General features: G+C 36.4%; 2 protein-coding genes, 2 long non-coding RNA genes and 1 pseudogene across 10 annotated transcripts; 3 read left to right on the plus strand and 2 right to left on the minus strand.

Annotated features, from left to right (window-relative positions):
* Positions 1-337: 337 nt before the first annotated feature.
* HDAC2 (histone deacetylase 2) lies at positions 338-34823 on the minus strand. Its single transcript, XM_019742905.2, has 14 exons — positions 34523-34823; positions 26332-26444; positions 25142-25259; positions 23416-23490; positions 22868-23006; positions 13031-13172; positions 9472-9564; positions 9283-9391; positions 6271-6411; positions 5912-6020; positions 5109-5239; positions 3840-3992; positions 1341-1398; positions 338-730 (listed from the first exon to the last, which is right to left on the minus strand). The coding sequence occupies exons 1-14, from the start codon at positions 34572-34574 to the stop codon at positions 700-702; spliced, it is 1464 nt and encodes a 487-aa protein (XP_019598464.1). The 5' UTR covers positions 34575-34823; the 3' UTR covers positions 338-699.
* Positions 34824-102194: 67371 nt separating this feature from the next.
* Positions 102195-350309, minus strand: HS3ST5 (heparan sulfate-glucosamine 3-sulfotransferase 5). Of its 7 annotated transcripts, XM_019742909.2 has the most exons (6): positions 349451-350308; positions 348492-348635; positions 249951-250142; positions 197284-197394; positions 107615-107753; positions 102195-104095 (listed from the first exon to the last, which is right to left on the minus strand). In XM_019742909.2, exons 5-6 carry the CDS (start codon positions 107719-107721, stop codon positions 103165-103167), a joined length of 1038 nt encoding a protein of 345 aa, XP_019598468.1. In that variant the 5' UTR covers positions 107722-107753; positions 197284-197394; positions 249951-250142; positions 348492-348635; positions 349451-350308; the 3' UTR covers positions 102195-103164. The 7 variants fall into 7 exon arrangements, with proteins under 7 accessions (XP_019598468.1, XP_074189561.1, XP_019598467.1 ...); XM_074333460.1 differs by lacking the exon at positions 348492-348635 and having other exon boundaries at positions 197288-197394; positions 349451-350309; XM_019742908.2 differs by lacking the exon at positions 348492-348635.
* On the plus strand, positions 349525-479566 carry LOC141571698 (uncharacterized). The gene is made up of 4 exons (XR_012496719.1): positions 349525-349648; positions 388952-389078; positions 469964-470029; positions 479531-479566. It is a non-coding gene; the product is annotated as an uncharacterized LOC141571698 (long non-coding RNA).
* On the plus strand, positions 417182-418565 carry LOC109453286 (heterogeneous nuclear ribonucleoprotein K; annotated as a pseudogene).
* An 8280-nt stretch (positions 479567-487846) lies between the features above and the next one.
* LOC141571893 (uncharacterized) lies at positions 487847-559486 on the plus strand. The gene is made up of 3 exons (XR_012496947.1): positions 487847-488066; positions 504780-504931; positions 559386-559486. It is a non-coding gene; the product is annotated as an uncharacterized LOC141571893 (long non-coding RNA).
* Positions 559487-576716: the final 17230 nt, after the last annotated feature.

Consider the following 576716-nt stretch of genomic DNA (forward strand, 5'->3'; position numbering starts at 1 on the left):
GGATTTCTTACTTCAATTCAGAATTACCATTTCCAATTTTGAAAAATCTTTAGTTCAGCTCAAAGGTAATTCCTATATCTCAATTGCATAGCTTGTGCTATTAATTTCAGAGATAAAATGATTATACTGAGATGTCAATCTTCACCTATATTGACTGGCTAACCTGAAGACAAGATGGTAGAACTATTGCATTAAAAAATAATTACTGTAAATTAATGTCTTTGAAGAGGTAATCACAGTATATATTCACCTCTTGAGTATTCTAATTCTACAGAAATGGTCATGTCATTAGTCTCTGAAAAAAGATTTCATGTTATAAGAAACAGACAAAAGACAATCCAAGTATAATTTTTTAATAAAGATAATTACAAAAGATGGAAAAATCAGCTCAGAAAGGCCAATTACTTCTTTAATAGATCAGTTTTTTGACATAATAACTCACATCAATTTTAAATACTATCACATAAAGCATGGTGAAAAAGAAATTTTGCTTCATAATTAGAAAACTCACAATAAAATTTGCCAAGAAAAACAAAAACAAAAACAAGCCATTTTGAAAATAAATACAGTCCATGCCAAAGTAGTATAAAATGAAACCAGTCTTCAAAAAGAAAACATTTTCTTCCAAGTATTTTTTCCTTTTTTTTTTTTTTTTTTCATTTTCTGAAATTGGTGAGACTTTCAAACTCAAATTCAAATTCAAGGGTTGCTGAGCTGTTCTGATTTGGCTCTGTGAAAAGCAACACGAAGTATTAAAAATCTCAGTTTAAATGCACTGACCTGTCGATCAAGTCCTATAGGCTCATGCCAAGAAACCTGTGAACTGGTAACACCTTGAGTGTTTCTGGAGTACTGACTGCCTTATCTTTTTGAAGTTATCCTATAAAGGCTTGCACAAAACTATTATGCTAGTCCAGTGTTTAAATTTACCCATCTGACAACAGTAAAAAATCATATACAGAAATGAGAGCAACATGAAAGATCATAAGTGCCTATATAAAAATAGCAAAAAAGGTCTCAGATAAATTATGTAAAAGAACAGATTGATTTATATTTAGTTATAATACTGATTAACACTAGTCTTTGTGATTTTTTTAAGGCAAGTTACATAGATGACAGATAAATAGCCAAAAATAGATGACATATAAACTGATGCTTAAGATAGCATATGTTGTCTTATGCACCAAAACTGACTAAAATCCACAGCATCTCATACGACTTACTGATGTTCTCAGGTTCAGTCTAATACTTCTCAAAAGAATACATACACCACCCCCGACAAAGTAAATGTGTTTATTTTTATCATATATAAAAATTACTAGATGAGGAATATAATTTACCCTTTGGTATCTGTTTTTTCACCACTATTATCCTTGGATTTGTCTTCTTCCTTCACATCTAGTAACAAAAATTAGAAGAGATTACAATCTATGTATCTTGAAATATAAAAAGAAATATATTTTATTTTTAAAATATACCTTACTTAAAATGTAAAAAAGCTGTCATATGTAACTTACTATTTGTGAATTCAATAACAATAAGCTTTACGTGCTATGCTAAATGAGAGGTTCACAATGTCAATGTTAACAAGTCTTTGTCTTTTCGGAAGTTTTGCTTCTGTGGGATCAGCGTATTACAGCTGGAGTATGTACTGTGAAGAAGTTAAGCCTACAGACACGAGCATAGCACTGGGAGATCAGGAAAGGCTACCATGAAGAAGTGACAGTTGAATGCTGTCTTGAAGAATGAATAGTTTTTGGGTAGAAAAGGGTAGACAGAGGAAAACTTAAAAGGGCTTTGAGGCAAGAAGGAATTAGCAGGCTGGCAGGAAGAACTGAAAGACCAATGTGACGAGTATTGTGAGAAGAGGGGAGAATGAGATTAAGCCCAGAGACACAGCAGAGGATAAATCCTATCATTTATACCATTAATTTTTAACCCTTGTTATAAATACTGACACTTTAATATTTTAATAAAACTTAATGAAATAGGACTAACACTATAAACTTAATATTGCTAAAACAAATTAGCCTAAATGCACTGAATATTTTACATAAGCAAATGAATCAAAGCTGTGAGGTAATGATCTAATAATAAAGATATAATGAATTATAAATATATAAATGTTAAGCATTCCTCATAGATATTTCAGGGAATGGGTCTGAACTATAATACAAACATGAGGCAATATGAACATTAAGACATTTGTTTCGACTTCTGGCTTAATTTTGGATATGTAAACTTAAAGTATCAAAACAGGATTGAGGAAAGGAAGAAAAAAACTGGTCCTAACTTTAGGTTTTAAACTATAGATTTAAAAAACAGTTTTCTATGGTTAATATTTTTCATCTGTAGGCTGAGGTATTTTAACAATTGCAAGGCCCCATAAGAATCTATTACCAAATAAAAAAGTTTTTTAAACATATCAATTAATATCAGCAATACAAGTACTGAGGAACTAAAAACTGAGATTAATTCACCACCAGGATCTTAAGCCAGATCAAAAGGTACTCTAATTTTCAGCTAAAATAGCAATGAGTTCATACCCACTTTCCCATTTGAAAGGAAAAGCAAAGAAAAGATACTAGATTTTAAAAGAAGACATACTACTGAAAGAAGAAAAAATACTAGAAAAACCCTACAGCTAAAGCCTAAGTTCTCCTTACCTCAATCATAGATGGCATTTCTGGATGTCAATCAGTACACAAAAGCAGAATGAAGCCATCATTGTAATACATTGAGAAGTTAAAATTATAAAATGGTAGAGAAAAGTAGACTATAGAGTGAATCCACATGTAAAAGAACAGAACTAGATGTACCAAGATATGTTATGAATTCCTAACTCCAGTAAAAAAGAAAAAAGAACCCAAGAGCCAGCTTACTCGTATAACTTCAACATAATAGACAGATAAAAGAAAAGGATACTGGACCAGTATCTCTGAATTGGTTTTTCACATGCTACAGGGTCAAAATTAACAGACCAACTAAATTCATGCTCATCATGATTACTTGCAAATGGTTATCAGGTATCCATCAGGAAATGCACCAAGTGCCAAGAAAACAGATATTTAAGATACTGCATTCCCTGGCCATGAGCAGCTCAATCGAGCAGGGAGATACGTAAAATCCTATACAGAGGAGCTATATTATCATGTGTTAAATAAAATGACTGAGGTATGTGTAAGTGCTCTGGGAACTCAGATAAGAGATAAGATTCTCGTAGCCAATTCAAGGTCCTATAAAGTATCTGTTTTCTCAATAGGTAAGCTGACATAGCATTTTTTAAGTTAAGACATCAGAAATATTATCTCCTCCCCAAGCCAGCTCCCAAATCACTTCCTATATTTCCTCAGTTTTTATGTTTTCTTCAAACAATTTCTGAAGAAAGTCTATTCTCTGAGCTTTTTCAAAATAGTTAAATGGGTCTAAGGACAATCTACCTCTTCTTTTGTGTTTTATTCCCAGGAAATAAACTTTAGGGAATTAAAAATTATGTTAAATTTTAGCTCTGCTCAGACTATAAATGGATCTATAATCACTTTGTCTTCTCTTACCTAATCTATATCATAGTGCAATATTGACTATGTTAAACCCCTATCAATCAAGAGAAGGCAATAAGTTTCCTATATTATAAAAGCAAATGTGACTAACAACATTTAGAGCTCTAAATAAAGGACAGTTAAAAGCTAAGCACCATTTACATAATAAGTCACCTACCTAGTACACCCACCCCTCCAATACCTGTGTTAACTGATGCCAAGATCTCATAAAAACAGCAGTGCAGTTCACTTTTAAAAACTTACAATTTTAAAACCATTTACCCAAAAAATAAATCTCACCTGCTTTTTTGTCCTCTGTTTCCTTTTTGTCTTCCTCAATTCTAGCTTTCTTTGCTTTCTTATGATCAGCCACATTTCTACGACCTCCTTCTCCTTCATCCTCTGAATCTGAGAATTCTTCATCACAAGCTATCCGTTTGTCTGATGCTCGAACTAATACATAATGAAAGTTTTGACAAAAGTAGCCATAAGTTTTATAACTGTTACAGTGCACTCTTGTACAAATGAACTAACCAGCCACTACATTTAAAAGTGTAGGATAATAGAAACTTAATAATTTTAAGATTAGAACTGAATGCATGGTTTGCTAAATACTGATAATTTAGCTTTGATCTAGGAAAAACTAAAAACAACAACAACAACAACAAAAAACGGGGTAGGCCCGGTGGCTCAGGCGGTTGGAGCTCCGTGCTCCTAACTCCGAAGGCTGCCGGTTCGATTCCCACATGGGCCAGTGGGCTCTCAACCACAAGGTTGCCAGTTCAACTCCTCAAGTCCCGCAAGGGATGGTGGGTGGCGCCCCCTGCAACTAGCAACGGCAACGGCAACTGGACTTGGAGCTGAGCTGCGCCCTCTACAACTAAGACTGAAAGGACAACAACTTGACTTGGAAAAAAAAGTCCTGGAAGTACACACTGTTCCCCAATAAAGTCCTGTTAAAAACAAAACAAAACAAAAAAAACCAGGAAAAACATCTGGGGATCTCATAAAAAATAACTTTGGAGGGAAAAAAATTGTATTTTTTTTTAATAGGAGGTGGGGATGATATCTTTATCTAAAAAGTAACCTTCTGCTTCAGAGCTCAGAGGGGAAGTAGAAGTAGACAAAATTAAAAATACCATCAATACCAATCTGTCAGAAATGTCTTTACCATTATAGCATACCATTATGCTACAAATCTAGCAAGCATAGTATGTGGAATGAGAAGCTGTAGAATCAAACAGAAGGTGATTCACGTTATTCAACTCACTCTACTTTAAATAGGTGTGTTATTTTTCCAATGTATTCCCAAATATACATAAATGGCTAATTTGTGGAAACTTATCACATATGTAGTCATAGAAACTGAAATCGCTGACATTCAAACTGGGCTTTGAGACATAAGAATGTTAAATCTATGTGAGAGTAAAAATGGAAAAAAAGAGACAAAAGAAATAGTGTGCTCATGAAACATGACACATAGTGAAGCTCTTGGACAACTAAAACCTTCAGTTTGTAGTGTTATTTTAACAAACCAGAAACAGCATACGCATTTTGGCATTATCTTACTAGAAATTCTCTTGTCTGGATCTTCTCCATCTTCATCTCCACTGTCTTCATGAACAGCATCTTCTGGAATAGCTTGCATTTGGACGCCAGGTGCATGAGGTAACATGCGTAAATTTTCAAATAAACGCTGTCTAACAGAATTACATGTGCAAAGTTATTAGACAAAATGCATTTTCTTTCAAGTTCCTTTTAAATGTTAATAGGAAACATTAAGGAAAAAATTTCATCTAGCTTAACCTATGAATTAAAGTAATACATCTATTGAGCACTGATTATTTATTAACCCATTTAATCCTCAACATTTACAGTGTAGGTGCCATTTAATCCGCCATATTTCATTGATAAGGAAATATAAGCACAAATATAAAAGGCAAATTAACTTGCCAAACATCACAGAGCTAGTATGTGGTAGAGAGAGGACACAAACTCAGGCTTGTATACTATAAGGTTTCCCTAAAACTTCATTGTTAGAGACAAAGCTTTATGAAACGTTTCAATGAAAATACATTTCACTTTCACGTAAAGCAAGAAAGTATAAAATTTATAGTGTCCCTTACAATTTAAAGGCTGATTTTAACTGATAGAAAAAAAATGAGTATTTTTGAGCTATGAAGCTCATATATTTTCCATTATCTTCAAAAATTAAAGAAATCAATAATCTTAAGGATTAAAATGCTTTTGAAAAAGACAAAGAAAATGTATTCTGCATAAAGCTAAAATGACCTACTGCACTTGGCCTTCTAAAGGTTCCTAAAGCTGCATCAAGACGAAATGTTGATCAAATCAATTCAATGATGTCTTACTTTATCTTTTCCATATATTCTGGAGTATTCTGATTTGTCATGTTTGAAGGACTAATATGCAGTTTGAAGTCTGGTCCAAAATATTCAAAGTAATCATTATATGGCAATTCTATTAAAAACAATGAAAGAAAGTTACATATCAAAAGCTCAGTTTTCACACATATCCATACACAAAAATCCAGATTCAAGTTGAAAAATATTTCCAAAGAAAATGTTTAAAAGTGAATGCAAAGTGAATTCACTCATTAATTGACTGCCCTCCTATTTACACGGTTTTGGAAACTACTCTTATCATCCACCTGTCCATTTCTATATATTGACAGTTCATCCAATAAAGATACCACAATAAGAACACTTACCATTCGGAATTTCACAATCAAGGGCAACTGCAGTCTCATATGTCCAACATCGAGCAACATTACGGATTGTGTATCCACCTCCTCCAAGCATTAGTAATGGTAAATTGAAAGTTTTTACAACTTCTACACATTTAGCATGACCTGAGACAAAGAAAAGTTGGGTAATAACAAATCTGCATTGTAACAGTTTGAAAAATGTGTCTTAAAAAGACAAACACAAACAAAATTTTACTCAACCAAAATGGCTTTTCTGAATATTTTAAAAACAAATATGTAAAAATTTCCAGAAATTTCTAGTCTAAAGCTTTTTATCAAACACCTTTCACAGAATGATATACAAAACACAGTAAAACATAACTGGTTATTTTAGAAAGTGTTCCCTGATAGTCAAACATACAACTGTTATTAAGATTAAAATATGAACATGACGTATTTTTATTATCATAGGCTCATGTTATGTGATGTGAAGATGTTATGTTCATTTGAAGTTACTTGGGGGGAAGTAACAATGTAATATTATGCACAAATTAAATTGATCTTTTTGTTACTGCTTTTCCCTATAGACATGAACAGAAAAATTATGGAAGGCTATACAACACAGTTTAACTAGAGGTTATCTTTAGGTAGTGGTATTATGGATAATTTTCTGACATTATAAAATTAATATCTTACTACTAAGAACTTCAATAAATTTCTGTGTGTAGAAATCTGAATATAAAGTAAACCTAATATAAAAAGAAAACATTGCTTTTGGATAAATGTCATAGTTCAATAACCAATTACAAGTTACCAGTAATTTTTTAGAATACTATCTTTCAGTCAATCTAAAGTCAATCTTTAAAGAAAGAAAAAAAAAATCTTTCAATTATAGAAGAAATCCATGCTTGTTGGAAGAGTATTTGGAAAAATCAAAAAAGTGCAAAGAAAAAAACTACCAAAAACTCTACCCAAAGTCAGTTTTTCAAATATCCATTCCCTTCCAATTCCTGAGTTAATTTTTAAAAGTTTAATGATCTGTTTTCTTCATGTAACTGTACATTATAAGCATTTTCATTAAGTATTTTTCAAGTTGCATTATATAATTCACATCCCAATTTTTATTACTGCTACTAGAAATATATGGCTTTCTTACAATAGATAAAAACTGGGTATTTTAAAAGACAAAACAAAAAGTTAATTTATAGACTTCCAAGTAAAGCTAGCTGGCTAAAAAAGGAAATTTACCTTTCCTGTACCTCAAAACCCGATAAAAATGACTATAAAGGAATTTTTAAAAAGGCTAAGCTATAAAAATGAAGACTGAGACAGAACACAACAGTAACAATATAAATGAAGGCAGGAAGGAAATGAACAAGAGGTAACTGACTTTAGTAGACCCAAGAAATCTGAATTAGAACATGGTAATGAAGACAGCTTACAATCAAGCTTAAGATTTGGAATTATAAATATCCTGTTTTGCTTACACAACTAAATTTCTGTCATTTAAAACGTAATGTAGATTTATTATTTTAAGAGTAAAATGCTGCAGTTTATGATTATGAAAGTTATTGCTTTTAAGTGTGAAAGTATTGAACTTTCAAAAATCAAGACAGGAAAACAGAGTTATTACATATCTTAAAAGTAATTAGGTAGATCATTTCTGGAAAACATCCATTTTGAGGCAACAGATGGTTATCAACACATGTGAAGTTCAACAATATAAAACTGCTTGCTATTTGGCCATTGTTAAACTACCAAGAAAAGCAGTAATTAATTTCATAGAAGCAAGTATAACATTAAATAAAATAATGTTTAAAATCTGAATTTAGTTATTTAATTCCATTTAGGCCAACAGTCCTTCTGGAAAAAGTACTATTTGAGAATTCTTCACATCTATGAAAGAATTCAAAGCAGAACATTAACTTGTTACTTAAAAATTCACAAGGAAAACAATTCCAAAATTATGTACAATACCCATGATAAATCACTACTGATCCACACATAATAAAATTTCAGATTTATTAAATAAAATTTCAGATTTATTCTTATCCCCTAGAAGTTCATTCCATAATGGTGGAAATTTTACTTTGGTCTGGACTTTTATCATATGTGATTTCAACACTTGATCAAATTTAAGTATTCAGTACAGCATTCCTCATCTCCCACACACCTTTTCTCAGGAAGCTACTTGAAATAGCAATAAGGGAAGCCAATACAACAAAGCAGCAAAGAAGAGTTCTACCGTATTTCCCCCCAAATAAGACCCATATGGTAAAGTAAGACCAGGTCTTATATTATTTTTTGCTCCAAAAGATGTATTAAAGATAATGGTCAGCCTAGGTCTTATTTTCGGGGAAACACAGTACTTTCTACCAGGTCTATAGAGGATATGCATCCAAACAGGACCAGGTGAGAAGGCTGTTCTTCAAGGAGGTAAAACTGACAGACTACCTGATACACCTGAACATATGAAGCTACAGACACTAGCTGTTTAATGATACATAGAGAGAAAACAAAGTAAATGAAAAAAAATCACACAGGAAGAAAAAGTTATGTAATAAAGAAAAATTGGATAAACTAAAACGCACTTTAATGTTGATGATGCTGTAAACAATGAATACCACAACCAAAATTCTGACATAAATACCAGATTTAAATTGTAAAAATGGAGATATTAGAAGGGTGTGTGTGCATGTATTGGGGACAAAGTGGTGAAGGAGAGCTCTCCTTCATAATGGGAAGTGAATATACAATATGCTAAAATGAAAAATTAAAAGTAACAAAGTTTGTACGCTATTTGGAGAAAGATAAACAGACCAAAAGAATCAACCAAAAATGCTGTAAATAGCTGCCCTGGTTGGGACCCCAACAAACCTTAAAAAACTATTCATGTATGAATGTATTCATAAACGTGACAAAATAAAGAAGACCTAAACAAGACCTTACTGAAACAAGATTAACTATAGTTAAAAAAATCAATTCCAAATACATACATACTGTTCTGGGAATATCACCCTTTAAATAATTTCTTACCTTTGACCGTCAGATTGAAGCAACCAAGTCTATCACCAGATAGTGAGTCTGCACCACACTGTAACACGACAGCACTAGGCTGATACATCTCCATCACTTTTGAGATAATCTACATATAAGATAACAAATGTTATTATCTCTAAAAAAACATTTTAGCATTAATTCAACTTTCAAAATAGTAATACTTACAGGCTTAAATATCTGCCCATATGACTCATCATCGATACCATCTCTCATTGGAAAATTGACAGCATAGTATTTGCCTTTTCCGGCACCAATATCCTAAAATACAGTTTAAAAGATCTCAGAATATTTCGTAATAGTTTGCTATATTAAAATATTTTTGAAAGATTGAAAAATTAGGTAACAAGAACTAATTCTGAATTCATCATGTAGGTTGAGAAAGGAAAACTACAAAGTGCATATTTTAATATTTATGGATTGCTTATAAAGCTGAAAAGAACCAATTCCAATTAATCTGTAACGATTATTTTGGGGAATTTAACGCAAAGTTAAAGGCAACATGAAATTACATATTACATTAACCGAATAAGTTCATAAACAGAATATATAAGACAACTTTATGTGTAAAACTGTGGAAAACATATACTCTGAGCCAAAGAACCCTGCAGAATAATTGTCTCTGTAATGCAGAAGAAACCTTGTGGCTCACAATCTGGCATGAGTTTACTTATGATGAAAGAAAAGCCTAGACTTTCTTGAAGTTTTAATAGCTTCAGACTAAACCACTAAAGTCTGTTCTTTAATTAGGCTTGAGATAAATTTCGTTTCTACTTGTTAAGTTAAGTACCACTCTAGGCATTTAATACCTCCCAAAAGAAGCACAGAAGCTGAGGGCTGGGTTCCAGCTACACACACACCCTCTTAAAATATATATACATGTATTACATGTACTTATTTTTATGTTATGCATCTGTGCTCCCATGTATCTCTGTGTGCATATACGGATATACATACTTATATGTATATATTCCTAGGAGAGATAGGAGAACACTGCTACAAAACAGTGCTTTAACTACAATACCAAAGGATTGGGCATGACTGATTCTTGTGTGTTTTAAATTATGTCTCAATAAATATGAATCTTTAGGATTATTAACATTTATACAAGTTCTTCCCTTGTCTCTCACGGAATGATGTTAGCAGGAATCCATTTCTAAAAAAAAAAAATAAAACTTATATTTCAACATTTAGAGTTATGATGACTCAATTTTCAATGAAGAAAAAGCAAGTGGAATTACAAACCCCCCATAATTTTTCTTGAAGATATCTAAATTTTTATATATAACTAAATACAAACCATACAAACGTGGATAAGCTAACATATTGTAAATCCTTAGACTCCTGCACTAAAAACACAGTAGGAATGTAGGAATACACACTGCCACGAAGAACACTACATTCTTAAGTTGGTCACACTTACCACTCTAGGTTGGCAACTCAGAGCTGCTGCCCTTATTAGACCAAGCTTTATCTCTTTAATTTCTTACTTCTTAACTGCTACTTGTAACACTTTGTTTTTTTCCTTCCATCTAGACTATGATCTAATAAATGCAAGCAAGATTTTAACAGTGGTCTAACCTCAGAATAGCCTTTTCTGATTTAGAATGAATTGTCAGGTAGAAAAGGGAATGATTAAAATAACATCCAAAGATACACACGAGATTCACAACTAAAATCCAAATACAACTACACATAAAATGTAATGATTGATTTTAGTTTCCTTACAAAATTTTGAAGACACCTATATAATATCTACAAGAAAAATATTAGGATGACATTTCATACACTGAGTATTTTTAAAATCTTAGTGAGGAAGAGACATTGAAAGTCTTTCTCAAATCTTTTTAAAACAAGCATTCTCCAATATTTTCCAAAAACTTCTAACAACCATAAGAATACTGTCAGAAATTTAACAGAGACCGCCATTTACCATTTCTGAGCTTAAGTAGGATTATATGACAAAGGCATTATCCTTCCTTCAGCTTACAGCTGGGAAGGCTTTTCCTTAATTTCTAGTGGGGTGACTGTAGACAAATAAATTCTACTGGTTTGGAGCAGTGGTTCTCAAACTTTAGTGCGCAGAATAATCCAGTTTCTGGCCCTGAGAATACGTACTTCTAACAAGTTCCAGCTGATGCTGATTTTGTTAGTTTAGGGATCATACTGGTTTTTAAGATAAGACCAAATGGGAAACGGCATCGAAGGAGCTAACCAACAAGGAACTGAAAATATAAATTTGCAATTTTAAAAGCCACATAATTTAAACCGAAATAAATTAAACTGACAGCTGTCATGCCAGGTGTCATGTGAGGTCTCTAGTCCCACTCCCCGCATAAGAATGCCCCCTCCCCGCATAGGAGCACCCCGCATATGGTGAGGCCAGAAAGGAACACCCACGGAGCCATAGATAAGGGAGTCATACCGCTATATTCTCGCTGGTGGCTGGGTTGGAGACACAGGAAACAGGATCCACTCGATCTGCAACCTGCCGTCTGCTTCTCTGCCAACCAACCCCACTTGCTAGCTGCAATCCCCATGCTAACTGCAATCCGCGCTTGCTAGCTCAGCCACCATCTTCTTGCTAGCCCCCCATTTTCTGCTAGGGGAGCCACGGCAGTTATATTAGTGGCCAATGGCTCATTGGTTACAGCTGACGGCCAACTAGCCACAGCTGATGGCCATCCAATCACAGGTTATGGCCATTTACTACCCAAGTGAGCACCTTTCCACGTGAGGGCGAGAGCCTGGAAACTGCACTCCTGGCTCTGTCCCCACAACAGCCTACCCACTTATAAATAAAAATAAAGGTTTCACCATCACAACTATTACTGAAAAAACATCATCTTGTAGTCAATTAAAGAAATGTCACACATTTGAAAAATAAGGCCACTCTAAAACTTTTGGTTGCTAAATAAACTATATGATGTATTACAGATTTGTAAAATAACCTTAACAATGTATTTTAGAACTAACACGGAAGGCCATGGTAAGAGAAATCTCCTATATAATCCAGGCTGAATTAAAAACAGCTGTTTACATTTCTGAATAAACTTCAACATGCATGTGGTTTGGTTAAAACAAAACAAAACAAAACAAAAAAACACAACCCTCTAGTGAAGCAAAAAATACTTCAAGAAGTTTGGAGAAACAGAATTTGACCAGTGGTTTTTACATTCACAAATACGAAAGCACCAAATGAAAGAAGAAAACAAATAAATGAGCTTCATGTAATAGGCAGGATAAGCTATGGTATTCTTTCTCTTCCCCAAGAGTCTCTAATACAAATTTCAGAAGCCCAAGAAAAAGAGATTAAAATTGTACCTATTAAATCAAGACCAATCATAAAAGGGTAGTTCAAGAACCTGAAAAAGACTTAGTCAATTATGTTATTCCACCAATCTTTCTAATCAATAACAATGTGTGTTACTGTCAAGTAGGTTTTGAAGATTCAAACATCAAGGAAACTGCTCCATGCTTTGTGGATGTTCAAAAATATTTACTCAACCAAAGAAAATAGCTGAGCAAAGAAAGTCCTGTAAGTACTCATTAAATTTTTGCTTATAGTCAGTAAAAGTGAATTCCAGCAGATGTTATAGCATATAAAATGACTCAAGTCTACATATAAGCTTCAAATTAATGATTCAGGAAAAAACATTAGTTCAGGTACAGGATTACTAGCCTCCTCGGTTAATCTCATATTTATTCGGACAAAATTCAGTCTTACCCTCAAGTCTCCTGTTCCAGGGAAGTATTCCCCATATTTATGGAATGATACAGTCATTACACGATCTGTGGTATAAAAAGCTTCTTCAACACCATCGCCATGATGGATATCAATATCAATATATAAGACTCTCTGATGATACCTGAAAAGAAAGCCGTAAATTAGGGCTTTAAAGGTTTTAAAATGGGAAGACCCACCATGGAATGAGAAAACCTATTTTTGAGCGCTTTCCTTCCAGAATGCTTAATCCCCTTTCTTATTTTATTCCCAACCTAAGAGACCATTCAACCATCTGAAGTTACAGTTTGAAACTTGGACCATTTTTAAAAATAAAATCGTATCTGTTTACTGAGTTACATTTTTTTCTCATGCTAAAGAACGTTCTCAGCAACTGGCAATATAACAATAAAAAACATCCCCTAACATGGAATACAAATGATGTACTAAGTAAAAGAAGTTCAAATCACTTATTAAAGACTATGGTGGACTACAAAATAATTTCATCCTGTTTCATATAGGCCAAAATAGATATTTATATTAGCTGCAAGCTCAAATAATTAGTTATGTCAAGAGTTATGTCATTAAAAACACTGCCTCTCAACAACAGATCAGAAGTGACTTTACAAAATATTTAAGATGTAAAAGATTAAATGTCCTGAAAGGGACAACCACCAAGCACTTTTTGCAAACACAGCTGTTGGTTAAAGCCCTTGAGAATAGAAAAGTTCTGCGATGGGAATCAGCTGTAGAACAGATAATGGTTATAAAAAATTAGGCAAATTTTGGAATCTTATTCATCTTTGTTAGCAGATGACTTGTTTCTAACATGTACTTCATTACTCTATGTAAGGACCTTTTTTCAGGTCCTGGGCACAGAGCAATGGACACAGCATAACTACAAGGTCCCTACTCTCATGGTACTTACAATCTAGGAGGTGAAGAAGACAAACAAGTAAACAGAAAACAAGGCAGTAAAACAGACTAAGATAGTGACAAATGGGATGGGGAAAGAAGACATTACTTTAGCTTTAGTGATTAGAAAAAAACCTCTATTGAGGAAACAATACTGGAGCCAAGATCCAATGATGAGAAGTCCACCGTGTGAAGGTCTCAGGGTAGAGCCTTCTTGGCAGAGGGCATGACAAGTGCAAAAAACAACAAAGAAGAAACAATCTCAGCACGTTCATATTATTAATAGTTAAAAAAAAAAAAAAAGTCCTCATTAGTACTCAGCATAGATGATACCAAAGAATTCTGCATCAGGTATAATAGCATTATGACTGTGTGTAACAATTTTCATATTGCATTGTGTGTATATGTATATGTGAAAGTACCATAAATGATGTCATGGGTTTCTTTAAAATATTTCAGCAAAGGAAAGAGAATTAAAAAAAGGATGAATCATGCAAATGTATAAAAATTCTTGAATTTGGAAGATGGGTAAATGGGAGGTTATGAACTACTCTCCAGTTTTTATTAAGTTTGAATGTTGTTGTTTTTTTGGTACAATTATATACCTCACAAAGTGATCTCCCCACTAAGTCTATTATCCATCAGATACTGTACAATTACAATATTACTGACTATATTCCCTACGCTGTACTTTAACATCCCTGATTTTTTTAGTTGACATTCAATATTATATTAGTTTCAGGTGTACAGCATAGTGGTTATACGTTTATACAATCTATGACGTGATTCCCCCCAATAAGTCTACTACCTACCTGACACTATGGTTTTTATAATATTAATGACTATATTCCCCATACTGTACTTTACACATCGCTGTGACTATTTCGTAACTACCAATTTGTACTTGTTAATCCCTTCACCTTTTGCATCCAGTCCAACACCCCTCCCATTTGGTAAACATCAGTTTGTTCTCTGTATCTATGAGTCTGTGTCTGTTTTGTTTGTTCATTTATATTTTTTTTTTACATTCCACATACAAGTGAGATTATATGGTACTTATCTTTCTCAGACTGACTTATTTCTTAATAAGGTCTATCCATGTTGTCGTAAATGGTTAAGATTTCACTTTTTATGGCAGAGTAATATTCCATTGTATATATGTACCACCTTTTCTTATCCAATCGACTATTGATGGGCACCTCAGCTGGATCCCTATCTTGACTATTGTAAATAGCACTGCAGTGAATCTAGGGGTGCGTGTACCTTTTCAAATTAGCGTTTTGGATTTCTTCGGATAAATACCCTGAAATAGAATTGCTGGATCATAAGGTGTTTCTATTTTTAATTTTTTGAGGCCCATTCAAACTGTTTTCCAGTAGAGGCTGCATCAATTTGCAATCCCACCAACAGTGCACGAGGGTTTCCTTTTCTTCACATCCTTGCCAACACTTGTTTTTCGATTGATGATAGCCATTCTGACAGGTGTCAGGTGATATGTCATAGTGGTTTTAATTTGCATTTCTCTGATGATTAGTGATATTGAGCATCTTTTCATATGTCTATTGGCTATTTGTATGTCCTCGTTGGAGAAACGTCTATTCAGGTCCTTTGCCCATTTTCAAACCACTGTTTGCTGTTTTGGAGTTGAGTTGTATGAGTTTTTAAAATAAAATCTGGATACCGTTGTTTCCCTGAAAATGAGACCTAGCCGGACCGCCAGCTCTTAATGCGTCTTTTGGAGCAAAAATTAATATAAGACATGGTATTATATTATATTATACCTGGTTTTATATTGATTTTTGCTCCAAAAGATGCATTAGAGCTGATGGTCTGGCTAAGTCTTATTTTCGGGGCAACATGGTATTAAGCCATCAGATGTATCACTGGAGAGTATCTTCTCCCATTCAGTAGGATGTCTTTTCGATTTGTTTCCTTTGCTGTGCAAAATCTTTTTAGTTCAATGTAGTCCCATTTGTTTCTTTTTCTTTTGCTTCCCTTGTCTGAGGAGATATGCCAGAAAAAAATATTACCAAGAGTAATGTTGGAGAGTTTACTGCCTGTTTTCTTCTAGGAGTTTTATGGTTTTTAGTCTTACACTTAAGTCTTAAATCCATTTTGAGTTTATTCTTGTATATGGAATAAAAAGATGCAGTTTTCCCAGCATCATTTATTGAACACTCTCTTTACCCCATTTATATTTTTGCTTCCTTTGTCATAGATTAAATGACAATATAGGCATGGGTTTATTTCTGAGCTCTTTATTATGGATTTCTGTTTCACTGATCCATTTGTTGTTTTTGCCAATATCATGCTGTTTTGATTACTATGGACTTGTAGTATAGTTTTGTATCAGGCAGCCTTTTATCTCCAACTTTTTTCTCTTCTCAAGATTGCCATGGTCATTCAGGATCTTTTATGGCTCCATGTAACTTTTAGGATTATTTGTTCTAGTTCTGTGAAGAATGGCATTGATATTCTGATAAGGATTGCACTGACTCTATAGACCGCTTTGGGTAGTATGGACATTTTACTCTATTAATTCTTCCTATCCATAAGCATAGTATATGCTTCCATTTATTTGTATCTTCTTCAATTTCTCATTAATGTCTTAATGATTTTCAGAGTACAGGTCTTTTACTTTTTGGTTAAATTTATTCCTAGGTATTGTTTTTTTAAAGCAATCATAAATGAGATTGTTTTAATATCTCTTTCTGATAGTTCATTATTAGTGTATGAAAATGCAACCAATTTCTAAAGTGTCCTGCTACTTTACTAAATTCACTCATCAGTTCTGTTTTTTGGTGGTATACTTGGCGTTCTCTCTATATAGTATCATGTCATCTGCAAAGAATGAGTTTTACTTCTTCCTTTCCAATTTGGATGCCTTCTGTTTTTTTTTTTTTTTGGTCTGATTTCAGTATTAATGTTGAATAAAAGTGGTGCAAGTCGACATCCTTGATATTAAGAAGAATGCTTTTAGCTCTTCACCATTGAGTATGATGTTAGCTGTGGGTTTATCATATATGGCCTTTATTATGTTGAGATATGTTCCCTCTATTCCCATTTTGCTGTTTTTATCATAAATGGATACAGGATTTTGTTCAAATGCTTTTTCTCCACCTGATATATCTTTCATTTTGTTTGTGGTGTATCACATTAAATTGATTTTGATATTGAACCAACTTTGCATCCCAGAAATAATTCCTACTTTATCATGGTGTGCGATCTTTTTGATGTCTTGCTGAATTCAGTTTGCTAATATTTTGTCGAGGATTTCTGTATGTATGTTCATCAAGGATATATCGACCTACAATGTTCTTTTTTGTAATGTCTGTTTAGTTTTGGACTCAGGGTAATGATGGCCTCATAAAATGAGCTTGTGAACCTTTCAGCCCTGCTGAATTTTTTGGACTAGTTTGAGAATAGGTGTTAACTGTTCTTTGAATGTCTGGAAAAATTCACCTGTGAATCCATCTGGTCCAGGACTTTATTTGTTGGAAGTTTGTTGATTACCGATTTGATTTCATTACGTAGTAGTAATCGGTCAGTTTAGGTTTTGTTTCTTCTTGATTCAGCCTTGAAAGATTGTGTACTTCTAGGAATTTATCCATTTCCAGATAGTCCAATTTTGTTAGTGTAATTGCTCATATTTTCTTAAAATTTTTGTATTTCTGTGATGTCCGTGGTACCTCTTTTTTATTTTATTTGGGTCCTCTTTTTTCTTGATGAGTTTTCAATTTTATCTTTTCAGAGAACCAGTTTTGGTTTCATCGATTTTTTTTGTCTTTTTTTAATTCTCTATTTTGTTTATTTCCACTCTAATCTTTATTATTTCCTTCCTTCTACTCACTTTGGGCTTTGTTAGCTGTTCTTTTTGTAGTTCAAGTGTAAGGTTAAATTGTTGGAGATTTTTTCTCATTTCTTGAAGTAGCGTAGGCTTGTATTGCTATGACTTTCTCTCTTAGGACTACTTTCACTGTGTCCATAGATTTTTGGGTTGTTGTGTTTTCATTTTCATTTTGTCTCAAGTTATCTTGATTTCTTCCTTGACCTGTTAATCCATCCATTGTTTAGTAGCATGTTATTTAGCCTCCATGTGTTTGTGTGGTTTTTAGATTATTTGTAATTGACTTCTACTTTCATACCATTATGGTCAGAGAGGACTCTTGGTATGATGTCAATTTTGAATTTATTGCGACTTGTTTTGTGGCCTTAATATGTGATCCATCTTGGAAAATGTTTCATGTGCACTTGAAAAGAATGTGTATTATGCTTCTTTGGTGTGGAATGTTCAAAAATACCAATTAAATACAACTGGTCTAGCGTATCATTTAAAGATGCTATTTCCATGTTGATTTTCTATCTGGAAGATCCATTGGTGCAATGGAGTGTTAAAATCCCCTACTATGATTGTATTATTGTTGATCTCTTTATGTTGGTCAATATTTGCTTTATATATTTAGGTGCTCCTATGTTGGGTGCATACTGTGTTTCCCTGAAAATAAGACCTAGCCAATCAGCTCTAGAGTCTTTTGGAGCAAAAATTAATTTAAGACTGGGTCTTTTATTATAATAAAACAGGGTGTTATGTTAATTTTGTTCCAAAAGACACATTAGAGCTGAATGTTGGCTATATCTTATTTTCGGGGAAACATGGTAGATGTTTACTAGGTTATTTCCTCTTGTTGGACTGATTCCTTTATTACATAATGTCCTTGTCTGTTATTATAGCCTGCATTTTAAAGTCTATTTTGTCTACTATAAGTATTGCTACCCTAGCTTTTTTTGTTTCCATTTGCATGAAATATCGTTTTCCATTCCTATACTTTCAATCTGTGTCTTTTGATCTGACATGGGTCACTTGTAGACAGCACATGATGTGTCCTGCATTCAGCTACCCTATCTTTTGATTGGAGCATTTAATCCATTCACATTTAAAGAGGTTATTGATAGGTACATAGTTACTGCCATAATTACTACTCATTTTTGTCTGTACCACATCCCCCCCTTAAACAAGTCCCTTTAATGTTTCTTGTAATACTGGCTTGATGATACTGAATGGTTATAGCCACTTTTTTTTTTTTTTTAAATCTGGGAAGCTCTTTATCTCTCCTTCCATTTTAAATGATAGCCTTGCTGGGTAGTCTTGGTTGTAGGTCCTTGCTTTTCATCACTTTGAATATTTCATGCCACTTCCTTCTGTCCTGCAGTTTCTGTTGAGAAATCAGCTGATAATCGTATAGGAGCTCCCTTGTAAGTAACTAGTTATCTTTCTCTTGCTGTGTTTAGGATTCTGTTTTAACCTTTGCCATTGTACTTAGATGTCTTGGTGTGGGCCTCTTTGGGTTCATCTTGTTTGGGACCCTCTGCACTTCCTGGGCTTGTATGTCTATTACTTTTGCCAGGTTAGGGAAGTTTTCAGTCATTATTTCTTCAAATAAGTTCTCAATTTCTTGTTCCCTCTCTTGTCCTTCTGGTACTCCTATAATGCAAATGGTGTTATGCTTGATGTTGTTCCCGAGGTCCCTTAAACTATGTTTTTTTAAAATTCTTTTTTTCTTTTTGCTATTATGATTGGGTGTTTTCTGCTACCTTGGCTTCTAAATCGCTGATTCGATCCTATGCTTCACCTAATCTGTTGTGGATTCCATCTAATGTATTATTCATTTAACTTATTTTAGTCTTTATTTCTGACTGGTTCTTTTTTAAGGTTTCGATGTCTTTTATACTTACTATTTCTTTGTTGAACTTTTCACTAAGTTCCTTAAGCATTCTTATAACCAGGTTATTTTTTGTCATATTTTATTGGGCAATATTGGGGAGCAGTGTGATTTTTCTAGGATCCATCAGCTCCAAGTCAAGTCATTATTTTTAATCTAGTTGTGGAGGGCGATGCTCACTGGCCCATGTGGGACTTGAACTGGCAACCTTGGTGTTATGAACACTGTGTTCTAACCAACTGAGCCAACTGGCCTCCCCATAACCAGTGTTTTGAAGTCTGTCTATGGTAGGTTGGTTGCCTCAATTTCATTTAGGTCTTTCTCTGTAGTTTTCTCATGTTCTTTTATTTGGGACATGTTTTTTTCCAAATTTTGGCTGCCACTCTGTGTTCATTTCTATGTATTGGGTAGATCGTCTATATCTCTCACTCTTTGCCAGGTGGCATTATGTGGTAGGTGTCCTGTGTGGTTCAGTAGTGCAGTCTCCCTGATCACCTGTGCGTGTTCCAGGAAGTGTCCCTCATGTGTGTTTTGTGTCCTCTCCTGTTAGTTCAGCCTTAATTGTTTTTGGCATGTCCGTGGGAGGGACTGACTCGCAGGCTGACTGGCTGCAAGAACTGGCTATGCCCACAGTGTATGTGCTGCTGTGGCGTCTGACCCCTCAGAGAAGGGATTCACCCCAGCGGCACTTTTGCCTCGTGAGACCAGCCTTTGGGTGTGCTGCTTGTGAGGCTAATTGAGTGGTGCTCTGTTTTGGTCTGAAGTCTGCTTCTGGGTGTGTTGTTTCTGGTGCCTCTTGGGAGGGCTCCTGTGCAGGCCAAGTTAAGCCATTGTCTATGATCAGCCCAGGGCTACCTGGTAGGAGTTACAAAGCTATACATTGTTGGATGCTGTCAGTGCTGGTTCTGGAGGCATATGGGGATACCCTCACTGTGATCCAAGGCAATTTGCCATCAGTATTGGGCCCAGGGTCCCCCCTAGACCTGTTATCACCTGCCAGCCCCCCATAAAGCTCAGCCGCTGAAATAGTCTCCTCAAGTGTGCTGGGCTGGGCTGGCTGTCCTGATGCTGACAGTGCCCCTGGTGATGCCGCCAGAGTTGGATAGGATAGGATCTCTGGGAGTCATTGGGCTGGGGTGGGTAGTGTCCACAAACTTAATGCAAATTCAGCTGCTCCAGTGCCAAGCCTACGGCCACTATGCAAAATGTCCAGACAACACTGTGACCAACTGCTGCTCACCTTGGCCCATGGAGCCCGGAGAGGCACCCAAGAAAGGCTGCAGCGTGAACTGGGGCTGCCCACCTGTCACCAAAAGTTTTCCAGGTGGCAGCCTGGGCAGATATGGGGAATTTGCAGCTACCAGGAGGTCAGCACCACTGCATTCCTGCAGTTGCTAAGGAGAATTGAGATTCATACCTTTCAATCCTCCTTTAGGCCCAATGTAGATAGAAAAAAATATACTTACAAGCTCTGCGAAATCTCCTATGAGCTTAAAAACATAGTACGTTTCTATATATTAATAACTAAAGATACCATATTGAAAATTGTTCCTTTAAAACATCTCTAGTAAATCTTCAATATTATAAAATAGGGCTTGACAATCTATGCTCCATAGACCCAAATGGTCAATGGCCTCATTTTGTACAACCTTTAAGAATAGTTTTTACATTTTCAAATGACTGAAAAAAATCAAAACAAGATTATTTCATGATACATAACATTGAAATGAAATTAAAATGTGAATGTCCATAAAGTGTTACTGAAATATAGTCATGCTCATTTGTTTATGGTTTCCTTTGGGCTTCAACTACAAATGCAGAGGTGAGTTGCTGAGATTGAAAGAGTACATGTGGCACTCATCAATTCACTGTTCCTTGGAACACTACAAATCGCAGTAACCGTTATAACTCAAATGCATTTTAAGAATCACATGTATCACAAACCACGTCTTATTACCAGTGCATACCCATGTCAAAACAAGAAGAAAAGGAAAATAATCTTCAAATGTCACCCTTTAAAAATTTTAAAGCACAGTGAAGTGAGGATTGTTACTGAATTAGATAGCAGAGCACTGTGTTTATTTTACAAGGATACCATGACTGTTAAAAGAATATAAACTGACATTGCCAGACTAAGCATTCATAAGAATATTCTTAATTCACAGGAAAGCAACCTATATCCAGAAACCTTAGGATATAAAAAACAAAATGTCTCATCATAGCAGAATTTCTTCATAATAATAAAGCTGTGAGCAAGAAGTTTCTGAGTGGCTCATAAGCTGTTTAACAGTCAATTAAATCATGTTTAATTGTACCAATTGAACAAATGTGTACAGAAAAATTAAACTTGCTTAAGACTAGCATGTGGGCAAGAACTGTTGCTTAGAGATGAAGACACAGCAACTAACATCAATAGCAAATTAAAAACAAGACAAAGGATTTTAAGTGGTTTTTCTTGGCTCTTGATTAGTCAACGAACACAGGACAGTTATTTATTTGAGTCAATACCAGATTTTAAGTGACTGAAAAACCAGTCTAAAAATAGTATTCATGGAATAACTGCAGGTAAGAACATTGAAAAGGGGAGAAAGCACTAATTCAGAACAATCAAGTGGAATCTGCTAAGACCTGCTAGTTTGATGACGGCTAAAAAAAGATCTAACTTTGTAACTCTCCAAATTCACAAGTATTGTGAACTCTACAGACAGCTCTCTCAAGCTGCAGTCAAGGATAACTTTTAACTCTTTTAGCAACTTAAGAGATAATAATATCCATTTTTAGAGAATAGATAGCCTTATTTTACGTGGAAGCTGGGCAGCGGCCTACATTTAATTAAATAGGTAACCAAGTTTCCTTTAACCCAAGTTTCCAGTATTTGCTTTCAAAAGTTAAAATTTACAAAATGTTATTAGAACATTAACTTCCAGGCTCATGTCATTTTTCATTAGTCGAAACTGTAACTCAAATCTAAATTGCAAAACTATTACTACTATTTTTAAAAAGGCATTTAAATGCATTTCTCATTCTTAACAATCCAAAGGTTAGGCCAATTTCCTGTTGTCTCCACAATGGTTTGTAATGAAAGATTCACCATTAACTATTTTCAACGTACTGTTAACTTGATGTTTTTTAAAAAAGACACAGGTTTTATTGTTTTAATTAAAAAAATTTTTCATAGAAAAAATATCAATACAAGTTAACTTACTTTAGTAATTCAAGGATGGCAAGCACAATATCATTAACATAACAGAATCCTGATGCTTCTGATTTCTTAGCATGATGTAATCCTCCAGCCCAATTAACAGCCATATCAGTTTGTTGTCGGTTTAACTTCACAGCTCCAGCTAAGAAACAGGATGGGATAGACTTTAAAAATGTTTAAAATTAAAAAGTTAGTGTAACTAGACAAAAAGCCTTTTAGGAAAAAGTATGCCATAAAAGACAAGGATCATTTTCTAGGACTCTAACAGCAGTTTCTCTTTAAATATTTTTTCTATAGCTGTGATCTGATTAAATGAGAGTACGGTTGTTAGAAGAGAGGGAGGAAAAAGAAAGTGAAAACACAATGGAAGAAGAAACTAAAAGTCATAAATGTTGGCGTCAAAGACAATTGTACTCTACTATAAACATACTAACTACTATTTATTATCAAAATCCACCAGCATTAACATTTTTGCTTTAAAGGAATAACCTCTAAAAGGCCCATACCAAGTTTAAATCAACTTTTAAGTCTGATTGAATCAGGACACTTACCAACTGAGCCACCAGTTGAGAGCTGACAAAACTCAAAGAGTCCATCAAACACTGGACAATCTTCTCCAACATTAACTATGAAAGATGAATTTCATTAATTTCAACATATTCTGTGAATTAATAACAGCTTTTTCTTACAAAAAACACTTCCTATGATAACTTTTTGTTTGGTATAACCATAAAACATACAAATCATAGAAGTAATCTAAAGTTTACAATTTAAAAATATGATTTATCATTTTATCCAGGGTAATTAAAGAATGTGAAACACCACCACCAAATCTTACCAGGATTACTTGTGCACTATCTCTGCTCTATTAATAAGAAATCAATAACTATAAAAATAAAGAATATTTACCTTTATTACATTAAAACATGGACTTAAATTTCTAGGCATTTCTCAAATATATGACAATAAATTAATCAAGATTTTAAAAAAGTATAAATAAGTTAATTTGCTTTATGACTTACTTTTTAAAAAACGCCTTAAGTACACAGAACATCCATAACCTTGAAATGTATTTTAGTGAGTACTAAAAAGATACAGTAGCTGGTTGCCTATGCCCATGGTTAACCTTGATCTTGAAACACAGTAAGAATTAACTAGATTCATGACAGCCATATAGAAGGGGTACTTAAGGTACAAGGAAACAAAACATAGATACATGACACATCGCAACATATCTAGTTCCTTAGTACTGAGAGAATGAAAGGGACTTAGATGTATACACGTAACTCATTCTTAGTGTCTCCCCACCCCCAAAATTATAACCTGTTCAATAAGGGTCATTATTTTATAATAGCTTCATACACCCTTAATTTATTAGTACTACAATGAATAAGTTTTAGTTTCTCAGATATGTTCATAATCTTATAGAACTAAGTATTATGTAAATTTTAAATCAATCTTTTAATTAATTTGCCCTAGATCTACCCATGACTCCTTAATCTAAGCCTGACTTGAATGTCCATTAAAAACAGATTTTATTATAGCATTTTATTGAATAGAATGAAATAACATATGGTAGCAATGTATATGGAATTCTATGAATATGAAACTTCTAGCAACTACACTTAATTTAGTATTATTGAAACTGTTCTTTTTTAAAAAATCACCACTGAAGTTCATCAATAAAAACACTGATGAGAATGAAATTCAATATCAAACTTTAAAAGACAGTTCCAATTATTTTAGGATGATATTGTCTATTCCACCTTCAAGCGAACTAATTTGTAATAAGATAAGGGAGAACATTATGTAGAAAAAAATGAAAAGCTTCATTAATATTACAATAAAGGGAAGCAGCAGAGTACATGTATTACAGTCCAGATTAACTAAAGCATACAAATAGCGGACAAGGGGTATATACACCAGGCCAAAGACAATTAACGTATAATCATTTTTTTTTAAAGCCGGGGAGTGAGGTCTCCCTACTAATATCCATCATTCCAAAGTTAACTTGGGATCAAAATAAAGAACAGGGGAACATCCAAACAGCTCGTTGGCAGTTTGGCAGACCAAGCCTTCAGTAGGTTGTTTTTTGAAAGTATTATAGCTGTATTTGTACATTGTCTTTTCAAGTCAATAAATAATTAAAACTATTTTATTTTAGATCAGAAAAAATACCTAGATTTGGATAACTCTAATTATAAGCTTCCAAAAATACTTATTTATACTTATCAATACTAATTATACACATAATATACATTTAACATAGAAACGTACATCTCTGCATCTGCTTACTATACTCAGACATGTTATCTGGTCTTATTGAACGTAAAAATTTGATGTACTCATCACTGTGGTATTTTGTCATTTCTTCAGCAGTGGCTTTATGGGGCCTCTGTGAAGAAAAATAAATGTCAGAATTGTGGAATTACAACTGGTTATATCAGAGTTATCAAACACAAAGTAAACAATTTCCCCTAAGAGTCCTCTCAAAAGAAGTAGGTCTTCCAGAACAAGAAACAAAAATTACAACACTAATCCAAATGTATACGTGTGTTTTAGTAAATAATCGTCAATTCCAAAGCTAATTTATACTCTTTAAAAAGCATTAGACAAGTCTAACACCAAATATGAATTAATCACTCCTTTTATTTTTGTGGAAATACAAATCAAATACATGTTCATAAACTTGACTTTCTCTTTTTCTATCATAAACCTGCTCTATATTCACTGATTTCAATGACATCCCAGAATGAGACTCATTCTCCATTTTAAGTCTTTGTTCATAGTCTCTTTTCCTTTGCCTATCCTAATCATCCTTGTTTGAAGAGCTCCATTTCGTTTGACACTTCTTCCAAAAGGTTTTCTGCTTAAAAATCCTATCCAACTCCGCCTCTTCTCTAAATGTCTGTATCTAAAGAAAATCACTTACATATATACCCCAAGACCGTTAACTGCTTCAAGTCTCTCTTTTCTCTCCAAATAGGTAAGAATTGTTGTGTCTTGTATCTGTTTATATGTACTCCCATCTTAATCTACAAAAGCATTTAAGGCAGTTGTATCTTTCATTGTTTTGTATTGTTTGCCCACCAACACAGTGTTCCATATGCCTATAAATATTTGTAGGATTAACTTTCGTAATAGTCCCAAATCAACTCTTTGTAAGCATAGACACATCAATAATTATTGTAACAAAAATATTTAGTATGCTAAATAGAGTTGTTCTCTAGAAATACGAAAACCTGGAGTAGGGTAAACTTTAAAAGAGTTGAAAGAAGAGAGAAAAAAGAGGCTACAGCTCCCACACTTTGGTTTCTTTGCAGAAAACAAAAACAGTAGTTTGTTTTCTTCCAGATATTTTCATCTGCTAAATGCCCTCCACCAAGGGGAATAATAAATCAAGTTTCAAAGTAGTACTTAAAAAAAAAAAAAAAGTGTGCTGAGTATTTACCAAAAGGTATACTCACGTATATTTCCATTTTTCTATATAAGCCATAATTTAGCAGCAAGTTATGGGTCATGCGGATTCTATGAGGTTTCATGGGATGGCCCTGTCCATAATAATAATTTCCAATGTCACCTAAAATAGAAAAGATACAAACTGAACAATACAGACAATACAGAGAATCTGCATGAACTATCTAAATTTATGAATGTTCACCATTAAGGGATTTACAATCTAAATATGATTTATTTAAAATCTTAAATGACTAGATTTTGCTACTTTCAAACTATTAGAAAACCAAGACACATTTATACACACTTTTACATGCTGATGACGCCATTAATACATTATGTTTATTTATTAAGGCAAGAAAGTTTTTTGATTTACAGCTTACCAAAATTTCTTATTTAGGATCAGCCCAAATGAAACACTTTACTCACTCACAAACATAGTTTTTGTTCCTTAAAATGATACCTGCTTTTAGCATTTGTTGGCTAATTCAGATGCTTAAAATAAATTCTCTGAGTTTCACTTGTATGATTTTTAAATTTTACAGCAAATATTGCTTCTTGGACGATTCACTGGCATCCCAGAAATCCTTTATAGTTGGTATTATGGGGGTTAAAACTTTCTATGTCCATATGACTCTATAAGGGAAATTTTGGTAACTGAAATTTGGACCCTAAATAGGTTTTGCTCTGATGACATAGTCATGACATTTTTTGAGGAAGTAAGGATATTTTGTCTCATTCTTCACCACTGAAATTGTAAATCCTAACTTAGCTTTTCATAACATCTTCTACCCCAATGTCTTAAAACTTATGCATAAGATCTTAAGATTAACACCAAAATCACATATTTTCATCTACAAATTTCAATAGAATCAGTATTTTCAGGTAAAGCGCCAATGTTTCTGTAATAAAATGTTAAGGAAGTCTCTTAAATACATCTATTTTTATAATGTGACAGGCACTTTTTACAATAGCTTTTATTAAATTAGAAATTACTTTTATTACTAGCTAATTCTAACTTTAATTAAGCAATTCCAAAATTTTGTTAGGACAGCCAACCTGATTTTAATGGCTTGAAGTCATTCATTTCAACATGGGTTTATGTAATAAAAGTTAGGAATAAAAAATGCCATGTTACTCACCTTCAGGGTCAAAACATTTTTCAAAATTCTGCATAAATACTACCTTTTTTGTTTAGTGTAAACTGAGAACTCAAAAACTTGTTTTTCTTTTCCATGTATTTTATAATAGTATGTTCACCTGTTCCTAATACTGTTTCTAATAATATAACTACTTGATCTTGTTGGTATCACACCTCTAATGTACTTAACCCCTCCTTTTCAACACAAGCTCTCTGAAACAATTAATATATAAAGTCATTAAGGAAAGCCACCTTTCTTAAGGCAGGTGCTAACAATTGCAAAACTAAGAAAATATAGACATATAGCAAAGCAGAGCTATGGGGATATGTGACATTCCTCTTCATTTATCACAATTCAGAGGCTATATAAATGCAGGAAACAAACTACTTTCCAAGGAAGGATCTGCTATAAAGCTCTGCCCTACATGGTGGCAGTACATACAGTTCCTTGAAAGCAGCCTGGTCTCAATGAATTTTTAGATATGGAAAGCTTCCCCATTAGAGTTACAAAGCAACATTACCCAGTTCCCACTCCATTTCCAAGTTAATGTAAGGAAGGTATTTCTAAGTTATTATTACTACCAAAGGTAAATAAAGAAACTCTACTTTTCACATAACTTCCATCTGCCTCTCCAAGAATTACCAAGACGAAATGTCTGGGCAGCATTCTATTATCAAACCTTACTGTTTCTCCAGCAAAGATGTGTGAATGTTCACAATAAATGGAATAAAGATCATGAATATTAATTCAGGTTAAGTTTTTGATTCCAAATGAGTTACAATTTTTTTTTTTTCCTCAATTTTCAGATCATTTTGGATTTCAGGAGTGTGAATGTACCTTTACCTCTAAAGATAAGCTGACTAAAACACGGTTAGGGAAAAAATAAAGAAAGCTATTGTATTATTTTTGTCTTCCACAGACTAGTCCACTAGCAGCAGCTTTAACAAACTGGCCACTCTTCTCCTTGAAACACTGAGTTTTGACTTCCACAGTGCCACTTTCCTGAATTCTACTCCTACCCATAGTCACTCCGATAACCTTTCAACATCAGGATTTCTCAAGTTCATTCATTCATTTAACAAATCAAGAGCCTACCATGGGCCAGGCACTGTTCTGGGCACTTCAGTAAGTCAGAACAGTACTGACCTAAATGCTCTTCTCTCAGGAATGAGTCACTTAGTGCTCAATCCAGAAAACTTCATTGTGCACCATCCTTCATTGTGCACCACCATTACCCAGTTTCCAGTCCATTTCCAATCCACCAAGTTTCATTGGTTTTACTTCCAAAACCTCCATTAAATGTGTCCATGTCTATCACCCGCAACCATTACATTTTATGTGGACAACGTGCATTTAATTCTTGCTCTCAGTCTTACATTCTATCACTCTACCATCCTTTCTCCACTTGCAAGAGTTCTACGTAAAATCCTTCAATGGCTTTCCGAATCTCTTCCCAGTCTTGTGTAGTCTGGCCCTTTACTACCTAGTCCGGCACCCCACCCCACCCCAGTTCCCCCCTGTCCTCCTCTTGGCTTCCTTTGGTTAAGTACACCAGGTTCTTTCTAACTACCTGGCCGTTGTGGTCTGCAACATCTCATATAGGAAAACTTTTATGGTTGGCTCATTCTCTTCCTTCAGGCCTTACCTTGTCTGATTACCTAACAAAGGTATCCTCTCTTACTATTTAATATAGTTTTTTATTTCCTTCTTAAGACTAAAATAATCTTTTATCTACCTGACACATAATAGAGACATTAAACCTATTTGATATTTCTGAACCCAAAACTGGCATAATGAAAAAGTTTAAGCCGACTGCTATTGAAATATAGAGGTATAAGACTTTTTAACCAGTACAAACACATCATTATATTTCAACTTTTATATCTGGCCTCATCCATGTTTCAGTATTATTATAATTGCTACCTCCTCCCATTTCCAACTGCTGCCTTTAAGGATCTGTCATTAAGAGCATTTAAAGTTTTTGTTAAGGGAAAGAAGTAATTACTATAAATACTTTTTTTGGTAGCAGTGAAAAATAGATCCCACTCTTATGTCACCAGGGAGGGGGTAGGGGGCATCTTTAGGTATCAGGTGTTGACCTCTCCTTGGATATTAAAACTAGTCAATGTGGAAAAGCATACGGGGTGGACTAAGGAAAGCACAGGGATATCAATCTATTTTCATTGTAAAATAGACAAAATGTCTATAATCCTACCTGTCTGTAATTCAGTGATTGTAAGAATTAGAAAGAATGTTAAATGAAAATGCTCTCTCTATAAAGATATAAGGTATTAATCATTTATTCATCAATAATTCAAAAACCTTTTAACCTTTTAAAATTTAGATGGTGGAGGTACAGACATAAGCAAAACAAACTATCTGACCTCATGAAGCTTATAGTCTAGTGGGAAGAAACACAAAAGTTAGGTGGTACAAGTGATAGGGAGAAAAGCAGTAATGGGGATTAAGGTAATAGTGGAAAAGCCTCTCTGATAAGATGAAATTTGAAGGAAGTGAGAGGTAAAGAATACCTGGGGGAAGAGGACCCACATATTTAAAGAATTTGTTTTTTAATTGGGGAATATTGGGGAACAGTGTGTTTCTCCAGGGCCCATCAGCTCCAAGTCATTGTCCTTCAATCTAGTCATGGAGGGCGCAGCTCAGCTCCAAGTCCAGTCGCTGTTTTCAATCTTAGTTGCAGGGGGCGCAGCCCACCATCCCATGCAGGAATTGAACTGGCAACCTTGTTACGAGCTGGCGCTATCACCAACTCAAGTCCTATTTTAAGAGTTATGTTCTATGTTTAAATAATTATGTATAATTAAGACCATTGGTATTTATGAACTGCTGCTGTAATTCATTCAGTACTCTAATTTGCCCCCCCAAAAATGATTACCTATTTAATGGATAATATTTATACTACTGTTTCCCTGAAAATAAGACCTCGCCGGATGGACAATCAGCTCTAATGAGTCTTTTGGAGCAAAAATTAATATAAGACCTGGTATTATATTATATTACAGACCCAGTCTTATAGTAAAATAAGACTGGGTCTTATATTAATTTTTGCTCCAAGACGAATTAGACCTGATTGTCCGGCTAAGTCTTATTTTTGGCCAAACACGGTACAGCTAAGAACCCAAACAGTTGTATTAAAGGGTATCTAGCAAAAGAAACTGGCACCAATAATGAAAAGTCTAAGAAATAAATGTCTAAGAAAATTTGTCACTAGTTGACTGCCAAGTAGAATTCTTATAATCTGCCAGAGAAAACTAGGAATATACTGGAAGGTATGAACTTTTATATTCTGTCTCTGTATACTGTTGAGTGCTTTTCTCTGAACCACTTGTCTCCAAGCACCCTATCAGAGGAATAAAAAATTTAGCAGAGAGCAATATGTATATAATTATATAAATTATGTATACAGTTGGCCCTTGAATAATGTAGAGGTTAGGGACACCCACCCCTGTGCAACTGAAAATCCACATATAACTTAACTATATAGTTCTCCCTCAGTATCTGCAGGCTATTGGTTCCAAGACATTCTCCCCCTACCCCACTTCCCGCAGATACAACCTCCAGGTGCTCAAGTTCCTTATATAAAATGGCATAGAACAATACATACAGTGTAGGTCCTTCGCATCTGTAATTGGTTGAGTCCACAGATGCGAAACCGAAGATATGGAGTGTTGACTATATATTTATTGAAAAAAAAATCTGTGTATAAGTTGATCTATGTATTTCAAACCCACGTTGTTCAATGGTCAACTGTAAACACAGCCCTATTATATTGAATACAGGCACTATATGTAATTGGCTTCAAGTTCAAGTCAAAACAAAGAATAGTTATCATTTCTAGATAAAGAATTAAAGACATGAGAATTGTAATCATGGCCAAACATAGCCTGGTTTGCTAATTACATTTAAGCACAGAAATCATATCATTTTAAAGCCAGAAGGGATCTCAGTGACTAACTAGCTACATCATCTTACAGATTAATAATGTTGCAATATATACAACAAGATGACCAAGTTCTGGAAGTATGTTTTTGGAAACTTGGGAGGCATGAATCAATAGCTATAGTAAGAGAAATAAGAACTTCTCTTACTTTTCAAAGGTTTAAGGATACCTCATTCATCAATGCCTGGAGGTTCACTTGGAACTAGCATTCTAGTGATCTAAAGGGTGCAATACTGAAGACTGTCAAGTGTACAGAAAAAAACCATGTGTCTTTAGACGTCACTTTCACTTGAGATACATTTTCTATGTGTCAACTAAAGTGTACCTAATGCTCCTTCCATTAAGCCTAAAGGTAGTATTCCTATGATTATAGAATTTACTACTCCACTCCTTTTTATTTTTCTTCCTTCTATTTCCTTTACCAACAAATTGAAACTAGTTAATTTAGGCTAGCAAACTATTTGGGCCCTATTACTACTGACACTATGCACTCCCAACCTAATTCATGTTATATACCTTCGAGTCACAGAATTCTCTGATGCAGAAGCTGCTTTACTTGCATCCTCTTTTTTCACAATTAAAAAAAGAAAGATACCACTACTGCTACCTTTATACATAAGTTGACAAAATAGTTGTTTTGGTAATAAAAATGTAAACTTTCGGAATTAAATGTGCAGAGCTTAGCATACTATCACATACTAATTAGCATGATACCTATTCAATTTAATAATCTCTGCAAAATATTTTACTAGTCCTCCCAACAACCCAGATATTCCAAATATAAGCAACTACAAGTTCCATTCTACAAGACTAAAGACAGTAAACCTAATCATAAATTTGCAAACATTCAGTTATACACCTGTTGTTGGCCATCAGGTAAAGCAGTTGAATGGTCTACAATAAAGTATTAAGTCACAATCACCAGGCTTGAATTATTTCCACTCTACCTATCAATCCTGCATCCTGCCCTTGGGACCAGTGCTTGCTCCCATTCCCTCAACAAAGGCTCATCATAAATGTGTCCAGAAACCAGCAGCTGTACACTTAACTGCTACTTAAGTGTACCTCCTGGTTCTATAGTTCAAGTTTGGTGACAAGAAGTTACAAACAGCTTACTTCATCAGAGCCTATCACAGTCAACAGCAACTAACAGCTTCAGGAAGAGTCTTAGCACTACCCCAACCTTTTTATAACTTTCTCCTTTACCCCAAGTTCCAACAAGAACCAATCTTTAAATCTTTGAAACAAGTTTTAAAAATTAACTTACACACCTGGTTATTTACTTTCCAATTTGATCAAGGAATTCAAAGGCCAGTGTTTTACCAGTGACCCAAAATATGCATGAAGTATTAAAGAACGAACTATGAGAAACTTTAATAGTTAATGTTAAAATGTAATCCCATTTTCCACTCCTCCAAGATGGCGTAATTTCAAACCAATCTGTATTACACATAACTAGGGTCCTCTCAAAAAATATTTTTAAAACATGGCCATTACTATTTTGTACTAGCTTCCAAAAAATCAGATAATTTGGATTTCTTCTGTTAAGATTTCACATTTTTCCATAAGTGACACAGGTGGTTATTTTATTAAAAAAACAGGCATTAAAAGATTCATCCTTGCTAACTGAACTGATACAGTATGGCCCTTTTTAAATTAAAGTCAAATTTATTCTGACTTAGTCCTCTAAGGTCTTTCCACCTCTCTAAGATGTTGTGATTTATAATACACCTAATGTAGGAAACAGCTTCCAAAGTTTGTATTGCTTCAGACAAATTAGACAGGACTTTCAGGTCGTTAAGCCTAGCTTTGTTAAATTTTAGAATTCCTTCTCTGGAGAGTAACCTACGAAGAACTATTTTACCATGTTAATGTCTTTTTGAAATCTGTAAAACAGGTGACTACTCGATTTAGTCTCATTTAGGCTGGCTCAGGAAACAGGATTCAGAGATTTAATGTTACTGTTCCAACTCCAAATTAGAAACACCCCTAAAATTAAAATGACTTTTATTACTTACTATATGTACCGTGAGCTCAAGCTTACCTGATTATTTAGTACTTCTGCACTATTCAAAGTTTTCCTACACCAGGACTGCCACCACCCAGAAACAGTTTTCACAAGCAAGATGCCAATGCTCTCCTAAACCTCCAAACCAGGGTGGTATTTCCTGATCGAACAAAGAGTAACAAAGAAGTGGGTGGTAACCACCTCTCAGAGGCAAGCCAAGACCCATCGAGTCTGATCAACAAAACAAGCAGAAACAGCTCCACCTTTCCCTACCAACGTCATATTTCCCGCGTAGACTGCCTCAAACTCGAAAACCCTAATTTTTATTGAGGAAGTGAAGCCTTTTCATTTGAATGCTGAGAAAGTGGCGCTCAAAGAACCCGGCGAACAAAGGAGAGGGATGGAGCCCATGCAAAACACCAGTGGGTGTCCTCAGCCGGACGTGGGCCACCACCCTCAGTAACTACTTTGCAGCACTGACCCGGGTCGAGGGGTCCGGGGTGACGCTGGAGGCGGAGAAAGCACAAGGCACTAGGACTAGCAGACTCGGGGGGGTTGCGGGAGGTAGAAACCAGCGCCGATGGGGAGGGGGGGAAGCACAGGGGACTGAAGAGGCGGAGCTCTCGCGGCCGCCGGGCTTTGTGTGGATCCTGGGCCGGGGTAGATATTTCGACCTGGGGGGAGGGGTCGGGTGCAGGAGGCCGAAGCAGGGCACCCCCTAATGTCCTCTCCCAAGAGTGGCGGGAGTGAGAGACGCCAGGGAGGGCGGTCCCCTTCGCTATCACCGTGAAGCCGGGGTAGGCCGACGCAGAGGCGGCGGACTGCACCGCTGAAGAGGGCAGCAGGGGGTAAAAGTGGGGCGTCCACCTGGCTACCGCCGCGGAGTCCCCGGGGGCCGCTAGCGGCGGAGAGGCTCCCACTAACAGCGTCGGGTCGGCAACGGGTTAAGATGCGGCAAAACATCGGTCCCTCCTCCTTCCCACCCCTCAGCACTGGCGCCCACTCGCGACGGCGGCCTGAGAGCCCGGCGTGGCTCCAGGCCTGGCGCCCCAGCCCTGCCCGCCCACCCTCCCGCCGGCCCGGCCTCTCACCATCGTAGTAGTAGCAGACTTTCTTCTTGCCGCCTCCCTGACTGTACGCCATGGGCTCCCCGGCCACCGCCGCCTCCGGGCTCCGGCTCCTCCTGCTGCTGCCGCCGCGACTCGGCGGGGAGAAAAAAAGGACTGGGGCGAAGGTGGGGGCTGGCAGTCCCGCGGGGAAGGGCAGGCCGGAGGGAGGAGACAAGGGGGCGCCACGAGGGCTCGGTACCGCCCGGCCGAAGGGCCGAGAGCGCGGAGCAGGGGGTGGCAGCGGCGCCAACTCGCGACACTGGGGAGGGGGAGGGGTAAGTCAAACCACCTCCGGACGCCGAGGGGAGGTGGGACGTGTCCACTGTGTCCTCCGCGGCGGGGAGGAAGGGGCAAAGCTAGGGAAAGAACGCTCTTCAGTCTTTGGATAAAAGTCCTTCTGTTGGTGAGCAACTTTCAGAGGGTGGGGGAAAATATGGTCGTAAAGTGAGAAACAAGGGAAGGGGTTCGCTCAAGTAGATAAAAGGAACTTGGAGTGGGTGAACGCTCCCTCCTTCACATCGTCGCACAGTGGTTGCGCCTATCCTGAGCCTGCGCAGTCGGCGCCTCCCCAACCGAAGCCTTGGCCGCCCAGACCCCTTTCGAGTTGTCTCTTGCCGCTCCCATCCTCCACTGTCGCGAAGCTCCCGCCCTTACCGACCACGTGCCGCAAGCCGGGCGGGGAGAGACCACTTTGGTACCCTTCCGGAACCCACGACCCTGCCGGTCTGTCCCCCGCGGCCCTTCTGTACTGGGTCGCCTCGGTTTTCTCTTTGTTCATTTATTATTATTATTTTTTGTACCAATAATTGCACTGAGGTTCTGACCTGTTAAGGAAACCTACGTATCACAGACTTCCAGGAGTATAGTGTACTTCCTGGGTTTGAATGAGCATTTATGGAACTCGCTTATGTGTTAGGCTCGGGTCTAACCATTGCATTTATTATGTATTTAATTGATTCCTATTTATAATAGCGAACCTGTTAAGTCATTTGAGACTTCCAACAACGCAGAGACATGTTTCTATTCCTTCTTTATACATACGGATTGAGGAATTTGGTAGTCTCAGCTGTTGATGATCTGGGGTTTGAATTCAGTTTTTCTCCCAAATCCACACACTTTAGCTACCCCACTATAGTGCTGCTGGCTGGGCACTGGAAGTCTGAGGCAGAAAGCTAAGAGTAAAGATCGGAAGTTATGAATATCTGTGTCCCTGTGTCCAACATGTCAACATTTATCAAGCAGCTACTCTAAGCCAACCACCTTGCAGATGAGGAGTGGGGGTCTGACAGTCTGCCATGTAAGCACTCTTATCCCAACTATATCATTCACAATTTTCTCCAAATGTACACGCTCTCCAACACCCTCATTAAAAGAAAAAGGCCTTATTGAAATGGGAACCATTTGGAGCCACCACCCAGGGTACCCCTTTATTTTACTATTTGACTTCAAAATCCCCAACGTGGTCACACTTAAAACAGCAGTTTTCCTGGACCTCACCCTGAAGAAATTTAGGAAACGTAAATCTACTGCAATCCTCCTCCCCTCCCCGCAATTCTGTATTTTTAAACAGCACATCGCAGGTAACTGATGTAGTTGGTACAGGAAGCACAGTGTGTGAAACATTGGCTTAGAGGTAGTAGAGTTAATTACATGGTATTGACTTTTAAAGTTTTGCTATTGTATCAAGTCCAAAATCAGCTTGGTAGAGTCTAAGAATAGAATAAGTTAATTTAGTAGAAACTAATGTTCTTCTCAGAGCCAACATAGTGAAGTCTGAAATGAGACTTGACTCAAGAAACTTCCCTGACTTTACTCCTTCCCTCAAGTCTGTTTTCTGTGCCCCTAACATTGTAGTTGTGACTTGTACCCCTCTACCTCAACATTTACCATGTTATCGTTGCCCAAGACTTCTTTTAATGTTCTCATTAGACTAGAGTTTCAGGAGAGGAGGGAAGATGTCTGTCTTGCACATAATTTTATCTCTAGTGTCTATGACTGGGGGCAAGTTACTTAAACTTTTTTTTCTGAATTGCCTTACTTGTAAAATAGGGCAGTATTACTTGGAGAATGATTTCTTTTATACATATTGAATAGTTTAAATAAGAAAATAAATATGGAATAGTTTTAAGAAATAAAGAACTATGAAAATGAGATTATTATGGTTAATAATAATGGTAATAATAATTATTGTTTGCATCCACAGCACCTAACCTTTTACTTGTGAGAAGAACCTGGACATATATTTTGATTGGTTGAGGAACTTACTATATTGTTTATTATTCAATAATTTTAAATCAAAAGATGCATTTTACCATTGGAAGCTGGCATTGGAGGAGTTTAATCCAGTGATAAGAGCAGGCCACAAGCATTATGTCCCTAAACATGTATAATGACCTTTAGGTCATCAAAAGTAGAATCAGTTATTGAACCTATTGAAACCTATCGACAAGCTCCGAACTTCATTTACCATTTTCAAACTCATCTCTCTTAAACATTTTTACCATTAGAAAAAAAGGGAGTTTTAGACAAAATACAGAAGAAAACAAGGTGATAACGTGGTTCAGTCATAAAATGCATAATTGAGGATTGTCTTTATTCTTAAACTATTTTTCTTTAGTTCTTGCTCTGTCTATATGAACTTATTTTCCCAACCTTGAAGATCTTTAGTTTTTTGAGGTTATTCAGTGAAATGATCCGTTAAACATAAATGGATTATTTAGAAATAGGACTATAGTCATGCACCACTTAGCAATGGGGATATGGTCTGAGAAATGAGCCATTAGGCAATTCCGTGGTGTGGGAACATCCCAGCGTACACTTACACAAATCTTGATGGTATGGCCTACCACACACCTAGGCTCTATGGTATAGCCTATTGCTCCTAGGATACAAGCCTGTACAGCATGTTATTGTATAAAACGACAGGAGATTAAATCAAGCACAAGAGAAATGATGCAATCAAGAGACGCGGTAAACATGAGCTGTATGACAGCTGCTGCCAGCATAACTTGGCATATTGTTTTATAGCAAATTTTTTATTAAGTAGAAAGTACACTCTAAAATAATGATTAAAAGTACACAAGTAAACACAAAAACAAATAACAGTCATTTCTCATCATTAACAAGTATTAGGGCCGAGGTAATTGTATGTGCTATACTTTCATGTGGCTGGCAATGCGGTAGGTTTGTTTACAGCAGCATCACTACAAACACATGAGTAATGCATTGCACTACAACATCACTAGGCAATAGGAATTTCTCTGCTCCATTATAATCTTGTGGGACTACGATCATATGTGGTCCTTCGTTGACCAAAACATTGTTATGGGGTGCATGACTGTATTTAGAAACGGATTGTCTCAGCTTACGCTAAAAATTAAACCCTGCCATCAACTGCAGCAGATAGTTCAATTTTTAGTTGCTATAAAGGAGTTACAAGCTTCTTTCTACTCTAAAGAAATTTAGATTTCTTGGTGTTAAATTCTATTTAGCAATTCCACAAGGCAATACATAATGTAGAGAAGTGTAGTAACTAACAGTACAGTGTTGTCACAAACTACAACAGCCTTGAGCTGAATTCTGATCTCAGAAGAATTGTGCCTATTTTTGCGCAGTATTTATTACAAGCTGCAACTCCTAAATCTGGATAGTAGCACCAAACAATGAAGATTCTAGTGCTATTTTAACTGCATTTGTGTAATAAAAATCACCCATTTTCATTAAAAAATATCTTTGAATCACAGCTCATCTACTAAATTACTCATTTACATTGAACTTTTCAAGTTGCCCCGGTTAGCTTGTTAATGGATAAATGCTTTGCCCATGACCCTTGTAGTATTACTTTGATTCAATCCATCTACGTGTACCCATTTTTTAGTAAAATTCTATATGCACACTGTGTCTGGGAAAGCTTACTTGGTAGTGTTTCCTAATCATCCTATATATGTATCTTAATACTTCTTCTTTCCTATCTCAATTTTTAAAGTTTCCTTGGAATCTAATAATCACACCTCTCCACTAAGCACCAGAACTGTGCAAATGGAGGTGGGGTATGTTGTAACCATCAACAGAAAAGCCAAATAACAGGAATGGTGGAACAGGAGGATAGGGACCAGGTTCCTTGAAGACCTCCTTTATATCTGTACCAAACCTGACTGCCCACCTCTGGACTTCTGGTTTTATTCAGGAAACAAACAAACAAACCAAAACAGACAGTACATTTGGTTAAACCACTGCAGTCAGGATTTTGTTATATGCAGCTGAAGACAATCCTAACTTCTGTAAGATCTGAATTAGAAGTTAGTGGCTTCTGATAATGTTTACTAAGAGACTACAGGTTTCTGTTGGGACACAACTCTCCATGGGTTTCAGAATTTCTTGAGAGCAGAAGTACTGAATGCCTTTTGTTCCAAACAATCTCATCAAAGATGTTTGTATAGTGAACAGCTTTGGAAGATAGAGAAAATGACTCCCTGTGAAACAAAGGGCAGGCATGCTTGCTACCCATTATAAAAGATTCAGGTTCCCTAAATTCAGGTTTCCTCTCCTGTTAGACAATCCGTTGCAAGTATGGATTTCATCTGACCCTCTTCCTCTTAGCCTGTGGAATTGGGACTCAAGGCAGCAGCACAAAATATAATATTGATACTCTGGTCACTGCTATTGCCATGAGTGATAAATTATCCTTTGTCTTTAACACAGGAGTCTTGTGCCTTATGCTAGCAACTATGAAACTGTGGCTGGCTAGCTTGTTAGCTTGCACATAGGGTAAAATCTCAGCCCCTTCATATTTCTTGACAGTTTTTGTTCATGAGACTAGGATGTTGAGAGGGACTTAGCTTTCTGAAAAGGTAAGGATGAGGGCCTATCAACCAACTTACTGAATTTGAGGCAAGTTAATGAAAATTCGTAGCAAGCATATTGACCAGATTGTATGGTTAACTGGAAATTAAGTGACCCTCCACTTTATTAACTGTTAATGAGGAGGAATTTGTGAGGGATTTGCAGGCTAAATACCATGAAATAGGTTTATAGGCAGACACCTGAACAGTGTACTGGTTGTAACTTTCCTGCAAGTGAGGAGACTTCTTCACCATGTTGGAGACACTGCTAACCTGCGTACTCAGACTTAGGTTTGTCCCATTAGGAAGCCCCAACAATTTTAATCAACATTTTCTACGGAAACTGTTCACTCCCAGGACTGTACTTATTGTGTGGAAGCCAGGCATTAATTTCTCCACTTCACAGTAACTTGCACACTTAATAATAAGAGACTTTCGAGTGTTTAAGGAACAACCGATAGATCACAAAGGCTTCAGATGACTGTGGTGATCTCTCTGAAATGGGGTCACCTTTAGTTACTTGGAGGAACACCCCAGAGGGATAAGTAACTCTTATGTGCACTCTGAAAAAGTGGTGAGAAATTTGTCCCTTAGTTTAGGTAAAGTGATCAGTGACACCACCTGAACTTTTGCAGGCAGTCAGGTCCACCTCTGCTTACCGGCCAGAGTTGTTATAGATGAAAGAATTGCCCTAGATGGCAGGTTCTGAACCATCCTTAATACATCCAGCTGTACCTGGATTAATGCCTCAGATCAAGTAGAAAGGTCAAATCAAAGCCTTAAGGAGAAAGCCAGGGCTTTCTAAGGTAGACCCTGATGGATGACGAGATTTCAGGAACCTGGGGGGCATGATTAAAGTCAATACTTCACATTGACTTCATCCTGCTACTTGGCTATTGTTGACAGTGCCTTAATTAAATGCCGCATGAGACAAATTGAATGAAGCTCTGCTAGTCACATTAATCAGAGTGGTCAATGGAGTCATATATCCACATGAAAATTTGAGTTTTGCAAAGAACGTGTGGAATGGATTGTTCAAAGAGGCAGGTCTGTCATTTCCCGGAGTGTCCCAGTGCATTCCTGCTGAGTATGCCAGATTTCTATGTCTCCTGAGACTAGGCAGTTTCTGTAGATAGTCACATAGACAACTAAGTAGGTCAGGGTGACCATATTATGACTGTCATGTAACTGCCTGCTATCAAGGTAAAGGACATTGGCTTGTTAACTGCTTGCTCAAGAAGCCTGGACCCTTGGTCCTGAGTTTCTCTTTTGCAATGCAACCCACTCTGTGTGCAGCTGTCATCTGGGTCCATTACATATTCCCCATAGGACTTGGGAGCAAGTGGAACTGACACAGATACGTTGATGTTCATGCCTCTCGCTGTGCTATGAGCAATAAACTAGTCTGTCTCTGACCTAGGAGTCTCCCGACTTCAGCTAGAGTCCATGAAACTGCAGCAAGTCAACTTAATAGCTTGAAAAAAGGGATAAAATCTGAAATGCTTCACAGTTCATGATAATACAATGCCAAAGCTTTGTCAGCAATGAGAAAATTTTCCTTATACTGGGAATGTACAGACATTTTATTTCCAACTTAGGGTAAATCTTAGATTCCTCTTCCTGATCATAAGGAAAAATACAAAAATTCCTGGGAAACTGTCCATTAGCTTTGGATAGATTTAGTTGAAAAACTCCATCAGATGAGTAATTAGTAGAGAAAAATTGATACACTCTTATCCCATTTGTGTTAATACAAAAAAAGCTGTGGTGTTAATCAAAAATATCTGAATAGAATCAGAAATTATTGAAGATTCAATAGCTTTTTCACATGAATATGGACAGGGAATGCTGATAATCCAGAACATGTTTTTCAGGAGCAGGGGAGGTTAGATTTTGCTAACTGACATTTTCTTCACCTTCTCTTTCTCTTTTCTAACTGGCCTTGTTTTCTTTTTTCCAGTTTTATTGAGATATAGTTGACATATGATCTTTTTTCCTTTTCATCCAAGTTTTCCATTGTGCCCCAAGAGATTACCACACCTTCCTTAATATAACAATAACCTCTACCTGAGTGTGCACAATAATAGAAACTGTTCTTTGGTGCTCCTCACTTTTTCTACAGTAAAATTTTCACATTTTCTAAAGCATTAAACTTTTCACTGTAAACTCCGGTCTTAGTTATGCTAATAACCTTCTTTCTTCACAGGATGTTCAGTTGATGGCCTACCATCATAATTTTACCACCTTGCTTTGCAGGAATAGTTTGTATTAGTTTTATATTCTATCTGTTGACATAATACATTTTTATATTTGTTGGTATATTAATATGTTAGAAAACATCTCTCAGGCAAAACTTTAAACGCAGATGTTGAGGCTTTTTTTTTTTTTTCTTATTAGTTGCTTTATAGTTTGTTGTTTTTGGATTTCATTTGTGATGATAGGTTAATTAGCCAAACACATTTTCATTTCTTCTTAATCTTAAACAACCAGTATTTATATGAGGTTGAAGTAAAGAGTTTGCTTTAAAATAAGACAAATAATACCCAAGTTCATACAACATTTTCCTACCCCCCTCTTTCCTAACTCCCCATATTTATGTTTCCCCACCCTCTAAGCAATTTATATCTTAGCATCTATTTTTTCTTATACTTATTCATATTTATCTCCCTTTATTAAACTGTAAGATCCTTGAAGGCATGTGTATTAGTTTATTAGGGGAGCCATAACAAAATACCATAGATTGGGTGGCTTAAACAATAGAAATGTATTTTCTTACAATTCTGGAGTCAAGAAGTCCAAGGTCAAAGCACTGTCAGGCTTTGTTCTGAGCCTCTCTTCTTGACTTGCAGATGTGCTCCTTGCTGTGTCTTCACATGGTCATCCTTTCATGTTGTCTGTGTTCTAATCTCCTCTAAGAAGAATACCAGTCATATTGGATTAAATTAAAACAAACCCATTTTAATGTAATCACCTCTTTCAAGGCTCTATCTCCAAATAAAGTCACATTCAGAGGTTCTGGGGGTGAGACCCTCAATTATATGAGTTTTGGGGGACATAATTCAGCGCTTAATGGGAGGGAAACTTTTATCTATCTTCGGATTTGGGATGGCTGATGTTAATGTACACAAGTCACTATGTTCTAAAATTAATGCAGGGTCTTTAACATGTCAAAATAGCCCCAACTATGCTATAACTACTTTATAAAATATACAATAACTTTTCTTGAAACTTCCAACATTGGTCAGGGTTCTTAGTTGCTAATTCTGGTTACCATAAGTGTAAATGGAATGTATGAGTATTAGAAGGGTATAGGTAGTTGACAAAAAATGATGGGACAGCCAGAGGAACAGGTTTGGAAAATTGAAAGGAATCAACCAATTTAAGACAGACAAACAGAGTAAATATCTTCATGTGAGGGGACTGATTACAGCGTTGCTTCCTCAATGGGCACTGGAAACTACTATTGCTAGCACCACCATCCCTAGCTCCAGACCCTGGAGTCAGTTACATACAACTGCCACACACCATCTCCATACACTGTTCCTCGCTTCTCTGTATATTCACTTCAGAATAAAAGTAATGGGCAGGAGCATCCAATAAACAGTTTTTAGGTCAGATGTATCAGCTGTCAGGAATCAATGGGAGAAAGTGCCAGGCCTTTTTGGTGGGAGATGGGAGTTTGACGCCCATCAAAATGCACCAATGACACTGCCCCAAAATGAGAGGGTCAAAGTGCTAGTCAGCCAAAAAAAATGTCCACCTCAGATATATATACATAAAAAAAAGAAAAAAAAGAAAAAGAACTTTGATAGTTTTCTCTATCTTATTATACTGAAAGGCTCATCTTTCTTTTCATAAAATAACTACTGTTTAATAGACATCAGATCCAATTTACGTCATTGTGATGCTTAATTTTATGTCAACTTGGCTAGGTTACAAGATGCCCAGATATTTGGTTAAACATTACTCTGGATATTACTGTGAGGTTGTTTCTAGATGGAATTAACATTTGAATCAGTAATTGAGTAAAGCAGCTTGCTTTTCATAATTTGGGTGAGCCTCATCTAATCACTTGAAGGCCTGAATAGACCAAAAGACTGACTTCCTCCTAACCTAGACGATTTTCTGCCAACAGATGGCCTTCAGACTTTAACTGCAATATTGACTCTTCTTGGGTATCCAGCCTTATGGCCTTGGAACTTGAAGTACAGCATCCGTAATTCCCCGAATCTCCAGCCTAATGACCCACTCTGCAGATTTTCAATGTGTCAATTTTTATAACCACAGGAGTGAAGTCCTTAAAAGAAATCTCTTTCCATAAATACACACACATCCTATTCATTTTGTTTCTCTGGAATACCTTGATTAATTCAATAATACTAATAAGATGAATGCTATGTCACTAAAGAATAAGTTGTGAGCTGCATCACTTAAATCTGGTGCACTGCTTCTCTCTTATATTAAAGCTTTCTTTAAGCTATTAGGATACCATAGAAACTAAGGAAGAAAATTGCTGAATAGATAATTTAATTTATATATTTTGCTTAGTTTTCTTTTATACTGTATTTCCAAGTAGTTTTAAAGTATTTACAACAGGCAATAAAGATTTTTGCTGCTCCAAAGGGACATTTTTTCAGTATCTTTATAATAAAGATTTACCAAAATTTAGCTTAGCTCATTTTATTCTATCAAACAAAACTTTTCCGTTAAACTATTTCCTGTATTACTCACTGGTTTCCATTGCATTACTTGCATACACTCATTGACTAGATAGAGTTGAAGCAGGATTAATTATTCACCTTTTATTTCTTAATTTAATTATTATTCTACTAAAATTTTAGAATAATAAGAAACAACTAAAATTGTAGATTCTCGAAAAGTTAATTTGTATATTGAACTTTGGTATATTAAAATTATATTTTAAATCATTTAGAAAACAACCTGGTTGAAATTTTCTGATTATAAAAGTGCTTGCTCTAAGTAGTTAGTTGGTGCCTAGTGAAATTCTGATGGATTTTTCTTTCTTCTCTTCCCTCTTCCCTTTCCTGTCCTACTTCTTTCGGAACTATCTATACTTTCAAGAATACTTTGCTAAAACATAGATATAATCCTAGAATGGTTTCTATAATGTGCATTTTTGTGGATTTTATGAATTTTGATCCCTAAAAATTTGGAATGCATTCTACTGGGAAAAAAAAATGTTGAGCCCTATATGTAATTAAAGTATTCTATTTTTCAAATCAAAGAATGCTAAGTGACAACTTTGTAATTGCCTGAGTCATGTTTATAGTTGAAGTGTTAGACACGAGAACTGTGCTATTGATAATAATGGTAGCATAAAGGCATGGATGTACAGAGATCCTCCTTTGGCAGCCCAATCACTTCGCTCTCATACTGTTCAGGTGTTCTCACGCTTCAGTGTACATTAAACTCCCCTGGAGAACTTACTGAAAATGCCAGTTCTTTGGCACACCTCCTAAATTTCTGAATCAGAAAGTCTGGAATGAGACCCAGGAATCTGCATTTTAACAAACTCCTCAGAAGCGATTAACATAGGTGATTCAAGACTCTCAAAATCGAAAACATTGCAATTGGGATCCAAACATTTTCCTGCAGGTCAATGCAGCCCACTGAGGTTTTTTGGCTAGAGTTTTCTTAATTGACTGAATTATTTAGTCCAAGTTAACTAGGGGAGCTACTGGGGCCTGACACCAGCCTGCTGCCACCATTGTGAAACTGAATGCCTTCATTCTAGTTTGGAATGCATTAGTACTTGCAACTAAAGTTGAATGCATCAACCTTTGAATTATATAGAATTTTAGTTTTGTTTTATATATAGCTGGGTAGGAAAATAAGAAAATATAAACAAGTCAAAATTTTAAAAACCATCTGTCATCTATCCTTTTCCAGCCTGAAATAACCCTTGGTAACATTTTGTTACATATACTTCCATATATATATATATATATATATATATATATATATATATATATATATATATATATACATATATGAATAACAAGTAAGAAAATACATTATAAAAGAAAAATAGGACTTACTGTGTATATATTGTTTTAAATTCGCCTTTCCCATCCCAATAATAAATTTCTACATAAATAAATGCAAAAACATTTCATGATAAAATAAGACTTGTTTAACTAAACATCTATTAGATTTTAAAAAATCTTTGGCTCTTATAAAATGGTGTTTTTTTTTAATCTTTATGCATTTGTCCAATATTTATCTTAAATAGCTTTTGAGATATTGTTATCTATGTTTAGGTCCATTAGAATTATGTTATAAAACTATGTCTTTATGAGCACAGGGGAAAATTGTAGTTATAGTTTGTGTCTGTCTACCAGCTTTTTCCTTTTTTCTTTTGGTTCTTTAGGTAAACTGTGCCCCATAACATCCTACTCTGTCCACGCTGGGCCATGATTCTGGAAATGTTGTAAATTACATGGCCTTCTTCCTCCCCTCCCAGGCATGCGCTTGTGATCCAAAAGGGACTAGAGTATCCCCTCAGATATTGCTGATAGAGCACGTTGAGAGACTTATTTTATCTGCTCTTGGCTATCTTCCCTGGCCTTAAGAAGAAGGCTGTTTGTACAAAGAACAACTAAAAGAAATACAGAGGGAAGTAAAAAAATGACAGCTGACAGGAAGGTATATAGGAAGGAAGGAAGGAAGGAAGAACTACCCCTGGACTCCTGAGTTATATGAACCAATAAATTACAATTTTTTGATTAAATTAGTTGATTTGGATCTCTGTCACTTATAACCAAAACAGCTTTGATAATACAGGAAGCATTATAAAAAATAAAATTTATAAAAATTACCAGTCTTATCATTATTTTAATAGCTATATACACATTTATTTTCTGCCATGTGGTCTGCTATTTTAAAAACATAGAATTTCTGCTTTGAAGTTTGCATGATTTATTACTAACCTCTACCTACCAAAACATCTAACTTTGCAGGAATAGTGTACTTTAACGAAACACGTTTTTTTCAGAGACTGAAAATTGGATTAGAAAACTAAAAAGTATGTATGTTTTCACATTTCAAAATGTTATTCTATAATATTCTTTTAAATGTTTTCCATGGTGCAATGAAAATATGGTTTCAATTATAAAAATTCAGTTTACTCATAGCTTTTCAAAATCACATGCAAAAAGACTATTTCGTAACTTTGGTTTGAAATGTTCTTTTACCATTTGTGAGAACTTATCCAGTTGTATTTTCGTCATCTTTTCTTAGCACTTGCATATTTTTGACACAATTGTTGTACAGAAGCATATAAAGTTAAGAAAATACTATGATTGGCATCACCTCATAAACTTAGGATACACATACTTTTATAGCTCTATTTTTCCACTTTCGATTTTGAAGACTCATATGCCATACTTAACAGGAAGCATAATGTCTCCTCCTTAACATCTTTCCTCAAAAATTATCCAAGAACTGGGAGATGACTGACTTCAAAGCTTAATCCTGGCAAATAGAGGTGGCATTGAAGTCTGCAATAGCTCTTTATTGCCACAAGGTGTCACAGAAGGAAGAGCTTGCGCAGACTGACAACCATCTGTTAAATGGCAATTCTTGCTGGTCCAAAAGCCTGTCCAGAATCCATGATATCCCTCTTTAGTTAGTTCTCATTCCCTGAGGATCACCTACTTTGTCCCAAAGTACAACCAGTCTATGAATGTTGCTGAATTCAGAGAAGCTTCTAGGAGCAAGTATTGCTTGTGCCGAAACCAGCCCTATCCCATGAACACTTAGGTCCTTCTTTTAGGGAGTTGAAGAGAGCTTTTTATTGTGATATGATTTCAAACTTTCAGAATAATTGCAAGGATAATATGAGAAACTTCTGTTTATGGTTGTCTCAGATTTGGCAATTATTCACACCACACTTTTTTTTCTGAACCATTTAAAAGTACACTGAAAACATTTCAGTGTGTATTTCCTAAGAACTAAGGCATTCTTTACATAATCAGAGTAGAATTATGAAAATTAGGAGATATGATATTTATAAATAAAATTGTCTACTCCAGGATCAATAATAAAATTTCTACAACTCTTCCAATAATGTTTTTATAACTATTCACACCCCACCACCATTTTAAAAGCCAATCCAGAATCATGTATATCATTTGAGCTGTGATGTCTGTTTAGTCTCCTTTAATCTGGAGTTCTTTAACCTTTTTTATCTTTCTTGATCTTGCCATTTTTGAAGAGTACAGGACAACTGTTTTATAGAATGTCATTCTCTTTGTGTTTGTCTGATGTGTCTCATTATTAGATTGCCTTTTTTTTTTTTTTTTTGTAGAAATACCACTGAAGTGATGTTGTATCTTTTTTAGTGTAACATAAGGAGACACATGATATCTATTTTCCCCATTACTGGTCATGTTAACTGGTTTGTTAACTTGGTTATGGTGGTGTCCACCAGCTTTTTCCACTACACAGTTTTTATTTTTTCCTTTGTAAATAGTGAGGCATTTGTGAGGAGATACTTTGAGAACCTCCATGTGATTGCTTAGTGTTTCTCACAGTATGGGGTCTAAGTTCTAAGAATGAACATACCAAGAGAACAAAGTCAAAGAACATGGCATTTTTATGATTTTGTCGCAGAAGTCACATAACTTCTAAAACACTTTCTTGCTTGAAGTAATCACATAGGTGCACCCCAATTCAAGGACAGGGGACACAGAGCTCACTCTTCAATGGGTGAAATGTTTAAGATAAACATTAAGGATTGACACTGTTGGCTGCCGTTTTTGAAAGATGCTGTTGTCCACACTGGGCAACACCATGCCAACTGAATCATAGCCCTTTACTCCCAGCAGTATCACCCCTCCCACTGTGTATCCAGTCTAATTGTAGGCCTCTGTGAACCCTCTTATGATTAGTGTTCCCAGAGGAGTCCTGGTCTTAACCTCCGTTGGATTTGTGGGGGACCAGTCATTTTGTGTGACTATTGTTGTCATCCAGCACAGCCATCCAGATGAGAGGTGGCATATTCCTTTGATCCATTGTCATGCGGGGTGGCCTGCAGGGTCTCTGGTCCTGCTCCCCACATAACAATGCAGGCTATGGCTAGGCCAAAAAGGAACACCCACGGAGCCATAGGTAGGGGAGTCATACCACTATATTCTCTCTAGTGGCTGGGTGAGACACATGCAGTAGTAGCCACACGATCCTCAGTCTGTCATTCACTTCTCTGCCTGCCAACCAACCAATCAACGCAGCCCAGCAGTTACATCAGTAGGGAATCGGCCAACTGATTATAGCTGACGGGCAACCAATCACAGTTGATGGTCATTCACTACCCCCGTCAGCACCTCCCAACACGAAGCCGAGAGCCTGGAAACTGCTCTCTGGGACTCTGTCCCCACAGCCACATTGGCAAAGAACACGGGTAAAATAAGACCCCCATCTTGCCCTCAACCTCAGAGCCACTTACAAGCAGCAGCAGATTTATAACTTCCTTGCTCTTTAGTTCCCTTTGGGTGCCACTTATATACTCTTATCGTAAGATGTGTACATTTCTAATAACAATTGACTTCTTCCACCACTCTACGCCAATGCCATCTAAATTCCATACTATAAGATTCCTGGGGCAGTGGTGACTTTTGGAGTCAGACTCCAGTCTCAATGTTCTACTCCTTGAATTAGCTGAGGCATTTTTATATTTCCTACTTGTAAGGAGTATTTATCAGCTATGGAATGAGGGATTGCAGAAGATAGTAATCTGCCTCAACATATTGATCTAATATGAGTTAGCCAAAAAAAAAAAAAATCTTAGAGTATATTACATGTATATTACAAATAGGCAAAAGTTCTAAACAAACAGTTCACCAAAGAAAATATGTCAATTAAGCACATAAAAAGACGCTCAACCTCATCAGTCATTAGGGAAATGCACATTAAAACCACAGTGAGATACCACAACACATGTATTAGAGAGGCTAAAATGAAAAAGACTGACCCTGCCAAGTGTTGGCAAAGATGTGGGGCAATTGGAACTCTCAAACACCACTGGTGGGAATGTAAAATGGTACAAACACCTTGGAAAACAATTTGGCAGGTTCTTAAAAAGTTAAACATGTATCTATCATATGATACAGCCATTCCACACCTAAATATGTATCCAAGAGAAGTGAAGGAATATGTTTACACAAAGATGTGTACATGGGTGTTTATAGAGGCTTAATTTATAATAGCCAATAATGTGAAACAACTCAAATATCCATTAACAAGTAAAGCAGAGAAATACATTGTAGTGTATCTATGCAATGGAATACCATTCAGCACAAAAAATTAATGAACTAATTCTATATGAAGCCATGTGAATTAATCTCAAAATAATTATGCTGAGTGAAAGAAACCAGACAAAAATAAATACATATTGTATAATTCCATTTATATAAAAATTCTAGAAAATGAAAACTGATCTATAGTGACAGAAAGCAGATTCATGGTCGCCTGGAAATGGGAGAGACAGTGGGGAGGGGCAGAGGAGAAAGAAGGATTACAAAGGGACAAGAGGAAACATTTGTAAGTGTTGAATACGTTCATACTTAATTGTGAAAATCATTTCACAGGGATGTAAATAGGTCAAAACCCATTAAACTATATACTTTAAACACATGCAATTTTTTTGTATATTAATTATATTTCAATTAAACAGAAAATAAAGAGTACTATGTACTCTAATGTATATATCCATTACACATGCTTGTAATGTGAATTTGTTTCAGTTCACAGGCTGGGGGACAAAAATGATGTCATATTTCTTTCTAAGGAACTCCCACTTCCTCTATCTTTTGATCTCCCTGGGATACCCATTGTGATAAATTTAAGAATACTAAGCATCCTTTGTCTAAAAGGGCCATAGCTACTGTTATGAGGAAGTTTAATGGTCCACCGAACAGCCTCTTTGCTACTGTCTTTGTTCCCACCAATGGGTTCTCAAGGTACCAGGTAAGGAGAGGCTCTGGAATCAGCCACATCCTGTGCCCAGAACGAAACTTCTTCTCCCAGTTCACTCCCAAGAATGCACACAGTCTATTTCCTTTAACTCTACACAGATGATTTGCTAATATACATAACCAAGGACACAATGGACTAGAAAAGCATTGCTGGTAATTGATTCTTCAATATTAAATAACCCCATAAGAGGGCCACCACCTAAATGTCCTTCTACAGAAAAAAATTTTTCTTTTCTTTCTTTTTTCTTTCTCTCTTGTTCTCCCTTCCTTCCTTCCTTTCTTTTTTTTGGGGGTGGTGGGGTGAAGGGTCTGACTAACTCTACACTCAATCAATGTTTATTGTTCTCGGATCCTTAAAATCCTAGTCTGTAGCATCTGTCATAGATTTTGGGTGACTTCAAACGAATCTCTGAGGACAATAGATGGTTACTTACTTTTGTATAAATAATCCCATTAAGTTTTCCAAAATGAAGGTCATCAAACCCAAATGTAATGGTGTCTTCACCTCTAGGTACCGAAACTGTCATTAACTGTGCAAAAGGCCATTCCCTTGCTGAAAAATAAATCGTTTAACATGTTTTATTCAAAGAAGCTTCATACGCTCCAGGGACAGGAACTTAGAACTGGCCTTGGGGTTGGTGGAGAATTGGGCTCTCTGTATCCTTAGAAGATGGGAACTTAAAGGTCCTCACGAAGAGTGCCATCTCAGTCCTCCTCCCTCAGGAGAAGTCGCTCCCTGGATGCTAACTAACTCCAAAGAGCGGGATCAGGAGTGGAACAGAACCTAATTAATGGGTGAGGGGAATCCAGTGGTCAGCCGTTAAAGCTCTTTAGTGCCTTAATGTTTCTAATATTAAAAACAAAAGCAAGCAAACAAAGGCAGGAGGGAGGGATTTTGTAAGAATGAACTAGCAGGTCCAGTGAGCCCTGCTCTCACCTGGGTGGGCTGTTTCCGGATGAATTCAGGTGGCTGAGAGGAGGGAAGGAGTTTCTCCTAAGTGATTGCAGGGCTGGAGATGTGAGTTCGCTACCATTTGGCACCCAAAGTTGCCTAAAAATGTAGGGACAACATGAGCCCTGCTTCAAAACTGCTTTATGACTGTTCCAACCACTCTTTAGGGCTCTGTATAAAGTGATTCCACCCCTTTCTTCTGGCACTTACTCATCTGCAGAGACATGCTCAGGAGCTGGGCCCATCGCCCATCCTCTGTCTCTCATGGGGTGTTTTGGAATGGTGGTGATCAAGGGGATCCCCAGGCGTTTCAGAGTGTTCACTCCTTGAATGCATCTTCTATTTCTGCCAATACATTTGGAAGATAATTCCAAACAGCAGCCTGAAGAAGAGTTGGATTAACAATGAGCAGCTTATAAAGATGTTTCCGTGTTCCTGCCCTAGCCCTTTCCTATCTGTAGCAGCTATGTATTTTTGACAACTTCGAGATGGTCACATCATCAGAGGAAGCATGCCTGGTCATGGACTGGCCATCTAACGGGCATGGAGGCTCATATGTACACACAGATACTGAGTTCTGTGAACTTAAATCATTTTGCAGCAGATATGGAATTACCATGACAGAGTTGCCCATAAGCTACCAAAGAGGCAACTTCACAGAGGGGTGGCACTGTGGCTTCCAGTAGTTTATACTCTAAAATTATCCAGACCTATGGAAGTGCACTTAATTCACCAAACAGCCAAAAAAAAAAAAAAAAAAAAAAAAGTCTAAATGAGGTACAGATGGAACATTCTCTACTGTGTTTCCTCCAAAATAAGACTTAACTAGAAAATAAGCTCTAGCATGATTTTTCAGGATGACATGCCCAACATAAGCCCTAATGTATCCTTTGGAGCAAAAATTAATATAAGATCCAGTCTTATTTTTGGGGAAACATGGTAGTAGCAGCAAACTTTGCCATGGAAGTGTTAATGAGAAGAATCTGAAACTCCAAATGTAAACACTTCTGATTATTGTGTTCTGTGACCCATAACACTGATTACTCCATTTGTGTGTAATACTTTGCATTTCATAGTACAATATTATTCTATGAATTATAGTGTTGAAAAATCTACAAAATAGAACAAGCCACCAAATCAGTATACTTTGGGCTTAATGTAATTGAAATCGTAACTCAAAAATGGCTTAAACAATAAAAACATTTGTTATCCCCCCCAACGGAGAATCTAGATAGAATAGGATTGGTGAGTTGATTCAGCAGTTTAGCCATCTTGTCAGAGACCAGGATTTTTAGATCACTGTCTCTGCCATCCACAGAATCAGCCCCATCCTAAGGCTGGCATCAACTTGGGCTGTGGGCTTTCTTTTTTCTCATCTAGTAGGCTAGAGGAAGATATAAGGGGATATAAGTCATTTTTGTCAGTCGCCTCGGCCAGTCTGATCACAGGCCTACCCTGAACTGGTAACTACAGCCATGGGACAGAGTCCAGAGTTTTTTACCTCATGGTGAGAATGGGTCAAGTGCAGAGAGGTTGACCCCTTCAGGCCTTTTGTTCCTGTCCAGAAGCTGCTATCACATGTGGTCAATCATCTCCATCTAGAGTGACTTGTTCCCTTTACCTCACTGTACCGTACAAGTACTATCATTTTCCATATTTGTCACATTATGAAAAAGGTGAAAAAAATCTGATGAATTTGTCTATTTCCATATTATGTACAATATACCTATATGTGTATAGCTCTCATATACTTCTGTAATTTTAATGTCTTTAAGAGAGTAGATATTTTATTTATTAAGAGTAGTTAATACTTAGAAGCACCCATTCAATAATTATATTAACTTATTTACTCTTCACAATAGGCCCATGAGGAGGTACCATTTTACACCCATTTTACAGATGAGAAAATTGAGAAGTAGAGAGGTGAAGTAATTTGTGCAATAAAACACAGCTAGTAAGCACTGGAGTTCATGACTGAACCCAGATAATTTAGCTTCTGAATCTTTCCTCTTATAGTTTGATTTGGGATGCTCTGGTAGAGATAGTGGTCTAATCCAGTGGGTATTAAACTTTTGTCTACAACCCACAGTAAAAAAATAAAATTTTTATTATGACCCAAATGCACACACACTGAAAAACAATACTTATACTTACTAGGACGGCTAGCACTCTGCTGTTTCTGTTCCACTCCATTTTATGCCATTCTATGTTCTTCTATTCTTGAAAAATCTAGGTATGACTCTCCCAATAATGGGTCATGATCCATGGTTTTAAAAACCCTGGTAATATAATGAGATTGATTATAGTGTTGACTTTAGAAGCTCAGTAACCATTTCTGAGCCAGAATTCTGGTACTAAAGGGGTAACTGTAATTTCGACGCAAATTAATCCTAAGGTTCTAAGAAAACCTTGAGTGGTTTTGAGTTGTGAGTGAGAGGCTGGAGATGAAGATCTGGGATTCAGCAGCAAATTGTTGAAAACCAATCAAAGTCATGAGGATATCACTGGGGAGGAATATGCAAAGTGAGGCAAGAAGAGGCCCGGAATAGAACTTCAAGGAGGACCTATATTTATAAGAGGAGGCAAAGAAGTGCCTGCAGGAACAGCTGGAGAAAACAGGAGGCCTCAAAAGAGTGTGTGGTCCTAAAGGAGTCGAGGAAGTCAAGAGGGATTGGAGAGATTGGTGGTGGTGAAGGTGGCAAAGCCGTCATGTATCAAAAGCGTGGAAAATTGTCCATTGGATCTGTAGTTACGATTCAACAGCTTGTGGGAACTGCCAGGCATCTTCTTACCTAGGTTTTCTATTTGAGTTTCCAATGCCTGCTGTTTTAAACTACATACCTGGCTGGCAGCCTTGAATATTTTACTGCTCTGTTTCTCCACTAGGCAGCTTCTGCCTAGAATCCAGCCTAGACTCAGACACATGCCACCAAGCCCTTCCTGTGATGGAAATAAATACACATTTGGTGTCACTATGCACCAGGTGTATATTCACCCCTTGAGGTAATCTCACAACAATCCTGCAAAGAGCAGGAATATCTTCCCTCATTTTATCGATAAGAAAATCGAGTCTTAGAGAAGCAATGTCACTTGTGCCAAGTTGCACAGTTGGTGAATAGTAGAGCCAGGACAAAAACCCAGGTCTGTCTGGCTCCAAAACCATTACTTATGTTACGTTACTTGGCAGCTTCCTGAGTCCCAAAGGTCCTTCCTGCCTTTAAGTACCACTCTGAGGTGGTCAAGCCTAGAGATCATCTCCCAAACTCCATAGGCTCCTGGCTAGGTTTTTGTCCATCTCTTAACAGGCCCTTGAACTTCGAGTGGTTAGATAAGTGACGCCAGCTATTACAGCTTTCTGGAATGACCTTGCTGCCATCTCTCTCCCACTAGATCAATCCAGTGTTAATACTGTCTTCCTGATACTAAGTTTCCTGCTTTGTTCCTCTGCTCACTGCCATTAGGCTTCTTCCTCTACTTCCTTACCAAGCTGTCAATGAGGTCCCAACATGCTCTGGGATAAATCCTCAAGGATTATGACATTAAGGGTCTAAATTGAAAACAGAACTCAATGTTAGATGAAAGTGTGAAGTAGCTACCAGAGAAGTGAACGCCATTATACACTGCATTAATAAAATATTATGCCTGGTGAAGATTTTGGAGTACTGCAGATATGAGGTGTTCATAAATAATTCTCAAACAATGCAGGCTACATGATCAAGGTGTTACAAAGTAAAATGGGAGGAGAAAGTGGAGAGAGACTGCTTACTCCAAAAAGATGGGAGGAGATGATCTTTGAAATGGGCTTTGAAATGTTGGTAGAATTTTGATAGGTGGAGATGGAAGTCAGACATTCCAGATTGAGTTCATAGTAGGGACAAAGAAATAGCAGAGGAAAAACACATGTCATATGTGGGAAACAGAAAATGGGCCGCATGGGAAAATGTAGAGGGAATCAAGGCTTTATAGAAAATTGAGGTCAGATCATTACAGACTTTGAATACCACTATTGTTTACTAGGTAGGCAATTAATAAACTGGCATTTTTACTTATCAATCAGTCTTTTGTGAATTTGGAAGTTTGAAGTCAAGAGGGGTTGGAGAGTTTGATGGTGGATCCTCAGAGCCTGATTACGTCTGGATGAGCTGTGAGGAGTAAGCTTTCCATTTGTGAGGCTGAGTGTGGGGACAGAGCCAGGAGTGCAGTTTCCAGGCTCTCGCCCTCACGTGGAAAGGTGCTCACTCAGGTAATAAATGGCCATCAACTGTGATTGGATGGCCATCAGCTGTAACCAGTGAGCCATTGGCCAGTAATATAACTGCTATGGCTACGCTAGCAGAACATGGGGGCTAGCAAGAAGACGGTGGCTGAGCGAGCAGGAGTGGATTGCAGTTAGCACAGCAGAGTGTGGTGTAGTGGGATTGTGGATTCTGTGGCTTCTGCCTCCTGTGTCTCCAACCCTGCCGCCAGTGAGACTATATGGTGATATGACCTCCCTACTTATGGCTCTGTGGGTGTTCCTTTTTGGCCTCACCATATCCTGTGTTCTTATGTGGGGAGCAGGACTGGAGACCCCACCTGCCGCCCTGCATGACACTGAGTATCAGATCCAGGATTTGTGGTGACCTCAGGGGATGTGCTGTTAGCCTGCCTTGGGTGTCCTGCTACCAGGGTCAGCTGTGAGTCTAACAGACTGCGCATGTGACAAGCAAGGCAACCACCTCCTCAGACACCTAGTGGTTGGCTCTGCTCAAGGAGTTCTTTCCCCAAGCCCTTCATAATATTTAGGACTTTTTTTAGTGCAGGTAACAGGAGTTTATACAAAAGAGGAATTTATTAAAAGAATTCAGGAGTGTGTCACAGAACTGAAGGGCCAGATGCAGTCCTGTTTTAGGAATAAATTGGAATCCGAGGCTGGAATGGGAGCCAGGATTTTGGCTTTCTCTCATCTCATTGTTTTTTTCAAGTCTGCAGACTGGCAACTTCTCTCATCCCCATGGAGAAAACATGGCCACCAATAGCTCCTGAAGCCACCTGGAGAGAGATTGATTCTCAGTCATTTGCCTGTCTTCTGGGAAAGGACTCTGACTGGCTAATTTTGGTAGAGTGTTCACCCCGGGGTTAACCAACCATGGCCAGTGAGAAGGAAAAATTGTGTAAACCTGGCTGTGCAGAGCCACCTGAGTAAGCTTGTGGAGGGGAGAAAGCTGAGGCCTGTGAAGACAACCCAAGAGCTGTCTGTTATGTCCATTCAGAGCTGTTCTGTCCAATGTGGTGGACATTGGCCACAGGTGGTTGTTTCATTGTAAATATAAATTTCTCAGAATTAAATAAAACAAAAAATTCAGATCTCTAGTCACATTAACCTCATTTCAAGTGTTCAATGGCCACACATGACTAGTGGCTACTGTAGTGGGCAACGGACATATAGAACATTCCCATCATTGCAGACATTTCTATGGCCAGCTCTTGTCCAGAGTTTAGACATTTCTGGTTCTACCAGCAAAATCCTTGAACATTCCTGTTACTGTAAACAGCAAATTTCTATGGGACTGAACAACTCAAATGTAGTTGATGCTCTCCTCTAATAACCTGGAAAGAATTTCTTTGGGGACCCCAGAACTAGCTCTCGATTACATTTATTTGAATACCCAGCAAAGCCTCCTAAGCCTCATCATGCCTGAATCTCAATCTGCCTTACCCTAAAACTGTAATGATAATTAATTTAATCATGCATCTCATCTTTGTTATGCTAAGTCACCAGGAAAATACCATTCCTTTAACTGGAAGTTAACAGTCTTGTCCAGTTCCCATAATATTCTCTGATTCTTCTGGAGCTGGTTTCCTTCTCAGTTCTATCTATTTTGCTGTCTCAAACCTTAGTGTGATAAAGATAGCCAATAGCTCCCCAACATTCAGTCCCCCTTTCAGAGGGTAGAGATGTCACTGGGAGTAGGGGTTGACAGAGCCACAAGATGGAAGGAACTTGGATTTGAGAAAAGTTGCAGTCAATGAAGAATATCTTCAATGGACTGTTAACCTAAATGTCAGAAAACTAGCTACTGATGTTTTGGGGTTTATTTGTTATAGCATTTGCTAGCATTTACCCTAACTGATACCTAATTAACTTCCTTAATCCTCAACCTTCTTTTCTTAAATTCCAGCTTTTACTACACCCTCAAAGGTCCTATTCTCTTGCAAAGAAACTTCTCAGCCTCTGGAGAAACTACTCATTCTCCACCAGTCCAGAGACCGTGAGGCTGAGAGCAGGTATTGTCATTTTCTAAACTCCTCATTGCATCTTTCAGACCACTTCACCTTTGATATTAGTGCAATCCAACTTTTCCTAGTCAGTCAGTGCTCAGCACACATAGGGGTTGGCACTGACTTTGTTATGCAGCCTGCCTGTGCTCAAGGAGAGAATTTAAGGATGCAAGTGAGGACCAGGACTCGGTCAGTGTCCATGACAACCGTAAGAAATGGATGAAGTTGTGTGCACATGAAGTTCTCTAATTACCAAGAGGAAAAACATGAATTCCGTCCCAGTCTGACCTCTCTTATTAGTCTCAGTACTTTCCTTGCCACCACCAATTGCCTCAGCTATCCCATTGCCATGGAGAGTGTGGCAGCCAAGAGAGATGCAGCATAAGACATCAGGGTTGAAAAGCCCACCCCAGAATGACCAACAACCCAATGAGATCCGTGGCAGAATTTCTAATGGTTTTATATATATATATATGCAATTCATATATATATGAATTTCTAATGGTTATCTATCTATCTATCTATCTATCTATCTATCTATCTATCTATCTATGCAAGGTATAATGTGCAGTTTGCTTAAACCTGTAAACTATAATTTACTGATGATTCACTTTAGAGCTCTGAAAAAAATACTTTTGTGTTTGTATTCCTGAAAACAGCCCGAAAATTCAATAGTCTTGCATATCTCCAGTATTACCCTGTAATTGGTGATTTAAGGTCAGCACATTTTTGCAGGCTGTCTAAAAAGAGCTTATTTTTCCATAAAGCTGTCTAAGTTTCTTTGCCACTTATTAGATTTATAGCTGATTCTTTCAAAGCTGTCTTTCACCTTGACCCTCAGACAATAGCAGAATATGAATTTTTTGGAAGGCGATAACACTGTCTTTCTTGAACAAAGTCTATGTCTCCTACCAAGAACAACTCTAAGAAACGTTGCCCATCTAAAGTAACTTCCCTACCGACCCTTTCTTCTTTCTTTCTTTTGATTTGTTTCTCTAGGTTTACTGCACTTGCCTCTAGCAGTTATTGAATCCTATGCCACTCAAATCCTCCATCTGATCGCAAACATGTGATGAGAAGATGGGGTTCTTGTGCTGTGGTGAAACTCATCTTCAGGCCGATACTCTGGGGCCTACGATGAAGCAATGGATAGGACAGACACCAGTAAAGAACCGCCAGGGTGCAGCATTCCTGAGGGGCAGAAACGGTGTGGGAAATGACAGTATATACAGCTGGCCCTTTGGAGAACAATTATTCCTTTAAGGTCCTGTACAGAAATTTCCAACAAGCAGGCTCAGCTTAGGTTAGGCTCAGTTATAGCTAAGATGCTTTTATTTCAGAATAACTGAGAGAAGCAGAAATTGGGCATCTCGCTTCTCGTGGGTTTTATTTTTAAAGAATGAAACAATAACAAATATAAGCAACTGCTGTAACAGCAGAGAATATGTTTCTAAAATGTAAATCATATTTAGAATACCCCCAATCAGGACACATTGTGGTGACAAGAGGTTAGAATATCAGAAAATGGAAATAATTAAGTTTAATGGATAAGCAAGATTTTTAAAAGGATGAAAAGCAAGCCAAACCCCTAAGTAGAAATATGGAGTCCTATCACTTGCATAATTGTCATAATTTTTGTGTTTTATAGTCATAGATGCTGCACCCCAGCCAGCGATTTTTGAAGTGAGATTCCTGGCACAGCTGCATCAATCACCCCTACTGACAATTTAAAATAAAGATTCCTAGGCCCCAAGACTCTGGAGAGGGGACTGGGGATCTGAAATTTTAAGCAGTTGACCTGATTCTTCTGCTCACGAAAGCCTGACAATCTCTGTTCTCTGTTCTTTCAGTAAAGGCAATGATAGTTTTAAGAGCACTGCCTCACATTTCCCCACTGGAGGGACTCTTCTCATTTCTCCCAGCCGAGGTCACTCTCAGCCTGTTACTTCTAACTGCTGGCTTCCCTCCTGCTGTCAGCAGCTCTGGCTCTGCTCACTCCAGTTACACCAGGGAGAGTAGCTGTGGGCTCCTGTGGGCTCCATCTCCCCTCCCTTCAGGTCCAGGGTTTGGTCTTGCATTTGCATTTTATAAGCACACCCTCTTTTTATGACGGGGGCAGCTTTTTAAAGTCTCACCATAAACAAAACAAAAACCACCACCAGGAAACTATACCAAAGCAGGTTTTAATCAGCCTTTTGAGCCACTGATTCAGACAACAAAAAGGAGGTCAGTGGCAGTTGGGTCCTGTGCCAGTGGGGCTTTCTTGTCCTTTCATGCTTAAAGAGAAATACCATTGGGCTAAGATGCCAATTTTACTTTTTTTTTTTTAAATTTAAAAAATGAGAGCTATATCTTATTAACCAAATTAAGCTAATTTTGATTTTGGACTTATATTTTTGTAGCATTTACAGAAATTTATTAAGAGCTTGTTATTCAATCTATTGATTATCATACTGAATGAAATTACTTTGTAATAAATTTACAACCAAGAGGCCTAATTTGATTTCAGCTCCAAAAAATAATTAAGGGCACTTGGATTTTGGATCTCCACTCATATTTCATGTGGTTTACTAAAAATAGACCACAATCTAGGAGTTAAGATTCCTGGACCGGTTTCCAATTACTACCCACCTCTTGATATTTATGGAACTAGTCATTGCCCAAATATTTCAGTGCTACTTTACCAGGCTTTAGAAGAAAAAAGAAAATGACAATAGAATCTCATCCCCTTGCTGGGGAGGAAAATTTTTACTTTTACCCTCCCAGGACCTTGGGCCGGTTTAATAATTAAGTGGACTTAAGACAGATTAACAGGAAAAAAACAAACTTAATTTCATATGTATAGGAGCCCCATAAAAATATGAGATCCAAAGGCAGTTAGACCACAGGCTTACAAGCCATTTGAGCAAAGGAATGGGATAGGGGCCTGGAGCCTCAAAGGGGAGGAAGATAATTCACAGGAACATGAGGAGAGCAAATATTTGGTAATCAGATATTTGCCCTGCCATGTAGGTAAGTCTTTCAGGTAAAAAAAGGTATCTCTCATAATAGCTCTCTTTCTGAGTCAGGCCCCTTATCTACATTCTTTTAGGCAGTTAAGGGAGAGGTAACAGTTTTTTTTTTTTTCTGAGTCTGCTGGGTCTTGGGTCTTGATTGCCTTCAGCTCAAAATGATCCACCTGCCAAAGAGGGACATTTTGGGGTGGACATATTCTGTTCCCCTTTATCCTCCAGAGAATGAACAAGGAAATGAGAGAGGGAAGAAAGAAAACGGAAATGTAGAATTGGGGAAAATGTAATGAAATCCCAAATGTGAATCAGAATAGAATTTGGCAAGAGGGGAAAAGGTATTAGAGAGGTCAAGGGCAGCAGGCCCTCAGCCCTCCGTATCCACAGGTTCTGCACTCGCAGATTCAACCAACTGTAAATCGAAAATGTTCGGAAAAAATGTTACGTTGTTGCTGACATGTACTTTGCAGTTAGGCCTATGATGGTTGCATCTGTCCTGAACCGTGTACAGACTTTTTCTTGTCCTTATTCCCTAAACAGTACAGTATAACAACTATTTACATCACATTTACATTGTATTAGGTATGATTAATAATCTAGAGATGATTTAAAGTATATGGGAGGATGTGTGCAGTTTATATGGAAATACTACACCATTTTATATAAGGGACTTGAGCATCCTCAGATTTTGGTATCCAAGAGGTCCTGGAACCAATCCCCCGTGGATACAGAGTGAGGACTCGACAGCACTAGACAACACAGATGTTGAATAGCATGCAACCTTTTAAGAAATAAATGTTTGAAGTTGGTTTTGATAGTGGACAAAACAAGAATATTGACATTGCAAAAAGGGAGATGCCAAGACTATGAATAAATTTTAATGAAAATAGAAATGGATTACCTTTTATTATCAAATCAGAGGCTACAAAACTACAGGAAACAGATCTTTCACTGAAAGAATATTCTTTAAGCCTCTTTCAAAGATAACATACACATACTTTATTCTACATTAAATTTTTCATACACAGAAGTAACTTAGAATGAAATGCTTTTTTATACTCACAATCTGACACCCTTAGAAATCTGAATCTAATGCCAACTTAGAGCAAAAAGCAAAATTGGAAAATTATAGTATAGTACTATAAAAAAAGACCATGAGGGAAGAAGACCAAGTAGAGTCCACAGAAGGACAGAGAAACTTCTGCTGTGCTATGTCAACAACAGTTTAATCCATAGTCTATGTTCATCACCATCTGTAAGTGGAAGTAGCAGCCTCCTTGAGTTGGTAGAAATTCTTTTCACTGGAAGCAGCTTTCCTCTTCTTCTTCTTCTTCTTCTTCTTCTTCTTCTTCCTCCTCCTCCTCCTCCTCCTCCTCTTCTCGCTCTCCTTCTCCCTCTCCTTTCTCCCCTGCCCCTTCTCTTTCTTCTAGCAGTTTCATCTCTTTTCCTTCCTTTACTGAGAATTATTTTTCATTGCATTCCAAAAACAAAAGACCCTCGGTGATAATCAGTGAAGATCCTAACATGGTGGCAGACAGGCTTTTTCAGACCTTGCAGTTCCATTTCCCATTAGCCACAAGGTTCAAACAAAACACTCGACACCACAGGGGTGCAGGGTGGGGTAGGGTGGGACGGACGTTGTGGGCATTTCTCTCTTTTCCCTTGTGTTTCATTGCTTGTTGCCTATCACTCACATAATATGAGCATCTCTGGATCAAGACACCACCATTCAGTCTTCCTGCCACAAGGAAAAATATTGGGTTTTGAGGTGAGATCCCCAATTTATGTCACTGTACACCCATCTACCATTATCTGTTTTGTTGCCTTAGGGGGAAAGCAGTGTTTGCTGTTGAGGAGGTGGCTATTGCAACCATTTGAATGTAAAGTTGGGCCATTAGGAATTCATCCATTTGTCAAGCCCATGGAAGAAAGAAATATGAATGGCGGTAGCAGTTTTGGTGAAATATGCCTTAGAACAGATGTTTGAATTGCCAAATCTTCTTGGTGGTGTAACATAGACCAGGAAAATGTTGGTTACCAAGTGAGCATTGGGCTTGTCCTTGCAGCCTTTTCCATTGTGACTTATTGCAGTGGTTGGAACAGCATGGGTTTTATTTTTTTAATGGGAATTAGCAATTTGTAGAATTTCTCCAGAATCAAGTGCTTTTATAAAAGCTCAGCTACAAAGGGAAATTTCCACTGTGAGCTTGTTTTGTTTCGTAAGACAGGACAGCAGCATCAATTTATTATTTCACTCTCTTTTAGGGGTGCTCCCTTTTTAGAGATTCATTTTTAGGTATCACACTTTCTCTCCCTCTTTTCTCAAGTGTGAGGGAAACTTTGCAATATGTTCCTGTGAGACTTCTCAAAAGTGATAAATGAGATTTTCAATCTTCTCATTCAAACAGTAACTGCTTGAAAAGCCAAGAAGTGGAGTGAGGGGGTGGAGTTGAAGGTGACAGATGATGGAAGATAAGGAGAAATGAATTTGGAAAGGGAGGGAAGAGCAAACCCGAGGAAGAGTTGTAAAAACTAGGAAAGCAATTCTAAATTAAATTTAGAAATGGCAGAATGACAAGGTGAAGCTTTCTACAGGGAGAAAGTTGCTAGGCTGCCATACTTGAGACAGCCTGGATTTGGTGAAAAGTAAGAATTGTAAAAAAGCAAGAGAAGGGTGATTATTCCCTAAGAGGCAGAACTGGATAAGAGTATCTGCAGAGGCAAGCCCGGGGCAGCATCTCTGGAAACATTTACTCAATTCTGGGTTGACAGGAAATCAAAACAGCTTGTTTGTTTATAGAGAATTGATTGCACATCAAATAAGTGAGTAATACCTGAAGTCATGGAGAACTGACCACAGGACCTTTCCATGAATCTCAGACTCCCTCACTGTTGCCTCACTTTTAGCTCCGTGGCTGTGTTACTATCTCCTTCTCTGTTGGCTCCTGAAATTTGCTGAGAAAAAAATGACCCAAGTGATTCTCCCCTTCAAGTCTCACTGCCTCATGATGTATCTTCCTCCTCACTTTAACCTAGGTGATGGCCAAGTTAAAGGAAAGCAATTGGAAATCTCCATTGGTACCTGATGGAGAACACTGGTGTCCAGATCCACCGGCTTTCTGTGGCATCTCTCCCTTTGTCACTAGCAGGAAACTGTTGACACACCTGCTTCCCCACTGGCTCTGTTGTCCTCTGGAAAGTCTGATTGCCTTTGAAATCTTACTGTGCTCAAAGCAAGAGTTAGACAAGCCTCACTGCCTCACCTAGTCTACGGTTTCTAGTGTGAACCAAATGAAATCATGCAAACAGAGGTGCTTTGTATAGCAATACAAACATAATCCATACATAGGTATGATTATAGTATTATCCTTAAAAATCTCACTCCATGGCTTCTTTTCTTGATTTCTCTCTCTCTCCCACCCCCCTTCATTTCTTTTTTTCTCTTGTATATATAACTGCATGATCACGAGTGCATCTAGATAAGCGTATTTGCAAAGTTTCTGATACCTTATTTTTAAAAAGTTTGTTCTATACCACCTATGTAAAATTTTTATAGTGTTCAGGTTTCAATTAGTACCATTGTACATTTGCAAACAATGGCTAACTCTCCAATATAAACAAAAGTTAAGAACAATGCATATTGAACAGGACAGGAACCGGAGAAAGTGCTTTTATAATGAGCACCGTTTTTTCATCAGCCTCAGCATTCTCAGAACAAATTGAATTCAGTAATCCCCATAAGGCCTAAAGAAGAACAACCCTATTTTTTTTTTTTTTTTAAGACAAAGACGAGTGCAGTGTCAGGGTTGTACAAGAATATTATTGCGATTTCTTTTATTATCATATATAGTACCTTTCCATTGAAAAGCCAAAGGTATTTTACAAAATCTGACAGTGATTCTCATAATATCCCTCTGGGCTGAGTGGGCTTCATTACAAATAATAAATAATAACTGCCCTTTATTTTGAAATGTCTCCTACAGAATTTATTAACAACGGAGTGGATAGTCATGATTCATAGATTCTAAAGGGAATTTATTTCATGGGGTTTAGAGAAGATGGTATATTCCTATGGATCACTATCTATTGGAGTTGTGTTGACTCCAGAAGCTAGTTGCATCAGAACAACTCCAGTGCACTTGAAAAGTATCTCCAATAATTATTAACAGGTACTTTTAAATTGAAAGAAGTATAGACTATGATTACATTACATGAAGTAAATATGAAATGATTGTCCAATTTACTGACTCACTGAAGATATGCAAACCAGACAGCATAGCTACCTACGGGCATGTCTTTTGACTGAGTTCTCCTGATTTAGTTTTTTTACTAGATATGCCAATCACACTTCTTGGCTAAGACACTCTGAGGGAAGTGCCCTATTGAAAAAAGAGCTCTGGGCAGCCATATTTGGTACCGTGTGTTGCTACTTCTCTTGAACATAATTGGTTAGACTAGAATGGGCACCTATCCCAAAGGCAGTCAATGTCTGGGCTAGTTGGTGACCTGGGCATGAAAAGATCATCTGAATTAATAAAATGGTCTCTCTTGGGCTTTTCAAGTGAGATGTTTCAAGGGGGATTGGTATCCACGGGGATTGATTCCAGGACCTCTCTTAGATACCAAAATCTGAGGATGCTCAAGTCCCTTATATCAAATGGTGTAGTATTTCCATATAAACTGCACACATCCTCCCATATACTTTAAATCATCTCTAGATTATTAATCATACCTAATACAATGTAAATGTGATGTAAATAGTTGTTATATTGTACTGTTTAGGGAATAAGGACAAGAAAAAGTCTGTACATGGTTCAGATTGGGGTCCTGTGGTCAGTTAGGAGTTAGCAAAGAGAAGATGAAGTGAAAGGGAGTGAGATAGAGATGGACGTGAGTGAGGAAAACTACACATGAGCTATAGTTATGAGTGAGCAGACACTTCAAGATGGAGAAAAATTATAGATGAGAGGATGAAGAAGCCAATTCATAGGAAGAGAAAAAAGAGAAAGCAGATGGAGTGAGCTGGTGCCTGGTAGACTGTGGACCACTGCAGCAAAGATGTACCCTTGCTGAGAATTCCAGAGAAATCTCAAATTAAGATGTGCCCTTCAGTTTATTCTTCCTGAGTCTTGAGGTTTGACCCTACTCTGGCTCCTCTTTCTGTATATCTGTCACATTCCTTTTCCTTTATCCCATTTGTATGTTCCTGATACCTACACTTGCTTGAGTTATTTTGGGTCTTTGTTCCTGAAAACAAAAAAGTTCCTTTGGATAGTGGCTCTCCAATCTGGCATGGAGATGTATTTGTTGCGGAGTGTCCACTTTACCAGTATATGAATGCAAACCATAGTCATTCACTTAAAAAAAAAAAAAAAAAGAAAAAAATTTCTTCCCAGGATATTTTCCAACAATCTTTGAGATCAATGTCCGCTCTGTAAATGATTCTTAAGCAAGCTAATTGCACCTTTTAGCTGCCAAGCTGGATTAGGTGCTAGCCTAATAGAAAGTCATGAGGATGGGAGTGTTTATGCAACCTCAGTGCATTCTCTTTCTAGCCAATTGTTTTTGTCCTATCCAATTACAATAGCATCAGAACATGTACTCAAAACACCTAACAATTAATGCTATGATTTATTCTTCTCCCCAAACACCACTTCTAGAACTAGCTATTTCCTTTGGTCATCTAATATTCAAGAGCCATGCAACTATCTCTCATTATCATTCTCTGGCTTTGATTAATGCTAAGTAGAGTTGTCGCTGTTAAAGAATAAAACTAGAAGGATTCATATTAAAATGTTCTCCATTTTCATTAATGTTTACTGTCTTTGGTAATTATTTATGAAACAATTAAATCTCATACTATTAGCAGGTGGTAATTGCAGGGTATAAAATGCAAATGTCTATGATATCAAATAAGTCCATTTTGCTAATAGAATTTAATTTAAATTCTCAATATTGATTGGTCCTTTTCCCATAGGCAAAAAAAGTTAACAGGATTCCCTATTACATCCCACTTAGATTACTTAATGCATTTATTCAAGGAATCCTGGTGGTGTCATGAGTTAATGATATGGAAAGATAGTGAGTTTTGAGCATATGGTCAGTGTGAAAGATAACTGCCCAGGCACAGAATAGACTAAGATTGAATGGTTTAATGTTTGTGAATACTAGTTACTTCTTGTCTCTGTAGAGAGGATAGTACTCCTGAGTCATGAATAACTGAAATCCTTCACGTTTCCTTGAGGAAGAGAATGGATTGAGCAGCAATGATTTCTCATGTTTTTCTACTCTAATGATCCTTTAAAAATGAAAGACTCCTTGTTTTAAAAGTCTATCTTTCAAATATATTTATGTAGTTATTAATTTATTGAAAATTCTTACTAATTCAGTATGTTTAACAGGAGTTTAATATAAGCTCCTGACTAGCATGAGAGAACAATCCTTATTATACTGACCTTATAGAATTTAATCAGTTTCAAAAAAAAACTTAACATTTTAGCTAATTTGTGCAAACTTTTCTCCTAGGGTTGTTGAGATATTGAAAATAGTGTAGAAATTCCATAAATATAATTTGATATTTCTAGGGAACACGAGGATGGGAACAACTGTGTCACCAACTCTATGGTCTTTCAGATGTTCCAGTTTAATTTTGATATCAAATACTCATTTCTACTGGCAGCTCTGATTTGGACTTTAATAATATGGTTTGTATATCTGTAACCGACAGATCTTACTGACCTTCTTCCTCGATAAGAGAAGCTTGATTTGGTCAGTTCTTCCTTAGGAGGCATCTGTTTTAGGGGAGGCTGACTCCTCATCAACCCCAAGGAAGAGCTGAAATTGGTTTAGGCCTTTTCCATCTTTACCTTTGATTGATTTGGTATGTATGCTACATAGTTCTATCAATCTGAAATGAGGGGAAGTCTGATATTTTAAACAAATCATGGTAAGTATATGACAAAAGTCTAACCTATGAGAAGCCTAACGGGGAAGCTTCATGGAATGCTTTCTTCATTCTTGAAAAATGGAAGCAAGCAAAGATTTGTCCCTTTCCCTTTGTCTTGTGTGTAGAGGTGCTGTGTAGTAATGTGATACCTGGAGCTGCCGCAGTCATTTTGTGACCATGGGGGAACTGCTGACACATTGACAACTGGCAAGCTAGAAAGATGGAAACAATCTTGGCCCTAATGATTTGTTAAGCAACTTTACTATTTCTGGAACTTCTTTACCTCTGGATTTCTTTTTATGTGATGTGGCTTAAGTCACTTTTAACTACATTTTTAAAGATATTCCTGTCCTTGAAGCTGAAATTAATCCAACTGACCTATCATATTAGTATTTATAATTTTAAAAATATTAACAATAAACAAATGTACTCATGGACTCTCAGATTTGGGAGGATCTTTAAAACTCATCTAGTCTAACCCTCCCATTATATTATGTAAATTAAAAATTTGATGGACAACCTATGATTACTATTAGAAGAGGTTGTGACAGTAAGCTTGCACTGACACCCTGAAGTTGTCACAATGACCTAAGAGATGACATATTATCCACAAGAGGAGACCTGTTATAAACTGAATGGTGTCTCCACCCCCACCCCCACCCACAATTCATATGTTGAAGTCCTAACCCCAAATGTGACTATATGTGGAGACAGAGACTTTAAAGTGGTAATTAAAGTAAAAGAAGGTCATAAGGATGAGGTCTTAATTCAATCTGATTGATGTCATTATTGTGTTTCCCCAAAAATAAGGCCTACCCCAAAAATAAGCCCCAGTTAAGATCGTCAGCCAGACGGACGCATTTAGTACTTTATGACGATGTTCCAGAAGAAGATGCAATGACTGTATTTGAATAAATGTAGATTGTTGTACATGAAAAAATAAAACATCCCCTGAAAATACACCCTAATGCGTCTTTTGGAGCAAAAATTAATATAAGATCCGGTCTTATTTTTGAGGAAACACGTATAAGAAGAGGAGACACCAGGGATGAACTCACAGAGGAAAAACCATGTGAGGACACAGCACGAAGGTGACCATCTACAAACTAAGGAGAAACCAAACCTGCTCACACCTTGATCTGGGACTTCTAGCCTCCAGAACTGTGAGAAAACAAATTTCAGTTGTTTAGGCCACTCAGTCTGTGGACTATTGTTATGACAGCCCTAAAACTTAATATAAAATCCAAACAAAGTTGCTTTAAAATATAAACAAATTTATCATCTCACATAACATTGAGAGTTCTAGAGTTCGGACATTTCCAAGGTTGATTAATTAATAGCTCAATAATACTATGAACAAAGACTCAGGCTCTCCATTTTCCTGTTCTGCTATGCTCAGCATACTGACTTTTTTTAAAAAAAAACCCTAATATTTCCCCATTTTTACTTGTACTTATGTGTGTGTGTGTTTGTATATACTTAGTTCTATACAATTTTATTACATGCGTAGGTTCATGCATTTACCACCACAGTGAAGCTAGATGAACCACTAACCAGTTCTTCATTTCTAAGCTTTGTCTTCAAAAATCTTATATCAATGAAGTCATACAGTATGCAACCTTCTGGCTTTTAAAAAATAGCATAATTCTTTGGAGATTCATTGAGATTGTGCATATCGATAATTCATCGCTTTTTATTGCTAAATAGTATTTCATGGCATGGATGTACCAGAGTTTGTCCTACCATTCATCCACTGAAAGACATCTGGGTTGTTTCCAGTTTTTAGTTATTACTCATCAAGCTGTTATGAACATTCATGTATAGGTTTTCATATAGTTTAACTTATATGTGAACTAATTTTCATTTCTCTGGGATAAATAACCAAGAATGCAAGTTGGGTCATATGGTAATTATATGTTTAGTTTTTATAACAAACTGCCAAACTGTTTTCCAGGGTGGCTGTGCTGTTTTACATGCCCACTGGCAATGTGTGAGGCATTCAGTTTTTCCAAATCCTTGCCAGCTTTTGATGTTGTCACTTTTTTATTTTGGTCATTCTTTATTTTATTTTTTCCTGTTTCACAACTCGACTTGGTTTTTTATATGATAAATCTTCATTTCCGTTTTTAACTATCTGTACCATATCTTTAAGAAAATGACAAAGGAGAGTATATGCAAATTGGACCTAAAAGTATAAAAACTATTCTGTATTCATCTTGTGTATAAAACTAGCCTGCAAAACGTGAATAAGATAAACATGAAACATGGAGGGTAATTGATAGCGATAAATATGAAATTTCATAAAGTTCAGTGATTTATGCTCAGTGGGAATGCCTTTTGTTTTAGAATGGGTAGCTCCTGAAGTTTTGATTTCCGTTTATTAGTGATGTTGAAAATCTTTTCAGGTACTTGTTGACCATCTGTATGTCTTCTTTGAAAAACGGTCTATTCAGATCCTCTGCCCATTTACTTAAATCAAATTTGTTTTTTTTTTCTTTTTGCTATTGAGTTGTGAGTTCTTTATGTATTTTGGATATTAATTTCTGATCAGATATATGATTTGCAAATGTTTTCTCCCATTCATTACATGTCTTTTCATTTTGTTGATGGTTTTCTTTGCTGTGCAGAAGCTCTTTATTTTGCTTTAGTCTCACTTGTTAATTTTTACTTTTGTTGCCTATGCTTTTGGTGTCAAATCCAAAAAGTCATCACCAAGATCCATGTCAAGGAGCTTACTGCCTATATTTTCTTCCAGCAATTTTATGGTTTCAGATCTTATATTCAAGTCTTTAATCCATTTTGAGTTAATTTTTGTGTATAGTGTAAGAGAGTGGTCCAGTTTTATTCTTTTGCATGTGGCTGTCCAGTTTTCCCAACAGCATTTATTGAGGAGGCTGTCCTTTGCCCACGGTATATTCTTGGTTTCTTCATCATGAATTAAGTGACCATATAGGCATGGGTTTGCTTCTGGGCTTTTTATTCTATTCCATTTATCTATGTGTTTGTTTTCATGCCAATACCACACTATTTTGATCACTATAACTTTGTATTATAATTTGAAATCTGTACGCCTCCAGATGTGTGCTAAACCTGAAGCTTGCTTTAGGCTGAATCTCCAGGACAAGTAAATAGGCCTCTTTGACAGAAAGACTGGGGGAGTGTCTCATTTAGTTGTCTGTGCCCTGGAGGTGGTAGCTTGCCAAGAACTATCTGTCTGATAGTTACAGTCCCATAGGGCCCAGGAGCAAAAACCCTTTGGCCACCAGAGACAGGCAATCAACAAGTGTCCCCTGGGCAGCAGCCATCAAGACCTGTGCACCAGGAGTGTGTAAAAGCTCCTTCAGGGAGATACTAGCACTCTGGCGTGGGGAGGAGGCAGCACGTGTGAGGATAGCATCCCCACAAGGATAGCTCCAGAATGAGGAAAGCGGAAAGTGAGGATAACACCTGAGCTCTCAGGGCTTTTGAAGGGGTTGTCAGCCCCCAGATGTGTTCAATCAGATAATCAGAAACCTTCCTCTTAGGCTGCAGCCCTGATGAGAAGCTGATACGTAGGCTTCATTCTGAGAAAAACTGAGCTCTGGGGTCAGTTGCTGCTAGCTGTGCTCTGGAGGTATTGGTCATTTAAGGACTCTTTCTTTGCTGCTTACAGTCCTGTGGGATCCACAAGAGAAAGCCCCAGTGGCCACCAGACCCAGGCTATGGAGAGGTGTCGCTGGTTGCAGCAGCAAAAACCTGAGCAGCTGACATGCTTCAAAGCTCCCATGCAGGAGACACTGGTATTCTGGAGTGTGGCAGAAACACTAGACTTAAAAGAAATAAAATAAAAAGATGGCATTCCCCAGAAAGAGCAAGGTGCAGAGAGAGCATGAAGATGGCGCCTGCTAAACTCCACTCCAGAGAGCATCCAGCAGGCCCCAAATGTGTGTCACATCAGATGCCTGCCCCTCAGGACCCTCTGCGGAGCAGCAGACCAGCTGGGCCCTGGCTGGGTAAGTCCTTGCGTGTGCCGGTGCTCAAGTCACTCCAGCACGTGGCTCTTGCTGTTGTTTTTCAAAGTTAGATGTTTTGGTGGCTTGTCCCTCAGATGCAGGTCTTAAAAGTTGGGGTTGCCTGACGTGGGTTTCAAATCCTTCGGCCCTTAAGGAGCAGCTGGGTGTTTGAGTTTCCTCCAGATTGTGGGCTGCACTGGGGTTGGGGTTTGTGTTGAGATTGTGTTACAGCCTCTCCACCTGTTTCCATGTGGACCTTCTCTCCTTCACTCAATATGAAGAAGTATGTGTGTCACCAGCTGATTTTTAGGTTTTCTTTCGGAGGAAGGTATTCCATGTGTACCTATAGATTTGTTGTGTAGATTTGTTGTGTCGATTTGTTGTGTAGATTTGGTGTGAGACGGTGAGCTCAGGATCCTCTTGTGTCACCGTCTTGAACTGGGACCCTCCTCAGCATACTGTATCTGAACACCTAGGCTTTTTCCACATGGATGCAAGAGACCTGTATCAACTACAAGCATTACTTCTGCACACAGCTGTATAAGAAGCACAACAGCATGCTTCTGTCCTCATGTAAATGTATATAAGAGTGAAAAAACTTCTCCAGAGACTCCCCCACTAGTCCTCTTCTCATGTCTTATTAGTCAATATTGAGTCAGATGCTTTTGTTTAAGTAATCTCTTTAAGAAGAATGGGATTACTGCAATTGGTTTAGATCAATTGTGATTCACTCTCTGGAACTGGTATGCTGGCCCAGATTCCTCTGAAGCAGGTAGCTCCCTGGTACCTGTTAGAAGAACTATCGGAGAGGGATATAATAACTGTGGGCTACAGAGAGAGAGGATGAGTCTTGGAGAGGCAACAAGAGTCTCTTGTGTGTTTATTCCATTTCCTGCTTTGACCCAATTTACTAGCCATGTCTTCTGATCTGTAAAATTGGCAGGGCAAGGAAGACAGGATTGCAAGCACCATCCCTTAAGACTCTCCAGCTTTCTTTGACCTTATTCCACGCTTATTAAGCAGTTCTCTCCTGATTAATTAGGCTCCCTAACTACCTTGATATCTAGTAGAAAGTGTCCTGGGTAGCCAACTGACATAATTAGTACATTAGAGAGGTGTATCACATGTTATAAATTAATAACTTCATGTTCTGACCTCACACAGCAGTCCCATGTGTATAATTAGAGTAAATAATTTGTTCATCATTCATTCAGCACTTTCTTTGTGCTGGACTCTATCATACGTACTAGACATTCAAAAGTGAATAGGATGTGATTCCTGATCCAAGGGCTTCTCTCTCCATTAGGAACTCACCATCCCAAAGGTAGCTATTATAGCAACCATTCAGGGAGAAGGTGTCAGGCACTGGGTTAAATGTTTTCCATGTTTCACAATTTCACTCCCTGCTACCTTTCTGACCTCATTTCCTAGAATTCTTTCCCTTACTCACTCTGCTCCAGCCATACTGGTCCATGAACCCTCGAGGCAAGACTTTTGGGAACAATTCCTAACCAGGAATAACTTTTCCCCAGCTATCCTCGTGGCTAATTCTCTCATCTCCTTCAAGAATTGGCTCAAATACTATATTCACAAAGACGTTTTCCCTAATCATTCATTTTTTTTAATCGAGCTGTTTGCACTGAATAAAGTTTCCCTCTTCACTGCACCCTGAATTGGGGACTCCTGTTGGCATTGAATTGGCACCAGCAACCACTACTTGATGCTCTCATATTAAATATTTGCACAAGTGTGTCAGGGGAATGAATAAAAATGTTCACAGTACTATTGCTCATAACAGCAAAAAATTGGAAACAAATTGGCCAGTAGAATAGTAAATTTGTGGCATATTCACACAAGGCAACTCTATAAAGCAATGAATATGAATGCATGAGTCATAAACTTCTTAAGTGAAAAAAATCACAATGATTGATATTTTTATAAAGCTCAAAACCAAGTAAAACTGAATAATAATGTTGTTGGGGACACACATGGGAAGGGGTTAAAAGTACAAATTAATAAACAGGGAATAATAAATTGGGAATACAATTGGCAAGTGGATAAAATGGGGAAGAAAAAGATAGATGCAAAAATATTGGTCATGTTCTAATTTTGTCAACCAATGATCATTGGCGCCAATTCAACACCAACAGGAATCCCCAATTTGGGGTGCGGTGAAGAAGGAAACTTTATTCAGTACAAACCACTCAATTGTGAAACAGCACGGCTGTGGGAATAGCATGGCGTGAACAGCATAGTTGTGAGGTGGTCCTGGGGTGAGGGCCCCTTCTGGCTAGACAGCTCTGCTCTGCTCCACTTTCTCTGCTCCACTCTGCCCTGCTTCACCTGCTCTGCTGCACTTTGGTCCAATGAGATGTCTTCTGTGTTTTGTCTTCAGTGTTTCAGCTCCAGCCAGGGAAATGCAATCTTTAGTCTTTGGTGGAAAGGGAAAGTGCACTCCCCCAATCATTCTTTTTAAACTTTCAACCTCCCTACACTTTCTATCCTCTCTTTCTGCCTTATATTTTTTGTTTCCATATCGTGTGTTATCACATAAGATACTACATGTATATCTCATATATTACTTTTATTTATTGCCAGTCTTTTCCTACCAGAATATAAGCTTCTTGGGGGCAGGGATTTTTGTCAGTAGTTCTAATCTGTACAATAGTACCTAGCATGTAGTATGATCTCAATGATAAACATATGTATCAAATGAATGAATGATCTCCTTTAAGTAAAACTGTTACTTATAAAAGTTTTCTTGATTATAAAGCTAACGAATGGTAGAACCAGGTTTTAAACTAAGTTTTTCCAATGATAAGAAAAACCAAAACCCTAAATTCTCCGTATTCTATGAGTTTCTAGATCTGCAAAGGCAAGTACCAGACCTGTGGTAACCCTTGGAGACCTTATCTCCATGGAGACCTCATAGAGGTAGAAACTGCACCAGTGATTTGAAGAGGGAAAATTTAATCTGAAGAATTGTTAACTTGCAAAAGGTAGTTAACAACTAAAAGGAATGAAAAAGGACTCCAAGAGGTAAAGAATTCGTAACTACAGAAAGTAGCAGCCATCCCTAGGCTGAGAAAAAGTGAACAATGAAGGAACTTAGAAACTTAGAGGCAGCTCCTCCCTCACCCCCAGGCTGAGGTTCAGAACCTTTGATGAGAGGATCTGTGTGACCCACCAGTACAGGAGAACCTTGCTGGAGGGTATAGGTGGAGGCTGACAACTATTCTGGCCTTGCAGTCTCTCTCTTGCCTTCTATTGGCAAAAGCTTTATATGATCCAGCCAGCAAAGGAGATGTTTACAGGGTCCTGCTATAGTATCACAAAGCCAGGCAAAGAAGGGTGTGTTTTGACATTTGAGGCAGTCAATCCATATCTAGGCCACCAAGTTAAGAACCCCCTGTGAGGCCTTCTGTAGGCAGGTAACAGTGTTTGCTGCCGGCACGTCTGCCCCTGCTGTCTCTCATCTCCACAGCATGGAGAGTTCACTGTCTTGTAATCTGCCTTAGATATTCTTGTGTTTTCTTTCCACATATGATTTGAGATCAGTTTCTCTAGTCTTGCAAGCCTGCTCAGGACTTTCATATAACCAGATGCAAGCAATATTTTGGTTAATTTGGCCTACCTCTGACTTTTTCAAAATTAATGGCTTCCTGGTATTATCATATATTGGACGAAAGGGTCATAGACTACTATCTCTGCTGCTCATGCACACTGTACCTTCAGTTTGATTTTCTAGGCCCTGGAATTCATGGTCGGTCTCATTACATCCATGCATCTGCTGTTGGGAAATAGAGACTCCTTACCTTTGGGCATTGATACGCAGGGATTTGTGCTGCCCTCCTGAATAAGGTTAGGAAAAGCACCCGAAACTCCTCTCATGGTTATTTTAATAAATATCAATTTATTAAAGTTCCTTTTGCCCCATGTCCCCAGGTCTTTTGCCTGAAAATATAGCAGCCACGCTTCTCCAATGTCTGTGGTTTCATCTTGCTAAGGGAAAGGACTCAGGATATCATTTTGATTTCTGCTCCTTTTAAGGCAGGCCATTTATAGTTTTGCTGCATGGGCATAATTGTAACCTTTCCGAAAGCAGCAGGGCTTGTTTCAGGGGAGAGGTGAAGTACATTAAAGACAATAGCCTCTCATAGTTTGAACTGAACTATAGTTTGGGTCAGACAGTTTTCTAATTGGTTTGGATTTTCAGTCCATTAAAGGAAAGCTCTGATTACATTTTACAGCAGGTCACTAGGCAAAAAATCTGCTTTATCTGCACGACTCTGGTTCCATTTCATTTGACTATGTCATTGGAAGTCACTGTGTGCCAGGGAGCAGGAACATCTCACCGAATGCCCCACTCTCCAACCGCCTCAGAGCACTTTCTACACCGCAGAGCCCTGAGGGAGGACACTCAGGTGCACTGGCTGATGTTCACGTATCCATTTCATTACGTCTAACATCAGCCTTGCATCTTCCAAACAACAGGGTGGTCTCTGCATTAAGAAAGCAGCGGTTCCAGACCCCAGGTCCCAATATGGTCTGAATCTCCCAGAAATCCCTGGCCCACGCAGGGAAGCCCTGATCTTTCAACTTTCCTAGCTGGCTGAGGAATAAGAAGGGCAATCACAGTCTAGGAACATGGCAGCGCCCATTAGAAGAAAAGCATGCTTGCTTGTGTCTGTGATCTGTTGTATGATAGAGTCTTATTATGAGCAAAACCTGTGAGGCAGGGGAGAGAAGTAACTAGGATTTTTAAAGCTATGTACCTCTGAGCCTGGGGTTTTAGGATGGTGCTCTGAAATGTTTACTGTGTGCCTCAGGATCATTAGAAATAATTATGGTAAAAAATCACTTCCAGCCTTGGAAAGACGTCATCCACTGGTAAAGCAAACTTTCTTTGCCTTTATTCCTGTGTGGAAGGAATTTACCTAATAAAAGATGAGTCTAAGAAGGCCTATGGTTTTAAGATGCCAATCTTTCAGTGTTTTAAATTTCCAAGCGCAAGTACTAATAGCTTCCTGGTCAGATTAAAAGAGTCTCAATGCTTTGTGGGCCAAAAAATGTGTAAATGGCATGGCTCTCCTGGACTAAAACTTAAGTTCTTTACTAAACTCCGATCTTCTTGAGGGTGGGAACTATTTATGTTGGCAATCCCTAATGCGTGCACAGTACTGACCTATAGTCAGTAACCAGTGAGTGACTTGAGCAAAAAGAAAGAGAGGAAGGAAGAAAGAAAAGGAAAGGAAGGAAGTGAAGGAAGGGAAAAGAAGCGAAAGCGGCCTTCTATCAGCTACAGACAGTGAATAGAATAGAAAGGAAATACTTCAAGCAGGAGTGAGAGTGATCCTTTAAATACTGGAGCCAGTTTTCTCTTTCTTCCACCATAGGTTCCTTTCTTATTTGGGGTTTTTTTCTGGTCCTCCAACACATTTTAGGGGCTCCCAACTGCCTTTCATAGCTTCATAGAATAACTTTTTACTGTAATAAATGGGGTAACCTGGGTACCAAGAAGTCTGGACTGGGTTGTCCTTTCCTGACTGTGTGACCTGAGGGAAAGGCAGGCGACTATTTGTGGTTTAATCTCTCAGAGAATTATCCTCTTGAGGCACATGAGAGCTGGATAAATATTTATAAAGAAATTAAAGCTTTTTAGATTAAAGAAAAAGCCAAGTAAGGGCAAAGTCTTATTAGAGACGATACACTTGATGCGCATTATTGAGAACAAGGTCTTTTACGGGCAAAGCAGATGATTTTTGTCCTAATAACATTTTCATGATGTTAATTTAAAACACATTCCTAAAGCCTCAATTAAAAAAATGAATGCATTTCTTTGACTTTTATGTTTTAAAAGAAACCTAATTTTAAGACTATAACTGATTAATTACACTGCCCTTTTTCGCAGACCTGCTAATAAAATACTGTGCACTTTTTTCCACACTTACAGAAATAATTATAGTACTTGATTTTAGAATAATTTTTCCTAGACCGTCTTTCAAAAGCAGATGATATTTTTAGTGTAACCATAAGTATACAACATTAATTAGTATTTCCTCTTAGGAGTCACACTTCTTTGGGTGGCTTCAGAAAGTAGTAAATTACTCATTTTTTTAGATGCTGACTAAATGATATGGGGTTACTCTTGTGGATTGAAATGAAAACTGTGTGCCTTCCATATTCTAAATGTCTGCACCTTTTCCACACCCACTGTTTTTCTGAGATTCCTCTTAGTAAAGGGCATTGCCAACCTCTCAGAGCCCACAGGGAAATCTGGAAGACACCAGGAACTCTTGTTCCCTTTTATGCATCCCACAGTCTCATTGGTCCTGTAGTTCTTTCTTCTTGTCATCTCTTCTCTCCGTTTCCTTCTCTCATTCCCAATACTACTGATGGAGTTCAAACTCTTATCAGCCTTTGCTTGGATGGGTGAGATTATTTTGTGGCATACCCCCATCAGGAAACTGATGAGTTCAAACTCTCCCACATATTATTTTTTATAGTTGATGAAATTAAATCCTTGCACTATTTGTCTAATATTTTATACAAGTATACATTTTTGATGAGATACAGTGGAACAAAACCATGATTTTTAAAAGTTGTGTTTATTAACAGCAAAAAAGCATTTCCCCCCCACAAATTACAGAAACTAGTCAATGTACTTGGTAATACTTTATGATTAAACATCTTGCTTTCAAAAATTATTGTCAGTAAAGTGTTCATTGAACAATAATATACCTGGAGAAAAGAGGACAGATCTTAAATGTCTAGTTTGAATTTTCACCAAGTGAACATAGAAGTATAACTGTGTAATTTAAAATAGGGTCAGGAAATAGGCCATTGCCAGTACCCCAGACCCCCCCACCTTGTGCCCTCTCCTTGTTATCACACCCCGCCCCCGACTGCCAAGGTTAACTATTAGCCTGACCTTGGACAGATGAGTTTTACCACTTTTGAAATTTATATAAATGCAGTCAGAGAGCATATCCTCCTTGTGTCAGACCTCTTTTGCTCGACGTGACGTTTTGAGATGTTATTCATATGGTCACGGTATATTTTTTTCATTCTCATTGCTTAAACGCCTTATTAGTTTTTATGACTTTACACGAACAATAGTTAACATCTCAAAGCACAACATATGTTTTGAGTAAAGCTTTTCTTTATTAATATAAAGCAATATTTCAAGTAAAGTTATGGATAATTCAGACTGTTGACCAGCTTCTCTTCAGATCTATGTAGGTATTGCTTTTAGGTTACAATGCGTTTCAGAAAGAGTTTGGGCTAGGAGAAGAAGGTTAAGTTCTGGCATTTCCTTGCATTTGAATTATTCATAATCTAACATCTCTTTGCAGGACTTTTCTAAAAGTTGGGTTTATTTTGTGAGGGCTAGTTTAATTTAAATTAAATAATATAAGTCATAAATCCACTAAACTGGGCACATGTTAGCTGAAATATGAAGTCTAAAGTACTAAAGATGAGGGGTGCCCTGCCAACTCTTCCACATTGTAGAACTCTCTCGATTCTTCCATCAGGAAGAGGCATGTGGCCCTCTGATACATGGACAAAGTGAAGTTCTCTGTATTAATCCATGTATTAAATGCTACTAAGCCATATTTTTTTAGGTGACGGTATAGTAAACGCATATCAACAGAAGTTCTGATATTTCCTTCCCATGCCGTAATGGATCCGCTTGCACGCCTCCTATGGTACATTCTTCCCACTTTGGAAACCAATAATGAAATGGGTATGGCAGTGTCCTTCCAATTCTTTGCTAGCCTCTTATTCCACTGGAATCCACCCTCCAAATAGCTGTGAGGGTCATATTTTTAGACTGCATATCTAATTTTGGTATTTCAGTGCTTGAAAGTTTTCACCTTACCTCCTCCATTAGCTCTACCTATGGCCTCCAGCTTACCCAGCCAAACTCTTCATTCCTGCCCTTCACACTGGTGTCCATCCTTGCCAACACTGCCCTGGCTGTCCTCTAGTCAAGCGAAACTTCTTGTTGTCTTAACATAAGCTATGCTGCTACAGGCCCCCTTACTTGTGCTTATTTGGCTTCCTTGCCTGGAAGGCACTCTGGCAACTTGATTGCAGGACAAATACTTTTTCATCTTTGCAACTTATCTTAAGAATAATTTTTTTTCATGGAGCTTTTCCTTTCAGCACTGGGCCCTTTTATATAACAGGACCCTGCCCCTTAACTTCTGCCCCAATTTCTGGTTCCAATCACCTTCTCAAATGGCACACTGTTATCAGACTGTGATGACTTTCAAATGACCAAATTCATCAGATTTATATAAAAAAATATTACTGGTTCTCAACCTTTAGGAAGGCTGTTAAAAACACAGAGAGTTGGGCCTTACTCTTACTTTGGAGTTTGTAATTCAGTCTTGTGTACTATACAAAACACATATTCGAGAAACTTCTGCCAAGACTCTCTTAGTCTAATGTTGGCAGTAGTGGAGCAAGCAACCTGGTTGAGGTGTGTATAGAGAGGTGTTATGCAAAGATTATGTGCTACATTTGAAAGACTGTGCTAAATAAGTTTCCTCAACAGCAGCACTGTTGATGTTTGGGGGGCTATCCTCTGTCCTGTGCATTGTAGGGTGCTAAGCAGCATCCCTGACCTCTACCCACTAGATGCAAGTAGCAATACCACTCCCCTCCCCTCTACTTCCTTCCCCCTAACCCTACTCTGGGATATAACAACCAAAGATATTTTCATACTTTGCCAAATGTCTTATCGGCGCAAAAATCACTCCCAGTTGAAAAATACTGTGCTAGATTCATCACTTTTAACTGTGTGACATTGAAAATCGAATCAGGAAATCTCTGTATTTTGGTATTATTAATGTTATCTGTCACCTGAGCATAATCCATCTTGAGGGATTGTTGTATGGATTAAATAAACTGATGTGTATGAAAGTCCTACCTGGTTTGGGCTCACCTTAAAACTCAATAATCTCCTACCTTGCAAACTTTGGAAGATTATATTGCTTCGTTTGCTTTTTCCTCCCATTCATTGACTCTATTTCTTCCAGTCTGCTAATCCTCATGTTCTCCAAAGCTTGTTTTTAACAATCCCAGTGTTCACGAGGTCTGAGAATTAAGTTCATCAACTTGTTGCAACGATGTTGCTAAACTTTTTTGATATCAGAGGGATTATTCATTGTGAATTTGTACCAACTGGACAAACAGTTAACTAGGTTTACTATTTGGAAGTGCTGGAAAGGCTGCGTGAAAAAGTTAGATTCCCTGAACTTTTCACCAACAATTCATGGCTCTTGCACCACAACAATGCACCAGCTCACACGGCACTGTCTGTGAGGGAGTTTTTAGCCAGTAAACAAATAAGTGTATTGGAACACCCTTTCTACTCACCTGATCTGGCCCCCAATGACTTCTTTCTTTCCCCAAAGATAAAGGAAATATTGAAAGGAAGGCATTTTGATGACATTCAGGACATCAAGTGTAATACGATGGCAGCTCTGATGGCCATTCCAGAAAAAGAGTTCCACAATTGCTTTGAAGGGTGGACTAGGCACTGACATCGGTGCATAGCTTTCCAAGGGGAATACTTTGAAGGTGACTGTAGTGATATTCAGCAATGAGATATATAGCACTTAGTCTAGGATGAGTTTGCGAACTTAATTGTCTGACCTCATATACTTCGAAGTTTCTAAGAGACTAGGTCGTCAATGTTCTCACCACAAGAAGAAATGATAATTATGTGGTATAATAGAAGTGTTAGCTTAACACTATGGTGGTAATCATATATGTAATCATATAAATATATCAAATCAACATATTATCCACATAAAACTTATAGAATGTTATATGTCAATTATATCTCAATTAGAAAAAAATTATGTAGGCCAAATAAAATCTGCTATGAGCCAGACTGGGCCCTTGAGCCACTAGCGTATGAATTTAGTTTGATTGGATTGGATTATTGAAATAATCTTCTTACTGATTTTTTCCACCTTCATTTTTCAACCCATCTTATTCACAGATATCCCCTCAAACTTTCTAAATCATCAGGCCATTTATCTACAGAATAAAGTATAAATTGCTAAACCTGACATTTAAGTAATGACATCATTTTGCTCTTAATTACTTTTCCAACTTTATTTCCCAGTATGTTTGCTACAGAAATCTGCACTGTATTCAAAATACACAGGCCAGGTGAATTCTAACATCTAGATTTTCACGGACACATTTTCCTTACCCTGGAGGCCCGTATCCCTCTTCTTCATTTATCTGATTCTTTCAGTCCTTTCAAACTCTGTATCTACATTCTCTGTGAATTCTTTCTTCGCCTTTCCAGACCACTGTTACATTTTTTCTGTGATATTTGTTGTGTTTAGAATTGGTCCATCGTTTATGCCACTTTGTTTTTTAATACGTGCTCTTCTGCATGTTGGTTTTGTCTACTCAATAAGTATTGTGATGGTGAAAAATCTAGAGTAGTATATATGCTGCTTCAAAGTCTAGGAAATAAAATAGGTAACATGCTCATCAAAGAACCGACTTCCTTAAGCTGTAACTTGTGCCCTTGAATAATATGGCAACAAAACGGAGAGTCCATAGGTAAAAATGGTCATTAATGCATCTGTCACCTGGGAGCATTCCTATGATCAATGAAACTTCCCACCAAATTGGCCAGATGTTCTGTTCACAGTCAAATGTATATTTTTAGAGTTAAAGTCTGTGACAAGAAATAAAGGACATATAAAAAAAGGAAAGAAATACAGGACATTTATTTTTTGCTCAGAAGCTGCCAGATGTGTTCTTTTGTCTGCTTGCACTTTCTCCAGGAGGTGTTACAGAGGAGATATAGCCCTGACTTACCAAGTTTTGTATTGGATTGAATTTTCATTCCTCAATCATTGTTCTTAATATCAAATTGTCTATCATACTGGAACATGTTTTTAGGCAAGTTGCAATCTATTATTTATCTTTAATAAAAACTGCTCCTCAGCACATAACAGTTTCACATAGCAGGTACTGCCAATCCAAGCCATCTAAGAATCTAAGGTTACAGAATCTTTCTATCTTTCCTCTGGGTGTTAACACTGAGTGCTGGGAGTGTCATTACCAGTATTTCCCCGACTCTGCCCTTTACACCTTTTACTCTGAGTGTGAAATGCTCTCATAGTCTTTGTGGCAGCCTAATTATGATGTTAGATTTTCTTTTTTCCCCTCCTCAGCTCTTATATCTTCAAATGACATCTCTTATTACCTCTGTTAGTAAGAGAGGCCATATTTTCCTGCAACACGGCTAGTTCCTCTAATGAAGAGAAGCTTTGTCCATTAGTAGTCCCAATTGGTTTCTAAAAATAAAGCCTAGTACATTCTTTAGGATAGAAGTTAAGTACAATTTTCTGAATCTAGAGCACCCTGGGCCTTTATAACTGTCACCTAAGCTCAATTCCTCAAGAATTTCTTCTGAGTGCTTGACTTATGTGACTCCAATTAAATCACCTTGGTGTTTAAATGTTGTGCTAAGAATTTGGCCAATCAGGGTTTTTAAAAATAAGTTAACACTAATTTTGACGATGTGATCCGTAAATGTGGATGCTGCAGTCTTGTTCATTCTCTTGTTTTATGAGCAAATGAGCCTTGCGAGGGACACAAAGACAGTTTCCACTGCTTGCTGCAGCTGATGTACTTCTGATCCTCCAAAGAGCAGTTTGAAATAAAATCAGGCAGAGCACAGCAGAGTACACAGCTAGCTTGTTTATTTCTTTCATTTTGAGTCAAACATTTTTATTTTCTTTTTCTTTCTCATCTTTAGCCTAATGGTCCATCTCCAAACTGGAGTTAAGTAGCCTGTGATGTGTTTACTGTCATCATCCTCCCATCTGCTCTTTGTCTGCTTTGGGCCAGTTTTCCAAAATAATTCGGCTTTGTCAGTTTCCACCTCATTTAAACACATTTAGAAAGCTGTGAATTACTATCCTGAAAAGTCTTGCTAACTTACAAATTTACCTGCCATTTAAAAATCCTTCTTTTTCCTCATTTTAACTTTTATAACTTTTTCTTCTCCAAGGATCTTTGAAGTTATTAAAAATAACTCTGTAAAGTGTGACTCTTTGCTTTTCTTATACCTATGTGCCTTATCTTTGGTCTTGTATGTTATTAAAAGAAAAATCATTTCATTTCTTGTTTCTTCCCTAAGCTATGAGGATTCCCAGTGTTATCTTAATTAGTTAGCTTAAAGTGGGAATTTTTTTGTAGTATTCTATTTTTCATAGCATATGAAAACAAAGTAAAAAATCAAATATGAGTTTGAGGTAGCAAATATCCTGATTAATAGATGCAGCTTGTCAATTCTTTTTTACCAAAGTGGATGCAATTTTTAGGCGTATGAGCATTTTTCATGCCAAGTATGTATGAGGTATGGGTCCAAGAACAGAGTGCATTTCTGATGAAAATAATAAGATTTGCAGAAGCTGTAGAATACATGAATTTCACAAAAAAGGCATTGAGGATAACTATGTACTCAGAGCTGTGCTAGACATTGTGGAGGCATGATTTATACAAAGTTAGCCTTCCAGTTGGAGGAACCAGACTTTTGATATGGATGTTTAAATGGCAATATAAAACAGTAAGTCAAGAGAAGTTATAGGGTACTGTTGGCAAGCGTGAAAGTCGTTGGGTGAGAATGGTCAGAGATGTCTGCATGGAAGAGTTAGCCCTAGAGCAGAGTTTTGTATGATGGGAGAACTCAAGTGGGCAAAGGGCAAGGAAGAGGATATCTTGGGTGGGAACAGAGGTGGGCGTGAATTTACAGTCAAGAAGCAGAAGATGTGGTAGGTTCTACTGAGTACTATTGTTGTCAGTTAGGTGTGAGATCTAATTTTTTAAAAGTATTTGGGCCCAGATCATGGAGGACTTTGACTGGAAGCCTAAGGAATTTGGAGTTTATTTTTTTAGAATAGAAAGCTACTGGATGAATTATTTCTTTGTACTTCAGTTTACTATAAAGTTAGGATGGTAATAGTCCCTTATTGCATAGGATTGTTGCGAGAAATACTTGAATTAATGCATATAGAGTCTTTAGAACAGTGCTTGTCACATAATAAGCACTCAATCAATGTTAGTGATTATTACTCTAAATTATTGTTAGTAGTATTATTATTACGGAGTAGGAAGGAGCATTATGAAGATGTTTAATGGTGACAATCCACTTAGCATTGTATAGGTAAAGTTCCATGGATGATCATTCCTTAACCTCATCTTTAAACTACTAAACATTTCTTTGTCAGCCTTTTTTAAGTAAACAAATATATTAAGAAAAATGGAAGATCTCCTTTCAAAATCCAGCATCAGTTCCCTTTGTCTTAGGTTATTCCCTGGTTCAGTACATCTTACACCCTTCCCAGTCATACCAAAGACACCAACATATTAGGTAGGTGCAAAAGTAATTGCAGTTTAAAAGGCTAATAATTGCAAACACTGCAATTACTTTTGCACCAACCTAATAGTATAGTTTGCCTGGCCACACTCAATTTATTTGAACCTTCAGTTCAACACTGAAAATAAAAGAGAGGCACACAATGTATGTTTAGTTACTCTTGTCCCAGTCTGTTTTGTTATTCTATTTTATAGCTTTTCCTCACTCCATCCCTCCAATATGGCCTCTATTTTAATGCCAAAAACCTTGTCTATAAAAGCATACCGTGAATGAGATGGGTACAGAGTAACAGTTCCCTGGCCCTTGCACAAATGTCCTTTCTGTCCCTTCAGTCACTCATTCCCTGGGCTCCTATGATGGGTTACACAAGATGCCAGCACCAGGCACATACCCACTTTCCTTTCTTTTCTTCCATCCACTCCCTTACTGAATGCCAGGAGGGAAATGAAGAGGAGGGAGGAAATTAAAGAATCAGAGAGAGAACATAAAAGGGTGTAAATGATGGCAGGGGACAGAAAAGCAGGAACAGTGAAGATAAGAGGAAACACATTCAATATCAGATCAGGCTTCTTGGCTGCACGCAGTTCTTTAGAGCTTGCTTCCTGTGTGGTCCCTGAAGCAAACATGAAGGGAAAAATACTGTCATAAATTGATGCTGTAATTAAAAGTCATATATTACTTTCTTTCCAAGACCTAAAATAACTCTACAGTAAAAGCAGATGAGAATAACTTAACCAACCAGTGACAGACAAAATGATTTTTCATGGAAGTGTCAGTATTTGAAATAAAGTTTAGTGTTGCTTAATATAGTCAACTCTGGTGTCTCCCTCCTGGTAAGATCGATCACTCAGGACTGTGAACAATTGCCTTTGATTCATTTAGGCAGATTATCTAGAGGTTTAAATATTCCCTTGTAAGTATCCACTCATTTTTTTTTTGAATTATGAAACATATTTATTCTGTAACCTGTTTCTTTAGGGATAATATATTTTTAATTTTTAAAAATAATTTTGTTCCTAGGAACTTCTATTGTAACTTTACAGTGATGTTGCTTATGAGAAAGAAAACACCATCATGTTATGTTGTAAGAAAAAAATAGTAACTCACAAAAATTTCAGCAACAAATCTAAAACATGTTAATTAGTTGAAAACAGTGGTTGAAATGTTATCGGATCTTCACCGTTAGGTTCATTGTGCAAAACATTGACTTGATTAAAAAGGAATTAGTTTTGTTGATTCGGAATTAATTTAGGGAGAGAAAGGAAAATAAGAAAAGAGTTTGAGGTGTTTTCCAGTGTTTCTGATGGATGACTTCCTACCAGGTAACCGGTTCTAGATCATTCTCCTCTAGAAAATTATGCAGGTCAAGTTCCGTCTAACGCTGGCATCTTACCCAGTTTAATGACACTTTCTGTAACTAAAATGACTCAGGGGCAATGACCTCAAAGAAACATTGGTGTTCACAAACTCACTGAATTCAGAGGATCTCAGTTTATATGGAACACAAACTATTCTTTTAAAGAATAAAATAGTTTAACATCAAATTTTTGCAATATGAGTACCAGTGTGGTATAATAAGAGTATAGGGATGGTGGAGGTCACACAACCATAGTTTAAATAACAGGCAAGTCATTTAACCTTTCTGAGACCCTTTTATACATAAGTAAAATAATAACTCTTTCAGAAGGTTACTGTGAGGATTAATGTCAACCTAAATTGACAATCAGATGGCCAACAGATATATGAAAAGATGCTCAACATCACTAATCATTAGAGAAATACAAAACAAAACAAAACAAAACAAAAAACCCACAATGAGATACCACCTCACTCCTGTCAGAATGGCTATTATCAATAAATCAACAATAAGTGTTGGTGAGGATATGGAGAAAAGGGAACCCTCATGCACTGTTCACCAACAGGATTGCAAATTTGTGCAGCCACTGTGGAAATCAGTATGGTGGTTCCTCAAAAAATAAAAAATAGAACTACCATATGATCCAGCAATTTCATTCCTGGGTATTTAACCAAAGAAATCCAAAACACTAATTTAAAAAAATACATGCACACCTATGTTTATTGCAATGCTGTTCACACTAGCCAAAACATGGAACCAAAATGCCCATCAATAGATGATTGAATAAAGAAATGATGGTACATTTACACAATGGAATATTACTATGCCATAAAGAAGAATGAAATTTTACCATTTGCAACAACACAGATGGAACTAGGGAATATTATGCTAAGTGAAATAAGTCAGACTGAGAAACGTAAATACTATATGATCTCAATTATATGTGGAGTCTAAAGAACAGAATAAATGAGCAAACAAAACAGAAATAGACTCAGAGATATAGAGAAAAAACTGATGGTTGCTAGATGGGAGGGGGCTGAGGATGAGGGAGAAGGTGAAGGGACTAGAAAGTACAAACTGGTAGTCACAAAATAGTCACAGTGATATGAAATCCAGTATGGGGAAAATAATCAATAATGTTGTAAAGATTATGTAGGGTGCCAGATGCGTACTGGACTTATCAGGGGGATCACTTCATAGCCTGACCATTCTGCTGGAGTAGAATAATATTGAATGTCAACTATAAATAAATATATATATATATGTATGTATATATATATATAGTCATGGGATGTAAAGTACAGCATAGGGTATAGAGTTAATGGTATAGTAACAGCTATGTACAATGTCAGAGGGGTAGTAGATTGGGGGGGTTATCACTTTATGAGGAGTATAAATGTCTAATTATTATGTAGTTTTGTATACCTGAAACTATGCAAAAAATAATTAAAAAAAATAAATTTACAGTCATGACACCTGGTAGGCAATAAGTAGTAATCTAGTAGTGTGTTACAGGTGGCACATATCAGTTCTCAAGAACTTACTGATAAATTATCAGAAATTTTGAGAGCCAGTTGTTAAACACAGACATTATTAAAAATTATATATATATATTTACAATTAAGTAATTTATATAAAAAACAATGTAACATTTACTCAAAACATCACTTTCTGATCATTTTATTACATTTTATTGTTATCTATGGTCTGGGGCTATTTGTATCTATTGTATTTGTAGGATGGAAATCCTACATAATGGTTTCCCCCTTCATATTCCCAACTCTGCACTCAGGGACCACATGGTAGTAACTTGAAACCCTGGTGAGAGTATTTGTACCACAGAGATTGGCAAATGCTCCAAATAAGGGCTTTTGTACTTCCCCTGCCCAAGAGACCTGGTTTTTAAACATTTACCGACAAACTACTGGTAACAAAAAACATTAGTTTTCTTCCCTTTAATGAATGTAAAGTTTCTGGCAGAGTGCATGACACACAGAAAGTGCTGGTGAAATTTAAAGTCCCCATTGCTCTTAACTAGGTTAATTAATTAGCCTCTTAGAAGTGGAAGGAGCCTTAAACATAATCTCATTTCATTCCCTTGGTAGACCAGAAAAGGGAAGTGCCTGCCTAAGGTCATTTGGCTAATTAGGGACAACCCCCAGATTCAAAGTCCCATGTCTGACCTTGATGATTTCTAAGGTCTCTCTCTTTCCTTTCTTTAAAGCCAGAGTAATTAACTCCACGTGGAGTCTCTGTAACTAATCAGGACACTGGACAGGAGAATTTAGGAGCTCTAGCTGGACATTTGGAGTTCAGCCTAAGTCCCATGTAGTCCTCACCCAGCTCTGCCCTAAGCTCCAAGTTTGGTAACTCACCTTCGGCCTAATTCTCAAGTTTCAGTCTCCTCCTAAGATGCCTGGCAGCTCTGCCAAGGGGATCTCCCTTGCTGTTGCTCCTGGGGTCCTGGTGTTGGGACCCTAAGCCTCTATAGTTAGGCCTTTGCCTTGTCCTTACCAGGCCAACCTTCTTCTGCAGGGACAGCAAACGTGCCTGGCTGGACCAGATCCTTGCTACCGGACACACCCAGCATGAGTGGGCCTCAGGATTTCCCTTGCACTTGGATTCACTGCTGCCAAAGCCTTATGCCACTCGAGCAGCCCGAGGGCATGCCAGGACCCGTGGTCATAATATTGCCACACTGAAGCTATTAGTGCCCACGTTTGGCCGGCTGGACTGGGTCTTCTCTTCCCGGCTGTCATGCAGTATCATGCGGGGTCTCTGGTCCCGCTCCCCACAGAAGAATGCAGGACATGGTGAGGCCAAAAAGGAACACCCACGGAGCCATAGATAGGGGAGTCACACCACTGTAGTCTCGCTGGCAGCTGGGTTGGAGACACAGGAAGCAGGAGCCACAATATCTGCAACCTGCCATCCACTTCTCTCTGCCAACAAACCTCACTTGCTAGCTGCAATCCGCCATACTAACTGCAATCCCCTCTTGCTAGCTCAGCCACTATCTTCTTGCTAGTCCCCATCTTCTGCTAGCGTAGCCACGGCAGTTATATTAGTGGCCAGTGACTCACTGGTTACAACTGACGGCCAACTAGCTACAGCTGATGGCCATGCAATCACAGTTGATGGCCTTTTACTACTTGAGTGAGCACCTTTCCACGTGAGGGCGAGAGCCTGGAAACTACACTCCTGGCTCTGTCCCCACACCGGCCCCTGTCCTTGCCAGCAAATCTGCCTCTGAGTCACACACCCTCTTAGTCTTCACTGTGGTTGGCTGAACCAGGAAAGTTCTTGTGACAAACTATGAAACAAGTAAAACTGTAAAAGGGAATGAGCTCTAACAGACATTAAAACATACTATAAACCCTCTATAACTAAAACCGTATGTTACTGGTTCCTTGGAGAAGCGTGTTGTTCCAGCATTGGGACAGGGAAAATACAAGATGAACCTGCAATAGCTTGTGATCTTATTTAATGGGGAAACACAAAAGTTTTATCCACTAAGATCAGGTACAGGGGCACGGCTACCAAGCCTTCAAAGACCACATGGTCCTCATGCTCTATAAATTATCCAGACACCAGAGCAGGTGTCAGCAAACCAAGGCCCACAGATCAAATCTGGCACACTGCCACCTGCTTTTATATGTGAAGATTAATTGGACAGTCACATGATTACACTCACTTGTTTCCTTATTGTTCTATGGCTGCTTTTGTGCAAAGTTGACTAGTTGCAATAGAGACCATATGGACCTCAAAGCCTAAAAAAATTTACTGTCATTTATCATCAACCCATTACAGAAAAAAGTGTGCTGATATCTGTTCTACAGCCCTGAAGAGGAAGGCAACTTCCTAACTCCATTTGTGAAACAAGTTTAGCACTGATATGTAAGCCAAATAAAAACAGAACTACAGACCCATATCATGCGTCAATACTGATAAATATAGCAAAGAAAATTTTTCCTTGAAATCTCATTCACACAGGAGCCGAAATTTAGTAATTTGGTTCAGTGCCACATATATCTATGTTGTCACTGGTGGTAGTGGTTTTGGTGTTTTGAGGTCACTGTGCTTAGGGTTGGCACACAAACACAAACAAATTATAATTGATGCCCTCAAAATGCTTCTTGTCCATGGAGGAAATAGACACTGAAAATATTTAACTCAAAAAGTGACCTTTATCAGGGTGTAAATGGAGGTTATAGAAGCAATGACCAGGCCAGGGGGTATAAGGAAGGCAGTTCCTTGAGGGTGGGCACATTGCATTGTGCATTGCCATGTTTGTTGTGCCCATGTTGAGCCTGACACCTGTGGAGCCTGACACATGAGCAGGGTCCTTGGATTGTGCACTGCTACATTCCTTGTGTTCACTGAGCCTGGACTTCAGTTCCCTCCGGGTGAGCACATTGTATTCTGCGTTGCCATGCTACTTGTGTCCAGCACTGAGCCTGGCATGCAGCTTCTGGTGGGCAGGCATCTAGCATCATGCACTGTCCAGTTCCTCATCCTCAGTACTCAGCCAGCTCCCAGCTCCTTGTGGGTAGGTCTCATGCACGGGTGTCCATTTGCCTAGCATGGAGTCTGGTGCACACCTCCTTGGGTTAGGTGTCGCATGTTGTGCACTGTTGCATTCTTTGTGCCCAGTAGCCAAGCCATGAGGTTAGGATAATCTCTTTCCTTGTACATTGTTTGTTGCGCCCACTGGTAGTCTGGCACACACCTCCTTGAGGGTAGGCATCTTTTATCACGCACTTTCATGTTCCTTGTGCCTAATACTAAGCCTGGCACATAGTAGTGACTACAGTGATTCTCAGTTGAGCCTTGAAGGGTCAGCAGAGGTTGCCCAGGTAAATGTAAGGTAATGGGATTCTGGGTAAAGGAAGTAGCCTGAAAAAGTCACAAATGTAAGTGTTGAGACATGTATTTACACCTTTTATTCTTATTTCCCATTTTTTCCTTCTGTTTTTTTGGCCATCCCTGGCAAATGGGTCATAGAGTTACATTTCTGGCAATCTGTCCAGACCGTTGCTTCCTGTTGGGGCCACATGTTTGGGGCCTCAGTTCCACTTACAGTAGAATGTGTACCCTGGTAATTTACAGTCAGATAAGTAAGGCTCAAGCAACTGTTTTAGAGATGTTTTGTTAGGCTCAAGCAGGAGTAGAATAAGCAACAAGTTACTTCAACTTACTTTCACATTTGCCCCCTATTTCACCTGGAGAGAGATTGTTGGTATTTCGTGGTTTTCCGATGAAAGATGTCACAGGTGAGAAAATTTTCAGCAACAATGAAAGTGTCAGAAGCTTTCAAAGTGGTGGGACATGTTTTGAAAGCTGAGTTAAACCCGCCTCTCTTTGGAATGCCCTTCACAGCCTTAGGTCTGGTCTTTTCAATTTGGCTTTTGAAGTTGTTCTCTTTCAAGCTTAATTCCTCTTGGAGTATGGCAACTTACTAGAGAAGCCAGGTTTTTCAAAAGGAATATTGAAAGCCGAGCATTCCCACGGGGATATGGATTAGTGTTCCTGAACTTTTTCTCCTGTTAGCCAGCACTTGTTCTGTTCCAAAGCGCCTTCTCGAAGCACAGACCTGTGGGTCCCATGCTATTGTTTCTCAACCGAATTGACAAGAACAAGCAAAGTGAATACGTTGAAGGGACACCCCTTCCATCCTGCTAATCCTGTCATGAATGAGGGTAGGTCCAGACGTCTGTTCCCTCTCAGAGGTCAAGGGGCCTACCACCATTTTATGAGGTTTTGGGTGTATTATAAAATGAGATGTGTGAACATGTGTGTATGTGTCAGAGCTTTTCAGGGACGGCAGTCTAATCTTATTGGGAGGTAGTGTCACCAGTCTAACTTTGACCTTTTTGTCAGTGTGAGGCTTGGAGCAAATGGCCCTCCTTGTGTACCCCCTACACTAAATATATGTGTCTAAAATCATCCATATTTGGTGGTCTCTGAACAGTATTATGCATCAGAAACTATTTTTAAACAAATAATAAACTTTAGCGCCTGCATGGATAGGGAAGGTGTATGACATAACACTTGCTCTAAAGTTGCTTACCATAGAGAAGAAATGTCAAACAAAGACACCATTTTCTTAATTATGCTGAGTTTACTAAGACAATAAAATCAACACCTGCAGTTTATTGTGGAGAATAGTGGCTCTCAACCTGGACTGCATATCTGTGATATGAGGGATCAGAACTGACATAAACATTTCTTTTGAGCCTCTGCCAGAATTACCTGTGAGATTCTGAAATAAGCAGCCCAGGGAGTAGATGTTAACCATATTATCCATCGTGCCCTGACAGATGTCACTCTATTGCCTTGGGTGGATTTTCAGGTCAGATTTTTCATCCATTCACAGCTGTTGCCTCTTCATTTGGTGAATTTTCCCAAATCATTCATGCATCAAAATACATTCCTAAAAGATTTTTTTGTGTCTATATGATGTAACCAATCAACTGAGATGTAATAACTAGACTCATAGAATGACAATTTCAATTTGCAGGTATTTCCACCATTAGAGACTAGAAATAAGTGGATCACCCATAGTCTGGTTATTTCATTTGTACATACAGAGCCTTAATCAAATAATAACTAGCTTTAATCATTCTTTAATACCAAATGATTTCCTAAATGTGTCAAAGCAAATAAAAATGGGTGTTTCTCTTATTCTAGGTCTGGGGAATTAATGTATATATATAGATCCTTGTTATTTTCCTCTGTCCTTGTGAACTTTGAATGGTCTGCTTCTCTTTGAGTCTAGCAGATCGTGTATGCAGTTTCTCAGGCTAAGATATATTAACATGCAAAAGAGATAGAAGGCAAGCATAATTGACAACAACAATGAGCTCTACCTCTATACCATCAGTGAACTTTAATATTGTAAAACCCTAAACAGTGATTTTCAGAACATGGTTTATACTATGATGAAAGTGGCAATTACTTTGTTTTGATCATTATTTTTGAAATTCACAATTTTAGTTAATGCTTAATTAAATGTAAAATTTAACAGAAAATTTAGGGATCCATGTTATTGAGGGGCCAGGACTCTTACATAAATAGAAGTTGACATCTACTGCCTCACTGTTATATATCATGAGGCATAAAGGAATGAAGTGATTTCAACTGTGACACTGAAATCTGGCATGAGAAGGTCTTTGTAGAGCAAAGTTTGAAGCTAGCCCTTGGTTCTCAGCATTTGTATCTTGCAATGCATTAAAAGTATAATGGGCATTTGGGAGCCCAGCAAAAGCCTGCACCACGTCCACTGCTGGAAGATGTGTCTGGCTGTTTCCTGAGTTGGCCACTAGAGGTCTATTTGCATAAAAGACCTTAGAATCTCCTCGTAGAGAACTCACTCCAAGGAAAGGAAGAAAAAGGTAGACAAGTTTAATCTAGCAGTAAAGACTTCATCATTATAATGAAAGAGTGATTTGTTCATTCAATCCACAAATGTTTATTGAACACCTATCATGAGATTCTGAGTTTACCATGGTGTCCAATACTCAGATTTGTCTTCTGTCTCAGCCTCGCCCTATGGAGAGGGTGGATTTTGAACATAGGAGTAGAAAGATCGGCTTTGTTGACATTTCCATAGGATGGTTTTGGTACTTTTTAGAAGGGAGTATATAACATAAGGAGAGAAGGGATACCCCTACTCATCCCCACAGCCCCGCCACACACCTATACATATATTATCATAGGTCTTTGAGAATGTGGAAGCTGTGGCAATGCCAGCTGGGGAAGCCACACTGCCCAGCAGAGTTGTCTGTGGTACTGAGAGAGCTACACCTGACAGGTGCTCCATGGTGCTGGCTGGCTGTGTGTCAGCAAAGCTAAGGGGACTCCTGGGACTGCATTGGGAGCATGTTACAGGGACTGGGACTCATGGGGGGCACGAGCCAGCCAAGGAATTAAAAAAGAATTAATTTCACCGAAATAATTTTTAAATTCTTTATCCAAATATTTCAAAGACAATTGTTTAAAGGAGAAATTGAAGTAACTTTTTTGAGAGTGATCACATAGTAACCAATAATTTGACCAATTTTAACAAACGCCATCCAAAATAAGGGTTTGTGTGGCTGAATTCAGCTGGGTTGTCTGTGGGGATAAACACAGATAATGTTCAGTAGTGTCTGCTCCCTTCGTAGTCTTTCCCATGAGGTGGCTGCTGGTGTAAAGCCAAGTGTCAGATAATTCTGACCCCTCACCTCAAACACCTTTTGTTTTACGTGATGCTTGGATCTTCCGTGTAGAGTTTCCAAGGACATTTCAGGATCCCAGAGAGAGTTATCAATTCCATGCTCTCAGAGTTTTAGGCGTGGGTTTGTCTACTTACTAATATCATGCTTCTTTTATGTTAGTGCCTCAAACACTATAGACACAGATAATTATGCCAAGTAAACACTTTGTTTTTAAATTTATGTTTACGTTTAATTGTGCTTTCAGAAACATACAATTAATTCCAGGGCGGAAGTCTTGTGGTGATGGTCAAGCTCCAAAGTAAGGTGGTCATCACATGGGGATGAGACACTGTTACAGAATTGCCGAGAATCACACACGCACACACATATCCATGTGCACATGAACACAATGGTGGCATGTTTAATACTTGCCATGTACGCACCTTCAGTATCCTGGAACTAGCAAGACATGTGTCTTTTTAACACCGAAACTTCTTATACTCTATGTAGTGACACTTCAATTATGCAAGTATGTTCTTTTATCAAAGCATTTGTTTCCAGATTGATTGATATGTTTTTGAAATATTAATTTATTGAGGCTTTCTTTTTTTAATATATATTCACTTTGATTGGACTGCAACACCTTTGGAATATAATTTTTAAAAGGCAGCTGTGCGAATTTGACAGGTAATCGCTAACAAAAGAATGGTTTTGATTAGTCCCATAATGAACATTTATCACTAGCTTCTTTCAGCAGGCTTACAAGTCCAAATATGTCCATATGGATTATATGTGCACTAAAGGTGTGTACATTTTCATTTTAATGCTAATTCATATTTTTATACAGATTCAATACACATTATTATTCGAGGTTGATTAAATACAGGAAGGTTGAAATGCAGCCAATAAAACAAGATTAGAAAGAGATTAGAAACAAATTTTAATTAGTAAATTGCCACCACGCATCCTTTTAGGAAGTAAACGGACATAAATAATAAATAGACATATTTAGAGACTTTGCTTGACAAGGGGCTGTGGGCTGGAATTCTGGAGGGCTATATTCTGGTCAGACCTCTAATTTTGTTTTTCCTGGTGACCTTTAGTAATTGTTTAATAGATCTTTCAGAAGCTATGGATATACTAAGTGATCAATAAATGCCTCTGAATTTCATTAATCCCGGGACAGAACTCATGTCTTTTTGTCCATAGGACAGTTTTCGAGGGCATTTGAAGGAGATCCTGGGACCAATCTGGGCTAAGACCAAGGCTCCTGGCTCCCATCTTTGGGGACTTCAGATTTTCTGGATCAAAGCTAGATTCTATAAACTTAGGAGAAGACCTGAAAAGTTTTCTCTTTTCAGAGTAAAAACCATAATGTTAAAGATATTAAAAAATGTCATGTCATCTGTAGCTCACCATAAATTTATTTGCAGTTTACCATTAAAACTGTTTTTTTGAGCTTCAGTGGAATTGTCCCAGAATATATGAGGCTTGCTCTGTGTCCTATCACCAGGCAGTTTTCTCCTTGAGGGTCACTCTGCCTGCATCCACCTTTGGGAACTTGTAGGGATGCGCCTTTCCTTTAGGACTCTGCTTGCTTTGTTTGGAAATTCCCTTTGTGATTCATAGCTGTTGTCCCACATCCTTTGATGATGAAGGAGCATAAGCTGATCACACACACAGCATTTTGTAAACACTCTCTTTCCCCTTATTTCTTATATTCATTTGCTATGGTTAATGTAACGAATTACTACACACTTAGTGGCTTAAGACATCACAAACTTATTAGCATCTCCCATTTCTGTAGGTTTAGAAATCCAACACAACTCTCACTGGGCTAAAATCAAGGTGTCGGCAGGACTGTGTTCTCTTCTGGAGACTCTAAGGGAAATCCACTTCCTGAAGTCTGCTGTTATTCCTTGCTTTATGGCCTCCCTCCCTCCATCTTCAAAGTCAACAATGCCACATCTCTGTGAAGGTCCCCGAAGTCTCAACACATTCTTCCATTACTAATATCCTTCTGGCTGTCCTCTTCTTCTTCCGTCTTCTACTTTAAAGACCCTTGTGGTTATATTGGGCCCATCCTGATAATCCAGGAAACTCTTCCCATCTCAAGGTCTCCACTTTCTTACATCTGCAAAGTCCATTTTGCTATGTGAGGTAACATATGCATAGGTTCCTGAGATTGGAATGCAAATATCTTTGAGGAGGACATTATTCTGCCAACCACCCTCTTACTGTCATTATGTTTCTTTAGGAATTGAGGAAAATAAAGTTGTTTAGTGAATTACTACTATAATTATAATTTTCACCATGATAGAATCAAGATTGAGAGGTGTGGCAGATTGTTTGAAAAATGGCCACAATGATTTCCTTGCCTGCATTCACTCTTATACAGTCCCCTCTCACATGCATCTTGGGCTTGGCCATTTGACATACTTTGATCAGTGAGAAAAGGCAAACATAATGCAAGCAGATGGTTGAAAAGTGCTTGCACACTGGTACTTGCCCTATCTTGCTACTCTTTACGCCCCTCTGACTACCACGTGAAGAAACCCAGGCAAGTCTACTAAGTGATGAGACAGACACTTGTGGCCCAGACACTGTTGTCACTCAGCCAACAACCAAAACATTGGCAAGTGGCACCAACCAAGTAGCAGCTCGAGCCACGCAACATTTCAGAGAGGCCACTTTATATCATCCAATCAACAGTTGATCCACCAGAAACCACAGGTGCATGAGGGAGGCCAGCAGAGTGGAGCCAAGCTGGGCCAGACCAGAAGAACTGCCCAGATGAGTAACAGAATCAGAGCTAAGTGAGATATTTATGAATGGTTGGTTGCACAGCAAAAGTTAATTAATTAGGGGTTAACAGTAAAAGGGAATTCAAAGCTGAGAATAAGGATGAATTGAAGGACAGTTCAGTGACAAAGAGATGGTGACAATATCTCCTATAAATAAAAACCAATTGACTTGTCCATTGAACCCAGAAAATGTAACTTATATTTCTTTTGTTTTCTATGAAATAAATATATTCCTTGGATGATCTTGAAAACACTATTATTACACCTTACTTGCAGGAGAATGTTGTGTTTAGTTTTCTTCTGATTCCCATGTCTCCCGATATAGTTTCAGGCCGGGTAGACCTATAGTGAGAAGCTTGGTGGGAGGAGGGCAATATGACTCTTCCATGGTCTGCATACACAGAGAGCTGGCTCTGAACAGACATCCTTGCCTCAGTCTTGGGGTATAAATGAGCCAGACATGAAGGATCCCATCAGCTGCAGCAGTGCTACTGGCCAGCAAGAGAAGAGTGAGAGAACCAAAGAGTAAAGAAAGGTGGGAAGGAAAACTAATTCTATGGGCACCAATTGTTTGAAAGAAAACTTTTTAGAATAACTTCCCTTCTCCATTCTTAAACCCTTAGTTTCTAAGGATCAGCTGGGTGCAGATCCAAGGAGGCAGGCCTGACCTAGGTACCCAGCAGGGGCCCCTCATCCTAGGTGATGGAGTGTGCCTGACAGGTAGGGCTTGTGGAAGGCCTGAGAAGCTCTGGCAGGGTTTCCATTCTTATCTTTCAAATTCTCTTGCATGTGATCTATGGTCCAGCTTTGCTGGACTTCCTAGTCTCTTTCACACCTCACGCTTTCAGTCTACTGTTTTCATCATTCTGCAGTATACTTTTCCTGCTTGTCTGCCTTATGAGATGCAATGATCTTCTTGTGCTTACTGTGTTTCCCTGAAAATAAGACCTAGCCAGACCATCATCTCTAATGCGTCTTTTGGAGCAAACATTAGTATTTTGGAGCAAACTATATTAACATTAGTATTAATATAAGACCCGGTCTTATATTAAAATAAGACTGGGTCTTAATATAATATAATATAATATAATATAATATAATATAATATAATATGTAATACTGGGTCTAATATAATATAATACCTAGTCTTATGTTAATTTTTGCTCCAAAAGGCGCATTAGAACTGATGGTCCAGCTAGGTCTTATTTTCAGGGAAACATGGTAGTTCAAGCATCATCTCATTGAAGTCCTCCTGACTCCTCCAGAGTGATTTTGTTGTTCCCTCCTCTGGCTTCTGAAGTTTGACTCACCCATTCATACTATTGATTCTGCTTGGTGTGGTGACACTGTCATCTGGTGTTGCTGGAAGATCTTGCCTTTAAAGAGTTTGCATTACATTTATTTTCAGGACCTAGTGTTACATGACCTGACATACAGCAATTACAGGTTATTTTATAGTCTATGTCCAAACCTTTAGGTGACTTTCAGTGTGGTCTTACCAAAGAAACAGAAGCTCTGGCAGGAAGTTTTGCAGTTGGCCTTAGAGATTCTTCTCTGGTGTCATTAAAGTAAAGGAAATGCAAAGCAGAATCGTGTGCATTTATAAATGTTGGAGGTGAGCCCGAGGTAGGGCATTGAAATGGTGTTATCAGCCTATTGGGAGTGATTCACCTTTTTGGTGAACTGTTTTTAAAGGAGGAGGATGTGTACTTTTAGAAACAATAAACCATTTTACCAACAGCTCCACAAGATCTGGAGACTGATATAGTTCACAAGATCAAAAGTGATAGAACTAGCCGAGTAAGGTAGCAAGCATGATGCCGCCCACTTAATATGACTGAAAGGGTATTGCTTTTCAACTGAGCTGCCTTTAAATAACAGACATTTGTTCTTGGAATGCCAATCGGGGCTTCCTATGGGAAATATATATTGCTATCAGTTAAATTCTGCTTTTTCAATTCCCCAATCCATTTCTAATCATTATCAAATGGCACTCTTATTCCTAAAAGGTACAATAAAATGTAATTGGAGAGAAATCTTTAAAAGTGTACAAGATCAAGAAATTGTTTTTGTGAGATATGTCGTAAGACACCATTTATTAGAACCTTACCAAATGGTCATATTTTGGCCTAAATTTTATCCTTACACTAGCTATAAAAGAAAGGTTTGCTATAAAAATTGATAAACAGATGCTAGGGCACCTCAGTAACCTACTTAAGAGGACAGAATGTTTTTGAAATACTTGAGTAACACCAATTTGGAAAAAAAAAAGCCAACTAAGAGGTTTCTTTTTAGTAAAACAGGTACAATTAGATATTTTTTCAATATACTGTGAGTATAGTTTGGCACTTTGTCTACTAGGGAATAATTGCAATGAATTTGCTTTAAAATATTCTGTATTTTTTACCTTGTTAGCCAGCTAAGATTTTGCTGTACTTAGTCATTTTTAGGGGGACTGTTTTCAGCAAAGTTTTCTTTTTTTTTGCTTAAACTGTAGACTATTTTCCTAGGTGGAAAATGGCTGCTGAGTATGCAGAAAGAGCACAAAAAACTTCAGCAGGAAGACACTACTTATGATTATTTCAAATTTTTTATCCCTGGAAAATTCTCAAATTAGACTTAGAAAGGCAATCCTATTTAGCCAACTGCTCATTGGACAAAGCAAAAGCTTATTGGCAGGAATGGACTGTGCTTATTTTTAGTGCCCTCCATCCCTTAGCAGCAACACACCTCCAGGTTCCCAGTAATGTTCCCCCCCAGGTCCCTGGGCTTATCTTCTAGCTGGGCCCTTGTACCAGGTGCAGCACCTCAAGCAGTGCTCTCAGGAGGCTCCATCAGCTTTAATGAAACTGGACTGGCAGTTAATAATGACTGCTCCTGCTGGTCCATCGGCACAAAAAGTACCAAATCTAAGATCAGATGTGATTATGAGGTGTTTACATGCCTTTGTTCCTTAGTCTCTCTCACTCTCTTGAGATTCTAATTCCTGTTTGTATAATTATAATTGGAATCCTCTGGCTTCTGAAATGATGTAGTTTCAGCTTTATGGTCTAGCAGAAACTTCACCATTGCTTAAACATTTTTTTCATTTTTGCAGCTAGAACAGTTTCACAAAGCCGTGTGGTGGCATCAAGCCTCCGGAAGGAATACAAAGTTTTCATGATGTAAAAGGAATCACTTATTAAAGAGAGCCCTAGTGGGGCTATTATAATGACCTGAAAAATTCCTTTAGAGGTCCATTGCCTGTTTGATGACAACAGGAAACATTTTTCTAAACAAGGAAGTTTCAAACCTCCAGTGGAAGTATGTTAAGTCATAGGATTTTTATTTCTCTCTACCTAGCTCAGTTAGCAGTAGCTGAGGTTGTTTTGTTGTTGTTGTTTTCTAGTGAAATGAAACCTGCCTCCAAAATCATCTTCCCAGGCCAGACTTCCTGCTTTAGTTCTCTGTGGGGAGGCTCCAAGGTTTCAAACAATTCTCAAACTTATTTAGGACGTGGAACACCTAGAAATCACAGCGCTTTTTTTCTGAATGATGAAGAAATACTGGCTTATTGAGCTAAAAAATACCAAATTATAAGAATCAACATAAGCCTAATAGAATCTTAGAATAAACTCTGATATACAGTTGGTAGCAATAGTAAAGTTTAAGAAAAACTGGAATGGAAGAGATTATCACTGAGACACTTCTATTCATTATTTTAATGAAATTAAAATTCCTCTGTGAGTCTAGAAAAAGATTGTTATTTTTCAATTTTACTGGTGGAATACCTACGCTGAGTTTCTGAAACATCAGTGTTCCAAAGGGGCATAATTTGACAGTTACTGGCATAAAACTTATTAGTCGTATAGTGCTATAGGAATAGTTATAATAAAACTAATGATAATATGTGATTACATCCTTGAATGTAATATTCAGCGAGTTTCCTCTGATGGTTAGTTGAGAGTTGAGGCACAGGGAAATCTGATGACAGATTCCTTATGTTTCATTTCATTCATGGCTTAAGGGAGAAGTGATTGACATTTAGACCTGAGACTCTCACTCCGGAGTCATTGCACAGTGAGCAAGAAGCTGGCCTGACAGCGTGTGCTTGCTCCATGCTGAGAGAACAGCATCACTGCTAATTGAAACAGCAGAGATGATTACCAAGCCTGTAGCTTGAGAAGCAATACACACCGACATTGGAGGGGAAAGGGCTTTTTACTTGTAAAAAAGTTCACCATGAAATCACTGGACAGGGTAAACAACTCCTGGAGAAAATCAACACTTATTATAATCAAAAGGGAATCCGTTGTAATTTGCTGATTTCGCTAGCCATGCTCAATGTGATACTGAACTAAAGTCTCTCAAACATCTTCCACTGGATAGGCAATCATGATTGGGAAAAATCCTATTTTTTTGTTTTTTTTTCCCCGATACCTCTTTCCGTGGTTTTCTGAATTATATTTAAGCATACTATAGTGTATCTGATGTTAGCAAGCACCCAATTTAGCATAAATGTCTCTGGATGGAAATATGAGCCATATGTTTATGTTAGTAATAACAACGCTATTCAATTTGATCATTTCTGAGCAGATTGATAATATTTTCATCTCAAAGATGGAGTTCTGAGAGTTTGCATTCAGTTTTGAAGCATCAGCAACTTTCAGTACAGAGGCCACACAAGTTTTCTAATCTTATTTTATTCAGTTTCTCTACTGGTCTGACTCTGATTAGAGGTTGAAATAAAATTGAGATTCTTCTATGCCTTGATTATATTAAAGTATTTCTTGTCTCTCTTCTGGCACAGCAGCAACTACAAGTAAATTAATTGTCATAGAGTTGTAGCAGAGCAGCGCTCGTGTTCTTTGAGGTGGCTATTATACTAGATTTCCAGATGGTTGAGTTTTATTTTTTTAATATACTCAGCCTCACTTCGTAAATACATTTTCACAAGGGTACAAAAATCCAATGGAGAAGTGCATGTTTCCAGGTGTGCTCATATGCACATAAACAACTTCAATTTTGGGATCCAGCAGGGGACACATAAAACAAAATAAGTAAAAAAAAAAAAAAAGTTGCACATAGAGTAATTTTAATCCATTCCATTTTTAAATACCACAATAAATTTAATTCTCACAATAAATTAAATAGCCATATTCAGTTTACAAAATAGAATTACTTAGTGTGAAACCAGTATTTACAATAATATACATATGTACATGACATTTCTCTTTGTTGACATAGAACATGGAAGTAAAAGGACGTGACTTTCCAATGTGTAATTGACATGCTACAAGTGACACCATGGTCTATACGAGAAAACAATAGTGCAAAATCACCACAGGAACTTTGGAACAATGTCAATTTTATGAGAGAAGACATTCTTTTAAATCATAAGAAAATAGTATTTTCTGTTTTCATGGCACCAATTCAGCATCTGAATTAAAGAGCCAGCTTTCCCCCAGAAAAGAATGCATAACTGAATCCTCTGCTTCCTGAAGGTTCAAAGCCATTGGTACATTTTCACACATTAATCTTTTGGCTTAAATCTATGAAAATGGCGGGTGACAAATTCTGACTCAAAGGAAGACTCTTTGAAAATAGCTGAAGTCACTTTCCCCTAATACCACCACCTCTTCTTTCAGTAAATAGCTTAAAAGATGCAACTATGCAGACAGCAAATTGTTTTTTGTAAATTTTCAGTAGAAAAGGAACTGATCTTATATTTGGTCACACACTGAGTATGTACAAGTATACATGGAAAAACGACTTGTATAGTTGTGTCTAGGAAAAGTGCATATTTTAATCTAGAGGAGACACTGTGTGTCTCCAGGCACAACACATAGTGTTGTGTGACATTATTTTAGGGCCAGTTCAATGTCCTCCCAGTGATCTGGTAAAATTTTTGATTAAAAGGGTGAAAGAATTTGCGCAATTTGGTAATGACAGAGGGGTCCACCTCTGGATGAATGCGCCCCTTGCTGCCAGCCAGGCACTTATTAAAGATAATGTTAAATCTCAAGCAGTAAAACCCTCTGGTAGCATTGAAATATAAATTGTATTGACTTATTCTTGGGGGAAGATTTAGGAACTTCTCTACGAGCTGAAGTTCTGGCAGAGGTTCCGTGATGAGGCGATCTCCATCGACAATGTGAAATTGCTCGATTGGAAAGTATTTCAACCATCTTTCCAGATGTTTGGTGTAGATGCTGGTCCTTACCGCTTTGTATTTTGTGTTCACTTCGCAGGTATTAGGGTCAATTGCCAGCTTCTCAAACTTGTAATAAGTTTTATTCTTCCTCTCCTTCCCCTCTAGCACCTGAGTATAATCAGAAATAGCTCTTGTGGTTGGTTCCCTGACAATGATCAACAACTTGATGGATGAGTTCATTTTGTAAATCCTTTCCGGAACCTCCTCTGTGATAAAATATGCTGGGCTCTTTTCAATTGTGATTTGCTGAGGGTAGGAAAAAGGCATCTTTTTCCGATACCACTCAATCCCCTTGGCATAATTCTCATCATTGTCAAAAAAGTGGATTTCTTGAGAGGCTTTGACCACTGCCGGATGGAGATTCAGCATCTCAAGCAGGGCCCTCGTACCTCCTTTCCTCACCCCAATGATAATGGCCTTGGGGAGCTGTTGGACCAGGTCATGAAGGCGAACCTGCTCCTTGGAAGCATTGCCCTTCCGGAACTCGTGCAGCAGGCCACGCTTAAACTGCAGGGCACGGAGAGGGAATTCAGCCTGCCCACGGGCTCCGAATCGGCCTTCAATGGGGCAAATGGGTTGTAGCCTGCAAGTAACAGAGAGACGCTTTAAGAAGTTCATTACAACTAACTTCTCATTTTTCCTGATTCTCTAGTCAGAGTAAGACTAAATGCATAAATAAAACCACTGTTTCTCAGCCTGATGCAATCCATAATGAACATATGTTTGAGAAATTTATTTTAAGCAACACTGTATTAAATGGAGCACATATAATTGATGGGATTTTTTTATTAGTGTTCCTTAAAATTTTTATTCACCAGGCACTTAATTGACTACGGCCTGTACTTATGTTCACAGTACAGGACAGACAAGTGACACCAGTCATACTAATAGCCTTTTAATAGCTCACCAGTTAATATCATTTAGAAAACATGAAACATGGAAGATTATAATCTTTAGCTGGGAGACTGAGGCCAGCCTTTTGGGTTTCGAATGGTATTATTTTTTTGCAGTTCAGCAGCACTCATATAATATGAAAGGAGGTCCCAGTCTCTGCCCTTGGGTATTTGCATCACCAACCTAAGAAATCCCAAAATTGGCACTTGCTAAGCTTTTCATTTTATGAGAATTTCTGCTGTTGGCCTTAGGGACAGCTAGATGAGTACTATATTTCTTCTGCCTCTCTTTTTCTTTCTATCTAAAGAGGTCGCGGTCATGTTTTTACTTGGCTGAATGTAGGAACAAACCCAATGCCATCAGCAAGTGCTGTATATCACCTGCCACACTTGGGACCAGAAATCAACAAGACCTTGACAGGGCCAGAAACCTCAGGTCCTCATTGCCAAGTCCGTTTAAATCAGGGACTCAAGCTCAAGAAACAAGGGACGCAATAGATGGAGCCAGAAAGGAGGATTTCCACTTCAATTTTGCCTGAAATAATGCGTTTCTCAGAGAGAAAGGTGTAGTGACAATCACAATGATATTCGCGTAGAGTGACTATTTAATTTCTCATGGCCAACATATATGGTTAATAAATTGAGTATACCTTTTGGGTGTAGTCTGGAATTGAACTCAAATTCATTATAATTTTTCTAAGTTTATCTGATAAGACATTTTAGCCATCTTGGTAAAGGGTGTGATATTAGTAAAATGGCTGTTAAACTAATTCCTTCCACTGAAGGTTCCAGTTATCCTAATAATTTGGAGTCTATGTCTCCCTTGCTATGGCAATGAGGCTCTCTCTTGCTTTTCCCAAGAGACTCTATTGTACCTTTCTTATCTTTTGTAATGTTTATAATTAAAGGGAGTAGAGAAAAACCTCAGGTCACGCCAATGCATTCTGCAGAACTGAGGAGAAAGGGCTTGGCCTGTGCTCTGTTTTAAACAGCTATCTATCCTAATGCTTAAGGAACAATATAAACATATTTTACTTTTTTGTGGGGCTTGTCTTTTATTATTCTAAAAACAATTCATGTTCATTGTAGAAAACATGAAAATATGGACTACTATAAAAAAAACAGGGTATACCACAGTTACTATTTTAGAGAAACATGAAATTTTTTTAAATAAATTTGTTAACAGGATTAATGCTAGAGCTGTAAATGGAAGATATAAAAGTAGCAACACATACATAGTCAAAGATGTTTTTAATTGTGACATTGATTGAGATATCATAAATTCATTGAGAGCTATCCTTGGGTTCTGTTTGAAAATTAAGTGCTAATTCCCTAAGCCTTCCATTGATTGTAATGGATGGACTGCTTTCCTATGCATGTACAATGATGTTAGAGTCAACCTTGAGAGAATTGAGAAAATAGTCCATCAACTCCTTTCCTGTAGGACTTGATTCTCTCGAGGAACCCTGGCTGAGAGAGGTGGCAACAGATTGTCTCTGCCATTTGGAGCTAGAAAGGAATTTCCCTACCTCTAGGAAGGGCCATTTTCCTTCTTTTCTTCCTTCCTCTTTCTACCTTCTACCTTAGGAGCTCATATCCTGCAAAACAATTGCTTTTGGGACTCCTTAACTCAAGATAGGAGAAAATATCATCTTACTCCCACTTCCTGAAGAGTAGATTCTGCGCATGGACCTCAGACCAAAACACATGGAGTTTTAGGATTGAAAAGGACAGTAGAAGTAACTGAGCTCAGCCTCCTACCCAGAGAGTGGGGTCTTCAGTTACTAAATAGGCCAAAGTAGGAATGTGTCAATTTCGACATAATCTGCTTAAACTCTCAACTGACATCTTTTGAGAAAGCCTACCAAACAATCCAATTCCTTCTAAAAGTTATGCCATTAGAGACGATAGATCAGGTTAAAAATGAAAAGAATCATCAACTAAATAACTAATGCATTAATGATTATTAGATCAATTACTCAATAAAAAGCAAATATAATAATTGGAAGCTAACTAAAGACATTGCGGAGAACTTGCTAGAAAAGTATTTTTTGTGGACACAGGACAATGATATCACCTCACGGCTTTTCACTAATCACTGAGCACTACTTTTTGGGAACAGCTTGAAGTCCTTGATAATCTCTGGATTATACCATTTCCCATTGTTAGCAACTAGTGAGTAGAAAGTTTACTCAGGAATTTTAAATTGAAAAACATCCAAAAGGGTTCACTTTATTTGTCAAAATTGACACTCGCTGAAGGAAAATAAAGACCACTGCTAAATTATTTGTTAAATATCCCAGGTGTAAGATCTATAGATTAGAAAAGGAAAACTGTAAGGAAGATATTTTCATTTTAAAGTGTGGTTTCATTTTCATGGAAGATTAAGAATTGAATGCCTGGAGAACATACTTTATAGTCTTTCCAGTGCAACAGTTAATGTTAAAAGGCAAACAAGGAAGCTTCATGTTTCAGAAATTCACTTCTCTATCTTTAATAATCATACCGGATGTGGGACAGCACAGAGGTATTCAATGTGAAGCCAGACGACATCGCTGGGACTTGTGCAGGTCTAGCACCTCTTTACTGTTTGCTTATTTAATAGAGCCAACCCCTAGCTTTGTAAATTTCCTCTCCATGGATTTTCTGTTGCTTTCTGGGCACTTACTCTGAATAGCAGCTTCCTGGTCTGGTACATTCAGATCCTGGAAACCAGAGCTAATTAGCATAGTTAAAGCTCCCCAAGCCTGCAGCCATCTTTCCAGGGCAGTGTATTCCAAACTTGAGCTCCTTTACAGGCTTGAACATAATTTTAACTTTCCTGGTAGCACATTAATTGTTCACTCATAAATTTCAAAATGAAGATACATAAATACATCATTGCTATTTTGCTAGAGGTCAACAACCAGATGCACACAGTGAGCTCTATAAAATGATATTTTTACTGTACACGGCTTTATCCCTTCTCTGAAAACAAGTGTCAATGCACACAGAATAAAAATGATCTTGACGACAACCTTGGTTTGAGCAACTTGGATCTCTTTCTTTTAAAGATTTAATAAATCAAAATCAATACTGCAGAAAAGCATGCTTCTTGGGAATTTTGAAGGAGGAAAACAAAGGGATAGACTTAAAATTATGTCCTAAGGCAGTATCAGTCAAGAGACACTTAAAGTCACATGGGCATAAATATGTATTTAATCACCTACCTATCCAAGCTCCCAACTCTGGCGACTAGATACAGGAGACTCCCAACAGCAAGGCTTCCCAGCACCAGGAGCTTCTGTCTCAGCCACGCCTGCTGTTTGAATAGCATGGCCCTCCATCAACCTTCAGGACTTCTGCAGCCTGAGAGATGGGGATAGAAAGGGACTCATCAGCAGTCGTCTCATATAGGCTCTGTTGATGGTCACAAAGCCAAGCAGGGGTGGGAATACAGGTGATTAAGTGATGCCACATGAAGAACAGCCATCGTACCCACCTTGACGATGGTAATGGTGTAACGGATATTTAGCAAAACTTACTTTCTTTTTCCTGGCCCATGTTATAAGATCAAATACTAAACCAGGGGGAAGATACTACTGTGTTTCCCTGAAAATAAGACCTAGCTGGACAATCAACTCTAATGCATCTTTTGGAGCAAAAATTAATATAAGACCCAGTATTATATTATATTATATTATATTATATTATATTATATTATATTGACCTGGTCTCATAGTAAAATACGACCCAGTCTTATATTATATAAGACCTGGTCTTATAGTAAAATGAGACCAGGTCTTATATTAATTTTTGCTCCAAAAGACACATTAGAGCTGATGGTCCAGCTAAGCCTTATTTTTGGGGAAACACGGTAACTACGTAGACAGAACCTGCTAGGCAATTGTCAAATGAAATTAAAATGCATACATTCTATAGGTATGGGTGTACATATATGTATATATCTATTGTTGTTAATTGCTCAAAAAATACTGATAAAATGAGCAACGTGAGGTTTATCAGCAGGGTAACTAGTAAACTGAAGGCTCTGCTCCAGAATAGCAGGATGGATGTAGAAATTAAAATCCCAGCTCAGTTGAGTTATCCTTTGGGGCACAATAATGACATAGTTTACTTACATGTTTCTGTTTTGTTTTGTTTTAGATGTGAATGGAGGAAGGGGGTAAGATCAAAAGCTATTTCTTTATTTACTGAGGTTATCAGTGGGTAATTACTAGGACCTCCTGTTTGAGGACAGTAACTCTAAGTCACCTGATGTTTCTCTTGAAATTCTCTGTCCATTTCTGAATTGGACCGACTGATTCTGAAAACATGCTCAGACTAGATGCACCTGCTATGTGACCCCTTCTGGCTCTCAATGAATTTAAACATATTTGGTGATATGGGTCTTGCTCTTACATCACGACAGAAGCTTACCTACAAACTTTGTATAATACTCATAACTGAAATAAGGCCAGCTGAGGAGTGTAAGTCTCTACTAGTGCTATTATTAAATTTTGGAGAAACATGCAAGCTTCCAATCCAGCCTTTCTTATTAAAAATAAATCCAAACCCTCTTTCAAGATAAGATAATTTGCTTCTTATTGAAACTCAAAATAGAAACCCGAGAAAAGGGACTACAGCAATGGGTAATAGTTAGAAATTGTTTTGCTGTAATTATGTCTCTATATTTGCTATGTAAAGATTTTCTCCATGCAAAAGGGATATACTAGGATTGACTGATCTATTCATTTTCCTCAAAAGATTACTGAGCATGAATAGCGTTTCTGGCTATTCTACTAGGTTTATCGGGGACTCCAAAAAAGATCCTGAAGGAGTTTTAGAATTTGTAAAACTAATGATGTGATTAGGGAATCGTGAAACATCCAAAGAATGCAACCTAATTTATGATAATGTGTGAATAAATGTTGGGGAAAGAAAATAAAGGAAATGGTCAGTGATGTGAGCTCCATAGGAGTTCCTTTTTTTTTGGGGGGGGGATGTAGTGCATGGTGCATGATTTAGTGAGGATGCTGTAGGGGAGTATCCCAAAGGAGAGAGATAACAGCAGCATTCATCCAACACACAGCCAACAAATATTTATATGCCTATGTACTTGATTCTGTACTGGGTACTGTGGGATAGCAGCCAGCATGGGAGTCTATAGTCTAGTGCAGAAAACACATTAAACCAGTAAACAGAATTCACACATACTTACAATCTGTAATAGCAATGCAAATTACAGGATGCAGTGAGAAAGAGTCACAGGAGGAACCTATTTCAGTCCTTCCTGAAGAAGTGACACTTGGGCTGACATCTGGAACATGAAGAGCAAAGTGGGCAGGCGTAGGGTAACGTGGGTTTCAGGTAGAGAAATCAGCGTTCGCAAAAGTACTGAGAAGGGAAAATGCTTGGCTACTTGGAGAAGTCAGGAGAGGCTGGAGTGGCAGGGCACAGGGATTGAGGGGGATAGAAAGAGCTAAGAGCAAAAGTAAAAAGGAGGTAGTAAGGATCTTTGCAGGGTCTGGGGGAGTGTGTAGTTGACTTGGTACGGCTTGTCTTGTGTGTAGGTGTAATGGGGAAGAAAAAGGGGAGAAAAATGAGGTGTATTGAAGCCTACTATGTGGCAAGGACATTGTCCAGGCGGTATTTCAGGAAATTCTCAGAAAAACCCTATGAAGCAGATATAGTTATCTATGAAGCTCAGATAATAATGTTCTCTACCTTGCCTGTGATCACACAACTGGCAGGTAATGTGACAAGCAAAGGCATGACTTACGTAGGGTGATTCAGGGCTTTGCTGGGAGTCACTTTCCTACCTCTAAGTTGATGTCCGAAGTCCTGAATGAGAGGCACATGCCTTTAGCACATGGCTCTCATCCCTGCTGAAACGCAAACACTGCAGCAAGATGCAGAACAGCGTGGCAGAAGGAAAAGTGGGCCGCAGTCCCCTAGTCAAATTCTCCACTTAGTAACTCTGTGATCTTGAGGTGGCCACTTAGATTCTCTGGGCCTTTTGTTCTCTACCTATAAAATGGGGGATAATCTCTGACCTCCCCATCCACAGGGCTGTAGTGAGAATGAACAAAGGTTTCTACAAGTGACATTACTATACAAAAGTTTATTAATAATGCAGACTAACATACGGGATGTGTCATTTGTAAGTGTGAATGAATTTAATGTACATTCATGAAGAGTATCAGAGAATGAAAGCTATCATGTGGTGGAAGAGGGTCAGCTGCAAATGGGAGAAGTGGGAAAAGTAAAGGTAAAATGTGCTTGCTCCACGGCCCTTCTGAGGGTCACCAGCCTCGTACAGAGGAGCAACATGGAGGGAGGCTGGGAAGTTACCTGGCCTCCTTGGCTATTCAAACGCAGCACCCACACTCTTCTGCTCAGAATTATACTACACAATGCTTGTCCACTTTCACCAGCTCATCAGTCCATCTGCCTTTAGCTACAGTTCACCCTGTAAGGTCTGGGCTGTGTCCCAGTTCCTGTGGAAGTCCCCTCCAGCTGATGCCTCAGTCCACTGTCATCTACCTCCACTGAATTCTTGTTCTTGCAGGCAGAACCAGACAGTCATTCCATTGTTCATAAGTGTTAGATTTGTGGTAGCTATTACCTTATTCTGTGTGTAAAACTACCCCTCCTAGCAATGGGCTAAACCTATGAATTGACTTAGAAGGACGAGAAAGCTAACTGAAAGGCAGTGAGCCCAGACTCTGTCTGCTTTGCTCTATAAGCTAGTGGTTCTCCATGGTGAGCTTGCCGAGCCTTTAGAAAACACACACCTGATACCAACCTCAGAAATTCCAATTCAATGGGTCTGTATTAATTGCATGTCTGTATTTTTACAGTGGAGTGAATGATACACAAAACTTAAAATAATTTTCTACTGTCTTTTTCTTTTTCAGTTACCACAGTCAGTACACTTGCTCCTTAATTTCTTCTTGCCTTGTCCTGTCAAGGCACTTAATGCCTCCCTTAATTCTTAACATTTGGTATGTCTCCCTGTTCATTTCCTATGGCCCATACAGTCTGATTAACTTTCCTAATACAAGTTACTTTGTCCCTCATCTGCTTTTGGTTGTTCACTGGATCAAGTCCAATCTCTTCCCCTTGAAGGCCCAGGCCCGTCCTTCTGAGATCACACTTTGAGTGGTTAGTTTCATTCCCTCTTATTACTCATGCACATCGGTGTCTGTACTATTCAGACTGGCCTCTTTACTGCTCTCCATACCCTTTCACTCTCATCTCTATGCTTTAGTCATCTCCCTCACTGGCCTTCAATCTTTCCTATGTCTCTTTCTTAGAGACTTCCACATCCTATTAATATCTTCCTGGGGAGGGTGATCCCGGTGGATGTGGAATTTTGGGGAAAAAACTCTGACCACTTCCCATTGGTGGGTAGTAAATGGCTGGGTACATTGTGAAGATACTTACAGGACCAAAGGGTAGTAGCTGGGCTTAGGGCTAACACTTGCATGTAGGGGGTGAGTGAAGCTATAAAGTGACCTCATGGCTGAACTCTGATCCAGGGTGGCAGGCAGGAAAAAGAAGGAGGAAAAAAAATCACTGAAGATGTGAAGGCTGCTAAGGAAGTAGTTCAAGATATAGGAGAATCTCACAACAAAGCTAGCAAGCCTTCTACTGCAAAGCACATGTCATCTGGTAAACCTTGTATTTATTAAACCTGACTGAATATGAGGTCACTATTTTTTCTACTTCCACTGAGGATCTTTCATTCTCAAAGGCTCCAATAGTCCACCTATAGACTCTCCCTTTAAGATAAGCCCAGTTATTATCATGGAGGTTTTGCTCTGTAGAATACACTGCTACTGCCAGTTTGGCCTCTTTATGTCTCAGATGCTTTAAATACACCCACGGGGCCTCTCTCTTTGGGAGGCCTCGTTTCTCCAGCCTTTTGTGTGCAGGACTGGCTTAACTCCTTACATTGCCTTCTCTACTTATGTCAGGCCCATTACACCCTCCAAAGCATCCTCATGTCCACTATGCCACTCAGGGCAACTACAATTTTTATATTAGATCTCAGCTAATATGACTGAGTTGTCCATGGTGAAGTACAAAGACTGGATTGGGAGTCAGAGACCCCGAGTCACGTTTTGGTTTAAATTTTGTAATTGAAATTTTCTGAATTTTGGTATTCTCATCTGTAAAACAAAGACAATGTCTATCTCACAGGGTTGTCATGATATAAGCCTTAAGTCAGACTCTGGGATAGAACTTTATGAACATTTGGGCACTTTTAAAAAATTAAGCAAAATTAATATTTTCAGGAGCCTGATAAATTTGTTCTTACAATTCATTTTCAAGAGAAAAACAATAAAATAATTGTAGTTTTCATTAATCGTATAATTGGATTATGAAAAATATAAGTCCATTTTCAATACAAATAACTTTTAATGGAAACTCCTGTTAAACATTAGAATGCCAGATGGCACAATTACCAAAAACAAAAACAAGAAGTTAACGCTTATCTTGCTAAGCTGCAATCCTTGGAATTTTTGAGAAATGAGGAAGACAAACCCAGTAGTTTCTAATGAGCTTCTCTAGGACACAGGAAATGAAATCTTATTCTGTTTTGTAATCAGTCTCAGATTACGTGCTAAGAGACAATATCTTAGCAGCTTCTGAATAAACCTTGCTCGGGAAAAACCAAAGATACTCAGTTAGTTAAATATTCAAGATACCTCTTTGGTTTTCTACAACATCGTGAAGTACTCTAGTGTCTACTAGGATGAAGTCTTAAAAACTGGTAATTGTTGCCTTCGGTCCAGGAATATAAGCTAAGGAGAAGCCACACCAACCAATCCTTGTGGACACCACTGTAAAACCAGGAGGGTTAACTCTTACACACGGGAAGGTTAACTACTCCTCTAACACCAAAGCGCCTTCCCTTTATCTCTACCAGCTTTAATGCATATCTTAATAATCTTTCTTTAGAGAAATCATACTGGTAATAGGCTATTTATATAAAGTGAAAGTTTTAAAAAAGTATATTATTTCTTTTTATTAAAAAAAAGGTTACAGACCTACAATGACATTTAAGCCCTCCTTCAGCTCCAGTTTTTAATCTCTAAGTAATTTTCATTTTGTGTTCCAAGAACAGCATAATTATAGTTTTTCCAGATTACTAAAGCTTTAATAGACATGGTAACTTAGCTGAACAAAGCAGAGTGTCTAAATAACAGAGTATGTTGCCAGAAGCGACAAATTGTAAAGACATCTGGCTGTTTCTCCAAAGCAGCACTAAGCAAAGAAGAAAATGATTCCCAAGCTGAAACAAGAAATAAGGGAATTCAAAAATAATAATAATAAAGACACATTCGAATGCCGCTCAAAGATTTGTCGACATGGTTACAGCAAGCCCCTGGTACCAGTAAAAACAATAATAGACACAATAGCGGCAAAGTTCATTAAAAATGACTGAACTTTTATAGCAGAATTATTGCAAGGAAATAATAACTGTCTTTTGAGTATTAGCTCATTTATCTGAGCAACCGCCTTATGAGGTGGACAGGAACTATGTTTATTGAGCACTAGGCTCTCTGTTACTTTCTTCCACATTTATTATCTCATGTAATACAACAGAACTGTGAAATATTATCCATTTTATTTTTTCTGATGGAAACAAGAGCCGAGAGATGAGCAGATTATTTACCCAAGGGCATGTTTTTGGGAAATGCAGAAGGATGATTTAAATTCAGAATTATCTGACCCCAAAGAACATGGCCCCTTGATTGCAATGCCACTCATAGAGCTTTGGATGCTCACCTGGGAGACTCTTAATAAATACTTGTTTATTGATTGATGAGAGCAGACAAAACCACTTAAGTCCAGCCAAATTACCTGCCATTGAACCTGGAAGTAGGGGATGGGGAGGTGAATAAAAGAGTAAAAGAGAAAAATTCTTTCCATGGAGGGGCAGGTAAAAGGGGCCATTTGGGTGGTTTGAACCTGATAAAAGGAAGGAAAAATATTAATTAGCAATGATAATAATAACAATAATAATAACAATAGTGAACAGTAATGTTTTTACAGAAAGATAATGTTTTTATAATTTAAAAAGTGGTTTTTCACAGTCATCAGGCCATTTATAATTAAAATCAGCCAGAAGGATAGGAACCCCACTTGTTCTCCTGATAATTCAAGAACTTTCTTTTTGATAGCTTTTATAGTAGGTGATCAAAGTAACACTGGTTTTGAATGTCACTTGGTTCAGATCTCCGTAAGATCTTGGTTAAATCCATCAATCACCTCTCATTATAACCCCCTCATACTCCAGCCCCCCCCCCCCACTATCTCCACGAATGGCTCTCCTTCTGCCCACTGCATCGCACAACCCAAAAACCTTGGAGTCCTTCATCCTCGGTTTTATTCCTTCCCTAGCATCTAATCAGCCAGTAAAATGCTATCTCCAAAATACTATTAGAATCCATCCACCTACTTGTCTGCACTGTCATTTGTGACTGCCTTGGTTCACGTCACACTTTCAGAATGTTATGGGCCCCTAACTGGTCTCCCTACTCTCAGTTTTGTCGCTGCCTCAATTTATTCTCTATGCTGATGCCAGAGTACTCTTTCCAAATGGAAATTTGATCATGTCGCCTTCAGGCTTAATATAGTTTAATGGGTCCCTATCATCATTCACATGTTTTTAAAAGACCTTTTACTCTTTTCCAAAGCAGCTTCACACAACCCCCAATGGCTAAATGCACAAATTTCAGCACACAAGACAACTTGTGGTTCTTTTGAATAGGCCACAGTCAGTTTTGCTTCAGGGCCAGAAGCATAACATTTCCATAGCCTGAAAAAAAATATCTCTGTGCCATTGATCAGGTCTGGGACACCAATAAAGGTATCCCAATAGGATACTAATAGCCTTTCCCATAGCGCTGCTATTAGGAGTAAATGAGCATATCAAGTAATTAGAACAGTGCTTGCCTCATAGTAATATTCAGTAAATGCTGGCCACGTCTAGTAATGCTTTCCTCTCCCCTCCTCCAGGCTTTGGTTTAATTCCTGTCTTTTAGATCTTAGGTTCCTTGGGAAAGTCTTTCTTAATCACTCAGGCTGGCTTACATGATCCTTCTATGTGTCACCACAGCGTGCTTGATTTAATTCTATTGAAACTGAACTGTAATTGCCTGTTTACTGTGTGTTCCTCTAACTAGAATGTTAAGTTCCATGAGATTAAGGACTGTGCCTGTTCATTGCTGTATCACTGACATTTAGGGTCACAGATGCTCAGGAAATAACTGCTGAATAATCAAAATAGTTGGATAGAATGAACTTTGACTATCCTAATAGCTATGGCATCTGGATACCACATCTCTTTAAGTAGGTAACAGTATCTTTGTATAGTACTTTGATTTATGGAGCACAATATAATTGACTTCATTTTTCCCACCTTTTTATTTTGAAAAATTTGAATACATAATAAGTAATGATCATAATAATAACAATAATGAAAAGTAATGTTTTTACAGAAAGATAATATATTTATAATTCACGCAGTATTTTTTAAACTAAGTTACCTGCTATTTGACCTTGGGTAAAGCATTTAAACTTCTTGCTCTTCTGTTTTTTCACCCAAGAAATACAGGGCTTTGAAATGGTTGAGTTCAGCAATCCCTCCTGGGTCTAACATTCTCTTATTCTAAGGGATTCCACCAGATTAGCACTAAATGAGTGTTCTTATATTGAGAGATTCATGTACAAGGAAGTAAAGGCAACTGCAGTGGGTGGGAAATTAGTGCCCGAGGTAACTCTCAACTTTTAATTTCTTATTATCCCCTAGTTTTAAACAGTCTTGACCTCTTTCAGGATGGTTGTATCACATTATACTCCCTATTACTGTGAAAAACAATCCTCTCATTCTAAGATAGGAAATTTCCTTGAAAAGATACCGACACTTAGGAAAGAGTCTACTGATTAGCTTTCAATGTGCCCTGCTGTCAGAGAACCCAGAGGAATCACATTTTGAAAAAATTAACCAAGGGCAGCTGAGGAAAATTATCATAAAGAATTCACTTTTCTTCTATTATAATGATCACATAAGAGAGCTGTAATGAGAAAGAAACAAATGAAGAGGGGCACGAGAACAAGGGCATGGAAAGCAGTGTTCTGCACATGTCAAGTCGAATGCGAAGATAGGGGTGTAGATTAAGAGGAAAATGGACACCATTTGTTAGTAGATTAAGCAGAAAATGTATCAGTCAGGGTGCTCATAATTGATCTATCAAATCGCTAAGGAAGCTATTTAGCTCTTTGTTTCTTCGGTTAACCATGAAGGGTCAATGTTGGAACTGAAAAGGAAAAAAAAGTTGATAAATTATACAAAACTACAGAGTTTATTACTGCTCTGTGCTTAGTGCTTCTCCTCCTGGGAATTACTGTAGGAGCAGCTCTGAGCACATTCCAAATTTTCAAATGGGTTCTCGGTTTCTTCCCTCCATTCAGCTTTTGATATCATGCATACATAATTTATCACAGCTACCATTATTGCCTTAGCTTGAGTAGTCCTCTGGCACTCTATATGCAGAAGGATACTCATTTTGCATTTGTAATGACCAAACTTAAAAAGAACCAGTTAATTCTGCTTCTGTTCAGGGGTCTCATTTAGTAGAATGATGTCTTAAGGAAAGAGATGGGAACTGAATTTTATTTTGACATGGAATCCCAATTACTCTTAATCTCAGCATCTCATTGGTACATGAAACTAATGTTTCTCCTAAAGTTTCTTTTTACTTCATTAAATAGATGTTGGGAGTTTAGTAAATTTGTCCTGCTGGTGAGTTTCAGAAGCAGAATCTTTCACACTCTAATCCTGTTTATATAGAAAAGTATAAGTTGGAGAGGTAATAATTATACAGGTAATTAAGTTAATATACACGGTCCAAACAGATCATTCCGGTAAATTAGGCTCATGCACTTAAAGAGGTCAAGTTAACTGGATAAGTTCTTCCCTCTGCCTTGTATAGTTGAAGTCAATTATATAGTAATATTAGTTCTACTTGTCACACCCAGTAATAGTTGAATATATTTATTTTCAAATCAAGTGTAGTAACTACCAAACAGAAAGTCAACTTTTTAGTCTTATTTCTTATCTCACAAATTTTGTTTTTGGTGAGGACCAAAGAAATGGTGTGTGTGTGTGTGTGTGTGTGTGTGTGTGTGTGTGTGTGAATGTCTCTTAATGCCATAAAGAGGCTAAAAGTACAATGATTTTTTTATCATTAATTTTCATTGGATTGTAGTTCTCATTGTCCTCTGTCTACAATGTCTTTTTCTTCCCTTTTAATCTCTGTAACACTAAGCTAATATATTTCTTTTATAATGACTGAAGATGATGTTAATTTTTACATTAGACATTTTAAGTGAAGAATTAAACCATTAGCAGATCGATTACACAAAAATGTGAATGTACCATGTTCAAATTACTAAGTTAGACTCAGAAAATTCAACATGTGTAATATAAAATTTAAACAAATATGTACAGGTACAACCTAAAAAACTTTAGAGCAAGTTTTCCTGTAATGCAGTTAATCATCATAAAAACACAATTTTCACAGTAGTACCATCTGTGTGGCACTTTACAGTTTTCAAAGCTCTAGTTTAAACACCATTTTACTTGATTTTTACAACAAAGATATGAAGGACACACTACCTGTTTTACTGTCCATTCAAGAGACGAGGAAGCCAACACTCTTTCCAAATGCCTAGATCCACCTAGCTAATGACCAGCAGAGTTTAAAATAGAATCTAGCTATATTGACCTTGGTGTTTGTGGGAAAATTCATCCTCTTTCTATGAAGATTTGGATTAATTTTAGTACAAGGACTGGATGTTAATTATCAGTGCAAAACTAATCCTTGCATGCTATAGGTTTTGAAAGACTGCTAAAGTAATTTTTGTTCATGTATAGGACTTAGAAAAAATGAAAGAGGTATAAAGTAATTTGGAATGAACAATTGTTAATATTATTTTTCTCTCTCTGTCTGGTTGGATCATCAGTTCTTCACAGAAAAATATCCTGGAAGGATGAGGAGGATTATAATAGATTCATCAAGGGTAGAAAAAGAAAATAAAATCCAGTGAATAATTCCTGAGAATAACAATCATTATGCTAATGATAAACTCAAAACATTAACTCTAATCACCTCCTCCCAACTAGCATGTATATATTTGGTCAGGATTTTCATTTTAGTCTGTTTTTCCAACCCCTCCTAAATTAGGCATTGGTTTGTTATTACTGTTTTACACAATCCTTATTTGTTTAGAACTATCCATATTTATCAATATTGCCACTCACTATTCCTTTTTTATTGGTATCAGCTTTGAGATATAATCACATAGCATAAAATTCTCCCATTTGAAAGTGTACGATTCAATGGATTTTAGTATGCTCAGAATTGTACAGTCATCACCACATATTTTAGAACATTTCATTACCCTCAAAAGAAACACTGTACTCATTAGCAGTCATCCCCATGTCCCCATCTCTCCCTCCCCAATCCTAGGCAGCCACTAATCTACTTTCTGTCTCATTATTCCTTCTTGCATCTCAGCTCTTCCATTTTCCTTTTGCCAGAAGTAGAATTTCCTCCCATTCAGCAAACAAAAGCTGTGACATTTCAAATCAAATGCAGAAGTATTTTCTTCAATTTCTTCTCCTTCCCAAAGGAAAAAAATAGGTAGTGCTTGCTTTCTTTCACCTATTTTCTCTTTTAGGGTGATCTAATTACTGAAGGATTTGTTAGTTAATAAGACTAGTAGTGAATTAAAAATTAGTTTAAAAGAATAGATTACTAAAATCTTTGCTTCTGAAAATTAATCTTATTTTTTAAAAATGCATTTTAATGCATTTAGTGTTCAGCGAAAGCCCTCTTAGGCCAGCAGTCACCTCTCAAACATAAAGAACACAGGAGCTGGCAAAGTAGAGTTAGCACCCAGGAGGCAAACAACTTCACCAGGGGAATGTGCCTGGATGTAATAAAGCCCTCATTTATTGAGTGGTGGTAAAGAACAATGAAGCTGGGCACCAGATAAGGGTAGTAAAGACAGATTTTATTCAATAATATTACTACTGCAGCAGGGGAAAAGACTTCAGTATGGACTGAGCTCAACTCTGATGTGGAGAGGTGACCGAGTATTTTAAAGAGAGAATGAGGGAGAAGGAAAGAGGAAGAAGGAACAAGTAAGACCTCTAGCAGTCAGGGAAGTGGAAAATTACAAAAACTGGGAAGGAGTTGGTCACTGTGATTAAGCCATCTGGTCTTTGTTAATTGCTCTTATCCGGAGGAAAAAACAAAAACAAATACGTCTTATATCTTCAGGACAGGAGGTAGCTTGCAAATTAGAGCAAGGCACTCAGCTCAATGAGGTCCTTACTCTCCCAGAGGGACTGGGACGCAAGAGAGGAACAGCTTCCTCCCTGGGGGTTCGTATTCCAGGTCCTTAAGGAGACAGTTCTGGGTGGTAGGAGATTTATATCTCAAAGGGGCAGTGAAACGGTTTGTAATTATAAGTTTTCTAAAGTAACTGCTTTAAGAGGGAGTTCATGGCACTATGTCAGGTTTTGGCTGATAAACAGTAAATTCCTTTGGCAGCATCGAGCCATCTCAGGCAGGCATTTTAAGGGGGGCTGGAGTCTTCCCAGGGACATGGTCTTAGGCTGCTAGAAGCCATGCTAGACTTTAAGTTCTAAGTTTGTGTAAAGAGCAACTTCCAGGAACTGATAGGAACCTATGGCCAGCAGCCAAAAAGAATGTGGGGACCTCATTCCTACCACCACAAGGTACTAAATTCTGTCAACCACAAGAATAAACTTGGAAGCCAGTTCTTCTCCGGAGTCTCCAGGTACAAGCTCAGACAAGCTGACAGCTTGATTTCAGCCTTGTGAGACTCTGCAGAGAATCCAGTTAAGCCTACCTGGACTTCTGACCTACAGAGCTGTGAGCTGATAAATGGGTGTCCTTTTTAAGTTGCTGTATTTGTCATCATTTGTTATGAAGCTGCAGTGATTTTTTTCCCCCTGAAGCTTTCTTCTCACAGAATACTGAGTGCCAAACAGCAAAAGCTCACCTTCAAGAAATACATTGTACCCCTAACAATGCTCAAACTTTGAACGGAGACGATAATGCAAGTGAATTTGCTATTGGCAAGAAAAGGTCAATTTAGTGAAATGTCGAATACTTTTCAGTGAAAAGGCCGATCGTTATACCTGACACTAAGGCAGTACTCTGAGTTAGCATGTGCAAGCTATTGTCTTCATATTACTCTCTCAGAAACCGACCCCTCTGTGTCTTTTCCTCAAGCCAGAGCCATGTACCCCAATGCTCACTTGTGGGCTCCAGAGAGGCTTCTCTTTCCGATGATGATCCAAGTCTCTGTGGCAAACTGGAACACTGTGCATTTAGCTAAGTATTGACCTTCCCCCACCACCAATCTCTCCTTAATTACCTTTCCAGCTTCATTTCTTGTGGTATGTCCACAGAGACCCTAAATTTGGCAAATATTCATTTCTAAAACATGCCAGATAATTTCCTAATTTCCCTCATGCTCTTCCTTCCTCTCATGAAGCCCTTTCTTCTCTTTCCACTTATAGGAATTGTACTTACCTTTGAATATTCAGTTCAGATGTCACTTCCCCCCAAAATCTTTCCTAGATTCTTCCAGGCAGAATTGTATATTCCCTCTTTAGTGTTTCCAGGACATTCAAGAATAGCTTGGCTTTCTGTTATGTAAGTGCCCACTTTCCCCACAAAATATAGTTACTGACATTAAGGACAACCATTTACACACACACGCACACACACACACACACACACTCTGCTTGCCCCAAAGCCTGGCACAGTTCATTAGTAGACGTTTGTGAAATTGCGGTTCCTATCTAGTGAGATAAGGAAGATAATCAGGTGAGGCAAAAAAATAATTCTTCTTTTCCTTTACGTATATTAGTTGGCATATTGCACATTGCTTTCTTCTTCAGTTGGATTGTGCAGACTTGATATTTCTCCCAAACTTCTGTAATATGGGAGTCGACCACCACAGTCCATCCCAATCACTTCAAACTTGGATTATTTCATCAGGACCATCTCCCTGTCCTATGTTCATACTATTCCCACAAGCTGATACAGCTTTACATAGCCCAACCTCTTTCAGCTGCCAAAAATTGCTTTTACTGAATCACTCTCTACCTCAAAACCCAGTAGTGTTTCTCCATAGCCTAGAGCTGCGCTGTCAGTATGGTAGTCTCTAGTCACTAGCCTTTAGCAGAAGTTCAGATGTGCTGAAGTGTTAAATATCCACAGATTTCAGACATAGTATGAAAAAGAATATAAAATATCTCATTAATAATGTTTCCTATTGATTATATGCTGAGATGATATTGTACCTATATACTGAGTAAAAGGAAATATATGACTAAAATTAATTTCACCTGTTTACCATTTTTAATGAGGACACTTAAGTCTTACAATTATGTATGTGGCTTGCATTATATGTACTCTGTGTGACAATGCTAGCCAAGGTAAAAGTCCCAGCACCTGGATTGGGCATTATGATTCACATTTGGCCTCAATCTCTCATGTCTCATGTCTCACACGTGAAATGTCCATCATGGACAGTATTTTTTCAGAAGCCCTATTCTTATTCTTTTCCTCTGCCCACACTACTTCTTGTATGACCTTCTCTCCTTCCATTTTGCTCATCAAAATTTTATCACTTTTCCCAGGCTCATGTTAGCTCCTCTAGCTATAATAAGTCTTCTCTGATTTCAGCAACTGAAAGGATTTTTTTTTTCTAAAGGAAAAATTCTGATATATAATTATTTGTGAACATAATTTGTCTCCTCTATTACATATAAGCACTTAGAGAATAGGGACAATTTAATATACCTACATATACATCCACATATAGCATAATGACTTCCCTCAGTGACTCTCAGTGTGATGCATAGATGAATTCTATTTAGGAAATCGGTTATATACATGTATATGTGTATATATGTATAGACATGTTTATGTATGTATATATACAGACTATAAATATGATTTCATAATTTAATCAGAGGGAAAGACCTGCAAGAAGATTCTCTGAATCTTTGGAGGAGAATAAAGAATGAAAATCTGCAGAGAGGAATAAAGACTCAGAACATTAGAACTGGAAGAGACTGAGAAGGCATCTTGTCCATTTTCCTGTCACGGATTGAGTTCCAGCTGGAGAGGTTGAGTGACCCTTGCTAGGTGTAAGCCATGTGGGAGATATACTGCTCTATCTCTTGTGCTCTGGGCAGGACCTGATGTTTCAGGGGTCAGAACACATTGGTCCCATGAGTGAATGAATGAATAAATGAACAATGCAAAGTAAGTACACCTAGTGAGCTGATACTAGACTACAGATCTGATTCATAGAGAAGTGAGATTTCACTCTACCACTTAGTGAGGGGAAGGAACATTGGGAAGCAATAGGGAACTATGTTTAAAACATTCTTGTTAGCCAACTGTGAAATTAGCCACTCAACAGTTTTTATGACAATGGCATCTAGGTATCTGTGGATTTGGAAGAGTACATTACACTTTTCCGTCCTGTTCAGATGACCTCTTCCAAGTTGCTTTTTGTCTGCGTAGAGAGTATATACTTTCAGTAATTTTCAAAATAGCAGTGATGAATTTTCACTGGTTTCCCCCATTTTTTCTTGTCCTCGTCCTTTTTGTTCATTTATTTGTTGCTTGATATTTTATAGAGCACTTCTCTCACATGTATTACATCATGAAATTCTCAAAGAAAATTTATTAGGTATTATTAGCACTCCCACTTTGAAATGCGGAACTCAGAGAACTTAAATGATCAAACATCACACAGCTAAGACATGTCAGAGCTGTGTGTCTTCTGTATGTCTTCTATATTATTTCCAAATATTATGATTGCTTCCGTTATTTCCCATTATTACTTGTGAATAAGAACACACATTCATTATAGCTGGGGCAAGAGGTATTATTCATGGCCATTAAACAGAGGGAAGCCATTGGTCAACTTCATGACCTTAGTCTTACCAGCTAACTTCTTATTCGGAATATTCTCTTCAAAACACAACTTTTGGGATTTAACATGTGTGGAAAGAAAATAACCTTTCTCGTAATATTTTTTTTTTTTTAATCCAGTATTACAACAATTAGAATGGTTGCTAAATTGGCTCCCCAAAATTTTATATTAAGGATGCTCTTGCTACATTTCTGAAACTGGCAATGATGAGGAGATAGTTATTGACAATATTGGGGAACCCAATGCAGGTAGAATTCTCTCTCTGCTAAAAATTAGGAGACTTGTGAAAACTTCATGATTTTGAAATGTGAGGCTTAGGCTTTAATGATTTTTCTCTTTTTAAAAAGAAGGTGAAAAGAATACAGGCTATGATTTTAAACAGAATAGATAAATAGGACAAAATTAATCAATACATCTTAGTTGAGGTTGTTTACACAAGAGAGCTATGCATCTTACACATTTTCCATCTGTGTAAGGCAATTTGCTTGTTATTTAGATGTGACTGACATAATTTGACAATCTGGTTTATTAGTATACTTTGTAACTAATTGTATGTAAAATGCCAACAATATTTCCCCATCTATATCTTAGCAAGGGATCTTATTCTGAAGTGATAAATGAATGTCCCAGAAGTTCTCTCCTTTCTTTCCTCTGTTCCTCCTTTTCTCCCCTCTTTTCTTCCTTTGTGCTCTTATCTTGAATTTACTAATGAAAACAGAACTTAGAACATCAAATATTATGGGAAAACTTGTTGATCATGCATATTACCATGGGTTTACTACGTTCTACTTTTTTAATTTTAGGAAGCTTAAGTAAATGTCTACTATCCTCTTATTTTGCAGCCCGGCTTCCCCCATCCCCTTACTTCTCTTCTGGGTATGATGGACTGATTAAACAAGTGCCAATAAAATATAATGAAAATATGTTCCAAAATATGAAGACTTGTATATATACACAGTGGAATACTATTCGGTGGTGAGAAAAGATGATATAGGAACATTTGTGACAACATGGATGGATCCTGAGAGTATAATGCTAAGTGAAATAAGTCAGACAGAAAAAGCAGGGAACCATATGATTTCACTGACATGTGGTATATAAACCAAAAACGACAAAAGAACAAGACAAACAAATGAGAAACAGAAACTCATAGACACAGACAATAGTTTAGTGGTTACCAGAGGGTAAGGGGGGTGGGGGTGGGAGATGAGGGTAAGGGGGATCGAATATATGGTGATGGAAGGAGAACTGACTCTGGGTGATGAACACACAATGGGATTTATAGATGATGTAATACGGAATTGTACACCTGAAATCTATGTAATTTCACTAACAATTGTCACCCCAATAAATTTTAAAAAAAATATGAAGACTTGTATCATGAAATCCTTAGTGTTAAAAATGAGTGTATCTTAATAGGAAGAACCTATTAAAAGAACAAGAAGTAAATGATAATGAAGTCGTTTTGCTAATTAACCTGGATGTGACTGACATTGCTGCAGCTGAAACTAGGCAATAAAGTTGGCCTTCTTAGCAGAGTTCTGTTGAATCATAATCTCCTATTTCCCCAGTGTCCACATGTCTAGCTATTTCAGGAATGTCTGTATCAAGCTTTTATTACAAATGCTAATATTGAGTTATTTAGGGGGGAAAAGTGACACATACTTTCCATGTGAGGACAAAAAGTATTACTTTCATTTCAGAGGGCCTAATTATGACACCACTTTCTATTTTAGTCCTTATCTATTTTCTAATTCTTCAGGGGCTGGGTAGTATTTAACAATGAAACAAGCAGTGCTCCAGTGTGTAATTAAGCTTTTCTTGTAGGATTAATAAGTCATGTCTCATTAGCCCTACTGAACTAGAGGTGTTAATCTTCACCTTGGCATTCTAATCTTGAAATAAGTTTGTGGAACAAGTATTGAAGTATGTTGAACAAACAGTTTGATTAAAGCTACCGAGTCTTAAGATGCCAGTCTCATCTTACTGATTCAAAAGCATTTCCATATATAAATGCTTAGATGTGTCTTTTCGAATGTACTAAGCAATGGTCTGGAATGACCATCGGAGGAAGCCATCATCTTGGCCTTCCCCAGCAAACAAAGTAGAAAAGGCCTTTGCATTTTTTCTGATTTACCTGTTTCTGTTTATGATGGATTTTGTTGTGTTTCCACACGGGAATAAGCAATGAGGGCAGAGCTCAGCAGTCCTAGAGAACGCTTGTTAGTTTTCTGGTAAAAATGTGTAATAGGTTATGCTATCACATTCGCTAGCAACATTCTCTGAGAAGAGTGAGCTCAGTTTCACAATGACATGGCAGATGTCAAAACAATTCACTTCCAAACTCTTATTCAGTTAAAATCATCCCAGACATTTTTCTGTTTTCCAAAATGACAATGATTTAATAGGGGGAAAAAAAAAAAAAAAGCTCAGTGAAGAAGAAATTAAAAGCCAAGGGTCATCTCTTTGGTCCTCAATCACACCTTTGTAAAACTGAGAGCTGGGCTAGGCAGTCTCTCAGGTCCTTCCATTTTTAAGATTCACAATGCCATTAGTTTAGTGGTATAATCTGTGCCTACCTCCAAAAAGCCAGGCTGTTATAGTTTGTTGTTCTACCCTCAGTGCATCACATAATGCGTGCTCAACAAGTACTAGTTCAATGAATGAATGAATGAAGTCGGGCCTTTTAATGCATTGTATTAACAAGTGCTGGCTGAGTCTCTATGATGAGCTCAGCAGTGGGACGCCTCTTCTCAAGGAGTTCATAATATCATTGGGGAAATTAGCTTAAATAACCTGACACTTTGCAAACCCCCAGAACACTGTGATTAGTGGTGCAATGTATGAGGCATACTCCACAGATCAGAAGAGCTTAGAGAAGGCCAGGCAGATCTCAAATACAATTTGGCAGACGGAAAAATGAAAATAACAATAAAGTGGTTAAAATCAATAAATATGTGTACACTTGCTAGATGTCAGGCACTTCATATTATATATATGTAATCATATTTAACCTTTATTACCACCATGAGATTGGTATGATTATCCACATTTTACACATAAGTGAACTTGGAGAAGTTCAACAACTAATCTAGAAGGTCACACGGCTAACAAATGGTAGGAGAGAAACTTGAACCCAGTGCTGACTGGCCTTAGAATCCATGATCCTCCACAAGCACCCAGTTACCTGGTGAAGGGAACCAAAATTTTGCCACCGCGAAGCTGCCTTTTTGGGATATTGATTTAATGTTGTTTATTAAGAAACAAGACTCAGAAAGAATCTTTGATCCTCCCCTTTCCCACCTAAGATATTCAGATGGAAAGGTCTACTCTAGGAAGGGAATCTTAGGATGTTGTCTTAGCCTAATTTGAATAGAATACAATAAATAGAGGGCTTCAGGCAGGGGCCTGTAAGCTAGATACCCCATGCATCCCATTGTTTATGAGGTGCCCAGCAAGAACTTGCCTGCTGTGTAGGTTCTCCTCTTCCTCAACTACCTGTAAATCGCCCATTCTCACTTTTGAAATCTAAGACCCAATTCCTCTCCTTTCCTTCTTGGTCCAAAATGTCATATGTACCCCATGTTGCATCACTGTCATTGGAATTTTCATGCTTATGTGAATTCCCCATGTATATATATTAAAAATTTGATTTTCTCCTGTTAATCTGTCTCTGTTAATTTATTAGCCCAGCTAGAAGAACTTAGAAGGTGGAAGGAAAAGTATTTTTTTTATTTTTTTTAAGCTTCCACAGTGGGTAGGAAGTACACTGGCTCATGGGTGAACCTGGGTCTCAGGTAGAATACTGGCTCGCTTATCAACCTGGTGAATATGCATTTACCTACCTCTTTGCTTGCCCATCCTGCTAGAGCCTGGGTAAATCCTCGTACGTAACTTCATGCCTCTTGCCCTCTGGGATTTTGTTTTCTTGGATGCTTTTTGTCTGCGCCTCTCTGCTTACGGTATTTTGACCCTTGATATTTATATTTGGCCAGGCTAACCAACCTGGGTTGACTCTGGGGATTTGTTTTGACTTCTAGGGTGTGATAACATCATTGCTCTTTTTGCCTGCTTTCTTCCAACCTTCTGGCTCTTCCGTGCCCCCTATCTTCTGAGTTCTGTTATGAGTACATCTTTTCTTTCTCCTTTCTAATATATACATCTGGCTTCCCCTCACTCTGTACCTGGGCTCCCCATCCTGCAGTGTCTGTCAGTGTGACTTAGGGCATGCATGATGACAGGGCATGGACAATCCAAGCAGAGGGTACAATATGAACATAGATAAGGAAACAGAAACAGGATTGCCTTGTGTAGGGGCCAGGAGGGGCTATGTGGAAGGGGAAAGATGATTTGTACTAAAGAATAGAAGTAAAATTGAACGGAAAGTATTTTAGACGATAGACCTTCTAAAAAGTCAGACATGGGTGTATATAGATGGTAGTGTAGGAAAAAGAGCAGCATCACAAATGAATGGAAAAAAAAAGTGCTTGTTAAAAGCAGTTTATATCGAAGAAAAATTCAATTCTGAACAGCACTGACAGAGAGGAGAAGAAATATTAGAGTAAGAGCATCAAGCAGAGGGCTGATGCTGATTTATCCGGACATGAAGCGGTAACAGCTTGCCTGAGGGACACAGGTGTATAAATGGAGAAAAGAGGGGTGAGAAGAGCAGGTATTTTGAAGAAAGTGCCATTATGACTTGGAAGAAGAGTAGATATAATATATCACATTTTTGGATTGCCTCTAGTTTTTAAAAAATCTTGGTTTCTTTGGGAGAGGTCAAGAAGAGGTGCCCAAGGAAAAACTTTAAAGTCATTTTCAATATTTCACTAAATATTCATGTCAAGTCAAACTTCATATGGATAGGTAAGCAACCAGCAACAATCCAATATTATTAGAATGTATTTTGGAATAAAGTATACTTGGATTTTTCTCTTTTATAGTTTCAAAACCATGACCTGAGATTTCTCAGAGGCATACGAGACTGTGAAGAACACATTTTTATAAAAAAAATGTACAATATAACCTTTCCTGAATGAATGTTGAAGATCAGAAAGAATGAAGCTATTTCTCCCCTGCCCCCTCTATGTAGTTATTTTCAGGACATATATTCTTATTCTAATAATCCTAAACTAGTGTAATGATGGTCACATTATAGTATAACAAACTTCCTTGATTTGACAGTTGGAAGTAAAGACACCCAGAAGTTTCCCATTTTAAAACTTTATAAAAAAAGGCTCATGTGATGGACAGTTAAGTGGCTCCCATGATGCCTGGCCCCTGATGTTCATTCCTTTGTAAAATGCCCTCCTCTTGAGTATGGGTGGAACCTATGACTTGCCTCTAGCCACTAGAATATGGCAAAGGGACATCACTCTTGCAATTTTGTTACATTATGTACACTTGGTCTTGCTAGCAAGCTTGCTCTAGAGTCTCCGTTGCTGGTTTTGAAGAAGGAATCTGCCATGAATCCTAAGCTGCAAATTGAATGCTGGTGACAACCACATGAACAAGGGAGCATGCCCTTCTTAGCTGAGTCCCCTGATGAGAAGCCAACTCTGGCTGAAACCTTGACTGTAATCTTGGGACACCCTCAGGCAGGGAACCCAACTAAGCCATGCCCAGGTTCCTGATTCAAAGGAATGATGAGATAATAAATGTGTGCTGTTTCAAGCTGTTAAATTTGTAGGAATTTGTTACATAGCCTAGAAATCGAATATAGTTCACTTTCACTCCTTACCTCTTCTTGGCTCTATACACCAGTGAGTAGTGTTTTCATCTTTCTATTCACCATGCTGGAGGCATAGAAGTCATTTTGGGCTTCTCCCCATCCCTTATGCCCAACGGCTAACTATTTTGCACAGTCCATGATCCTACCTCCTACCCAGTTCTTCTTTTTGATGTGAAATTCAGACAACACATCCCATATCTCTGTTCATGGCTCAAGGATATGAGAGGTTCACATGAGCTCAGTCTCAGAGAGAGTGAGGGAGGCAGTAGTGTTGCCAAGGGCAGGGGGTAAATAAGCAAAGACAGAACTAATGGAGTGCTGAGCTGAGGCAGGGAGGTGCCAGGGTCTTCGCTCCGACCCTAGTTAATTCCATGGTTGCCCCGGCGCCAGTGGCCCATAAATGACCTCACTTTACTGCAGAGGCACTTTAAAACTTGTCTACCACCTCTCTTCACTTCCGGCCTGGATCAAATATTCATTCTGACTTGGATCTTATTCCTCCTCAAATTTATCCTCTATCCTGTTCCCAGACTTATTTTCTAAAAGACAAATCTGACTATCTCACAACCTTTCCTAGTGTTCAGGATACATTCAAACCCCTAAGCATAGCCCCCAAAGCCTTCCATGGTGTGGCTGGTCTGGTACGTGTCTGGCTCCATCTCGAACTAAGTTTCCATGATACTGATTATAGTGTAGTTTCCAGGGAAAATTCATGCTATTTTCATCTTTATATTTCTGTCGAAGTTGTTTTCATTGTGATGAATGCTTTCCTCTGTCATTTCTTAGACTGACTTCACTCCACCTTTTAAGATTCCATGGAATTATTGTAACTCCCAAGAAGCCTTCACTCTCCTATTAAGGAGGATCATTCTAGGCCAGAACAGCAGCTTTGGGGGGGATCCTGTTGAAAAAGCATCAGAACTCCTGCAAATTGCTCACTTTAATCCAAGAGGCCATGACCCTTCAGCTCATCATCAAATCTTCACCATAACTAATAGTCATCTTAGTAAGTTTTAAACATGTTGTATGGCTGCCTCAATGATAACACAGTGTAGGTATCATTGTGTATATATTTTTCTTTGGCCAGATGAAAGTATAATAAAGATAGGCCTCTGTACCACAATAATATTGAAACTAACATGTTTTTGAGTAGATGTGGGTTTTTACAATTTAATAAGCAAATTTTTACTTCTCAGGAAAATGTTTTTCACAGTGAATCTCCAAATACTTTCTGAGATAACTGAGAAGGTAACAAGATAAGAAAAGATGAGAGAAAAAGAGATTTTAGCAATTGGGCATTTGAATTACTGGAGATGATAATTATTATGAGATTATATTTTCGATGTCAGAAACTTGCACAGCATATGTGGGACATGAGTGGAAACCCACTTGGGCTTAAACACTGGGAAAAAAAGTGAGCAAAATATGTTTAGGTACCCAAACTTGTCCAAGTAGTTATTTAAAAAAAAGAACTAACTTTATTCTTTAGTTTGGAAATTTATTAGGAATACAGGTGCCACTAGGGGGCTCCCTAATATTCTATTCTACGATTGTTGGGAGACTTGGCTGTTACAGGAGGGGAAACAGAATAATGAATAAAAATGCTCTGTAATTTAAAATATATTCTGGAGTAACATTACCAATTGCATATTTGTATAAAGGCTGAGAGAGGAACTTTATTATTTTAAGGTTTGCTAGAGTTAAAAATGTATTTATGTAAATAACTTAGCAATGCAGATATAAATATGCACCTGATGGAGAAAGGCATAATGTGTTTCATTGAACTCAATTTCTTTGGTGTAATAAAAGAAGAGAAAAAAACTTCATTTAATTTTCTGATTACTTTTCTTCCTGAGTAATATAAAGCAAAAATAATAAAATTTTACCACCTGAATTATTCTATCATATCAATAGATCATTATTTTTTGATATAAAACAAATATCTGTGGATGTGTATATATGTGATATTATATTGTTTAATTCTGTGCAACAGAATAAAATTTTTGAATTATAAATACTTATATGTTACTAGTTAAAGGAATCTATGAAAAGCTTGATCCTGTGTAGGTATATTTAAGAGGAAAGGTAACTTTTATTATTAGGATATATTTGATTTATTGTTCTAAGGCACATAAAATGAAAAACTAATTTTAGAACTTCCCTAATAATATTAAATTATACTTATGGTGAAAAGCATTATTACTAGGAAAGGAAATATTGGATATTTAGCATCTTTTTATACAGTATATTGATTCATGTTTGTTTCCACAGACTTTCAAATATGTTCAAATTATGAGTACAGCATTACATATTATTTGCTTCTATTCTTGACAAATGTTGTGACATGACTATCTGAAAATTCCACATAGAACTATATTTGGTGAGAAAGGGAAGGCAGTTTTCCCTAGCTTTTCTTCCTCATTCTTTTTCTTTTTAACTGAGTATATTATACATTCTCATTCTTTTTTCCCCCTAAAATATAGCATTGTTTTATTTTATTTATTTTTTATTATTATTAGTTTCAGGTGTACAAAACAATGTAATAGCTAGACATTTGTACCCCTCACAAAGTGATAAACCCCCTCCCCCAATCTACTACCCCATTGATATCGTATATACGGTATTTCCCCGAAAACAAGACCTAACTGGAAAATAAGCCCTAGCATGATTTTTTAGGATGCTCGTAATATAAAACAAGCCTCACCTTATTTCCCCAAAAATAAGACTGGGTCTTATATTAATTATTGCTCTAAAAGATGCATTAGGGCTTATTTTATATTATGAGCATCCTGAAAAATCATGCTAGGACTTGTTTTCCAGTTAGGTCTTATTTTCGGGGAAACATGGTAGCTATTGCAGTTTCACTGACTCTATTATGCTGTACTCCACATCGTGTGAACATGTAATTATTGTTGACATTCATTATTATTCAGCTTCAGCTTCAGGTGTGGGCTGCAGTGTTCAGGCACCTACACTATCCATGAAGTGGTCTCCCTAATAAGACAAGTGTCCATCAGATACCCTACAAAATCTTTGCAATATTATTGATTATATTCCCCAAACTGTCTTTTGTATCCCCATGGCAATCTTGTGGTTACCAATTGTGCTTTCTAATCCCCTCACTTTCTCCCTCATCCCCACCCCTTTCCCATCTAGCAACTCTCAGTTTTTTTTCTGTATCTCTGAGACTGTTTCTGATTCGTTTATTCATTTATTCTGTTCTTTAGATTCCACGTATAAGTGAGATCATATGGTATTTGTCTTTCTCCGTCTGACTTATTTCACTTAGCATAATATTCTCTAGGTCCATCCATATCGTTGCAAAGGGTAAGATTTCATTCTTCTTTATGGCCGAGTAATACTCCATTCTATAAATGTACCAGTTTCTTAATCCAGTTGTCTACCGATGGGCATTTTGCTTTTTTCCATATCTTTGCTATTGTGAATAATGCTGCAATAAACATAGGGGTGAATAAATTTTTCTGAATTAGTGCTTTGGATTTCTCTGGATAGATACCTAAGAGTGGAATTGCTGGGTCATAAGGTAGTTCTATTTCCAGTTTTTTGAGATACCTCCATACTGATTTCCATAGTGGCTGCGTCAATCTGCAATCCCACCAGGAGTGCACCAGGGATCCCTTTTCTCTGCATCCTTGCACTTGTTGTTTGTTGATTTATTGATGATAGCCATTCTGACCGGAGTGAGGTGGTATCTCATTGTGGTTTTTATTTGCATTTCTTCTCATTCTTTTCTGTTTCCCATCTCATAATTTAATTCCCCAGTACAATTTTAAACATAGATTTTTAATTAACTCTATCCTCAATGGACACACACACACACACACACACACACACACAAAGAGCAGTGACAAAATTTTGTGGGCTGGCAAATAATTCATTCCTATTTTTAGGTTTATATATGTGTAGCATTTTTTTTTTCTATTTCTTTTCTACAAACAAAAGACAGATGTGTGACTTGTGTACAGACATTTACAGACATTTATTTCTCTGCTGCTTTTTCTAGTACTTGAAAAAGCAAAGAGATTTTGAAAGGAAAGGATGGGAATTATTAACATGTTTACTAACTCAGACTTTTGCTAAGTAAGTAAAGAACATACTATAACATTCGAGGTAGTGTGACAAAACTATTATGATCTTTTGCTTAAACTAGAAGTTTTGGGCTGTAACAATTCTTTTACTAATTTTTTTTCCTTGAAACTTGAAACTTCAAAACCAACCAAACAAAAACCTTCAGCTTGGTAAATGAAGTCAAAATCAGGATATCAATTAGTTAAATGCACACCTTTAGACACTATATTTGAAAATACTGGGTGGCCACTAGCTCTGGAAATACTGGCAAACATATAATGAATACTTTATTGATATTATATTTCACATAGATGATAAATTCATATTACCTATGTTTCCAGTCTTTATGGCCACTCTCAAATAATTTTGTCTGTCTCAAGTGTGTGTGTGTGTATATAATTATGTGTATATATATATATATTTTTTAAAGTAAATAAATAAATAAATGTATATACACACATGTGTACATGTATATGTATGTATGTTTGCAAATTTTGTTTCTTTGAGCAGTTATGAAGTCATGCATTACTGATAGCATAATGAATTGCATAATGCATGGTCTCTGTTTTTACTAAGCTTACAATCCTGTTGGAGAGACTTAACAACATATATCCAAAGTTCAACAACAATACAACAACACAAGTTATTGCAGGAGGTAGCACAGTCAAGAGCGGGTCTAGAACCATCATAGGTGAAGGTCTCCGGATCTGCACTGTTTTCCCCGCTGCATGAAGGACTGTCCTCGTTGGCTCCTCCAGAAAACCGGAGGATCAGCCATCAGCCATCAGCCATCAGCCTCTGTGTGTTATCCAGCTACAGTTCTCGCACCTGCACCTACTTTACGAACTACAGATTCATTGTAACTGTTTTAAGATAGCAGCCCTAAGTGGAAAAGTTCTATTTACTTAGATCAGTTGTTACTTCATTTGTTACTAGCACAGTAATGAACTGTCTTCTGAAAGTTTTTGCTGCACATTCCTCAATTTTAATGCAGGACACGCAGTATAGAATTATCTCATCATAACGTTAAGTTGGTGCAAAAGTAATTGTGGTTTAAAAGGTTAAAAATTGCTAAAACCGCAATTACTTTTGCACCAACATAATCACTCCCATTTCCTTGAGGTCTGTTTCAGATCATTGTTTTTCCTTTAATCTCCAGGGCAAAGTATACAGATCATAAAATCTAGAATATCTCAAATGGCACTGAGTAATCAACAAAAGTTAATCAATTTACATTGTAGAGTTTTTATCATGTGTCTGCGCCTAAGGCGAATGAATTAAACTAAGTAGATTTAGCTTTCTAAATCTAAATCACAAACTATACCCTGGATAGTTTATGAAGGTCATGAATGACCCTTTCCCTTATCAGTTTATTAAGGTTTTCTCTAATCCCAATAGTTGATCCCAAATAATCCACATATATTGGCAGATGATGACCTCTCTCCTCTCTATATCATTTTTCATTCTAATTGCCCAGTATTAGAATCTATGCCTTTTCCCAGCTGAATCATGAAGTACAGCCTTACCTAGGCAGCTGAAACCCTCACAGATTTGACCCAAATCTGTATGATTATTATGACTCTTGGCCTTTTCTTATATTGTTCGTCAATATTTATAACTGTTTATGAATAACGCACAGCCCAGGAAATTATTCCTACGAGGCAAAATGTGGCTATGTTCCTACAGCCTGAAGAAAAAAGGCCCTAACCTCATGGTTCATATCCTAATATAGTTCACTTTCTATCCTATATTATGGCTCTCTTTGAACAGAATTTTCTAAAAAGAAACACATCCTTCTGAGATAATTTATTTTGGGACACGTGGAGTGAAAATTCCTAGCTCAAGCACGTGTATGTGTAATGAGCCATATACACACAGGCCAGTGGGTAAGTAGGTATGCATAGATCCACACCCTTTCTCACATACATGTCTTATTTAAACAAACTTTGTATTCTCTTTTTCATTTTATTCCTGGATATAGGAACCCTGGGCCATTTTCTCCAAGCAGACATTGCAGACGATGGACTAGCGTCTTACCATAGCTCAGTTAAAGATGAAAATTTGATATCTGGACATGTGTAGTCTTGTGGAAAGGAACGTTATTTCACTCATAGACAAGAGCAGTAGTATGGCGAGCAGTATTTCCCCAGAGAGGGTCTGATTTAAAAAAAAAAAATCAATATCAACTCTTGACACATTTTCATTTACATCAGCACATGGCTTTCAGTCAGGGCACAAATCAATAGGCAGCTTTTAACACTGCCCAACTATTTCTTCCTATTGGGCTTCAGGCAGGCCATTTGCCGTTAACGTACCATGTTTCTTGGGGAGGAAGTTGAACGTTTTTTTCCCTGTGACTGATCACAACAGCCTAAACTGTAGCATTAATCACATGACATATTCTTCATCACCACTTACAGCCAATTGACGTTTTACTTAGTGAAAGCGTCTGAAGGAGGCAACAGTTGTTCCAAGGGGGTCAAGAGTCAATGGGAAGAAGAAATATTTAGTTCTAAAACATATATAGTGTATGGCTTCTAAAGTTGACACTAGGCCAGACAGTCATTACAAATAGTTGCCTTATCACTTTGTAGGTAGGCTTTCACTGTGAAAATAGAGAATAAGATTTGTTTAAAATGAAAGTGCTAACTGAGTCATAGCATTTGGATTGCAAGCAATTAATCTGTGCCTTTCTATAAAGTAAACATCATATCCAGGGTCACCAGCAATTGGCAATGTGTTTTCTCTAAATTTTGAATGTGAATTTCTTTTTCTTTAAGCTAGCATGAAAATTCAGTTAAGTCTGATGCCATGTGAGACAGGTAACCTCCACAGTATTGGCAGTCTCAACTAAATGTAATATCTACTTCATTACTGCAGCTGCACAGATTTCTAAATAATGATATAATGCTTACATTATTCACAAGCCACAAAGTGGTTACTAAGCTGAATGAGCAGAGACTCACAAAGGTTTACAATATATTTACCTCGGGCACTTCTAAAGCACAAAAACATGAAAAGGTAACCTCCTATATTATATTGCGTTATATTTCTACTAACCCCAAATAACAATGATATCTTTTTAGAGTAGTGCTCCTGTGGGACACTAGTCTCCTCAGATACTCCCTAAAAAAGGACGATGAGGTGAAATCAGTTTGAGGAATGATGCATACTGAGTTCCCATCTTGCTGATTTACAGTGCCTATGGGTATATTAAAGGCTCCAAAAATATCTTCAGTGAGGAAGACTGTGTATTACGGCAGCATTTCCTCTGCTGCCTAACCACTCTGGTATATGTTATTGAACTCCTGGCTTAGAAATAGTTGTACATAGCCCATTCTACCCCAGAACTCCGGTATCCCCAGAATATAAGCTGGCTCTGGAACTTTGGCGTTTGGTGCTGAAATGAGAGCAGATCTATAGGTCTGGAGGGGCCTGCTGCTGTTTGTCTCCCCCACTCCCGAGCACAAGGACTGGTGTTCCAGATGTGTCAGACATGACTATGATGGGTCCCATAGGTCTTAGAGCCTAGGAAGAATCTTGCAGTGATGGAGGAGGGTGCAGACCCAGGTAACTTGAAAGGTAGAAATAACTTTGATGGGAGTAATCATACTCTAGCAATTAGGCACTGTGTTAGGCACCAACCCTCAAGGGTTTACATGGTATTTGTTTCTCCTTCCAGAATGCTCAGATTATTGGATTGAATGCTGTGCTGAAAAGTCACACAATATAACCTTATTTCAAACTCTGTCGTTAAAATTATGTCATAACGAGAACCTGTTGAGCTATAGAGAAGCTATGTAAGAAGTTGAAATCTGGCATCATAAACATGTGTCTCAGAAAAGCCTGCCCTTCTAAACTGCAGAATGTGCCAGTGTTTCCTTCCACTGGTGAACAGAAGTTGCTGGGCCAAGATAAGTTTTTAAGACCCCCAAAGAAAAAATTTTCTTGAAACTCCACACTTCCAGATGACTTTAGCTATTATAAGGGCATTTTAAAATAAAATTCCCATTCACCTTAACTTAAAAATCAATACTGCACTTTTTAGGAGAGTGATTATATCTAAAAAAAGATCAAATAACAATCGCCAAAACATTTGATGCCTTCCATTTCTGACTCTGTTCAGTCTCAACTTCTTGCCTGCATTTTAAGGCCTTGTTTAGCAATGTTTACTAAAGCATGATGCAGAGAACTTGAAAATTTTTAAAAGGTATGAATTTATTTTTATATGGCTTGCAATTATATAAGAAGCATACCAACCTCTGATATATGAATATTTCTTTTTAGGATGGGACTTCAGTAGGCACAAAAGAAAAAATGTGACTATATTTATGACCAAAACATTAAATAAACAATAGTATAGGTGGTAGAAGGATATGGGAAAGCTCAGGAACAGTGACTGCAAATGGCTCACGTTTGAGAACCACAGCTCCGCAGGACCTAGCTGATTTGGGAAAACAGCAATTCATTACTTGTTGATTGACTATATTCTTAATATCTTACATAGTTCTCTAATTTGCAAAGCATTTCTACATTTATATTCCTTTTGATATTTAAAACAATCTTGAGACTCAAAGAAGAGAAGCATTTTGACTTTCATTTTAAAAGTGTTCAAACCATAGAGATTTTTGTAAGTTATAAAAATCCTGTAACAAATGAGTGACAGAGGTTGGAATTGAGCTCAGTTCCTCTGACACTGAGTCTGTGTGGTGTGTTTGGTAAAAAAGTACTAACAGCTGGGGAACTATGTGCATTGAGATCTCCAAGCAGACACTCCTTGCCTTTCACCCCTGTTGACTAATTATAGGTTGAAGTTGCATCTCAAGAGATACAAATCCACACTCATCATCTCCGTTTCTGAGCATCAGTAAGTGTTCAAATCAGTGGGGCGTGGTACCTCCAGTCCAGGTCCCCCATAGCCACTTTACTCTGCATTTTCTCCACACTGGCCCAGTTTTGAGCTTTTGCAGGAGTGGTCTTGTTTTCCTAGATTCTCTTGGACCCTGAAGAATCCTTCGCGTAACCTCACCTCAACAGCCACTTGGACAGAGCTAATTTTATTCTTGCGCTTCATTTGATTTTGTTCAACTATCTGTTAGTCATGAAATATGCAGGCATTAGTCTTAAAAAGTTAATGTAGCTTCCCCAAAGGCCAACCTGACTTCTTTAACCTACCTTGGAAAGTTTTGAAAAACTAAGATGTGGGACCAAAAGTATTTAAAAAAAAATACTTTTGGACTAAGTTACCCAAAAATTAAGGGTCTGTCATAACATTCATTTTTGTGGCTTTGAATATCATCCTTCTCAATTCAGGCTTAATTAAAACTTCAGTGTTTACCACCTTTTATCCATTTACTTAAAAGTTTGACACTCATCTTGGCAATTCCTAAGAATACTTTCAAAGATCCACAGAAAAAGAAAAAAAAAAGTTTGCTCTAATGACCTGGTCATTTTTTTACAGCCTCCCAGTGAAGTGTGAACTACTCTCATAACTGTCAACAGTGACTACGTTATATTGAGGCAATTTTAAGGTCAACAGAATAATTGTGAATGAGAATTCTTCCTTAGTATGGGGAAAAATATATTAAGCAAAAGAAGGCAACAGCTCAACTGTCTATGGAGTTGAAAAAGCCACATGGGCCCTCAAAAGTCCTCTTAAATTCTAAGCCAAAGACGTTTTTGTAAAATTTTAGCAAATGCACATTTTGACTTTAGGTTACCTCATGGTAGAATGGTATTGTTTGGTATTGCAAAATACGACTTTTGGCCTTCTTGAGGAAAGAGTAATTAGTCCATTTGTTCTATTTTAGAAAAAGGGCAGTGTAATTTTGCTATTTTATCTGATCAAAGTTTGTATTTGTTGTATTTTTGCTATTGTGATATAATGTTGATTATATTTTGTATTTATATTCATTTGATCAGGGCATGTAACTGCGATACCATTTTTCCCCTGTGGAGAAACACTGTTGTCAGCTTAGAAATAATTTTCAAGAATTAAATTTGGTTGAAAGCACAGACTTCTTTTTCTTTCAGTCACTATTGTCACTATTTTCCATAGAATAAAGACTATAAATGTGCTGCAATAACTAGCTGATCAGGTTTTAAGTTCATAAACAGCTTGGGTAGTTTTCTGTCAACAAATGTTTTTCCATATAATATTGTACACATCTCCTTCCTTATTTGGAAACATCTCATGTTATACAATTAGAATATTTTGAGAAAATATTCTTGCTTTGTCTCATAAAGCTACCTTAGCGAAGATACGGATTCATGAAACAAGTTGCACGCATGTTATTTCACAAATGGACTTGACTCCTTATGGCATCAGCAAAATTTGCATTGATTAACCAGTAAGCTGTAATGTTGTTTTCGATCTGAACTTAACAAATCAATTTTACTTCACACTCGAAGCTTTTTTGACTTCAGGGTGTTTAGGGTAAGTAGATATTATATTGCCTGTGGGAAAACACTATGTTTACAATTAAGCTAAAGAAGTAATTTCATGAAAAGAAGAAAATAGGACAAAGTTTTCAGGATAATGGGATTCCTAGAAATGCAAGCACTGTCTTTACTTGAATGAAATAAATTACGTCATCATCCATCATAAGACTAATGTAAGAGTAGCCATCGCACTGTTAAAATAGACCTATCAAATGAAATGATGAAATACCATCATTTAGGAGAAGAATAACAAATTAAGAAATACTATTAAAAAAAGAACCCTGTATAGATTTGGCATTCCATAAAGTTTCCCTGAATTGAGTAAATGGAAAAGACTTACATAAAAGACACTCACCCTTCCCCACTCATAATATGTTCTACTTGTATTTTTGTATAAATAACAGTACAGTAAAAACTACACATCATGGTCATATAGCCATACTTTTAAAACATATATATAACTACCTCTTTTATACAGTACATAAAAATTATATCCTGATTTGTAGCAATTACAGGAAAAATGACTGCCCAGAAAAGGTGTCCAAATTGTATGGAAGAATATTTAGAATGGGACTGAAACTACTTTTGAAAAAATTCATTGCTATTTAGCATTGAAGCTTATATCTGAATGCAGTTGAAGATTATAGATGGATTCACTTGTGAATGGTAATTATGAAATGTCAAGTACAGTGTAAAAGTTGAAAATAAAAACAAGGTTCTGAGAAAGTATACAATCATCTATTCCTAGACAATAATTAATGAGGAAAAACTACTTGAATGTTATTCGGTTGGATAAAAGTTACCAAGAAAGATATAAATTCTATAAGGTTGTTATGTATTTTACCAAATCTTAGTTTCTGTTACTGGTGCTAAAATTAGAAGACCAGCAGATTGAGATGGTATATTAAAAATAATTCTATTAAACATATCTCAGAAATTGCAAAAAGAAAAAAAAGACGTGTTAGAAATAATATTGAGAAAAGAGGAAGCAAACATAGTTTACAATCTTCCCCAATGCCCACATTAATGAATAAAATTGGTAAGAAATTAAGAAGGAAACATCATATTTTTCTGGCTCTTTTTTTCTTCCCATGAGTTTTAATTTCTGCCTTTTTGAAAATAAAAATAGAAAAAAACATAAAAAATACATTAGACCAATTGGGATTTATTCCAAGAATGAAAGATTAGTTTACATTTGAAAATCAAATGATGTAACTCACTATAGTAAGAGATTATAAAAGAAAAACGTCATGATCACCTCAATAAACGCAATGAAAGAATCTGACAAAATCCAACATCCATTCCTGATGAAAACCTCAGCAAATGAGCAAATTAATGGAATTTTCTCAACCTGATAAAGTTCTTCTATAAAAAAACCTATAGCTAACATCATACTTAATGCTGAAAAATTTAATCCTTTTCCCTTAGAATCAAGAACAAGACAAGGATGGCTGTTCTCACCACTTCTATTTATCATTGTTTGGAAGTTCTAGCCATTCCAATAAGGCAAGAAAAAGAAAAAGCAATTTGAAAAGGTAGATGTAAAACTGTCTTTTTTTGCAGACAATGTGATTATCTATGGAGAAAGACTGATGGAATCTATTAAAAATGCTGCTAGAATAAATGAGTTTAGTTAGGTTGCAGAATACAAGTTCAATATATAAAAATCTATTGTATTTCTATGTACCATAATGATCAATATGAAATTCAATCCTATTAAAATAGTGTAAACATGCAATATTTAGGAAATACATTTGACAAAACATTGCAAAACTGTATACTAAAAATTACAAAATATTGTTGAGAGAAATGAAAGATGACCCAATAATAAATGGAGAGATATACTTTGTTTGTGGGTTGGAAAACTCCGTATACTCAAGCTGCCCATTCTGTTTAAATTGATTTGTAAATTCAACATAATCCTAATCAAAATCCAGTATACTTTTTATTTGTAGAAATTGCCAAGGGAATTCTAAATTTCATATGGAAATTTATAGGATCTACAATAACCAAAGCAAATTTGAACAATAAGAACAAAGTTAAAGGACTAATAAACCTGATTTCAAGTTAATTATAAAGCTATATTAATTAATATAGTGTGGCATTGGTATAAGGATGGGCAAACAGGTCAGTGGAACAGAAGAGAGTTCAGAAATAAATGAATGTATATATGGTCAACTGCTTTTTGACAAAGGTACAAAGGCAATTTAGTGAAGAAATGTTCATTTTTTCAATAAGTGGTATTGGAACAACTGACTGTATTTAAAAAAAGAACGTGGATCCATATCTTGCATCATATACAAATATTAACTTAAAATGGATCGTAGACCTAACATACAACCTAAAATTACAAAATATATAGAAGAAAATATAGGAGAAAATTTGTGGGCTCCATCTATATAAAACTGTAATCTATAGGGACAGAAATCAGATCAGTGTTTGCCTAGGGAAGTAGCAAAAAGGGATGGTCAGGAGGGTGTATGGATATATTAGAGGATAGATAGGTAGTTGGATGGATGGATAGATAGATAGATAGATAGATAGATAGATAGATAGATAGATAGATAGATAGATAGATAGATAGATAGCCTGGATCCAGTCAGGAGAGGGAAACAATATAGTAATTCAAACAGAGAAAGCTGAATATGCAGAATTATTAACTATACCAGGAGATTGGAATAGCCAGGGATTGGCTAGTAAGATGTAAAGAGAACTCTATAGGAATAGCAGATATAGGGAGCAGTTATCACTCTGAATGCTGAGCTAGAACATTGGAGAAAAAGCCCCACTGCCATCTCCCCTCCTTCTGAAGTTGAGAAACAGACGTTGTTGGAGAGGGCACAGTGCCCTTTGACTCTGGAGAACAGAATGTTGCTTTGGTGGAACGGTGGTACAGCGTGACTAAGATCCATCCTTCCTCACTCAGGTCTCAACCCAACCCTGGTTGGGTTGGATATCCCTGAACCCTCGCAGCTCCCCTCTTAGATTGCTGCTCACTCAAAGGTTTAGACAATACCCTGTGTTATAGCAGTGTTTGCTACCGTTGCACTTTTAGAAAGTACTGACTGCCCTTCCCTTCACCCCTAGTCTCCTGTATATTTAAGAGCAATTTTGGATTGATTTAATTTTATTCAGTGACTACTATATGCAGGTGTTGGGTTGGTTATTAAGGCTACAACAACGAACAATACAGACATAGTCTTTGCCCTCAGGGAACTTACATTTTAGTAGGAACTGTGGAAAGCATAAGCAAACATCTCTGTGAGCATGCCATGGCATTCCTCAAACCAGAATTATCGTAAGCTTCTCAAGGGCAAGGATTTGGAAATGGTGCACCATAGAGATGCCATTTACCTATGCACACATACACATAGAACTCTCACCCTTTTGGATGACCTTTTACAGATGAGTGCTTTTGGAGAGTTGGGTGGTTCTGCCCTTAGTCTACTTTAATCTGTAATTAAATTAATCTGTAAAGTAATTAAAATTGTTTATGAAATATGCAACTGTGGTCTACAGTTTATACATTGTTCTATTTCCCTGCCGCTGTCACCACTGCCATCACTAAATGAATCTCAAGCTGGTGGCTGGGTGGGCTGAGGTGGGCAGGCGAGTTGAGGATTGCATCAATTATTCATTAAATCAATAAATAAAACATGTTTTTGAGCATGGCTCTGTGCTCAGGACCAGACAGTTTCTATAAGGATGTGGTTTAATTTGTTCTTACAGATGTTAAATTGTTAAATGTTGGAAGTAATCAACAGAGACTATTTGACCTGAAAACAGTGGTATTAACCCCTGGCCAAAAGGAAGTCAGAGGTGAACAGTGTGTGGATCTCATGGCCAAAGAAGTACCTGTGGGAAAGCTGGGCTTCACAGGGTGTTTAGGAAATTAAAAAGGTGGAAGAAAGAAGGGAGGACAAATATGAGAGTATGAACAAAGGGCATGATGCGGGGTGAGGCATGTGAGGCTGTTATTAGAAATGTCATGGAAATTGCTAAAATCTCTTCTTCTTTCGTTCTTCCTCATCTTGTGACCTTCTCAGTTATCTCAGAAAGCATTTGGGGATTCACTGCGAAAAACGTTTTCCTGAGAAATAAACTTTCTATATTAAATTGTAAAAACGCACATCTACCCAAATAGATGTGAGTGTTAATATTCTTGGTGGTACAGAGGCCTATCTTTATTATACTTTCATCTGGCCAAAGAAAAACATATGCACAATGATACCTGCACTGGGTTATCATTGAGGCAGCCATACAACATGTTTAAAACTTACTAAGATGACTATTAGTTATGGTGAGGATTTGATGATGAGCTGAAGAGTGATGTCCCCTTCAGTGACATAAAAGTAAGCCATTTGCAGTAGTTCTCACGCTTTTTCAACAGGACTGTCCCAAATCCTCTGTCCTGGCCTAGAATACTCAATAGGGCAGTGAAGGCTCCCCGAGGGTTACATTACTTCCATGGAATCTTAAAGGATGAGGTGAATTTTTAAAAACTGGAACTTATATATTGCGTGTTCCATAATGTAGTGGTATCTACGGCATTTCTCCAAAAATAAGACTGGGCCTCATAGTAATTTTTGCTCCAAAAGATGCCTTAGGGCTTATGTTCAGGGGATGTCATCCTGAAAAACATGCTAGGGCTTATTTTCCGGTTAGGTCTTATTTTTGGGCAAACATGGTATTATTTTAGTAACATATTTAAAACATGTAGTGTACTAGTTTCCAACTACTTAAAACAACTGAACACTTGTTTCTAAATTTTCTTCAGAAGGCAGAAGGCAAATACGTATTTTCTAATATTTTTGGAATAATTACATCTAATTAATTCTTGACCTATGAATACATAATGTATCATTCCACTGATTTTCTAATTTTATTCAGTAGATTTGTATCCAACTCATGTTCATTCCCAAATTACTACAGAGGCTATACTGATTTGGCCTCTTGTTTTCAGTAAACTGTCATTTTTGTACTGCTTTGGGGAAAAAAGTACTGTATGTATGGACCTGGAAGAAAATAATGATATTTTAACAATGCGACATGGAAACTAGCACTTCTCAGACAATTCTGTACTGGTTTTGGTAGAGCAGAACTAATTCAATGCTTTCTGGGCATAGTATGCTAGAGAGAAATCTTTCAATGAGTACTGCAATGAGATGACCTATATTTGTATTGCAAAACAAAGCATGAAACAGATTTAAGTTCAAAATAGAAACACCCTAAGCAAATTAGATGCAAAATGTTCCTTAGGTGCCACAGAAGGCATCCCAAATAACCCTGCCACATTGTAGTGGAAACAGTTACACATCATTTTCTAAGCCATTTCCTAGTCCCTAACTAGAATGGTCATCCTCATCCTATAGAGCATCAGTCTTCTGCATGATCTTGTAGCCTCTGCTTCCCTGGGTGATAGAAATCTACCCAACTGAGGCTGGAGGAGGGGCTTCCTCCTGACAGGTCCAGGGGCCAGGGACAGAATGTGAAACTGGGTTTACTTTTCAAGATGGATAAACTGCACTTAATCTTTTAAAAAATAAGTACCCTGGGATCTTACTATCTCTTTGGGGTCGATACCAAGTGCCTGACTAATTTTAGAGGATAATGACTTTGTTGTTAGTTTCTTTGGGTACTTCAGTTTGAAAACTCAGAAACCTTGCCATTTCCAATAACTCGAAACCTCTGAAATCCCAGTTTTTAAATCTCCTGACTGTCAACTCTTTTTCCAGCTTACTGATCCTAGTCTTCTCACTCCAGAAATGTCCTGACCTTACTGAGAGTCATTACTCCTGGATATTACGAGTTTGTACTTTCTAAGCATCCTTCTCATACCCTCACTCTCTACTTACAGCTTGGATTCTATGGTTGGCTTTATAACCGCTTCTTGAAAAGACTCAAATTTCATACTCCCCTTTCTTCTCTTTATCATACTTCACCTGGCGAAACTCTGACCATGGTGTATGCTATGGACTAAATTGTGTCTCCTTCAAATTCATATGTCAAAGCCCTACTCCCAAATGTGAATCTATTTGGAGATAGGGCTTATAAGGAGGTAATTAAAGTTAAATGAGATCATAAGGGTTTGGCCTTGATCCCATAGAATTAATCCTTACAAGAAGAGTCACCAAAGAGCTGCCCCCCACCTCCCTCAGTCTGCCATGCGAGGACACAGGGAGAAGGCAGCCATCTGCATGCCAGGAAGAGAATTCTCATTAGAAATGGACTATGTTGGCACCCTGATCTCAGACTCCCAGCTTCCAGACTGTGAGAAAATAAATTTCTGTTGTTCAAACACCCAGTGTATATTGTGTTGTGGCAGCCAGAGCAGACAGATGCAGTGTTAGACTGAATAATGACTCCCCAGAGATGTCCACAACTTAATCCCCGAAAGTGTGAATATGTTGGGTTATATGGCAAAGGGGAATTAAAGTTGCAGATGCAATTAATGCTGCTAATTAGTGGACCTGGACATGGGGGATTATCCTGATTTCTCTGGGTGGGCCTGGGGTAATCACATGGGGGACAGAATGGAGAGAAGCAGAGGCCTGGCAGCATGAGAAGGACTTGGCCAGTGTTGTTGGCTTTGAAGATTGAAGGGAGTAATGAGCCAACAAATGAGTTCTAGAATCTAGAAAAGCCAAAGAAATGGATTCTTCCCTAGAGTATCCAGAAGGAATGCAGTCCTGCTGACATCTTGACTTTAGTCCACTGAGACCCGTTTTTGAATCCTGACCTCCTGCAATGTAACAAGATAACTTTGTGTTGTCTAAAGCCGCTAAGTTTGTGGTATGTTATAGCAGCAATAGCAAATTAATACTCATGGTTAAACCCAACTCTCTGCTTACTCTATGCCAGCACCCACAGAGCTGTTTATTAGAAAATGTACACAACCGTGCTAACTGGCCACATCTCAAATAGGATGACATATCAAAATTGACTTCTTGACATTTCAGGACAATCTTATCACAGTTTTCTATAAATTCACTTTCTCTCCAAGATGATTATTTCACAATTTTTCTTTCCTCATATCTCCAACGCTGTCTTTCCTCAATTTACTCTTAGCTTATTCTTGTCTCTTCATAGAAAAAAAATATTTGTAAATAGTTGGGAAATAACAGCATCTTCCCACTATTTCCCTAATCTGCTTCCATTGCTACACATGCATTGTTTTCCACATGTAGTGAACGAACTGTCCATGAGCTGATCAAAAGCTCATCTGTTCCACTGAGCCCTGAAAACCATCTCTCTTGAGTTCTCAGGGGCCTCCTTAATGGCAGTAACATTTACTCATTAGCTCAGGTAAAACATGTAGAAGTCTTAATTTCACTTTCCCCTTCACATGCCACATCCAAATGCACAAGTGATTTCTGGATGCTCTGAGTTTAACTGCTACAGCTTAGTCCAGTTCCCCTCCGTCTCTCACCTGGATGGATGAAATAACTTCCCTGTCTTCACTTTCTAGTACTCTATAGCCTTAGTGATTTTTTTAAAAGTGAAAATTAGATTTAACTATTTCCCCACTTATAATATTCAAAAGTCTCTCCACTGCAACCCATAAAAACTCCAGACTACCATGGGCTACAAAAATCCACATAATTGGACACCTGTCTACTTTTCCATCTCACCTTCTACAATTCTTCCCTTCATTTATTCCAGTCATGCTGACCTTTCTTCTTTGTTTTGTCCCTCAGATTAAACAAATGTTTTCCTACCTCAGGACCTTTGCATTTGCTGTTCCTTTTGCTTGGTATGATCTTTCTCCACGTAATTGGATGGCCTCCTTCTTCTCATCATTGACATCTCAGTTCAAATGTCCCCTCTTTTAAGAAGGCTTTATTGGCCCTATCCAAGCAAGCCTGATGTTATTCCATTATGTTACTCAAAAAAACTTTATTTATAGCTTATATCAGTATCCAAACATTCATTCATTCATTCATATATTCATTTCTTTATTCATTTATTGTCTCTGTGACCCCATCAGAATGCATGCGCATAGATTTTCAGGGAATTTTAAAGACCAACTCTTATGTACTAAAGTTTACTCCAGAGTTAAGTTGGTTGAAGCAAGATTTGGGCAAGTCATGTGATCATTTTCGTGTGATCATTTACTTGTGCTTAGAAGTAGTATGAAAATAGCATTCCTTTTAACTCCTGCCAGTTTTGGTCAAAGTTGACATTATTAGGTTGGGCAGCAACAGCTCCCATCTTTGTCTTGTTTCTACATTGATTCTGTGATAGGACTAATGACAGTAATAAGTGACTCAAATAAACAGGTTACACCTAACTGGAGCACTTCTATTTCACTTTTTGTTCTGCCATTACAGTGACAGATTCTGAGCTATCTCTGCATTTGTTGTTCTGTATTGTTTTGACTTCTTAGATTAGAATGGAATAATCTTCATGGTCAAAACAATGTATAGTTCTACAACACCAAGTATATAGTAGGTTCTCTATGAATAGTATGATTTTTTGATGGATTTTCAATGGAGCCAGGAATATTGCCTACTGGGGATTTCCTTTCCTCTCTGCCTAAAAAAAAAAAAAAAAAAATCCACATTCTACCTTATCCATCATGTTGTTATTTATAAGTATTAGCCATGAGCAGGGGAATAATCATTCCCATTTCTGATTTATAGAATAGAATGTAATTGAAGTTTCCTTGATGGTCATGGCATAACCTCTTCAGAGCTTTTCACCAAAGGCTTAGCTGTTGAAGATTAAATGGGACTCCATAGTAAAGTGGTCTCCCACAGCACAGGCTGCAAAACAGGAATGTCGTGAGGCTTTAATACAATATGTCATTTGGCATTATATAAAGTCACACAATTTCCCACTTAGAAAACTGTTCTTTTAAAATCTGATTACATGCAGGTAATACATCTATTTTGTTATACATGTATTTTTCTGTTTGGTACAATAGTTATGCTTTGAATTTTCTTTTTCTTGACTAAATTAATTATGGTATAATTTATAAATGAAGTGAAGTGATCAATGATACTAAGGAGATGACAAAAAAACTTTAAAGTAAAAGCTGAAGTCAAAACTACAATGGATAGTTATTATTTTTTTAAATTCTGTTGACCAGTTGTTTTGTTGTAATTTAGACTCAGCCACAGGAATATACACTCTTTTTGTGTTAAAAGGTTATGTGAAGGTAAAAATCATTCATTCATTCATTCATTCATTCATTCATTCATTCAGCAAATCATCTTTGTTACTGCCCTTGTAAGCTTTATAACTGCAAGAACTGTGTATTGTTTCTCCAGTTAGCCAGACTGCCTATCCCAAAGTCAAACACATAAATGCTATGTACGATGCAAAAATCTCACTAATTACCCATTGACAACAGCCTATAACATAATACATTTTAACTTTTATGCCTTCCCAAATATTTCCCTCTCACGTGAAAAATATATGAAAATAACACATGAATGTTAGAGTGGTTGAAGAATGTATTCCTATCCTTGAAGATTTATGTAAAATTCTGGTTTCCTAAGTAGACTGGAAAAGTCTCTTGTAGACAAATTCAGAATTAGGAATGATGGCATTTATTTGAAGATGGGGATGAAGTATGTAAAACAGAATAATAAGTATGTAAAACAGAAGCTGGCAGTCTTACTAGAAGCCCTCGGTTGAATCACACTATTTTCTTAAAAAGTTTAACAAAATCTCTATGAGCTGGGTCTTGTTCTGCTGTTAAGAAAAGAGTAATGTCATACATCTATCCCATCATTACAGTAATGATACAATACTAACCTCTTACAGAAGGAGAAAGTGAGGCATAGATACCAGGTTGAAATCCACTGGCTGTAAAACCCTATTACTTCCCTTATACCACAATCCCTCTACAAATGCAAAAAGCATAGTGTGACTAGCTATGATCTTTCCCCACATTATTTCTAAAGTTCAAAGAGATGCTAAATAAAATCAGAAGTTGAACTATTTGAAAAAAGTTTTTCTTTCCTTTTTATTTCCTGTTTGAAATTCTCTTTAGCATTGAAGCAAGCTTCTGTGATTGACGGTGGTAAATGATAGATAGGGTTCAATAGAGTTCTGTGGTGAAGGGTAAGTATTTTAGTGTGTCCGTGACCTGATCCAAAGGCTATTTCTAGCAGTTTGTCATTTAGTACAGAGAAGGTTAGTGAGGTCATGTTGATATACGATCTTTTATGCTCTGAATTTATCACTGCAGTTGAACTGGCCCTACAATTCTCATTAACAATGAGCAGTTATCTTTTGATACTAAAGAATGGAATAAAATGACTGCTTTGCTTTATTCTCCAAACTGCAATATAAAGTCAAAGCTTCAAGTTTAAAGTATTTAGGTAGAGGATTTTAGAGCATCTTGATTTTTACCCATAGAAGTAAAAACAGCTTTAGCATTCTCAGAAGAAAACCAAATAAGATCACGTAGATAGGATCGCCAGAAAGTATCTAAACCTTAACATTACCATGATAACTATGTAGTTCTAGTAGAGAAGGAGATTACCTTAAAAAATGTTCTGGCATTTTAACACACATTACAAAAGCAGTAGAATTCTCTAAAGACAGAAAAACGCCAAAGAAACAGGAAGACATTGTGAGATGCGAAAAAAACATGCCAGCCCAGGAATTAGGAAATCTGAGTTCTAGTTTCTGATTGGCCCAGGTATGAGCTAAATGCCATGCAGCAAAGACCACAACTACTTCTTACCTGGCCGTATCTTACTTGGATTTCACTAACAATCTCCTTGAATGTTTCTGAGCCAGCCAACAGATGTACCAAGTCCCCAAATTCCTCTGCCCCACAGAACGTTCTAATTTTTTCAGGTTCATCAGTGGCCCCAACAGCATTACAAATAAAGTTAAAATTTCTTAGCAGGCCATACCACATCTTTCAGGGTCTAACACTCCCTAGTCTATCTCCCTCCTCTTCCCACCACCTTCCCAATCCTCTTGCCATGCAGAAATATTTGAGCTTCTGCTCTAATAGTCAGAACTCCATTTCCCCAACTGACTCTTACTTCAAGTGATTAGTAGTGGCTTAATTCACCTTAATGGCTGCCTCTCCCAAGAAGTTTTCTTGACACCTTCTTCTGGGTTTGGTACCATACTTTGTTACATTATAGCACTTAGTGTATTATAATAACCAATTTATTCATCTGTTTCTTCCCTCCTTCTACCCCTTAAACTGGAACTTCTTGGCAAATGGTAGTAAATGAATGCATGATAAATAAAGTGAAAATCAACTCTCCTTTTTCCTGTTTTTTAAGAGGACAGGGATGGGGTCAAGTCATTGGCTACCACCACCACTAAGAAATCAAGCCGTCATTTATACTGGGAGTTAAAAATATCTTCCCCTCCCATTCTGGATGGAAAATAACTGATTATCTGAATTAATTTTCATTCAGTAGACTACTAACATTAATCTTAAAGGAAGTTAGTTCCTTTCACTTTTTAAGCAAAAGAATATTGAGTTGCTTTGAATGATAAGTTCCTTTCAGCTAGTTTCTTCAATTTTCCCCTTTCCTACCCAGCTTGGTTTTATCTCATTGTAGAGTTTATAGCTGGTATCATCTATTTCTGCCAGAAAACATAGAGGCAACCTGTAACAATGGAACAAAAGATTACTTTTCAGAATCAGGAAATCTGGGTATGAGTTTGTCATTTTTTTAGTGTGGAGACTTTGGGCAACGTGCTAAATCTTTTGAACCTGGGTCTCCTCTTCTGTGAATTAGGGTGATGCCCATTTTACATAGTTAGGCTAAGGATCAAATAAGATTACATGTGCTGTGAAAGCACTTTGCAACAGTTCAGTGTTTAACAAGCATGTCATTACTCCACCCCTAAACCCAGAGCATTAGTATTGTTTATAACCAGCTCTCCACTCTAACTTTTTCTAGAGCTACTATACAGGCAAAAAAGGACTAATTTGAATTTTATCTCCTCTGCCAAGATGTCAGGATAGAAACCAAAAACATGCTTAAAGAAAGGAGAAAGATCAGCTCACCAAGCAGCCCAGATATAATCCACAACATAGATAACTGACTCTGTCTAACTGGGAATTCAGGAATAGACACCTCTGGCTGTAGAACTACCCCTTGCCTTGGACATTTCTCTCTCTGGCCAGACGTGCACATCTAGGAGGGGCACTGTAGGCAGCAGTGGGAATTCAGAGCACATCAAATGTCTCCACAGTGTCTCATACTCTGAAAATGCTGTTGCAATCAATTCTATATATTGTGCTTCCCAAGGACTAGGGAAGTATGTTAATATTATCCTTGGACCAGAAAAGAAGACAGCTAGCACTAAAGTGATTTGCCTCAGGTCATAGAGGGAATTAATGATGGTATTAACATTCACAGGGCCTTCTCTCTGTGGCAAGGAGAACTCCTTTATTCCTTTAGCTGTGGGTTTTCTGTATTATGACCAGATTTACCTGGCTTCAAGGCAGGTAACCTTGAAGTATACTCTTAAGGGTCTTAGGGGGCAAGTATAAATTCTTGCTTGCTTAGCCATTGCTACTTGTCATAGGAGGTAGGCACATTTTTTAGTGGAAAAAATAATGTATAGAAAGAAGTTGATCTGTAGTTAGGCAGGAAATAAAAAAAAAGAAGAAATAGACGGGTACATTTGTGTTTGTCGTAACACGTTGCGTACGGCGGGGTTTAAATCCCTCATAAAAATCCGCTCAGAAAAAACGAAGATTCTCGTGATTGGTACGCAACATGTTAAGAGTTTGATGTTCTTTCTGGTAGACATCTTTCTGGTGATTCTCAAACAGTTGATTTTCTAAGAATTGGAGTTAACTGTATTAAAAATAATCTGTATATAATAAAGCAATTGCATGGGGTTATTCCTATTATTTACCATTATCTTGACTGCTGGTTCCCAGTTTTCTATTTGAGAGTATATGGCTAATAAATTAAATGAAGATGGAATTTTAAAATATGGAAATTAATATGAGCTCCCACAGGTGGGGCAGGGCTCATGGCCAGAACGAATTGGTAGAAAGGTATATGTCTCTGGCATTACTCTCTTTACCAGTTCTCTCTCTCTTTCTCTCTCTCTCTCTCTCTCTCTCTCTCTTTCTTTCTTTCTTTTATAAACAGGTGATAGGAGGGCACCACCTCATCCCCCTTTAAGACAGACATGGCATAGAACTTGCTCTGGCCATTAAAGTATGTGCAAAAGTGACACATGTCACTTCTAGGTGAGAGCTTTTAAGAACTAGTGTGAGATGTACCATAGGCCTTTTTCCTTCTGCCATAGTGTCTGCTATTTGACTATGTTCCAGATAGTGGTTGGTCTTTTCGCCTGGTGCTAAACTGAGACCAAATGGAACAGAGGCAGACCAACTCATGATGGATATGTAGTTTGAAAGAGAGAAAAGAATAAAACCACTTAGATTTGTGGGTTATTTGTAATCAAAGCATAATATATACTGTCCTAACTGATACAGTTCATTCAAAAGGAACAGACAGACTAAAAGAAATCAGAGATTAGAAAAGCATATGACAAGGTACACATTGAATGGATATCTATCTAGAAACCTAAAGGGGCAAGTAGAATGCAAAGTGTCTGAGGGAAGATAAATGGAGCCGTAGAAAAGTGACCTGATGTGGATGTATCAGCCTAAAGCTTTCCTAACACAGGTGGTAAGACCGGCATGGTGGTCAGACCACCATGTGGAGATGTTACCATTTGAGATATGTCAAAACTTTTGTTCTGATAAAATGGCAGAATCTGATAAATTCTTGACTTATCCACAAAAGAAAGTTATGTTTCAAAAGCAACATTTTGGTTTTCCAAAAGCTGGGGAGGTAGTGAGGGGAATTGCCAGCTGGAATTAAATTGGCTCAAAAAGGAAGAACTGCTTAATGTTAAGGAAATAATAGAAAACATGGAGAGTAAATAGCAAGAAAAATAGAGAACACTGGATATAAAAAATGTACTCCAGCTTTTAGAGAAGTGAATACAAAAAATTTAGAGAAAAGATATTTATGATACGAGAATGATAAAATTTAAAAGGAATTGGAAATCTGTCAAGATCTGTTATATCACATTATGATAAGGTGACAAATAATCCTGATTTGTCACCTTAGGGTTATAATCCTAATAACCCTCAGTCCTGGCAGGATACTATATTACTCCATTAATCTATTCAGCAAATGTTTATTGAGCAACTAGGAGTTAGGAATTGTGCTAAAATGTTGGGGGTCCAAACAGGATATAATTCCTGCCTCAAGGAACTTACAGCTAACTGAAACAAACAGATAATAAATAAACAATTCCCCAGCTAGCATTTATTAAATTCTTAGTATTTGCTACTGATTATGACAGGGCGTTTACATAATTTCCCCCCTAATTTTTATAAACCTGCTGTATAGGGATTTATTGTCCTTTTTAAAAACAGAAGACACTGAAGCTCAGTGAGATGAAGTAATTTTGCCCTACAGTCAGATAATAATGGGCTTAACTAGAAATTAAAATCAATTTTCTGTGATTTCAACACCTCTATTCTTTCAAATATACCTTGATGCCTCTCATATCTAACTTTAAGATTATGTAGTACTACTTTACATTTCTTAAATGTTAATTGTGTGTGTGTGTGTGTGTGTGTGTGTGTGTGTGTGTATGTGTATACACGCGCTTGCTTTATACAAGCACTGGATTTATTCCACAGGGGAAAAAAAACTTTTTTATATGATTACATTTTGCTCATTTGTTTTCAGTTTAACTGAAAGATGGTTTTAGAAACTCAGGGGACATTAATGATTTATAAGCCATACTTTGAGAACCTTTCGAGTAAATCACATGCAAAATACTAAGTTGTTTTTCAGCAGAGTTCAGAAATCGTATGTCATACTGTAAAAAGGATACTCAGATAAAATAAAATCTTCTCTAAAAAGGCAAGAAATGATCAAACTGGTTTCAGAACTATGTGGCTGAGGGTAGAAATTCTCTTCTCAAGAGCATTTAATTCGTTTTCTTTAGGACTTGAATTCTAAAAATTAAAAAGGGAAGTTTTACATATTTTTTTCAGAAGTCCCAGTAATGTACACCTATAATTGGAGGAAAACTTGGCATTGGAGACTGCACCTCACTATTTACTACAAGCCAAACAGCTAAATTGATTTTAGTGTTCTAGAAGAAAAATTGAACCTTTGGTGCTGAATTGCTTCCTTATGAGCGCTGAGCCAAATATTAATGTAGATTTGAAAGGAAACAAAAAGCGTTCAAACTCTAATGTGCCTGAGGCATATAAATCGGAATTCAGTCACATTAAATTAAGTTGGATTTCTTGAAGCAAAACTACTCTTATTATTTTGGCATTACCGCTCTGACCCACAGTTTATATACCACATAACAATGTTCTAAGTTCTTCAGCTACAACAGAAATGGAAACATCTATGCTGGAGGCTCTTGTGGTAACGCTCACTCCGGGGAACAGAGACGCACATCAGTATGACCACTTCTTAGAACTTGTAAAGACATGTGACATTCCACTCAGAGGCCTTTCTGTAACCTGGTGCATCAAAGGAAGATTTATTGCTTGTTAATTCTTTTAAACTTTTCTTGCTTTATTCTTATTTTAAAAGGAATACATGTTCATGATAGAAAAATTAAGAATTTCAGATAAGTAAAAAGATTTCTGTTGTCACCAACTATTTTGTTGTTATACCAGTATCCCTTAAAGATATTTACCATGATCTTTGGAAAGAAATGGAGTGTTTTTAAGAAGTTGTTTATTTATTTGTGCAGTTGTTTATTTTTAACAAACATTAAAAATAACATTTTGGGGGTGGGACTACAGTTATGGGTGATGACTAAGAAATTAGTGTTAGATTTTCATTCTGACAGCTTATCTTATTTCCTACCCACTGACAGTGTTGACCCAGTCCCAGCCTGAAGGCTGCACGCCAGGGCTTACTGCCTTCTCTGCCCTTGCTTCCCTTTTCAATGAGACTGGGGTTCTTCCCTGGCCCAGCCCAGATACCAACCTCTGTTCCTGGGGATGAGCCTGTTTTGGGTAGTGCTGAAGGGAAGATCAGCTGGGATCCTGTGCCACCTTGCTGAGCCAGCCTTGCTACTGATGGGTTTCCAGAATGTCTGACAAGCCCTTAGAGTGTAACTTTGACTGGCTGGAGCCCTCAGGAGTCACCTTCGCAGGACCCATGCCATCCTCGGAGACTGACCTTTCCATGTGCTTAAGCATTTCACACTTTCACATCAACATTTTTCTTTCACCCATCGTGCAATTTGGTGAACCCGTACTTATTGGAAGATTTTGTGGGCCTGGGGATATAGCTGAAAATAACACAATCTCCTCCCTTATGGTGTGGGTCTATTTGTCAGAAGTCCTGGGGAATTTTGAGGGCAGAGTGAGAAAGTGCGAGTGAGCAAGTATTGCATCTAGTTGGAAAATCTTCTCTGGAAGTCATTTTCAATAAGGTGGTAGATTATGTTTAGTTCGGAATGATTGTGGCATTAGGTAAATATTTCTGATGTCGTTAGCGTGTGCTTTATGTCCATGGCTTTCCCTTTTAAACTCATGACAATCCTTGTTAACATAAGCTTGGAAGAAAACAATTTACCTAGGATATTTAAGCTGCACTTATGTTAACATATGTTACAAATATATCACCATACATACAACCAAGTGGGCCTCCACCATCTATACATTCCCCACCTTTGGAAGAGTGTGTGTTGGACAGCAAAGTGTGGGACTCAGAAGCAAAGAGACAGAGATGACTCGTGGGTCATAATGTTATCATCATTTACACAAGATTATAACCTGTGATCCATTGTACTCCCATACATATCTGCTTTTAGAAATTGAGTCATTAAGCAGCTGAATACAACTTTTCCCCGTTTCAGTGTCAAGTGTATATTGTACAGCATTTATTTATTTATTTTTACACTGGCCAGAACTCACAATTGTAAATTGAAAGAGATCTTAGAAATGTTCTAGCCCAAGACTTTGATTGTAGAAATGATACAATTAAGCCAAAGTTAAATGGCTTGAGGTGCCTTCATTTCAGAATTTGTATATCCAAAAGTAATTAAGAATGTGAAGGGTGCAAGATCTGTACCCAAAAGAAAATTTCTTCAAAAAGGTCAGGAAAGTGAAAATAAAAGTTAATTAATAGTTGTGCAATTAAAACAAATGCAAATTTTTCAGCCTGACATTTAAGGTCCATTTTCTGTTTCTAACTAACAGGAGTTCTCCAATCCAGCCAAATCAATTTTTGAACACAATTAACATTTTACCACAAGCATATAGATACATTATATCATTAAGCATGCTAACCCATGGCCTCGACCTTCTTCACACCTCGCTCAAACACCCAGCCCTCATTTTCTCCAGACGAATGGGTCTTTCCTTGGCTATGAATCCTTGGTTCACATCTACTCTGTAAGGAACACATGTACTTGCAAGTACTACAAAATTTTACTTTAGAAATGTAATAATTCTTTGCATATGTTGATATTTGGTGTCTTCAAACAATTTATTCCCATACATCCTCCCCAAGATTTTTACAACCCTGTGAACTTGCTAGGATCCACCAGGGAGAATCTGTTACAGCTGTCTGGATTTCTTTTTCTCAAGCATTATATAAGGATGCCAGCTCCCTTGCTTCTTAGCTTTACTGTGGTCACCATTACATCCATTCTTTAAGATGGTGGTCAAAGCTGGCAGTGCCCTTATCAGCTCCCTCCCACCAAGAGGGAGCTCATCACATACGGTTTCCTTCCCTGGCTTCAAGTCACCACTGGGAGGCTTTCTGAAATACTTAGCTTTGACTTTTTCTAATTACTGTGCCTGCTTTTCTATCCAGCTCTCGTTGTGATTGACTTTGCTGCTTCGGACCTAATATGGTAGACTCCCGTCCTTCTTGATGATGCACTGTTCTCCTAGGACTGACTAGCGAGCCTTTATAACCCCAGCTTCAGAGACCCAGCGCAGGTTAGAACTGCCTCCAACCTGGAGGGAATGAGAAATCCAGGAATGTCACACCAGGGTGTGTGTTGGGTCAGACTGAAACACCTGGGACTGGGTTGTCAATTTCTTTAATTTCTCTCAGTTTATAGTCCTTATTCTACTAGTGCTTCAACCAGCCATATCCACTCCTGGTGCTCACCCATGTATGACACGAAAGAACCTGTGAGGTTTTTTTTTCCCCCTTTATCAGACTGATATTTAGATTTGGGTAAAGGACTTTTGAAAATGTTTTGGCTTATACTTTTCCACTACTATGGCTCAGTTGCTTGGTAAGTAAATCTGTCTAAGATCATCCCTTAAAAAAAAAAAAATCTAACATTACCTGCTGATGAAAAATAAATCCTGGTAATGGGAAAAAAAACCAAAAAACACAAAGGATTTAACTTTTAATATCCTTCTTTCTTGGTGCAGTTGAGACAATGTAATTGAAATCTCTCTCCTCTTTCAGAAGATAAAGGGGCCATATTATTAACCATCAACTATCGATTTTTAGATTTACATTGTTTTGGGTCATTTGGCATATTTCTTTCCAGCAAATTGTTTGATGGTAGTAAGGAATGTGTTCTATAAAATGAGCAAGTAAGACGCAGTATTTCAGAATTTGGTCCATGGTATGATTCTAGCTGTGTGGTAAAAGAAATTTGCTGTGGTGACTAATTTTGCTAGACATTTCTTAGGCAGCCAGGATATAAGTTTATATATCTCAGATTGGCATTAAACTCAGTCTGGAGAAAGTAAATAAAATATAATTGATTTTTCTCTGGGAAGATGTGGTATTCTACAGCAATATGTAAAACAGAATATCGTCAACAAATTAAATGGTTTTATTTTCCCTTTTTAAAATATGAAACTGCTGCAGCTGAAATGTCTTTAGAAGGAATTAGTATTTTAGCTTTTTTAGCATGTCTTTTTCAACTGAGAATAGTACATACAGTTTAGAAACTTTATGTTTTTCAGTACAAGTGCCCTTTGCTATGCATGCAATTTTAAAGGTGCATTCTTAAGGTCATTTAAAAATGTTTGAGTGTTCTGAGAAAATTATCTGTAAAAATTAGGGCAATATATCAAAAATATTCTAAACATATAATTAATGATTATGGTTCAGTCAAGAATCGTTGAATTCTAGAATACCAGTTTTGTACCATTTCATGAAAGTTGTTACATATTTAGCAAGATCAAAGGCACTCTATTTCTGGCATCGTCTGCATCAAAAGTAATTCTTAAGAAATTGGTAATTTGGTAGAATTTTATTCCTATAACGGAGGCTTATATTACATATTCCTGTTTAGGCACTAACACAGTAAATGGCATAAGTGGGACCCTAAATTGAACTCCTGATTAATCGATTCTCAGTGCAGAGAGAGTACTTAGTGGATGCAAAGCTGAAATGACTACAGCATCTCAAATATATCAACTTGACGATTACCTGACTAGCCTTTCCTGCTGACTCTGTCAACACATGATAGCCTACTTGGCATTGTTTGACTCTGCTCTAAAATGCAGAAATAGGCAAATTACCCTGGCTGTCTTTTGAAGTAAAATATGTGCAGCATGGAAGCTGACAGGCACTGCTACTGGGAACTAGGAAATAAAACCCTCAGAGACCTCTCAGAAAAATACCTATAGGAGGCCATTAAAACAACAATGCTCCAAGGTAAGATTCTATCTAAGAAACTTTAATCAAAGAGCAGCACGAATCTTATATTTTTGTTTTTTCTTCTCCATGATTAATATCATTAGTTCCTTGGGGCACTCAGTAAGAAACAACACTTCGAAAACACTCTATGAATCCACCAAGAAAAAAGTGTCCAATACACATTCTGCACCAGCAAAGAATTTAGTGAAGAGGGAGAGATTATATATTAAAAAAAAAAGAGTAAGAAGAAAATATCACAGAGGGGCCTTTATAAGTTCTTCATAGCAAGTCATTCATAAGTGGTCATTTAAGCCCAGACAAACTTATGCAAAAAGTTCTCCTGGACTCCTTTTGTCCAGCTGCTTGTCTCAGAAGTGTTCCTGTCTCTCATCCCCTCTGTTTAGTATCTTATTAGAAGAAGGTTTGGTAAGAGGCAGTATACTATCATGATTAAAATCACTGTCTATATAGCTAGGCAGATTTGAGATTAAAGACAGGTTCCTCCAGTTACTTTGGGGAAGTTACTTCAGCACTCTTGGCCCAGTTTATTCACATATAACATGGGAATGATAATATCAACTGCCCAGGATTATTCTGAGAAGGAAGTGAGGTATCTAATGAATGCAGGAGTCTAGCACCGAGCCAGGGATGTGGTGCAAGTTTGATAAATGGCAGTTGTTTTTATTCTTGTGAATGGATTCCTACTCAATGAACTTGATGTAACTGCAGCTTATCCCGAGGGCATTCCCTTTTAGGAGAGCTTTATAGAGGATTGCAAAACTCTCAGGACTCAAAGATGACAATTTTTGTTAAGAATTTCAGGCACCCTGACAGGCTGATGGGGAATTAATTTTTGTCATAAGAGCTTTCCTTGTATTCTTGAAATAAATGCACAGGAAGCTGTGAGCACTGAACCTGGGTCAGAAGAACTGGGTTCAAGTGACAGTTCTGCCACTTGCCCAGTGTGTGACCTTGGGTGCATCTCTACTTGGGTAAGGTGGTGATAATGATATGTCGTAGGGTTATTACGAGGTTTATATGACACAAGGCTCAAAAATAATTGCAGTGAATGGTCAGTGGTATACAACTGTAAGTTATTACCATGGTCTATTCCTTATACTTGTCATGGAACATGCCCTACGGATGATAGAAATTTCTTACCATAGACAGACACATAATAATCTGACTGGCTATTAATAAACCAGAGAAAGAAGGAAAGAAGAAACAAAACAAAACAAAACAAAACACATTGCAGCATTCATTTGGCTAGCAGAATTTGAGAATCATCAAAATTACCTAGGGAAATAACTAGATACAAGCAACTAAATGGATGAATCTCAAAGCATTATACTAAGTGAAATAAGCCAGCCACAAAAGGACAAATATTATAGGATGCCACTTATAGGAGCTGTCTAGAGTAGTTAGACTCATGGAGACAGGAAGTAGAATAGTGGCTGTCAGGGGATGGGGAGAAGGGAGAATAGGGAGATAGAGTTTCGTTGCGAGAGTTTCAGTTGGGGAAGATGAAGCATTCTGGTGATGGATGGTGGTGATGGTTGCACAACAATGTGAATGTACTTAATGCCACAGAACTATACACTTCAAAGTAGTGAAAATAGTAAACTATATGTGATGTATATTTTACCACAATAAAAAAACAAATATAAGCCTGGCCCAAATAGTACATACTATATGACTCAATTTATAGACAATTCTAGCACAGACAAATCCTCCATAATGATAGAAAGCAGATCAGTGTTTGTAAAGGTCCAAGAGATACATTTCTGGGGTGAAGGAAATGTCCGGTAGCTTGAATGAGGTGGTAGATATAGGGAATATACATTTTCAAAGGTTATCTAACTGTATACATTACGTGGATGTATTTTATTATATCTAAATTATACTTCATTGTGATGGTTAATTTTATGTGTCAACTTGGCTAGGCCATGGTGCCAAGTTTGTTTAAACACTTGTCTAGGTGTTGTTGTAAAGCTACTTTTTCTTAGATGTGATTAACATTTAAATCAGTAGATTTGAGTAAAGTGGATTACCCAATAATGTGGGTGGGCCTCATGCAATCAGTTGAAGGCTTCAAGAGGAAAGCCTGAAGTCCCCTGAAGAGGAAGGACTTCTACCTTCAGACTACCTTTTGACTCAAGACTACAGCATCAACTCTTGCTGGAATTTCCAGCCTGCTGGCCTGCCGTGCAGATTTGGAACTTGCCAGCCCCCTCAATTTTGTGAGCCAATCCATTAAAATAAATCTAGTTATAAATCTCTTTCTGTATACCTCCAATTGGTTCTATTTCTCTGGAGAACCCTGACTATGCACCCATAAAGTGGCTTTCAAAAGAAAAAAAAATCATCTAGGGTTCTTTATGAAAATGAAAGATTCTTAGCCTCCATCTTGGACTTACTGAATTAGAACCCCTTGGAGTAAGACCTAAGCCTATGTAGTTTTAAACAATTCTTCCAAGTAATTCTGATACACACCCCTGGATGAGCATTGAAAATGTTTTGCAATCACATCTTAATCTAGCCAAATAATTGACATTTTAGAATTTTTAAACATCAAATTGTGCATAAGTGCCTTTTATTGTATGTTTCTGAGTATTTTATATAAATAAGAAAACATTTTTAAAAGGAGGCAAAATTGCCCCTCTCTTCCCCTCAAAATAGGTGAAGGAACATAGTGCAACCATATGAATATTTTGAACTTTGGCCATCATTCATCTAATAAGTGGTGATCAAGTAGCTATAACATGTGGGGCACGGTTCTAAGGACTGCAGATATATGTAGAGATGAACAAGTAAGGTCAGATTCCTGTCCTTGTGGAGCTTCCACTCCAGTAGGTGGGGACCTTAGTATAAACCCATGATGCCTATGCCCTGAATACAGGTTTTCTTTACAAAATAAAAATTGCTCAATAGGCAACATGCTGGACTCTGGCCAGTAGATTAAAAAGCAACAAAAAGAAAACAAACATGTAGATCTTACCACCTGTAATTTTATCATATGATTTAACTGACCCTACTGGACCAAGGCGTTAGTAGCAGGCTGGAGTGATCAAGACAACTGCTGAGAGTAAAAGGTACAGGGAAACAGAGTAAGCAGTTAGCTCCAGTCCAGTGTGAATATCAGTGAGTGAATCTCGGCTTTTTATAGCTCCCCAACCTTGCTCTTTCATCCCTTAGTTGCTACAAATATTAGGTAGTCAGAAATGTTTGGCAGTGAAGAAAAATTGTTGCTAAGGCCTTGTCATTGTAGAAACAGCTGCTGATAAATTATTTTTGTCTGTAATGGGCAAGGCGAACTCCAGGAAAAGGAAAAGGCAAGTCTCTGGCTTCTTCTTTGTCCATTCATCATACGTTCATTAAACAGAGATTGTTACTAATAGTCCCTACTTCATAGATTGTGTGAGGGCAAATGGGAAGAGAAATCCCTTAGCACAATGTCTGATACATAGTCAGCTTTTTGTAAATGTTAACTATTATCATTTGTATATTGGTCTCATGATTAGCCCGGCACCCTTCCAGGTGCTGGGGATGCAAAGACAATGGAAAGAGGCCCCCCGCAACAAGAATCGTAACATCTAGCAGAGGAAAGGACACCAAACAAATGAAGCATTCTAATTGCTATTGTAGGGATCAGTGGTGTCACTGGAAAATTCTTTGGCAGGGAGGGAAGGGAAGAGGGAGAGCCATGTGAGCCTTCCTGGAGGAGGTTTTGTCAGTGTTGATTTTTACTGTAACTGGAATTGTGTAAAGGCAGTTTCAGGGAAAAGGAAAAAAAAGTTCTGCCATTTGTGTGAAAAGTAGTTCTGATAACACTAATTAAGATTTTGTGTGAAACTCAAGTGTATAGGGTCATTCTCATTGATACTATTAAAGGCTTATAGTATTAGATTTGATATTTAGGCTGTGAAAGAATTAAAACTGGATGTAAAGAGTATGTTATTTTTGGATAGAGAGGTGAATCAGATAAGTTTGAACCACAAAGAACATTAGAAATCATGTAGTCCACACTCTCATTCTACTAAGGAGAAAACTGAGGTAGACATAGGGAAATAAACATAAATCCAGGTTCAGCCCATGGAACAAGGTGCATATATATATATGTATATATATACATATATATATATATATATATATACATATATATATGTACATATATGTGTATATATATATATGTGTATATATGTATGTATATATTTATATATATATTTCAATATATGTATTCATTCGACAATCCACACGTGTTTGTTCTGTGTTGTTCAATATGGTACCCAGCAGACCAAATGTGGTTCTTTCAATTTAAAATAATTATGATTACATAAAATCAAGAATTCAGTTCCTCAGTTGAACTCATGACACTTCAAGTGCCCAATGTGACTGGTATCTCCCATTTTAAACAGCATATATATAGTACATTTTCAACATCCTAAAACATTCTCTTTGGCAACATTATGTTAGTTTTATGCAGTGGGAGAAAAAAGTAACTTTAGTCACTATTAAAAGCATTTCATAATGAATAACGAGCTTATTTAACATGACCAAATTTCCCAAATGCACTTCTAAAATTACCTAGGTAATTGCAAATCTAAACTTTTCTATGCATGGAAACATCTATCTCAGTACACAAAATGTGTCACAGGAAAAATTGGGCAGGTATCATCTGAGACTATATAGCTTTACAGATGCATCAAAGTTGCATGTGTAATTTTGGAAATGGTGTAGAAACCGTTTTAATGTTCTAATTGCTATACATTTCAGGAGCAATGTAATGCAAATATCTAATACATAAGTTTTCAAAAAGAAGTAGAAGTAAGTAAATGAAATGTAAGTAGACCATATTTGAGGAGAGCATTCATAAAATAGGAAACAAAGTAGCAAAGTTTTGTTTTCAAATTGTCGCAAAAGTAAACATTATAAAAGTGACTTTTTCCTGTAAACTTGGGAAGTAAAAAGTGTAAAGCATTTTCCCTCTTTTGAAAATAATTTTTCAAGTTTAAAAATGCATAAAATATCAGTTTTTCAAAGATGTGCTTTAAAAGAGTCTGTCATATGGAAAGAAAATGTTCTTAAACTTCTTGGGGAACAGAGTTCTTACATGATGATTAGAAACGGGGTCGGGAGGGTAATTTGAGATTAAAACATTTTTTTTTTAATCTTTCAGGAAACTTACTTTTGTAAGACTTGAATATTCTATATTAAAGTTTGCTCTAAAGCTTAAAAAGTCATTTCACTTCCATAAAATTATTCTTTGCCATTTTTCCCTCTGTATTTCTCTCTCTGACTAGTAAAATTCCCTAACAGAGTTCACCATCAGCGTGGCCTTAATCCTGTGGGCATTTGATATTCCAGCATGCCTTTCACAGTGACTGATGTGGTTTCCACTTGGACATTTCTCTCCTATTACCTTTTAGTGTGTTTTCCCCATCAGCTGAATTTTTCTGTATTTCACTTTATAAATATTTTGAATCTTTATCTTATTTTCACCCTACATTTTAAATTTCTTTTTGCATGTTAATGATTCATTTTTTTCATTATTCTTAGAACTTATATCCCAGTGTAGAGGTTTTCAAACACCAGTCTACTAACTGGTGCTGAAAGAGACAAAATAAGAAAAATAAGGACCATGCAATGAACGTATATGTCTATGATATGGTATAGACAGTTGATTTATAACCAGTACACTTGCATGATTTTATGAATTCTCAGTAAAACTTTGCAAAAATACCCTTCATTCCATCATTTGCTCTTAACAATGAATTAAAATTTATTGGCAGATGTGATTTTATTTTCAGACATTCAACACATTGATTTTTGATGCCAATTTATAATAGTGTTTACTGTTAAGTTTGTCATTTTTTATTATGCCATATAAATGCAGGACACAAATAAAGTTCACTCTCTTGTTCTTATAGCAGTTAGCTAGCCAAGGTAGTTAAAAAGACAACTATTCATAATTCAGCCAAATACCACCAGGGCAGGCATTTTTCAAGAATGTGCCAGTGGTCACAAACAAAGCGTTTTCCATTTCTGTCCACCTATAATTCAAGGACAACAGGAAACAGAGCAGTGTTATGGCCTGAAGCAATGGAGATGGCCTGGCCCAATTTAATAAGAATTTTGGCCAGGTTTGAGGAGAAAAGTCAGACTTGTAAATAATTACAGGCTCAGTAAATATTAAGTAAGGTCTGCACCAAAGTATGCATGTGTGCCTACTGTGAACCAAGGCTAGCTAGGTTTGGTAATAGTTATGAAAGACTAACTGCTAGACCTTTGGGCTCCTGTCCTGTTCACCACCTGAGGCCCAGGCTCCCCTTCAGGCCAGTCTGACATCAGAGGACTTGGGTTTTGATTTTCTTTGGGGAGATTTTCAGGGTTATGAAGACTGTATCTTACATTACATTTTCATTGTTCTGTCTTCCTCATTCTCTTATCCACATTACGCCTTTGTCAACCTAATCTCCAACCAACCCTCCAGTTTCATCACTCTTTCCCAAGCCTTTCGTTATGCTTGCTTCTGAGAGGGCCTCATCCTTCTCCTATTTACCTTCGTTGTTGTACGTCCATTTCTCACCTTTCTCTCCAGTTTCCTCTAGGCCCTGCTTCTAGACCTGCCCTTTCTAGATTATTCTTCCCACACAGATTCCATCATTTCTCATACTGTCTTCTGCACATCAAGGCATGATGGTGGGCCTGGTCCCCACCGCCCTGTGCATTCCTCCATCTTACTCCCTCAGAGTCAGCACCTCTGACCCTCCCCAGGATCTCACCATATCCCCTCAGGGTTATAGAATTAGAGGGAACCCACAAGCTTTTCCAGCCCATGACCACACTGTTCATCTGAGGACACTGAGACAAAGGGAAGTGATGAGGCTGTCTGCAGAGGAGAGTCATTGCTCATCTGTACTATGATGTATCTGTGTGTGTACATGCACATGCACATGTAAGCACACAGGTTTCTGCTCATGTGGTGAGGTTTTTCTTGTTTAACCTAAATAAATTATTTCAGTGGTAGAAGACACTTCAGGCTGGGACGAGGGGAGTGGGTACCTTAATAAGCCATCAGAAAAGCAGTTTCTTAGAGCATTGATGTGGTCACTCAGTATTTACTGAGTACTTCTTGTATACTGGACATTGTTTTAGGCACCAATTACACAAGACAAATAAAGCACTTTGAGGATCTCAATTCCAGTGGGGGCATGAGATACATAAATAAATAGTTGTAACACATAGCACATAAGTGCAGAGACAGAGATATGTACAGGACGTTTCAGTAGCACAAAGATGACTCTGCTTGGGGCATGGAAGAGAGAATGTTCAGAGAGAGTGCCCAGGGAGGTGATCATGAGATGAATCTTGAAGATGCAGAGGAATCCATTCAGGAGGAAGGAGAGAGAGAAACCAGACCAGGCAGAGGGATCAAGACTGGGATGTGAGAGATACCATGGAGGGGTGTGTGTGTGTGTGTGTGTGTGTGTGTGTGTGTGACAGAAGGGGCGGGAGAAGAAGGAGAAGGAGGAAGAAAATAGGAGAGATGAATTAAAATTCAAGTTTGAAGATGCAGTGAGTCAAGCAGCTGGAGAACCTTGAAGCTGAAGGCTGGGTAGAGACTGGCACATGTCAGTTCAAGACATGAAATGCTGACAAAGAATAGCAGCCATCAGCTGTGTGCCAGGCACTATGTGAGGAGCTTTACACTTAAGATATCATGGCATCCTTGCAACCCCATAAGGAGGGCATTATTATTACCATCTGTTTACAAGCAAAGGGACTGAGGCCAGGAGAGGTTCCATAACTTACCCAAGGTGCACTGCTGTCCTGGAGCTAGGGTCTGATGCAAGGGTCTTGCACAGGCACTGTATCACCTAGCCATCTCTTTTTTCTCTATGACCATCTGATAGGAGCCCAGTTTGGGTGGCCCAGGAGCAGAAGGGAGGCCCAGGAGGGAGCCTGTCCCTATCAGGCAGTCAGAATCCTTTGCATTTGCTGCCTGGAAGGCAAGATTTGCAGTGTGAAGTCCTTTGCTTCAGCTCTGATTCTGGTTCTGTGGTCCTTAGCTTCGACACACGGTAGAATTATCAAGGAAATAACTGCCTGGACCTTGCCTCAGACATTCTCATTTAAGGAGGACTAAGCATTAGGTTTTGAAAGCTCCTCAGGTGATTCTAATGTGCACCAAGGACTGTTGGAAACCACTGCTTCTATGCAGGGTCTACCAGGGCTCGGGGTTGGTCTCCTTCTATGTGCCTTGTATGCATTCCCCTTTCTCTCTGGCCTGTCAGTCTCTTTCCTTTCCTTCAGCATCCTGAATTTTTGTACATGTTCAGATCACCTTTAAGCTCCCATCACTGTCATAGCTTACCACTCTGACATACGTGCTTGCCCTCCTGTCAGACCATCCAGTCCATATAAGGTGAAAAAGCTCAGAACGTCTATGGGGAGGGGTCACATTCCTGTGCAAACTTGGTGACATACAGGTTTTTGGTATAAGTGACTGCTAGATTGGGGAAGCCGGGTGGAAGGGGTGTGAGAAATAAGAAGACCAAACCTGGTGACGAGATAAAGGTGGAGAGAACACCCTGAGCTCTTTCTTCAGAGCCCCTGTGAAGCTTGTGGGCTGCGGTGGCCTGACTGTTCACAGCTGCCCTTCCTATTGTGACTGCAAACATTTCTTACACACCTACTATTCTTTCCCTCATTCCCAGCACTACAGATTCTACATTAGATTGTGAACTCACATGCTAACCTGAGAAAAAAACCCATTTTATTCATTTGATTTTTTTTTTTTTTTTTTTTTTTACATGTCACGAAAGTTAAGCCAGGTGAGAAAAGAGATGGGTGATCTGGGGGGAAGGGGTATACCCCAGAGTCAGGGTCAGGAAGGGATGACCACAGCACTTGTCAGGCAGGGAAGAACAAAGAAATGGAGAGGATACTAAGGTTAGAAGGAAGCAGCGGTGTGCTGTTAATGAGGTAATGCACACCGGTAATCCAGGGGACCTGAGCTGGAACAGATGGGACAGGTGCCAGCCGATCCAGCCCACTCTCACGTTCTCCTACTGCCCCTTGTTTACGCTGAGCATTCTGGCCGTCTACCTTCCTTGTGTGCCCTGACTTTGCCCTTGCACTTTCCTACCTGGAACAATCTTCCTCAGATATCCCAACCACTCACTCCTTTACCTCCTTCATGTTTGTACTCAAATGCCACCTTCTCCATGAAGATTCCCTTGGACACCTTTATGTATCACTGGACCCGAATGTATTCCCAGTCTATGATGTGTTTTTCTCCACGTCACTCATTATTCTAACCTACCACACGTTAGAATCCCATACCATGAAGGCAGAGATATTCGTTCTTTGCTTTATCTTCAGCATCTAGAATAGAGACTGACATGTAGTAGGTGGTCAATGCTCACTGAGCACCTGCTATGAATGAATCCTGCCTTGTATTATGATAGCTAGAGAAGCTATGTGTCTAGCACATTAGACTATAAAATTCTAAGGACAGGAACTGTGCTGTGTCTTCCACATGTATCATCACTCATGACACCTTGTACACAAAAGTTCCCAAGTATTTGCTGTATTGAACTGAATTGGCATTAACTTGAAATCCTTCAGCTTCTCCTGAAGGAGGCAGTTTGCTTGTTTGGTTGTTGGCTGCTGTGATGCACTGCCCTTCTTTTATGGTTTTGGCACTGACTCACTTGAGAATACAATTCAAGGAATTTATGGTAATTTAAAAGCCTTGTTTAGTTCAAGAGGAGGTCACTGTAGAAAATTCCTCATTTCATTTGCATAATCCAAGTACTTAAAATCACTTTGGACATTTTCATGGAGTAAGGTACGGGGGCATTTTTCATATTGGGCTCTATATCTTTCTGGCCTCATTTTGGTTTTAATTATAATAGTTACACAAATAATATTTATGGAGTGCTAGTTCTAGTGTTTTTTTATGAAGAATTACTTTTGGAGAGAATATCATTCTTCAATATTTTGCCTTCTCAATGTTATTCATTCAGAGAACATAATGTATTCTGCTGAGGAACTATTACCAAAGTATTTTTTTCCTAAATGGATATATGGATATGACAACATAATGCATCATAGCAATCTTATTTCAATGATTTTCTGGATAATGGCAGTATCCAAAGTAGAAATCTGAGAATGATCTCTTCTTGAATAGGTTATCTGGAAAAGATATTTTTTCCCCTTAATGAAAACAATTCCCATTTCTCCTTTTCTTCTCACACATCCCATTTACAGTTTCAAAAGTAAAAAAGTAACAGTATGCTAGCTCTAACTCTTGGATACGAGGACATTACCAATGCATATGAGAAAGCCACTTTTTTTGTCGTTGTTGTTAAAGTGATGAGAAAGACACACTGATGGGTGTCACAGAGACAAGATTCGCTGTCGTCCTAGATTAAAGATGTTTAGTATCTCATTGCTGGAGTGCCAACTACTGGATTTTGGACTTGGTATTGCTCCATAAATAGCTGCTAAATTGATATGGTGAACAAATTGTAAATTGATCACACAAAACAGTGAAACACAAAACAGTAGCAGGAAATAAGACTTTTCAGGTAAGCATTCAAAATCTTCAAGTTGCGTCTCTTCAGTAGTCTCCTCTAAGGAAAGGAGAAGTCAGATAGGTAAATACCTCTGTCCCAAGAGCTAACAAGGCAAGCACTGTTGGAAGGAGGCACGAATTGCTAGCAAGTCACTCTGCTCCTCCACTTGACTTCCTCCTTTGTCTGCCTTTTTTATTCGATTCTTTCATTCCTGTTTCATCTCTCCTACTTTTCCCATTTTTTTTCACTGCTTATATCTCCCTTTGGCATCTAACACCATGTCCTATTGGTGGCACTAATGACTAGAAATATAGTTGGATCTTTGAGGGAAAAGGTATTTTTAGTCTTCTCAATACACCCAAATAATAAGTACAGAGCACAGAGGCACTTAGCTACCATTTATTAAATTCCTCCTATGAGTCAGGTACTATGCTAGATGCTCTATATACTTTATCTCTAATCTTAAAAAATACTACTAGCATTTTAAAGATAAGAAAATGGAAGTTCAGAGAGATGAGTACCTCGCCTAAAGTCACACCAGTAGAGAGTGGCAGTAACAGAGTAAACATCTACATCTGAGTCATTCATGCACTCATTTGACAAGTACTTATTGAGCATCTATTATATCCGGTGTAGATTCTAAGTATTGGGAATGGGACAGTCATTGATTTCATAAAGTGAGGGGCATATTGCCTTCAACTATTAAACTTAAAAAATTACTCTCTTCACAAATTCACTTTTCAGATTTTTTTTTGTTCTCCAAAACAGGTGACTTGTACAATATTAACATAGTTAGAAGCAAAAGGTATTTGGGCAAATATGATTTTGTCAGCAATTGAGGTTAGAGCAGTTGCTGCTTTAAATGATGGAATGCTGGGGAGGGCAGACGGTCTTGACATTAGGAGAGGTTGGGTAAACCTTCAAAGCAGAAGCCCTGAGAGAAACTGGGTTGGAATGAGCAGGTAACCATTTAGGAACATTGTGTACTTCAACTTTTTTTTTTTTTAGCATTCCTCCCTGCCCCCCTTTTGAAGGCAAATGAATGAAAATACCACACTTCACAGTCCTTGGAACCTAATCCATGTATGTGGCAATTCTGGTAAACATGCAGAATAGGACTAGAAAGGAGACATTTCTTCATGCCCCACTCTTAGAGTGGAGAGCCAAGCTGTGCACGCCACTAAGATGGCAGTGGAGAACGTACTCGGTCAGGAGCATCACCCTTTGGTCCCACAGGAATATCTTAGCTCTGTTGCCTGGATCTTCTCCCCACTCTTCTTTTGGAAGCACTTCTTTGGACTTTGCTGCAGTGACAGGCAGCTGTTAGTTTCCAGCTGTCCTTGAACTCTGATGTTGAACAGCTAGGCCACTGAGGGTCCATTGACACAATAGCTTAATGGTAGCACTCTCAGCACAGGTGTCGGGAGGCGAGTGAAGAAGGTAGGAAAAGCAGCTGGAAAAGTCTGGGAGGAGCACCCAATTTAAAATTCTTCCCAATGGCATGAGGGACAAAGGGAAACAAAAAAGGATGAGCAAGGCAGAGGCAGCCTCTGTAGACCACTTTATCTTCTCAGCAATTCAGCATGAGTAATTCCATTTATCTTTGATTCTGCTCTTTGTAGGTAAATGTAGAAGGTGCTCAATAAAATGAAATGGAATTGAATTGAGTTCTGGTGAATGCAGAATGAAGGATATAAAATTCTTATCTGTCATACAGATTATGAATTAAAGATTCATACACTGTTACTTATTTCATACATCTGGGATTCTCAACTTGATGTTAAATTTTGCCTTATAGTACTTGGGCCTGTTGTAGGATCTGCATCCTGCTCTTTTAACTGCCATTTATATACCACCTTCAACTTGTGAGGCAATATGTAGCGTTAGCAAGAACACTGCTGGCAGTCAAGAGACCAAATGGGTTGGCTGGCAGTTCATACCAGCAGTAAGTGGTAGTGACAGAATTAGAATCCACATTTGATTCTCAAGTCCAAATATGCCCAAATAGCTCCTTTATTCATTTATTGAACATTTACCAAATGCCAGATACCAGCTATGTGTGCATGGAAAACCATTTCACCTTTCTAGATCTTAGTGTCATTTTGGTAAAATGTAGGGAACTAGACAAGACCACTTTTCCAAGTGATGAATGCAAACGACAGTTATGCTAGAGATCACTGTAAGTAATGCACAGACATGGCATTAACACACTGAACTATCTGGGGGGAAAGTTATTTCCTTCTAATTCCTTTTTTAATCCTCCTATTTATTCAAGAAGAAAAGCCTCAGCATGATGCTGCAATGTCCTTAATATCCCTCACACAACAAGAAAAACCTGGTTATCTTTTTCAGAGTTTTGGCAATATTAGACTAGAATTTAATGATGTTACTTTGCTTTGTCTGTATTTTTGCTGTTGTGCAGGTAATTTCATTTTATTTTATTTTGTTATTGAGGTAATATTGTTTTACAACATTATATAAGTGTCAGGTATGCAACAGTATAATTTGACATCTGTAAACACTACATTGTTCTTACCACCAAAAATCTGGTTTCCATTCATCACCATACAACTGACCCCCTTTAACCATTTCATCCTTTGTCCACCCCCCTACCCCTCTGGTAACCCCCAAACAATTGTCTGCCTCTATGAATTTGTTTTTGTTTGTTAATTTGTTTTTGTTTTCTATATTCCACATATGAGTGAAATCACACCATACTTTTTTATGGTTAACTTCAATTTATGGGAAGTGATGCTGGTGTTCCATTTATAATGGTGTAAAAATTCCCCTTATAACAAATGTATTGAAGGTTAAAAAGGATTATTTAAATGATGTATTAGATGTAAAATGCATTAAATGTAAAAGTGGTGGGCAGATCTGGCCGAAATCATGAAGATGGTGTGTGACTGTCTGGAATTTGAGATACATTAGATGTGTGAGATGCATCAGAAAATCTCTAAGGTCGGCTCACCCTTGGCTGTCATAATGTTCTAAGATTCATTTGTAGAACAAATGAAGATTTAGAAAGCATTGGATATTACTAAGTCTATTCCACCCAACACAGGGCACCAGTGTCACATTCAGATCTGCTCCAAGGGCACGTGTTAGAACACCTTGGTCCAAGGAGCACTGAGTGGGCTGTGCTGGGATTCAGCCACCAGGGAGAAGTGTGGCTCTTCTATTTTCCAAATGGGAAGCAGACTAGAGCAGAGGTGAAGGCAAGGGTTTTGAAGCTAGGTAGCTCTTTGCATTTATTGGTTGTATGCTTTTTAGCAAGTTATTTAATGTCTCTGCTTCAATTTCCTCATCTGTAAAATGGAGAAAAATATCCACACAGTTGTGATAAGAATTAAATAAGGTAGGGTTAACAACAATGCCTGCAACAATTCAAGTAATAAATGGTAGCTCCTATTTTTATTCGTATGCGAACCAAAGTGGGATTTTGAAAAAAACATGATGTACGTGAGTCTAATATCATAAAGACCAGGAATTGGGCATCTGGCTTCACTACCTCATTAAAATGCACTCATGAACTTGACCATTGAAAACCCGCATCTTTTCCTGCCTCTACAACCCAACCTCCATTCACCCAGCAACCTGGGATAATTCTGAATTGCTTCCTTTTCCCCGTTTTCCCTCAAGGATCAACATGGTATTACAGCCCTGCTATAGATGGCTAAAAACAGTCTGGTATATTAACTGAAAATTTTTATCATGTAAATATAGATACTGAACTTGTTCTACAGCATATCAGTAAATCAGTGATGAAGAAGTGATTTTTCAGATCTCAAAATTCCATGTAATATTTATAGCCTCTGAATATATTTAAAGCTAAGCATACCAGGGATAAGAAAAAGTTCCATAAGGGGAGAAATAAATATGCTAAATGTGTGCAGTATATCTGTCCTACGAGGCCCAAGCATGCTTTATGCAGTGCTGAGAGTTTGTGAGTGAGAGCTCCGCTGCGTTTCCCTGGTTGTTCTTTTTAACTAACTATAAAGGAAGGTGATAAATTATAAATGTGCCCCAGCCACCCAAGTATGACAGTTTTAATTTTCATTTTAACAATATGTACAACATCGAGTGCATGAAACTCAGTTGGAATGTGACAGACCAGCAGAGGGTATTTGGAAGGTGAAGCTGAGAAGGTGAACTTGACCTTTCTGTCCATTAGCTCCTGCCCCATAGCCATTAGGTACGGTAGGGACTGCCAGTGTTCTGAGCACCTTGCCACTTTGCCATCTCCGTGCTCTAGCTAAGACCGTAGCTCCCGTGTTTCTTTGTACAATAATCTATTGGCTTCAGATCCTTATGTGATCTGAATAAAATGAATACTTCCCTGCTTCATTTTTTACCCCATATTTTTTCCTTCATTTTTTGCAGCCAGTTGTTTGTAATATTCATGACATTTCTTGGTTTCCATATTGTCTCTTCTCTCATAAAATATTGCCTTGTCCTTTAATGTTTCAAGTCTTGCATTGCCTTCCTTTCTCTGACATCCTTATTTCTTAAGCTTTTCTACTTGGAACATCACACTCTGGTTATTTCAAAGGTGACAAGTTCCCACTTTTGTATAGAATCCTTAGAAGAAGATGTGTGGAGCATGCCACTTACAGATGTGCAATTATAATTAGGGTTTAAAAGTCCTAGTTCAAATAAGATCTAAAATGTGGGATTGGCAGGCCAATACAAGGAATTAGTAAAATGGAATAACATGAGAAAGAAATGCCATCAACCTTCTTTGTCTTTTTCATTAAAAATCCATACCATGTGGAAACACTGAATGTGGTCATGTGGTAGGCACATGTGTCATGGGAGATGAGGAAGGCTGGCAGAAAGAGAGTGCAGTTAACTATGAGAGTGGGTGAAGATAATATAAACCTTCTGGCCAAACAGATTTTAAATATGGCAATTTTCGAAAAATGTTTGTCAAGATGAATAATTATGTCACTGATAAGTGTGATGATCTGTTTGCCCTTACAGGTAAAATCATATAGTAAACACTGTCACAGAAAAGTAGTCTGTATAAGTGAAACTATTGCAAAGTCTCAGAAGAGGGGTTAAAATAACAGCATTTAATTGGTCTAATCTTATAAACTCTAAGCAAGGAAGAATCTTACGTTAAGGCTTTCCTAAATTTCCTTCCATTTTGGGGAATAAGGAAGGGAGAGGAATAAATGTTGCATAGAACGGTGTAACTTCCTTTGGACTGTTTTAGGTAAAAGTTGTCTTCCCACCTCACTCACCATTTTCTGTCTCCTTATTACATATTCCTTACCTAAACCTATTCACAGACAAAAATTTTCAGGTTTTTGGAGCAGGAAAGATACAAGTGGTAGATGGTGGCCAAAGGAGTATAGTGACTTACAGAGTGTAAGTTATACGTTTGAGTTTACTGAGATCTCGCTTCTTCCTTTATTAATTTCAATATACTTGTCACTCATTACATCTGTCTCATCAGTCTCCTTTAAACAAGGAGCCCAATTTTCGTAGTTGCTTTTTACGAGACATGTGGTCTTGGGCAACTTACTTTAGTGGTCTATGCCTTAGTTTTCTCATCTCTAACACTGGTATAATAATAGTACCTACTTCATAAGCCCATTGTGAAGGTTAATGAGTTAATATTCATAAAGGACATAGAACAATACCCAGCACATAATAATCAGTACGTAAATGACTTACGGAATAAGAGTGGTTATCATTGTTAGAAACACATATGTCGTGTTCAGTGGGAGATCACTGTATAATCATTGCCTCATTCCTTTTCTAGATTTGTGTTTCTCATAGGAACCTTTTTCATGTGCATGGCAGAATAGGAGGTGATTAGGTATGTAGTGCGATTGCTATTCCAATTCGAGATTCTGGCAGGCAGTGCACCGCTCTTGAGGCATTTCCAATAGCAGTGGGATCATCCCCCTCCACTCTGCAGCCGGAGCTGACTGGCACATAACTGCTCCTGACAAGATTGATGATTTGACTATCAGGAGAACTGCTGTTCTGTATTTTCAGGCTGAAATACTTTTATTCTATTTTGGACTATACAAAGACAAGCACGCAGTGCTCCCAAACATTGGCAGGGCACCATTAAAGACCTCTCATCACTTTTGGATGACCAGTACATTTAATGAGATGATTACATTATTAACTGGATTTCCTACCAGTCATTGTTCAAAAACTGAAATTTCACAAATAAAAATCAAAGCCCGACAAAGGCCTTTTTTTTATTTTTTTCATTTTTATTTTTTAATTAATATCACAAAGAAATAAATCTGTTTCAGTCTTGGGACATCTTTGATAAGATACAGAATGGTCTGGGACAAGGACTTAAAATTAAACACTCCAAAAGTTCCTACAGTCTGACCAAACATGATGATTTAATGATGAGAGAAATCCCTGTCTCAAAGATAACCCTCATTTCAATGCATCTACAATACACGAGCAGAGAAAAGGCAGCTGGAGATGGCAGACCCAGAAAATCCATCGATTGTCTTAAATATGCTCTAAGCCCTGCTACATGGAAAAAGCAAAGCCTTTGGCATCAGGTAGATCTGGGCACTAATCTTAGCTTTGACACTTATTAGTATATGATCTGAACGCTGTTTCTGTTTCCTTATCTGTGAAATGCTGAGAGTTAATACCTACTTCAAAGTGGTGTTGCTAGAATTAAATGGGAGACTTTGAATAGCTCCGGTGACAGTGCCTGACATATAACAGCTGTTCAGTAAATGTTTGTGTCTCCCTGGCCCAGCTCTTCGCTGTTAGTCAGGACTTGAACAGTGGGAGTCTTTCCCAGGTGAGGGCTTACCTGTGTCTGTAAAGTCTGGGCCCTTTGGACGTGCTCAACTGATGCTCGTGGAAATTACTCTCACCTGCCCACTTCTTCTTCACTCCATCTTCTCTACTCTCTGTTGGTTTTGGTTCCTGACCTGACCTTTACTTTTTGGCACCCCTCATTGTTTACCCTGAGAATCTTGGCATTGAATATGACCGCATATTTTTCATTCAAACTTGGTTCTAGTATTCTGTCCAGTTTCCCTCAAGTTCTGGACCCAGGGCTTGGCTTTCCACTTCTAGGTTGTATTTGATAGTACATTTTAGTTTTAGCTTACACATAGCTCAAAAACTGCCTCATTAAAACAAAATAAAACAAAACAAACCAATTCCTCGTATTAACTTTACATCACCTTTTCAGGAATGGAGTTTCTTTATGATGGAAGATTCCTTCTCAAAAGGGCTTAGTGTACGCCTCTCAACTATTATTTTCAGTGGTCCCAGCAGTAGCCCTGGACTACCCAGGCACTCATTTAAGGCAAGACTGAAATGAAATGATAGTATTAGGTTTGGAAAGGCAGATTCCCAAATCGGAGGATGGTAAAGATAAGAATGCTCACATGGAGACCCAGGGCCTGCTTGATTAGAAGGGGGAAAACTGGAGAGAGTGGCCAGGCTGGATCACATGGATAGGAAATGACAGACGTCAAGACACTCGTGGTTAAATGGGAGGGGCCAAATCTGTGGAGCAGGCAGGGTCAAGGACACCAAAGCAAACAAATACAGCAGAAGCACAAGTGAGATTTCAGTTTCTTGAGCTGTCTGACGAATGCATGTGAGAGGAAGTGCTCATGTGGGTGTGCCTGGGCCTTCTCAGGCCTTTACTCTGCAGGAACGGGGTTGTTTGCCACCATGCCATGGCTATCTACTCTGGGCTGACCATTTCTAACCGTACTGTTGTACATATCACAGCTGAATTTAAAGAATGTTGGAAAGTGACCTTCATTGAGGTATCATTTATGCCTTGTCACCTTTAAACAAATGCACCTCTGAAAGGAAGGCATATCTTCCGAAGGTTGCATGGAAGTGATTCTATAAAAATTGACAAAAATAACCTAATCTAGTTACTTCTGCATATGTCTCTTCTCACCATAGTCCTACAAGAAGCAGTCCTTGATAGTAGAGAGACTTATCCTGATGAATACGACAAAAACAGTTAAGTAGGATCTTGGAGATGAGAGAGAGAGAGAGAGAGAGAGAGAGAGAGAGAGAGAGAGAGAGAGAGAGAGAAAAAAAAAATGGTAATCAACTCTGTCCCTCTCTCATGGCAGTCTGGCCTAATGCAACTAAATTTTGAGAGAATCATATTATTAAGAAAAGCACAAGTCTAGTCTATAAAAGCCTGTGATCATTCAACCCCTAAACTAGGCTCCAAAGAAGGTATTCTTTCTATTTCAACTCAGATGTGGCTAAGGAGAATAATGGACAAAGAAGAACCTCCCAGAAAGAAAAGGCCATGGAGATTGATGGCTAAATGTGCCCTCCAGGGTCTACACATGAGGATAAGTCCCCTGGGAGGGCAAGACATCTCTGAAGTTACTGAGCAGCAGGGTTTCATCATTGGCTTGGACCAGGGACTACGTATTTCCCATGATCTCTTTTCTGCATGCAAGACTTTATTGTAGTTATCCTATTCCTGCACCAACACTACATATTGGGGGTATGTGGAAGGAACAAGACAACTTGACTGTCTGTTTATAGGTCACCCAAGCAGATATCTCTACTCTTAATGGAGAAGGTGGTGCATGATTTCATTCTGGATGCAAAGACTGGGTGGGGCTCTGGAAGAACATGGATATTTGGCTGTACAGAGGCATGAACTTGCATGGGGACTGTCACAGACTTTGTTTTTCAGTCTTTCTTGCCAGTAGATGTGGCCATATGACTGAATTCTCACTAACAGAACATGAACTGAAGTGATGGCTACCACTTCCAAATCACTTACTTAAAAGAACGTTGATTGCTCTTCATTTCTGCTCCTCCACGGGAACAAGCACTGGCCATTCCACTCATGAAGAGGAAGATGATTGAAAACAACATGAGAGGAAGCTGGGTCTTAGAATAACCTAATGGAGCAGAGCCATTCCACCAACCCAAACTGCTCACTCCAAATTCTTAGGACAGTGAGAAATCAACGTCTATTATTTTTGGGATCTCTCTGTCCTAGCAAATATATCCTCCTTCATCCCAGTGCATGAAATCGTGATTTCAGAATGATTTGATGTGAGAAAAATATAAGCATGACTTCTAGTGTGGTTTGAATTTGAAATTTCAGTTCTAGGTACCACATTTTTCTAGCCATTATAAAGTCTTAGGTCAGCAGGAGTTTAGCATCTGGGATATATCACCATCCTGAAATTACATGTAAAAAAGTGCAGTACTCAAATGTAGTCCCAAATGAGTTAAAACATCATTCAAAATCCTAGTAATTCTGTACCCTCCTGTATCAAGAAGAGGCAGACTTAAAATACAGTCCCCTTTGCTGGTTAAATGAACATGTTAGCTAAATGAGAATGAAGCTCTTCATGTCAGGATGATGCTTTGGTAATTTTGGCTTAGTGTTACTTTTAAATACAAGAATTTGTGTACTATTGGAGATAGGAATGGCTAATCATGTTTTTCTTAGCTGCCATCAAATGCTCGTGTTGAAAACTAGTCTTTTGCTCCTTATTGTCACTTAAATCGGATTAATTTAACAACACTTCCAGTACAATTACTGCTTTCGGTGTCCTGTGGAGTTTGTTAGAACCTGTACTCTTATTGATGCAGACTGCAGTATTCACATATCACATGGCCTGTGTTCACACAACCATTGACATAAAGCACCGCGAAGTGCCATCGGCTGCACTTGCACACAGGACAGAACGATTGTTGTTCAGTGTTTGCCTTTTTAATGTTTTCTAAGATAGGCAATCTCACACGCAAACAGATAAAGACGCAGCTGCCCTACTAAGGACATCAAAATAAGAATGTGCGTCACATAGAAGACATTATGCAAGAGTAGAGAACATGGGGAAAGCTGTTGCAATTAGACCTTAATATGGAGAACTGGAGGACAAAGCCCTATTTCATATCACTCAGGAGAGGATTTGTAAAAATATGGGGATTCACAAGCCCTTTGGGTATGGTGGGAGAAGGTAAAGAGACTTGCATTCTGTAGTATACAACTTTAAAAAAAAAAAAAAAGGCCCAGAAGAGGAAGTAATACCTGAGTGGGCAGGAGATGTATTCAATAATCACAATAAAACTCTGAAAGAAAGCATTTGTCATTGTGGTCATACTTATTTACTTATTATAAGCATAGAGGAAAACAACTGAAAAGGGACAGTCAAGGTGTCTTATGTGAATTACACTGGAAAACTTGTGTTTTGGACATTTTCAGAGCTCAAAGTGCTTTGCTTGCTCGCGAAAGTGGGAATTCTAGTGTAACTAAGAAGATAAACATACTTAATATCCTTTCATCTCACATTTTTACTGCTACTTAAAGCATGAGTAAAAAACCAGAAAACACATATTCTCTTGCCCCTATAAATCTTCAACGATCATTTCTTAAGTCATTTAAATGGAGATTAATGCTGATAGAATGAAGCATCTAAAAATGTTGATGATGAAGTGTAAGCCTTACAAATTAACCATGTCACGTGAGAATTTTTTGGTGGTGTTTATTGTGGGCAGCATGATTTGACCCACACAACAGCTATCTGAAACCATGTAATAAAAACCTTTTCTATAATGGGGTTCTACTGCACTGGCTTTAAGATCAAATGTCAGTGTTCTTTGATCTTTGTTGCTCAGATGTTCTCATTTATGTGGAACAGAATCCACCAGGTGTTTGATTGTTTATCCACTAAAGAGGAAGGTGAGCTGGGATTAAATTGTTATGACATAGCTTTGTTTTAGTCCCACTGAATTTGGAATAATTGTGTTGCTGCAACAGCAATCTTGCTAAGTACAATAGGATGTGGGAAAGCTTGGCTCAGAAACTAATGGACTGCAGCTACCATCTGTGGGATTGAAACTAAATGCCTCTAAAAGAAATAGTCGTAAATGTAACTAGCCATCTTCTTGATTAGCTTTCCAGTGGACAGGATTCCAGTTGCCTAAATGAACCAGCACAACCTCTTTCTAGAAGCCAATAAGTAGATGAATAGCCATTTGCTTCTGAATCCCCATTTGCCCAATAAATTCCAATATACTCAAAGACCCTTTGAAAGAAGACACTTATAATCAAATTATGTAAAATGGAGAAAAGTATATCACCACTTTGCAAACTGTAAATTAAAATAGAAAAACGTAAGTTTTCATGACAGTGTTTGTAAGATCATTCTTTTCCAATTCAACACATTCAGCTCTACCCTTATGTCCCATTCTCTGTGGATGAGTTAATTGTAAGCTGAAAAGTTCAAATTTATGTTCCTTAACTTATTTAAAAGAAAATTTCAGTCTCAATTCTCAATATTAGCACACAATTTTCTATTTTTAAAGACAAAGAATCCATCTTTGCCAGCACAGCATCGTGTATCCTTTAGCACACGCACCTGCACGGCACACACCACTCTAAGGCCACTACGTTCTTAATTTCTCTACTTTTGATTCCAGAATTTTAAGCCTTTGAGGACATCATTCTTCACTGATATCTAGTTAGGGGCAACATTTTGAATACTTAAGAATAATTCCATAACTACATCACCTAAGCATGAAGTGCTTTTTAGAAAGAAAGAGTTTGAAACCCCCAAGCAACTCTACAGATTTACTTTTCTTCTCAGAATTTCATCTTGCAGCCCAAGGAAATACAGACATTAAAGTAGATTTTGCTGAGAGTTTGTCAGGTGAGAAGGGTTCATGCTGGCTCAGTTCTCTGCCTGTACACGCTTTCTTCCTGTGTCCCAACCTCCTACTGTGTTTCCCTGAAAATGAGACCTAGCCAGACAATCAGCGCTAATGCATCTCTTGGAGCAAAAAATAATATAAGACCTGGTCTTATTTTATTTTATAATGTAAGACCGGGTCTTATAATATAATATAATACAATATAATACTGAGTTTTATATTAATTTTTGCTCCAAAAGATGCATTAGAGGTGATTGTCTGGGTAGGTCTTATTTTCAGGGAAACACGGTAAATGCAGAAGCAATATAAAGTGGTCTGCTCCTTCATCAGTCAGTCCCATCTCAGCCTGGAGAGATACAGGAGCTCGGAATCATATAGCCTTTGCCGCTAAGGGCTTTGAATCATGATTCCAAAGCTTCTGCCTTGTCTTGATTGATTGGATCTCGGTTTTATTAACTGAATCTGCCTGGGAATCTGCCTAATAATTTCCACTCTCTTTAGTTTGTCCCATGTTAGTTCTAATATCCCCCAACCCTTCTTGTCCCTCTTGACTCTACACTGACCCCAGCAGTGGTTGAGGCCCCCGTTTTCTTGAATATTCACTTGTTCTATTTATCTTGTCCATTGAAACATCCCTTTATTGCCTAATGTCTGTGGTAGTGGTAACATGGTGACTGCTGTCATTTAGATTCTGGGCTCTGTCTGCTACTCGAGACTTTCTCAGAGTACTTGCAGCTGATATATCTCCTCTTGTATGTCCCCTGCTGATGGGGGAGTGTCAGACCCTGGCCCCCTGAGTTTGCCTTTATTCAGCACAGCTAGTTCTTAAGTCAGGCAGGTGGGCTAGAGCAAAGGCATATCCAGCTGCTGGAGATTTGGCTCTTGGATCTGAGTCTATTCATAATTGGAGGTGGCGTGGGGGCTGAGATGGAAAGATCTGCATATTAAAGGCTATGTCTGGAATGGTTTGTCTTTTGACCAGCTCTGACCTTTTGCAGTGTGACTAGATAAGTCTGTGATCAGTTATTTTGCCTACCCTGGGGAAGAGAGGGGGGTGGCAGCTTGCTTATTTTCTGACCCTGCTCTTGGTTTCAGGACAAATCATCCAACTGGCACTTTTTGTAATTAAAAGGGAACCCCAAAGGGGAACACAATGGTAAAACTTGGATTGGATGTATTAAAGCGGTATTAATTGTAATTGTGACTTGCTTATTATGTTTGACTAAAGTCCTTAAGCAGCTTACAGGGCCCTACTCATCAGCCCACCTTACCCCACTTTCCTGCCTGGTTTAGTAGCTACCACTTCTCCATTCCCCAGCCTGCTCCATCGGCCACACTGCTTTCCTTGCGTGGAGGAAGGCACAGGTAGGCACACACAAACACTTAGCAAGTTCCTGCCTCAGGCATTTGCTAGTCAGGCTTCCTCTTCCTGAGATGCACTTCACCCTGTGGCCTCTGTAAAACTCATCTCACCTGAAAAGTCTTCCCTATTGCTTTACATAAGAACACAACCCCGCTTCTCCCATCCCCTGGCACTCCTGATCTACTTGACTTTGCCTTCTCTTTCCCCACTGTCCTTGTTATATGTTTGTTTATTGTCTGCCTCTCTCATACCCATCCCCATCCCTACTGAGAATGGCAGCTCCAGGAGGACAGGCCAGCGGTGTTTTGTTCACAGACATTGACCCAGCGCATAGGAGCCCCGAGCGAGAAGTAGGTGCTCAAACAGTGTTTGCTGAATGAACTTATGCTAGTTATTTCATGGAATAATATCTCTCATGCTTAACTAATATAGTTTGACTCTCTGTATTATATGTCTTATTTTATTATGATACTAAGTTTTGGTAATGACTACTTTATCTTGCAACTTATAATATATCTTCTTCTTCATCCTCTTCCCCAATTTGAAGAGGCCTGCAGAGGTATAAATAATAGGATATAAATACACATACAGGATAAAGGAACAAAAGAATAGGGTAGAAAAGTGAAGTCCATGGTACAATTAGAAGACAAAAAGTTTGTCTTGTTAATCAAGCCAGTGGTTTCTATTCAAAACAGGGAAAACAAAAACAAAAACTAAAACACACACTGCTCTTTAGTTCCATTAGGTCATTGTGGAAAAATCTGAGTTTAAATCCAGATCTTATGACTTATTATTTGTGTACTTGGGCAAGTTACTTAATTTCTCAGGTTCTGTCTTTCCCTGTCTATAAAATGAACATAATTATAGTGTTGACCTCACAGCTCTGCTGGAGAGTAAATGAGAACAGAGTGTGTTGAAGTCGTCAGTCCTGTCCCTGGTCCATGCGCTTCATCCCCAGAGGCGGGGCACTCACTCGGGCTGTGGGAGACGGGTGAGGGGTGCCCTGCGTGGCTCTGCCACAGACCATGCCAACTGCTCCACAAAACGTCCAGCTCCTTAGCTGACGCTCGAAGCAAAAAAGCCCCTGTGAGATATCATGGGCCATGAAAGGACCCATTATACAGTATCATACGCTTAAGTGACCTGATATGTTTTTAAAAGAGAAATTCCCCAAACGTGATCCTTTTCACATCTCTTTTAAACACAGATCTCACATACTGAACTGGGCTTGGGCTTGGTGAGAAATGTGAGGATAAACACACACTACATTTATAGAACGAATTGGAAGCAGTGCTTTCACATAGAGTTCCGACAGTCCCCTAACCTAATTTGCTGTGCTTTGCCCTGGTGTGCCAACGGGAACTGCCTGTGGGAATGAGTGAGCGGGGCTGGGTGGACAATACTGTAAATAGCAGCCACCAGGAAAAAAAATCCTGAGGAAAATTAATTTTCAAGAGTGGAATAGAGCAGGGAAAACAGAACTCGCTTCTCCTGCTTATGATTTATAACATGTCCCTTCTTAACTCACAGTAATGAATCACTGACTTTTCCTGCAAGGAGTTTATTTTCTCTCTGAGCTTGACTCTCTCTGCATATATGTATAAGCAAGGACAGGAACCTTCCTTCCATTTGGAGTTCCTCTGTGCTATGCTTCCACATCCTATTCTTTACAACGTTAACAAAAAGAATCTCCCACAGGAATTTATCCAAAGGGAACCTCCTCCCTCATCCCATTCTTGGTTCTTCAGAATTCTTAGCTAAGTCTCATCAAGAGACAAGGTTCTAACGATTGGACTGGAGCATACAATTCATATTCTTCTAAAGAACGTTTTTATGATTCAAGGATAAATGTCAAACCAGTGGTGAAAACCCATTAAAAAAAAGAAAACATGATTGAAAGTAATATGCATTTTATAGTTGTATTTAAGTTTTAAAATATGTATTTAATAGGTCTTAGAGCAACTATCTTACTAATATGTTATATACTGTGCTATTTGGTAATTACATTTACCTGGAAATCCATCAGCACTTAGTTATGTTTCCATTTGTTATTTGTACCTTGACTTGTTCAAAGCCAGCCTGTTCTTAGCAAAGTTTCCACAGATCTTGTTGCCAAATCTGGTGGTTACACCTCTCACTATCCAGCTTATTTCACATGTTGGCAGCATCTGCCACTACTGATCCTTCATTCCCTTCTTCTAGAAACATCTGGTCTTGTTCCCATCCAATCCATTCCCTCTCTGCCCCAAGAATGTTCAAATACACAGATCTCATCAAGATACTGAAATTAAAAAATAAATAAATAAAAAAAAAATCAGTAGTTTCTCATTACGCTTAGGATAAAGGCCAATGTCCAAAGTCCAGTGTATAAGGCCTAACGGACTGGTCCCTGTTTGCCATTTTAGTCTTACCTCCTTGTGCTTGACACATTTCCTTTTCTTTTCCCCATACATTGCCTTCTAAGTGTCAGTCTTTCTGAAAATCTTCCAGTCCTCTAAAGCTGTTTCCTCTGCCTGGTATGCTTTTGTTCCTGAACACTCCGAACCTCTGTCTTACCTGGTTAACACCTATGCATCTGTCAACTGTCAGTCGACCTTTCACTTCCTTCAGGAAGTTTTCCGGAAGTAGAGTGCCCCTCCTGTGAAATCTGCGGTGTCAGGACCGCCTCTTCATGCCTAGTCTCACTGTACTTTAATTGCCTGAGGATTTGCAAGCCATCAGCTCTGTTTGCCCGGGCAGTATCTAAACTGTTTGTAGTGGAATACTCATGTCTTGCATAGTGCATAGAACATAGTAGGTACTCAATAAATATTTGCGGACAAGTTAATAAAAGGAAGAATAAAATCTAGCTGTAAGATTTGAATAGACTTTATAGCACATCTGCTTCCCTATAAAGTACGAGCAACAGAATCTTTAGACACAGGTTGTAAAAATACCCATTGTAAAATAAAAAAAGACAACGAGGACACCACCCACCATTTATTATCACGTGCAGGCACTATGTGAAGTGCTTCACGTGTGCTACGTCACTGTTCTCACAGCGATCTATGAAGAAGAGACTATTTCTCCATATTACAGATGAAGACGGTATGGCTAAGGGAGATTAATAATTTGGCCAAAGCCAGTTGGCAGAGCCAGGATTCTTTTAGGCAACCCCTAAAGCCCCACCCACCGCCCTAATATTCAACAAAATGGATAAATGTGTACAACAAAAATGTATTGAATACATGTTTTGTGTATAATACCCCAACGGATTTTTTACACACAATCCCTGCTCTACTTCAGTGAAAATAACTAGGAACATTGAAGAGAAGGACAGTTTTGCATTTGGCTAGTTACTACCATCAGCTTGGCAAAAAAACGTTCTATATTATATGGAAGAATATGATTGGGGAAACCAGGAAACTTTCCAGCTCTTCTGCATCAGATACTATAATTTTATTGTTTAGCATGTAATATGAATGTGCAGGTTCATTAACAGTCAAATCCAGAGGCAAATGCAAATAGGGAAATGTAATGGAAAACCAAATAGCAGAGTCTCATTATCTGCCTTTTGTTGAAATCTATGCCAATGCTCGCCACTGTAAACAAGTCATGAATTGCAGAATTCTAGACCTGAAAGCGCGCTAGAAATTCACTTCAGTTCTCCCCAATTATTTATTAGTTTGAGGCCCAAAGGGAAATCACTAGTAAGTATAAAGAGTACCAGGACTCAGGAAAACTGGTTGGCAGTATCTACAAAAGTTGAACCCATACCTGTCCTGAGACCCAGCTATTCTACTCCTAGAAATACCAACAGAAATGCTTTTATTATTCATATATATATATACATGTATGATAAGGTTCATACAAACATTTTTTTTTTCTTGCAATAATCCCAAACTGAAATCGATCCAGTGATCATCAGTAGACAGGGCAAGTAAAATATGCTACATTTAAAAAATGAAATATACCATGTAGCAATAACAACAAACAAACTACAACTAAAGACAACCATGTGGATGAATTTCAAATACATGCTGAGCAAAAGAAGTCATACTTTTTTCACTATCTCATTTATACAAATTTCAAGAAACAGCCTAACCTCATCTATGATGTCATGAGTCAGAAGAATGGTTACTAGGTGTGGAGGGTGGGGGTTGATAAACTGGAAGGGGACATAGGGTTGTTTGTTGGAATGTTGGTGATTTCTATCTTGATTTGAATGCTGGCTGCACATGTGTGCTCACTCTGTGATAATCCATTAAGCTGTAAACTTATTATGTGTGCATTTGTTCTGTATATATGTTATCCTTCAGTAAGCTCCCTTGCCCTAAAAGAAACTTTGGCACTCTCATAATCAGCCTCATAACATTATCAAAAAATTCTCTGGCATAGTGGGAAAAATTTATGGAATGCTGTGAATCTTAATTTTGCTAAAACTAACATTTGCTTCAGTCACATCAACAAAAATAAATACTTCAGTACTGAAAACGCTTGCTAAAGAAGCAAATGTGTTTGATGAGAAAACAAAAAACAATATTTCCTTTGGCAAGCATTTGTTGGATTGGAGGTAACACATGTAAACTTCCAAAGTGTTACTGAATTTGCTTACATGCTCAATTTACTCAAGCCTCAGAATTTTGTGGAGTTGTATTTTGTAAAAACTGTAGGGATAAAAATAATTGTAACAAAAATAAGAAGATTGAATTTCTAAACTGTTGCTGTGACAGTGTTCCGATTGCACACAGTTTTATAATGCCTGGTGTGTATTAGGCATTCAAAAATATTTGCTATATGGATAAAAATATAGTATACTGAGTACTCTTTAGAATGCCTCTGATCAGTCTTTGTTACATAGAGGTACAATGAGTATTTTTTAAATATTTGATAAATAGGAAGTAACCTATACTTCTTTACTATTTTAGTAGATATATAATGAAGAATAATGAATGAAAAAAATAAATCTCTATCAAAGTGCTAATTTATATTATTTACAAAAATCTGTAAATAGTAAAACATCACTACATGATTTAGGAAGCAACAAATCATTTAAGATAAAGAGGTTTTATTAAAGAAAAATTTGAAAGTCATTAAGACCTTAGAAAAACGAACAACCCTCCCCCCGCTGCCCCACAGTCCACTATATTTAGAGAAAAAATTGAGACTTGAGTATTATTCTCCCTGGAAGTAATCATATACTAAACTGGTGTCAAGAAAACCTTACAAAATATTAACTTTCAGGGAAAAACACTTAACAATTTATATGTTCTACTTTTAAGTAATGTATTCTTACTATGACTCTAAAATCTGTCTAAACTGCCATTAACATTTTACAAGAAATTTCTCCAGTTCTTACCAAATAGAAATAAATAATACCTGACAATAGCATTAGGGGACATAAACATAAAATTACCTGTTATTAAAAACTTAGCACATTTTTCTCAAAGAAATATATTACTCAGCTGTAAAATAGTGTGTTTGTCATTCACACTAATGTTTCAACATTATGGTTCAATCTTCTAAAAAGCTGACATGGAAAATAATGGCATAATAAACTAATTCATCATAATGTGCAAAAGAAACCGCTGGAATAAATTGTAATAACCTTTCAAAAACTCTCAGCTTTTAAAAGTATTAATTTCTACTCCAGATAATTGGAAAGGACACCTGGGTGGGTAGGCAATATTTTTTATGGGATTGCTCTGTCAGGAGCTCAGATTGTCTCTGGACTCAGCAATGATCATTTAGCACTAAATGACAGTGAATCTTGCAAATAGGTCTTCTAGATGGTGTTTGCCATAAATTACCAAATCCAACTCCCCTCAAGGTCAGCCATATGAGAGGGCAGGTATCAAACGGCCTTCGTGGAGACCTAGAGTGATCCTTGGGTTTCTCATAAACGGACGATAGTTCTGTTGGCTGCCATAAAATCAACTTAATGGACTGACAACATAAATTACCATCAAACTTTGACAACATTTGTACCTAGAAAACAGCTGAAGAATGCTTTTTATCAAAGCAGGGGGGAAATGGATAACAATATGTTTTGCTCTATACCAGATCATAAATATTTTTAACAATACTAAGTGGGGGATGAATTAATATTAGAAGCCACAATAAGTTTTACTTGATGGATTAAAAACAGCATCTAAGTAATATTAAAATGACACTTGCTTTTTGAAGTAACTGATATATATACAACATAGTAATGCAATGGAGTGTGTGTGTGTGTGAGCGCTCTGGGGAAGAAGGTTGCATTTGCCTGGCACTGGTTATTTTTACTGAACCTAAACAATTAAAAAGAATGTTGATTTCTTTTCTTTTTTTAAGATTTTATTGGGGAAGGGGGGAACCGGACTTTACTGGGGGAACAGGACTTTATTGGGGAACAGTGTGTACTTTCGGGACTTTTCCAAGTCAAGTTGTTGTCCTTTCAATCTTAGTTGTGGAGGGTGCAGCTCAGCTCCAGGTACAGTTGCCGTTGTTATTTGCAGGGGGCACAGCCCACCCTCCCTTGCGGGAGTTGAATGGGCAACCTTGTGTTTGAGAGCCCATGCTCCAAACAACTGAGCCATCTGGCCACCCGGGAGCTGAGCAGCAGCTCATTGACTTCATTCTAGTTGCAGAGGGTGCAGCTCGTTGGCCCATGTGGGAATCGAACCGGCAGCCCCGTTGCCCAGAGCTCGCGCTCTAACCAATGGAAGCCACCCCATGTTGATTTCCTTCTAGTCTTATTTTATCAGTGAAGTCCAACTGAACCCACAGAAAGGTATATTCTTCAGCTGTCATGTTACCTTGAATAAATCATTAATTCAATTTCTCTACGGCTCAGTTTTTCCATCTGTAAAGTAAAATATTTATACAAGGACATTTTGAAGACAATGGAATTAATCCAAGGAGGAAGCACCAAATAAACCCTAGAGAATCATATTAACACATTTGTGAAAATAACCTGTTCTAGACAATCAATGAATGGTTTTTAAAAGTCAATTTGGTAGACAATATAACAACAGCTAAACTAATAAATTGGAATTTTGGAGGTAAATGAAACATCATTGTTTAGCTGAATTTTCATTACTCATCTTAATGCTGCCATCCTATAACTGTAGTTATTACAATTATTAACTATTATGACATAAAGCTGCAATTATTCTCTCAGACATTTTTGTAATAACATTTATTATCTCTTAGAAAGTAGAACTTCACTGTAGATTTGGCTAAAAGAAATGCTACATTGAATAAAAGCGAGATTTTCCTTGAATTTAGTGGTGTCTCAGACCATGAATCTTACGGATGATGTCCAAATAATTCTATGTACTTTGTAAACTGTGGAAGTTCCCAAACAGAATTCAAAGTTAATTTATTCTGTGTCTTTCTCTCCCATATCTAGATGTCACCTCCTCCATGTCTTTCTTTGTACTATCTCTTGCATTTTGTTCTTTCCTTCTGGTACCACTCACTGTCTTTTCTGTCCACAACCTCATCACCTTAGAACTGAGTTATTGCAGTAGTTTCCTTGCTCCGGTTCTCTTTCCACAAATTCATCCGGCCCAGTCCTGCCAAATTAATATTTTTTAAAGCACTATTTTAATTATGTCATTCCCTTGCTCAAAAATTTTCAATGACTCCCCATCACCTGGAGGCCAAAAGCCAGAGTCTTTAGCTAGAATCAGAGCCCATCACTTTCTGGTCCCACCTTTCCCAATCTTGTCTTTTCCAGTTCCTCTGCACAAGCCTTCAGGATAATAGATGCACCTCCTGTATGGGTACGTCCCCCCCTTCCCCAAGTGACTGCCTGGCTACTGCCATCATCCATCCTTTCTGCCTAGCCAGTGGCCTTTCTCTGTGAGGCCTTTTTCACTACTTTAACCAATAGTCAGCACCTTCAGCCGTGAAACTAGAGCATTCTTTTTTTTCCCCCCAATTAAACACGATTTATTTCACTGTTGCAATGCTACTTAACTTCAGTTTTTGTTGCTTAGTAGTTTCTATGTCTTTTCTCCCTAATTAACTTATAAAGCTCTTTGAGGGCAGGGATCTTTGCATTCTTATTCTCTGCCAATCTCCCTAGCACGGGAAGTTATGAAAATAGTCTGCAATCAGTAACACTTGTTTAACAAATGAATGCAAAATGCTGCTATAGGCCTCTTGTAAGATGAGAATGAAAGTTATTCAGTCGTCTTTGTATTCAGGATAGCGATTTACGTATGGAAGGCTTTTTCTTGAGTTTCATAAATCTGTTTTAATTTTTAAGTTTTTAGTGAAATTCTAGATTATAAAATATAAGCTGAGCACATGAGATTTATAATGTTAAAATCTGACTTTTACATAAACTTGGGCACCAGTAGAATAAACACAAACTAGCGCATATTCATTGAATTAGTACTAATTTTCTGAAAGTTCCTTATTAACAGAAAGTTCAGTAATACCTAAACAAAACTAAAATCATTTTAAAAATAAATTCAGAGTAAAATATAAGTATGCAGCAGTCCAGAGTCTTTATGTTATAAATCAGACATATATTTTACCTTATAATATTTTTTCTTTTCTTATTAGTTTCAGGTGTAGAAAACAATATAATAGTTAGACATTTATCATTTATGTCCCTCACAAAGTGATAACCCTCCTCCCCCAATCTACGACCCCTCTGACATAGCACACAGCCATTACATTACCACTGTCTCTATTCCTAATGCTGTACTCCATTTCTTGTAACTATATATATATAGTTTTACATATATATGTATATATTACATATATATATACATATTACGTAATATATACATATATATGTAAAATTATTGTTGACATTCATTATTTTTCAGCTTCAGCTTCAGGTGTACAGCACAGTGATCAGGCATCTACATCATCCTGAGGTGGTCTCCCTAATAAGACAAGTGTTAGCTTGTAATATTCTGTAGTAAGAACATGGATTTTGGAACTCAGTAAGACCTGAGTTGGAAACTTGGTTCTGCTACTTATCAGGTGTGCCATCTTATGTCAGTAACTCAATGCCTTTAAATCTTAAATTGCTCACAAGGGAAGTGGGAATATTAATGTCCAATTCATTTGAGAAACCTTAGATGAATAAACTTCTTTTGAACTGTTTATTAGGATAAGGAATTTAAAGTCCCTAGGGTACCTAGCCCAGTACCTGGCATATTAATAAATGGTATTATAGCTATTATCATTGAGAGATTTTTGTTTTCACTCATTACTTCCTATCTTTTATGGATGCAACTGCCTTCCCCAATAGTTATAAAAAGCATGAGTATAGGAGTCTCAAAGATCTGGGTTTGAATTGTGGCACTATCATTTTACTAGCTGAATAAGCTTTTTATTAACCTTCCTGAGCCCCAATTGTAAAAGAAGATATATAGGGAAAATGAAATCTCCTTGCACGGACATTCTGAAGAGTAAGAATGATCTATTTTAAAATGTGTAGCCTAGAACACGCACTATATGCATAGCAGATATTATAATTATGAGTCTTCTCTCAGGCAGGTATCATGCTGCTATGTCTTAAAGAACACAACTTCACAGTATTTTAAATAAGGGAAGTCGGAAAAGTATTTTTCTGTTATATTTCACTACTTTGCAGAAAAACATAATTTGGTATTATAAAAATTATTCTTATAAATACTATTTGTAGAGTGATTTATAGTTTACAAAATACTTTTATAACTTAGGAATACACTCTAAAAATATTTCTCAAATTAGTCATTTGTTATACCAATAATTATCCTTACATTCCATTCTACCATCAAGGTACTTATTAATGATAATGATAAACTGCAAATATTAAGGAGGCTATAAAAAAGTTAAATGTGTTATTGTCATAGGTATATATTTTTTGAAATACTTGACAGCTAAAATTTGTCAGATGAAATTGAGCAATCTATTATAGATTCTCCATCTCAGTAGTAGATCTTGAAAATAGAAGCCTCCTCTAGGCAAACTTTGACAAAATAATCTTATGAAAGCGGTTTCTTAATTTCTCTTTGATGTCTTGAATACTGTTTAAAATATCAGCTAGGTTGCCTGTTCTCATTCAGGTTACAATACAATTTTAAAAAATCTAGTAGGTGGTTTCTAGAACTTTCATGTAAACAAAGGCAAAGAAAGAATATCGGTATATTTTTATACTAAAAAACTTTCTTAAATCTAAATACATGCATTAGGTCATATGCTGAGTGAGATTAATGACTTATTATCTAAACTCAGTAGGAATGCAATTAAATGCTAAAAAATGGAAAGCACCTTCCAGCTTTACAAGACTGAGCTGTTATTACTATCATAATAACTGAAGCACATGCTTAATAACTCATCAAATACCTCTAGTTCCCTTCAACATTTATAAGGGCAAAACCAGACATCAGCCACAACTTGAAGTGCCATTAATTCCTTTGAAAAACGTTGAAGAGACTGCTTTAAGAAGCAGCAGGCTGGATCCCACTGAGGCCCTCAGGGGTTTCAGGTATTCTGGGAGGTGCACATGTACTTTCAGAACCATGCGTTTAAGGAGAGTATTACTTTTAATCCTTCAAATGAGTAGCTTGGGGTACAGCTTTCCTTATACTAGGTATAAGGCTCCATATGCAGTAGTCCTAATTTCCAATGTTTCATCCTATGCGCAATCCTCAGTTTGGTTATTATGGCCATTCTACCTAAATTTTAAAACATTATATAACACATTATAAGGGTAGATGCCACAACGGAACAGCCGTGGATCTGCACTGGTAATAGAATAAGCTTTTCAAGATGTGCTCCAAGAATCCCTCCACGGGCATGGTGTTTTTTTTTGTCTTTGGTCTTTGCTTCCTTTCATTGCTTTCACCTTCCTTTCATCGTCTACTAGGAATTTCAAACCTTTTGGGAACTTCTTAACTGTTTCAGTGTTTATGTTTACCAGATCCACGACTATTATTTGTTTATAACATTAATGATAATTTCAAAGCCATTTTACAAATAAAAAATTTTGATACTCATAATAATGTCACAGGAGATGAGGAAACTGAGGTAAGAGGAGGTTATATGATGTGCCTGAGTCGTTTGAAGTTAGTGTCGAGAGTATCTGCCTCATGACTCTGAATCTGGGCCTCACTTCAGCTCCATTACTACGTCGTCATTTCTTGGTCTTTGGGTTAGACTTACACTGGAAATTCTTTCTCGCCAGCTGTATGATTTTTAAACACGTTGGCTAAACTCTTTGAATTTTAGCTTCGTTGTTGGTAAATGGGGGATACCAATACTTACTTCATAGGGTACTTTGAGGATTAAATGAAATGATATATGCAAAGTAAAAAAAATCTAGACTACAATAAGCATTCAAAAATGTTAGTGCTTCCAATTCCCTTTCTTGGTGATACTTCACCTAAAGGCAGTTCCTTTAGGTCCACAGAGGGTCTCTGACATTATTTCTGGAATTCAGTGATGGGCCAGGAGTGCAGAGTATATTTAATGTATCAGTAGGGTGACAAAATTAAATGTAATGATTTATCAATCACCTACTACATCCCAGCACAGTGCTATGTGCTACCGATGCACAAATGAAGCAACAGCAGCCAAGGAATTTTGGCAGTGACCAGAACAAGACTTGATGATTTTCTAAAAGATTTCAAGAAAGCTAGTCTGCCAAGTTTAACTTGGTAAATTCACCAAGCACTTAGTAAATTCACCAAAATAATTTCAAATAGAAAGAAATAATTTTAAAATTTACAAATTTTATAGTCTAGTCTTTTGTTATTACTTGAATACATTTTACGTACTTGCTAGGAATATTCCTTTATCAAAATTCCAAATTTAATGTGCATTTCTTTATAATTCAGGTTAGGTTATACTGCACAAGCAGGTTAAATTTGCCCTCGTTTCCCCAAGTTCTGTTTAAAATCTAAATTTCACCACTCTTTATGAAACAATGTATCTCCATTCTTTTCTCAATCAAAAGTAAATTTATAATAATTACATGTGAGGCAGAAGAGCTGCTTTCCCCACAAAGAAAAAATCATGCGGTCATCAGCATTGTGTTAAGTTTCAATAGGTTGAGAACAGAGCTTGATTAATTTTTTAAAAAGTATTGACCTAAAATTAAAAAAAAAAAATGCATAGTTTCCATTAGAACTTATCTTTCCTGCAGCTGATAGGTGTGACAACATTTTGTGCTATTTTTTAATTTTTATTTTTTATTGAAGTATAATCCCAGCAATCCCACTTATGGTTATTTATCAGAAGAAAACCAACCAACAAACAAAAACTAATTTGAAAAGATATATGCACCCCTATATTCACTGTAGCATTATTTATAATAGCCAATACATAGAAGCAATCTAGGAGTCCATTCATAGATGAATGGATAAAAAAGATATGGTATATATACAAGGGAATATTATTCATCATTGAAAAAGAATGAAAGCTTGTTATTTGGGACAACATGGATGGACCTAGAGGATCTTACGCTAAGTGAAATAAGTCAGACAAAGACAAATACTGTAGGATTTCACCTGTATGTGGAATCTAAAAAAAAAGAAAAATGAACAAATGAAACAAAATGAAAACAGTCTTATAGAACAGAAATCAGACTGACAGTTGCCAGAAGGGAGAAGGGTGTGGGGTGAGTGAAGAAGGTGAAGCGAATATGGTCAATAATATTGTGATAACTTTGTATGGTGACAGGTGGGTACTAGACTTAGTGTGGTAATCACATCTTAAGGTATATAAATGTCTAATCACTATGATTTACACCTGAAATTAATGTAACATTGTATAGTTTACTCTTAAATTGCACATTCCAGAGTGTTATTTTTGTATCCAACCTGCATTATTACATGGGATGAGGGAGGACCATGCAAGGGCCAATCTCATTGGGAACCTAAACATGAAGGATTAAAAACTGTGTCAGATGTTTTTGCTTTGTTTTTATTACTGTGTCACCTAGATTATAAAATACCTGAGGGTGGGAATAGCTATTTGATATTTTATCCGTCCTGCTCCTTCAGTAACTGGGAACAGAAACACCTACTTGTTGAGGTAAATTTTAGCATGAGTCAGACAAAAAGGAGTTAGGACTCCACCTTCTTTAGATTAGTACATAAGAAAAATATATAGTCAACTAAAAACGATTCACATTGCAAATAGTCTTTAAAAGGTCAAATCTAGTGAAATCACAGCATAATTTCATTGAAACTATAAGACTAGAGAAGAAGAAATTCCATTGTTACCAACTAGTCACTGGGCACCTGTGTGTGAGACAGTGTGCAGAGTGAAACGGCCCCGGGTTTAGAGTCAGACACTTTGGTTCTCATTCCACTACTGCTTGTGATTTTTGGCAGTGATCTGACCACTTAGGGCCACAAGATTCCTATTTTTAAAATGGGGATGATGCTATCTATTTTATAGCATTATTGAGAAAATTGAGATGGAATATTGCTGTGTATACAGTAATAAATAGGTAATGATTTTTTAGTGTTTAATATGTATTCGACTATTCTTTTTTATTTATTAGCTCATTTAAACTTTACAACAACTCAAGGAGATGGATAGGATTACTATTCCTATTTTAGAGATAGGATTACTATTCCTATTTTAGAGATGAGGAAATTAAGACACAGAAAGTTTTTTACAGAAACCTTGCCACGATCACCTAGCTAGTAACTGGCTGAGCAGGAACTCAAAACTCAAGCTAATTCCAGAGTCTGCTTTGTTGCCTCACTTCATCACAGCAGCTCATTACATGCCCATTGCCCATCGCCATGGATTCTGGTATGCCTTTCCAGAAATAAACAGTTACACTGGGGACACAGGACCGATGCATGAAGAGAGAACAAGCAATATATGAATCAAGTTGTCAAATGCCAGAGGAAGGGTATAACTACACGTTCTACAGAAGTTTGGGAAAATGCAAATATTGGGAATGGGGAAATCAGCAGGAGCTTGTAATGTAGGTGGATATAGGTCTTGGAGAGAAAACAGGACTAAAACCAGCAAAGAAGAGAGGGGGAAAGTAATTTCAGATAGAGGGGACAGAAAGGACAAAGGCTTTCTGTGCTCTGGAAACAAGGCTCAGTGTCTGTGAGGAGGAAAGTTTCTAGATGGGAACACTGAGATTAGACAAGAGGAGGCAATGTAAAGTCATTGTGGAGGATGTATTAAAAGCCCAAGAGAATAAGGATGACTTCCTGGCGGAGAGCCACCTGGGTTTCTGAGTGGCGGTGTGCATGTGAGCACATCTGCCAGCTTGGGCCAAGCAGTGCTTTCAAAAGCCTGATGAGCTGGCAGGTGTCTAACATGGATGGGAGTGGGGAAAGTTAGATGACAAATTGCAAGAGCACAAAGTCTTCAGCACACATACCTACATTCAGACACTTCCCAATTATTCCAGTGGTGATTATCTGGTTGGGGGATATTCCATGGCCTCTCCTCAACCACTTGGCCTTTGGACGTGTTCCCTGTTTATCCGCACCTGGGGGTAGAGACAGAAACAAAGTGATTTTCCAATTAGTCTTTTTGTAAAATTTTGTTCCTCAGTAGCTGTGGTTAAACATTTGTTTTGGGAAGGAGAAATATATTGTGGATGATCAGAACATTTCTTCCTTCCTTTCTCTCTCTTTCTCTCTTTCGTTCTTTCTTTCATTCATTCTTTCTTGTGTTCTTTTCAGTACTTGCAGTCCTTTTATTAAACAATATACTGATAAAGAACAGAACTCACACTTGAGCCTAACGCTAGAATATGTATGCAATTGTTAATTCCCTTTGATCTGAGATGGACTTGTACATTGGGGGCTACCCACGTGTACTTTTAGATAATGTTTTTGTAGCAGAAGCTTCACTCTGCTGAAGTTTTTAGGTAAGAGTGGTTAAAGGTAGTCTCTTTAAAGCACGCTAATATTGCATATCTCCAGAGTGGTCTGTCTACAGCCTTACGATGAGCATGCGTATCATTTTTACCTTTGCTACTTGAATATATTAAGCAATTGCTGCTTCTTCCTAAGTCAAATGTAAATTACCAGGAGACTTGAGTAATTCTCTAGCTGCAGAGTACATGTTGGGCTCTAAAATTCAAGTGTTATATTGGAGGGAAAGGAAAAAAAAAAAGAAAAAGAAAGATGGGAAAACTGAAACAAATCACAATGAACAGATTTGCAATGCCAAACTCTTTTTTCAAAGTAGTATTTTATTATTTCATGCTATTATTAAGAATGTATATGATGTCTAAATAGATTGTAGGAACCCAGTCCCAATACATCATTATCACTAGTATGTATTTGAATATAGTAGACATCAAAATTATTCTAGTCCAAAATAGCCAGAATATCCATCTTGAATATCTGTCTTTTACTTGGGTCCATTGTATGCAAATGTATTTAGGGTGCAAAGCAAACATAACACTCACACATACATACACAGACACACTTCACCTCTTTTAAGAAACGAATACCGTAAAATTTATACACTTGATACACTAGCCAGCTATCAAATGTATTGTATGTCTTCTCTGATAAACACACTTTCATACATTATTACCAGTTCTTCCACTTGAATCCTCGTCAGCTCTTCACCTCACAAACCCAACATTACCCAAATAGTTCTAGAAAAATCAAACGAGTAGAAAAAAAATACATTCAGTTATTTCAGGACATGGCGCACATCAACAGTGGCCACCTATTAGCCAGAGAACAGGCTCCACTGCTTATAAGAATTTTTTGCCACGTTTTTAGGCCTATTGATCTCAGCATAAAATAAAACTAAACAAAGCCTCTACTATGCTTCTGAATTTGTTTGGTAAACTAGAATTATGTCTAAACTCCTAAATAATCAGAAATCATTATGATTATGAATAATTAAAATGCTAAACTCAAGAGGGCACGCAACATTTATTATACTATAGAACTCATCCCCTAAGGGTAGTAGCTACAATTAGTTCAGTTTCACAACAAAAGAAAAATGTGACAATCAGTAATTGCAGGTATTTAGTATAAGGAACAAAACAAGCTATCTTGTCTTTAAATCACACTCTCACAGTCAGCAGAGACCCTGCTCTCTTTTAGAGTTTTGACATTTGTACTAATTCTAGAACCCAGAAAAGCAACAGATAACGGGAAAACATATTTCCTTCAAATCTGTAAGTAGATGTATTTCAGCTTTCTTAGATGCTCTAAATGGGTAGGTTAAAGTAAAAGGTAAGATATAGCAATTGTGGTTTTTAAAAGAGACTTTTAAAAGATATTTTATAAAATTTATCAATATGTTTGTTTATTAATTTACAAACACTTATTAAGCACCTATCATGTGTCAGGGTTTATGTTAAGTGATAGTTATATTGTGTATAAGGACGAGCCTATAGTTATTTTTTAAACCTATACAAACTTATACATACAAATTTGAATCTACCAATATATTTGTATACTCTTACAAATGTAAAGTTTGGGGTATATATTTACAGTTTATAAAATAGAGCTATTCAAAATATTATTTCTCATTATTCTTGAAATTGTAAAAATTATTTTAATTAAAAAATTAAATCACAAAATTATATTTTTCTTTCTCAGAGCCTTCTCTATAAAAAGTATATGTATGTACACAATATATCCATTTTCTTTCACAGTAATAAATGCTTTACAATTATTAGGGTTTTTCTTAAATATTTATAGAACTTAAATATAAGTCAAGTTGAAAATGGTTTAGCAAATAGTAACTACAGTTTTGTATCTAAGAGACTGTATAGTAAAGCAGATTTTCTTTTTCTTTGCTTGAATTCAATATCAAATTGACAACCATGACACAAGAAAGGGTCATCTTTTACTAACTGCCACTTCAGAGAGATACATTTTGTCTTTCATTTAAGTGGAGGAAAGAACTCATTTGAAAGGTAGAACAAGTGATTTCAGAATGATAAATCTCAAGTTCACAATTCCACTTCTAATGATTAGGTGCCTAAGTCTTGTATTTAATTAAAATGGTTATTTTAAATGTTTATATTTAAATTAAACATAATTAGCTAAACCTTGATGTTACTGCCTCATCCGTTTTGAAATTAATTCATTTATAGAATAGCTCAAAAAGTGCTCTGAAATTGTAATATTGAAATAAATCAGAAGCATTTTGCATCTTTTGTTGGTTTCAGTTGTGAACCCAAAGTGAGCCATTTGTATTAGGTATGGCTGTGAGATCACTGGCATGGCCATTACGTAGCAGAATCAACTATTGATATTTCCTTTATACGTATGAGAGATCCTTTAACCTGCTAGGCAATAGTAATCTATAGTCAAAGATATGATTGATTAAACTTTCAAGGAATCTAAATTTTATAAGTCAGTTTTTTCCTTAATACATTTAGGAAGAACCACTGTTTTTAGCAGATGATTCACACATGTGTAACAAGCCTCTGCAACTTACTCTTTTTTTGAGTCAGTCTGATAATGTAACCAGAAAGTGTTTTCAAGGAAATGTTCTGATTTTAACTTCTGTTTCAACAAACAACATTGTCTATATATACACAGAAACCACGAGAGAGAGGGTAGAACACAGAACTATTTTTCCTGTTCTACAGAAAATGTGGATCTTCTAAAACACGCATAATATCCATCTAGAGTGGGTTTCTTGGTGCGGTGAGAATCTACATCCATGAATATCTTACAATCCTGGGTGTGCTTGGTGTGCAAAACTGCTAAGTTGTGCACATTTGTTTATTAATGATATTGCTAACATTTACTATTAGGTTTTGGATATGTAGTAGGTACTGAACTAAATGCCTGATGAGGTGGTAGTATTAGGTCCATTTTACAGGTGAACAAAGTGAGGCTTGGGCAGGCTAAGTCACTTGCTCAGGGGCACATAATTGGTAAATGATGTTGGCAGGATATGAAGCCTCCCTCCATAGCTCTGCATATCACTGTTCCCAGCTCTCCAGCTCAGTGGTCTAAGAGGCATTCTCCATTGTGAGAGGCTTACAACCATCACTACTACCACAACAAAATACTCCTCTCTTGTTAATAGAGTGAGTTAATTAAAAGGTGGCTTGACTATTAGTACCTAAAACCAGTTGCCTCCAATATTAGTATCCTCTCATACCAACATATGCAGAATTTCTAAACATTTTATTAAAACCTGGCCATCTACTCTCCAGTGAACCCTTATAGCTGGGGGGATCTGTTGACATTAGATCAAACCTTCTACACCCCCTCCTACCCTTTAGGAATTTTAATTGTGAGCAGGCTATAAAATCAGGTTCAGCTTACACATCCAGTGAAGCTGTGTAGAATATTTCTCTTCTTTCCTCCCTAGTACCATTGTGTGGCATATCAGAATGCTTATAAGCTGTACAGTATCTCAATTACCATTTGTTTCTGTTTCTTTCAGTCCTGCTCCCTGGTTCCCTAAACAATGAATGATACTCTCACTCAAGAGCTAAGACTTAGGCACATTCTCTGCAAAGAATATGAGTAACAAATACAGATACTCCTATTTAGATTGTAGACTGTGCTCAAAGCCAATTATCTATTGATTTTCCGTTTAACGTTTCAACTATCAGTCCTCATCTTAACTCTGGACATCCTCAGAAGGTCCAAAGGATTGGAACCATCACAAAGTAATCATAACAGAGAGGTACTCTGAGGAGCAAGAAGGGGAGAGACATGCAGGCACATCTGCTTTGTTAATCTTGCTAAGTAGGGCCTTTAAATACCGTCTGTTTTCTCTTCTTTTCTGACTACCATTTCCCCAAGGCTAAATGATTTTTAAATGACTGGGGGAAAAATTTGAGAGGAACTAGGCTGAAATTTTAATTCTTTATTTCATCAGCCAGACAGTGAAATGCAGTTAACCGCACCAAGTGTTCCTAATAGATAAGGGAATTGTTGCTTCACATATAATTACGTTGACTCTAACATTAGACATAGCCAACCATATCATCTTCATACTACTAGAAGTGGTAGTAAGTCTGAAAAGAATCCATTTTGAGGAGGGTCAGAGCTACTTTTATTTTATTTCGAACCAGGGTTATCATGGAATAAAACTGATAATTCTTTAGGGGGAACAATTTTTGGAATATAAAAAAAGTATTAAAGGGTAAATGAAACTGGCTGTTGTGACTGGCAGTAAGTTCAGGCATTTTGTGTTCATTTGTGTTTGCTTTGGAATGTTAAACAGGTTGGGTTCTTTTTAAATGAAAACATTTTATTCAGAACAGTCTCCCATGAAAGCCCTCTTTGACAAAGTGTCATTTTTTGATATATTACTACACGTCTGCCCACATTTTATATTCTAAAAAGGCAAGCAATGTTTTAACAACTTTTGACAAGCATGGGGAATTAAACTTCCATAGAATCAACTCTTAATGTAATGGTATAGAAGGTTATATTTTGTATTTTGTACTTCTTCATGGCAGGCCACAACATTTTAAATTATATCAATTTCTGGTTGGAAAAAGAGCAGAGAAATTAAAGATCAGTAATTAGAATAGAAAAACCTCCATTCGTCAATCAATTATGTTTTAAGCATATAATTCTGAAATTTGTTGAGAAAGAGAGCTATTGATATAGCTATAAGTATCAAGAGATAAAGCCAAAGAATTTTCTAGAAGACTAGCTGAGAAATTTCAAGAAATTCAGCTACTTCTTAATTATACTTACAAGTTACCTGCAAATCATAAATTTCAAAGTCACATCCTCCCGCCCCGTGGAAATCTGGCTTGGATAACCACAAGCACCTGGAGTCAACACTGCTCCTCACCCTGTGTCCCACTGACTGGCACCCTTCATGACTAAGGTGCTGATTGCTCTCCAGAATCATCTGTGTCTGCTCCACCCTGCCCTTGCTCATTCATTCCTCCAGAGCTTCTTACAATTCCTTGAATATGTCAGGTTCTTGGCTCCTCTTCCTAGATCACTACCCCCAAACAACCTGGCTAATTTCTCCGCTTCTTTTTGGTCTCAGCTTAGATGCCACTTTCCTCAGGAAGATTTCCCTGGTAATTCTCTCTCTACGTGTCTTTTCTCTAAATCCTGTACAACCATGTTCTGTTTAGTGCAAGTCCTTGTCAAACAGTGATGTCATTGTCTCCTAACCTGCCTATCTCCTCAGCAGGCTGTAAGCTCTATGAAGGCTAAGACCACGCCTGCCTTGTTTAACGGTTAAATCTCTGCTGCTTAGACTGGTGTGTGGAATATTCTGGATGCTCTCAAACTTTGTTAAAAAGATTAATGAATCATTTGGGTGAAAAGTTCATATATGACCAATTATTTTTTTTCCCTTTTGGTGATACTACAAACTGTTAAATGTGACCACTTTAAAAAACTGTTACCATATTTTTCCATGTATAATGCACACTGTTTTGCCCAAGTTTGTGAGGGAAAAGTAAGGATGCACATTATACATGGGTAGTATTAATTCCATATCTATATAACCGGTTTTAATTCTTTTATTTGATTATGAGTTAAAAGTCTAACTCTAGAAATCAATAATGATATCCACATGCAAAATAATACCCTGGGATAGGATAATTGGTTTTGTTCAACTTATGACGAAGAGTTCTTGGCCTTCTCTGATGCGTAAATATTGTAAATTTGTTATTGATACATAAAATTTCTTGTACCACAATGTAAAAAAAAAAAAATGCTAAAATTCCTTTATAATATGAAAAATAAGTACCTAAATGTAAACAAACAAAAATTTGAATTAAAAAATTAAAACAGAAGATTTTATTCCCAGAAAGTTTAGGCCAAAAACGTGGGTGCAAATTATACACCGCAAAAATGGTAAATCATTTCAACCGGCATGTGTTCATCTTGCTGTTCCCATTTGATGATTTCATTTAGCTGGGACAATTTGGTTCAAGAGCTTTTTCATACCACCTCTCTCTCTTAAAAAAAAAAACAAAAAAAAACAGAGTGCAAGGTGGGTAATAGGTGCCATTGAGGGATGTGAAGCTCTGGGATGCCATGCTTATATTTGAGTTTATAATATAAACCTCTTATAGTAACAAAAAGGGTAAGTCGAAAGGGGGCAGGAAGAATTTATGGAGACAAAAATGTGTAACATCTGAAGGACCTTAAGGTCTTGCTTTATATCATTATGTCATTATAATTTGATAACTTTTAGAGAGATGCTGTGACTGGAAAAGGAGAAAATTTAAAACCAATACCCTTTCGGTGAGTCAAGGAAATGGAGCTGGAGAAGAGGGCATCTTATGAATACTATTATTAGATAATCAAGAGCTGCAATAATCAATATACTCTTGAAAGTACCTTAAATCTAATAAAGCAGCTGTGGATAACTAAATTATGATTATGACAAATTCAGGCAATTGGTTCAGGGTTCCTTGCATCCAAAATTCAAATAAGTAATCAAAATGAAATTGCATTAGATGACCTCCGACCACCTCTAAAATATAGGAAGCATTTATTAAGCATATCCCAAATAACAGCATAGGATAACTGCTCCCATATTTTACAAATGCCTTTGGCTAAGGGGAAAGGTGGATGGAGTTGGGTAGGGGAGGGTGGGAATGAGGGGGAGGACACAGAGGAAGAGAAGGAGCTCCTTGCAAAGAGATAAGTATAACTCTTATTTAAACAAATTGCCACAGCAGTACTTTTCTTAAAACAAGATTAAAAATATGATGAGCTTATAGAATGTTATCTTCTGCAGCAAAAGTAATATAAAACCAATTTTTATTCCCACATAAATTACCTAACAGTGCTGCCACTGACTGGTTTTACACATTAATGCTGGCACTGATGGACCATCATATATAAAAGAGATTCTTTCTCTGGATTTTTCAGTCTTCATCCTTTCATATTTCTTTGTCCCCTTAGTAAACTCTCATTTCTTATTTTGAAATACATTGAAATAGTTCACTAGGAGCACAATGGAGTTGTTTCACTGGTTGTCTTCTGGATCCTGGGGCCATCACACGGGTGGTGGTAGAAAATTTCAAAGACCAAATAATGATGAATAAATTAAAACACAAAGAGTGCCAAAAAAATGTACACATTTTAAGAGATGTTATCTACCACGTTTCCCTGAAAATAAGACCTCGCCGGACAATCATCTCTAATGCATCTTTTGGAGCAAAAATTAATATAAGAACCAGTTTTATTTTACTATAAGACTGGGTCTATAATATAATATAATATAATATAATATAATATAATATAATATAATAATATACCCATTCTTATATTAATTTTTGCTCCAAAAGATGCATTAGAGCTGATGTTCCGGCTAGGTCTTATTTTCGGGGAAACACGGTATGTATTACTTTTTGAAGTTGAATTGAGTTACGGTAGCACTGTGTAGTATGACCTTCGCTCAAAAGATGGCGTTAATCAAATGAATGCTAGTGCCATTTATTGTATTCCAATTTTAATACAGTTTTTATCCTTTCTTAAAATGTCTGTACATTTTTTGTTACCGTGTGTGTGTGTGTGTGTGTGTATTCATTCCCCTTTGAAGAAATATATTTGTTTTACTTAACTGTATTTTCATCTCAAGAACTGTTCACTGCAGCCCCATCTCTTTCCAAAATGCTTCTTTATAGCAATTCTCATTTCAAAAGCGTGCTTCAAATTGATTCTGGGGAATTTCTCTACATTCTTTTGGCAATATGCTTTTTATCAGATCAGCAGAAACAATGTGAAAACACTTGTCACAGTAATTTCAAATGTCTATCATCTACAAATTATACATAAATGATCAATGGTTGCAATGTGGTCCTTGAATGGAGGATTTTTTTCAAGAAACACAAACACATGATGTTGAAAATGTAAAAGGGTACACTGTAAGAAAAAGTCACTTGTGGCATTTTCAGAAACTTATAGTTTTTATTTTTATCTCTATTCAGAACAAGAGAACATTTTTGAAAGAACTAGTCTTGCTTTTCATTTACACGGAACATTATATATACATGCACACCTACTCCCAGGTATAGACAGCATTCAAGCAACTCCACAGGGCTGCAGCTGGAAACGGAGTTGGATTAGCAACAAAGCATTTACTGAATGACTACTCAGGGTAAATGATAGAATATCTGCACCCTTGCCCCATGCCATCTCCTGCCAAACAAAGAGAAGTATAACTGTTGAACAGGTAGAAGTTTTTCAAAAAGCACAGAGAAAAAGGCTCTGGGTTATCAATTTATTTTTATGTCCTACATACCAGTTCTTTTCTGTGGTCTTAACTTACATGCTGGTCACTCTCAGAAATTGGTATGCTCCAAGATGCTTCTATTGTATGGCGGGAGCTGAGAATCCTGCTCTGCGATTTAGTGATAAACTACCTTTCAGTTTCTCGTTTCTGTCGTCTATGCACATCTGTATTTCTCTCACAATCGAGAAGCCTTTCCACCAGGGCTTGAAAGTTATGCTATATTTTCTTATCCCATCCCCCTTTCTGTCCTCAGAACTATAATGCAATTCTATGATAGTTTGCATGTGAGGTATTAGACATTTTAACATCCAGATTCAAGGAAGCAAGTATGTAGCAAAATGGTGCTTACCTGAAACAATAAAACTTGAAATAGCTTTTGACACGGGGTTGCAATTTTCTGGGAAATAATAAGGTGAGAAGGGCAATGGAAAAACATATCTTTTTACTCTTTTAAATTCAGTATATTTCAGACTTAAGCCTATGGGAATATAATGATACGGTATTATAATCACTCCAATATTCCTAAAACGTTGACATTTCAAAAGAATGTATATAATATTCAGGTGGGGCTCAAGTGGCTCTAACCATCCTGCTGCTGTTTTGTGAAGCTGTGTGTGCCATGGCGGTATGGCCAACCCTTAAAAGGCAATAAAGAACACTCTGGAATGTACCTTATTTCTAAACTACTGTGACACCTTATAGCGCTCTTTGCCAGCACTTTATTGGTTTCACAAGAATAAAAACAAACAGTGAAGTCTTTACTCTGAAATCTATTTCTAGAATTTATCTTACTAACAAAAGGACTTACTCCTATGAGAGGTATTCTAGTTATAAAAGAAGAATTTCTCTTGGTAAGTTTATTTGCGCATTGAAAGGCTGTATTTATTTGGCACTCTTAATTTATAAATGTGTATTAAAAGCAACAAACTGTAAAATCATACTTTTCTGTGATCCGTATGATAAACCAAAAAGAAGGGAATTTACTGAAGTAAGAATACTTTTTTTCTGTAACTGGGCAAAACTAGTTCATTTATGCATTTAAATAGAAAGAACAAAAGAAAACCAAACTTTTCAAAACGTGAACAAAAAATTGGAATAAGTCCAATTTGCTTTCAGCATTGTTTCTAGTGGTTATTTATTTACCCCCAATTGCATAGTCATTGAAGTTTTCAAAAACATTTAGTTTTATTTTTTCCTTTCTTATATTTAAGCATATACTGTTAGACAGCTGATACCAGTTCTTCCCTTAGCTATTTGGATTTTGGATTGTATAGACATGAACTCAGGTTGCCTCAAAAATAATAAAGGAATTAAGGTGTATTTCCAAAGCAACAAAAGAATAACCTATTTTACTACACTGTCACTGTAGAGAAATGTCTTGGAGAATGGAATTCTAGATGTGAAAGATGGTTTATCAGTCATAACCAAATCCATCTATCAATCAGCTCCACAGATGGGTGACAAATTAATGACAAACACAGCAAATACCATGCTAAGTGGTCACCAAACAAAATAAAATTTACTCTGCAATTGTTTATGCAGCAAGAGTCCACATATTTTAGCTTGTTTTTGAATCAAGAGGGACGGATAAATGGTGACTCAAAAAGGGAGAACACACACATAACTCCCCACACTAGGAGGTCATCAGACTTCCGCAAATGCCAAGAAAGGACATGGAATCAGGGACAGGTCTCTTTCAGAAATGTGTCATTGTGAAACTTTACTTTTCTAACTGGTTTTGAAATCTGTTTTCCTTTTCCAGAAAATTTTCAGAGACAAGGTGCAGAAAAGCAAATAAAACATTATGGGACAATGGATAGACTGAGGTATACTTTTCAAGCTAAGAAAGCTGTCTTTATATAAAGCTAATCTTTCTAGAGGGGACAGATGAGAGAGAAGAAATGCTTTCAGAGAATAAGGGTGATAAGTAGCTTTTTACAAACTGCCATGTCAAACAAGAGTCCTTAGTGCATTTTTGAAAAAGAAATGAACAACATTTGCCATGTATGTGACAAGCTATTTGACAAAATACATTTCGTCTTTTTTTTTCAGATATTTAGTCATTCTCAGGAACTGTGTGAGTTGTCCCAAACAAATTTTTGGATGTGGGATGCAGATGGGGACTCAAGCTTCTGCCACCTTCAGGTTCATGCTATTAGACTCATTAATTCTTTCTAGGATGTAAGCTCAATGATGGTAGATTAATTCTTTTCTGTTTTGCTCATTGCTCTATCTCTATCACCTATAATCTTGCCTGATGGGTAGCAAGTATGCAATAAATACTTCCAGGTGCATGGGCAAGGAAAAGGCCACGTGAGAAGGTAGCCATTGTGAAAGCCAGGAAGTGAGGTCTCACCAGAATCTAGCTGCTGACACCATGATCTTGGACTTCCAGCATTCAGAACCATGAGAAAATTAATGTCTGTTGTTTGAGCAAAGAATCCATGGTATTTTGTTAGTGCAGCCCAAGCTGCGTAAGACAGCACCACGAAGATATGCTGGGGATACAGGAGTGTTGAACTAAAGCTTACATCATGCACAGTATAGGATCGCAAGACCAGAGTTAGAGAAGTTTAGATAAGTCCAGGGTGCAGAATAAAAAAAAGGCTGAGACTGTGGATAGAGCAGAACCATCGACCAGGCAGGTCTCTGTCTCTGTCTTTGTCTTTGTCTCTGTCTCTCTGTCTCTCTGTCTCTCTGTCTCTCTCTCTCTCTCTCTCTCTCTCTAGAAGGGCACCAATCCTACCGGATTAGGACCCCACCCTTATGACCTCATTTAACCTAAATTACCTCCTAAAAGCCCTGTCTCCAAATACAGTCACACTGGGAGCTAGGGCTTCAAACATGAATTTTAGGGAGACACACTTCAGTCCATAGCAGGCGTTTTGAACTACCAGGGGCAGTAACAACCAAATAACATTCTATTTCCCTGCTTTTAATCACATGACTCACTGTTAAAATTGTAGGAATAACTCTTTTATCATCTTCTGGGTTCTTGCAATGTTTTGGCCTCAGTAATTTAGCTATTAAATATGTGTATCTTGGTCAAATGTGTACTGGATTTGAAGAACTCCAACTCAAGTCATTCTGCTAATGCAATCTTCCAACAGTAATCTCTCACAGGTTTCTTGATCTTTTCATACCTTCATCCTGGCCATCCCATGATCAGAGTTAGCATACAGAGGAAAACAGAGACTCAGGGCTCATACACCTGAGTGCTAACCCTTTCTATCTGTGTCACCTAGAGGACATTATAAAATTCACAAAATGCATATTTTTAAAAAGTATTGTTTTTCTAAATCTATCAAGTCACAGATGCCTCCTGATTCCCAAAGTGATATTTCATAAGTATCACATGGCTTAATATAGTTTCCAATGGACAACACCTCTATGTGCTACTTTCCGATACATGTAACTTTGAGAATCCCTGTTCTAAGTGTACAGTAACACAGTCACTACAAGTTTAAATTACTCCTTGGGATATCTGAAGAGTTTCTTGGAACTTTCCCGTTGGATCTTAGAATCAGAAATCATATTGTGACCTAGTTATTACAAAGCTTCCTTACTACAAGAAAAAAAAATGAAGCCCATGACAGTCTCTCTTTAGTAACAATAGCCTTGGTCTCTGAACTTCAAGCTCCTATTGCGGTGGCAGGGAATCTTTTAGAAGAGAACAAGTACGTGGCATCATGACATGCACCAGAATTTCAAAATGCTGTTGGAGATTGGACTATTGTCGACATGACTAAAATGTAAAAGAGTCCTGATGCAGCAGTGTGAACATTTTAAAGCAAACTTTCTTGTTTTGGCAAAATAGACCTCTACGAACATTCTTTCTTCAGGGAAATCTGATTGTGTGTGTGTGTGTGTGTGTGTGTGTGTGTGTGTGTGTGTGTGTGTTTTCTGTGCGCATGCTGTCTTGAATTGCAAAGTTCCTCTGGAGAGGAGATATTTCCTTATATATTTCATTAGTCTAATTACATTTAAAGATTCGGTGGTGAGTTGTTTTGTTTTGTTTTTAACATGATCAAAACTATGAAAATATAAGTATCCAGAGTAAATACAAAGCCGTTATTTAAAACAGAATGAGAATGTGTGCAGGTCACACACATTGCAGTATTTATAGGCATTTCTTGGAAATATTGTAACAATTTATCACTGGTAAGAGTTCACATAATTACTTATGAATATAAAATAAATGAATAATAAATATAAATTATTTATTTTATAAAAGAGAGATTGATCATCCCTAAGCTGCTATCAAGTACTAAATTCAGATAATAATGCAAAATTCAAATAAAAAAAAGTATTTTTTGGAATGTTTTCTTTCATCATTGGATAAAAAGAATAAAGTTTTCTGTTGTTGGGCAACATTGATAATAGTTTAATTTGTTTCTCTAAAAAGTAAACTATATATTTCTCTATAATTGTAGAGAAAGTTTGTAGATAAGGAACTTAGAGATATGAATTCTTGCTTTGGCTGTTGCATTAAATAACTCTGAGACTTTGGACAGACTACTAAATCTTCTGAGTTTTCTGACTGCAAAAGGAGTGAATAAAAGTAGACGAGCTCTGAAGTCCTTACAGGTTCTCCCAGTCTGCAATTCCAGGTGGTTACTCCTGTTACTACAGCCAGTAGAATTAAGCTCCATGAACAGAGAATATTATCCTTCACAAGGTCACAGAGGCTAACCTTGTCATTATTAAACGTAATGCTCCAGATGGCATCCTGCAGTTAGTTACTCCAGCACAACAGAAGCTCATCTGATGGTTCCTTACTCTTCTTTGAAATTCCTTACTTAGTTGTCTTTTGCCAATTACTGGGGTTGATACCCCCTTCCCCATAAGGTGCCGAATGTCACTCTCAGGAAAGATTTACTTGATCCCTTCTGCTACACCAAGCCACAATTCTTTTAATATGGATTTGTACAAGATTAAATTAAAAAATTACTGTCATAGCATTTAGCACAAGATGTAGTCACACATCTATGTATGTAATAGTTACATAGCTATGTATCACGTCTGTCTCCCTATTTAGGGTATAAACTCCAAGACAACTAAGACTAGGTTAGTTTTTTGTTTGTTTGTGTTGTTTTTTATTTGGTCTTTATTTTTTAGGGAAACAAAAGAACATATCTTAAAGAGACAGTGATATGGGGCTTATTAGGGAAAATAGCAGCACCCCACCCACTCCAACACATTTTCAGCTCTCCAGAAGCAACTATTGTCAATTCCTCTAGCTGAATATTTTGTCATTTTTTGACTGTCTTTGTAAATAGTATGCTTATATTACGTTTCCTTGAATTTTCAGTTTTAGGCATTGAATATTGATTTCCCTCTGAGAAGAAAGGCTTTAGTTCCCTTTCACTTCCCCTCCATACTTACCACAGAACACTTCCTATTATCCCATTCTCCCAACACAATTAGATGAGTAGTGATTATATGACAATTATTAATGTTACTACTATTATGTATGGCCATTTTCAGATGAGTCATGTAGTATACTCTGACTGTGTCCCTTTTTGCAGAAGTCCTTACTCCCACTGAGTTAATAATTATCTCAGTTTGTTTTCAATAGTTTATCACTATTTCAATCCTACCCCTTATTGTGCAAATCTCTCACTATGTTTAAATACATTAGGTATTCTGACAATTTCCCTCTTTTTGTGAAGTCACTTGGAGCCTTCTTCCTGGTTCCATTCGAAACTAGTTGCTGCACAGATGTCATCCTGGGATTCCTAATGCTTTCTCTTTGATTGTATCCTTCATTTCCAGTTCCACAAATCCTATCTATTCTACTTTATTTGTTTCTCTCTTCTTTGTTGAAGTACTTTTTCTAAAAGCTTCTTGAGAAACAGTACATATAAGACAGAATTTTCTGAATCTTGTGTATCTAAAAGTATAATATTGTGAGGTAGTTCTATCCTCACAATCTATGCCACTGGGTATAGATTCTAGATTAGAAATAATTTTCCTTCTGAATTTTGAAAGCATTTATTATCTTCTAGCTATTCAATATTGCTGTTGAGAGGTCGGATATTATTTTGATACTTTATCCAATCTATGAAATATGCATTTTTATTCTGGAATTTCTTAAGATTTTTTCTTTGTCTCTAGTGTTATAAAATTTCTTAATGAATGTTGTCTATTTTTTTGTTTTTTCACTGTGCTGGATACATGATGGCTCCTTCATTTGGGAAACTCAAGTTCCATAATTTTGAGAATATTCTTTTGATGACTTTTTTCTTTCCATTATTATTATTTTTTTCTCATACTAGGAATTCTCATTGTTCAGAACTAGGATCCTTATACTAATTAAAAAAAAAATCCTCTCTTCCATTTTTCATCTTTTTGTCTGTTTGCTCTATTTGCTGGGAGAATGACTCACCTTTATCTTCCAACTCTGTTGTTTAGTTTTCCATTTCTGCTATCATAATATCAATTTTCAGGAATATTTTTCTTTTGTTTTCTAAATATCCTCTTCTATAGCATACTCTTCTCATGCCACTGAAGCAAAAAACTTGTTTAATTTCTTCATAGAGTTTCTGTTTCCCTGCAAGGCATTACTCTCTGTTTTTAGTCTCTATGTCAAATTAGATACCTTCCTTAAACATGTGTTGGTCCATTGTTGTCTACTTACATTTATGAGTAAAAAGCTTGTGAGCGTGCAAGAAATGGGTCAGTTGTGCTCCTTACTCTAGAATGATCTGGCTAGGCTATTTCCTTAAGGAATCTCTGATCTTTGTATCCTTTGGTTTTTCATTTCTGGACTGAACAAATTCCTCAGAGACTCTTCAAATATACTTCCTGATGAAATCTGATTTCCAGGATTCTCTCAGTCCAGTGAGAAAGAAGGCTGTGGATCTTAACATTCCATACATAAACTCTCACTTAAATGCATTGTTTTCGGTGTGATACTCCTTTCTTCCCCACTTGATGTTCCCAAGTTTACTGACTCTGTTTTGCCCTAACCATGGAATGAAACTTCAGTCTCGCAGATGAGTGAAAAGACCTGCAGAGTATCTAGTTTCTCTTAATCTTCCTGTTATTAAGCTCAAGTTTACTTCCCAATTTCAGATATACCCAGTGAGGCCACTTCCGAAGCCTTTTGGCAGTGTTTTGGTGGAAACTGCTTTATTTCTGGACTTGGCCTACTGCTGGCTTTAGGATTCAGCATTTTGGGATTTGTTAAATCAGTTTCTACGTCTATATCTGCTTTCCAGGTTAAATGATTTCTTTGTATTGTCTCTTATCTGAAGCTTTTCCTTGTAAGTGTGTGCCTTTAAAATAATCCTTTTTCAGTTATATCATTAAGGGTTTGGAATGTAGTTATTACAACATAACTACCCTGCTTACCATGGCGTTCTCATCAGAGAGTGCAGTGCTTGGCACTTAGAAGGTCCCTAATAAATATCTATTAACTGAGTGAAGGAATCATCACCATGTGTAATTCTTTTCATCTTCCTCATGTGAATAAGGCTGAACCAACTGAGAGAATTCTCTGGATTGGTCCTATGCAGATGTCTCCAAATATTATGAAATGTTAAATATTCCTTGTCATCTTAGTGTAAAACAATGTATGGAACTCTTTGGTCTCTGGGAATGTTGCTATTATGAAGATATCTTGTTGGAGCTAGTGCACCATCTTGACTAGAACAGAATACCAGTCTCCAACAATGACAAAGAACATCTCTGTAGCTGATATTGAGATGTGTCCTCATTTCTACTTAACATGCATATTAGTTGTGTGGATATATATATATATATATATATATATATATATATATATATATATATATATGGAGAGAGAGAGAGAGAGAGAGAGAGGAAAAGTATCCCATTGCATATATCTGACATACTTTTCCCTTAAAGGAAGTTCTTCAAAATGTATATTCCATGTACTTGTGTGTTCTCTCTTTTGCTCCCTCTCCCAATATTATTTTCAATCACAAAGTAATAATTATTATAAAATAACAATATATTTAAAATTGATCACCCTTGTCCCTCAATCCTTCCTTTTTGGTTATTAACACACAATGATATACATATGAAAATAGGTTCCTTATTTTATTAGAGAGACACTTAAACAGGTAGCTTACAAACTGTATTTATATATGTTGAAATACATGTTGTGTTGTGGGCAGAGAAAGATGACATGAAAATCAAATTCATGAGAATCAGTCTTGAGGTAGGTGGATTTGAAAATAAGACAATGGATGCTGGCTAAATGGAAGAGACTTTGCCTCCATTTTTGTGGCAGCACTAGATTAAGTTAGGAGAATTCCCCAGCATACATTCCAGCACCATCAAACACTCATTCAGTGCTTTACAGCATCAAACACTGAGGCTTTAAATTACTCTGGTGTATGTGTTGAGGGGATTATATTCTGAGGAACAGTTTAGCTCTGCCCATTGTAATCCTTCTGACCCACCTCTACTCTAGGCTCCAGGGACCATTTTTGAAGCATGTTTCCTGATTAGACTCCTTAATTTCTATGAGCAAAATTTAACTCTATTTTCATTTGGTTGATCATAAAGTCACACGTGTCTTGACAACAAACACACTTAAATTTCAGGTTCTTCTGAAGGTTGTAATGTTGAACTCTGTTGGCAAATTCTTATAGAAACAATTAATCTGTTTTTAAAGAGAGAAAATATTTTCCTGATACTAAATTAAAAATTGAATTTGTCATGTAGTCCTTATAGAAAAATAACATATGAATATTAAGTAACCTAATGGATATTACTTTGGACAAGGGTTTTAAAATTTGGAGAAATATTTTTCACAGGGTTATTTTTGTATTACTTTCAGTAGGTGGAGGGCTTAGTATTACAATTTTTGAAGGCACTTTTCTTGACATCTGATGTATGCTCATAGATTTCTAAGTAACTAAATAGTGATGATTGCAAATACTCCAAAGGTACTTACCATGTGCCAGACATTGTTCTAAATACTTTACATACATAAATTTATTTAATCCTCCTAATTACTTAAGAGATGGACACCTACTGTCACCCCCTTTTACAGATGAGGAAACTGTCTCACAGAGCGTTTACTGTCAGGCCCAACATCACACTAAGTGGCAAGGACACAAAGCTAGACCATGTCTATCTAAAGTGCATTCCACTTTCTTTTAATATCACTTCTTTCAGTTAATTTCAGTTAAATTTAAAACTAAACTCCAAGACAGAAGCCTGCTGTCTTGTAATTCTAAAGTGTCAATTAAAAGAGCAATACCCAGGATCAAGGGTGACATTCCAGTTTTGAAAATCTAGGAGACTGCTCGTAGTCTCAGAGGTGGGGAGAGCCACAGATAATTCAGCTAGGGACCTCACAGTTATATAATTTGAGGAATATTGGTCCTAGGGCTGTAGCTTTTACCCTGGATTTATAAAGAGAAATAAATCATCCCAATGTCAACGGAACATATATGCTACCACAGTCTCTCTTTAAAAAGTTTTATTATGAGCTTCCATGCCATATAATATGGTTTTATATTTTTCCATAGTTCCCATTGAAGTTTATTATACTCTATGTTGTTTTCCTTTTATTTTTATTTATTTATTTTTTTAGTTGCCAGCACCATGGAAGTGTCTTTTTTTTTTTTTTTTTTTTTCTGGACTGTCATGCTAACATCACAGCAGTCTTTATAGAACGAGGACTAAGTGGTTAACGCCTGTTTACCCATTCATGGAACACATTAAATCAGCAAGTTCTGATTAATCACTGATGTGTGGGACACTGGAGATCAAAGCTACCTGCTTCCTGATTTAATCAGTTTGGAGGAGGAATAGACCTATGAAAAAGTCATGATGGATTAATATAATAAAGGTTAAAACAAATCTATCTATGTATCTATGTATCTATCTGTATCTATCTATGTATCTATCTATCAATCTATCATCTATCTATCTAGAAGGGCAGTGTGTGTGTGTGTGTGTGTGTGTGTGTGTGTGTGTGTGAAAGAGAGATGGGATTTTAGAGGGAGGAAAGCTATAATTCTCTTGGAAAAGTCAGGAAAATCCTCATAGACAAAGTAGTACCTGAATCATATTTTGAAGCATAAATTGCAAGTCACAAGTTGGACCTGTCGAGCAAAGGTATTGTTCATGAAGGGTACAGCTCTCGGAACACAAAGAGCTTGGTTGTGTTGAAGGACCGCAAAGGCTACAGTAGCAGCATGTGTATGAGGTAGTGTCGCAGGGCCATTAAGAAGGTGGACTCTGGCATCTGCCGGATTTGAACCTTGGCACTGACCTTGGGCAAGTTTATTACTGAGTTCTCAGTGCCATAATTTCCTTATCTGTATAATAAGGAAAATAATAGTATCTAAACTGTAGGGTTATTAAGGGTTAAATGAAGTTTTGTAAAGCCCTTAGAATAGTGCCTGGCACATAATAAACATTCAATAAATGTTAACTATCATTATTATTGCTCCAAATAGACAACTAATTCTTAAGTAATTGACACCACTACTAAGGGTAAAATTTCCTCTACATGGTCTTCACAACTCACAGGAAACAATATTACATTATGCTTATAGAGTCCTTTGGACAGGTACTCTCTCCTATAAGTCAGAAAGCTATCTCTGGAAGGCAGCTTCACAACTGAGACATTCTTAGTGATGTCTGAATAGCTGTTTCACAGCCCATCTAAACATTCAGATTTCCTCAATGATGAAGCCAGTTGATGATTGGGCATAAAAAAATAAGTACAAGAAATTCATATTGTCACTTGATGCCTATGTATACATTAGAAGGACAAATGTATTATTCAAGACGTGTAAGGTTTATCTTTGAAGGGGAGATGAATCATATCGAGAGGAATAAGTTATCATTTGAGACTGATAATTCAGAAATACATCCTCTAGTTTTAATTAAATTTAACTTAGACGTCGTACGCTTACGTTGACTAAATTTGGCATTTGCATGGAAGAGGGACCTGAAGAAATTAATTTTCTAAAAGCTGGCTCCTTCTATCTGAATAATATTAAATGATTATGGTCACATCTATAGACACCATTGAAAGATACGGGAAAGCAGCAGAGCTCTCAACCTTTACCTTATTTAGATTCCATATCCCACCACTTTCCATATGAGAGTTTAAGTCATTATGACGTCCAGACAGCTGCTACGGAATGGCTGTTTGACATTAACAGGTTTAGACAAACTTATTTCTCCAGAGCCAAAATTCAGCAGAGCAGACCAAGTTCCACAGTTAAGAGATCTTTAGTTTCCTAGATCAGGCAATCTGAGAAAGGGGGAAAGAATCATTTTGATGGAAGAAAGTAGCAGCCAAAGTCAAAGAAATTCTGAATATTGGGGAACGTGGGATTGAATATGAGTTGGTGTCAAACTGAGGGGCAACAGACAGCACAAACTCTGTGACAGTGTCACAAAGCAGGTAAATGTGTGAATTCAGCCGTTGTAAGCCAACAGAGCATAGTGGGGTCAGGCTAGGAGAATGACTGCCCCAATAAAGACATGGAAGTTTTTTTAAAAATGGAAAGTATTGCACAGGGCAAACAAAACACATGTGTGTCCAGGGCCAGCATTCTGTTTTATGAGCCTGAGGGTTGGTGGCCTCTGGCCTATGCTAACAGGGGAGGAACCACACTGTGGGGCAGAACTGGTCATATCATTTATTAATAAACATGCAATTGGTTGGAATATTGAAAGGATAGAGTTTCCAGTTGTATGTCCTTGGGCAGGATAAGGGTAAAGTTTCACTGGTGTGATTCATATTAAATTAGGGGAATTAGTACTGTGTTTCCCCGAAAATAAGACTGGGTCTTATATTAAGTTTTGCTCCAAAAGATACATTAGGGCTTTGTTCAGGGGATGTCATCCTGAAAAATCATGCTAGGGCTTATTTTCTGGTGAGGTCTTCTTTTCGGGGAAACATGGTATTAGTTTGGCCAAGTGGTTCTTAGGATCTCCTATATTTTGCTTGTGATTTGGAGTGGAGGTGGAGTGAGCAAAAGAGTGTAAAGATCTTTCCCAATCTGACTTTCCAATGAGTGGGACTTTGTGAGAGAAGGAGACATTATGTCCTTTCAGTAGCTTATTTTATTTCTTTGTATTTACTCTTTACTTTTTAAAGTGGCAAATAGAAACATGTATCGCCAACGTTCCCATGACAAAGCCAAAGAATCATGCAATGGTCCTTGTGAAAATCTCCTCCCTTCCTGTCCTAAAACTCAATTACTAGCATCATTCCAAGCACCTTTCAGCTAGGCCAAGACTCCACGAAATCAGACCCCACATTCTATGGTGTTGAGGATCACTCTACAAAGTAACAGTCATTAGATACATATTTTACTATGTATATATGTATGTAAATGATAATAAGCTACTATATTCATATATATTTTTAAAGTTACTGATTTGTTTAATGGTATTTTGGATTTTTTTGTTTGTTTGTTCTTTAAAGGAGGGGATTTTGTATAATTAAAGGAGAGAGACTAAATTCCTGGCAAATTTGTAAATGTGAAAGAAACTTTAGACAAGAGGTGGGGAAAGGAAAAAGTTCTTTTGAAGGCCAAAGAAGTAAAAGTATAAGGTTATTTTTTTGGTGGTTGCCTTGAAAGACAAGATAATTTGAGCAGCAGGATAGAGACAGCATGAAGCCCCAGGGATCCAGCCAGCTGGCCAAGAACCAGCCAGTTTTGGTTGAAATAAGAAGTGAACTCTCTAGTCCACGGGACAATCAGAATTAATGGAGAAGGGCAGGGGGTAAGTTTAAGGGGCACTTAGCACTTTTCTTCCTCCACACCAACAAGGCTGATATAGGAAGTGATTGGTCACAATGTGTAAAGAAATCCTGGCACAGCTCCCTAAGTACACAAAATTCAACGCATAATGAAGTTAATTAAAGAAATGATTGAGCTTGCTTCAATGCATTCTATATTTATTGTGGACTTTGCTTCGCAAGTCATGGATTTGAAAAAGTAGTAGAAATTAGAGAGTAATAAAAATATCTGCTATTTGGTATTAGTTTTTGTTTTAAAGAAAATAAATGCATTAATGAGATAACTACAGGTTGTATATCTAATTCTCATGGTGGCTTATGCCTGAGGAAAACCAAATACCTATTTATGACATATACAAAATCTGACGATTAAGTTTGCGAACTTTCCATTATGCACTTACACAGTGGAAAGTTTGCAAACTTAATTGTCTGACCTTTTCATATACCCATGCTTACATTTCCCAGGAGAAGCTACCCAGAAGCTTAGTGCCATAGGGCAGTGAATTGGACCATAAAGGTTATTTTTAGAATAACAAGTATTTTTCAGGCTTAAAACATCACATGTGCTTTCAAATAGATGCCTAGGTGCTTCCAAGACATAGGACAACTGTCCTGAAGTAGAACTTTGGGAGTAAGGGTAGGGGTAAAAATACGAAACTCATAAAATATTCATGCATACAGTAGGAATACAGAATGTTTATATTTTAGCCAAACACATAAAATAGGAACATAAAAAAATGCATTTGCACCAAAATTAACAGGGGAAAAGCAAAATACCACACACCAAAATAAATAGGGAAAAACAGCAACAACCTAAAAATTCAAGTGTAAAAATGACTCGAGTCAAGTGGAAAAATGACTTACGTTTATGACAGCCATAAAGGATTTGGACACAGGATAAGGTATTAGAACAAAATAAACACTGTTTCTGGAATTGGTCTGGTCTGCATTAGGTCAGCATGGCATTTTCCAGTGTGCGAATTTGTCGAATATCGGTCCAATGATCTCCATTAAAAAAATTCTATATTTTTGAAAAATGTTGCCAAAACATATTTCTCCCTTAGCATTTTATAATACACAAAAGCAAATTAAAAGCTCTGAGAATTCCTATACTAAAAAAATGTTTATTTTATGCCCAGAACTTACCATTATGAGGACAAATAAAAATTAAAAACAAAAGGCTTAATTCTTCCTGTTGAAAATTAGGGAAGCGACTTCTCATCCCTCCTTTTTCTTAGAGCATTTACCTTACAAAATTTATAATTGTAAATACTTTCTTTAAAATGTATGTAAATCCTTTTGAAAACTAGATAGGCCTTTAATCAGCTTTCTAGCCCTGGGACCTGGGATCCATCTCTGTCAAAGCAAATTTCAAGGAAGACATCACCCCTATCTCCCAGTTTTGGGGGGAGGCTGGAGCCTAATTTCCATGGGTGTCTTGCTCCAATTTGTAGAGTTAGTTCCTGTCATAAGCTATGAGGCATGTTTTTCCAGTGGATAAAGCCAATAAGCTAACACAGACGGTCCCTCCAATTACCAAGCACAGTCAGGAGAAACTGTGAGAAAAACAATGCCATCAACTCCTCTTACTTGAGGACAAATTATTGTTTATCTTGAAAACATGTAACGCATTGTATTTGCTTGGCCATATAAGGGGGTGCGATTCTTTTCTGGTTTTGCAATCTCTTAGTGGATTGTCTGTGCTGCACATCACATTTGAGTTTGATGCTTATTCAATGACAAAAGTGTTTTCTTTTTCTGCTAACTTTGTGGAGAGGATTACTGGGTTTGTAGACTATTCTGTTTTAATTAATTTCCCCTAACACCATACATACCTGAGCAATCATCACCATCCCTCTTTTATAAACACCAATTAAAATTTTACACATTTTGGGAAACACTCGTTTATAGTATTTCATTTAAGGTTTCAAGAAATGACTCCAAACATCCTAAGCTCCAAATTACTTTAAGAATGAGAATTAAGAAAATTTGCCTGAAAAAGAGACAAAGAACTGAAGTTTCTTTAGGCATCCAAGTTGCCTTTCTTATCTGGGCCTCTTCACCGGGGCTTCCTCATCTGAACCAGAGAACACACACACACACACACACACACACACACACACACACACGCACACAGATTTCTCATTTTTTCCAGGATGCTACATAACCAGGAGCATTCTAGATACACAGGAGAGAATTTATATGTGCAAGAGATCTTTAAGGCATGAAGACTTAATTCGCTTGTGAAACTCCAGTAGAGAAAGGCTGGAAGATCTTCACCTCCTCTAAGAACACAACGATCTCTGTGCTGATGACTTTTCTTCCAAACTCTAGACTCAAAAAGACAACTACTGACTTGACATTTTCACTGAAATATCTAATAAACGTCTCAAATCAATATGTCCAGTACTAAATTTAGTCTTTCATCACAACCCTGTTCTTCAAAATATCTCCTTTATCTCAGTTGATGAGATAAAATCTTGGTGTCATCCTTGGCCCTTCTTTTTCACCTATACTGAGGAAATCTTATTGGATCGACCTTCTACATACGTCCAGAATGGGCCACTCTTCACTACCTCTAGTGCCATTACTCAGCAGTGATATACCATCATCTCTTGCTTGCTTATTCCAATAGTTTTTCACTAGTCTCTCTGCTTTAACTATTGGTCTCTCCCCTGTCCAGTCATTCTCAGCATGGCAGCCGGATTGGTCCTTTTAAGAAATATTTCTCTGACCTCATCCAAGCACACTATCCTCCTTGCTGTTCAAACATGACAGAAACCTCCCACCTTGGAATCTGCAGTGACTGTTCCCTCTGCCTGGAATATTCTCCTTTGTGGCCACATTCCTCACTTTCTTCAAGTCTTCACCCAAATGTTACATTCTCAGTGAGTCTTCCTAGACCTCCCCACCTAAAACTGCAACCTCTTCACCAATCCTTGATGCTCCTGCTCCTTCTTATCCTGCTGTTCTCCTGCCCTCCTGATATACTTATTTCCTTCTAATATACTAGATGATTTACTTATTCTTTTATGTTTATTGATATTTTCTGACTCTCTTCTCCCGCCTCTAAAATATAAGTACATGAAGGAAGGGATCTTTGTATTTCAAGTGCCTAGAGTTTTTGGCATATACTGTGTTTCCCTGAAAATAAGACCTAGCCTGACAATGAGTTCTTATGTGTCTTTTGGAGCAAAAATTAATATAGGACCCAGTATTTTATTTTATGTTATATTATATTACATTACATTATATTATATTAAAGACCCGGTCTTATAGTAAAATAAGACTAGGTCTTATATTAATTTTTGCTCCAAAAGACACATTAGAGTTGATTGTCTGGCTAGGTCTTATTTTCGGGGAAACACAGTAGGAGATAGTCAAAGAATACTTGAACAAATTAACAATGGAGTTTGAAACCAGCAGCAGGTGAGATTAAGATTTGATACATGGAAGAAAAAAAAGAAAAAAGAAAACAGGCTGTCAGACTCATTTATAGGTTAATGTGCAAGGTCACAACATCTCTCCTAGGATATCAGAAGCCTAGAGGACAGTTCTAAACAGTCCAGCACAGATTGGAAGCTCAGCGAGAGGCAGGGAATTGAAACAGACTTTGGTGGATTCTGACAGCTCTACAGTTTTATACGTTAATTTAGGGAAGGGAAGGGAAGAAAGGAAACTTGAGAGCTATGCTTTTCTTTCAAAGTCAGAGAATAATCTACTGGCAAGGAGCTTAACTCTTCCTAAATGAAAACTGGGGTCATAAAACCCTACTAAGTGGTCTTGTAAAACATTTAAATTTTGACATCACTTTCTAGGCTCACAGGTGATAACTTCAATTTCTTAACCAAAAACAGAAGGAAGAGTTGAGGTATGATCGATTCTCTCATTTTGTAATCAGAACTGATGGTTAGTTGGTTAATTGAAAAAGTTGGCAAAGGTGTGAATTTGACAATTAATGTGCACACTTTATACATTTCATTTTAACTTAAAATATCTGAGTCATTTTTTGAAGGAGAATCAAGGTCTTTTCTTTGAGCGTGGGTCTGGTGATTGGTGTTCCTCTTTTTTTTCTTGTTAATAAGTCATAATCCATATTTCATCAACTACAAATTCCAGTTTCTTTTCTTTTTCTTTTTTTTCTTTTTTTTTAGATACAGCAGCTTATTATTTTTTTTACATTCAATATTATTTTATATTAACTTCAGGTGTACAGCATAGTAATTAGACATTTATATAATTTAAGAAATGATCTCCCTGACTAGTTTAGTACCCACCTGGCACTATGCATAGTTATTACCATATCATTGACTGTATTCCCCATGCTTTACTTTACATCCCTGTGATGATTTTGTAACTACCAGTTTGTACTTCTTAATCCCCTCACCTTTTTCACCCTGTCCCCAGACACTCCCATCTATCACCCCAACAAATCTAGTACCCACCTGAAACCACAAATAGTTATTACAATATCAGACTATATCCCTTATGCTATACCCTGTATCCCCATGACTATTTTGTAGCAACAAACTGGTACTCCTTAACCCCTTCCCCTTTTTGCACTCACAACCCCCAACCCATCTCTCATCTGGCAATCATCAAAATGTTTTCTGTATCTATGAGTTTGTTTCTGTTTTTGTTTGTTTGTTTTGTTCTTTAGATTCCATATATAAGCAAAATCACATTGCATCTCTGTCTTACACTCCACTCAGCACAGTACCCTTCAGGTCCATCCATGCTGCTAAAGATGGCAAGAACCCATTCCCATCCATGGCTGAGCAATATTCCATTGTATATATCTACCACCCCCTCAATATCCATTGCTTCATCGACAGACACCAGGCTGCCACCACATCTTGGTCATTGTAAACAATGTTGTAATGAACATATGGATGCACACATCCCCTCAAGTAGTGTTTTGGGTTTCTTCAGATAGATACCTAGAAGTGGGATTACTGGATCCTTCTGTGTCTTTTGTGATAGCCTTTGTTTCAAAGTCTATTTTGTCTGGTATAAGTATTGCTATGCCAGCTTTAATTTTTTTTTGGTTTGCATTTTCATGAAATAAACTTTTTCCATCCCTTTACTTTCCATTTGTGTGTGTCTTTCAATCTGAAGTGAGTCTCTTGTAGGCAGCATATGTAAGGGTTTTGTTTTCTTACCCATTCAGCCCTCCTATGTCTTTTGATTTGAGCATTAATCCATTTACATTGAAAGTAATTGTTGATACATATGTAGCTATTGCCATTTTAATATTCATAATTTCAATTTTTTCTTCTATCTTAAAGAAGTCCCTTTAACATTCCTTGCAATATTAGTTTGTTGATGATGAACTCCTTTAGCCTTTTCTTGTCTGGGAAGCTGTTTATCTGTCCTTCGATTTTAAATCATAGCCTTGCCAGGTAGAGTACCCTTCGTTGTAGGTCGTTACTTTTCATCATGTTGAATATTTTGTACCAATCCCTTCTGGCTTACAAAATTTCTGTTGAGAAATCAGCTGGCAATCTTATGAGGGCTCCCTTATAAGTTACCTTTCTCTTGCTGCATTTAGGATTCTCTCTTTATATTTAACCTTTGCCATCTTAATTATAATATGTCTTGATGTGGGCCCATTTGGGTTCATCTTGTTTGGGACTCTCTGTGCTTTCTGGACTGGTATATCTATTTCCTTCACTAGATTAGGAAAGTTTTCAGTCATTATTTCTTCAAATAGGTTCTCAACCTTTTGCTTTCTCTCTTCTCCTTCTGGTACCCCTATGATGTGATGTTGTTATGCTTGATGTTGTCCCAGGGGTCTCATAAACTATCATCATTTTTTTTTGGAATCTTTTTTCTTTTTGCTCTTCTGACTGGGTGTTTTACACTACCTTGTCTTCCAAATCACTGATGTGATCCATGGCTTCATCTAGTCTGCTGATGATTCCTTTTAGTGCATTCTCCATTTCAGTTATTGTATTTTTCACTTCTGACTGATTCTTTTTTATGGTTTCTATGTCTTTTTTTATACTTGCTAGCTTTCTGTTGAAGTTCTCACTATGTTCTTTGAGCATCCTTATAACCATTGTTTTGAACCCTGGGAGGTTGCTTGCCTCCCTTTCGTTTAGTTCTTTTTCTGGATTTTTCTCCTGTTCTTTCATTTGTGATGTATTTCTTCGTTTCCCCCATTTGGCTGCCTTTGTGTGTTGTTTTTATGTATTAGGTAGATCTTCTATTAGGTTGGTGCAAAAGTAATTGCAGTTTAAAAGGTTAAAAATAATTGCAACCTAATATGTCTTCCAGTCTTGGCTGGGTGGCATTATGTAGTAGATGCCCTGTGGGACCCTGGCACAGTCTCCCTGGTCACCTCTGGATTATCCAGGAATGTCCCTTGAGTGGGTTGTGTGTGTCCTCCTGTTATAGTTGAGCCTTGATTGCTATTGGCACATCAGTGAGTGGCATTGGCTCTCAGGCTGATTGGCTGATTGGCTGATTGGCAGTTTACCATGTCCATAGCTTATAGACTGCTGTGTTGGGGTGTGGGGCTTACCCCACTGAGTGAGATTCACCCCAGCAGGATCTGGTGCCTGTTGAGACTGTCTTTTGTATGTGCCTCTTGTGGGGCTAATTGGACAGTACTCTGCTGTGGTCTGAAGCCCACCTCCAATACGTTGGTCGTGGGGCCTGTTGGGACGGCTCTGGTGCAGGCCCAGGTCACCCACTGCCTGTGACCAGCAGCAGACTACCTGGTAGGAGCTACACAGTGATACACAGTTCTTTGCAGCCTGTGCTAAAGTTGAAGGCACAAGTGAAAGGCCATGCTGCAAACCGCGAATGGCTGCCACCAGTACCAGGCCTAGGGTAGTTCTGTAGAAAGCCAGGGCACTCCAAGGTCTGTTGCCACCTGCCAGCTCCCTTAAGGTTCAGCCCTGATAAAGCCTTGTGCGGTATGTGAGTTGGGTGAGGCAGGGCCTCAGGGAGTCACTAGAGGAGGAAGAGTTGTGGTCACCAGGTTAATGTAGACTCTGGTCTGGTGTCAGTGCTGAGCCTGAAGCAACTCAGCAGAAGTCTCAGAGCACACTGAGGCCAGTTGCTGCCTGCCTGGGGCCGGCAAACTCCTATAGTTTTCCAAGACAGAATACAATGCAGAAGGAGAAAGTGCCTCCAGTGTTGGGGGAGTTTAGTGGGCTGGGATCCCAGTGAATCAGCAGGGTCCAGTGGCAGAGCTTCCTAGCCCAATCAGATTCAGATTTGGCCTGTGAGGGAGGGCTCAGCACAAGAAAGATGGCACCTGCCTGCCGGCTATAGGGGAGCCGGACCCCACAGGGAAAATAGCGACTGCCCTCCAACCTTTGCCTCACAGCCACACACCTCAGTCTGCCCCCATATGTCTCCGATGCCCTTGAATCACCAGCCCTCTGCTAGAGCCCAGGGTGAGTGCCTGCAAGTGAGTGAATCTGTGTGTGGGCCATTTAAGAGGAGTTCTGGGTTTCCCACAGCCTTCTGTCCCACCAAGATGGTCAGAATCCCCACTGTTTTTCACAGCCAGATGCAGCTCCTCTTCCCAGCACCAGTACTCCAGGTTGGGGGCCCTCGCTCCTTGTGGGGGTTAGGGGAAAACTTTGAGGTGGAGCTATCCCTCCTGATTCTCAACAACCAGAGGCAGATGTGGGGCCAGCCCATTTTGCATCTCAGCCCCTCCTACCAGTTTGGACATGGCTTCTTTATATCCTTAGTTATAAAACTTCTGTTGAGCCAGTCTTCAGATGGTTCTCTAGGTTGATTGTTCTATAATTTAGTTGTAATTTTAATGTGCTCATGGAAGGAAGCACGGACAGTGTTTATCTACTCTGCCATCTTGGATCTAGAGTCTGATTCTCTCAGTTTCATTTCTTTAAAGTAAAATCTTAAAGACACTTGTGATGAATAAAAGTATAGTCTGAAGCAATTTCTTGAATAATTTTATATTGTAGGGATGGATATATTTTATTTTTAATTTTTATAGATTTAAATTTTTTTCTTGTCTTTTAGAGTTGTCTTTCCATGTCCAATTGATAGAATTTTTTTGCAACTTACCTTCATTAAGTGTTTCCAAAGAATTAAACTAGGGTTTCATAGAAAATACTCTTGAATTTCATATTTACATTCCTAAGGTTATTAAATATTCAATTAAAATACATAACTACATAGAATACTATTAGCACAAACAATTTTGGGACAAACACTATCAGTTATTTATAAATACAGAACACAACTGATGGAAACAATACCTGTACACTCTGCACACCCTGCAATACATTCAGGGAATTGTGTAGAGGGTATGGTGAGTACTGATGTTTGGTTTTTGCAAACAATAACCAATTATCCAATTTTCTGACACCTACTAGAGAATTCAATTCAATTTTGACACTAACTATCCAGAGTTAGCACAGACATCTCCACTCCCCCAACCCCCCGCCAAGTTAATGGCTCAATCTCATAATACTGCCCTCACTTCAGATACTAGTCTCAAGTCCTGGATTGCCAGGCTACCCACACCGTGTGACCTGGTTATCAACTCAAGGTTCCCCTACCCCAAGTTTAATATTTGCTGGAATGACTCACAGAACTCAGGAAAACATTGTAGTTATGATTACTAGTTTATTATACAGAATATAACTTAGAAACAACCAAATGGAAGAGATGAATGAGATAAGGTATGGGGGTGGGAGTGGTGGTACAGAACTTCCATACCCTCCCCACTGTAGCATATCACTGTGTTTATCAAACCATTGTTAACCTCATCATTTCAGAGTTCTTAACTGAAGTTTCACACATAGGCATAATTGAGTCAATCACTGGCCGTTGGTGATTGAACTCAATCTCCAGCTCCTCTCTCCTCTCTGGACATTGGAGGGTGGAGCTGAAAATTCTAACCATCTAATCACATGTTTGGGTTTTCTAGGCCTCCATTCTTCCATGAGTCATCTCATTAGCAGACAGTGAGATACTCCTATTACTCAGGAAACTCCAACAGTTGTAAGAGCTTTGTGCCAGAATGAGGAGAAGCGGAGAGCAAAGACCAAATATATAGTTTTATTATATCACAAATGGTTATGGTATTGTAGTGAGCATATATGTTTATCTACTTTCCCTTTTGGACTGTGTACTCCTCGAGGGCTGTTTCTTATAACTGTTTTTCTTTTATTCTCCTGGTGCACAAATCAGATACTCAAAAAATTTTATTAAAGGAGTAACTGCTTGAATGAAGCAAGCAAATTGATGTTAGTAGACTATAATATTGCTCAGTATTAAAATATGATAGAACTAGACATTTCAGCAGAAATGAAACTATCATAGTTGGTTGTAATAATTAATACGAAAAAATCCCTATTAACTAAATATTAAGATGCAGAAATCTCGATATCTAGCCCCAGATTGGCTACCTACTCACTATATATGATTGGGAAAGGCACATAACTACTCTAGATCTGAATGTTCTCAACTATAACACACAGGAAAAATAATACCACCTTAGAGCAAAGCAATATTGTGAGGGTTAAATAAGATAATGTAGTAAAGTCTTTGTTTCTTTAAACTTTAGTCATGAGTAATCATGATGTTATTAAACATACAATACTAATAAACATACAACACTGACTTCTGAGAAGCAAAAGAATATTAATGAAAATGTATACAAAAAATTAGCTGGAAAGTTTATTTAATTGTAAAAGAGGCTGAAAAGCTTGTAGTTGAATACATAGCTCAACCTGACCTTCCAACTCATAGTTTGAGGAGGCCATAGTATAGGAGCAGAAGAGACATTGTGAAGTGCATTAAAAATTACCTCATCTTCAGTCCACTTTGGGTCTGATGTTTTAATCAACGGGAAATTTTCCTGTATGAAGGCTGGAGGATACAGTATATCACATTCACCTCTTTCCAATAAGATTATTTATTGCAATTCAATTCACATTTCCCTCAGGTTTTGGCAAGATTATAGAATTTATTCTCCTATACAGTAGCCAGCCAAGTAAATCACATTGCACACTTCCATTGCCACACATTTTTCTTACCCAGCATAGGTGGCTTTATTTCTTTGTTCCTCAGAGTATATTAAAATTTAGCTGTACAAGCTTTCTTTTTATAATTCTGCAATTTAGTATTATTGTTTCCTTCCTAATATTTTCTTAGTAAAGTGTTAAAAAAAAGTACAGTGAGTCAGGTAGTTTTCAACAACCAAACCAGAGACAAGGTAATAAATATTATGGATGAAACGTTTTTCCTCGTAGACAAAAGTTTACAGAAGGTATTAAAACAAAAATACTGTCATCTCTTCTACAGGATCTCAAAACACTTCATTAGAAATACACCAGCACAAAGAGCTACATTAGAGCAGCCTAGTATGCTCCCCTAAGGGTGGTAACAGTGAAGATGACTCATTCCTTCTGCTTTATGCCAAGCATTTTGAGTCAGAAGTCCGAACTCCTGAGATCTGCTCAGGTTATGCTGCTGCACTATAATTCAGTGGCTCTCTTTCTTTTAAACTAGGCAGCCCTTTTGGTAGGGAAAAACCCCACCATTCGTCTGTATCACCTGTTTCCATTTTCCAATGGAAAACATCATTGGCGATTACAATATTATACCATACCATATTATACAATATTATTATTATACTATGTGAGGTTTGTACTAGTCTATTGTATTACTACAGTATACTGCCAGTATGCTTTATTATAGTATATTGTACTATATATTTTATGCTATACTATATATGTTATGCTATACTACACTATGCTGTACTGTACTATACTGTACTGTACTGTACTGTACTGTACTATACTATACTATACTACAGTATGTAATATCTGAAGGGGAGCTTGTGCATATATCTGCTTTAGCAATAGTTGCAAGAATAATCCATCTTTGAACCACAATATATAGCATGTCTTAAAGCATAGTTAATGTAATTGACAGGCAAAAAATACTATGCATAAAAGTATGGATCACTAAACACTCCAGTTAACTAAAAAGCCCATAATAAACAAAATAATAATGACTTAAAACTAACAGTAATGTATAACTAGGAACAGCAGCAACTGAAAACTCTGACCAACTCAAAACTACACTGTTGAGGAACCGACAACTTGTTCTCTGAAAATTAAGGAAACTCCAATGTCGTATGCATTTGCAGGAGGCTTCTGAGAGCTGCCCAATACTCAGGTTCTTGGTCAACATCTTGGTAAATTATGACAGTCATCAGTTTTAGGTTATGAGTGCTAAGTTTTAAATATTAACAACTCATCTATTAGTAATTAACCCCTGAAGTGCTTTTCAACAGGGCACTGCTCATATGAGATCTCTTCCTTGTGGACACTGGTCACTCTCCTAGATAATTACCATCCCTTCTTCCTCAGCACGAAATGCCAATGGCATCATTCAGTCTTTTATCATCAAAAAGATCAAGGCCAAATGCTCCCTAGTTGGACGTAGTGGTGGTGGTGTTGAGAATCATAATGTTTCTAAGAACACAAGAACGGATCAGGGCAGGGGCCAGTCTGAATCCCACCAGGAGAGCCCATCCTCTCATTTTGGCTTGATGAATCTAAATCTGGCCAGTCCAGGCTTTAAGATAAGCTACAGATATGTTTCCTAGCTTGGCATTGTAGGAAATAAATAGCCTGGCCTCCTTTATTTATTCGGTGACTCCAGATGAATTTTTTTAATTGAAATGTAATTGACACACAATATGTTATTTCAGGTTAACATTACAGTGATTCAGTGTTTATATATATCATGAAATGATCACCATGATCAGTCTAGTTACCATCTGTCACCATACAAAGTTACTGCAATATTAGTGGCTATATTTCCTATGCTGTACATTACATCCCCATGACTTATTTTATAACTGGAAGTTTGCATCTATTAATCCCCTTCCCCTATTTCATCCACCTACCCCCTTTCCCCAACCCCTCTCCTCTCTGGTAACTACAAGTTTGTTTCCTGTATCTATGAGTCTGTTTCTGTTTTGTTTGTTAGTTTGTTTTGTTTTTCAGATTCCACATATGGGTGGTATTTATCTTTCTCTGTCTTATCTCACTTAGCATAATACCCTCAAAGTCCATCCATGTTACTGCAAATGGTAAGATTTCATTCTTTTTGATGGCCAATTAATATTCCATTGTATGAATATACCACATATTCTTTATCCATTTGTCTGTTGATAGGAACATATGTTGCTTCTATAAATAATGCTGCAATCAACATAGGGATGCATATGTTTCTTTGAATTAGTGTGTTTGTTTTTTTTTCAGATAAATACCCAGAAGTGGAATTGCTGGAGCATATGGTAGTTCTATTTTTAAGTTTTTTTGAGGAAACTTCATATTATTTTCCATAGTGTCTATACCATTTTATATTTCCACCAACAGTGTATGAAGTTTCCCTTTTCTCCACAACTTCGCCAGCACTTGTTATTTTTTCTCTTTTTGATAGTAGCCATTCTGACAAATGTGAAGTGGTATCTGTGGTTTTGATTTGCATTTCCCTGATGACTAGTGATATTTAGCATCTTTTCATGTGCCTGTTGACCCCCAGATGAGTGTTTTAAAACTTTTCTGAGCTTTAGCATTTTTAATTTTGAGAATGGGGTAATAATGCCTGTTTTAACTACTTTATATGATTTTATGCAAAGCACTTTATAAATTATAAATCATTATGCAAAAAGATACTGTTAATTTTATTAGGTTGTACAGATCAGAGTTTGATTACAGTGTAGTTCTCAAATATGGTAGTTACATAGCAACACTAAAAACTCAAATTTTTCTGGGCTATGAATGCAATGGATCTAGCTCAAGGCAAACAGGTAAGATAGGGTTAAAATCTACAAGCGATCCAACAATTACCGGAATGTAAATGGTAGACTTTCGCCCAGTTACAGTAAGTCAGAACTGTGGGTAGGGGGGTTATGCGGACTGTAGAGACTTTCAGAATCACTTCATTATTGTCAAACTGAAATGTATACAATGTCCTTGCCTACATTCTGTATTTTCAGTGAGACTATACATTCTCTGTAGTCAAGTCAATTAAGCTAAGTTTTATTAAACATATGCTAAATTTGGCACTTTTTGTTTTAAGAATTATTAATTACATATTTTAAATCTTTTAAAAGTATGTATTCCTAGTTCCCCTTTTTCTTACTAAAAATGTCTATCTTTTCTTTTGTACCTTCTTTTTAATAACACCTTCTCTATGCATAATTTTCAAGATTTTTTTTTCTCTGACCCAATTTTCTCCTGTTTTAAGCTTCCTCTTCCCACATTTTCTCTTCCTGTATCCTCTCAACTTTTCCACTGAGTATTGTCTCTCTTTTTGCCAGCTCACTAAGTGGTCCTAGAAAAGACAATTTGGTATTCAAATTCTGGATACTCATTTTAATAAAAAGAAAGTTGTTAAGCAGAAGATGAAATTGTTTCTGTTCCAATTTTTATTTTGAAATCTTCCATAGTAGGAATTGGCATGCAAATTTTAATTTAAGTGGGTTAGAGTATCAATTGAAGAATATAACTTCAAATCCTTATTGACTGAAAATCAGGAGGGAAAAAGTGACAGAAAGTGGAAAAAGGCAAGAAGGAAAGCATGGAGAGAAAATATGAATGAATGTGTGTTGGTGAACAGTGGCATTAAGTTCAAGTTTTTCTCCTTTCAAGGTACTTCTCAAGTAATAACATAAAGGGAACTTTCAGTGTATCTTTAAAATCCATGAAACCTATTATTCTAATAGAATTTTGACATCATGCCTAGGTTGTTCATGGTCCCTAATTTTTCTGTCAAAGACAGAAAATGATACATCATCCATTGCAAAAATGTAAATGTTGTGTTGTGAATGGACCAGATGGAATAAAATGGAAAGGTTGCTAAAATGTTTAGATAAAATGTTAATCATTAGTAGTAATTACAAACTGAAATTAGGAAGTAAAAGTTTCATACAAGCAGGAGTGACTTTATAGTTCCATTCATTTGTGTACCCCTCTAGGTATATTCCACATTTTCATTGCATAATTTGAAAGCAAAAGCCTATTGTAATCTTGGAACTTAATTAAATGAATAACCCCCCCAAAAAAAACCATTAAAAATCTGTGATCACAATTCAGGTCTTTAGGGATTGTAGCTTATTTTAGTCATTGTAGCAGCTGTTCTGGTTTCTGAGAAAATGATGGACAAGAAAACTATTAGCACTTCTCCAGCTTAAGTAGTGGCAATTCGAACACCAATTAATATGACAAGACTTGGATTATTAAGGGTGCATTAAATGCATATTGTAAAAGTTGAATTGATGTTTCATTACATTTCTAGAAAGTGGATGGACCCTCTGATGTATTCCTAAGAACATGTACTATACTCCATTAAGGTTTGGATAACGACGATGGAATTCAGATCTAGGTTTAGGAGGTACTAAGAACCGTGGCTCTTCAGACAGACTAGGCACCGTGATCACGCAGACCACCTACAGTAGGTAGCTGTCCTCCGCACTCACAGTGAGCCATGACAGGCTTTTGCCAACTCAGGGACAGCTTGGTACCTGCTGGACATCCCGGCTATAGTTATAATAAAATTGTTACTTCACTTGAGACAAGGTGTACATACCTGGGTCTTTCTACCCTTTTCTTCTTTTTCTGCCCTCTGCCTACACGCTGTATCCTTATGGCAGCCTTCAAATACTGAAGACAGTTATTAGTTCTTCGCTATATCTTTTCTCCTTCTAACTAAACATTCTCATCTTCTTCAGGGTGCTCCTTAGCCCTTTTTAGTCCTAGGTGCTCTACTCCGAACACACATTGCCTACGTTTCAGTTAGAATGCAGGTCTCAAAACAGAATGTGATATTTCAGGCCAGGTTGATGGTGTGCTCAGCCTGGAGTAAGAGAGGCCATCATCTTCTTTCTTTGCTCTGGACATATTACAAATCGAGTCTAAGGCCTCATCAGCCTTTTGGGGGCAATTATATCACATCTGTAACTCAATTCCCTTTTCATTTTTTTCCCTCAGGTTTGGCCCAGTGTTATAGCCAGTATAGATCTGTCTGGGTCTTGATTCTGGCTTCATTATAGGAGTTAGTTATTCCTCAGTTACATGCCATCTGCAAATTTTATTTTCAGGATGCCATTAGTTCTTAAGATCCACTCTAAAAGCCTTTTCACAATAATAAAATTAAAGATCATGTTATACAAACATTTTATATTATGCCTACGCAAATATGCCTTTCTACTAAATTTAGCAATTTTTATATGAGTCTCATGAATATACTTCCTAATATTATGCCATATTCCATTAAAAGAAAGACTTCTTTTACTAAGACAAGTATTTAACTTTATATATGTCAGGAGAAAATGTGTTAAAAATCAGCTTTCATTCTGGATTACACAAAAGGGCCAAAAATTGTTTCTATTTATGACACTATAGTGGTACAGAAAACACTTGGCAAAACAGACAAAGCTAGAAAAATCAAACAGAATTCAAAAATAGACTCTAGAAGCTCCGAGGCTTTGGAATTGAAAGATCATGGAAGGTGATCGCTAATGGCTAAAACATAATGAATAAGAAAAATATTTTCGAGTGATAGGTGCGCATGTTATGTGTAACACATTGTTTTGCAGCCTTAAGGGAAACCTTATTGAAAGGCATATAGTCACACTTTGGAATGATTTTGTGAGAACTGGAAACCAGAATGTGGAATTTCAGGCATGGCTCTACATGTGGTCTGTAATTGCTCTCACTGATCCCAGATCAAAGGGGGGTGTGTTCATTGAATCCCTGCGTGTTAACAGGTAAGCTGTTCACTTAGAATCAGGCTGCTTGGTAGGTATCAACTAGTAGTTAGGAGCAGTTAGTAGGAATCAAAATGGGAGTTAGTAGGAGTTAGATTTGGAGTTAGTAGGAGTCTTCCCTCCCAGAGACCAAGATCTTTTTCAATGGAGGGTAGGCATGGCCTTCTATAAAGTTGTAGTCATGGTCATATGGATATTCCAAACTCCTAATACGTTTTTCCCTATAGAGAGCTCCCCCCATGGGATTAGGATATGCAGAGATATATAATGATGTTGATATGTTATTGTTCTTTTCTCACTTCTTTTTCTACAGTAAGGAGCACCCCTCTAATTTATCACTCCTTCTCTTGAACCCTAAAATCATGACACTGACATTCATATTTTATAAGTTCTGGTGGGAAGAGCAAAATGGCAATGGCATTTTATAATTTTCTATTAACAAGTATTAATGGATCGTAAATGCTTTTGCACAGAGCATTTCCAATATTATTTAGTATTTTAAGTCTTCTAATTAACTTAGATATATTAATTTTGCAATTCCATGAAAGATATCTCTGTCAATTTTATCTCTACCCAAACATTTAAACAACAACAGCTTATTCTAAATATATTGCCTTGTGTATATAACACTCTTAACTTGCCCCCTTGCTATAGGTCAGTATAGCCTTCATGCTAGTTTATATGTCCTTTTAGCCTTTCTCAGAGGAGATATTTATTTCCTAGGCTGCAGATTCAAGCTTCTCTGCAGCTTCTTCTCTTTTCTTCATAACATTCCAATTTGGGATATTTCCTCTGTATACCTGCCCCCAGGTATCTCAATATAAGATACAATTTCAGTTTTAAAGTACTTATAGTCTCCTAGGGAACAAGCTAAAACACTTATAGGGCTATCACACTGTATAGGAAAGGCAGGTCAAACCCTTTGCCTAAGATTCAATGTCTTTCACAATTTAATCTCTATGACCTCCCAATCTATCTTTGTGCCCCACTCACAGTCTCAGTTCACATATGGTGAACTCAAGCAAATCGAATTGCTTGCTAATCTTCCATGTTCCACATACCTTCTGCCTCTCTTTTTGCCTGTAAACTAAATCCCAAGTCTTTCCTCATGGGCTCTAATGCTCTTCGTTTTACTGATGCTGTTTTGTTCCCAGAAGAGTCCTCCTTTATCCTGTTTTCATGCCTCTACCCACCCTGTTTTCTCTCCCTGGAAACATCCCTTATCTTATTCTTGGATGTCCAGCTGCCCCTTCATGAAGCAACCTTATCTCATCAACTAGAAGCAACTTTTTCCTTTTCCGCGCCTTCCTTATAGGATTTATCACTTTATAAACTTTTCATTTGAAATGAATTTAAGCTTATGGCAAAGTTTCAGAGAATTCTCATACCTTTTAATCATACTGTATTAATATTAATGTCTCACATAACCACAGTACAGTTGTCAAAGTGAAAGAGTTAACACTGGTGCAATACTTATAACGAAACTCTGGAGTTTATTTGGATGTCACCAGTTTCTGCAGTAATGTACTTTTCTGGATCGGGATCCAATTGAGTTGTCATGTCTCCTTAGTCTCCTCCAAACTGTGACAGTACCTCAGCTTTTCCTTATTTTTCATGCCCTTGACAACTTTTTGCCTTATAATAATGTCATTGCATTCGTACACATATATTTCCTTACTCTGCTATAAGTTTCCCAAAAGATTTGTCACTGAGACATTTTATTCCCAATGTTGTCTAGCACATGATGAGAACTCAATAATTATTACTTAAATACATGTTGGAAACAATTAGAAAGGATGGTAACAAACTCTACATAACTAAATACTGAGCTGTGTACTGTAGTGACTTTAAGGTGTTACAAAAGTTAGAGAGCAAGTCTGCAAATTGTAAGACAGAAAACTCTTTGCAGATACCATATCTGAGCCCATTTCCTCTAGGCCCCCAGAGCAGGAGTCATGGAAGGTCCCAATCCATGAGCTAGCTAATCATGGCCCACACATACCACATAGCTGGTGGCAGCAGGAAGGGCAGATGCAGCCTCGGTCCCAGTATCCAGGATGACCTGTTGGATATCCTTACCGAACACCTCATCATCAGCCCTGTGGCAGGGCTGGGTCCTGGACACCTGCACAGACCACTGAGCTAAAATAATTACTCCCTACCTCTCTTGCACTTTGGTTTATGTCCTGTAGCTTTCCGTTAAGAAACTCGGGACAGAGAGCTCCAGTCTTCATGCGTGGGACACTGAGCCCCAGCGGGTTTCTTTTCTGGTTCTTCCTACAAGTGACCGACGAGTGTGTCACATGCCTCAAACCATGATGCCAGCACTTCCCCACCCTGATATCCCAAGTTGCCTGCATTTCTCCATTACCATGACCCATCTGGTCCCCGTGAATCCCACCCCTCCACCATGAAGTCAGGCGAATGCTCAGCTGACAGGTCCAGGCCTTTTATATGCCATCAAACCCACTGGTTGTCTTCCTTCGTCATAGCAGCTTCTTCCTCTTTCCCACCAGCCCCTCCTGCTAAGTTCCAGCATAGTTCAGAATTGTGCTTGTTCCCCTTGGGATTCGTTTCCCTAATCTCAAATTACTATGATATCTGCATAAGTCTATACTTTCTGACTACTGTTGTAGAAACTGAATCTGTGTTTTTCCTCTCCTGCTGAACTTCTTAGCTTGGTCTGCTGAGAGTTCACCCATCTTCTGGGGCCATAGAAGCTTTGCTTTGTTTTGAAAGGACTCTAATTACTGACCATCTGAAAGAGGGCATTCTTTAATATCCATTTCATACTACGTGAGACTCAGATTTTTCACAAAGACTCAGAAACCCCACCTTACAGGTTTAAGAGAAATTGAACTGATGTCTGCTGGGTTTTCACTGGAGTACTGTTGAATAATTTTTCATTTTCTTTGGGAGGCCTTACCACAAAGAGAAAACATACCTAGTAGGGTCCCACAGAGGTGTTTTGACATTAGGTTTAATAAAGCATGAAGATCTTATTAATAAATAATGTTCTTCTAGGATAACAAATAAAGCTGAATGCACTGGCTAGACCCTGGAGTAAATCAAATCATGCATGCAGCCATACATTTTGTTAACTTGGAGCAGTCTCTTCACAACGTCTGGCAATGCCCAATGCAACAATGCACAAATAAAACCAGCATATTATAAATGCATTCGCCTTCAGTTAAGATACAGACTGTCAATAATTTTTCGCACTCTGTGGGCACACAATAGTAAACAAACCTTCACTGAAACTGATCAGAAGGCATTCCAATGATACATTTAATCTTTGTTGGCAGGAAGATTCCACTCATCAACATGTCCACACAACAGTAAACATAGTTCTGTCTTCTCATCTCATATCCTTTGTCTCATCATCTACAGGTGGTTGACAAAAGGCAAGCTATTCTATTCAGCCACAATGGTTATTGATAAACTTTTTAGTCTGACCCAGAACACCTTTGGGAGTATCCAAAAACAGAGAAAAGAATCCTGTCTTAAAAAAAAAAAAAAAAATATATATATATATATATATATATATATATATATGAGAGTGCAGTGTTCCTAAAGAATCCTTTCCTGGATTTAGAAGGTTGCATCCTTTGCCATGATTTCATGGCTGCCCAGAGTAGGTGAAAGCTCTCAGAGCAGTGAGGAGTGGGAGGGAAGCTTCGGTACTCAGGGAGTTGTATTTCTCTTGGTTTTGTGGTGATGAAGGCAGCTGCTGCTTCAGTGAAGCTCTTTTCACGATCAAAAGCTGATGGACAGCTTTCAAGTGTCAGCTAAGCATGACTCATTCCAGTTGCTCAACAATCTGGAGGGACAGAAACTCCTGCCCCACACTCTTCTGACAGCCCACGTTCTCCACTCACCAACAGGTTTGGCTGGAAAGCCAACCACCAGGCAATAAAATGCAAACATTTCCAGGCACTGTTTTGATGCAGCAACTTGTTGGGTGGATTAAATTTCAACTCAAAAGCCTTGCCAACCATGCCCATATGCCCAAATTTACACCTCTTGCCAGACCTTTTATGTGGTTATGATGACAAAGCCATTAGAATGACATTTAAATCCTGTTCCAAAGCTTCAGATTTAAAGCAACCATTATCCCGAGAATTAGAGTATTAACAATCTTATTTGAATATTTTCACAATTCCTATAGGCTTATGCCCATACTATATATAGCTATATAATTATATAAAGTTACTTATTATAGTTTCTTTATTTTCAAGTTAAGACAGTGAAAACGAAGGAACAATCAAGGTTCAAAGTGATGCATGACAAGGTTTCATTTTTGAGAAAACAAGAGAGGCCGTGTAGAAAATAGAAACATGAACAGTCTGTGTCTACTGGGCCTTGCCGAGTACTTCACATGAATCATCTCCTTTAATTCCAATAGCTCTATGACACTGGCAGTATTATCATCTGCGCTTTACATATGATGAAATTACGACAGGAGTTGAAGGTGCCTGAGGTTGCACAGGTAGTAAATAGTAGAAACGAGTATTTGGGTTTAGGCAACATGATTCCAGAGTTCACAGTCTCAGTTGCTATTCTGAACTACCTTGCATGTGATCAGAAAATCCAGTCATGGATGGTGCTACCACAAACATGGAAGAAAAAAAAAGAGGAACTTCCTTTTCTCCCACACTAAAAAGTGTTTCGGATTAGCCTAAATATCCACGTTATCTTCCTGTATGATTCTAATACATGTAAAGCTATATATACTATAAAATGTTTTGTTTCCCATAGTGATGAGTCTCAATGCCAAGGTGCAAAACAAAATAAAAAGAATGTTTTCATTTTGTTGTCTGAAGAACTAAGTTTTAATTTGAGTGACAAATGTCCTTAACGTTTACCTAAGCATATATGGGTATGGATGATTTTCTTCAGAAATTAAGCAATACTCAAAATTTTGTTTCTTTTGAAAAGGAGGAAAACTTGGTTGAAAGGCCAGTAAGCCTTACAGTAGGTATAAAGTTTTGAAGGAAAGATAACATTTCCTGATGATTTACGCATAAGCTGAGATTTAGACAGCCTACCACGAAGAAATGGGAAAAACAATGCCTTGATTAGGCCTTGCCTGAGAGTGTATTATTTAATCGCTTTTAAGACTCAAACACCTAACTTTCCTATACCCAGGGTCCAAATCATTAGGAAATATACTCTACATGAATACAACTTTTTTTTTTGTACATTTTGCTTAAGCTTCTGAACTTAGTAAGTATGCATTGAACTTATTTACATATGTAATATAGAAAGAATTTATAACGGTCATGCTTATATGGATATATAGATATTTCTATTCATTATTAACTCTTCTGTTATCTGACTTCTTAAGCCTTAGTGCTTTTCTTCCCAGATGGACTGAAAAGTCTTTCTGGGAGGAAATTGCATTTGATAGTTCTTTGTTATCCTTAGAGTGGTCAGTAGAATATTTTGAAAATGATTCTACTTTCCACAGTGAATGATTTATTATGTAATTCTAAACTCTAGACAAAAATGTATAAATGTAAATACTCATTCACAATAAATGTGGTGCCCCAAGGCACTATTGCTAGCTTGTAAGCATTCGGGAATTACATTATGTGATACTGTCTGTCAAACCATACTTCCAATCACATTACTTTTATTCTTACCAATTTACATAATGTATGAAAAGACAATGAAAAGTAAAATTCAGTTCAGTTATACTCAGCCCAAGAGGCAAAGTAAGACACTCTTGAGCCACATAGGTTTACGTAGGAGGGAAGTTTGGCCCATTAATTCCCTTGGTTATCAGAGAACAATTCACCTATGAACCTATGAAGTGATTAAAAATGGGGAAAAAAGTTCCTTTGGGAAAGGAATATTCAAAAAGTGTTGCTACTTTATAAATCACATACATTTTCATAGGAGGTGGGAGAGGAAAAGGCAGCGTATAGAAATTTCAAAGGACATCACTAAAAGCTTCAGACAAAATGAATGCAATCAATCAAAAATAGCATAAATCAGTTATTTTTGCAGTTTTCCCCCCATTGGCAATCTGAAAATATTACCTTTGTATTTGCTTAAACACCTTCTTTTTGTTGTTGTTAAAAATAGTAAACCATTAATCTAAAATGCCTAATGCTAGAATGCTAATAATTAGCCATCACATTAGTAAGAACCAGATGTAATCTTAAAATAAAATTTTGAATTAACTTTACTAATTATAGAAAAATTTAATTGAATTGTATGTCGATATTAGAACAGATAGAAGATCCAGTTTTCAGCTTCTTAGGCTTACAAGATTTATAAGTGTACAATAACAAATGTAAAACTGGGTGAATTATTCATTTTCTTACTTCTTTCACTATCAGACAAAATCATCAAAACCTTGGTAAGTTCACAAAATACTCATTAAGTCTTCTGAACCCTGAGTATTTACAGCTGTTTTCCATAATCATCCTCATCAATCATTTAGAGACATGTACCTAATGTTATACATAGTTTTTAATTTACTTACAATTTAAATTATATTGGTTTAATAAATGACATGCCTGGAAAATGCAAATGAAAGTTCTATTCTGTGCAATGAGAAACCCCAATTTCATCATTATATAAAACTATGGCTATATCCTTTATTTCATGCAAATTTAGAATCCATTTATAAGAACCAAATGTACAACATTTAAGATGTATTATAATGCTTAAACCAGAAACTATCTTAGAAAATTAATTGATATTGCTTTAATTATTTAATTCTTTTGCATATGAAACTCCCTTGGCTTGGTAGACAGTCTTTTACACTGTACTTTTCTTTGTGTTTTGAATATATTGCCTTTCTGCCCTATTAAATCTACTGAAATTATTTTCCAGTGAGTTGCATAATTTTGCTTTATGAGGGTTCAAAGAGTTCTCACATGACTCTATAATTTCCTAAGGATGCTGAGGAACCCAGGGCCCAGATGTTACTTAAGCTGTTTTCTAAACTCAGCACTTTACTATTTATAATTTTTTCCTTCCACAGTTCACTGAAAAATAATACTGTTGTATTTCATTTGTGCACTATATACTGATTAGTAGGTGAGTAATTTCATGGCTTCATACATAATTTCATTTATTTTTTCAAAGAAAAAATCTCAAAAGATCATTCTAATTTTTTTGTTTAAAGTCATTTTTGGTAGCGCTGAAGAGGTTATCAAATAAATGAGGCCATTCTGGGAGCTTAGGCACACTCACTAATCAGCTTGCTTTGTGGAATTCAAAAAGATTGGTCAACTCTCCTTAACAAAAAAACATTATTTTAATAATAAGCAAAATAAAACTCAGATAGTGTGATACACTGGAAACATGGATGGGAATTTTAAAGAACGGGTTTCTGTCATAGTTCTACCAACTGGCTTCCTGGACCTGCCCTTACTGTCTAACCTATACAAATCACACTCTTTGGAACTCACTCAGTTTTCACACCTGTAACATAAAGCCAGTTGGGATCATTTCCAGCTTAAACAGGCTGTGATTGGTAGTTAGGGATATACATGGTTATCAACATGAAAATGATTCTCAAAGTGGCATCTCAAATGAACTAAATTAGAAATGACTATAGGTTATATTTTAAGAACGTGTACTCAACTTTAGAGTTTGTCCCCATTTTTCTGAGAATCAAGTAAGAATATTACCTAAAAGGTTCATAAATAGATATTTTCAAAATCCAGGTTAGTTCTAAAAGTTAATATATTCTTTCCTGATGTTTAGGTCTTTTTGAACTAATTTGGCATTGCTTAACATCAGTGTCAAGGGTATGGTTATAGTGACACTATAATAATTTAAAATTACTCCATGGGTTATAAACCATCAGGAAAAAACATAAAGACATTTAATTTTCATATATATATATATATTTTTTTTTTTCATTGTTTGATCTCTTTGGAAATCCCACAGAATTACTTGGAGAGCACTTGTTAATCAGACCATATATAATAAAAGCAAGCAAAGAACTCAAAAGCTAAAAGTAAACACATGAAGTGAATTGCTTTCATTTGGGGAAATTCTAAGGTCAGCATTTCAAGTATGAATGTCAATGTATGGAAGCTTATCAACAAAAACAGAAAATTTGGGCAACAGCCATTTAATAATGACTCTACTCTCCAAGTTTAATCCACATGTTCTGATTTTAAGACAACAAGGCTGAACACAAAAACAGACAAACAAAAAAACGGTCTGCCAGAAGAGCTGGCATAGTTACCAGATCAAATCCCATCCCCCTGCATCCTGTCACATCCTTCCTCCCTGTTTTATCTTTATGTTTTCTTTCTTTCATACCTTATCATAGTTTATGATACTACATAATTCATTTACTTGTATAATTGTTTTTTGTTTGCACATCCTACGAGAATGCCATGTTTTGTTCACTGATGCATCTCAGTCCTAGAACAGCCCGGCACTTAGTATGATAGTTACTGACTAAACACTTGTTGAATGAGTAAAGAAAGGAAGCTTGCACTGGATTATAATGTATCCAGGTATTGGTCTTGATTTACAGTGGAAATTATAATTCTATGCATAAAAAGCAAACACATATCAAGCCAGTACAGTTTATAAAGTTCATATTGCACTTGGCTGGACAGTTACTTCCTCTATTACAAAAATCAATCTTTAAATTTGGCAGTGTTGACCTGGCACGATAAAAACATAGTTGTCATAGCATGGTGCATTTGTACCTTACTCATGAAAGAAGAGCAGCTAATGGATGAACAAAGTGAATTATCCGAATATAAGCATGAAGATAGAACAGTTGGTAGTTGTTAAAATATTGGCTCGGACACTTATCTACTTGATTTTAGTCAACTTGATGAAACTACCCTGTAGAATTTTCTTATTCAAAGGTTAAGACCAATATCTTAGTGACCTACATTATAAAAATGTGTGGTTTACATCATTTAACTTGCATTTATACAGATATGATTATTCTAACAGTAGTAGACAAAAATATATTTGAGCAATCTTTACTTTCTCGAAGTAAGGAAATTTTGGCCCACATGGTTGAGGCCTAGTAGAGAGAAATTAAACTGGAGAAAATTTATGTACATTAGAAAAACTGTGCTATCTAGGAAGAAATGCCACTATAAAATATAATAGCTTCATTTAAATGTTTCAGTCAAAATAATATATCATAAATGACAATGTATTAAATGTTTGTTTGTGAATATTTTTCTACCTTTATTTTAATAGGGGTGTCATACGTTGGCATACATGACATGTCTTTACAATTTTAGGTCAGAAAAAAATAAGCATTTTTCCCTTATAATTTTTCATGCTCCACAAAGTTTGCCATCATAAACCACTTTGCATTTATTATGAATAGGTATTACATGAGCAAAGCAATTCAACTGTATTCTATTTCACTTGTGAAACTAAGCATCTTTGCATGACAACTAAGTTGAGTTAATGGGACTATGCTTGAAGGATGTGGTAACTTGGACCTGGAGTTACCTAGTTGTTACTGAACTCAGGACTCTGCAAAATGAAGGCAGGAACCTTGCTGCGAGGAGGATAGGAAAATTATTATAATCTGCATTCCTAAACTGAACGAGAATTTTTGCTCAGCAGAAACCTCTTGACTGCAAAAACTCTGAAATTATATCCTGCTGTTAAGAACACCTGTTGGGGTACGGGGAATCAAAACATTCCACTTGCTTCAAATAGAAGAAGTGTGATACATATATTTACAGTCCTAGTGGAAGCTGCTTTCTTTTTCAAAACGAGAAAGACCTTATAACCCTTTTATAGCTCATAATGAAAAAAAAGTAGTCATTACTCAACTACTTAATATTTGGTTAATAGGTAGTTTTAATTATCTTTAAAATAGAAATATTTTCCCTCAAAAATAAATTTCAGCATAAGTGTTTTGCTTTATACTACTGAAGATGACACTTTAGACTTAGTCCAGCACCTGAAATATGGACTATTGATATTTCTTAGGATGTTTTGAGAAGTTTATTTGCTCAACAAATACCCATGGGAGCCCTTAAAGCTATTATTCATTCATGATTGTATACCTTCATTATGTATTATACCCATCAATATGCACTATAGTTTCTCTTTTGTATTAGTTAATACTTTTTGGCCCTAAATTTAATCTTTTTTCACATTAAGATTCTACAATGGCCCCACTCCCCTTATCTGTGGTTTCACTTTCTTTGGTTTAAGTTACCTGCAGTCAACCACAGTCCGAAAATATTAAACAGAAAATTCCAAAAAGAAACAATTCATGTTTTAAATCGTGTACCATTCTGAGTAGTGTGATGAAATCTCAAGCAGTCCTGCTCCATCCTGCCAAGGATGTGAATCATCCCTTTGTCCAGTGAATCCATGCTGGATTCGCTACCTGCCCATTAGTCACTTAGCAGCCATTTCAATTATGAGAGAGAGAAAGAGAGAGGGAGAGAGAGAGAACATACACATAACTTTTATTATAGTATATTGTTATTATTGCTGTATTTCATTGTTAGTTGTTATTTCTTATAGTGCCTCATTTATAAATTTAAGTTTACCATAGGTGTATATGTATAGGAAAGAGCATATTATATGTAAGTGTTCAGTACTCCTCGTGCTTTCAGGCATGCACCGGGTGTCTTCGAACATATCCCCCATGGATAACAGGGAGGGGGGAACTACTGTAACTCCTAATTTCTTTGGGTTCCATTTGCCTACTATACCTTTGTCTACCCTTTCATTTTCAAGCTTTTGAATAACTCTGTTTTGGTTGCATCCTTGTATACAGCTTAGAATTTGGTTCTGCACTGTGTAATAGTGGCCTCAAGAAGGGCTCATGATAACATTTCCTGAGTTCCTCTATGTTCAGAATATTTGCCTCTAGTTTTTATGCCTTGAAAGGCAGTTTGGCTGGTCATAAAACCCTCGGTACCCACTTTTTCCCCCTTTCCTATAATGATGGTGAATTCATGATTTCCCAAGGCATCCTAATTCATTGTTGGATAGCTCAACTTTTACCAGGTGGCTTTTTTGTTGTTGTTAAGTTTTGCCAAAATCGCTCTCCTTGAAAACTTCTAATAAATCATCCTATAGTCTATTCTAAATATTTCTCTTCTCCAGGAGGAAAGAAACAAGTCACTGAAGGAAAGTTCTTAAGGCCAAAATAGCTTCAAAATACCTTTCAGTAGAGCTAATGATTTGTTTGTTCAGTTAGCTCAAGTCATTGCATCTTCTTTGCCTTCTTAGAGCCTTCATCATAGCACTCCTTTAAAGCAAGTTAGAGTTATCATATCAGAGCCGGAAGGGACCACTGGGATCATCTGATGCAAAGGCCTCATTTTAGGATGAAGAAACTGAGGCCCAGGGGAAGGTAAAGAGATCACCCTCAGGTGACGCCACTACCAGGAAACTGAATCTGACCTTGAATCCCAGTGATCCCCAGACAAGGATTCTTTTTACTGCACTGAGTCCTTCAAACATATAATGATTGTGTGTGTGGTGTGTGTGTGGTGAGAACATTTAAGATCCACTCTCTTAATTATGTGAGGTGATGAATGTGTTAACTAACCTTATTGTGGTATTAGGTTGGTGCAAAAGTAATTGTGGTTTTTGCAATTATTTTTAACCTTTTAGATTGCAATTACTTTTGTATCAACCTAATAATAATTTTGTAATATATATGTTTCAAGTGGTCACGCGGTGTACCTTAAATATACACAAAGTTATATCTCACTAAAGGTGGAAAAAAATACAATGACCAAAAATGTTTCATTGCACTGAAAAAACTTAACATAAGCCCCGTCACATAAGAGAATTTACTTAAGGTCTGCTTGATAATTATCATTTAATTTTTTTTCCCCAACTACACAGAACGACACATGCAGGATAGCTGAATCAGAGAATTTTCAGCGGGTTTGTTGTTCATTTACATAAATTGTCACTTTCATTTTCTGTTTCTTGAAACTGCAGAACTTCAGATAAATGTAGATTTAGTTTTCCTACCCCCAAATCCCCAAACCATCATTTTGAAATCAAATTACACAGCTTATGCTTAAAACATAAGGGCCAGATTCTATCTTCATATATACCACCCACTCTCTAACAGCAGAAATTGGCCCCAAAAACCCATTAACAAATATTGTCATTAAACTAAAGAGCTAATTACTTTGGATTCAGACAGAATGAACAAAATCATAGGCCAACCACAGCTGGTTGTAATAATGGTGAGACTAACCGTATGTTACACTGGAGATTTAAATAACAAAGACATATTAACACTAATGTAACCAAACATACAACATTATCCTCCAAATGGAGCAAATTATTATAGTTAGAAAAGTCTTGAAAGCACATTGGAATTATCTGATACAAGAAATGAAGAATATTTCTAAAGAATTAATCATCATAATTTGAAATTATCAGTGTTTAATGAGGAGGGAAACTTGAGAAATTTATTCTACCACAATATTCCACAAAGGAAAAATTACGTCTAAAAATCATTTTGATCTAGTAGGAAGTACTACTCTTATATTCAATCAAATCAGTTTAATACTATAAGATGAAAGAGGCTTGCTTTAAGGCTATTTTAAATAACTATTAGTAGAACTACCTTACAGTTCTGTAAAAATGAAGTTACCAGATAACTGAATATTTTCCAAGCCCTTAACACTATGTTAAAATTACATTAATAAACATACTTTAAAGAAAGTTTTACAAACCCTGAGAAGTAATAAAAATCAACCATAATTTTATCAATTGAGCATAATCATTAATAATATTGTGGTATATATTACTTCAATTTTCTTCCTATGAATCTGCAGCTTTTTTAATAAAAATGAGACTACATCATAATATGGTTTTAAAACTTTTTTCATTTATAGAATATTATGAGCATTTCCCCACATCAATAATTATATTTCTACTACACAAATCTTAATGATTTCCCAACTTCTTAAATTGAGAATAATAAACCCATTTTAATCTTTTAGGATATCTCACAAATATAATTATTATACTGTTTCATAATAACACTAATACCCCCCAGAGTTTCTCATTTAAATTTCCTTTCTTCTGTACTGAATGTTCCCAGGTGCCTCAATTGTTTAAAAGCTGTATCCAGATAAAGCTGACCCAATCTGAAATACACCTAAATTTCCTGTTTTAATTTCTTGTCTAATGACATTCAAGATAATCTACTGATGACTAAAATAATTAATGATTTTAAATTCAATTACATGTATAAGTACTCAGGTATTTTCTTCATTTCTTCAACCTTCATCTTGGAAGAAAATTTCTTCTTACCTTCCTTCCTAAAGAAATCATTATTTAAAAACACGTGCTTAGTTTTTCCTTGTTAATAAGTTATAGCTGACCAGACTGATATTTACTGCTCTTTGTATTAAGGTTTTATATGGCAAATTTGGAGAAAAAAGATGCTGTTATACATGAGAAGACCAGACTAGAAGATCTCAAAGGTCCTTGTCTGTTCTAAAAGCTTATGCTTCTATGAAGTTTCTGTAATTTATTCTTTTGTTGTGTATTTTACTTCCTGAGTATGAAGGCTGCCTCACTCAGGTTCCCTGAAATACATTCTAAGTTTTCTTCAGGGAGCCACAATTTAAGATAAATATGCCAATGAGAATGAATGTGACTCACTGGAGGAATCAATTCCATTCTCTCTCCACCTGCTCCTCAGCAAAAAGGAACAGGAAAAAAAAAAGAAAGAGCAGGAAAGTAGTTTCTATAGTATGTTTTTCTGAAATTGAAATATTACAGATTTGCACTCAAAGCTTTATTAAATCTAATTTGGAGACTTTATTGAACCATAAACTTTTGTACTATGTATTTGAGGTTTTCACGATCTTGTCTACCAAAAATTTTAGGATTTTATCATCAGGCATGGCAGTCTTAATATTGAGAACAATTCTGGCAACAAATGCATGTGAAAATTCATTATTATAGTTAATTCAATGATGTAAATCTTTAATTTTGATTACTTGAAAAAGTGTTGCCTTATTTTATTCATATGATATATTCATTTCTTTGTGTAATGCTAATAGCTAATAGGCACTATAAGGATATACTTCTTTTTGATTAAGGGTTTATTTTTACCTTTTGATATTTTATGGACAAGAAATTCTACACAATTTGAATAAGTGCACATGAAGACTGATAGAAGAAAATGTCTAGAAGCCTGAAAGTCAATCAAAGGATTTTGATTAAATACTTCACTATTTACTATAAAAATAATGCCATACTTTTAAGGAATCATCACAATTTAAGATCTGAATATGTCCCTACATTTTATAAACTTAAATTTTATAAACTTAAAATTGCAAATTATAAAAATGAAGTAGCTAAATTGAGATATAGGAAACAGAAATACAAAAAAGTGATATTCAATAAATGTACATGTAACCTGTTATAAGTGTATCACATGATTAATAAGTTTTTATCTGCAAAGGAAAAAAAGAGTAGCGAATGATGTATTAAGCATATCTGCTCTTTTGAAATTTAAGGCTGAGTTTTCAAAATGAAGAGAAAAAGAAAGCACCCTAAAAAAATGTAGAAATGCTTGGCCAATCCTGGTAAGAATTCATCATTTTCATCTTCCAGATATTTCTTGGAATTAGATCAATAACCATAAACATCTGTATAAATTTACATTACACAGAATCGAGAAACAGCTAAAGACAGCAGTGACAGGACTGTCACTCTGAAAGAGAAATAGAAACACCTGGGAATAAGCTCATCATATTAAACTTTGAAAAGGAATATTAAAGAAAATTAATAATTCAATTTGCGGGTGGGGGTCAAAAAGGGAGCACTAATTTAGCATCTCTGTGCTAAAATCACCCCTTATTTATTCTTGGGACTGAAGGAAACAACATAAAACCCCATTTAATATGAAATTTGAAAATTAGAGGCATATTATTTTGAATGCCAATTTCCATGTTTCTCAAAGACCTGAGAGCCACCTTTATCAGGATCACTTGGGGGTGGGTAACTATAAAAATGCAGATTGCGGGGTCACATCCCAGACCTAGTGAATCTCTGTAAAATATGCCCAGTATCAGCTGTTAAGGACCTCCCTCTACCCCACGTGACTCTTATGCATATTAAAACTTGAGAACCATTGTATGTCATACTTTTTTGTGTAAAACAGATTATCAGATGTCAAGATTACCATTATGCTTGCTTGCATTTACATGGCATATAACAACCGTTCAATTTAGCATTGCATTTCCCTTTTTTGTTGTGGAACTGCACATAGCTGGCTATTTTCCTTATATTCAATAACTGCTTTTAATTTTGTATATTTTATTATATTAAACATTCACAAGAATGTGAGTTACTTCCAAAATTCACTTACCTTTACATCCTTATGCTTATTCAGAAAGTTCTGAACATATACGATGGGAATTTTCAGGAACAACGTCTACAGTGGATTCTCTGTTTAATTTCCAAGGGTTTCAAAGCTGGCCAAGGAGTCTCCTTAGGTAGACACCAGAAACGTCATTCAGAAGGGAAGACAACGCTGTAGCCTCTAGGTATCTGATTATCTCTGAACAGAACAGAAAAACAAGTAGTCGGTCACCTGAAATTCATAGAGAATCTGCTATGGAGGTTATTTTCAGTAAACTAGCAGTGTTACTAAATTTAAATTTGGCCTGGGTTTGCTGCTCCTGATTTAGCACAGTTGTCCTTTAAAATTTCATGTCATTGTGAAGTCAGAATTGCATGACGCTGCTACCTGCAGAGGATTCTGGTTGAATTCATATTGCTTTAATTGACTATTTTTTCCAAACACCGCATCAAGTGATATAATCACTAATTTTATTTGGATATGCAGGTACTACATTTGGGTGATGAATTTCTTTCTAAGTCAAGGTTGATGAGGTCTCTTGGAAATATATCCTTATATGAGACACGATCACACCCTATAAAAGATAAAATGTGATACTTTTACTAAATCCCCATGGAATCCTCTGCTACTTTTGCTCTACTTTCTTTTGCATGCATGATGCTTGCCAAGATAATTAGACATAAATGAAAATAATATCCTTTCTAGTCAATATGTGTTGGCTACTCAGGGAAACTAAAATTCTTACACCTTTGGTGAATGAGTTAAGCAAACATTGGTAGTGGCTAATGGATAAAGAAAATAAAGACATCTGTTTTTAAAATTGGTAATCAATCTTGCAAATATTCTCCTAAAGAACAGGTAAAGCAATATATACAAATAAATACAAAGTCAAATACTAAATGACAAGAGTGTAATTAATGCATATGGAAGCATAGAGTACACTGTAAAACAATAGGTTTTTAAGGAAGACCTACTACTTTGCCACCTAAAAATCATTCCCAACTTCCTTCTTTGCTATGTCTCACAAATAGAGAATGGAAAGTCAAATATTCACTCTCCCAGTGTTCCTTTCTGCTAAAAGTAGTCATGTGACCCCATTCTGGCCCATAAACTAAGAAGTATGCTGGGTAAGAAAGCCAGGCAGACATTTTCTGTATTGATAAATAAGGCAGTCCTGTTCCTCTTCTTTATTTATCACAATTGCTTGTCTTTAATGAGGATGTGATGCTTGGAGGGAGAGCAGTCATCTTGTGACCATGATGTAAAGCATAACACGAGTCCAGGTAAACATAAAGGTATAGGCTGTGTTATGGATGAACAGCTGAATCAACAGTACTAACTGCTTCCTGTGGAATTGTACTTCTTTAAGCCATTGAGCTTTCCATTGCTTGCTCACAGAATCATTTCAGTTTGACAAAGTGTTCAAAAACCATCTGTTAAACAGTAAGCATCACTGCAATGATTGTAATGGCATCTACCTTTTTACACTGCAGTATAATCTGTAAGTTCTCATTTTGTGGAGTCAAGGGCAGCCTTCTTTTGGAAAAATTAATATAAGACCCGGTCTTATTTTACTATAAGATCGGGTATGATATGATATGATATATGATATGATAAGATATGATATAATATAGTATACACCGAGTCATATTAATTTTTGCTTAAAAGACTCATTAGAGCTGATTGTCCAGCTAGGTCTTATTTTTGGGGAAACACAGTATTATCTTGCTGTGTCCTCTGGATTCTTTGTTTGGAAAATATTGTTCACATCCATCACTTCTTTACTGTCTTCCTTTCATCAACATTTCTCACTCAGTCACAGTCTGGGTTTTCACTGTCTCTTTCTTAGACTGTTACTGTAGACTTTTCAACAGATTTCTCTTTTTCTTTTTTCTTAAACATTGCAGTATGTACTACAGTTACCTTAAGACTTAACTTCCTAAAACATTTCTTTGGATCCCTGTTCTATTCAAAACATAAGAACTCCTTTTGGTCTTATGGATTAAATCCAAGTTTCTCAATTTGACACTTAAGACTCTAGTAACATAGATTATTCTGGATTTCCTATGTCTCTTCCCTAATATTCTAGGTGGTTTGGCGGGAGTATCTGTCTCCACTCCTGAGGGGCACCCTAGCTAGCTTAAAATAATCCATGTATCTCCATCACTACCTACAATGTTAGGGATGGGCACATGACCTTAAAATGTTAATGATCTCCATTCTGGAGTTTTTGTTGCCCTATTGTGATAAAAACAAAAATAAAACAAAAACTTTGCTTTTCTTGATGGATATGAGCCTGTTAACATGCAGTGTCAAGAACTACTGGCAGACTGCCAAAACTTAAGTCATCACCAAGGATATAGCTGAGAAATAGAAAAAGAGAAACTGGGTTCTGAACATGTTTTTCACCTCTGGACAGACCCTTACTTACAGATAGAATACTCTGAACTTCTCTGTTATGTGTGAATTTGTAGATTCCTTTCTTTTTTTTTTTTTCCTTTTCTTTTTTTTTTGGTTAAGCCAGTTTGGGTTGGTATCTCTGTTACTTGTAAGCATTGTAAGCAAAAAGATCTTTGCAGTGTATTTATTTATAAATACCTGCCTGCCATTTCATTCATTTGCACTTCTCTCTCTTCATATCAATACTCTACCTTTGTAAAAATAATCCAGCCCTCCTCTCCCATGAAACATTTCCAGATATTTTCTAATTCATAATGAAAGAATGCTAATCAAAACCACGTTGTTTTCCATTGTATATATTAATAAGAGAGCTCACCAAGAATATGATGCTATCATTTGATAATGTCTCTCAAATCTTATCTTTAGTTTAACATTTTCTTCTCCTATCTCCAGAGTTTTATTTCTAACTAAATAGTTGATATCTCAACTTTGATGTCTTAAACGCTCCTCAAACTGAACTAGTCCATAACTGGACTCATAAAATCTTTCCTCTCAAACACAGCTTTCTTCTAGTGTTCCTTGATTTTGTAAATAGCATCATCAGCGATCAGTTGGATAAGCCAAAACCCAAGGTCTTTAAGCTTTTTTAAAAGGAATCAGAGTAGATTTGATCCTTCTATTTTCTCTCAGTCCTGGTAACTGATCACCAAGTCCTTTTGATTTTGTTTCATAAGTAGTTTTCAAATCTGTCTCCTTTTCTTTTTATATCCCCCTCCTCCCTCTTCTCCTCCACTACCATCACCACTACCCCCACCACCATCCGTACCACCACGAAGACCTTGTCTGTTGCATGGAATATTGCATGGCTTTTTTTCTGTCTCCCATATCACATTTTGTTTCCCTCCGATATATTCTTCTTATGGCATTTAGAATGAGCTTTTAAAAACATACAACTGATCACATCAATATGTTGTTTAAAAACCTTCAATGCCTTCTCATTGTTCTTAGAATAAAGATCAAGTACTTACATCACCTACCTAACTCTCCAGCCTCATCTCCTTAGAAGAAAGTGACCATATCTGTTTTTAAATACCTTCATTTTCAAAAATACCCAGCATTCAGCAGAATGCTAACTAAGCACATAGTAGGAAATCAAGAAATATTTGTTGAATGAATGAATAATTTCACTGCAATAACTCTTGAACCACAAACCATATTGTATTTTTATTTTTTCCTGTGTATTTTATTTTCTGAATTACTTACAAGAAGCAAAGAAATGTCACATTTCTTTGTACCCTGTATCAGAATGCTACTTAAGTACTAGGGGTTCTGAAGGTATTCAGTTGTATTGATAATGATATTCCTACTTTGCTTCCTTTTTAAAAGGTTGGCATTCATTTTCTCTCACAATGATAGGTTGTCATTTACCTATAAGATTAAATGAACATGGGGAAATATATTATTATTCTGTCAAAAAAAGACAAGTTAAAAATAGGAAACTTGTATCTGATCATAATTCTACAGAATTGGCACAGATTATGTATCAAGGAGTTGTTGTTCTGTATGACATGGAGAACCTTCAGATAAGCCTTGAGTTATGTGGACAAACAAACATAATGTTTGCTATTTTCACTGTCATATTGTCAAATATTTTATATTTCTCTTTAGAAATCTTTTACCTTTGAAAAATACAAACAAAAATTCAATACTTAAAATGATTAACAGCTGAATTTGTTTTTAATAGAGACTGATTATTTTGAAAAAATAGTTAATGCAAGCACAAACTAATTCCTAGTTATTGGATATTTACCGGAAAAGGGCAAAAGGAACTTCAGAGATTCAAAAGTTAGATACGAAATTTTAGCCTATCAGAGAAATATTTCTTAGAGTAGCCTAAAAAACAGGAATATGTACTGAGAGCCTAAAAGCAATGAAACAGTGGGGTTGTGAGTGTATTATACTAAACAGGAAGACACAGGGTTACATGTTTCATGAACCCTTCTGACTATGTTAGCTGTGTTTTCCAAGTTGCAGAATGATAGAATTAGGATTGAGGGAATGCAGAAGGAAGAAAGGCCAGGAAATGTATGATTAGACATAGCAAATTTTGTGCCTGGATAAAATTCTTCAGCAGATTTAACCTTCTGTTTCTTAAAAATTAGTTGAAACTTGCCTTAGTCATATTTATACAAGAGGTAAATGAATTTGGGTTTCTATAGACTTGTTGTTCATTATAAGTATCTTCAAGTTTTCTCAAGGTATTTAATTTTTTAGAAAGTTTATAAAATTAAAAGGAAAAGAAAGAAAACCAAACCAAACCAAAGCAAAACAAAACAAAAACACCTTCCTGCAAGAAAAGCATTTTGAGAATGACTACAAATAATTGTCTTAAAAACCAGAGAGCAGGCCATTTTACAATTTTTCCCTAGAGTATTAAAAGGTATTTCAGGTAACTAGTGATTCTTGTTTTAATATTCAACTGCTTTTCAAGCAAAATAAGAAATTCCACCAGGGTATAGACATGATTTCTTTTTTCCTATTACTTAAACTCCAAGGGATAGGTTGAAATGGCACTATTTATTTTCCTCCTCTTTCTATAAACAAAAAATGAGCTTAAATGAATAATGGAAGGACAGAGTCTTATGCTCTGCCTCTTTATACATGCTTTTCTCCTGTATAAGGGGAAAATGATTTTCAGATACGATATTTTACTTGCTAAACTTTTCTGTTTTGTTTGTTAATTTCTGAATCTGTCAGCAGATTGGGTTTGTCCTTTTGTGTGAAAATTGAAATATGTTCTATAATTATAGTATAAACCTTTTGTATTTCTTTATAAAATGATTCTTTTGTTAAAAGTATGAGATTTCCAATGGATGTCATGGCCATTTTAAAATGCTAGTAGTGCAGAATTTTTAACAACATGGAATAAAGATGTTTATGAGTGCTTAAAAATACAAAATTTCTCATTTATGTATACTTCATGTAGGTTTTCCTCTCGATAGTGCATACAAATGGAAAAAAAAGTTTTATTTATATACCTGTGGCTCAAAGATTTAGAATACCCTATAACAGCAACTATTACTAAAAAGCAAAATTTTCCCTTATAATTTTGAAAACTTCCCAAGGAAACGAGAAATAATATTGTACTATGAGAATTAAACAAGTAAAAACTATGCATAAAACATCCGTGATTAGCCCTAGATGATAGGCCTTCTGTGATTTTTGTCAACAAAAGAGTGAATAAAGAGTTTGGGAACTTCCAATATGTGCTCCATTAAGAAAATCTGGAAATGTCATTACAAGGAGACAGGCCTGAAATATGATTACAGGAGCTAAACTTTTAACATAACAGGAAGGGGATGGCAAGGTGAGAGCAGTAGTTAAAATTTTGTTTTTTTTCTTTTTTAAGTGGATCCATCTCCTACAAAATAATTCTTACACAGAATCCTAGAGTTCTGTGGAACATGGTTTGACTACCACTAGCATTGAGAATGAAGAAGATAAAATAAGTTGTCAGTATTGATCAGAATCTTGCATCTTCCTGGTAACCAGCTAAGTCACTTATTCAGAAGATTCCTTAGACTTCCCTTTAGTCTGGATGGCACCTCCCTGTACCTCACAACCATCCATGTTTACTGGTCAGCTCCCGCAGTGACTGCCGACTCAGAAAGAGGCACTCTGGGTAGAGGATAGAGAGGACAGCATCGTTCTGGACACAGCAGTAGAGTGGATCCCATTCATGAACTGACAGCCTGGTTCACTTGCTTCAGTCCCTGGGAGTCTGGCCTAATGAGATTGTGTCCTTGAGTCAAATTCTCAGGCTTGCAATGCGGAAGTTCATATTCTGAGTAGTGGTGAATTCCACAAAGGCATTATGGCTTTCATTACAGACTACCCTCTGGTCTTCTCCTTCTAACACACTGATCTCTACTCTGTGGTGCTGCTATGGACATTGTTTTTCAGGTCTTGACAAAAACTGATCATTCCAACACGTGAATTTCTCTACTCTTTTCACTATAGTGATAATTAGTACCAATTATATACAATTTACATAAGGTAACACCCACTTATAGACATAGACACAGTTCAACTATCTAATTAGGTAAAGAAGTCCTCATTAGAGACTTATAATAGGTTGAGAAATTGTGTAAATGTATATAGCTCTACTCATAATTCATAGAATGTATTTGTACTTCTGATTTTTTCTTTTAAATGTTTATTGTTTATTCCCAACTACTTTAAAGTGTATTTGTTTATTTTCTTTCAAATAATAGGAGTTGAAGTTAGTCCTCTACCTATAGTAGAATGTTTGACTTACAGAGGATGCTTAATGCATGACAATGATCACTACATACAAAATTTTGCGTAAGTGCAAAAGAGAAAAATGTTTCTAGCCTTTATCTACTATCATTTTCATTTACTTCTGGCACTGGCAAGACAGTAGATTTGCATTGATCCTGAGTGTAAGCATGATGCATTTAGATAAGCTTTGCCATCTTCACAAGATAAAATATATGCTGTACAACAATAGGTATGGCAATTTTATGCTGAATTGATATATTTTAGACTTTGATGGGCTCAACAGATATATACATACAGAAAAAGATAGATGTCAAAGAACAGGAACCTGTTTAACTATCTCTATCTTCAGCATTGTTGACTATGGGCCCATGTTATCAGTGCTGTTTTCTCAGAATGTTTCTCAGGAAATGAGTTACGCATAACTTACATGATGACTTTAATAATGGGTCTACCTATGCTAAAATGATTTGAGATATCTTCTTGACTTATATAAAATGAAAAATTATAAATATGCTTCAAAAACTCTTCTCAACAGTCAAAGACTAACTTATTTTTTTGGTGAAAGGCATGGAGTTCAACTGTGCTGAGAAATGTAGGAAATTCATGTTAATTTATACTACATCATGGGTGTTGTTGTTTTTTCTCAAGTATATATGACAGAAAAATTTAAGAAGCATGATTCCTTCTGTTAATGTTATCAAGGGAAAGTTCAAATGAGTCCAAACTAAACAAAAGATAGTAGTATGTATTGTTATCGAAATTGCTCTGAACCAGGGCTAAGTAAATGTAGCTTCTAATCTACAATGACCTGAGATAAATAATTTCTCCCCAAAAGGGTTTTATCTTGTCTACCCATATGAAGTGAGGTTTGACCAAACAAGGGGTTTTTAACACTTGTCTGTATGTTATAAAAATACTCACACCCAGATCCCATCCTCATAGATGCTGGTTCAGTTGGTCAGGGATGGGAAATTAGAGCCTCAAAAGTTACCCAGGTGATTGTAATATGCAACCTGAGTTGAGAATCACTGACTACGTGTCCTTTGAGCACCTTTAGTGCCTAAGAGTCTATGATTCCAGAATTTCTGGGAGTAGTCCCTTTTATTCACACACACACACACACACACACACACACACACACTGATCTTTGTTCATTAATCTGGACTCTCATTTCTAGTCTGATGGTAGTTACTACATTAGTGAGATCCAGATTTTCAACTAACAAATGATAACCATGACACCTTGCATACAAATCAGAGAAAGTATTAATGAACAGGGAAGGTAGGAAGAGGAAAGAGAAGCAGAAAAACAAAATATAAGTGCTATCAGAATATAAGCTTTCTAAGAGCAATATCATATCTGCTCAAAAACATTTAATAAAAATGTTACCAGGTGCTTATTGATATATAGAATTTTAGAATTACAAGATTTTTACAATTCCTTTACTTTCAACAAATCTTAGCAACTACAAAAAGATAACCATGATGGTGGAAACGAAGTTCACTGCTACAGAAATGTTGAGGGTTGGTCTAATTATGAAGGAGACGAATCTATTTCATTGAAGAAGATGCTTGATGTTTGTGTATTGAATGAGTGAAATTCTCCCATGTACTAAATGTAGGCCTTATATTTATCAGATGATTGGAAAATATCTTGCCTCGGAACATGTTAATGGCTTTTGCTTTGCTAAAGGAAGAGCCAGAGTGTCTCTGACCCTAATCTTCAAACTGGAATAGGATTTTCTTGAGAGGCAGCGATGTACAGCATAAATAATAAGCATATTAAGATTAGACCTCCATCTCCTCTCTTTTGTACTTCTTTGTTTGGACAGATAAGAGGCTGCAGCTAGGGTTTGAAACTGGGAAAGGAAAACTGTGGCTTATGGCTTACTTTGCTACTTATATTTAGCTCTGACCTCTGTTTCTGCAGTTGGTAGGACTCCTGGTCTTTAAGACAAGGCAGTAGGAACAGAGAACTAATTGTATCTGAAAGGCTGCCTAAGTCTTAGATTCTTCTCTTTGAAGGGGTTTGCTGTCCAGAAAGAGGTAAACCCATAGTCATTAAAATTTGTTTAGGTAACATTCATTCATTTGTTCATCCAATAAATATTTATGGTGTGCCTTCTTTGTCTTAAGCCACGGGGATAGAAAGATTCTGAGATAATCTGCAACCACACAATTTATTCATTGACTTCAGTTTAAACTGCTTTAAGTCAATTCTCAATCTTTTACGCACACACACACACACACACACACACACACACACACACACACGCACCCTTTACTCTCCATTCCACCCGCAACTCTTTTCATTCTCTAAGTGACTTTAAGAGCTGCTCAGTGGAGCCGCCTCCTCACAAGACCATTCTCTGTGCTTGAGTCAATGATGGTATTTCTGCCACCAAGCTTCCTTCCTATTCTTTCACTTTAATGAAAGCCCCTGCATACTTCCTGACCTAGGGGAAGGGAGGCTTCTACTTTATGATATCCATCCTATTACAGCTGCATTTATCTTATTCATAAAGCACCAATTTATAAAGTACTCGTTTCCCACTTGTTGATTACTACTTGGCTCTTTTCAATTTATTTTTATTCTCCATCTGAAAATATTTCAATGAAAGGAAATGACAGAAAATATTTCAATGTTAAAAGCAAGAATGTCAGATGTGGGGTTGGGAGAGGAGGTATCTGGTGGACATCCACTGGAGGTGAAAAATATTATTTGGAATGATTGAATTGATCCCTTGTCACCAAACACAAGACCAATGTTGCTGTTCTGATTTAAATCCTTGATGAAAAATTGGAGTAGATGCGCAAATATATTTTTGTAATTTACAGTGTAAAAAAAAGCCCACTGTGTAATCTGGACTCCCTTCTCTATGTAATTATAGTCATTTTCTAAAGTGTCTAGTATGAAAACACAGAGCCATAACTGTAGTTTTCAGTAATATGTAAAAACAGCATCTCAGAACTTAAAATCTAGAATGCTACACTCTGTGCTATATCACCCCAAACGACCTAAACTCTTGCTGTTTGGAGAAGAGTATTGGTCATACCAGCAATGAAAGTCAAAGGTGCTCTGAGTTCCCTGAAAGCGTTACTCAAGTGCCATCACTGGGGCCTGTCATGTTGCCCGAGGAACAAGGAAGCATGAGGGCATGTGCCCAAAGCTGTTTTGATATCAATGGATTATACAGTCAAAGAAATGAATTAGCACTGAAAAGGTATGCAATAACCAGAACAGGATTAAAAAAGAGAAAAGAAATCATGAGGTGATTCATAGAATTTAAAAGAAACGGTTCTTTAAACTATACCTATATATTTAAAGAAACATTAATTTTTTTTAAGACTATAAAGAAAATATCTGATCTCCCTATTCCTTCCAGGACCCTTTATCTGAAACGTCAATAGATAATAATTGCTTTCCAAATATTACCCTCTTTGATAAATATTGCTTGGACAGTTTAGTGTGAAAAAGTCAAAACTTTCTTCTGTCAGTTATAAGCTGAATCGGGTCAAGAATAGATAAACACAGTTAAAGTTTCCTCCCCCACCCCCACCCCTTACTTTCTCCATTTTCTACCTCTGTTATTCCTTCTACTACTTATGAAGCAATAGTCTCCCTTTATCTACTTTAATTATGCATTCTCTTTACAACCACCCACAGGACTTTTTGTTTGCTTGTTTGTTTAATTTTTTAAAAAGCAGATAAGCACTGAGAAAGACAACTTTCCCTTCAACTTTTCTATCAAGAAGGATCCTGGGCTTTTATCAGATAAAGTCTGATAATGTGAAAATGTATTCCCTTGGTAATATGATTTCAAGTAATATCCCTTTACTATATTGATTTTGCAAAAAAAAAAACACATCTTTGTTGCCAGACTTTTGAGTGCAATGATGGCTTTCCATAAAATTTTGAAAAGGCACGTAGAAATGTTGCCAAGTAAACTGGGCTAGGAAGATTGCAATATACAACTAGTAGAACAAGGAAGGGTGTTGCTGCAGAGTGGCATGACAAGATCTGAGAGGTATTAAGACAATAATTTTCCCAAAGAATGTCAGTTAAAATGTGAACTTCTCAGAAGGATTGTAATGACTATGCTATTTACATTAATTCTCTTTCCTCTATAGATTATAAGATCCACGGGGCAGGTGTCTTGTATCCTCAGCACCAAGTTCATTACATTGTCTGTAACTTCACTGTAGTTATTAGTCACTTGTGGCTTTTTAACACTTGAAATGTGACTAGCCCAGACTGAGATGTGCTGTAAGTGAAAAATACACACTGGATTTTGAAGATTTAGTACAAAAAAAAAAGAATATAAAATATCTCATTAATAACTCTAATATTGATTACATGTCAAAATAATATTTTGAATATATTTGCATAACTAAAATATATTATTGCATTTAATTTTACCTGTTTAATTTTCCTTTTCATAAATGTGGCTACTAGAAAATTTTAAATTCCATATGTAACTCACAGCATATTTCGATTAAACAGTACTTGTCTAAAGAACTAAATATTGTGTGGTAAATGGACAATGAGTGAATGAATGGATAAAAGGTGTCTGCAGCTAGAGCTGACACTGCCAGAATCAACAATATCTAACTTTTGATAGAATGACAGTCAAGAAAAATAGGTCAACAGGTGTAGTAGACTTTATCACTGTGCCTAAGACTTTCCAGCCCATTGCTACATGCCTTTGTAATTTGTCCCAATAAGGAGGTAGAATGTCTTTCCTTATTCCTTTTCTTTGGGTTTGGTCATGTGACTTGTTTTAGTCAATGAAACATTAGAGAGCATGATGTGACCAAAGGTTTGAGCAATGCTTGCACTGTTGAGTTTGCTCTCCAGCGCTTCTGCTGTTGTGAGAATCTGCCCAGGCAGCCAGGAGGATGGGAGACGTGTAGAACAGAATTAAACTGCCCTAGTGCAGCCACGCTTAATCTCCAGCTGATCCCCAGTCACATGAGTAAACAGGTGACATCATCACAGCTACCCAGCCCACGGCAGCCTAGATCAGCCAACTCCAAAGACCCACAGACCCATGAGCTAGATACATGTTTATCATTATATGCTGCTAGGATTTTGTGGGTTTTTTTGTTATCCAGCCTTTTTTGAAATACCTGACTGATGTAGAAGTGTAATCTTCAGAAATGACCTTTCATTTTTTAATGTGATAATTCACATTGGAAACTTTACAGTCATCTTTGAAAATCTCCCACTCTCTAACCTATTAGATAAAATATTTTTAACCATGACAACAAGTATGAGAACTAGAGAAGATATTCTAGCAGGAGCTGGATAAATTCATCCTAGAAGTATAATTCATTGGTTGTCATGGGGAGTTTTAAGGGAAACATGAGCAGGGATGTTATAACTTAAATGGAATTGAGTAACACAGCATTCATATTTTTCCAAGAAAGTGGTGGATTTTTTAAAAGAGTCCTTCCTATGAATGTTCCTATGTTTTTTTGTAGTTGAGGAAAAGCTGTTAATATATACTCTCTGCTTTGTCTTATCCCACTGCTTGCTAAAAATGGTACTGGCTTTGTCCACTCAAATCATTCCTTACTCCACCTTCAACGTGCTCCTGCAATGGTCCACCTACTGCCTGATGGGTTCTTTGGGCTTTTGCGAGTCTGAATAAAAATGCTGAGAATGATAGAGAACTGGAATTATGGGTAGAAAAGTAAAAGGGCAAAATTAGGAGAATAAGGTCCCTTTTTAAAAAACAGAAAAGCTGTAGGAGACCAGGGGTGGTGGAAGGTTTTGTGAAGTTTTAAATGAAAGGACTCAGAGAAAATGAGGTTATGAAGGACCATCAATAGAAAAGGAAAGGAGATTTTATCAAACATTTCTGCAGGTTTTGTTGTTTAAATTCTCTTTACATGATTTGAAAAAGGTAGGTAGAAAACTAGAGTTAATTAATGAATTAATTACTAGTTTTAATAATATCACCTCTTTGAGACTGGCCTCTATGGATCACAACTCCTGCCAGTGATGATCTTGTACAAAAGTTTAATGTAGAATAGAATCCTAGAGCGGAATAACAAGTAGGACAGTGATATTCACGTCTATATCACTTACTAGCTGCATAACTGGACAATTAGAAAACCATCCCAAGACTCATTTACTTAATTTATGTCATGGAAAAATAATTTATTTCATAGGTTGCTCTCAGGATTAAATAAAACAGTAAATATTAAAATGTCTAGCACACTGCTTAGACATGTATGTTAGTTGAAATGTTGGAGTGCAGCATTTTTTTTTTTTTTTATGAAAACTCAAAGTTTGGCCTCTAGTCACTAGTCACTGTAAAAGTTGACCTGTACCCTCAAGTTGTACTCTAGTCAGTAGCAGCAGCTAATTCCTTAAGCAGTTGCTAATTGACAAAGACAGTTCTGTTTTCTTTACAGTTCGTTTTATGGAAGACCAAGAAACTATACCCCTTACCAGCCATAATCGATGAGCAACTTCCCAAGGTGGAGTTTACTCAACAAATAAAGAGACCATTTATGGGGACTTTTAAGTTAAATCTTTGAGAGGTCACCTTACATGCTGTTCCATTACTATCTTACATTACTTTGAGGGGAAGCTAGCAGTGGTATGCCCATGATGAAAATAATGTCACACATTATTTTTAGTTGTGAAATTTGAAAACATATGGTGTTACTGCATGGGGATTGATTATGGCCTGGCAGAATTTTAGTTTTTACTAGCAGTACAACCAGTGAATCACAAGGTGGCATGTAGGTTTTATTAGGTTGGTGCAAAAGTAATTGTGGTTTTTGAAATTATTTTTAACCTTTTAAACCATAATTACTTTTGCACCAACATAGATATTTTTCAACAAAAAAGAGCTATATAGAAAAGGCATTGACAATCTATGGTTTGAAATTATAATACAAAATTAATAGCTGATGCTATGTAGGCAGCATCTTGCCCAAGGTTGCCAGGAATGAATATAAAATTAGATTAAGAAGATAAATATGCTTTTCTGGAAATTGGAAAACACCAAGACAGCATCATGCTTTTGACTTTGTAAAATGAGTATTTAGAGGGAACAGGAAGTAATGTGTGACCTAACCCCCAGCTTTGAGACAGGGATGGATTTTTAAAATCCACCTGACTCTTCTCATGTCCTTGTGAATAATGCTGAACATTAAATGGTAAGTCAAGATCATCATCAACAATAATGTCTTGGGTAAGCAGCCCGCTTACTAGGATATATCACTATACTGGAGCTCCACAGGTGAGAGGAATAGATGACAACAGGATAACTGAGCAGATGTGATTTGGTGAGCTGATGTGGGGACAGCCACAAGCTGTGAGAACAGATATAGTCTTGCAAGGACACTGGAGCACAATTTCAAGGTACGCTGTGGAGAGCAGTGGACTGCTGGGAGGCAAGAGGGCCTGATAGATTACTCTGACACATAGCCATCAGGGAGAGTGGCCTTGTTTCCAAGGCAAAGTATCAAGCAAACTTGGTCTAAAGAACAGACTCTCAAAATCCTAGGCTCTGCTTATTCCAGTAGAAGCCACATACAAACAAGACAATCATTATGCACGTACAGATGGGAAAAGAAACCTATACATATGTGATGTCCAAACCAGGTTGGTTATGCTAGAGCCAAATCTCCTGGAAAATACTATATACTTTGTACTGATATAAATGTTGACATTTTGTGGAAAGGGCCCAGGAAAAATATTTCAGTCAAGTCACACGACCCCTGAGAAGCTGCAGCTTAAATGATGGAGCAGCATGCGTCTTCAGGCTTCATATGCTGGCAAATACAAGAAGGATTTTTACAAACTGACCTAGCCTGGGAGCTCTCAGTGGGTATAACCAGTGTACAGCAGTCTTTATATGTCATACGTGATATGTGTGCTGTATGATATTCTCAGTTAATAACATGTCTTGATATAGCTTTGCAGGAAGAGTGCTTGCCCAGCATTGGATTATTTCCATGATTCCTGGTATAGGGAAACATGTCACACAGCAATATTCCATGAACTAAATTACCAGGGGGAATTGCTGAAAACTTGCAGGCATGGATGAACCACAGGAGTTTTACAATTTGTCAGATAGCTCCATTTAAGTCACAGTGTTTTGGGGAGGACTGAAAGTGATAATAGATATAGCTATGATTTGTAATCCATTGGGCACTATCCATAGATATTTTAAGCTTTCGAGTTAAAGTGTCACAAAGAGGGCTTCAACAACAAGGTTCAAAGCAGACCCACCACATTTTGCTCTTCCAGTTATTTCAGCTTTCATAAACAATAATATAGTTTGTCTGCCACTCACTTAAGCTGAGGGAAATAAAAAGTGGCTTTCATGATAACTTAAGCAGCATCTATACAGCAGTGGCTTATTAAGAGAAAATAGGAACAAATTCTCATCCTCTGTTTGTTTTGAGCATCCTAGGAAAGCCTTCTTCCCATTCAAAAACAAGTTTCACATTGGCTAGTTTGTTTAGACTACACAACTTCTCAGTGTAAGGCTGGGCATTGTTTACCAATTTGTAATCATTGAAAAGAAATAGATTGTGTTCTGCTCTGCTTGCATGACAGGAGCACCTTCAAAGAGAAAAGATTTCTTTTGTAGCCTGACTGTTATTTTATTCATACAGACAAAAAAAAAAAAAAAAGAAAAAGAAAAAGAAAAAAACCCCACACAAACCAACAACAACTTTGAATTAAAAAGTAAACCTAATCTTCTACTATGACCTGTTTTCATTCACTGCGGTAATGGGAATGAGAACAGTAAGAATAGATTAAGCAAACATATCTTCTTTTTAAATTTTCTTTTCTTTTTAATCACAGTTCATTACCAAAATAAAGTCATGTTTGTATATCTCTTCCTTAATGTTTTTTCCTTTGCCTTGGTCATGAAATTGGTAATTCTCTCAACTGTGGGTTATTGTTTCTCATCTTTTTAAGTACCCTTCTGTGGTTAACCCTGTACTGTTGTTAGTCTTGCTGCTACGCAGTAGTGCCTCAGCTTTTATGGAGGAACTACATAAAAGGACCATGGGGAGAGTATTCTAATTTTGTAATGGTGTCAATTTGAAGGGGAAGGACAGTACCAGCCACTCAGGCAATGAGAGAGTTAACTCAATGGCCTCCATTATACTAGGCTGTTTTCTATTATACTTGTTCCGTGGTAAAGAAAACTGTGTATCTTTATGAAAAACGAGAGAGAGATAAACCAAGAATGAGATAAACTTAAGAAAAGTAGAAAATGAACTTGAGGTCTGAGTCTAGCCTGAGAAACAAGGGTAATTGACAGAAAGGTGACTTTGAAGAAAACATCAGCGCTTCTACAGTTTACAGAATCCACACATTTGCTGATTCTAAAATAGAAGGACATATTTTGTAAAGAAGCTACTGTCTCATGCTTAAAAGTTGGAGAGTTAAAAATAAAGAAACTCCTTAAGGTGATGCACTTTGTTTTCTAGTCACTACTCACTTTTCCCAGAGCCCTTGAACATTGCTGCGTCCCTTATTTGCATTTCTACCCTTTATTTAATATCTGCATTCTTTTTTAATTCTGTATACTGGATAGCTCAGACTGCCATGTTTCCTCGAAAATAAGACCTAGCTGGACAATCAGCTCTAATGCGTCTTTTGGAGCAAAAATTAAAATGAAAGCCAGTCTTATTTTACTATAAGACCAGGTATAATATAATATAATATAATATAATATAATATAATATAATATAATATAATATAATCTATAATATAATATAATAAATATAATATAATACCGGGTATAATATAATATAATATAATATAATATAATATAATACAATACCGGGTCTTATATTAAGTTTTGCTCCAAAAGATGCATTTGAGCTGATTGTCTGGCTAGGTCTTATTTTCAGGGAAACAGGGTATGTGAGCATGTATAACTTCGAAAAGGGTAAGAAACTTTAATTTTTATTATTTGTTTTTGAAGTCAACAGGAAAAAAATATTTTTCTAACTGAATTTAAAAGCCTAAACTGGTTTTATGAATAAACGATAATATATGAAATATTCACTATGGACTCCACCAATTATATATTCATGTAGATGGTGATCCTTTTTGGAACTAGATCTATAGTAAATAGTTGAAAATGGAAGAGCAACAAATCTTTGATTCAAATACAAAATTATGAAAGATTGCTATAAAAACTATGCATCTCTAAGAAGCAAGCACTAACAGTTTGCCACAGAAAGTTCTGTTAGCTTTTCAAAATTCACCCAGCAAATAATTTAGGTATGTACCAGGTTGTCTGAGAAAAGAGAGTATAGTCATCAACTGCTGTGCACTACTTCGTTTGGTTGATAGTTCATTCAAATATTTACTGAATCAGCCTGCTTTGGGGCCAGGCCCTACATTAGGCTGTAGAGATAAAATAACAAGGAAAACCAGACAAGTTCTTTTCTTTCATGAAGCTAATGTCTAATGTTTAATGATTCACACAATTTAATAATTTTCAAAAAAAGAAGCAAATCTGTAGGAAAATAAAATTGCAATAACTGAAGTAAAATTTATAATATTTAATAAGGCAGTCTTCACTTTTCATAGTTTCAGAATGCATGAATTTCAGTTAACATAGTACTGTGCAAAGCAGCAATTGCCTATAGTGTATTATCAGCTGTTTCAGTCCAAAAGCAGAATCTTTAGGCTGAAGGCATTGTTTATTCCGTCTTGTGTCTACCCTGATTTGTTTTTTAATGGCTTTTGTGCATGTGCTATGTGAGGATATCTGTGATACTTGCGGTGGTCCCTGCTGAAAACAAGAGTGCTACCCAGCTTTTCAGAGTCTTGTCAAAACTAGCCCAATTAATCAATGAAATATGTGAGATAATTTCCTTGTGATTTCCTTTCTTTTTCCCTACTTAAGAAATGTACTGAATGCCAAAAAAACCCTCAACTTCAAAAAATTCATTGCCTTTTGTCTATGTGGTTTTTAATTAATATTCTTTTAACACATACATGCTGATCAATAATTAACCTTTTTGGCCCAGGGGAACCTCTGACATGTTTTTCTTATTCTGTCAACCATCTATTACTTGTACTTTCATTGTATCAACAAATGTCTTTTACTTTACTCAGTCATGCATTCAAAGTTTCAAGAAATAATTTGAGTGGCAGACAAGGAATGAAACAGAACAGAAACCATTGGCACTGCTGAGATAAATGCCTTTCCTTCTACTCCTTGAAGCTCTTTTCTGGTGGTGAGGGTGATGGTGAAGGGACAGTACTGTAGGGGATGACCCCCTTCAGAATGAAGGACCCCTTCCCCAACTTCTAGGAGTGCTGGCTGCAGATAGCACACAGCTAGGCCTTACCCAAAGTATACCTCCTCCACGGGGTTAGTCTGTATCCAATGATTGATCATTGTGGGATACAAACGCAAGGACCCTTGGCTCAATTTAGGACAACTCTGAGGACCCAGCTAGGTTAATAGCTCCCCTGATAATTAGGAATTTCTTTTGTAACATCTCACAGATGAACCTCTCCCTTTGCCAATCCTACTTTGCTCATTTCCTTATAGCTATCATTTCAAAACACTTCCCAAAATTCCATGCACAAAAATTTTCCATGGAATATGTTTCCAGAAAATTTGAGGAAAGATATTGCTCCAAATAAAAAACAAAGATAACTAATGTAAAAATACATCAATATGCATCTGGAATATTTGTATATCCTTATCTATTTTCATGATTCTTATTCAATTTTAAGTGAGGAAATAATATGAAAATAATATTGCTTATATAAAAGCACCTTCCACAAAAAACTTATGCTCTAAGTATCACTCATTGTTTAAGATTGAATTTTAGGAAATACTTTGAATCCCCTAAATGCTTCTCAGAAAATATGTTTTTTCAGAATAAAAACATTTTTATAGACCAAATACATCATTATGATGAAAAGGGACAGGGTAAATTGAATACAAATAAATGTATTGTTAAGATTTGAATTCTTTCAGAGCAAACCGTGAATGTGATCTATTTTCAGATTTTACATTTAATTGACTAGAAAATGAAGGAGATAAAAATTTAGCAGAGAGAGAAGAATTCACCAAGAACAAAGAGTGCTGACTATGGCATGAAGTAAGGGACATTTTGTTTTCTCTTGGGTTAAAGTTTGGCATTTTGTTACTTTAAGTGTTAATTTTCAAACGATAAGGCATAGCTTCCTTTCAGGTAGGCCAGTGGATTAGTGGAAGGACAATCGTTTTCTACCTCCATAGTGTCTACATCAGTGGAACTCATTGGCAGATTCACTCACCTGTTAAGAATTTCACTTGCTTATTTGTGACCTGAAAGTTGAGTGCTTAGAAGTGTGAGGGGGTGTTAAAATCTTTCTCAATTGTTTTGAGTGAGTAAATGGAGCAGGGAAAGGAAACAATGTCTATGAAATTACTACTATTAGCAAAATATCAGAAATATGAGAAAAGAGCCGATGGAATGGAATTTTCGGAAATAAGACCTAAGTTCCAAGAAATGCCTTCATGACATTCTGATTCCATTCAATTAGCACTGGAAGAAGCACTACGGCAAAAGGGATAAAGTCTTGAATCAAAGTAAAAGTAATGTATAAAAAGTATAAAATGCAGACAACTTCACCATTGCAGGAGCATTAACATGGGAGAGTGGTTTTATCAGTGAAGCATTTATGTAAAACATGAAAGAGGATTAGCTCAATTTGAGGTCAGAGGTAAGGGGTTGAGGGTTCTAGTGCTGAAGACCCACTCAAACCCTGAGATACAACTAGGGAACTCCTAGGACTCCACAGAGCAAAGTAAAAATCAATTAGGGTATTGGAAAGCTCTCAACTGTAAGCACTTGAGGGAAAAGATTGCTTAAAATTTTTGTAGCTTCCCAGAATTTATTTTCCCATTTCTCCTTCTTAACATTACCTTGAAATTCCCAGCATGTGTTTTGGATAAATTTGACACCTTCTTGACTCTGGGAGTGGCCCCTGATTGGATTAAGCCAGACAACATATCCTATCTCTAGGCCACACTGCAGGGTTGAATACATGACCCAATCGGAGTAATCAGAGCTGTAAGAATCAATCCATGTGGTTTTTGTTTTTTATCCTAAGAGCTATATGGACTTTTGTGTGTGTGTGTGTGTGTGTGTGTGTGTGTGTGTGTGTGTGTGTATGTGTGTGTGCTATATTTATACCTGACAGCACATAACCCCAGGAGCTGCTGAATTGTTCTATTGTGACGGTAATGGAGGAGGCTGGCAAGAAAGGAGCAACAACTGAAGAAGTGGGACTGAGAACAGCAGACAGAGACGACCTAGTCAATTCATTTGAGTTATAGGTCAAGAATTGCCTGAATACAGCCAACCTTCTCAGTTACCTGACAACAATTTCCTTTACTCTTTAAACCAACTTTTCATTGGGTTTTCTGTTATAACAGGAAAGCATATAACTGATAGTGTACCCCATCACCTAGAAGAGTACCTAGCACATGTGAGTAGCTTGGCAAATATTTGTTGATTGAACAAACAACTTAGGAGCCATGGGTTCTGAGTCCAGTCTTCCCTCTACCTGACAAGCCACTTGACTACACTGAAGTTTACTTCCATTATATGTAAAACAAGAGAGTTGCTCCTATTGTTCTCAAAAATCCACTCCTGCCCTAACACTATGAGTCTCTCTATGCCTTCCTGCAGATTATTGCTTATGTGTCTGTTTCTTAGCCAACCTGCAGAGGTTTGAGAGCTAATGCACTGATTTAATTTGGTACAAGTTCAGCCCACTGAGGATTTTTCATTAGCTACAGGTTAAGGTGTCCCGGTTCCTCCCTCAGCTGACTGCCTGAGTGTGAAATTACCATGACCCACAGAAGACAAGCTGTACATCAGAAGACTGGGAATACAGAATTCATGGGAGTCAAAGCAGGGTTAGCATTATTTGCTTAAGAGTTTCCTAACCATCTGCTATGGGAGATGAGTGTAAGTTCTAGATGATTGCAAGAGAAAATTGTATTATTTGAGGATAATTGCAGGGATAACTACAATTCTTAATATTTCAGAATGCTGTGGGCCTGTGAGCAGAATGTGTTTAGAAATGGAAAGGAATGCTTTCTTTGGGGAAAAAAAATATATATAATCTGTCTATAAAGTCACTCCAATTTAAGGCTGACCCTGTAGGAGGCTTATGTTAAAGCATTATCATCTTTGGGTCTTCAGAGGATAGAATGGGTGCAGAATCTTGGTCCTTTTTTTCTAAGCTTTCATATTTTAGGTACTCCATCACTGTCCCAATCTAGACCAGATTCAATAGAAATATAATGAAAGCAAGCCACATATGCAATTTAAAAATTTCCACTATCCACATTTAAAAAAAGTAAAAAAAAAAAAAAAAACAAACAAGTGAAATTTATTTTAATAATCTATTTTATTTAACCCAATATATCAAAAATATTATTTCAACATGTTCAATATAAAAAAAGTTATTGAGATATTTATATTTTTTGATATTAAGTCTTAGAAATAATAGCACATTTCAATTCAGGCTACATTTCAAGTGCTTCATAGCTACATATACTCTGGACTAATCACCCAAAATCTAGAGAATAGTTGCTTCCTCCTGGATTTTTGTTTTATTTTGTTTTATGTGGTGTGGGGTAAGATGTGGAAATCTTAAGTGCAAATGCTATCAAACACTGTAGTTTAAGTCTGAGGGTGCAGCATATCTCCTCTCACAAGGGATAGAACTTTAATATGGCCCAACTATGGGGCAGAGGGAGGGAGTAACAGGAAAGGACATTAGAGAGGGCTGTGGCTTGTGCTAACTTGTGTATACTTGTATACCAAGTCTGCAGTTTATATGTGATACTGAACACAATCAGAAACCATTCGAAAGGTTTAAAATGGAATGATGTGATTCCATTAGTGTTTTAGGTCTTGCAGCTGGTCTACTTGGCTTCTGTGTATTGAATGTGTGGTGAGACAATATTTCAGATGTTAAGCTATTTTTTCTCACGTAATTCTTTCCCCTTTCTCTGTTTAAGCAGACAGCAGACCCTCGGCTCATTGCCTCAGGGAAGCAATATGGCAAGATGAAAAATAGAAATGTTCTCTCTGGCTTTTCTGATCCAAAACTGCCTTAGGGCAATTTAGAGAATGTGTAAGATAGGTAATGGGAAGAGAATGGAAGAACAGGGAAAAAGTTTTAGATAGAAATGCAAAGCAAGAAGGGCAGTTCTCTGGACAAGGAAGAAAGAACCCAGAGACAGGAGAGGAGGAAAGAGATAGAAGAGAAAATTTAAGTGTGAGAAGAGAGGGTTTGAGTTCTGCTTCATGGAAAACAGATCCTCTTTGAAAAGCTACCTGGACAAGAGGCAACACCCCAGGAAGAAAATGACTATGTGCTACCAGGAAATGGATGAGATCAGGCAGCCTGGGGAAGCTTTCGGTAGCCACGCATGCCAAGACAAAGCACAGCCTCCAGAACAATGCAAGCTGTAGTGGTGGATGCCTCCTGGCCAGCAGTGTGGACCAAGGACCAAATTTGTATTTGTCCCTGCCCCACAGAATGATTAGACAGACACTGCGGAAGACCCTGAACCTCCCAAATGAGCATGTTTAAATTTCTTACCATCCTGACAGGTTCAATTTGGTTTCAAAATAGTAATTAGAGTGGGCCATGGAAAACAGTGTAATCTTTACAGCACACCTGAGTTTGTAATTGAGTTTCATATGGACAGGTGGCTAGGCTGACACAACAGAGCCCAGTGAAAAAAGCTGTTATTGAACTCAAGAGAGGTTGATAGTAGATGGTGTTAAATTGCAGTGCGTGTTGAATGGAGGCAGCAGGCTGAAGAAAGAATGGAGTCACAGTACATACCGGGCTTATGACCTAGGAAAACGGAATTTTTTTGGAAAAAAAAATCAAAACTTCTGAGGTACTTATCAACTGCTAGGTAGTAGTCTAATCACTTGACAAATAACTCATTTAATCCATATAATACGTCTATGTAGTTACTACTTTTATCTTCCCTTTTTATAGATGAGGACACTGAGGCTCAGAGAGAGGTTCAGGAACTTACTCAAGCTTATCCATAGCTTATAAGGAGCAGAGGCAGGATTTGAACCCAGGGAGTTTGGGTTCACAGTCTGAATTGTACAGCTCTAGTCCTGTCAGGTGACAGGCTAAAGAAAACTCAGGAGTTGATTAAAAGTAGCAGAAAACTTATAGAAATACCCTGGTTGAGGCTATCCTGTATTTTTGTTAGCAAGGTCCTGGACACTCAGTAACTTTTGTCCATACTCCATGCCTATCTTAATTTTTATTTGTATATGTCTTATAGATGAGTCTCTTTTTAAGTTATGAACTTCAAATCCAAATCCAAATGTTCTTCACCCTTTCTTCTAGTAAATTAAGCAACCAAGCCATTAACTGCTGAAGCCTCCAACCACCTTTCCTTATTTTCTTATTTTCTTTGTAAATAAAAGATGGTGTCTGGGGGTAAGGCCTTCAAACACTGTGCCCTCCTTTTGAGAACTGATCTGACCCTGTGGGGAGTGCGTGAAGATTCCCCTCCTGTTTCAGATCTTAAAGACTCAGGATTCCCTGCTGGTATCCCTGTGTCCCAACCAGTTCTCACAGAAATTTGAATTTAGATTAAACAAAACAATCCATTTAAAGTACCAATTCCATACCACCACCACCAGCAGCAGCAGCAGCAGCAGAAAGGTCAGCAGCATGGTGACAAACACTAGCAGCGTAGCCCAATGTGTTCAACACACTGGGGACAGACGAAGTCCACAGAGACAGAGGAAGATGAGGAAGGCACGGCAGCTGTGGCCATGCATGGAGGTGAGCTGCAGTGTCTCGTCCTCAGGCTTTGGCATTGGGAGGACCCCAGCGAGCAGGGCACCCCTCGGCAGTGCCACAATGCCTGTAAGTAAATAAAGTGCTTTTTGCTCAATCTCATTGCCCTGCCTCCTGAGCCTTGCTGGCAGGCAATTTACCTCTAATTTAAAAACTGTTGGCTGCCCTGTCCTCTTGCTGTATTCATCTAACTGCCTAGAGTCCTGAGTGTTGATCTTTCTAGCTCTGATCCATTCTACCTATATTTATTTGTATTTCATGAGGCTCGTTGACACCAACTGAATTGCTAGGTCTTAGTTATTTGCAATCATTGAGACAATAACGCTAATAAAGACAGGAGGTCGGAAGGGAGATGACATGGGAAATAAATATTTATAAGAAGTCTTTGGGTGACGAACTTTACTCCCTTATGGCTCAGACTGTTAACTGGAGATAGCAAAAGTGTTTTCTCCATGCATGGGCCACATCAGAGTGCCTGGCCACGAGTTAGGTTAATGGTAGCTATTAATATTATTGTTATTATTGGTTCGAACCTTCTGATTAGTCTCAGTTTTCCCAGATACTCCTCAATACCCTTCATAGATCAACTATTACATGTTATTGACCAATTAGCAATCAGTTCTAGGTAATGTGAAAATCCTTTCTTATGGCCAGTAAAATATGGGCAATTAATCATTTTACATAGGATTTTGAGGAAGGAGTTTCAATGTTTATAATTGATGACATTGTTGCCATTCTATCAATCTCTACTTCAATACATTAAACTTAATTATTATTTATATAATTCCTTTAATACTTATGAAGCATCATGGAAATGGCTTTTTATGAATATGCATCGTATCTCCCCCAGTGGACTATAGCTACACAAGACTGGACCATGTCTCTCAGTGTTTGTGCTTCCACACATCATCCTGTTTTGCACATGGTAGCAATTCAATTAAAATCTGTTAACTGATTTAAGTGAAGTAAAAGACATGTGTATCATACACTGTGAAATGGGCCATCTTTAAAATTAAGTGGTTCTTCTACAGAGATAACACTTTAGTGGTTAAGCTGTTAAACACTCAAGGTAAAAAAATCAATGTGCTACCTCAATGTGATCATCTTTATTTATCGGGAAGTATATCATTAATATTTTTAGACTTTTCTTGCTGGAATCCCTAAATACATCGTTATAGATGTAGATCTAGACACAGAACAGATATAGATACAGACATACATATATGTCTAAAGAATGATTTAGAGCATCAATCTGCAATGCACAGATTGGCTTCTCCTAACATCTCAAAATGCAAGCTAAAATTCATAATTAACAAAAAAGCAACTGATGGCAATAAAATGCTATTAATAATTTTTATTTTTTCAAAGTGGAATTTCTTATTTAGATTTTAATTATGCTAGTGATGTGTCATGATAAAAATACAAAAATAAGGTATCAACAAGTTCAGTTGTTTATTACACATTTAAGAACAGACTAATTAATAATCTAAAATGCCACATATAGGTAAATTATGACATTCATGTTACAAAAATAACTAATACTTGTTGAGTTGTATTTTTATACTAAGAACCTTAGTAACTTTAATATCACAATGTTTTTCTCATTAATGAAACAGAGGAAATTGCAAAGTTTAGTATTATTTGGCCACAAACCTTGTATTATTATTCTAATATATCAGATTATACATAATTTCAATTAACATAGCAACAGTGATAAAAACTTTAGGAACGTCTCAGATCTTTTGAAACTAATGTTTAACACACATTTTCCCCAGAGATAAATATTATGAAAATTACTGTGTAAATTATAAAATCACTAAAATTCTTCTGTTCTGTTTACTTATAAGAAATACATGCAAAATAATTATAATTTTAAGGCTTTTTCTCAAAAGCTCTTTCAAGTTATTCCTTTAATAATAAGATACTGGTTTACAGATACTGCATATATAATCAGATATGAAAAGGTATTAACTGGTTTTTAGTAGAAAAGTCAGGATACTATAACTAGAATGTGTAGGTTTTGCTGGCAGATACAAAGAAAAGATCATAGGATCCCAGTAGCTATAGCCATCACTGTTATTTCCAGAGTTTAGAGTAATCTAAGTGACAAGACTCTAGATTACTTTAATCCAAAAGGTAAAAAAGCAAAATACTCTGTGCCATGCTCTTTGCTAAATGCTGGTTTGGCCCAGGGGAGGCAGGTGTTTTAGGCAACAGGACTAGCAAAGGGACAGAAGTGAGGGGAGAGGATCTGTTCAAGAAACCCAAAGTGGTTCCTTTCGGCTGGAATGGGGAATGGCGAAATATGAAATGGAGAAGAACAGCAGAGTCAGATCCTCAACCAAGCTAAGGAGTCTGGAGTTTCTGAAAGCTCAGAGGACATGATCACATTAGTATAAGAATGCTCAATCTGGGTGCAGTGCTGAGATGGATTTGAGAAGTGCAGAAGAGGCTTCGCAGCCATTGTTATGATAATGATAACAATAGTGACTGCAGTTACCTGAACAGTTCAGTTGAGTGATGGGGGCAGAAGCTCCAGTTCAATGGCTTGAATAATGCCTGGGAAGAGGAATGTGCAACAGTGTAGACTCTTATTCAAGAATGTGGACAGTAAATGGAATGAGAGAGGTAGGGTAGTCATTAGTCAAAAATGGAATTGAGGGAAGGCTATATTTTAGGATGGATAAAGCTCAATTGTGTAGGAGAAAAGAGATTGTTGTGGAGGAACAACTATTGTTAAGAAGGAATGACTATAAATACAAAGGAGAGAATTAACTAATGGGATGCTGTCATAGGAAGATATAGGACTGCGTATAATTATACAAGTAGAGTAATTAACCACGTGCAGGAGAGTGCACATCTCCTGTTTAAGGGACAAGCAGGAAGGTAATTTTAGATGGTTGAGAAGGAAGCTGGTTGAGTGTATACTTGACAGTTTCCATTTTCTCTGTAAGTGTGGTCTGAGTATTAAAGAGAGTAGCAATAATCAGTCAATAGCAACAGGATCGAAGTTGACCTTTGTGCTAATTTGCAGAGAAAGGGAGAAGAAAGAAGTAGGGTTTGATAGTTTTTTATACTATAAACACAGCATGGAGGAAATATATGTATGCCAACAGACTTTTTCCCCAAAAATCTATTAACAGTATATTCTATTGCTAAATCATGAATGTAAAATCTTAGTATTGATTAATGTGCTTACATTAGTTAAGTCTTTCAATATTTTTTACTTTTTGGAACATTCAAGCAGGACAATGCCTCCCCCAATGAGCCTATCCTCTTCAAAACCCTCGAACAAAGTGTTTCTGCTTCCATATTTATTCATCCGGCATGTAGGTATGGAGGACCTCATTATAGACAGGATGCTAACATGAGAAAGTTTTTGTCCATGTGAAACTTACTGTTTCCTAGACACTCTCTTCTCAGTAGGCCCTCTCTTCACACAATTTCTCTACTATTAACAGAAAATGGGTATTGGTTTCAATGAAATTCCATTAATTCATGCATTACAGATTCCTATAAAAAAGCCAAAGCAGTGAACTTTCTCTATTTTGCATCATCCTATTTTGCAGAATATTTATATGAGTAACTAGGCCACAGATCATCTAAAGAATCTTTCCATGAGATATAATCTATGAATCAAACTATAAAACTTCTCTCTAAGACTCAACTGTCACTTGTATCTGAATAAGACTATTTTCATGTCTTTAAGAAATATTTCATAATACATATTTTGAGTAAGTTGTACCAACATACTTCATCTCACTTTTAAAATGAAATGAAAAGGTTTTTAAATATTGCAAATATATTTAATTTTTTATAATATACATATATCTACTTTAAAAATGACTGAAATAGAAAAACAGCAATGTTACTTAAAAATAAAGATGAAAGTAAAAAAAAGCAAACTCAATCACTTGGAATGCATGGGAGACTGTGAACTATTACATTTTCAGATTAAATGATTGTGATTCAGGAATTTTTGTTGAGTAAATTTTTGTTGGAGAAATGCTATCAAAAATACCTTTCTCCCTTGGAAGTATACTAAATATAAATGAATCTTTCTTTGATAATTGAATATTTTATTATGCTTATGAATATAACCTGAGTATTATTGGTGGTATTCCTGAAGATGTAGACAGTATAGGAGATCAAAATGAACATATAATGGTATCAGGTTGCTATTTTTTCCAGTAAATTCCTTATGTAAGTTTGCTTTCTTTTATCATCGATGTAGGTCTGGAAATAAGGGGTGAAGCAATGGATATTTCTCTTGGACTCTAGAAATGGACATTTTCATGTATCATGGGGGGATACTATGGTACATCCAGAAGTGCAGTTTGCAAATATGTATCAAAAGGCAGATTATACATGTCCTTCCATGCACATTACTACTTCCAGAAATGCATACTGAAATAATCCATGAATGCATGATATGCAGACAATGTTTTTTATCACAGAGTTTGTAAGAGCAAATGTCTGGAAGCAACCTAAATATCAATCAATAATGAATGAGCTAAATAAATGATTTTTACAAATAATTCAAACAATAATTTTTTTTCTAGTGCATAGACATTTAATGATTATTGAAGTTAGAATTTTCTTCATGACTCTAGTCCTATCCGACATATTTTTTATTAAAATACTTCAAGATCTTCATTAACCACTTTCATTCAGAGAATAACCTCCATCTTAATATTAAAAAACAGATAAAATGCTTAGAAAAAAAGATTTTCACTATGCTCTAAACTCTTATTTTATATACTATCTTTCCTCATTAAATCTAGTAAATAAAAAAAAATCAGCTAGTTACACAGTGACTTATTCAATTCTCCCGATAAGTAAAAACTATTTGAACTTCTAACATATCTCCTAATCTTCAAAGCTTCGAAACTTGTTATTTGCAGATAGCTTCTGTCAAACTTGTTTTAGATGGAATCTCATTTCTTTTAAATTTTCTATCACTGGTTTCTAACAGAAAAAAAAAAAAAGAAAAGAAAAGCAAAAAGCTCTCTGATAAGCAAAGTCTCAAAATGAAGTAGTGTTTAGGCATTCCAGGAGGTGTTTACGGGCTACAGCATCAGCAGCCCCCTAAACACGCTAGGGAAGAACTAAAGGAGTGTGGGGCACAGCATCAATCGTCTCTTTTCACAATTGGTCATAAGGGGAAATGGATTATGGAGATTCTTTCCCCTAGCCCCATAGTCCCATAGTCATCAAGTGTCAACAGTAATTAAGTGAGTGGATTAAGCCAGACAGAGAAAGACAAATGCTGTATGGTATCACTTATATGTGGAAGCTAAAAATAAATAAATAAATAAAAGTTAAACTCATAAAAAGAGTGATTGTCAGAGTCTGGGGCAGGGGGGTGAGAGAAATAGGGGGAGGTTGGTAAAAGGGTACAAATTTACCTCTATAAAATAAATAAGCTCTGAGGATCTCATGTAAAACATGATCACTATAGATGATAACACTATATTGTGTAATTAAAATTTGCTAAGAGAATAGAGCTTAAATGTTCCCACAGAAAAAAAAAAAATAAAAAAGGTAAATACATGAGGTGATGGATGCATTAATTAAAGAAATGGGGGGCAGTCCTTTCACAATGTACGTACATAGCAAATCACCACGATATAAACTTTAAAAATATCTTACAATTTTACTTAATTATACCTCAATAGAGCTGAAAATTTTTTTCAAAACAATAAGAACTGAAAAGTAACACATATTCATTTGCAGGGAGATATATTTTTATAATTAAGATGGTTATAATAACATGGTTATAGTGCCTTCACTATATATCTGAAATATATAAAGTTAAAGAAAAATAAATGAGTTCTCACAATAACACCATCCAAAAGATCCACTATCAACCTTGTGTTGGGTGTCTTTCCAGATTCTTATCTAGGCATATCTAAACAAATATTTTTTAAAAGGATCATAATATGAATGTTATTTTGAAATCTACTTGTTTTATATAATATAGTGTTACTCTTGTTCTAAAAATAAAAATAGAGCCACATTATTATATGCATGGTAATCTCATATATAGATAATAGATAATTTATTTAACAAACTCTTTATTGATTGACATTTAGATTGTTTCCAGACCTTTGCTCTTATAAATGCTATGATAAAAAACATTGTCTGCATATCATGCATTCATGGATTATTTCAGCATGCATTTCTGGAAGTAGTAATGTGTATGGACATTGTATAATCTGGCTTTTGATGCATATTTACAAACTGAACTTCTGGATGTACCATAGTATCCTCCCATGATATATGAAAATGTCCATTTCTTCAACAACACTCATTATAAGTATTATAATTCATCTTTATCTTGCACAGTGGAATTTAGTTTTAACTTGATTTTTTATTACTAGTAAGGTAGAACATATTTTTATGTGACTATTCGCCATTTTCACCTTTTCTTGTCCTGTCAGTTTCCTAATGTGTTATTTCTTTTTTCTTCTTCTGTTTACCACCGATCTGTAAAAGTTTTTCATGTTCGTTCAACTCATGGGTAGGTATGTATCAGATATTCAGTGAAAAGCTTGGGCTGGTAATATAAATCTGAGAGTTTAAGCCTAAGAGGCATTTAAAGTCCAGTAATAGATGTGATCACCTATGAAAAAGAGTTTAGAAATGAGTCCAGGACAAAATCTGGGGAAAATGTAACATTGAAATGTTGGGTAGAGGAAGAGAAGTCAGCAAAGGAAAGAAGGCAAGAACTATAAATAAGGTACAAAAAATGTCCAAAGAATACGGTGTCACACGAGAAGAGAATGTATCAAAATGGAGAAAGTGGTAGATGATGTGTAATTCTGCTGAGAGGCCTCAAATAATGTCTGTGGGTTTTGGCTGCCTGGAGATCACTGGTAACCGTAATATCAAAGCGGTTCTAGTACAAACCTGGGGTTGGTAATGGTGCAGAAGCCAACTTGGAGTAGAGTGGATTCCAAATGGCAGTGTAGCCATTTTTATGCATAAACACTCATTTCAACGGTAGCTATGAGAGGAGAACAGCGATTGGGTAGTTGTTGGAGGGAGACTCTGGGTCAAGTTTCGAGATATCAGCTCAATTTGATGAAAAAGTTCAGTAGAGGAGAAACTGAATTGCAGGAGAATGATGGAAAAGCCCTAAGGAAATAATTTTTCAAGAAAGCAACAGGCAATAGTTCTAGGAAAAGGATCGATTTCTTTGAATATCTTTGGCCAACATCACCAAGTCCTTCAAATCTAACGACCAGTTTTCAGTCCTTATCATAGTAGATACAGTAAACACAATCGACCATTTATTCCCTCTAGTCCATGACTTTCATGACACCTTTTTCTCCTAGTTCTCTTCTGCCTTTCTGTATGTGTCTTCTAACCTCTTTCAGGGGCGTTTCTTTTCTGCCCACCCATTCTTGGTGTATTTCACAAGTCTATCTGTTTCATTTTTCTTCTCATTCCACATGCACTCCTTAGGTGAACTCTGTTAGTCTTATGGATAAACTATCATTTATATTTCAATGGCACCTCCATTGCAACCTAGTCCCAATCTCGGCAAATCGATTTTTATCTACTTGCTTGATAGATATCTTCACCCAGATCTCCCACAGATACCCAAAACTCAAGAATCCCATTCAGAACTCATCACTCTCACGTCACTTTAAGATTTGCTTCCTATTTTCTATTCTCTCAGTTAATGATATTGTCAACTACCAACTATGCAGATATCTGGGTCATACCCTACCCTTCTTTCTCCCTCTCCACTCATATGCAAGGTTTAACCATGTTTAATTGTTGATTTGAAAAAATCATTACAGGGGAAAGGGTTGAAGATAAAGGAAATTTGATTTTCTTTTTGAAGAAAGCAGCAAGGTTGTCCATTTAAATAAACTTGAGAAATATGTTTGGGATGTAATGGAGGGAAGTGAATGAAGGTTTGATATTGTCATGGATAACTGAAACGAGAACTGTGTAGGAAAACATAAGACTGACAATGTTGATATTATGTTGGAATCAATGAGTGGAAAGGCTACTCATTGATATTATCCTGACATTAATAACAAAATTAGAAATGAGTTTTCTCATCTTGTAGTTTCTAAAGTTTGCCAGAAACTTTCCGAAATTTACCGAGATGGGTACAGGTGAGACCAATTATACTCAGTCTTTGGGTTCTGCCTTATAGCTCAGATTGTCAGTCTCAAGGCAGAAAGCCAGCTCAGAGATGGCGTCATTGCTATCTCTTGGAAAAACAAGTAGTTTAATTTCCCAGGCATCAGAGAGTTTACTTGCCTGAAATATCCCTTCTCTCATGCCTGTCAATACCCTAAATTTTCCTAAAGGAAAAAAAAAAGCTTAAATGTAGAGATAACGTTTAATGATTAGGAAGCATTTAACAAGAATTTGAACCTATAAAAGTTAGAAGTTAGTTTTTGAAAATAATGTCATATTTTGCTCTTCTCACTTTTAACTTAAGTTAAATGGCGAAGCATTAGTAACTATGCATAAGTCAAGTCTGAATATGAGAGAAGAAAAACAATTCTGATTGTCATTTTTCATTTTAAAATGCAATGTGTGGGTTTCTTTTCCAAAAATTCTCAGAAGTGCATCAACTGGTGAGGAATGAAAAACAACATTAATACGTACGCAGGTCTGAGAACAATAATTTGCCCCTCTTGATGTCAGTATTTTTCCGCATCACAGACATTTCGCCAAGAACCCTTTGATAGGTGGCAAGTACTAGCTTTTTTCAAAGAAAATGTTTGCTCCAATTTTTGTTGGTCAAAAGGTATAAAAAGGATTTACAAAACATCTGCATCTGATAGTATTGAAGTAATTGGCCATTAAGCTTCCTGTCCATACTCAGTACTCAAATATTAGTTCAAAGTCATATGTATGGGGGAAAATCAGTTTCAATTGCAAAAAGCATGTCTCGTTGCCTACTAGATGTACTTTTTGGAACCTGTTTTTCTCATGTCTGCAGGGAACTGTGGCTCCCATGTTTTATTGCATTTTCATTGTCTTACTTCTCCACAAAAATACCAACTTGGGCAAAGCACAGACATATGTGTCTTGACACAAAATCCAAAAAATGGAAAGTATGACAAGAAATGAATTGGTTTATCAAGAAGCATGTAAAAAATCAAGTAACTAAAACTTTATTGATGGATAATTTAATAATTATGAATGAAAGTGATAAAAATGAGAAAGTGTGATGAAATTATTTTTGCAATAATAATCCAGTTATATACCTCAGTAAGAAATGACGCTGGCACTGACCATTTTTAAAGGGGATTAATTTGCATTTAAGCTGGAAGCTTTGTTAAGAGGGTTAAAAACTTTAGGTGGGGTTGTTTACAACTATCCATGACAAGAAACACCAAGGAAACAAGGCTAATGTATAGCTAGAAATAAGATCTATCTACCACCCACCCTTTCCCACTATTATGTAGATGTTGACCTTTAACAAATAGCCATATATTTCTCCAGAAAAATGGGCTTATTCTGAAACAACAAAGAACTGCAATTCAGGACATACGGTCTAATGGTGAATCATATGAAGTCCAGAGAAACAAAGGGGAAAATGCTCTTTTAACTACTTGGGAGGAGCTGTTATAAATGAAGAGTCCATTAGAGGAAACTGAAAGTTCAAAGTATAGTGACTTTTCATTGGCTGAATTATGGCAGTCTCCAATTGGCTGAGCTGTTACTGGACGAGGGGTAATCTTTTCTTCCTCCTGTTGAGGTAGTAATCTAGTATCATTTCCTGTCAGAAATACAAAGCACTTCTCTCCATTTTGGGGGTCCTATATGTGCATTGAGTGACATGTGTGTGAAAATTCTTTCTTCTACCCGCCTGACTCCATTTAAAATGAGGTTGTTTCTGTTTATTAAGTTCCACATAGGATATTGAGAATAGAGTGTCCTGAATGCACTGGGTTTAGGGTGCAGTTCTGGGCCTTGATAAGACAGAGGGTGAAGCAGATTTCAAATGCCAGAGAACAGAGCAGAGAGTCAGACACAGAAAAGACAAGGGAGAGAAGCCCTCTTCCTAGACTCATGGTAAGAGACATAATTCTAGCATCCAGAGTGGGGGTATTTACTTATTTATTTCTTTTTATAACGCAGGGGTTTGATCAAAGGAAAAACTTGCTGGGTTCAAGGAACAAGCAGAACCAACCAAACAGCCAAGTAGGCCGAGCCACCATTGGACCTTAGAATTCCTGAGAGGCTGGGAGACAGGGCCAGGGGAACCAGAAGCCAGGCAGAACAAGAAATTTATTTTTTGTACAATATCCAAGTCAGCATATTCTTTCACACACTCCAGGTGATTAGTTTCTGAAAAATGTGGCTTTCTTGGACATCTTTCTTGGAAAAACTTGTGTTATCACCTCCTCCTCTAGTTTTCATCATGTGAGTCTTTAAGGACACATTTTCTAAATAGGAAAAAATATATCATATATGTATACAACTTTATCATCTCTCCCTGTGGGCAGACATATAACATTACGTTTTTATACCACATGTAGGTCTTGAGCTTTTCACCAGATAATTAATCATGAAGGTTTACCTTCCTCAATGATAGCCACTATGACTGGGGCAGGGAACGACCCTCTCCTGGCTCTTTGACCTTGTAAGCTGTCTGTGGTTCAGGCACTCATACCATACTCCTAGTTATTGGGTAGCCTTCAATGCCATTGTATGTGCAGCTTTCTACTCCTCCACAATCCAGGATGAATGTATCAGGTGTGTGGGCTCACACAACTCTCTAGAGGGGATTTGATATAAAATACATTTTTAGTTTTGGAGTAAGAACTACTAAAAGAGAAAAGGGTGAGAGGGAAACCTGCTCAGATCTGCCCTTGTTACTCTTTGCCACTACTGCTCTTCCTCATGACTTAGAGAAATAGAAAGTAAGTAGGAAATATAGAAATATAGAAACAGTTTACATTCCCTAAACACTTAACTAATATTTTTAGAAGCAATAATTGTCAAGCAACAATTCAGAAATGAGGGATTGGGCCATTTCGTGCAATTCGTTATTTCTTTGGGTAACAAGTACTGAAAGCAGTAGTTAAAAAGTTGGAGGTATAACAAGGACGATTTTATTATTCACTGTTAACACTTTCACTCAAATTAGTTGAGAAGGGAGTAAGGCATTAAAGGTGGAAACATAGGATGGAGTGAGATGATGTTGGTGCTCACGGCAGTTTCTGGTCTGGATAAGGGCCCACATTAGCGACAGACCTGACCTTAGAAGGTCACCGAATATGCCAAAGGGATGAGGTGGCGGGACACCGAAGATGTCCCCGAAGCCTCATTCCAGTTCTCCAAAATCGCAAGATGAAGAAAACCTTATGGTCTAAGTGTTAAGAATTTTATGGGCTATTAGATCTCTACCTTCAAACACTTAACACCTTATAATTTTACAATTTCATTAATTGCTTTCTAAAACTTTCACCTAAACAATAAACTGTTAACATTTTTGAAAAGAAGTATAAAATAGATTTGTTGAATGCCTATGTACCAAGCATGGTGTTATGCATTGCTATTATCTCAGATAATCCAAATCCTCTGAAGGAGTTACCTCCCTATTTCACAGGTGAAAATAGACTCACAGTGATTAACCATCTTACCTAGTATCTCACAGCTCTATGAAACAAAACTTGGAAGTCTCGTGCTCTATCATATCATGCTAATGCTATGAAAAGCCCTCTCTATATATACCACCCCACCCATCAAAATAGAGATATTTCAGAAGAAGATGACTCTAGAGAGGTCCATGCATTCTCTGAAATTAAAGCAAAATTTGGGCAGTTGTGTACTTTCTTGGAAGGGACAGTTTACAGTTTTCATCAAATTCCCAAAGGGTTAAGCCATAAAATTATAAGGACTACTGCATTCAATGAATTTAGAAAGTAACAGGCATATTCCCCTTCAGATTCACCATATGGCATCCTGAGCTTATTCCCAACATACTCAATTTTTCCAGTGACTGGAGCAAGCCTAGAAACCTTAGAAAGAAGAATATTAAATAATAATGAAATAAATGAGAGTCCATTTAGCTATGTGTGCTGCTTGGCAGCTGCCCATATACTTTCTGGTTATCAGTATACCCCAGGGGCTATCATAGATTCATTAATATAATTTTGCGTTGGAAGATCCTTGGAGATCATAGAGTCCAAACCCCTCAGTTTACAGATGACAAAACAAAGGCCCAGAGAGCTAGAGTGAATCACACATCGTCACATAACCTTTCACTGGCTTTATAATGGACTTAATATTTACTCAGCAATCAGTCACTTTTGGCCATTATCTGTGCCTCCATGATCAGTCAAGGGAAGGACAAAACACTGGGCTCATGCTCAAATTGCTCCTTCCAGTTCTAATATTGATCTAGTATCACCAGATACTAGTATTTAGCATTTGAGTTCTAATCAGATTCTCTGTGGTGGCACCACAGCTGTCTGGCACCAGTGTGGTCTGTGAACGATGTCAGGAAAAGTTGACCTGAAGCTGAGGATTCTTGTATTCTGAATTAGTAAACCAGAAAAAGGAAGACACACTTCTCAAATGCAACTTAATGAGGCAGACTTTGCCAATTGTGCTAATATAAGCCAAGCTATCATGATAAAATCGGTAATTAGTTTATTACAAATGAAAACATTCTATCTACACCACTATTTGAAAACATTATGATTTTATTGATTTCCATCTCAGTGAAAATATAAGAAGAAACTTTAAAAAATCCATTTTAGAATCTTTAGACTTTGTGTTAGGAAAAAAAATACTGCTAAAATAAATTGTGTTTTCAGAGTGCATTATAAAATTTCATTTTGGTTCAATTTGATGCATACTTCTGGTCATCTAACATGATCCCACAGTACTGAAATAAATTATATATTTGAATAAAAACATTGCAGAAAGATTTATTTAAATTAACTTAGGCAGGCGGAGACTGTTTGTACAGTAGAGACAGCTATGAAAAGGAGTCCAAGGAAGTTCTATGCAGTGTGAGTTTGGGAAACTCACTTGGGCTCTCTGAGCCTTAGTTTTTCTTCCTGCAAAATGTTGACATCTGTGTAAATTTTTTTTTTTTTTTTTTGACATCTGTGTAATTTTAAAGGCTTTTTCCAGCTCTAAAATTTTCAGTCTATGTATCTATCATAACATTTTTATCCCTAGATATGAAATCAAGAAGCTTATGCTTATTATAGAAAAATATAGGGGTTAGCCATATAAATGACATTTAAGCTGGATTGCCAAGCATATGCTCTTAAGAATTAATAATGATCACAAGGAAAGTCGGAATTGGAAAAATTCAATCAATATGTTTTACTTGAGATCCTATGTTTAAAAAATATATAAATCCAAGTAGCCTTATTATAACAGTTTATTACAGAATCTTAAAATCAGAACTCAGTACAATTTATGATAGAAAGTTTCACAAAGACATGCTGTCTATCCTTTGCTGTCTATGCTAGTTAATATTTCCATTAACTAGTGATATGAGAAAGTTCACTTGGACAAGTCTAATTGTTAGAAATTCCTTCTTTATGGTAACAAATTGGGCTCCCAGTTGCCTTTACTATTTATCCTACTCAGTTCTGGCATGTAGAGTATTGATTCTCAAATGACCATGAGGGCCATCTCACTGTGCCTGCTTCCTGGACTCTTGTCCCTCTCCTCACTAGTGCCTGTTATTTCATGGACCCCTTCTATAATTTTTGCAGTTCTCGAAAGAAAACAAGTGAGATTATGTACATAGAGAAGAAATTAGTAGATAAACTGGTAAAGAGCTGTATAGTAGAAATCAAATAGCTCTTAATATAATCACGCAGCCCTGTATGAACAGATAATCTAAATTATAAATATAATGAATCCAGGTTTTGAGGAGATTTAACTTAACTTTAACATATTTGCATTTTACATTAAAAAATTATGACCTCCAAGTAAAGCAAAAATATAGTTTACATAATCCTGACTTATTATCTCTTCCCCTACAGTTGCATTCTAATCTTTTTTTCCCAGTTTCACTAAATTTTGCCCCCTCATTGTCTGCAGATAATCTTGCTTCCTATATAACAGGGATAACTGAAACTTTTCAATATAAGGTCCCAATTTGTCTTCTTGCTGCCTTAGGTTGAATATTTATCTTAAGATAAAACTTCACGCATTTTACCTTTCTCTCCCACCTCAGAGAAAAAATTATTTCCTTCACTTTCTAAAATGAATCCTATACTTTTCATTCTCTATCTGATTCCTACCTGTCCAAAGAAAGAACTTGCTTTATTAAGTTCTCTCTTTTTTTTCAAATCTTCCATCTTTCCTGGCAGCCTATAAAATGTCCTCAACATATTAAAAAAGGCAGAAAAATGGCAGTGTCACTGGTGATCCACTGAATGAACCATATCTGTAGTGCATCTAATGCTACACTTTGAATATATTTTTCTTTAGTTTTCTGACTATATATATATATATAAAACCATATATATATATATATATATATATATATATATATATATATATAGAGAGAGAGAGAGAGAGAGAGAGAGGGGGGGGGTTCTTTAAAGTTTTTGTCTGCTACATCCTACATCTGGGTCTAGGGGTTATTTTCTGTTGACTTTTTTTTTTTTTTTTCATTATTATGGGCTACATTTTCCTGTTTCTTTACACATATAGTGATTTTGGTTTTAATACTGAATAGGGTACATTATATGTTTTAGAGGTTCTAGAATCAGTTTTCTCTCTCTAAGGAGTGTTGATTTAATTCTAATAAGGATTTAAATTACTAGCTGATCACCTTGACATTGTGTAGGCTTGGTTTATGCTTTTAGGGTAGATCTGTGGAAAGTTCAAGGTGTTTCTCAATCTTCTTTACCTGGGCAAGACAACTTGGAAACATCTCCCCATGTAAATTTTGTCACTCCTGCTTTTAAGCTTTGTAAGAGAAGGGTCTGGACCTAGCTCTTAAGACATGGCCTTTCTAGTCTTGCATCAGACGTTGAGGATAATAATAAGATGTGAAGAAGGTGTTAACATGGCTAGAACGGAAAATCAAAGTCGTTCTGTGTTGTTCCATCTCAACCCCTTAATAGTCACTTACTGCTGAGCCTAGTCCTCCGCCAAGGATCCATGTGGGACCCTCACAGGGACCCCTGGAACGCCCTCTGCAAACTCCCTCCTCTCTGGGAGCATGTGTAGGGCACTGTAACTGCTGAGATGACATTTGATCAATGAGTTGGACGAGGTGAAGGAGCAAGGCTTGTAGATATGAGTGAGAAGAACATTCCAGGTATAGGGAGCAGCAAGTACAAAAGCCTTAAAGTGGAAATATGCCTAGTGAATTTTAGGACTTTGCAAGGTGGCCAATGTGTGACGAGAGTGGAACAAATTAAGAGTAGTAGAAAATACATTCAGAGCCTTGGGGCAAGAGCAATCTTGTAGACCACAACAAGGATTTGATTTTTATTCTGGGCAAATTGGATAGCTATTAGAGGATTTTGAATTGGGTAGTGACATGATCGAACTTTAATTTTAAAGGGATCATTCTGGCTGCTTTATTGAGAATTAACTCCAGGGAAATAAGGGCAAAGGGAAGGAGACAGTTGGAAAGATATTGAAATAATGCAGATGAGAGAATATTGTGGCAAAAACAAGGGTGATAATGGTGGTGAAGGTGGGAAGTGGACAGATGTATTTTTGAAAATGAGGTCAACAGGTAATCTTGATGGGTTAGATGTGGAGTATGAGAGAAGGAAGCTTCTGTCCTGAGCAACTGGAATGGTGGTATTGCCATCCCATGAGATGGGAAAAAATGATGCAAGAGAACAGGAAAATCAGGATTGGTTTTGGATCTTTAAATTTGAGATACTTATTAGAATCTAAGTGATATCATCAGATACAACTTTATCTGGAGCTCCATGGCAAGGTCTAGGTGGGAATTATCAGCCTATAGATGGTATTTAAAACCATAAGATTGCACGCAATAAATCATCATAGGAGTGAGAATAGAAAAGAGAACAGGTCTGATGTCTAAACCTTATGACACTCCATATTAAGTGGTTAGGGGCATGAGGAGGAATAAGCAAGTCTCTGATAAACAGTAGCCAGTAAGGAAGGGGGAAACCTAGGAGAGTTTGGTCTCCTGAACGCCAAGGACAAACAAAAAGTGTTGCAAAATGAAATGGAGTAATTAACTGTGTCAAATACCAAAAGATCAAGTTGAATGAGGAATGAGAATTGATCTCGTATGTGCAATATGGAGTTATAGGTGACTCTGAAAAACAGCTCCAGGGGAGTAATGGGGTGAAAGCTTGATTAAAGCGGGGCCCAAAAGAGAAGAGAGGAGTACTGATGACTGTTTAGAGACGTTCTCCTCTAAAAGGGAGCAGAAAAATTGGTTTGTAACTGGAGGGTAAGGCAGGGCATAGACCTTGACTTCAGGAGTGGCTGAGGCAAGGTGAAGGACAAGACCTGCTCAAATATTTCCTTTTGCAGAAGACTTTCCTGATTTGACTTTTCCTCTCCTCTTGTCTTAAAGACTTAAAGTGTCATAATATTTTATTGGCAATTCTTTATTATTTTATTCTAGTTTGCATTTATTATTATTCAATGTGTATGTTTTAGAGTATAAGCCCCTTGAAGTCTAGGAATGTGTCACAGTTGTCTTCATATCCCTTAGCACCTAATGGTTCTCTGACTACACAGCTATGCATAATAAGAGCATAACATATATTTATTAAATCAATAAACACATAAATAATTATATTAATAAATAAACATAACAGCAGTAGTAGCTATCATTGTGCCAAACTTCTCTCAAGCGCTTTATATACTCTATTAAACTTTGCATTAACATACTCTTTCAAATACTTTATGCTTCTAATGCATGTAGAGAAACTGTGAGAAGAGATTGATGATTGACTCACAGAAAGATAAAATTTTAGTCAGTGGATGTGCATTAGGGAGCACATGAAGATCAGGTGGTTTCCCACCTAAGCAGGGTCCGGGTTTTTATACAGGATGGTAGATGTCAGCAAACTTTTTCTGTAAAAGGCCAGATAGAAAATCCTTCAGGATTTATTGCCATATGGTCTAGTAGAAACTAGTCAACTCTGCCATTGTACGTAAAAGCAGCCAGAGACAACATATACACAAATGAGTGTGGCTGTGTTCCAATAAAACTTTATTTATGAACACTGAAATTTGAATTTCATGCAGTTTTTATGTGTCATGATATATTATTTTTTCCATTGTTTTTCAAACATTTAAAAGTATAAATGGTCCTGGATTATACAAAAAGTGGTGGCAGGCCTTTGGCTCAAAAGCTATAGTTTGCTGACTTCTGGGAGAGAGAGTAGTCTTTGTGGTTTCGGCTTAGGTCTCAGTTTTCAACTTTAATGAAAACTCAGGTTGGCTGTTGTTCCTGTTTGCATGTCCCTTGCTCTGGAGCCATTGGTATCATCATATAACCATCTGAAAAATATTTTCTGAGAACTCTTTATTGGGTAGTCAAAACTCACATGGTTGGGGTGGCTGGATGGCTAAGTTGGTTAGACTGCGAGCTCTTAACAACATGGTTACCGGTTCAATTCCCACATGGGATGGTGGGTCTGTGCCCCGACAACTAGATTGAACGATGACTGGACTTGGAGCTGAGCTGCGCCCTCCACAACTAGATTGAAGAAAACAACTTGACTTGGAGCTGATGGGTCCTGGAAAAACACACTGTTCCCCAATATTCCCCAATAAAAATTAAAAAAAAAAAATCACAAGGTTGAGGATGTAGATTGCCAAAAAGAAAGAAAAAATGGAAAATATAGATAGCAAGGTCAGGAACCTGGAGACTCTCTCTCATGTCTATTTTAGTCCTTTTATAAAACCAAAGATTAGATAAACTAAGTGATTTTTTTCAAGACTACACATTCAAAATGACAGACCTGGGATTAGAACTGCAGACCTATTGGGTCATTTCTTTGGGCATCCTATAGTACATACAACATTATGTGAGTCATGCTAATAATTAATGCTTTGCTCTGAATGTGCTTATAATACTTCACATGCCATGCACACTCTGGATTATTTATTAGTTAAATGAATTAACTAACATTTAAATATTGTCATAGTGAGAGAATAAGTATTTAGTACCATCTTAATTAATGGGTAACTCATATTTTCATGCAAGACAAAGGAACTTTACTAACCAACTATTAAAGAGCAAAAAGCGCTATTCTTGCACTAGTACAAATTCCACTTAGGTAAATTATCTCCCAATCTGCCATAGCTAAATCTCCCAAAGCTGTAAGAGTGGAAAAACTTTTCTCAGAGATTGGTGAACATTTCTGGATGAAATACATTAAATTACCTCAGCACTACATTTTCAAGTTTCATCTCTATAGCTCAAGTTTCATAAACTACAGGACAATTCCTATTAGCTAATACTGGCTAATAATGGGCACAAAAAGGCCTATTTTCCAAGCACATGCATTTGTTCCATTTTTCCTACTTTATCCACTTAATTCACCTTTGAGGAAATACTTGCTCTTTCTATATCTGTTTATGTAACAAAATAATGAAATGGAATGATGTTGGGTGTGGGGTTTGTTGAGATATTGTGATCCTCTGACTGCATTAGGACCAATCTTCAGTTAAAGCAGCTACCTTATGAAGGGAAGGGTGCATTTGGCAAAGAATGAACATCAATGTGACCTATTTCAGCTTTAACGTTTCCCAGTTTGACTTTCCTTTACATCGAGGAATGTCTGAAGTCAGAATGTTTTTGGCGTTTTGTTTCTTTTCTTTTAAGGACAAGCAGAAAGATGTAAAGAAAGCCGTAACCTTTATAGTTTTTCAAGTTGAAGTTTCAAGTATTTGTACAATCACTTCCATCCCTAATAAGGATGACATATTATTAATTATTTTTTTTTCAAATTCTTGATTTAATTCTTTTTAAAATTCTGTAACCCAGAGTTGGCTCTCCTTGGGTACAGTATCAAAAGGGTATTGACTGCCAATATGTAGTAAGCAGGGATAGGAACAAGAAGAAAATGAATTATGTCCCTTTTGCTTTTTTACAATAAGAAATATGCAGCTGCTTAGAACAGCAGTTATACAAACAGTAATAATAATTATAACAATAATAAAACCCTATTTGTATAAATTCAAATCTTGGTCATTTTCCCTTTCCTATTTGGCATTATAATTTTATCATTTTATCTGCTGAATAAACAGATATATTCCTGGGTTATGATGTTTGTTGCACAAAATGTTTCATAGGCAAAGGAAAGCAGGGAACAGTTTCTGATAAGGAAATTCATTCTGAACTGCTCCATGCTTGAGTACACATGTGGGAATTTCAATGACTTCAGGAAAAGCCGTATGCAGATATTATTCAAGGATATTTTGAAAGGGTTAGTTCCAGATGTTTATTCTCATATCCCTTCTTGAGCAAAAATGCTTTCATTAAAGTTTTCCTTGTCTAGGTAACGGTTTTAATTACAAAAGAACAAAAAGATGACCTTTTTGGGGGTACTATGATGTTTTAAAATTCATTTAAAAATTTCCCAAACATGAAAAGGTCACCCTAATTATCCCTGATGAGAGAGCACTGTGGCTCTGGCTCTCATTTCTTATTTTTGGTGAGGGCCACTTGGGATGGTCTTCCAAAGGGGCAGGTTAGTGTGAGAAACAATAGATGATTAAACACAGCCACCCATGACTGACAGCTGCTTCCTGACATTTGGGTTAAGTCATGAGGGAAGAGACCGAAAAGGGGCAAGGGAGCAGTTTACATGTGCTTCTCAATTATTCTTACGAGATTTATATAGCTCCATAAATGAACACCATGCTGTAATAAAAAATATGTCAAAATCAATAGAAATGCTTGGTATTCAATTCTTCTACTTCTTGAATTTGAATGTAGGCAATTTAAAGCATTATTCTTTTTCTGGTCATTATTGCTAATTTCTCTGCCTTAAGGGTTGCATTTTCTATATTATTTTGCTTGTAAATTCAACTGCCTTACAAGATTTAAGTAGAAATGAACAGAAAAATTTCTCCCAAATATATAGTAAAATAAAATAAAATAAAAATTGAAGTGATTTAGCAATTTGGGAGGGATGCGAGGACTTTTTATAATCATTTAAAAAATACCGATAGTTCAGTATTCTTTAAAAATCCAGTAAGGTGTAAGACCATAAACTCGTAACAAATTTCCAGAGTTTTAACTGTTCATCAGCTGTATCCAGATTCCTGAATACCTATTTCCACTAGAAAGCTAAAGGCTGTTGTCAGCGAGGGCAGAAAAAAGCACATGGTTGAGGAAGACGTGAAATGGGCAAGGAATGATACTAAGAGCCTCAGAGTGAATTTACATAAAAAAGATGAAGGCTAGGAAAACATATTTTTTTCTTTGCAAAAAATTTCATGCACATATGCACCCACAACAGATGGAAATGTGTTCTCCACATCAAATGATAGAACACAGCTAACAAGATCAGTTTATCCATAATTCACCGCTCAGGAAAAACAACAAAGCTTAATAAAGAATCAAGCACTACAACAACAACAACCTCTTCTCATGCTGTTTCTACTTTACCACAGTTCCACTTAGATAAACAGGATAGCTAATCAATACCAGACAAATTTTAATGACAAGAAATAATCTATCTCTTTAGTTAATAAGTAGACAAAGAGATCTGCAGCTACTTAGTTACGTTAAAACTTCAGGATTATTTTACGTTTATATTTCTTTAGAAGAAAAATCAGCACCCATGTCAATATTTAGATGAGTGTGTTTGCATGTTTATCAGTGTTGAATTGAAAGCAAAGCTGTGTATGTAATGATACTAAAATGTGAAAGTGCTGCTTCAGGAAATGCCCTGTAAGTCATGCTTGTGAACGTGGTACAAGAGTAGTATGCAGCAGCAAGGTGCACTGTGGGTTCTGCAATGAAAGCATAATGTCAACTTTAACTATAACCCATTCTTTCTATTTAGGGAAAAATAGGTGGAATCTGTGCTTTGTGTGTTATACAAGTTTCTAAATGTAGACAACGTGGTGATAGAACATAACAAAGCTGTCCCAGATTTTTGTTCAGTTAAAGTGAAATGTAAATGATGAAAACACCAAAAAGTGGTATTTCTCTATTCTGGGCAGCCTCCAATTTCTGTTAGCTCCTGAAGACTGTCCCCATTTTATTGCTTTCTGAGAACCCCCTCATTGTGGTAAGGACATGGCCCAGTACGGCAGGACTTACCTTGACACATTCCTGCCATATGGGACAGAGTAAGAGAACTAGAAAGAAGGCATTTCTCTTCCAGTGGGGCCATGACCTGGTGGGTGGGGGATGGCTCCCTTTCAGAAGTAGGGAGAGAGTTTGGACAAGCTGGCTTCAAACTGTTTATTCATTCATTCAACAAATATTTATGAGAAATTGCTATGTAGCAGACACTAGGACAAGTGGTGGGAACACCTGGGTGAGTAAGTCCTCATCTTTAGCCTCAGATAGTTTAGTGAGTAGTGAGGGAAGAGTTTCCACACCCAACATGAAAGGGCAGGCTTATAATTCTAAATGATAAACAAGACCAAAGAGGAAGTACATGGCCCTAGGAAAGGATGTAGAAGGGCAGCCAAATTAGTCTAGGAGGGCTTCTCAGAGAAATGATATTGATGTGAGCCCTGAAGAGAGTGGGGGTTTTTCAGGATAAAGGTGTGTGTGTGTGTGTGTGTGTGTGTGTGTGTGTGTGTGTGTGTAAGAGAGTGGGAGAGGAGAATGTTGGAAAAAGACATTCCTTACAGAGGGAAAGCAAACATGAAGAATGTGGAAAGGGGAAAGTCATTCAGAGTGACTGGAGCACGGAGGGAGCACGGATAGTTGAGGCCACCCAAGCAGAGGCCAGCTTAGGAAGGGCCTTTTTAGCTAGGTTAAGGATATAGGTGACAATAAAGATCAACATTTGGCAGCTAAGGGAGATATGGAAGATTTAACTGTGGCATGGTGAGCTGGGTCTAGTCTTAAAGGAGACGTGGGTCAGCATTACATGGCCTTCCCACATGTAAGATGAGGGTTCTGGCGGCAGGCTGAGATTTGGGAAGTAGACTCCCTTTCACTAGGCAGAGGGAGGAGGACTCAGAACATGTTGCAGGGAAGAAAAATCATGGCTAGGGAATGTTATCCAAATCCAGTTATTAAAACTGGACTCAAAATCGGACTCGTTCCTGTCCCATAGCTGATTGTTACCAAGTCTTCTGAATGTTGAATTATTAAGATATGTTCAACTATATTTTCTGTCTTCCACATGGTAAATGGCTTAAAGTTTATTTCATAATTATTTTCCAAAAGTTCATAAGTATAATATTCCTTTTTATTCTTTTTTTTTTTTTTTTTAGTTTCAGGTATACAAAACAATGCAATAGACATTTCACCCCTCACAAAGTGATAACCCCCTCTCCCAATCTGTCGCCCTTCTGACATCGTATATGTCTATTACAATTCCATTGACTCTATTCCCTATGCTATACTCCATATCCCTATGACTATATATATATATATATATATATATATATATATATATATATGATTATAGTTGATATACAATATTATTCAGCTTCAGTCAGGTATACAGTGCAGTGGTCAGGCATCTACACCATCCATGAAGTGGTCTCCCTAATAAGACATGTGCCCATCTGACACCCTACAAATCTTTACAACATTATTGATTATATTCCCCAAATGTCTTTCATATCCCCATGGCAATATTGTAGTTACCAATTTATGCTGTCTAATCCCTTTCCCTTCTCTCTCATCCCCACCCCCTCCCTTCTAGCAACCATCACTTTTTCCTCTATATCTCTGAGACTATTTCTGTTTACTTTGTTCATTTATTCAGTTCTTTAGATTCCACATATAAGTGAGATCATATGGTATTTGTCTTTCTCCGAGTGACTTATTTCACTTAGCATAATGTTCTCTAGGTCCATCCATATCATTGCAAATGGTAAGATTTCATTCTTCTTTATGACCAAGTAATACTCCATTGTATAAATGTACCACAGTTTCTTAATCCAGTCGTCTACTGATGGGCATTTCAGTTGTTTCCAAGTCTTGTCTATTGTAGATAGGACTGCAATAAAGATAGGGGTGCATATATTTTTTCAAATTAGCATCTTGGATTTCTCTGTATAGATACCTAAGAGTGGAATTGCTGGGTCACAAGGTAGTTCCATTTTCAGTCTTTTGAGATACCTCCATACTGATTTCCATAGTGGCTGCACCAATCTGCAATCCCAACAGTGCAGCAGGGTTCCCTTTTCTCCACAACCTCACCAGCACTTGTTGTTTGTTGATTTATTGATGATAGCCATTCTGACCGGAGTGAGGTGGTATCTCATTGTGCTTTTTATTTGCATTTCTCTAATGACTAGTGAGGCTGAACATTTTTTCATATGCCCGTTGGCCATCTGTATGATAAATATGATATTCTTGAAGGCAGCAAGTATTATATTCCATCTCTTCCCTTCTGGATGAGCCTTCAGAGACTCAGTTTCAACTTGTATGCCTTCGAAGATAATCTGACCTGTTTATTCACAATTCAGCATTAAAACTAAAGCAGGGTATTTCTGCTGTAGACAGAGTTTTTAGGAATCACAAAAACTGATAAGTAATAAAATCATAAAATATCTAATCATCATCAGACCACAGTGCAATCTGTAAATGTGAGTTTCAGGTCAATGCTTTGTGGTTACACACTGAGGTCACTCATTTCTGCTTCTGAAAGTAAGACAGTAGCCTTAAAAGTTTAGCAAAAGCTTATCAGGATCAGATTTTCATCATGAAAATGAGAGTTCAGATATTTAATTTGGGAATCAGAATAAGAAATGTATTCTAAGACAAGTTTCACTTGATATATCTGACTGCATGTTTAGTCAGTAGTAAAACTTATACAAGTACTAATGGGGTAACATGTCCCTTTATTAAAATACGTGATTTAAAATGAATTATACTTTACAAAGCATGCCACTGTATTCCTACAAATTTGGATCTAATTCTTGGAATGATAACCCTGTATAGTGCAGTTTTTAAAAATTATTTTTTTTAGTTACAGTTAAGAGTCAATTATTTTATATCAGTTTCAGGTTGCGGCATAGTTGTCAGACATTTATATAATTTATACAGTGATCCCCCAATTAGTCTAGTATCCATATAATGCAGTTCTATCATGAAAGTTTTCAAAGTTGCTCTGAAAGTAATGAAGAGCTCCTTTGAAAGGCTGCAGAAGCTTTCTGGCTAGCTTTTAAATAGCGTGGTAAAAATAAACTTCTTTTCTCCCTGGGGCAAGGAGGTAGGCTTGAGATTCTTTGCTTTCCATTTCTATTTTCCAATCCCCTGTGGCCACCTGGAAAACAGCTCACCATTGCACCGATGTTCAGGAGAGTAGGGGAATGGGAGACGAAACGTGAAGAGAGAGGTAAGCTTCTAACTCTGCTGTCAGCCAAGGAAAGAGGGAGTAGAAGTTATTGCTGCTCCCCTCGTTTCCCCACTTTCTTTAGCCTAGGCATGGTGTGATGTCCCCAAGGGAACACCACAATATGGCTTAACTTTTCTCTGTCTGGCAAGGCCTCCAGGAATACACAGAATTGTTTATTTTAGACAGGCCCTTTGCTGAATTCAGCACCCAGCAAACAAGTATGGTAATGAACCTTGTTGCTGAAGACATTGGGAGGTGGCAGGAAATTACAAATAGGAAGCGCACTAGAGGGGAAAAATAAGCACCTTCTACGAAAACCAACCAAACAAACAAAAACACAAAAACAGGTGCTGATGAGTCCTGGCATTTAAATAAATTAAAAATCATGTGGGATTTTTGAACACTTTAAAAGAGTGACTTGTGGAAGGAGTTTAGATTTGGTATGGAAAGACATAAAATCTCTATTTTTAAAACTTCACATATTCAGAAACTGTATGAATATGTGTTTTAATATATATATATATATATATGATATAGATATAGTATAGATATAGATATAGATATAGATATAGATATCCTAATCATCTTATGTTGAGATATTAAGTGAAGTTTTTTGAAAATGAATTGCATATTGATATAAAAAAAATCCTATCCCATCTTCTTGTTTATTTTGAAAGCTGCCCTTCGAAGTGGAATATGTGGCCACTGGCATCTTTGAACTCACTGTTCCTTTTTCCAGCAGTCTCCAGAGTTGAATCCTGCATTCTTACCATATGCCAAGGGTTAGGCCATTAATATGTAAAAGAAGCTGGTATCCAGAGAATTGACTTTATAAATGAGAACACCAAAATAAACCTAATACTTCTCAAACAATGCTGCAACACAGCATCCCTGTTTTCTTAGGCTATTAGGCTCTGTCCAATTTTCTCTGTCTGTCGGAGGACACAGCTGCCTCCATGTGCCAGGGAAGGTTTAATTATGGCGACTTTTCTTCCCCCTAGAAAGCATCTTCCTGTGGTTTGAAAGTTTGAATTATTCAAGCCCATGTTAATACACTGTATGAATGCTCGGTTTGGCCCACCAGTGTGCACCTGGAATTGCTTATTGTCTTTTCACAAATTGGATTCCTCTCTCTTTCTCTCCTTTTCCCTGCCGCTTTCCCCATATCATTTCTAATTCCCTTTCTTCCCATTACTAAAGGTAAGAACCAAGGAACACAGTACAAAGAGACTCGTGGAATTTGATATAGCTAATCTCTTACAGACTATTCAGGTGAAATTACAGGTAAAATAGTCTCTCAACTAAAAGTTTGTCAAGTATAGCTTCATTCCCTAAACCTTTTATTTTGTACAAGAAGTAATATAATTTTATACTTTTTAACTAGAACTTGAGGACTTTTAAACATATTTCTCCCAAACTCAAGCTGTTAATTTGGTTTTACTTCTAAAATGGAATCAGCAGGAGAATTCTTGATCTTTCCTGTTGAAGCTACAAATAATTAATATATATGAATGCTATTTTAATACCTAAATCTAGATTTCAGTCTTCGATTTGTTTTTTTGTTTTGTTTTTTTTAGGCTTTGTTTAAAATTCCAACTCTAATTTTCATTTATTCTAATTTTCAGTCTAGTTTTGGGTTGTCATTGTGACTTCTTTATAACCAAAGTCAGCATCAAGATAATATGTGATATCCTTGGATTAAGAGTTACCATTATTTATAGGCTTGGTTATTCACCACCTGCAAGCCTTCCTGGGAGGTTTAGTTTTCTTATGTATAAAATGGGAGTCCCAATAAAAACACTATTGAGAATATGTAAAAATGAAATAGGATTATATTCAGGAAAGTTTTTCTCTAAATTATAAAGTAATATATAAATTAAGATATCTTTGCTATTATTTTTCTATGTCATAAAATAAACACCATCTTTATTTTATACTGCAATTCATTCAGTTAGATAAAAATGTTTTGGAAGTGTTTTTTCTATGTCTGTTTGCTTATAGAAAAAAAAGTTACTTAGTTTACAATGAAGACAATGGGATTCCATTTCTTTCCTACACGTTGAATCTGTTGTTTTAGGAGAAAAGAAAAAGGTAGGGAAGAAAAATATATTCCCTGAGAACTCCTAACATGCTGTGCAAGTCCTCCAGTTAATAAAATTGGAGTATTTGTGAAAGTTATTGGCTATACTGAGAAACTGTTTCAGGATATAAAAAAATTATAGGTCTCCAAAAAGATCCCCAAATCTTTCTCAGCAGCAGGTGGAGTATTTTGACAGAAAATACAGATGGAAAGAACTTACTCAGAATAACACTGAATGTATCTCTGGTGTTGGAAAAGCTGATTAAGGATTCAACCAATCCTACCAGTTGGAGGTTATTTCCATCCCTGCTCTAATTATTGGATGTTAATTACATATCTTTCTCGTTATTGACCAGGAATCTGTTCTTAAACGTTCAATATCAAGACAAACAAAACAAAACTCTAAACCTTACTATAAAGGATGAATCTGTGCTCATACACCATTACTTAGAAAATGCTCGGCCCACTGTCCAGGATGACCTTAAATCTCATTAGAAAATTTTGAAGTCTAATACCAAATCTATACCGCCTTCATTTTTCACATTCACAATGTATTCTTCATTGACACACCCCTTCATAATGTACAGGCCTAGAGTCTTTATACTATGTTGAACCATTATTTTATATAGGCAGTATTTTTTGGTGCTAACTGCAGAGTTGTTACAGGTCATACATTTTTAAAGGATTTTTTTTCCCTTTTCTTTAAATGTGTCTTTTTTTACGGTGAGAAACCAGTTGTGAAATCATTCAGTCCCAAAGAATTATGCTGTGAATTGAGAAGCTAGCCTGAGCCAAGAGATGTAGTCTTAGTCACAACTTAGCACAAGAAACTCTGATTTCTTGGTGCTGTGTATCTCCTCACCCACAAGCTGAGGCACTGAACCTTCCAGCTCCTAAAAGCCTGGGTCTACTCGTATGACCACAGGGGCCAGGGACAAGAGCTAAAAGCTCATTTTACGTCAATGTTACAGGAGAAAGTACAATTACAAACTAAGCCTTTACAGCCAGAATAAACTTTTTTTGTAGAGGTAAAAAGAAAATCATAAATTTGTCTTTCTGAGATACACACACACACACACACACACACGTGCATGTATATGTGTGTGTGTATATATATATATATATATACACACACACACATATATGTGTATGTGTGTGTGTATATGTGTATATATATATAAACATATATATATATATATACACACACTTGTATACATACACACACACATATATCATTACATATACAGATCAGGGTAGAACAGTAGATTTGAGGGGGAAAAATCACTAAATTTAATAAAATTAAATTAGGAAGAAAAGAGAAATAAAATATCCATAAGACTAAAATCTGAATTGGTGTGCAGCTCAAGTTAATGTATGTACACTATTGTATGACTCATTCTCTGAAATGCTAGAATATTCAATTTGCACTCCATTTTCATATATATGTCAGTTTTATAAAGTAAGATAGATTAGCTATTAAAATTTTGAATGGTTATTAGCCAAGTATATCATATTATATTGATCAATTGGTTTAATCAGATAAAAAGAAAATAGGCATGTTTATGTTCTACTGGGAAGAAGCTTGTTTTTCTTCCAAAGCACATGTATACAGTAGTTGTCAATTTTCATTCTTCCTTGTTTTAAATTGACCTTGAATTAAATAACAGTGGCTTACTAATTTTTTTCCCTCAAGCACACAATTTTGCTTTTTACATTTTCTAAGATTCACTTTCAATTAAAAAAAAATAAGTAACTTTAGAAAAAAACTTGAAAAGTTACGACAAACTATAAAAGTCTGTCTTAATATTTATTATTATAAATAATAATTTGAAAAAAACTACGTTTTTGTCTGCTAAGCTTATTTTTGTGGAGTGGTTCGCATCTTAGTAACTTAGCAACGTTCCAATTTTAATGTATTAAGAAAAAAGTATAAATGAAATGAAAACTAGAGAATACAGAGTAGTTTCTGTTTAGGAGATGTTAAGGAGGACTGGACTTGTGCTGGAATTCCAACTTAGAGTATTAGCCTTGTCTTCTCTCCTCTAAATAACATAGTTAACCTTTATTCATGTGCATTTCAGATAATTTATAAATTGTCTAAATTTCTTTTAATTCCTTATTAAAAGAAAGGAAATAAAAATTACTTTTAAGCTCAATTATCCAGAGATAAGCAATATTAAAATTATGTGTTAATAATAATAAAATAATGATACAATTTTAACAACATTGAGCACTGTTCCTATGCCATGCATACACACATACACGCTCACACGCAATCATTAATTTATAAACACTCATTTTCTCCATTTTGCAAATGAGAAAGTTAAGGCACAGAGATGTTTAGTAACTTGCTCTGGGTAAAAGGTCATACATTTATAAGTGGAGAAGTTGGAATCTGAAATTGGGCCCTCTGAACTATGCCAGACACTGTGATTGTAACCATGTCTACAATATAAGGCTTTCCTCTGTCTGTGTAATTTATATACTGTTTTATAATATTTTTTTTATCCATGTAACATACTATGAACCTTTTCTCACATCCTTAAGTAATTCCCTCCCAAAGCACTTGAAAAGGAAGCATTTTGACAAGTAAGGCATCTTGTAGTATGGCTGTTTCTAGCATTGCATGATTCAAGAAGCCTAAACAAAGAATGTTATTATCTGACATGTATTCAAATCAAGCAAACATCATCCTCTTTAGGCAAATATAAATTTCCATAGCAGAACTGACCAATGATCTGATCAGTCCAATATCCTATTTCTGAAAATGCCCAATGCTGGCTATTTTAGTAGAAAACATAAAATCCCCCATAAAGTATCTAATTGTGTGATGCACAGCAGTAAGATGAAAATTTCCCCTTTGCCCAGTTTCTCATCTTCTCCTACCTAAAAGCTTCTGAGGGAATAGTCCTTGAAATTTTATCCTACTGAAACTAGTAATGTGTGAAGATGTTATTTTAACACACATATACACACTCACACATGCACTATAAATGTGAAGAAATGAGAGTTATTCCTGGGTAGCTTGGAAAGTCAGGAATTATTATAGCTATTGTGATAATTACAAAATACATAGAGTACCCATACATAATTAATCAATTACAATTATTAAAAAATTGCTAGGTAATGTACAGCACCAGTGTAAGCAACAGTTAAATAGCATTTTTTTTTCTCTATTAACAGTGTATTACACAATACACTCTTTAGGGAAGGTAAACAAAGGACAATTATTGAATGGCAAAATTCATTGGGTGTGTTTCTCCACAGTACAAATCAGAAAATCAATGCAATGCTACATTTTATTTTGTTTTATACATACTGAAAGTCCCATCAACCACTGATAGATACTATGTTATATTTGGGATTTAATGTGGTTCTAAAAATATCTCTAAGTATATTGGCATGAGAGGCAGGCAGACAGGGACATTTTAAAAACAGTTTTTAAAAAAGTTTCTTCTCTGAAATCTTAGCTTTCCCTAATGAAAAAGGACATGAGACTGGCATCCTACATTCCTTGTCTCTTGGAACATTTGCCCTTAGAGCCCTGAGTTGACATTCAGTCAGACAAACAGATAGCCATAAAGATACATATATGTGTGTGTGTGTATATATATATGACCCAAGAGCTTTGTGAGTTTGAGTTGTTAAAAAAGGAGACAACAAGCTCAAAATGGAGTCACTTGTGCTAAGTCCATGTTGCCAAATCAAGATTTAATACCTAACCTTATTGCAGTTTCAGCCTCTCCCAGGAATGTAATTTTAAACCAGTCAATCTGGAATTTCCTGGTCAGCAATAGTGAGGTGATCCACCTGATAGACTCCTTTTATCATCCAAGAAAAGATGTGGCAATTTGTTCTTTCCTTGTCCCTGCTCTCTTCCTTGTTCTCTTCTGCCTATAAAATCCTTCCATTTTATACAGTTCCTCAGAGCTCCTTTCAGTCTGCTAGATGGGATGCTGCCCAAATCATGAATCGTTAATTTACTCATTTGAATTCTGTGAGGTTTTTTGGTTGTTGTTTTTCCCCTTTTCTGCCTCCCGCCCCCCACCCCCCTCTGGTTCAAGCCGTTTTCTAGGACACAGCTCCCTGGCCCATGCTGCTGGTATTATGAGCCTTGCACTCCCCACGGCTGAGGCTGTCAATTGCCAGTGGTGAGTCAGCCATTCACAGCAGCTCATGGCAGCTCTCATAGGCTGCCGGCCACTCACACTGGCCACCAGCCACTTGTGGCAGCATGTAGTAGCCCACGGCAGCCTGCGGCAGCTCACGCCAACCTCCGGCTGCTCAGGGCAGCCCAGCTCTAGAGAGAGCCATTGTTCACAATCTTAACTGTAGAGGGCACAGCTCACTGGCCCACGTTGTAATGGAATCCATGACCTCGGTGTTAGGAGCACAATGCTCCAACCACATGAGCCACCGGGCCAGCCTGAATTTTGTTTTTAAACAGAGTGAGCAATTCTCTTTAGAGTGTTTGCTAAAAGTTTCATGGAGAAGAAGGCTATCTCTATCCCCACTCTTTTCCAGAATCTCTCACCTGTTTTCTCTTTTTGCCATCTACCCAAACAACCAGGATGTTAGATGTAATCTGTGCCCAAGGATTTGAGTAAAAGTAATTCAGTCCAGTAATGTTCTATAACTCTGGGGCTTTTCCCTGGCCTAATCAGCTTCTAACTAATCATCCCTACTTCCCACAATTGCATAGATCCTTAGGCCTTAAGAACAAAGACTGTAAATTATGAACTTTCTACTCTAGCATGGTTCCTGAGACAGAGACAATGTTCAGTACATCCTTATTGGAACAGTACCTGACACATAGTAGGCCCTCAATGAATGCTGGTTGGTGGAGTATTTGAATGGATGAATGAATATATTTAACCACTGATTTTCTCTATTTAACGATACACCTTTCAGTCTGGAACATACTGTTTCATAGTAGGTATCATAACACAACGTTGTATGTTTTACACTAAAATTATACCCCCTAAACACAGCTTGGTCACCAGTTTAAAAAAGTAATACATTGGACACTGATTAATCCTAGTTATAAATTCTTCCTTGGGTAGGAAAATCAATGCTGCAACTGCTTCCATCTCAGCAAAGTGTGCCACTAATAAGTCCAAGAAACATGAAGATATTTTATCTTCTACAAGAAAAAATAACTCTGGATATTTATTTTAAAAATTAAAGATATAAAAGTGAAAGACAGCCCATCATTAGCTTCCTCTTATTATTTTTAAGTATCCCCAGCCAGTAAGCACTGATGGAGTTGATTCCCCAGCCTTCCTTCTGCCACCTTGTTCCTACCTCAGGCAGTTTGCAGAGAAACCATTCCAGGAAGCAGGTTTCCTTATAAATCTACAGATGATGAAACCTTGAGTCAAACATAACCTGTGTTTCAGTTCGTTAGCTGAAACCATTAACACTTGTTATGAGTTTCCTCTTCAGGAAGACTGTGAAAAGCAAAACTTTCCAGAACCTGCCCACTACACGTACAAAAACATGTTCTTCAAGTACAAATATTATACTTTACGTCATTACCTAAGTGGACAGAATTGAAATCAGAAAGGTAAACATGATATACCTTCAATTTTCCAAACTTTCTTTCTGTGAACTTTGAAACCAAAGTTAAGCATTTACACTTAAGTACCTCTCTTGACCACAGTTCTTAAACAAACACAAAATGCCCAATGGGTAATATAGTGGTGAGTACTGTACCTCAAATCAAAACCAAAAGTGATATATTTATTTTATTGTAATGATTATATAACCTCGGGGGAGCCAAAAAGTCTGCATCAACTTGTTATATAACTCTGCCTTCGATAGTCACTGAAATGCAATGCAACTATAGACGGCATCTTTCTGTAAGTTTCGTAAATGTGTACTCTTTCAAAATGATCAAATACATATAAAGAGATTGAGCTACACATAGGGGTATTTTTTTTATATTTTTTTCAATGGTGGTTACATTTTGGAATCTAATTCACATGCCAAAGCAGTCTTTTGAAAGACACACCAAGCACAGTATGAATCAGCTTTTACAAGTGTGCCATGCACCAAACCCAATAGCTACTGCTCTCAATAGTACAGTCTGAAGAAGACAAAGCCATCAGACAATCCACTGTTCTTTTATGGAGTTTCAGAATAATTGGGAAGTAGTCAATTAGGTTTAAAGTGAGAATTCAGAGTTTCTGTAAAGATAGCAAGGTAAAAACATTAACTAGATGAGGTGCTATTCTAAAATTTCTTCTATAAATTATGCACTTCTGATCAAGATCAGACTATTGACAAAGGAGATCACACAGAAAGACATAATGCCGAAAGGATTTTATTTTCTTCAAGGTTATTCAATTCAGTCTCCTGTTCCTCACCAGACTTGTCCTAGGAGAATTCACACTACTATGAACATTTTTTTTTGCAAAGTGATTTGAATACCAAATGGCATATCAGAGTCAATGTTAAATTTTTCTTTTGAAACCATGCTTACTGAGAGAGCATTTTTTTATTTGCAAAATTACAGTTTAACAATGACTAGGTGCCATTTGCATTGGTACTGTCACATCCACCTAAGAAAGTTAGAGAGAGAGAGAGAGAGAGAGAGAGAGAGAGAGAGAGAGAGATAGAGATAGTTTTATGTATAAGTGTTGTGTGATTTTTTTTTTAACAAGAAGCCACCGTGTTTCCCCCAAAATAAGACCTAGCTAGATCTTCAGCTCTAATGTGTCTTTTGGAGCAAAAATTGATATAAGACCCGGTCTTATTTTAGTATAAGACTGGGTATAATATAATAATATAGTATAATATAATACAATACAATACAGTACTGGGTCTTATATTAATTTTTGCTCCAAAAGACGCATTAGAGCTGATGTTCTGGCTAGGTCTTATTTTCAGGGAAACAGGATATTAAATCCCATGGAACAAAATTGTCAAGAATATGTTTTAAATAATCTATTATTTAAAAAATTCTCCCCAGTGTTCCTCTTGATTGCACTATCAAGCAGCAAGTGAAAAGCTGTGTCTGGGAACCTAACAGTGCCCAGCTCTGGGGAGTCAGCCCCACTCAGCCTATTTCTAGGTGCAGCTCTTTCTGTCCTTTGTCAAAAGGGCTCTCCTCCTCAGACCACTCTCCGAGGCAAGGGTGACTGGTCACCCCTTTTCTCTGGAGATGAAATAAGTCTCAATATTGCTAGGTTCAGTCCCACCTGCCCTGTCACTTAGCACCTCAGTATAACAACTGGTTGAGGAATGCATGATTTCAAAGATCTTTCCTTTGGAGCAAGCGGCAGGTTGATTAAGGCAGATATACAACTTTGTACATTTCATGTGAGGGAGCCACCCAGTCTTCAAAGAGAGCTTTTCTATTTATACTGTCACTGAAATAGTAAATTTAACGACTTAAAGGGTAATTGCCCTAAGCATTTATGCAGCTGTAAGTTATTAGATGTAGTAGAAGGAACAGGGAAGAAAGTCAAGTCAGTCATTCATTTGACAGATATTTATGAGGCTTGGTGCTGGGTCCATTTCCCCATTGATGGGGGTGCTGGATTTGTAGATAAAGGCAGTGCCATGTGTAAAGTGGATACTGATTACTGCAGGGCATTTAGTGAGTCCTTTCTAATGTGCTTCGGACAGGATGAACAAAGGTGTGCTGCTCACTAGGGAGACTGATAGGAATGTCTGATAAATGTTTGGTGTCACCTGGCAGGAGATCTATAATGTCAGCCCTGAGGGCTCAGAGTTCAGTTCAGCTCTTCCTTAGTCAACATTTGCTATTAGTGCCTTAAATGAAGACACAAAGAGCCTCTTGATCAGCTTAGTGTAAAGCTCTTGGGGTCTGGGTTTGAAACTCTGCTTTGATACTTCCAAGTGCAAGATTTAAATTCTGCAAGCTTCTGTTTTCTCACATGTAAAAAGAGAGTAACCGTACCGACGTTATGGAATTACTTTGAGAATGAAGGGGGCAAATGTTAGCACTAAGTGCATGCCTAGTACTCCAGGAAATGTTCTAGGAAGCAAATCTGCACAGGACATGGACAGGAAGGCTAGCGAACATGGTTTATAGCAAGATCAAGATTTAAGATGACCTTGGCATATTGGAATACGGGATGAATAAACAACATTTAAAACGGATAAAGAAGTTGTTTAGTTGTTTGTAAGTTTCATGAGGACCAACTCATTTTTATCTTGCTTATCACTATTCCCAGTGTCTGTTATAGAGCTTGGTAGACAAAAGATATTCAAAAAATGTCCACTGAACGACTGAATGAATGTTAAGACCTAAATTAAGGTGCAAACATCATTTTTTTCCAGTTTTATTGATATATGATGGACATAAAACACTGTGTAAGTTTAAGGTATACATTATAATGACTTGACTTACTGATATTGTAAAATGATTACCACTACAAGTTTAGTTAATATTCATTATATAATATAGGTACACAAAAAAGAAGAAGAAAAAAATGTCTTTTCCTTGTGATAGGAACTTTTAGGGTTTACTTTCTTAGCAACTTTCAAATACACCACATAGAAGTGTTAACTATCGCCATGTTGTACATCACATCCTTTGTCCTCACTTATCTTAAAACTGGAAATTTGTACCTTTTGACTTCCTTCTTCCAATTCCCCCATGCATTTCCTCTGGTAACCATAAAACTTCTATTTTTCTGTGTGTTTTTTTTCCTTCTTTATTTTTTTCCTTTTAGATTCCACAGTTAAGTGAGCTCATTTAGTATTTGTCTTTCTCTGTATGACTTATTTCACTTAGCATAACACTCTCAAGGTCTATCCATCGTGTTGCAAATGGCAAGCATTCCTTCTTTTTTATTGCTGAATAGCATTCCAGTGTGTGTGTTTTTGTGTGTGTGTGTACCATATTGTCTTTATTCATCTGTTCATGAATACTTAGGTGGTTTTCATGTCTTTGCTATTGTAAATAAAGCTGCAATAAACATGGGGATGCACATATTTCCTCAACATAGTGGTTTCATTTTCTTTGGGTATATACCCATAGCAAAAGTCATTTTTATAAACTGCTAGGGTTTCACCCATGAGAAGACATAGTCTTTCCTCCAGTAGCTCATGGCTTTGTGGACTGAGACAGGAACAAGAATAATTGCAATGTGATCAGTGCTAGGATAGACTGGTGTACTGGGACTCCAAGAACTCACCGGAGAAGCACTTACCAGAGTTCTGGGGAAGAAGGAGCCACTGGGTAGATGGAGTGGAACCTCTGAGCTGCAGGAGGCAGTCAAATGAAGAGAGGGCAGAGAGGGAAGGAAGGGGGTTTCAGGCAGAGGTAGCTGCATAGGGCTCCATGTGTTTAGGAAACAAGCTCATTTTTCACAAGTATAGCTGAGACTTTAAAATGGAAAGTGGTTTTAGGTGAGACTAGAGAAGAATAAGTCATGAAAAGCTTCACACACTAAACAACTAAGGAGTTTGAAAAGTATTCCCTAGACAGAGGGGAGTCCCTGAAGTCTTTTCCTCAGGATAATAATTGATTTTTGTTTCAGAAATCTTACCCTAGACACAGTAAAGATGTGGATTGCACATAAAGACCCATCAGGAGACTTGTAGTACAACAGGCAGTAAATGATGAGATCCTCAGTAAAGGCAGCTCACGAGGCAACGGAATTGTAAAAGCTAGGAGAGAGATCTGGATAGGTGACATACTTTTGTGACTCACTAAAATATGGACAGTGATACGTAACAGCATAAAAACACTGCTTATTAAGTGTGTGTAATACATGGAAAGATGATGGATAGGACCTTGGAAAACAACTCCAGCCTTTAAACGGTGAATTCATGAAGGAGTTAAGGTGAAGCAGTCAGAATCAGGAGAAGAAGAAAGTTTTAGGACCTCCAAAGAGGAAAGCGCCCCAAGGAATTAATAGGATCAAATATTACAGAGACACTAACTAATATATTCAGGATTTGGTGCTCAGGAGATCATCAATAACCCCGTGGAAGCACATTTCAGTAGAATTTAGGTGGAAGGAGAAATCAGACTGCGGTGCTTTCTGGAGTAAATTAAAAGTGAGGGGGCAAGACCAGTGAGGGTAGAAATGTTTTTTTAAGAAGCTTGACAAAAAGTCATGGAGAGATTTTGAACTATGGAAACAGCTGGAGGGAATCTTCATCCAGAAAAGGGACCAGGCTGGCTTCAGAGCTTGACAGCATTTCATGGAGACACAACTGAAGGAGAGAGACAGCTGCAGGAAATGTGGAATGTTTCAGATATTTAGAGATTGAGACAAATGTCTCCAGGAGACAGTATTAGGGGAAAAAGAGCTGATGCATGAAAGTGAATTTTAGTTCAATATACAAAAAACCTGCAGAATTAGAGTTAGCCAACAACACAATGCTGATACGTCATCAGAATATGAACTTGTCTTTGACGTGTTCAGGCAGAACCTCACTAAACGTTTGACCAAGATACATAGCAGGCATTCTAGCTGTTGGTTAAACAGTTGGATTAGATGGTTTTAGATGTGTCCCTTTGAACTCCTAAAATTAATCTTGCTAAGTTCGAAGTTATAAACTTTGCCACCATATCTAACCTATTTAAAGATTTCTGATATAGAAAGAGCTTTCTTCATGACTCTGAAATAATTTTAGTATTATGCAGCATTAAGTCATTGGTTATGTTTCACTAATATTAGCTGAAATATGTGAAAAAGCCTTTTGGAAACCCTTACAGGGATCAAATGTCTAATTCTTCTATTTATCTTTCCTTCTCTCTCAATTTTGAACTAATGCCTAAAGGTGAGCATGTCTATGTATTTGAGGATTACACTACTCCTTATGGGATGCAGAAGCTTAATCTCAGAGATAATTATTTACATACTAATTAATAAGGTACTAGAAACTCTTTTTTTCCAAGCAAGTACCTGGCATCAGAACTAAATTATACTCAAGAACAAGGTTTTGTTCTGAGACTGTGTTCTCACTCGCATGTTTTCATTTTCTCATTCCCTTTGTTTGTTTGTTTACACATATATGCACACATGCATGCATACACACATATACTTAATAAAATAAGGTAAAAGGAATGGAAGAAGAGGAATAGAAAAATGGATTTGAATCATAACTTTCTCTTCTAATGCCCCTTATTCAAATCTGATACTGTTTTTATTAATCAATACAATTTTATCTGTAAAGTAATAATAAATGGTATTTCAGTGAGTCATCATCTATGTTAAGCACAGTGTCAGACACAGAATAAATCCTTAAAAAAACTTTAGTTCCTTTCTCCAATTAGACATTAAGCACTTGATTTAGAACAAGGGGAATTTGGCCAACTGTGGAGAATAACTGTATTGACTATTATAATATTTAACTTTGCTACATTTGCAAACATATCAGGTAGGTAGAATTGTCTCCTAACTAGAAGCACTTATTCGAGGCCACATACAGGAAGCTGACATTTCAAGCTACTGCTGCTGCAAACATCAAATTGTTGTAGAATAAGGTCATCTGTAGCTTGTGACCACAAATATCCTAATACCTGAGAGAACCATGTAGAAAATGACAGTATAAGAGCATGGAAAAAATATAGAAGGGGGGAAACTACTCAGAACTCAGGTACGAGCAAACACTTCCTTAATAGTCTTAAGGACAGTGTCCCTTAGTTCTCTATAAACTAGGTCTACTCGGACAGACGCCAAAATGATTGCTTAGGGACCACCAGACCATATCCAAGTAGCTTCTTCACAGCTTGTACAATCTTCGGGCCTGTGCCAAGTGGCAAATAAGATAGTCATAAGTGAAAGGGAGTTCAATTATTTGAACAGTCCCATGTGTATGTCCCGCAGGTTTCTATTAGATTTGGAAGTTGCTTCTATTGTGAATCTATGCTCCAAGTCGCTAACCATGCAGAATGTTCTAAAAGAGGCAGCAATCGTGTGCCAGACAATCACATATTTCTCAAAGTAATGGCTGTCACTCTGCTCAGTACAGAAAACACACTCATAAAATTTAGATTTCTTCTGTTTTTTTGAGTGCAAAACTAAAAGTTGTTTATCTAATTATTTATAAACTACTCTGCTACATTAACATTTTTACTCAGCGGAGGCCTGTTATGTTCCACTCAACTATTAGTAAATATGAGTTCCTGTCAAATATATTTCCCTCTGCTAAGTAGCATTACTTACAGAATGACACCTCATGGAGGTAACCAGACATTCCACAACAGAGTCATTGAGGATTATATGAAGTTTTTATAGTTGGTTTTGTCCCCAAAGGGGGGGGAACTGGGGCATCACTAATTACATAACGTTATTAATATGACTATATGTTCATATGTATATAGGCTTACGTATTTGCTGTTAAGTTCAGAATCAAAGTGTATTCATACATCTCTACAACCAACAGGGATATGAACATAATACATAGAAATTAAAAAAAAAAAACATGTCCAATAAAAGACAGGGAACTTCTAAAATTCATATATATGTGTATGTGTATATATATATGTATATATGTTATATATGTGTATATATGTGTATATATATATATATATATATATATATATATATATATATACACACACACACACATATTTATGTTCTTAAAGATAATGTTTTTCACTGTAGCATTTTATCTTTATCACAAAGATAATGATATCTTGCATGGTGCTAATAAAAATATCTAGAGAGGAGATATGAATACATACCACCTCTCATGGAGGTAAAGGACAGAGCCCACAGTAAGGCTTTGTGAGCTGTGGAGTCCATAACCATTACCAGGTGGAAAGAGCCCAAACAAAAGACACTCAGGAGAACAAGCCAATATACATAAAAACTCCTCAGTTACAAGTAAATGCAGGCTGACACATGAAATTGTGTATTTTTTTTTTTAAACACCACAGAATCAAAAGTTTAGAATGGAAAGGGATCATATCATCCCTAGGCCAGGGATGGCAACTTCAAATGCCAAGGAGCCAGTCAGATAACATGAACACAAATGTGAAAGTTGAATTGCAGTGATGGGATCTATGGCTAAATGGGACTGCGTGCTTCTCTGAAACAAACAAACAAACAAAACAAAAACAAAAATAAAAATGTTGCTGTGGGTCAGAATCAGCAAGTAGGTCATCTGATTTCAAACCCTGATCAAGTCCAACCACATCATTTTACAGATACCTGGACAGAGGCCTAGAGAGGCAACTGACATCCCAAAGACCACACAACTAGCTAGTGGCCAAGCTAGACATGACTTCAATCATTCAACAAATATACGAAGAATTACCGCACACCATACATTCTAGAAAAAAAAAATGCAATGAGCATCACAAGGCAAAAATGGTTTCCATCCATCTAGGGCTGCAGTTTAGAGGGGGAGACAGACAATGAACAAGCACTTCCAAACTGAGAGAATCTGTGCATGATGAGGACGTTCAACGCATTGAGAGGACACACTGAAGGAGCACCCAGCCCAGAGGTGTCCTCAGGTATTGTATGCGAGCAACACGTGGAGAGGAGAAGAAACCAGACGAAAACTGCAGAGGAAGAACGAGAAGCAGGGCTCATGGGGCAAAGTGACTTTCAAGACTTTATCAGTTCTTTCAGTGTAGAGTTAGCACATTCTTTTTCACACTTGGAATTAATAATACACTATGAATGTATCCACTTGTAATAAAGGTCTTTCTCTTGTAGCTTTGAAATTATATGGTTCTGTAGGAATCTACAGAGTACTTTCTATAGGCAAAGCACCGTGTTAGATGTGGGGTACACAGAATAAGCCTGGCTAGTGCGTTCCTTCAAGGAGTGACAGTCTCATGGGGACTACCTCAGTATTTATCTACTGAGGCATCTACCTCAGTATTTATACTAGAAAATAGTATCCTAGTCTCATGAACTAGTGACAGTGTAACTCAAGCTGCTGGAATGAGTAATAGGGATAATGAATACAATTGGGTCTGACACATCATTTTGTGAACAGTGACTGGAACATGCTTTTATGAACCTCAACATTAATTTTTCTATGAATCATCTTTCTTGCAAAAGGAGCTAATACAATTGTTTTAAAAAGGCTTTCTTCCATGTGATGGTGGAGTCCCTCATCCTCCCCCGTCATGTATATTTAGTGTATGGCAATCAAAGCTGTTAATATTTTAGTATGTTTTCAACCACTGAAAGTGGTTGTGAAGACTGATTGCCATATAGAAAATATTAGTGTGTTTTCAGCATTTGATAGTAATTGAGAATATTTTGATTAATTAATGAGTTATTTTAATGCTTAGAATTCAAATAAACTAAACAGCAAAGATTGACAGAGGTAATTTCCTCACTATTAGAAGATATAATTTATTCTTATAAGAGAAAAAGATCTTTTAAAACACTCAGAAAATACATGAATGCTTGTGATGTTTTCTGTTTCAGATATGCACATATATACTGCTGTTCATATTCTAGGTTACACTTCATTTTGTTTGAACTATTAAAATAGCAATAAAGAAGACTCATTAGAATTTCTTTTGGTCAATTTTGCACAGATTAACCGATTCTTAACATTATCATCATCTATTATTAAGTGTCACTGTTCTACTTGATTTACCTGTAATATCTCATTTAGTCCCCATAACTCTACAAGGTAGATGCTATTGTTATTCCTATTTCATAGAATTCAAACACAAAAACATAACTTGCCCAAATACACACAGCTAGTAAGTGACAGAGTGAGAATTCAACCTAGACGTGTGACCCCAGAGCACACTCTCTAGTCCTCAGTTAAACAACAGTAAATGACAGTCCTCAATTAAATACATTTCCTAAATACTGTTCCCTCTCTCATGGCTCAACACAAGAAAAATGGTCCTTACCTGCTGGTAAAGATAGCCTAACCATGCAGCAAAAGGAAATATAATGCCAGTCTAAAAGACTAAGGGTTGAAATGTAAAATGACTTAATATACAAAAGTAACCAGTAACTTTAGGCAGTGGTTTCTGAGACATGACACCAAAAGCACAAGTTCAAAAGAAAAAAAAAAAAAGATAAACTGCACTTAATTAAAATAAAAAATTATTGTGTTTCAAAAGACATTATCAAGAAAGTGAAAAGACAACTCACAGAATGGGAAGAAATATTTGAAAATCATGTATCTGAAAAGGGATTTGCATCCAGAATATATAAAGGACACTTTATATAAAGTACAATAAAAAATAATCCAATTTAAAAATGGGCTAAGGATTTGGGTGGTCATTCTTCTAAAGAAAACATACAAATGGCCAATAAGCATATGAAAAGATGCTCAACATCATTAGTAATTAGATAAAGGAAACTGAAAACCATGAGCAACTATTTCACTGCCACTAGAATGGCTAAAACAAAAAAGACAGACAATAACAAGTCGTTGCAAAGATGTAAACAAATTAGTGCCTTCATAATCTGCTGATTGGGTTGTAAATGGCACAGCTACTTTGAAAATACTTTGGCAATTCCTCAATGTTAAAAGAGTTACCATATGACCTAGCAATTCTACTCCTACGTATATACCCAAGAGAAATTAAAACATGTTCTATACAAACACGCATGTGAATGTTCATAGCAGCATTATTTGTAATAGCCATAAGGTGGAAATAACCCTAATACCCATAAACTGATAAATGGATAAATAAAATGTGGTACATTCATACAATGGAATATTATTCAGCAGTGAAAAGAAGTGAAATGCTGATACATGCTACAACATGGATGGACCTTGAAATATTACTCTGAGTGAAAGATGTCAGTCACAAAAGACCACACATTATATGCTTCAATTTGTATGAAATGTCCAGAATAGATAATCTGTGAAGACAGAAAATAGATTAGTATGGTAATTGCCTAGGGCTGGTGCATTGAGGAGAAGAAGGATGGAGAATGACCCTAATGGATACAGAATTTTTTTGGGGGAGTGATGAAAATGTTCTATCAGATTGTGGCAATGCCTGCAGAACTCTGTGAATATACTAAAAGTCACTGAGCAGTACATTTTAAATGGGCACATTTTATGGTACGGGGATTATATCTCAGTAAAGCTGTTTTAAAAAATAATAACCAAGTTTCCTCAAAAGTTGATTCTGCAAAAACAGTCTCTGGTGGCAAGTTCATTTTAAGCATCTTTGTTATTTTTCCATGAAAAGTTACTTCAGTTAACTTATTTCTAAAGGTCATGCACAGGATACACTAACATCCCCTGGGAAGTTAAAGTGTTGTCCTGAGCTAAAAGATGCCCTTATTTTCTCAGATGTGAATCTACTTTCAAAAATTCGTAGTCTTCCCTCAATTTCAGGGACAATGACACTCTCCTTAGCTCTTATCATCCCTCCTCCAAAGGGGCTGGGCATATGGCTGAGCCCTTAGCTGCTTCATGATCTTCTCTTCAGAACAGGATTGGTCTCCCAGGACCATGACTCAGCCCTGCTATGTGCCACTATCTGCTCATCATCACCATTTAAATATGCCTTCAAGTTTAGAAGATTGGAAGGGCAATCAACAACAACAACAACAAAAACTGGCAAGTTGAATGGACTTTCTGCATTGGGAGTCACCAGGTTTCACTAATTCTGGCCTCAATTCTACTGAAGCTTTCAGTGCTAGCCTTTATAACAATTTTAAATATAAATGAATGTTAAAGCCTTTACTAAAAGTATTTAAGGATACCCAAAGACATTCTGTTGATTGATTTAAACAAGAATTCTTAACCTGGGATTCTTGTGGACTTCAGGAGATTTGAAAACCTTTCAAAATTGTATGCCAAATTTAGCATATTGTGCTTGTATATTTTTCTGGGCAGAGGGACCATGGCTTTCATTGATTTTACAAGTTTTCTTTTCTTTTTTTAACTTCACTATGCCAAGTACTGGTTTGAGAGAACATAAGTTTATTTTTTTTGCAGGGACTTCCTCACCTTTGTCCTTACCAAGGCACATTTCATCTTGCCAGGGGGATAAACATCTTAAAGAATTTTAAGCAACATAGCTGCTGCCAATTTGGATGTACTTAGCTTTAGTTTTACCATAACACTGACTGTTTTAGATTATTTATGAAATACAAATAATAATGCATGCAATTGTTTCTAAAATACCCACAAAAGTAATCTTGCAGCTTTAAATACTGAATCTGTAGTTTTCTCTTAAAAATTAGGATGTGGTTCTCCATATCAAGGCTTCAGAAAGAAAAATAAAGATCATAACACATTTTATTATATAAAATGGATGTCATTGAGGGATAGTTCATAAAGCCACAGGAATGAGTGGCTGCAGTAGCAACATGATTCTATGCGAACCTCAGGGAAGAGAAGAAATAAATCACTCAGAACTTAGTCATTATTTCCATATGCACAGTCATTTTCCTGTAACTGATATGAATGTCTCTCAGAGAAATACAAGATGCCAGAAGTATTTCTGACTGACCTACACTCAACCAGCAATTACTCAAAGGTCAGGGAGAAAAAAGAACCACATCAACTCCTGCTATTTATAAGGAAGCAATTAGAAAGAGAAAATAAAATAATGACTTCTTACCATATGGTATCATATAGTAAGACTTCATGATGACTACTTTAATGTACACATAATTTTCTTAAGCATACTAGGCACAAAGTTATAGAAAAAATCATCCTTTCATTTTATTTAAAGGTCTAGTACAGGAGTAAAGCACCAAACACTGGGGGCTTATACAAACCTTTCTATTGTATATTTTAAGTGCTATGATCTCAAATTATTGCATTTATTTCTTCGTGCAAATTATTAAGGCCTCTACAACATACATTTATAAAAAATGAATGCGCCCTCTAGTGGTTAAAAAAGTACAATTTTAATTTTATTTTAGATTGGAATAGCTTCCCCCACATACCAGCCTATGTTTCTATATTAACAGTTCTCAAACTTTTTGGTTTCAGAATCATTTGTTTATGTAGGTTACATTTATAACTATTTACCATATTAGGAATCAAAACTGAAATAAAAATAAATTCAGATAAAATAGCAATAAACTTATTACATGTTAACGGAATTAACATTTTTATAGAAAAACAACTACTTTCAAAACAATTGCAAGAAATAAATGGCTTAATTATTTTATAAATCTCTTTAGTGTCTGGTTTAAAACAGCTGGATTTTCATAAATGACTTCTGCATTGAATCCAGTAGGTTGTTCTCATTGATTTTTATATCTATATATGTCTATATATCTATATATCTATATATCTATGCCTATATATATATATATATATATATATATATATATATATCCATATCTATATCTATAGATATAATAGGTCTATAGATATAGACATAGATATAGATATAGATAGATACACACACACACACACACACACACACACTGGGGGTGCCAAAAAATGTACACAAGTGGACACTTTGGTCAACATTGTAGTAGTTTGCCATAATCAGAAGTGTCTGGACACTTATGGCAACCACTTTGAGCACCTCTTGTAATTGCAGAGTCAAACGTGACTTGTATTCATCTTTTGTTACTGGTATATATTGAGTATTACAATTTTAATACAGTTTTTCTTTATTAAAATGTGTATACATTTTTTGGCATCCCCTGTGTGTGTGTATAAAATGTAGTTAGAAAAGGAAGGAGTAATTTATAGCATTTTCATATAATTATGGGTTATTTTTCTTTAATACTACACCAAAACTTGACAAGTAATAGTTTCTTAAAGGTTAGTTGCATTGTAGAATTCAAAACCATATCAATGAAATTTGTACTCTATTACTTTAAAATCTATTGGTCTTTCTTTCACTTTGAATAGACATTTTTACCAAGTATAAATTTTATTATCATGCATTGGTCCTTTGGAAAATATTGCACTGAGTTTAGCAGATCTTCCAAATGTTGACACATTTCATTATCAAAAAATCACTACCCAACTCATCAGAAAAAATCTTGATCTATTTGGATGCTGTCATACTAATAGTGGCATATATAAGTTTTCCAATACTTTTAGTTGAAAGCATGAACTTTATTATTAGCAACAAATATTGTCAGTTGTTTTCCTTGAAGTTGACAGGCTCATTTTGTTCATTTTTTTGAAAATGTCTGCAAAATACCTAAGTATGAATAACTATAGTTTGTCTGTTAATCATTCTTTCAAGTAAACATGAAGTTCCATGAAAAAAAGTGGCTAGTTTAGTTAGCAACTCAAACAATCCACATGAGCTTTTCCTCAAGGCAACCTTTTTACTCTGATATTCAGCAGAAGTGCTTCATACATTCTTCCCATTTCATTACATAGAATATTAAAAACATTCAAGGGTTGAGATTTCATATAATTCATAGTTTTTTCTGCTTCATCTGGGACATTCTTAACTAAAGGTGCGTCCTCCTCTTCTTCTCTTCCTCTCTTAACATTGAGTGTTAGCAATGAAGAATGTAATCAGTTTAGTGATACTGCCTTGATTTGTGCTAAGGCTTCAGAGATTTTACTCACCATTGATTGTTGCACATCAATATAAATATCAACACAGTGAAAAAGACAAAAAACACCTTAATATTATTTTCCATAATAGTTTTGACCTCACAGATTCCCTGATAGTAATTTAAGATTTCCAAGGCACAGATCACACTTTAAGATTTATATAATATATTGGACTATAATGTTGGAAGTAGAGATAAGCTTGTTGGCTTCTTGAATTAACAGACATAAACTCTTAAGCTTAGAAAGTCCAAGTAACTCACTCAAAGCTACACAGTTCCTGTGCAATTCTACTGCATTCTGCTTCTAAGATAGTACTTTAAATTCTGAGATTCTTAGTCTGAATAAATTTCTTAAATAATTATGACTATTTAAAGATGTTCAACAGATTTCTCCTTTCTCTTTATGGGTCCAAATTTTTACTTCATCATTTCTTCTTTTGATTAATTCAGGGACTGTTTAAGGCAAAATTTCTCCTAAAGATTATATAGATGATCCAGAAACAAAGAATTTTATCATGAGATTGTAAATAGTGTATAATTTTGACCTAGAATACATCTCAGGGCCAATTTTGTATTATGACATTACTGAAACACATCAGTGGTCTAGTGCATGATATTATGTTTATAATAATTTTTCAACAGTGTTGTGTTTCTCCATTCTAGCTGCAAATTGTTATCCATCAATGTGATTTTAGATTAAAAAACATTCTCAACATTTCACAGGTTAGGAAAAAAAGGAGACATACAGAGTGCTCCAATAGACAAGTCTATAACAATAGTTACATTTGAGAGATGCTATTTGAGTATCCAAATGAAATGAAAGGGTATTATATGTTTTATAATCCAGGAATCTAATCAATTTAATAAGTGAGTGAGAAGTCCAGTAAACCCTGCCTTTTCCTGATTTATCAAGAAATCTCAATCACCAAGAGAAGCCCCAAATGCCAAATACCTATGCCCTATTTACATTAGGACATAAAATTATTACTTAGGTCTATTTTAACATCTTGTGTTGCTCTTGAAACTCTGTTCTGACCACCACAATACAGGGGGTAGCAGCAATTGGTGGAGGCTCATGGGGAAACAGGCATCACTGCAGTAGCAAGAAGAGCATGAGCACTTCTTTACAGTTCTGTCAAATGAAAACTCCCAAATCGTGAGCAAAGAAAATAGGATTGGACTTCCTTTATTGTTGATACAGAAGGTTCAAAGCCTTATGTTGCCAAGCTTCAATTTCGAGACTTTGTAGTTGAGCTTTAACATTTTTCTTTCCCTTGTGACACCAACACAAGATGCCATATTTGCAATATGTATATCACAGGTACCCTTACTTTTTTTCACATAGTAATCTGTTGAAAATTACACAGGGATTTCTAACAACTATGATAAAATTCTGTTTTTATAAATATCTAGAATTTTATTGTATTAAAATTTAAAATAGAAACTAGGATAAAAATTGGATTCGTTGATGTTGGTCTAAAAAAAGTTTTTAAAGAAGAGTGATAAAAATATGTTTGGAATTGAAACCTGTATAAAGTAATACATAACATATTCAATTTCTACTTTGAGTTATCTCTAAGTAAAGGTAAGGGATGGAAAGAATTTACATTTAAATGTAAAAAGCAGATGAATTGGCATTTACTTGTGAGGTGTGATTTGCTTTCTTTTAATAGATAATAAAATATTGATAGCAATATATCAAAGGAAATTTGAAATAATATTTTAATTAATACCAATGTGAGGTAAATTAAAATTTATTCTCAAAGATTTTCCTACTAACCAGTTTCAAATTAGTTTTGATTAAAATGATTTGTGGGTTCTGACTATGCTAATATATATATATTCATATTCATAAAATAGTTATTATTTAATGTACAATATTAAGTATAATATTTAATGTACAATATTGTTCTAATTAATAAAATAGTTATTTAATGTACAATATTAAGACTGGTGAAGTAAAAAATTAATAAGTTGAGTCATATAATGAATGCTTAGAAATGACTGCTTTAGATATAAACATTTTAATTTGCAAAGAAAATTTTTATATGTTGACATGCTCAAAGAGAGGAAATAAGTAATAAAGAGAATATCCTTTATTTCAAGATTAATGATAGTAATAAATGTCTACTGAAATTTTTAAGCTGAAAATATGTATACTAATAAGCATAGAAATATCATAAGACTACACTAAATTTTTAAAAATTTTCTTTAGACCACGAGTATCTTAATATTCTTATACTTATTTGACTTGCTTGCATAACCAAGAACAGTCCAGTTTAACACTAACTAGATGGCTCCTGAACATGTATCCTGCTTCCCCAAAAATAAGACCTAGCCAGACAATCAGCTCTAATGTGTCTTTAAGAGCAAAACTTAATATAAAACCCTCTCATATAATACACCAGACAAAGAAACAGTGAACCCATGATGGAATGGTGGGGGAAAATCACAGTCTGTACAGAGACTTTGATTTAAATCTAAAGTAGCATTCTTATATCTAAAATATCTTCCAAGTTTTAAATTCTAAGGGAGTTGGCAAGTCCTCAAGGTGCTCTGCACACCATCTGTTATATAATAGATACTCAGTAAATGAATGAAATATCTGTCTTTACTATATATACCAATGGTCAGGGGTAGGCAGTTATATAAGAAAAAGTTTGTGAGTATAGATTTTTTTTTCTGGGAGATAAGAAATCATATAATTAACCTCATCTATAAGCTACTTAAAGACTCTGGAGTAAAGAAACTACCTAAAATGGCATTTTTAGGCTTTCAAATTCAGTTGTACTATAAAAGGCAAAAACTTAAAAAAAAAAATGCCTTGTGGAAGAGATTAATTTATTTACTCACCATTTTTTTTCTCCTCCTAGGCACTCAGGAAATCTATTTTTGTTTTCAGCCCACTTATATCTAGATAGGACCTTATACACAATAAATATTTGTTGAATATATATTTATTTAATGGTATGATTAAATTCCCTACATTTTCATGATAGGAATGTTTTATAAATTTTCCATCTATTTCCACATATATAACCTCACTTAAGGCTTCAAAATCCCCTCGAAAAATAAATACTGTTTGGCAACCTTCTTGTTTACTTCTAGATTGTGAATGTTCCAGTAAGTTGAATATGCTGATTCAGCCCAAGTCATCAAGATTAAATGTTCAGGCTCAAGAATAAATACGTTAGATAAACAAAGAAACAGAACTATCAATTTTATTCATTGAAACAAACACTGCGTTTAAAACAGACAAGAATGTAAAATTATACATACATGGCTATTGATCACAGCACTATTTATATTAACAAAAATCAAAAACAAAATATTTATATGTTTATTACTAGGGAAGTGGTTAACCCAGATGTATAATTTTCAAATAATAAATCCTATACAATTTTAATCTTCATTTACTAAGACACAATGTGATCTATAATGTCTTAAAGAAAACAATAATATCTAGACTGTTTCCATTTTGATCTTTGTGACTGTATAATTTGGAAGAACATACACCAATATGTTAAGATTGGTTATTTCTGCATGGAATAATTATGATTTATTTAAAGTACTCTATGTTTTTCCCATAATTTTGTATTTTTAATAAATAAACTAATGTTTCTATTATAACATTAAAAAAACAATGCTATTTTGAAAATTGCTACCACTTAAAAGAAAACCTCAAGCAAAATATATTTCTATGGTCATAACTAAATCAATAAATAATTTACTAGGTATTTCATTATATAAGTCATTTTACATTCAATTCAACATTCTGCTTTGAAAGTTTGTAGTATTTTAGCTTTTCAACCTGGATAATGTCCTCCACTAACACATGATCTGCTACTTTCACAGTCACATTTCTGATGAAGTAGAGTTCTACATAGAGCATTCTTCTCTCTTCCCCACTTAGCTGAATTTGGGCCAAACTAATATTTAGACTAATACTAAATGGCTCAGGAATAGTTGAATTTCTTGTTAATATGTTTGCAAACTAACATTAGTTAAGAATAATAAAGAAGAGTCTTAAACTTTTAAAAGAAAACCAATATAAACCATTTTAAAGTTAAAAAAAGATGCTTATCTGCAGCTTACTAGGGAGAAGGAAACAGGGACTGCCTGCAAAAATACATGGGGGAACTTTCTAGGAAGATGGAAAACATATTTAACATCTTCATTGTAGTAGTGAGTAAGCGGGTGCATAGATATGCCTCAGCTCACCAAATGTACACTTAAATGTGTACATTTTATTGTTTCTAAATTATGTATCAATCAAGTAATTTAAAATAGATGCTTGGCTATGGGGATTGGAAATAAGGGAATTCTTTAGACTAGTGGTTCACAAGCTTTGAGCTTATATCAGAACCACCTAGAAGGTTCCTTAAAGTAAATTGCTGGATCTCATCTCGAGTTTCTGATTCAGTAGGTCAGTGATGATGCCCCACGAATTTGCATTTCTAACAAGTTCTCAGGTGATGCTGAAGTAGGTGGTCCAGAGAGCACACTTGGAAAACCACTGCCTTTGAGGTAGACAGAAATGATTCCTAAATTGAGACATGAGATAGGTCAATTTCAGCAGCAGCCTAGCTGCAGTTAGTAAATACAGAGCAATTTTACAAGTTTAAATCCATACGTGTGTCTCTCAATTTAATTGGAATGAAGTTTAGTGTTTTGAGTCATTTCCTGAAAAAATAAAAGTGAGCTTTTTATTTGCTTTAATGGAGCCCCTGGAAATTCATAGAGGGAGCTGGCATATTCTCTGAAATTTAATACAATTTTTTTTGTGTGCATGCTCTTTTTTTTCCCTTAGAGAGTGCCAACTTTTCATCAAATTTTCAACTGAATATGATAAAAAAAAATTAAGAAGCACTTATGTAACTCTGAGTATCCTTTCCATTTTTAATTTTTCTATACATATGTTTTCTTCGAAGATAAACAGTAGGTTAATATAAAAGCTTACAACTTCACTTTTTTTTAAAATTTATGCTATGCATCTACAAGTTTGGCATAGATATTATGTAGGTTAGTAACTGAAGGGGAATGAGTAGGGTTCACCACTGAAAGAGTTATGAGCCAAGAAAGAGCTTCTGGGATCGCAAAACTTTCTAAAAGTGTAATATTTCAAGTAATATTACAATTAAGATATTCTCAACTTTGTGTTATTATCCCTCTACCTCTCTTCACTATTTCTGGTTCCAGTGTAATTAAAACAACAAATATTAATGTAAAATTAATAACTATGCTATGTGGCTTGGGCAACAAATAAACAATAGAGCATGTGAGGCTATAAGAGCATTTTATTTGTACATATAAATTTTCATGTGTAGAATATGCAAACACAGTTACAATTATTTCTAGCTATTTTAGCATTATCTACAATCATTTTAATGGGATGGTCACACATGATATTAGAATGTGGCACTTCTCTCTATTCATTGTTCACTGCAACTCCCTTTATTTCTTACAAATATAAAAGAGAGAAATTTTAAGTCTTCTGTTTTGTATCCTAGACATACACATTTAGAAGGTCGTTTTAGTTTCTCAACAAGCTACCCAAAACCTTGTTATATTCAATTATTTCCATAAAATAAAAAAGAATGCAAATAACCATAGAGCTTAACCATCAACAGATTCAGTAAACACATTTAGTATTCATATTTCATAATAAATATGTCAAAAGGCTTCTGCAAATATGTGGTTCACTGACTGATGTTTTGTGACTTAGAGGTGCATGGAAAGCAATCTGATTGTAAAATATTATGACCACTACTAATTCTTCCATGCTCTGTTTTATGAAAAGGTCTGACTTCTTTGGCTGCAAGCTTTTCAACAGGTCATACTCTTATCTGTATTCCTGGTCTAGGTAACATATAGACACTAAGCTCAATTTTTCTCTTATCTGAACTTTGTTTTCTCCCCACTTTTTAATCTTTGCATAAAATCACCTTACAGAATGATATTCTTTTCTCCCTCTTCTTGTCTGAGCTGTTGCTAACAGATTTTAATTTGGGAAGTCTATCTCTTGAGTTTTCTGCGCCTCACTGGTTTCAGCTCAATTGTTTCTCTAGCCAGCAGAGCATTTCATTTCTCCTGAAGGTCACTGCAGACTGCCAAGGCTTTGAAAACATACCATCTTTTCATTCATGCTGCAGTCTAACCCTGCAGTGCCATTAAGAGAAATGGAAGCAGGCATGTGACTTTTTCTATCAACAATTACTGGATTTATTGTTATATAAAGCAAATTAGGCCATAAGGATCTTCCATAACTCCACCTTTTTTCAAGGTGATAGAAATTTTTTTGTATTTTAGTAGTGTGCCTGTGTATAGATAATTATTTGTATAAATGATACCACAATGTCGTCTGCTTTTGGAAGTAACTCTTCCAACCATATCACTACCAGTTGCAATAAACCAATGATGCAGGAAGCAGCCCTGATCTAAGGACACTCATAAAATGAACACCACATTGGCCATCTGTTGGAGGACGGATGGCATTAAATATAATGTGGGCCTGGAACACATCCAGTATTGTTTATCCTGTCACCTATCAGATGAGCACTGAAATTGAATTGATGATTTTTTAATTCTAAGAGAACAAGAAATGGAGAGCAGAGGAAGAAGATGATTCTAGATATATCCAAAAGTATTCAAGTGACAACTTGATTTAAAAAGGAAAACAAAATAATGAAAGCAGAGGATCTCAGAGGAAGAATAATCCACACTACACATACCAAATATTTATATTATTGGGCTAACAGAAATTCATTATAAATTTACTTATGTGTTCTGTAGTTAATGCTGCCAGAAAAAAAAATAAACCTCTCCTATTTGAACAAGTTCATTGAATCATCAGCACAAATTACTTCAAAGGTTTTAAAGACTTCTTTTTTTTTCTATATTTTAGGTAAGATAAAAATGTTTTAGATTGTCTCACATGAAAGAGATGACATTGTGACTCATTAAGTTGCTTTCTTTTTAAGTTCTAGAGCAATGAAATTGTTGCATAACAGTTACACAGTTAATTTGGGAAATAAAATGAGATTTTCCTTGTAAAAGCAAATTACCAAGTTATCCCGGTGTGTTTTAATGGGAAACTCACTGAGATTTGATTCAAAGATCTGATTTAACATCTTCAATTTTTCATTTATTAGTGAGACGAATTTGTTCAAGTGATTTGATTTGCCTGATTCTCAGTTTCTTTAAAATGTAAAAATGTCAAATGGAGAATTTATGTCCACTATCTCTGTAAAAGCTAAGGCATCATAAGAATAGAAATGATTTTATTTTCATTTTGGTAAAACATATAGGTCTATTTTGGAGCAAACACCCTCAGGAATTGTCATGTTCTTGTGTAGAATTACCCTCTTCCTCCCCAAGTCATTTCTTCCCGTATTACTCACGAGGGTAATCTTTAACACACCTGGAGCAAACTGAAGCATATATTTCCAGTTATTGAGCTCCCTAAAGAATAAAAGTGCTAACTGAAATGCAAAGGAATTCTATAATAGTCATAAAATAATAAGAAGAAAAATAATCTTTCTTCAGAGTTTTGGGCAATATCTACGGATATGGTTATTCAAATAGGGTAGGTATTATGATGTTTCTGATTATTTCAGATTTAATGGGAAATATATTTCATGCATCCATCTGCTCATTTAAAGGATATTCACTGAGTTCCTACAGTGGTAGACTAGGCATCTACCTAAGTGGGAACAAAAGTGACATAGTGTCTGCCCTTGTAGAGCTTGTTTTAATTGGGGAGGGAAACCAACACAGGAAAACCAAAATATTCACAAATTGCCCTAACGGCTGGGAAGGAACCACAGAATAATGATGATGGTGGTGGGTGGGCTGCAGGGTGGGGAAGTCATGAGGAGAAGTGGTTTACTTTAGATAGAGTGGTTAGTGATCTCACTTCCACACCATCAACAAACATATTAAAACAACACACCAATAAGATATTTTGAGGAAAATGGGATGTCCTCATTAATATCACTGGTAATGCAAATGCTCAAATTAGAATACTTTATTAGATAAAGTGAGTTTTTCTCCACTTGAAAGTCTGAACTATCAGCACTTACACATATAACTGGCAAGAGTTAAGCCCACCACCGTGCAAGCAGATGCCACTCAAGCTCCCCTACTCTGACCTGCCAAGGCTCATTAATCTCCACCATTTAACACCTCACTATTCATGGCTCCCCATCCTGGGGGGAGAACAATGTTTTGTCCACTTTATGGTCAGCCCATAATATAAGGTGGCTAATTAAGAAAACTGTAAGGTTTACACTAGCCAAAAGCATAGTACATAACTTTTTGTTCACAAATTATTAGTAGCAATGCTTTAACTCAACTTCAAACTCTTGTTCATTAATTTCAAAATCCACAGGGATTATTTTTATGATTTATCTACTTACTCATCACTGGATTGTTCAAATGTTAATTTGTTTCTTCCTCTTTCACCTAGTCTCAGGCAAATAATCTCAGACTCTGTAAACAGATTTTTAAAAAATAGTAATAATTGTGACAATAAAAAAATGTCCTGAGCAGAATTGTAACAGTAAAATATAGGTCACTGATTCTGCCCACTAAGGCTCTGCACATCATCATATCCTCTTTCTATATCCAAATCTGTAATCATGAATTGCTTTTCCTCTAGCTCTGTATAACCGACTGAATCCTACCCCATCTCCCTCTCGTAGATTACACCCGAAGCTTAGAGCATCTAGCATCTTGGTTACAAACAAGAGCTCTGGTGTCAGCAGACCTGGGTTCAAATGCCCACTTGACCTTTCATTATCTGTGGGACCTTGGGCAAGTATACGAACCACTTGGGAAAATAGAAGCACTTACCTCATCAAGTTGTTATGAGGAATAAACTAATATGTAAATCATTCAACACCATGTTTGGACCCAGCAAGTGCTAGTAGCTATTATAGCTCCATAATCTTTTTTCTATGAATGACTAAAGTATCAATTCTATCAGCTCCCATCAGCCCAACAAGAAACAAGACTTAAATTTTTCCTGCTATCATCTTGGCAGTCTTTTGTTTGGCTTTATTACACCTGTTTACCAGAAAAACAACAACAACCACCCCCCCAAAATCACTGACCATCTACAGTGAGTGTGTGTGTGTGTGTTTTCTTTTTTAAAAACAGGTTTTTTTTCAGCTACAGTTGACATACAATATTATTAGTTCTAGACATGCGCAATAGTGTATAACTTGTATAACTTACAAAGTGATCTCCCACTAAGTCTAGTACCCATCTGGTACCATACATAATTATTACCATATTATTGACTATATTTCCTATGCTGTACTTTATATACCCATGATTTTTTTTATAACTGGCAATTCACACATCTTAATCACTTCCCCTTTTTCACCCATCCCCAAATCCCCTCCTATCTGGCAATCATTAAAATATTCTGTGTCTATGAGTTTGTTTCTGTTTTGTTCATTCATTCTGTGTTTTAGATTCCACAAATAGGTAAAATCATATGGTATTTGTCTTTATCTGTCTGACTTATTTCACTTAGCACAATAATGCCCTCCAGATCCATCCATATTGTCACAGATGACAAGATTTTATTCTTTTTTATTGCTGAGTAATATTCCATTGTATATATGTATCACTTCTTTATCCATTCATCCATTGATGTACACTTAGGTCGCTTCCATATCTTCGCTATGGTAAATAATGCTGCAATGAACATAGGGATGCATAAGTTTTTCACATTAGTGTTTTGGGTTTCTTCAGATAAATATCCAGAAGTGGAATTGTTGGGTCCTTCTTTGTCTCTTCCTATAGGCTTTGTTTTAAAGTCTATTTTGTCTTATATAAGTATTGCTACCCCAGATTTTTTCATTTACATTTTCATGAAATATCTTTTTCCATCCCTTTATTTTCAGTCTGTGTGTGTCTTTTGACCTGAAGTGAGTCTCTTGTAGGCAGCATATGTAAGGGTCTTGTTTTCTTATCCATTCAGCCACCCTATCTTTTGATTGGATCATTTAATCCATTTACATTTGAAGTAATCATTGATAGGTATGTAGTTATTGCCATTTATTATTCATATCTTTTATATTTTTCCTCCTTAAGAAAAATCCCTATAACATTCCTTGTAATACTGGTTTGGCAGTGATGAACTCCTTTAGCTTTTTCTTTTTTTCTTATTTGGGAAGCTCTTTATCTATCCTTCAATTCTAAATGATAGATTTGCTGGATAGAGTAATCTTGGTTGTAGGTCCTTGCTTTTCATCACTTTGAAAATTTTGTGCCAATCCCCTCTGGCCTGCAAAGTTTCTGTTGATATATAAGCTAATAGTCTTATGGGAGCTTCCTTGTAGGTAACTAACGGCTTTTCTCTTGCTGCTTTTAAGATTGTTTCTTTGTCTTTAACCTTTGGCATTTTAATTATGATGTCTTGGTGTGGGCCTCTTTGGGTTCATCCTGCTCAGGATTCTCTGCAATTCCTCACAATATGTAGTTTAAATATGCATCTAATTTTGTTTATGTGGCTTCTATTAAATGTGACACATGTATAATTGTATATTTCTGATGATGTTATATATTCCAAGCTCATAGAAAAAGTGAAAACTTAATCTGTTTACTTTTATTAAACTTAATACATTTCTTTTGGATTATTCAATTTGCAAGTACTATCATATAACACTTGTGATTTAGATCAATGCCCCCTTTGAGTTCAATGATGTTACTGCTAGTAGTGATTCCACAGACAAATGTAGCTAAGAGAATGATCTGTACCTTTAATTTTTTTGTAAATTTGATTCATATATAATACAGCCGCTAGTTACCAGCTGTCACTGCTATTTTCAAAGTTTATCCATGGTTACGACCATGTTGATGTTCTGTAAAAGCCACTTCAGAAGCCTTTAGAAAACAGTATCATTTTCTCATTGTTTATTCTATTTAGTTTTCTTTTCTGGTAGCCTAAACATAAATATGTAAAACAGCTTAATGTTATTTTTCCAGAGTGTGTATATCTTGCTATTATACTTAAAAAAATTATGTTGGAAATCATTTCATATTTTATTTAAAGTTGTATCTCATTCTTTCTTTTGGTTAAATAGTATTCCATTGTATGAATATACACTAATTTATTTTATCAGTTCTTATTGATGGATATTCAGGTTTTTCCCATTCTTTTACTACTATAAACACTATTGCAATAAATATCATTCCTTTACACACATGTGTAAGTATGTCTGTAAGTACCTGATTATTATATTTTGTTAATGGCCCTCTATTATCCCAACCAGGTTTAGAATCTTATCTCACCTTTCTTCACAATATTAGATGACACATCAAGTTCAATCAATTCTTTATTGCATCCAATCTTTTACTAGAGAGGAAGAAATAGTGGTGGTAATAATAATAATAATAGAACATGTTCTTGAGTACACATAAGATATTCCCTAGAAAATCTTATAAAAAGTGGTGGTTGTGGGAAGGCACTCTGTAGATGACTGCATTGTTCTTGGGACTTTGCATGTGTTATCTTCAATTCTCACAATTAGACAGGTTTTGTTATGCCAATTTTTTTTCAGATGATGAGACTGAGGCTTGGTCAAATTAGGAATTTGACCAAAGTTACAAAGTAACAACTAAGGGAAGGTTATGTACTTGAATTCTCTAATTCCTAAACCCATACCCTACCCTCAATCCATAATATCTCTCTAATGTATGATATCCATCTTTATACACTGATTCATTATGTCTTTTGAATCCTTCTGATTCTACTCAGTGTCCACTACTATGTCAGTAGTTCAGGTGAACTACTGAATAGCCTCCTATGGGGTCTTCTTGCCTTCCCTGAGTTCCCTCCCATTCCTTCTGCTCACTACTCTCCAATAAACTCACTCTATACTAATTCAATTACATCATAAGATTATTCTTTCAATCTAGTATTCATACTTCCCACTGCTCTTGTCCCTCATTGATATCTCCACTGCTTTGGTAGCAATTGCAGGGTATAGGGACTAACTAGATACAGGTGAAATGATCTGCTAGAGCTTCCCAGACCCTTATCCTCACCTCAAATGAGCAGCTAGATTTTTATCTGCTTTATGTAGAGGGGAGGGAGACAAGTAATATTTTATTTGGGGAAAAAAACCCGTAACACTGCCATAGCTAAAAACAAAATAGAAAACCATTAACATTGTGGAAATAACTGCTCCATAGGACAGGAGGGTTTTTCTCTCTCGTTCACTGCAGTATCCTCAGCACACAGAATAGTATCTAGATAGTACTCAATAAATATTTTTTGAAGGAATGAATAGATGAATGGATTCAATTAGTTTGGGCTCCATCGATATAGTAACTGAATTTTGGGCAAGTTACCCAAGTGCTATGAGCTTCTTTTTAATCCCACTCCCGTCTCATGTGGAACTCACTACCACTACCTGGTAGCATTGTGGAGATTAAAAATGTAAAGTATCTACATAGCACAGTGTCTGAAAATTCTAATTTGGTTTTACTGAAACTCTCTCTGTATCAAAAAATATTTGCTGTTTCATAAATCTATGTATACCTGGAATTTCCTGTCCTCTTTCTCTTTTAAATTTTTCTTCATCACAGCCACTACAGGCTTTTTCCAGTCTTTCTGGATTAACCCAGCATCTGCCGATTTATCTGATTGCTTGGCATTTGTCTATTTCCCATGGTAATGGGAAGTAGAAAAAATAAGGCTAGTCTGGTATTTTTTGGTTACTTAATGAATTAAAAACTTGGTGACTTGATAGAACAGTCTTTCAGATTAATTATTAAAATCAGACTTAGAACAAATGAAAAAGCCACTTTTTTTCTTATAATCACTATTGAATTTACTTTGCTCTCTTCCATTTAGATTAATGCAATATAATCTTTGTCATTTGTACCGTGCTTGGTAGTATACAGACTTTTCCCTGATAGCATGTTCAATTCTTGATAGTAGTATTAACTAGAAGATAGTAAAATTATTAGCAATTTCAAAATTTCTATCACCAAGGTCAGAGGAGGAAAGCTTGCTATGTGTACAAATGTATTTCCTGTGCAACTGATAAAAATAAATAATAAAAAAAAAGATGTGGTTTTTAAGTAGCACCATAATGTGTCTTTGGGAATGTGAATATATTCTCAATTTATTTTACCCAAACCCTCAAAATAAATTAATCTGTGGTAGTCAACTGGCTTCAAAGCATCTTACCCTTACTTTTAAGACCATACTAAAAATATTGTCTGCACAACCTTCCCTAACCAAGTTTGAAAAAGACAGATGGGCCTGCTTTTCCCTTGCACTGTGTTTATAGTTACAACCTACATTCGCTCACATAACACATTAAAAAAAAAAAAATCAGCTGCAGAACTGACATCACAGAAAGTGATTCCAAACTCTAAATATATATTCTAAAAAAAAAAAAAAATGGCAGTAGTGCAGCATATAAATTCCCTGTTGATAATGACTAAAATCCATTTTAGCAAAAGGAATACAAGTGACTTGTGTCATTTCCAGCGGGAAGCTTTTAGCACCAGTGTGTCCTCCACAGTGATCTCTTTCCCCTGTGCCACAAGATTGGTTATGTTCCTGATAGATGCTACTCTGACAGGCAGGTCCCCTCGGGGCAGAGGCCTCCAACTTGCAGTGGGCATATGGTGGGCAGGAGAAGTCAACCTTTGAGGTGTGAAACCATTGAGATTGGGTCATTTGTTACCTCAGCACAAGCTAGCTTATTTCTGATTAACACATGATGAGAAGTCATGCGCCAGAATAAAGGGGAGCTCTTTTACCTAGACGGTATAAGGGGGGGAAAATAACCTAAAGCAGGATTGTTATAGGGATTAGAGAAAGATAATGTATATAAACAGCCTGGCACATATTTAATGATATGTAGAATTATTAAGGGGTTAAGGACTCATGTTTGGATGACTATTAAGTGTGCATAGGGGGATACAGATAAAATCATTAACCTGTTAGTGAGTACTAATAGTACAGGAATACTCAAATTTTATCCTCAGAAATTTCTCATTGTAACCTACAGTGGGCAGTATCACCAATGGCAGAGGTCATGCAACTTATGGAATCAGAAAGGTAGTAGATCAATTCCTATCTCTACCTCTTCCTAACTGTTCAACTTTGAGCAATTTCGTTTAAGCTGCAATTCCTCATCTATAAAAGTAAAACATGGAACCTGCCTCATTGGATAACAGAGAATGCATGTTAAGGGTTTAATATAGTTTGTGGCATAAAATGGCAGTTCAACCAATGCAAATTTATTATTTCTGTATAGTTTACATTCCCCCCCCCCCCCCCCCCGCAATGAACAGAAAGCTAAAATACACAAAGCTATCCAGAATATAAAGCTATAGTAGCCTAGAATGGGTTAAGGAGTGTTGGTTTCAGGCTTTGAATCTTAATTTGGGACAAAGAATGTTTTCAAAAGAAAAAGACAGTTTTAACTTTAGGGCCAAAGAGATCTAGAAAGCTGTTTTGGAGGACACTGTTTTGAATCAGGAGGTAAGGGTTAACAAAGACATCATGAAAAGACTCCAGCAAGAGCACTGGGGGAACTGATTTCTTTGAGTCCGTTCTGAGTTCCTAACCAGATTCAAGGGAAGGGAGAAAAAGGAGTTTGTATGAGATAAAAAGAGCCTATCAGAAGAGTTACTGTGCATTGCTATTGTCATTATTGCACATAAAATGTAACCACCTAAAAATGTTTACCCATTCTGGTTCCCTTTTACACAATAGGGCACCCAATCAGAAAGCTTCTAAGATTCTGGAGCATGTGAAGAGAATTACACCTGTGTTGCCTTGAATATATTTTTCTGAAAACCCTCATTTCTAATTTGACCCTGGAGGGGCAAGTAGTTTCTGATATGGGCAGGTTTCTGGTTTCAGCTCATTACTTTTATTCATCATTTATACATGGCTTTTGACATTCAATCAGGGTACAATAGAAAACAAAAACAAAAACCTTGGACCTAAAACATTTTGATGCAACATTAGCTTAATATTCTGACTCCAAGTTTAAAAAATAATGAGCACCCTTCCCCAGATTATATAATCATTATGTAGGGTAGGATTTATTCTCCTGAGTTTCTTGCTGAAATTTGCCCATCAAAATAAATTTCCTTAAAAAAGAAAACAACAAAAAAACAGGACATTTCATGGTAAATCACATCTATGTGCACTTTAGGTGTCACTGACTTGTCAGTTATTGACTTTTTATGATCTTTGCCTTCTCCAACGCCTATTCCAATTTTTGAGACAACTGGATACACAAAGTCTATCAGTAGCCTCTCCACACAGTGACGATCTGAAAGAAGAATTTCAGCCAACATATTCAAATGTATTCAGATGGACCAGGGATGGGTCTTCAGACTTGAGCAAACCCTCATTTACAGCCTCCTTTCACATGCCAGCCTATGGGATCACCTCTCTTATGCTTTGTGGTTATTCTTACAGCTGCTAACATGTCTTATTCAACTTAAAGAAAGTTCTATCACAGGGCAATTTTAATCATATGACTAGTCAGTGAAGTATTGTCAAACTAGGAAATGAATTATACCTGCATGAGATGTCAACATTTGGTTCCAGGCTAATAATCTGGAGAAAGAAACATTAAACCAAAGATTTTAAAAAAACCTTTGAATACATCAGCCTAATTTCCCACTTTCTGAATTAATGCATTGCTAAGTATAGCTTCTGAAGATGATTTATGCATCCTCTGCAGGAGATTTGACTTGGGGCAGAGACCCAAGAGGTTTCTACAAGTCAACTTGATAGGGTTAGTGATCTAGGAACAACTGATTGAAGGTTCAAATAAGAACCTATTTAAACCACAAAGTAGCCTTTATGGTTTATGGAAAAAGCTATTCCAGTTTAAAAATAAGTATTCTAGACCAATTTTGATTTTTAAAAAAAGGTAACAGGTTTAAAAATATGGTGGGCTAGAAACACGATAAAAGTGATATTTCTTTGTTAAGGTGGGTTGGGTTTGGGGGATGGTGTACTTGCTCTACTGACTCCTTAAAGCTAGAGGACTGTGTTTTATTCATCTCCATAGCACACAGTAGGCCCTCAGTAAGTATTTGCCTAATGACAGAATATAGGATTCTGAGTAATGGCATCATTAAAAGCCAAAGACATTCTTAAAAGAGAATACTTGAGCCTTTATTCCTCAGTACTAATTTATGAACCAGCACAGTAATTAGAGCAGTTATGTAGTAGTTTCCAATTTTATAGATCTAATTTTGGAAAGTTTTATAGTTGAAACATTGAGTTGTCAAACATACCCAATTTCAATGATCACATTACTTCCTTTTAGTCAATGTCCTTGAAGCCTATAAACTGTTTTCAGTGAAGAATCTTTTATTCTTGGTTGATTTCTAAAACACAAAATAAAAATAAACCTCTGTTCTCAATAGAATTTAAATACCAATTTATTATGAGACTCAGTAGGGCATTAGATTCAGGTTGTGACTGAAGCAGTGGTTTAATATTCAAAATAACTCTTAAATGGTCTTACCTGACTGCTCATTTAGATATTTATATTTAGTATCCATACACATGCAGTTTCTTAAAATACTTTTTGAAAAATCTACTTGAATAGTTATGCTCCTGAAAATTTCCTCTCTAAATATCCTTGTTAGAATGATCAGTTTTTGAGAACGAAGATGGTACAGTGCCCAGTTTGGGGTTGAACACAGTCTGTGGTCATAATATATTTGTAGATAGTAAGTACCACACTACAGTCACGTGCCTCAAAATGACATTTTGGTCAATGACAGACCACATATACACAGTGGTTGCCTAAGATTATCGCGCAGCTGAAAAATTCCTATTACCTAGTGACATCATAGCTGTCACAACCTCATAGCACAACACATTCCTCACGGGTTTATGGTGACGTTGGTGTACACAAGCCCATTGCATTGCCAGTGTATCAATGTATGACTCACATAATTATGTACAGTACATAACATTTGATGATAATAAACGACTGTTACTGCTTTATGTATTTACTATACTATGCTTTTTATCATTATTTTACAGTGCATTCTTTCTACTTCAAAAAAAAAGTTTGCTGTGAAACAGTATGCCGTGTTATGCTGGCAACAGGCTTATATATGTCTCATGGGTCATCTTGGGGTCATCATTCTATCTTGAGCTTGATTTCATCTCATGTTGTTTTATACACTGACATCCTGTACAGTCTTGTAGCCTAGGAGCAATAGGCTATTACCATAGAGCATAGGTGTGCGGCAGGCTACTCATCTAGGTTTGTGTAACTGCACTCTGAATGTTGATTTGTCACGATAAGGAAATGGCCTAAGCATTCATTTCTCAGAGTGTATCCCCCTTGCTAAGTGGCACATGACTGTCCTGGGTTGACTACATCCTTCGTGAACTCTATATTGCTACAGGCTGTCTTGGGCATCCCCCTTGTTCTTTCACTTATGTCCACTAGAGGGTGAGTGGGAGAGAGGCAAACAAAACAAAACAAAACAAAACAAAATCAGATGTTTAGCAGGTCTACTGAACAGTTGGATGATAGAAATTAGTTTGAGGATCAATTTAGATTTCTTTATTCATATTCATCTTGTCTCTTATTGCCATGGATACATAAGTTGATATTTATAAATATAGCATTCATAATGGTAAGTTACAAGATGGCAATATATTATACAGTCTATTTTTACAACTTGAAAAATAAATGCCAACCAGATAACTTAAAACTGCATTATGAAAATACACTAGGCTATCCCAGTAAAAACATCTTCCAGACATGCAACATCATATATTTTGCTTCAGATTTTAGACCTCCAGTAAATATTTTAGAATTGTATTTCATGCGTGTGAGAAAATATATTAAGTTCTAGGATTGGTTGTACTGATAGTGCCACAATAAGCAGATTTGTTTACATATCTCAAGTGATATATTTAAATAATGAAAATAGCAAATGTCATTTAACTCAAGGATTGCTGGGTTTAGCAGTCTTCACAGTCCTTAAAGCTGGCAGCAGCTATCTATCCACTATGGATTGGTGATGCTGGAAAGGTGGTATTGCTCAAAATACTGACCACCTGTGGTGATGTCTAGACTCTCACCATTTTAAGTTAATGCTTAGTAAGAATTGTGGGATGAGAACAAGATAGGACAGTGGAAATGGAACAACAGAGGCAGTAGGAGATAGGACAAGCCTATTGCAAGAAAGAATGGATGAAAATTGCAATCAATAACTTTAAAATTCAGAGTGTATATAAACCCCTAAATTTGGTTACATATACTTTTTAAATACTCTTTAACCCAGAGTTGTGTATAGGGTAAGTATAGGACGGAAGGAAGGAAGGAAGGAAGGAAGGAAGGAAGGAAGGAAGGAAGGAAGGAAGGAAGGAAGGAAGGAAGGAAGGGAAAGATAGAGGGAGGGATGGAGGGGGGCGGGGAGGGAATAGTGTCAATATAATCACAAATTACTAATTTACATGGATTAATTGTGTATCTATTTTTGGCATCCAAACACCTCCACCCCCTCACCCCACCCACCCACACGCAGACTGAGACACAAAAACAAAGACATAATTCCAGACTGGGATCCCATGGTTGGCACTGGACTACTTCTTATTTCTTGTACAATATGCCTGTTTTAAAAAAACAACCAAACACTTTTATAGTTAGTTTTTCTTTCTTTTTGTAACCATAGACACTCCCACATAGCACCAGCTCAGTTTCAGCTAAACTGTGTGCATTTTTAAATAAAATAAATAGGTTTTCGAGTTTTGTGTTAGCAAAGTCACCTCCTTTACTGCCAGTGCTAATGCTAAACATATAATAATACTTTATTGTCATGAGCAGGAATCTGCTTTGCTAATTAAATGCAGCTGTCAGTAATTACTACTTGTCAGTGTAATCTATTTTAGGGAACTCTACTTTAAATGATAAAAGATGGGCCTGATATTGAGAGGGTGGGATAGGCAAGGTGACTGCTTGCTTCCCCAGATCATAAATGCACTTTTTTTCTTTTTTTTTGGTTTTTTTTTTATGATGAATGAGTAAGCTTATTGTGAAGATGTCTTAACTGGGTTATTCTGTATGTTTTCAATGCATGAGTGATAAACTTTGCAATTAAATCTTTTTTTAAATATCTGAAATCTAAATGGCACCGCCTTTACATTACCAGTGAGTACTGTGGCTTTCACAGCATTTTTGCATGTGATGGTAATCTATAAGAAAAACATCAATGGAGAAGGCACCATAATCTCTACCATCAGACACTGAGTTCAGTGTAAATGCACCTTCTAATTGCTCACAAACTGGATTAGACACGGAGCATCACTTTGACAAATGGGGTGGGGGTAAGTAACGGTTTCTTGTATGCATTTTTCACTGACATTCAACTAAGTTTTCTCCACAAACATCTTTAGAATTCAGTTTAGGTCTTTGAAATTTATACATTGAAAAATCATAGTGGTTGCTTGTAATATTAATTTATCCAAACTGATTCTGAAATGAACCTCTAACTCCTGAATAGCTCTACAGCTGCGTGACTAAAAGCAATGTCAGGGCAAGGGTAAGGGCAGCCTGCTTCGCTCCATGGGATAGGTACTGGGGCTGCCACAGATGCTGGCATTGTGTCCAGGGTCTAAGGGGAGCAGACCTTTTGCCCTCACCTCCGCTTACTTCCTCTGACATTAAAAGGAATGTGGTGGCAGTGGGAAAGGGAAACTGGAGTTTCAAGGGGTGACGTGATGGGGTAGTTGGAGAATCAGTGGGGAAAAGAATTAGTGCAGCAGGGAGGAGGAGGGAGGCTTGGCGCACAGTGGCTTTACCCCACACAGGCCAAAAGACTTATCGCACCGCTCACAGCATCCTGACTGCCTCATCCTTCTTCTCCCACCATCTGTTTTATATCCAACACTCCAATAGTCCTCATGTTACTGGATAATTAATTATCTTGTTATAGATCCCAACAAATTTGGCAGCTACTCTTCTGAATACAGCATATTTAAATAGAATTAATAATTTGGTTGTTCATTCGAGGTGAAGAAAAACAAGCTTTCCAGATGGAAAATAATGCGAACAAAAACAAAAACAAAAACACCTATCTAAATATATTTTTGAAATATAGTCTGCAAAATACACTAATATTCTTTTTCCAGTAAGCCTCCATTGGGTAAGGAATGCAGTCTAGTGGGAATGGAATGAATTCTCCCTTTTCCATGGCATTAATTTTTACCTTCTTTACCAAGAAAATATGGGTTATTCCAGGTATTTCTAAAAACCCAAATGTGCCAAGTGATGAGCATCTCAATTGAACAAAGAACACATTGATTAGCCAGTGAGCTCCTTAAAAAGTAGCATTTATTCAAAGGGGGGAATAAAACAAACAACAAAAAAAAACAAGAACATACCTATGGATAATGGTAGAACCTGTAAAAGTTTTTGACTTTTACGGGTTCCTACAACCATAATTTCACTGAATCCTCAAATTGCCCATCATATGCCAAACTCAGTCTTTTCAATCAGCTGATCATTTTCCTGAAATCTAGTAGGTGCTCAATGAAGAACTGCTAAATGCATGAGTGATGATTTTGAGCTATTGTCATAATGTTGTTTCTTGCTGTACACTTCAGCAGGTTGGACCTTGCAAGCAGTAATTACTTAGAGGCAAGAGTTTAACAGCAGGGCCACAGTTATGCCTTCTACCTCTGGTCTGGTGATGGTCGGGGTAGGAAGACCCTGGACTGTGTTTCCTCACATGATCATCCGCAGGTTCCAGCGTGATACACACTCACAGGGATCTCCAATTCCTGTCACTGCACAATAACCCCGTTGTACATCAGGCTGCCTTTGCTAACTTGGGGAGCTAAAACCCACTTGGCTCTCTTTTGGAACAACAGAAAAAGTAATCCTCAAGCCCACTTTAAGTACGTAGAGCATCCTGGCACAAATAATGTATCTTGTACAGTTACCAGAATTTCTGCACCGGCTCTAGGTTGGGTCATGGAAGATGTCCACGTTCAGGCTCCTAGGACTGGTCTCCCCAGACAGCAGGGTCACTGGGCACAGGAAGGCAGCACTTCATTAACCACACGTAGGGATTTTACAGTATTTTTCTATCCCAGCATAAGTATTAGTATGTCCCCTTTCACTTTCAAAGGTATCCTTGCATGGTGAAATCTATGGTTTACCCACTTATAACACACATCAGTCTCTTGTTCAGCTTCCCGACATTTTACCTTCAAACATATTTTGGAACATTTACTGTATGCAGGGAACCACCTAGATCAATAATGGCTGAATGCGACTGTGATGGAATTAGGTCAGAGAACTTCATGCTTACAAGAGAATAAGAAAATAAATCTATACCCTCTCTCAAGGCAACAGAATTATTTAGTAATGAAGAAGCTACTAAGGGCAGAGAAAAATTACATATGCATATTATGTTAATATTAAATTATATATACATACAATTTAATATTAACATAATTATGCATAATATAATATTACATATAGATAGTATATCCCTAATTATAGTATCTTTTAAAACAGAATATAGTTAAAATTTCAAAGTAAATTTATAACTGAAAGCAGAGAGGATTAACTTGGTTTTACTTTTATATTGCTCATGGTTTTCTCTTAGCTTTAAGGCATAAAATGGGAATATAATGTCTACACAACCAAGTAATATAGTTAATGCTTTTATGTACTTCAGAGGGGAAGCAAAAAAATATATAATTTTTAATATTGTTTTTAATTTCAAAGATAATACTATAACAAGTCAGCTAAAATAGTTATAGTTTAAATATTCTATTTAATGTATCAACACTTTTATGAATAGTATATTATATTCTATATATTATGTTTTAAGGTAATATTATATATTTTATTTCTGAAGGTAATTTCTCATTTTATTTGTATGTATGGTCAGTCACCAGGGAATGGTGACACACATCAAAAAAATGTTGGCTATTAAATATATTAATCAATAGGCCATTTCTATTTATTTTGAACTACATAAGATTCTTAATGTGTTATCATATGTTATTAGCAGTTTTTTTGGTTCCATTGAGTTTTCCATTGTGGTCATGGTGAAAGAATTTAAATTAATGCTTATCTCAAATCTTAAAAGAGAAACCAGATTTTTATATCACATTAAGTAGATATTCATAATTGGTTAATATAAGTCTCTTGCTTTATAGGGAGAAATGAACTTAAATAAATAACATGATTTTAAAATATACTATTTAAAATAATTTAAATAGAAGAAAAACTGAAAAAAAATGAGCTGATGAATATTATGGAACTTTCTGAAGCTTTCTTAGTCTTGCAGGTAGGAGATAAAAATTAAAGTTGTCTAGTTGTCTATAGGCCCTTATTAGAGAAATGGAAACCTAAATATACTCTTAAAAATTAACAAGTCTTGCTAGATGGGTGCTTACTTACAGATACTTAGAAAACTGGAGAAGAGAGGAAACAGGGTATGGAGGTTGGGGAGCAAGTTTTCCCTTATCTCAGCCAGAACTAGACCTTCTCCCTCATGCTGTGTCCTCACTGTGTCTTCTCTCCATCATCTAACTCACTAAATAGAATAGTTATAAGGATCACTGTAGCAACACAGCTACCTTGGGATCACCTTGCATTTCTCCTTCTTTTCCTCTAGTCTGTCACGAAGACATGACAATCCTGTCTCCTCATGTCTCCTCTGCCTGGATCCCTAAGCTCTCTGCTTTCCAGGTTCTGAGATGTCCAGAGGATGAAACTCTGTCTGCCCCATTATACCATGTGCCAAGTACCATGGAAATATGGTGACAAGAACACAGTTCAGCATGATGCCTGCCCTCGAGAGGCACTCAGTCAGTTGGACAATGGAACTGTCTTCTGGCCTTTTCTGGCTATTCTCAGAAGGGGGGAACCCTTCAGATCTGCAGGATCGCTGGAGCTCCCCAGTGGTGAACCTTTCCACTTCTCCAACCTGTGTCCCTGGGAAAAAGAGCCCCTTTTCCAGTTCTCTTTGGTTCTGTACTACTTCATTCAACTCGGAAAAAGTAAGGGAATTAGGACATTCAGGGCACAGGCAGCTGGCTCATCAGATGAAGAAATTCCACTAGCATTGGAATGTCTGTTCCCTACCACTGCATATGGAGCATGGGTGTAACTATTTAGCAGAATCTTGGCAGGCCTATTTAAATCTATTTAAAGGTAGATCCAACAGTTTAGTCAAAATTAATATGGTCTCATTCTTTACTTTAGTGACCATTGCAAATGCACAGGAAATATTGTGAGATGACAAAGCCAAGAAATTAACCTTTATTGAAAATAAATGCCTCTTTTGTTACAGAAAAGGCACAGGGAAATAGGAAGGTCTGGGTTTTAAGGCCCAGAAATCAGGGGTGATGTTAAGGGGTTAATTGATACTGAGTTCACTGGTATGGGTAAGTGTGGGCTCTCAGCCAGATGGCATGGATTTAGATCATGACTCTAGCCGTCTAGCTATAGGACTTCTCTGGGCCTTGGTTTCCTTATCTGTGAAATGGAAATACTAATGATATATCAATATAGCCCGTTGAATGTTCTGTGGGAATGAAATGCGTTATGACCTGTATAATGCTTGGTACATAGTAAATATTAATTAAAGTTTAGCTATTATCATTTATTATTTTTATAAAGATAAAGCAATAAATAGGTATATTCATTAGGACAGAATAACAAGAGGAACATTAGTTTCTAAGCTTTATAAGTCTGTAAAGTCAGGATAGCTAAGTGGCTATCAAAGTTAACTGAGTTACAAAACAAAAAAATAAAATAAAATAAAAATCTCAGAGTAAAATTAAATTTAACCTAAATCAAGTTACTCAAGTTTAATGACCAGAGTTAGGAAACAGTTTTTTACTTAAAGCCATGAACTCTATACGATATGAAAATATAAAAAAGAAAGAAATTTCTGTGTATCCAATTACTTCAACTCATACTGGATATAAAGATAAATGTAAATGTTTCTATGCTTTTAGCAAACCTTTTGTTCTTCCCCTTTAACTGTATTTGTATAAGAGAATACATCTTCCAAAGAATTGTGTGAACATGTTCAGTTGGGCCTTGCATGAAAAAATTGTGAATTATAATAGCTGTCTCAAAAGGCTCCTCTCAATTTCTGTGCTTGACACAGGCCTTTAAATCCAGTAATACTTTAATCAAACTTAAGATTGAAACATGCATTTTTTCTCTTCATGAATCTTTCCCTCAACAGTAAGAGAATCCACAGAACCTATGCTTTATGGTACAGCATAGTCAATTTTCATAGATAGACAGATAGAAATTGATAGATACACAGATACATACATACATAATACATACATAGGGAATAATTTACCTATTATGTTTAACCATTTGTGATGTTATAATGATGTTAAAGATAATGATGATAATAGCAATATCAATTACTACATCCTAAATCTTTACTACAAATGACACCTACGTTAGGCATTTTATATATATTTTCATATGGAAATCTAGAACTGGTATTTTCATAACTATATGACAGGTGAGATTACTAAAAAATAGAAAGGCTCAACAATTTTTCCCAAATCCAACAGCTAATAAACTGTGAAGCAGGGATTCTAATTCAGCAAGCTCTGACTTGAGTACTTATACTTTAATATTAATAACTATCTATGTTGAGACACATTCAGAATTATTGTGAGTTTTTCTTTGACTTGACTAGTTAGCTATGGCAAAGAGCATTACCGTGACAATTAGTTCCCCAAACAACACTGAAATAGTAGATTGTTAATATTTATGACAGCACAGTTGTGCTACCTCATTAGCCGTGTAAAGATTCTGTTATTTAATGTTAATTATGTCTTATATGCCATTTTAAAATAAAAGGTACAATTACAGGCAGTTCTCCTTTTTATGACTTCTAAATTTAAACATTTTAATCAGTTTATTATTTCACCATCTTTACACCATCCTCCTCTTTCCAGCTCAGGCCCCTTGGTCTCATAAAGATTATTATTCCACAGGGTTTCATAGATAGTAATGTCCTAAGATCATCATGAAAAAGGAAAAAGTCTATTTGATATTAAAACTATGCAATTATAGATATTTCAAGTTTCTTTCTCTTTGGACTAGCGAGTCCTAGAATACTTCCCATCAGTGAATGCAGTAAACATTAATGAGATGCCTCCTCTACGTGGGCCATGTGGGTCAGCATAGAATAAGTCTCATTTCACACCTTCATATAAAACTGATTCTTTTGCCAAGTACCATATAGTAACATATAACACTGACCTCTGTGCATGAAGTTCCCATAATAAGGATATTATGGGAAGCATAAAACATTCAGTATCAGATCCTCTGAGCTATTAAAACTACTTAAATATGGCATCAGTTCTTGAGTTACCTAATTTAAAAGTAGCTGAACCTAAGAAAATTACTGAGTCCATTAAAATCTACACTAAGTTATAGCACTGTCGTAACTTAGTGCTGCTCTAGTTCAGGTTATGTCAGTGCTTCACGATAATCGCCTTCCTTATGAATTCCTTAAGGATTCACTCTAAGTTGAAAATTGTCACAAATCTTACTTGCTAGAATGCATTTGTTTTACAACTTCACTCAATCCCCACTTGGCCCCCTATTTAAGTAAACTTAAAAATTACATATCTGTTCAAGAGCAGTGGCATAGCACTGTGCACACTGCCTAGGCTCCAATGCCAGCTCTGCCATTTAGTAGCTGTGGAGCTTGAGCCATTTATTTAGGCTCACTGAGCCTCACTATGCTCAAGGAAACAAGAATAGTAATAACATCCTCTTTACCTACTTATTTTCCCTCTGTGAAATGGGCTGAGCAGGGTGGCTACCAGAATTAAGTGAGTTAATATTAGCAGAGGTCTTTAGACAGTTTCAAACACAAACTAAAGGTTATGATAAGTGTTTCTTAAATTCATTGTTCAAAAAAGTTTAGTATACTCTCAATTTTTAATATCAAACTAGTTGAGCATTTGTAAGTACCATTCTCAAGATGATGCTGACTTCACAAACCATATATGCTACAAAGGGGATTCTCTTCCTATTGTTCATTGTTATTAGATATAGTTCATAGTTTTATATATACATATATATATAAATAGATGTATATATCCTCTATAGGTATACATATGTATATATGTATACACAAGCATACGTGTATACATATAAAACATACCTCCCTCATGCACAGTCTAGATAAAGTGGTCTAAAGTCAAACGAACTCTTCAACTATTTCTTAATACTGATAAACTTTCATAAAAATGTTCAAGAAGATAGAACATAATCTACTGTACCAATTGTTAATTAACATATGATAATGGAACTTGTATGTGAGATTTAGAGGGGTTCATTTATCTTGCCTAAACATTATGTGGATCTTCAGATATCTTTTGCTTCTACTTTTGACATGGTAGCTGCTCTGAAATGTTTTTTACTTTTATCAGCAATTTTTAAATGTAGTTATTAATAGCTTGCTTTAATTGTACTTCTGCTGTAAACATTAGGATAACATCATGACTCAGAAATAAACACTGATTCTAAAGTGAGCAAAATCTATCAACAATTAAATTGGATTTCAGGGAAAGAAGTTACACTTTTACTAGTTTTAAAAAGTGTATATTAAATTCACAGAAAAATTAAAATGTAGGATTTTTCTAACTAGTAGCAGTTTAGGTCATACCAAAGTTTAACTAGTTATTTTGGTTTTGATGTCTTCCTTCCCCTTCAAAAAAAAGACAGGACTTGAATGAAGATGAATCTGTGGTTTGAATAATTATTCCCTTAATTTGATTTAGTCTCTCTTTTCAAACTATTTACATTTTCTTAAAACGAAACAAACTATAATTCTATAATTCCATTATCAAACAATAACACCTTACATAACTACAATATTCTCAGAATATGAAAATATTTAAATGAACCGTGTTAACAAATTCAAAAACTCATGCATCTAAAGACCAAAACAATATACAAGTATTCACATTAATTTCTATTGTACGAACCTAGCATTACTGCTCACACTCTATTACAGGTGTTTTTAGCATCATTTTTAGCAAGCATTTCCTCCTCTGCCAGCTCCCTTTACTGGGAAGTTACCTTAAGAGTTATTTCATTCATGAATGAAAACCAAAAATAAAAGACCATCCTACCAGACATGGCTAAAGAGTCAAAGAAAAATCTCCTCAACTAAAATTATACAACACATTTCCCTTTTTCTGGAAAATCCTAAGTAACCATTTTTGTTAACTTGTTCATTTACACATAATTGCATTTTTAAGAGATGTATCTGTTTTTGAGGTTATAAAGAGATGAGAAAAGAAAGGAGCAAGATACGTGTTGTGTTCTATGAATTTGAGTTTGCTTTTTCAGTGCAACAGGAACATTTGCATTTACTCATAAATGAATACCAATGACTTATACAGATCTGGCACTGCTCCATAGAAATCATACACAGTAAGCTAGAGCAGGGTACAGATAGTTGTATTTCTCCAAACTATTCAGAAAAAGAGCACGATTAAAGTCAATGTCAGTTCTCTGAAGTTGAGTCATATCTAAATGATGTGATGGGTTAGAATAATGGTAGGATTTACAGTGAAAGCAAAGTTGGCTGGTTAACATCTTGTATGATTTTTTAATCAACAACTCTTTGTGGACCACCTACTTTGGGTTAGTTGCTACTTCCCTAAGAAAGCTACTGTTCTGCAGTCTTTTCTATACAGTGTAGTAGGAAGCATCCTGCTGTTACTGAAAATCCTTTCTTGCTGAAAATAACACCCAGCTCAGCTTTGCATATTGTGTGTGCTCATGTGCTCAACAAATACTTTTTGAATGAGTGAAAATTCAGTGAGTAAGAAGGTTGGTTATTCATTGAAAAACATCTGTGTATGCTTGCAAAATGGTAAGGGCAACGATGCAAGCATAATCAACACACTGTGATCAGCACCTTCTCACAAAGAATTTCAAGGAAGCAACTTCCAATATTAAAATCTAAACATGAGGTCTGGCTTAACCTAGAAACAATGATCCTAGTACTCAGCTAAAACTCCATTGAATACTATGCTTGTAATTTCCCATATAATCTGCTTTAGGCATCTATTTGAGAATATTATTTTACATTATTGATGGTGTTTCTATACATTTTATTAATTAAGAAAAGAATATTTTAAAACAGCCCAGAGTAATGTGGAGGGGGCCAGAGCCATTTTCATTTCACTGTTGAAATTTCCTGCACTGGAGGCAGTTAAGTTTAAGTAAGTTTCCTTCCTATCATTATGTTATTTGTAGTATCTTCGTGTGTCTCCATGAATCTATTGGTGAGCGACTTCATATTCCTAAAGTAAAGAAGCCTACCCTGACTCGGCTCCTTCAATCACGTTAAGCAAGTACCATCCCTAGACCAATACAGGGAGGAAGATAAGTAGTGCTGTTTTCATTTCTCCTTTTAAGAACTTCACTAGGAGAAACCACTAAGGTAGCTTAAAAGCAATCTGCTCCATACAACATAATTGATAGCAATAAAAACATTTTAAAATATTTTTGATATCCAAATTTGTAAGCCCTTTAATTATCTTCTCTTCATTTTTTTCTTGGACTAGAAGTTGAATATATTTGAAATAAATTGTAATGTGGAAACATTGTCCACAGCCCTTAAATATGTCAGAACTACTAAGCAAAAGGTTTCAGAAGCACCAGCTTTATATCACTTCTAGCAAATCCATTTAGACAGGAGCACCGTTATGGAAAGGACGCCCACCCACTCTTACTCCCGCCCCAACCCGACCCTGCATGCTATTTATCAGACTAAGTTTACATAAATCAGAGAAGAGTTACAGTGCAATTAAATGTATCCACGAAGTAATATGATATAAAGCACTTTGCAAATATTAAACCTACCCTTAAGGGATCAATGTTTTCCATGAATAACCTGGTACTGGGGAGAGGAAGGGAAGAAGGGGAGGCGGAAGGGAGGGAGACGGACCTACCGGGCAAGGACCGGGAAGACCAGGGACCGGAGCAGCAGCTCCCTTGGGTGGGTGGCCTGCAGCACTCCAAGGAGGGAAGCCGGAGCGCGGAGCTCACATAGGTGAAGTGATTGGAGTTGTGGAGGAGGTTTGCTTGCCATGCACCTGGAACCACCAGGTAAAAGCATCCACCTAAGGCTGGGCACTCTTTCCCGGCTTCCCTAACCCAAGTCCCAGAAGCTGGAGTCTCTCCACTCCAGTTAGAAGCCAGAACGACCTCGCACACCTCTTAGTAATAACAATATGACCACCCCCTCGGTGGCACCCATCTCGTGTGTGTGCTTGTGTGTGCACGCGCGCGCGCGCGCGCGTTGGAGGAGGTGGGATGGGTTTCCTGAACTGGGGCTTCCAGGGGGCGGGGACTGGGGCTGCGAGGGGTGGATGCCGGTTGGGGAAGAGAAAGAACCCGATCAGCAAGTTCATTGAGCCTTTACCTGCCCTCTGCCTGCCCTCTGCTCCGGCCTCGTACTCTCCTACTTCCCCAAAGCCGTTTTGCGCTGCAAGCGACAGCCCCACAGCCACCCGGGAAGTGGCCCAGTGCGAGCCCCCAAACTCTGCCGAGCGCAGATAAACGCGTGTTCCCTCTCTCCCTCAAAGAGAGCCTAGAGCTCTGATCCCAGCTCTGGGTGAGACAGAGTGACAGACTGACTGACTGACACCAATGACTTCAAATTTACCCCGGGAATCACCACTCCGTTTCCCACCTCGTACTACTTTAACCCTGAGCACCCAGCAAACGTTGGAAAAGTCTCCTAGGCAGTGCCTGGGAGAACCGCGCCTCACAAAGTGCGCTGGCTGGCATCACAAGGGTGTTTCCCCTCGACGATTTCCCCTCTTATATTTCCCCCAAATCTACGAGGTTTCAGCCCGCTGTGTTGCAACCCCTCCCCGGCGCGAAGCGTGCAGTGCGCCCTGCTCACCAACGTCCCTGGCGGCGGCGGTGCAGGCGGGAGCCCACGGCGCAGGGACCAGCAGCGGGTCGCGCCAGGCCACTGGGCAACTCCTGCAGTTCCGGCAGCAGTTCGTCCAGTAGTTTCGGATACCCGGGCTTCGGCTCGCGGAGAGCCAGTCGGCGTGAATGGGAGCGAGCGAACCGGACTGTGCGTGCGCGCGCGAGAGTAAGAGGCGGGCGGGCCCCACGCGCAGTTAGTGGCGGCCGCGGCGGCAGTGAGGTCCCGGGAGGGGGGCCGGGAGGAGAAGGAAGCGGGAGAGAAGTACGTAGTGGAGTTTAGGGCGCGTTTCCTTCACTTCCCCGAGAGACTCCAGCCAGGTGCGGCAAGGCGCGCTCCCGCGGCGCGAACACGACACGGGCGGCCGCCAGAGCCCGAGTTCGCGCAGCGCCCGGGCCCGCAACCGCTCTGCGGGAGGAGGGGCGCATCCTCCTCGCCCCGGGCGGGCACCAGCGCGACCCCTGACTCTGAGCGCTGGTGGCCAAGCCTCCCGAGTCCGCGGTGACAGCTCCTTGGGCAGCCTCCTCCCTCCCGATCCTCCCCAAAAAGCAACAGTCAATGTGTCTGGGTTCTTCCCTCCCTGGGTCTTGGAACCGCCGGTGCCAAGCTGTGCGGGTTCTCAGCTCCCCGCGGCGAGTGCTGTCACGGCCGCCGCCCGGCCCCTGGAGCGCCCCAGCCGGCAGCTGCCTCCCGGAGACGTGCCCAGCTGTGTGCGCGTGTGTGTGTCTAAGCGAATCTCTTCCCCTCCATCACTCGGGCGCGCGGGAGGGACCGGGTCCCCGGCGACCAGCTGCAGAGTGGCTGCCAGTCCACACCCTCCCGGCTCTCTCCCCACCCACCCCGCCCCTACTCCTCCTCGCTCTCTCCCTCCTCTCCCTGCTCCTCCTCCAGCTGCCGCTCCCCAGCTCCCAAAGGCAGTGGGAAAACCGCAGCTAAAAGGGCGGAGAAGGGTGGGGAAGGAAGCGCAGGTGTCTTCAGCTCAGAGATGAGCGCACACACAGGAGTGGCTTGCTGCAGGGGGAGGGCAAGGTCTTAGGCGGAGAAAAGGGTGGATAGGATTTATCCAGAGGCGGAGGTCCTGCGGCTGAGCATCGCGCGTCCCACCCTGGCCCGGGAACCGCGGGACAACTGCCGGGTAGGGAGGCGGGGTGGGCGTTCAGGGCTCTCAGGCCGATATTGGTCCTTGCTTGGAGAACCGGTGGTAGTGACCAGAGTGGCAGAATCCAGGGACATACGGGTCGGAGGGACTCAATCTCAAGGGAGCTGAGACGGTTTCTGGTGTTTAGAGGGGCAGAGACCTGGAGCGTGGGGCACACAGGTGTTCCGGGAGCTCATGTGTCTCCAGCATGCCTAGCGGGAGACCTTCGTCTGAAGGGTCGGGCGGTGGCGACGACTGCTGTCAGACTGCTGTGTGCTTGCGGAGTCACAGGGGGCGATCACTGCCTAGCGGAGATCAGGGTTCAGCATTTTTCCAGGTCCAAATTCCAAACTCACCTTCCCAATTCAGTACATGTCCCTCCTATCCTTTGCTCCCAGCAAAATCGGCGGGCCAGAGGACTACAATGTACAATTCACTGTGCTCTTTGCCTGATGGAAAGGATCCCACCTGATCTGAGACTGATTGCTGGTGCTTCTCTTCCAAATCTAGGCCCCTCTTTTATGTCTTATCCCCACCCAACCAAAGATTCCTGGAAATTTACTCTTTCTCCTTGATAAAGTTTTTCCCTGGAGTTCATAAAAAATTAAACCTTTTTTGGGGGGGTGGGAGGGAGTGTTGGAGTATTAGCTCTCTTGCTAATTTCACAGTACAAATGCCACCACACACAGAAAAGTCTTGTAGGCAGGGAATCACAGCGTTATTGCTTATGACTGCTTGTCTGTTTTCAAATAACAGTCATATAATGCAAACTTGAGTCAACCTGGGGTCGGTGGAGAGGATTGCTTCATTTAATTAGAGGTCTGTTCTAATGATCCCTGGCAACAATACTAGAAAGAATTGTGGTGCTTTCTCCAGTATTCATTCCTTTTTATTATGGTAATTTTACTCCATTAATTTAGGCAATCTGAAAATGAAAGGTAGGATACAATTAGCAAGGCACAATCTTTCTATATTCTCATTCAACAGCTAGCCCACCCCTTTCCCTAGGCCCACTCTCACCATCACATTGAAAGGTCATGACTCAGATTTCAAACTGCACTTTTAAAATTTCAGGATACAGCCTGAAGGACAAAGCTGTTGAGTTCTAGAAAGAGATAACTTAAATGTAAGTAAACTTATTTTTACGAGCTACTCAGACAAAATCATAAGCTCAGCAGCAACAACAAAATGTATATTGTTTAATATATTGAGCAGGAGCAAGGATGGCTGTTTGCCAGATATGTGATCCATTAACCTCTTTAGCTCATTGTTGGCAACAATAGCATACAATCACATTCTTATGTTTGAAAGACATGGGATTGTTTTTTTTCCATCTCAAAATTACAATGCCACATTATAGTCTAAAAGAAACCTCAAACAATAAAAGTAATAAGAAAGGAAGAAACACAATTTGCTTTTTTTTCCTGAACAAATGTTGCTGTTTTGTTTTTCTTGAAGGGAAAAATGCTGATAAGCAATAAAGTACACAAATATGTGGCAATAGATTTTGAAGAATACATCACTCTATTAATCCTTTTAATTAGTAAACTTTATTTAAAATGTTTGTTTATATTATCTTTGTATTGGTGTTCATTCTTTCCTTTGTGCTGGGAAGATTACTGAGAAGGACCTGGGTTGAGATGAATCCTGGTTTCTCATAATTCTGTCTTGCTTTAGGTTTATGTCTAGCAGGAGAGGAATATTCAGCAGCCTGTGCCTTCCCAGCAGTCCTCACTTCTCCTCAGAGGATCCTTAGCTCAGTAGCTGATGGACTGGGAGATTGTCCCTGTGATTTTGCCGAGCTTGTGCACAATCACACCTGGGGCTGAGAGCAGGTACAGACCAAGAAACTGAAGCAAAGCTCTGGAAAAGGTTTATACTTTGCCTATGGATGGATGATTAGGTCAGCATATATGCACTTTTTTGGGGTGCTGCACTTCAGCTCCCACAAATGATCTGGCCTCCTGCTAGGTGAAGAGCAAAAGTGAGTGGATCAAGTCTACCATCTTTAGTAGAAACATTTTAGTATTGTGCTAAATTAAACAAATAAAACTAAACACAGACAAAGTAGAACATCCAAAAAAACTTTTTAAAATGCAATTTGGATAACAGTCACAGATTCATTGGTTTGGTTTCGTCACCAAAGCCAAATAAAGTGCACAGTAATGAAAACATTTGGTTAATTAGAGTGTTCATTTGGTAAAGAATTTTTGTTTCCTGAGCGTCATCCGCTCTCTTGTCTCATAAAGATGTGTAAACGTTAAATATTGTTCAGCTTATGGTTTCAAATGGAGGCTGTCCTCTCAGTTAAGTATGGAAGTGTTTGTCATTATTAGGATTTAATGGGGGTAGGTGACTTATTTTTGAAAATCTTTCTTTTAACCGGCCGATCACTGACATCTAGATTCAGTTGGGTTAGCAAATATTCATTGAAAAGACCCATGTATGTGCCAAGTACTGGAAACCAAAAGATAAATAAAAGAAGCCTTCCGCCCTAAAGGGGCGCAAGCTCAGTAATCACTAAGGTTATCAGTTATAGATCTGCTTTCCTTCCCTTATAATGACATTGGGTCCTTCCTTTATAATGAAATGAGTCCCTGCACCCGCACCATGCTCCATCACTGTACTTGAGTATCTCCTATATGAAAGAGATTTAAAAGTGTAAGGCCACACCTGATTGTAAGGGAAGCATTTCTTTACTTTTAAAATTTTTTTTATTAAAATGTAGCTAACATACAATATTATATTAGTTTCAGGTGTACACCATAATTGTTCAACATTTATATACCTAAAGAAGTGATCACCATTATAAGTCCAGCAACCATCTGACACCATACTATGTCATCACAATATTATTTACTATATTTCCTATGCTGTACATTACATCCCTAAGACTTATTTGTTTTATACCTAGAACTTTGAAACTCTTATTACCCTTCAACTATTCCTTCTTTTAATTTTTTTTGCAATTACAGTTGACATTCAATATTATTTTATATTAATTTCAGGTGTATAGCATAGTGGATAGACAGTTATATAATTTACAAAGTGATCCCTCTGACTAGTACCCACCTGGCACTATACATAGTTATTACCATATTCTTGATTATATTTCCTGTGCTTTACTTTACATCCCTATAACTATTTTACAACTACCATTTTTATTTCTTAATCCCTTCACCTTTTTCATCTTGCCCTCAACCTCCCTCCCACCTAGCAACCATCAAAACGTTCCCTGTATCTATAAGTTTGTTTCTGTTTTATTTGTTTATTTTGTTCTTTAGATTCCACTTACAAGTAAAATCACATATTTGTCTTTTACTGTCTGACTTACTACACTCAGCACAATGCCCTCTAGGTCCATCCATTTTGTTGCACATGGCAAGATTTCTTTTTTCTTTCTTTTTTTTTTTATGGCTGAGTAACATTCCATTGTATACTTGTATATGTACCACCTCTTCTTTATCCATTCATCCATTTAGGGACACCAAGGTTGCCTTTATATCTTGTCTATTGTAAATAATGCTGCAATGAACATATGGATGAGCATGTCCCTTTGAAGTAGTGTTTTGGGTTTCTTTGGGTAAATACCCAGAAGTGGGATTACTAGGTTCCTCTTTGTGTCTTGTTATACCTTTGTGTTAAAGTCATTTTGTCTGGTGTAAGCATTGCTACTCCAACTTTTTTGTTTGCTTGTTTGTTTCCATTTTCATGAAATAACTTTTTCCATCCTTTACTTTCAGTTGGTGTGTATCTTTTGATCTGAAGTGAGTCTTGTAGGCAGCATATATATGGATCTTGTTTTCTTATCCAATCAGCCACCCTATCTTTTAATTGGAGAATTTAATCCATTTACATTTAAAATAATCATTGATATATATGTAATTATTGCCATTTTATTATTCATATTTTTGATACTTTTTTTTTTCATCTTAAAGAAGTCCCTCTAAGATTCCTTGTAATACTGGTTTGGTGTTGATGAACTCTTTTAACTTTTTATTGTCTGGGAAGCTCTTTATCTGTCCTTCAGTTCTAAATGATAACTTTTCTACATAGAATAATCTTGTTTGTAGGTACTTGCTTTTCATCATTTTGAATATTTCCTGCCAGTCCCTTCTGGCCTACAAAATTTTTGTCGAGAAATTAACTGACAGTCTTATGGGAGCTCTCTTGTAGGTAACTAACTGCTCTTCTCTTGCTGCTTTTAAGATTCTTTCTTTGTATTTAACCTTTGGCACTTTAATTATGATGTGTCTTGGTGTTACCCACTTTGGGTTCATCTTATTTGGGACTTTCTGTACTTCCTGGGCTTGAATATCCATTTCCTTCAGTAGGTTAGGGATATTTCCCATCATTATTTCTTCAAATAGATTTTCAATTCCTTGCCCTCTCTCTTCTCCTGATACCCCTGTGATGCGAATGTTGGTATGCTTGATATTGTCCCACAGGTCCCTTAAGCTGTCCTCATTTTATTGGATTCTTTTTTTCTTTTTGCTGCTCTGTTTGGGTGTTTTCTGCTACCTTATCTTCTAAATCACTGATTTGATCCTCTGTTGTACGAAAAAGCCACTGGAAGTGGCTTGGATGTGACTGAAAGTTGAGTGGAGCAAGGTCTCAGGGAATCACTAGGGCAGGGAAGATGAAATGTGATAGCCAGTTAGATGGAGACTCAGATATGGCATCTGTGAGCATCTGCACGCAGGGAGAGGGAGGGCTCAACAAAGAAACAGTGGTTTCCGCCAACTCCTCAGTCAGGAAGAAAGCTGCCCCTCCAGCACTCATCCTGCAGCCAGACAATGCAGTTCTTCTCTATGTGTCCCTGGCACCTTTTGAGCTGCTGCTCCAGTGCTGGGGCTCAGAGTGAGTGAGTCCGTCAGTGAGTATATCCGTGCATGTGTCTTCCTAAAGGAGTGCCTCAGAGTGTAGCAGCCCTCCGTCCCAGTCAACCACAATCTCTGCTGGTTTCCACAACCAGAAATTACGGGGACTTCTCTCTTAGCACTGGAACCCTGGGCTGGGGAGCTTGGTATTGTTCTGGGAGCCCTCGCTCCTGGTGGAGAGGGCGGGGAGGGAACCTCTAGAGATGAGCTGTCCCTCCTGACTTTTAAAGCTCATATACAGGTGTGGTACCAGGTGTTCTGCATCTCTTCCCCTCCTACCAGTCTCAAGGTGGCTTCTTCAGTATAACCTTAGTTGTAGGGCTTCAGTTAAACAAGACTTCATGTTATTCGCAGTGATGGTTGTTTTGTAGTTTAGTTGTAATTTTGATGTGGTCATGAAAGAAGGGAACACAATGTTTACCTACTTCCTCATCTTGACTGGAAAACAGAAGGAAAGCATTTCTTATATTAGGTTAGTGCAAAAGCAATTGCGGTTTTGCAATTATTTTTAACCTTTTAAACTGCAATTACTTTTGCACCAACCTAATAGAAGAGGTGGTCCACAGATTGGATGTTACAAATTATTAGTATGGTAAAGAGGATTTAACCTCTCTCTAGGTCTAGACCAGTGCTGGCCAATAGAAGTGTGATGCTAGGCACAAATATAAGCCACATATGCAATTTTAAATATGCTATAATTCATCAAAAAAGTAAAAAGAAACTGGTGAAATTAATTTTAATAATATATTTAATTTAACCCAATATATCCAACATATTATAGTTTCAACATATGAGAAATATAAAAAGTGTTTACGAAATATCTCCTTTATTTTTATTTACTTATTTTTTATAATTTGATGGGCACAATGACTCTCATGCCCTATCCCTGGAACCTGTGAATATGTTACATTACATGGCAAAAGGGACTTTGCAGGTGTAATTAAGGTTACAGACCTTACAATAGAGAGATTATCCTGGATGTCTGAGTGGGCCCAATCTAATCACATGAGTTCTTAAAAGCAGAGCATTTACTCAGCTGACAAGCAGAAGAGCTGTGGCAAAGAAGTCAGAGATTTCAAAGCACAAAAGAAATTCAACATGCTGTATGGCTGGTTGAAAGATGGAGGAATCAAGATAACAAGGAATGCAGGTAGCTTCCAGGAACTGTAAGAAGCTCCTGCCTGACAGCCAGGAAGCAAACAAGACCAACCCTACAAGCACAGAAACTGAATTTGGCCAACAACCTGAATACTCGTGGAAGCAGATTCATCTCCAGGGCTTCCAGGGAAGAATGCAGCCTAACTGACACCTGGATTTTGGCCTTATGAGACTCTGAGCAGAGGCCTCAGCTGAACCACACTAAGACTTCTGTATTACTGAGATAGTAAATAGGTGTTTGAAACCACCAAATATATAGTAATTTTTTTACAGCAGCAATGGAAAACTCATACATATATAATACAAACTCTTAAAACTGGTATGTATTTGTGTGTATTTGACACTTACAGCCCATCTCGATTTGGACTGGCCACATTTCAAGTATTCAATAGCCACAGGTGGCTAATGGCTACTGTATTGGACAGTGTAAGTCTAGACCAAGAGGAGTCAAGATGTCCAGAAAGTGATAGGTTTGCAAGCTAAATATAATGTCACCATGTGGAAAGAGAGAGGATCAAGGAAGGGAGTAACTTGGCAAGATCTTTCCTGATTCCCCATCCTTGCCCCGTGTGAATGGGGTGGTCTTACTCATATAGAAAACCATCTAAATCTCTCAGGTCAGATTGCCAAAGTTCATTGGACTCTGATAAATTTGTCTTTATTACTTTGAGACTATTAATGATGTCTCTTTTGAAGATTTTATCTTTGTTTCAATTAAGTTTTGGAACAATCAAGAGGAGAGTTGTTTCCACTTGAATTTATGCTTAAGATTGAACATCAGTCATTTAGTTCCAATATTATAGGTGGAGGACAGTAGGCAAGGGTAAGGATTAAAGATCTCCAGGAGAAGAATTATGTGGATTGATTTAGCATTCCTAGGAAGGCTGTTCCTCCCTACCAGATGTTAAAAAACAAAATTCAACTGAGTAAACTTGAAGATCTAATTAGCTTTATTAAGTGATTCACGAATTAGACAACATCCTGTCCGTCGTCCACTACAAAGGTGCTCCAAGGGGTTGTACAAAATGTAAGATTTTTATAGAAAAGAAAGATGGGGCAAGGAGCTGTCAACAAAAGAAAAGAAAGAATTCTTTTTAGACCAGGACATCTTCTTTTGGGGAAGGGAATGGCAAGGGTTTTTATCATGCAGATTACCTCTTCTTTCTTTGGTGAGGATGGGGATTGAGAGAGCCCATGTGACAGATTACTTTACTGGTACTTGACCATAAAATTCCATACTGGTTGTTTAAGATTATATTTTGGGAAAGGTTGAAACTGTAATTAAATTAGATATTAAATCTAGGTTTGGTATCATGGGCTTTAGCATAAGTGATGCTACTTTGGGCCTGTGGTTTTCTCTTTAATACAGAGAAATTCTTTTACTTTTTTTAACTTAAAGTTTATTGGGATGACAATTATTAGTAAAGTTACATAGGTTTCAGGTGTACAATTCTGTAATACATCATCTATATATCACATTGTGTGTTCACCAGAGAAATTGGTTTTACTATCAAGCTTCTAAGAGTTACATTTTATTTGTATTAAGAAGGGCAGCATGCTTTTCCATTTTAATTGCATTCCATGTTTAGTTTTCTAAAGTCACCTTTTATCATCTTTCCTAATAAGTAAGAATGTAAGCTCTTACCCTATAAAATCTAGAGCAGTAACTAACCTCTGTAATCTGAGTCCATTTTAAGAAGATTTTATCAAAAAACTGTAGACCTAGATTGGGTTTAAAGGGAAAAATACAACCTAGACCACGAGGGAAGAAGGAGGGCTTTCTAGGCTGTGAGGATCAGTCAAGGTAACAATGTAAAGACAGGAAAATGAATGAGTTGACGAAAAGGTCTTTTGACTGTAGCAAACAGCTTTTATAAGGAAAGCTGTAGTTGGTGTTAGAAATGGAAAAGTTAATAAGCTCTAGATCTCCGCTGTTCAATGTGGTAGCCACTAGTCACCTGTGACTATGAAACACTTGAAATGTGGCTACTCTGATTGGAAATGTGCTGTAAGTATAAAATACACACCGGATTTCAAAGACTTAGTGAAAAACAAACAAACACCTCTGTAAAATATTTTATTAAGATGTTTATATTGTTCAAATGGTAATATTTTAGATAGATTGGGTTATGAAAAGTATATTATTAAAATTATTTTTACCTGTTTAAAGCTTTTTTAGTATGGCTGCTAGAAGATTTTAAATTATATATGTGGCTTTGAAAAGTGTTCTGCATCCAATTCCAACATGTGTGTGTGTGTGTGTTTCCCTACACCAACAAGCAATTCCTCAGACACCAGCTGGGTGTCCTACAATTGAATTCATTCTGATACTGTCTACCCAAAGATAGCACCAGATTCCACAGGATAATGGCTCAGTCCCACAAGACTCCCTTCCATCCTTCGGATGCAAATATCAAGCCCAGCTTGTTACCTGTGCTTCTGACCATCTGGCTATAAATTAGAGGTTTCCACAACCTCCTTCCTGGGTTTGATTTATTAATTTGATTAATTATGTCTCATGGAACTCAAGAGGAAACCCATTAACTCACTAGATTACTGATTGCAAAGGATATATTTTTTTCCTTGTCATTCCTAGCAGTAAAATATATAAATATACAGTTTAATTACAGTTGCCATTCAATATTATATTGGTTTCAGGTATATAGCATAATGTTTAGACATTTATATAACTTACAAAGTAATCCCCCTATACGTCCTGCAACCACCTGACACCATATTTAATTATTACAACATTATTGACTGTATTATCTAAGCTATACTTTACCTCTCCTTGACTATTTTGTAACTGCCAATTTGTACTTCTTAATCTCTTCACTTTTCTCACCCAGTCCCAGACCTCCTCTACCAGCTGGCAACCATCAGTTTGTTTTCTGTATCTATGAGTCTGTGTCCGTTTTGTTTGTTTGGTTGTTTTGTTTTTTTAGATTCCACATATAAGTAAAATCATATGGTATTTGTCTTTCTCTGTCTGATTTATTTCACTTGGCATAATACCGTCTAGGTCCATCCATGTTGTCACAAATAGTAAAATTTCATTTGTTTTTTATGGCTGAGTAACATTGTATATATGTACAACATCTTCTTTATTCCATCTTCTATTGATGAATACTTAGGTTGCTTCCATATCTTGGCTATTGTAAATAATGCTTCAATGAACATAGGGGTGCATACATCTTTTTCAATTAGTATTTTGCATTTCTTCAGATAAATACCCAGAAGTGGAATTGCTGGGTAATAAGGTAGTTTTATTTTTAGTTTTTTGAGGACCCTCCATACTGTTTTCCACAGTGGTTGCACCAATTTTTAATTCCACCAGTAATGCATAAGGGTTTCCTTTACTCCACACCCTCGCCAATACTTGTTTGTTGATTTATTGATGATAGCCATTCTGACAGGTGTGAGGTAATATCTCATTGTGATTTTAATTTGCATTTCTTTGATGATTAGTGATGTTGAGCATCTTTTCCTAAGTCTATTAAAGTATAAGAATCAACAGCCAGATGAAGAGTTACATAAGGCAAGTTCCCAAACGAAGGTGCGTCTGTTTTTGTGGAATTTGAGGCCCAGCATGGTGGTATGTGGAAGTATCACCAACCTGAAAGCTCTCTGAAACCTCTCCCTTTAGGTTTGCATAGAGGTTTTATTACGTAGTGATGATTGATTAAATCATTGGCCATAAGAGATTGATTCCACTTCCTACCACTACCTCCTCCCCGGAAATTGAAAGGTGGGACTGAAAGTTCCAACTCTCTATTCAGGGTTGGTTCCCATGGCAAACAGCCCCCATCCTTAAGTACTGTCCAACAGTCACTCATTAGCATAAACCCAGTTGTGGTGGAAAGGAACTTATTATGAATAATAAGACACCCATTTTACCTTTATGGCTCTGAAGATATTTCAGGAACTGAGGACAAGAGAACAAATGTTATAGCCAAAGATGCTCTCATTTCTCTTATCATTCAGAAAATTCCAAGGGTTTTGGGAACTGTGAGCCAGGAACTGTGGATGGAGACAAAATATAATTGAAATATATTTTGGTCATTTGAATGGCCAAATATATATTACTTATAAATCACAATATCACAGGTTTATGTTATATTTCATTTGGCCATTACCGCTCTAGGTCAAGTACTTCGCATACTTTACTGTATGTATCAATCAACTGGGAAACTTGTTAAAATGCATATGCAGAAACTTCAGGTGAACTGCTACGTCTGATCCTTGGACCACACTTCAAATATCAGTGATTCACAGCCTTGCCTGTAACTTAGAACCACTTAGGAACTTATAAAAATCACAATAATCAGATTGCTGTACCCCAAATCAATTAATCTGAAGTTGTAATCTGAGTGTTCGTTATAGCTCTCTAGGTATTTTGAAATGTTGCAGATTTGAAACTACTACCTGAGAGGCGCTTGAGGAAAGGTGAACTAATTTAAAGTTTATAGAAAATGGAGAAATATATATATCGGGTGCAATTAATTTGTCTCTAGTAAATATTCATTTATTTGTTAAGTGAGTTATTACTCTATAAGTAGTCACAGCAACTTATATCCTTCCTTCTAGGAGCTTAAAAACTAGTTGTAGAATTAAGATACCTACTAAAATAACATTAAAATAACGTAGGATAGGCTCAGCATGACTGGTACAGATATTAAGGGTTATAGGACTCCAGAAAAAGAAGAATTAATCTTGGGTGGGATAATAATTAAATCTTCCTGGTGTTGAGCAAAAAAAGGGGTTGGGAGGGGCTGGGTTGTGCTATAATAAAGAATAAAATGTGTTTATTTGAGCAAAGGAGGTATTTCAATCTGAGGCACAGATTTAGGTAGCAACTTAAATTGCGCTCCAGAGGGAAAAAAGAAAGACAGGGTATATAAAGGGCAAAATGTTAAGAGCTGTTCTCATTTTAGTTCTCCATGTAAATGAAGGATGTTGGCTAGATCAGTTGGGATTGGTTAGGCTGGTAGGATAATGATGGCTGTCAAAATGCATTGATACCTTTCAAGGTGAAAATACAGGTGGTCTGTTCACCATGATGAGGAGGAAGTAAAGTCTGTAAATGTCCATGTAGCAATCATGGATCCGGGAAGTTTGTCACTTGGCCTTCAGCTGAGTTTAGCAACAGGTCAGCAATTTAATAATAGTTTCAAGAATTGAGACATGAGATGTGCATAAGCTCCATATCCTCAATGAACTCCTGACTCCATTTTAAGTGACTCTCTTAGCAATGTTTATTCCATTTTATTTTCTCCACTACGACTTGAAAAGCTGATGTATAAGAAAGACCTGATATAATGGTCGTCAAACTTTAGGGTGCATCAGAAACATCTGGGGTTACCAGGACAAGGCAACGGTTGGCTTAGAACACTGCTAATATCACTCCTGCCACACTATGAATGAATTGTAACCATTTCTACTTCTCTGTTCTGACTACTCAAGATTCAAGGTCTCCAGTGGGAAGCTGACTAGCTGAACACAGAACACATACTCAATTCCTAAGCTGCCAAGAGCCATTAGCAGTGCACAACATCTCACCAGCACTGCACACAAAGGAATTTTTTCCAACAGAAGGAATGAAGCTTCAAGGCAACTCAGCCTGCCTCCAAATTCCTCCCCTCACCCTTGTCAAAACCAACTCAAAATAAACCCCCGCCAAGAAATGGAAGAAAAGGGCTGGCCCGGTGGCTCAGGCACTTGGAGCTCTGTGCTCCTAACTCCGAAGGCTGCCGGTTCGATTCCCACATAGGCCAGTGAGCTCTCAACCACAAGGTTGCCGGTTCAATTCCTTGAGTCCCACAAAGGATGGTGGGCTCCTCCCCCTACAACTAAGATTGAACACGGCACCTTGAGCTGAGCTGCAGCTGAGCTCCCAGATGGCTCAGTTGGTTGGAGGGCATCCTCTCAACCACAAGGTTGCCGGTTCGACTCCCTCAAGGGATGGTGGTCTGTGCCCCCTGCAACTAGCAGCAGCAACTGGAACTGGAGCTGAGCTGCACCCTCCACAACTAAGACTGAAAGAACAACAACTTGAAGCTGAAGCACCCTCCACAACTAAGATTGAAAGGACAACAATTTGACTTGGGGAAAAAAAAAAGAAGAAGAAAAAAAACACACCAAAACAACAACCAAAGAAACAAACTGTCTAGCACAGGTAATATTACTCCAAAAATTGATATACATCAGGGGAGATGATTTTGGACAAAAAGTCAAATTCATATTTTAGATTATTAAGTTTGAGATTATGATGTTTAACTTAAGTAGAGATGCCCATTTAGTTAGCTTGGGAAATGAGGTAAAGGCTAGAGAAGGTTATTTAGGTGTCATCTCCTTAGAGGTAAAAATAGAGAACAAATGTGAGCATCACGAGGCTGAGTATAGAAGGAGGAGCTATGGACAGAGAACTTACAATCTCCTCATATTTTGGGAACTAAAGAAACAGTGCAAAAGAAACATCACATTAGATACTAACCACTTCAGATTAAAAGAGTTAAATAGGAATTTCTATTGTATTACTTCTCAGAGCTTTTAACATACTAATTTTCATTATGAATCTCTAATTATGCTACACTTCCAAATATTTCTCGACTATGTAAATTTCTTGAAGACCTATTGATAATTTGGAGACATTTCAGGAGACAATGGGCTATAAATTTCTGGAATCAGGAAAAGACAGAAAGAGACTTAGAGAAATATCTAGGGGGAGAAACAACAGTCCCAGAATCCAGACTATTCAGACAATTCAGACTCTTATTATTCTACTGTCATAAGAGATGTTTTTAGTATTATGGAGTTTAATAGTATTGAACTCTATTTTACCCCCATCTACCCCAAATGCACAGTGCTTGGTATATGAAGTCACAAAATAAGTACTTATTAAGTGAATAAATAATAATGAGAAAAGTCCTTTAATTTGTCAATGTGGAGGTCACAAGTAATATCTAAAAGCATAGTTTCAGAATAATGATATGGTGAGTTAAGGAAACACCCATCTGCCAAGGATTTTTCAAGTGATTCCTTAAGGATCTCTGGCAGATACTGAATTGTCTACCACATCATCTGTTTCTCTCTTTTTCCTTGGTAATATAACAAGGGTGACCATATAATTTATCATCCAAACTAGGACACTTGAGAGAGAGAAAGGGGGAGCTATTAATAATTATGCCAGGATAACACAGAAAATAGACTTTATAGCAAACTAGGACAAATGGTCATCCTAAAAATAACTCCTGATTTTTAGCTGTACACTTGAATATTTGGACTAAAGACTGCATTGTCCAAACTTTCTTCTATTTGTGATTGACCTTGTGACTAAAATGGTACCATATTACAGTGGCCAGTCTCCCTTCAAAATTTTACAGAGATACCCATATCTTGTCCAACTTTGGGTTCTTGCTTATCAGTGAATATGGGAGAACATGGTTTGAGAAAGCTGCACATTGAATGTATTTTTTTTTTATTGGGGTGACATTGGCTAATATTATATAACTTTCAAGTGTACAATTCTATAATATACCATCTATATATTGCATTGTTTGTTCACCACCCAAAGTCAAGTCTCCTTCCATCACAGTATATTTGATACCCTTTACCCTTTTCTACTTACCCCAAACTCCCTTTCCCTCTGATAACCAATGTACTGTTGTCTGTATGTATGAGTTTTTATTTGGTTGTCTTTTTTGTTCATTTGTTGCTTTCAGTTTTATATCCCGCATATGACTGAGATCATATGGTTCTTCACTTTTTCTGTCTGACTTATTTCGCCTAGCATGATATTCTCAAGATCCATCCATGTTATTGCAAATGGCAGTACAAGGTCTGACAATTAAGTTCACGAACTTGCCACTGCGTGCTTACGTTGGCCGCACTGTACAAACAGCTCGATGAGCTTTCATAACCTTGGTATGTCAGTGTCTCACAGTGTGTTCATGTCGACATGTGGTGATGTCTTGCTGAATGGCATTCATTATTGTTATTGTGTGTTTTTGTGTGCTGTTTCGAGAATGTCTGAGTTTGAATTAGAGCAACAAACAAACATTAATATCTTGTTAAACTTGGCAAGCGTGAAAGTGAAATCAGGGACAGGTTAGTCCAAGTTTATAGGGATAATGCCATGAAGAAAATGGCGGGGTACAAATGGGTTAAACACTTTTCTGAGGGGAGAGAACACATCACTGATGAAGAGAAGTCAGGGAGGCCAGTAACAAGCAGAACTGATGAAAACATTGCAAAAATTCATAGAATTGTGTATCAAAATCATTGGTTGACTGAGAAACAAAGCAGACCCAGTACACATCGATAGAGAAACAGTTAGGAAAATCTTAACTGAAAATCCTGGCGTGAGAAAGGTGTGTGCAAAAACGGTCCCAAAGGAGCTCACCGATAAACAAAAGCAAAGGAGAGTCGAAGTTTGCCAAGACATTGTGGAGAGGCAAGACGATGTTTTAGGCCATGTTATCACTGGTGACGAAACAGGTGTACAGATATGACCCTGAAACAAAGCATAACAGTGCACAATGGAAATCAGCCAATTCTCCATGACCAAAAAAGTTCCGTCAGTCCAAATTAAGAGTCAAAACAATGTTGTTAAGCTTTTTATGATATCAGAGGGTTTATTGATTATGAATTTATAGCAACTAGACAAATAGTTAACCAAGTTTACTACTTGGAAGTGCTGAAAAGGCTGTGTGAAACAGATGAAAGCAATCTGAACTTTTTGCCAACAATTCATGGTTCTTGCATCACAACAATGCATCAGCTCACATGGCACTGTCTGTGAGGGAGTTTTTAGCCAGTAAACAAATACCTGTATTGAAACACCCTCCCTATTCACCTGATCTGGCTCCCAATGACTTCTTTCTTTGCCCAAAGATATAGGAAATATTGAAAGGAAGACATTTTGATGACGTTCAGGACATCAAGGGTAATACGATGATAGCTCTGATGGCCATTCCAGAAAGAGTTCCAGAATTGTTTTGAAGGGTGGACTATGGCATTGGCATCATTGCATAGCTTACCAAGCTTACTATGGTCACTTCGAAGGTGACCATAGTAATATTCAGCAATGAGGTATGTAGCCCTTTTTCTAGGACGAGCTTGTGAACTTAATTGTCAGACCTCGTAGCTAGAAAAAACTGTATTTTACACAACAGCAGCAATAAAACCCTGTGTCATTTTTTGCTTCCCAGAAGCTGTTTATCTATTTATTTTCTTTCCTTCACAACTCTATTTAATTGAATTTGCAATATCGGGTAACTCTGGTCTTGAAATAATGACAGGATGATGTCCTTCTGGATACTACTTGATAAATTTTGTCTCTGGGTGATGGTAAACCATCAGCAATCATATTGTTAGGATGATCGTTGAGTAAATTGAGCCCCTAGCTATAAGGAGTTGTTAATATCAGGACAAAAACCTATGTTTTGCTATCAGTTGCCATAAGGAATTAGTTAAATAATTTATTTTTTTTGCAAATGATTTAAGAAAATTCCTTCTAGTAGAACCAAGGTTATACCTCTAATGATGACAGTCTCCCTGTCTTTGAGACATATGTTGAAGAGTAAGAGAGGAAGGGGAACTGTGAGAGCTGTGCACTTGGGAGTTGAGCTTAAACTGGATGTTCCCTGGGAGGGGTTATGAGTGCATACATTGATGATCATATATGGGACGATAGAAATGTGACTTTCAGCCGATAAGCTTTCTTTCTATAGTATAGCATAATATCACTTATCCAGAGTCTAGTGTTCAAGCACTAGAAATAGTGTGAGATATAAAAGGGAAAAAGATGTGTATCTTGTAAAAAGAAATAAACTGAACTTTGAGCATTTGAATGGAGTTCAGAAGAGCCAAGGATATGAATGTTACAGCAAATGAGCTGTGATTGATTAGTTTTTCAACAAGAAGGAAAGCATTTCTGGCTTGATGGTGATATATGTAAAAAGTCAGTCTTCTCCTGTAGAAGCTAAGAGACTCAGAAAAGAAAACAAGTGTTCAATGAGGTAAGAAATAAGAAAAGCAGAAAGAAGGGGAAAGCATGCAAAGAAGATTGTATATGGAGCAGAAGTAGTGGTAACAAAGACAGAAATAGCAGCAAAAGAGGCCAAGAAATATCATCAGCTCTTGTGGACAGTGGGAAAAATGATGCAGGGGTGAAGTTCAGAGTTAACATCAACAGTCCAGTGAGTGTCACATGCCATGTGTACTTAAACCTTCACACAGAATACTTCTGGAAAAAAAATCTCTTAGGCCAAGTGTAAATCATTTGTTTCTTTGTTAATTTACTCACTGCCTTGTGATTGTCTAATCTGTAGCCAGAATTTGTACTCTTTGAGCCTTGTGCGCTCTCAGTAACTTAGATAAAGTTGGTGGGATCTGTGGGTGACGCTGCCAAACTTAACATATAAACCACAGAGCACAGGCCAAAAAAAAAAAAAAAGAAGGGAGAAGAAAAGAAAAAGACCATTATGGGCATTTTACTTATCCAGAAGTCATTTATCTATCCTCCTTAACTATATATACACTAGCTAAGAACAAAGGAGGAAACAAACACACATCTGAAAATCTAGATAGATGATGCCAAGACCACACAGTCACCTTTATGCAATTTACTAATTGAAATCTCCCCAGGCCCCAGAAGTGTGGCACCGCTTTCCCTTCTCCTCACTGTGCCAGACATTGCTGCTCACCATGGGCCCTCATTCCTGCAGAGCCTGGATATTGCCTCAAACTGGCACTCCGGGCAGCTACTACTGTTCTGTTGGGTCAGCATGCAGCTTGAATAGCATTTGTTATCCTTTCCTTACATAGGTACAAAGATTGTTTTATTCTTATTTTTAAACAAGTCTAACGTAAACATGGTTAGTATTTTCTAAGCCAGTTGCAGACCAGAACAGCAAGATACCAGGTAGGAGAGGGCTGTGATAAACAACAGCCCAAGAGGTGACAGATGTCTTTGAGGGAGCAGTGGGCAAATGATAAAAGGCCTATACATTTCATTGCAAAACAAAGAGTAGATGGCCCATTCAATGTCAGAATGAGTGAATGCGATGTGGCAGAAAGAAGATGTCCTGACTCTGGCATGAGACAGGTCCAGGTTCAAGTTACAGATCTTCTGCTGATAGCTGTGTGTCCGTGGGCAAGTACGGGAGTTATCTGAGCATGGACTGGCCAAGCACACCTCCCCCCGACCAAGTCACTATAAATGTCACCTAGGGCCTGATGCTGCTGCAGGAATATGAAAAAAAGATAAAATGCCAATCATGTTCCTGAGGCACTTTTCAGGCAACAGAGCTTATCTGTAGAGAATAACGATCAAGACAGTGGGCTGGATTCCAATATCAATGTCATTCTGTACTGTGACTTCTTGGAGTACCACGTTCTCCTGTGCTGGGACACAATCACACATGTCACAGGTTATTGTGAATGTTAGAGGCAGTAATTCATGTGAAGTACTTACTATAGGGATTGCTGATAATAAGTTATCAATAAATATTAGCTTTTACAACAAGCTGTTTTTCTCACTCTCAAAACTTAACACTATCCTGTGCAAAGTTTTACTAAATTCTCTGACCTATAATTATCATAAAAAAAAAGAAAGGCCACCATCAAAACTATCTGTTCATCATTTCCTATTGTCCAACACAGAAATTTCCCTCCTAAAATGAATGACAAAAGACTGGTGGTGCGTCAAATGCCTGTATTAAAAATCTTAGATGGCTATGGACATTTGCTGGCTATTTCCATAAATTTAGGAAGTGTTGTTCCATGAATCATGGACTATAAATCTGTATAGTTTATATTATTATTTCTCTAAGCAGTCTCCACAAAATTAAAAAGAACATAATTTTGAAAATTGATGTTTATTATTATTTTTATATGTAGTCCCATAAATGTGCACACTTTTAAAACTTCATTCATTAGGAATAATGGAGGGAAATAGTGAAAAATCTTCATGAAGAAATATTTGAAAAGAAATAGTTTTAGTAATCTCAATGAAAGTTGATATTTTAAGCTAAGATATAAATGGGTATTAACAAGTAATAAAGCTATATTTATAAAAACTAGACTTCACAAAAGGCCCAGATTGTTTTATACTGCATCATAGTATAAGATACTTCAGTAACATAATAAATTTACTTACGAGAATCAGAAATAAAAGATTCTAAAAAAAGAAAACCAAAAACCTGGATTTTCCTAGCTTACAAATAAGAAAGAATCTAAAGAATTCTTTAAAGAAGTAATATATCTTAATATTAATTATCTATAGTTTAGTTGGTTAACTACATAAGATTAGTAAAGTGTGAATTAATGGGGTTTTATTACATAATGCAAGTTAAAGCAATATACTCATAAAATAAGCAATCCAATTATCTTTTCTTTTATGCCCTCTTTCAAACATCTAGGGCTTGGGCCTCATTTGTCTTTAACTGTATTCAGACAGAATTCTATCAAAGGAATGCTGGGACATGAAGTTGAAGGTCAGAGAAGCTGAAGGTCACACAGATCTCTTCCATGATAGGTCCTGGTTTCCTAGTGTGATTTGAAAGCCTGGGCTCTGGAGTCAGACTGCCTGAGTTCAAAGCCTGCTTTCTCCTTGAAGTCTCTGTGATAGCGGGGCAGTTACTTCAGGTTCCTCCTCTGTGAAATGAGGCTGATTATGGAACTTATCTCACAGATTTATGGAGAGATAACATTTAAAACAGTGCCTGGTACACAGTGGACTCTCACTACATTTCATTATCACTATAGCTGACCTGGTATAAAGAAAGTTTACCCACCTTTAATCTCCTGGCAACAAGTTAATCAAGTCCTAATTTATATTCTTATTTCCCCCTTTCTTCCTCCACCCCCCCATTAACTTAGATTCTTAATTCAACTGTACATATGCTTTGCCATATAATTTAGTAGTTTTGCGTATTGTATTATTATTAAAATATCCCACCCAGGAGGTGATTTTTAAAATGTTGTTCTTTGTATAAATATATTGTTAAAATGCTTTTTAAAAATTCCCTTAGAATAAAACATTTGCTAAAGTTCAGTTACTGTATAGTTAGTATTTCAGTTCAGAAGTGGCTTTTCTGGTAATTGAATAAAGTGTTGGATGACTTTCATGGAGCTATTTAGACTGTGAACTTCCTTTTGTTATTTAAGTTTTATGGCAGTTGAAATATCACCAGGAGAAGTCTTGAATTTACCTTCTCCCAACCTGCTCTTTGCCAGCCATCAGGCACTAGACTAGTTCAAGCCCCCAAACCTTGGTTTCTCCTGTCCCTCTCTTTCCCTCCTATCCCATGTTTACTACATCACAAGAACTGTAGATACTGCTGCTAAAATGTGTTGTGACTCCATCTGATTCTCTCCCTCTCGTGATCTCCATTCTCTTCCAAACTACCCCCACCTGTCCTCTTGCCTGGACTACTACAATAGCTTCCTAAATGTGCTTGCTTTCATTCCTTTTCTCATAAAATTCATTCTTTCCTGAGAGTCCAGGCTGATCCTGGTGAAACACACATCTAGCCATAGTATCATTCTTATTGAAAAGCCATTCTTCATTGAGAGCCCAGATGGTCCTGGTGAAACAAACATCTTATCATAATACTACTCTACTTTTAAGCTATCCAGTGGCTTCTCATCACCATCAGAATACAATCCAAACCCCTGACTGGAATTCAAAGCTTTCTATGCTCTGACAAATCTTCTCTTTTCACTTTGTACTAACTGTGATCTCTGTCAGGAATTCCCTTATCCCCAATCTTCTCATGGCTGCCTTCTTCTTGACTTTCAGATTGTCGCCTGAATGTCACCTCCTGGGAGATGTCCTCCATCCCCATCCAATCGAAAGCATCTGCTCAGTCTCTCTCTATCACATCACCTTTTCAGTGTCCTGCATGGTATTTATCACAATCTGATGTTTTCTTATTTATTCATTTACTGCTCATTTGTCTATTTGTGTATGATCAGGCTTGCTCCCACTAGAACATAGATTACAACAGAGCAGGGACAACATTTCTCTGTCTCTTCTACATCTCTGTGTAGTAGGTGTTGTGTTTGGCAGATAGTAAGCGCTCAACAAACATATGTTGAATGAGTCTATGGAAGATTCTCAAGTTGCCCAGGGGAAGAAGCTCCCTGTGTCCTGACAGGGACCAATTATCAGTCCTCTCAGTTCTTAATTTCCACCCAAGATAATTCCATTCCACAGCTCAAAAGATGTGTTGACTTGGTTTCCTTATCAGGACGCAGTATAATTAACCATTTATTTCAAGGGTGCATTACATAACCATTATTTCTATACTACTATGCATTTTATCTCCCTTCTCTCAGTTTTCTTTTTCTTGCCTCATACTAACATCTTGAACAAAATTATCTCATTCATTCAGATAACCTGGAAAAGTATTATTACTTCCTTGTTTTCTAAGAGAGAAAACTGAGGCTCAAAGATGCCACACAACTCATAAGTAACAGACTAGGGATCTGAACCCAGGTCTGTGTAATACCAAAGACCACGAATTTTTCCTTGCCAAGAGATAGTGTCCCACTAGTTCCTGTGATCTAAATTTTCCCACAATAGCCGTTAGTGAGTTGACCAAATGGTTCCCAAACTTGGCTGCCCTATATAATTATTTGGGGATCCCTGAGTTCCCCTCAGACTTGCAGAATAATAATCTGGATTGAATTCAAGAAGGCAGATTCTTGAACTTCTTTTAAGGAGCTTTCCAGATTTGGATACTACTGAGTTAGATAAGAAAAATCATGTTAGGGAAAGTTAAATACATGTTATCTCTAAGAAGGCCTTTGACATATTAGCTGAGATTAGTTTATCAGATGAAGTTAGTGATCCAGTGAGCTTCAGGGGTAGAGGCATGGAAAGATGGGAATAGGAAACCCTCAAGCCCATGTTTAGGGAGGGGGGACAGCATGTGCTATTTGTTAGGAAAAGAGCCACAAAGCATGAGATGGGGTCTGAGCTTGGGTGTGGAGGGCAACCCAAGGGATGTACTGAGAGCAGAAGAGCGTTCTTTTAGCAGTTTGAGGTCCTTCAGTAAAACCCAACTAAATATTTGAGCGTTTTCAACCGTTTTTTTTAAGTTTCTTGAAGCCTTTCCGTAAGCCATTCAACATGTCCTTAAACCATTAAAAATGTATTCAAAGTAAAGAGGGTGAAAAGGGCATTTTATAGGAGTATAAGATAACTTACTCTATCAGAAATGGCATCTCCATACTACTTCCAACACTGTTTGCTTTATGACATAATCATAATATATGAAAACAAACAACCCATTTGGAGTGCTTTTCCTGTTGGAGAACATATGATTTTTTCAAATCCACATGCCCTAATAAAATGCTACTCCACCACACTTCTTGCTAGTGTTGAGCTCTATTTTCTAGAAGAGATAAATGGCCTCCTGAGGCTTAGAAACCAGGGAAAGTCACATCTGGTAGCTTGCACCTGGCTGACCTATTCATGGAAAAGGTCAATTTAGTGCAAAAGGGAATTTAAAAAAAAAATCCATTCTGCTGGAGGGAATCAAACAGCTGTCATGGAAGAAGGGTTTCACCCTTTCACACCATTCCACTGGCTGAGCCCATTGCTTTAAACGTGGGTGGCAGGGCCATGGCTCTGCATTTGGTAACATTATTGCAGGTTACTCTTATCTCTTTTTGTTGCTAGTACAAAATTAGAAATTCAAGTATTCCTGTATTTCCTATATTGATGCATTACTCAAAGACTCAGAACATTTCATTTTATTACAACTTGAAGTAGTATTTTAGGACTGGGTTCTATTGTCTTTATAAAATGCTAACATCACCTTTTATGTTTCACTTAGCTTTATTTGGTAAGGTGAGCGTTTTCAACATTTGGTCATAGTTCGTTATGAAAAAAATACCTTTTTACTGTTTCCAAATTTGAGTCAAGAGACAGTTCCGTTGTAGATATGTACCACATCTTCTTTGTTCAGTCATCGGTATTGTAGAATTGTACACTTGAAACCTACATAATTTTATTAACCAACGTCACCCCAATAAATTTAATAAAAGTAAAACATAAAATTTTAAAAATATAGAGGCAGTTCCAGGAAACCCATTAGAAGGAGAAGTAAGTTGGGGTCAGGTTATAGAGATACCTTTGTATTATTATTATTATTAATTATTATTATTATTATTTATTAGTTTCATGTGTACAAAACACTGTAATAGTTAGACATTTATAATTTATACCCCTCACAAAGTGATAACACCCCCTCTCCCAACCTACTACCCCTCGTATAGGGATACCTTTTGATCTCAGTACACTGAGGCTCCAACAGTATCCACAATACGCTTTTCTAAAATGCAGAAAGTAAGGTGTGGTCCTTTATAATGTTTGGAAGTTTCTAAATCATTGTTGTGGATGAAGGATTTGTTGGGATAGATTGGAAGATGTCTCCGCTATACCCAGAAACTCTCCACTCTGAGTTAGTTTCTATCCTCTACTATCCAGTGGTCAGCTATGTACATCAAACCTAGTGTTTAATAGTGTAACTACTCTCCAGGTCATCAATGTCAGATGTTGGTAATATCTGAAAAACTATGTTTAATTATTATTATTTTTAAAACCTTTAAAAAAAACCTCAGTACCTTATCTTTTATGTTTTCTACCTCTCTATTCCATTTTAAATAACCTAAAAGGAAAGGTAGTATTCACCAGATAATGCAGAGATTGTTCTCTGGTGTTTATGGAACCCAAATCCTCTGTCACTGATGAGCAGAATTTCTAGTTTACCTGGTAAGTGTTGAGCTTTCATATCACCTTATCCTGAGGAGACAAGTTTGTACTGAAATAATTTTCCTTTCGTTGAGAGCAAAACATCAATATCCCCAGGATAGTCTACCCCTTCAAAAGAGAAAAGTCAGGAGCCTTTGAGACTATTATGTATAATTATTTTATGTTTAACTAAGGTGCTTCTTAAAAGGCTTCAGATGTACACTTTAGATTTTTAGTATAGGTTTTATGTAGAGTTCAAATATTTAGTTTAACATGTTTAAGTTTCAATGATTCATGTCAAAACAGAATTACACATTAGCCAAATGTCAAACAAGTTTGACATGGAGATGAGTCAGATCAGGCCATTCGGGCTCCAGACTGCAAAGTGCTGTTAAGTATTCCTGCATTATGCATGCCATTTCCTCACAGAGCACCCTGTCTCAGCACTCGCACCATGAGTTTTAAGGGGATTCACACTGGAAACATGGAAAATACTCCATTTCTGTTAATTTGTCATGGTGGAATTGGCCTAATTGATGGTGACAAATGGGTCTTTTTCATCCACACAACAGTTACCGGTACATTTTCAATGGTTTCTGCTTAAGTGTCAAGAATAGCAAATTTAATTGCACAAACGCTGGTGGAGGCATGTGCTGTGAATTTAATGCAAGGGACAGGAGAGAGGCTGCTGGATGTCAACTTTGACCCTGCATGGGAAGATAGAACCTATATAAATATACAGGTGAAATGAGATGTTAGAGATTACAGGAGTCACAGGGAAATTTGCTTCTTCACGTCAGTGTTATCGTTATCTGGACAACTTGATGGACTGAAAGCAAACACGACTACTAAAAATTACTCCTTGATTTCCTTCTGTCTCAAGAGCGAACTATATCAGTAAAATTATAGCTCCATGTAAAATGTAAATTTTTAAAGAAGTCTTTAACCTAATTTCAAGAAATGTTGAAGTTTGATCATGGTATTTAATAGACTGTCATTAGTTAAGAGAGAAGAGACTATTATAGCATTGTCAGTTGGGTAGTAAAATCCTTATATATAGAATCAACTTGATAAAGTGTGGCCCCAAAATGTAATTATTATTACCAGACAACCATTTACAGTTAGTTGATATCTATTATATACAATATTCTAAATGGAGGTAGATCACAAGCACATAAAAATTTTCCTTCACAGACCACTCTTAACATATTTCCTTATCTTGCTTGATAGATTATGACATAATTCTCTGTGTAGTTTCACTGCTAGAAAATAAAAAAAAATAATATTGATAATATAAATTGAGCAATCTTGCCAAGTGTTTTGATATTGAGAAAATGCAATTTGTTGTATCTAAATATTAATGGCATGTCTTATTTTAACTTTCTATTGATTTTTTCCTTATATACCTATGAAATATTTTTATTAGAATAGCTATAATAATGTTTAGAAGTACTTTCACTGATGCCTTATCTCATTTTTTTTAAGGAAACAAGAATTTAATGACTATATGGCACAACTAACTAAGATCTAAATCATGATAAAAACAATAAACTACCATGAAAATCACCATAATGACCAAATGAATGAATGTGTAAAACTGTACATGAAAGAATTATGCCAAGAAATCCTGATATTCTGATGTTCACTTGTACTTTACAGTTGCTTAGTAGTGTTTGTTGTTTTTAATTGGAGCAGGAGGGATACCACATAAATACACACCTGTCCCAGAAGTTTAGATGATCCCTGATGATTTGTGTGATTTTTTAGTGGAAAACTGAATGAAATAGATTACTTTCCCCTATATAGCTCAATTGTAATAACATTAAAGGAAATCAAGAGCAAAATTGTATTTTTAACTATCTGCTTATTGAAATGCAAATACCATTAAATATTAGGTAAACAATATAAATTATTCTACAGATGTATTTTGGATTAACTATTCATAGTTAATATATATATTAAGTATATCAAATATAGTTAATATAAATATGAACTTCTCTAAAACTTGATATGTACCTGGCACTGTATAGAAGCTGGGGATATAAAGAGGCAAACATAGTGCTAGATATTTTTATGCATGAAAAGTGACACCACGTGCTTCCTCATGGAGTTTATAGTGCTATTGGAGAGACAAGAAAACAACTGGAAACATGATCATATATAAGCAACCTGGTACCTCGATTGGGATAGACTAGAAGGAGAGGTGAATGTAGAAAGTGGAGGTTAGTGGGCACTGTGACATTAAAGGAAGCAGAAGAGGAGACTCTACTTTGGAAACAATGCATGTCTGAATGCTACAACTTTGACTCTGCTTTGGCTTGTGCCATCATAACATGAACAGAGTCAAAGAAATGCAGAGTTTGGACTCTATGAAAAATCAACCCTGTTATTAATCCCCCTTTAACTTCTACCTTCACAAAGCCCCTAGGAGAGAAAGCTTTCCCCTCCTCCCACTATATCCTTCTTCCTTTTTCCCAATGGCACATCCATACTTCCTTCCACATTTAGCACACATTTTGAGGGTATCAATTCACAAACTTTAGAAAAATCTTGATTTTGGAAGGAAAGAGAATATATATATGTTTAAGATATACTATATATATATATATATATATATATATATATATGTTTAAGACTATACAATTACCTTTTAAGACTATATATATATATAGTCTTAAAAGATAATTATATAGTGAACTGGAAACAAAATTAGTTTTTAAGACATTTTGATTATATCATATATTTGTTACTTTGTGTGTGTGTGTACGTGTGTTGTATGTGTGTGTGAAGAATCATTCCATAGTTATGATCTCCTAATATTCTGGAAAGGTTAGGTCATAATTAGTGATCACTAAAGAAGCAACTCACTTTCTTAGGAAAATAAAGTGCTTTTAGTTAGAATGGAATAATACAACTCTGAATATCTTTTCTCTGTAGCATTACAATTATGGCATTAACATTTTTTTTATAGTAAGCCCTTACATTCCCCTTGACATTTTCTTCAATTCCTACATAATCAATTATTTTTTCTTTTTACTTAAAATAAAATAGGCTCTTCTTTTTCCATGCAAGTATACACTCTTGTCCTCAAGATGAAAAGTTTTTTGCTTTAATATTCATGATTCAGCAGGGTATTTTATGACTAGCAAGAGTTGCTGCTTAGTAAGTGCATATTTTCTGTACATACAGAGGTCAGAAATAATTTGCTTCATGATATAGGAATTAAAATCAATAATCTTACTTCCTTAAGAAAACAAGCATAACATAATGTAAATGAGAAATGAGTCAATTATTAATAGATGGGCTTATCTAAAATATAATAAAGCTAGGCAAGGTCAATCCATAGAACTGAGTTTTAAGAAACACTACAAGATACAGGAAGCATGAGGAAGTTAGAAATATCACCACAGCTTTGTGTTTAGAAAGTCACTTTCATCTGAGGGTTTTTAAGCCGTATTACAAACACTGTTAACTGTTCATGGGAATAAGTATGTGCTATGATGATACTCAGCTTGAGGATGAGGAAATGGAGAGTGGAGAAGTCTTGCTGAATCTGGAAGTCTTACACATAGAACCTGAGGGGACTCCCAGGTTTCTCATTGACACTTAATCTAGAGCGAGTCCCATTGGATACTGTTGTCAGGGTTGATCAGGCTTCCTGATTTTTACTTCCAATGCCTCTCTATTTACTCTCTGCTCAGGATTTAGGCAAATCCTATACTCCAGAATGATCCCTTCCTTTCTCTCTTTACTTATGTTTCCACCTGCTGAATATATGGTCAGCCAAAAGTGGCTCAGTTAGTTGGAGAGGGCATTTTCTCCCTCATTGTTGCAGTTTATCAGCTACCATCTTCCTGGGTCCTGCTCTGGTTTATGATTTCTACACATGGTTTAGTTTTTACTTCTTATTTCCCAAGTCAGGAATGGGTATTTCCAGGCATCTAGAAAAGTATTCCTCCTAGGAGGAAGGCTGATTGAGATCCTGATTCCCTTGAAAGATGGACAGACAGAAAATTGATGATTAGCAAAGTCAGACTCAGCTTTAATTGTGGCTTTTTTACATTCTAAGCATGCAATTTATTTACATTTGTGAGATCTGTTCCCCTACTGTCAAAGCTTCCATAACAATTCATTCATTTACTTATTGAAACAAACAAAATTTGAACTTTAACTTTGGTGTCGGTGTTGGGGATATAGATATATACAAAACAATCCCTTACCTTAAAGCATCTTATAGTTTAATGGGATGAATTTAGACAAATGAATCCTAAAAAATCAAAATGAAATAGTGTGTAATGAACATATGTTCAAAGTACTCTGGAGGCATCGAGGAGGATATGATTATTGCTAACTGGTAAGAGGCAACGCTATATGCATAATATTGTCAGCAGAGGGATTATCAGTGTTTGTCTCCTTTTCAACCTTCTTGTGATACTTTAATGCGGAGGTGATTTTTCTCAGAAGACAAATAGGCAGTTCTTCAGATAGAAGTAAATCGGTACTGTCTGAGTAATTATATGGTCCCTGAGATCCCCATTTGCTTTCAGCTGCACATAGTAACACTTTTTAAAAAGCCTCTGCTGGGTGACCAGTGAAGATAAAATTCAAGCAAATTAGCAGAGAGAAATTGGGAGCTCTGTGGGTTGGGTCACTGCGGGTGGAATCATAGATTTTTCTCCTTTTATATTCAGCCCCTATCATGGAAGATGGTTGTTGGATATATATATATATATATATATATATATATATATATATATATGTATATATACGTATATATACGTATATATATGTATATATGTATATATGTATATATATGTATACGTATATACGTATATATACATATATATGTATGTGTGTATATATACACACATATATGTATATATATATATACATATATGTGTATATATATATATATATATATATATATATATATACCTAAGGACCTCACTTATAGACTTGAGTCGAAGTTCAGAACAGAGGGCCATTTGAACCCAGGACATTAGTACGTAACAAGCAGATTACAGCACAGGAAAAAGGAAAACCTTGTTCAGAGACACCATGTGGGCACAAAAGTTGGGAAATTATTTATCATAATGACTTACTAAACCACAAGGGAAAACATTAGTTAGAATGACATTATTTTCATCACACCTTTCCCCTGAGGAGTTCAAGAGATTACCCAGCTTATGTAATGGACAGCACTTCCCTTCACATGATTTTGTTTTGTTCCTAATTCCTAGCAGATATTAGCAATAAAGAATTCCTGAGGATGACCAACTTATTCTCCTCTTAGAAATAACCCTCCCAGGTCATATGAACTCATGAATACTTAAAGACTAGCTTATTTGACGGGTCTTAACCATCATAGTTAGCTACTCATTTCTTATCAAGCTAATCTCCTTATCCCATCCGCTAATGCTCCATCTGTTCAATTCTGCATATGTTCCTTGTCCTATCACTTTTGTAGAAGATACTTGTTCTTTCCCTTGTCATACTTAACCACATCACTTTAACTTTTGATTATTTCCTCAACTTGAAAGACAGGGTGAAAATTTTAAACACAGCACAAAGAATCTGGTGGGATGGGAAGGGGTATAATTCCTGCTTTGTTTCTGTCACCAACTGACAGCATGAACTTGGAATAATTTTATTTCCTGGGCTTCAGTTTCCCCATTTACCAATAACAACAGGAAAACTAACTAACATATAATATTTAGGACATATTCTAATTAAAATAACAATATGACCCCACAAGTCTTTATCAAGATGAGTAGCACCAAGTATACACATGTCATATAAAAACACTACAAAGTCATGAAGAAGTTGGTCTTCATATCTGTAGTAGTCACTTATATACTTCTGCATTTATGCATACACATGTTTGAGAATATGTATTGTGTACATGTTTATAAATGTGTCTATTTTTTCTAAAAGATCAATAAAAGCAAACTATTAATTATTTATCATTATTGTTCCACTGTCTTAGATTATAATCTTTGTTACAAACAATAGAGTAGTGGAACAAATGTCAGGAGACCCAAATTCTAGACTCCTCTGTACCACTCATTTCATGATTTTGGACATGTCGCATAGAATCATTGGGCTTCAGTTTCATCTATGAAAAGAAGAAATTGGGAAAATTACCCTTTATAGGTTTTTATATACCCTTTATAATTGTATGATGTGTATTAATGAAGATAGGAAAGATGATGTGGTGGGGTGAAAAATTAAACCCTTAATCTTGCGGCTTAAGCAACAAAAGTTTGTGTGTTACAAATGAAAAGCCTGATTACAATTTGGGAGATATTTAATGATGACTGTGATGCCTCAGCAAACCCAGATGCTTGAATCCGTTGTATCTGCTGTCTTTATACAAGAACCCCACCTTCACCATGGCAGGGGGCCCATCTCTGACCCCCATGACTCTGCTCACATTTCATTGGCCAGAACAAGAATCATGGTCTTATCTAACGGCATGGTAGCTAGAAGGATGTGTAGCCATTCTTATTATATCCTCGAACGACAACTGGAAAATGGACATCGTAGGACACTGAGCATTGTGTGTGCCATAGGGCTAAGTCAAAAAAGAGCAGGCAGTGCTTCCAGTGGAATAGTTTCTCGTGTCCTAGCTATAACATCATGGCATTCAGAACACATTTGTCGCTTGGTGCTTTCCGAGAGAGCAGGAGATTTTTCCTCTTTACTGAATGACACTTGACATTGAGGGGGTAGGTTTTAGACTTCTCTTGGGCTTTGAACACATCTAGAAGTTCCGAATTCCCATACTCTTATCCCTCAAGTTTAATGGTGAGAAATTTGTGTACCCTCCATTACTAGTGCTTTGCTAGTGGGAAGAATTGCCTGGGACACATAGGACACGTGCTGAAACATGAAGGACTCTTAGGATATCCTCTGAAATGAGAAATATAAATGTAAAATGAGAGGAAGAGCTAAAGAAGATTAGTCTTTATTAACCATAACTTTCATGTTGATTTAGAAGGTTTTGGTATAATGCTCCATTTTACTTTTTTAGGCAGGAAGAATGAGTCTTGGAGAAGAGAGAGAAGAAAAATCATAATGAAAAATCAGGCATGAGAGCAGAGAGGTCAATTCAGACAGAGCTTGGGAGTGGTACTAAGTAGGAGATATCAGCCTTTTACTCTGTTCTTTCTCTTTATCAAAGTAAGGAAAGCTTTGTCTTTATTGAGTGGCTTCCACAGAGGGGCCTGGGTGGTTAATGCAGTAGAGTAGATGATGACAAATAGCACTTTTAGGTCAAGGCCTTTGGGATGGCAATGTGCGTAGAAGGATTTTTCCAGGGAGATTTGCTTCTGCCCACTAATTGTTGTCATATATTTTATGGCTTTGGGAATACTATGTCCGTGAGAATGAGCCCCAGTGGTGCATGGAGCAGTGTTTAATGTCTGATTCAGCAACAGTGGTAGCTGCTTGGACTTCCCAGGGTGCTTCTGAAACTCCCCTTGATAGAATCAATCATGACATTAATTTTCACATCCAATCATGTATTTTCTTGCCTCATCCTGCATAATTTTTTTTACAGTTGCTACTATTGATGATATCTACTTTTTAAAATTCTCTCTAATGTTTAGGCCCTACTTTTTCTTGTTTCCCCTTATCTGGCTACTACTTTTCCACAGCATCATCAGGAAACACCTTTTCAGACAGATCTTTAAATATTAATGTTGTCTGAATTTTTATCCTTGGTCCTTCTTGCTTCTCCAACATGTTTTCTGTAGAGGTTCTTATCCACTTTAGTGGTATTTAACCACCACCAAAAACTTAAAAATGACTAACTCTGGGTCAATTCAACCATCTACTTTCTCTGTGCCTACCCCAGGATGGCATTCACTGGAGAAAACAGCAAGAAGAAGCAGTTAGTGCTACTCCCCCTTGATGGTTTCCAGGCTGACCCAGGGCCCTCAACACTGCCTGGCTGTCTTCTATTTTCAATAGACACTGCCCTCTCTTAATTTCCAAGGGCAATTTCAGGTCTTCTATACCTATAGACAGATGATTTCACATCTTACTTCACAGATTTGAAATAGAAACATTTGGCCAGCCTGAGTATCAAGAAGGAGAGGCTGACCAATGTTGCTGAATGTTGCACGGAGGTCAAGGAAGATATGCTCTCAAAGGTGGGTTTATAAATAAGGCTATCACTGGTTACTTTGTTAAGATTTTCAGTAGAGGATCTGGGGAAAATCACACTACAGTAGGTTATCAAAACAGATGGGGATCATGAAAGAGATCGGGGTGTTCCCAAAAACTCTTTAACAAAAGAATTGTTATGAAGGAGAAGAAAGAGATAGGGTAATAGTTGAAGGGTCATGTGGGATTGAGAGAGGGTATTTATGAGGTTAGAGAAAATCAGCATGTTTTAATCCTAATGAGAAAGGTCAGTAAACACAAAAGTTAAATAACAATTCCTTTGCTTTAGAAACATTCTCCTGGTTTTCCTTCTGCTTATCTGTCCATGTATTGTTGGTTAGAGAGATATGAAAGATGACATTTACATTGCTGTCTTAGGTGACAGGTTGAATAGTAGTGCCTTTCACTGAATTATAACAGTGTTTCTCAGACTATCCGTGATAAAAGATCAGCTTTCAAAAAAAAATTTTTTTCTCATTCATTGTATTCTTTTGTAAGTGACAATTAAAAAATACTAGAAGCATGCTCATGCAGTTAGGTGTTGCAGCATTGTCAAATTGCTATGAAAGTTTCCTAATGTTTACTTGTAGTTTCTGTACTTACTGCATGGATCAGTCCGAATAATTCCAGGCTATCAGTGGTTCTTGGCTCATGCTCTGAGTGGCACTGACCCAGAACATATAGAGATTAGCAATGTGGAGGGAGGTGATAAATTTCATTTGAACATGGGGAAGTTGAATCTACTGCTGGACACCTAGAGATATCCAATAAGTAACTGGGTAGAGCACATGATGGGAGCTTTTGAGAAAAGTTGAAGAACACATACAATACCATGATGTCCATCAATTGTGGAATGAAAAACTAAAATGTGGCACATCTATTTCACTGTAAACTATTCAGGAGTAAAGAATGTGAGCATCAAAGTTAAACGTCCCAATTTGAAAGAGCTCTAAGACAGGTTACTATGTCAAGAAAAAAATAGAGTCTAATATGACAAAATTATATTTGTATAATATACACATAATATGCATATGCATATAACGTATATTAAACATCTCTGGAAGTATATATGCTTGTTAACATTACAATAGTTACTTTTAGGAAAGAAGCTCGGGTTAAGGAGGACTGCAACAGGTTAGATCCATATGTAATTTTTCAAAGTTAACTTCTGTATTGGCTTTATACATTTTTTTACAGTATTTATATATTATTTTGGTGAATAAAAATAAGAATCATAAAGTTTTTGCACAATATTGCTTTAAAATATAGAGAAATATAAAAGTAATCAGTAGCTTGTTATAGTTTAGTTCTATAGTAATTACGTAATTAAGGGAGGCAATTTAACATAGTGGCTAGGAGCTCTTTAGCATCATATAATCATAGAAATCATAGGTTTAGGTCTAGGTCTGCCACTTACAAGTGGTGTTATCCTGGATAAGCCTTTTAATCTCTAGCCTCCATTTCCTCATCATTAAAATGGAGATAACAATGATATTGACTTGTGTTATTGTTAGGATTAATATTAACTATTATTTTTCTTTTTAACTATTGAACTATTCTTTACATGATATAATGCAGGTAATATGATTAGCTCAGAGCTTTGCAAATGTGCAAATTTATGATTTATATCCTTTAAGCATTTTATTGTCAGACTCTTCAAATATATAGAATTACATAAAATGTGAAATCAGAAAGCACTCATCATTTTTTCCTCCACTATACATTTAGATTATAATAGCAAACCAGAGAGCTAGAATATTTTTGTTTTCATTTTGTTTGTTTATTTATTTATTTTTTGTATGCATTGTTTTGATAGTTGATAGTAGACGATAGTTGGGTCTTGAGAAAAATCATGGAATTGGGAGCCAGGCAAAGCTTTAGATTCTGGGCTTGTTATTAGTAGCTGTTTGGTCTTGGATATGTAACTTTTCTGAAACTAAGTGTGCTTATCTGTAAAGTGGGGATGATATCACTTCCTTCCAGGAGCTGTTGTAAAGATTGACAGACACAATATGGGAAGGTCTTCGCAGAATAGATACTCCATAAATATTACTTCTCTGAACAGATTTGGCATTTTAAAAAATTCGGTGTTTCAACATTTTACTTTATATAAACCTATGATTCAATTAAAAAAGATATCCCAAACATACCTATAATCCCCCCCCCCCCAAATCCTGGAAAGTCCTTCCAGAATACTCACACTATGTAATCAATTAGATAAATATTGTATCCTATCCCCTCAACTTGTTCAATTCAAAATACACTGAAATATTTTCTTTTTTAGTTTTTGTATTGAGAAAGAAAGAATGTGACAGAAAGAGGGAGTTTTAAAAGTCCTTTTTGAAAGGTAATAGGAGAAATATATGGTGTGTGGCGAGGTGGGGAGTATCCCACATAATGAATCATATGCAGAACGAACAGCAGAGAATTCAATACTGTGCTTCTAAAACCTCAACAGTGCTTACTGTAAGTGATATTTTTGTGGCCTTTTCTTTGCCCAGATATTTGTCATTCTGCAGTTGATTTAGAAAGAGATTCATGGAAAGTCGTAATTATTTAAAGAAGGGAACAGGCAAAGTGTTCTTTTGCCATGTCTATAAATCTTTCCTTATGCTCTGCTGAGAACTCTGCTCTGACTGTCTGATTTAACCATGTAACAGGAGTATATCATAATGTCAGGAGTTGTCAGACCATCAGAACTCTCCATAATATGAGATCACAAGCAGAGACAATTTCATTGTAACATTTCTAACTACAAAGTATAAATACCATTCAGGTGGCACGTTGACATCACATCAGGGATTTTTTTTTTTTCCCGTCCTTATATTTGAAGTGTGTCTAGGTATTTAAATCTGTAAGGTTAAACAAAACTAAAATAAGAAAAATAAAATTCATAATAGAATAATAATGTCAGCAGAAAAACATTTTTTGAAAGGAAACATGGAAAGGAGAATTTAAAATAAAGATTATAAAGATATTGAAAAAGGTGGTGCATGTATTGTCAGTTATGTTTTCATTAGTTCTCTCCAGAGAACAAAAATATTTCTCAAAACAATTTAAAATTGTAGACATTTAAAAAAAAAATCACTCAAACACAGGATTTAAAAATCTCACAAGAGCTTTGGGAGAATATTTCTTTCTTATGATGAAGATACCGCCTGGGAGTATTTCACTAATTCTTCAGTGTGTTTGTCTGCCTCACTGCATACAATTTGAAAATGGCTCCCTTAACAGTTTTCGTTTTTAAAATGGAAAAAAAAAATGTTAATGCTTGCATAAACTCAGATGCGAAAAAATGAGTATACAGATACTCATTTTTTAGTGTGATTATGCACTTCTAGTACGTGTGCTATTTTTGCTCTATAAAAATGTGTAATCAACCATTAAAAATGAACTATAGAAAGGAAGATAGAAGTGCATTACTTTCTTCCTAGATATACCTTCCTAAACTCACCTTTGTACTTCCCGGTTAAGCTTCTTGGTTAGTGATTCGCAAACAACATCCCGATGTTCCCTTTAGAATCAATATTTTCTGATTGTCACCAAAGAAGGAGCTTGTTAGGAGATCGGTACATAAATGCATATGGCCTGCTCAGAGAAGAGATACTCTTCTCTTGTTCTGTTTCATTGTGAATTCTCTTTCCTCTCTGGAAACCAAACATTCTTGCTAAAGTCTGGAGCCGTCTCTCTTTCCCAGGGTGTGCTGGAAGTCTGAACTTTATGCCTGAGCTGCATAGCTACCATTTTCAGGTTCAGCACCACTGTTAACACCTGGTGAGGGTGGGGACAATTCACTTAATTTCCCCAAATGCTAAAGCAAATCTCATTTTAAATGCTCAGAAAGGAATATGGTTTCAACAGCATGAGACAAATACTTTGGTTGGTAAATAAAAACATCTTTTGGTAAGATGATAATCAGACCTTAACATATATTTTTTATTATTTAAATTTTTTACGTAGTTTACTTAAATCTGAAGCCTCTGTAAGCTTTCTTGCTCTTAATATGTTGCCTTGACTTTTGAAATTATATTAGTGTATTCTGCCTGTTTGTTTATTTGTTGTTTTCTGTTTTGCTGATAGCATCTTTTTTGATTAGGGTAATGTCTGGTCAGAGCGAGGAAGGCATGGCAGATTTATCCCTCTCCACTAGACTTATTCAAATCTCATCCTAAACTCTCTTTTCTCACTTTATCCACTCTTCCTAGGCAATCTCACTCAGGCCCATGGCTTCAATTACCATCTCCGAGCAGTAGATGCCTTGTCTATTTTTTATCTTCAGCCCAGAGTTCTCCCCTATGCTCCAGACTGGTATGTTCAGTTGCCTATATGGTATCTCCATGTGGACACCCTAAAGTCATTTTAAATTCTACCAATCCCAAACTGAACTTTTTACCATGATCACCTTCCCATTGCAAACAAAACAAAATAAGATCTTTTTCTAGTTTTGCTGTTTCAAAGGCGAGCAAGCTGGGAACCTATCATCCCTGAAGGCTTGCTTTTTTCGTATGCTCTGTCCAATTAATCTGTCACCAGTTCCTGCTGATTTTACTTTCTGAATCTCTCTCAAACCAACAACGTCTCCCCGTTTTCATTGCCACCACCCTAGTTCAAGCTGTCATCATCCTCACCTGGAGAACTGTAAAAGCCTCCCCCCAATTTTCCACTGTATTACTTTAGAATCTGGGCTGCACTGCACTGTGCACTAAGCCGCTGCTAGAATGATCTTTTTTATAACATGTAACTTCCCAAGCCAGTCCCCTGTTTAAACAACTAAATGGTTTCTCATTAATTTTAGAAGAAAGACCAGAATAGTTAGCATGGCCTTTCAGGTCTCCCTGGGTCCCCCCTACCTCCAGCTCCAGTGTTATCTCTCACTACACAACCCTCCCTTGGAGCTTGTTAATCTCATCCTTTCTTCCTCAACACCCCATCCTCACCACCAGACACTCAGCCAACTTCTAATTTTTGTTCAGATCACAGCAAACTCATTATTTCCTCAAGTATGTCATCTTGCACCATCTATTTTAGGTCAAATCCCCTTCTTAACAAACTCTCAGAGCACCACTGCACTTCCCTTTCCTAGGAAGTTTTATATTTACATTTGCTTGAGTGACTATTTTATAGGCATCTTCCATACTGGATGATAAGCTCATATGAGCAGACACTGCCTCTGTTTTTATTAGATATTGTATCCCTAACACTCAGCTTAGCAATAGCACTTATGCTGGCTTTAAGGGTAATTCAGAGTTCAGCTTGTTTACACTAAAGTCCAATGTCATATGTCTTAACTGGTGGTGCTGGTGTTCTGCTTCTGTTACTTTAATATCTTTCATCCCTCTCCGCCTCTTTTGCATTTTTGTACATCTGTGGATTGTCTCGCTGAATAAGAAATACCTTCTTTATACGGACAGGAAGTGCATTATTATTATTATTATTATTATTATTTTAATCATTTGGACTTTACATTTTCTACCCAGATTTTTTTTTTTTCCAGAGCAACACTAATGAATAGGTTACAGTAGTCTTTGTTCCCTTGGTGTGTTCATTTTGCATCTGGTTTTCAAGACTGTACTTTCTCATCAACCATCTGCTTCTTAAGACAGGTCTCCATGTTCTCTAAGGATCTCAACTCCATCTGTTAAAACGTCCTGAGTGTTTTGTTTATTGTCAACCCAACCAGTTTAGTCTCACTCTCTTCCCTGGCCTAATTCTGATGATTGTGGCTTTCTGATAAACTTTGACTCTCAGGTTTCACAATTTCCCCAAGTCTGCTGACTCTCTCTCGGTCTCAAGGTTTGTCTTTGGTTTCCAGCCCATAGAGGAGGTATTTATCTTGCTTGCACAGTTTTAGAGTAAAGGATGAAAGTTTGAAGCAAGTATCACTAAAAATGGTGAACCTCATGAATTAATATAATACATTTCATTTTCTCTGGTTATTTGCTGTTGCCATTTGAAAAAATTTGCCTACTTTGCTTTTCAACCACCACAACAAGGAAAGGGACAAAATGACAATCTTTAATAGCTATAAATTGTAGCTTAAAATTAAAATGCTGCTTTTCCAAGAGAAAAAGTCCTTTGTAGTACTTTTAAATCCTTTGGCATTTTGTGCCCATTAACTGTTGATTGCATAAACGCAAGGAGGTTGTGTCATTAGTGATGCAGTAGGTCAGATGCTTCGTGGAAGCCTTTTTTGTGGTTACTTAAAACAAGATTTTTAAGCGGATGTGTCTTTCTCATTAGTGCAAAGAAATATCTCTACAAAGAAAAAATGAAAATGTAGTATTCCCTGAAAAATTATAGCATCTTCTGAGAAGTAGTTTATGATTTGCTTCTAGCACTTTCATCAGATAGTTGAAAGAACCTACTATGTGCTGAGCACCATCCCAGCGCTGTAGAGGTTTGAAGATTTAAAAGTCACAGTCCCTGCACTCAACGGCATGTTTCAAGCATTGCATGGAAAGATAGTGACTTCTTAGTGGAGAGTAACACTGAGTTAATTACATACATAGAGTATTTTGAGCTTGAGAATACTAAAATAACCTATTCTAAGATCTCTTTTTAAAAAGGAAGAAAAGTAGACACATAGTAGTCATGGTACTTGTTTGAGTTTCTCTAGAACTAGACTTTGGAACCCTTCTGTTGCTCCCTTTTATTTGTTGCATCTTATGTGCTATAGTGAAAAGTTCATATCCTCTGATCTATCACTACTGGAAGAGATCTTTCTAAGAGTCTTGTTTATAACACCAGAATATTGGCTTGAATGGGAAGTTGGCATTGGTGATGCAAATTAAGAAAAATAGGCTGGAGACCAGCTTTACTCCGCGTGTCCTCTGTGGATGGCATCAGCATCACCTGGAGGAAGTTTGTTAGAAATGCAAAATTTCAGGCTTCCCCCAGACCTTCTGAATTACGATCTTTATTTAAATTGTATGCGTGTTAAAGTTTGAAAGCATATCTCTACAATCCTTGATTTACAGCCAGGGGTCCTCAAACTTGAAAGCACATTAGAATCACGGGAGGATGTGTTCAAGCACAGATTGTCGGGCTTTGGTCTCAGAGGTGAGGGCCTAAGGTGAGGCCAGAGCATTGGCAAGCACCCAGGTGATGCTGCTGCTGCTGACCTGAGGGCTGTATTTTAAGAACCACTGGTCAAAACAGTGATTCTCAACTCTGGTTGTGTGCCAAAATCGCCTGAGTAGTTTTTAGAAAATACCAAGGCTTAGGCCCGACCTCCTGATAATTAGTTCTGGATGAGGCCCAGTCACTTGCTTGAAAACTTCCTCATGATTCTAATATGCATTCGGGATCAATAACTACTGTCTACAAGATGAAAGAGCCCCTGCATTTCCTGTGGTTTGCAGGTGATCCCATGAACTGGCCAACCACCTTCCCAGCAACGCCAGGAGAGTGACTTTGTTCACACAGACCTGTGTGCCTCCAGGCCAGAGCTGTGCAGTGGTTAAGAGCCTATCAGAACTGGATGCCAAGGTAAGATCTGCTACTTCCTGCCATGTAGCCTTGGGCAGGTTACCTTATCTCTGATTATTAGTACAGTATCTGCCAGATGGTCCTGTTGTAGGAATGTTAAATCAAGTATCAAATCACCTGATCATATTAGGAACTCAATACTTGATAGCTTATAATAAGTGTGGTAGTTCACTGATTTCTACATGGGAAATGAGATGAGCGTACAATATTATTTAATTCATACTATTAATTTCCCCAAATCTGAAAGATTTTGAAAGAATATCCAACCCTAAAACTATATTGAATGAGTAGACTCTTATGGCAGGTATAACTCCTGAAGAGGCTCAAACACGGTAGTTTGCTTTTAATATACAGTTTATTGCTTTCACTATTGGAAATCTTCTCAACATACACAGTTCTATTCAGTACCCAAGGTGGTCATGCCTTTAGTAAATGAGTTAGTCTATGGAGATATAGATGGTTTACTATTTATAACTCTGAAGGATTATAAGTTTCTCTCAATATGCACATGGTCAAGATCAATGTCAGATGTGTCAACTGGCTGATCATTTATTTCCCTGTTTAATTTAGGAACAAATTAAGTGTTTGGTATGGAAAACCCTATAATTTCTCTAATGCTATATATTTAGGTGTGTGGTAAATGTTTTAATCAAATTCTTTAGCAGATCATTGGGGTTAGGCAGTAAGAGTTCATCACTTTCGTGTGTGTATGTGTGTGTGTGTGTGTGTGTGTGTGTCTGAATGTATGTGTGACTAGGTATGTATGTTTCTGAGTATGTGTATATATGTGACATTTGTGTGTGTGAGAATGTCTCAGTGTGTGAGTGTGCAGGTGTGTGTGTACAATGGGAGAAAGAGAGTCCCTCTTCCGTTCTCCCTGCGATATGTATTGTGCTCCTCAGCAAAGAGCTGCAGCTTCTCCAACTGTTCTTGGTGGTGTCTGGACTAATAGAAAGTCTGCCACATTTGTGACTGCTTACTGTTTAAACTGAAAAATTCCCCCCTTTACTTAGGGTATTTTTGGTATCCAAGACTCTTTAGTCACTTGTAGACTTAAACTCTTTAAAAATAAAACCTTAATTTCTTTTCTGAGTGCTACAATGTAGTCTCTTTTGGTGCTAAATGAAAAACTGAGTCTAGAAGAAAGATGTACCAAAAAAAGAAATGTTATGATACTAGTAAGATGATTTACTAAAGCTGTTTTTAATTGCATTAGATACTATTTTATTCTCCTCCAAGTATGTAAAAATTTAGAAGCTCATGTTTACTCTTTTAGAAATAAATATCAGATAAGCTATGTATTGGAAGGACCTGCAGAGCTCCATTTTATCCCCCTAGATCTCAGTTCCTTTCTTCTCTAAAATGAAAGGGTTGAGGTTATTTTTCAGATGTCACCCTTCTTGTTTGCTAGCCCCAAAGAATCACAAGTTAGAATTCATATGTGTGTGTGTGTGTGTGTGTGTGTGTGTGTGTGTGTGTGTGTGTGTGTGTGTATGTTCATTTTGAACAGCCTGGACAGCCAGATTTGCCTGACAAGGAATGTGTAACTTGTTCAGTATCTTAAAGTGAAATATCTAACATGATGCTGAACAATCTTGAAACACTATTATCAATTCATTGCTATGCAATAATTTAGAAAGGTAGACTATAGCATGCTTGACACTCTAGAAAGATGTTTACTTATTTAGGTAGCAAAATATTGCTTATTTACAATAGAGTCATACAATTGGAACGGGGAAAAGGTCATTTTTATAGACAGAATAATTGTTCTTTTATGACATTTGCAATTTCAGGAAGCTTCCCTGAGATTCAAAGTCTGGGGTATCAGTAACAAATTTATTGACACTGTTAAGTAAAATAACCCTGTGAAAATACTCCAAGGTTAAAGTATAAAATCTTTAACAAAACTGATATCTGATCAAGTGAACACATTGTTTACATTGATAACTCATGTCAGTTTTTAGCGTGTTTTCAGTTCATATGACATTTATACCTATGTCTCTATCCCATGATTAGCCAGGGGAAAAATCTAGTCTTTCTCATCTCTAAAACTTATTTATATTGTTGACTTATTTTCAATTTAGTTTATGTGTATTCATTATTCAATTATGTCAACATCAGTAACAACATTATTAGAGTTTGTAAGGTGGGCAGATGATAACATCACAATTTGCACTTGTCCACAAATAGGTGAAATCTCTGTTGTATTTATATCTACAAGAAATACGATACTTCTGTAGGAAGAAAAAGCATATTGAAGAAATGGAGAAAAGCAGAATGCTGGACTATCAACTAGAAGATAACAAAATGAATAAAAAAATTTAAAAGGTAGAAAGATAAACCTAAGCCCTTCTCGAAAGCGCCCTTCCTACACTCGTCCATACCACTTATGTTTCTGGCCCCAGTGATCTCGTTCCTCATAGAAAACTACAAGTTAATAATGCAGGCACAGTGATCCTTTCCTCTAGATCAGGAGCTGGTAAATGTTTTCTTAAAGGGACATATAGTAAATATTTTAGGCTTTGTGGGTCAAGGGGCAAAATCAAGGACATTATGTAGGTACTTATACAGCCATTTAAAAGATAACCATTAAAAATGTAAGAGATATTTTTAACTTGTGGCCCATACAAAACCAGGTGGTAGGCTGGATTAATCTTTCATTAAGGAATGGCAATTTCAAAATTATATCCTATGTGAGATACCATCAATGTTTTATAAAAATTAAACAGGTCAGGACAGACTTAAAAAAAAAAAATGTCTTTTTTTCCTCTCAATACCACTGCTATTTTCCATTAATGTTATTATCTTTAAATAAGAAAAGGACACTCAGCCTTAAACTTCAAGAAATTTTCCCCATAGGAAATTTCCATTGTTTTAACTCAGAGTCAACAAGGTATAAATCAGAAGATGAACACAGAGCTAATAATAGAGACAATGTAAACAACACTAGTAAAAATGATAGAGGATGATGGTAGAGAATTGGATTCAATGTCAATACTTTAAAATTTGATCCTCTGATATGAGATTTCTTTAATGTTATTAGTTGATATAATTTTAAGAGTTTTAGAAGAGATAATAAACGTTTAACATTCATTTTTGTAAAACTTCATGAAAACCTTATCTAAAGCTTGAGATACAAGCTATGGGAGGGAAAATCATGTTATTGTACCCAGAAATTCAACTGGGTCATTCCCTTTAAGACTGGAACCTATGGGAAGCAAAGATAGTCTTGCCCCATCTTTTTCTGTCCCCATTTTTTCTTGCCCCATTTTTTATCTTTGAAGGAACAGAACTTAGCAATGTATTTTTCTCCATTGTCATTTATGGAATTATGTAGTTTGTCTTAATTAAGAAAGTGAAAAGGAACTCAATAATTTTGTGGGAGTCCATGTAGGCGGTAAAATATGTAAACAAAACTGGAAAAGAAGATACATAAGAAAAACAGTGTTTCCAGGTGAACTGGAAGCTATAAAACATCATATGTTGTATAATTTTTTATATGATGGTGTCAAACTACTCAGATTTTTAAAAAGTCAGCCATCAACTCATTAACCAGTGCCACTAGACGTTGCTTAAGCTGTGGTGCTATTTGGTGTATTCAGGGAAGGAGAGATAGATATCAGCTTTTCAAATAGAAAATAGCTATCTAATATAAAAAATGATTTCTTTCCTCAAGTCTTACTTGGCATATTATGTTACATTAGAGGAGGAAACAGAACGTTAACTGTGTAATGAGACAGGGATACAAAAATGTAAAGGAGCACACACATTTTCAGCTTAGACACATGCCATCATCTTAGACATGGGTAGCCATTCTGAAATGATGGCCGGATTGTTTTATGCAAACCAGCTGCTTGTGAATAAGAATAATGTGAAAGTTAAACAAGTTTGAAAACTCTTCAAAAAAACACAACAAAAGCCTCAAAGTGTCCTAAGTGATACTTTGCTATTTTAAACACAGATAAGAGACTATCGGTAATGCAGAGTGACAGAACTTGGTGTGTTTTTGCCACTGTAATGCCGATGGCCTCTTGTTAATGTGAGCACCCACATTTTTGGGTTGCTGGTGCTTGTCAATACTATATGTGGTTCTTTTGACAATGGTGCATACAGATGAGCTTTTAGGCCTTCATTAAAGTCATTGTAGTTAATTTCTCAAAAGGGAATATAATACAGGTAAGTGCAGAACAGGTAGACTGCATATTTGATTTATTTTGGTAAGAATGAATATATGTATCATTTCAAGGTGAGAAAAATGAACAAGGTGAAAAAAAAGAAACTGTGAATGGAAAACTGAAATAATGTTGGAATACACAGAGATGGATCACTGGTAAAATCACTTTTTGTTTTTCATAGGATTTGACTTACTCTCTTTCATTGAATATTTCTTATGTGTACTCTGATTTTTAAAAACTATTTGATCACACTCCACAATTTAATTATCAATATCATTTAATCTATAAAATTTTAGACTGGTTCAGATCTAAATGATCCCAGAAAGATAATCACTTATTTTATTCTTTTAAAAATATTTTCCAGGAAAGGAGCCTCAGAAACTCGTTTGGGTTAAATTTGCATGTTTCTTAAATGCTGGTTGCAGTTGTGTTTACTGGGAAGTTGACTCTGAGACTGAGGTTACATGCAGGACTTCATTAGGGATTGCTCTCCAGACCAACAACCATGGAAGTGAGTGAAGAAAAGAAAAGGGAGAGAGAGAAGAGGGAGGAAAGGGAAGAGAAAATGAGTTGGGAGTGAGAGTGAAGGGATGGGACAGCAAGGAAGCAGAGTTGAGGGGAAGGTAGCAGGTTTGGACAGAGAGAGGTTGGAGCTGTGATGCTGTCTCCATCAATACTCAATAACACAGGTATCTCATACTTCAGGGTGTTGGATCTTTACTTTTTTTTAAATTTACTTTTTAAATTTATTGGGGTGACAATTGTTAGTAAAATTACATAGATTTCAGGTGTACAATTCTGCATCACATCATCCACAAATCCCACTGTGTGTTCACCACCCAGAGTCAGCCCTCCTTCCATCACCACACATTCGATCCCCCTTACCCCCATCTCCCACCCCCGACCCCCCACCCTCCGGCAACCACCGTCTGTGTCCACGAGTTTCTGCCTCTCACCTGCTTGCCTTCTTCTGCTGTTCCCGGTTTATACACCACACATCAACGAAACCACATGGCTCTTCGCTTCCTCTGTTCGACCCACTTCGCTCAGCACTACACTCTCAAGATCCATCCATGCCGCCACAAATGTTCCCACATCATCCCTTCTCACCACCGAATAGTACTCCACCGCATATATATACCACAACCTCCGCATCCATTCACCTATCGAAGGACATCCCGGCTGTCTCCATGTCCTGGCCACTGCAAACAAAGCTGCAATGAACATTGGAGCACACATGTCCCCATCTATAAATGTTTTCAGACTCCTTGGGTAGACATCCAGGAGAGGGACCGCTGGGCCACATGGCAACCCTGTTCGCAATCTTCCCAGGAACCTCCACACTGCCCTCCACAACGGCTGCACCAGTCTGCATCCCCACCAACAGTGTACGAGGGTTCCCCCCTCTCCACAGCCTCGGTGTTGGATCTTTACATTATTCTATAGACTATACTAATAGTTTATACTGGAAACTATATATTATACTATATATTCCAGACACTGTACTCTATAATATTTTCTATTCTATATACTATATATTCTATATTCTATACACTATAGTAATTCTATATACTGTATACTTAGTTTTATTCTATATACTATATTAATATATATCACATATTGAACACTACATATTACACATTACGCATTATATATATTATATGTTAGTATAGTATGTAGAACATATATGTTATACTAATATATATATACAATATATACTATAGTAATGCATAATATGTAATATATACAGAGGGCATCAAAAATATATACACATTTTAAGAAAGGAAAAAACTGTATTAAAATTAATACTATATCCTGATAACAAAAGATGAATGCAAGTCAAGTGTCTACATTTTTTTTGCTCCCCTGGTAGATATACTACTACATATTATATGCAATGCTAATAGTTTATGCTGTGTAGTTATATATGATTTATGCTATATATTATATTTATAATTTACACCAGTCATTGGCTACTGCTGTCCCAGGAAGATGGCTTGCAGTTGTGAGAGTCAGCTCTCTTTAGTCCAGGGCACTTTCTAAAGGGTAGTTTCTGGAGAACACTGACAGCTAAGGACAGCTCTTCTAGAAGCTGGGGGAATAAGTCCTGACAGCTAAGGACAGCTCTTCTAGAAGAAGGAGGATACGCCATTCATCACCACATTCACTACAGCTTTAAAATGAAGACTATTTTAAATTCTAACCTAAATTACTCCTATTGAAATCGTTTATATGTTTAAATATGGGAGTACTGAACAATTACCTGTTAATGTACAGACTGCATACATCAATCATGATGCAGAATGAGTTTGCTAATGTAACTGACAGCCAGATGAACAATCCCAGTCCATTCTCTTCTAAACTTTGAAAGCATTTCTCTTGTGTTTCCTTGAATACACTGGTTAAATCTAGAAAAAAAATATTGATTTTGTATAACATTGTTGCAGAGATTATACCAGGAGGGCCCAATACATAACAATGCTTGGAAGACACTGTTGTAATTTAACAACCTGGAGGGGGCTAGCTATTCAGTAGCACAATATTTTTTCATTTCATACTGGGCTGTGGGCAAAAATATGTGTAAGTACATTTTGGATCCTAAAGTAGGATCCCCGGCTATATATTTAATTTGAAGAGACTGGTACTAGGCATTTAAGGAAGAATAGATTAATTAACTTATTTTACTTAAATTGAATAAAGAAAATCACTTGGCAATGTAAGAAGCAATGAGATGTGCAGGTACATCAGTTTTATATGGACTGCACAAGCTCTGTGACCTCCATCAAGTGGCCAAGGGACACTTCATAGGAGCCAGGTGAAATAAGGGTGTTTTGTTGACACTTCCATTCATGAGACTATTGAGAAATCACTGCTTCAATCTCAGAACGTTTTCCTGAACTATAGTAGGAATCACATAAAGACGATTTCCAGTCAATTCTGTGATGGACACATAACTTTCTTTTTATATGACTACTTTGATAGGACCAACTGGATATATCAGAGCTTGAATTAAATGAAGAATTTAGAAAAACAGTCAATTCGGATAAATTGGGAAAAAATATTTCAGATTTCAAGACACCTTAGATATTCTAGAAATACACATGGCCTTTAAAGTCTGCCCGCATGAGAAATATTAAAATTTTCAGTTTTGAGGGAAGTCAGGAAAGATTTTTCCTGATTTATACTTTCAATTAATATATAAATTACTGCCTTGTGCATTGCAAGTTGATGACACTAACCATTCCTTAGAAGGACAGCTATTTTAAGGGGACCTTAAAGGGCAGAGATGGGTAAACCAGAATTATAAAAGATGGTCTATCAAGTTGTAGGGCATTTTATTGTAAAGAAATAAAAGAGCCTCTAAATCTGGTTAGATGAATAAATGATCTTTAAAAATGATACCTTCAAAAAGACTAGACAGAAAGTAGGAACTTAAAGGTAAAACAGTGGTTTAGTCTTCTGCTCATTGAACTTGCCCTGTGATTTATTTTTTCCAGTGTGAGATAAGAAAATGAGCCTTTGATAAGGACTTGTAGAGGTTATGCTTTCCACTCTTCTGCCTCTAGAATAGTCTGAGAGTGTTTGGGTAAGACTTTCTTTCATTCTCCAGGCAGAAATAAAATTGCTGAACTTTTATAGAAAGGTTGCCCTCTAAATAATACTTCCAGCCAAGACTACAAGTTCCGTAAATCTTGCGCCAAAGTGTGAGTTGCTCCTTTACCAGTTGCTGGAATTACCTAAGTCCAAGGGTGAAAAGCATTTTTAACCCAACATGTTTTCATCATTGTCTTTCATTATTGTATTTACTTTACATACATAAATGAATGTCTGTGTGTAAGAGATACGATTACTCTTTAAAGCTATTTTGTGCCGAAATGGCTAATAAGCAATATGATTTCTATAATTACCCATGAATACTCAAACTATAAATGGGTCCTGCTATTGGGCCAATTAGACTACAGAGCATACAGAATCTTCCTTCCTACTTATTTACATTTCTGTGTAAGTAAGCAGCGTTCTTAAAAATTATGGAATACGAATTAAAATTTCTTTCTCTGTCTAGTTTTTGACGAGCCTCAGGTCTTAGAGTCTTAGAGGTTGAAATGAATCATTTGGTTTTTAGTTGACTTGGACAGGAGAAAAAAGCCAACTACATTTTTTGCAAGATTTTAAATAAATAACATCTGATGGCTTAGCTATAGATGATTTAATTTTTTAACACGTGCTTCCAAACTTTAATTTTCTGCAAACGAGCCATATCAATTATTAATTAGTCTGTATTTTCTCAAAGCAAGTCGGACTTAAGATCCTTCATAAATATTTAAGAGTGCTGCTGCAAAATAAACAAAAATTTATACTTAACTTTTAATTGGAAGTTTGAGAACTAATGATTGCAAAGGCAACAAAAAGCAAGACAAACAGGCTAAAGAATCCAGAGAAGTAAAAAAGCAGATGCTAAAAGAACAGGAAGGGCAGACTTCTACTATAACCCTCATTGCCTCAGCTTTACAATGTGAATCTCATTTACTGCACATTTAATAAATGGGATAAATGGATGTGGCCAAATTTAACTCAGGCCTGACTCATGATAGCACTTAATTTCTGATAGTTCACTTTTTCTTTCTTTCTCTTTCACACACATTGCCATGCATGCTGTACAGTCTTTCCCATTAATACTGACAAAGTTACTAAAAGAATAAATATATTAATATATTAATAATGGCCTGCATGTAATTTAAATAATAACATCATTAGCAAGGCTTCTGAGATAGATGTTGTTGTGGGTTGAATTGTGTCCATGCCCTGTTCCCCTAATGCCCGCCCCATGATATGTTGAAGTCCTAACCTCTGGTACTTGTGAATGTGACCTTATTTGAAACAGTCTTTGAAGATGTAATCAAGTGACGATGCGGTTACTAGATTAGGGTGGGCTCTAATACAACATGACTGGTGTCCTTATAAGAAGAGGAGAACTACACAAAAGACGTATAGGGAGAATGCCATGTGATGTTGTAGGCAGAGATCGGAGCGATGCATCCACCAGCCAAGGAATGTCGTGCATCGTGGGCAACAACAGAAACTAAGCAAACCATGGAATAGATTTTCCCTAGAGCCTTCAGAGAAAACATGGCCCTGGTGACATGTAGATTTTAAACTTCTAGCCTTCAGAACTGTGAAAGATGAATTTCTATTGTTTTAAGCCACCCAGTTTGTGGCATTTTGTTACAGCAGCCCTAGAGAATAAATATCGATACTGCAAGCAAATCTGTTACTTTTTTAAATTATGAAATAAAACATATGACCATACATAGAATGTATGTACAGTTTAACAAGTAATTATAAAACAAACATTCATCTGACCACCATCCAAGTCAGTAAAACAAGATATTGCTGCATTCCTGAAAGGCTCTCTATATCCCTTTTTTTTTTAATTTTTAAAAATTTATTGGGGTGACAATTGTTAGTAAAATTACATAGATTTCAGGTGCACAATTCTGTATTACATCATCTATAAATCCCATTGTGTGTTCACCACCCAGAGTCAGTTCTCCTTCTATCACCATATATTTGATCCCCCTTACCCTCATCTCCCACTGGTAATCACTAAACTATTGTCTGTGTCTATGAGTTTTTGTTTCTCATTTGTTTGTTTTGTTCTTTTGTTGTTTTTGGTTTATATACCACATATCAGTGAAATCATATGGTTCTCTGCTTTTTCTGTCCGACTTATTTTGCTTAGCATTATACTCTCAAGATCCATCCATGTTGTCACAAATGTTCCTATATCATCTTTGTTTACCGCCTAATAGTATTCCATTGTGTATATATACCACAACTTCTTAATCCATTCATCTATCAAAGGACATTTTGGTTGTTTCTATGTCTTGGCCACCATAAACAAAGCTGCAATGAACATTGGAGCACATGTGTCTTTATGTATAAATGTTTTCAGATTTTTTTGGGTAGATACCCAGGAGAGGGATTGCTGGGTCATATGGTAATTCTATTCGTAATTTTTTGAAGAACCTCCACACTGCCTTCCATAACGGCTGTACCAGTCTGCATTCCCACCAACAGTGTATGAGGGTTCCTTTTTCTCCACAGCTTTCCCAACACTTATTACTATTTGTCTTGTTGATGATAGCCATTCTGACTGGTGTGAGGTAATATCTCATTGTGGTTTTTATTTGCATTTCTCTGATGATTAGTGATGTTGAGCATTCTTTCATATGTTATTTGCCATTTGTATGTCCTCTTTGGAGAAATGTCTCTTCAGGTCATCTGCCCATTTTTCAATTGGGTTGTTTGTTTTTTTGTTGTTGAGTTTCATGAGTTCCTTGTATATTTTGGATATCAGCCCCTTATCGGAGGCACTGTTTGCAAAAATTTTTTAATTGGCCTTGGAAAATTATTGGAAAGTTACTAACTTCATCAGTTATTATTTCATTAACAGAAAATGTAACTTACTAATGTGGTTCACTTGGGGCCATACTTGACTTAGGACTCTCTTACAAGATAGATGTCCAGTTTATCAGGAAATTCTATTTGCTTGGCCTTCAAAATATATCTGTACTTGGACTACTTACCACTATGGTTTTTAAAATGTAAACTGCATCTCTCCCCCCATTCCCAGCAACTTCGATATTGGTTATCCTGCTCTGTTATTTTCCCATGGTACTTCTTACCTCCAGCGTACTAGATAGTTTCCTCACTTATTACAATGATTGCTTATGGTCTGTCTCCTATCACTAGAATCTGAGTTCCGTGAGGGCAGGGATTCTCTGCTGTGTTCCAAGGGCTTAGAGCATCAGTACACATAGTCACTCAATCAGTGTTAACTGAACAAATATAATTTTGTTGTATTTAACTAAAATTTGATTTGAGTTTATATTTGGTGCTGTATATTTTAGGCATATAAACCAAATTCAAACCTAACATGAATTCAAGTAATATTTTAGTAAAAATAATCTCCTGTTCTAATATAACAATTCTGTGCTCAAGAATTGTTGCATCTATCATATCCCAGAAATTAGGGTCCACACATGACTACTAGAGACAGTTGCCATCTTGTACTGTAAATACTTTAGCAAAACTTTTAAATTATGAGATTGAAAATATTCACTGAAACTAATACTTTATTTAACATTGCTTCTGCACAAAGTGCTTACACACTAAACAAAGAATTTTCAATTTTCAAAAAAAGTGCACTTTCCATCACCATATATTTGATGTCTACCCTCATCTACCACCCCCCTCTGACTCTGGGTGATGAACACACAATGTGATATGTAGATGATGTATTACAAAATTATGTACCTGAAATCTATGTAACTTCGCTAGCACCTGTCACCCCATTAAGCTTTAATTAAAAAAAAGTGCATACATTCAAAAACTCACAATATGTTCTTTGGACAAGATCATTCAACACATGCTCATAAGTATGTAGATATTTAAATAATAAAGTTGTGACATAAATGCATAATTTTTCATTGATGTAAAATACAAATTTATTTCATGTCAGCAATTCATATAGAATCTCTTTGTTACACGATATTTAAAACATAATTTTTTGCCTGACAGATCCTAATAAGAGCTTTTGAGCCTTTCTTTGACTGTGAGATAAGAAATTGAGCTCAGAGTTTCTTTTCTTCCCTTCCTCCCTCCATTCCTCCTTTTTTTTTCTTCATTTTTGATCTTACTTCCCCACTTTCCCTCTTCATTCCACTGAATATTCAATGCCTACTCTAGAAATAAGCAAATGGAATGACAATGAACTAATACGTTTAACTCATCCTGCAGAGTTCACTGCACATTTTGGTTCATCATTATTTTCTACATAGAGATTGTGTTTCTTCATTGAATATAATTACATTGACTTCCTACTGAGTAGTATAATTTTCAACTCTAACACCTTTCTTATACATCTAGAAATTGTGTCCACATCCATTCTTTAATCATCAGAGCTGACATCCATTTGCAGTTCCCTCATCATTTAAATCATTTCTTCTAGGCTCTAGGGTCCATTTATTTTCTATTGCTTGGCCACTTGAAACATCAGTAATAGAGACTTTAGGAGGCTGTGAGCTGTGGCTTTTCTTATGATTTGCACATGCTAAGCTTACTGGATGTATTAGCATCACACGTGGGAGGCACAAACAAATGAAAACAAGATTCAGAACTCTAAGGACATTACTGTTGATGTAAGCTAATAAAGAGTGGAAAATCAACCAGGCTGAACGGCACTTAGTCTTTGCTCATTTGGGTATCTAATCAAGAAAGCACTGGAGCTTAATTTTCTTCCTTTCTTCCTTCCTTCCTTCCTTCCTTCCTTCCTTCCTTCCTTCCTTCCTTCCTTTTTTCCTTCCTTCCTTCCTTCCTTCCTTCCTTCCTTCCTTCCTTCCTTCCTTTCCTTCTTTCTTCCTTTCTTTTACAAGTTTTACCACCTTTATGAAGTTCTACAACCCAATCTTGATAATATCAAATATTAAAGTTGATTTTCAATATTTTTTTAAATATATAGAATCCTTTTCTGACTAGAAGTAAACCAATTCTCCTCACTCCCTGTTTCTTTTGTCCCCCATTCCTTTTTCCTTGTCTTCCTCTTCCTTTATTTTTTTCTCTCAAAAGAAAATATTTATATGAATGAAGCAAACTACATCCTAATTTGATACTTTGGCATTTGGTATTCTTAATTTCACCTTTAACCAACAACTCATCAAACAACAACTAAAAAGCCCAGTCTAAGAATATATTTTCTGTGAATGAAAAAATCAACTTTCTCTAGTCTCTATACTTTTTCTTTACATCTTGTTTGCTGATAGGGAAATAAAAATGGATGGGAAGCTGAAGTTGAAAAAAATTAATTTTTGAAAATCCGTATCATTTTGAATGACTTCAGCTCATTCCAGAATTTCAGTAGTTCCCAAATAAGTTCTTTCTTAACCTATGAAATGTCCTTTGTATGTGATAGTCCTAAACCTACATGCTCTAGATAGTTCTTGAAACTTGCTCTCCCCTTTGTCATATGAAAATTGTACATAAAAGAGGAAACCAAAAAGGACCATGACAAAGTCACTAGTCCTATAACTTGTCCATGTGCAAATATTTGCTGATGAATTAAAGAATCAGGTAGACTTGACTTTTAACATGAATTTCTGATTGAAACTAAGTCAGAAACAAAACCTGTGTTGTACTATCTGTATTATTTGAATAACCAGTAACTATGTAAATCTATTAAATACAATGTTTTATTCCTTAGTTAGTTTATTATTTAGTAATCTGTATTATTTATCTCAGTTTTGCTGTTATAGTAGTTAAATCTGATAATATTTAGATATTGAAAAAAACAAATCTTATGTGAAATAAAGGCATAAATCTCAAAAATACCTGTTGGGGAGGATTGGGATAAAGAAGGTATACAAAATATTATGTTTTTGTTTTTGTTTTTAATTTGCTTTTCTTATATCTCATTGCTTTAATGTAGTTCTATGTTTATATTTTTCATTGTGACTTTATAAAAAAATAAACATCTAGTGTGTTTTCTATTTTCCCATTTATTTTTCTCTATAGGCTTTGCTACCAAAAAAAAAAAAAAAAAAAAAATCGTAGGAAAGCACAACTTCAGACTTGTTCTAATTTCTTTTTATTCTCCCTCTGTGTGAATCCAACTCACAACCCAGCAAATAAATCAAAATGATTTTTTTTTCTGAACTTCATTATGGTACACTCACTAAATGGTATTTTTGATGTCTCATTGTTAATTGCACAATATATTTTGTTAATCAAAGAATTTAATTGTTATATTTCCCAATCAAACCCTTAGTTGTTTTGCTTGCAAAGCTTCAATCTAGATTTTCCTTTTGAGGATGGTAATCATGACTAGGAACAAAATGCTTCTGCTGGGTTGCTTGGAGAGGTATGCAGTGGTTTTGACTGCCTGTATATCTCAGTTCTTGAAACTTTCCACACTTCTTTAAAACCAACTGTCTTTTTGGAATAAGAAGGAAATGTGAGGAAACTAATCTGCTTTTTCAGGCTCTGCTCTTTAATGAAGAGCAGCGTTCAGGTAAAAAAACAAACAAACAAAAACAAAACTTTATAAGTTTATATAAATAGAATAGTATTTTGTCTTTTTAAGTCTGGGCAATTTATGTAATAAAAAGCATAATTTATCCAATCATGCAATTCACCTGGGAGCCCTGTAATGTAGATATGGAGACTGATAAAGCAGGAGCTCTCCCTTGTGGGGAGGAGCAAGAATCTAGTGAAGAGATCGAAGATATACATGAACTGTTACAAAACAACTAAGTACATGGTATCAGTGAATGAAAATTGCACCAGCTCTGGAGTGACAGTACTGCTTGTTTGGGTGTCAAGTGTCAGAGGAAACTACACAAATAGAACATTTCAGTATCCCTGTAAAGACACGGAAGGAGTTGGCAACTCAATAAGGGTGAGGAGAGGCATCCAGTCACAAAAAGGGGAGTACACACTAGTTAACCACAGAGCAACTGACCCTCAAGCTTGCAAGGCTCTTTCACTGGCGTGGGCTTCTCCCAAATCTCTGTAGCTAAGGTTATATTTGAAATTTTGAATTTGTTAAAGTCATCCCTTCCAAATTGTCTAAATGTTCATTTTTCACAAAACTTGGATCCACCCTTGTAATTATGGATGGGGTAGAAATAAGAAAGGGCATGGCACAGAGACGGTGCAGCCTTTTCTGCCTCCACCTCAGGCCAATGAGGGAGAAGTGGCTGGTAGCTGACTTTTATAACTGAAGAAAAAATATCCAAATCATAGTCTTTGTTGTCTCCAGAGCAAATGCTGGAATTTCTTCAAGTGTTATTGTTCACTTGACCTGCTGAGGAAGCAGGACGGCAGGGCTCAGAAAGCTCACTTAGAAAGAGCAAGTTCAGGTTCAGGCTCTTTCCAACGTCTTTTTTTTTGGTAAGAAAACAGTTGAATATTTATATTTCAATATTATTTATCTATTGTTATTATTTCGATATTATTTCAATTTCAATCTCTCACAAACACCATTTATTCATCAATTCATTCATTCTTCTAATATTTCTTGAATGCCTACTGAACTCATCCTCCTATTCTCCTATTAGACCACACATTTCAAGCTTCTCTATTTTATTGATGTTTATGAGCATTTGCAGAGGGTGTAGTTTAGGCGAAAAAACTATATTTCATTCTTTAGAGAGTACATGCCCTACTTGATGTTGCTTCTGTCTCGTGGATGATAATATTCCTTCCACTCCACACAATTCTTTATCAAGTGTTTCAGACCTTGTCTACACGCTTTGGGATAATTGTTCAGCTGTTTCATATTTGCATATTATATCTTCCCTCTTCCTTTTAAAGGGCGGCACCACAAACTGTTTTGTTTTCGTTTTTTTCTCTCTTGTCTAGCACAATGCCTATCTCCTTTTATGTGATAATTGAAGGAGTAGAAATACTTACCTCTTAAACATTAAACAATACTTAGGAATACAGGAAGGTTGAGGTTATTTATCTAGGTGTGAAAACTTCAGATAATATTTTATTTGTTTATTTTTTTTGAGACAAGAGCATCAGAGGAGGTCACACAGTGGAGCAAATGGACCAGTGAAGTGATATAAAAGAACTGTGGGACTTTTAACCAGATCTTATATAAATCATTTAATCTTTTTGTGCCTTGATTTTGCCATGTTTATAATGGTCTTTATCATAGGGCCAATTAACTTTTAAGAATCCAGATGGAAAATTCCAACAATACTTAGCTACTAAGTTGAATTTTTAGGGCTGCCTGACTGCCGTAATTCTTTGACATCCTTCTGTCCATCTCCTTCACCCTATGCTTAACCACCAAATAGCCAGGTTGTCTCACAGTTCACTGGTCCCTTTAAGAGAGTAAAATCATTGATGAGTCCAGTAACTTTATCCCTGAGTTATTTAAAGAGCAGTTTCATCTTAACCATTATAGGCAAGAAGCTCAAATACTGAAATATATATTTTTTGCTTTTATTTATTTTGAATTGCTAGAGACATTTAGTAAGAATCTTGTCCTTCAAAGTGTTTTTACTCACAACAGTTGTAGTGCTTTCCAGTCTTTTGTTGCCTCTTGGAAAAAGCTGTTTTTAAATAAGAAACAATAGAAAAGAAAATTGCCTTTAAATAATTCAGAGGAAATCCATAGAAAAAGTCGTCTATGTAAAGGAAATCAAGAGAAATAATGTTAATCGAATCACATTTCATCCACGAACTTGGTAAAGAATCAGTTTTTTCTTACAGTAAAGACCAAATTTCACTAAAAATTTCTTTAGTTCTTACTTTCCTCCTATTCAAGGTGTCCTTTCTCAACCTCTGAATATACTGTTCATTGAGACTTAGCTTACAGGAAACAGGAGACAGAGATTTTAAAAGATGAATACTTACCGGTAGCTGGGTTGTGAGAAGAAGGTAGGGTTTTTAATGAAGGCAAAGTTGATAATCTGATAACCTATTAATGTATTGCTTTGATACAACTTGCAATCCTATTACATTCTACCATGTATGAATCCATCACAAACAGTCTTACCTGTCTCAAGGTTGGCTGTAGGACACATGCTTTGAGCTATATCACACAGGACATCCACTATTTCTCACTGTGGGTTCCTCGTTGGCACCTTGAAGGGAGTTTATTTACTACGCCACTGTAGAGTGGATTGGCTTATCATTAAAAAATTGGCCTAATATAGCACCCATATTCTGCTTTGTGTCATCTAATACTAGAAAATTCCACTCTTACAGGTGGGATATCTGCAAAATTGAATGAATATCTAGAGATAGGAATAGAAATTAAAATGGATTTCGGCTTAGGTCATAACATATCGAGACAGGTTTCATTCCAATGTTTTGCAATTGAATGCAGTTATTGTAAGCATGTCAGAGAGAAGGAAAAAAAATGTATGGGTTTTTATGTCAGTTTTGTTCTGGAAAAATTGAAAATAGCTGATTTATCATTTTCTTCCTTTTTTTTTTTTTAAATAAAAGAAAAATGTCCTTCATAGTTGAAGTACTGGTGACCTTTCACAGGAATTATGCAGGCAACCATGCAGCACTGTTCTATTGGCGATGGTGTAATACAATCAGTTTTACTTGAAGAAGAGGCCTCTGGGCTGCAGGGTAACTAGCTTAATAACTTTTCAAGAGGACAAATCTGATACAAGACCTTAAATGCACTTTAGGTATTTAAGTATTAAATGTGCAGGTAGGGAGAACTCCAGTGGATGTCTCAGGGTGCATGAAGACACATTGCAAATACAGGCCGCTACGACATGCTACACTCCCACCTGCACAGAGGTTGTTTTCCTTGCAAGCCAGTTTGGGTTTGTGACAACCAGCAATTTTTTTCTTAATACTCCCAAGTCCCAGGTACATATTCTGTATAAAACTAGTTGCCTTAGAAATATATCTGCTTTCTCTTTGTTTTGCATTCTCCTTTGTCTCACCTTTTGCCCACTTTACTTACTTAAAATATCCTTAAACATCACCACTAGAATATCAAGGATTATATTTCCACCGGGAGACTGGAGACTTGTTCCTATCAGCCATTATTTCCGGTGTAGGAGCCAGGAGGAAATTGTCTGATTGGAGCACACTAATGTGTAGCTTAGCACATTGAAATGACTGTGGCTTTAGTTTAAAGATATCCCCAGGCGTGGTGTAAGATATTGATCTGTGCATGTAAATTTGGGGGATATTAAATCATTGTGCTTAAGGGATATTAAATCATTGTTCCTTGAGTCAAAATCACCTGTGTTATGATGCCAGCTTATGATGCTCTTCTTTGCAGGTCCATTTAACTTCTTCAAGCTTCAATCTCCTCATCTGAAATTTAGGGCAAAAATGACATCTACTAGATAGCATTGTGATGATTAAATCAAATATTCTAAGTAAAAGTGGTTAGCACAGAGCCTGGCATATACTAAGCTCTCAGTAGTGATGATTATTTTTTACTGAATAATCTGAAGATATTTTCCATTTCATAATTATTTTACTAGGTATTTGCTCTATCTTTGTGTTGAATGTAATTAATTCTAAGAAAAGCGTTGCTTCCATTGGATGGTATGAACTTAGATTTATTAAAAACTAAAACAAAAATGTTTGGCTGATTTCTGGGGTGGTTGAGAAGTGGAGAAGGTGACATTTCATGAACTAGTAAATTGTTGTGGAAGCAATTCAGAAGTTGCCTAGTCTTGGACTAGAATACTCTAGGGGAAAGAGGCTAGATCAAAAGCCCCAAACAGAGCTTAACAATGGAAGAGAGTTCTTGATAAGGTGTGAAAGACAGGAGAGAAAGACAAAATTTCCAGACTCACAGATGGACATCAAATATAGCCACAAGATTTATCAGAATTGCTTTTTTCTCTTATGAACAGAGGGGAAGTGTGATAAGTTATTCATTCATTCAGCAAACACGTAGCAAGTGTTACTAAGTGCATAGCAAGTAAGTTCTACTATTGATTCTGTTTCTAGCTTTGTGCTAAGTGTGAGAAACAAGGGCAAGTTGCAGCCCCTGTCCACAAGGGAGGCAGAGTTTGTAACTTTATTATAGACTAATATAGTTTTAAGTGAATTTATAAATTTGTTGGTGGGAGGAAAGGAAGTATTGAGATAATGATTCTAGCAGTGAGAATAACCAGTGAGAATTGCTATAATTATTTTTAAAATATAAAGTGACTTTTGATTACTAGTTATCAAAGCACATTGTTAGAGTTACAATGATTCCAACAGTTTGTTAGAATTGTGAGAACAAAGATCAATGGAACAGAAGAGATAGTAGGCAGGATTGTCAGGAAGGTAAGGCCTTGATGTCTGAAGAGGCCAGTATTGTGATATTGTGTCTGAGCAAAAGGTTCTAAAGAAGCTACCTGAATGTGATTTTTTTTTTTTAAATAGGCCTTATTATTTTCATTTGAAAAAGCAAGGACATGCAAAATAAAAAACTATTAAAAAATCTCATTCACTCTGATGTCAATCAGTGAATATTTTAAGAATTTAAGAGAAAGCTGTTGAGTACATAAAGGTGGTTGCAATTTGTTCCTTAAATTTACTTTTTTGTTGCAGCAAAATAACCCATGGAACACTCAGTCTAAACTGTCACTCATCAATTTAGAGAAGTTCCCCATACATTTAATCAGGAAATGGTTTTTGTTCTTGAAAGGAGGCATTATTGTGTTCATTTAAAAGTAAATATCGTAAGTAATAGGTCATTTTATGGTGAAAACTATAAACACTGGCACATTGTAAAATATACAATATCTAAAAGACAAGCTTCTGGATGACCTAGAGAGGATCATGTAGCATTGTCTATGGCCCCATGGCTACATTTTGAGGACTAGAGTCAAGGAAAGACAATAGTTAAGAGGCTTAGCATTCAGGCATACCTGCTTCAGCATAAAGGTAACCTCTCCACTAAGAAGTATAGTTATTAACTTAACGTCTCACCTAGGTCTCTGGATAGCTTTGTTTAAAATTGGTCATCTCTTCCATTCTGTTTGACTTCAAAATCCCTTATGTGGAAACCATGATGGGTAATTTATAAGGTGGTCAATTTATTTGCCAATTTCTCCTCTGAAGAGTTTAAAACAAGAAAACACACACGGAAAACTTTTTAATCTTTTCAACTCCTTAAAGCTAGATGAGCTGAAATACAAAAAGTGAAAAATATTAAGAGCTCATTATGCAGTGAGCACCAATTCTTCTGGGAAAATTAGTCCAGAATACCTCTGCATTTAAAAACAGAGAGCTGTTCACCTCTACTCTCATTAGTGGTGGAACCTAAAGACAGCTGCTGGGAACTAACAAGGTAAGTCTCCCTTCAAGTTTTATGCTGGTCTCTACAGAATAAGCTGTGGTCTTTTGTTGTGAGTAATCATGCCTTTTTACCCTGACTCCACACTTGAGATTTGGGAATTGAGCTAGGGGAACTAGAATTCTACAAATGGGATTTCTCATCTAATCCGATGCTTGGTTTTGGACTCAAACGACTGTCCTTTTTGAGAGTAATCAGAAAAGTGAGACTTTAATTAAAAAGAAAGGGGGGGGGATAGAGTGGATGGCATAGGAGCAGAAGAATGAATACAGTGCAGCTTTGACAATACATAGAAAAGCAAAGGACACCCAAGCCTCCACTTACTACTATGTGAATGTGGGAGACAGGCTAAGCATTGAGCAGAGGGTGGATTTACCCTGCTGCGTACACTGTGGTCACCACAGAGGGAGTTAGAGCTTCATCGTATGACCTGGATGGATTACTACTAACTAGTGCCTCTCAGCAACAGGAGCCCCAGATTTGCAGGGCTTTTCCATTTCGAATGTCTAAGTTCATCTAGAATCATCACAGAAACACTTAGGAAGCTGGAGTTCCACATTCTTAAATTTCACCTATTACCTCTAACGTGGTGGACCCCAAGATTTTCATCTATTTCTACTCCCCAGAACTGGTAACATCTCAGAAGCTGCCTCCTGATTGTCTGGCAGTACCCTAAGGTCAGACTATAAAATAAAAGATACATTATAGCAAATACTTATATTTAAAGAACAAGAAGCCTTGATTAATTATGATAAATGTATCCTTATTCCTCCCCAAGCTCTCTGTAGAATGGATAGTTATTACTAATTTTAAAATGTCAATGAATAATTTGCAGCAAAAAAGTCAAAGAACAGGTAAAACTTGAACAAAGCAGATTATTATATCACAATTTGACTTTATCACAATTTTCAAAGCCAACATTTAAATTTTTCATTTTAAATTTAACGTGCAGTGAAAATAACATTTTTGATATATAGCTTTAATAATTTTAACATAGATTTATGTGGCCACCAACTCAATCAGGATACAGAACCATCAAACCATCCCTCCTCCTTGCAACAGTAACTACTGATTTGTTCCCATTCCTATGGTGTTTTTTTTCTAGAATGTCACATACATAAACGTATTCAGTATGTTACCATTGGAAACTGGCTTTCTAAACTCCGTATAAAGCTTTTAAGATTCATCCATGTTGTTATATATATCAATTCCTCTTCCTTTACATTGATGAGTAGTATTCCATTATATGAAAGAACAACAATTTGTTTACCCATTCACCTACTAAAAAACATACTGCTGTTTCCATTTTAGGGAATTATGAACAGAGCTGCTATGAAAACGTTCATGTATAGGCTTTGCATGTACATACGTTTTTATTTTTCTAGATAAATACCTAGGAGTGAGATTGCTGAGTCATATGGCTAAAGTGTACCCTTAAATATAAAATACTGCCTGTTTCCCAGAGTGGTAATACCTTTTTGCAGACTTACTCGCAATATATAAGATTTGCAATAGCTTTACATTTTTTGCCAGTACTTGGCATTTTCAGGTATTTTAAAATTTAGCCATTCTCAGGGGGGCACAGTGATATCCTATTGTGGTTTTAATTTGTATTTCCCTAGGGGTTAATGATGTTGAGCATCTTTTCATGATCTTATTTTCCTCTCATGTATCTTCTTTGGTGAAGCATCTGTTCAAATATTTTGCCCATTTTTAATTGGGTTATTTATTTTCTATTTTGTTTAATTTGGGGGTTGTTTATATTCTGAGTAAAAGCTGTTTGGCAGATAGGTGATTTGCAAACATCCTCCTAGTCAGTCTGTAGCTTGTCCTTTTATTCTCTTAACAGTGCCTTTCACAGAGCAAAAGTTTGGAAATGTTTTAAATTCCCCATCTCTATGACTTTTATCGTCTACCCTACACCTGAGTGTAAATCTCAAAGGAGCACCCCAGAGACTCAGTATAAGTGACTAGCAGAGTGAACCACACAATATAAACTATACCTCTAGAGTGTCTGTAAACTAGACACTCTTTATTCTTAATTGCAGAAGGAAGTAATCGGTGGCTAGAAGAGCCTTGTCTTCAGCAGTCTCTTTGATTGGAAGATACTGTTGCAAGGAAATGACCAACATTATGTAAGATTTAAAGAAAAAGTTTTAAGAACTCCATTTTCATTCCTGCAACCTGTTCTCAGGAGTTCAACACATTAATCTTGAAATTGCTGTCACTGAAACTATTTTATAATGCAAAATTAACATTTGTCAGCATCCTTTTAGGTTTCTCTGGAGACTAAATGTAGGAGAAAGGGGCATTTTGTCAGGTCTTCACAGGCAAGGCTAAGTGGCAGCAATGAAGCAATTATCTGAATAATTCAATAAAACTCCTCTTTTATTTAATTATTCAAATAAATCCTTATTTTTCTTTCTTTGCTCTGGCTGTGGAAACTTGTCATCTAATTTACTTATGAAAAATGACAGCCTTTTTATAGCTAGTTGAGTCTTAAAGCTATTTAATGGTTAAGGTTATCAGACCTTTACAATAATTGGTAGAGATTCTAAAACTCTGTTCTTTATAGCACATTGAAGATGACTGAAAAAGCATGGTGTAATCTCATGTTTTCATATATTTAATTCTATCCCCTAAAGAAACTACTGCTTGCTCTTCATTTCCAGCTTCCAACATCTGCAATTAGACACTGGCAAAACAATCACCCTAACAGCTGCTAGAAACATATAGTTTACAGAAAAATGTCAAATGTGTTTTTGAATGTTGAATTAAAAAAAACAAAAACAAAAACAAAAACAAAAAATCACTTGTTTTCATTTCAGTTGTCACCTGAACTTTCTGTCAGATAAGTAATCATTCTGTTGACTAGTTTCCAAATGAATCGCATGTTATTAACATTCACCACACTTATGTTTAGTTAAGAGATAACTGCAATACAAGAGACATTCAACTGTAAACACAAGATTGGATTACAAAACCTTGTATCTAGACGACCTCTATGGTCCCCTATAACTCTCAGGCCCTGAGCTTAAAATCAAAGGAAGATTTTACCAGATCTATAATATACATATATATATGTATTTCATCCTCAACCCTTGTGGCCTCAATTCTATTTAGCAAAGTTACAAATGTTTTTGTATTCTCCCCTACTGCAGGAGTTGTTAAAAGTGCATTACGTACATTTAGTTGAGAAATTTATTAGTCAAGACAGCAGTCTTTCCTAAAATATTTCTAAAAGCAGTATCATCTGATCACACAGGTTAAAGCAGGTGCATCATTTTGCCCCCAAATTTCCAGGTGAAGCAAAATAGCAATATTTCTCTGAGTTGATCTGAGGGATGCAAATTAATGAAAAGGTCTTTGAGATTCTTCTAGTAGGAGATTTGCTAACTCAGGAATTTTCCTTCTTCAAAAATGATATAGTGAAATGGGACTACAAATTTTATTTCTTAATTCATTAGTTGTCTAAATTCATCCAAACTGCCATTTTCCACAACAGAAAATGATTATAATGGAAATAATAATCTAATTCTGTGTGTCTCTTTTAAAGATAATCATACTTTATTAAGGAATTCTATGAATTCTTTCCCCCCATACTATTTCAAATTTAAGCAGACTGAGTTATAGGGAGTCAATAGCTGAAACTATAAAATTATGAATTGTTTAAAGATGAATCTTAACCCTCTCTCTCAATAAACATACACATACAATGCACATTTTGCCTGAGATGTCAGTTTGTCGGAGAGCAAAGTAGTTTCCTGAGCTTTCTTAAGTGTGTAGAATAAGTATAACTTAACAAGTAAGGTCTATTGGTTTGATATTTATAAACTCAAAATAAATATTACAATGAAATTTATATATATTCTACAATTACAGAGTTGATCCATTTTAAATTGCTAAATTTAATATAGAATTGTTTTAAAACGTTGAATTAGATACATCATTATCATTACTAAGAGCAAGTGTTTCTCATAAAGTCTACCTTCTCTTCTTTCTTAATATGGCCTTTTTGGTATGACATTAGCATTTTCTGTGACTCTAATTGGTTTTTTAAAATAAAGCTTCTGACCTGAAACCATAAAACACCTAGAAGAAAACATAGCCAGTATACTCTTTGATATTGCTCTTAGTGGTATCATTTTGGATATGTCTCCGGAAGCAAGGCCAACAAAAGAAAATAAATAAGCAAATGAGATTACATCAAACCTACAAATGTCTTGCACAGTGAAGGAAACCATCAACAAAACAAAGGACAACATACTGCATGGGAGAAGATATGATACATCTTAAATGATACAGCTTAAGGTGCTAATATACAAAACATATAAGGAACTCATACAACTTGACACCCAAAAGAAACAATCCAATTAAAAAATTGGGCAGAGGACCTGAATAGACATTTATTCAAAGAGGACATAGACATGGCTAATAGACATATGAAAAGATGCTCAACATCACTAATCATCAGAAAAATGCAAATAACCACAATGAGATATCACCTCACACCTGTCAGAATGGCTGTCATCAAAAAATCAACACATAACAAGTGTTGGTGAGGATGTGGAGAAAAGGGATCCCTCGTTTATTGTTGGTGGGAGTATAAATTAGTGCTGACTCTATGGAAAACAGTATGAAGATTCCTCAAAAAATTAAAAATATGAGCTACCATATGACCTATCAATTCCACTTCTGGGTATTTATGTGAAGAAAACAAAAGCACTAATATGAAAAGATATCTGCACCCTTGTGTTTATTGCAGCATTACTTACAATAGCCAAAATATGGAAGCAACCTAGGTGTCCATTGCTAGAAGAAAGGATAAAGAAGGTATGATATAGGAGCATTTATTATATATAGTGGGAGTGGTTAACAACAAAGAGGATGCACAGGGGACGTTTTAGGGTGAAGAAAATGCCCTGTATGGTCCTGGGGTGCTGGTTACATAACTCAATTTGTCAAACAAACAACAACAAAAAAAACGTACATAACAAAGAATGAAGTTTAATGTATGCAAACTAAACAAACAAACAAACAAACAAAAACACCAAAAACTATGAATAAACACTGCATTCTCATTGGAAAATTTGTTTCTCATGCAGGTACAGATTAAAAATTCTGAAACCTCTTTACATGTATACTGCGTTTGAACAAACAAGAAAATGGATGTTTGGTGGTAGAGACTAAGTTTCTCACTCTTAGAAAGGGAAGTTACAGATAAACTAGGAAGGAAGTCTAGAATGAACCCTGAACTGCATGATTAGAGTTGGAGACATCAGTATAAACTAAGGTTGAGATTAATATAGATACAGCTGAATAAATATAGAAAATATTAAAGATACATAGGTTAGTATAAGCACATATGTTGCCTAGTGCTGTCCTCTGGAGAGGACCTAGAAGCAATGACACCCCAGTAGTGTACCCCACACCCAGATCTTGGTTTTTAAATACTGTTCCCCATAAAAGCCACAGGGTCCTGGGAGAAATGTGAGACAGGGCAGGGGAAGTGCTAGGAGTCTGGAATATCTTTATATACCACAGAATAAAAAGTGCTCAAGAAGCAAAACGACGGAACCATGTCAAAGAGACATGGGAACCAACTTGAAAAAGCCCCCATTGGCCATAGCTGGAACAATTTGAGCAACAAAATAACATAATATTAGCTTATAATCCTAGTATATACATGAGTCCATACTGACAAAAATAAGTGATAAAGAAATAAATGGGGAAAAGACAAATATTTCTTACAAATAATTCCAAATAATACATGTAGATACTCCCCACTACATGAGGTGGAATTTAATTCCCTTTACTCTTTAGAATGCTCTAGACTTTGGGACTCATTTCCAAAGAATAGTGTAAGAAATGGGGAAAATTATAGATTTACTGTGGAGAAACCCAAATGGAGATCAATATCACAGTGATGTTATGTGGATACTGTGTACGCCCTGATGTGATGTGATGCACCTCTGTGTCATGCTTCCAAACAATCCATAGCTCCAGTGTGATGGTCAGTTTTGTGTGTCAATTTGGCTACTCAAATTCAGAGTTATTTAAGCTAGCAGTAATATAGGTGTTGCTGCGAAGGTATTTCGTAAATGTGATTAGCCTCTACAATCAGTTGACTTTAAACAAACGAGATTATGCTCAATAATCTAGGTTGGCCTGATCTGTTTCAATCCATTAGTTAACAGGCTTTAAGAGAAGTGAGGTTTCCCTGAGGGAGAAGAAATTCTTCAATGCAGTGTCAGCTCCTACCTGAGAGTTTCCAGCCTATCCTTCCTGGTGGCCTGCACAGTAGATTTTGGACTGGTCTAGCCAGTCCCCACAATCACTAAGAAAATTCCTTTTCTTTCTTTCTTTCTTTCTTTCTTTCTTTCTTTCTTTCTTTCTTTCTTTCTTTCTTTCTTTCTTTCTTTCTTTCTTTCTTTCTTTCTTCCTTTCTTCCTTTCTTCCTTTCTTCCTTTCTTCCTTTCTTCCTTTCTTCCTTTCTTCCTTTCTTCCTTTCTTCCTTTCTTCCTTTCTTCCTTTCTTCCTTTCTTCCTTTCTTCCTTCCTTCCTTCCTTCCTTCCTTCCTTCCTTCCTTCCTTCCTTCCTTCCTTCCTATCTATCTAGTTTACCCATCAATCCATTATCCTAGTTCTGTTTCTTTGGTGAATGCAAACCCAAATTGGGGGGCATTTCACAGGATACCTGGCCAGTCTTTGTCAAGACTTACAAAGTCAGAAAGAAACAAGGGAAGACAGAAACTGTTAAAACCCAGAAGACACTAAGGAAATATGACTTTGAAACACAATGTGTTATCCTGGGTTGGATCCTGGAACAGAAACAAGATATTAATGGAAAAAATAAAGTTTGCAGTTTAGTAATGTACCAATGTTTATTTCATGTACTATGATAATATACGATGATAAAAATGGATGAAACTGGTTGAGGAATATATGGGAACTCTCTGTGCTGTCTTTGAAACATTTTTTGCAAATTTGAAATTATTGCGAAGAAAAAGTTTTTCATATGTATACATACAAGCACAGAGACAAATTCTAAACATTCGGAAAAGATTGACAATAATTATTAGGCAAGCAGAAATGGATTTAGTGATATTTGGGGGAGCCAACATTCAATAGAGGATCAGAAAACCTCACTAAATTCCAGAAAAATAATGAAATGATATCCACATCTGGTCACAGAATAAAAAACAACAAACTGTGTAGATTAAAATACTTTATAAATATCTAAGCAGGCACGTGTATACCTTCAAAGAAAGAAAATCCAGGTTATTTGATGCAAATTGAATGTCAAAAAATAATACTGAGGGGCTAGAAAATTCTATGATGTAAGAATATTTTATTTAATCAACCTGTTATTTTAAATAACAGAAAAATAATTTCAAGTTTGACTAGGGCTAAGAAAATATTTTATCTGTTCACATTCTTGAAAAGTTAATTAGTGATATATTTCAATAGAATGAAAGATGAAACATAAAAGTGCTAAAAAAAAGATGTTTATTAAAACCAGAGAAAAGTTGAAAAATATTTTATGGAAACAATTCAAATTTCAAAAATTATCCTTGAAAGAAAAGATGCATCATGCCAAATTAATAATTCAATAGTAATTTAATGTACTAACAATATCAATAATCTATGTCAAAGACACTAGGTTAAATTAACAAATGCTGGAAGTAGAGGAGTTAGGAGCTATGTAGTGAAGGAGTAAAAATGTGAAAAACTAAGTAGCTTATATAGATGAGACCTAAAATAAAATTTCCCACTTGGAACTGGCACTCTAAATAAACATGCTTTAAAGTTTTGAAAAGGGAAACACAATTAGAATCATAAAGAAAACCTTACCAAAATTAATTATGAGTAGAGCATAAAATGGGGTGAAGAGAAGTGAACAATGTTGAAAATGGATTTGTAGAGATAAGCAGAAACCATCTCATACAAGACTATGTAAGTCATATTAACGTGTTTGGACTCTAATGATGTAACTTTTGTTTAAGAAAACTTGGAGTAAGAATAGAGGCAGTGTGATAGGGATGGTGGCCTGGCACGATTGGAATGTCCATTTAATCCAAGAAAATGGAAACTGAACAGCCAGAGGAAACCTTCCCCAGTACAGAAACCAGTGGTGATTTTGCTAAACACCCTGAAGGAGATATGGAAGAGAAAGAAACAAGCTTTTAAAAGATCTAGAAACACAGATGAAATGTTTGAACTATGCATTCTGCTTTAGAGTAAGAATGCAGGGGCAGTGATTAGAAAAGAAGGCAAGAATATTTGGGCTCTGTGTACAGACGACAATGCCAGTGTTTCAGTCCCAGGCAGCAGTGGCTCTCAGTGCATATTGAGTATCAGTGCTTATATTGAAAAAATTGGAAAAATTCTAAAGAAAGTCATTCCTATCTTGGAAGACAGCCTGTAGTTGCCATCACCCACTGCAACCAGCCAGCTCCCACTGGAATCTGATGTGGTGAAAGGCTTAAATTACCAACACTATAAAGGAAGCAACTTTGATGGAGAGTGAGATTGTTGATTTATCAGAATCTGGCAGGAGGAATTATCAGGGTTAAAGGTGCTAAAATCAAAGAACTTTGAGAGAACACTCAGACAACAATCAAGCTTTTCCAGGAATGCAGTCCTCATTCCACTAACAGAGCAGTGCTTATTAGAGGAAAACCAGACAGGGCGGTAGAATGCATAAAGATCATTCTCGATCTTATATCAGAGTCTCCCATAAAAGAACGATACACAGCTTTAGGGTTCCAATTTTTACAATGAAATCTATGATTATGGTGGCTTTACAATGATGTTTGATGACTGCCATGGATGTCTCATGGGAATTCCAATGCAGGAAGAGATGATTTTGAAAGAATGCCTCCTGGTCAGGTGGGCATCCAATGCCTCCATATAGAAGAGATTATTATGACTATAGGAGCCCTTGGTGAGGACCTCCTTCCTGCCTCCTGGATGAGGTGGCTGGGGAGGTAGCAGAGTTCAGAATGTATCTCTTACTCCACCACCACCTCCTAGAGGAGATCTAACGACCTCTGACAGAAGAGCAAGACCTGGAGACCATTGTAATGGTTTCAGTGGTGAGGAAACTTGAAACTTTACAGTAGATACATGGAGACCTTCAGAGTGGCAGATGGCTTATGAAGCACCTCCAGATATGATTATTCCTATGCAGGTGGTCGTGGCTCTTGTGGTGATCTTGATGGACCTGTTGTTACTACACAAGTAATGATTCCCAAAGAATTGGCTGGATCTATTATTGGCAAAGGTGGTAAGCAGATTAAAAAAAAATTCACCATGAGTCAAGACCTTCGGTCAAAATCGATGTACCTTTAGAAGGGTACAAAGATCGGATCATTACCTTTACAGGAACACAGGACCAGATACGAATGCACTGTATTTGCTGCAGAACAGTGGGAAGCAGGATGCAGATGTTGAAGGATTCAAATGAAAGATTACTTTTTTCTTTTTTATAGTGTGAAGCAGTATTCTGGAAAGTTTTTCTAAGACAAGTGAAGAACTAAAGGAGTCCTGCATCTTTTTTTTTTTTTTTTTTTTTAATCTGCTTCTGTTTAAAAAGCCAACATTCTTCTGCTTCCTAGGTGTTCTGCATTTGACCTGTAGTGAAATCTTTGCTGTTCATCAGATGTAATGTTTCAGTTTCCTACAAGCAGGGTGTGTGTTCGGGGTGGGGGGAGGGGAGGGTGTGGAAAAACTAACATTGACATTTTGAAACAGCAGCAGAGTGAGTGCATTTTTTTTTTCATTGTTGGTGGTTAAAAAGGAAAATCCCTTTCCCCATGCAATTTTTGTGAACACTTTGCTTTGTCGTCACTGTAACATTGGGGTGGGGGTGGGCAGGGAAGAAAAATAACAACAGTCTATATGTCCCTGGCATCTATTCAGAGCAGTGTGCAGAATGCAGTTTGGGAATTATGAACATTTGGATTTTAGGACAATCCCAAAAGAAACCCATGAAGTTGGGCCTTAAAGGGTTTCACTTAATCAGCTTGGAATCAATTAAAACATTGGAACTAAAAGATTCATCATTGTATTTGTTTAGTCTTTATGGAGACGATTTCATATTGAGTTTTTAGCCAGTAAACTAATAACTATATTGGAACACAATCCCTACTCACCTAATCTGGCCCCTAATGGCTTCTTTCTTTACCTGAAGATAAAGGAAATATTGAAAGGAAGACATTTTGATGACATTCAGAACATCACGGGTAATACAACGACAGCTCTGATGGCCATTCCAAAAAAAGAGTTCCAAAATTGCTTTGATGGGTGGACTAGGCACTGACATCAGTGCATAGCTTCCCAAGGGGAGTACTTTGACGGTGACCGTAGTGATATTCAGCAATGAGGTGGGTCGCACTTTTTTAGGATGAGTTCTCGAACTTAATTGTCCGACCTCATATACATTAATTTGAGTCAGCCACATTTACATTTATGTGTTCTACAAATAGTAAATGAACACTTGTGTTTGTTAGATTCCCCCACTAGACTTTGGGAATGCCAGGACAAGTAAGGTAGACATGATTCATACTCTCACAGAATTTATAGTTTAGCTCAGTGCTTAACTGTGTGACTGCTTTTCTCAGAATTGTCTCGTGTGGTCGTTAAAATACTAAATTTGGCCCCACCCTATATGTACTAAATCAGATTTTCCAGTTGATTTTTATGCACACTAAGATTTGAACTCCACTGGTTAAAATAACTGAAACCATTTTACTGTTGGGATCATCTCAGGGAAGTGAACAACCAACGTGAAAACAGATGAGCGTCTCACATAACACCAGCATTTAGCAGAAGTCCAGAGGAAGAGCAGTGCCTGAGGGCACTAAACATCCATGGACAGAAATTTAAGAGAAAAAGCAGAGTGTGTTGTGTTGGAAGTCTAAGTGAAGGGAATGTTTAATGTAGGAAAGTTTGCTTAACATTTGAAATGCTACCAAGGAGTCAGTAAGATAAGACCTACCAAGGAACAAAACAAACAAACAAACAAACAAAAGCTCATAGACACAGACAACAGTTTAGTGATTACCAAAGCATAAGGGTGGGTTGGTAGACGAGGATAAAGGGGGTCAAATATATGGTGATGGAAGGAGAATTGACTCTGGGTGGTGAGTACACAATGTGATATATAGATGATAGAAATGTACACTTGAAACCTATGTAATTTTACTAACCATTGTTACCCCAATACATTTAATTAAAAAAAAAAGATTTAGAAGATATTCATTGCAATTAGTGACTCTAGTGAGAACAAGTTTAGCAATTGTAGAGTGGAAGGTGAGGGAAGGAATATGCCAAGAGCCAGCAACATGTCCACAAAATCTGTGCACAAGAGGGTTAAGGAGAGAGTCCAGTGACCAGAATCTGAGGGAGTATTTTTAAAAAAGAAAACTGAATATATTACATACTGATAGGAAGGAAAAACAGAAGATAAAGGAACAAATGGAAAGAGATTTTTAAAAATTGCTGAGAAAATCTTCTGGGGTATAAACCAGAACGTAGGATCTGCATAGATCTAATAAGATTCAATACGCTCTAATAAAATAGGTAGGAAGAAACGAAGAATTAATGTGGATACAGGTCATTCTGTTTATACTAGGAAGCTCAAAGAGCACAGGCACCTGTCTCTATATTTATCTCTTTATGAATAGCACCCTTTACTGTAAGTCCTGAATTAACACTTATTAAATGAATGAATGATTCAGGTAGAGGAAGGTGTCAGCTGCTCATCTTCAATTTCTCTGTGAAATATTAGTTAACATCCACCAGAAGGAAAGGGGGAGGTGGTGGGAGGAGAGACTGAGCCGAGTGGGGAAGCATTGAAACTATCCCAGTCGAGAAGAAAAGGCACCACCAGGGTTACAGGGAGCCCTTGAAGGCCAGATGAAAGTGACACCATGGAATCATAGTAACAGACATCAGCCCCACTCAGTGCCTTGGCCGGGGCCTTTGTGCATAGTGGAGGCCCTGATGGTATAAACTGATTCGTATAAAGTTTTACATACCTTGAAGTTAAAGAGATAGCAACTACAATGCATCCACAGAAAAGGTCATTTTAATTGTGCTGATTTCAGATCATTATTTAAATACAAAGGTGAGGGATACTTTGTTTTTCATACTATATCCTTTGTTAAAAAAAATGACAATAACAATATGGCAGTTTTGCAGTCTTAGTGCCATGTATCACTTCTGTTTTATCCTTGCTTAAGTTATCAAACTGAATGTTTTTGTTTATAAACGTGAGAGGAAAGAGAAAAGCCAAAATACTGCACAACTAAGAAAGCCCATTGTTCTGAATAATAAAACTGCCAGAAAAGGTAAATTGTGCGTCAGGGCATGAATTTATTTAAAGAAGATAAAAGACTTTGTTTCCTCAAACTCTCTGATAGAGACACTCAATCAAACCCCAAATCTGAAGTAGCAGATATTAGATGTCAGATGCATGGGTCACTCATTCATCTCCCTGTTTCCTTGATATAACTCAGCTCAGAACAAGGGAAAAAAAGTCAGCTGTAATTAAGATGCAAAGACAAAGTCTCAATCCTCTGGGCGTTGACAACTGTGCCTGAAGTAGCAATCCCTGAAGTGTTTGTGCATGGCTGGAGAAACTTGATGATGGCGAAAGACTTTAAACGGAAGGGGACAGAGAATCAAGTAAGATATAATATGATTTTCTTCTCATCAATCTCTTGTTTTTCCCTCCAAATGCAAACCCAAAGCTGTTAGGAGAATATTTTGAAACATGAAAAATGACTCTACTTTTCTTCAATTTTGCTATTTTTGAAATCATCTCCATAAAGATTAAACAAACACCATAAGGAACCTTTTAGTTCCAATGTTTTAATTGATTCAAAGTTAATTAAGTGAAACCTTTTAAGGTCCAACTTCATGGGTTTCTTTCATCCTAAAATCCAAATATTTATAATTTCCAAACTGCATGAATCTCATACTTACATTGTGGCCCCCTCTAAATGGGGAGAAACAATTTAGACCCCAAACAGGCATTCTTTCTGCAGTGCAATACCAATTCAATTTCAACCATCTGAAAAATTACTCAATTAAATCTGAACACACGTGATTGCCCATCCTGGAATAGCCCTCCTTCTCTGTGGCCTTTTCTGCAGGGTTGCTGATAAGGAGCTGGCTGTGCTGACAACATGTGTGAGTACAAACACATACACTAAAGTAACGCTTCTAGTGGAAATGCCTCTGTACTCGGAAATTTTGTGTTGATGTTGAATAATCCTTGGGTGTTTGAGGTCTTTGTGTTTTTTGTTTGTTTGGTTTTTTGTTTTTTAATTAAAATGTTTATGCATTCATTATATATTTGTTGAAATTACACTAAATTTCAAATATCCAAGATGACTTCTTTACAAAATATATTTTTAAAGCCGGAATTGGGAGAAGAGTTAGAGCAATTCAGTCTTTAATAAAGGGTTAATTGATGGCTGGAGGATTCTGGAATGAGTCAGATAGTCTTGGTCTCAAGCAATACACTTGAGAGGACTGAAAAAAGGATGCAAATAATTATAATATTAATATAAAGCAGGTGAGATGAGTCATTCATGAGTACAAAGTGAAATGAGTTCAAAGGAGGGAGTGCTGACATCCTTTTGGAACTGCAAAAAAAAATTTGTGAAACTTTGAAATTTAAGATTGTTTTAAAAAAATAAGATTGGTTTGGAAGATTAAGATTTTGACAGGGAAAAATATTTCATACATTAGGAATAACATAAGCAAATGCACAAAGAAGAAAGGACTGCGTGGCAGGCAAGTGGTTTATTTTGACTAGAGTTGGGTATATACAAATCACATTAAGAACACAGAACAGAATTCACTCTAACCTGGTAGCAGTGTAGACTAAATTGGAGTAAAGAAATAAATGAATGGGGGTGAGGGGAGGGTGTAGCTGGTTCGTGAGGAGACTAAACCTGCCATCTAAGAGAGAAATCAAGATGAGCTTAGATATGGTGGTAACAGCAGGAAAAGCAAAGAAAGGATATGTGAACAATTTTCTAAAGAACTGCTTGCTGAAAACTGGTGACAGATTGGATGGGGTGAAAAGAGCCCATGATAACTGAGCTCGGACCTGGGTACCGAGAGAGGTGTTGTCAAACAACAGAGACAGGAGGAATTAGCTGTGGAGAAAACAAAACCTTTTGTGTGAGATTTCATTTATTTGAATACTCGGTGGAACGCTCAAGAGAAGAGGGGCTCTTTCTAACAGACACATTCATGTGTCATATTGGTGCTATGGATATAAATTTGGGCGTCAGGGCTTAGTGATGGAAGTTTAGATGGCAAAATGTAGGGTATTACTAAAGGCGAGAGAAAGGCAAGGGGAGAAATTGGAGTTGAAGGGAATATCAGGTAGCCTGAATATTAAATAGCTCAGAGATGTTGGGGAGCAGGAGGCTACTTTTAGTGCTTAGGGGATCACTGGCAACACTGAAGAGAACTTTGAGTACAGAGCTGGGAGTGGGGCCCAGAAGGAAAAATCCTGTGTGAGGAAAGATAATGAAAGAGAGAGACAGAGATCTCCAGCTAGCATGACGCTGCTTTTGAGACTTGAACCGCCGTGTGCTGGTAAGATGACAATCCCAGTTTGCCCAGGACGGTACTATTTTAGCACTGAAAGTTTGCATCCCAGGAAACTCCTTAGCTCTGGGCAAACTGGGATAGTTGGTCCGCCTACAACTCTTATGTGACATCTGGCACTTAGTAGGTTTTCAGTATTTGCTGAATGAATGAAAAAAATGTTTATGGCAGCTCAATCGCTCTGAGGCTTAGTTTCTTAATTTTGTAAAATGAGGTTTTATAGTACTACAGTTACTACAGTAACATCTGTAGTAGCCAGCACACGAGGTTCATTTTGACAACGAAATGAAATAATGTAGTATATGAGATCATTTGAAAAAATATATAAAACACTGCATAAATGTATACAAATGTAGGATAATTTCTATTAATTTTTTACATATTCTTGACCTATACAAAAACACATACTATTATTGTTGAAATATTCATTACTGTGTGGAAATTTTTTTTTTTTTTTTTTTTTTTTTTTGTCAACTAACTTTGCATTGCTAGTGATCTGATATTGGCACCGAAATCAGTAATTAATTTTGTTTATATGGCACCCAACACCCAAGAGCCTCTAGGCATCTAGCCAAATACTTTCTTAAATATAGTCATTAAGTGGAAGAAGAGAGCCAAGCAAACTCCTAAACTGGCAAGTGAAAAAAAGAGCAACTGGCAAATGGAAAAAAAATTAAAAAGGAATTAAAAGCAAGTATCAACTGTGAGAATTTCATCCACTATCTAAGGACAAAAATTGCACTCCAAACTTAACAAAAATTTGGTAGTATAAAATTATCTACCCATTCTTTTGATTTCTGGATAAAAGAGTCTCTGAATCATGGATTTTTAACAAAGTTATTCAACTTTTTATTTACTAAAAATGCAATTAAACTTTTTTTCACCTGTCATCAAATTCTCATGTTAAAGCTGGAAGAGACCTTGGGATATCATCTCATCCCAACCCCTTATCTATTTGATGTGTGATTTTTGTATGAAGAACCCTGGGTAATATTGTATTAACATATGTAAAGGAAAGTTTTATGAACATAGCTGACTAAGTGAAGGGAACACTCTCCCATGATTTAGGAACTCTTTGCAGTTTTCTGCTTGACTTATCTCAGAGTACAGACAAGCAATGGATCAGAGTCTTTGACCAGACTCTATCAATCCTCCATCCACATCCCTGTTCTCTCCTCCCTTCTAGACAGAACTGCAATGTCATGGCCCTGGAGTACTTTGACTCAATTTTATTCCCCAAGAACTGTACTATGAAGAAGACTTTTGTTTTATTATCTGCTTTACTTTCCTTGCCTCTACTCAGCTCTCTTTGCTTTTTTTTTTCCTATTAATACCTTTATATATTTCCAGTAATAAAATGTGATATGATTCAGAGGAATATTACTCAAGGGCTTAAATTTTTTTCTAAAAGAAATTCAGCCTACTTTAGCTTTCTTGTGTTAGCCCACTCATACTGCCTTTGAAGATTTCCCTGGAAGACAACCTATACTTGAAGTGTCCTACATCTCAAGTTCCATTTCCACAGCAACAAAAAAGTTTCTAAAATTAAACCTCCACAAATAAGTCACTGAATAATACCCCAAATTTTCGGTCTAACACTAATGTACTATGCTAACAGGTTTTAATAAATTATAATATTAAATATATGCACAAATTTCACCTGGATGAGCAAATTGTGAGATGTACTTGGACACTGTTATATAATGTCTGATTCTCTAATTGTACTAATGAAATTATAGCTCTAATATATCAATATACGATATTATTAGCAAGGGCATCTTGTTTACTACAGTATTTATTTCATGCATGTATAACCTGTCAGATGATTAGCTTGTGTCAAACTGTGACATAAAGATACCCCTCCTTACTTTCCCTAGGAAATTCTTAAATATTTGATTTATAGGGGTGTCTGTCGCTAGAACACTTTAAAATGTTAGTGCTTCCAAAGTACTTTCACTCAAATGCTGTGGAAAATAGGAGGTAACTACATGGGATTGTATATCAAACTCTGAAATTTGAAGAACCAGTATCTTTGGCTGAGAGGGAAAGGTGCTGGAGTACAAGGAACTCTGACATCACATCGTAAGACCTAAATTCACTTCTGATTCCAACTCTTATTAGCAATTTGATTTTAAGTAGGGGATTTACCCTGCTAAGCCTGAGTATTCTTATCCAAGAAATAGAAAAAATATGTCTTACATATAAAGCAGGTAAAAACATTTTGCAAATAAATTGTAAAGCAATGTACAAATGCCATATATTATTTAGCTTCTTTTTATATTTCCCATAATGCCTTTCTAGGTGCCCATTAAATACTTTTCAATAAATGGTGACATGAAATTTCTACAGGAGCTCAAATATAATTATTTCATATAATTAGTCACTTTTGGGGAGCATATATTTTCATTACATTTTATTTCTTAAAAGAGTACTGAAAATTCAATTATTTGGATTTTTCCCCCCTTTGATATCAGGGATAAAACATTTCAAATAAATCTCACAAGCTAGGTACAAGCTACCTTGTAATATTGGCTATAGATTTCTGAAACATGATTGCATTTCATTCCCAAAAACAATTTTACAGCTTAGTAACATTTTATTTATTTATTTATTTATTTAATTTTTTTTTTACTTTTACAAGGAAAATTTTTGGTCAAAATCCAGCTGCGTTGTTTATATGGGTTTCTCTCAGCCAAAATTTGATCTGTAAAAATCTTTCAAGAAACAAAACCAAATAAGCAGTTACATGTATTTTATTTTTCTGTAAAAAAACCTATATATTCTGCTCTTTTTTTTTTCCTTTGCAAAATATCGACTGCGAGGACACTGTCTGAATGCATTTGAAAGCGATTTCTATTTTTAAGCTTCTTAGAATAATTACTTTTCTTTTTGGGGAATCATTATAAGGGGTTTATTATAATAATTTTACTAGCTAAAGTTAAAATACACACTTGATTTCACACTTGATAAAATATAGTACCAAAATGGAGTTAGATATTTTCCTCAATATAAATACATCCCTCCAAAGTCTCTCATGTTTTTGCATTTTCTTCTTACTCCATGTCCCCACCCTATGAAGGTAATGCATTTTTACAAATAAATTAACTATGTATAAGCAAGTTCTCTCTGTTTTAATTCCAGTCCCTTGACCAAAACTCCTTTAAAATATAAATTGCCCTGGGACCTTTGAGTTTTACTTTCATATCAAAGACTTCTTTCTAAACCTACATCAATTATCATGCTGAATAAAATGCACCGCCTACAGAAAACGGAAGGATTTAGCTGATAATGTCTGGCTTTGACTTCATGACTAGGGGTAACCCGAGCTACCACCACCAGGCCAGATCTAGACTTCACGTCATTCTTGCATTTGCTCACAGTCATCTGCCCTCTTCCTCCTTATTCTCTTTCCACCTTCTTCGACATTTTTTTTTTTCTGAATTATTATTGAATATGGTGGCAGATGGCATGTCTCTCAGTGAAATCAAAGGCATATGGCAAGCTGTTTTCAATAGTGCCATGCCACCTAAGTTGCAGTATTTGTATTTCAAAAGAAAAAAAATCATTTAGCCTGTGATACTAGGCTTTGAATGTAGTAACAAATGAGTACTTAATTCCCATAAGCCATGCATTTCGAAGTTTCTAAAAGATTGTATAGAAATCCTCTTTTGCAGATAATTTAGTCAAGTTTAGACAGGTAGAAACACTTTTAGATGAATTTGACAATTCTAAGGAAGAGACCACAAAGGAAGTTTTTTTTTTTTTAAGTCGTCTTAATAGCTTTGATAACTTGAGAGAGAATATGAAATTTTCAAAACAATGTTATCTATTTAAGAAAACAATACATTCACTTCAAATGCAAAATCTTTTGCCATTTCCTTTCTTTTTCTGTTTATTCATTAAATTATATGCAAGGATCAGAATCTAGAGGTTAAAAAATTCCTTAAGTTACTTGTGTGTACACGTCATTACTTCTATGTAAATAATTCATTTCAGGGTATTATTGGTTAAATAAAACTAGAACAACAATCAAAATTGTAAGAACAGAACTTCTACTCAGTATTTTATTTTTCCTCTTATAACACAATAAACCTATGTCTTCCCAGAAGACTAGAATCAGCCTTAATATTAACTCACACCGTCATCTCTCCCTGGAGTCCACATTTTTGCGTGCAGAAAATCAGCACCCTGCAACAGGGACAGCTGCTGTGATAGCAACCCTGTAATTGTCCTGGGCTGAACTCCCAGAGGAGTAAAGGAGATGGGGGAGAGAAAGGAAACAACAGTAAAGCTCAGAGAAGCTCCATTTTTCTGAGTACTTCAACCCTTAAAATCTGGCCAACGCATATGTCTGAATTCAGAGTGATATTTGTTCTTCTATTAAGTAAAAGAATGTTTCAATTTTCTTTCCTTTGCAGATACATTTTTTTTTTTCATTTTAATGAAATTATTATTTGCTAACAAGTATTATGGCTTTTGTTGAGCAAATCTCTGGACTCAAGCTGTTACATCATGACTGGTTCCCATAAGACAGATTGATAATCATTTTTTTCTCTGCTTTAAATTTGATGAAGCAACCAGAAACTACTAAATAGTATAAACATTCCCCTTCTTGTCTCTGTTAGATTTTTACTCTATTAATGAAACACTATGTATTTATTTCCTGTAAGATCCACTATATTTGTCTTTATGTATCAAAATTGTAATGCTAAAACTCAGAAAACACAACTTGATGAAAACTATGTGTCAAGTATCACCTTCCCAGTACAGCAATGTTGTTTTAATCTACACCTCCTCCCATTTACTGTTTGCTGTACAATTTAGATATACTAAGGGGTTTGCTAAAACCCCTTTATTTAGGATGAAATCCTTGTTACTCTGAAATTTCTTGACTGCTGGAAAAGACCCAGGAGTCAACTTATATAGCACAATGTCTCTGATGTCTGGAAAGTCTCTCCTGCCCAGATTTTGGCAGGTAGAGGATTAGAGTCTTCTTTTTTGTCAACTAGAATTACTCACATTGACATTCTGTCTTATGATAAATCCTGATATGCATGGTTCAAGCATGTAGTTGTACATATTAATAATTGAATTTTAAAAATGTCTATTTGGAACCTCTTAATATTCTTATAACATCATGGTTAAAAGCACGTAATCTGAGCAAATTCTCTGGGTTAAGTCATGGATTCTCCATTTATCAACTTTGAGATTTTAGGCGAGTTACTTGACCTCTTTGTGCTTCATTTTCACCACTTGTACAATGGGAATAATAGCAGTACTTTCCTCACAGAGTTATTAGACATATTAAAAGAATTAATGCATATAAAGCACTTAGAACAGTGCCTAACACATAGTAAACACTAAATAAAAGTTAGCTGTTTACTTTCTAAATACAACACAGAAGGCAGAAAAGTATAATTCAGTGCTTATGGATCATTGTGTTATAAGTGTTTTGTTGTCCTTGTAATTAATCTACCCTTTGGGAAAATCACTCAACCTCTCTGAGTCTTACATTTTTTTATCTGTACACTGCAGGTAATAACAGTTATTTTAAAGGTATTATTGTGGGTATGAGAAATAAAGTATGTAAAACTCCTGGACTAGTCCTTGGCACGCAGTGGCACTGAACTCAATTCTCTCTAACACACTGATTTCGAAAGTAAAAATATGTATGAAAACATCCTTTCTGTGTTTCTACTGAAAACAAACTTATGAGGGCTATATTTAGAAAAATTCAGAAATATGGAGCAACTGATTAAGCTCCTGTTGCACTACTTTATCAGTCTGTCCTGGCTAAGCATGAGGAAGCTCAGGCCAAATTCCTTAGCTCAAAATTCAGACGGGTGCCAAAGGAGCCATCATCCCTGATGTGGGCTAAGAGCAGTTAATGTTGATTCGCATATGGTTTTCTTTTTACTAAATGAGATTATTCCTTTGAAACTGCTGAGTTTCCAAGGTCAATGAGAACTTTGATCTTCTGCAGGTGTGCCTGTTCTTAGGGAGGTAGGATTCAGATGGTTTAAGGTAGTGAATTTCAGGCCTTGATTTGGAAGAAGAGAATAAAACAAACTAACAAGAAAATGCTTGTTCTAAAATTTTAAACTAAGAGAATTTAAAAGTGAGAATATAAGTTTGTATTGATATAATTCAGGAAACTTTTGTCTAAAAAATAGAACAAAGGTAAATATAGTGTATCCATTATATGCTAGCTAACATTGCTATGAATTGGGTAGCATGGGACAATGTTTTCTGTCACGTGTTGCATTTCACATGTACCTTGACATTTAGTTTCTAAGTACTTACTGATGGAAAAAGTATCAATTGTGTGCTGTTTCCTTTGGGGAGCTCTGTTTCCATCCCATTTTTTACTTATGTACAATTTCTATCTTGAGGAACAGACATGTTTTTAATAGTCTTCTTATTCAGTAGTTAGTTTTAATTAAGACAATGTGGTTACATTGAGCAAAAATGAGCAAGCGTCACAGAATTTATTTTACATGTACATTAGTTGAAAGCTTTAGTATTTTCAAATTAAAACCTTTAAATTGGCTTTTGTTACTCCTCTCTCCTCTTCCCCCCAAAAAACAAGAAGGGGAACACACACAAATATACACACATGCATGTACAACTAAAGAAAGTCTTTTTCTCTCCCTTTCTGTGTTTTTTGTTCATATTTTTCATCTTTTTGTTTTTCAAAACAGCAAATCTCAACTGTTTTAGATTTCTAAATGTCACAATGATGCTAAGAGGAGGATAATATTCAAAATGCTATAAAAGTGGATCTAGTGATTATAAAACAATGCTGTGATTTGATAACCCATTTTACCTAGACTATTAATGAAATACAAGAATATTAAAATAAATTTGTAAATTACTTAGTTTTTCAAGATATTCCTGTCAATTTGTTGGTTCTGGGCTACGTTGTTATGATGTTAAGTATTGCCACCCCAGATCCAGATAGCAAGTGGCTTTTGATGCCTTTCCTCAAAGTGTGATCTGGAGACCACTGCGTCAGAACTAACAGGGCCTCTTCTTGAAAATCCAAGTTGTGAGTCCTCACATGGAACCACTGGAAAACTGATTCTCTGGAGACTAAGGCCCAGAACTGTGTATGTTTAACAGAACCACAGATAATTCTCATGTACGCTGAAGTTTGAGAAGCAATGGGTTAGTATCTACATTTTCACCTTCTAGATTTTCTAAACTGCAACTGAAAGCTAGTTGTCAATCAGTGTAGAGACTTTCCAGCACAATGGATCTCATCACTGGCTGCAATCGGAATAACCTAGAAAGCTTTCTAAAAATGTCAATGCCTGTGCCTGTACCAGACAGACTTAAGAACAACAGTTCTAGCCTTTAATATTTAAATACAACACTTAGTAATTAAATATAAAGTGGCTTGTATTATCTTCTTTTTAAGTCAAGGCTAAGTTTTTAACCTTCAGTGTGACTAGAAGATCCACAAGCGTCCTATTTTTGAGAATGTGTATCTCTCCAAATAATGATGCTAGGCACATAAAAGTAATTCAAAGAATACTTTTTCCATTATAGAGAGTGTCCTGGAAAGAAGAAAATAATGAAATAATGAGTGTGAGATGAAGCAATTTGTTAAAAATAGTGGTGTTCTACAGGGGATTGAACAGTATCAAAAGAGAAGGAAGCTGACTCACTAGACAGGAGCCTGGAAGTTGAAAGGGGCCTGGAAGTTGAAAGGACATGATGATCTGGCAAGCTATGGGTCATTGAAAGTTAATTTCCTACCCAGAAGATTGTGGAAGAGGGTTGTGATCATTACTACTAAGACCAGTGGGGGAATAGCCAGTACTTTGAGGAGGCAGGTACCCTGTGCGTGCCAGTCACCTGAACTTTTCTGCCATTGGTGGTGGGAGAGGGAATTTAAAACTGCCAATGTGCACAAACAGGTCACTATTCTGACTACTTTATGAAATATAACAATTCACTTTTAAACATACTGGCTTTTTAATAATAATATTAATAATATAAAAAGAACTGGTATTCTAACTAGCAATGGCCAATTGCAGGTGTTTAATTTTTGAGTGTGTTCGATTTTAATTTTAAAAGTTCTTTTTCCTGAGTTTCTCCAAATATTGCTTTGCCTTTTATTTCTTGTTGCTTAGTCTGTAAATTAAAGCTGTTAAGAGTTCCCAATAAGACAATCTGTAGATTACAGTTGCCCCTTGATGCTTTTACTCTTTGAGAGATGCAACTCTCAGAATTGTACGTTCTGTGAAAAGGGTATTAACTAAACCAGTTGATTTTATTTATTTGTTATTTATTTATTTATTTATTTATTTATTTATTTATTATTTTTAATTAGTTTCAGGTGTACAAAACAATGCAATAGTTGGACATTTATCATTTATATCCCTCACAAAGTAATAACCCCCCTCCCTCAATCTACTACCCCTCTGACATCGCTTAGAGCCGTTACATTTCCACTGTCTCTATTCCTAATGCTGTACTCCGCTTCTTGTAAATATATATATATATAAATAAATAAAATTGTAGTTGACATTCATTATTGTTCAGCTTCAGCTTCAGGTGTACAGTGCAGAGATCAGGCATCTACATCATTCCTGAGGTGGTCTCCCTAATAAGACAAGTGTCCATCAGATACCCTACAAAATCTTTACAACATTATTGATTATATTCCCCAAGCTGTCCTTCGTATCCTCATGGCAATCTTGTGGTTACTGATTGTGCTTTCTAATGCCCTCACCTTCTTCCTCACCCCCCGCCCCCATCTAGCAACCCTCAGTTTTTTCTCTATATCTCTGAGGCTGTTTCTGATTAGTTTGTTCATTTATTATATTCTTTAGATTCTACACGTAAGTGAGATCATATGGTATTTGTCTTTCTCTGTCTGACTTATTTCACTTAGCATAATGTTCTCTAGGTCTATTCATATCATTGCAAATGGTAAGATTTCATTCTTTTTTATAGGTGAGTAATACTCCATTTTATAAATGCACCACGGTTTCTTAATCCAGTCATCAATCGATGGGTATTTCAGTTGTTTCCATGTCTTGGTTATTGTGAATAGTGCTGTAATAAACATAGGGGTACATAAATTTTTTTGAATTAGGTTTTGTATTTCTCTGAATAGATACCTACGAGTGGAATTGCTGGGTCATAAGGTAGTTCCATTTTCAGTTTTTGGAGCTACCTCCATACTGATTTCCATAGTGGTTGCACCAATCTGCAATCCCACCAACAGTGCACAAGTGTTCCCTTTTTTCCACGTCCTCGCCAGCACTTGTTTGTTGATTTATTGATGATAGCCATTTTGACTGGGGTGAGGTGGTATCTCATTGTGGTTTTTATTTGCATTTCTCTAATGATTAATGAGGTCGAACATTTTTTCCTATGTCTGTTTGCCATCTGTATGTCTTTTTTAGAAAAATGTCTCTTCATGTCCTCTGCCCATTTTTTAATTGGGTCGTTTGCTTTTTTGGAGTTGAGTGAATGAATTTTTTATACATTTTGGATATTAACCCCTTATCAGATGTATCATTGACAAATATCTTCTCCCATTCAGTAGGATCCCTTTTTGTTTTATTGATGGTTTCCTTTGCTGTGAAAAAACTTTTTAGTTTGACATAATCCCACATGTTTATTTTTTCTCTTACTTCCTTTGCGCGAGGGGATGTATCAGTAAAAATCTTACTCCAGGTAATGTCTGTAAACTTTCTTCCTATATTTTCTTCTAGGAGTTTTATGGTTTCAGATCTTACATTTAAGTCTTTAATCCATTTTGAATTTATTCTTGTATATGGTGTAAGGAGGTGGTCCAGCTTCATTTTTTTTGCATATATATTTCCAGGTTTCCCAGCACCATTTATTGAATAGACTGTCTTTACCCCATCATAAATTCTTGCTTCCATTGTCGTAGATTAAATGACCATATAGGCATTGATTTATTTCTGGGCTCTCTATTCTGTTCCACTGATCTATGTGTCTGTTTTTATGCCAGTACCATGTTGTTTTGATTACTGTAGACCTTGTAGTATAATTTGATGTCAGGTATCATGATACCTCCCACATTGCTCTTATTTCTCAAGATTGCTGAGACTATCTGAGGTTTTTTATGGTTCCATATAAATTTTAGGATTATATGTTCTATTTCTGTGAAAAACGTCCCCGGTAATTTGAGAGGAATTACATTGAATCTGTATATTGCCTTAGGCAGTATGGACATTTTAACAATATTAGTTCTTCCTATCCATGAGCATGGTATGTGTTTCCATCTATTTGTATCTTCTTTAATTTCTTTTTTCAGTGTCTTATAATTTTCTGAGTACAGGTATTTTACTTCTTTGATTAAATTTATTCCTAGGTTTTTATAGCCTTTGAAGCAATTGTAAATGGGACTGTTTTCTTAATTTCTCCTTTTGATATTTTATTGGTATGTACAAATGCAACTGATTTCTGAATGTTAATTTTGTATCCTGCTACTTTACTAAATTCATTTATTGGTTCTAATAGTTTTTTGGTGGAGTCTTTAGGTTTCTCTCTATATAGTATCATGCCATCTGCATACAATGACAATTTTACTGCCTCGTTACCAATTTGGATGAGTTTTTTTCTTTTTCTTGTCTGAGTGCTGTGGCTAGAACTTCCAGAACTATGTTGAACAGAGGTGGAGAAAGTGGGCAACCTTGCCTTGTTCCTGATCTTAAGGGGAATGATTTCAGCCTTTCCCCATTGAGTATGAGGTTAGCTGTGGGTTCATCATATGCAGCCTTTATTATGTTGAGATATGATCCCTCTATTCCCACTTTCTTAAGAGTTTTTATCATAAATGGCTGCTGGATTTTGTCAAATGCTTCTTCTACATCTATTGATATGATCATATGATTTTTATTTTTTCATTTTGTTAGTGTGGTGTATCACATTAATTGATTTGCAGATGTTGAACCAACCTTGCATACCAGGAATGAATCCCACTTGATCATGGTGTATGATCTTTTTAATGTATTGCTGAATTCTGTTCACTAATATTTTGTTGAGGATTTTTGCATCTATGTTCATTAGGGATATCGGCTTGTAGTTTTCTTTTTTTGTAATGTCTTTATCTGATTTTGGGATCAGCGTGATAGTGGCCTCGTAAAATGTGTTTGGGAGCCTTCCCTCCTTCTAGATTTTTTGGAATAGTTTGAGGAGAATAGGTGATAATTATTTTTTGAATGTTTTGTAAAATTCACCTTAAATCCATCTGGTCCAGGGCTTTAGTTTGTTGGGAGCTTATTGTTTACTGATTCAATTTCCCTGGTGGTAATCAGTCTATTCAGGTTTTCCGTTTCTTCTTGAGTTAGCCTTGGAAGGTTTTATGCTTCTAGAAAGTTGTCCATTTCTTCCAGATTGTCTAATTTGTTGGCATATAGTTGCTCATAGTAATTTCTTAAATTTTTTTTTTTTGTATTTCTGTGGTGTCTGTTGTCACTTCTCCTTTTTCATTTCTGATTTTATTAATTTGGGTCCTCTCTCTCTCTCTCTCTCTCTCTCTCTCTCTCTTGATGAGTCTGGCTAAAGATTTGTTGCTTTCATTTATCTTCTTGAAAAACCAGTTCTACGCCAGCTGATTTTTAAGCTAGAGTAAGAACTAAGATGATTGAGTGTTAAGAAATTTAAAATAAGAATGGTTGGTGTTGTTGATTAGAATGTGGAGTAGCTACTGGTAAACTAACGAAACATTTTTGAGAATGTGAGCAAAAACCAAAATACCTATTCTTAGGTTCAGTTTAGGATGAGTTACTTATTAATTTGTGGGGTATGAGATTATTTTATGATAGTGCTATTTATAAGACTGTCTTGGTGCAAGTTGTGAATAGGTAAGTAAGGGGATATGATTCCAGTATTAACTAGCAGTAGAACATAGTTTTTTTCATAGTATTTAAATAAGGTGGAAGAAAGCCATTACTTAGGTACACATATACAGACAAAAACAGTATTGTATGTATATAATGAAGTTACACTGAAGGAAGAGCTGCAGAATGCCTCCAGGAATTCTTAGTGGAAATTACCAGAGAAGCTGAAAAAAAAATCTTCAGTCTTAATGTCTATGTGTCAGCATAAATACATAAAGTGTGAGAATGTGAGAACTAAATAATGAACTTGAATTTTTGATAAAAGTGGGTAAATTTGTTGTGGTAAAAATGACTGAGTGCAGCTGACATATAATTCATGACAAGAATAGGGAAGAAAGGGAGACGGGATTGATTCTTTCTCAAAAGAAACTAAAACTGCAAAGAAGAAATCTATTTTCCCAAAGACATCTATAATTATGATGGCTTGTTTTTCTTATTTTTGTTTCAATTCAAAAATGAATATCACTTGGAAATTTTCCTCTGTGGAACATGAGGATAGTGATCAGATACAGATATAACTCTTTAGTTAATCAATACTAGGCATTTGCAAATTCAGCATTTTAGTGTGCTTCTTGTAAAACAAATAAGTCTAAATCAACTCTGGTTATTTGTTGTGTTTAAGTATTTAATCACAGTCTATGTATGATTTTATATAAACTCTAAATAAAGAGTATGTGATCAATCCAGAGTTTGAAACTTTTAGGTTAGACTTAATTTTTTAAAAGATGTTAATTAAAAATATTGTTAACATACAGTACTATATTGGTTTCAGGGGTACACTATAATTATTCAACATTTATATACCTAAAAGAAGTGATCACCATGATAAGTCCAGCAACCATCTGACACTGTCCTATCTTATGCTATCACAATATTATTGATTATATTGCCTATGCTGTATATTACATTCCCATGACTTATGTGTTTTATACCTGGAAATTTGGACCTCGTATTCTCCTTCCTTTTCCCCCCCTTTTAAACATTTTCAATTACAGTTGACATTCAATATTATTTTATATTAATTTCAGGTTACAGCATAGGGGTGACATTTATATAATTTAAGAAGTGATCCACCTGATTAGTCTAGTACCCACCTGCCACTATACATAGTTATTACCATATTATTGACTATATTCCATATGTTTTATTTCACATGCCCATGATTAGTTTGTAGTTACCAATTTGTACTTCTTAATGCCTTCACCTTTTTCACCCTGAACTCCAACCCTCTCCTATCTATCAGTCCAACAAATCTAGTACCCATCTGATACCATACATAGTTATTACAATATTATTGACTATATTCTTTATGCTATCCCCTACATCCCCATGATTACTTTTCAACAATAAATTTGTACTTCTTAATCCCTTCCCCTTTTTTCACCCACACGCTCCCAATCTCTCCTATCTGGCAACGATCAAAATATTTTCTGTATCTATGAGTCCATTTCTTTTTGTGGTTGTTGTTGCTTATTTTGTTCTTTAGATTCTACATATAAGTGAAATCACATTGCATCTGTCTTTGTCTGACACTCAAGTCAGCACAGTACCTTCCAGGTCCATCCATTCTGCCACAGATGGCAAGAACACATTCCCTTCCACGACTGAGCAATATTCCGTTGTATATATGTTCTACCTCCACTTTATCCATTCTTCCATTGACGCCAGGCTACCTCCACATCTTGCCCATTATAAACAATGCTGCAATAAGCATATGGATGTACAGGTTCCGTCAAAGTAGCATTTTTGGTTTCTTCAGATAAATAACCAGAAATGGGATTACTGGTTCCTTCTTTGTCTCTTGTTATAGACTTTGTTTAAAAGTCTATTTGTCTGGTATAAGTATTACTACCCCAACTTTAGTTTTTATTTCTGTTTTCATGAAATAACTTTTTCCATCCCTTTACTTTCCATCTGTATGTGTCTTTCAATCTGAAGTGATTCTCTTGTAGGCAGCATATGTAAGGATTTTGTTTTCTTATCTATTCAGTCCTCTTATGTCTTTTAATTAGAGCATTTAATCCATTTACATTTAAAGTTATTGTTGGTAGATAGGTAGCTATTGCTATTTTATTATTCATAATTTTGGTCATTTTTTTTCCATCTTAAAAAAGTCCCTCTAACATTCATTGTAATATTGATTTGGTGATGATGAACTCCTTTAGCTTTTTCTTGTCTGGAAAGCTCTTTATCCGTCTTTCAGTTTTAAATGATAGCCTTGCTGGGTAGAGTAACCTTGGTTGTAGGTCCTTTCTTTTCATCATATTGAATATTTTGTGCCAATTTCTTCTGGCCTGAAAAGTTTCTGTTGAGAAATCAGCTGACAGTTTTATGGGGGCTCCATTATAAGTTAGTAGTTGCCTTTCTCTTGCTGCTTTTAGGATTCGCTTTGTCTTTAACCTTTGCCATTTTAATTATAATGTGTCTTGGTGTGGGCCTATTTTTATTCATCTTGTTTGAGACTCTCTGCTTCCTGGGCTTTTATGTCTAATTTTTTTGGAAGGTGAAGAAAGTTTTCAGTCATTATTTCTTCAAATATGTTCTCAATGTCTTTCTTTCTTTCTTCTCCTTCTGGTACTCCTATGATGCGAATGCTGTTATGCTCAATGTTGCCTCAGAGGTCTCTTAAACTATCTTAACTTTTTGGATTTTTTTTTCTCTTTGCTATTCTGATTGGATGTTTTCCACTACCTTGTCTTCCAATTCACTGATTTGATCCACTGCTCCATCTGGTCTGCTGGTGATTCCTTCTAATGCATTCTTCATTTCAGTTATTGTATTCTTCACATCAGAGTGGTTCTTTTTTATGGTTTCTATGTCATTTTTTTATGGTTGCTATCTCTCTGTTGATGTACTCACTAAGTTCCTTGAGCATCCCTATAATTATTATTTTAAACTCTGTCTCTAATAGGTTGCTTGTCTCCATTTTGTTTATTTACTTATTTTTTCTGGAGTTTTCTTCTGTTCTTTCATTTGGGATGTATTTTTGTTTGTTTACTTCCTTATTTTGGCTGCCTCTCTGTGTTTGTTTCTATGTATGAGGTCACTTTGCTATGTTTTGGCTGGGTGGCATTATGTAGTAAGTGCCCTGTGGGCCCTGGCATAGTCCCTTTGGTCACCTGCTCTGGGTGCTTCAGGAATGTTCCTTGTGTGGGTTGTGTGTGCCCTCCTGTTATAGTTAAGTCTTGATTGCTATTGGCACATCAGCGGGTAGCATTAGCCCTCAGGCTGATTGGCTGTGGGGTTTTATCACATCCACAGCTTACAGTCTGCTGTGTAGGGGGCTTACCCCACTGAGTGGGAATCACCCCAGTAGGCTCTGGTGCCTATTGAGACTGCCCTTTTCTTGTGCTGCTTATCGTGTGGTGCTCTGCTGTGGTCTAAAACCTACCTCCAAGTATGTTAGTTATGGGGACACTTGGGAGGGGCTGGTGCAGGCCCAGATCACCCACTGCCTGTGACTGTCCATGGACTATTTGGTAAGATTTATAAAGTGATCTGTGGTTGTTTGCTGCCTGTGCTAAAGTTGGAGGCACATGGGAGAGGCCACATTATGAACCAAGGATGTCTGCCACAAGTACCAGGCCTAGGGTTACTCTGCAAAAAGCCAGGACACCCTGAGGCCTGCTGCCACCTGTTGGCTCCCTTAAGGTTCAGCCATTGATAAATCCTTGTGAAGTATGTGATTTGGGTGAGGCAGGATCTCAGGGAGTGACTAGAGTATGAAGAGTTGTGGTCACCAGGTTAATATAGACACTGGTTTGGTGCCAATGCTAAGCCTGGAACTATTCAGCAGAAGTCTCAGAACACACCAAGCCCAGTTGTTGCCCACCTGGGGTCTGAGGACTTTTATAGTTTTCCAAGAAAAAGTTCAATGTGGCTGGGGCTGGCTGCTCCTGAGAAAGTGCCTCCAGTGTTGGATGGGGTGGGGTCCCAGTGAATAAGAAAGGAGGAGTAGCAGAGCTCACCAGGCCAATCAGATTTAGCTGTGGTGGGGGAGGGCTCAACCCAGAAAAGATGGCACTTTCCTGCTGGCTGCACAGGGGCTGCACAAAAGAAAGATCCCCCACTGGGAAAATGCTGACTGTCCTCCAGTCCTCCTGCTACAGCCAGACACCTCAGTCTGCATCCTCCCCCCATCCCCGTATGTCTCCAAATCCCTCTGAGTCATCATCCCTCCATTGGAGCCTAAGGTGAGTGCCTGCAAGTGAGCGAGTCTGTCACAGGCCATTTAAGAGGACATCGGGGTTTCCTACAGCCTTCCATCCCACCCGGATGGTCGGATTCTCCACTATTTATCACACCCAGATGTTGTGGGAGCTCCTCTTTCTGGCACCAGTACCCTCGGCTAGGGAGTCTGGTATGGGTTGTTTGCTCCTCCGGGGGGAGCTGCTGCAGCTGAAATGTCCCTCCTGATTCTCAGCTGCCACACAGAAGTTTGGGTCCAGCCCATTTTGTGTCTCAGCCCCTCCTACCAGTTTCGACAGGGCTTCTTCATATCTTTAGTTATAAAACTTCTGTTCCACCAGACTTCAGATGGTTCTCCAGTTTGATTGTTTTATAATGTAGTTGTAATTTTAATGTGTTCATAGAAGGAACTATGCACACTGTTTATCTACTCTGCCACGTTGGATTCTTCTCTACTTAGTTTTTTTTTTTTTTTTTTTTTTTTTTTATTAAAGTTTCAAAACGAAAGAGCTTGCATTTTAGTACAATACACATAAAACCATGCCTGCCCTTCCTCCCCCAGGGTTCCAGTTTGTGATATTTCTGGTGGCTCCATCTATTATGTAAATATCACATAGTTATCCCTTCTTTTCAGTATGGAGAAAAGACTTGGCCAAGCTTCATTTTAAGAAGTACGATGAAAATTATACCCATTTGCCTAGGAAAGTGTAAGCTGAGACTATACCTACACTTTTCAAATAGAAGGGAGTGATCACTGTTCAGGAAACTCATATCTTAAAGACCTGTCATCTGTATTTATTACAGGTGAAAATCAAATGGAAATCTGGCTTCTTTCCTCCATAGTTTTTCACCTTTAATCTCCACTCCGACACTAGTTTCCCCTGAAATAAAATTACCTTGAGAAGGGATGCATTTTTCTTTTTTCTTCTTTTTTCCTTTTTTTTTAATGCAGTATTTGGCATCTGGATTCTTCAAGCTGCCAGGTGCATCCCATGTAGAACCACAGCTGTTCTCTCTGATAACCAGAGAAATAAAGAGCAAGAAGGAGCTAGACATTTGGAGTTCGCAGGAGACAACACACTGTTATTATTATAATTACACGGGGCTGCTGATTTGTATTGTAATTACAATATAATATTTTTTTAAAGTTCATGGTATTCATGGAAATATACCTAGTATGTCATTTTCAATATCCCTAAAGGTTACCAATAAGAGCATTGCTTAGGCACATAAAGCAAACACAATGATGATTGCTACAGTTTCTGGAGCTCTACTTTAAATTCAGTCTAGCTGGGAGTTTAATGAAACAAGAAGTAACAATTATATGTGTTCTCTAGTTAATTTGTCATTATATAATTCTTTTCATGATCACTTTCTATCATAAGAGATTTTTATCTCAAATTTTTCCTACGTAACTGCATTATTTTTTGTACATTTTTTCAAAATATACAGTTATACATTTTGTACATTTTTTCAAAATGTACAGTTTTTCAAAATATAATTTTACTAGTAAAATTCATTGCTTGGGTTCATATCTGTTTTTACTTAAAAGTTGATGATTGTAGACAATTGTATTAGGTTATATTTAAAAAAAACACACCAAAGTTAAAGTGTTTTAAAAAAATAACAAACATCCAGTTTATATGGATCAATCATGATATGCATGTAGATTTCACTAAGCCTCAATAGATTATTACAGTTAATCTCAGCTACCATATCATTACCATAACAACATGAGCAAACAGATGGCTGATTTAGCCGATTGTCTTAAGGCAATACTGTGTTAATCAATATGATTACCAGTATGGATTTAGTACAAGAGTTTTAGATTCAGAGTTCACACAATGGTAACATATTTTACTTAGAAGCATATTTCATAATTTTGAAGCATGCTCATTACATTAGGATCTACAAAGATTACATTTAACTGTTATGTTTTTAAGTATAAAATGTTAAATCAATGTCTAAATAGTGTTGGAAGGTATTAGAAATCTGGAATTAAATCCACCCCCAGTTATACTTGTTTTAATGTAAATATTTAATCATTCAATCATTTTTGAGAGCCTTCCATATGTCAGGTATTACTCTCAGGAAGCTTACATTCTAGTAAAAGTGATAGGGAATAAAATACACATATTTCAGTAGGTAATAGTTATTATCAAGAAAACTAAAGTAAGATGGGAAGAAAAGTGATGAGCAAGAACATTGTGTTAGAAGCCTCTGTTGGGAAACCTCCTGATAAGGTCAGATCTTTTAAGCAAAGGTTTGAATAAAGTGAGATATTAAGACATGCAGCTATCTTGGCAAGAGTATTCCAAGTTAACTTGAGATAAGAGGTAGGATTCTCTTGTTAGTAAATTACTATATTTGTTTATTAAAAAGATATTTTTTGAGCACTGCTAAGTGTTAGGGATTGGACTCAGCAGAAACATTGCAAAGATGGGTAAGATGTAGTATCTGTCATTAAAATATTCGGGGAAAAACACAAAAAGATAATTGTAATGAAAATGCTAATTACTATGATTGGGGCTGTGCACAGGGCATTTAGGTACAATTTCTAAATTTTATCTTGATTGTACTATTAACAATGATATGACTCCTATCTCTAAGTTGTCTTTAATGAAGACTTATAATAATTAGGATGGCTACAGGTTCAGAAGGATTGGGCAAAAATCTGGCTCAAGTACTGTATTAACCAGGACTTTTCTTGTTGCACTAATAGAAATCCAACTCTGGTTTTAACAAAAGGGGTATTTATTAGCTTTTACTACTGGCAAGTCTGAGGGTTGGCATTAGCTTCAGCTACCCCCGGATTCAGCATGTGTCATGCAATTCACTTTCTTTCCATCTCTCAGCTCTGCTTTCCTCAATATTGGCTTCACTCACCAGCAGCCTGTGTTTATGTGATGACAAAGAAGGCCACTGGCACCCTAAATATATGTGACTCATAACACTCACTATTGTAAAAGCAGAGAGATCATTTTTCTGCCAGCATCCATATCCACTGTCTTGGCTCTAGTCCTGCAAGGATCACATTGTCACTCCTAGACCAATCACTGTATCCACCCTGATTATCCATCCTGGTGACTTATCCACAGTTACTAGGATAGGTCAGGGACAACAAGGCCATCATATAAGTAACAGATCTATGAGAATCCTGTCCAGTATGAACCGGACAATAGAAAAATGGTTCTTCTACTACCAGAAGAAAGGCAAAGAGTGCTGTGCCGGCAAAGAAAAAAAAAAAAAAAAAAGAAAATTTGCTGAAGATAGATTATTTCTGTGACCTTAGTCAAGTCACCTCCCTAAGTCCCAGTTTCATCCTCCATAAAAGCACTAACCTCATTGTGTCAAATTAGATCAAGGAGTGTGTGTAACAAAGTTAAGCACATAGGAAAAAATGCTTAATACATAACTCTTTCGTCATTATCATTAATGATAAATAAATGCTGCATGAGTTGTAGGAAATTTTGACTAGTGGAGACCAAAATTTCAGAAAAGGTGAAGGGGTAGACTCTTCCTTTGAAAATAAAGTGACAAGGCTGGCCAGTGTCTGGAAACTGTATTCTGAGAATCCATCGCCTTTGGCTATGAGGAGCCACTTAATTAATGATGTAGCTCTGACTGGAATTTATGCCGGAAAGATCAGAAAGCTGCCTTCTTGTTGCTACTTCTCAGATATACTAAGATACTTAACAATTTAGTGACTTCAAAAGAATGCAGATATTCTCAATGACATTCCTTTTTATTTAAGTTGATAATGTGAACTGTAGTAAGATATACTACTCTGCTAGAATGTAATGAAATTATTTTCATTTTGAATGAAATATAAATACGGCATTTTTCTGTTTCTTGACTTGGCTTTTAGGCAGATAGGACTGCTCACCATTGTTGTAGGCCAAGGGTTGCCAAGCACGGCCTGTGGACTAGATGTGGTCCTTTTTGTGTTTTTGTATGGGACCCAAACTAAGAATGGTTTTATGTTTTAATTGGCCCTTTTTTTAAAAAAAAAAAAAGTTTGCTGACCCCAGTTTCAAGACTATATTTCCTCCTAGAATTTTATTCCCTTTCTCACAGTTAAGGTCCAGATCTTGGTAAGCAGCACAGTTTATATTGTCTGTGCTGTTTCGTAATACAAAAGGATGACACTGAACAGGAAAGGAAATGTTTCCTTAAATGTACTTTCTGCACATTTTGATAATGTTACAATTGAATGTTTCTTCCTTAATGCCTTTAAGTAATTTTGGGTGTGCCTTCTCTCTCCTAGGATCTGGAGATGAGCATTTCCATCAGAGCTTCTGATTCTGAATTCCATCCTTTGATTCCCTGCTCCGTATCACTGTTCACGTGCACCAGTGCATTTTGCCACATGACTGACCCTGAACTTCCTCAAATCTTCACACTAGGCCCCTTTAGTTGCACAAATCTTTCAGACTAGCAGCTTATCACTCAGCAGACCTCCGAGGAACATATCACAGAATAAGGCCAGGTTAATTAAGGGGCAGAGCCACTGTGTTAGTTTGGGTCCTCCAAGAAACAAACACAAAGTTAGATTAGGGGGGAAGTGGGACGAGGCTGAGAGAGTTTTCAAGTCATGATGCACATCTAGCTCCTGTGAAAAAAGAGAGGGAAGGAAGGAAAAAAGAGTAGGCAGGAAAAGCCATAGAGTGTGGTATACTTCTAAGAAAGTTTGGCAAGGCCTACATGAAGTTCCTGAGCCAAAGACCACTGTTACAGGAGTTTGTGTCTCTCAGAAATGAGCCAACAGTAGCCCCACTGCAGTCAGTCATCCCCTGGAAACATCCCTTGGGAAGCCCGGGCTTAGCCAGCGCAGTGGTGGGTTCAGATGCAGCAGCTGGGTCCTTTGGTCAATTTTTCTCCTGTGGTTGGAGTTCTGCAAGGCACATTCTCATGTCTCCCATAGCCACACTGAACAATAAAGGGAAATAGGGCACACAGCTAAGATAACAGGTCTGGGTCATAGAGAAAAATGAGAAAAAGGGAAGGGAATCAGAAGACAGTATTTCTTCATCTAACACTACCTAAGATTAATTCTATCTGAAGACCTGGCTGCTGGGAAAGGAAGAATGGAGATATGTTATCCCTCACCCATGACAGAGTCTGAGTAGCCATTTAACACAGCCAGTGAGAGTCTGGCATGCTCCAAAGACATAGAAGAAGTCTGGTTAACACATGTGTACGAAAACTGCCTTTCCATTCCATAGCTAGAGTGTAGGACTGTGTTTTGATGTCTGGGTTCGACTTTTGCAATTTTCTTCTCACAAATTTTTCCATTTCTAACTTGCCTCTAAGCCATCTGTTTGAGATGCTGCTGTTCAAATAATTATTCTTGATGGCTGCCACAACAATAGAGAGAATAATGAGTGTGGCTGAGCTGCAGTTTGGGTGGGGGCCCAGATATGGTCAAGACAGTTGAAGGATGATGTCTAGTCTCATTAAAAAGAATGTCCTTTCAATGAACTAGTCCTTCAAAATGTTCAATTTCCTTAACATGTTAATTAAGGGAAAAAAGTGAGAGTAGTGCTTTCTTTTTATTTAAATTTTTAAAAAGAATATTCTTCAATTACAGTTGACATATAATATTATATTAGTTTCAGGTGTACAACATAGTGATTAGACATTTATGTAACTTACAAAGTGATCACCCCAATAAATCTAGTACCCATCTAACAGTATACATAATTAGTCAATATTATTGACTATATGAGGCTGACAACTGAGTTTGTGAACTCATCCTAAAAAAAGTGCTACATACCTCATTGCTGAATATCACTATGGTCACCTTTGAAGTACTCCCCCTGGGAAGCTATGCACCAATGCCAGTGCCTAGTCCACCCTTCAAAGCAATTTTGGAACTCTTTTTCTGGAATGGCCATCAGAGCTGGCATCATATTACCATTGATGTCCTGAATATCATCATAATGTCTTCCTTTCAATACTTCTTTTATCTTCAGGTAAAGAAAGAAGTCACTCGGGGCCAGATCAGGTGAGTAGGGAGGGTGTTCCAATACAGTTATTTGTTTACTAGCTATAAGCTCCCTCACAGAGAGTGCCGTGTGAGCTGGTGCAATGTCGTGATACAAGAACCATGAATTAATTGTTGGTGAAAAGTTCAGGTCTTTTTCGTCTAACTTTTTCATGCAGTCTTTTCAGCATTTCCAAATAGTAAACTTGATTAACTGTTTGTCCAGTTGGTACAAATTCATAATGAATGATCCCTCTGATATCAAAAACGGTTAGCAACATCATTACAACAAAGTTCACAAACTTAATTGTCAGACTATTTCTTATGCTATATTTTACATCCCTATGATTATTTCATAACTACCAAGTTGTACTTCTTAATCCCTTCCCCTGTTTTACCCACTGCCCAAATCCCCTCCCAGCTGGCAACCATCAAATGTTCTCTGTATCTATGAGTTTGTTTCTGTTTTGTTCGTTTATTTTGTTCTTTAGATTCCACATATAAATGAAATCATTTGGCATTTGTCTTTCTCTGTCTGACTTACTCCATTCAGCATAAGATCCTCTAGGTCTATTGATGTTGTTGCAGATGGCAACATTCCATTCTTTTTATGGCTGAGTAATATTCCATTGTGTATGTATACCACTTCTTCTTTTTCCATTCACCCACTGATGGACACGCAGGTTGACTCTATACCTTGGCTATTGTAAATAGTGCCACAATGAACATATGGATACAGATGTCTTTTTAAAGTTGTGTTTCGGATTTTTTCAAATAAATAAATCCCATATGTGGCATTACTGGATCCATATTTATCTTTTGTTATAGCCTTTGTTTTAAAGTCTATTTTGTCTCATATAAGTATTGCTGCCCAAGGTTCATTTTTTTCATTTCCATTTTCATGAAATATCTTTTTCCATCCCTTTACTTTCAGTCTCTGTGTGTGTTTCAGTCTGAAGTGAGTCTCCTGTAGGCAGCAAATGTGAGGTTCTTGTTCTATTATCCATTCAGCCAACCCTATCTTTTGATTGGAACATTTAATCCACTTACATTTAAAGTAATTGTTCATAGATATGTTTATTGGCATTTTATTATTCATATTTTTTAATCTTTTTTATCTTTTTCACCTTAAAGACATCCGTCTAAGATTTCTTGTAATATTGAGTTGGTGGTGATGAACTACTTTAACTTTTTTCTTGTCTGTGAAGCTCTTTATCTGCCCTTTGATTCTAAGTGATACCCTGTTTCCCCAACAATAAGACCTAGTCAGACAATCAACTTTAATGCATCTTTTGGAGCAAAAATTAATATAAGACCTGGTATTATGTTATATTACATTATATTACATTATATTACATTATATTGCATTATATTATATTATATACCTGGCCTTATATTATAGTGAAATAAGACCAGTCTTATATTAATTTTTACTCTAAAAGATGATTGTCTGGCTAGATCTTATTTTCAGGGAAACATGGTAGTTTTTTGGTTAGAGTAATCTTGGTTATAGGTTCTTGCATTTCATCACTTTGAATATTTCATGCCCATCCCTTCTGGCCTACAAACTTTCTGTTGAAAAATCAGACAATCTGACAATTTTATGGGGGCTCTCTTGTAGGTAACTGCTTTTCTCTTGCTGCTTTTAAAATGCTTTCTTTGTCTTTAAGCTTTGGCAGTTAATTATGATGTGTCATAGTGTGGGCCTCTTTGGATTATATTGTTTGGGACTTTCTGCATTTCCTGGGCTTGTATATCTATTTCATTTACCAGGTTAAAGAAGTTTTCTGTCATGATTTCTTCAAATAGGTTTTTAATTCCTTGCTCTTTTTATTCTCCTTCTGGTACCCCTATGATGTGAATATAGGTAAGTTTGATGTTGTCCAGAGGCCCCTTAAACTATCCTCATTTTTTTGGATTAGTCTTTCCTTCTGCTCGTCTGTTTGGGTATTTTCTGTACCTTATCTTCTAAATCACTGATTTGATCTGCTGCTTCATCTAATGTACTGTTAATTCCCTCTAATGTAGTCTTAATTTTAGCTATTGTATTCTTCATTTCTGACTTGTTCTTTTTTTGTTTTCTATCTCCATTTTTATGTTTCCTATCTCTTTGTTGAAGTTCTCCCTGAGATTATTGAGCATCCTTATGACCATTGTTTTGAACTCTGCGTCTGGTAGATTGCTTGTCTCCATTTTGTTTAGTTCCTTTCCTAGAGATTTGTTCTGTTATTTTATTTGGGACATGTTTCTTTGTCTCCCCATTTTGATTACTGCCTGTGTTTGTTTCTATGTATTAGATAGGGCTGCTATATTTCCTGTTTTAATAGAGTGGCCTTATGTAGTAAGTGTGCTGTGGGACCCAGTGGTACAGTCTCCCTGGTCAGTAGAGCCAGGTAATCCAGGTGTGTCCCTTGTGTGGCTGTGTGTATTCTCCTGTCGTAATTGAGCCTTGGTTGCTGTTTGCACATTAGTGGGAGGGATCGACCTTCAAGCTGATTGGTTGTGAGGACTGGCTATGACTACAGTGAAGAAGCTCTTGTGGAGGGGCTGATCCTATTGAGCAGGATTTGCTTTAATGGGATTTTGGTGCCTTTCCAGTGGACCCTTTAGTTTTGTCATTTTTGGAGGCAGCGGGATAATGCTTCAGCTCATTTTGAAACTGGCCACTGCTTGTGCCATCCCAGGGCCACCTGGTAGGGGCAAATCTGAAGGCCAAGTTCAGCCACAGTTTGTGCTCTGCCCAGGGCCACTTGGAATAAACCACAAATCAATCCGCAGATGGCCACCACTCACACTGTGCTTGGAGGTGCCTTGAGAGGCCAAGCCGTGAACCAAGGCCAATTGCCACTAGTGCTAGGCTGTCGCTGCTCAGCAAGACATATGGGCCATGTGGAGGTGAGATGGAGCTTGTTTGGGGTTTGTGACCCTTTGAGAAGTTTTAGGAATGTTTGTAACATGAGCCACGATAGGTCATTTGTATGGAAAAGCCACTGGAAGCAGTTTGCATGGGTCCACAATTTGGGAATAACCAGGGTGGGACCAACATTGTTAGCTAGCTTAATGGAGACTCAGATATGACAGCCACCTGTGTCTGCATGCCAGGATGTGGGAGGACTATAAAAGCAATTATTAATTCTGCCAGCACTTCTGTCTGGGAGAAAGCTACCTCTTTAGCCCTTGCCCTGGGTCCAGAAAATTTAGTTCCTCTCTTTATGTCCCTGGTAGCTTTGGAGCTGCCGTCTTAGCACTGGAGCTCAGAGTGAATGAGTCCATCAGCGAGTAAGTCCCTTAAGAGAGATTCCTGGAACTCCAGCCACCATCCGTCTTTCTTAGCCACAATCTCCGCTGGTTTTCACAGCCAATAGTTGTGGGGACTTCTCTCCCTATCACTGAAACTCTGGGCTGGGGAGCCTGGTGTGGGGTCAGGGCCCCTCACTCCTCTGGGGGACCTCTGCAGTTGAGATATCCCTCCCACTTTTCAATCCCCACATGCAGGTGTGGGACCAGCCCATTTCATGTCTCTACCCCTTCCACCAGTCCCAACACGTCTTCTTCTGTATGTTCTTAGTTCTAGGACTTCTGTTCAGCTAGACTTCAGGTCATACTCTATGATGGCTGTTCTGTAGTTTAATTGGAATTTTGATGTGGTCATGAGAGGAGGCAAGCACAATGTTTACCTACTCTGCTATCTTAACCAGAAATCCCTCCATTTTTTCTATTTCAAGCTCTGTTATTTTCAAGTTACAGAGTATATTGTGGGGAGTTTCATGACAAGAGATTGTGGTAATAGGAAGTGAGAGCAGTGTTTTCTTAAGAGGGATAATATATGTGAGATTTTGTACTTCTGCATTTATCACTGTAAACATCTCTAAGGAAACTTGACACTGACCAGGACTTTTCAGTATAAAATGGAAATATTTGATATTCCATCAGCTTTGGCTTTCTGTGTGTGTGTGTGTGTGTGTGTGTGTGTGTGTGTGTGTACTACTTTTCTCAAGGGACAACAATTTAGCTGATGTGCCCTCTGTTTGTTTGAAACCAACTTAAGAGGTAGTACTTAAAGGTAAATAGTATTTCCTTTTTAAGTGTCCTTTCATCTATTTTGTAAAGACTAAGTCGGGTTGAAACATATACCAACAATGTTTTTTAATCTTTTACAACTCTTTAAAAAAAGCTATAAATGATAAAACTAACTTTCTGCCTTTTTCATTTCCTAACTTCTTTCAACTTCTATAGGTTAAACTAAGAGATACATATTTTCTCAGTTTTCCAATGAACTATTGTCGGGTTTTCCTTTTGTGTGTGTGTAGTGGAGTAGCAATTTGGATTTATTAAGAACTAAAATGAGAAAAAATAGATAAACTCTGCTAACTTAAGGATTATGGGCACTTTCTAATTTCTTATACTTTTGAAAGTCAGTGGGCTACATGATATACAGATAATCTCACTTTCTTTCTTCCACTGTTCCCCTTTGGCCTTTTGATACGTGAAGATGGTTTTAGAATCATTTTTCACCTAATTTCTACTAAAAAAAAATATCTCTTTTGTTTACTGACATTCTTATCCATTAGAATCATAGACGTTTTTAGCTTTGTGACTCTTTCAAGAGTGAGAAACATTGAGATGATTTTAATATCCAACACATTTGATGTTTGAGGTTATTTGTGCCAGCATATTGGTTGGAATAGAAAATACCAATATCTAACTAGTGAGAACTTTTATGAAATAAGAAAATTCCAAAGCTCCCAAAAAGAATCATTTCATAAAAATCTCTCCTTATTACATATGATTTATGTAATTTCAAAAAGTACAAATCTATAATGAGATTAATGACTATTATTTTAATTTTTATTATTTTTATTAATTTCTTCCACTGCTCATTTGCATTTTCATAATATAATTATTGTCTTTATCATAAACATTAGTAAACCTCTATTAATTGTAATATACATTGACAGATAACATCCCTGTAATAAATAGACCTTTCAGTTTAAACAAGACTCTGGATTGATGATTTTGAAAGTTTTTAAAAAATTAAAGTATTCATGTTGACTTCACTCCTTTTTGTCTTTTTCAGTTTTAGTTTCGGTGTGGTGTTTAATACTGGTAGAATTTAAATAAAGAGAATTTATAGAAGCCCAGGAACTTGGACATGAAAGGGGTCGATCAAGAGAGGTACACATAGTGCTGGGGTTGCCATATGCTATACAGGTTTCCTTTATTCTTTGTCAACATATGGTATTTTGTTCTTTGCCTTTTCTCATCAGAATTGAGAGATATGGTAAGGAAAGATAATTATATTTGTTATTTAAGACATCTTTTCTTTCTGGTTTCTGCAACAGAATAAAAAGATCAGTTTAAAATATTATGAACCCATTTGAAAATTAATATACCTCTGTTTTTTGTATCTGTAGACCAAGATCTGTTAACAATGCTTGCTTTTGTGGAGCTAGTTTATGGAGAATTTTTACTTATTTTCATCACTAAAATCTTTTTAACTAAGTTCACATATGGCTACTGTAATTTGAATGTGTTTATAAATCAACAAAGGTAATATCAATTTTCATTATTTCTATTAATTTCTTCTATTACTTATTTACATTTTAACAAAATAATTATTGTAATTGTCTTTACCACTGATATGAATAAAATTAAATATCTGTAATGATGACTTATGGATCCACGGTAGTCTTGGATTTTAAGGAGTTTTCTGGGTGGCAGAGAGGTTGAAATTTGTTTGAAAGCATAAAAACTTTGCTCTTTTAACTTTAAGCCTAACTCATTTAAAGAACATGACTCTAGGTTCTATTACAAATGACCGAAAATTGTATGTTTCAGAATTTACTTATAGAGCAGCCATATAATTTATCCTCCAAACCAGGACACTTTGAGAGTAAAAGAGGTTCTTCATTAATAATTACCACAACAACATCACTTGATCGAGACTGTCCCAGGTAAACCAGGACATACAGAAATGGTCACCACTAATGAACTAAAGATAAAATATTAATAAAGTAGTTATAAGAAATCTTATTAAGAAATCTGTTTTGATGAATATAATTTAATAAATAATTATTCTGGTGTTTAGTCCAAAAAAACATTTAAGTTTTCATGTTAATATTTGAAGTTGATATATGACAAACATTTTACGAGGTTAGGCCGAATAATGCAGAATTCAGTATAATATAGGTGGACTCATTTCAATATCTCCAAAGGATTCATAACTGAGGTACTCACAGGACCTCATTATAAATTTGTTTCTACTACATCTCCAAGGACCTAATGACAGCACTAAGATGGCTTCAAGGTGTCATGGGCTGTCATTTTCCTTTTAGAAATGCAATTTTAGTTTACATGCTTTATAGCTAAACTACTATTTCTCTACCGAAAATTTGCTTATATCGTTCATCTGTGTGGAAATTATTCACAATCTATTCAAACAGAGCGGGAGAGATGAAGGGAGTGATTGGGTAAGGGTGCCGTTTAACTAAATCTGAGATAACTTAAAAAAAATAATATATTGCACTTGAAAAGGTATTTCTTACTCATTATTCCTTGCTGTTAAGTAGTCCTACTTATCATGTATTAAAAGAGACAAGGCAATTTCCCACGGAATGTGGTAAAAATCAAAAGCCGATAAAAAGAAAATAATTTAGTGTTAAGGCACCCTATTGGGCTCGCTTATGTGTCTGTATATTTGTCTACAATATAATTTCTCAAACAATAGCCCACTGCGTCAGATCCATGGAAACCTTTCTGAGCTCAAAAGACATGGTTTTTAAAATGGTGAATGCCACTTTCTATCTGGCCAACTGCTGGGATCTGATTGGCCATTACCTTATTTCAGGGAAAGCTTCAACAGCTAATCAGGAGTGTTATCAGCTATGACTTTTATTGCTGCTGAACAGAAAACTTAGCAATAAAGAAAACTGTAAATTTAGTATTTATTCATTGTAGGGGTATACCTCATGCTTGGAAGATTAATGAAAAATTCCTGGTCCATTGTTTATTAAAGATATCACCATTTTATAGCACTTTAATTGTAAATCCACTCTTTGACATCCTAACTAATGGTTCTTGCTAAATTAATAAAAGCAACATATTAAGTTTGAATCCCAGATAAGGTAAAAATTGCTGTTTTAATATCCCATCCATATCCTTTATCTTTCTACAGGGGCTTTCAGGCCAGTAGTTTTAATAACATGCATGAATGAAAATGCTCTTTTTTAACTCAAATGGTGGCAAAGAGTTTTTTTCTTTATATTAGCAGGCAATCAATTCCAATAGCTTTTTAATGTTTTCTTAAAGAATCAATTTTAAGGCAGACGCTCTTCAGGGGACCCTCTTAAACTTCTTCACAGCCGGTCTCCTAATTTTCTATTACAAAGCAATCTAAAGCAGCTACAAAAATAATGCAGATAATGTTTGCTGGGTAATGATTTCCAATTTCCCCATTCCATGTACCCTGTTATTAGGAGGATCATCTTGGTTGTGTAAATTAATTTTCCATTCACTTCAGGGGAACATTATAATGATTTATTCAGCAACAGTGTTGAAGAAAGTGTTGGGAGGATTTTAGCAATCTGAGAAACAAAATCAATTTGTTCTGATTATCAGCATGTTAAAGAGTAAAAAAGGGGAGAAACAAAAAAGTCATTCGAATGTGTGTCTTGAGTGTTGCAGGCACACTAGAACCATGATTTGATGTTGGGTTGTCACTTTGTAATACATGAACCAGGCAAAAGAATGGTGTTTGGTGATTCATTTTAACTTGGAGATTAAGGAGTGAAATAGCCAGGAATATTCCTCCATATGATATTTCAGTTAAATGCCTTCAAGGCAAGATAGGAATTCATTCATATTGTCTTGAAAGAAAGAAGTAACATACTTCCTAGAATCATGGAGAAATAGGTTTCCTAGGCATAGTATAATTAGCAAGTTATTTTGATACAAAGCTTAAAACATGAACTATTGAAGCAATTGTCTCATAACTATAAGAAATGTAACTTTTTTTCTTTATCGTAATTTATCTCACACAAAATTTTCTAGGACTGTGTATGAGCTATGGTACTTCTATTGTAAAAATGTCATCCTTTGTAAAGATTTCATTTGCCATTTACTTTAATGAACTTTTAGGTATTGGTCACTGCAGTCAAATTTAACTGTGTCCAAGTGTGAATGCAAATTGATGCCCCCATTCTCTTTACCAGATCACATATCTTCATTTAACAAATACTAGGAGTACCAAAAAAAATGTATGCAAGTGGATACTTTGGTCAGCATTGCTCAAGCAATAGTCCGCTGAAATCAGAAGTGTCTGGATGCTGATGGTAACCACTCTGAGCACCTCTTGTAATTGCAGAAGTCATACATGACTTGTATTCATGTTTTGTTATCGGTATATATTGAGTATTATAATTTTAATACAGTTTTTCTTTCTTAAAATATGTATACAAATTTTGGCACCCTCTGTATTGATGAGTCTCTGTGTAGTGCCATGCACTATACTGGTAGCTAGAGAGATGCTGAAACAGAAAAGTAAACTGCTGTAAATATGAAATTGACCTATGAAGAAGAGGTTCATGGTACTATAAGGACATATAATAACTCAATTTAATAATTTAAAGAATCTGTTTTAAATTTAACAAGGTCAGAAAAGCCGGTGGGGAGGTTTCTCCAGGAAGTGATGGTTGGGGTTGTTGAAATCTGAACTGAAGGATAAAGTGAACTGACTAGGGGGAGAGGAGAGGGAACAGTGTTCTAGAACAAGAGACAGGATCAGATTTGTGTTTTGAAAAGAGCACTGTGGCGGCATTGTGGGGAACATATTAGGGGAGTGGTAGAATGAATGCAAGAACTCACATGAGGGACTATTGCCACCTTCCAGAGACAGATAAGGCATGCCAGGCAGATGCACTGTCTTCTCAAACCTCTGCCCACCCAAATGTGGTTGGCCAGGTTGGACACTGCTTTTTTGAATACCATGTAGCCAATGATGAAGGCACAGATCTGTGTGAATTAAAGTGAAGTGGGCTTAGTTGGATTTCTGAAACTAGGTGCCTTCAGAATAAAGGTTACTTAGATAAGCATGAGGGGCCTTAGGATCTCTGATGGAGCAGTGGAGGATCATAGAAAAGTGGTTTATGAATTTATTTTGTGTGTGTGTGTGTGTGTGTGTGTGTTATATCCACATATATTATTTTTGAAGTACTACTGAGAAATGCTCTTGCTTCAATAGAATATTTTTCTTAATAATACATAAATGTACTGCCTTGGCCTGGTTCTGTTTCCAAGGCAGAGCCCAGCTTGTTTCTACAATTAGAAGTGGTGGTGAAGTGACTAACACAGTCCATGCTCAGCTTGATGTGTGTGCAAAGCCAGGCTCTGTCACTCACTAGCTCTATAACAGGAAGCTTCCTAATCCCTGGGTTTCAATTTCCTCACCTGTAGGGTGAGAGCACTCAGTATTTCCTCCTACGAGCTTGTGAAGAATAGGTGAGATCATGCTTGTGAAGCTCCAAACAGAACCCCTGCCATGTGGTAAGCAGGCTACTTCATGGTAGTAACTCTTGTTAATCCATTGTTGTTTGCGTAGAGATAAGAAATCAGGAAAAACAGGTGGTTTAGTACCAGATGGCAGTGGTGGTGTCTCGGTGTTATAATTAAGCTAGGTTAGACGGGTTCAGATGACACAGGTTAGGAAGTAACATGCAACTCAGAATGGATGAGTCCTAAGGATCCAGGAATCAGGGTAGTGGCAAAGCAAGTTTCCTGAAGTTCTGCATTAAGGGACACAGGATTTCTGTTGGAGAGTCTAGTAGCACTAGAATGCCCTGGTCAAGAGGGAGCTCTGTGGCAATTACCACTTGGGCGGGAGCCTGTGGTTTTTACTTCCTTTATAATGGCTCAGTGGAGGCCAGCTTTATGAAACCTGCTCTCGGGATACACTGGGGCTCTCAATCTTGCCTATAACATGTCTCAAATACCATGTTTTCCTGAAAATAAGACCTAGCCGGACCATCAGCTCTAATGCGTCTTTTGCAGCTAAAATTAACATAAGACCCGGTCTTATTTTACTATAATGTAAGACCAGGTCTAATATAATATAATATAATATAATATAATATAATATAATATAATATAATATAATATAATATAATATAATATAATATAATACTGGGTCTTATATTAATGTTTGCTCCAAAAGACACCTTAGAGCTGATGGTCCAGCTAGGTCTTATTTTCGGGGAAACACAGTAGCACTGCCTATAGAACTCCAAGAGAGCAGGAATACCCGAGGATTTGCTACTGGAATCTGGACCTCTGCCTATTGTTCTCACTTTTAAGAGCAGGACAGCAGGACAGGGACCTGGGCCATAGGTATCTTGAACTAGCCCTCTCTCCTCCATTACCAAATGTACTTTGACCTGTTGATGTTGTTTTTGACATCGGTTAACTTTGGAGTCCATGACCTCAGAGAAGGCCAAGCAAAGGGAAATTACTTGTTATCCACAGAAACGTAGATTTCCTTTTAGTTTTTTTCATAGTCATAAAACAAGGATAGGAGTGGGTTAGGCTATCTATGAGACTGAAACATGAGCTCAATGGAAATAATATGGAAACTCAAGATTCCCCTTTTAGTGTGATTACCATTATTTATGCTCTTTCAACAATGCAAACATCAAGGAAGAATTAACTTGTGTGTGTATGTGTGTGTGTGTCTACTAAATTGGGCTGTTCAACAAAAAGAGGAAGATATTTTTGATGCTTTAAATTTTTATAAATGTTAAATGCTGTTGTGGCAGGTAGAACTATTGTATATTTGAAAATTGCATTTATGGGAGTTAGTGGTATAGATTTTTTAAATGTCAGCAATTTTTCCCTATGCATTCCAAAATCCATTATCAAGCTTGTCAAAAGAGAAGAACCTATCATGATTTCAAAGGGCATGCAAACTACATTTATTAATCTCCTGATTCCTTTTGAATTTTAAGAATAAACTGACAGGTTGAGGTAGAAGTAATCACATCTACATATTCTGTGTGTATGTGTGTGTGGGGGAGACATTACCTCAATTTACTTAATCTCTCACAACTATATAAAAGTGAAATCTGTCTGCTGGTTTATTAACGCTTCATGAGAAAATGGATATGTGAATTGTCACCAGATTTGTTGGGTGAGTTTGAAATGGTCTGCTGTAAAAATGTAAGCTGGGCACCTTCTACAAAATTCACTTAGTGGGGCTCCGAAGACCATCTCAAAGAGAGGGATAATGAGGGTGGATATTTTTCCATAAAGACATGTGGGAAATCATCTGACTTTAAAAAGGAAATGCACATGAAATTTATGACATTTGAAATTCCTTTTTAAGGGCAACTGGGGACACCACAGATAGAGGGAAATACAACTTCGAGAGATCGAAATCGAGGTCCATCTGCTGTTCCTTGGGAAGAAATTATCCTACATTTTAAGATACATTGTATGGTGAAAACAATCAATGGTTTTAACAAATAATAGGACAGGTGCTCAGAATTCCAGGCATTTGGTTTGCATTTGAATTATTTCTCACATGGGCAACTTTGTTTCTTACTCAAGGGCAAATTGTAAAATTGTGGCAAGGATTTCAAAAATATATATATTTTTATTAAATCATAGTTAATGAGTTTCCTAAGGAAAATTGGAAAGCTCAGTTAATAGGAAATATAAAAACCTCTTAGAAATGAATTATGTAATAATCAGAAAAAATAACTGAAATAAATTGAAAATAAGTCTAAAGAAGAGCCTAGTAGTATTAAGGGAGAGGGGAAGTTAGAACTAAAGTAATATAGACTATAAGAGAAAGTCTACTTCCTTCTCCTTTTCTTTCTTTTCTGAAATCCCTTTTTATATGTATATTCCACAACCTTCCAAATTGATAAATGGGACAATGGAAGATAAAATTCAGAATAAAAATCTATCAAGAGTAGTTAATGAATAGATTTATCAGAAACTGGCATAAGTTAGTTAATTTGAACATGTGCTAAATTTATTTCTGAACTTCAACGAAAACAAAGTAAACTGATGAAATTTTGCCATACATTGTCTCAAAAAAGTGAACTTTTCTTTGACATTGCATACTAAAATACTTTATTATGTCAAACAAAAGCTAATATAACAATAATAATCAAAGTATTATACAGCACTACTATTTGCCAGTCAATATTGTAAACTATATGTAATTTATGGTAACCCTCACAATAATCCTATGAAGTAGGTAATATTATTATTCTTTTTTTAAAGATGAAAAAACTGAGGCATAGAGAGATTAAGCAACTTGCCCAAAGTTCCCCCATAGTAAACGGGGGAACCAGGATTTGAAAACAAGCCATCTGGCTTCAGAGTCAATGTTCTTAATTATTATGCTATGCTGCCTATATACACCTAAAACATACATACGTATATAAGAATGTATGTGTTTCTATATAACTCTACATGGTTTTATATGTATACATATATAGACATTATGCAGCAAATCCAGATTTTTGGATTATCTGTTGTGAATTCAGCATTCCACCTCTTCTTTCTAAGGTCCCTTCTGCACTGTAGAATAGCCAGGAATTATATTTCCCAGAATCCTTTGCTCCATGTAGCCTCAGCTTAGAGTTTGCCAATGTGAGGCACTGGGTGAGACTGGAAATTAGAATAGAAGAATCCAATATCCTGCTGAGGCAGTTGTGGCCAGATGTATGAGCAGAACTGAGATGCCATGGAGGCTTTCCAACAAGCTCTTGAGAAGCCCCTGCTTTCCTATCATGGATTGAGATAGTTCATGGAAGCTCTGCAGAGACTTTAAAGAGATGTAGATGCTTCTGTAAGCTGTTAAGAACCACCTGCTTCTGACCTTCTGACTCAGATACAGGTGGAGGCCTCTCTGACCTTCTTCCCCACAGTTCTTTCAACTTTTTAAAAGCCTTTAATCCCTATTTTAAATATGTCATATCTAACATGCAAATAGTAGCTATTCTTTTCCTGACCATGCATGGCCTTACTATAATAAAGTAGTGAAATAGCCTAATGGTTAAAACCATTGGTTGTTGAGTCAGACATATTTAGTTTAGTGTTTCAATTCTACTGTAAACTGGCTAAGTTACTCAATATATCTAAATCTTAATTTGCTCATTTGTAAAATGTGAATCATAATAGCATCTTTGTTAATTGTACCTTGATAATAGTGCCTTTTAGATAGTTGTGAATATTAAAAAAAAAAAAACACAAAAAACAAAAACAACAACATGTAAAGCATTTAGCAGAGGAGTAGATGTTAGCAATTGTTATTGTGATTTACCACAGTTTTTCAAAGAAACATTGTTCAAATTTTCTTAGTCATCTTTTTTTATAAATCTGAGAATTTAAGATTAAATTTTAAAACTTCAAGTGGGAACTAAGGTAATATGGCACAATTTGATTTCATTCAGAATGTTTTTGTAATGAATAAATTAATTTTTTCTAAAATAAAATAATGTAGGCTCATTATAAAAAAGATGAAAATACAAAAGTGTACAAAGTCTGAAGTGAAGGAGATTCCAACAACATTAAATAGCTGCATTTGTAGTTCTACACTTGTTATATGCACATGTACATTTATACAAATTTAAACAAAAAAATCAAATTATACTTGCTTCCCCCTCCCCTCTTTTTTTTTGCTTAGCAATAATCTTGACAGATCTATATAGACAGAGAGAGCTACCTTGGTCTGTCTACTAACTTTATGATATCCCATTGTATTGCTGTATGTCGTACTTAATTTAATTAATCTTGTATCTATGAGTTTTAAGGTTATTTCCAATTATCTGCATTATAAAAATGTTTCAGTCAGCATCCATGCAACTTTGTGCAAATTCTAATAATTTTCTTAGAATAAATATTTGAACATACAGTTTTTAGGTCAAATCAAATGTGCATTTTCCATTTTAGTTCACATTGTTAAGTGCTCAAGAGGTAGTTCGAATAAGTTTTTACTTCCAACAAGAGAACATGAAAGTGCTTGTTTCTGTAAACTCTTGATAAGCTTCTGGGTAGCTGATGATAAAGGTATCATGTTTACAGTATCCAGGAATCATGGATAATTAAAGTGTTCCTTATCCCATTTGTATCAAATCGTCATTGTCTTAAGTGAGTCTTTGGCAGATGCTAGAAGGAAGTCAGTTCTCAGGAAAATTCTCTGATGAATGCCCTAAAGGCCAGGATTTTGTGTTGTTGAATTCAGGAAAACATCATGCATGAAACACCAGCTGCATGGACCACAGAGCTGACATGCCACTGTGAACATGTGGGAGCCTGATTTGAGTTTCTGCTCGGCTGCAGAAGTATCCCAACCAAATAGAGGTGGGCTGTAGGGATGTGCAGAACATCGGTCGTTAAAAAAAATTACTGTTTTACAAGAACTTGAGCACATATTTAGTTGAGATGTTTAGGTTCTGTGCCAGATACTAATGAAGAGGTAACTTGGGCCCGATAATCTACCTGTTATGGAAAGAAAAAGAAACCATTCAAACACCTCAATAAAAAGGTGAGATTTTGAATGAGTAAAACCTCATTGCTTACCTAAATAGGTTAAAAAAGAGTTCTAAACAGTTGAATGAGTAGAGCTCTTGGGTGGAGTCATTTCATTTAGTTTAAGTTGTGGCAAAACCATGTTCTTATTGATTGGGGCAACAAGAGAAAACAGGCTCAGTAGGTTCTTCAGACTATTACATGAAAGCAAAATGAGAACACTGGCCCAGAGAAAGGTGATAGCTTCCTTCTTGCTGTGATTAAGAGAAAGCACCACTTCATCAAGACCTGCATCTAATAATTTAATAAAGCTTAAAAGTATGACAAAGGTTCAGAGCTGTTCGGGCCATTTGAAACTGAAAATTAATTTGTCAAAAAACCCCACAAAAAACAAAAAACAATTCCTTCTCTAATTTTGACAGTGATATTATTTACAGCCTAGTGTGAGATAACCTGTTTCATAAGTTGTCTGTCTAGGGAATCAGAGGTATGTGGAATGAAGGTTTTCTTATTAGTGTAACACAATCAGACTTGATTTTTTTTTTCTCTATATGCTTCTGTAACTGATTCTGTATACATCCAATTAGGACAAAAATGGAGCCAAAATCTAATAAAAGAACTCTGGAATGGGAAGAATTTTGGACAAGAAATTCTTAGTAGAGTAATATTAATTTGATTTTTCTACCTTTCCACTAAAATTAGTTTGAAGAATATGGTTGTCAGAAAATAACTATTGGGATAGAATTGGAAGAAGAATCTTGTCAATTTTAATTTAGGACATTTTGTAAAAATGTAATATAACTTACATGCTAGCAATACATAGTTAAACAGACTATCCATACCTTTGTAGAAAAGGAAGAACAATGAAAACTGATTTGCATAGACTCCTAAATAAAAGCCATTTAAGGAAAAGTTATTTTGCATTTTTTATAAACTGAACATTAGCATTTATTTTCAAGTACATTCTTAAGATAATAAATACAAATACACATACATTTTCATTGATTTTTTTTTTTGGTATGAGCTATTTTACAGTAAGGAAAATGTCATTATTATTAAGCTAACAATAACTTTCTATAGTCCTTTATCATTTTTGTACAATTTTACATGGATCTATTATTAACTGCTGACAAAGATCTAGTATACAATTTAGGCAGTAGAATTGTCTCCATTTTGCAGTGAGGCCTCTGAAGCTCTGAGAAGGTCATGGACTTCACCTCCTCATTTTCTTAAGGCGGGGGCAGCCTTTTTCCTCAGGGTATCCCAGTGCACTGTTCTACGCACAATAGAAACTCAATCCATTGTTGTGTAAGTGACTTGCCTGAGATCACATGGCTAACAAACAGTTTCTTTGGTCTCACACTTAGTATTCTTTATACTTAGAAAAGCTGGAAGGAATAAGACAGTATTTATTTTAACATACCGTGTTTCCCCGAATATAAGACGTAATTGGAAAATAAGCACTAGCATGATTTTTCAGGATGACATTCCCTGAACATAAGTCCTAATGCATATTTTGGAGCAAAAATTTATATAAGACCTAGCCTTATTTTCAGGGAAACGTGGTATAATGCAAGATTAAGCTCTTTTTGATTTGATGGTCTAGCTGAATACAGGGGATTAAAGCTTTTATGCCAGAGTGGTTTCTCTCTTGAAATCCCATGAATTAAAGTCAATCAATTGACTAATGTTTGCCACTGAAACTTCATTTAGCGGATGCTGTGGTACACTGCTCAGAGCCCCTTAGGACTGAGCCTTCTTGTCCAAGGGGACACTGCCTACTGCTTGGGTGGGCATAGCCTGCATCCAATGACTCCTCATGCTGAAGCGTAAAGGCTCTGCCTCTTTGCCTTAAGACAGAACCACTCTCAAGGGTGATTTAAGCTCCAGACTCACCTGTTGCAACTGTGTCACGGTTGAACATCTCCCTCTGCTCGGTCTGCTTTGCTCATCTCTCCTAAGTGTCATTCTTAGGAGAACTTCCCAATTATCTCTTGTACACAAATCTGGTCTGTTTCCTGGGAATGGGATTTATGCCTGGAACCTTGCCTAGAACCTTGGTAGGTATGGGTGGAAGACTGGGTTCAATTAAGCCTGTTTCTATTTTCATATAATCTCCAAGATTTTCCATGAATTTTTTCTACCAGGCTAGTTAGACTTCGTCCATGGTGATTCAGAGCTTTGAGAGACCAAGGTAGAAGCATCCAGTCCTCTTAAAAGTTTGGCTTACAAATAGCATAGCATCACTTTCTTTGTGCTATATTGGTCAAAACAATAAGGACATCCCAGATTTAAGAGAACAAAAAAAATGGGAGAAGTACGGAGGAATTCAGTTTCTCTTTATCTGCTACGTGTACTAATTGAAATATGCTTTAGCTTGACAGGGAGAACATATTTTTTTCCCCAGCCCTCTCCAGGGGAGTGCAGAGTTACCACCTATGAATACATTAGTTAACCTGGTGCATTTTTTATCGTCAATAGAAAGATATTAAGACATTCTCATGGGCCATGGCTGAAGCAGAGGGGGTAATGGGGAGGGTAATGTGTGAAAGGAAGGTGGATGAATTATTCCTCTTCTGTATAAACTGTTGCAGGAATATCCACGATAAATATATAATTTTAATCTATATTTATGTAGGTTGTCTCAGTGTATACAATAACATAACAAAGCAGATACTTGGTTGGTTAGAATTAAAAACCTGAGATCTGAAATCAGATAGTCTTAGATTTGAGTTCCAGATTTGCAACTGAATGAATGTGTGACCTCTGATGAATGAAACTTTCAGTTTTATATTTCCCACCTGCAAAGAGGGATAATGATGCCTACTTTATGATTTTGAATTCAAGTATGATAAAATAAGATAGTGTCTATAAAGTATTTGTATTGGGTCCGGTGTATCATAAAAACTCAAGAAATTGTGACTAAAATTTGCGAAAAGAAAATAATAGCAGTCACGACATTGATATGAAGCCAAAGAAAACAAAGCAAAACAAAATTAAGGGAGAAGCATTAATGATAAAAGCCATGAGCCATGAAGGACTCTAAATGTTCTCATTCATTTGTAAACATGAAGAAAGGTAGACTTGAATAGTTAAATAATAATGAACTATGTGGAGAGCCTTTCACAATCCCTGGCAGATAACAGACACTCAACAAATGCTGCAGAATCTGAATTATCATGAAGATATTAAGTGGGAAATGAATGCCTTTGAAGGGGACTCATAAAGGATACAGTAGAGGGTGGAGAATTAGAGAGCATCTTTTTTTCTCACCATAGCCAAAACCAACTGGCTTTTTTTTTCTAATAATCATGTTTTCAACACTATGCAGATGCAGAAGCAAAACTGCTTTACTGCTATAAAGGGGAAAACTTAACTTTCCACATATTGTAAAGTCGCTGGAAAGCCTCCTTTAGTTATTTCTCATTCTTAGTGTTGATTAAGTATAGACTCTACTGATAGTAAAAATCTAGACTTGTTCCTAGGCCTACGTTTCAATGTTTTATTTATTTTACTGTGTTTTTGACAGGGCACAACTAAAGAAGAAGAGAAAAGAGAAACTTAGTTTAAAGAAAGTATGTGCACCAATTTATCTCACTCATTAAATATTGATAATTTAACATTACAGTTCTAAAACAACAAGGAATTATTGCTCCCATATCAACCTGTCTGAAACAGACACAAGTGTTTTCCTTCCCCTGTGGTTAGCGCAGTGTGTCTGGACAAATAGGTAATTAAGTTCTTAAAATATGAACTCAAATGAGGCTGAGATTGAGTGTGTTTTCATTTGGTTCTACAATCAAAGACAATTATAATAACTCACTGGGGTGATGTAACTTATTCTGACTCTTCTTGATAAACATGTACATTATACATGTTTACATAACTTTTTAGCAAGTTTCTAGAGAAAGATTGATTATGTGTAAAATAACTGATTTTCCACATCTCAGTATTGATATGATGGAAAGCAGAATTGTTTAGTGGAAAAGGTCACGACACTGTGATCATATGTCAGTTTCACCCGTAAGCTGTTAGTGTGACCTCGGGAAAGTCACCTCATTCATTTGACCTGCAGGTACCTCATCTCTAAAATATGACTGATGTTAATTCTTGATTGACCTACTGGACAGGGCTGTGAGGCTCAAATGAAACTATGAATGGAAAAAGGTGTAAAAGTATCACATAAAGCTCATTTGCAATGAGAATTTTAATATTAAACACATAGAATTTTATGGTATTATAATATACTATACCTGGTATAGTATACTGTACTATACAAATATTGTGGATGTAAAGGTTTTTTTAAAAAAAATCAGCCAGAGTATCCTTTCTATGCAAGAGGTGATAATACGTTTGAAATTACATAGCATTTATAAAATAAAATACATGTAATTCCAATATCACTTAATTTTGTATATGTGTTAGATATACATATAATATATATTATATACAACATTAAATGATTTATTAAATTTTAACTTTTGAATTATGTTCTCAAGTTCTTATCTACTTTGTTCTTTCTTAAAAGCTGGTTTTAATATTTACTTTCTTCTGTAATTTTCTCTTACTTTTGCTTTATTGACCATTCTTTCTAGGTAGTTTGCTGATATGTTCAATATTATTTATGTAAAATAATTGGTTAAATAACCTTGCTGTCTGTGGCTGCTTCAAAAAACATACTATTTCATGCTTTTGTTTTCATTTTAATACATGCAAAGTGGTGATGGAGGGTTGGAGAGCATATTTCAAGCATGTTATATATAAGAGATTGCTAGAGGTAGTTAATAAACATCAAGAATTTTAATCATGAAGTATTCAGAACTTTCTAAAAGAAAAAAATTGAATATAGTTTAGGTCTTATTCATTCAAATGTTCCCTTTGATCTGAGCAATTTTGATTACATTATTTTAATTTCCTTGCTGCAATTTCATTGACTTTGTCTATATCACCACATAGTTAACCAACTGGCTGGTATTTCTGGCTATCTTCACAATCAATTATGCATTGATCAACTGAGTGACCATGTAGCAATCTGATTTGCTTGTAAAGAGAGCTGCAAATGCTGGATTGACTCTATTGTGGTTATCATTTTGGCTGTACAGACATAGTGTCAGAGAAGAACTTTTGCAAAATGTATAAAACGCCTCACATTCTCAAATGGTCATCTAAATGTTAAACCCATGTTCAAAATAAAGTTTAATTTGAATAATTCTTGTTTTCACAGATTGCACATTAAAAATAGAATTCTATATGAAACATAATTTAAGGTTCTGACATAACAAGAAAATGTTTGCTTGGCTTTCTTCTGTCTAAAAGAGATGGTCATGACTGCTAGATGAGACATATTCGGAAATATTGCTGCTGCTCAATGCTGAAGAGGATGGTGACTCTTGCAATTATGTTGCTTCTATTCTCTTTGTTGATTTTGTTGGAATGATCAAAATACTTAGGTTCTATTCTTTATATCATTATTAATATTTTCTCTTTTCTGACTTAGTGCTATTAAAAATTAAAGAAAATTTAATTGTTATGAAACGGGAACTACATAGCCTTGATCTACACCAACAAAGATTGTATTTCTATGGTCTGTAGGTCTGAAATATTTCTTATCTGGCCCTTTAAGGAAAAGTTTGCTGACTCCTAGAGTTACTACCGCCCTCTGGTGAGAGTTCAAAATTCTTTTCCACTCACAGCACCCGTCAGCCCTCCATTTCACCTAGAGGAGTGACTCTGCCTCAGATCAGGAGCAATAGAAATTCCTCGGAGACACCACAGTACCAGGACTTCAGAGGGCAGAGCTTTGGGTGGGATAATCAGAGGCGTTAAAATCTCAGGTATTCGCCGAATGGACTTTTGAGTTTGTTGGGATTTTGGCTTCTCTCCTGTTACGTTGATGTCTTACAGGAATCCGAAGTCTTTCCTCTTTTGAGAAAATGTTCCCTTTTGTAACCTCCTCAGAAAGCCTATTGGTAATCAGGATGGAGCCAACCCAGGAGACCTGGAGCAGACTGTTAGCTGGCTGCTCTACGTCTTAAAATTACCTTTCATGGCTTTGTCATTGTTTATGTGGAAAGATAATAAATTTAATTATGTTGCATGTTTAGGAGAAAGGAACAAAGGTAAATACCTGGCACATTTTCATGTAGGCCAGAAACTCACGAAGAGTCTTTGTGACTCTTCTGGGGTGGACTGCAGTTTAGGATTCTGTCCCAAGTTTGGAGGCTAAACTCCACTGATAAAGTACGGGTATTTGCTGATGGATTTTTGTAATGCTCTTTTCGATTTGTCACACCAATAGCCTTTTTTGTCAAAGATTCAAGAGTCTCAGCCAACTTTCCCCTTCTTTACCAAACTAGCGATGCCATTATTACTATTGTTGTTACAGTCCTTACCTGCAAGTGATTCTTAGTCTGGTGATAAAAACATAAATGCAAACAGCTAGCCATAATGAAATCTGGTAAGTACAGAACTGCTTCACCAGAGAAGGTTATACTCCTCAGGGGTGGTGGATCTTACCAGCTCTATCATTAGATACTCATTAAATATGACAGCTGGCTGTTAAATCATTGGTACCTGGAAACTGACCATGATGGGAACATCAACACCACAGCAATTGACAAATGCTACAAATGAGAATTTAAAAATTTTGTTCAGAGGGCCAATTTACCAAAACAATACTGCATTTGAGCTGGAAAACGGAGGGTGGTGATGAAGTAATTGCAAATAGAGGGGATAGACATTATGATGAAAATATAATTTATAAAACTATCAGTAATGTTTGATGTTGGAAATATCTATTCTTGTTAATAAATAACTATTTAGTCAATCTTATTAAAATATAAAATCACATTTTTAACATTCTTTTACATACTATTAGGTTGGTGCAAAAGTAATTGCGGTTTTTGCAATTGTTTTTAACTTCTGAAACCGCAATTACTTTTGCACCAACCTAATAAATTTGCCACAGACTGACAGTGTAAATACAAGTTGCTCATCACAGTTATGTGTATGTAATTTTTCTCTTATTAGTTTTCACAGATTTGCATGTGTATATACACATATATTCTGCCCTGTTTTCCTTTGGTGCTTAGTATTATTCAGGAAGTCTAATATTAACCTAATTTTTATCCATCTGTAGGCAAATTATTCTCTTCTTTCATGCCTTAGTATTCGTATATTGTTCTATAATCCCAGATTTCCACTATTTCCAAAATGAGTCTCATTTTATTATTTTAGCCTGATATTTATTGAAGCTTTAAAATCTAAATTTGTTTTACTTTCTAACTTTAGGCAGATTGCTTTGTGTGTGTTAGATTAGTTTCTTTCAGTTTTGTCAGAAAGACTTTCTTGGGTTGGATCTTTATTTCCTTTCTTCCGTAACTAAATTTTCCTGTCACTTTCACTTCTGTCCGTTACCTTTGGATTTAGATTTGTCAAATGTTCTCTCCTTATTACCAATTTGATTTGGTCACATCCATTTTAATCGCCTCTAATGGGAATTTTAGTTCTGCTGTAGCTCTGGAGTTTCCTCACATTCTTTCATTATTTTAGTCAAAATTTCTTTGCATCTCTGCCTTTACCTAAAACAGTCTTTAATTTTCACACTTTTACTCCAGAATCTATTTCCTTCTTTTATGTTTGGAAGACTTTAAGCACAGTCTGCTAAATTTTGCTTTTTCCTTTTTCTTTCTGATCTTCTCTCTTTTCTCATTCTTACACAGATGAAGATTTTATCCAGACGTGGCATTTTCCAAAAGATGACTTTTTGTTTTCATTAGCCTGAGCTGCTCTTTTAGGTGAAAACACTGCCACTCTTAGGCTCTAAAACCTAAGGCAAACTGATTTGCACAGATCTTTGGATGCTTATTTTAATAGTAAAGAATCCAGAAAGGGTGGACTTGTTAATTATTTTCTTTAGAGAAAAGTCATCTCAGCAAATGCTTGCCAACATATACCTCTGATAGCTTTGGGCAAGCTCTGGCTGGCTTAAAAAAGTGATCCTGTGCCATCTAGAAAATAAAAAGGTCACATGTTTTTCTGGTCTGTGTAATTTTTTGTGGCAGTGCCTTAGAGACTTTGTTCCAGATAATGCATTGCTGTGGGGGGGCTGTCCTGTGTGTTGTAAGACGTTTAGCTGTCTCCCTGGTTTCTATCCAATAGATACAAGTAGCCACACCCGGCCCCCAGTTGTGACAACCAAAAATGTCTTCAGATGTTGCTAAATGTTACTTGGGAGCAAAATTGTCCCCCTTTCTTCTCATTGAGTACCACTGCTATATAGTCTAAGAATATACTTGTAAATTCGTGCTAAATGCTATGCATTTTATGAAGCTTTCTCCAAAATGGAATGATGTTCTTTTATCTGATTTTCTTTTGTGCTTTTGCCAATCTTTTTCTCTAGCTTCATAGTCATTTAGTAGGATGTTGAATGGAAATGTGTGTAGAAGTCCTTTTTTACTGATGCATGCCTTTATTAACTGATTAATCTGCTAAACATTCATTGGCCACACAATATATGGCATGATCTATGCTGGGTTCTGGAACAACACACTGAGTAAGACATTCTCCTTGCCAACTCTTAACTGTTGGGACTTCTTCTATTATATACACAAATAATCACGTTTATCTTCTTAATGTTTCTTGTTCTTTTGGCTTCCTTAACAAAAATTTCTTCTGGTTCCCTTCCTACATGTTGAATAAATGTAGGACTTGTCCGTACCTTTAAAATGTTAATGTCGTTTACAGATTTTCAAAGCCAAGAGTAAAGCATGTGGTATTCCTTAATCTTATTTTATTCTAGAGCTCTATTTTCTTCAAAGCTTCTCATGAAATTGTTAGTCCAGGTAATAGGCTTTGCAAAATACTCATGTACACATTTCTCTATTATCTAAAGATGGACGACACTGGTGATTTTCAAATTAATATCTTCAGTTGTGATGTCTGGCAGAGCCTCAGACCCAAATATTCAATTCTTCCTGGATATTTCCAGATTAAAGTCCCTGAAATACCTCAGACTTAGTACTTCTTCCAAGTTATCCATAACCCCAAAAATAGAGAGTAAAATGTCTTTTTTCCTCTGTGCCTTTAACACTGTTCTTTCATAATCTTAGTTCAGTGTAGGCTAGTCATTTGTTATAATTCTATTTCCCCTGCTACACTGTGAGAAGCCAGATAAAGGGTTTAGGCCTCTTCTTCACTCTTTTTCCCAGAATTTAAAACAGAATGGGTACTCAAGAGATGTTTTCTTTAGAATTTAATTTAAAATATGAAAACTTTAGAAAAAAGGAATATGATTGAAATTTCTTAGAAAATGATTTCTGCATATTTCCCTCCATATTTAAATTAAAGTTTAGGGATGGATTTGATAGCTCTACGAACCTCAGATGAGATGATGGGGAGGAGTAGTAGCAACTGAAAAAAGGACAAAAGAGTAGGGTACTCAGATTTGCCAAAGACAAACTTGAATGATTTAATAATACCGGAGAGTGCTAGCTGTGTCTTTGAAAAAATTTTCAAGTGTCTTTTGTTTTTATTCTTGCTTTTTTGCCAGTCCTGAGGATTTTGCAGGTTGGTTTGGGTTTAGTGTGGTGATTAAACATTTGTTTCTTAAAAAGGAAATTGATTCTTTTGTTCCAGGTTGCTCAATTCAAGATTAAATCATGAGTGGATTTGGAAGGATGTACTGAAGTTTCATCTGTTTTGGTGAGAACAATATGTTACTAGATAATCATTCTTTTGTAATAGCTCAAGAAAGTAATAGTTCTTTCTTTCTTTTTTTTTTTTTTTTTTTTAATTAAAACTCCATAGAGCACTTTTGATTAAATCCAAACCGGAATAAACATCATGACTGGGTTTTGGAGAGCCTATCACATCGTCCTGGCACAATTCTTTGCTGGGTGCAGAAATACCATTTCTCTGTCTTGCCTTTTGAGATGGATATGTTATGGGTCCATTTATCTTTGTTTTCGGGTGCAGTGAGACAGAGTTGAAGAAGAGAATCTCCCAAGCACCAGGAAACATTATTAAATGAGCACCTTGAGAAAATTGAAAAGTAGTTTCTACTTCATCAGAATTTCCAGTTCCAGGTATCTTACTTTGGAACTTTTGTATTACTTTTGTATCATTCATAAAATGCTCCATTTCTGAAACTGCTAGACCCACTGAAATCAGTCCTCTGTTCTGCACGATGTATAAAAAGAAGACCATAGATTACAATGTGTTGATTGTAAAAATAAATATGTTGATTTTTCCCTTCTCAGCTATCAATACAGACTTGGGCTCTGTCAAGAAAAAGTGAATGTTAGCTTTCCGTTCTCTTAAGTGTTTGTGAAAAATAAGATGCCTCAGAGGATCCAACCTCATACTGTTGATATGGTTACTTTATAGTATTTAATCCTTTCATGTCCACAATTAGCATCATTCCAAGTTCAGATACTACAATAAAAAAAAATAGGATAACCCCTTTTTATTGATTTACATATCCTAGGTCTCTTTGCACTATAAGAGATATAATTTGACAAATTAGGCCTAGATGCATAATGTAATGCAGTGCTTTAAAATTGAGTTATTTAACAATGTTAAATGCACATTGGAACATAAGTCAGTGGTTATGTTTATTCCAAGTGAATGGGTAAAGGGTGATGATTTACGGAGGCAAACAGAGTGTTGCTAGGAAAGGAGTGATAACCTGACACATTCACTTCGCATTCGCCATCTCTTGGATGGGGAAGCCAAACGCACAGGACAGTCCTTTGCTTAAACTATAAACATGATATGCACAGCCTGTATCACACATGCTATTTAAAATACACAAGTAAGCAGAATCAATAGTGCTTTATTTCCCAAAGTGAATTTTAGGCATTTGGCAAAGTTTTAGGAAATTACAAGAGAAAGTTTATGAGTTAATACACATAAAACTCTTAGAAAAGCCCAAGGCAAATTCTCTTCATTTTCTATTATTGTATATAGAATATTTACTGTCAACATTGCTGAATAATTATCATGTGTTATTTTGTTTATAGGACATTATTCTTTGTATATTCTGCATGTGGGAGTAAATTCCTTCACTTATAAGTAAATTATTTTAAGATTCTTAAGGATTATGGTCAATTTTTCATAACACTAACTTTGTTTCTATGGCTAAAATAATGAACTAAATAATGGTACATAAAAGAGATAGTCATTTTAAAGTGTTTATAATTTAGTGGATATCTTGAAACCTGGTTCTAAAACTGGGGTTTTGGATTAGGCTGACCATAATTCAGTTATGAGTTTTAGAGTTTACTTATGTGAATGTGGGCAAGTTGTTTCACTCCTGAACTGTGTGCTTCTCATCTCTAAAATGCTGAATAATAAATTTTTCCTTTTGATCTATTACAAGGATGAAATATTTAAAATGCCCAGTCATAGTTGCAGCACATAATAATTATGTAGTACATGTTAAGTACAATTAATATCAGGAAACTGTGTAAAAGACTAGAAATCTGGCCCTATTGCAAAGACTATCACAGGGCCTGGGATACAACACCCTTTATCTTTCTAGTTTCAAGGATCTTACAATTTTCTTGTATTCCTACTATCTCACTGACCTCTCCCTTAAAACTTAATTTTTTTGTTTCTTCTCTTTTCTTTGACCTCTTCCTGTTGGTATGATCCAGAGAGCAGATCTTGGATTTCTCTCTCACATTTTCCTTTGGTGATCTCATCCAGTCTTTTCCTTTAGTGATGGCATCCAGGAGAAAGTGAACTTTCCCTTTCTGGTAACTTTACAGGGCAAAATAAATTTTGCACATTGAATTAAGGCTATAAACTTCAAAATAAGATTATCCTGGATTATCCAGTTTGTCCTAATGTAATCACGTGGGTCTTTAGAGGTGGAAGAGGGTCAGAGATTTGAGGCAATGGAAGAAGACAGGAGAGATTTGAAGTTTGAGACACACAGTGTTGATGGCTTTGAAGCTGGAGGAAGGGGATCCCATGCTAAGGCAAGCAGGTAGCCTCTACAATCTGTGAATGACCCTCAGTTGACTGTCAGCAAGAAAACAGGGACCCTTGTCGTACAACCACAAGGAATGGAACTCTTGTCAACAACCAGCACGGATTTTCCTAGAGCTTCCATAAAGGAACAGCCTTTCTGACACCTTGCTTTTAGCCTGGTGAAAACCGTCAGATTTTTGACCTATGAAATTATAAGACAATGCATGTATGTGGATTGAAGCCTCTAACAGTGTGGTAATTCGTCAAAGCACCAGTTGAAAACTGATACAGAAGGGTTGATAACCTTAAAATAGATAAATATAAAGAAAAAGAAGGGACAGAAAATTATTTTTTAAAATATTGGCCAAAAATTTCCCAAATTTGGTGAACAACAAAATCATATAGATCCACAAAGCTTACTTAGATAACTCCCAGCTAGATAAACCCAAACTAAACCACACCTAAGCTTATCATTTTAAAACTTCTGAAAACCAAAGATAAAGACACAATATTGAAAGCAGGCAGAAGAAAAAAGAAATTATATAGAGGAAGAATTATGCAAATGATGGCTGAATTATCAACAGAAACAGTGAAAGCCAGGAAACAAGAGGCACTTTACATTTTCAATAAATGGTGCTGGAGAAGCTGGATAAATATATGGAGAAAAGAAATCTTGATCCACCTCACACCCCATACAACAATAAAATCAAGATGGATTAGAGCCTTAAATGTATAAACTAAAACTATCAATCTCTTAAAAGAAAACAGGAGACTACTTTTGTAACCTGAGCATAGACAAAGATTTCTTAGAGAGGACAAAAATACACTGCACATAAAAGAAAATAATCATAAATAGGATTTTATCAACAACAACAAAAAATGCCCATTAGAATACAACAATAAGAAAAGGAAAAGCCAAACCACGAACTGGGAGAATACATTCACAGTACATATATCCAGCAAAGGAATTATGCCCTGGATATTTAAAGGGCTCCTTCAGATCTGTGATAAGAAGGCAAATAATCCATTAAGGTGAGTAAAGGAATTGAATAGACATCTCACAAAAGAAGATACATAAAAGTGAAAAAGTATATGGGAAGGTGCTAAACATCACAAATCATCAGATAAATGCACATTAAAACCACATGATATACCATTATACATCAATCAGAAAAATTATTTTCAAATGTCCAGTGTTGGCAAGGATGTGGAGAAACTTGCTGGAGGGAGGGTAATGTGATGCAACTATTTTGGAAAACTTATTGGTAGTTTCTTATAAACATACAACAATCCCTCAGCAATTCTACTGAGAGACATGAAAACGTGTGTCTTCAAAATGACTTGTAGAAGAATGTTCATGGCAGCTTTATTCCTAATTGCCAAAAAATTGGAAATAACTCAAATGTCCATCAACAGGATTACAAATAGCAACTTGCGGTTATTTATACAGAGACACCACTGTGAAGTAAAAAAGAATCAACTACTGATACAAACAACAACATCTCAAAAACATTATGTTAAATTAATGAAGCTAGACAAAAAAAAGCAATACTGTTTGATCCTATTTATGTGAAGTTCAAGAATAGGTAAATTAATCTGTGTTAAAAGAAATCAGAAAACGTTGCTTATGGAGGAGGAAATTGACTGAAAGAGTCATAAAGTCACTTTCTGGGGGTGATGGAAATGTTCTCTTTCATATTTGGGAAAGTATTTGAGTGTTTATATATATGAAAATTTATTGAATTGTGCATTTCAATTTTCATTTAACTGTGCAGATTTTACTTTAACTGTAGAGTTTTACTTTAAATCAACTATAACAACACAATAAAACAAATTAAAAACTAATATAAATTCTCTGTTCAAAATTGTATGGTGGCTCCCCATTGCAATCAGCCAAAAGTCATACAAAATACAAAGTCTTATAAAGACATTCCTGTTCTGGCCTCTTTACCTCTCTGATCTTTTGTAATTCTTGTCTTCATTCACCTTTTTCCAGCCATACTTCCCTCCCTAGTGTTTCCAGAAAATGATGCCCTAAGGACTTTGCTTTAGTAGTTTTCTCTGCCTGGAATGCTCCTACTACTAATAGCTGCTTCACTAATTCACATGTCTTTTAAGTATTGTAAATATTTGTTCAATTCTTATCTTTTCTATAAAAAGTATCCTGACCATACTATTTAATGTTTCAAGTTGCTCCTCTTTACCCTTGATCCTCTTATTGTTCTCTACTTTTTCTTTAATTCATACCACTTATCAACTTCTGATATAATATGTCATATACTTATTAATTTTAATAAAAATTATTATGATTATCTATTTGCCTGGCTATAAGGTAAGCTCCACAAGGGCTCAAATCTTCGTTTTTTTATTTATTATAATAATATACTCTAGCTTCCTAAAAAAATATTTGACACAATCGGTGCTCAGTGAAAATTTTTGTATTGACTGAATGTATGAATAGAAGGAACAATAACAGCATTCACCATCATTCACTCAATAACTTTTTTTTTTTTTTTTAGCTCCTACTATATGCATGTTATTGAGAGCAGAAGAAAAACTTTCTGTTTTCAAGACTTTGGATTACTTTATAGGCATTCTGGTAGCTTGGAGGCTGTGGGTTTCTTTTTTTACATACTAAGTCTTCATGTATTCGTTTTATTTATTATAGCATCCCACACAAAAATCTCTGATTAAATTAATCAAATCACCTTTGATAATTTTATTACCTTTTGTCAAAACACCTATATTTAATACAGTAAGATACAAGTAAAGCTTCTGGGCTCTTTTTTTTTTCTAAATACATTTTAACCTTAACAGTTTTTATTCTTGTTTCTTGTTTATTTATTTATTTTTATTAGTTTCAGGTGTACAAAACAATATAATAGACATTTATCATTTATATACCTCACTGTGTGAGGGATATAAATCCCTCCCATATTCTTGTTTCTTGTTTAAACAGAGTCACTAGATAATGAATAGCAAGAAAAAGGGAAGGAACTAACATTTTTCTTATTATAAAAGATATATAAAAATGATCATGTCAGTTATTCTAAGTTTTTCTTGAAATTTTACGCATGAAAATCAGAAACAGTTCCATATTACCCACATGAATATAATAACACACTATTTACAAGATTGCTAGATTTGGATTTAAAATAATTATCTTGACATTCTTCTTCGGTGTATAAACTGAAAAACAAAACAAATACAAGTAGTTTCTCCAACAAGATGTAAGATAAATTTTCTACTCTCATTATATGTGCATATACTTCTGATACCACTTGGAAAAAGAAAAGGAAGAATCAACAATAATATTAACTTTATCACTATTGGAGCAGCACTCTCATAGGGAAATACATAAAGGTCACTCACATATGCCTTTCTTGGTGGAAAACTGAAATTAGGAGCTTTGAGCATATGGTACCTGGTGCTTAATGAGAGTTTTACTAGCTCTTATGTATCATATTATTTCCTTCCTTCCTTCCTTCCTTCCTTCCTTCCTTCCTTCCTTCCTTCCTTCCTTCCTTCCTTCCTTCTTTCCTTCTTTCCTTCCTTCCCTCTTTTTTTCCTTCCTCTCTTCCAACCCTCATTTCTGTCTTCCTCCACTAAATGCTAATCAGGAGATACATTGCAGTACTGAGAGAGTTAGAAATGCATGATTCCTACTCATGAGGAACTCACAGACCAGTGTGTAAAATGGACATATAATAATACTATAAATTTATATTTAGAAAGTTGAATGTATATATGTATATATTTAAAATGCAATGGGGATGACTGACTTTGAATCTAGTAGTCATTTTTGGGTCAATTAAAAGGAATGCTGCTAAATATTATACAATGCACAGGACAGCCCCTCATCAAGACTGAGAAACCCTCTTTTACACTCATATGACTAAATTTGCTAGAATTTTCTAATTAAGTTTATTTTAGATAAGCATCCAACCTCTTTTCATTCCTTCCAATTCCTTCCTTTTCAATATTTCTGTTTCTCACAATTCCTTGTGACCTACTCATTGCCTTTCCATTGGTAAGTTACTTTCCTTGCATAGCTCTATATTCCTCCCTTCCTTTTCTTTAATAAATATCATCTTATCTTTATTCTCACTTCTCCATGAACGATGTCATCAAAGTGATTCCTTGTTCAGCCTAAATTTCAATTTACAGATCAATTCACACGTATAAGATAGTTCCTCTCCAAAGTGCAGAAGCAGAAATACAAAACAACATAAGAATGGGAACTCTAGGTGTTCTTTTTTTTTCCTTAAATACTTCTTAATATGCAGATGATCAGGTGTAATTTGAATTATATTTTAAAGGTCTGTTCAATTTCATGTTTTATGTTCATTGCCTGGATGAATATGTTCCAGGACAGTTTTCTAGAAGAAGTGGTGGGGAGTGGGAGCGGGGAAGAGAAAAACTAGGAAAATGTACAGTGTGGACCAGAAAGAGAGTTAGAGACAGGATGTGGAATATGTATCTGCAAAAGTGCTGGACAATTTAATTATGTGGAATAAAGATCAAGCATGAGAGGACTTTAATTCATATTAGCAACAGTTTGCATCCATGGCTATGATGCCAACATTAGCTTTAGCTGAGAGAATTCTATGCATCTGTTATTAATGAGATACTACTGACTAATTCCTATGAGCACTTTTAGGTATAACTTTATTTTAGATATTCAAATGTTATTTGAAAACAAACAAACAAAAGAACAAATAATGGTAAATAAAACTTTGATCTTTTTTATTACTGCATTTAACTCTATTTTTAAGTTAAGCCACTAGATTTTTTTCCAGCAAAAGTAGGACCAATTTCATATTTATTGATTTAGAAATACCATGCTTTCTCTGACTTTACATATTATGATTTGACAGCCTGACTGCTGGGTCCTATATTTCAGCACAAAGCCTTAATAACACTCTTGGAAGTAGAAGGTCTGTTGATCTTTTGTTGTTGCTGTTTGTTTGTTTATCTTTTCTTTTTCTGATTAGGAAATTAATATAAATAGATATGTACGTTTTATTGCAGGTTACCAACTACAGGCTGGAAATAGTTTTGTTAGACATAGTTTCTTTACTTTCCTTTTCTTCTTCCTTTCATCAAGATCCAGTATAGATAACAAACATTTGTAAAGAATAAACACTGGGGAAAGAAAATAGCCATGAATTGTGTGTGTGTGTGTGTGTATATGAAAGTTTGTAAAGATTCCCTTGTGCATTGCTGTAGAACTTTAAGGTAACTTTGTTTATGCTCATGGATTTATTAGAAATTACTAATTGGATATTCAGTTCCAATACTTTATTTTTGTAAGAATTTTACCTACATTCCATTCACTTATGAAAACCACATTTTTCTAACTTATCTACTTTAACAGCAGAGCTGAAAATGCCATAGGAAAGGAAAGAAGAGAGTGCTGAGAAGGACTTTGCGTAAAAGGAGATTTCAGTTGGCATACTGTTCAACAACATATGGATTAAGATGGCCATACGTCATGGATTGTCCATTCCAATTGTAACTCAATTCACTTTACCAAATAGATTTTTAATGCTCTAAAACTTACAAGAGATTGGAGTAAACTTGGCAGGAGATAAGCATGTAGGAGACATTTCTACCCCTAAGTTGTTTAGTTTGGTTGGGTTTGGGGAAGGCAAAAAATCTTGTATATATGTAACTTTTATAGGAGACAAAAGTAAGCAAGTATTGTTAAAGAGCTATCAGCACAGTGTTATAAAGTGAACGGCCCAAATAGGAGATGTCATACTTTTAGAGCCAAGAGTGTTATTCAGCCTTGATGGAAGAAGCTTTGTTTGAAATATTGGATATTGGAAAAAATGAAGTTTTTAGAAGCAGAGAAAGAAAGAAAGGCATATCAGGAGGTGAAAAAAAAATGTGAACCAAATGCACTTTTATTTTTGCCAGCAAATGGTGAGTTTATGAAGGCTTTGATAGAGAGTGGAGTAGTATTTTAAGTGGTATGTTTAAAATGAAGTTCAGACAAATACCTCAGCAGATCACACAGGATTTTATGGGTACTTTTTACTTGGTGAAATGTAACAAGGGCTTAATATAAATCTCTTTATAATCTGGACACAAGCTACTTATTCGCTCTGCCTCTTTTCTACACACTAAGAAAATAAGCAGAAACTTGGCAAATTCTAAAATTTAAATGATGGACACAAACTTATAAGTGGAAAAAATGTGTAAGAAGAAACAACACTATGAGAAAAACACTTAGGGAATAAAATAAGAGAGAATGATGGAAGAAACACTTCTCAACTCAGTTTTTGAACCTAGCATAATACGATATCAAAATTTGAAAAGGATAATAAAAAAGAAAATTACAGGCCAATGTTTCTTATGAATGTGAATTTAAAAATTCTGAATTGAGTTATATATAACTGGAACCCAGTTATACATAGAAAGAAAAATGGCCAATTGTGGTTTATTCCAGGCAGGAATGGTTTAAAGTTTGAAAATTTATCAGTGTAATTCATTATATTAATAGAATAAAGGAAAAAACTTATATGATAGTCTCAATAGATGCAAAGAAATATTTTAAAATTTAATACCCATTTATGATAAAAAGTTTCAGCAAACTAGAAATTGAAGGGAACTGTCCTAATCTCATAAAGGATATATACAGTTCAGAAGCTATTGCTACAGACATTTGGAGAGTATTTTCACAGAATGATGTGGTGGCTGAAGCGTGTCTGAAAAACAATCAAATGTTGGGGGACTCAATGTATACTGTTTGAATACAAGAACTGGCTATGATAGGAAAAGGAGAAAAATTGTAATGGTTCCACAAGGATATTAAGATGGACTTTTGTTGTTTCTTTCTTTCTTTCTTTCTTTTTTTAACGTTTTTGTTATTTTGAAAATGGGACAAAATTGAACTATTTATCATTCCCTAAATAGACCAAGCAGTTTTACTCTCCTATGCTTTGCACACGGCATATCTCTGGGTACTGATAGGAAAGAGATGCACACTTAAAGGATTTAACTGGGGAGCTAAGTGTGGGGATTATTTATAAAGACACAGGAAAGGGTTAACCAAAGATGGTGAGTACATCAGGACTTGCAGTATCCTATCGGAAAGCTGTTACTGCCCCTACACCTGAAGTTGTTACCAGAGACCGTGAGAGTTGTAGTCTTGAGAATTAGTTGGCCTGGCAAGATTAATATCCTAAACTCACTTTCTTCCTATTCTCTGGTATCCTGTAGGTGCCTACCACGGGCTGATCCCAGCAGAAGCCAGCAGGTGAGGAAGCCTGGGTAATACAGTCTGTAGAGGTCATGCTTCCAGGTCACAAGGAGATGGGCAGAAAAGAGATCTGGGATGCAGATTACCAGGACACACATGCTATTCTCCAAATGTAATGTCTTTCCCTACTTTTCTATCTGGCAAAATCCTGATTACTTTTCAAGGCTCAATGATGGGTAACATTCTATGTGGACTCACAGTGCTTTCCAAGCAAAGATAGTTGATCTCTCTTCTATATGCATGCATGTATCTGGGACAAAGGATATTTATTGGTGCAACCGACACAGTAAAAACCTGTATTATTTACCTCATTATTCATATAACCTTTTAAGGTAGATAGTATAGCCATTTAACCTAAGCTTAGCAGGTTAAGTAACTTGTCTAAATGTGCAGAGCTGTTCTTCAGCAATTTTGCCGAGTCCATGCTTCCTCTAGCACTCCATGCTCCCATGCTGCTTTGTGCACAGATCAGATACAGGACTTGCAACGTTGTTGAAATTCAAGCAAGGGGGTAGGGGTTGTACATGATGGTAAAGGGGATCAAATATATGGCGATGGAAAGAGAACTGACTCTGGGTGGTGAACACACAATGTGAGATATAGATGAGGTATTACAGAATTGTACACCTGAAATCTATGTAACTTTACTAACAATTGTCACCCCAATAAGCTTTGCTAAAAAAAAAAAAGAAAAGAAAAGAAATTCAAGCAAGAAAAACAAACATGTAGCAAGTTATGACATTAAAATGTCAACAAGAGAGCACCTCACCATTGTACCTTAATTAGTAGTGAAGTGTGAGTTTCTTTAAGACAAGGGGGTTGAGCTGGGGTTCACACCTGGTATCTGTCCTAGTGACAAAGTGAATGACACCAAAGCATGGAGTTAGAGTTCTAGTATATTAGGTATCTCTGTTTCTGTTGCAAATGATGGAAATTCCTTCATGTAGTTCAAGCAACCATATAGCTTGAAGTCCAAAGTGAACCTGAATTTAAGTATATACAAAACTGAGTAAATCTAATGGTTCATATAATGTCTTTAGGGCTTCTGCTCTCTCTGTTTTACTTGTTTTGGCTTTTTCTTGTCTATTGGTTCAATTTTCTTCTTCTGACAAGTTCTCCCTACTGCCACTAGCAGCCTTAACGTTTACATGGTCCTGTCATAGCACATCCAGTTGAATGAGAACTTCTTTCCAATATCCATTTGTCAATTTTGGAAGGCATCTGTTTGGCCTTGCTTATTTGTCAAATTCTCACCCTTGGGTCAATTACTGTGATAGGAAAATTGTTCACAATAATTGGTCATGCTTGGGTGACACGTCCACCACTCCCTAAAAATGGGAGAGGGAATAACTGTAGGAGGCTAGAAAAATAATGAGACTTAATGGAAAATGTGCTGGGTAGTTCCCCAAAATAACTATCACAGTCCTTACCCAAGCTCCTTACCAAATCTATTTTCAAATTAAATGCATTCTTCTTTCAAAGCATGTTTTATTTTTTATTTGTACTCCAGCTCCTCCATCAAGCTTCTCAGGAAACAATTAGCGTGATTTTCATCATTACAAGTAGAACTCTGGTATTTTCCCATTTGAAAAACCTTTCTCACCATAGTTAACTTGGCACAAGAAAACTATATTGTATTTAACCCGTATCGTCACTCTCTTTAAAGCACAGGAATAGCTTGATATTAAAATGATGTGCTAGATTAGACTTCACTTTTTTTTTCAGAGGACTTTCAATCCTTAACATGTACCTGACAACCCAAATTTCTCTTCTTCTGTCTGCTGTATCAATATTTATTTAACTTTTGGGTCAACAAGAATCTGATGAAAGCTAAGGACCTGCTACCTAGAAAAATACAAATATAAACATAGCATGGATTTTTTATAAATCTTGAGGAGTTCACAAATCTCTGGTGTGGAACGCAACTTAGGATATGGGGAGAGCAAAGACGAGGCCTGCTGAGATAGTACCTTAGCAAAGGTGCAATTTCTTCTGTATGCTTTATTCTGCAAACCTTCAGCGTGTTTTAACAGAGGTGAGACATGTCAGATTTGCACTTTAATTATATTACTGTGTCTATAGAGAAGAAATGAATTTGAGGTTATTGGAAAGGCAGGTGAGAGATCAGTAAAGGGACTGATATAAATGTACAAGAGATCATACAGGCAGGAATTTATAATTTATTTTAAGTGAGGGCCAGGGTAGGAGAACTCCAGGGTGAATCTCAAGTTTCCAGGTGGATTGTGCTGGCATTAATTGAGAATAGAAATATCAAAGAAGGACAAATATCAACTTTGACTGATTATGAGGAGCTCTCTGATAAACCCTAGGGATTTAAGGTCCACAAATTAAGGTGGGTCAGTTGGATAGATGGATATATGCTCCTAATGACATTCTGGAGTCTTTGTGTGGGTCAGTGCCTCTCAAACCTTAGCAGGCTCAAGAATCACTTAGAAAGCTTGGGGACACATATTGCTGAGCCCTACCCTGAGTTTTTAACTCATAGGTCCAGGCTGGGATTGGAGAATATGCATTTCTAATAGCTTCCCAGGTAATGTAGATGCTATTGGTCTGGAGATCACATTGGCAGATATTAATATAAAAGATTTCTGTTGTTTTAAGTTTCTGTCCAACTTTTTCTCTTCTTGTAACAACTTCCCTTCGAACAAATGCCACCACCCCTCCCGTTTTCCTTCCCCCTGCCAACCTCCTTTGGAAAATTGCTCTTCTCTTACTCCAACCATTCTATTCTTGTTTTTTTCCTGCCTGTGTTCATTTATGTGTGATAGTACGTGGAGAGAGCCATCTATGTACATAACTGATTTCATAGAAATAGAGAATAAGATGGTGGTTGCCAGGAGCTGAGTTCAGGGGAAAATGAGGAGGTGTTGCTTAAACTTTCAGTCATATGATGAATAAGTCCTAAGGATCCAATAGTACAGAACTGTAGCGTTGAAAGTTGCTGAGAGTAGATCTTAAGTGTTCTCACCACATATATAAAAAAAGGAATTAACTATGTTAGGTGATGGATGTGTTAATTATCTGGATCTGGATAATCATTCCACAATATATCTTAAATCATCACATTGTACACCATAAATACATACATTTATTATATTAGTCAATCATTTCTCAATAAAGTTGGAAAAAACTAAAATTAAAAAGAGAGAGAATGAGGACACCACACAGAGAGGAGGTAGGAACAAGGAAGGAAAAGACGAGAGAAGGAAAAACGGGGACAAGCTAGAAAAAGAGAGACAAGATGATCTTTGAATCCCATTCATCTTTAAAGCTTGCCTTCCTAATTACTTGAGCAATAAATTCCCTTCCTTTGTTAAGCTGGCTAGAATGTGTTCATCATCTTCTCTGAAAAAGTCCTAATACATTTATTATTTTATGTATTTATTTTTTTAAGAACTTTTGAGATTCTGATCCCTGCATGTTATATCTGGGTTGTTTAAGCGAGTTGATAAATGTTCTTTCCCTAAAAATTACAGTTATATTTACATATTCCCAAATCAAATAAAATCAGCATAATTCAAATTTTATTTGCATACTCTAATTTGTGTTCCTGTTGCTACAAATTTAATGTAGGCCGTGGTCGGGTTGTAAGGCATGTTATCGATTTGGTTATAATCTAGTTATAATAGAAACATCAGTGTTGGTAGAGTTAGCCATGGAGTATGTGCTAGCCTGGGCAGTGTTTAATAGTTTCTGCTCTGATGGTGCTGGTGTTATTGTTATTGATTTAGAGGAAGACATTCAGATCTCTATTTTGCAAGCAGCGCTGGTTAACATGTACAGCTGCTCTTACTATATATATTTTTTGTAGTACAATGAAATTAATAGAAAGGAGACCACCTAAGGCACATTAATTAATAGTTAAGAGAAAAATGTTAACCTATTTGCCCTCTTCATTTCTCCAACTGGATAGATAATAGCTTTCCATTAATAAAATTTAGTGCACTGCAATGCTGTATGTAATGTGAATTACCTTTCTGTTGGGAGTCAGGAAAAATTAATGAAACACAAAACCTCCAGACAGTACCAGATCCTGTTTTTGTTTTTCTTTGAATTCTCTCCCTGGTATACCTTGTGCTGTTTAGACGGATTTTAAAGCACATTCATTTCTGTGGGAAAAGAAAAAAAAATATTAGCTTGACAATGACCTGAAAAAGTTCTCCTCATTCATTTACTGACAGTGTAAAACTGTTCATGTTCCTCTTTACTGTCCCCCAATATCTTCGTGACAATTGAAGAAGAAAGATGAATGCTCAATATTCATCTTGTTCTGATAGAACATTTCTAATCCTAAGAAAAAACTGGAATATTAGTTTTTGATGAGGTCTACTATTCCTGACAAACAGGATCTTAATAACCTATCATTATTTAATGAAGATAACAAATGACATTTCACTTATTCTCAAGACATCCTTTTACAGACGCTTTGAAGGGAGAAGTTGTTTTATGTCCATAGTAAAAACAAAAACATAGTAAAAACAAAGCAAAACAAAAACAACAACAACAAAAAACCCAAAAAACAAGAGTCAGGTATAAGGCCTGCAGCTGTTATTCTCTAATTACTTTATTAAATTACAGATGCATAAAGCTCTACCAGGCCTGTTTAATTTGTGCCTCTGGTTTCCCTTTAGGAGCGAGGACAGATAGTGCACATTTCCATGATGTAGCACGAACAGGAAGCTTATTTCAATTTTTTTTAGTTGAGTGGAGCTTAAAAGAGTTTTTTTGAAATATAAAACAGAGTTTCCCACCGAGCTAACCTCATTTTCTAGGATTCTACCATTGTCCTCACCATATGTCCTGATGCATTATTATAAAGACATCCAACTGCTGAGGTTATTTATGTTTTTATTAAATAGATGCTAGTGGTATTTCTAAAATTATCTCTAGGCAAGTTAAATTTCCCTATAACTATCAGTACTAACAAACAACAGTTTTGTTTACCTAAGTTCAATTAGAGGAAATGACATGTATAAAATATAAGGATGGCACAGAGGTTGGATGGAGCTGGGGAATGAAAAAGCAGATTGGAAGCACAATATAAAAGCTAGGCTAAGGAGTTTGGAATTAATTCTGGTACTGTGGAGAAACCCTCATCAGAGTTGGCCTGGGTCTCTGGATAGCACTGCAAATTTCACCTTAAGCCATATGTGAAGTTTTCTTTGAGAACTTCCACCGCCAGCACCATTACCAGGACGGCCCCCTGATGTGAAATCGGGGTTGCCTTCTCTTCAACAGAGTCCATGTTTTCATTTCAGATTCCATGTTTTCATTCAAATTGTCCCCCATCCATTCTCCTGCCAGCCTCCCTCTGATACATGAAGAAACTGCTATTGTAAGCCAGCTCTCTCTTGTAGGTGCTCCCACACTTTTGTCATAAATATTGTGAACCAAAGCAACACAACCTGTTTTGTAAGTTTTGTGCACATGCAAAGTACATACTCATATAAAGACATGCGTAAGACTAGTGATTAACAGCAGGAGTTCTGGAGTCAGAATGCAACGGTTCAATGCCATGTTCTAATAATTACTTGCTGTGTGGCCCTGAGAAAGTTATTCAACCTCTTTCAGTCTTTGTAAAATGACGATAATGTATGAGACTCATATGGTTATTTCAAGGAGTCATGAGTTAATACCTGTAAAGCACTTATAACTGTGTGCAACCTATAGTAATTTTCAATAAATGTCTGAAATATTGGTACAGGTTTTGAGTTGATGAGAGTCTTAATCAGATAATTTGGATAAGTGGAAAAAGCAAGGGCGTCGGAGTCAAGCAAACGTGGTTTCACGTTGCTAAGATCTTGACCCTGCTGCTAATATCCATGTAAACTTAGGCTGTTCGGAGCCTGTCTCCACATTGTAAGATTGCTCGTCAGGCAGGTTCACGCTGCAAGTTATATTAGGTTGGTGCAAAAGTAATTGCGGTGTTTGCAATTGTTTTTAACCTTTTAAACTGTAATTACTTTTGCACCAACCAACAGAATATCCTAGTCAAAATGGCTTAACAAATGAGGAAAGATGTTAAATTGTGCAACGAGTAGTTCAAGGTCAAGGAGGTGCAGCGTGTCATTCTCTGACTCTTTCTTTACTACTCTTTGGGTTTAACTCTTTTCTGTCTATTTTGTTCTCCATCTGGTTCCTCTCACGGTCCCCAATTGGTGACTTGGGCAAGATGTTCCCTTTTCCTGTCCAAAGGGAGAAAGAGAGACTCTTAGCCAACTATGAAATACAAGTTCTTCTCTTTACCCCTAGGAGTCATTTTAGGACACACAATTATTCTTAGACCAGTAACAATAGTCAGCAAACAAACATAGACTAATTAGAAGCCTCATTTGGAAGGGGTGGACATGGAAACTGAATAAAATCAGGGTCTTTTTTGGAAGTAAGAAGGAGGACTATATGTTGCATGGGCAACCAATTATGTCCATTACAATTTGTTTTAAATATTAAATACGATAATGTAGAAAAACATAAAGCATGGCACCCACCTGTTGTACCAAAATACTAATTCCTCTCTTTCTTTGTTGCAAGTTTCTTATTCATAAATACTTATTAAATTAAACTGAGGCTTTATCTGGCACTGATGATGGATTAGTTCAAAAAATGAAAGTGGAGGAGGGAAGCTGAAGGGAGAGACTTATGATGAATTAGAAGAAATTAGAAGGTTATTATAGGAGTTCAGATAAGAAGTAATAAACCCCAAACCATGGAGGTGACAATTAAACTGGAAGACAGTGATAAATGTGAAAATATTATGAAGCTAGAATTTATAGTATTGGTGACTGATTAGTGATAGGAGATGGTAGGAGAGGAAGTAACTTTAAAATTTTTGAATTTGGTTGCCAGGAAGAATATCAATATTTTTAACACAGAATTATGAAGAGATGGTGGGGGCAGTTGTGGGATGATTTTAGTTCATGAGGTGTTTTGAATTCAAAGGTCTGGCAGAATACCCAAGCAGATAATTAATTAGATTCTTAATTTATTATGGAAAGCAGACCCTTTGGGTCATTCAAATAGGGGTGTTAGATTTGACAAAATTTCAGGAAGGATGGTGCAGATCTAATTGGAGAGGATCAAGGAAAGTAATTAAGAAAGTTACATTTGTAAGTAGGAAGGGAAAGAATGATCAGTCAAAGATACACAGATACAGCACAATAACAGATGCTGAAGGACAGATTATTTCAAACAAAGGGACATTCAACAGTGTTAAAAGGCACAGATGTTTCAAGGGATTTAAAACTACAGAAAAGACACAGAACTCAGTGATTAGAAGGCCAATGTTACCTTTGAGGGAGCAAATTCAATAACATCAGTAGTGAAAGTTAATTTTGGAGTAATCAAGAAAAGATGACAGGAAGAGCTACTCTTTCAAAATTGGGTGATAAAGGGAGGATGCTGCAGATTTGAAGGATATTTTTGTTTAAACTTAGAAATAACTGAGGAAATTTGTTGGAGAAGAAACAGAATCAGTATGAGGAAAGGGTGAAGCTATAAAAAAGTGGTAGAACATTTCTCTATTTTCAAGGACTTACTGTCAGGCAGGCACTCTTACAGTTCAATTTTCGAAGGAAGAACCTGAGGTTGTGGGATGTTAAGTACTTTGCACAGGATCAGGCAACTGCGTACAAAGGGACAGAGCGGTGCTGTGACTCCATGTGTGGTTGCGAACTCTGTACTCCCTGCTATGCTGTGATGTAAGTAGCTGGAAGAGAGGAGGGGTGTGGTTATCAGAAGTACCAGTGAAGAGAGACATTGGCTTTGGCAAAGAGGGGAGGCACTTCTTTTTCAAATCCAGGACAAAGGGAGAAAGAGAAAGTGACAATGGAGACAAATTTGAGATGGAATACCCACATAGTAACAACAGATTCACTATTTTCATCAGAATCAGATTTGATAAGAATTTACAATTCACAATTTCTAAGGGATAGAAATAAGTATATAACATTTTAATGCAAATGTCTAGTGCTCCCTTGAAATTCAACAATATTATAATATCCTAGTAGTAAAAATGTTTCTAATACATTGCTATTATTTGTCATATAAAGTCATAGAGGGAGAAGAAAATCCTCAGATTTGTGATGGATTAGCACATTTTTTAACCCCAAAATGAGAATTTTATAAAGTTCTCCAAAGTGCTTTCCATAAAGAAAAAATCGAGTTGTAATCAAGATAAAGGGAGAGTGTATTTAAGGGAACCTTTAATTCCTGCCATTTTCAATTGGTTTTTTTTTTGGTTTCATGTAGGTAATTATTTTATGTTCCAAGAGAATATAAGTTCTTGATGGCAGAGTTTGAGTCCCACACAGCAGTTCAAGCAAAATAAAAGGAGACCTGTGCTCAGCCTCATAGGAGATCCTGGAGACCAAAGGAGATAAAAACCAACCTTGCCCAAGTCAGCATTGACAACACGAAAAGATGAATTGCTTTAAAGGATAAGAGCCAAATTTGGAGACCAAAAAATCTGTACAGAAGGTAAGTGCAAAGGCTTAGGGGACTATTAGTGATGGAAAGCTACTGGAGGATCTCTTTTGGGACATAGAGTGGAGAAGTGACGTAATTGGCAGGGACTACACCACACCCATGATTCAAACTCAGAGGAGCCCAGAATCACGGTTTTTAAATCTTCACTTTGAAAGGGAATGTTTTATGGAATAATAACAACTACATTTTACATATAAATTGATCTGGTATAGTAGAAAGATCCCAGGATATTGAGGGAGAAGAGCACTCTTTGAAGTCTAATCCAGGAAAAAGAACCCCTTGACTTATTTATCTCATGTCTAAAATGAAGTTAATCATACTTTTTGTTTTACCTTGTAACATTACTTAGATGATCAAATAAGATAATAAACGGGAATGTATTTTTGTAAATGGTAAAATGTTATACAAATATTAGTTATTATAATTATTTTGAAGCTATAATTTAAAAACTATTAGAACTCTGCTAAATTCCTTTAAAATGTAATGAAAGGAGAAGGGAACATCTTACATTGAACTTTTCAGAAATCAATCATCCAAACACACAATTGCATAATACTTTCATTCTTTCCCTTCTCCCTTTTAGTTATTCCATAAATTCTTGTCCCTTTATGAGTAGAGAGGCTGGGGAAAGAAGGGTCCCCGAATCCCTAGACAATGGCCCACAGACCCATCAAGGTTCAGGCTCTGTCTGTATTTTCAGCCATAGTCCTCCCACTCCCTTAGGACCCGTCCTCTTACTAATCAAATAGTGACTACATCACCAGAAAATAGTAGGCTGGTTCATGATCACTGCCTTTAGCACTTACTCCTTCTTCCTGGAGTGCATTGCTCTTGGATTAAGCAACACCTACCCAGGTGTCATCTCATCACCAAAACCTTTCCTGACCACCTTTGTGCTTCCTGCTTCCTGTGATGCCCCCCTTCCTCGTGCTTGTTACTTCTGTTTCAGAAAATGAGATCTCTGCAGGGAGTTTTTCCCCACTCTACTTAGGGTCTGGGCCAGAGGTCCTCATGAGCAGAGGGTGCATCTGGTAAGCTTTTCACCACAGTGTCAACTTCACTTGGTTTTTATTCAGTGCTGTTTCCTTGGAACCAAGAGCAATGCCAGGCCTATAGTCAATGCTCAATAAATACTTGTTCTTCGATAGATGGTCTTTTTAGCAGGCTATTGGGAAAAGCTTGATGGTTGAAACTCTTGACTGAATTTAAGATTTGCTATTTTCTATTTTAAGAATTCAGTGTACTTCCATATGGTGCTAAAGAAATACATTGCATTTCAGGGGAACTGGGAACTCCTGTATTTTTGTGTCCAGGAAATAATATTCAAATTTATTGGGAATAAAAGTAAGTGAATAAATGTAAAATATAACAACTTAAAATATGGACTATAACAAGAGTTCTCTATTAGCAAAATAAAGTGAACAATGAATTCTAATAGCTAATTTCTTTAACTTACACTTTCTTTTGTGTCTACAAGTTTTAGTCTTGGAATAATTTTTTTAAAGGCATGCTTATTTTTATTTTTATTTTATTTTTCAGAGAAATGACTATGTGCCTTACTTGGAGTTCAGAGAGTTTGTTTTCGAACTCTGCCGCCATGTGCCATATTGTTGGCGGCAGACCTATTGGGATAGCAATGATTTGATTTGAGTGTGAGGCCTGATAAACTTTTATCAAGTGCTGGCAATTCAGTGAAATAGCACCTGTGATGGCTCAAAGAGAAACTGCTAAACTGAAATTAATGCTTATGTTTCTCTTCCAAGCAAGTAATTTCATTAACAAAATTAGATTTCTTGGAGGGTAGTTCAGAGATTTGTCATTAAAAATTAAGTATATAGGGAAACAACATGAGCTCAACTTCTGCTACCAATCCCCTGGCAGCAGAGCATGCAAAGCAAAAATCTCACAAAGAAACAACAGTAAAATAAAGATCACAGGGGGCTCTTCAGTGAATATGCACTGAATCTCTTTGGTCTTAGCAGAGGAAAAAATGCTGATAAACTTTTCTCTTCTTGTAAAATATGTTTATATTTGGGAAATGTGTTATTTTATTCAGAAAAACATTGAAAACTATTTTAGTATTCTCTAGAGAGGCAGTAATGAATTTATCTTATCTACTAATAAATGAAAAACCTTTACCAAGACGCTCAAATATTCAGTAACTCCCAAATTCCAGGAGGTGGTATGACTTGTTATTTGACCTCTAGAATTTTTCTTATAATGAGAATTGTCTTTTCTCATGTGAAGTTCTTAAATACGATAGAAAGATATGTGCCAGGGAGTTAAGGAAAATCCTAACAATTTCACAGAGAGAAAAGTGAGTGCTTCATTATTCTGTGCCTTAACTCTATCTTCCTCCCGTTTCGAGGCATGTTCTATACACGTTACATCTACCTAGCAACAGAATTACTGCTTCTCTGTAGAGTCCCACCAGACCGGCCTGATGGACTTATCCCTTCTTGATGTCCTTTTACATTTGCTTTCAAAACCACCTATTTGGTACCTAATTTCATACTGCATTTATTATTATTATTTATTTATTTTACTATTTTTACTGTTCGTTATTTATTTTCATATTCTTCTCCAGAAATAGTGGCTCTATTTATGGTATTAAACCTCTGTGTATTTGTTTGCCTGGCTCTCTTCCAACATAGGGTTTATCAAAGGAAGACTCAGAGTTATTATAAACATTTTTAAAAAAGAAACATTTATAGAAAAAGAAACAAAGAATTGGCCTACAAGTAAGGGTGAGTTCTCCAAATAACACAATGCCAAATATTTAAAAAGCAAATACCCTGTAAAATTAGGAGAGTTTTTGAGTTCATGTAAATCTGTTGAAAGTGGAAAGCAACAACTTTGTGACATGATTGTTATATTTATAAAGCTCAAGACACAGCTTCAACATCTGTATGAGGGATAAAATTGTTTTTGTCAAGGAGTCCAGGTTTGTACGCTATGTTCACATTTTTATCATTTAGGGGATCAGAACCAGTTAGCATTCCTACTGTTTATTTTTTTTTCTCAGAGTATAAAGAGTTTTTTCTTTTTTTTTTTTGACTGAGTTATGTGGAGTGTTTTCTCCTAGTTGAAGGAGGGCAGAGTGTTTGTTTTGCTTCTACAGCCCCTCCCTATGGTCAAATGCTTGTCACTAAGGTGCCAATTTGACCACATCATTTGCTTAATGATTTTCTTATGCAATATTATTAATTTGATATTTTGTTTCATTTGGCCACTTTATTACGAAGAGTTGAACTTCAAATCTTGAACCACAAAATATTAAGCCTTAAAAGTTAACTTTTATCTGAAGGTATTGAAAAAAACCTGTGGTTATAACTTACTTTTATGTCAATGAAGACTTATTGTTCTTATCAATTCTATTGAGATTAAAAACAAAGAACCATCCCATTTGCCTCTATGAAGTTTCTCCTGTAGAACCTACAACTATAAGGGTGTCATCTTTCTTTTTCTTTCAAATTCTGTGGGTTCCACTGGAAGAAGATACTACTTACAAGGTGTTTCCCTCCAATTTGTATGAATTGGACATGTTATATACAGTAGTACCTCAGTTTTTGAATGTCTCTGTTGACGAACATTTCAGTTTACGAACGCCGTAAATTTTATGTTCCTATGGTATCATTAGATAGTAAAATTCATGCTAAATTTGCAGTTTTAGGGGTTGATTTTAAAGGTCTGGAACGGATTAATCCATTTGCATCACTTTCCATGGGGAAACCGTGCCTCGGTTTTCGAACATTTCAGAACTTGAATGGTCTTCCGGAAAGGATTACTTTAAAAAACCGAGGTATCACTGTATAAGTAAATGAATGACAGCAATGATAGAAGAGACAGTAGGGAAGAATTAAAATCATTATGTTACTATAAGGTACTCTCACTACCTATGAAGCAGTATAATGCTATTTGAAAGTTAACTGGATTAATTGAAAGTGTATATTGCAAACTCTAGGGTAGCTAGTAAAAAATGTTTTTTAAAAAAGGTATAGCTGATAGCTAAGGAGAGAAAAGGAATTATATGAAAAACTTATGGAAACCAAGAAAAGGCAGAAAAAGAGTAGAAGACAAAAATAGAAATAAAGAATAAGGGCAACAAAAAATGGTAATAAATATGGCAGATATTCATATAATTAAATTAATCACTTTGAACATCAATGGTTTAAATGAACCAATCAAAAGCCAGAGATTCTCAGAGTGGATCAAAAAACAAGACCCAACTATATGTGGTCTATAAGAAACTCACTTTAAATATAAAGACACATATAGATAAAAGTGAATGGATGGAGAGATATGTACCATGCTAATACTAATCAAAAGAAAGCAGGAGTAGGTATACTGTATTAATTTCAGACAGAGAAGACTTCAAAGCAAGGGATGCTTGAGGGATAAAAAGGATCATAACCCAGTGATAAAGGGGTCAATTCTCCAAGAAGACATAATAATCCTTAATATGTATGTGCCTCATCAGCAGATTGTCAAAATAGATGAGGTAAATCTAAAGAAAGTATATTCAAATTTAATTAGTAGACAGTAACTTTGTCAGTCTTTGAACATGAACGTGATTGTATTTATTTTTAATTGGAAAAAACCCACAAAAACAAAAATATATTCACATTAATATTCTTTACCTATATAAAAGTCACCTAAGGAGGCTGCCTTTTTTCTTTTGAAAATAAAAATAAACAGGTCAGCTCTCCTGACAGTATTGAGCTGATCGAACATCTGGAGGATGTCAAACATAGCTAATTCTTTTTCATATACCTCCTTTTAAAAATGAAGGAATAAATCTCTGTGTTACATAGTGGTCATTTAGGAAATGCAAGCATAACTTACATGTGAAAGAAGTCTTAATAGTTTTATTATTTTCAAATTGGGACCTAAGTTTGCAAAAGATGAAGTCAAGAAGAGTCATCAGAAGAGATAAGGTGAACATACATCACAAGTATCTAAAGACAATCATTTCTAGGAAATAATTTAAAACAGCCATAAATATAAATTATTATGAATTAAGCTTTTCCAAAGAACAAGAAACTTTAGTTGGCATGATTTAGGTGTATGGCAAGAACCATAGAGAATTATTGTTACGATAAAAAAGGACTTTTATCATTTAAGTAGACTGTCACTTGGCCCTTTTTACAATGAAAGCACAGATTTTACTGTTTTTGGATATTATCTGTATAACAGTACAATAATGGATTCATAAGTATTTTTCCTCATAAATAAACTCATATTTATCCAACTTTGTCAAAACCTTCCACATGTTTCATTATTTCCATTAAGCTTATTGTTTCAAACTATTATAAACCTAGGCAAAAGAGGTTAATTTCTTAGCTTTCTACATTTATAGTACAAATCATCAGATTTGTATGACTTTTGTTATCTTCTTTTACATCCTGGCATACATTTACTTTAAGGCTAAATTATTCTCTTTATTTCATAATAAACCAATATATATTCATTATCTTGTATACATATTCCTTTACCATCCCATATTTTTATATTTCTTAAAAGTGAACATGAACTCTAACATAACTCAGATTCATTTGTCTTTTTAACCTGTTAACTGATGGCTTTGCTGTAATGTAGTATATAAGAGCACAGGTATTTTAAAATTAAGCTGTCCATATGTATAAAGACTATTAACTAACTCAAGTTAATGTTAGTTTAAGTTCTCAAAATTAACTAAAGATGTGGAAATTGCAATTTAGGCTCACATATAAAATCCTTGATTTGTAGCGTCATATGCAGTGATCTCCTTTGATTAAAATATTATTGATTGATTAATTTAGTTGAACACATTTTGCAATTTTTAAAGTGATGTTAGTTTAACGCACCAAATCAATAGAGGAAGCTTAGGGAATTCAAAATAGACTATTCATTAGAAAATATATACAAGACTTGCATAAATTTGAGTACTGTAGTAACATTATTTTTACATGGTGGTAAAATCAGGAAAAAGATACAACCGTTTTTAAACCAAACTTATTAAATCAGCCTAATTAGTCCAGAGCTATATTAAGGAGGAAAACTATATAACTTTTTTTTCTTATACAATGATATATCAGATAGTAAAATTTTTAAATTGTTTGAAAGTAACACTTTCCTTTTTATCTTTTATCCTTGTAACTAAAGGCATTCATTAACCTCACAGGACAAAGCATTTAAAAAATTAAAATTTTTATTTTGAGAAGATTTTGTATTTACTTACAAGTGTAAGAAATAGTACAGAGATCCCTACCCAGTTTCCCCCAATGCCAATATCCTGCAAAACTATAACCTATCAATCTTATTTGGATTTCCCTAATTATGTGTGTGTGTTTAGTTCCAGGCAATTTTATCACATATGTAAGTTCATGTATCCACCATCATCAAGGTATATAACAATTCCATCACCACAAGGATTTCTAGTGGGTGTTCTATGATTACCACATCCCTCTCCCTCCCCCAGTCCCTCCCTCTCTTCCTAATCCCCGACAGCCTTTCTCTTCTGAAGCCACTCCCATTCCTGACTTCTCATAACCACTAATCTATTCTCCAGTTATATAATTTTGTCATTTCAAAAATGTTATTTAAATGGAATCATACAGCATGTTACCTATTCAAATTGGTTATTTTTTATCAGCATAATTTTCTGAAGATTCATCCAAGTTTTTGTGTGGATCAATAGTAAATTTCTTTTCCTGAGTGAGTAGTAATCCATGGTATGGATGTACCACAGTTTGTTTAACCATTTATCTATTTAAGGGCATCTGGGTTGGTTTCACTTTTTAGCTATTATGAGTAAAGCTGTTATGAACATGATTGTACATTTTTACATAAGCATAAGTTTTCACGTCTCTGGGATAAATGCCCAAGAATTTATTCCTGGGAAGTACGGTAATTTCATGTCAGTTTTTTTGTTGTTGTTGTTATTTTAAAGATTTTTATTAAAATATAGCTAACATACAATATTATATTAGTTTCAGGTGTATGCAATAGTATTCAACACTTATATACCTAAAGAAGTGGTCACCATGATAAGTCCAGCAACAATTTGACACTGTACGGTGCTATCATAATATTATTGATTATATTCCCCATGCTGTACATTATTACATCCCCATGACTTATTTGTTTTATACCTGGAAATTTGGACCTCTTATTTCCCTTCCCCTTTCCCCTCACCTTTTTTAGTTTTTCAATTACAGTTGACATTCAATATTATTTTATATTAATTTCAGGTGTACAACATAATGGTTTGACATTTATGTAATTTAAGAAGTGATCCCCCTGACTAGTCTAGTACCTGTCTGGCACTATACATAGTTATTACTTATTGCCATATTATCGACTATATTCCCTATGATTTACTTTACACCTCCATGACTATTTTGTAACTACCAATTTGTACATCTTAATGCCTTCACCAGTACCCCAACTCCCTCCCATCTATCACCCCAATAAATCTAGTACCCATCTAACATCATACATTGTTATTACAATATTATTGACTATATTCCTCATGTTATACCCTACATCCCCATGACTACTTTGTCATAGCCAATTTGTACTTCTAACTCTCTTCCCCTTTTTCACCCATTCACAACCCCTCTCGCCTCTGGCAACCATCAAAATGTTCTCTGTATCTATGAATTTGTTTCTGTTTTGTTTGTTTTGTTCTTTAGATTCCACAAATATGCCAAATCACATTGCATCTGTCTGACATACTTCACAATACCCTTCAGGTCTATTCACACTGCTGCGGATGGCAGGAACCCATTCCCTTCCATGGCTGAGCAATATTTCATTGTATATATGTACCACCTCTTCTTTATCCATCCCACGCTGCTTCCACATCTTGGCCATTATAAACAATGCTGTAATGAACATGGATGCACATGTCCCCTTGAAGTATCATTTGGGTTTCTTTGAATAGTTACCCAGAAGTGAGATTACTGGGTTCTTCTTTGTCACTAGTTATAACTTTTTTTTTTTTTTAAATAGATCTATTTTGTCTGGTATAAGTATTGCTACTACAGTTTCTTATTATTATTATTTACATTTTCATGAACTTTCTTTTTCCCATCCCTTTACTTTCAGTCTGTGTGTGTCTTTTGATCTAAAGTGAGTCCCTTCTAGGCAGCATATGTAAGGGACTTATTTTCTTATCCATTCAGGAATCCTATCTTTTTATTGGAGCATTTAATCCATTTACATTTAAGTATTATTGATAGATATGTAGTTATTGCCATTTTGTTTCATTCTTCTTCTTCTTTTTTTTTTTTCCTCTCTTTTTTTGTCTTAAAGAAGTTCCTCTAACCTTCCTTGTTATATACTGGTTTGGTGGTGAGGAACTCCTTTAGCTTATTGTTGTCTCTGAAGTTCTTTATCTGTCCTTCAATTCTAAATGATAGCATTGCTGGGTACAGCAAACTTGGCTGTATGTAATTCCTTTTCATCACTTTGAATATTTCCTGCCAATTACTTACAGCCTGTAAAGTTTCTGTTGACACAATCAGCTGACAATCTTATGGGAGCTCCCTTGTAGGTAACTAACTGCTTTTCTCTTGCTGCTTTTAAGATTTTCACTTTGCTTTTAACCTTTGGCATTTCAATTACGATTTGTCTTGGTGTTGGCTTCTTTGGATTTACCTGTTTGAGACTGTGTTTTCTGTGTTTGTATATCTATTTTCTTCGCCAGGTCAGGGAAGTTTTCAGTCGTTATTTCTTCAAATAGGTTTTCATTTCCTTGCTCTTTCTCATCTGCTTCTGGTACAGCAGTGATGCAAATGTTGGTACACTTGATGTTACCCCTTAAACACTCCTGATTTTTTTTTTTTTCTTTTTGCTGTTCTGTTGGTTGTTTTCTGCTACCTTATCTTCTAAATTGCTGATTCAATCCTCTTCTTCATCTAATGTACTATTGATTCTCTCTAATGTATTCTTCATTTCAGTTATTGGAATCTTTATTTCTGAGTCATTCTTTTTCATGTTTTCTATGTCCATTTTTTATGTTTCCTACCTCTTTGTCAAAGTTCTCTCTGAGATCATGGAGCAACTTTATAACGAGTGTTTGGAATTCTGTATCTGGTGGATTGCTTGTCTCCATTTTGTTTAGTTCTTTTTCTGGAGCTTTGTTCTGTTTATTTGGGACACATTTCTTTATTTCCTCATTTTGGCTGACTCCCTGTGTTTGTTTCTATGTATTAGGTAGGGTTGCTATGTCTCCCAGTCTTAGTAAAGTGGTCTTATGTACTAGGTGTGCTGTGGGGGCTCAGTGGTGCAGTCTCCCGGGTCACAAGAGTCAGGTGCTCCAGATGTGTCCCTTGTGTGGGTTGTGTGTACCCTCCTATTTTACTTGAGACTTGATTGTTGTTAGCTCCTAAATGGAAGGATTGATCCTCAGGCTGATTGGTTATGAGGACTGGCTGTAACTACAGTGGAGGAGCTGTTATGCAGGTGCTGACCCTACAGAGCAGGGTTTGCTTTAGCAGGGCTCTGCTACCTGCCTAGTCTGACTTTTGGATGTGTCATCCTTGGAGGTGGCTGGTTGATGCTCCAGCCCAGTGCAAAGGTGGTCATTAGGGCTGCCAGCCCTGGGGCCTCCAGGAGGGGACCCACTGCAAGCCAAATTCAGTCACAGTCTGTGCCCTGCCAGCGACCATCAGGCATGAGTCACAAAGCAATCCAGAGATGGCTGCTGCCCACGCTATGCTTGGAGGTAACTTGAGAGGCCAAACCACAAATCAAGGCTGGCCCTCACTAGCGTGGGGCTTAGAGCTGCTCAGCCAGAGTTACAGACATGCCAAAGCCAGATGCTGCTTGTTTGGGTTTTATGAACCTTTCAGAAATTTTAGGAAAGTCTGCAGCATGAGCCAAGGCAGGGAGTTTGTACAAAAAAGCCACTTGGGCGTGCCTAAAAGTTGAGTGGGGCGTGGTCTCAGGGAATCACTAGGGCAGGGCAGAGGAAATGTGATAGCCAGTTTGATGAAGACTCAGCTACCTCATATGCTGCCGTCTGTCTGTCTGCGTCTGTATGCAGGGAGAGGGACGGCTCAACAAAAAACAATGGCTTCCACCAGCTCCTATATCCAGGAGAAAGCTGCCCCTCCAGCTTTTACTCTGAAGCCAGACAACTCAGTCCTCCCAATATGTCCCTGGGACCTTTCGAGCTGCTACACCAGTGCTGGAGCTCGGAGTGAGTGAGTTCATCAGTGAGTAAGTTCATGCGTGGGCCCTTTAAAGAAGAGCACCTGGGAGTGCTTCTGCCCTCCGTCTCCTTCAGCCACAATCTCTGCTGGTTGTCACAGCCAGAAATTATGGGGACTTCTCTCCCTAGCACTGAAACCCTAGGCTAGGGTGGGGCTGAGAACCCTTGATCCTCAGAGGGGGGACCTCCACAGCTGAGATATTCCTCTTGATAGTTAATGGTCACATTCAAGTGTAGGACCAGCCCTTTTTGCATCTCTGCCCCTCCTACCAGTCTGGAGGTGGCTTCTTCTGTGTGTTCACAGCTGTAGGGCTTTGGTTCAGGTAGACTTCATGTGATTCTCAGTAATAGTTGTTCTGTGGCTTTGTTGTAATTGATGTGGTCCTGAGAGGAGGTGAGCACAGTGTTTACCTACTCTGGCATCTTGACTGAAAATCCCTGCATGTCAGTTTTAAAAGAAACATCAAATTATTTTCCAAAGTGGCACTACTATTTTGCATGCCCACATGCAATGTAGTAATGATCCAGTTTCCCAGAGTCTTTGCCCAGCATTTGGTGTTGTCACTATTTTGGCCATTCTGATACGTGTAGAGTGCTATTACATTGAGGCTTTAATTTGCATTTGACTAATAATGATGTTAAACAGATGCTTATTTGTCATCTGTATACCCTCTTTGATGAAATGTCCGTTTATACGTTTTGCTCATTTTATAATTGGATTTTTTTCTGTTGGTTTTGAGAGTTCTAGACACTAAGACTAGATAGATACTAATCTTTTGTTGGATATGTGTTTTGCAAATATTATCTCCCAGTCTATAGGCTATCTTTTCATCCTTTTAACAGTATCCTTTTCAAAGGAAGAGTTTTACATTTTGACGGAGTCTAATTTATCAATTTTTCCTTTCATGGATCATGTTTTGGTGTCTTGTCTAAGAACTCCTTGCCTAGCTCTAAATCCTGAATATTTTCTGGAATTTTTTCCTAAAAGCTTTATAGTTTTGTGTTTTAAAGTGATCCATTTTGACTTAATTTTTGTATGAGTTGTGAAGCTTATGTTGAAGTTAATTTTTTGTCTGTGGAGGTCAAAGCTGTTTGTTTTGGGTTTTCTTTTTTTGAGTTGAATCTGTAATAAGAAAAACTTTAATGAGCTGATATATTTAAACCATAAACTTCTTCCTGGAAACATTGTAAGTTTAAACTCTTGCCTTTTAGATAAAACCTGCTGAGGTTATCACCTTCTCTTACATACTTGCTGTCCTGGAATCAGGTTCTGTATATGCACAAGGCTGTCCCTCCTTCAATGCCACCTATCTGTACTTAGCAGTGTTGAGGATATAACATTGGCAACAGTAATGCCACTTGTTGCTAATTTGCTGTAGACTAATCTCTCTGACAAGCGACCAGAGAAACCATGCATATACAGTTATCGAGGAGAGATTTCTTTATGTATATTTTGTCCTTATTCCACAGATACAAAAATCGATCGTCTGATGCTTTTTCTATGACCCTCCATAATTTCTATCATTTTCTTCCCTTTGTAATTTTAAATTCCTCTTAGTTGTATATCACGCTCTATGATAGTATTAACAATAATAATAATTACATATCAAAGGCATATTTTGCACCAAACATGTTAAATAATTTTTCTCAGGTTCTCAAAATTGTTTATATAAGGAATATTTTATTTTATTCATTTTACGGGCGAGAACACTGAAGCTCAGGGAGTTTTCTGATGCCAATGCTTTCACTTTTTCCACAAGGATCCTCTCCCTCTCTACAGACTTCCTATAAATTAGGCTATTGCTCTTATATTGAAGTGTGATAATGTGCCACACTTTTAAGACATTTATGAAATTATTATATTCCGTTCATCACTACCTGTCTCCAAACTTCCTGAGTTTATTAAATTTATCTATTTTACTACTTGTTTCTCCTTAAATATGGAATAACCATCCTGTTCTCATTTTTCTTCCTTATGGCTGTGGAAGACTTAGAATTTGCCATTCTTGTTCTTGTCACACTAACAGCTTCCCTGTTGCCTAACTTCAAAAAATACCACACTATTCAAAGGAAATAAAACAGTTCAGCTTTCAGAATTGAATAGATTCCCTAAACGAAAGGTGAGAGTGAAGGATTCCTATAGTTCTATTTAATATTTGGTTGCTTTTGTAGTTAAGTTAGCGAGCAACCTCTTGGATCTTTTTTATTTGGAACTTTAGTGTCTTACATTATGTTTCAAAATAATGTTCTAGCTTAATGGCTTATGAATAATATTTTGCTAAAAAGATTTTTGTAAAACATTTTTATATTCCTGTATAAATATGTAAGTATAATATGTTAGCATTTTAAATGGATACAAAATTGGGCCTGATGATTTTTTTAATCACAAAATTGAATACTTAGACCTAATGTTTTACATAGTAATTTAAAAATGGAAATAGTACTTTTCCATATCCTCAACAGGATTAACCAAACATCAACCCATGCAATTTTCAAAGCAAATAAAACCCACTTCATGTCTCTCTGTACTTAGTAACATTTTCTGAATGCAAGTATAATAGCTTGTTCTCCACCGATCTTTATCACTTCTACCTAAATGCCTAAAAATATGACATTCATGTTTTTGTCCCTATGTTCCTTCAACAACTTAATATCTATTATCTTTTAATACTATCCTATAAAAGGACTTCACTCCAGATGAACTCACTATCTCCACAAAAGCTTTCTCTTGCCTTCTTCCTCACCCTTCCGGTTATTCGATCTACCTAGAATGTATTCCTTCCTTCACTATAGTCTTTTCAATCTTAGCCAGTATTTAACAATGAGACTAAAATATACCCCTCAGAAAGTTCTTCTGATCATCTTCCTTCCAATGTTCATCCATCCATCCATTCATATATTTATCCACTAACTAAACAAGGATTCACAGGGTATATAATATGTACTAGATATTGTGGTAGGCTCTTGAGTTATAAAGACATTTATCAAGTGCAGTAGAAATACAGGCATAATTTACCTTTTGGGACTTGAGAGAGGCTCCACTTAGGTAGGCGCTTGAAGGATCAGATAAGTTTCACAACTGGAGAACTGTGAGGAGAGCATTTGAGACTGAGGTAACACGTGCAAAGTTGTGAATGGATGTGAGAGAAAGTGAGTTCTATTTGGGATCTACAAGAGAGTAGATGTTACCAGAGCATAAAGTGCAATGTAAGACGAGGTGGGAAATAAGGTTGCAGACATCATGAAGAACATTGTATACCAATCCAAATAATTTGAGACTTTGTGATAAGGTTGTATACTTGTCTTATTTTATTTAATTTTAGAAAAAAGTGTATGTAAGTAAGGTGTACAACATAGTAATTTGATATACATATACTTAGTGAAATAGTTACTATAGTCAAGCTGATTAACATATCTTCCCCTCACATAGTTGCCACATGTTTTGTGATGAGAGCACCTGATGTCTACTCTCTTAGCAAGTTTCCAGTATTCAATATAGTATTATTAACTGCAGTCACGTTTCTATACATTAGGTCTCTACACTTTTTCATCCAACATAACTGCAACTTTGTACCTGTCGACTAACAACTTTTCATTTCCCCTACCTCTTGTCCTTGGTAACCACAATTATATGACCTGCTTCTATCGATTCAAAATTTTAGATTCTATATGTAAGTGAAATCATGCAGTTTTCTTTTTTCTTTCTTCCTTTGTCTGGCTTATTTCACTTAGCATAATGTCTTCCAGTTTCATCCATGTTGTTACAAAGGCTGGAGCTTTTTTTTTTTTTTTTTTCTTTTTTTGAGGCTGAATGATATTTCCTTATATGTATATATCTCACAATTTCTTTATTTAACTTAGGTTGTTTCTATATTTTAGCTATTTTGAATAATGCTGCAATGAACATGGGAGTGCAGATATCTCTTCAAGATATTGATTTTATTTCCTTTTGGTATATACCCAGAAAAGGGATTGCTGGATCATACAGTATTTCTAATTTTATTTTTTTATGGCACTACCACACTGTTTTTTTAATGGCTGCACCAATTTACATTCCCAATAGCAGTGTACAAGACTTGCCTTTCCTCTACCTCCTCAGCCACACCTTTTTAAATTTGTTTTTAAATAATAGCCATCCTGACAACTGTGCAGTAATATCTCATTATGGTTTTGATTTGCATTTTCTTGATGATTAGTGATGTTAAACACCTTTTCATGTATCTGTTGGTCATTTTATGTCTTCTTTGGAAAAATGCCTGTTTAGGTCCTTGGCCTATTTTTTAATCAGGTAGTGTTTGTTTTATTTTGTTTGCTCTTGAGGTTTGTGAGTTCCTTATATATTTTGAATATAAACCTCTTATCCAATATATGGGTTGCCAATATTTTCTAGGTTGCCTTTTCATTTTGTTTGTTGTTACCTTTGCTATATAGAAGCTTTTTAGTTTGATGTCGTTCCACTTGTTTAATTTTACTTTTGTTGCCTGAGCTTTTGGTATCATATCCTAAAGTCATTGCCAAGGCCAATGTCAATGGAAAGAAAACCTATTTTCCTCTATGTTTTCTTCTAGAAGTTCTATGGTATCAGGTCTTACATGTAAGTCTTTATTTCATTTGGAGGTGGTTTTTGTATATGGTGTAAGAGAAGGCCCCAATTCAGTTGATTAAGTCTGAGCTCAGCTGGGACTGTCACCCAGAGTGCTACAAGCACATCACATTGGCTTGGATCTCTCTGTTTGTGGCAGCTGGGATCCCAGTATTAATTTCCCCAGAGAAAATATCCATAGGGCAGGAATTCCAAGAGACCAAAGCAGAAGCTGCATGGCTTTTAATGATGTGTGGAACTGCATAGGGCCATTTCCTCCATAGTCTACTTTGTCTACTGGTCAAAGCAGCCACAGCCCTACCAGATTCCAGAGGAGGGGAATTCACTGTACAGCTTGATGAGGAGGATAATGTCATACTGTAGAAGAGCACAGAAGATGGGAGATTTGGGCAAATACAACCTGCCATAGTTATTATAGCTGCTGGCAGGTTGAGTAGGGTTTTTAATAAATACACTGTCTTGAAGACTTCTAAGTATATTTCTACAGGAAAAAAAAATAAGGAAATATTAGTGGTTAGGAACATTAAGAGATAACTTACAATATACTCATACATCTCAGTGGAGGTTATAGTACTGCAACTTTGTACTTACACATTTTTAATTAATAGGTTTTCTTTCCAATCTTTTGACAACAGCAAAAAATACCATTTGTTGCTACTTTTGCAAATGATAAATTGGGTTGCTACAAATTGTCATTAAGGTTATTATTAATATCTCCTATTACTGCAAGCTTCTAAGTACTTCATTTATAACATTACTGGTCGTTCTTACATTTTATCAAGGTGGCTGGCTGGAAAGATAGAACATTCGATATGCAATAGAGATAAATGATGGCAGAAAAATGGATTCTGAATGCTGCTTGAAAAACCACAATTTCCTTTACCGAGCTGAGACTCTAGAATTGGCCACACTTTATCATTAACTGTTCATTTTTTATGGTTTTTTTTCTATCTGGCCCACTGAAAAACCCACAATAAGACTGCTACCCTTTTGGAAATCTCTGATAAAACCATTCCTTTTCTGAGCTGAATGGGATATATATGCACATACAGACACATATTTTTGGTTTGGCTGTTTTCTTTTTGCTCCTGTATCTGTTACCAGAATAGCATCATATTTTCTTAAGTCTGTCATTTTTTTTCTGTATAAGCTTTGTTGACAAGTTCTTTTCATAGCATTACTAATCATGGAAAAATCTACTTAGCTTAATCAATAATCCATTTTTTAACAAGATTATGTGTGTCTTAAAAAAAATGGTTCCTGTATTTAAGGTAGTTCCCAATTTATTATGGTGACAAATCACACAATGATTAACATATTATCAATGTCCTTTTCTTTTTATACTTTTCTGGGGTTTTTGTGAGGGTAATTGTAGGTAGTTGAAATAAAGAATGGAATTATATAATGTAAATTTCAAAAATAAAGAAGATGAATTATTAAGTACTACATGACTATATTTTAAAAGAATGTTCCTATGTTTTATGATAAAAGTAATATAACCTCATTGTAGAAAATTTGCAGCATATGAAAAGGACAGTAAAATTTGCCCATGTTCTCACATTTCGGGGGAACTATTCTTAATATTTCAATACAGTTTCTTCTCGACCTATATATATGTGTATATTTTACATGCAAAAACATTGAAGTCATAATGCAGTTTGTGGTGATGGTGGATTGCCATTCAGCAGTGATCTCACCTCCTTCCAGTGTGCTTTACTGTACTGCAGAAGCAATACAGTAAATTTTCTCTTGCAGAGAAAATTTGGGTTGTAGATTGGCTTTGACAGATGTTTCTTGTGAGTTCTGTAGGGTTTAGGTGAGGCATCAGCTTTCTTCCTTGTGTTCGTGCTTCTGTCATTACCAAACACAGCCACAGAGATATTTTTCTCTTTTCCTATAGTTGCATCCCAGTGTCCATCGCTTGCTTCATGGGCATCTGGAGGCAGTTTAGTGACAGCAGCAGCTTCCAGATCCTTGGATGTTAACAGCTCTTGAGAGTCTCTTGGTTCTTTCATTTCCCAGTTGTGATGCTGATTGCAAGTCCGTAGTCAGGTAAGTTTGGCTGTTTTATTAATTAAAGCAATTCAATTTTTGTAACATGTAAACCCTGAAATTTCACTGCCTTAGCACATTTTATTGCTTCCTCTTAGAATAGTTCAATGCCAGTGTTCCTGGCTGGCTGACACTTTCCTTCAATTTTGTGGCTCTGGCATTCCTTAGGCTTCATCATTTTCTGTGCCCAACTAGTAGAAAAAGAAAAAGGTTGTGGAAATAGTACATGTACCTCTTAAAATCCCTGACTCAGTAATGACATATATCACTTCTGACCATATCCTACTGGTGAGGGCTAGGAAGTAACCAGGCTTTTTCTACATTCCAGAAAGTTGGGGAATGTGGTCAATAGGCAGTAATTTCTCAATAACAACTCTATATTAAAGAAAGGGGTAGAGAGTTTCTATCATGGCTTATTCTGGTTGTCATTCCTAAAATGACAGATAATGGATCCCATTCCTGTGTCTCTTGCAATGATTTTTAAGACTCTATTACCTTATATTAAAGTTCTTTTTACTTAAATTAGCTAGAATGGTTTCTGTTTTCTACAACAGTGTACATGTTGCATCATTGGTTTTGTATCTTTTTTAATGTTTATATTTCATCAAAATCAATTTCTAATACCATTAAAATTTGCCTTTTAAAAGTCTCTTGAATGCTGTATCCATAATGTCTACTATTTTACATTGTAGAGAACTGTAAATCTAGGTTGACTTTTTCTTTTATTATGAACATATTTTCTGCCTAGAGTTACATGTATTATGGTAATTCAAAAATTTTGACAGAATGTGTCTAGATATAATTTTCCCTGGATTGTAGTGACCCTTTTACTTTTGTAGTCTAAGACATTTTCACTTCAGGAAAGTGTATGCCAACTTTAAATATATTGGGTTGTTTCCTTCTCAAAGAATACAGATTCCTTTTGTGAGAACACCTATAATTTGAGGTTGAATTCCTACCACATTTATATTTTATGAAAAAAAACTTGTAGTATAATGTTGCTCTTTAAATATATGAATATATAATTTAAATAAAAACATAACCTAAATAGTACATAATAATATTAATTAAATGCCCTCTAAAATCTTCCCAAAGAGTAAGGTTCTACTAGAAAGAACAGGAAGCTTTCTTGAAAACACCATAAGTGTCCATTGAAGGGATTAGTTAAATGAACAATAGAACATCCTTATGATGGAATGTGATATAACCTTTAAACACAAATTAAAAAACAAAAAAAAAAAAAGAAAGAAACTGAAGCACAACAACTGAGAAAACTCATTATATAATCATGTGAATGAACTTTTAGATATTTTGTTTAGGAATAAATTCAAGTTCCAGAGCAATGAGACTCATGTGCTGTGATTTTGTAGGGAGGGGTTAAAAAAAGACAATAAATTTTCATTTGCATATACATAATATACTCTTTGAGGTTTAAATTCATAATTGATACCTTTGATTGCTCCCAGAACAACAACTGGGTGGCTAAGGACACGATTTGGAGAGAGATTTTTACATTGCACGCCTTCTGTACCCTTTGAATACTGAAATATGTGTGACTATAAACTGCTTACATTTTAAAAAATAAAATAGACAAATCCTGTACGCTGACCCAGGGATTGCATCCTTCACATTGACAGTCTTAATCTGTAATCTAGTCAATAAAACTCCCTCTGAGCAGAAGAAACATTCTAAACGCATGTTGAGGGCCTACCCTGTGTCAGATATTAGAGATGCTCACAAGAACTAAGATAGTTCTAGTTTCAAATACCTAAAGGTCTGGGAGAGAAGATGGCCGTGTAAAAGAATCATCATAATACACTGTTAAATTCTATAACACAGATCAAAACATTTTTTTGCAGACCATATCCAGCACAGGGAAATCTACATGTGGCCTCAATGCCCTGCCAACTCAAACACAGTAGGTTAAGCTAGACTCGTTGACCTCTGTGCCAGATATATTTACAGCCTGTATAGCAAACCCCTGTGATCCTAATTGATCTGTGCTAATTTTTTGTCTAGGGGTCAGGAAATTTGTGGATAATAACTTCTTCAGATTTTTAGGGTTGCTTTTTTTCTTTTCTTCCCCCCCCCCTTTTTTTTTTTTTTTTTTTTTTTTTTTTTGCTTGTTCTGGAGGAATGCCATGAACTTCTTCCACTTTAGTACTAAATGTTCCTACTGCAACTTTCCTTAAAAAATGTCATTTCAACATTTGCCTCCGCTAAACAGGAAATGGACTACCTCTTGAGGCAGCTCATACTAACAGGTCCTATTTCTTCCTGTATCCTCTGCTTGCCTGCTTGCCCCAGAAACTTACTGAGTCAACAGAAGTCAGCCTCCAGAGAGTCAATATGCCGTAGTGGTTAGGAGCTTGGGCTCTGAAGTCAGGCTGCTTGATTTTGACAGTTTTCAGAAATTACAAAGATGTGAACCTGAGTAAGTTAGGTAAACTCTCTTGGCTGCAGTGCCCTTACTTGTATCAGGAGGATAATAAAAGTACCTACTTTATGGAATTGTCATGAGGATCAAATGAGACAATCCATGCAAAGTTCAGAGCAAAGTGATTAGAACATAGCAGATGCCTAATAAATGTTAATCATTATAGTTTTCTTATTCTCTTTGGGTTTGGTCCTATCCAAGTTCTCAAGACAATCCAAGCCAGGAAATTAAACTATAAGTAACTTTAGTCTCCATCTAGCCCATGAACACTCTTTATACCCAGGGCCAATAGAAAATGTTTTCCTTGTTGGCATGATGAGTAAAGGGAGGATGAACAGAAGGGAAAAATAATGATATATTAATAAATAAAAAAAACATTTCTAGATCATTTGCATAAGGGGTGTGAGACAGGGTGGAGTTTATCACCATCCTATGAAGAGTTTGATGAAACTACGAGTATGATCAGATAATGGAGAAGGAGGATTGAGCAGTGATTTAGTACTCAGGACCAGGATTTACTCAGAACCTGGTTCAAATCCCAGCTCTGCCTCTTTCTGCCTGTTTCACTATGGGACAAGCTGATTTGCTGATTCAAGCCCCAATTCCTTCAACTACTGTGTTTCCCTGAAAATAAGACCTAGCTGGACAATCAGCTCTAATGAGTCTTTTGGAGCAAAAAATTAATATAAGACCCGGTATTATTATATTATATTATATTATATTATATTATATTATATTATATTATTATATTATATTATATTATACTGGGTCTTATAGTAAAATAAGACCAGGCATTATATTATATATATTATATTATATTATATTATATTATATTATATTATATTATATTATATTTATTATATTATATTATATTATTATATATTATATGTTATATTATATTATATGACCTGGTCTTATATTATAGTAAAATAAGACCAGGTCTTGTATTCATTTTTGCTCCAAAAGATGCATTAGAGCTGATTGTCTGGCTAGGTCTTATTTTCGGGTAAACATGGTATAAAATAGGGCTAAATAATATAACTTATCTCATGGTATTGGTGTGCGATTTAAATGAGATGATAACTGTAAGCTGTTTGGCAGAGTGTTTCCATAGCATAAAGGGGGAGTTGACTAAATGAGCAGGATCCATTGGAAGAGATCTCCAGGAAAGAGGGAAGTAGGGAGAGTGAGAGGGGTTGAGGTGCTTTACCCAAACCGGCCCTTGGAACAGTGACCCATGTTTCTGGGTTCAGGAATACGTTATGTTGACTAAAAGGCAAAAGGCTGCCTGACCAGGAGAAACAGTAGGAAACCTTAATCTTAGTTGGCTTTTGCCCCAGTGACTTCCTTCTCTTACAAGTTCAAAGCAAAAGTAGAAGTGTCTTATCCATGCTTTGAGTTTTTCAAAAATTGCTAGCAGACCTACATCCTTCACCTTCTTTTTTAACCACTTGTAATGATAACAAGATTACCTTATTGTGATGATCTTATTGTGTGGCCCTGAAGGTTTCTAGTGACCTTTTTCATTTGTCATTTCATAGTACAAATACACAGCTCCCACAAACATTATTTATGGCAACTAAAGCCCTGTGGTGTAAATAAAGAAAGAAATAAAGGACATAATTTCCTTGGGGTTGCTTAGAGTCCACTGGGGGAAGACTGCTAAGTAAACTACCACTTCTAACAGAACCTGGAATTAAGTCATGTGAGAGAAACACAGGGGAATTTAGTGACACAATCAAATCCAGATTTGGGGGTGGGAAAAGAAAAAAGGTAAGAAGGGTTTTCCAAGGGATGAGTCTTGAGATAAATCACAGAAGGGGGTGGCTATTCCATGAAAGGGGAGGGGAGGAGCAGAGTCAGATGTGACGAAGTGTGAGCTCATGGTATTTGGGGAAACTGCTAGGATTTGAGCATGTTGGGCAGAAAGTAGAACAGAAAAACTGTGAGAGGAGAAACCTAAGGAGTCAGATAGTGTAGATGCTGATACTTTATGGAAGGAGCTACTTTGCCAATCTGCAGAGGATGAGGTTTCACGGAAGATTTTAATCTAACTAGGACAGCGAAGTGATATGATCACTTTTAGGTTTAGAAAGCCTACACTGACAGATCTGACCTTAGCCAAAGTAACTTAATTTTACAGCGATGGCTTTAGTTTACTCGCTGTATATGGAAGAGATGGCAATTCCAATTAGTGATCGCACAAAGTGAAGTGGAAATTATATGTACAGACTTTCACTGTCCTTGCTTACTAGCTGAGAAAAAAAGTACAAACTGAAATTAAGAAGAAAAAGACTAATGATGAGATTGAAGCCATCTGGAAAAAAGAACTTATCATTCTTGGGTGCTTAAAGAGAGAAAACACAGGGTTACAAGAAAAATAGACGTGGGGGAAATAATAGAGAGCTTTGGAGAAAATGACAAAGTTGAACACCAGAAGTACATAAAACAGAATAAAAGCCTAAAGCAAGATGAAAAAGATGTTTTGCTACAAGAGAGACATGGTGCAGGAAGTAATTGAATGATCCTAACATGTGGAATCAGCCCTTGATTGAGTCAGAGAAGAAAGGATACAAAAGCACTTTGCCAATTCATATAGAATCTCAGTTTTCAATTTTGTTTTTAAAATATATTCTGCAACATGTAAAGCAATCTAGTTAGAATAAATATGTTTGTTACAGTCAGTATAATTTTCTTACAAACAAATCTTTCCTTCAATATGGTAACCGTACTATAAAACATTGAGTTCTTTCTTAAGACTTTATATATGCTTTGCTGTGTAACAGTTAGTAATGGGGAGAATCCTAAAACGACTTAGTTCAGATAAGATTAAAGCTTATCTGCAGCTAAATTATTTCGAGATTTTATTGGAAACATAAAAAAAAGAACATTTTTTGATGAGCCTGCCCATGTTTTCTGAGTTAATCCACTTAAGAATTCTCTGGGACTCCTGAAGGTGTTATGAACAGTAGACATCTAAGCATAGTGGTTGTGAGTGGGTGGGGGAAATGGGTAGCCACATTCCTTGTAAGGTCTGCAGAATCCTAGAAAGGTGCCAGATTCTCTCTCTTGCCTAAGGTGTCAGCACTTGCTATTTTATCCTGAGGGACACATATTTTTTTGAATTAAATATTTCCAATCCTTGCTGACCTGAAATTCAGAGATCCCTTGATGTGATTAAAACCTCTATTTATTAATTCCTATGGACTTAATCATTATGGAAGCATGGAATTATGGAGCAAAAAATAAGCAAAGAGATTCAAATTCACCTGTCTCATCCCAGGTAGTTTAAGTAACTTGTCCCAAATCACAATTGCAGACACAGAACTAGCTCAGTTTATATGCATCCTGGTTGATTGCTTTTACCTAGTGACAGTGGACTGTTTTTCTCAGAAGCAAGGGCCAACCACCTAAGAGTCCTGGACTTTATGTGGGGACAGCGGGGGTAGAACAGGAGAAGGGGGAAGGCTGAAATAAAAGAGGGATTTCACCTCCTTCTCCGTTTGGTTGACTGCCATTGATCTGTGAACATGCAGAGGAAAAGGGTAGTTTGGCGTAGAGTTTGCTCAAGTTTTGAACCATTTCCTCCCAAATAAGACGTACTTAACAATATTTAACTTGGGATACTATCTATTTCAAAAACGAGACATTAACTTGTTTGGGACTTTTTGGTGTCTCAAGCAACAACTTTCTCTGCTGCAGAGGTAAAGCACTAAATACAAGACTTGGGTCATGAAATTCAAGTGTTTTCTGAGTATTTGTCTTCTTCTCCAGCTGTGTTCTTTGATTAGAGAGTTAGCATTTGGAACTCTTACTGTTTGAATGACCCTTATATATATTCCAGTGACCAGGAAACCTGCAGCTTTTCCCTTACCCTTTTAAAGTGCCATTTCAGTGCTTAGAAAACATTTCATCCATCAGTGGTATCAATACTTTCCATGCTGTGAAAGTTGGCTGTTCTAGCTACTTGCACAAATAATGAGCATGCAGAGCTCACCCAAATTCTACTCAAGAACTGCATAATATAAGTTAATCATTATATGAATAGTACATTGAGTGGCTCTATAAAAGGTTCTGAGAGATGTACACAGTAAAATGCACACCACGTCAACTTTTTAATATGTCTTGTATGTGTTAGGAAAAACATATTTTCTTTTATTTTCTTCCCATTCTCCCCTAATTTTTCTCCTAAATGACAGTTTCAGTGTTTAGTGCAAAAAAAAAAAAGTACAGTAGCTATAAATATATTTTTAAAAAGAGTAGTAAAGCCACAAAAAGATTTTTAGCCAAAGAAATAATTACTGAAATTTTGGTATATTTCTTCACCAAAAGGTATAGAGAATGTGTACACACACATATGCACACAAATTTACAAAGTGGGACCACGACATACATTTTATTCTATAACCTGCATTTCCCCACAATAATATGCTAAAAGAATCTTTCTGTTTCAAAAAAAAGAAACGTATGTCATAATTTTTTGAAACATTTTATTAAATTTATTGGGTGACATTGGTTAGTAAAATTATATAGCTTTCAAGTATACAATTCTATAACACATCATCTATGTATTGCATTATGTGAGGCATCCATGTCTGTCTAAGACAAACATTATAGCACCCCAATAAATTGGCCACCACCTCACATTTTTGCCTCTCTGGCACTTCCTGTCTGTGCCATGTAGCTGGCTCTTTGCTATGCTCTCTGTTGGACCTGGCACTGTTAGCTTACATTTTAATACGTGTTCCATTTTTCTACTTACTGTGTAAGCCCCCATGAGATAAGTTCTTCGGAGTTAGGTATTCCATTCTTTACCCCTTTTCCCTTAATATATAACACAGACCACTAATATGATAGGAAATCCTCAAATATTAATATTTATAGATTGATTTTTGTTTCAGTTTGATTTGTGGCCTCCAAGCAGTTTTCCATGTTCGAGGCTTTTGTTGATTTATTTTATTCCATCCAAATGTATCTATTCTTTGATTTATCTACTTTTAAATATATGTAAATAAATATAGGATAGTTAATACAGCTAGATTTTTATGAGTTAATAATGAAAACTCAAAACAAATATAGTATATTCAATGTTCCAGGAACTGTTCTCAGGGATATTAATCCATATTCACACACATGAACTCATCTGTTCCTCACAACAGCCAAATAACATAGGCTGAGTTAGTAGCCCCATTTTATAAATCGGAAAACTGAGGCATATACAGATTAAATAATTGCCCAAACAAATAGTGGCGGAACCAGCATTCCAGCCCTGGAAATCTGGCACTGAATCTGTACAATTATCTATCCATAAATTGCTTTTCAAATACCTGATGATGTTTCGTGGACTTAGTGAACTATCTTGATTACCATCACAGAGACCTGAGGAGACAGGACCAAAGTAATAGAAACTTCAAGCACTACGGTGACAGGAGGGGAAATGCTTTAAACAGGCTTCTCCTTAGATCCTGATGGAGGGAGGCTTCTGCCTGCATTAGGGGTTCCCTCAGGAGAGTATAAGACTATCTAAGCCTGAAAAGGAAATACTAGTAATATTCTAAATGCAAGAAGAGACTTAAAAACTGCCCTAGGTCAATGAGACTGCAGATATAACACCCCATATTAGTGGTTCCAAATACATATAAGTTTCTGCCACTTTCAGCCCTGAAAACAGCACAAAACAGTCTTATCACAGGAGAGGTTTGATTGCAGGATGCTGAGTCAAACATTTGGAAAGGGTCTTCCTTTTTTTGTTTACCCCAATCAGCATGCATTGGGTATAATCTTGGAAAACTCACACCAGATGCAATCCAGTTTCTCGTTTAAAGTGAACTGTTCGTAATGAACGAGCTCCAGGGCCTTCTTCCATAAGACATTTAATAACAATCAGAGGTTAAATCCTCTGGAATAAAGATGTCAAGGAGAAACTTTTAGAGCAGGTATAGAGAGAAGTCAGTCAGTCTGTAGTGGCGTGGTCTTCTCTGCTCTCGGTCTTCCTTTGCAGGGTCTTGGGACAGGTGAAAATAGTGCTCTTCACAAAGCCAAGGGATTTACCAAACCCAAGTTTCTCCTGCATTTAAGGGATTTGGCTGAGATGTATATTTTAGATCCAAAGAATAACAAGGTGATTTTCACCACAGTTAGAAATGAACTCTTCTATTGTGTGTGGGAACAGGTAACATAATATCTGGGATTGCTTTTGGGGTCCTCTTTAGCTGAGGGCGCCTGCAGAAATCATGTACATTAAGATAGTAACATTGCCTTTTTGACTACAACTAGCTTAGTGCTTCCCAACCAGGCTCAACAGTAACCCCACGGGGATATTTAGCAATATCTGGAGACAATTTAGCTTGTCAGGGCTGAGGTGGGGGAACAGTGTGCCACCGGCATCTAGTGCATAGAGGCCAGGGACGCTGCTACACACTGCATCCTAAAATGCACAGGACAGTCACCATAATAAAAGTTATCCAGTCCCAAATGTCAAATGTGCTGCAGCTGAGAAAGCCTAGAGTAGCTAATGCATGGGAAAACCAGGCTGAAGAAAAGATAATGACATGTGAGTCCTTATTTTGCTCCACATGCAATTTCATTTTGTAAAGTCAGAAACCTGTGTAATGACAACTGAATGAGTTTAGAGAATATATTACTAAGAAGCTTTTTAAACTACCAAGATAATTTAGGTTTAATGAGCCCTACTACCTTCATAAATATCTCCCCCAAAGTTTCTTTTAAAGTATAGATTGAATTATGAACCTCATCTGTTATAAGACTTTAATAGATTGCTCTCAGGAAAGATGCGTATTCCTTAAGTGGCCCGCAAGCTCACATGATCTGGTCCCTCTTATTCTCTAGCCTTCTTCTAGGACTTGTCTGCTATCTCCCACCATACTTGCCCTTTAGCTTTTCAAATATATAGAGCTCATACTTTCTTTCCTTCTTCCCTCTGCTTAGAACAGTCCTTCCATCCATAGAACCTCTCCTTGCACCTATGTGTCTGTAGGTGAAATGTTGGCATCTCTGTGTGTTCCACTGAAGCTCTCCCTAATCTAAAGTAGGTCCCATCTATTCTTCTCTGCATTTGATAATACTTATCACAATACTAATTATTTCTAATCATATATATTTTTGTGTTTATGTGTTAACGTTTACCTCCCCCCAGGGCTTTATGATCCACGAAGGAACAAAGTTGATGAAGGGATTTTTTTTCTCTTTTCTCTTTTAACTTACCAAAAAGTATTGATTACCTAATTCGTTGGTACATATTTACTGGGATGACAAATACAAGACATACTCTCTTTTTTTAATGCGGTAAAAACAGGTAACATGAATTCTACCCTCCTAACAGATTTTTAATTGTACAGTACAATGTTGTTAACTATAATCACACTGGTGAACAGCTGATCTCTAGAACTTATTCTGATGATGCTTTTGCACCACGTGTCTCCAGGGTCTAACTTGATGTCAGGAAAGAGTAGGTCCTCAGAAAATATTTGTTGGATAAATAAAAGAGACTGGCTTTGAGTCACAGAGGAAGATGATGCTTCTGCCTTTTGTTCTCTCAAACCGCTAGACATAACCACGATATACCAGCACTGTAGGACAGGAAGTAAGTTTTGTTGCTGGGTACAAGGAGATGTCTTTACGAAGGATCCATCCTTTCTCTGAGGTAGAGATAGATAAGTGTCCAAAAGGAGAAAGCATTTGTTCAACGCTATGGCTTGTGACACTTAGAGTTGATGCTTTTTCTGCTGCCTTGTGTTACTATATCTACCTAGAGGTGCTGCTGCTTTGTGGAATAATAAGAACAAAAAGAACAAGATAATTATTTTCCAAAGTTTAAGATTAGAACAGCAAAGTATTTCTGCTTAAAGTATGCATTGTGTTGAAGAAAAGAGTCCTAAGTGATATCCACACTTCAACTGATCTTTGATAGGAAGACCCCTGTGAGTACTAATGCCCATGTAACTTTAGGCTTTTGATTGGCAAGGATTTAAAAAGAGTACAAGAAATTGTCTAGTCTATGCACATCTATCTGGAGTCGGGCAGAGCTTTATTAATATTTACAGATGAACTAATCTGGTTAGCATCATGATACTCGTGTCGCTCGTCGCCTGGCCTGCCTTCCTGTGTATCACCCGCACCCCATCTTTCTGTTCCAAAGAACTGGAACGCTTAGTTCTTTGGAACAAAATGATAAAGTATATTTTCCATTTTTCATTTCTCTAAATGTTTGACCTACATTTGTTTTTTGTTATCATATAAGTGAACATTGTATTCTACTTATGGTTTGTTAAAAGGGGATATTATGTCTCTGTGTGTCGGTACATAAGATCTTCAGTTTTTACTGGATCAAGGTATTCTACGTATAATTAAATATATTCTTACAATGAAAATCTTTTTATGTGTTTTGGTTCAGATTCAGCATTTAATTTTATAAGAGGAATAAAACAAATCAGTAGAGAGGTCAAAAAAATTTTGTGGCATTATATTATAATTCTTTTCGCTTGAGGTTAAAGATAAGGTTAAAGTCTAATTAATGTCTTTAGTCCTGCAATCCAAGAAGTTAGAACCAGTCTTTGTAAATGAAAAAAAAAAAAAGATGCTAATTTGAGGTTATTTTCAAATATTAATTCCTCCTAAAATCCTTCTGATTTGTTTTGGTTCAGATCTTAACCATATATTTTGATTTCAGATCATTTATTTTACATATCGATTATTACTTAATGGATTAAAATGTCTGATTAGAAGACGCTATTTTCCTTAGTGATGACAAGATCTTCTCAGCGATCTCATGTTGTTCATTGAAATAAATATAATGTATAATCTTACTGGTCACACTACTATTTAAAGCATGGCATAAATTAGTAAATGTGTATTTTATCATCATCATCACTTTGAATACTATTATTGTCATTGATACTGCCATCGCTGTTGTCATGCAGTTTTCCTGTTCTTCCATCTCATCCTCTTCTTCCAATTCACAAAAGTTCCGCTAACAAAATTTGGCAAAGAAATATCTTACTATCTACTTTAAGATATTAAGTATAATATAACAGAAATAATCAAAAACATTATTTTATAAATTGATGCATTCTGCTGTAAGATTTTAAAAGACATGTTTCCTTAAATAGGGTAAACGTAAATTCCATGTATTAGTTTTCTGTTGCTGCATAACAAGTACCACAAACTTTGTGGCTTAACTAACACAAATTTGTTATCTCACAGTTTCTGTGGGATAGGAGTCCAGGCATGGGTTAACGTCGTCCTCTGCTCAGGTCTCCCGAGGCTGCAGTCAAGGTGTTGGCAGGACTGTGATATCAGGGTCCTCTTTCCAGCTTATTCAGGTTGTTGAAAGAATTCAGTTCCTTGTAACTGTAGAATTGAGGCCCTGTTTTCTTGCTGGCTGCACAGTCCCTTGTAAGGACTCACCTGAGTAGGTCGGGTCCATCCAGGCCCTCTCTTTTGACTAATTCAAAGTTAACTAAATAGTAACGTAATCGTGAGAGCGAAATTCCATACATTCACAAGTCCTGCCCTCTCTCAGGTTAAAGGATCATACAGGGTGTGTGTACCAGAGGGTGGAATCTTGGGGCCATCGTTTAATTCTGTCTACCACACTCTCTCACCTGCCTGCTAGTTTCTTCAGAGCTTCCCCATACACCTGTGCTGTCTCACATGATAGTGAGTACCCACATGTGGCTCTTTTAGTTGAAATGAATTAAAATTATATAAAGTTAAAAATTCAGTTTCTGAGTTGCGCTAGTCATATTTTACGTGTTTAATATTCACGTGTACCTAGTGACTGCCATATAACAATGAGCAGTGCAATTATAGAACGTTTTCATCATCACAGAGCGTTTTCTTGGGATTAAGGTGTTAATAGCTGATATTACTTCTATATACCATGTTTCCCCGGAAATAAGACCTAGCTGGACAATCAGCTCTAATGTGTCTTTTGGAGCAACAATTAATATAAGACCCGGTATTATACTATATTACATTATGTTATATTATATTATATCGTATTATATTGTATTAGGTTATACTTTATGTTATACCCAGTCTTATATTATATTATATAAGACCCGGTATTATTATATTACATATTATATTATATTATATTATATTATATTATATTATATTATATTATATTGTATTGTATTTTACCCGGTCTTACATTATAGTAAAATAAGACCAGGTCTTATATTAATTTTTGCTCCAAAAGACGTATTAAAGCTGATTGTCTGGCTAGGTATTATATTCGGGGGAACACAGTAACATAATACAATTTTTATTGTCTTAGCTTAGAAGATTAACGAAAACTTCAAATTTTAGATATTGTGTGGACCAGCAAGAGGGGACATATTTTAAGCGAGTATTATAATGTGTGTTAAGTCATACCACAGAAGTGGCATTTTTTTGGTCTACTCATAGTCTCAGCCTCAGGGGCAGTTCTTCCTGCTGTGTCTCACTCTGTTGTGGCTAATTGCAATAATAGAACATTTCTATCACCGCAGAAAGTCCCATTGGAGAGTGCTGCATAGAAGCTTATAAAAAGGAAAACAGTTTCAATCTACTGTGCAGCTAGAACAGTGCAGTCCAACGAAACATTCTCTGATGATGGAAATGTTCTATATCTACACTGCTCAAGCTTGTCTCTAGCTCCATGTGGACATTTAGCACTTGACATGTGGCTAGTGAGGAACTAAATTCTTAATTTTATTTGATTTTTAATTTTGAATTCATTAAATAAATAATTAAACAATTTAAATAGATGCACGTGGCTAATGGTTACCATATTGGACAGTATAGGTCTAGAATACCCCACATTTTCAATTACTGGAGGCCCTAAATCAAGTTAGATACTATTTTGACATTGGCTTCACATCAAGTCTGAGAGCTTTCACTGTGGTGGTGGGAAGATGGCTAGATAGATTAAGAAGAGAAAATGTAATGCTCTTAACTTTTCATTATGTTTTAGAGAGTTTTGAAAGTCCAAGAAAAGATGTTGAAAAGTAAGCTCTCTACTTTTAGATCTTATTTTAGATTTAAGTTAGCTTTTAATCTGTAGCAATTTGTCTGCCCTTAGAATATCACAGCTTTGTTCCACTGGAAGAAATTTTCTCACAATGTTTTCTCCTCACAGTCACTTGTTTTTGCTTTGTTAGATTTAATTATATCTCCCCTTAAGGCAGATGGGAGGGAAAACATCAAGTCAACATGTTCCACTTCAGAACTTGTTCTTCCCCAAAAGGTATAATTTGTAACTTAATAAACACAACCACATCGTGATTTAATTAGCAAGTCACAGCAACAAACAAAATAGTAAATCTGTGATTTATTTTAATATGATGAAAATGGCAGGCCTCTTTTAGATGAGAATTTAAAGTGAAGAAAAATCAAATTTAGCTCAGTATATCATCTCTTGATGTGCTGATGTGCTGTCAGAAAGCACACACTGCCTGTCTTTGTGGAATGTACACCTACTTTTAGGGACGAAGATTTCCAGTCTGCTAATGCAGTTAGGTATCATTTTCAGATATCAGCTTCTCAGGAACTGGACCAAATGTTAAACTACATCACACTTATAATGATGACTGTTTCTCTAGTAACAACAACATGCAAAGTCCAAGTCAAAAATGCAGTTAGGCAAGCAAATTTGTATAGTTAAATTTCACCATAGCTAAAGTTTGACATTTTCACTATATGCAATTTGAAAACTAAATCCCTGATGTAATTCTGTTTGTGATAGGAATAAAGGAGAGGGTCACTCCATTTTCTGGTTTTATTTTTTGCTAATGGGTCAGGATGTCACAGGATGAAATGAAATGTCATGGCTGATTTATAAGGAAGAAGGCCTCACAAAACGTGGCTTCATACGCACCATATTGGTTAGAGAAGGCAACTTTGGGCATTGGCTTTGCCCAAAGCCACTTACAACTTCTAGTAACTTATAACTTCTAGTTCCAGTTACCAACTAGAGCTATAAAGAGAGTCAATTTAGAGAACAGAAACTTGGGAAAATTCTGTACATCCCCTAGTACTCAAGGGCCAAGGAACATTTCCACCCACCATATTCTGTGTCTTGCCACCTTATTTTTTCCCCCTTGGTCTACAGAGTGATAAATTGGAGGGTGGTAATATGCAGCGGGATAATGATACTTTGAAATATCACCTAAATATTCTTTCTGGGTAATTCATTTTACTTTTTCTTCCTTGCAATCTTCTACAACTCAAATTAGGCTGTAAAGTTGAGACTTACTGCCTTGGAAGATTTAGAAGGGGAGGGTTGATATACCTGAACACAGACATTTTGACTGAGTCAACAAAAATATTTTATTTAAATTCCCTGCAGGCATAGTGGTCTGAAAGCAAGATGCATTTGATTTGCAAGAAGCAGGCACTCGAAATAAAAATCATTTTGGATTTGACTTATCCTGGTAGATCAGAGTTCTGCAGAGCCATACAGTGGGAGAATGCAGAGCAGGACGTGTAGCAGGTTTTTTTAACTAGAAGTTAGGATACTAGAAATGAAGCACTTAGGACTGATAGAGAAAAACAGCAAATTGAGATTTTGTAACTTTGTATGGGAGCAGAGCATAAAAAGACTTATTGTGGTGATCCTTTTGAAATGTGTACAAATGTTGAATCATTATGTTGTATGTCAATTATACGAGTACTTCAATTTTTTTAAAAAAATCGATTTTTTCAAAACTTGAGTGCTAGACACTATAACATCACTATCCTTTATTTAGTGACCACTTCTGCAAATATATGTGTTATTAGTGAAGATGTATTTATTAGTGAGCCAGTTGGTTTGAGAAAACAATAATAGAATTGTTGAGTGAAAATGCTGCCGGAGGGATTCATTTGCAAATCCACTTGTTGTCTACAAAAATATATCGTACTGAAGGTAGCATTTAGGTACCTGAAAGTGGGCGTGGCGATTCCAAAAGAGAAAGCATCACCATGCACCTGAATGCCCACTATAATCAGTGTATACCTTGAAATGCAATAGCTGATAGACCTCATCTTCCCCACAAACCTTGGGATGGAGGCATGCCCCTCAGTCAGTGCCATTGCCATTAACCCAACTTCCTAAGAGATGGGGATCACTCCCTCTATTTCTTCACCTCTCATAGCTACATAATTACAAAGTCAGGGCCATTTTGCCACCTAATTATTTTCAACAATTTTCCCACTTTTCTCATCAAGATTTCATTACTTTTTTTTTTGTTTGTTTTTGGTTTCTTTTTTTTTTTTTAAATTTATTGGGGTGACAATTGTTAGCAAAATTACATAGATTTCAGGTGTACAATTCTGTATTACATCATCTATAAATCCCATTGTGTGTTCATCACCCAGAGTCAGTTCCCCTTCCATCACCATATATTTGATCCCCATTACCCTCATCTCCCAGTAAAGGGGGATTTCATTACTTTTGTCCAGGCTACATTGTTTACAGCACAGCCTCTTAACTCATGGTCTCCAAGTTCATCTTTCTCTAATATGTTCTTCACACTGCAGCCCTAGATCCTTTACTTAAGAACCAGATCAAGTTATTCCACTGTGTAACGCATCCTAGTGATTCTCCAACCCCCAGGATTAAGTGCCCTTAGTGATCTGGCCCATGATTACCTCTCTATTTTCAGGATTCTGTCTTAGTCCATTTGGGCTGCTATAACAAAATACCACAGATGGTGTAGCTTATAAACAACAGACATTTGCTTCTTACGTTCTGGAAGCTGACAGTTCAAAATCAGTGTGTCAGCACGGTCAGGTGAGGGCTCTCCTTCTTCTTTGTTTATAGCCAGCACTTTCTTATTATTTCCCTGATGATTAATGGTAATGCTGTTGAACATTTTCTCATATGTCTGTTGGCTATCTGTATGCCTTCTTTGGAAAAATAGTCAAATCCTCTGCCCCTTTTTTTTTTGCTACTGAGTTGTATGAGTTCTTTATATATTTCGGATATTAACCCTTTATTGGATATATAATTTGCAAACATTTTCTCCCATTGAGTAGGCTGCCTTTTCACTCTTTTGATGGTTTCCTTCACTGTTCAGAAGATTTTTAGTTTGATATGATCCCTTTTGTTTATTTTTGTTTTTGTTGTCCTTGCCCTTGGAGTCAGGTCTAAAAAATCAGCACTAGATTGATAGCAAGCTTACCGCCTATGTTTTCTTCTAGAAATTTTATGGATTTAGGTCTTACATTTAAGTCTTTAACCTACTTCGAGTACATTTTTTTGTATGGTGTAAGATACTGGTCCAGTTTCATTCTTTTGCATGTGACTATCTGGAAAAAAAACTGGAATATTTTAAAATTAGATTAAAGTGTTATCAAAAATGATATAACATGGAAAATAATATGCATTTAAATTATATCTTACACAATGCAATAACAATACTAGTAAATATACTCACTGATAGTCTACCCACTAGTAAATACACCTACATTGAACTCATAATATTTTATTGCATTGCAAAAAATGAAATATGACTGATAAAAAATTGGTCAATTCTAGTCACAGAAGGTTTTTGAAATATTTTTCTTGACATAACGCATTAATAAGTTGTTTCTTAATAAATTGTTTTTGTTGCCAGTTGTTTGCTATTTTAGAGTATTAGATATTAATGAGTTATTTGTGAATTCCACATGCATTATCCAATTTATTGTCTACTTTATTGATGAGAGAAATTATATGTTGTATCTACATGGAATTCAAGATCCTAACAAAACTTGTGACAAGGAATGTCTTATACCAAAATGTTAATGTGTGTGTGTGTGTGTGTGTGTGTACACACATATGCAGAGGGTGCCAAAAAATGTATACACATTTTAAGAAAGGAAAAAAATGTGTTAAAACCACACTTATGGTAACCATTTTGAGCACTTCTTGCAATTGCAGAAATCAAGCGTGACTTGTATTCATCTTTTGTTATAGGTATATATTGAGTATTACAATTTTAATACAATTTTTTCCTTTCTTAAAATGTGTATATATATTTTTGGCACCCTCTGTATTTAAAGAATACACAGGAGCTGTTTCTGGTTCTAGATGTCAATTTTGATTTTTCTCCAGTTTTGTCTTTTTGTTCTGCTAAACCAAACTACAACTATCTTCTACAATGACAGAGTGAATCATAAAATCTCCTTCAAGGTGATTTTAACATTCTTTCATGAACCTATATAATGAAAATTTCAGAAATATTATTTTTAAGTACTCTGACATTTTCCAAACACTCTTCTTTAAATGTTATAGCTCAGAGAAGGGTATGGGTCACTTTTACAATAACATGCTGTGTGCTTATGTCTTTCTTTTTAATTTCATTTCAAAGAAAATGCAAAAAAATCTTCAAACACAGCAGAAATTGTGAATTAATAGGACCTGCAATTAAATCTTTCTTTGTGGCATCAATTGTGCCGATGCCTTAACAAAACAAGATGTCAGCATTGTGAAGGTCAAAGTTGCACGGTATCAAATAGATCAAATGCTGAATTGTTTATATGTATGTTAGAAAAATGCACTGCTATAAAAATATTCTTGTAATCTGCAGAACTTGGTACTGAAAATAACATTTGCTATTTAATTAAATGTTGAGAAGACATTTACAAATAGACATCAATAGACAGCAGTTTTCTTGGGTTGTGTCTAGAATGACCTTTATTCTCCCTTGCAATAATTCTTTCACACCCAAAGCACTCGACAAAGAAAGATGTGTGTCAATGGATATATTTTTTACAACTTCAACTTTGCTTTGAACTTTTTAGTCCAGGTGAGATTATTTTCATTACTTATTTTTCACAAGATTTCATAATTATTTTTCTCTGTTAGATGTTTTCTACCTTTTACTCACCCTAAATATGGAGCAGGTTATAGGTAAAAGTTTTCACTCTTGGAAAGAATGGAAAATCAGATGTGGAGATGAAAACAAGGTACCTTACTATGACCACATAAGGTTCCCTGCCATAAATATCTCAGTATCTTCCCAGAATTTTGTGGGTAAAAATATAAACTCATTAGCTTTCCTTTCCATCAACCAATCTTCCCAGTTTTGTTAAACAGTTCACTCTAGCTGAACTGTCTCACTACATACCTCTTTGGTACATTGCACTGGCTCTGTTTTATGTTTGTTTTGTGTTGACTGTTTATGTTGTTTAATCTGGAAGAAACATCTTTCCCCATTTTTCTTTACGAGTCCCAATGGAAAGATATTTACATAAAGATCTCCCCCCACAACCAAGTCTGGTGGCTTATTTTTGTCACATAATCAAGAGATATATGCAGAGTGGGTTCTCTAGGGAAACCATTGCTTGGATTTATGAGGCTGTGTCCCTAGGCTCCTGTGAGGAAGCACACTCCTGGTGAACTAAATCTGACCACAAGGAAATCCGAGGTGCTTCCTGTTTTTCTAGTCTTGACCCTTTCACCTTGGTGCTACTATATCTCGGTACTCTAGATCTTACAATTCTTGGAAAATACACACATTCACCCATCATCTGTCAGAAATGTTACTCCAAGCATTTCAGCTCAATAATACCTAATAAAGAAACAATATCCCTCAAGGTAGTCATGAGGCATAAACGGAAAAGACTGAAGTTATCTTTGAGCAGTGATTTTAAAATTCTGAAGAGCATTTTGAGTTTGGGAATGATGACAGTGAGCAGTGAAAGGGAATAAGGAGGAAAAAAGGTTTCACAGGTGTTTTTTTTTCATGGATTTTGCAATGCTTTTTCCATAGAATATTTCATTTAAACAAGATTATCATGAATTGAAGAAAAACTAATTTGTTCTGCAGGTTGAAGTGAATCACTAACTCACTCTGTTTATCCACACTCAATCTCTCCATAAAGCACACCTTTTCATAAAGTGTCCTGACCTCCTTATCTACGATGTGGCTTCTGTTGAGCTCCTGTAGGAATCACCATTGACTCTGGAACCAGACAGTCTAAACTCTTCTTTGTTTTGTTTTCTTTATTATTGTCTTATAGTATGAAGGTAATACTAACATCTACTTCAAGGATCTGTGGTGAGATTGAATGAATTAAGTTACTAGCACTTAATATGCAAATCATACTCTCTATTACTATTATTAGCTACTTTATTCTGTCCTGACTTATAACTCATGTGTTGCTATCTTAAATTGCTTTTTGATTTTCTTATGAAATATTATAGTCATTCAAACAATTGATATATATGGCATACGTATTATATAACACATATGCGTATAATATAAATAAGTATATACTTAGAAAATGAACTTCCCCAATATCATTGAAACCACTGCATACCTTTTCCCAGTGTCTACCTCCTACTTTCTACCAGAAATTTTGTTACAGTTGTACCTCTAAAAATTATGTTTTTTAGTTTAGCGTTTTTTGGAGTTTATATAAATGATGCCATACTGTATGCATCCTTTATTTTTCAAAGCCAAGTGGATTTTGTTCCTCAGTATTTTCTTTGGAAGGTCGTATGTGTTATTACATATAGCAGTAGTTAATTTATTTTTGCTGCTATAAAATGTTTCATTTAGGGATATTCTACAGTTTATCTGGTTTTCTATTGAAAGACATTTTGATTTTCTCCAGTTCTGTGCTATATCAAGAACACTGCTATGAACATTATTGTTCATGTTTCCTAGCATTAAATGCTACTTTAAATATTTTACTATTTTATTTTTCTCTGCTCTCCTTTCCATCCCACCCTGGTTGAAAATGTCTCTTAGAGTCTTCCTAGCATTTAACACAGTTTGTTGACCACAATATGTATTCCATATGTGATGGTTAATTTTATGTGTCAACTTGACTGAGCTAAAGAGATGCCCAAGAGTTGGTAAAACGTTATTCCTGGGTGTGTCTGTGAGGGTGTCTCTGGAAGAGATAGCACTTAAATCAGCAGCCTGGGTAAAGGGGATCCACCCTCACCACTGTGGGAGAGCATCGCCCAATCCATTGAGGATCTGAAGAGAACAAAACAGCAGAGGAAGAATGAATTATCTCTCTCTTTTTGAGCTGAGATGTCCATTTGCTTCTGACCTTAAACATTTCAGCTCCTGGTTCTCAGGCCATTGAATTCCAGGTCTTATACCAGTGGGGCCCCAGATTCTCAGTCCTTTGGATTCAGACAGAATTACACCACTGACTTTACTGGTGTTCCAACTTGCAGACTGCAGATCATGGAACACATTTCCATAATAAATGTACTCTTATATAGATATATCTACATATGTCTATCGGTTTGCTTTTCTGAAGAGCTCTGATTAATATATCATAAAAACTTGTATATTTTATGTAATCAAAATAAATGTCTCCATTGACTAATACATCAATTAATTTATTGGTATTTTTTTCCTTTTTCTACCCCTTAGCATTCGTCTCTTGCATACATTGCCTCCTCATTTGGTCATTTATTCTGTGCATGGTAGGCCTTTAGAATATCTACGGTACATGTATTCACAAGTCATGTTTATAGTTAATATACTCTTTTTCAATGTTACACTGCATCATATACTGGAAAAGGTACTTTACCTGTCTAAATTCATTTCTTCCTCTATAAAATGACTAAAAATATCGGCTTTCTAAGTTTGTTGTAGGGATTGGACATAGCACATTTAGAGCATCTAGGCTTCCAAGGGCTCAAAATATGTACTTTTATTGTTATTATTATCATTCCCTAACTGATTTATGTGGTTAACTCTAATTTCTACATCCAGATGATATGTCCCTAGAGCACAAAGAACATTCTTATAATTATAACCATCCATGTTGCCTGACATAACTCAGGTTTGTTGAACAGAATAGTGAGTGATTATTAAGTAACCATTGATTGACTGAATCCCTGTTGAGCAACTCTTCCTCCTCCTTCTTTCACTTCACTCTTGAATGTATTTTACAGTCCTATAGTATTACCAGTTAGCACTGCAGAAGTGAGGAACCATTGGCTGCAGCAAAATGAAGGGGAAATAATAACAAGAAATTGTTCTTGAGGCTGAGATTATAAGTAGACAAATTAGGCAGTCATCTTCATGGTATGACTTCCCATTTATTAGAATATTAATTTCAAAAATGTCACCTCCCACCTCCTGCCACATTGTCAAAAATCTCCACTTTTATTCATTCTTTTTAATTAAGATTTTTAATAAAAGTCTTGTTAACTGTGATGCATGGAACTACTTCTTTTTAATATGACAATGTTTCAGACAGGAGGATACAGAATAGTCAATGTAACTCTTCATGGTGCCAAACAAACTTTGCTAACTTCAGAATTTTTCTTAGACTCACCCTGTCATAATACAATTAATTCAGTATGTATTTTCCATGTGCCAGTTTACTTACATCATTTATATTGTTGATAAACCTCTACAGTTTTGATATTATGTTTATATTAGAGATAAGAAAGTTAAGACCTAGAAAAGTTATCTGCTCAATTTATCCAATCATAGCTACCCATTCCTAGGAATTAGAATTGAAAGTTCTATCTGTAATTCTAAGCTCTACTATGTTATGAGGTCTCTCATCTCCTACAATAGCCTGTGTTCTGCATGAACCACAGTAACTGATAGCATGGTGGGATAGAGAGAAAGTCCTTGACTTTTGCTATTGTCTGCATCAAGCTGGCTTCTATTCACATAATAGCAAAGCCTAGTATTACACACACTTCAGGAATAAATGAGCTTTCTCATGTCTTTCTGAGGATGTGTGATACAGCTCCTGGGTGAATGCACACTGCAGCTTGCTTCTCTCTAGTAACATGGCTCCTAGCCATTGTTTGAACAGCTCCATCTTCAGTCTTCACTTCCACGCCTGTGGCCACTGGCTTTCCTGGGCACAGTTTTGTCTGACAGGTAATCACTTTCCTTACTCCATTTCTCCAAAGCACCACTATTACATGTGATTACCAAAAATGTGCCGACAACAGTTTTACCCTCATAGTGGCCTAGACTTGAGTTGTGCACCCTGAAGTTTTGGGCAAGGGTTTCTTCACCTAAAGCTCAAGAACTCCCTGGATGTTCATAAGGCTTGCCCTTTCACGTTCCTCTGGTCTTTAAAATTGTAAGCTTGCTTCCTCCTCCCTCCAGTTTCTAAACTTTCTATCTCCCTCTGCGGCTCAGTTTTTCTTCATAGAACCTACATTCATTTTATGTATGAACATTTTACTTATGTTTTTCTCTCTCTTCAATATAATCTAAGCTTCAAGAATAAGGGATTTTGTTAGCTTTGTTAAGTACTGTATCCTTAGAATCATAAACAATGTTGACTATAGAGTGGGTACATGAATGGTTGCTTCAGGGATTAATAATTATGTTGGATTACTTGAAAGCCAGAAGTGGCATTGGGTTTGATGGCTGCAGCTACTAGGAAGGGGTGCTAAGGCGTTGCGGGTAATTTCCTTAAGGATAGGTGCTACAGCAACAAACATGAAAATATCCTTATTAAACTTATTTACTAAAAACAACAACAACAAAAGCACTTGATAAAGACACATGAAATTATTTAAGATATTTTATTCCTTTTTTCTGTCTCAATGTCAAATCCACAGATTTGAACTTGTGATAAGTAATCTCTTTTGAACACTATTGTCTTTATTTGGACATTTTGGACTGTGTAGAAAGTAACCATTTCCCCCTTCAGCTTAATCCGAGATGGGACAAAGTGTGATAAAAAATTATGGTGAATGTTTAAATTATATATATATAAAATACAGTAAAAGACACATTGCCATTAACCCCCCTCAAAATACTCCCCCTCGCTTCAAACAAACTTATCCCATCATTCTTGCCACTTTCTGAAGCAGTTCTGGAAATCCTCTTTCGTGAGTGTCTTTACTTTATCTTCCATCATGACAATGCTCCATGTCACATGTCACTTCTGGTACAGCAAATTAGGTCAAATAAAAACATTACTGTGTGCCCACCTTATTCACTGGATCTGGCACTGTGTGACTTCTGGCTCTTTCCCAAAGTCAAAATGACCATGAAAGGTAAATGTTTTTAATTGATTCAGGACATTGAGGCAGCTACAACAGTGCAACTAAAGACACTCACACTCACGAAAGAGGACTTCCAGAACTTCTTCAGAGAGTGGAAAGAATGATGGGATAAGTGTGTTCGAAGCAACGAGGCGTATTTTGAAAGGGATTAATGGCAATGTGTCTTTTACTGTAATTTTTAATTTTTTTATTTAAACATTCACCATATTTGTTGATCATACCTTGTATTCCTGGGACTGTTTGCTCTCATGGTAGAAATGGTAAGAGTTAAAGGGGACAAGAAAATAGAAGTGAGCTGAAGGACTTTCAGTCTTGTGCTGATCTTCAGTTATCTCAGATTATTACCTACTTCATTCTTGTCAAAAAATGCTGATGAATGCCTAGCAGTTTTATTAGCTTCAATATTTATGTTTATTCTTTCAGTGCCTGATTTGACAAGGATTGCTAGGTAGAAAAAAATCTTGCTAAGGCAGTAAAGAGATCATTTGGGAAATTTTCTCCTTGAAATACAATTATAAACTCCTCATTATTGAGCTTTTCAATCAAATTGATAATAAGGAAAGACTCTGAGATATACATAAATTCCTGAAGGATGGATTTTGTGGCTGAGGTTGTAGAAACCAAGACCTTAAAGCTGTCCATTTCCAGTTTTTCAAATCAGTGTTGTATTTGAGGTTTCATGACTTTTATTCTTTTTTTCCCTTTTTACCTAGTACTGCTAACAATTTCTTATAGTATGAAATAGTATTTATAAAAAAGGAAAACAGGAAGCTTATGCTATAAATCTACCTTTTCAGTTGTTCTAAATTTTATGTTTGGATTTTACCAGGCCATTAGACAACTGCGTGTGTGTTTTGCATTACTTCGGCCCCTGTAGACTGCCTGTACAGAATTGCGTTTTGGATTTATGCCATCAACTTGTGTTGAGGGATATTATAAAAAAAGCCACAGGAAGGGCATTATCATACATATTGTAAAAATCTTGTCAAGCATTTGTTCAATACATCCTTATGAGAACTCCAGGAATAATTGCTTTCAGTGTTCTTGACAGGAAAAACTGGGTTTCTTTTGAACTGGTTTGTATTTGTCTTATAACTACAGAGAATTGAATAACTAGTAAGCTTTCTCTCTGCTATGGTCTCTAAGGAACTGAATCAGCCAGGATTTGGACAGGAAAACAGAAGCCACTGTACGTTTCCAAGTATGAAGGATTATAATTTGGAGAGTTAGAGGTTGACACAACTGCTGGAAAGTCTATGAGTTGTGAAGGTTTCTACTGAAGGTTTCAATTTGAAGCAGCAAAGTGAGTGATTCTCAAAAAACTCAGCTGGAATCTGTTATACTCTCATGTCTGCCCCTGCTCCACACACACTATGACCTCTGTTTGCCTTTGTTTCTCAAAGCCATGTGAATGCTTCTCCTTGATGGACTGTAACCTGGACAATATGAGAAAAAGAATTTGAGAAATACATTTTCAACTTCTCCTGTGTAATAAAAGAGCTTAAATAATCTGGTGGCAAAGCTGAATAGATAATAGACAATTAAGCAAAAAAAAGCATAACAAATTTAGCCTACTTCTTGCAACAGAACAGGATCTAATAGTATATAATTTGTGTTCTAATTTTATAGCTGGATTTAACTAGCTTTACTACACTTATTTTTTCTTCTTAATTTTCTTATTTATATTTTTGTTGTTTTTAATTTTGTTGTATTGTAATTATTTCTATAAGCTGCCTCAAATATTTTTGGAAAAGTGGTATATAAATAAATAATATGTTTGAAAGATAAGTAATAAGAATGAGTTTCTGAGAAATGTATATCTAAACATAATCTAATACACATAAATATGACTAGATATCTAAAGTGGATGGAAAGAGTAACTCAAGCAATTGCCATACCATTCTCCAAAACTATAACCATTATCTTAGAGATTTTGTTTACATTATTACATTGATTTTTTCCATTAATGAATTATAAAAATATGTTATTAATAGTAATAGCCAATAAAATATACACATTTACCCAGTATAACTGAAGAATGGAATCTTTCATACAAACAAATTTTCCATGTGTCTTAGGCTTACACCTTTAAAGGGTTTTTTTTGTTTTTTAATTTATTGAAGTGACAATTGTTAGTGAAATTACATAGATTTCAGGTGTACAATTCTGTATTACATCATCTATAAATCCCATTGTGTGTTCACCACCCAGAGTCAGTTCTCCTTCCATCACCATATATTTGATCCCCCTTACCCTCATCTCCCACCCCCCAATCCCCTTACCCTCTGGTAACCACTAAACTATTGTCTGTATCTATGAGTTTTTGTTTCTCATTTAATTGTCTTATTTTTTTGTTGTTTTTGGTTTATATACCACATATCAGTGAAATTATATGGTTCTCTGCTTTTTCTGTCTGACTTATTTCACTTAGCATTATACTCTCAAGATCCATCCATGTTGTCACAAATGTTCCTATATCATCTTTCCTTACCACCGAATAGTATTCCATTGTGTATATATACCACAACTTCTTTATCCATTCATCTATCGAAGGACATTTTGGTTGTTTCCACGTCTTGGCCACTGTACAGAAAGCTGCAGTTAACATTGCAGCACACTTGTCTTTATGTATAAATGTTTTCAGATTTTTGGGTAGATACCCAGGAGAGGGATTGCTGGGTCATATGGTAATTCTATTCGTAATTTTTTGAGGAACCTCCACACTGCCTTCCATAACGGCTGCACCAGTCTGCATTCCCACCAACAGTGTATGAGGGTTCCTTTTTCTCCACAGCCTCTCCAACACTTGTTACTATTTGTCTTGTTGATGATAGCCATTCTGACTGGGGTGAGGTGATATCTCATTGTGGTTTTTATTTGCATTTGTCTGATGATTAGTGATGTTGAGCATTTTTTCATATGTCTATTTGCCATTTGTATGTCCTCTTTGGAGAAATGTCTCTTCAGGTCGTCTGCCCATTTTTCAATGGGGTTGTTTGATTTTTGTTGTTGAGTTTCATGAGTTCCTTGTATATTTTGGATATTAGCCTCTTAGAGGCACTGTTTGCAAAAATCTTCTCCCATTCAGTTGGTTGCCTCTTTATTTTGTCGAGGCAACCAGTTTCTTTTGCTGTGCAGAAGCTTTTAAGTGTCATATAGTCCCATTCGTTTATTTTAGCTTTTACTTCCCTTGCCTTTGGAGTCAAATTCATAAAATGCTCTTTGAACCCAAGGTCCATAAGTTTAGTACCTATGTTTTCTTCTATGCAGTTTATTGTGTCAGGTCTTATGCTTAAGTCTTTGATCCATTTTGAATTAATTTTGGTACATGGTGACAGACAGCAGTCCAGTTTCATTCTTTTGCACGTGGCTATCCAATTCTCCCAGCACCATTGTTTGAAGAGACTGTCTTTCCTCCATTGTACGTTTTTAGCTTCTTTGTTAAAAATTATCTGTCCATATTTATGTAGTTTCATTTCTGGGTTCTCAATTCTATTCCATTGGTCTATGTGTCTGTTTTTCTGCCAATACCATGCTGTTTTGATTATTGTAGCCCTGTAGTACAAGCTAAAGTCAGGGAGTATGACACCTCCAGTATTGTTCTTTTTCCTTAAGATTGCTTTGGCTATTCGGGTCTTTTGTGGTTCCAAACAAATCTGATGATTTTTTGTTCTATTTCTTTAAAAAATGCCATTGGGATTTTGATGGGGATTGCATTAAATCTGTATATTGCTTTGGGTAATATGGCCATTTTAATTATGTTGATTCTTCCAATCCATGAGCACGGAATATCTTTCCATTTCTTTGTGTCTTCTTCAATTTCCTTCAAAAATGTCTTATAGTTTTCAGCATATAGGTCCTTCACATACTTGATTAAGTTTATTCCTAGGCATTTTATTCTTTTTTGCTGCAATTGCAAAAGGAATTGTTTTTGTATTTCTTTTTCTGAGAATTCATTGTTAGTATATATGAAAGCAATGGAATTTTGTACGTTGATTTTGTAGCCAGCAACTTTACTGCTTCGTTGATTGTTTCTAATAGCTTTTTGGTGGAGTCTTTAGGGTTTTCTATATATAGCATCATGTCAACTGCAAGAGTGGCAATTTAACGTCTTCATTCCCAGTTTGAATTCATTTTATTTCTTTCTCTTGCCTGATTGCTCTGGCAAGGACTTCCAACACTATGTTGAAAAGCAGAGGTGATAGTGGAGAGCCCTGTCGTGTTCCTGAACGTAGAGCAAAGGGCTTCATTTTTCTCACCATTAATTATGAGATTCGCTGAGGGCTTGTCATATATGGCCTTTATTATGTTAGGGTATTTTCCTCCTATACCTATTTTATTAAGTGTTTTAATCATAAATGGATGTTATATCTTATCAAATACTGTTTCTGCATCAATTGATATAATCATATGATTTTTGTCCTCTATTTTGTTTATGTGATGTATCACATTGATGGATTTGTTGATGTTGAACCATCCTTGTGCCCTGGGGATGAACCCCACTTGGTCGTGATGAATAATCTTTTTAATGCATTGTTGTATTCAATTTGCTAGAATTTTGTTTAGGATTTTCGCATCTGTATTCATCAGAGATATTGGTCTGTAGTTTCCTTTTTTTGTGTTGTCCTTACCAGGTTTTGGTATCAGGGTAATGTTGGCCTCGTAAAATGAGTTAGGGAGTACTGTCTATTCTTCAATTTTTTGGAAGAGTTTGAGCAGGATTGGTATTAGATCCTCTTTGAAGGTTTGGTAGAATTCACTAGTGAAGCCATCTGGTCCCGGACTTTTGCTTTTGGGAAGGTTTTGGATGACTGATTCAATTTTGTTACTGGTGATCGGTCTGTTTAGATTTTCCAGTTCTTCATGGTTCAGCCTTGGAAGGCTATATGTTTCTAAGAACTTGTCCATTTCTTCTAGGTTATTGAATTTGGTGGCATATAGTCCTTCATAGTATTCTTGGATGATCCTTTGTATTTCTGTGGTGTCCGTGATAACTTCCCCTTTTTCATTTCTGATTTTGTTAATTAGTGTCTTCTCTCTTTTTATCTTAGTGAGTCTAGCCAAGGGTTTGTCAATTTTGTTAATCTTTTCAAAGAACCAGCTCTTTGTCACATTAACTTTCTATTGTCTTTTTGTTCTCTATTTCATTTAGTTCTGCTCTGATTTTTATTATTTCCTGTCTTCTGCTGAACCTGGGTTTCACTTTTTCTTCTTTTTCTAGTTCGTTAAGGTGTAACAGGAGGTTATTTATTTGGGATTTTTCTTGTTTCTTGAGATAGGCCTGTAATGATATAAATTTCCCTCTTAAAACTGCTTTCGCTGCATCCCAAATAATTTGGTAGGATGTATTTTCATTGTCATTTGTTTCTATGTATCATTTGATCTCTCCTCTAATTTCTTCTTTGATCCAGTCGTTCTTTAAAAGTATGTTGTTTAATCTCCATGTATTTGTGTTTTTTCCTGCTTTCTTTTTGCAGTTGATATCCAATTTCAAAGCCTTGTGATCAGAGAATATGCTTGGTATGATTTCAATCTTCTTAAATTTGCTGAGACTGATTTTATGTCCCAATATATGGTCTATCCTTGAGAATGTTCCATGTACACTAGAAAAGAATGTATAGTCTGATGTTTTAGGATGAAGTGCTCTATATATGTCAATTATGTCCATTTCATCTAATGTGTCATTTAGGGCTGCTATTTCGTTATTTATTTTCTGTTTGGATGATCTATCCATAGCTGTCAATGATGTATTTAAGTCCCCTAGTATAATTGTGTTTTGGTCAATTTCTCCCTTTAGTTCTGTTAGTAGTTGCTTGGTATATTTTGGTGCTCCCTGATTGGGGGCATAAATATTGATGACTGTTATGTCTTCTTGTTGTATAGTCCCCTTCACCATTATGAAATGTTTATCTTCGTCTCTTGTTATCTTTTTTACCCTGAAGTCTGTTTCATCTGATATCATTATGGCTACACCTGATTTTCTCTGAGTACCATTTGCTTGGAGTGTCAATTTCCACCCTTTCACTTTGAGTCTATGCTTGTCCTTGTAGCTGAGATGTGTCTCTTGGAGACAGCATATGTTTGGGTTTCGTTTTTTGATCCATTCTGCTAGTCTGTGCCTTTTTATTGGTGAGTTCAGTCCATTTACATTAGGGTGATTATTGATATGTGAGGATTTCCTGTCATTCTATCTTTAGTTTTCTGGTAAGGCTGTGTCTCCATGGTTTCTTTGCCTATTTGTTGTTGTCTCTTATTTCTGTGTGGTGGTATTCTATGATGTTTCCCTCTGCTTCTTCTTTTATTACAGTATATATTTCATTTCTGGATTTTTTTTGAGTGTTTACCCTTCAGTTTATATAAAAGAAAGTTTGATATTTAAAGTATCCATTTTCTATCTCCATCCTTACTTTCTCCATTGCCATATTCCGGTTCAGGCCTTTACTCTCCTCCTTTTTATGTTTTGGTTGCCACAAATTGTCCCTGTTGATGGTGGTTGAATAGCTTCCTTTAGTATTTCTTGTAGTGCAGGTCATATATTAGAAAATTCCCTCAGCTTCTGTATGTCTGGAAAGGTCTTTATTCCTCCTTCATATCTAAAGGATATATTTGTTGGATATATTATTATTCTTGGCTCATAATTTCTCTCTTTCAATAATTTGAATATTTGGTTCCATTCCCTCCTGGCTTGTAGAGTTTCTGCTGAAAAATCTGATGATAATCTAATGGGCTTTCCTTTGTAGGTTACCGTCTTCTTTTCCCTGGCTGCCTTGAGGATTCTTTCTTTGTCCTTGATTTTAGACAGCTTCAATACAATATGCCTTGGAGAAAGCCTGTTGGGATTGAGGTAATTAGGTGTTCTATTTGCTTCTTGGATTCGAGTATCCAGTTCTGTCCACAAATTTGGGAAGTTCTCATCGACAATTTGTTTGAATATTCTCTCTTCCCTTCTCTCTTTCTTCTCCTTCTGGTATGCCCATTATTCTTATATTGCTCTTTCTGATGGAGTCAGAAAGTTCTTGTAGAGTTCTTTCACTTCTTTTAAGTCTCAAGTCTCTTTCTTCTTCCATCTGTGTAATTTCCAGGTTTCTAACTTCGATGTCACTGATTCTTTCCTCCATCTGGTCAACTCTACTACCTAAGCTGGCTATTTCATTCTTAATTTCTTCTATTGAGTTCTTAATCTCCAGAAATTCTATTTGATTCTTTTTTAAAATTTCAATCTCTTTCTTAAAATGCTCATGTTGTTCTTTGATTGTGTTTCTGAGTTCATTAAACTGCCTTTCTGTGTTTTCCTACATCTCGTTGAGATTTTCCAGAACTTCAATATTGAATTCTCTCTCATTTAAGTTACATATTTCCATATCTTTAAGTTCCTTTTCTGGAGACTTTTCACTTTCTTTCTGAGCTGTCTTGTTGCCTTGGATATTCATGGCAATTACTGATTTATTATTTCTCTTCCTAGACATCTACAGGAGTGGCTTCTGCAACAGGTTGATAGGAAGAGGTCTTTCTTTTGTTTTCCACTACTTGTTGGTAGAATGTTTTATTTTCTGTCTGACTGTAGCCTATTTTTTCTCTCTCATACAGTAGTACTACGTTTTCTCTGCACTATTCCAGCTTCTCACACAATGGGGGTGTTCCCTGGGAGATGGGCTTCTCCTCTGTTAATAGTTCCCATGGGTCACAGGGCGCAGTGTCCGTGTGGGTATGCGGAGAGTTTTTGAAGTTCCAAAGCTCTTCCTGCACCAGATTCAGAGCCTGTATGTTTCAGCAGTTCTGTTTATTCCTGCAGGGATCTGCCAGATAGGTGGGGCCAGGGCCAGAGTGAGTTGTGAGAGGTGGCCCAGAGCAATGGCGGCGACCACCAACACAGCCAGTCCTGCTTCCACGGCCCCCTCCCCTTTGCCGCAACTAGTTGGGCTGCGAATCTGTGTCTGCGGTCCACAGTTCTCAGAACAGCAAACATTCTATTCTTTTGATTTAACACTGCTACTGTTCCGCTTCTAGCACCGGGCAGGTGGGGGCGGGGCGAGCTCTGGGAGGGGAGGGAGGGGGTGGTTAGTCTCGGTGCCTAAGGCTTCCATTCTCTGCTCGGCAGTGAGGGCTCAAACCACCAATTTCAGCCTTCTTCCCTCAGTCTTTTCTCCGAGGTCTCTGCCGTGAGTGTTGGGTTCAGCCGTGTTATATGCTAACCCCTCAGCCCTGTGGGCCATAAATGGAGCCCTAGCAGTCCAAGTTCTTCCCTCTCCTGCAGCTGCGGCAGTTCCGGGAAGCAGTGAGCTCAGAGCATTGAGCCAGGTCTGCATCCTGCGCCCACGTGGCTCCGTCTCCACACTTCTCCCTTCCCTCTTCCCCCCGCTCGCGCAATTCGCCCACCTATAGGTGATTTCGGTAGTGGGCTTCTTCGTCTTGCCTATCTGCTTTGCAGAGAGTCCTTTGTGGGGTTTTTGTTGTTCGATTAGTTTTAAATTCCAGGAGAGCTTTACAGAGGCTCACCTCACGCCACCATTTTTTCTCTTCCACTTCGTGCCTTTAAAGGTTTTAAAGTTTAAATTTTAATAGTTTTTATACATTTTTATAAGTAAATTAAAAAATATATAAAAGTATCTCTGCCTTCTTAGCAATCAATAGTGAAAATATTTCAAACTTTTCTATGCAAATTTAGGGTGATTATTATGAAACAATAATTTAGTCATCGTGCAATATAGTGATGCTTTCAGGGACTTCGGGGAAATAGCAGACTCAGAGTATTTAAAATGATCTGAATTCTTCTATTTTTTCTTCCAGATGTGTATCTTTCTTGCACTGTTATCCAATGTCTTACTTTACACATAGTTGTCTAGAAGAGGTATGAGGGTGGCTCTACCTTTCCAGTAGAATATCCTGTTCTGAGTAGAGTAGTTAATATTTCTTCATGTTTGAGAGCTTCCTCTTCCTTTTAAGTTTAAGGCTATATATCAACTCCTGAGGTTTCCAGAAGCTTGACCTCTGAATGAGTGGGTATTATTAAATGTATTTGATCTCTTTAATAGGATTACAGAGTAGTGAAATTTAGAGACTAAAAGAGACTGTGAAAGGTCACCTGGTCCACCACTTTCCCAAAGAGGCCACTTCCATTTAGAACCATGTCTAAAGCACTGCAGGCAAAGGGCAGCCTCTACTATTTTATAGCCTTTCAAAGACAGAAATGCTATAATCTCTAGAGGCAAGCCATTTTTATGCTTTATAATTCTCTATGTCAGAAAATTCTTCCTTCTATTTAAATTTCTCTTGCAAAAGTTTAAGCCCATGAACTCAGTCCCTGATGAGGTTTGAAAATAAAACTGGGCTTTTGAAAGGACTTAAGAAAATTGGGTTCTACTGTTCTTCTGTTTTACATTTTCTAGGGAAAACGTTGGCATAATTGTGTGAGTGTATGTGTGTTTGTGTATGTGTGTGAGTGTGTGTGTGTGCCTGTGAGAGAGACACAGAGAGAGAGAGAGAGAGAGAGAGAGAGAGAGAGAGAGTTGGAGAGATAGATAGCGAGAAACTGAAAATCTATAGATTTCTTTCAGATGTCCACCATTCATATGGCATTCACTGATGGATCAAACTTGTTGGTGAGGAGCTGGGCTGAACTAATTCAACATTAACACCAGGTTTCCCTTAATATTAATTCACAAACTAGCCAGCTGCTTAGCAGTTTGTAGCTATGAGGCAGACAAAATGTGAGATGATATATCAGAGAATAGTATAGGGACTGGAAAGAAGACCCACCATTACCCTTGGAATTAGAGAACTGTATGATTTTGAAGAGGTCAATGTTGACTGTAAAATGAACATTGATAGTAATATATAATTTACATCTTCCAATGAAGTGGGAATTTTTGTGGACCCAAAGAGAAGATTGATGTGTAAATTCTTTGAAAATTGTAAGCCATATATAAATATATGGTAATTTCTCATTCCCCAAATATTTACCTCTTCCTTAAGTAGTGGATTGTTAAATTAAGAAAATCTGGTTCAGATTATAACTTTGGCAGTATTAAATTGTGTGATCTTAAATGTCTTTAATAGCTCTGAGCCACAATTTTCTCTTTCAAAAGGGGACAATATAATTGACCTTGCAGGGTAGTGATTCATTAGAGATAATGAATGCAGTGTCTAGTGTCTAGCATACTGTTTCACAAAGAGTAGGCATTCAGTAAATACTAGCTATTATCATTCATATTAGTCATCATTCAGCCATTGAGGCAAACAACAACAACAACATTAATTTCTACTTCTCTTGCTCTTATCTCGTATCTCCCATGTAATTAGTTATGCAGCCATGCCAATTCTACCTTCTTAATATTTCTGGAATGCACTCCTCCTCCATGGCTACTGTGTAATATGTGCCATAACACTTATGATATATTTAAGTAGTATTTAACCTTAACTACCTCCTTTGCTTCAGATATTTTTTCCTGTAATCCACCTTCCATACTATAACCGAAAACATCTTTCAAAGAGCTATCTGAACATTGTACACATTCATTACATTAGTTAAACATTACAATAACTCTGCCATCAAATGAAGCCAAAGATATTCACAACCAGTTAAGATCTTCCATAGTCTAATTTATTATCTTTATATCATCTTCAACCCTCCTCTCCCAATAATGCATCTTATTCTGCTTCTACACAAACGTACTGGCAATGAATCTAAATATACCATGTTTTGGTTTTGCATGCATTGTTTTCTCTGCATCAAACATTCTCATCAGGTTATCTACTTTGTAAGTCTGTATTTGCCCTTTGAAGAATGTGGAGATTCTAGCCTCGTAGGCTATAGACGTTAGAAGTATCTATATATAAGCTTCAAGGGATCAAATTTTAGGTGTATGGATTTTTCTGAGGGTGCTGTGACTCTTAAAATATTAGGAACCACTGTTTTGGTCTCAGCTTAAAAACATCCTCCTCTTTGCGAAGTCTTCACTTTTCAGTGATTCCCTCAAGCATTGAATATCAATCGGTAGGCAACATTTCATTTAATTTTTTTTTTTTTTTTTTAATTTTTTGGGGAAGGGGAACAGGACTTTATTGAGGAACAGTGTTTACTTCCAGGACTTTTTTCCAAGTCAAGTTGTTGTCCTTTCAATCTTAGTTGTGGAGGGTGTCGTTCAGCTTCAAGTTGTTGTTCTTTCAGTCTTAGTTGTGGAGGGCGCAGCTCAGCTCCAGGTCCAGTTGCCGTTTTCTAGTTTCAGGGGGCACAGCCCACCATCCCTTGTGGGAGTTGAACCGGCAACCTTGTGGTTGAGAGGATGCATTCCAACCAACTGAGCCACCTGGGAGCTCAGTGGCAGCTCAGCTCAAGGTGCCGTGTTCAATTTTAGTTCCGGTGCCAGTGTTCAATCCCTTGCGGGACTCGAGAAATTGAACTGGCAACCTTGTGGTTGAGAGCCCACTGGCCCATGTGGGAATCAAACTGGCAGCCTTCAGAGTTAGGAGCATGGAGCTCTAACTGCCTGAGCCACCGGGCCGGCCCTTTATTTAATATTTTGAAGCAGGTATTATATCACTATTGCTTTCAGCAGGCAGCCAATGAGTCAAAGTGGGATTCTGAGTAGATAAACTCTCCTGTGTGAAGAGCCTTCAGAGGAGATCAGTTGTTCAAGCTCTATCCCATTTGACTAATGCCTGAAAGTACATTACCAAAGTTCATTTTTCTAATATTAAGGTGTTCTCTCTTCTTAAAAGACAAATCCATACATTTTAGTGTAAAATATATCACTTTAGGTTATTATTTATCATCATGATTTAAAACAAAAGACTTTTAGGTCTTTTCCCAATGGAAAGAATGGCAGGAGGAAAATTTTTGTGGTCCCAGAGAATCTGAGAAAAGTGAAAGGACTACCCCAAGACAAAAATAGGGAAGTTAGGGAAATCAGTCAAATTTTACCTCTGTTTCTATTTTGTTAAGTGATACTATAAGGCAGTAGTCTTTCTACTAGATGTAAGTACCCATGGGGCAACACAAATATTTTCCAAGGGGTACAGGCACACCAAGAATTTCAAAGGAATTAATTTCTAGATATTCAAATTTTATATATTTTTTCCTAAATATGATTGTAAATAAGCCTGAAGTCAACTGAGTGTCCCTTCCCATCTCTTACCTGCCCAGAGTCATACTATGGTGGAATGCTCACCCATGTAAAAACTTCCGGAACATTGTATAAAGGTTTCATGGGAAATATTGATGTAAATAGTAAGAAAGTGAATAATTGTAGTTGCTTAGTAACAAACCTATTTGCAAGTGAATTTGATTCCACTTCTTTGTTTTCAACATAATTGAAAGAGGACCCATCTGAATTGTTGGATGTGATTTTTGTCAGATAATTCCATATTGATCTAATTTAATGTTCTGTCTCTTTAGGTCAAATTTAACTTTTGTTCAGTTTCTTATATTTCTGCTTAACTTCTCTAAACTGTATTGAAGGATCTGCATCCTGCTTTATTCTCCACTTATTTGAATATCTTTATGTCCTTGGCTGTCTTTCTAATATTAATTAACTTCACTATGGGGCTATATTTAAAAATATTGGTGTTAATTTTAAATAGGTTGGGGGTGAGTTATTAAAATCCATGTTCAACCAATTTACACTTTTATTTCTATAACACTTTGTTTAGTACTAGGAAAACTAGGTATTTTAAAAAGTGGGAACAACACATATATTTTGTTTGCCAATTTCCATGAAATAGATGCTGACGGCTACAGAAGAATATATTCTCCTCTTTTATCTGCAACCAAGAGTGAAATATAATGCTGTGATATTTTAAACATGGTGGAAAACATTCATATAAGTTGAAATAAAAAATGTTTTCAAACAGAGTATGGATTTTTCAATACAGTTAAGAGGAAATGTAATAATAAAAAGCTGTAAAATAATAGCAGTGTAATAAATCCCCATTTCTTATTCTCTGCAGGCTTTTTTTTCCCTTAAAGCAGAATAGAAAGTATTCTCAATTTTATAAGCCCAATTGAAAGGTAGATTTAGTCTTAGAAAGGTGAGTCTCCTCACTGACTTTAATTTTATTTTTAGAATGTAATTGAAAATACTTTTCCTGGATAAGGGTTGCTGACATTTGGCTGTTGCAGGACATACCTGATCCTATCTTCTCAGTGGTAACTGTAAATGTGTAATTTTATCTGCACTCTTTAGGGGGTATGTTAGCGATGGATTGGTAAACTCAAGGGAATATTAGATGATCGCTTTTGGAGGATGACACATCAACAAGGCATGTGTGAGGCTCACAGAAAATTATTACAGTGGACATGAAAGACCCAGGATAATTCAAACACCAGTTTTCTCTTTCATTAGCTATCTGGTCTCATCAATAACCTGGGGATATCATAGTACCTGCGTTATAGAGGCAGGCCTCACATATGTAAGAGATCATATGTGTTTATTTTCACAAGATTTTTCTCCTCCAGGGACATGCCTGACTCTTTGTTAAGAAAAAAATGGTGGAATATAAGGTTGAATAAGTGGGGTGTAGCCACAGACCTGGGTGGAATTAAAAATTAGGTAAAGTGCTTGGATTCAAAATGGCAAGAAATAGGGAGGAAAATACATTTTTCTGAGCATAAGAAACACTGTGGTTTTGGAAGTAGTGTTCTAGGTGAAAGATAGTTTATTAGTCTAATCATAAGTAGAATACCATGTAAAAGAACTTCTTTCTCTGTCTGTAAAGTGGGGTATCAACTTTCCACCTCAGAGTTATGACAATGAAAGTCCATAGTGGTGCTTTATAACTATAAAGTATTACGTAATACGCAAGACATACGAGGATGGGCAAAGGGGAGTGGTAGAAGACAAGAAGCAGCTTGTCTCAACCTTTTTCCCCTCTGTAGATGTAGATGATAATATTCACAGGTGTGTCACAAACTCCCATTTATTTTCTAAGATTTATATTTTAGAAAATTAGAAGTATAGACTTGTAGACCTTTAGATGTGTGGTGAGGGGAGGGGCGTAGTACTCTTAGAAACATATTTTAACCACATAGGTCATGAAGGAAGCCATTTAAATGTTAACTCTCATCAATTCAAGTACATGTGCAGATACCATGGTTAGCAGTGTAAGCACAATTCCTTGCAAACTAGCTCTACTGCTTTTGCTTCCACAAGAACAGAGTAGAAAGCATGTTACTTCAGTGATTACTCAAATCAGCTTTAGTTTGTAAAGAATATAATACACAAATCTCAGTATTATTAACTACTTTTAGGGGCAAACGATGTGTAATATTTTTGTTGCCAAGACACAGGAGAGGAAAACTGTAAATTAGCTTGGAGTCAAGGTGGTTTACCTTCCCATCTTTGTGACTGTCATATGACTATTGTGAGGGCAGAAGATTCCTTAGCAGCTAGGACCAAAGATGCTACATCCTGCCCTTCCTCTCATCTTCCCATCATGAGTACCACATGTACTTTTCATCTTCCTTCTTCCTCTTCTCCTCCAGCTGCCATCTAATGCTTTTCTTTCCCCTCCTGCCTTCCACCACCGCCCTTTGCCCATATTTCTTGTGTATTACTAATAAATTCTGGAAATGGGAATGGTGTTGAGTTTCCAATAATGTGTTCTAATAATACTTGAGATGTGAAAGAGTATCCAGTAACTAAACACATTTATTCACTGCCAGTCATTCACTGCCGGATGAAGGCCAGTGAACATGCTATAAGTAGAAACTCTATGTTATTGACATCCTTCACCACCCAAAACAAAACAAAACAGTTTTAGCCCCTATATCAGTTATGATGACTAATGTTGGTCAAGCTACCTCTTCATTCAGCTGGATGGACAATTTGCCTTTGGCCTCCACACAGGCCTCGGCTAACATGGGTCTGCCAAACTGGGAAGATGTCACGGAGGAATGTTGAAGAAAAATGTGAGGGTCAAACAAATTATTGAAAGTAATAAAAGGGAATGCTGGGAATAAAAGAAGATACGTAGAAATCCAAGAAAATGCATCTCTGACGTAGCCGACTTAGCAAGGAGGGTAAGGAAAAGCGATGAAGAGTCCTATGTATTTTAACTGCTTGATTATCAAGTGGTCCTTGGAGTGTGCATGCTGTTGGGAAAACACAAATCCTCTGTCTCTCTGCCCAGGGGAAAAAGACTATTAGACTTACTTCAAAAAAGAAAAAGGGTGCAAGGGACAAGCTCTCAGATGGAATAAATATATACAGCACAAACACCAAAAAAAAATCACCCCAGCAGAGAAGCCTTAACTAGCTGTGAGCTCCCCGCTGGCACTACCTAAATTGCTCGCTGAGCTTAGTAACTCACTGAATAGAAAATTAAAAAAAAAACACTTTCTATTACTCTGCATATGTGTGTTGCTTTTGGAACAGTTATTCTGCTAAGCTTTATACTAAAAGGGGACTGTTTACATTATCATTTGCAGCTAAACCCATGTGTGTATGTCTTATTTGTAGGAAAATACTCAGAATAATGCTTCTTTAACCCATGGGTGATTTTTACTACAGAGATCAGCTATTAATGTGAACTTTTATTTTCACTCTTCCCTAAAAATCACACATCAGCAGGCAGTCCAGGGATTGGTATAAGAAACTAATCCGGAAAGTTGGTATATTTTGAAAACACACTTGGCGTGTCTCTGGTTAATAGTCTTCATTCTATTTAAAATGTAATTTCCAATTTGAAGAAGAAAGCAATATAAAGTTATTGAAACAAAAGTTAAGCAGCAATAGTAAGTAAAGTTGCTGGGAGGAAAAAGCGTGTAGGAATTGTGTGATTCTGTTGAACACCTGTAAGTTCACTGTGTTTTACCATCTTTAAAAAAAAAATGTGGTAATATACAAAATATAAAATCTACTATTTTAGCTATTTTACAATTCGGTGGCCCTGAGTACATTCACAATGTTGTGCAATCCTCATCACCATACATTTCCAGGACATTTTTCTTCTTCCCAAACTGAAACTCCATACCCCTTTTCCCATCCCCTGAGCCCCTGGCAACCACCATTCTGCTTTCTGTTTCTATGAATTTGACTACTCTAGGTAACTCACATAAGTGGAATCATATAATATTTGTCCTTTTGTGACAGGTTTACTTCACTTAGTATAATGCTGTCAAGGTTCATCCATGTTGTAATATGTGTCAGAATTTTCTTCCTTGTTAACATTGAATAATATTCCATTGTATGTATATACCACATTTTGTTCATCCATTTATTCATTGATAAGAACTTTTGTCGCTTCCACTTTTTGACTGTTATGAATAATGCTTCTATGAACATGGCTATACAGATACCTGTTTGAGCCTCTGCTTTCAGTTCTTTTGGGTATATGCCCAGAAGTCAGATTGCTGGATCATACTTGTATGGTTGTTCTTTTTAAAAAATTTTTGAGGAAACACCATTCTGTTTCCACAGTGGTTGCACCATTTTAAACTTGCCAGCAGTGCACGAGGATTTCAATTTTTTCACATCCTTGCTAACATTTACACTTTTCTCTTATATATGTATTATATATAATAGCATTTTTAATGGGTTGAAATGATATCTTTTTTGAATCATATGTAATATGACTAATTTCTGATATAAACAGAATGGATTTACAAATCTTGATTTTCTTAATTGAATTTTTTTTCTTTCAACATAGGTTTCCTTTTAGTATTAGTGCCCAGCAGACCTGTAGCTAATCTGGTTTAGGCAGATTAGGTAACTGTCTCATAGTCATATAAGCACTAAGGGATAGAGCCAGAATGCAAAACTAAGTATCTCTGACTCACACAAATCACTTGGAAAAAAAAAATCTACCAACAAAATCTCATACTGTAATATGAGAGATGTATACCAAAACTCTAATAAAAATGGCACATACCCATTGAACATTTCCAGGCACAGTGCTAATGGCTTTACTTATATACTGCTAACCCTCACAGCAACCCTGTTTTCACACACAGTAGACTGAGATTCAGAGAGCTAAGTTTACTTTTTAAAATTACCCAGCTATGACTGGCTGAACTGGGATTCAACCTGAGGTCTTCATATACTCAGGCCAGAGTTACCAGTATGGCATAGACTTAGAATTTTGCTTCTGTAAGATGCACGTATCAAAACCTGCTGAGAAGACATCCTACTTTTATGTCCAGTTAAAAAAACAAAAATTTCTAAGAATGTTTTATGGAAGGAATATCGTATAATTTGAGCAGATTCTTGGAAGATGGGAAGAGCTCAGGCACATGCAGACAATGGAAAGGGGGATTCCAGACAGAGGAAAAATACGAGCCTCTAATACACAAACATGTCTGATGTTTCAAGGCTATGGCACCTTGGTGATGTTGTATATATCTGTCCAAACTAGTGACAAAACTAGTAGGTGGCTTGAGTTACTTCCTGGTTTAGCTTTGTCTGAATCCCCCTGCCTTTGTAGATTGAAGTTTTATTTTAGCTACAGCCTCTGCTGTGGCAGGCAGCTGAGTCTGCCACTTTCTTTCATGTGTGGAGAATTCCACTCCAGTGCCTGATTTCAAGAAACAGCATCTGATTCATGGGGACCAATTTTAGTTTCTGCTTCCCTGAAGAAGACAGATCCCAGGCCTATTCTGCTTGTGACTCAAAACTCAGCAGGCAGTGGCTTCAGCCCCTCTTACCACTTCCTATGTGTGTTTTTGTTTTGCTTCACTGTTTTCTATATGTTTCCTAATGATCTTTGGTTTTTTCTCCTCTTTTTACTTGTCTCTATGTGTTTGAAACAGTGGAAATGCTTCAAAGTGTGACCTCACAGATCTTTCTTGATCAGAAGTCCTGGGATAAGGTGGTGAGGTGTCAGAAATCAGCTGGGCTCAGGGCAAGATGGAATGAGATAAAGGAAAATGGTCTCATATCTACTGCTGACTCTAGCAGTAGAGGACAGTGCACTGTCCAAAGGGACTGTGCAAACTTGGGAATAGTCAAGGAGACACCAGTAGGGAGTTTGGTATGCACTGCTGGGGATCCCTACATAGAAGTAGGGATCTTAGCTGCAAACTGTATTAAGCATAATGGTGGAGTCCACATTGAGGATTATCAATTCAAACCCTGAATGACAAATAAGTTGGGTACAGGTGAGGAAGTTCCAGGATCTCACTTGAGTAGCCTATAAACTCTCTTGAGAGAGTACTTCCAACACAGTAGGAAAGTGAAGTGTCAGGTAAGGTAAGTAAAGTGAAATTGCACTGTGGGAGCAAGAGTGGAGTGGGAGATTTAATCTCCTCAGAATAGATACTCAATAGTCACCTTTCCTTCTCTTGTCAGCCAAGAAATTGAATGTGGGTGGATCCACGGTGGGAGATTCCAGTACCTCTAGCTGAGAAGTAATAGGAAAGACAAAGTCTGACACCAGGTCCTTTTAACTCTGGCGTTGTACAATCTATATTAAAGTCTATTTAATTGCATTTGCCTCTCCTACTTATAGTTAATATCACAGGTGATTTTCTACAGTGTCCTTGAAGTGCTTGTTACACCCAAATGCAAATAGGTCCAGCTTAATTACCACATAATAAGGTATGCTGTTTACTACCAGTACTCCAGAATAATGTCTGTAAACATCAGAGTTGGATTTTCATGTTACATATACTTTTCCAAATGCCTTTTTGTGGTTCAGGACCTTCTAAAGACAATAAAAAACAATTCACTGAGAAGAACTAAACTGTAACTATGAAATCGACTATAGAGAAGTTAATAAATAAGTGAAGCATAAACTTCTATTTAACAAAATAGAAGTAATGTTCAACTAAGCTTCAATGTAATTCTCAGGGTGATTGAAAGTTAGTAGAGACTTGGGGATAAATGTAAACTTGGCAAGAAATTCCTAACAAATATTCACAATTTGGGGGTTATTTTTTGATTAGTTAACTTTTCTATCCATTTATCCATTTAACCAAAAATATTGACTGACTGTCTACTATGTGAAAAGCATTGTGCTCAGCCTATGTTCCAAAACCTTATAAAGCTGATACAAGCCATTTTGGAGCTGATGGTTTTCTGTATCCTTTATAGTTACATGTTATCCCTTGCTGGTTCCATATTAAACCATAACAAATCACTCTAGCCTATTCACTTGTATCTGCGCTGACACCAGATTTTCAGAGAATTCATTCTGAGAATGAACGAATTATACTACTGTTGAAAAAATATCTAATAAAGTCTAGTGACTTTATGGCATATTTTCCTATCGCTTTCCCACTTTTGCAATGAATGCTGCCTTTGCAAAAATGTATAACAAAAAAAAAATGTCTCAGCTCAGATATACTGGGAAATATGAAAACCATTCTTTGGATTTGGGTAAGAATAGAATAACTTTCAGACTGAAAACTGCTGGGGAGAGGCTCCCATTCCTCATCTCAATTACTTACTTAGAATTCCAATAGTCAGTGTCTTCTTTAAACATCACACTTTCTAGTGCCAGTCATGGTCCACCAACTCAAATGCCTATGGGATTAGACAAACAATAAACATGAATGAAACAAGCTGTGTGCATGGCGATGAGGACTGGTGAGAATGTGGTAATTTGGGAAGTGCAAACTCTACCTAACATGATGACTATCACTCAGCTGTCACTGAATGTTTCCATATCGAAAATCTTGTCTTTTATTGGTAGACCAGCTCTTCTAATTTGTAATCTAAGACAGATTCTGGAATGGTAGATATAAAATTTCCTATGAAAATATAATCAAATTTTTAAAAATCACCTTGCTAGAGGGAAATTTTCATGTTCCTCAGTTTTCATTTTGTGACTGTCCTACACTCCTAAAGCTGAATAAAATGATTCACTTTCTACCTTATTGGGTTTGGCTATTTTAAAATGCAATGCCTATTTATGGATGTACTGTACAATGTGAATTTTTTTCATTTTACAGTTGTAGGCAAAACCAGCTTTCTAATCAAGTCTAAAAATAAAAAGACTGATTATACTTCAGTAATTTCTAGCTATTTCTTATACATGCAAAAGGAAGAACTAATATTATAATGCCATTTTCTTTCCATCAATCATTACACAATTTCTCAGAGAATCACCTTTCAAGATTTTAACAAGTTTATTGGAGTTCTTTAACCAAATTAGGAAATATTCTGGGTGTGAAATGTTCCCTGAAAACTTCTTATAAGATAGGTAATCAAATTATCAGGAAAGGAACTTAATGCATGATAAGTAAGAGAACTCAAAAGGGTTAGATCCAGTTCTCCTCTGTACCAGAAATTATACAAAACTATAATCTCTGCTTTCTCTACCTCCAATCTTTGAATTCACTGCTGATTTCCTATGACCTTGAGCAATGCTGCCTTATAATAAGGTGCTCAATTACATTTCTTGAGTGAATAAATGAAGTGTAATGAGAGGACATTTAAAGAGAGTCAGCAAATGATGATGGTCATAAAGTAAAATCCCATTGAGGAACACAAGAAACATGGTCACAAGACATCTGTAGAAAGGACTGCTTGTGCACTAAGGACAAATGTGGAAGGATGTGCCACGCAATTGCCAATTTTAACGTGACTGGGAGGCTGTCATAAGTGAACTCCAAAGTACATAATTAGAAACAATGCGACAAAGATGAGAAAGGATAAATGATATAAAAATTTATTTTTCAATTCTTCCTTTAGAAGAAGGATTGAATAATGATTGTTTCTCACAGTCTGGGACAAAGGTGCCATGACTAGAATTGTGGTAAATGCAAAATCAGCTGATAAGGTATTAGAACTATGTAGGTAACAACTGCTGGTGTATAAGATTTTCCAAGTCATTGCCATTTTCTCCCCCAGTGACTGCATTTTTCCATTTACAATGATGGTTGGTATGGATTTTATAGTAGTACAAACAGAAGTCAGTATCTTAATTAATTAATTTGATTAAGCTCATACTTGTATACTGGTCATATAAAGTATCTCTTAGCAAAAGATATTTGCTTTGTGGAAAGAGGCAATTTAAGGCCATTGAATCCAATAATAGTTTCAAATCAATCAATTGAATTACTCCATGACTTGATAGATCAACATGGTGACTTTATAATGAGCTATGGGGAGAAACAATTAAGGTTGCCAACTTATCATTTTAATATCACTGGTGAAATGAAAAATGGACCCTATGTTCTCAGCTGTGCTTTTTTTTTTTTTTTTTTTGTGGGCAGAATAACAAGTTAAACATGACTATGATTCTTATGTAGAATGAGAGACAGCATTAGATAACAGTAAATAAAAGGGCCTTCTCTGTTTTATTAATTAGTGGAAAATTTTCGTTTTCCTCTACAAACAGGGTATAATTATCCTCTCCCACTCCAAGCTCTCCACCATCTAGGTTCTATCTCTACATCCAGATAGCAATCTAAAGTTAGGTGAATCTCAATACTATACCATATTATGTCTTGAGCTTAATTCTCAAAACAATCCCGCAATGTCTGCATTTTTAATCAATATTTATAAACTGAATTCTAGAGTAAACAAAATGATTAGTTTGATTATTTGAGGTTATTGAACATTGTGGTTATTTATGACATTTAAAGAATGGGAAATATTGATAATTTTTTAAATAAATATTAGTAAACTTTTATATATTTATGGTAAAAACCTATATATATATTTATGTTATATAAAGTTTCAACATATGGTAAAAGTACAATATAGCACATGAAATAATAGTAATGTACAATTAAGATATAGTATATAGTTTAAAATAGACAAATAATTAACCTCCTAAGAAATTTTCAGAAAAAAATTTGCAAGTTTAACCCCAAAACATAAGGGCTGCTACCCAGTGGTATCTGCATTTAGAGTTTTTTGTTCTTTTAGAAATTAAAAGGATAAAAATAAATATGGACACTTCATTTAGTTTATATAATAAATTTTGAGACGTATAAAATTCATTAAAGTATTTTGCACTATGTGTATACGTATGCTAGTATATGGTCCAATCATGATAATTAGGTGATTGTATGACCAGGACATTTAGTTTCTACATTTCAAGGTAATGAAATGATTAAATGGCATATGGGAGAATCATTTTGGAGTGCCTGTTAATTTGTTGTGAGAACACTGCATATCCATAAGATATTTCTTCAAATTTTAAAGCTGAGAAACTTGATCCCTAAACATTTGGTTGTTTAAATAACCTGAAACCTCTTCACTATGAATTGTTAAAATAATAAATTATGATAGAGTGTAGTGATAATACCCTCAAAATGCCAGGAGTGTTCAGGTTCACCTCAGCTATCATTCAAGATGCTTATTTTGAAGACAGAAGGGGGGAAAAAAAAGAAAGAAAAAAAAAAGGTGAAAATGAATACACTCATTGCTTAGCTTTAATACTACATGCCACATTTAATTGTGCGCTAGTTATCCTATTGTTGAATAATATGAATGGCATCTATGTAAAATATGAGTACAATTAAATGATTTTCCGCAGTCATGTGTGTGCTTTGGGGTCTGTCAATGTATGTAGTAATTGAATTTACACGGAATTAAAGGGACACTGGGTAGCTTAGAGAAGTTCTGGAATTTTTATTAAAAAATATTTGAAATATAAAAAGAAACACAAAGTATCTTAACTTACCTTTTAAGATTGATGAACTATGCATTCATTTTTCTTACCTCAAATATCAGATTTTGAGTAATTGTTCTGAAAAGAGTCATCAAATTCCATTTCTACATAAAAATTAAGCAGTTGAAAAACAAAGTAGTTGAAAAGTGAAACATAAGAAAATATTTTCCAGCAATTTAAACTCTTGTCAGTGAAGATAAGCATGAAATGAACAGCAAAATCTTATTTATAAATGTGTCTTTGACTTTCACTTTTCTGGCATACTAACTTGGTGTTTTGATTTTATAAAGGATATTTTGGATCTAAAACAGAAATTACTCTACAATTAAAATAGCAGTAACAGTGCTTTAATAATTGAGAAAAAGATTAAGGAGACCCATGCAAATTTATCCTTAATCATAAACAGTGTGAAAATTATATAATGCGAAAGTCAATTTATTTTGGCAGGTTCTTTTCTTCATGTGTATGTCGTAGATTGGAAACATTAATTTGCATTTAAAAATCTAGGTAGCATGTCTTTTGGAAATAGTATTCAGAATGCTGAATTAGCCTCTTTGCCTTGTATAGAGAAACTGCTATAATAGATTCTGAGTTAAACTATATGTCTAGGCTAAGGTCCTGAATGGGCTAATGTCCATTAACAATCAACAAATTAGTGAATTGTCGTTACTGAAATTTCTTTTCACAACCTAATGGTTTGTTTAACTGATGGCTGATGTGACCATTAGGAGCTATTAGCATGTTAAGAGGGTATTAAATAAAGCCAACAGTTAGCCTTAGAAACAAAAGGATAAACACAGCACAATTTATTATTTTGCTAGGCTAAGCAAACATGGTTTAGATGCATTACCGCCTTCTAACAATGCCAGTAGTCATCTGTTGAATAAATATTCTATTGAGCTAAGAACAAAAGAATCAGCAAATCTATGATCTACTAAACTTCTAATTGCTGATATGTTTTAGATGATTTGTAGACTTAACTGAGCTATATAGATATAGACTCATCTAAAATTTCATATTGTGTTGAATTTTTTCAATCAAATATTATTATGGATGAGGAAAATGCATATTGCAACCAGATGTGGGTGATAACTGTCTTAAAATGAAGTGAGTTTCAAATGTATATATTTAATATACATTAAGCAAAGGCGAATTAGATGGGAAGTGTTTTATATAGCTAAATGCGCAAAATTCTCATGTTGTTTCTTACTACTTCTGTTATGGTTAGCTTTGTGTCATTGTTTTCACATCTAGAAAAGCAGGCCTAGCAGTGTCATGTAAAGCCGCCAAGGAGAAGCTCTTTCCATTGGCCTGTTCTATTCTTAATCAAATGCCTGTTCTTTTGAAGTTGTTTTGTTTCCAATAGTGTATCAGAAAGAAATAGGAATCTTTGTGTCTATGTTGTATTTCCCTTATTCTGTGCCTTCCAGGAAGAAACGTAAGAATTCCAGCAGACTCTGAATATTACTCTAGAAATGTGACCCATTATCCCAATTCGAGGCTGAGTTTTCATTGATTTATTCCATGAATATTTACTGATCACCACCACATGACAGGTACTCTTCTAAGGATTAAGGACACACAATGAATCAGAAAGAGAGAAAAATCCTTATACGTGTTGAGTCTTACACTCTAGTGGAGCAAGGCACACAATAAACCCGAGAAGAATGTTGAAGGATAAGTGCTATAAAAGAGAGAACAGAATAAAGAGATTAGAAGTGATGAGGTAGGAGGAACAAGTAACATTTTGAATAATCTGATTGCCCTCAACAAGATTACAATGCTAAAGTAAAGATTTAAAGGAGGTCAGAGAATTTGTTTTTAATATATTGGAGGAAAGAACTCCAGGCAGAAAGAATAGCTAGTGCGTGAGTTTGCCTGATGTGTTCAAGGAACAGAGTAAACAAGGCTAGAGAAGAGGACATTTGTAGGAAATGAGGTCAGCAGGAAAAAGCAAGGAGAGCCTTATAGTCCATTTGTAAGAAAGGCTTTTGTTCTAAGCATGATCTCACTTACCTTTAAGAGAATCATTCAGACTGCTGTGAGCAGAGCGGACTGTAAGGGAGCAAGGAGGCCGGCTTAGGAATCAATTGCAGTGATCCTAGAGAGAGATAATGCTGATTTGGTTGTGGGGCAGAGGGTCACAGAACACAGAAGTAGTGAAAAGTTGTCTGATTCTGGATATACTTTGAATGTAGAACGAACAAGATGTGGATTGGATGTGGAATGGGAAATGTGAAAGAAAGAGAACTAAAGGATGGCTTTAAGGTTCCAGCCTAAGTAACTGGAAAGATGAATTGACATCACCTGAACTGGGAAAAGTTTTGAAATAGAGTAAAAGTTCATTTTTGGACATGCTGAAAGGTTGCCAGACTTAGTGAAGAAAAATGCAGTCCACATGGTTAAATTTGTAGTTAAGTGTGCATTTAATTGAGAACACTAATGTGTTGACATTTATTTATTTATTTATTTATTTATTTAATCATTATTTCCTTTTTTAATTTTATGACGTTTGTTGGGTTGACATTGGTTAATAAAATTATATAGCTTTCAAGTGTTCAATTGAAATGTACAATAATATATAATCTGTATATTGCATTGGGTGTTCACCACCCAAAGTCAAGTCTCTGTCCCTCACCATATATTTGACCCCCATTACTCTCTTCTACCTACCCCCACCGACCCTTTCCCACTGGTAACCACCATACTGTCATTTGTTTCTATTATTTTTCATTTGTTTGTTATTTGTTTATTTGTTGCTTTGAGTTTTATATCCCACATATGAGTGAAATCCTGACTTTTTCCATCTGACTTATTTCACTTAGCATGATAATCTCAAGATCCATGCATGTTGTCACTTTGCAAATGGTGACATCATCTTTTCTTATTGCAGAGTAGTATTCCATTGTGTATATGTACCACATCTTCTTTATCCAATCATCTATCAAAGAACACATTGGTTATTTCTATGTCTTGGCCACCGTGAATAATGCTGCAATAACATAGAGGTATATATATCTTTACAAATAAATGTTTTTAAAATTTTGGGGTAGATAGCTAGAAGAGGGATTCTTCAGTCATATGGTAACTCTATTCTTAATTTTTTGAGGAACCTCCATACTGTTTTCCACACTGGCTGTACTAATTTACACTCCCAGCAGCCTGTATGAGGGTTCCTTTCCTCCACAACCTCTCCAGCACTTGTTATTTCTTGTCTTGTTGATGATAATAGCCTTTCCAACAGATGTGAGGTGGTATCTCATTGTGGTTTTGATTTGCATTTCCCTAATGGCTAGTGAAATTGAGCATGTTTTCATATATCTGTTGGTCATTTGTATGTCTTCTTGGCCAAAGTGTCTGTTCAGGTCCTCTGCCCATTTTTTAATTGGATTGTTTGTGTTGTTGAGTTGTATGAGTTCTTTATGTATTTTGGATATTAGTCCCCAGTCAGATATGTTGTGTGCAAATATATTTTTCCATTCCGTTGGTTGCCTCTTTGCCTTTTTTTTTTTTTTATGGTTTCTTTTACTGTATAGAAGTTTTCAGTTTGGTATAGTCCCATTCATTTATTTTTGCTTTACTTCCCTTGCTTTTGAAGTCAAATTCATAAAATCCTTTCTAAGGCTAAGGTCCATAAGTTTAGTCCCTATATGTTCTTCTATGTATGTTATTTTTTTCAGGTCTTATATTTAGGTCTTTGATCCATTTTGAGTTAATTTTTGTATATGGTGACAAATAACAGTCTAGTTGACTTTCACATGTCTGCTGGACATCTAAATGGAGATTTTGCAAAGGTATATGGATTTCTGAGTCTGGAGTTTGGGGTATAATTATTAGCTGAAATGTTGTGAGTTTTTAGCATGTAAATGGAATTTAAAACCATGAGAGTCGGGCGGCCAGATGGCTCAGTTTGTTGGAGTTTGAAGTCTGGACAGTGAGGTTGCTGGTTTGATTCCCACATGGGCCGGTGGGCTGCATCCTCCACAACTAGATTGAAGACAATGAGCTGCTGTTGAACTTCTGGAGGGGTGGCTGAATGGCTCAGTTGGTTAGAGCACAAGCTCTGAACAACAAGGAAAAACAAAGTTGCCAGTTCAATTCCCATATGGGATGGTGGGCTGCACCCCCTGCAACTAAAGATTAAAAATGGCGACTGGACTTGGAGCTGAGCTGCGCCCTCCACAACTAGATTGAAGGATGACTAGTTAGAGCTGATGGGCCCTGGAGAAACACACTGTCTTCCAACACTTCCCCCCCAAAAAAAAAAAGAAAAAAGAAAAACACATGAGACAAAATGCTACTACAAAAAATATGAGTATAGATAAAGCAAGACAGAAATTCTGTGCCCTTCCTACAATGAGACATGGGGCATCTCAACTTTTATAAAGGTTGGGAGGAAGAAGAGGGAACAACAAAAAAGACTGAGAAAGAGAAACCAGAGTAATAGCAGGAAAGACAAGAGAGTGTAATGTGCTAGCAGCAAAATGAAGAAAGTATTTCAGGGACAAAGATACAATCCATTGTGATATATGCTGATAGGAATAATACAGTATAGAAGAAAATATTGCTGATATATTAAAGAAAGAGAATAATTGCTGGGGCAATGTCCTTGGTGAGATTGAATGTGATAGGCTCAACTAGTCACATGTAGGAATGAAGCTTGGCATCTAGAGTAGCAAACAGAAAGGCAGAAAATCTGATGACAAGTGCTAATGGGTAGGCAGAGGAAGTTGTGGGAATCAGTGGAAGGTCTCTACTGATTGCTTCAATTTTCTCAGTGAAGTAGGAAGCAAGGTCACTGGTGCAATTCGGTATGGGTAAGGAAATATTTTGGGTTTGAAGAGAAAGAACGTGTGACACACACATCTAGATCAGGAGAGTGATTGAATCGCTCAAGCATCTTATGATTGGACAATGTTAAAGATCCTCTTAATGTGTGGGCATGAACTTAAATTGAAACTAGTTAACATGGTTTTATAAAAATAAAATTATATTTTATTGTGATGTGATTTGTAGCACATCCGCACTAAATAGCGCATCAAAACTTTACAGTGAAAATTGAAGTTAGGATTTTTAAAAGTGAGTATTACCTACCAGATTTTACCCAATTCAGGTGAGAGATTCTTATACGTAATAGACAGTCCTCCATTTATAAGCATCGATTTATATGAATTCCTAGAGGTCTTTTAAGTAGAGATGGAGAAAGCTGTTAAAGACTTGTTAAAAAGAAAAAAAAAAAATGCAGGAGAGCTTTTTATACTTTTCTATGTAAGAAATTACAAAGGGCTTCTGAGAATAGTTTTCAGGTTCTCACAGGAAGTGGTAATTATTTTTAAACCAGCGTTAAGAATTTACTTTCTAGTGAAGTCTACCTTCTCTCCTAAGTTTCAGGTAAGTATGGTACTCTGAGACTGGCTTGTAGCTTGCCTACTTAGACTCTCAATGAAAATTCCAAAAATGTGTTTTAGTTCTATTGCAAACACATTATGCACTTGGTGAGGTACAGTCTTTAAGTGCAGAGTTCTTCATCCATTAATTTCTACTGAGTATTCTGCTTTCCTCCAACAAGCTCAAGCTTTGAAAAATGCAGAGACCTGCCTTTCTAGGTTATGAGAATGACTATGTGATGTAGTTCCCTACTTCTCACACTAGGAAGAATATTTTTGCCTCGTGGCCATGATCACTGCAGCTACATTTTCTCTGGTTTCATGAGCCTTCTCTGAAAACAGCCTTATCTGAGAATTGTAGTAAATAAAGAGCCACTTAAGATCTACTTCATTGGAAAAGTATCACTTCCTTCTTTGACACTCAGTTAACATTGTATTTATTTATTTATTTTTTGGTAGTGCTAAGAAAGTTTTGTATAATCATTAAATATCTCAACAGCAAAAGCTTACCATCACCATAGAATGCCTTGACTAACTGTCTGACATAGTTCACAGTCCAATGGCTCCTAAATCCCAGTCCATAAACATAACTGGCTTTCTGTGATGATATTTTCATTAACATATGGTGAGAAATGAGAAAAAACACAGGCATTTTAAGATTGCCAGTTGTACTCTCCTGGGAAGCACTGCGATTCTGAGATTAAGTTCTTTGTGATTTTTATGATGATAGTGCATACTACTTCTTTTTATTTTACACCATGATTAATTTTCAAAAGAAGTTGACAACTTCATGTCCTCTAATTGACTTAAAAAATGTAACTGGTCAATTAAATATGAAAGATTATGAACCAAATATTTAGTCCACACAGGATCCATTTCTATTTATTCTGGAACTAAATAGGACAGGTGAAGAGAGAAACAATTCTATCTCTTCATACAGTGATAAAAGTCCATTCATGCCTGCAGCTAGGAAAATTTGGTTCATTTTACAAATACATTGATTGCATTATATTTTTCACATTATATTGAAATTAATACATAGCTTAAATGTGTGACTTTGCTTATAAATTTTATATGAAAATTCTAGATGGGCAATAGGAAAAATATTCGTCTGTAATCGACCTTTAAAAATCTCTGTGTTTTCTTTACATGGAAACCAGATGTTTACTTTTGTGACTGTGTATTTACCTTCATATTGGAGACTGATTTAATACTTAGAAGGTCAAAATGTCATAGGCAGATACTATGCTAGAGGCAACAAATCCCCTATAGTATTTTAAAAGGTCCTTCTGAGTAGTTTTTATCCTTGGTTGTTTAGATGCCTATGTAGACTTCTAAAAAAGAACATCCATAAAACGTTTTTGTGGTAGATACCTATAATCACCAAATTAGCTTAGATTAAGGTTTACATAATGCAAAATTTAGTAAATAGATTTTATATAAACTAGGATGAGAATGAAAACTAAACATGATAGCAATCTTATCCCTAGGATGACCATATTTTTTGTGGTATGTTTTTGGAACAGCATGTGTAAAGTAACAAAAACTTGGAAAGAAAAGTGACATTCTGAAGTTTAAGTATTTTATTATGTTTTACAAATGTCTATTTTTTTTTACATGATGATTTCAAAATTAATTAATGGAAAATGAATTTTCTAATATTAAATAAAAATTTAGATTACATTAAATCTTACCAATTGAAAAATAGTCCTGTGGTGAGGTGATTTCTGAAACAAATACTTTTAATCATCTTCAGTCTATAATTCCCTTTGTACAGGATCACACAGAAACAGGCAGCTTAATATTGGAGAAAAGTCAGGAAAACCAAAAGAAGGTTTATGTAGCTATAAAATCAAGGGTATTGTTGATTGGTGGTGGTGGGAGGTAAGCTTGGAAAGAAAGATTGGATTTATTGTGAAGGGCCTATGTGCTTTAATAAGAAGTTTGGGAGCAATGAATGTTTTTTGGGCAGCAGAGTAGCAGTCAAATTTATGTTCACGAAACATCTCTGAAAGGGACGCTGGATGAATATAAACAGGCCGTCTCAGGAATATGAGGCTTTCACAGTTATTCAAGCAAGAAATAATGAAGGGCCAGACCTATAAGTAGTGATAGAGAAAAGAGAGGAGAGATAGATGCAAAATTTAGCTCTGATAATTTAATTCACTTTTCTTCCATCTCTTCAGAGTTTTCCTTGCTCTCTTTCAATCAAGGAGTTTTGTGAAAACATAATTCTTTACTGAAAGTTTGACCAAATAAATACGTGGTGTTTGGCGGAGTAAAGGGTATTAGCAGGAGAGAAGATTGGTTTTGCAACAATAGGAGTAACAGACTTGAAGGGAAAATGCTCTGCTCCCATTCATATGCAAGAATCTGATAGTTGACCCTTATCTAAGTAATTAATTAAGATGTGAAAGAGAAACAGGCATGACATTCTTGAAGAATTCAGTTTGACACAGTAACGCATCCCACTCTTTTGTCTTCTGTAGGATGGCGTAAGTATTGCTCACAAGAATCTTTGTTCACCCGAGATAAGCTAAACCCTGTTCTTTTCCTGACTTCTCCATTTTAAAGACATTTACCAAGTGGCCCAGGACTAGAAATTTAACCAAGATGACACGTTTTGCATCTTTAGTATGGTCAGTCCACTTTGGACAATTACGCTAATTATAACTATTGATTCAGCAGCTCTCTTGCTCTGTTATAGGAGGAAATTAGATTAAGCTGATTTTTTTTTAAACTTATTCTCAGTTTTCCGTAATCTTCTGGGCGCTTGTAAATTGATACTTAAAAGATGTTTTATATAGCCTATGAACAATTATACCATTCATAAAGTTGTTCATCTCTTCTTTTACTTTGAAATAAGTTCCCCGGAGAGCATCTTGTTATAATATAGGGATAAATGAATTTTTCTCACGTCTCCTTCTTGCTTCCTCTTTATTTTTCCACCCACCCTACCCTAAGTCATTTGGTTTGTGTGTGTGTGTGTGCTGGAAGTTCCACAGATCTCTCTGGGCTTCCCAGTAGACTCCTCAGAGCGTGCTGCAGTCAAGCACAAATACCTACTACAAGTTTCTTTTAAAGGGCCCGTCTCATCCCTTGGTGAGGAGCTGAAGCAGAGTGGTATCAGCTGGTTGACAGATGCAGTACAGAGCACAGCCCCTCCCCGCGCCCCCCAATGCTTTCCTCTAATGATCTGGGTGAGTACCTGCCTGCACAAGTCATCATTACTGACACACCTCTCTGAATCCAGCTCCCTTCTTAAAGTTACTTCTCTATATTCAGGCTTCCAGTGAATTATTCCCCTGATCGAAGGAATTCCAACTTGCAAACACATCTAATTAGCAGTAAATTGGCTATGTATAGCATTCATTCTCTCCTTGGGTCCTGAATCTGACACTAAAAATCAACATAAGCTGCCAAAAGAACTCAGCTTAAGATATTATAGCTTTTTACACATTATAGGGAGTACAAAAATAGGGTACAGTTTTAATCAAAACAAATCGAACAAAACCATGGGTTTAAACACGGTCCCTGTTTATTGGGGATCAAATTATTTGTCTCCCGCTTCCCTTTTTCTTCTTTTAATGGATTTTAAACCTGCTTAAATACAACCTGATGGTAACACATTAAAGAAATAACATTTTATGAGAAAAATCCCCTCAAAAATGAGAGAAGTACTTAGAAACAATGGGTAAAAATAGTAGTGGCAATCAGTCAATCAATCGAACACCTTAGTCCATGGTCAAATGTACCAATAATTCTAACCAGAACCAGGACCCCCTTAGACCTGTGTTTCAGAGAGCTTTGCATGTCACAGACACGGAAATTCATTGAATATAAAACATGTAGCCCATCTGGCACTTGGGATCTGGCACTTGTGACCTGTGACCCTGCTCTTTTGATGAATATAATTTAGACCCCAAAGAAATGGATGGTTGTCCTATATCTCTTGCCCTGTGACCTTGAAATAAAATGTGACTGCATGCCATTGTCATGAAGGTTTGTAGCATGTAACTGCTGGCATCAGACGCAAACAATGCCTAGTGGTTTCCTCATACACATGTGCTAATCAGTATTCAGCTACAGTCTTCAAGTTTCTTTCTCTCAGTAGCTTTCTTCTTTTTACTACTCTGTCTGGTGAGCTCTCTGTAGCTTTCTGTTCTTCCTGAACTCCCTCCAACTCTTTCTCCTCAACCCATGAAGTTTGCTGGACACTGCCAGGCTTTTTCCTGTACTATTACCTAGGGACATTCTGAAGGCAGTGAGCTGGGGAAATCATAGGGCTCATCTTGTTTGTTTCCTGTCCCTTGGGGATCTTTGTCCTTCACTCCCTCATGCCCATTGTTTTAAAAATTGTTTCATGTATTTGCCCATTGTGTCAGATGGGAGGGAAGTCTTTTCTTTGTTACTCTATCTTGTCCAGATGTTTGGTATTTTGTTGATGTTTCTTATCTTTTTGCTGTTATAGTTAATCTTTTATGAAAATTTGTATTTCTTTATTGCTGATTGTAATAGAGTGATTACATGTGTGGCCCTAGTTCTCCACTCCTTTTTCTAGTCATATCCTTTGAAGTATGACTCTTGAGCTCCTTTCATCAAGAGCAGGAATCTATTTCCCCCACCCTAGAATCTAGGGGGCCTTGTGATTTGCTTTGGCCAATGGAATGTGGCAAAAGTGACATTGTGCCAGTTTTAAGTTCAGGCATACACACACAAAAAAATGATTTCCTAGTAATACTTCCTAGCTTCCATGTAAACAAGTCCAAGGTGTTCTGGGGAAGGGTGAACAACCAACTTGAGTAGAGGTGAGTCATCCCAGCTGTGGATATCCCAAGCCAGCCAAACCTCAGTTTTCCAGTAGCTGATAGCAGAGTGACAGCGACTGAGCTGATCTAAGACCACAGGAACTACTCAGATGATCCCAGACCAAATTGTTGCTGTTAAGAATTGTCAACTGAACAGACAGTTGTTTCTTAATCATTAAGTTTTAGGATAATTTGTACACAGCAAACATTAACTTATACATTGGTATATAGAAATATGATTATTTCTTATTGACCTTGATAGAATGATCATTAATTATTCTTGTAGTTTGTCTGTGGATTCCTTTGATTTACAATAATCAAAAAAAATCACATACAAATAATGACAGTTTTACTTCTTTTCAATACTACACCTTTTATTTTATTATAGTTGCTCTAACCTCCAGTATAATATTAAATAGGAAATGTTGATCCTTTCATTTCTAATCTCAGGAGAGAGAGCTTATATTAAAGCCCCTTTATGTATGAAGCTTCGAAGCACCTTTAGAATTTGGTAAGTCTCTTGAGGGAGATACAGTTTTTGAGCTTGAACCTCCTCAAGTTTCATTTTCTTTGCCACTGTAAAACCAGGAGACCACCAAAAACTCTGCTGGTCTTTCTGTCACCAAATGAGACCCTTGGTCTGAGCCAAGCTTCTACTGTCAGTTTTGTCTGCAACAAGTCAGCAAGTGCTCCAGGGGAGAAGTGGCTTCAGATTTCTCAGCTACCTTTCCAAGATTCCTGCATCTCCAGAATTCTAGGCTTTCTAGTCCTCTTTGCTTTCACAGTTCTCTGACACCTTTAAACAGAAGTTGTTTTCATCTTATCTGACTTTTGTATTTTTCTTATCTAGAACTTTGGTCAGACCCAAACTATACCAGCTGTATTAGACAGAATTGTCCAGAGAAACATAATTTTTTTGTATTTGTTTATTATTGTGAAGAATCAGCTCATGTGATGATTATGGAGGCTGAGAAATCCCATTATCTGCAAGTTAGAGACCCAAGAAGACCAGTGGTATAATTCCAGTCTGAATCCAAAGGCCTTGAGAATCATAGAAGCCAATGATATAAATCTCAGTATAAGCACAAGAGAAGAGCTATGTCCCAGCTCCAAAAGGCAGGGAGGAAGGAAACAAATGCCCTCTTTCTCTGCCTTTTGTTCTACTTAGGTGCTCAGAGGATTGAATGATGACCATCTACATTGGGGAGGGTTATTGACTTTACTCTGTCCACCAATTCAAATGCCAAACTCATCAAAAAACACTCCTACAGATACACCAAAAAATAATGTTTAATCTAGGCACACATGGCCCAGTTATGTTGGCACATTAAGTTAACCATCACGCCATCCTACTCTGAAACGTAAGTGAATTAGCCTGATATTTATAGCAGTTATACATGGAAGCTAAAGAACATTTTACATTATAAAAATCCATATTGAGATTAAATTTGTATATAAGCAGCTCTCTTAAAGCATAATGAGATCACTACAATTTACACTAGTGTTTATATTATAGTAGAAATCTAGTTAATATTTTTAAAGACAGTGAAAATAACCTTAATAGGGAGGAAATTAAAATATTTTGTAATGTTTTATTTATAAGGATAATTTATTGTTTGCCCCCATTATGATATTTGAATGTGATAAGTAAAATTAATTTCTTATTTTTGAATATAATTATTTCTTTAAGACTTTTGAAAATTTCACTTACTACTGTGTCAGCAGAGTTTTTTAAAATTGAAATTAATAAAAAATTTTTAATAACTAGGATGACTATAAAAAGTTGTCTAATTTGGTATTTAAGCCACATAAAATCATAACTTTATATAACTTTATGCATATTTTCAAACTTTTTGAATTTGAAGGTATAATTTTCAAGGTAGTACAATAGAACATATTTTGCTTGGAAGTTTTAGCTCAATTTATAATTTATATATTTTTAATAATATTGCATGTGATCCACTATTTGTACTCTTGTGCCACGTATGCAAATGAGGTCAGGCCTAGCCAGTACATTTGTGTTGGAGGTATTTTTAAGTTTTTCTTTTTTTTTTCCCTGCATAAAGTTGCAAGATTACTTTTCACAATTAAAACAAAAGAAAATCCTTTTTGCCTTTACTGACTGTTATTTCATTTTATCTTCTGTATCAGTTGGGGTTCAATCATAGAAGCAGAACCAGTATGAATATTATGAAGTAAGAAATTTATTATACAAAATAAGTCTCACGTGGTTGTCGGAGGGAATGGGAAGTTAGGTCTGAAAAGAATCAGATAAAAGTCCCTGCTAAATCTGGGTGTTCACGAATGATTTGTAACTGCAGGAAGCCAGTTCTTGTATAGAACTGGTTTAGAAGTTTATGAAGGTCGTTGGGTCTTCATGGCTATTGCTTCTCTGAGTTCTCAATGAAGCAGTTTTTGTTGGCCTGGGGTTGCTGGGATTCAGTATGGTCGATTGTCAAGGAGAGATGTACCTGGAGCATTAAAGTGAGGAAAAATAGAGATCTGCCAAGCAAATGGAACTAATGTCATCTCTTAGGACACAATGACTACTTCTTCATAGCTGCTTCCCAAATCCACTCATTTTTCTCTTGTGCTGACCTTAACCCTAATTATTCAGACAAGGAAATTCTGGGCTCTTTACTTTCAGGTTAGCTAAGATGATGCAATAACAATCTACCCTATTGTCTGTGATCCTATGCAGTGAGTTAAAAAATTAGAGTGGGGAATACTGAGGTGAAAAAAGAATATGTGATTTTCCTAAGAATACCATGCCAAGGGTATGTTTTCGAACTTTTGTTTTCTGACTCAGATCAGTATGCTCAGCATCTAGCCTGCCAAAGTGTTTTTTTGTTGTTGTTGTTGTTTTTCTTACCATATTCGTTATTTTTCATTTAGTGACATATTCAAATATAGAAGGATGCTTGTCCAGTGGAAATGTCTGAGCTCTCATAGAAATTACACAGCAAAGGGTGCTGAGGAATTAGAGCAGCCAACTTGGACTGAGGATAACTTTTCCCAGAGAAAGTGACGGTGGCCACCACTGGCATCATTAAGCACATTAAGCATTTCCTGAGTTCTGGAAGACAAGACGTAGAGGAGAAATGACTGCCTTGTGTTTTAATTGATACATTAATGCTGTGTTCCATCCTCATCAAGTGTTTCTGCATTTGTTGAGAATGTTAGAAGCATGCCATTGAGGATTTAATATTTTATGTAGCAGAAATATTAGTTTTTTATGTCTTGGACCCTGTATCTGCGGAGCATCTTTCCTACTGCAGTGTTGTTTGACTCCTGTCATCTGCTGAAGGATTGTTGGGATATTTCTTGTTATGTTACATGACAAGGTAATACAACATAGGCATCTATTTGTACAATACGTTTTGTTTGGTTATCTTCCTGCACAAGCCCAAGAACTCCCTTATCAGAGCTCATGGGATTTCCAGACTAGAATAGTTCTAATTGGCAAGCAAATCTCAGTGATGATGGTATTTGCATGGTGAAGTGCACTCGGGGGTCCCAGGCACACCAAAGAATGCAAATAATGGGGCATGCTGGACTCTAGGAAATATTTTAGCACCAATTTGTATTTATGTTTTATAGACAAAGCACCTAGAGAGCAAGAAAATACAGACATTGTCCCAAGTATGTATGCAAAACTTTGTTTTTTTAATTCTAAAGGGAATAGAATTTCTAATACTTTTATCATTGGGTTTTACCATGCTTCTTTTTTGATTTCTAATCTGAATTTATCTTGTAATGCAGTTATATTTTTAAGCTGCATTTATCTTGTAATGTCGTATTTAAACATACTCCATTTACAAAGCACTTTTCTGTGAAAACTATATTTACTTCTTACAATAATCCTAGCAGGCCAGTATTAGTATTCTTATTTTATAGAAGGAGAAATAGAGGCTTAGATGATGAATGAGTTGTTGAAGGTCAAAAGGAGTGTAAATGCAAAAGACAGGACCCTCATCAGTACTCTGCTGTGAAACTAACCTACTCTTACACCCAGTGCAACACAGAAGAACAACATACTATTCAGTAGCAATTTTTTTTTTTCTCCAAAATGTCTTAAAGGCGTTCATGTTTTAAGTTTAACTTACACTTAAATCCCTTTCATCATAAGACCTTCACTTTCTGGTAGCTTATGACATATCTTTTTCTTCTCCTTCATTTAAACAGTTGAAAGCATAGCCTATGCTCTCTGTCCCTGTTCACATTCATTCATCTCTAAATGTTCAGCATCCTAGTTTCTGTAGCCACCACACTTCAAGATCAAGTGCCTCCGAATTATGAAATGAAATGTATATTTTTAAATAATTTTCTGAGATCGTCTTTTTTCTATTGAAAAAGCTCTTTGGTTATAAAATGCCACCCTTTATCTTTAGTGATACTTCTTGCCTTGCCTTTAATACCTAATGTCTTATACTAATAAAATAGTCTTATTTTTCCATTCTTTTACTTTCAAACATTCAGTACTCTTAATATTCAGATGTTATCTCTTGTAAATAGCTTACATCCTGGATTTGTAAAATCCCATCTGAAATGCTTTGTCTTCTCATTGAAGTCTTTGCTCCATTTATACTTAATGTTCTTAGCTTACATCTACTATTTGGTTGTTTGATTTTGTTCTTTTATTTTATTTTTATCTGTTATTTGCTCTTTCGGTCCTCTGCTATTTTTTTTTTCTTTTAGAATAATCATAAATTTTTAATATGCTATTTTTTTCCAGTAATTTTTAAATTTCTGTTTAAACACATGTATTTATCGATTTTCATTTAAAAATTATTTACCCACTTATTTGATCTCCCTGTTGTTCTTCATTCCTTTCTGAAATTTTGTGCTGCTACCTAGGATAGTTCCCTCTGCCTAAGATTTTGCTTTACTATTTCTTAGAAGGCAGCTTTGTTTTCTGAAAACTTCTTATTTTGCCTCTATTTTTAAAGGCTATTGCCTATGAGCATAAAATTCGCGTATGTTAGCATTTTTTTCCACATTTGAAGGATATTGTTCCCTGCCTTCTGATTTGTCCACTTCTGATGAGAAGTCAGCTATCTTTTTTGTACTCTTACTTCTTTAAAACTAATGTCTTGTTTTCCCTCTGCTATTTGTAAGATTTTTTTCTTTGTCTTCTCTCCTGCACTTTACTTACTATACCTATCTGTGTTTTCTTTATACTTTTCTTTTTTGGAGTTTGCAGAGCCTTTTGAAAATGTGGATTGAAGTTTCCAGTTCAATTCAATTGTGGAAAATTCTTACCAATTATCTTCTCAAATATTCTTTCTGTCCTATTTTCTTTCATTTACCTCTGAAACTCCAATTGGCATACCTAAAAGATATTGCGGGTTTGATTCCAGGGTACTGCAATAAAGCGACTATTGCAATAAAGCGAGTCACGTGAATATTTTGGTTTCCTAGTGCATATAAAGTTATGTTTACGTTATACTGTAGTCTATTTTGTGCAATAGCATTATGTCTAAAAAGTGTACATACCTTAATTAAAAAATACATTATTGCCAGAAAATGCTAACCGTCATCCGAGCCTTCAGTGTCATAATCTCTTTGCTGGTGGAGGGTCCTGCCTCCATGTTGATTGCTACTGATTGATCAGGCTGCTGGTTGCTGAAGTCTGGGGTAGCTGTGGCTATTTCTTAAAATAAGACAGTGATGAATTTCGTTGCATCAATTGCTTATAAAAAACTCAATATCTGTGAAGTGCAATAAAGCAAAATGTAATAAAGCTGGGTAGGCCTGTATATGTATATTTGCCCTTTTGACTATGTCCCACTTGTGTTTTTTATTCTATTTTATTTTTTCTCTTTGCTTCAATTTATATATATTTTTCTATTGATCTGTTTCTGAATTCACTAATCTTGTCTTTTGTAATGTCCAACCTCCTCCTAGTTCTCAATAACGAATTTGAATTCCAGATATTTTACTTTTTAATACTAGAATATACATTTGATTCATTGTATAGATCCAGTTCTATATTGAAATTCCCCATCTTTTTATTCATTGTGTTCATTTTGATTCTTTCTCTTTAATATATTAAGTGTTCTCATTTTAAAATCTCCATATGCTAAGTCCAATATTTGAATTATTTGCAGATCAGCTTCTACTATATAATTTCTTAGCCACGTTTTCTCATTGCTTCATATTTCTATTAATTTTTTTTTATTCTATCCCCACAATAGTTTAAAAGATGGCATATTATGCCAGTAAAAGCAATAACGTGCTCCTTCTCCCCATTATTTTTAAACCAGTCAGGTAGAGAGAAGGGGTAATAACTTCAATCAAATCAGGTAGTGAGTTGAGTAAGAGCTTGGTAGCAATTTTAAAAAGACTCCACCTGGTTGAACCCTGTTCCTTGTGCCTGATCCTCCCAGGGTCACGGAGAATGTCACATCTCTGTCTCCTGTGCTCTGGAAGGCTGTGGAAGATTGATTCTACCCTTCAAAGGCAGAACCTCAGTTCATGTAGTCCTCACTGTTTCCACAGCTTTCCAGTGTCTGTAAATATGTGATTTTATAATTTCTCAGATTTTATCTAAATGTTACAGCAAGAGCATTGAACTTCCATGACCTAATAATCTTATCCAGAAGCAGAAGTTCCTCTTCTCCTCCCTTGAGATTTTACTTCAGCATCAAATTATCCACTAAGGCTTCTCTGAGTTCTTGTATTGAGTGAAGTTATCATTTTTCTTTATTCTTTACCAAGTTCTAGGCATTAAAATTTTACACTCACCATAGTAAATTACAATTTTGAGTTTCCATTTCCCAAAACACACTATCAGGGCTTAGGATGTTCCTGTGGAAGACACATTCTTCAGGGGCTTAGCACTAATATCACTAATATTTGGCATAGGGATATTAAATACTTATTATGTACCCAATATGAAAATATGCTAATCGCTTTTATGTGTAACTTTGGTTATCTTTCTATTTTAAAGAATGTTTTCCCCCATGTGAGAGTTTGTACTTAAAAAAACTCAATCCATTGTACTCATTCATTCAATCATTCCACAACTATTACTGAGGGTTTTCTATGGAGCAGAAACAGAATTAAGAGTGGACAGATTAATTTATAAGGTTCCTATGCTGTTTTCATGAGTACTAAGCATATAACATACCTAGTCTGATGTAAAATTGTACTGAATTCATAGCAGTATGAGTGGCAGAGACCATGGCTTTGGAGGTGCAAGTATTCAATGAAGTCTGAGTACACACTGACAGCAGAACTCAGTGATTCCATGAATCCAAACCACACCCATCATGCACAGCTAGAATCTGATATGGGCAGCTGGAAATTCTTCCAAATTCTGACCAAAGATTTACAAATGCACTTGGCTAGCTGCTAAGTTAGAGAATACAGATGTGACTCCCAAGGTCAAGGTCGTTTGAGGGAGGTAGAAATTCCACATCCCAGATGACTGTGGCTACCATGAGGCCAGACAGAAATAAAGAGAAGGTTAAACACACTTGTGCACCCACATAAATATCTCTTTCTGGGGGTGGCACTTTTATTCTTTTCCCTAGTTACCCCGCTTCCTCTCCGTTAGGCACTCCTAGAATGTAGTCTGCTGCATTGAGACAGCTTATTTCATTTACAATATTATATTGCTTTCCAGATACTGAAATTCTGGTTCAGTGCCAGCTTACTCTGTTACATCAGGGCAAGCTCCTTGCTCAGAAGCAGAAACTTCAGCACAGTTACTATCCCTCAAGATAAGCAGAAAAGTCTTTGCCTATGGGGCATAATTTGAGAAGTATCCAAAGTCCCATAGCCTGGGGAGTCATTCTCTCTAGGTTTTTTTTAGAAAGACCCATTCCTTCCAGTTAAGTTATGGTCTGTAGGAGGACTGGGGTATGAGCATGATGCTAGTTCATATTTTCTCAGGGTTTCCCGGATGCCAAGCCCTGTACTAAGTGTGTTACATATATTAGCTCATGAACTCCTTAGAATGATGATGACAAACATATGATGATAGAAAGAGAACAAGACGCTGGGTGATGAACACACAACGTGATATATAGATGATGTGTTACAGAATTGTACACCTGAAATCTATGTAACTCTACTAACCATTGTCACCCCAATAAAGTTTAATTTAAAAAAATAGATAAAAATAACACACACACACACACACACGAATGAATCTGGGAGCTAGCAAGAATTGGTTTAAAGATTAACCACTTAAGTTCTGAGCTAACACTACATCAGCAGACTGACAAACACCAAAACAATTTTCGGAGGAAGCCAACAGCAACAATAGTTCTCAGAAAGGGCCAGCTGCCACTCTAAACAACTGCAAGGTAACTAGCCCTTGCATTGGCATAAAATAAGTAAAACCCTACATTCCGTCACCTGGGGGGCAGCCATCTCCTTTAGACACTGCCATGGGCATTCTCTCTCTGCCCATCGTTCAATAAAACTTTCTTTGCTCTCCCCACCCCCACACACAAAATGATAATGAGAGGTAAAATCTACTATTATTTACATTTTATGGAACCAAAAAAATAGTAAAACTTGTCCAAAGCCACACAGTTAGGCTTTGGTAGTGCAGGACTTTGAAGGCAGGAAGTCTGATGCTATAGGCTGGACTCTCACCCATCGCTTCATACCGGCCTTTGAGTCAGTTAAGGTCACTTGGTACAGGAAGAAACCAAGCTACAGTGCTTATGCTTTAAGATTGGCTTCGGGTAGGCAGAAAATCAGTCATAAGACACAGGAAGTGCTGGAGTGCTTCTGTTCAGAAAGACCAAAACATTGACAAACACCTTAAGGTGATGTTGGGAGGTAATGGAGGGTAGAGATGACAAAGCAATCGATTCCTTTGTAGCCATGAGAAAGAGAATATAATCTGAACATCAGGCTGGAGGAAGTGGTAGTTAAATTTACTATGCATATTAATCATCTGTGGTTCTTGCTAAAATGCAGATTCCTGGGCAGTATTCCAGAGATTCTGATTCACCCCGTCTGGAGGAGACCCAGGACTTTCATTTTTATCAAGTGCAGCAGAGGATGTGGTTAGCTTTCTGACCACACTTCAGGAAGAATGTCGTATTAGTATAAGATAATCATGAATTTGTATATTGTCAAAGTTTTCCACAACTTTAACGTGTTTACATCCCTTTAAATTGTAAAGTGGAAAAAAAAAAAAAACTATCAGAGTGGTTACACTTTGTATCTACTTTGTCACATGTAATCAGTTTTTCTGTTTTAGTTATATGCATTCTAAAGCCTAGTCTTTTAAAAATAGTGAAAAACCTTGCCTAGCCTAATCACACACAATACCCCAAATATTTTTTCTGCATGTTTATTTCAGTGCAATAATGCAAAGTAACAAAAAATAGTATAACTTTTGCTGTAAATCAGTTTCAAATTATACTTTTTTTTTTTTTTTTTTTTCTGCCTTGAACTTTACCCACAGCCTCTGGCTTCTCCTAGCTCTAAAGTGCTTAAGAGTCCATTATGTCACAGAAACTTCTTCCATGATGACTAGATACAGGTTATCTTTTTTTTTTCTGCAATTGCTTTTTTTCCCCACACATTGAATATATCTTGGGAGAATAGATGGAGATATAAGGAATGAAGATAAAAGAGGGTAAAAAAAAGGAATTTATGCTTCAAGTGGGGAAAATTCTTTTAGCTACCTCTAAAAATATTTATGCTTCATTTGGAGAGACATTTTCATTTTTTTAATAACTTTTTTATTTTCCAATTATAGTTGAGATAAAATGTTGTATTAGTTTCAGGTGTACAACGTAATGATTAGACATTTATATGACTTATGAGGTTATCACCCTGATAAATCTAGTACCCATCTGACACCATACACAGTTATTACAATATTATTGACTATATTCCTTATGCTATACTTTACATCCCCAAGACTATTTTGTAATTACCAATTTGTACTTCTTAATCCCTTCACCTTTTTTACTATCCCTTTTTACCCCCCTCCCATCTGGCGACCATCAAAATGTTCTCTGTATCTATGAGTTTGTTTCTGCTTTGTTTGTTTATTTTGTTCTTTAGATTCCACATATAAGCGAAATCACATGGCGTTTGTCTTTCTCTGTCTGACTTACTCCACTCAGCATAATATCCTCTAGGTCCATGTTGCAGATTCCATTCTTTTTTATGGCTGTGTAACTGTCTATTGTATGTACTATGTAACACCTCTTCTTTATCCACTTATTCACTGACAGATACCCAGGATACCTCCATATATTGGTTGTAAATGATGCTGCAATGAACATATGGATGCACATGTCCCTTTGAAGCAGTGTTTTGATTTCCTTCGGACAAATACCCAGATGAGGGATTACTGGGTCCTTCTTTGTTTCTTGTTATACCCTTTGTTTAAAAATCAATTTTGTGTGGTATAAGTATTGCTACCCAAGGTTTATTTTTTTATTTCCATTTTCATGAAATATCTTTTTCCATCCCTTTACTTTCAGTCTGTGTGTGTCTTTTGATTTGAAGTGAGTCTGTTGTAGACAGCATATGTAAGTGTTCTGTTTTCTTATCTACCCTTAGCCACCCTTTGTCTTTTGTGCTGTTCTGATTGGGTGTTTTCTGCTACCTTTTCTTCCAAACCACTGATTCCGTTCTCTGCTTCATCTAATCTGTTGATTTCCTCTAATGAATTTTGTACTTCAGTTGTTATATTTTTCTGACTGGTTCCTTTTTGTGTTTTCTATCTCCATTTTTGCTTCCTGTCTCTTTGTTGAAGATCTCACTGAGATCATTGAGCATCCTTGTAACCAGTATTTTGAACTCTGCATCTGGTAGATTGCTTGTCTCTATTTTGTTTAGTTCTTTTTCTGGAGCTTTGCTATGTTCTTTCATTTGGGACATTTTTTTTTCTTCCCATTTTGGCTTAGGGTAGGTGTTCTTATGTCCAGGACATCTTTATATTTGTGCTAGGGTCTGAACACTGAAGATATTTAAAATAATATATTTAGGGAATAACTAACTGCAGATATTGTGTGACCTTTATTTTTCCTCCATCCTCCTTTTTTTCCTTTCTATCACTATGAGATATGTAAGGATCCAAGTATTTTTATATATCATCTACTCACTACCTACTCTATACAAGCTGCTATGCAACTGCTAGAGAGAAAACAAGAGTTTAAAAGAAAGACATGGTTTTTGAGTTCATTGAATTTATAGCCTAGTAATAGCTATTGTTGACCATTCTAACTTGGGCCCTGAAAGGAATACATATTATATAATACATAATAATAATAATTTTATATACCTATATACACCAAAAGATTCTGTTGTTTTACTTAGGTATGGCCTAGTTACATTGATTTACAAGAAGTTGTGCCATGTAATTACTTTATGTTTCTGTCATTCTGGATCTGATAGTGATTAGGTATGTCAGTGTTTTGATTGTTTCTTATTTGACCAAGAGCATGAAGACATGGTTTGTTTATTATGAAAAACTTTAAATGAGAATAGTTGTATTTGACCAATCTTAGACATTTCAAGAACTTTATTTTTTAAAAGCTATTCACATAAAAATGGAATCTTGATATCTTATTTATTCATGTATCTGTTTCCTCTTGGCATGTATGTATGAGGCTGCAAAGAAAGCCACCTACCTTATAGATGATGTGAGGATTTATTAAATAATCGTGACTCCTCTGTGGTTCCTGCCCATACTCAAAGCAACCCATACTGCTTCCTGTGGAGAAATCGCTGTGTGAATAACAAAAATGCTTTTTGATGGTGATGATGAAACCAAAGATAGACTGTGTTTTTAGAGGATAGATTCTCTAAAGTTCTTTTATTGACAGAGTGTTGGAAGAACAGAAAATTATGATCTTCAGTCTCAGCTAGCCTGGAGTTCTTCCCCAAATCAATTCCTTATTCAAACACAAAATGTACTTCTTATGACCCCCTCCTTTATCCTCAACTTCTTGCTCAGGGCAAGGCCAATGAGTTTTTGAAGTAGTCTAGCTTAGCTGTCTTTTAATTTTCCTTTTGAAAATTCCATTTGTATCTAGCAATCCAATTCTGTTTAAACTGCTGAGTTATAGTATGCTGAAACATAAGATTTATAAATGCATAGTAAAGATGGAATGCAGCAATAAAAGTAATAAAATAACATGACGAGTACTTGGTGTGCATGCCTGAGACCTATTTTTCAAGTATTAAATACCTGACTGTAAGTTATTTCAAAATCAAACATGCTTAAAAATATAAAAGAGTTAAAGGTGATATTATAAAATGTCTATAATTTGTAGTTTTTTTGTAAGTCTCACTGATTGGAATTTTACAAGAAAAACAACAGTGATTCCATAAAATCAGATAAAATAATAAACACAGAATATTTTGTTTTATTATGTTACAATTCCCTTTTATATCATTTTGTACTTAAGCTGAAATTTGTTTTATTTTTATTTTTAGTGTTAGATGTTTTAATTTTTGCAAGAAATTTCTAAAATATATTTGAAATAAATATTTTCTTAAAGATCCAGGTAGTATAGAAAGACCTTGAAATAAGTTATGTGAACTAGATGCTTCTTTTAAGATATTATAAACCACTCATTCCTTAATGCAACTTCAGAAACAATATCTCCTATGATAAAAATAAAGTATCCAAAAAATTTGTGTGACTTCATCGTAGCCATTTTATTGTCTTCAAGTCGTAGACAAAGTCTGACTCTGTGGTTGGTAGTGGCCCATCTCATGCTTCCAGAATATGGAGTTTTTAAGCTACAGAAGGACACTTCACTTGCTGAGACCCATTTTTATTGTTTACAGTATACATTGGATCTACCCTTTGGGCTTGTCACAGGAAAAGACTCAAGTAGAATAATGCTTTGAGACCATTTGTTCTAATGAAAGCAATTTGTTATGAGCTGAGAGGAAAGTGTCCTTTGTCGTTCTGCCAAAACAACCTAGCTCAGAGTTTCTGGAGTTTGATCAGATTAATGGGGATAATACATGATGCTTTGAGGCAAAAAGCATTAGTGAAAAGATGCAAAGTGTTTCTTCTAAAACAAAGCCAAATACCAGTGAACATGTGTATCCTGTTTTCAGAAATCGATTATGAAAACTTAAAATTAATTATTTTTAATTGTATTTTCCTTTATGGTGTCCATATGGCCCCATGATTCATTTGATAAAATGGTTTTTTGAAAACGTTATTTTTTTTGGGTGATGGTAGAATTGCCTGGATGGAAATAGCAGACATAAGACCACACAATTTATAATTTATGGCCAGTCCATTTTAATAAGATTATGACCAGAACATATTCTATTTTATACTTAATAAGTCCTTCATGTTAAGATCATTTAGGGGAAAAAAAAATTCATTGAAGAGTTGGAGGTCAAAAAAAAAGAAGATTAAAATAGGAAAATAGGTAAGAACCATCTGGAAGAGAAAATCCACAACTGGGTCATATGAGATATTGTTATAGTAAAGACTTTCAAGTGTTCTAATCCCACATATGAGAAATGTGTGCATTTGAAAAGAACTATCACCTGGATGTCTTTTTCAGTTAGGATTCTGTTTTTCAGTGACTTCGGCCTCACAACTCAATCCAGAAAGACTGAGTTTATCTTTCTCACTCTTCCTTCTTTAGGGCTGTACCTATTAGATGTGTATTTCAAACACTTTGTCTTCATTTTCTGCAAATTCTGTAACTTTGACCACACATCCCTTACCAAGGATTCTGTGAAGGAGAGAATAACAAATTTATCCAATTTCGAATTTGAAAAACAATAAAACATTCTGTTGAATTTTTATCAAGACTGGTTCTGGATGACCGTAAGAAATAGCAAATATTTCTTCTCTGAGGAGACTTGCTGGACCATGCATGCACCCTGGAGAAATTGTACTCAGCTGATATACTTATCTTGCTGCTTTTCTCTTCCCATTCAGGAAATTTTAATTTTTCTCCTTGAAAGTTTTTAAGGCATCAATTGTTCAGTTATTTGTGGGAGGTTCTAACCAGGTCTCACCTTATGATACTTATATAATGTTATTCAGAGAATTTTATATGTGAAGGTTATTTTTTATAGTTTTTTATATCAGATTATAACATTTTATGTATAGACTTATTGCTGGGAACTGAATTCAGATATAAGGAAAGTCCACATATAATATCTAAATGGAATGTCTCTTCCATACATTAAATACAAACATTTTCAGTAATTATTAATTTGTCACTGTAAGTGGATATAATACTGGTTAAAAGTCTTAGCTGGCTGGTACAGAGATAAATGGCTTCTGTGCTGTTGTCACGAGATTTCAGTCTTGTTGCCACCATATGTATTTCAGTCCTGTTCTAGAAAAAGCAGCATGGGAGGTAAGGAGGAAATTCATCATTTTCAGTCATGTGGCTCTTTAATTATAGGCCTCTTTGTTGAGGCTATACACTTGGGTATCAATTAGGATCAACTGTGATGTTGCACTGGTTGCTGAATACATATCCACTAAGAAAGCATTGAGAATTGACATGTGGTCCCCCCAATCTGTTGTCAATCAGACATTGGCTATTACCATACCATAGTGGATGAGGTTTGGTGTGATCTAAATGATGGCATCATAGGAAAACAATTTGCTTATTGCTTTCTTCATCTACAATAGAGATAGCAAGATTTTCCTGCAAAAGTTTTGTTAGGAATAACTGAAAACTGAAATGTAATTTTACAGGTCTTAACAAAGTCTTCACAGTAACAACAATAATAACAACATATGCCAGCTAACAAGATAATTGTACAGCTAATTGGAAGATGTACTTCCTTGGCTGCAAAGAGGTACAATAATGTTGTTAAGATTCCATCAACATTCATAAAATTCAAATTAATTAATGGATTCATGCTGCATCTGAATATTAGCATACGTTTGTATTAGAATTAAATTATAAGGTAGATTTATACAGAAAATTAATAACTTTTTTCGTTTCAATTTGAGATGATGTATTATTGAGGAGCTTGTTCTGACACTAAGAATATGTAGTCATAAAACTTAAACAGAGGAGATAAACAAGTATAACAGTCTAATTAAAGAAACTGCAAATAAGAAGCTTGAGAGACATACAAACAGACATTTTGGTCCTATATGCCTCATACTGATAGACACTGAAAAATATAATATTCCAAAAATATCCTATTTCTTGATATAGATAGAATTGTTCTTTGAATTACGCTTATTGATTAGCTAAATTAATTAGTTGCCTTGGTGCTCTTTAGATGTATTTTAAAGATAAAACACAACATATAGAGGCAATTAATCCAATAAATTAAATTTTAATTTAGAATTTTCTTTCTTTTGTCTATCTTCCCCCAATTCCTGTCCTACTTTCATTTTTCTCTACTTCAATATACAAACTGATTTTAATATTAATTTACTCTTGCCAAAAAAAAAAAAAAAAATCAGAGTTAATCCTGACACTTTGAAAATAAAAACATAGTTTTATTTATACTAAAAAACATAAAATACTGCTCATATTTCATGTGTATCTGAGCAAATTCTGAGGTACTGAGTTTTAAATGGGGGAGGGCTGAACATGAGAATGGGCAAAACTTTGTAAACTCTATAATTTGGACAACCATTAATTTGCTCTTTTGCTTGTGACTT

Source organism: Rhinolophus sinicus, linkage group LG05 (assembly GCF_036562045.2).
Source record: "Rhinolophus sinicus isolate RSC01 linkage group LG05, ASM3656204v1, whole genome shotgun sequence".
Taxonomy (NCBI): Eukaryota; Metazoa; Chordata; class Mammalia; order Chiroptera; family Rhinolophidae; genus Rhinolophus; species Rhinolophus sinicus.

Bases quoted from the DNA above. Each gene is read 5' to 3' on its own strand.
- HS3ST5 (XM_074333461.1), bottom strand. From the start codon at position 107,721: ATGCTATTCAAACAGCAGGCGTGGCTGAGACAGAAGCTCCTGGTGCTG. The intron at 104,096-107,614 runs GTAGGTGATTAA...TGTTACTTGCAG, and splicing joins AGAGTTGGGAGCTTGGATAG to GCTACAACCCATTTGCCCCA.
- HDAC2 (XM_019742905.2), bottom strand. From the start codon at position 34,574: ATGGCGTACAGTCAGGGAGGCGGCAAGAAGAAAGTCTGCTACTACTAC. The intron at 26,445-34,522 runs GTGAGAGGCCGG...TTTCTATTTTAG, and splicing joins AGTCTGCTACTACTACGATG to GTGACATTGGAAATTATTAT. The intron at 731-1,340 runs GTAAATTATATT...TGCTTTTCACAG, and splicing joins GAAAAAACAGATACCAAAGG to AGCCAAATCAGAACAGCTCA.